At 48.3% G+C, this 521,015-nt stretch overlaps 7 protein-coding genes, 1 long non-coding RNA gene and 1 pseudogene across 19 annotated transcripts; 5 read left to right on the top strand and 4 right to left on the bottom strand.

Annotated features, from left to right (window-relative positions):
- Window positions 1–10,810: 10,810 nt before the first annotated feature.
- SMIM7 (small integral membrane protein 7) lies at window positions 10,811–14,475 on the bottom strand. Its single transcript, XM_075903355.1, has 5 exons — window positions 13,888–14,475; window positions 13,766–13,807; window positions 13,145–13,197; window positions 12,119–12,209; window positions 10,811–11,586 (listed from the first exon to the last, which is right to left on the bottom strand). Exons 1-5 carry the CDS (start codon window positions 13,911–13,913, stop codon window positions 11,571–11,573), a joined length of 228 nt encoding a protein of 75 aa, XP_075759470.1. The 5' UTR covers window positions 13,914–14,475; the 3' UTR covers window positions 10,811–11,570.
- An 8,884-nt stretch (window positions 14,476–23,359) lies between these two features.
- On the top strand, window positions 23,360–51,564 carry TMEM38A (transmembrane protein 38A). Of its 2 annotated transcripts, none has more exons than XM_075903353.1 (6): window positions 23,360–23,708; window positions 45,295–45,451; window positions 46,296–46,480; window positions 47,571–47,658; window positions 49,521–49,638; window positions 50,502–51,564. In XM_075903353.1, the coding sequence occupies exons 1-6, from the start codon at window positions 23,585–23,587 to the stop codon at window positions 50,718–50,720; spliced, it is 891 nt and encodes a 296-aa protein (XP_075759468.1). In that variant the 5' UTR covers window positions 23,360–23,584; the 3' UTR covers window positions 50,721–51,564. The 2 variants fall into 2 exon arrangements, with proteins under 2 accessions (XP_075759468.1, XP_075759469.1); XM_075903354.1 differs by having other exon boundaries at window positions 23,362–23,697.
- Window positions 32,999–135,980, bottom strand: LOC106731982 (uncharacterized). 3 transcript variants are annotated; one of them, XR_012896755.1, is made up of 4 exons: window positions 135,189–135,980; window positions 129,469–129,896; window positions 33,750–33,944; window positions 32,999–33,519 (listed from the first exon to the last, which is right to left on the bottom strand). It is a non-coding gene; the product is annotated as an uncharacterized LOC106731982 (long non-coding RNA). The 3 variants fall into 3 exon arrangements; XR_012896756.1 differs by lacking the exons at window positions 32,999–33,519; window positions 33,750–33,944 and adding an exon at window positions 76,242–76,259 and having other exon boundaries at window positions 135,189–135,976; XR_001368220.3 differs by lacking the exons at window positions 32,999–33,519; window positions 33,750–33,944 and having other exon boundaries at window positions 127,037–129,896; window positions 135,189–135,978.
- Window positions 75,885–121,903, top strand: NWD1 (NACHT and WD repeat domain containing 1). Its single transcript, XM_075903380.1, has 20 exons — window positions 75,885–76,008; window positions 87,805–87,950; window positions 94,344–94,429; window positions 95,827–95,943; window positions 97,509–97,857; window positions 98,127–99,405; window positions 99,790–99,993; window positions 100,185–100,344; window positions 101,690–101,807; window positions 102,170–102,334; window positions 104,903–105,100; window positions 110,451–110,573; window positions 111,950–112,149; window positions 113,548–113,820; window positions 114,866–114,956; window positions 115,460–115,614; window positions 116,754–117,030; window positions 118,319–118,875; window positions 120,144–120,252; window positions 121,617–121,903. The coding sequence occupies exons 2-20, from the start codon at window positions 87,887–87,889 to the stop codon at window positions 121,901–121,903; spliced, it is 4,812 nt and encodes a 1,603-aa protein (XP_075759495.1). The 5' UTR covers window positions 75,885–76,008; window positions 87,805–87,886.
- Window positions 135,981–136,055: 75 nt separating the features above from the next.
- Window positions 136,056–172,675, top strand: SIN3B (SIN3 transcription regulator family member B). 4 transcript variants are annotated; one of them, XM_075903349.1, is made up of 19 exons: window positions 136,056–136,212; window positions 136,796–136,902; window positions 139,158–139,311; window positions 143,149–143,412; window positions 144,909–145,052; window positions 146,230–146,352; window positions 150,354–150,443; window positions 151,575–151,693; window positions 152,489–152,696; window positions 153,764–153,880; window positions 156,057–156,295; window positions 159,363–159,546; window positions 159,920–160,514; window positions 161,127–161,296; window positions 163,060–163,233; window positions 164,481–164,573; window positions 164,851–164,945; window positions 165,450–165,654; window positions 169,344–172,675. In XM_075903349.1, exons 1-19 carry the CDS (start codon window positions 136,117–136,119, stop codon window positions 169,572–169,574), a joined length of 3,408 nt encoding a protein of 1,135 aa, XP_075759464.1. In that variant the 5' UTR covers window positions 136,056–136,116; the 3' UTR covers window positions 169,575–172,675. The 4 variants fall into 4 exon arrangements, with proteins under 4 accessions (XP_075759464.1, XP_075759465.1, XP_075759466.1 ...); XM_075903351.1 differs by lacking the exon at window positions 136,056–136,212 and adding an exon at window positions 136,243–136,261; XM_075903350.1 differs by lacking the exon at window positions 146,230–146,352.
- A 32,178-nt stretch (window positions 172,676–204,853) lies between these two features.
- Window positions 204,854–214,989, top strand: F2RL3 (F2R like thrombin or trypsin receptor 3). 2 transcript variants are annotated; one of them, XM_075903347.1, is made up of 3 exons: window positions 204,854–206,223; window positions 207,398–208,151; window positions 208,248–214,989. In XM_075903347.1, the coding sequence occupies exons 1-3, from the start codon at window positions 206,148–206,150 to the stop codon at window positions 208,474–208,476; spliced, it is 1,059 nt and encodes a 352-aa protein (XP_075759462.1). In that variant the 5' UTR covers window positions 204,854–206,147; the 3' UTR covers window positions 208,477–214,989. The 2 variants fall into 2 exon arrangements, with proteins under 2 accessions (XP_075759462.1, XP_006122517.2); XM_006122455.4 differs by having other exon boundaries at window positions 205,733–206,223; window positions 207,398–214,989.
- Window positions 214,990–215,132: 143 nt separating this feature from the next.
- On the bottom strand, window positions 215,133–386,641 carry CPAMD8 (C3 and PZP like alpha-2-macroglobulin domain containing 8). Of its 4 annotated transcripts, XM_075903344.1 has the most exons (43): window positions 386,386–386,638; window positions 382,062–382,213; window positions 379,668–379,690; window positions 353,451–353,616; window positions 353,240–353,292; window positions 352,675–352,692; window positions 351,976–352,030; window positions 351,744–351,857; window positions 348,963–349,047; window positions 338,991–339,099; window positions 333,269–333,496; window positions 332,921–333,091; window positions 332,273–332,401; window positions 318,599–318,788; window positions 309,756–309,928; window positions 309,507–309,656; window positions 309,088–309,249; window positions 306,771–306,913; window positions 304,753–304,815; window positions 296,872–297,103; window positions 295,613–295,766; window positions 294,441–294,583; window positions 291,424–291,475; window positions 288,386–288,684; window positions 287,655–287,880; window positions 286,843–287,019; window positions 265,116–265,197; window positions 262,190–262,346; window positions 261,665–261,739; window positions 255,036–255,201; window positions 253,839–253,925; window positions 252,646–252,782; window positions 251,662–251,817; window positions 250,776–250,838; window positions 247,554–247,792; window positions 243,519–243,606; window positions 233,200–233,274; window positions 232,312–232,417; window positions 232,113–232,223; window positions 231,092–231,304; window positions 228,498–228,572; window positions 216,240–216,408; window positions 215,133–215,908 (listed from the first exon to the last, which is right to left on the bottom strand). In XM_075903344.1, exons 1-43 carry the CDS (start codon window positions 386,466–386,468, stop codon window positions 215,899–215,901), a joined length of 5,559 nt encoding a protein of 1,852 aa, XP_075759459.1. In that variant the 5' UTR covers window positions 386,469–386,638; the 3' UTR covers window positions 215,133–215,898. The 4 variants fall into 4 exon arrangements, 3 of the variants coding, with proteins under 3 accessions (XP_075759459.1, XP_075759460.1, XP_075759461.1); XM_075903345.1 differs by lacking the exon at window positions 253,839–253,925; XR_012896754.1 differs by lacking the exons at window positions 215,133–215,908; window positions 231,092–231,304 and adding an exon at window positions 230,908–231,050 and having other exon boundaries at window positions 216,349–216,408; window positions 386,386–386,641.
- A 37,546-nt stretch (window positions 386,642–424,187) lies between these two features.
- On the top strand, window positions 424,188–426,965 carry LOC142819061 (uncharacterized; annotated as a pseudogene).
- A 4,885-nt stretch (window positions 426,966–431,850) lies between these two features.
- On the bottom strand, window positions 431,851–497,013 carry LOC102445895 (excitatory amino acid transporter 5-like). Of its 2 annotated transcripts, none has more exons than XM_006122442.4 (10): window positions 496,939–497,013; window positions 484,063–484,275; window positions 481,082–481,124; window positions 476,566–476,788; window positions 467,756–467,855; window positions 465,099–465,332; window positions 463,273–463,467; window positions 450,139–450,273; window positions 432,895–432,994; window positions 431,851–432,784 (listed from the first exon to the last, which is right to left on the bottom strand). In XM_006122442.4, exons 1-10 carry the CDS (start codon window positions 496,980–496,982, stop codon window positions 432,647–432,649), a joined length of 1,425 nt encoding a protein of 474 aa, XP_006122504.2. In that variant the 5' UTR covers window positions 496,983–497,013; the 3' UTR covers window positions 431,851–432,646. The 2 variants fall into 2 exon arrangements, with proteins under 2 accessions (XP_006122504.2, XP_075759458.1); XM_075903343.1 differs by lacking the exon at window positions 496,939–497,013 and adding an exon at window positions 492,533–492,851.
- Window positions 497,014–521,015: the final 24,002 nt, after the last annotated feature.

Below are 521,015 nucleotides of genomic sequence, written 5' to 3'. Positions count from 1 at the left end.
AGTGCAGACAGCTCAGATTTGTTTTGCGCAAAAAAAGCCCCGATTGCGAAAATGGCGATTGGGGCTTTTTTGCAAACGCGTGTCTAGATTGGCACGGATGCTTTTCCGCAAAAAGTGCTTTTGAGAAAAGCATCAATGCCAATTAGACGCTCTTTTCCGACAATGCTTTTAACGGAAAACTTTTCCGTTACAAGCATTTCCAGTAAATCATGCCACTCTAGACGTAGCCTATATGTAACTGATCAGAAAAGCTGATGGAGAGAACCAGTATTGCTAGAGACAACAGGGAAGGTGAGGAGCACTGAACATATATGTTTGGACTCCCTTACCCAAGTAGCCTGAGAACCCAGCCAGTAGCTGGGGAGGACTGGTTACCCAGCTCAGGCTGACCAGAGCCATCACCCCCAGCACCCTTTTGGCCAAGGGACAGAAGCCCAAACGCTGACAAGGACAAGTGGGACCTATGCCTGTACTTAGCCTGTGAATTTGTGGACTGAACAGCAGTCTGGGGCCCAGGACTGGTACTGACCTTGCTACACATGATTCACTGACAATAAACCTGGCTGGGCACCTTTGCACTTTAACGGATCCTTTGGTCATTGGGCCATTCAAGTTGAGATCTGCTTTGCCAACTATCCGTGCTGAACTGGTACAGCACACAGAGAAAACAAATGCATGTGCCCCTGGCCATGTCTGACATCATCCCTATGCCCAACATAGGCATTTAATTTCAGAAACGAGAAGTACATAAAAATGAGGTTAGTTAAACGGAAGTTAAAAGGTCCAGTGACTAAAGTCAAATCCCTCCAAGCTGCATGGAAACTTTTCAAAGACACCATAACAGGCTCAACTGAAACGGAGAGGCGGCCCGTGAGCCTAGGCGAACTAGGCAGTTGCCTAGAGCGCCGCTGCCCCGGATGCCCAATGATGACGTCATGGCCATTGACGGCCAAGCAGGCGGGGGCAGCGATTGCGCCACCCGCCTGGGGTGCCAGCTGCCATAGCCGGCCTTGGGCCATTCCTGCTGAAATGTGTATCCCAAATTAAAAAACCAAACAAGTGCCACTGTGGCTTAAGAACCAAGTAAAAGAAGCAGCGAGAGAAAAAGTCATCGTTTAAAAAGTGGAAGTTAAATCCTAGTAAGGAAAATAGAAAGGAGCATAAACTCTGCCAAATGAAGTGTAAAAATATAAGTAGGAAGGTCAAACAAGAATTTGAAGAACAACAAGCCAAAAACTCAATTTAAGTACAACAGTAGCAGGAAGCCTGCTAAACGATCAGTGGGGCCAGTGGACGATCAAGATGCTAAAGGCACTCAAGGACAATAAGATCATTGCGGAGAAACTAAATTAATTCTTTCATGGCTGAGGATGTGAAAGAGATTCCCAAACCTGAGCCATTCATTTTAGGTGACATATCTGAGGAACTGTCCCAGACTGAGGTGTCTAGAAGAGGTTTTGGAATAAAACTGATAAACTAAACAGTAACCAGTCACCAGGACCAGATGGCATTCACCCAAGAGTTCTGAAAGAACTCAAATGTGATAGTGTGGAACTACTAACTGTGGTGTATAACTTATTCTTTAAATCATCTTCTGTACCAAATGACTGAAGGATAGCTAATGTGATCCCATTTTTTTAAAGGGCTCTAGAAGGGCATGTTTACACTACTGAATTATTTCAAAATTACTCATGTTATTTCAAAATAACAAGGCGAGTGTCCACACAGCAAATGTGTTGTTTCGAAATTATTTTGAAATTATTTCGAAACTAGATGGAGTTACCTGGCGTTGCTTGGGAAACCAGAGGAACAAAATGTAAAAAAACAGTAGTCCATTATTTTTGTTTGAATGGTAGATTCAAACAAAGATTTAATCCCTGATTTCTATAGGGATTAAAATATAGGTCCATGTCATCCCGGGGGGGGAGGGTGCGACCCCGGATTGAGGAGAGGTTTTATGCGCCCCAACTCACGCCTGGGGCTGCAGGTTCTACATGGGGGTAGGGTGGGTGCCCAAGCTGCTGTGCACGTGGGGGTCAGGGCACTGTGTGCCGGTGCGGGAGGGGGAAGAGGGTCGCTTATGTAACTTCGCAGGTGGGAGGGGGTGAGTCCCAGACAGCGCAGGGGGCTACAGGCAGCGGGCACGGGACCTACGGTGGGTGCAGTGGTTTACTTTTTGATTTTTACAGCTTGAGCTCAGGTCCGATCGGGTCCAAAAGTACCTTAAAACTTTCTCCTGGATAAAAGGTTATCCCATGCAAAGTTTGGTTGCAGTAGCTCTTACAGTGTCCAAGTGATTAGCACACAAACATAAACATTCTCCTTTATATGTTAAATAACAGGCTTCTTATTCTGAAATAATAAACCCATTTCATGAGCAGTAACACCCTATTTCAAAATAACTATTTCTAAATAGGCTACGTTCAGATGGCACAGCTGTGCCTATTTCAGAATAATTGGCCTCCAGGGCGTCTCACAGCTGGCCTCTCTTTCCATGCCCCTCACAACGCTAAAGCGTACTTTTTCCTGCAGCCTTTAAAGGGCAGGCAGAAGGGAAAGTGCTTGTGGCATGACACAGGCCCTGTTCACACCATGCCACACAGCAGCACTCTGCTCTGCATCCCTTGCTGCAGTGAGCAACCCCAGCACTCCCTCCAAGCCCTCCACAGCTGCAAGCGAGCCTGCAGCACCTTGGAAGCCCCTGGGGCAGAAGAGGGCCCCATCCTGGACTAGTGTGGAGATCCCGGATCTCATCGAGGTCTGGGGAAAGGAATATAATCTCCAGGATCTCTGCACCAGGCACAGGAACGCTGATGTCCATGGATGAATGGCCACAAGCCTGGCCCAGAAGGGGCACACCTGCACCCAGGAGCAGGTGCGGATGAAAATTAAGGAGGTCTATCAGGCCCATGTCAAGGCCAGGGAACAAAGTTCCTGATCTGGAGTGGCACCCAAGACCTGCTGTTTTTATGCCCAATATCCTGGAAGGGGGTTGTTGGGTTCTCCCCACACCTTATCTAGACTCCAGCCTGGCCACACCTGTCGTTAACCTCCAGGAGGGCAGGGATGTGGACCAGGATGAGGGGGGAGGTGGAGGAGGAAGCCAGCAATAATACTATGCCTGCCCGCCAAGAGATCATCCTCAGCCTGTAGCTGGTCCCCCCTAACCCCAGGATATTTCCCAGGGCTTGGACAAGTCCAGGAAGGCAGATCAGGTGAGTTCTCAACTTTTCCCTATCCACATGTGGAGACAGGCAGCAGGTTTCAAGGGGCTGCATGCTCCTCATCCAGCCTTCTCAACTTGGAGAATCGCACAATAGCCTGTGCATGTTGGTGCACATGAAGTGCCAGTCTAGAGCACTCAGCCCCATGAGGCTGCCACACAGAAACCTGTCGCTCCTTCTCATGAGGTTCTTGGACAGGCCTGCCTTACTCCAGACTCCATGGTAGGACGCCTTCCCACCACAAGCCACACTAAGAAGGCTGGGGTCATGGACACACACAGCACAGGCTCGTGCCTGCATTCTCGGGCAGCTTCAATTCCTGGTCAAGCATGATGAGGCAGAGGACATCAATCCGCTGCCGGGGAGCCTGCCAGGGGGAGGAAATGGAAGGGACCTCAGTACCACCTCCATGGCACGCGGCATCTTCCACTCACACACACCTCCCCCAACTCCTCCAGTGGGCAGGGATAGAAGTCCTTTCTCTGTGGGATGCCCCACTGCCGAATCTGGTGTATGTTAGGCACTGAAGGAGGCCAAGCCGTCCTGTAACCCCCTCCCACCTGCAGACTCCTGGCACAGCTGGCACCTTCCCATACTTGCTTCTCCCCAAGAGGTTGGGGTAGTAATGCTCCCCTGGGACAGCCATGACCCTGCAGGGTCAGTGCCTGCCATGTAGGCCACAGATGGCCTTGCTCAAAACACACCACCATCGTCTCAACCGAGCCCCTCAGTGTTGGCTCAGACATTAGGCTAAGCTTCATGCACGCTGTCTCCTGAGATGACTGCCCTTTTCACTTTTCCTCACAGCTGCACCAGCTGTGAGTGGGGCACATCCAACCCCTCCCACACCATCCTCCCAACCCTGCAAAGGCCACAGGCTCTGACAGCCCTGCAATGACCTGGAGCAGGAACATCTGGAGTGCCTCCATTCCATGAACAGGAACTTTGAGGAGGATAGCCAGGAGTGCTGTGCTGACTAGGAGCCGTGGCATAACTCTGGCAGCAGCTGTCTGAACACAGGAGACTATGCACACAGCATACTCCAATGCCATCAAGCACCTGTTCACCACCACTGAGCAGTCCAGCAGCCACCCCCCCCCAGCACCCACACCTGCCCCTGCTTCTCCTCTTAGCCCCCTTCTCGGGGCCACTGAGGGCCATGCACACAAGGTGGTAGGATGTCTCGGGAAGCCGAGGTGTCTTGACTCAGCTGAAGCAAGCGCTAGTCCAAGGCCCATCCCTGATTTTTTTTCCCCAGTCCTTCCCCAGTTATATATTCCTCAAATAAATATAACAGAGTTTCAAATGAAAAGTCTTTTGTATTTATTCTACAGTGGGGAGCAGGTGGGAAAGAAGGGCTGGGGAAGAGAGGAGTGGGGGAAGAAAGGCACAAAGGGGCAATGCAGAGGCCCCTTGTGAGGAAGCCCGGGGAAGTTGGCCTTGGCTGCAACTCTCCCTCAAGTCCTCCCGGATGTGCACTGCCCCGATGGGCTTGCTGAATGGCAGCAGTGTGCAGCAGCTCAAAAGGCAGGGAGGCTGAGATAGCCACCTGGCTGGGGAGCTGGGCAGTCTTGGCTGGGAAAACATGAAGAGAAGGGACTAAGCTGAGTACTTAGGGTTTGGGGGCCTGGGGCCCCTTGCCCTAAGAGGTCTACAGCTGCCTGGCCCTGACTCTTGTAATCACATCACGTATATACTGTGCTGTATCCTGGAGAAGCAATAAACCCTTTCTATTCTACTGGCTGATGGAGTCTCATCCTGCAGCAGATGGGGGTGCAGGATCGGGGAGCTCCCCGACGTGCCGCAACAGTGGTGTCAGAAGGGGTTTTCATCATCAGAATTGGAAGTGTCACTGTCAGCATGGTCAATGTCCAATGGCTGAAGCATCTTTTCTATGAGAATTTATGTTACTGGATTTAAACTCTTAACTGCTGCTTCACTCTGTTGCTTTTGCCATCTCTTGCTTGCACTGCTTTCAAATCTTCGCTTCATTTTTATAAAAGGGTTCTTTTAAAACACAGTAACACACAATAATTCGCTGAAGGCTATTGGTTATACAAAATTCTAATTGTATATATTTTGCAATGAACAACAGTTTGAAGTTATTTACTACAGCCCTTATAGCCTTATTTCAAAGTCTTGAAATTTCATCTGCTAACATGTTCTTGTTATTAAATTCCTCTAATAACTAGTGCATTATTTTGAATCTGAACACGGGGCACTTGCCAGATTAGATAAAAAAAGTTTATTAAACAACTAATATTATAATTTTATTATCACAAAAAAGTCTTTAAGAGTGAATCTAAAATTGGACAAAGATACTTTTCAGCTAAGCCTGATATGATTATTGTATATGAAGACACATAAGAAAAAACAGGAATACCAAAATTCTCCTATGGAGAGAAAAATATCTAACAAAGGTTAAACTCACCCTCATAGAACCATAGAGCTGGAAGAGACCTCAGAAGGCCATCAAGTCCAGCCCCCTGCTCTAGGCAGGACCAATCCCAACTAAATCAACCCGGCCAGAGCTTTGTCAAGCCGAGACTTTGTCAACCCTCAGACCAAGCAAAATCACTTTACAGTAACAAAATTAATTATGACGTTCAAAACCTCTAAACTATGCAAAGACTGTAAACAGTGTTTCATAATGTAGAACCACTAATCCAGTCATGCAGATGTAACCAAAAAATTGGTGAAGGCCTGAGGTCCCACAATGCTTTAAATCAATGTTTGCAGGTATCTATATACAACTTTTGTTGTTGTCACTGTTCTAACTGCAAGGTGTATAATAAATGGAAATGACTTGGTAGAAAAATGTCAACATTTAAGGCCTGTTTGTCTCCTGAGATCCGGGCCAAATGGATCTCCTAGCCCCTGCCCCTCCCCCCCTCCGCCTCAATAGGGCCTGCCCACAGCTCCAAACCCTGGCAGTAGCAACCTGTCTTCCTGCAGCCCCAACCCCTGACAGCAGCAACTCTCCAGCCTGCAGTTCCATCCCCTGCCGGTAGCAACCCTCCCACCTGTCCATGGCCCCAAAACCTGGCAGCAGCAACCTGCCCTCCATGCGGTTCCTTCGATTGGCCAGAGCAGCCTGGCACAGGATTCTTCCAGCCCTAGCCAACTGGAGCCACCGTCCGCCATGCAGTTCCTCTGGCCCTGACCGGCTGGTCACCTGCCTCCTGCCGCACTGCTATGTGGCTCTGCTTAGGAGGTGGACAGGGTAGAAATTTCTTCTGTATGCGTGCGTACAAGCATGCAGCTTAGAAGGAACCATGCTCACCACCTGTAGAGTGATAGACTCATGGAATCACAGATTTGCCAGAGCCCACGGGTGCTCCCCAAGCCCAAGCCCCTTCCCACAGCAGGACCAACCACAATTACCACATCCCCAGTAGGGCTTTGTAAAGGTGGGACTGAAAAACCTCCAGGGAGGGAGAGTCTACCACCCCCTACGCAAGGGAATCCCATTCCAGTAGTTCACTGCCCTCCTGCGACAATAACCCAAGAGCATGATACCTTCCTGTGCCTGGCCCCCATGGTTGATCTCTCCACAGTGAACTGGTTCCCGATGGAGAGGTAGCTGTCCGGCGTGGCGAGTTTCCAAATAGCGATGGCAACATGCTTCTAGAGGGGCATGGTGGGTCACATCTGGGTGTACTGTTGCCACAGAGTAGGGGCAATGCACTTGTAGAGCTCCAGGAAGGTGTCCTTCTGTGTGTAGACGTTTGGAGCCACTGCTGGTCATCCCATCACTCCATGATGATTCAGTCCCACCAGTTGGAACTGGTGTCCCAGTGCCAGAAGTGGCAGTGTAGGGTCAGTCCCAGTGCCAGAAGTGGCAGTGTACAGTGGGTAGGGTGGAGGTGAGAGGTAATGTGGTGCATGAGGAGCACCTGGGCAAGGGGGCTCACCCATCTTAGGTTGGTTGTTATCCTCAAGCAGTGCTACAAGGGGAGCCTGCATAAACTGCACCAGGAGCTGTAGCAGCAGGTCTAAGAGCTGGTGAGTGCTTTGCTCCATAGTGGAAGTGCAGTGGTGTCAGCAAGAGCAAACAAAGCACACGGTGGAGTGTTTTCTGTCCCACAAGGAGGAACATAGCATGCCCTCATCTTGAATACTGCATGCAAATGTGGTCACCTTGGCTCCAAAAAAATCATCTTAGCATTGGGAAGTTCATAAAAGGGCAACAAAAATATTTGGGGGTTTGGAGCAGCTGACATTTAAGGAGAGATTATTAGGACTGGGATTTTTCATTTCAGAAAAGAAGACTAAGGGGGGGATTATGATAGAGGACTATAAAATCATGACTGGTGTGGAGAAAGTAAGAAACAGTTATTTACTCCTTCCCATAACATAAGAACTACAAGTCACCAAATGAAATTAATAGGTAACTGTTTGAAACAAACAAAAGGAAGTATTTCTTCACACAATGCAGTCAACCTATGGAACTCCTTGCCAAAGGATGTTGTGAAGACCAACACTATAATAGGGTTCAAAAAAGAGCTAAATTCATTATTTAGGCTCATCAATGACTATTAGTCAGGATGGGCAGAAATGGTGTCCCTAGCCTGTCAGAAGCTGGCAATGGATAACAGGGGATGGAGCACTTGAGGAATGCCTGTTCTGTTCATTATTTCTTGGGCACCTGGCATTGGCCACTGTCAGAGGGCAGGATACTGAGCTAGATGGATCTTTGGTCTGATCCAGTATGGCCATTCTTAACAGGAATAATTGCACTATGTCCTCAGTTCTGTATAAGGCACAAATAAGAAAACAGGTCCAGGGTATGCCGAATTAAAGATTTTGCCAGGCCAGAGAGGGTGCTATGGATCTGGACATGAAGGGGTAGGGTTGGAGCACTTATCTGCTGCCCCACACCTGGGAGAGGCACATGGATTTGCACTCCCTGCTGCTTTCAGGCACCAAGAAGCCTCAGGGGAACCAACTCTGTGCACTGCCATTCCCCCAGCTGAGGGTCAGGGGGAATTACAACATGCAAACCTGCTTCCTACTCCACCCCACAGGTGTTCCCAGATTAGGGTTACCCAGTGTACAGAAGTTCAAGTGTACTGAATTATTGAACCAGCTGACACAGTGGGATCTTGTGTTTTCTCACCACCCCTCAAGTCCTACCTGTATTTGTCATTTGCTCTTGTCCTTATCTTAATTTAGGCTCCAATTTGCTTAAAAACTTTACACGCATAAGTAGTGCTATTGAACTCAATGGAACTAACGTACACGAGGTTAAATTCATGCATAAATGTTTGCTGGGTGAGAGCCTGAATCTAAACACTCTTTGGCATTCTATTTTTATGTGCAGTGCTTTAAAATAGACACTGCTTTATTGTTCCCATATTTTATAGGAAGATTAAATACAAACATAAAAGTGAAAAAAGCATTAGCGCATGGGGTTATATACAAAAATTGGAAAAATTACAAGAGAGCATTAAAATAGGGTACAATTCATTTAGCGTTAGCCTAGGGCTGTAAGTGTTCCTTTGTGCTACCAACCTTGCTGATAAATCGGAAAGCATTTCTGAAATCTGTGCAGATTACTGCATTTCATTTTAGTTGAGGCTACCCAAGGCACAAAAACATGATGTAGAGCAGAGTAAAGATGCTCCTCTTCACCGAGGTCCTTTTGAAGCCACATAATGAAATACCTATTGTACAGTGCAAGATACAAGGTACAGTCCATATCCTAGGACATACATAAAATCATAAAACACTAGAACTGGAAGGAACCTTAAGAGGTCATCAAGTCCAGTCTCCTGCACTCACTGGCTGTGTCTACACTGGGCCACTTATTCCGGAAAAGCAGCCGCTTTTCCGGAATAACTTGCCAGCTGTCTACACTGGCCCCTTGAATTTCCGGAAAAGCACTGACGATCAAGAAATCAGCTGCTTTTCCGGAAATACTATGCTGATCCCGTTCGGGCAAAAGTCCTTTTTCCAGAAAACTGTTCCGGAAGAGGGCCAGTGTAGACAGCCCAGTAGTCTTTTCGGCAAAAAAACCCCGATCGCAAAAATGACGATGGGGGCTTTTTTGCGGAAAAGCGTGTCTACATTGGCCACAGACGCTTTTCCGGAAAAGCATCCTGCCAATGTAGACGCTCTTTTTCCGGAAATACTTATAACGGAAAACTGTTCCATGTCGGAAAATCATACCTGTGTAGACGTAGCCACTATCTAGACTATCCCTGACAGGTGATTGTCTAAAAATCTCCAGTGATGGAGATTCCACAGCCTCCCTAGGCAATATAAATTTCATGGCTGGTATCAGGCTCTTTGCAACGGAGACCTGATCAATCCAGAGATGAAATTCAGGGAGTGTGAAAAGGTGTGGTCACAGACGACCTCTTGAGATTGTTCCCTGGTGTGCTGATCACGCCACTGACATCTGCCTTTTTGCTTTCTGGGACTCCCCATCACTCTGTCCTGCTGGACCAGATCTTCTGGTTTCCCCCAGACAAGGCAGAGTTGGGTCTGCTCCCTGAAAAGCAAAGCAGACACTGAACCACTTCAGCTCCGGGAGAATGTAGTTCTAGGGTATAGCATACAGGAAACCAACCCCACATAAATCCCTCTTTTCTGTGTAAGTTTTACACAAGGAAAGCTTGAGGATGTTTGCCCGCTTTATCAATGAAAGAGAGATGCACACTGATCATTCCCTCCAGGTAAAAATGATTGATGCAGGGCCTGATAGTAAACAAAAATGTTTACGAAACAGAATTACAAACAGAAGGATTTAAGCGGCTACAAGTAAAAATAGACAGATCAAAGTAAGTTACTAAGTTAATGAAATAAAAGCACATAGCTAAGGCTAATTCACAAAAAAATCTTAATGCCAGCAGACTCTTATCCTAACGAGTTGTTCTTGTTCTACGCAAAATCTTCAGGTCAGACTTTTTTACCCTGACCTGGGTCCCCATGTAGGGATATTAAAAAGCAGTTTGGGGTTTTTTTGGTAAATGTGTCACCGCTGAAAATTTCAGTAGTGAGATGTTTACACACAGGGGAAGCAACGGAGGCAGCAGTGCAAGGGGGAGAAGCAGGCAGCTCTGGAAGCCAACTTAAGAGATGGCTCCATGAGCACTGGCTCCTTCCTGCCTCCCTCTCCCTCCCCCACACTGCTGCAGGTATGAGAGGCAGCAACGCAAGGTAGCAATGCTCACAGGGAGCCGGCTTAAAAGTGTATGTGTGTGTGTGGGGGGGTGTGCTTGTGTGTAATCATTCCTATAAGCCCAGGCTCATTGGTTAACTGTTTAAAGGTGTATATTAATATCTCTCTAGCCCCCAGCCCTTTGTATCCTTTCAGGATTTTCCAGAGCACCTGAAGACCAAGGGCTAGCAGGTAACCCAACTCTGTGCCTTGTCATAATTATATAAGAAACAGTGTCTGTACACTCATGCTCAGTTATTTCAACTTCAATGGCATTTATAACCAACTTGGGAATGAAAGGTTAATTCTGGTGGGCTTTACCAACTCTATGTCCATAAAAATCTGCCTGTCTCAGTAAGTAAATACTTTAGGGCAGTTTGCAGAAAAATATATGATATAGCGAATAACAATTCTCCTCCTCTTCTTCCCATAAGTTATTCCTTTATTGTTCAGTCCCCAACATCCAGATATTTAGGGTGATATGCAGCTCTCTACAGTCAAATACAAGTGACCAATCATTACAATTACAGCAACATAACATTATTTTGCTATACTTTATAAAAATGCATTACAAATGGCAAACAATAGAGCAGCAGTTCCTCAAATAGCCTATACTATGCAATAAGAAATGAAGAGCAAGGAGTGAGTGAAAGCAGAGATTCCTCTGACCATTAGATGTTATTGTTCTACAGTTATTTATGTGTGCTAGACAACTTTAAAAATTTTGCTTGAGTGTCTAGGTTGGTAGGCCTAAAAACCGACACTCACAGAAAGGCAAGCTAGAGGTGGGCGCACAAATGGGCTGACGTGTGTTTGCTGATAGTCCAGCATTTATCAGGGACTGCTGAAAAAATGTGAAAAAGTCCCATAAGTCAGACCATACTTTTGGTAATTATTATCCAGGAGGGTCAGTTTGTGTGTCTACCATCATGAAAGTGCTCTCCACCCTTTAACAGTAAGCTACTTTATTTAAATAATGATAACACCATCTTACAATCTGGTTAAAGTTACGAGTTGTGTCCTGTTCCTTTAACATTTAAGACTTGTATAGAAGAACAGATAAAAACTCTTTGTTGATATTTTGAAAATACTGCAGTCTTTTAATCGATGGAAAAATCATGTTTCCAGCTGAAAGTCCAAGTTACCAAAGACTGCTCTCCAAACAGGTTTCTTGGTGACTTTCAAGATCCAAATAACCTAGCAGATAACAGAAAACACAAAGTAGTTGAGAATTGGGTGTAATTGTATACTAGTCCTCCAATTAAACATCATGACAGTCAGAAGAGATGTTAATACATATCTGGGGTAATTCTATTTTCCCATTCACAGGACTATATAGCTACACAGGTGAAAAGCTAGCAGCTATTTTGATAGGTTGTCCATTGAGAACAAGCACGAGCACTGTTTTTTCTGAGAATGACAGAGAAAGAGAGAGAGAGAGATTGATTTTTCTTTTTTATATTCAAGATACTACTAAAGTCATTTGCCTCCATATAATTGACATATTTAAGGAACACATGGTAAGAAGCACTAGATTCATGGTGATGAGCAAAGAAACATGCATTACAAGTGCCAGACGGGAACATCTCCTTGCAGATCAAAACTGAAACAAATGAAGTTCAACAGCCCAAAACCAAAGGAAGACAAAGGGACCAGAAAGCTAGGGATAAAAACAAGATGTCTAACTTCAGAAAATTACAGCAATAAGATCCTATTTGGTTCTACTTACACAATCATGCAAAACATCATGAAGATATTCCACAAGGCAATGAAAATTCGAAAGTACCTGAGACTCAACAAAAACTCCCTGATATTGTCACCTAGAAAATCAAAGGTAAAACCTTTTAACAAATACAAACACACATGCCCATTTATGCATTACATTTTCAATATTAACTGAAATATGTCATCAGCTGTTAGTACAATATAAAAATTGAGTGTTACAAAGGATAAACGAGGTGGGATGACTACCACCTAATTTCAGTCTGTCACTAACATGAACGCCATTTCACTACTTGATGAGGACACCAGGCTAGAGTATTTAAATTTGTGATGTATGGTCAGCATACCCCTACCCCAAACCTTTCCCCTGCTCCCAGCCCTTTGGCTGCAGCACTGGGGGTTGGAGAGGAGGCACAGATAGACCCCGGCAGCTGGGAAGAGAACAGGCCCTATCAGATGGGGAGGGAGTGGCCTAGAGGAGGGAGCGGCCTACAGGAGGGAACAAATAGACTCCAGGTGGGCAGTGTGTGCCTAGTTAGGCTATATCTGTCTTCCCACCTCAATCATTCACCATAATGAGGATAAATACAAAAGGGTAACTTAAAAGCACATGTGTTAATGAGGAAATCAATGCATAAAGGTACTGAGCTCTTCTGCAGAATAGATGCTAATGTCCAAAAATGTCTGAAGGATTGTACACTGTAAAACTTAGGACTCCTTCTCCAAGTCACAATACTGAGAGGAAGAGTAGTGCCAGCAGAGGCAGATGTCGTCTCATCAAGTTAAAAGCAGAGACTGACAGGCTGACCAATTTAGCTATGGATCAATCTGTTAACTTGTGTTTGGGGGTCTCAGAAATGGGTTCATGTTAAGCACTTTTGACTTAGAGGTTTCCCACACAGCTTTGATTAATCAGAGAAAAGCCGCCTGTGTGAAGAAGTGCACCATTCACAGCCAGCTGTGCAGTACTCAGGCTAAGCAAAACAATACACTGATAGTCACAGATAAGGTATTCACTCATTGAGCCTATTACCGGTATTTGGCTCCCTAGATTCTTCACCGAAGCCCTGAGTGTCTTTCTTCTTCCTGCAGGGACACAGGAGTTATTCCCACGTTGCTCTAAACCAGTGCTTCCCAGACTTTTCGGCATCACACCCCCTTTTTGATTTTTCAGAAACCCTCACACCTCCCCTCCCCTAACAATAGCTGCAAAACTTGGGGTGGGATTGACGGGAGCATGTGGGGCTGGGTCGCCTCACCCCCCCCCCCCGGAAGTTCACGCTCCCCCGGGGGGGCACGTCCCCCAGTCTGGGAACCCATGCTCTAAGCAGACATGCATGAAGAGTGGGAGTCCCAGTAGGACCTAGAGCTGGGGCAGGGTGCAAGGCCACCAGAGCTCGGGGTGACGGGGGGGGCGGGGCGCAAGGCCACCAGAGCTCGGGGTGACGGGGGGGGCGGGGCGCAAGGCCACCAGAGCTCGGGGTGACGGGGGGGGCGGGGCGCAAGGCCACCAGAGCTCGGGGTGACGGGGGGGGCGGGGCGCAAGGCCACCAGAGCTCGGGGTGACGGGGGGGGCCCAGGCGGAAGAGGCGGGGGGGCGGGGCGGGCGGCAGCCCCGGGAGATCCCGCTCGGGCCCGAGCGCCCCGCACTCACAGCCGGAAGTTCAACACGGCTCCGGCGTTCATCAGCAGCGTCCTGGGGAGAGAGAGCGCGTGAGAGCGGCGCGCGCGACCCGGGGCTCCCGCCCGTCGCCCGAACCCCCCCCCCCCTCGTACCCGCACAGCAGCAGGTCCCCGAGCATCGCGGCGGCTTCCGGACCGGGACAGGAAGCGGAAGTGCCTCTGACAGCTCACTTCCTGCGCGGCTCCCGCCTCCAAGTGGGCCGAGACTTCCGGCCGCGCGGGGGGCGGGGCCTATGCGCGCGGCTCGCTGGGGTCCGCCCCCGCTCGGAGAGGGGCGGGGTCGCGCCAGGCCCCAGAGCAGCGCTCGCTCCCTCCCTCGGGCGGATACAGCCCCGCAGGCCGGGCGCGTCGGGAGGGGGAGAGGGTTTGAGCGCGCGCAGTCTCCGCCCCGGGGCTGATTGCGGAGGGGAGCGCGAGCTCATTAACACGCCGGGAGGGGCCTAGGGCCCGTGTCCGAGCCCCGCTCCGCGGCTGCCCCTCCCCGTGTCCCCACGCCAGGGCCACGCTGCCCGGAGGTGCGGGGGGGGGGGGGGGGGGGCAGAGCTGGGTCTGTAGCCGGGAAACTTCAAAACCAGCAAATGGTCCAATAGCCCCGTAAAGACTCGAACGTGGCGCTGTAGCCGGCAGGAGGCTTCGTGGCGAAACCGGCTCAGCTCAGGGCCCCGCTGATGCAGCCTCCAGCCCCGACAGCACCTCTTCAGTCTCCGAACAGGCCAAGATCTACCGCCCCGCCCCTTCCTTGAAGCCCCGCCCTCTAGTCTCCTGTCCATGCTCGCTATCCCCAGCCCGTATACACGCTGTTAAACAGTTTCTTTTTAAATTATGCAATATATAAAAGTAAAATCACGTTTAGAGTTATGAAATAAATGGTCTGTTTTTAATTCATGCTATTTAAATGTCTAATGAAGCATTTACATTTATACATCTTGTTCTCTGCTATTTTGTAAATCTAAAATCAAGTATTGATAATTCTATATTTTTTCTTCCAATAACAAAGTCTCAGTGTGACACCTGTGACTGAACAGTATCTGCCAGTGTCTTGAAGTCTGGGTTGTAGTCTGAGATTGCTAGTCGTACACAGTCCATCAGACGGGCATCTGTGATCCTGCCCTCAGCCTGGGAAGCTTGCTCCAGCACAGCGGGAGCTAGATGCAGCCTCCCTGGGCTGAGCACAGGGCAGCCGGGCTGGAGGGAAGAGAAGTAGCTGCCCGGCCAGCTGGCCATGGCACTCAGCCAGGGTGCACCAAGCTCCACGTGGGCAGGCGCAGAGGAGAAGCCACCGATCAGCTGGAGCGTGGGGCAGCTTCTTTCAGCTGAAAGCCACAGTCAGCTTGCTGGAGTGTTTCAGCCCTCCCGACCTCCCAGCTCCCACCATTCCTTGCACCTACTCACCTGTGTTGTTGCTCAGTAAGTAGCTGCTCCTCAAATGAGGAAATCTAATGTAAATGTACTGCGCAGGCGCGCAGTTCGGAGAGGGCTCAAGAGCTGCTACTGGTAGATCGCAATCTACTGGTTGGTGACCACGGCAATACAGTTAGCAATATCACAGAACCCCTCGGTAATAGACTCGATGACATTTCAATCCTCTTGGAAATTGGAGGAGTTAGTAACAAACTTTTTCACCAAGTCCTATACAATACATAGGTAGAGTCGACTCTGGATGTCCTTTTGGACACCTCAGCTTGCCAGATATGGAGCCAGAGCTGCCTCTGGGCAGTCTTTGGCATTGCAGCTTGTGTTGCAACTCATGCAGCAGTTTCTGTAGGCTACCTCCCTGGCCCTGCAGGAACTCAATCCCCTACTGCTCTGAGAGACCCTACTTGGATCTCTGCGGGCATTGTTCATGCAGCTGGATCCCGTCCACCCTCCCCATCTCTGGCGTCTGGGCACCAGTGCAGAATTGTGGGACCAGATTGTAATGGAGTGATGGGGAGACCAGCAATGGCTCCAGAACTTCAGGATGAGGAAAGACACCTTTATGGAGCTCTGTGAGTGGCTCACTCCTGCCATCAAGTGATGGGATGCTCATATGAGACCCACCAACTAACTACAGAAGTGTCTCACCATCACCCTCCGGAAGCTCGCCATGATGGATTGCTTCCAATCCGTGAGGAACCAGTTTGGTGTGGGGAGCTCGACCATCAGGGCCCTGGTCATGCAGGTATGGCATTCTTAGCTATTGTCCCAGGAGGGGGGATGGACTGCAGAAATGGGCTTCCCTAGGGAAACAGGGATGGGGTAGGGGGGGAAGTGGTGAAAGCCCCCTTCCTGGGAGGTTTTTGCAGTCCTGCCCTCACAAAGCCCTTCTGGGGGTTGGGGTGAGTGGGTTTCTCCTGGTGAATGTGCGGGGAGGGGGGAAGAAAGGGGTTGGACTGTAGGAACTCCCAGGGGCTCTGGCACCTCTGTCAATCTCTGTTTGTCTCCTTCTACAGGTGGTCAGGACCATCAACTCCATCCTGCTGCGGAGGGTCATCTACCTTTGCAATGTGGACACCATCATTGCTGGTTTTGCTGACTTGGGCTTCCCCAGCTGTGTGGGGGAGGGTGTTATTGGCAGCACCCACATCCCCATCCAGGCCCCCGATCACTGGGCATCTCTCTACACCAGCCAGAAGGAATACTTTTCAATGGTCCTGCAAGCCGTGGCGGACCACTGGAACCAGTTCACCAACATCTGTGTTGGATGGTCAGGGAAGGCACACAACGCGCATGTCTTTAGGAACTCTAGTATGTTCCACAAGCTGCAAGCCGGAACGTTTGTCCCCGACCTCACCATCAGGGTCGGGGATGTGGACATACCCGTCTGCATGGTGAGGGATGCGGCCTTCCCTCTCCTGCATTGGCTCATGAGGCCATACACCGGACACCTCAACCCCTCTCAGGAACAGTACAGTACCAGGCTCAGCAGGGACCGCATGGTCATGGAGGGTGCCTTTGGCCATTTGAAGGCATGGTTCAGATGCCTCCTCACCCAGCTGGACCTCAGGGAGCACAACATTCTGCATGTGTATGTTGGGTGCTCCACAATGCGTGTGAGTGGAAGAGGGAGGCATTCCTGCCAGGATGGGGGGCGGAGGCTAACTGGATTGGCAGGGCCTACAAACAGCCATGCACAGCTGCTATCTGGCAGACCCGTCAGGGGGCTGTGCACATCCAGGAGGCACTAAGAAAGAGTCTCTCCTGGGCCACCCCACTAGGGGCTTCTGCTTCACCCCTCACTGCCTTTCCTCCAACAACCCCTCCCTTCCCCCCTTTCTCGCTGACAAACAAAACATTTGTTTTTGAAAAACTACAAACTCTGAGTTTTTTATTTGGGGTCAAAGCAACTGGGGAGAGATTGGGGAAAGAACCTGGGCAAGGGGAGGACGGAGGGAGAAAGAGGGGTGATGAGACCCTTGGTGGAGGGAGGAGGGAGCTGGAAGGGTTAGGCGGAGAGGTGAGGAGAGGCTCAGGGCTGAAAGTGCACTCTTGTGCGGGACTGCTGAGTGTGTGTGTGTCGATGCCCCTAGCTTCCTTCTAGAGGTGGCTTGAGGAGGGAGGGTGTCCCTCCTGTCCCAGCCCATGTTCATGAGCATGGCAGACCTCTCCATGACACCCTGAGGCCAGCAGCACCCGGGTCTTCTGTGGCAGTCTCCTGGGGCTGTGTGGCCAGGAGCAAAGTGAGACGCTCTCACGTGCACAGGCTGCTGCATGATCCCTGGGCTTCAAGGGCCAAACGAGGAGTACCCAGCTACCCCTCGTCGTCCACCCCCTCCACTCCTGTGTGAAGGGAATGTGATGGCACTCACATGAAATTCCTTCCCCTGCCTTGAATGATGCCTGGGACACATCTTCAGGAAGGGGTACCGGCTCCATGGTCAGGAGGGTGCTGATGCTGGCCTCGTCTGGCTCCTCCTCTACCTCCTCCTCCTCACCTCTCCCTCCTGCAAGGATGATGACGGGTGTCTCAAGCCCGGAGTCCACAACCAGGGTGGGAAGGTACTGCCCCGCCCCCCGGGATGCAGGCCAGGTCTTGAAAAGAAGAGCAAGTGTGGGATTCTGCTCCACAGCGGGAGTTGGCCTCTCTTGTCCTGGCACGTGGGGCAGAGCTCTTTTACCTTCATCTGCACCTGCTCCTGTGTGCGGATGTGCCCCTTGTTGGCCAGGCTCTCGGCCATCCAGCCATAGACAGTTGTATTCCTGCATCTGGTTTGGAGATCCTGGAGGTTGGTCTCGTCACCCCAAATCTCAATAAGGTCTAGGATCTCTGCACCAGACCAGGAAGGCGCGCATCTTTTTCGGCCCCTGGCAGGCTCCTGGGAGCTGTCTGACTGCTCCCTGGGAGCAGCGGAGCTCTAGGTGGGAGCAGCAGACTGGCTCATTTTGGGGGGTAAGGTGAGGCAGTGGCAGCTGCAGGGTGGCTCAGGGCTTCCTGCCTGCCACAAGCCCGTTCGCTTTAGGCTGCAGCTTTAAGGGCTCTGGAGGAAGGGGAAATAGAGTCTGGCTGAGTGTGGACAGAGCAGCCAGCAAGGCACCATGGAAGGGCAGGAGGCCCCTTCTTTTGAAATAGCAGCTGTTGCCCTGTCTACACAGCCCCTATTCCAAAATAACTCTGTTGTTCTTCGTAGAATGAGTACAGCAGTCAGAATAAGCCATCCATTATTTCAAAATAACAGAATTTCGGTGTAGACGCTCACAGAGTTATTTCAGAATAGCAGCCCTTATGCTCGGCAGGGACCCAGTTATACTGCAGAGTGACCATATAGGGGCGGCTGCACTACTAAGAGAGTAACCAGCAGGGGCCAGGGGGCTTCTTATCTTGTAGGCCACCTGCCCAAGTAAATGCCTCCCCTCCCCTAAAGTATCAAGTCCCCCTGCTCCAGTGCCAGGTGGGGTGCGGGGAGCCCTGTTGCCCCACTGCACCCCCAGGAAGCAGGAGTCAGGACGGGGCTGGGAGGTTGGGGACGGCTTACTGGGGCCACAATGGCAAAGATGGTGCTGCTCCAGCAGCGGCTCCTCCCAGGGGCCTGAACAGCACGCCCTCTGCTCCCACAACCTCCCTGGGAAGCACTGCTAGGCCTGGCTCCTCTGGAAGGAACAGGCAGCTGGGGCCCGGCAGAGCTGCTCCAGCCCCCCAGAAGAAGCTGCTGTCCAATCTCTCACCCCAGCTCCTCCCCCCCATCCCTTTGCCCTGAGTTCCTCACCCCAAACCCTGATTCCTGCACTCCTCATCTCCTCGGGCCCCTGCTCTGAGCCCCTTCTCATCCCTAAATCCTCACTCCTGCACCCCCTGCACTCCTAGCCTCCTGCCCTGAGCTCCTCCTCACCCCCAATCCTGTCCTGATTCCTGCACCCCCACACCCTGCCCTCAGTCCCAAATAACTCACAAATCACCATATGCATAAGGCATGGCAATTATATATATGTATATATACAGGTGACCCCTGACTTATGACTGCCCAACCTGTGACCCCCCCGCATTTACGGATGCCCTGCTCTGCAAGCCACGGGGCCACGTACTGCCCAGCACAGCCCACGGCCAGCTCTGGATGCCATTCACGCCGTGCCGCTGGACTGCCTACTGCCTGGCACAGCCTCCAGATGGCTCCTCGAGACTACAACTCCCGGAGGCAGAGTGGGCCAGGAACGGAATCCTCATTCATAACATTGCCCCGATGGGCAATAAGGGTTCGATTTACGACGATCCGAGTTATGATGGTTCTCCAGGAACCAATTAGGTCGTAAATGCAGGGGTCGCCTGTATTCAGCTCCCCACGTATGTATAATTACTATCCCCTATGTAGTAAAGTCGCTCGCTGGGGCACCTCTGTCCGGAGAAATGCAAGTGACCTACTGAATTATTTAACTAGAAGCTTTAATAAGAGAACAGCTTGTGGGGCAGGAATAGGAGTTTTGTGCCACACACTGGTTTCCTCTTGTACTGAGTGGATGTGTAATACTCAACAGGGTAGGCTGGGAAATCCCTCAGCAATGGACTTGAAGCCTGGCTTCTGTACTTCCCAGATTCTCACCATTCATTTTTAATTGCTTATTTTGGAATAAGGTGGATAGTCTTCGAAAGTCTCTCATTTTTAAATCTCTTCCCACTGCTTTTGGGGAGTAGCTGGATGCAGAGTCTACCACAGTTATTACCAATAGAGATGCAGCCGTGTTAGGCTGGTGTAGCTGAAACAAAAAACAGGGCTATGTAGCACTGTAAAGACTAACAAGATGGTTTATTAGGTGAGGAGCTTTTGTGGGCCAGACCCACTTCCTCAGATCAAATTGTGGAAGAAAATAGGCATGATCATATATACCAAAGGATACAATAAAAAAAAAAAGTGAACACGTATGAAAAGGCCAAATCAAATTTCAGAACAGAGGGGAAATGAGGCGCGGAGGTAAATGTCTGTGAGCTAATGATATTACAGGTGATAATTGGGGAAGCTAACACCTTTGTAATGGGTAAGATAATTAGCATTTTTGTTGAGACCTCGCTGTAAAGTGTCAAATTTAAGCATGAATAACAGTTCAGAGGATTCTCTTTCAAGTCTGGTGTTAAAATGTCTTTGAAGCAGGATGCAGGTAATCAAGTCATTGAGACAATGCCCTTTCTGGTTGAAATGGCAAGAAACTGTTTTTTCTTTGTGATCCTGTCTAATATCTGTTTTGTGGGCATTGATCCTTTGGCAAAGTGTCTGAGACATTTGTCCAATGTACATAGCAGACAGACACTGTTGGCACATGATAGCATAAATTATATTTCTGGATGAGCAGGAATATGTGTTCTTGATATTGTAACTGAATTGGTTAGGTCCAATAATGATATCAGCAGAGTGAATATGTGGACAATGCTGGCAACGGGGTTTGTTGCAAGGGAAAGTTCCAGGCTTGGTATCAGTGTGGTATGTCCTGTGGTTGTTGGTAAGAATCATCTTGAGGTTAGGTGGTTGTCTATAGGAGACTATGGGTCTGTCTCCCAGAGCCTCTCGGAGTTTAGTATCCTGTTCCAGTTTAGGTTGTAGTTTATTGATAATGTGTTGGACGGGTTTAAGTTGGGGGCTGTAGGTGATGACAAGTGGTGTTCTATTGTTGGTTTTCTTGGGTCTGTCTTGAAGTAGATGGTTTCTGGGTATTCCAGTAGTATTATTGGTTTCTGGGTATTACCAGTGGGACTAGACTTCCTTACTTGGGATTCTTTCAGAACCTGCTACCCCTAAGAAACCTTTTCCAATAGCCCAATAAAGACTTCACTTTGCCATTGTAGCCACAAGGAAAGCATTTCCCCTTTTACATTTGATTGTTGAGGCTTGTGATGCACATTCAAAGGTAAATCCTGCAACAGAAAGAACTTAGACCAAGGATTGGCACTTTGCATAAACCAGAAGCAACAGAAACAGTATTTGCATGGTGAAACAAAAGACAGGACTATGCAGCACTTTAAAGACTAACCAGATGGTTTATTAGGTGATGAGCTTTCATGGGCCAGACCCACTTCCCCACGAAAGCTCATCACCTAGTAAACCATCTTGTTAGTCTTTAAAGTGCTGCATAGTCCTGTCTTTCGTTTCAGCAAGACCAGACTAACACGGCTACATCTCTATTAGAATTTGCATTGGTCACACTTGGGAGCAGAAAGAGCCTGGTAGGATGAGACTGGGAGTGTCCAGTCAGATAGGAGCAAGGGCAGACCTAGGACAGGTTGGACAGGACCCAGTGGGAAAGGGAACAGTAGCCAGTGAGACAGGACTCAGTGGGAAAGGGATGAGATTTTGCAGGGCCCAGGGCAGCACAATTTCATGGGGCCCCCCTTTGACATGGTGCATGCGTGGTGCTTCTTGAAGTGCGGGGCGGGGCGGCTGCCCTGCTCGCCCTGCCCTGTACCCGCCACTGTGGGTAGGGATGGTGTCATTAGCCTCCATTTTTCAAAAGCTGGGAATGGGCGACAGTGGGATCGCGAGAAGATGCCTGTTATGAGAGAGGACATTGGGCTAGAGACCTTTGGTCTGATCCAGTCTGGCTGTTCTTATGGGCGGGGGGGGGGGGGGGGAGTTTCCCGGGACTTAAAGGAGCTCCATCTCCTCCTCCCTCCCCCCAAGACAAGGCTTTGGCTGAGTCCCGGACACAGCTGGGGAGCAGAGGGGTGGTGCTGCCGGACGAGTGCCTGGAAGGCTGGGTCTGTGCCTGGGAGTGAGGGGAGCCGGCGGGCGGGGTGTCTGTCTCGGGGACAGGGGTGTCAGTGTCTGGCGATGCAGAGCAGTCGGAGGGGTCTGCAGTGGGGGACGCTGAGGCCCCATGCCTAAGGCACAAGAGGGGCTGGATGCGAGGGGGAAGGCCCTGCTCCCCGGAGAGGGGGGTCTGTGCCCGGGCACAGGGAGTCTATTCCTGGGGCAGGAGAGGAGCCGGCGGAGGGGGAAGGCCCTGCTCCCCGGAGAGGGGGGGGGGTCTGTGCCCGGGCACAGGGAGTCTATTCCTGGGGCAGGGGAGGAGCCGGCGGAGGGGGAAGGCCCTGCTCCCTGGAGAGGGGGTGTGTGCCCGGGCACAGGGAGTCTATTCCTGGGGCAGGAGAGGAGCCGGCGGAGGGGGAAGGCCCTGCTCCCCGGAGAGGGGGGGTCTGTGCCCGGGCACAGGGAGTCTATTCCTGGGGCAGGAGAGGAGCCGGCGGAGGGGGAAGGCCCTGCTCCCCGGAGAGGGGGGGGGTCTGTGCCCGGGCACAGGGAGTCTATTCCTGGGGCAGGGGAGGAGCCGGCGGAGGGGGAAGGCCCTGCTCCCCGGAGAGGGGGTGTGTGCCCGGGCACAGGGAGTCTATTCCTGGGGCAGGAGAGGAGCCGGCGGAGGGGGAAGGCCCTGCTCCCCGGAGAGGGGGGGTCTGTGCCCGGGCACAGGGAGTCTATTCCTGGGGCAGGAGAGGAGCCGGCGGAGGGGGAAGGCCCTGCTCCCCGGAGAGGGGGGTCTGTGCCCGGGCACAGGGAGTCTATTCCTGGGGCAGGGGAGGAGCCGGCGGAGGGGGAAGGCCCTGCTCCCCGGAGAGGGGGGTCTGTGCCCGGGCACAGGGAGTCCATTCCTGGGGCAGGAGAGGAGCCGGCGGAGGGGGAAGGCCCTGCTCCCCGGAGAGGGGGGGGTCTGTGCCCGGGCACAGGGAGTCCATCCTGGGGCAGGGGAGGAGCCGGCGGAGGGGGAAGGCCCTGCTCCCCGGAGAGGGGGGGTCTGTGCCCGGGCACAGGGAGTCTATTCCTGGGGCAGGGGAGGAGCCGGCGGAGGGGGAAGGCCCTGCTCCCCGGAGAGGGGGTGTGTGCCCGGGCACAGGGAGTCTATTCCTGGGGCAGGAGAGGAGCCTGCGGAGGGGGAAGGCCCTGCTCCCCGGAGAGGGGGGTCTGTGCCCGGGCACAGGGAGTCTATTCCTGGGGCAGGGGAGGAGCCGGCGGAGGGGGAAGGCCCTGCTCCCCGGAGAGGGGGGGGTCTGTGCCCGGGCACAGGGAGTCTATTCCTGGGGCAGGGGAGGAGCCGGCGGAGGGGGAAGGCCCTGCTCCCCGGAGAAGGGGGGGGTCTGTGCCCGGGCACAGGGAGTCTATTCCTGGGGCAGGGGAGGAGCCGGCGGAGGGGGCTTTACGTGCCGGGGCTGCCTGTGTCCTGGGGCGCCAGGTGCCGGAGGGACTGGCCCTGCGGGGCCGCGGCGGCTGACGCCCGGCAGCGAAGGAGGCGGGCCTGGGGGCGGCCCGAGCGGGGTGGGCGGCTCCGAGGCCAGCCGGAGCGGGCGCTCCAGTCCGTGGGCTCCGAGCGCTGCCCGGCTCCTCCGCCCGCGGCTGCGGCCATGGAGCTCGTGGGGGCCCTGCAGCTCGGGGAGCTGGCGGCCGCCTTCGCCCGGGTGCCCGTCTTCCCGCTCTTCGACCTGGGCTACTTCATCGTCTCCATCCTCTACCTGAAGTACGAGCCAGGTGAGTGCAGGACGCCTCCCTGGGGGGCAGAGCCCAGCGCCGCAGCCACCCGGGCCCCGCTTCCCAGGGAGCCCCCGAGCGGCGGCTGGGGCTGCCTCCGCCCCTCTGCTAGGAGCCCGGGGTCTCACCCGCCCGCAAGCCCCGCTCTGCTAGGAGCCCGGGGTCTCACCCGCCCGCAAGCCCCGCTCTGCTAGGAGCCCGGGGTCTCATCCGCCCGCAAGCCCCGCTCTGCTAGGAGCCCGGGGTCTCACCCGCCCGCAAGCCCCGCTCTGCTAGGAGCCCGGGGTCTCACCCGCCCGCAAGCCCCGCTCTGCTAGGAGCCCGGGGTCTCACCCGCCCGCAAGCCCCGCTCTGCTAGGAGCCCGGGGTCTCACCCGCCCGCAAGCCCCGCTCTGCTAGGAGCCCGGGGTCTCACCCGCCCGCAAGCCCCGCTCTGCTAGGAGCCCGGGGTCTCACCCGCCCGCAAGCCCCGCTCTGCTAGGAGCCCGGGGTCTCACCCGCCCGCAAGCCCCGCTCTGCTAGGAGCCCGGGGTCTCACCCGCCCGCAAGCCCCGCTCTGCTAGGAGCCCGGGGTCTCACCCGCCCGCAAGCCCCGCTCTGCTAGGAGCCCGGGGTCTCACCCGCCCGCAAGCCCCGCTCTGCTAGGAGCCCGGGGTCTCACCCGCCCGCAAGCCCCGCTCTGCTAGGAGCCCGGGGTCTCACCCGCCCGCAAGCCCCGCTCTGCTAGGAGCCCGGGGTCTCACCCGCCCGCAAGCCCCGCTCTGCTAGGAGCCCGGGGTCTCACCCGCCCGCAAGCCCCGCTCTGCTAGGAGCCCGGGGTCTCACCCGCCCGCAAGCCCCGCTCTGCTAGGAGCCCGGGGTCTCACCCGCCCGCAAGCCCCGCTCTGCTAGGAGCCCGGGGTCTCACCCGCCCGCAAGCCCCGCTCTGCTAGGAGCCCGGGGTCTCACCCGCGCGCAAGCTCCGCTCTGCTAGGAGCCCGGGGTCTCACCCGCCCGCAAGCCCCGCTCACGTTGGCCCCACGGGAGCTGGGGTCCCCTGCGCCATCCCCCCCAAGCACCGCACCCCGGCCGCCCCGTCGACTGGCCTGCCACCCGCGTGCCCTTTGGGCGCCGCCGCCGCACAGGAGCAGCGCGGGGCCGGGCTATATAAGGCCGTGGACAAGCAGGTGTGGTAAAGTGATCGCCGTCTTCAGAAAATAGCCGCGGTCACTCGGGCTGGGGGAAGGGCGGCGAGGGGCGCTAGGCTGCCCTCGGGCAGGGAGAGCGGGGAAAATCACCGGCAGAGGAGCAGCGCTAGACGGGTCCCCCTAGCACAGTGTTTCCCAATTTTATTTAGCCTCGGATCCCTTTTAAACTCGGAAGAATTTTGCGGAACCCCTACTAATTGTCTGCTATATGGAGCTGAAAAAGTAGACCCCAAATAAGTAAGGGTGATAATAAACAAATGCTAAACAAGGTCACCAGATCAACAGTTAGTTTAACTGCACATATTTAAAAACAAGAATCACATCATATTACTTGTTATTTTTGTAATCATAAAATGTGATTGTAATGGAATTTTCTCACGCAACCCTTATTTTCACTTCCCGGAACCCTGGGGTTCTGCAGAACACCACTTGGAAAACACTGCTCAGCACATGCCAGCCCTCCCAAGGCAGCTACCCACCATGCCTGGAAACAGCAAACTGGAATAAAGACTCCAGGAAACACTGGGCATGCAGTAGACCCCAGGATCCATAACATAACTATGCCCCGGGGAGAGATTGAAAATGAGAACATTTCTGCATCACTGTCCACAATATGAAGTGTATGACTGAAACACCCTTTCGTGATCAAAATAGTAACAGATTCTGCCAACACAAAACAAGGAAGAAAAACTTAACAGCACTGGGAGAAAGGAAAGACATGGCACCACACTTTGTAGTATCCGATCACTGAATCAGGTCTGGACAATAACTCCATATAGGGCTAAAAGACAGTGAAACTCTGACCTAGAGCAGTGGTCCCCAACCTTTCAGGGCTGCTGGGCACCCGGGGGCAGGGCCGCTCACGCGCCAGGTGTCTGGGGACGGGGCCACTCACGCGCCGCGTGCCCAGAGACGGGGCCGTTCATGTGCCACGCACCCGGGGCCGGCACCGTGCATGTGCCATGCGCCCGGGGCAGGAGCCGCCCATGAGCTGTGCGTCCAGAGCTGGCATTGCACATTTGCCACGCGCCCACGAGCGGGGCCACCCAAGCGCCACACGCCCAAGGCTGGCACCGTGCATGCGCTGCACACCGGGGCAGGGCTGGCCCAGATCATTCGGCGGGCACACACAAATGCCCCAGCGGGCGCCACGGCGCCCATGGGCACCACGTTGGGGACCACTGACCTAGAGAGATACTGGTTAGACTGTGGTAAGTGGGACACATTCAGGGTGCATCTAGACTGGCAAGATTTTGCGCAAAAGCAGCTGCTTTTACGCAAAATCTTGCCATCTGTTTACACTGGCTGCAAGTATTTGTGCAAGAACGCTGACTTAGTACTGTACAAAATCAGTGGTTCTTGCGCAAATACTCCGACGCTCCCGCTCAGGGATAAGCCCTCTTGTGCAAGTATTCTTGCGCAAGAGGGCCAGTGTAGACAGCCAAGTTAATTTCTTGCACAAGAAAGCCCAATGGCTAAAATGGCCATTGGAGCTTTCTTGCACAAAAGAGCGTCTACACTGGCACGGATGCTTTTGCGCAAAAGCAAATCTTTTGCGCAAAGGCACGTGCCAGTATAGACGCTCTCTTGCGCAAATACTTTTAACGGAAAAACTTTTCTGTTAGAAGTATTTGTGCAAAATCATGCCAGTCTAGATGCAGCCTCAGTGTTCCCATGGTTTAACTTGGGCAAGATTTGTGTAGTTTTGTCATGCCAAGAAAGATCTTGAACATGGGAGCTGAGGGTCTCCACTATGTGGGACATGCAAGAATTGTAGAGGTGTTATGTTTATAAGAAGCACAAGGGATCTTTTTCAGGAGAAAAGGCAATACACCATGTTCACTGAAAATACAAAATGAAAAGAGCACATGCATTCACACATACACAGGTCCTGCAGATGGTGCATAGTTACCAGTCTGTCACGGCTCAAGTCAGTCTTACTGGCCTGGCAAGACTGACTGAGTGAGGAATCAGGTTCTTGCAATTCAAGGTCCCTCTGAGTCTTGGCTTTCGGGACTGAACCCAGAGTCCTAATGGCAGGAGGGTCCCACTTTATACATGTCAATTTCCATTTGAATCTGTGGGTTTTGCAGTGTCATGATGAAATTATCCATCCTTAAAAGGTGTTAATCTGTGTTTTCCAGAGTTAGAATCATAGAATCATAGAGCTGGAAGAGACCTCAGAAGGTCATCAAGTCCAGCCCCCTGCTCTAGGCAGGACAAATCCCAACTAAATAAACTCAGCCAGGGATTTGTCAAGCCGAGACTTAAACACCTCTAGGGATGGAGACTCCATCACCTCCCTAGGTAACCCATTCCAGTGCTTCACCACCCTCCTAGTGAAACAGTTTTTCCTAATATCCAACCTAGACCTCCCCCACTGTAACTTGAGACCATTGCTCCTTGTTCTGCCATCCGTCACTACTGAGAACAGCCTCTCTCCATCCTCTTTGGAACCTCCCTTCAGGTAGTTGAAGGTTGCTTCCAAATCCCCCCTCACTCTTCGCTTCTGCAGACTAAACAAACCCAGATTCCTCAGTCTCTCCTCATAGGTCATGTGCTCCAGCCCCCTAATCATTTTGGTTGCCCTCTGCTGGACCCTCTCCAATGCGTCCACATCCTTTTTGTAGTGGGGTCCCAGAACTGTACACAATATTCCAGATGTGGCCTCACTAGAGCCGAATAAAAGGGCATAATCACTTCTCTGGATCTGTTGGCAATGCTCTTCCGAATGCATCCTAATATGCCATTAGCTTTCTTGGCTACAAGGGCGCACTGTTGACTCCTTTCATAGAATCATAGGACTGGAAGGGACCTCAAGAGGTCATCGAGTCCAGCCCCCCGCCCTCAAGGCAGGACCAAGCTCCGTCTACACCATCCCTGACAGATGTCTATCTAACCTGTTCTTAAATATCTCCAGAGAGGGAGATTCCATCACCTCCCTTGGCAATTTATTCCAATATTTGACCACCCTGACAGTTAGGAATTTTTTCCTAATGGCCAATCTAAACCTCCCCTGCTGCACTTTAAGTCCATTACTCCTTGTCCTGTCCTCAGAAACCAAGAGGAACAAATTTTCTCCTTCCTCCTTGTGACACCCTTTTAGATATTTTGAAAACTGCTATCATGTCCCCTCTTAATCTTCTTTTTTCCAAACTAAACAAGCCCAGTTCATGAAGCCTGGCTTCATAGGTCATGTTCTCTAGACCTTTAATCATTCTTGTCGCTCTTCTCTGGACCCTTTCCAATTTCTCCACATCTTTCTTGAAATGTGGCGCCCAGAACTGGACACAGTACTCCAGCTGAGGCCTAACTAGTGCAGAGTAGAGCGGCAGAATGACGTCACGAGTTTTGCTTACAACACACCTGTTGATACAACCTAGAATCATATTTGCTTTTTTTGCAACAGCATCACACTGTTGACTCATATTCAACTTGTGGTCCACTATGACCCCTAGATCCCTTTCCGCCATGCTCCTTCCTAGACAGTTGCTTCCCATCTTGTATGTATGGAACTGATTGTTCCTTCCTAAGTGGAGCACTTTGCATTTCTCTTTATTAAACCTCATCCTGTTTACCTCTGACCATTTCTCTAACTTGCTAAGGTCATTTTGAATTATGTCCCTATCCTCCAAAGAAGTCGAAACCCCACCCAGTTTGGTGTCATCTGCAAACTTAATAAGCGTACTCTCTATCCCAATATCTACATCATTGATGACGATATTGAACAGTACGGGTCCCAAAACAGACCCTTGCGGAACTCCACTTGTTATCCCTTTCCAGCAGGATTTAGCACCGTTAACAACAACTCTCTGACTACGATTATCCAGCCAATTATGCACCCACCTTATCGTGGCCCTATCTAAGTTATATTTGCCTAGTTTATCAATAAGAATATCATGCGAGACCGTATCAAATGCCTTACTAAAGTCTAGGTATATGACATCCACCGCTTCTCCCTTATCCACAAGGCTCGTTATCCTATCAAAGAAAGCTATCAGATTAGTTTGGCATGACTTGTTCTTCACAAACCCATGCTGGCTATTCCCTATCACTTTATTACCTTCCAAGTGTTTGCATATGATTTCCTTAATTACCTGCTCCATTATCTTCCCTGGGACAGACGTTAAACTGACCGGTCTGTAGTTTCCTGGGTTGTTCTTATTCCCCTTTTTATAGATGGGCACAATATTTGCCCTTTTCCAGTCTTCTGGAATCTCCCCTGTCTGCCATGATTTTTCAAAGATCATAGCTAAAGGCTCAGATACCTCCTCTATCAGCTCCTTGAGTATCCTGGGATGCATTTCATCAGGACCTGGTGACTTGCTGACATCTAACTTTCCTAAGTGATTTTTAACTTGTTCTTTGTGTATCCTATCTTCTAAACTTACCCTCTCTCTGCTTGTATTCACTACGTTAGGCATACCTCCAGACTTCTCGGTGAAGACCAAAACAAAGAAGTCATTGAGCATCTCTGCCATTTCCAAGTTTCCTGTTACTGCTTCTCCCTCCTCACTAAGCAGTGGGCCTACCCTGTCCTTGGTCTTCCTCTTGCTTTTAATGTATTTATAAAAGGTCTTCTTGTTTCCCTTTATGCCTGTAGCTAGTTTGATCTCATTTTGTGCCTTTGCCTTTCTAATCTTGCCCCTGCATTCCCGTGTTGCTTGCCTATATTCATCCTTTGTTATTTGTCCTAGTTTCCATTTTTTTATAGGACTCCTTTTTTATTTTGAGATCATGCAAGATCTCCTTGTTAAGCCAAGCTGGTCTTTTGCCATATTTTCTATCTTTCCTACACAGCGGAATTGTTTGCTTTTGGGCCCTTAACAACGTCCCTTTGAAATACTTCCAACTCTCCTCAGTTGTTTTTCCCTTCAGTCTTGCTTCCCATGGGACCTTACCTACAAGTTCTCTGAGCTTATCAAAATCTGCCTTCCTGAAATCCATTACCTCAATTGTGCTGGTCTCCCTTCTACCTTTCCTTAAGATCATGAACTCTATTATTTCATGATCACTGTCCCCTATACTGTCTTCCACTTTCAAGTTCTCAGCTAGTTCCTCCCTATTTGTTAAAACCAAATCCAGAACAGCTTCTCCTCTGGTAGCTTTTTCAACCTTCTGAAACAGAAAGTTGTCTCCAATGCAGTCCAGAAACTTATTGGATAGCCTGTGCCTCGCTGTGTTAGTTTCCCAACATATGTCTGGATAGTTGAAGTCCCCCATCACCACCAAATCTTGGGCTTTGGATAGTTTTGTTAATTGTTTAAAAAAGGCCTCATCCACCTCTTCCACCTGGCTAGGTGGCCTGTAGTAGACTCCTAGCATGATATCACCCTCATTTTTTACCCCTTTTAGCTTAACCAAAGTTATCCTTTGATAGTGATTGTCTCTCACTCTTGGGGGTCTCTGCCTGTCTCCAAAATTCTGTCAATGCTGCTAATTTAATTCAGCCTCAGACACAATGGCTGTTTCCTGGTTATCTTCAAGATTCCCGCTTCTTGATCACCTGGGCCTTTGTGATGTCTTTCAGACTTACGTGCATCCTCCACTCACACCACACAATTGTGCAGAGTTTCAGACAAGCCTAATAGTTACTAAAGGAACAGCACAACGAAAGGAATCTTGCACAGCTTAGTTTGTGATACAGACAAGGGGTACAACTTAGTTTGTGGTAATGCTAACAGGGAGCAAGGCCTTATGGTAAACTTTGTCTAATTAAGAGAGGTTACAATAAGAAGCATACAGAACTTATAAGCAAGTCATTATACATCAAATCATTATGTATCATACTTATAGTCTCGTAACCAGTACTAAAATGTACAGAGGGTCGGGTAGTCAGGAGACTCAGGACTGAGGTAATACTAAATGATCACTGATATGGCTGCATAACCCTGTTCTGAGCAGGCAGTTCATGCAGCTAACTGTGTTATCTCTACCAGTTGTTGTGACCTCTGTGATGGCCCCTCATGTCTTATGAAAATTGGCTTATGAATATGAATAAGCATAACTCAAAGATGCTTCATGCAAAACAGGGCATGTAACATCAATCTTAGAACTACAGTCTGCTGGGTCTGTATAGTCTATTTTTGTGCGTGTATCATTCTTGTCTGTGAAGTTATAAATATGAAGCATGGATCAGTTTATAATTCTAAATGTGCTAATGACGCTTATCATTGATGACCCTCAAAACCTAATGGCTTTGTGATCAACTCAATGATCCATGAACAGCCTTGTTTGTCTTGTGGACTTAAATCAGTGATGGGGAAACATTTTTGTTGGGGCGGAGGGACTGCTGACCCACATTAAAATCATTTGGGAGATGCATAGAAATGAGACGCAAACAAGAATAAAACAAAACCCCACATCCTCACTGACATGACCTCCAGCTGAGAAGGAGCAAGACACTCCCCACATTCCCTTGGCACACCAGAACCTAGTGGGGCCCAGGCTAGTACATTTTGTGTGCGCCAGCCCTGTGGGGAAGCAGCAGGGGAAGTGCCATTGTGGTCTCCCCAATGCTGGGGTGGGAAGCCCTGAATCTTGGGGGCTGGATCCAGGCAAGCCGGGGGCCAGATCCAGGAAAGTCTTAGGTTCCCCGCCTCTGGCCTAAACTGTGGTTGAACCTGGTTTTCTGTAGGGATGGGAGATGCCAGACAAAGCAATGGGAAGCTATGAGCCTTTGTTTTCAGGTAGCTTTTGAAACTGCCTGGCACACCCTAAGAGGAATCAAAAGAACTAAACAATGTATAGAGCCAAATCAGAGTAAAAGGTCAAGTTTGAGTTGAAGCTTTTACCTGAAATAAAAACAGCTGTTTAGTGTAATAATTTACGTAAGAACATAAGAACCAAAGGTCCATCTAGCCCAGTATCCTGTCTTTCAACAGTGGCCAATGCCAGAGTGAATGAACAGAACAGATAATTATCATGAGTAGTGCTGTGGCACCTTAAAGACTAACGAAACAAACCAAATTGGATTGGAGAAGGGCAGACAGAATGGGATCAGACCAAAAAGGTGCCTAGAGATAACCCACCAGCTTCGCAGAACTAAACAAGACAGTGCAGGCACCTGTCCGGCTCGATTTGGAACAGTGGCTGCCTGATGAAAGAAGAGTAAAGACTTGGGGTTTTGGCCAAAACTGCTGTGAGATTATATGCACCTGGAAGCTTGTGGAAATATACTAAAAAAGGAGATGGCATGTACAGTAGTATTCAACCAGAGTGGGTTTTGACTAAGGAAAGGGACAAGGTTGCCCTTTCAATAAGCAGAGGGAAGAGTATATCGCAAGGTCCAGTGTGCTGCAGGAGCAACCCTTGGAACTACAAACTGTGGCATGTTGGGAGAACTTCCTGCTTCCTGACTGAGCTGGGAGCATACAGGCTGCAAGCAGAGAGGAGGCTGCTGATCCTGCTCTGTGTTCTTTACAGAATAAAGCCTGTTCCTGATGGATCCAGAGTGGATCTGGTGTGAGGTGTACACATGCTGACACAATGCAGAGCACACAAAGGAGCCTCAGGCCTAGTCTCCCAGAGTTGTGTAAAAGATCACAAAGCTTCCCCTATGATGAATAACCTTATACTGGGCTAGTGAACAGGAGGGGCTACAGTTTTTAGCTATTATAGTGGACACTAGCTCAGGGCTACTCAACTTTGGAAGCACTTGGGGGCCACAGGAATACTCACAGCACATGCCGAGTGCTGCAACTTAAGCATGGTTGTATATAAATGCAAATATATATATGTAGTTTTGTTCATATTGATGGGCATGAATATAAAGATTAAGGCAAGACTACACAACACGCAGGCCCCTGATATTAATAAAATGTAATATTTACCTGATTTCCACCCATATGACAGTCCAGGAATTTAATTACTAAAACACATATCAACAGAAGACCATTATAATGACTGCTTTTTTGTTTTGGCTCCCACCCGCAGGCCATGTGTTGAGCCCCACGTAAACCCAAACCACACCACAAGCCGCAAACAGATGGGCCGTGGGCCACATGTGGCCCACAGGCCGCGTGTTGAGTAGCCCGGCTCTAGCTCATCTGAGAAAGTAGGTTTTGCCCACAAAAGCTCATGCTACTATATATATATATATATATATATATATATATGTCTGTTAATCTCTAATACACTCGAGCATTATTTTGAAATAACAAGGTGAGTGTCCACACAGCAAGCCCGTTATTTCAAAATTATTTCGTATAATAGGTTTGTGTGGATGGTCCAGCTGTGCTTATTTTGAAGTAATTGGCCTCCAGGGCTTCTCATAGCTGCCCTGGTGGCCACTCTGTCCACATCCATCAAAACTCTAGTTTCCCTTCCTCTGCAGCCTTTAAAGGTGCAGACAGAAGGGAGAAGGCTTGTGGTCTGCCAGCCCTGTGCCAAATTCCAGACCCCTGCACTGTCTTCTCTGCTGCGATGGCAGCCCCAAGTGCACCCTTCCAATTTATATAGCCAGAGGCTCAGTGGTTGGGGGTCGGGATGGGGATGTGGGTGCTATCAGTGGCCCCCCACGCACAGTCGGGGAAGCCCAGGGCAGCAAAGCCAGTGATGATGGGATCCATATCACCCAGGATGATGCCCCTGCACAGCAGGGTGGTGTTGATGGCCCTCATTGCCTGTAAAAACATAGGAACATAGAATCACAGGATTGCCAGAGCCCTCAGGAGTTCCCTGAGCCCAAGCCCCTTCCCACAGCAGGACCAAGCCGAACTGCCCCATCCCTGGGAGGGCTTTGTGAAGGTGGGATTGCAAAACCTCCAGGGAGGGAGATTCCACTCCTCCTTCCCAAGGGAATCCCATGCCAGCAGTTCACTGCCCTCCTGGGACAATAGCAAGAAAATCATACCTGCATGAGCATGGCCCCGATGGTTTATCTCCCTACGTCAAACTGGTTCCCGATGGAGAGGTAGCTGTTCGCTATGGCGAGCTTCCAGATAGCGATGGCAGCTCACTTCTGGAGGGGGATGGCAGGTCTCAGGCGGGTGTCCTGTCATTGGACAGCAGGGGCGAGCCACTCGCGGAGCTCCATGAGAGTATCCTTCTGCATGAGAAAGTTCATAGAATAGAATCATAGAATTCCAGGGCGGCAGAGACCTCAGGAGGTCATCAGGTCCAGCCCCCTGCCCAAAGCAGGACCAAGCCCAACTAAATCAACCCAGCCAGGGCTTTGTCAAGCTGGGACTTAAAAACCTCTAGGGATGGAGATTCCACCACCTCCCTAGGGAGCCCATCCCAGTAGTTCACCACCTTCCTAGAGAAATAGTTTTTCCTAATATCCAAGTTCTGGATCCGCTGGGCAGCCATCACTGCCGTAGCTCTACACTCAAAAAATGAGGAGCACAGGATCTGCTGAAATAGCTCCCTGATATCGGCAGAGCCTCGGCTACACTTTACTTTCCCTTTCGAAAGGATGCGTGATTGGCACGGTGCCAGAGTGTGAGTATGCAAATGAAGCCTGGGATATTTAAATCCCGGGCTCATTTGCACTTCCCAAGTGCATGATTTGCATCCCTCTGTCGGCAGAGGGATGCAGTGTGTGAGCGTCTGAGGGACTGTGATGCATGAGGAGCACTTAGGTCTGGGTGAGGGGACCTTCATTCCAGGTTGGTTGTCGTCCTCAAGCAGTGCCACGAGGGCAGCCTGCAAAAACAGCGCCAGGAGGTGCAGCAGGTCCGGTTCCACGGAGAGTGCTGTGGTGTCTGCAAGGGCGACCAGAGCCTGCCGGTGTGGTATTTGCTGTCCCTCGAGGAGGTGGGCAAAGGGGAAGAGGAGTCTGAAACATGACTGTAGAGAGGAGCCCCGTTAAGCACGAGCCTCAGCTAGTCTCAAGAAGCAGCTACAGTCCTGATTAAGGATGTTAAATATCAGTTAATTTACTAGTCGAGAAGTCGATGGAATTTTCCCACAGGGGCTCTTGTGCATTTCAAAGGAGGAATGCAAAACTCCACATGCAGCCTGGAGTTGCATGTAAGATTTTCAGTAAATTTGAATTAAGGGTTTCATAAAACTATACAAATGTAGAGCCAGAAGGGACCTCAATAAGGCATTGAATCCAGCACCCTGCACTGAGGCAGTATGAAGTAAATCTAGACCATCCTTGGGTATGTCTACACTACCCTCCTAATTCGAACTAGGAGGGTAATGTAGGCATACCGCACTTGCAAATGACTTGATTTGAATTTCCCGGGCTTCATTTGCATGAAGCCGGCCGGCGCCATTTTTAAATGCCGGCAGTTCGAACCCCGTGCCGCGCGGCTACACGCGGCACGGAGTAGCTAGTTCGGATTACATGGAATGAGGAGTACAGCTAGTTCGGATTAGGAAGCCTAATCTGAACTAGCTACTCCGTGCCGCGTGTAGCCGCGCGGCACAGGGTTCGAACTGCCGGCATTTAAAAATGTCGCCGGCCGGCTTCATGCAAATGAAGCCCAGGAAATTCAAATCCTGGGCTTCATTTGCAAGTGCGGTATGCCTACATTACCCTCCTAGTTCGAATTAGGAGGGTAGTGTAGACATACCCCTTGACAGGTATTTGTCCAACCTATTCTTTAAGACCCCCCCATGATGGGGATTCCATGACATCCCTTGGAAGCCCTTTCCAGATCTTCACTACCCTTATACAGGTTGAAACTCTCTTAACCAGGATTCTCTGGTCCGTCAACATGCATGGTCTGGCACGGACGTTGCAGGATCAGAGTCCCCGTGGAAGGCCAATGGCAAGGATCCCTGCGGGGCCAGCAGGGCAATAGGCTTCCCATAGCGAGCTGATGGTGGGGCCACCCAGTGTGGGGTAGCAGGTCTGCCGAGTGGGGTTGGGAGACGTGCATGGCTGCCCTGTGGGACTGGGAGCTGGAGGTCCTGGACGTCCCTGTCCGTGGGGCAGGGAGCCGCTGTGTGCGGCTGCCTGGTGGGACCCAGAGTCCCAGCGCGGCACACGTGGACCTTCCCGAGAGGACCTTGTGTTCCAGCGCGATGTGCACAGCTGTTCAGTGGGACCCGGAGCTACGGCAGCGATGGCTGCCCAGTGGATCAGTAGGATAGTGGGGCCAGCAGGAGCTGAGGTGCCAGTCAGGAGGACAGTGGCTGGGTGGAGGGGCCGGCAGCAGTGGTCTAGAAATGACCTTCTCTTGTCTGGCAAAATCCCTCATCCAGGTCCAGTCAGGTCCCGAGGGTGCCAGACCCAGGAGGTCCAACCTGTAGCTGGACAGTTGTTCATAATATCTAACCTAAATCTCCCTTGCTGCAGATTAAGACTATTTCTTAACCTATTAAGACTATTACAAAGATAGCTTCCCCAATTATCACCTCTAATACTATTAACTCACAGACATCTCCCCTTCCCTACCTCTAATATCATTAACTCACTGGCATTCACCTTCCTTTCCTCCCCCCCCCCTGCATCCCCCTTCTGTTCTGAAATGTGATTTGTCCTTTTCATATTTGTTCATTTTTTTTAATTGTATCCTTTGGTATATATGGCTGTGACTATTTTCTTCCACTATTTGATCTGAGGAAGTAGGTCTGGCCCACGAAAGCTCATCATCTAATAAACCATCTTGTTAGTCTTTACAGTGCTGCACAGTCCTGTATTTTGTTTCAGCTACACCAGACTAACACGGCTACATTTCTATCACTATTACACATATCTCAGTGCACATTCTGCACTTGGATGGAAAAAATTCTACACGAAGATAGAAAAGATTAGCAGAAACATTCTTGAGGAGTGTTTGCATGCTGGATTCACTGGCCTGCTTACGCACCTCAGTGTTGGTGACTCTGATACTCAGAAGATTCCAAAGATTTGATGAAGACAACGCATAGGAAAGCTGTCGAGCCGCTTTTCCTGATGATTACATTTTGTTATAAATGGTTTGAGCAAGTTTTTATAATGTGTCTGAGAACTGTGAATGTTTTCTTAAAACACTATCTATATTGATAATATTGGAAGGACATTGGTGCAGATGTTAATTTAAATAATTTGTAATCTAAAGAGTCAATAAGCAGGAGATGGAACTATAATTATGGTAAGGGGTAGTTTAATGTTAATTAGTGCTATAAAAGAAGTAGCCTTATTAAATTGCAGGAGTGCTCCAAATGATATTGAAAAGCTATAGTTAGGTTCCAGGCTGAACTTCAGTCTATTGTCACTGGATTCATCACTCATCAATATATTATTTAGTCTTTCTGTGTGAGCAATTGTAGCATTGTCTAAGTGGTAAATGCATGCCTCATTGCTTAACCAATAATTTTCTTCTAAATAAAATTTGGCTTTATCATTCCAAGTGTCATTGAGTGGTCCTCTACTACATACATTTTCTGTACCAACCTAGAGGTTTGAGCCAGAAAACTAAGTTGTTTTTTATTACAGCCTTTCCTTTAACAACTTAATATTAATTGGAAACATTTCATAATAAAAATTACAAAGGGTTACACAGCTTGGTGTCATCCATAGATTTTATAAGAATACTCTCTTCTCTGTTATTCAGATAATTACTTAAAATATTGAATAGTACTGGACCAAAGTGCAGGATTCCTCTTGGTGCATATGCTGATGATTCCTTGTAAGGAAGAAAGTTGGAGTGTTGAAAATTCAGTCTACTTAATGAGATTTCTTACAGCTAGAGATAGGTTGAAAGGCCTCCATCAAAAATCACTAGTGGTCAGATCTCTGCAAGAACAAATACAGTAAAAAAAGAGGAAGGCTAGGAATGAAGGCAATCAAATTCAGATTGAGTGCCAAATTCATCTCATAGAGTTCTTCAAAGTTACTGGGAACAACTCTAATTTTTAATTCGGAGTAAAATGCTGGTCTGATCAAAACAGTACGATGCATGCTGGAACCTCTGGTTTCCACAGTGTCCCCTACATATCAGAAATGAAGGTGACTTAAATTGGACCTATTTCATATAAAGTAGGTGAGGCTCTTGGCCAGTTGCTAGTGTGGTTTTTAGTTAGACAAAGGCTGTGTCTAGACTGGCCAGTTTTTCCGGAAAATCAGCCGCTTTTCCAGAAAAACTTGCCAGCTGTCTACACTGGCCGCTTGAATTTCCGCAAAAGCATTGACTTCCTACTGTAAGAAATCAGTGCTTCTTGCGGAAATACTATGCTGCTCTCATTCAGGCAAAAGTCCTTTTGCGCAAAAGGGCCAGTGTAGACAGCTCAGATTTGTTTTCCGCAAAAAAACCCCGATTGCGAAAATGGCGATCGGGGCTTTTTTTGCGGAAAAGCGTGTCTAGATTGGCACGGATGCTTTTCCGCAAAAAGTGCTTTCGTGGAAAAGCGTCCGTGCCAATCTAGACGCTCTTTTTCGAAAATGCTTTTAACGGAAAAACTTTTCCGTTAAAAGCATTTCTGGAAAATCATGCCAGTCTAGATATAGCCAACGTGTAATTCTCTGTATCCTAGAGCTCTCATATCTCTGGGAAAAGAAAAATAAAGAAAAAGAATGCATTTAACTCTCCCCTTTGTATCTGAATTATTGCAGGGATAAGTGCAGAAAAATAGTAGAAGAAGCCATTCCGTGGAGAGAGGAGAGGAAAGGAAAAGGATAAGGTGGAAAATAACAGTAGTTAGTTGAAGGGAAATAAATGCCGCCTTCCGGGGTCACTTCCTTGTTATTAAAAGATCCACCTCCAAATGTGTTGGTATAAATGCTTAATAAATAAGAAACAGTCCATGTCAGTGTGATTGTGACATTCTCTGATTCTGCTTTATTCAGTGTTAAGTAGATTGCTGCACTAGAGGATTTACAATATTATTTTATTATTATTATTTTATTTAGTCTCTGTAAACAGCTCTGTGGTTTTCTGTGTTTGGTCACTTTATTTATTTAAATAGGCAAACCAGGTAAAAGCCTGCTTGGGTTGCACAGCAGCACATATAGGCTGTCGCTGTGTTTCTAGGCTCATTCAGTCCACAGCTTTTCTAGCAGAGATTAGGGCGTGGGTAGTATATACTATTTGCACATGGTGTTATATGGGAGATGAGATCAGTATGTAAATTTCAAGGTTGACATTAACTTCTACAGAAACTGCCTAAAAAGCTAGCATAATAATTTTATTTTCACTGATTTTTCAGCTGTCCCAAACATATTTGTGAGAGTTTTCTCTTCATATCTCAGTAGTGTGGGCTTGGCATAATTTGGCAAAGGTATCCCTGCAGAAATATGTCTGTGGTGGTACTTTGGGGAAAAGGGAGGTTTTTTGATACACAAGAAGCAGCAGATTATTTTTAAAGTAAGGAGTTGACTGTTAGCACAATAGCAGCTATGCTTTATAGAGACACTTTATAGGGCAGCTGAAAGCTAGCACAAGAGAAGCAAAGAATCATATAACCCCTTTCTCTGTCTTAAAGCTTCAGAATCAATGTTTGTGTGTTAATTGGTTATTTTGCGATGAAGGAGCTGAGCAGGTGTTGTAGAGGTTCTACCGGGCTCCTAGGTCTCAGCTAATACACCAGGCAAAATAATGAGTTGTATTTTATTTTTAGATCGTGGCACAGCTATCAGTTTCAGAAACAGAATATCAGATTACTTTTGGTATCCACAGAGAGTAACAGCTGCACAAGGAGTTAACTCTTGGCCAGTTCATAGACTTCAACTATATCAAAGTCTGCTGAGGCCCACAAGTTGCGATCATATTTATAGTCACTTAATGCAATTAGTAGAGTTTCACTTAAAATCAGTGACAGAGAATTGAAGGGATTGAAATAGAAAAAAAAGCTTAGTTATGCCCTTTGGGTCCCTCTTGTTCTTTTATATATCCTAAGATGTTACCCATACCCTTAAGGGAAAATTCATCTATACGGTGCATCCTGCAATGCATTAAGATGATTACAACATCCAGTCTTATTAATTCTCTTCTCTCACAACTGTGCCTCAGGATCAAGTCCAACTCCATACTTTTGAAAGTCTGGATAGAAAAAGGACTAACAAAAATTAAATGTATAATACAGGGATGATACCAAGGGTGCCATTTAGGGAGGGCAGTGGTAGCTACAGCCCCTCCTGCCAAGACGCTGCGTACACTTCTTCCCCTCACCTTCAGGGTGCGAGAGGAAGCACACAGCTTGCGTCACTCCCTTCCCCCGTCAGCAATGCCAGGGTTAGGGTTGGGTGGGCTATGGCCCATCCAGGCCCATGCATAGATATGCCCCTGCTTTTGCCCTCCCCCGCCCGCCCCCTGGCACCACCAAGGACTTCTTCACATGAAGGAGGCCAGTGTAACAAATATCAGCTACTGCTGTCTCAGTTTCTTCTTTCATCAGCTATGCTCAAGCAGGGCCTCCAACAGGGAGCGGGGGGATAGCTGCTTCAGGGCCTGTCTATTGGCTGGTCAGTGGTCCCTGACTTAAATGAGTTGGTGGGTCTTAGCCCAGTGCCCAGAGAACAGGTGTGGAAAGCACAGAAACCACGTCCATGACTGGCATCTTTCTTCAGAGTCTACTGGGCAATTCTCAATATTCATAGAGCTTGAACGATCCCCCTTTGGGACAGTCTCAATAGAGAGGCCAATAAGCGAATGAGTCCGAGCCTGAACTCTCCTCACATCTCTGTAGGCAGCCGTGGCCTCGCTGAATCAGAGCCGAGGTACACACAGGGCAGCTTGGAGCACTTCACCAGCGTGTAAGTCATGTAAACAAAACCAATCCCATCTCAACAGGGGTCTTGTGTCCGAAAAGAAACTTATTTATAATTTATTTGTCAGATAAACTGTATCTCTAAGTAGGCCTCAGAACCAAGTTGGTGGCTGCTATCTTTGGGTATGTCTACACTAGTTTGAACTAGGGGGGATAATGTAGTCATACGGAGTTGCAAATGAAGCCCGGGATTTGAATTTCCCGGGCTTCATTTGCATGATCCCGGCCGGCGCCATTTTTAAATGCCGGCTAGTTCGGACTGCATGCTGCGCGACTACACACGGCACGAACTAGCTAGTTCGGAAGCCTAATCCGAACTAGCTAGTTCGTGCCGCGTGTAGCCGCGCGGCACGCAGTCCGAACTAGCCGGCATTTAAAAATGGCGCCGGCCGGGATCATGCAAATGAAGCCTGGGAAATTCAAATCCCGGGCTTCATTTGCAACTCCATATGACTACATTACCCCCCCCAGTTCGAACTAGGGGGGTAGTGTAGACATACCCTTTCAGGGTAAACTAGGCTTTTTGTTCCATGCTGATGACAAATATGGGGACAAAAGACACCCAAGCAGACGGGATTGGGAATTTACACTGCGCTGTGACGGGGCGGTGGGGACTGCGGAGTCGAGCCCCGCACCCCGCTCTCGGGCGCCGGACGGTGCAGGTGCCGGGAAGCCCAAGCGGCTCTGCCGTGCCTGTTCGGTGGCGGCCGCCGGCGCAGGTGCAGGGGGTTCCCTGGTGGGTGCCCCAGGGGAGGGGCAGAGGGCCCGGAATGCATGCCCCAGCATCCCCAGAAAGGGGTGCCGGCTTCAAACAGCAGCTCCCAGCCGAGAGCAGGGGAGGAGGGAGGTAGCCGCTCTGGACCAGCCAGGACAAGGCGGGACCAGACCGGACCCTACGGAGCACCGGAGCCGGCGACAGAGGATCGGCTCGCCAGGACGGGGTGAGGATAACCGCCGGACCTGGCAGAGACAGCCGGTGACCAGTCAGAGAGGAGGAAGCAGCCTAGGATGGGATCAGGGAGGACCCGGGGACCGGTGAGTTGCGGCTGTAGCTCCCCTGGTCGGGCAGGGCATCCACGATGCCTGTCCTTAGGGTCATGGGCTGGGACCTGGAGAGAGGGAGGGCCCAGGTCCCCCTCCACTCACGGCCGGCTCTCTCTTAGCGGGAGAACTAAGCCCCGAGTAGGGATAGATACGTGACATGCACCCTCCACACTCTACTTGCACCACCTTAAGCAGGTCATAACACTGTAAAAATCCTGTAGAAGTCTAGAGGAAGCCTCTCTACAGTTGGACTCAGTGTGAAAGGATGACTGCTTATAGCAGGAAAGCCCACGGCCCATCCACTCCACCAGGTCCCAACCCAGACCCATAGGAATTATCAAAGCCTCCAGCCCAAACACTTATTGAACTAACCTCAAATTATATTTTCTGACAGTTACTGCCTATTAGTCTGAAACTCCTTCAGTTTGAGGCAGGATCACTGACATAGCAGAGTCTCCTCAGTGTCTTAGTGGCCAATGGAATGAATCAATCTGATTTAAGTCCTTCCACTCCCATAGAAGAGGTGAGGTGAGGTGAGGTGGGGTGGGGTGGGGTGGGGTGGGGTGGAGGCAAAAGCAAGAATCTGAGCCCCTGCTGCTAGAGAAGCCTTCACAAAAGTTGCTGCTACTCCTGACATAATTCGACCTCAGCCTTGTGTCCTCATGCAACAGCATCTCCCTTGTCCCTCCACTCTTCCTGATGGACCAGGAAGGGAACACTATGAACTGGAAGGCATGGGATGCGTAGTCCTAGGGATGGGGGTTCCACGACCACCACCCCCAAAAGAAGATGACGGGTGGTGGTGATCGGGGACGCCCTCCTAAGAGGGACTGAGCCATCCCTCTGCCGTCTGGACCTGGAATCTCGAGAGGTTTGCTGCTTACCAGGAGCCCAAATTCAGGATGTGACTGAGAGGCTTACCAAGATGATTAAACCTTCGGATCGCTACCCCTTCCTGCTTCTCCACGTGGGAACTAACGATACGGCCAAGAATGACCTTGAGCGGGTTACTGCGGATTATGTAACGCTGGGAAGAAGGATCCAAGAATTCGGAGCGCAAGTGGTGTTCTCATCCATCCTCCCTGTTGAAGGACTGATGGGCAGAATCCCCTGGGATGCTAACATGCAGGGGAAAGGAGTCCAGGAGAGCTGGCAGTATTTTAAAGAAGCCTTATTGAAGGCACAGAAAGAAACCATCCCGATGTGTAGCAAGAGAGGCAAACATGGTAGGAGACCGGATTGGCTTACAGGGGAAATCCTTGGTGAACTTAAGCACAAAAAGGAAGCTTACAAAAAGTGGAAACTTGGACAAATGACCAGGGAGGGGTTTAAATGAATAGCTCGAAAATGCTGGGGGGTTATCAGGAAGGCGAAAGCGCAAATGGAATTGCGACTGGCTAAGGATGAGAAGGATACAAGAAAGGTTTCTACAGGCATGTTAACAAGAAGAAAGTGACCAGAGAGGGTGTGCGGCCCCTACTGGATGAAGGAGGTAACCTAGTGACAGATGATGTGGGGAAAGCTGAAGTACTCAATGCTTTCTTTGCCTCTGTATTCACGGACAAGGTGGGCTCCCGGACTAATGCGCTAAGTGACGCAAGATGGGAAGAAGATGGACAGCCCTTGGTGGGTAAAGAACAAGTTAGGAACTATTTAGAAAAGCTAAACGTACACAAATCCATGGTCTGGACTTAATGCACCCGAGGGTACTGAGGGAGTTGGCAAATGTCATTGAGGAGCCTTTGGCCATTATCTTTGAAAAGTCGTGGAGATAGGGAGAAATCCCGGATGATTGGAAAAGGGCAAATGTAGTGCCCATCTTCAAAAAAGGGAAGAAGGATGGATCCAGGGAACTATAGGCCGGTCAGTCTTACCTTGGTCCCTGAAAAATCATGGAAGGGATCCTTAAGGAATCCATTTTGAGGCACTTGGAAGAGAGGAAAGAGATTAGGAATAGTCAGCATGGATTCACAAAGGGAAAGTCATGCCTGACCAATCTGATTAGCTTCTATGGTGAGGTAACTGGCTCTATGGATATGGGGAAGTCAATGGATGTGATATACCTTGACTTTAGGAAGGCTTTTGATACGGTCTCCCACAATATTCTTGCCAGCAAGTTAAGGGAATGTGGATTGGATAAACGGATGGTAAGATGGATAGAAAGTTGGCTAGAAGTTCGGGCCCAGCGGGTAGTGACCAACGGCTCGATGTCAGGATGGCGGTTGGTTTCTAGCTGAGTGCCCCAAGGTTTGGTTCTAGGACCGATTTTGTCCAATATCTTTATTAATGACCTGGATGAGGGGATGGATTGGACCATCAGCAAATTTGCAGATGACACTAAGCTAGGGGGAGAGGTAGATACGCTGGAGGGCAGAGATAGGGTCCAGAGTGACTTAGACAAATTGGAGGATTGGGCCACAAGAAATCTGATGAGGTTCAACAAAGACAAGTGCAGAGTCCTGCACTTGGGACGGAAGAATCCCAAGCATTGTTACAGGCTGGGGACCAACCAGCTAAGTAATAGTTCTGCAGAAAAGGACTTGGGGGTTACAGTGGATGAGAAGCTGGATATGAGTCAACAGTGTGCCCTTGTAGCCAAGAAGGCTAATGGCATATTAGGGTGCATTAAGAGGAGCATTGTCAGCAGATCCAGAAATGTCATTATTCCCCTTTATTCAGTTCTGGTTAGGTCACATCTGGAGTATTGTGTCCAGTTCTGGGCCCCCCAATACAAAAAGGATGTGGACGCATTGGAGAGGGTCCAGCGAAGGGCAACCAAAATGATTAGGGGGCTGGAGCATATGACCCATGAGGAGAGGCTGAGGGAGTTTGGTCTGTTTAGTCTGCAGAAGCAAAGAATGAGGGGGGATTTGATAGCAACCTTCAACTTTCTGAAGGGGGGTTCCAAAGAGGATGGAGAGAGGCTGTTCTCAGTAGTGACAGATGGCAGAACAAGGAGCAATGGTCTCAAGTTGTGGTGGGAGAGGGCCAGGCTGGATATTAGGAAAAACTATTTCACTAGGAGGGTGGTGAAGCACTGGAATGGGTTCCCTAGGGAAGTAGTGGAGTCTCCATCCCTAGAGGTGTTTAAGTCTCGGCTTGACAAAACCCTGGGTGAGTTGATTTAGTTGGGATTGGTCCTGCCTAGAGCAGGGGGCTGGACTTGATGACTTCCTGAGGTCTTTTCCAGCTCTATGGTTCTATGATTCTATGATTCATAATAGTTTCCATCCTCAACAAACTGTAATAAAATTTGGCTCACTTTCTGTGGCACATACTTATCTCACAGCCTGTTGTAGGGGATTTACTTTAATTTTCAATGGAACACTACCTAGCATTTTTGCGCAACCCAAGTTCTTAGAAAATTACCTAGACATATGCACTGAAAGTCATTGGGTTACAGCTGCTGCTCTCAATTATCAGAAGTTAAAGGGAAGAACTGTTAGCCTTTCCATGTCGTAATTTTATTTCACATACACTTGTTTAGTCATTCTCTGCCTAGATGATTAGTTATGATATTTGGGGATAATCCAATTGCTTCATCATTGTGTACCTACTAGGGGAATCTCTATTGATAAAATTATTTTTCTTTACATTAAGACTGTTCTCTGCCCTTTTTTGGATTGATAGCATGCAGTAAAAGTTCCTGGCAAGACAAAGCCTAAGGGTTGTGATTTGTTTGATTTTCTTAATTGGAATCTGTTTCACAGGAGCCGTTGAGATGTCCCATCGGAGTCCTGTTGCCTCCTGGTTTTGTGCTATGCTTCATTGCTTTGGAAGTTATATTCTTGCGGATTTGTTACTTGGGAACGCTCCTATTGATTATTTCAGCAATAACTCTAGTGTGCTCCTGGCCTCTGCAGTATGGTGAGTCTTTCACACTTTGGTAAAGCCTTGTGTGGAGGCAGGGGGTACCCACATTGTCCAATTTGGGTTAATTAGGAAAAGGAGGGGATTAAGTAAGGAGGAGTATGAAATAGTCTTTTGAATTTCTGGGCCTAGTTTCCAATTAATCTGATGACCTAACACAGTATTTCACAACCTTTTTTTTATAAAGTACCCTTTTAAAAAAATCATAAGTACCCCCAGCACCTACAATTTTCAGACACACAACGTTTTTTTCTACCATTGCAACACATTTGTTTAAACAACTTAATCATAGCCAGGATGATGATGACTTTTTTTGAGTGTAAAAAGTACAAAAATAATAAAATGCTGTAAAAATTCAGTTTTCTCCAAATTTCAGTTGTATTGACATACCCCCCCAGACTTCTCTCAAGTACCCCTAAAGGCACTCATATCACTGGTTGAGAAACAGTGTCCTAACATATTAATGAGATGGGTCGAAGTTAACCTGAATCTAGACTTTTTCACTTCACAGATGCCCCAAAGTGTAGTCCAGCCTACAAAATCAGCACACACTGTACTGGCCCTGAAAAGAGTCTGTTCAGACTTTAGAGTGAGTGTGGAGTGCAATGGAGTGAGTACAAGCACTTTGGTGGAACATTGTGTACCCTTTTGTGTTGATCATGATGGCAGTATATGCAGAATTGAAAAGCCACGGAAAAGCTGAATTTCCTAGAAGCTATACCCAGCACTGCCTTTTCCATGACACACTTACTCAAAATAACAGCACAGACACTATTCTCTCACCATCTCCTACACAGTCGAGTTGGACAGGCTGCTTGAACTTTTCATGTTTTTTTTCCAGGTATTTGATTTTCTTCTGCCCCATGAACCTTTTCTACAAGTGTGTCAGCTTCCTGCCTGTCAAGCTTATCTTTGTGGCGATGAAAGAGGTTGTTAGAGTTCGTAAAATTGCTGTTGGGGTCCATCATGCTCACCACCATTATCACCATGGGTGGTTCATTATGGTGGTTACTGGATGGGTCAAAGGTAAATCCTGAGCTACTAGAACTAATGGGTTGGTACCTTCAGCTCCTGAAAAGAGGGAGAGGAAATTCTGGAAGTGCAGCAGTGGCACTGCAGCATGTCTCGGCATGGCTTGGTTAACTAAGGATGAAGTTAATGGGTTCCTAATTATGATGGTTAGCACAAACATTCTTTAATTTGCAGGACAGTTATGAATTGGGTCATCATTCCTATCTTATTGATGGGGAATGGAGGCATGGAGAGCCCACATTAGGGGTGTGTCTAGACTACATGGCTCCATCGATGGAGCCATGTAGATTAGGCAGGATGGCAAAGGGAAGTGAAGCTGCGATTTAAATAATCGCCACTTCGTTTAAATCAAAATGGCTGCCTCACTGTACCGATCAGCTGATTGTCGACACAGCGTGGAAGTCTAGACAGGGATCTGCTGACCCCAGAACCCTTCATCGGCAGATCCTGAGGCATAAAGGATCTGCTGACGAAAGGTTCTGGGGTTGGCAGATCCCCATCTAGACTGCTGCGCTGCGCCGACAATCAGCTGATCGGCACAGCGTGGCGGCCATTTTGATTGAAATGAAGCAGCGATTATTTAAATCGCAGCTTCATTTCCCCTTTTCGAGTAAACTAATCTATGTGGCTCCATTGACGGAGCCATGTAGTTTAGACGTACCCTAGGAGTCAGTAGCAGATCTCAGGATAAAAGTCACAATCTCTTATTTCCATGTCCCATGCATGTACCCCCTAGACATGGTTCTTATTTATATATTTTTCAGGGAGTTTCTATTTATGCCAAAAGGTTTAAATCCTTTTCCTTGGGGTTTTTCCTAACAGAGAGTATGTATTATGTTTCAGCCCTGCTGATTGAGGTGGGGATCAGATATCCCTCTCCTACATTACTCAACACTTTACAGAGCTGCACAAAAGTGTTTAGCTTTAGCTCCAGTGTTAGTTCTAGGATTACTTTTGTTTTTATCAGAAATGGGTCTTTATTCATCTTCAGACAATCCTGATTCCCATATAGTTGGTAGAAGTTGTGCTTTGCAGGACTCTTCTAGTTCGGTGATTTCACTACTTCACTTTCACTGTTTGTTAGGTTCTGGCATTGCCTTGGTGTCTAATTTTGAGCAGCTGTTGCGTGGAGTCTGGAAGCCAGAAACAAATGAAATTCTTCATATGTCCTTGTAAGTATCTAAACTAAATTCTCTTAGACCAAGAACATATCCGTGATCAGTGCCTCTTATTCTGTAAGGTTCTACTTAATATGTTGTATGAAATCATAGAATCATAGGGCTGGAAGAGACCTCTGGAGGTCATCGAGTCCAACGCTAACTAAATCATCCCAGCTAGGGCTTTGTCGAACTAGGACTTAAAAACCTCTAGGGATGGAGATTCTACCACCTCCTTAGATAACCCATTCCAGTACTTCACTACCCTCCTAGTGAAATAGTTTATCGTAATATCCAACGTAGATATCCTCCACTGCAACTTGTGATGATTGCTCCTCGTTCTGCCATCTGTCACTACTGAGAACAGCCTCTCTCCATCCTCTTTGGACTCTCCCTTCAGGAAGTTGAAGGCTGCTCTCAAATCCCCCCTCACTCTTCTCTTCTGCAGACTAAACAAACCCAAATCCCTCAGCCTCTCCTCATAAGTCATGTGCTCCAGTCCCCTAATCATTTTCATGTCACGCTGCTGGACCCTCTCCAATGCATCCATATCCTTTCTATACTGGGGGGCCCAGAACTTGATGCAGTACTCCAGATGTGGCTTTACCAGTGCTGAATAAAGGGGAATAATCACTTCTGTAGATCTGCTGGCAGCGCTCCTCATACTGCACCCTAATATGCTATTTGCCTTCTTAGCTACAAGGATACACTGTTGATTCATATCCAGCTTCTGTAAGCCAGCACTGGAATCCCCAGGTCCTTTTCTGCAGAACTGCCACTTAGCCAGTTGATCTCCAGCCTGTAACAATGCTTGGGATTCTTCCATCCCAAGTGCAGGACTCTGTGTTTGTCCTTGTTGAACTTAATCAGATTTTTTTTGGCCCAATCCGCCAACTGGTCTAGGTCACTCTGGACCCTATCCCTACTTTCCAATGTATCTACCTCTTCCTCTAGCTTAGTGTCATATGCAAACTTGCTGAAGGGGCAATCCATCCCTTCATCTAGGTCATTAATAAAGATGTACTGCCAATCAAACATTGAGCTGTTGATCACTACCTGTTGAGCTCAATAATCTAGCCAGTTTTCTATTAATCTTAGAGCCCATTTATTCAATTCATGTTTCCTTAATTTCTGGGCTAGAATTGTGTGGGAGACTGTAACAAAAGCTTTGCTAAAGTCAAGGTACATCACATCCACCAACTTCCCCATATCCACAGAGCCAGTTACCTCATCATAGAAGGTAATCAGGTTAGTCAGGCATGACTTGCCCTTGGTGAATCCATGCTGACTATTCCTGGTCACTTTCTTCTCTTCCAAGTGCTTCAAAATAAATTCCTTGACGATCCCCTCCATAATTTTTTCAGGGACTGAGGTGAGGCTGACTGGTCTGTAGTTCCTTGGATTGTCCATCTTTCCTTATGTAAAGATGGGCACTACATTTGCCTTTTTCCAATCGTCTGGAACCTCCCCTGATCTCCACGAGTTTTCAAAGATAATGACCAATGGCTCTACAATGACATCTGTCAAATCCCTCAACACTCTTGGATGCATTAAATCCCACCCATGGATGTGTGTTTCACTTTTCTAAATAGTTCTTAACTTGTTCTTTCTCCACCGAGGGCTGCCCGTCTCCCTCCCATAATGTGTTGCTTAGTATAGTAGTCTGGGAATTGACCTTGTCTGTGAAGACAGAAAGTAATGTGGTGAAGGAATGTCTGGGGTAATGCCCCTGGGGTGGGGCGGGGTCTTGCAATACAGGGAGAAAGGCTTACCTGCCCTACTAGGGGCTTGAACCCTGGACCCTCAGATTAAGTCTGATGCTCTACTGAATGAGATAGCCAGGCTCACACAATAAAACAGCCTCACTTCCTTTGTAGCCCAACAAAAGCCAGTCTGTATGGAGCAATCCTCTTCACCCTGCAGCAGACTCATTGGCTCCCCATCGCTAAAGCCAACCTCATCTTCTTCTTCACCATGTTTATGATTGTTTGCAAGGTAAGTTTACAGCACGTGCTGGTAATGAGTCTACAGACCCAAAGGAAAGAAGGGGTGTGTACTGCCTCAGGAGTATATAATTAAGTTGGGGAGCCATATCACCACTGGAGTAGAGAGTCAGGGTGGGGAGAGACATAGCACCATGGGAAACAAAGACAGGTTGGGGTGGGTGATATCTCTGTAGGGGTAGGGAGTGAAGCTGGCAGTGGCAGATTTCCAGAGTTACAGAGATAGCATCTTCTGGGAGGCATATCACCATATGGTTGCGGAGCCAGGTGTGTGGGGAGCAGTATTGTCAGGGGTAAGGAGTCAGGTTGGAGGAGTTAATCAATGTAATGCAAAATCCTCTCTTCTGGGATGCCACTTTACATTGTTGTTTCGTTAGATTCTATCCAGTGTTCTCTGGCCGAACACACAAACATTTCCATGCAGGTGCTGCAGTTCTGTCCAGTGGGTGTGGGCAGTGTGAGTTTCCCCTCTGTTAAGTTTAAAGAGGAATTGGCCTGAAATGTTGAAAATGGCATTTTTGGCAGGGACAGTTAGCAATGAGTAAGGCAACTCCCATCAGCTTGTGTTCAAGAGAAGCCCTAGGACAAGCTCTTGCGCTAGGTGTGGGTGACCCTTCTAGGCTGTTATTGAAAGGCCTGGGTGTTCAGACTACAGTTAGTGAAGAAGCTGGAGCTTGAATTTTACCAGTCTGCCAGACAATATGAGAGACTAAGGTTCCAGCACTGAAGAGCCAAATTAATATCAATGAGCAATATTGGCTACAAAGGTTCAGGGAGTTAGGGGCAGGAATATTCCTGACCAGCTAGTATTTAACAGATGATCTGTAACTTCCTATCTCTTCTGTTGCATGGCAGGTTTTCATGACTGCAACTCACTCGCACACCTCGCCATTCTCTCCAATAGAAGGCTTCATCTGTCCAGTATTCTTTGGCTCTGTTTCTAGTGGGCACAACAATCATGATTATGACAACTCAGAGAGTTCCCATGACACGTCCCCTCCTCCTGCTCCTGCAAAATCTAAGGAGGAGCTGAACGAAGGCACACGGAAACGGAAAGCAAAAAAGGCTGAATAAGTGGGGTCAGATACGCATGGTGAACAAGCCAAAGATAAACCCCACAGAGCTGCAGTGACATAATCTCCAAGCCACCTGTGATCTCACATACCATCCGATCCTTCTTCCTGAGACTTCTAAAGAGAGAGAGAGAAATGAAAGCCAGGACACTGCCAGATGGATCCCTAAATTTCATTGATGCACCTCACCCTGCTGCTAGTGATAATGATCTTTGTCTCCACGTCTAATCTCCTGTTTTAAGGGGGGTTAAATTTGTGCCAGGCTGAGGTTTGGGTTCAAGTTCCCAGCCCACCAGCAATCATGGCACAGCATTTTGTTAGTATAAAATTCCTACTGCCCTCCTTAAAAAGCAAATGAAATACTTAGAAACAACTGAATATGGAAACTGGCTTTTTTAGCACAAGAGCAAATTATCTCCTGTGAAGCTGAGCTAATGGATTTCAGCTCCCATACTTGCAAAGTACCCTATGATGTAGGGCTTCAAATTAACATGCCTTATTTTCTATGCATGATGGGCCTGGCCATGTGCCGCTTGAGTAATTACATTCTTCTCATCTAAATTCCCCCTGCAATTCTTACATGCTATAACTTCTTTACTGCCTTAGCTTAAGGCTTACATGTGCTTTGAAGCTGTAAAGTGTTACATGTGTTTTCTATTCCTCCTGTTATTATCTTACTCGGTCGGTTAGTGCACTTTGCTGTTAACACTGTCAACAATGTTGTGCCCCACCTGAGTGCTGACTGCATTTCACTGGGGAGGTGAAATGATCCCTAGAGTTTGGATACTGTTTGGTTGTAAACTGCTTTGGAATCCTGGGGGATAAAGGCACAATGTAAATGATTATATATTACTATTTATTATTACTAAGGTACCAAATTATCGGCACTGAAATTGGCTTTTATGGAGAACTCTGAATCTGCATGTACACAGTTGGGCACATTTGAGAAAGGTCTTAGGCCCACAAAAATACTCTAGTTGCTTCCAGAGTAGGCTGGAGGGTGGACTCAGTTCTCTCACTGCTGGGAGTGGCATTTCCTTTTTTCTAAAATTAAGATTTTATAAACCCAGGAAATGGTTTTTTAGATAAACCTGATTAAGCCATAAGCATCTAACTGGAGTGCACCAGCGGAGGAAAGCTGTACCTCCTTTGCACAGCCCCTGAGCCAAACCCATAGTACAAGTCTGGACCCGGGAGAAGTCTTTTGCCCAGATGGTGAAGAAGGAAATGGTCAGTCTCCTGAACGTGGAAAGCCCTGGCTCATGGAGGATTCAGCCAGTTTGTTTGTATCCTGCGCTGTGAATGTTTGGGGCTAAACATTCCCAGAGCAGGATACTAGGAAGGGTTTAAAATCCAGGCACTGAATTTGTTTTTAAAAGTATGAACCAGGATGATGTTGCCATATGAACAGCGTTTGGGTTCGGAATATCCTGGGTCAACAGACGCTGGGAATGCTGCTGCAGTGGCAGCATGTTTAGCCCAGCGGGTGATTGGAGCATATGGATGGGCTGTTAGTGGCACTCCATCCTGCCATCCTCAGCTAACAGTGTAGTTACTCTGACTTAGCCTGGGTGGGGGAGTGTGTTTGGAGGTGGGGGAAGGGAAATAAGTGAATTCAGAGAATCTCTCCCCATCCCTACTCCAAAAACTTTAATTAGAAAAATTATTGAAATAAAATGGAAATTAGTTGCCAAGTGGGACTGGTGCATATCTTACTACACCTATAAAAACGGTTTTCCTGCAGGAAGACAGAGTGATGTCATCACGTCACTCTGCATCCCGCAGCCCCTTCCTCCTCAGCCACCCAGCCTCCTCTCCCTCTCCTCCCTGCTGCCAACCCCACAATGGGGTCAGCGACCCATGGCTCGTGAGCCTAAATATGGCTCTTTGACCCCTCAGCAGCAGCATTCACCTTTCTTGCACTGCGGAGGTAAGCTGCTACTGGACTTGTGGGGGGGGGGGAGCAGGACCACCTGGTGAGTGGGCAGGTGGTGGCAGGACCTGCGCTGGGGGGATTGGAACCGGGGTACACCCTGATCTCCGCAGCTGTCATACAGCAGGTGGCTGAAGCTCTGGCAGCTGCCATGTGGTGGGTGGTTGCCGGTGTTTTAAAAACAGCTGCTCCATTGCACTGGTGGTGGGACCTGTGCAGCGGCGGGGTGGGGAGGGAGAGACAGTACTGCTCCATCGGATTGGGGAGGGAGAAGGAGCCTAGGCTGGTAGAGGGGGGAGGGAGAGACAGGGCTGGGCTGGCGAAGGGGAGGAGGGGCCTGGACCCTGGAAGGAGAAGGGGCCCGGGAGTGGGTAGGATCCCGGGCAGGCAGGACTGCAGCCTGGCCCTCCCCAGTAGCTGAGAGGAGAGCCAGGGTTGCCTATCTCCCATGGCAGGGGGGTTGGCAAGCACAGCGAGCAGGGGCCACAGCCCCCTAAACCAAACCTTACGTACAACGGGACTGAAATCAGTACGGGGTCGAATTAACTGTGGCTCTTAGTTTCAAAAGGGCCTTACCCTTGAGCCCTTCCCTCACTCCCAGTGTAAAACTCAAGAATAGCTGTCTATTTTCACACCCGCTGTTTTACTGAAGCCGGTTGTTTCTTTGACGCACACCATGTAATGGTATTTAATCTCAGTGAGATGGTGGATTTAGGAGGAATTATTGTTTTACAACAGCCAGCCATTGACAGCATAAAGAGCTTGTGAAGTAACTCAGTCGGCCCAGGGGTGCTCGGGAGGGACGTGCTGCCGACTCACTCCAGCCCCAGAAACACTTCAGTTACAATAGAGTCCTGGGATCTGGTTACAATCTGCTTGGCCTCCAACCTAGTTGTGACATTGTTCTGCAGGTGGGATCTCGCTGGCCCGGCACCCTCGGGACTGGCGTGGTCCCGAATGACAGTTTCTGAACCACTGGAGGTCAAGGCTCCCTTCCCAGCTGTTGACTCGTCTTCCCAACACAGCTCCACTGCCTCCAGCCCTGCCAGGGCTACACTTCCCCCTCGGTGTAGGAGTGAGTGGGCTGGGGGTGTGCGGTCTAGATGGAGGGGTTGAGTTAGGGGGTTGAGGGCATGGGGTCTCGGCAGGGCAGCGAGTGAGTGGGCTGGGGGTGCAGGGTCTCAGCTTCGGGGGTATGAGTGAGTGGGCTGGGGATGCAGGGTCTCAGCTTCGGGGGTATGAGTGAGTGGGCTGGGGATGCAGGGTCTCAGCTTCGGGGGTATGAGTGAGTGGGCTGGGGGTGCAGGGTCTCAGCTTCGGGGGTATGAGTGAGTGGGCTGGGGATGCAGGGTCTCAGCTTCGGGGGTATGAGTGAGTGGGCTGGGGATGCAGGGTCTCAGCTTCGGGGGTATGAGTGAGTGGGCTGGGGATGCAGGGTCTCAGCTTCGGGGGTATGAGTGAGTGGGCTGGGGGTGCAGGATCTCAGCAGAGGAGGTGTGTGAGGGGGCTGAGGGTGCAGGAGTTTGGCAGGGCATTGAGTGAGGGAATTGGAGTGCAGGGTCTTAGCTTGGGGGGTATGAGTGAGGGGATGGGATTGTGGAGCCTTGGGGGGTGTGAATGAAGGGGATGCAGGTGCAGAGTCTCAGCAGGGCGGTGAGTGAGTGGGCTGGAGCCACGCTGGCTCTCCAGTCTCGCTCTCCCCAAGCCGAGACCTTGCACCCCCACACCGCTCACTTGCTGCCTTGCCAAAACCCTGCACCCCACCCCACTCATTCACCTTCCTGCCAAGACCCTGCACCCTCAGCCCCCTCACTCACCAGCTCCAGCTCAGCCCCCCCCTCTCCCTCCACAGCCAGGAGGCTGTGCTGGTCCTGCAGCCTTGTCCCCCTCCTGCCTCCTGCGAGGTTGAAGCGCCAGCGGAACTGCAATGATGTTCTGCTGCTCCCCCATCCCCGCTGCTTCCCATCCAGCTGCCTCCAGCCTGGCTTCTGCTTCTGGGTCTGGGGCCAGTGGGGAACTGCCACCGCTGCCTGCCCCGGCTGGAGGCCTGGCCTGGGGCAGGTAGCAGCAATGGTTCCCTGCGGGGTCGCAGAGCAGCAGAGCCCAGTACCTGGAAGCAGAAGCAAGGATGGAGGCAGCTGGATGGGAAGCAGCGGGGATGGGGGAGCAGCAGAGCTCGCTGAGCACCCTGGGCCATCCCCCACCAAGGCACCGCTGGCTGCCGCCGGGACCTGGGAGCCCAGCAGCAGGTGGCAGAGAGGGGAGCTGGAGCCACCTGTCACTCACCACTTTCAGTGCCTCCTGCTGGCCATCCTGGAGCTCTGCCAGGCACATGCGCCTCCACTGACATCTTCCCTTATATTGTCCCTGTCTACAGCCCTGCTCCCTCCTGGACCTTCCGTTTCCTCTCACAGTTTGGCCCTCCAGCCCGGCCACTAAGCTCCTCCCTTTCCAGGGAATTCAGTTTTTTCAGACCTGCTGACTGGCTGGTGTCTCTCGTGCCTTTGCCACTCCCCAGCTCTGAAGGCAGCACCCTGCCAGCAGCAGCACAGAAGTAAGGGCTGTAATACTTTATCATGCTACTCTTAATTTGGTGCTGCTGTCTTCAGAGCTGGGAGGCTGGCGAGTGGCAGCTGTTGACTGATGGCAGCTCTGAAGGTAGCAGTGCAGAAGTAAAGGCAGCAATGCCATATCATGCCATCCTGTCCTCTGCACTGCTGCAGTGGTGTTCAGAGCAGGCTCCTGGCCAGCAGCTGCTGCTCTCTGGCTGCCCACCACCAATAGCACCACAGATGTAAGGCTGGCAATACTGACCCCTCTCCCATACACAGCACCTCTTTGGGTCAGAACCCCAACAATTACAACACAGTGAAATTTCAGATTCAAATAGCTGAAATCGTGAAATTTACGATTTTTAAAATCCTATGACTGTGAAATTGACCAAAGTGGACCATGAATTTTGTAGGGCCCTACCTGTCTCCTTTTGAAGCCACTGACCATACTCTCCTCATTCCATCTCAGCCGCTCTCTTGCACAGTCTGCCCGGTCCAGACTCCAACATAGCAACCCTTTTTGGGGTTCTTACGGAGGACAAATAAGATCTCAGGCCCCAGCATTCTTTTCTCTGCAGGGTGTAGTGCAATGGCACCACCTGGTGCATGGTCTCCAAGTCACAGTGAGCAGCTGCACAGCTTGTAGGACGCTCTGTCAGCCTCAGCTGGAACTCATCTCCCTGGAAACTTTGGGCCAGGTGGTTTGGGATATTCAGTACATCTGCAAACGACTTCTCAGAGGGTATGTCTACACTACAAAGTTAATTCGAACTAACAGCCGTTAGTTCGATTTAACTTTCATAGGCGCTACACATGCAAACCGCTAGTTCGAACTTAATTCGAACTAGGTAAAACTCATTCTACGAGGAGTAATGCCTAGTTCGAATTGAGTAGTTCGAATTAAGAGCTGTGTAGCCACTTAATTCAAACTAGTTGGAGGCTAGCCCTTCCCAGGTTGCCCTGGTGGCCACATGAGCCAAACCAGGGAAACTCTACTGCCCCCCTCCCAGCCCCGAAGCCCTTAAAGGGGCACGGGCTGGCTATGGTGCCCGTGCCAGTTGCAAGCCTGCCAGCACCCAGCCAGCAGACTCTGCACCTGGCACGGCATGAGCCAGCCACCCGCTGCCACCCAGCCCTCCGCCTCTTCCCAGGACCAGGCTGGTGGCTCCCAGGAGCCTGCCCGGGGCCGCAAGAGGCAGGTGCCCGCCTGGTCTAGTGCGGAGCTCGTGGACCTCATCGAGGTTTGGGAGGAGGCCTCCAACATCCACAATCTCTGCACTAGGCACAGGAAGGTGGCTGTCTAGGGCAGGATAGCTGCCAGCCTGGCCACAAAAGGCCACATGCGAACCCAGGAGCAGGTTTGCATGAAAATCAAGGTGGCCCAGTGAGACCCCTGACTCTGAGCTCTGAGCTTAGAACATAAGAACATAAGAACGGCCATACTGGGTCAGACCAAAGGTCCATGTAGCCTGTCTGCCGACAGTGGCCAACACCAGGTCCCCCTGGAGGGGATGGACCGAAGACAATGACCAAGTGACTTGTCTCGTGCCATCCATCTCCAGCCTTCCACAAACAGAGGCCAGGGACACCATTTCTACCCCCTGGCTAATAGCACTCCATGGACCCAACCTCCATGACTTTATCTAACTTCTCTTTAAACGCTGTTATAGTCCTAGCCTTCACAGCCTCCTGTGGCAAGGAGTTCCACAGGTTGATTATTTGCTTTGTGAAGAAGAACTTTCTTTTATTCATTTGAAGCCTGCTACCAATTAATTTCATTTGGTGTTGTCTAGGCCTTCTATTATGGGAACTAATGAAGAACTTTTCTTTATGCACCCTCTCCACACCACTCGTGCTTTTATAGACCTCTATCATATCCCCCCTCAGTCTCCTCTTTTCTAAGCTGAAAAGTCCCAGTCTCTTCATATGGGACCTGTTCCAAACCCCTAATCATTGTAGTTACCCTTTTCTGAACCCTTTCCATGGCCAAAACATCTTTTCTGAGGTGAGGAGACCACATCTGTACACAGTACTGAAGATATGGCGTACCGTAGTTTTATCCTTCCTCTCCTCCTCCTTCCCCTGGCTTCCCCCTTCCAGCTCCCTCCTCCCAGGTTTCCCCTACCCTCTTCTACCCTCTCTCTTCCCCTCTCCCACCTCCTTTTCCCAGTCTCCCTAAAGGTTAATCCCGCCCCCTCCAGTTTTGTTAAATAAAGAGAGTTTCTATTTTTGAACACACGTGTCCTTTATTTTTTACATCAGGAATCGTAAATTTCAGGGGCTAGGGAGGGGTAAGTGGAAGGAGGTGAGGGAGGAATGGGGTACGAGCCCCCGATGGGGAGGACTGGGGTGGCTCTGTGGGCTACTCGGGGTGGAAGTTCTCTTGCAGGGCCTCCTGGATCTTGACAGCCCCCCGATTGACCCCACCGGATGGCAGCCTGCAGCAAGTGCAGCCGGGCTGATGGCTGAGTGCTGTGATGTGCCGAGTGTGGGCACTCAGGGCACTCCAAGACAGGACTGCTTTGCTGTCCCTCATTGAGGTAGACAAGCAAGCGGGGAACCCTGAGAACTGTCTGTCCGGGGTGGGGGTCGGGTCCCTTTAAGCACAGACCTCGGCTAGCCTGAGGCAGCAGCTCCACGCTCTAAGTCCTAACCTGGTGCCCTGCCAGCACTGGTTCCGGCCAGCCTTAACTTCGGTTCAGGGTCCACTCAGTGTGGACATGGTAATTTGAATTAGTTTTTAGGTCTAGATGCACTAATTTGAATTATCTTAGTTTGAATTAGTGCTGTAGTGTAGACATCCCCAGAAGTACGAGGAGTGCCCCCTCGGCCTGCTCACTTCCCGCCATGAGCCCCACTCTGCCACTGCATGCACTGCTCAATTCTGTGGATGAAATTTTGTCTGTCTCCCGTGCCGACCATCTGGCATCTTTCACTGTGTTTACTTTAAAGGCTGATTAAAGAAAATAATTGTGGGAGTTTCTCTCTTTTTTATATGCAGGGTCAAAGGTGAGTTCTTGCAGGATTCCCATTCCAAGGGCCTCTCTCCTCATTCCAGTTGTCAAGCGCTCGTCCTTCTTCTAACCAAAGAATGGGGGGCCGTGTCTCCAACTCCTCGGACCCGCCTCTCTGAGGCCCAGAATCTTGTCTAAGCCTGTCCCTTCCTGCCTCCTCTGACATTCATGGGCAGCTGGGGCAGAATCTCTCTTCAAATAGCTTCTCTTCCTTTGACTCTCAATACTCTGCCTGGAACAATGGGGCCTCACCCCAATGCTGGGTTGCTCGTTGGCTTGACTTCCTCTTCCTTCTGAGGTTTTCGTATCAGGAGTTTATTTTGCCCAGTCAGCCTGTCCTACTGCAGCTGAAAGAGGGGTAGAAACAGGCGAGTTGAAAACACTAGGGAACACGTGGCAAACCTGACTGTACATGTCAGTCTTCTCCCTTGGTATCTTGAACACTCCCTACAGCACATGACCAGCCAGCCAGGCATGGAGAATCAGCAGAGAAACTGACTCGACAGCTGGGAGAGTGGTGTGCTGGCATCAGAGACTCCAGGACATGAACCATGAGACCAAACCAGCTAATTAAATTCACCTTGTTTGTCTCCTGTTACCTCTTCTGGGTAAGTCTGAGCAGAGCTGGGGCTGCCAGGCCCAGCATGAGGCTGACACTGGCTGCATAGCAAGATCACTGCTTGCAGGGAAACCCACTTTCAAGGTCACCCCAGTGGAGAGTCCGTCTGGCCAATTGTGATACTAGGGCCCTGTGGTGAGGAAGTCAGGATGCAAGTCCCTTCTATATTGCTAATCAACCCTCTGGTGTCTGGGCTCCCCTTGGACAAGCTGCAAGCTTGTCCCTTCTCCGGCAGGACAAATGTCTCCAGCTCCCAGGAGCAGATGTTGTTGGGGATTTTTTCCTCTTGAAAAATGATGAGTTTGTCTCTGATTCTTCCTCCCTAGGTGGCCAGTGGGCTCATGGTAGCAGTTGGCATATATGCCAAACTCTCTAAAGAAGCCAGTAAGTATCATTTCCAGCCTCTCCCTGGGTTATCACACTGGAGTTTAGATAAAGGTAATGAAGTGACTGCAGGATAATTGTGCTGTCATTACTCCCTTTCCATGACTGCTTGGGGAGGTGCTTTGTGGCCCATCTCTGACTGGCAATTTTCAAATCACCCGCCTGCATTGTTCCTGTATGTCACTCCCATGGTGTTGCCTGATCCTTTTGATGATCTCCAAGGGTGAGAAGAATGATTAATAACTGCACACAATTTTCATGCTCAAAGGCTGCTGATTTGTTCAGTAATCTCTCGCTATATATCTATGTTAGAGAGTTTGTGTGTCTGTCTGTCTGTGAGTCTGTACATCTGTGAGTTCATTTGTTCAGGAACTTTTCCTAAACGATAAGAGCTAGGACCAGCAATTTCGGTATGCAGTGTCCTCTTATCCTAACTTAAAACAAGGCCAGGGTTTGATTGTGCCAGGAAAATGGGATGTGCCTGGAATAGGATGGTTCTCCATAACACAGAAAGGGAGGGGCCTGAGAGCATTGCCATGCTCTGCAATGAGCACTGGGTGCAGCAAGCATGGGGAGTTATACTGCAGAGTGACCACAGGGAGGCAGCTGCACCAGGAAGAGAGTGGCCAGCTGGGGCCAGTGCTCTCCACATGTCTGGCCACTGGCCATGGGTAAGTGGCCCAACTGCTTCAAAACCCTCCCCACAGCCCATGGGAGTACTGCCAGCATGAGTCTGCCCCCCTCCAGAGGATCCATGGCCCAGGCCCTCCGAGGAACTGCAGGCTGGGCAGTGCAACCCCCAACTTCAAGGAGCCAGGCCAGGCAGCACAACCCTGCCCCCCTCCCTCCGCCCAGTCCCACTCCAAGGAGCCATAGGCCAAGGCCTGGCAGTGCAGCCCTGCCCCCCTCTGACTCCAGCACCCCTCCTGCTCTGACCCCCCCCCCTCAAACACCTGCCCTGACTCCTGCACTCCTACCCTTCTGCCCAGAAGCCATACACATTTCCAAGTCCCCTGCATCTCCCATCCCTTGCCCTCAGCCCCCCCCCCCCCCACCCAGTGCCCTGCCCTATACAATCATTTAAATACAACATGGACATTTTCCTTTGAATTTCCCAATATCCAAAACCCAAACATTTCTACAGTTAAGGACCTGAGCAATGCTGGGTATTTCTGCTACAATTCAATGAACAAATTGCAAATGGACCCAATAAGGCAGTGCAGCCTAAGAAATGCCCGTGAACCCTGGAAAGTAAACTCAGCTGAGTAAGGCCCTACCAAATTCACAGACCATTTTTGGCCAATTTTACAGGCATAGGATTTTTAAAATAATACATTTCATGATTCAATTAAAGGGAGCCGGAATAGCTCCAAAAAGGCTTTGGGGGGAGTCACAATGTTATCGTAGTGGGGGCAGTGGCACTGCTACCCTGCTGGGGCGGTGCTGTTTTCGGAGATGGGCAGCTAGGGAGTGGTGGTTACTGGCTGGGAGTCTATTGTGAAGGAAGAGCTGCTGCCAGCACAGGAGGGTGGCTTGGTATGGAATTGCCACCCTGACTTCTGTGCTGCTACAGGCAGGGCCCCGCCTTCAGAGCTGGGTGCCTAGCCAACGGCTGCCACTCTCCAGCTGCCCAGCTCTGAAGGCAGCACAAAGGAGTGGCAATACCACAACCCTAAAATAATCTTGCAACTCCCTTTGAATCAGGATCCCAAATTTGAGCACCACTGCTCTGCTCTGTGAAATACGTATGTAGGGTAAAATCATATCAAATACCAGACGTCATTGTCTGTGATGCATTCCCCACGGCCTTGAATAAGATCCTATAGAGGAGGAGCTCAGCATGAACACAATACTACATTGCCTCTCACAGTTTCAAGGCTGGGGAATAGCCCGCTAAGCACACATTCCCCCTTACTTCATTTTGCCATTTGTATTCGCTGAGCACTAAGTACTTGGTGCTGTGCAGGCCACAGGGACAAACGCAGCCTCTGCCCAGACGGGCTTACGGTCCAAGGTGACAAATGTGTCCGTCGATTAACATATGGGCCCAGGCTGCCTTGTGTTGCAGAGTTTTGCCTGGTGAGTGTTTTGTGATCTCATAGCTCTGTGATGAGAGGGTGAGTGGTTAAGAATGATGAGTGCAGGGAAGATGTGTGTTCCAAATAGGGATGTTAAATGTCGATTAATTGAATAGTCGAGTAACCTCATGAATTCTTATTGGTCAGTCGACTATTCTATAGTCCCCGGGGGCAGGGCCAGCAGCCTGTGTGCTATAAACCCCCAAGCCTCACTAATGTGGTCTCAACTGTGCTAGTGGGGGCAGGGGACAGGGTGCTGGTGTGTGCTGGGGCTGGGAGAGGGTGCTGCTGGGTGCTGGGCTGGGTGGCAGGATGCTGGCACAGGTGACCGGGTGCTGGGGCAGGATGCTGTGGACAGTACTGGTGGGGACAGGGGACAGGGTACTCGTGGGGGGGTCTGGACAGGGGCAGGAGCAGCTGGGACCAGTACCTGGCAATCCTGCAACACCTCTAGGTTCTGGGAAGTGTGCGACTGCACTTCCCCTCCCCAAACAGCTGGCGCACGCGATGCCTGAATAGCAGGGGCTGTTGCACCCCAGCAACTTACTTCCGCGATGCCTTCCCGAGGGGGAGAAAGGGTGCGGGGAGTCCCAGGGCAGAGTCCCAGGGAGATCTCCTGACCTCCCCTCCCCCTCTCCCCCCACCGCACAGAAAGGCTGTGGAACTAAGTTGCTAGGTGCCACAGCCACAGCTGTTCAGGCAGCGCATGCCGGCTCCTTTGGGAAGCGGAAGTGCTTCCCTCCCCGCTGTGGGTCATGTGGGGTCACTCCTGTCTGGCACCCCCCAGTATGCCGAATGGGAGCAACTGTTCCCCTCTGCCCCCACTCGCTATGCCTCTGCGTCGCCAGGGAGGAACAGAAAACAAGTGTGCTGTTTCTTTAAGAAGTTGACTAGCTGGCTCTCTCTCTTTCAGAGGGGCAGGGAAGTGCCAGCTCCTCGCGGAACCCCTACTTTCCCTTCGCAGAACCCCAGAGTTCTGCAGAGCACCAATTGGGAAACATTGACCTATAGGCTTTTGCTTATCAGTTAATTGACTACCCTATCACATCCCTACTGCCAAGGGGAGGTGTGAGACTTGCCTGGTGTGTGGAACTTGTTCAGTTTAGTGTTCTTCTCTGAGCTCTGGATCCATTCTTAATTCTCTGAGGAAACGAGGAAGGGGCAAAGAGGAAAGAGATTTGGCTTGTGTTAATTCCTTACTTTGCCGTGTTTTTCAATCTCTGCAGGTGTTCTGGATTCGCTCCTTGCCGATCCCTCACTGATCCTACTTACAGTGGGAATCCTGATATTTGGCATCACCTTTGTGGGGTGTACAGGAGCCTTGCGTGACCTGCCTGTGCTGTTGAAAATTGTAAGGAAAAGCTAACAGAATGATGTCTTCTATCTGTAGGGATCTCTGTTCCTTGGGCTGCCCTTATTAAGCATCTTCCTGCCTAAGAGACTGCCTCAAAGAGTGGATTGTGAACATGCGCCACATTCCTTAGAAGATCATCTTTTGTCAGTATCTTAAGTAGAAGCTGACGGGGACACCAGAAGTACTAGTGAGTTAGTGAGCTAGCAGGCTAATAGCTCACCAACTGCAGGAACAGCAAGGATAGTTTATGTAAAAATCAGTGAATTCCTGATCAGACTGAATGCAGGTTTGCCATTGTGATTCATAGTTTTTGTTCGTCACCTGTCTCTTTGGCTGCATGTCCAAACATTTGCCATTTGCCATTTACTTGCCCATCAGAATCCACAGTTGTTTCCCTTATGAGAATTTAAAAATGTTGCATTCCTCCAGGTGTGGGTATGAGGTTATATCAGGTATAATTTACTTGCAAATTAGGGGGTGCAGGCATGTTACATCACTGGAATGCAGGAAAGTGTGTGTGATATGCTTGGAGACTGCATGTTGCTTGGAGTGAATGGAATCCAATGTGGCTGAAAGAGGTTTAGGGTGTGTTCTCTTTAATTTTCAAATACAGAAATTCCCCCTTGACAGGATTTAACATGTTCCAGTGATACAAAAAGAAAGGTTCCTTCTTTGTGCCAGCTAATGTTTATCACTATAGCTGGGAAAATACGCGCCCCCTTCAAACAGTGTCTTGGAATATTGGCTTCAATCTTGCTTTTGTGTCATGTGCTTCTGAGCCAGCTTTCTGAGCCATCGTCATGCTCACCAACTTTTGCGTGAACAGATTTCAAAGTGGCCTGTGTGACGCTTGTGGCGAGTTGAATCATAAAGGACCCCTTGGGATTGTGACCCGGTGTGCCGGTTTGTGTACTTTTTTCCAATTGTTTTTTCAGAAGAGGCTTTTCCAAAATTTGGCCCATCTACACTGGGCCAAATTTTGGAAAATCCTCCTCTTTCGGAAGAGCCTTTCTTCCTCATGGAAGGAGGAAGACAGGGCTTCCAAAAGAGCGCATCTGCTCTTCTGCAAAAGAAAGTGGAAGAGCAGACGCATTCCCTGGATGTGGTGGAGTTTTTCCGGGATACCGTAGTCTAGACGTAGCCCCAGTCCTGCTAGGCCAGAAGCTCTGGTCTCCCCCAGATAAAACACAGAGTTGGGGCTGTCAAGGCATAGAGGCAGGGCCCAACAGGGCTGTGGATTCACTTTAAGACAGAGTCGATTAGGGATAGATAATTGCTTTCATTAATTTCACCACGTCATTACTATTACAGGCTTAATACTGGCAGATGGTTACACAACTACTGCGCAAAGCAATATAAATCTCACTCCGGCAAAGCGCTGCATATAAAAGTAACAGGCACTTGGAAATGCTTGTGCCCGTTTAGTCTGGCGGAGAGTCCCACTCCCGTCACCTCTCACCAGGTTCCAGCTGTGAGACCCAGGGCACCTTCGGAGGTTCAGGTCTCTGGTGGAACTCAATAGGCACAGACTTCCTACACTAGGGCTATGTCTAGACTGGAATGATTTTCCGCTAATGCTTGTAATGGAAAAGTTTTCTGTTAACAGCATTTGCGGAAAAGAGCGTCTAGATTGGCACGGACGCTTTTCCGCAAAATGTGCTTTTTGCGGAAAAGCGTCCATGCCAATCTAAATGCAGGACAATGTAGCACTTTAAAGACTAACAAGATGGTTTATTAGATGATGAGCTTTCGTGGGCCTGACCCACTTCCTCAGATCAAATAGTGGAAGAAAATAGTCACAACCATATATACCAAAGGATACAAAAAAAATGAACACATATGAAAAGGACAAATCACATTTCAGAACAGGAGGGAGATGTGGGGGGGGGGGGGAGGAAGGAAGGTAAGTGTCTGTGAATTGATGATATTAGAGGTGGGGAGAGTGGGATGTCTGTGAGCTAATGGTATTAGAGGTGATAATTAGGGAAGCTATCTTGGTAATGGGTAAGATAGTTTGAGTGTTTGTTCATTCCTTCTTGGAGAGTGTCGAATTTTAACATGAATGACAGTTCAGAGGATGTAAAAGGTCTTTGTAGCAGAATGCAGGTGGTTAAGTCATTGAGAGAGTGTCCTTTCTGGTTAAAATGGCAAGAAACTGTTTTTTCTTTGTGATCTTGTCTGATATCTGTTTTGTGGGCATTGATCCTTTGGCAAAGTGTCTGAGATGTTTGTCCAATGTACATAGCAGACAGACACTTTCGGCACATGATAGCATAAATTATATTTCTGGATGTGCAGGAATATGTGTTCTTGATCTTATAACTCACTTGGGGTACGTCTACACTACAGCGCTAATTTGAACTTATGCAAATGAAGCCCGGGAAATTCAAATCCCGGGCTTCATTTGCAAGTGCGGTATGCCTACATTACCCCGCTAGTTCGAACTAGCGGGGTAGTGTAGACATACCCTAGGAGACTATGGGTCTCCCAGGGTATGTCTACACTACCCCGCTAGTTCGAACTAGGAGGGTAATGTAGGCATACCGCACTTGCAAATGAAGCCCGGGATTTGAATTTCCCGGGCTTCATTTGCATAAGTGGGGAGCCGCCATTTTTAAAACCCCGCTGGTTCAAACCCCGTGCAGCGCGGCTACATGGGGCATGAACTAGGTATTTCGAACTAGAAAGCCTAGTTCCAACTACCGTTACTCCTCGTAGCCGCGTTGCACGGGGTTCGAACCAGCGGGGTTTTAAAAATGGCGTCTCCCCGCTTATGCAAATGAAGCCCGGTGTGACGGGGTGGTGGCCCACACCGCCACCCCACCCGCTGGTAATTAGATTATGCACAATGCACCACCCGGTTCCGAATCTCCTGGGCGGAGTGGGGGGTCCGGGCCCGCCCTCTCTCCGGACCCCGACCCAGGGCCCTAACACCGAGAGTGTGCCTCTCAGTGGTAGCAGGGGGGCTAGTACCCCAAACACACCTGCTCCTGGGATCCATGACCCGCCCTGGGTCCAGCTCCACTCTGCCGGTCTGAGCCCGCGGCAATTACCCTGCAACCGTGACCGGGGCCTCTCCCTCCATGACCCTTCTGGCTGGAGCCCCTTCCTCCGCTCCACTCTTGCCCTCGGCTTCCTCCCAGCCTGCCCTCCCCATTCCGGCCGCTTCTGCCCCTCTTGTACTGTCCCGGCTCTTCCGGGTTCCCCCCTCCACCTCCCTCGTCGCGCCCGTGACGTCATCCGCGACGTGCCCGGGCGCCCCGTGATGACGGGCCTTGCCCTCCTCCCTCGGACCTCCCCAGACCGAGCGGCCCGCCGCGTTTGTTACCTCCCCGTTAGCGGCCCCGGGTAACGTTAGTAAGTGACGGGGTTGCTGTGCCCCGTCACACCCGGGAAATTCAAATCCCGGGCTTCATTTGCAAGTGCGGTATGCCTACATTACCGTCCTAGTTCGAACTAGGAGGGTAGTGTAGACATACCCCCTGAGCCTCTTGGAGTATGGTATCCTGTTCCAGTATAGGCTGTAGTTTATTGATAATGTGTTGGACAGGTTTAAGTTGGGGGTTGTAGGTGATGACAAGTGGTGTTCTATTGTTGGTTTTCTTGGGTCTGTCTTGAAGTAGATGGTTTCTAGGTATTCATCTGGCTCTTTCAATTTGCTTTTTTATTTCTCCGGGTGGGTAGTTGAGGTTTATAAATGCTTGGTAGAGATCCTGAAGCTTCTGGTCTCTGTCAGTGGGATTAGAGCAGATGCGGTTGTATCGAAGGGCTTGGCTATAGACGATGGATCGTGTGGTGTGTTCTGGATGGGAGCTGGAAGCATGTAGGTAACTGTATGAGTCGGTGGGTTTTCTTTAGAGAGTGGTGTCTAATTTTCCATTGTTGATTTGTACTGTGGTGTCCAGGAAGTGGATCTCTGTGGAATATCTCCAGTGTTTCTTGGCCATGCGTCCAGATCATAAAGATGTCATCGATGTACCGTAGGTAGAGAAGGGGTGAAAGGGGACGGGAGTTGAGGAAACGTTGTTCTAGGTCAGCCATAAAGATGTTAGCATACTGTGGGGCCATGCGTGTACCCATGGCTGTGCCGCTGATCTGGAGGTATAAGTTGTTCTCAAACTGGAAATAATTGTGGGTGAGAACAAAGTTACATAGGTCTGCTATCAGGTTGGCAGTAGTGTCCTCTGGGATAGTGTTTCTAATTGCTTGTAATCCGTCTTCATGTGGGATGTTGGTATATAGAGCTTCTACATCCATGGTGGCAAGGATGGTGTTATTGGGGAGGTTATCGATGTTTTGTAGTTTCCTTAGGAAGTCAGTAGTGTCTCGGAGATAGCTGGGGGTGTTGGTTGCGAAGGGTTTGAGAAGAGAGTCTACATAGCTGGATAGACCAGAAGTGAGCGTGCCAATACCAGAGATGATGGGACGTCCGGGGTGCCCAGGTTTATGGATCTTGGGAAGCAGATAGAACAATCCTGGTCGGGGGTCAGAAGGTGTTTCTGTGTGGATTTGTTCCCGAGTAGCTGTGGGGAGGTTTTTAAGGAGACAGTGTAGTTTCTTTTGGTATTCCAAGGTGGGATCAGAGGGGAGAGGTTTGTAAAATGTGGTATTCGAGAGTTGTCTGGTTGCCTCCTGGTTATAGTCGGCCTTATTCATAATGACCACAGCACCCCCTTAGTCAGCTGGTTTGATTATAATGTCCAGGTTGTTTTTGAGACTCTAGATGGCATGGTGTTCAGCGCGGCTAAGATTGTGTGTCGCTTGTTGTCGTTTGCGAATAATGTCAGTCTGTGTGTTGTTGCGGAAGCTTTGTATATAGAAATCCAGATTGTAATTCCGACCGTAAGCGGGAGTCCATATAGAATTATTTTTCCTTTGGTGTTGATAGGGGGGATCTGGTAGGTCAGATTGATGTTCATTGGTGGTTTGGAAATATTCTCAGAGGCGGAGGCGGCGAAAAAAAGCCTCAAGGTCACCACAAAATTGTATCCAGTTTGTGGGGGATGTGGGGCAGAAAGAGAGACCCCAATCTAGACGCACTTTTCTGCAAAAAAGCCCCGATCGCCATTTTTGCGGTCGGGGCTTTTTTGCACAAAACAAATCTGAGCTGTCTACACTGGCCCTTTTGCGCAAAAGCTTTGCGCAAAAGGACTTTTGCCTGAACGGGAGCAGCATAGTATTTCCGCAAGAAGCACTGATTTCAGACAGTAGGAAGTCAGTGTTCTTGAGGAAATTCAAGTGGCCAGTGTAGAAAGCAGCTGCTTTTGCGGAAAAACTTGCCAGTCTAGACACAGCCTAGTTATACTACAGGGCTATGTCTACACTGGCAGTTTCTTGTGCAAAAACTCTTCCACAAGAGTGTGTCTACACTGGCATGTGCTTTTGCACAAGAGATGTGCTTTTGTGCAAGAGCATCCATGCCAGTGTAGACGCTCTCTCCCGCAAGAAAGCTCTGATGGCCATTTTAACCATAGGGGCTTCTTGCACAAGAGATTCATGTTGCCTGTCTACACTGGCCTCTTCTGGAAGAGCTCTTGCACAAGAGGACTTATTCCTCGTGGGGAGAGGAATAACTCTTCCGGAAGAAGCCCTGTTTTACAACGCTGTACTGTAAATTTACTTCTGGAAGAACACTCATGCAGTGTAAACAGCCAGCAAGTTTATGCGGAAGAATGGCTGTTCTTCTGGAAGAAGCTGCCAGTGTAGACGTAGCCCTCAGTTGTTTACCGAGTGTGCATGTACCTGGCTTAACGCCATTCTTATCACACTTATGGGCTGAGACCAAGGTCATACTTGTTTACTGCTCAATAGTTTCCTAGCTCAAGGCATGGGTTAGAGCTGATAAAGCCCAGATGTGGTTTGGGTTTACAGTGTCCCACACTATGCTAAGCTGGGTAAAGCAGGGATGGAAACTTCCATCCCAGGCTTGCTAAACTGCAGGACTCACATATGACTTTTATGTGACGGGGTAACAGTCCCTGAGCAGAGCAACAGATACTGAACCGGGTCAGCTCTGGGAAGGCTCAGCTATAGGGCTCTTGACAGCACCTAAGAACACAGCCCCCAAAAAGAACTAAAACCCCAAATAAATCTGTCTTGCTCTTGTGACAGACGGCTGGCTAAGCCAGAGCTCGGCCTCTACAGCCTGGCTGAAGAGGCCAAATGGAAGGCAGCTGAGTAAGCCCAGGCCAGAAGGGCTATAAAAGGCAGCTGAGGGAAAGTGAAAGGGGAGGAGCCAGCATGTGGCTGAGTGTGTGCCCCAGCCAGAAGGAGAGGCTGGTTGAGTTTGCTGTGACAAAAGCTCTGTAAATAGAAAGTGGTGGGAAATTGGCACTGACAATAAAAGTCATGGGTCTCTGGTTGGTTTGTGACCCAAGAAGGCCTCCCTCAGCAAGGGGGCTGGGCAAGGACTCTATAAAGAAAGCTTATAAGTTCACCCCCTTTATCAATGAAAGAGAGAGCTGCACTGTGTTGTCCCCCCCACTCCAGTAACAGTTATTTACACTAAGCTTAATAATAAACAAAGTCTGTGTCTACATTGGTGCGATCCTGCGAAAACATGCTGCCTGTCTCCACTTGCCGCGAGTTCTTGCGCAAGAACACTGACGCTCTAACGTGTGAAATCAGGGCTTCTTGCGCAAGAACTCTTGAGGCTCCCGCTCAGGAATAAACCTTCTTGCGCAACTGTTCTTGTGCAAGAGGCCAGTGTAGACAGGCAACATGAATTTCTTACGCAAGAAAGCCCTATGGTTAAAATGGCCATCAGAGCTTTCTTGCGCAAGAGAGCATCTACACTGCCATGGATGCTCTTGCGCAAAATCACATCTCTTGCACAAAGGCACATGCCAGCATAGACGCTCTCTTCTGGAAGAGTTTTTGCACAAGAACTCTTCCACAAAAGAGTTCTTGCTCAAAATCATGCCAGTGTAGACGTAGCCAAAGTGTTTTATTAAGTATAAAATGTAGGATTTAAGTGATTGCAAGTGAAAACAGAGAGATCAAAGTCAGTCACTAAGCCAAAATAAACAAAAATGCCAGCTTATCCTAATTAGGGTTGCCAGGTGCCTGGTATTTACCCAGACAGTTCGGTATTTTCGGCTCTTGTCTGGTAAAAAAATTCAGAGAATACCGGACACCTAAAATGTCTGGTATTTTCTGAATTTTTCCCCGGCCAGGAGGTGGAAATGCCAGGCACCTGGCAACCCTACAAACACTCAGTGCCTGGCCTCTTCGAACTCCCCCCTGGCTCCCAATACTCCCAGCCCCCCGATCCCAGCCCCCATGCTTATCTGGTTCCCCAAGGCTGCTGGCCAAAAGACCTATGGGAAGCAATGCTTCCCCTTAGTGCTCAACCACTCCCCTGTTCCTATCCCTGCACTAACTCTTAAAGGGGACATGCTGTTTTAATTCTGTTTTATTTTAATTTTTTTTGGCTTAATAAGTCCTTGGAGTCCTCTTTTTTTTTTCTCAACAACTTTGGTCTCCCTCCCTTTTTTTCCCCCTTCAACATAATTTTTTCCCATTTTTTTTGGGGGGGGGGGAAGTCCGGTATTTTTGTTTCAACCATCTGGCAACCCTAATTCGAAATCACTAAGAAACTAGGCAGCCTCCTAGCTTAGGCCCAGTCCTTCCCCCTGTTGAATCTTAGATGTTTCCTGCAGGCATCTTGGATGGTAAGTGGCCTCTGGCCACTTCTGCTATTGTTTGGTCTCCCCCCTTTATATCCCTTTAGCCCAAGGTGGGAATTCTTGGCGTTCAGTTCAAATTTTTCTCACCTTGAGTGGAAAAGTACCAGATCTAAAATGAGTTCCAGCATCAGCATCACATATCTTGGTAGGACCAACCACAGTTTGGGCTTACAGGAAAAACAAAAGCACAGTCACCCAGCCATTACGTTCCTAAGTATCACTAATGACTTTTACTAGACTACCTGGACTAATAAAACAGGTTCCCACTTAATATTTCTAACCTCACATACAAGAAAGATACATGCACACAAATAGGATACACAGATTCATTACAATGACATGTCACATGATCTACTTTACATAAAGCATCTTTGAGTTATGAATATTCATAAGCCAATTGTCTTAAAACATGGGGGGCATGACAAATATATGTATAGAAACATGCTTGGTGAGAGTTATATTTATGCAATTGGAGAACAGAAACATTCCCATCTGTGACCACACACTGAATTTTGAATTCTAGGAATCAGACTTAACATGATAAATCTACAGAGTAAAAATAACTGTCACAATTTGTCAAAAACAAACAAACAAACAAACCAAGCAACCCGAGGCTATTATTGACTTCAGCAAAGCAGCAAAAAATCACCAAAGAAATTGTTTGCTAACATAATAAAGCAGAGAAGAATTCATTTCTCCGTGTTGGTTACTCTCCCCAAAGGGATACTTAAACCTGCTAATGAAAAGATGTTATTTAAACTAGACTGGCCAAAACACTAGAGAATAGACTGTAGGGAACAACCACCTGCCCCAGGGACTTGGCACATACTTAGCAATTTGAAACTTGAAAGCACAGCAAGGTGAGTGTTATTAGCTGACCTCATAGGTCTTTTCCATCCCTAATTATTTAGATTCAGGCACCTTTAAATACAAAGCTGCTTTCAAGCAGCTGATATGGATTTACGGTTCATAACAGCAATCTGTTATGACTAACCTTCTTTTGTCCTATGATAGCAGAGGTGTTAAATTGCCCACTTCATTTTGGATGATCTCCAACTCATCTAATGAAGTGGGTTTTACCCATGAAAGCTCATGATTCTATGTATTTTTGTTTGTCTATGTGTCTAGACTACAAGGTTTTTTCGAAAAAAGTGGTCTTTTTTCGAAAAAACTTCCCCTGCATCTAGACTCCCGCAGCATTCTTTTGAAATTAAATCGAAAGAACATGGCGTTTTTTTCAACGGTGGTAATCAGGTAGATTCTAAGAGACCTTAGAAGGTCATCAAGGCGGTCTATCCACCTTACAGTCCATGTATCCAATCCATACTTCCTTAACTTGCTGGCAAGAGTTATGTGGGAGACCATAACAAAAGCGACAAGGAGTCCTGTGGCACCTTATAGACTAACTGAAGTTAGTCTATAAGGTGCCACAGGACTCCTCGTCGCTTTTGCAGATTCAGACTAACACGGCTACCCCTCTGATACATAACAAAAGCTTTGCTAAAGTCAAGGAATATCACATCCTTCAACTTTCCCAAGTCCACAGAGTCAGTTATCTCACCATAGAAGGTAATCAGGTTGGTCAGGTAAATACCTCCCAGCTACCCGTCCTAAATCTCCTGTACAGACAAGGGAGCTTAAGAGATGTTCAAAAGCTTCAGAGGGGTAGCCAAGATAGTCTGTAACTGGAAAGACTTAAAAAACAACAAATAGTCTAGTACCTCCTTAAAGATAAACAAAATATGTAGGTGGTATCGTGAGCTTTCGTGGGCACAACCCACTTGTTCAGATGACCGGAGTGTTGGAAGTCCAGATCCAAGAATAAATAAGGGAAGGAGGGAGGGGGGAAGAAGGAAAAAAAATGGAGGGGAGGAAGAAAAAAAGAGAGTGAGTAGATAACAGGAAAAACTTAAAAAACAACAAATAGTCTAGTAGCAACTTAAAGACTAAATAGTTACAAGAGGCTGATAAGAATCATTAGTTTTCACTTGGAAAGGAAGATGACCAACACGAGATTCTACACAAACATCAAGAACCATTAGCACCTTCATTGTTTGGTTGGTTGATAATGTGCGAGCATACCATTTGCATGAGAATTAAACTTGAGAATGAAGTTAAATTCCAACCCTTCTCTGTGTATTTGGCTTGTGGAACTGGTCTGAAGCAAAACAGTGACTTGGAGATCCATTAATGAATGTCCAGGCAGGTTAATGTGTTCCTACTTGCAAGTAGGAATAAGAGATTCTCCGGAATAGGGCTTTATTCCAGAGGATCGCGCCAGTCTGGACGTTTTTCTCCGGCTTATCTCCAAGCCAGAAAAAAGCGGCGGCCATGAAAATGCAAATGCTGCGGGGGATATTTAAATCCCCTCGCATTTGCCTCTTCCCAAGTGCTACATTTGCATCCCTATTCCGTAATAGGGGGCCAATGTAGATGTAGCCTTTCTGTAGAGACTGTCCAGTTAGGCCAATATACACGGCAGTGGGGCATTGCTGGCATTTGATGACATTGATCACATTAGTGGATGTGCAGTTAAATGAGCCTCTGATTTGGTGGCTGATGTGGTTGAAATCGTTTGTGTAGATGTGTGTGCAGAGTTGGCACCGGGGCTGATTGCAGGACTGGGTTCCCAGCAAAGCTGGCCCAAGGAACGAGCGAAGTGGGCTACTGCCCAGGGCGCCCCATTGTAGGGGGCACCGCGCGGGACTGCACCAGGTGGGGGTGGCACTGTGTGTGCTCCGCATGCCCAAGGAGGGGCTACGCATGCACTGAGTGCCCGGGGGCGGGGCCACACATGCACCATGTGCTGGGGGTGCCATGACTCCCCGGGGTGGCGCCGTGCTCCCGGGGCACGGGGCGCGTTAATGTCTCGGGCCTGCACTGGTTCCTGGATGCTTATGACAGAGGTGTGTTACGTTAATTTGTTTCAGGTTAGGGGGTTGACTGTAAGCGAGAACTGACCTTTCCTCCAAGGCCTCTGAGAAAAGGCCAATTGAAAAGGCCAATTATTATTCCCAAATGTATTGCTTTTTAACTAGGTACCCGCTGCATGTCTGGTACCTTGCACAAAACACGCTCCATTTTGTTGAGGAAGAAATTGTAGAAAAGTGGAGAGTTTTTTCCAAAATAATTTGCTTGGGTTCAGGGATTTTGGCTGGAAGGGGACAAGCACACAGTGAGCAGGGACATGAGGAGGGAAGCGAGGAGGGAGACAGTGGGAAGGGGCAGAGCCTGGGCTGGGAAGGGGCAGGAGGCAGGGCCTTCAAGGGGAGTTACTGCCTCCTTAAGTGGAAGCTTCACCCACCACCCATGCTGCACCAGGCACATCTTTGGAGTTTCCAGGGGTTGTCTTATGTGTACCTCCTTAGGTCCCAGTGTCTTGGGGGGCCCCCCAAGAAAAGTTGTTGCTGAAAAGGAGGAGCTGATTCATGGTACCTTGACAGCTGATTTCTTCTGGACTGTGGAGGTGGAGGATGATCTCATTGGTGCTCTGGGCATCATTAGTAACACACGTACACAGCAGGATGAATGCACGTGGCATGTCACAGACATGGCCCCAGCGCCACAGAGCTCTTGATCTAAGGGCTTTTGAATGATACTGGCAGAGGAAACTAGTTGCTTTACAGGTTGTTCTGATGATCTCACCCCTTCATTTTGCAGTTTGCCTGGATTTTATTGATCATTCTCATTCTTCAGATCGTGGCTGCTGTCCTGGGATTTCTCTTCTCTGGCCGGGTAATTCCATAGTCAATTCTCTGTCTCTAATTAGACAGTTGCATTTGGCAACATACTTGCACGAGTACAGATCTAGAAATCAGTAACACCTTATGTACCATTGGGCAAGTCTCTTTCCCTCTGTGCCTCAGTTTTCTCCCTGAAAGATGGAAACATTAATATTTCCTCTGCTTAAGTGGGAGGATGTCAGGATTAATCAGATAATATCTGAATTCATGGTTTAGAGTAAGGATGTTAAGGACAAGTTGACTAGTCGACTATCCAGTAAGCAAATGCTCCCTCCCTTTGCTGTCTCTATCAGATAGAGGCAGCAAAGGGGGGGAAAGAGAGGGTACTTCAAAGCGGCAGCGCCGTACAGCTGAGCCTGGGATCAGCTGTGCAGTGCTACTGCTTTGAAATGCCAAGGTGGCGTTCAAAGGGGCAGCCCTGCACAGCTGAGCCCGGGATCAGCTGTGCAGCACTGCCCCTTTGAAACGCCGAGACATTTCAAAGGGGCAGATGCTGTGTGGAGACCAGGGTTAGCTGGGGACTCCCCAGCTGACCTGGGGTTCTGGGGAAATGCCGCACATGGCATTTCAAATCAGCAATGCAACATGGAGCCCGGGGTCAGCAGAGGACTCTGAGTCCCCCGCTGACCCCGGGCTCCATGAGCGCACTTCCGCTTTGAAAGTGTCTATCGAGTAGTCAATGGAAATTACATCGACTGCTCAACTAGTTCATTAACCAATATTTAACATCCTTCGTTTAGGGTGCTATATAAATCCAGAATATTTATATTCGGTCAACAGGGATGCAGGGCGACCTTCTCCGTCTGCAGTTTTTAGGAGGCAAATGGGAAACATGGCCACTTGGGTTTAACTTGCATTTGTCCTTGTGACATTCTCAGGCCTCAGAGACAAGACTTGGGCCCAGAGTGCAGTAAACGGATGGTGAGGGGAGCTTCTGCAAGACAATGAATCTGCCCGGTAGATGCAGTCAAAGGCACTGTCTCTGTGTGTTGCAGGTGCTGGAGAAAGCAACATTTGTGATGGGAAAAGCTATCTCTGCTTATCGGGATGACCTAGATTTACAGAACCTTATTGATTATATACAGAAAAAGGTAACTTAAAAATCTCTCAGATTTGTATCCTGCTTTCCTGTTTAATTATTTTAGTGAAGGTAAATGGCCAAATAGACCCTATCTCAGATCCTCACTGGGATATCAGTGTGGGATTTAGACCCCCACATACACAGGAAGCCTAGCTCTCTATTGTCTTGCCAGGCCGTGTGTCAGGTCAATGTTTCCTACACCGCTCACACTCCGCTTATTTTTTGTGTCCATGGCACCAGCTGTGACATTCACCAGGGGAGTTGGGAAGAGGGTGAAATTTCATCATGGGTCAATTTAGGGAAACTCCCCATTTTTGCTCCCTGTTTGCTCCATGAGACACAGTTGCTTCTCCCTCCCCAGCTGAATTCTGAAAGTCCCAGAGTCTGCCTGTGAATATATGAGAAAGAGAGAGAGAGAGAGAGAGAGAGAGAGAAAGATGATTGATTCATCTGTCTCCAGTTCCAGCTGCTGTTCATACACTGAAAGGAGGCCCTAAGGGAGACTGACTGGATTCCAAAGATTTCAGTTTTCCCTGTTTGGATTGTACAGGGTCTTCAGGGTAGTTTATTCTTACTAGTGAGTAACTTATCTCAGTGCTATTCTTAGAACTCCTGTCTGGACAGTCCTGTGCACACCTGGGCCCTGTGTAAACAAGCAGCTATCCCAGGGTCACCCTTTCTGTTTCACTCTCTTAGTTTGAGTGCTGTGGAGTGCATTCCTATAAGGACTGGTCCCAGAATATTTACTTTGAGTGCCGAGACTCCAACCCTAGCCTGGAACGCTGTGCAGTGCCTTTCTCCTGCTGCATCCGGAAGGATAAAGAGAAAGACAAAGTCAAATCTGTAAGTCAAATCTGGCCATGTTTTTACAGTTAACATTTTTTTCTTCAGCTTTTATTTAAAAATCTCCACTGCCACATGTGGTTGACAGGTAAGGATACACATTAAAATAAAGCCAAAGAGATCTAACAGGAAAGTATCAAAAGCTTCAGACGGGTAGCCGAGTTAGTCTGTAACTGGAAAAGAGGGAGTTACTCACTTTGTGCAGTAACGACAGTTCTTCAAGATGTGTCCCCCAGTGGGTGACGGGGCACCTGAAACCACAAATTGGAGTATTGCAAAGCAGTTTCCCCCCACTGGGCTGTGCCGCTGCCTCCCAAGCACCTGACCCATGTCCTGCTACAGGGCTTGTGCCAGTTGCAAGCCTGCCAGCACCTAGCCAGCAGACCCTGCACCTGGCACAGCACGAGCCAGCCACCCCTGCCACCCAGTCCTCCGCCTCTTCCCGGGACCAGGCTGGCGTCTCCCAGGAGCCTGCCCGGGGCCAAAAGAGGCGGGCGCCCGCCTGGTCTAGTGTGGAGATCCTGGACCTCTTGGGAATAGTGACCATAATATAATAACATTCAACATTCCTGTGGTGGGAAGAACACCTCAGGGTTCCAGCACCCTGGCATTTAATTTCAAAAAGGGGAATTACACAAAAATGAGGAGGTTAGTTAAACAGAAATTAAAAGGCACAGTGACTAGAGCCAAATCCCTGAAAGCTGCATGGAAACTTTTTAAAGACACCATAATAGAGGCCCAACTTAAATGTATACCCCAAATTAAAAAACATAGCAAGAGACCTAAAAAAGAGTCACCGTGGCTTAACCACCATGTAAAAGAAGCAGTGAGGGACAAAAAGGTATCTTTTAAGAAGTGGAAGTCCAATCCTAGTGAGATAAATAGAAAGGAACATAAACACTGTCAAATCAAGTGTAAACATGTAATAAGAAAAGCAAAAAAAGATTTTGAGGAACAGCTAGCCAAAAACTCAAAAAGAAATAACAAAATGTTTTTTAAGTACATTAGAAGCAGTAAGCCTGCTAAAAAGCCTGTGGGTCCCCTAGATGATCGAGCTATAAAAGGAGCAATCAAGGACGATAAAGCCATTGCGGAGAAACTAAATGATTTCTTTGCTTCAGTCTTCACGGCTGAGGATGTTGGGGAGATTCCTGAATCTGCACCGTCCTTTGTGGGTGATGAATCTGAGGAACTGTCCCGGATTGAAGTGTCATTAGAGGAGGTTTTGGAACAAATAGAAAAACTTAATGTTAACAAATCTCCGGGACCGGATGGCATTCATCCAAGGGTTCTAAAAGAACTTAAATGGGAAATTGCTGAGCTATTATCTGTGGTTTGTAACCTATGCTTTAAATCGGCTTCCGTACCTAATGACTGGAAGGTAGCCAACGTGACACCAATATTTAAAAAGGGCTCTAGAGGCGATCCTGGCAATTACAGATTGGTAAGTCTAACTTCAGTACCGGGCAAATTAGTCGAAACAATAGTAAAGAATAAAATTGTGAAGCATGTAGAAGAACATAATTTGTTGGACAAAAGTCAACATGGTTTCTGTAAAGGGAAATCCTGTCTTACTAATCTATTAGAGTTCTTTGAAGGGGTTAACAAACATGCGGACAAGGGGGATCCAGTAGATATAGTATACTTGGATTTTCAGAAAGCCTTTGACAAGGTCCCTCACCAAAGGCTCTTGTGTAAATTACATGGCCATGGGATAAGAGGGAAGGTCCTTTCTTGGATTGAGAACTGGTTAAAAGACAGGAAACAAAGGGTAGGAATAAATGGTAAATTTTCAGAATGGAGAGGGGTAACTAGTGGTGTCCCCCAAGGGTCAGTCCTGGGACCAATCCTTTTCAACTTATTCATAAATGATCTGGAGAAAGGGGTAAGCAGTGAGGTAGTAAAGTTTGCAGATGATACCAAACTGTTTAGGATAGTCAAGACAGAAGCAGACTGTGAGGGACTCCAAGAAGATCTCACCAAACTGAGTGATTGGGCAACAAAATGGCAAATGAAATTTAATGTGGATAAGTGTAAAGTAATGCACATCGGGAAAAATAACCCCAACTATACGTACAGTATGATGGGGGCTAATTTGGCTACGACAAATCAGGAAAGAGATCTTGGAGTTATCGTGGACAGTTCTCTGAAAACTTCCACACAGAGTGCACCGGCGGTCAAAAAGGCAAATAGGATGCTAGGAATTATTAGGAAAGGGATAGAAAATAAGACCCAGAATATCTTACTGCCCCTGTATAAAACTATGGTACGCCCACATCTTGAATACTGTGTACAGATGTGGTCTCCTCACCTCAAAAAAGATATTTTGGCCTTGGAAAGGGTTCAGAAAAGGGCAACTAAAATGATTAGGGGTTTGGAATGGGTCCCATATGAGGAGAGGCTAAAGAGACTGGGACTTTTCAGTTTAGAAAAGAGGAGACTAAGGAGGGATATGATAGAGGTCTATAAAATCATGAGTGGTGTGGAGAGGGCGGATAAAGAAAAGTTATTTATTAGTTCCCTAAATAGAAGAACTAGAGGACACCAAATGAAATTAATGGGTAGCAGGTTTAAAACTAATAAAAGGAAGTTCTTCTTCACACAGCGTGTTGTCAACCTGTGGAACTCCTTGCCAGAGGAGGCTGTGAAGGCTAGGACTATAATAGCGTTTAAAGAGAAGCTAGATAATTTCATGGAGGTTAGGTCCATAAAAGGCTATTAGCCAGGGGATAAAATGGTGTCCTTGGCTTCTGTTTGTCAGAGGCTGGAGAGGGATGGCAGGAGACAAATCGCTTGATCATTGTCTTCGGTCCACCCTCTCTGGGGTACCTGGTGCTGGCCACTGTCAGTAGACAGGATACTGGGCTAGATGGACCTTTGGTCTGACCCAGTACGGCCATTCTGAGGGTTGCCCCCTGGCCGTGTACATCACCGCCCCGCCACCCTTCTTGTCCCACTGGGCCCACCTGAACGGCGCTCAGCTGGGCCCCGGGGGGGGGGGGGGAGCAAGCGGTGGCAAGCGGCCCGTGGCTGCACCGCCCCCTTCCTCCTGTCCAGCCCCATGGCCCCTGATCCTCCCCCAGCTCTGCTTCCCACCCCCTCTTCCTGCTGGCCAGCCCCATGGCCCCCCGGACACCCCGCCGCCAGCGCTGCTTCCCTCCTCCCTTCCTCCGGGCGCCCCCATCCTCTCCTACAGTCCCCAATCCCCCCCCAGCTCTGCTTCCCACCCCCCTTCTGGCCAGCCCCGCCCCCTTCCCTGCGTGGCGCCCCGCCCCCCTTCCCTCCCTCCCCATCCGTGGCACACTGTGCCGCTTCTAGTTGAGCGGTGCTCCCACTGGGCCCCGGTGGGGGAGCAAGCGGCGGCAAGCGGCCCTTTGGGGTCTGCGCTCCCCACGCTAGCCGCCCCGGGCCCAGCTGATCGCCGCTCCCAGCAGGGGAGCAAGCGGTGGCAAGTGGCCCCAAAAAGCCGCTTACCGCTGCTTGCTCCCCGCCGGGGCCCAGCTGAGCGCGGTGGGCCCTGCATGGGAAGCATGGACCCCAAAGGGCTGCTTGCCGCCGCTTGCTCCCCGCCGGGGCCCAGCTGAGCACGGTGGGCCCTGCATGGGAAGCATGGACCCCAAAGGGCTGCTTACCGCCGCTTGCTCCCCGCCGGGGCCCAGCTGAGCACGGTGGGCCCTGCATGGGAAGCATGGACCCCAAAAAGCCGCTTACCACTGCTTGCTCCCCGCCGGGGCCCAGCTGAGCACGGTGGGCCCTGCATGGGAAGCATGGACCCCAAAGGGCTGCTTGCCACCGCTTGCTCCCCGCTGGGGCCCAGCTGAGCGCGGTGGGCCCTGCATGGGAAGCATGGACCCCAAAGGGCTGCTTGCCGCCGCTTGCTCCCCCGCCAGGGCCCGGCGGGAGCGCCGCTCAGCTGGGAGCGGTGCAGCATGCCACAGTGCACCAGGCAGGGAGGGGAAAGGGGCAGGGCTGGCCAGAAGGGGGATGGAAAGCAGAGCTGGGGGAGGATTGGGGGCTGTGGGGCTGGAGGGGAGGATGGGGGGGCCGGAGAAAGGGGGGAGTGAAGCAGCGCTGGCGGGGGGGGGTGTCCAGGGGGCCCTGCTGCCGCTTGCTGCCACGGAACGACGGGAAGGGGGGGGGGTGCTGACGTACACGGCCAGGAGGCGTGGCCGTGTACATCAGCGTTACAGATGCACAGACACTGGGCTACTGTATATATGATAATTAAGCCTAGTTCAATTACACTTCACCCATATGCTACCTACAGTACCGGGCAGGAGGTCGTGGTTCCTTTGATTCCCACCCATCGGGACACCATGCACTGCTGCCGCCGGTGTGAAGGACCTATTACCTCTAGTTACAATGAGCAGGACCTGTGGGTCAATCCTGCTCACTCTCTCCCACTGATTATCTTTTCTACACTTATTTCTACGTGCACCAGACTTGAGACTGGCCTGGGTTTGCTTTGTAAGAAATCCACACTTTGGGCAAGACAGCCATCGTTAGCCCGGTCAAGTCAGGGTCGAACAATGCAGACACGATTATTCTAGTCAAGACGGGGTTGTCTAGGCTCCACTGTGGGTGACTATAGAGCAGTATTCAAGTCGGATGGAGGGAGTCGGAGTCATTGTTTGGCAGTGGAGGACAAGATTGTAGTGACCACCGCTGAGTCAGATGCTAGCTGTGATAGGCCTCTTTGATTTGAGGAGGTATTCCATGGGCTGTCCCAGTTTTGAGTTATTATCAAAATCATGATTTGCCAAGAGCGCAATGTCATTTTCTGTTCTAAGTTGCAGTGTAAAGGAAGAATAGACTTTTCTATCTAAAAGATCTAACTTCTTGTGGTCCTTGTCTTGGTTAGCCATTTTATACCAAGACAGTTTAGATTTGTGCTGAGCCAACTCTACACCCAAAGAATTCGGTTGTGGGTGTGTAAATAGGAATTCAGAGTCTGTGGGGGGAACAAAATATTTTCTGTCCACCCTTTTACAGGTAGGTTAGATAGATGTGGGCGTTTGTCACAGCTTGTCAGATGTCTCCATAATTGCCTCATCTATGGGCAAAGCAATTTTCCCCTGCAACATGGGGTGCAGATTCTTTAGCAAAAAGTGCTGCTTTTCCTGCACTTCTTGAAGTGGAACCTGCTGACTTGTTGCTACTCTTTTAAATAACTCCTGGAATTGTTTAAGATCATCATGTGTTAGATGGTATGATTGCATCATCTGGCGGTGGTGAAGGTAGAAGCTCTGCCGCGTCCAAGGAATATGTCTGCTTTTCCAAACAATTTTTTGGAAAAGCGGACCCGTTTTTTCGGCATCCCTGTAAACCTCATTCTACGAGGAAGAAGGGATGTTCTGAAAGAGGGCTTTTCCCCAACATTTGGCCCCATATAGACAGTCCAAATGTCGGAAAAGCCTCTTTTGGAAGAAAAGCGGAAAAAGATACACAAATTGTGGTTTGCAATTTGTGTAGCTTTTTCCGACTTTTCTTTGTAGTGTAGACACAGCCTAAGTCTACACCGTCTCTTTACTGCACTGAGACTTTCTGGCTAAGGGGTGTGAAAAAACAATACCTGCCCCACCGGACTGCAGCAAGTTACAGCGCTGCAAAGAGCCAGTGTAAACCAGCCTATAGCTATGCTCGCCGTGCGGTTTGCTACTCCTAACACAAAGGTGGTTTGCATAGAGCCCTGGGAGAGTTTCTTCCAGTGCTCCTGACATGACCATGGCTGTCCTTTATGCTTTAAAGCATAGACAGTCAGAGGAGTTCCTGTTCCTCACTCACTAAACTCTTGCTGACTCTTCTCCCCCTGCAGAGTGTTCTCAACACCATGTGTGGCTATGGGACCCAGAACCTGAGATCATGGCAAGCAGAGAGCCTGATATACACTGAGGGCTGCTTGGAAAAGATTGTTGGCTGGGGACAGAAAAATCTGCTGCTTGTTGCAGGGCTAGCAACAGGACTTTTTTTCTTGGAGGTAACTGAGGCTGTAACCACATTAAGGCTCTGTCTTCCAGTGAGCATGCTCAGTACACTCTAGGCAGTGAATGTGACACAGAGAGGGGCTGATTCTCCCCCTCATGTTTGGGGAACCCTGGGGAATGTTGGGGGGGTGCATTTGCTCCCCTCAGACACCTCCCTGCATACAGGCTTATACTGAATACAAGCTAAACTGATATCAAGCATGTTGATGCAAGATACTTTACTGTATATAAGTGCATCTATATTAGGAGTTTTCACTGATTTAATTAAATTGATTTTTAAATCCGTTTGGTTAAATCAGTGCATTTTTTTAGTATAAACAAAGCCAAGAATCTGATTGGCTAGCTTTGTGGATGATAACCACTCCCCTCCTGCTTAAGTTTTCAAACCTGGGTAGCTAATGTTAACAACTGTTATCCTGTACGGTAACCAGAGGTGAAAGTAAGATAAAAATTCTTACCGTACTGTTCTATTGCAACCCTGGCCCCTGCCAGCTCTTTGCTGACTTTTGCTGCAGTTCTGACAGCTCTTGTTGGAGTGGAGCACCAGAGTGCATCCGCTTACTTTCAACTTTGACAGTAACGTAGTGACAAATGAACAATAATGCGTAGGCAGCTAAACAAATAGCCTGATATTCATAGGTGCTGAGCTCCTGCAGCTCCCATGAAAGTCAGTAGGACACAGATCTTGACACTAGAACCTTGAGTTTTGTAGAGGGTAAACAACCGGATTTTGTGGTCCCTTCCCTGGCATTTCTTCTGCGTCTAAGACCTCAGAGATGTTGCTTTCAGGTATCACTAAATCCAGCCCTAGTGACCTCCATTTCTCTTCCAGATTCTCGTGTTTTACCTAGCCAAGATGCTCATTTACCAGATTGACTTTATCATACAGAAACAGAGAAGCACAAGGAGGAAAGACCCCGAGAAATAAGTCTGTTGCTCCCAACAAGAGCCCAGTATAGTCTCAGTTGCCACTGGCTGTGGGGAAGGAACAAACTGAGCTGAGGAAACACTGAATATCCTGTGCCTCAGGTGAATCAACAGACACTGGAAAGCATTTTCTGTGCACAGGAGGCAGAGGCAACTGTTGCTTGGAAAGACTCTTTGCTATCTGGTGGGATTGGCTGATGGGTTTCTCCCTCTTCTCCCTCACTATTTGATTATCCTGAACATTTGTACAAAACCAAGATCTTTCTTTTCTGAGATTCCTGATGCTTATTCATCTGTGATCAGAGTCTTTTGATTGCTTTAGTGGTCACTCTGGAGGACAGAATTACAATAGAAAAGAAACTTGACAAATTGGAGAATTGGTTGGAAATCAACAAGATGAAATTCAGTAAAGATGAGTGCAAAGCATTACACTTAGGAAGCAAAAAGCATTGGCATAACTACAAAATTGAGAATAACTGCCTAGATGTTAGTGCTACTGGCTTATGACTATGAATATGCATAACTTGAAGATGCTTATGCAAAATGCATCCTATAATGTATCAATCTTAAAGTTACAATCTGCTGAATCTGTATATCCCATTTTTGTGCATATATCACTCTTGTATGTGAAGTTAGAAATATGAAGTGTGAATCTAGTTTTAATTCTGAATGCACTATTGTGGGCCATTAAGGATACTTTAGGATCTTAATTACTCGATACTCAATCAACCAACCTGTGAATAGTCTTGTTTGTTCTGTAAGCCTAGACTGTGGCTGGTCTTAGAAAGACATATGGCCAGGCCACCTGATGCTGAAACCCATTTTGGATTTTGTATCCACTCGAGGTGAGAAAAGTTTGAACTGAGCACAAAGAATTCCCACCTTGGGCAAAATGGATATGGCAGGGGAGGAAACCAAATAATAGAGGCAGTTGTCAGATGCCAGGAGACATGCTCCCCTTTACCACCTAAGATGCCTGCTGGAAAAATTTATGACTGAACAGGAGGAAAGATCCGGCCCAAGCTAGGACACTGCCTAGCTTGTGAAATATGTTTAGAAAAACTATTTAGGGTAAGAATTTGCATGTAACAAGTTTCTTAGTAGATTAGGATTAGCTGGTGTTTTTGTTTATTTTAATTTAGCAATTTACTTTAATCTGTTTTCACTTGCAACCACTTAAATCCTACTTTTTGTAGTTCATAAAAAGTTTGTTTATTATCAAGCACAGTGTAAACTGGGGAGGGGGCAAGCAACTGATGTACATATCTCTCTTCCATTGATAATGGAAACGGACCTTATAAACTATCTGGCTACGTCTAGACTACATCCCTTTTTCGTAAAAGGGATGTAAATTAGACATATTGCAATTGCTAATGAAGCGGGGATTTAAATCTCCCCCGCTTCATTAGCATAAAAATGGCTGCCGCTTCTTTTTGGCACGGAGCTTTGCCGGAAAAAAGCGCCAGCCTAGACGCTGATCTTGCGGAAAATAAAGCCTTTTCCGAAAGATCCCTTATCCCTTATTTCATAGAGGGATAAGGGATCTTTCGGGAAAGGCTTTATTTTCCGCAAGATCAGCGTCTAGACTGGCGCTTTTTTCCGGCAAAGCTCCGTGCCAAAAAGAAGCGGCAGCCATTTTTATGCTAATGAAGCGGGGGAGATTTAAATCCCCGCTTCATTAGCAATTGCGATATGTCTAATTTACATCCCTTTTACGAAAAAGGGATGTAGTCTAGACGTAGCCTCTCTGTGTAAAACTTGGATTCAGGGTGTGAGGGATAGGAGGAGTGCTGGCCTCAGTGACCAAAGGGTTAAACTCAGGTAGCTAAGCGTGTTGGCAGAGAACCAGAAGAATTAATGGGATACAATGCTGAAATTTAAATTGTAAATATACACCTGCTACCCTTCTTTGTGTGAGTTTTTTTTAAATCAGAAGCTGAAGGAACAGGATGATTTAACTCTAGGCAGGACTACTATGCCGCCAAGGAATTTGGGGCATGGAAATGGACTGGACCGTGAAGGGATTGTGAGTAAATAGGGGGATTGTGAGTAAATATTTATTCGTGATCATGTTATTTTCTTTGTGTTGTTTGGTTAAGCTTCTCTGTGTGAATTCCATGTGCCTTCCCTCCCCCATTCACCATATATAAACTGCAGCCCAGAGAGACTATGAGTACATTTATACTGTAACACTATTTTGAAATAACTAGCGCTATTCCGAAATAACTTAGTCCGTGTCTACACAGCAGGCAGTTTTTTCAAAATAGTGTCAAAATACTGTCAAGGAGCTGGGTGGATGGAAGTGATAAAGGGAAACAAAACTGACAGATAGTCAAGGAAGTATTAGAAGGGGTGCCCAGAGATGGCATCCCACCACCGGGTGTAATCCAAAGACCTACCTCATGATGAGGAGCCCTCTGCACCCCAAAGAAGGCCACAGAAACCCTTTCATCCCGCAACCCCATTCTCTAGCAATCCACTTTGCTCCAATGACAAGCCAGCTGAGCAATGTTTTAAATTTAATGAGCTAGGCCAACTGCTCCCAGAGCATGAACAGAGTGTAGTTCATTACACCAGGGTTACCCCAAGAGTCCTCAGGCCCAGATGACTCCCAGCTACCCCCAGAGAGAAGGGAAACTGTGAGTGTGGGCATGGAGAGACACTGGAACACAGATGTTCGCAATCCACCAATCCCTAGTGGACCCTGAACTCATTGACCCAGAGGCCTAAGTCATGGTTTAACCCTTCAAGGCAGACTCTTTTGTCCTGTCTACAGCCAAGTTGCCTGTTATGTACAAGGGCTGGTCAGGAATTTGGACTTTTGCAGTTTATGATGCTGGTGGAAGAGGACTCAGCCAACCATGTGAAACAAGCTAAAAAGGTGGGGGCCTGCAAGAGACCTTAAAAATGCCTCACCTGCATAGGCTTACAAAAACTCCCCAGAATCACAGAGCTGGGCCCTGAGAGTTAGGCTGCTACCACCAAGTGAATTAAAAACCTGAAAGCCAGGAAGAAACACTTCTCCCCAAAGGTACCCCAAGCTCTTTTACCACAAGAGAGCTTGAAAAAAGAAAAAAAACAAAAACACACACAGGAAACAAGCTGCAGTCTCTGACAGCTGACCTTCAGTCTAGGCAGGCACACACACAGACCTCCTGTTACCTTGCAGGCCACAAGAATCAAATCATCACTTTTTAAAAAGGTACTTTTATGAATAAAACAAAAGATATACTTGATAATGCATACTTGGTTGCTAGGTGTTACAAAGCAACCGAGAAAAGAACAGATTAAAACACAAATAGATGTAGACTTTCTAGGCTGCAGTTTAGATATGGTGAATGGGGGAGGGTAGGCACATGGAATTCACACAGAGAAGCTTAACCAAACAACAATGCAAAAAAAAAAATAACCTGATAGTGACAAAATATACATTTCCCCCCAGTTTACTCACAATCCCTTCATGGTCCAGTCCATTTGCATGCCCCGAATTCCTTGAAGGCATGGTAGTCCTGCCCGGAGTTAAATCATCCTGTTTAGCTTCTAGTTTAAAAAACTCACACAAAGAGAAAGGGCAGCAGGTGTATATTTACCATTTAAATGTCAGCATTGTATCCCATTTATTTATCTGGCTCTGCCAACACCCTTAACTACCTGACTTCAACCCTCTGGTCAGCGAGTGCTGGCCGTATCCTCCTCTCCATCACACGGGGTAAAATAGATTTCTCTGGGGTTTTGGTTCCTTTTGGGGGATGTGCTGAGCCCTTGTAGGTAAACCTTCATGGAGCTGAACTAGTTCAGCGTCTGTGTTGGTCTGCAAGAGGGTGGTAATCCCAACACTGTGGAAATGAGTCACATTTACTCCGAGTCTCTTTGCTGCTAACTCCAGCTGGTGAGAGTTTATCAGCAGGGCATTTTCCTCTTCATTGTACCCCATGTACTGTAGATGTGCAATTCGGGATGAGCAAGGCCAGTTCTCTCTCAGTCTGACAAGTATGTGAACAAGCATATTCCATTCTGCATAGTATAATCTAAACTGTATGAGTCATCTTGTGTCCCTGGAGTTCTGCTATCAAATCACTTTCCAAAATAAAATCATTCTTTCCCCCTCCGGGTATTGTGGACACTGCATGGTTGGTTACAATATTAAATGTTTCTTGTCAGCTTCCCCCATGTGCTGTGTTTGTACTCACTGTATCATAGAGATCAAAGGCCATCGCACATTTGTTACTAATGACGGGGAATATTTTTAATTGAGACCTTTTAATAGTTCACCCTATTATACTTAGACAAAAGGCTAGAGCAGACAGAACTCAGGTGCATTCCCCCTGTGTAATCTAAACTAGTTCTGAACAGATCGAAAGAATGCCTGTACTGTGCCTTGTCCAGATTCATTCTAATACCGTTGCTACCAATGGAACCACTACCCATTGCTGGAATATGGCGACAAGAATTTCTAGCACAGACAAGGCCACTGAGCAAAAGGGCCTCAAATGTACATTCTTGACTAAGAGCACACTAGAGTCTGGCACTTTTAGGATACCCAGGGAATTCTCCTAAGTGACAAACACTGGTTGCTGTAGAGATGGCTGCCCTCTTGGGATGCAGCCAAGCCCCTGTGTTGCAAGGAGACAGTTTAACAGCTATCAGCACAGACTCAGAGCTTTAGATTTTCCTAATTTTTTCATTTAAACAGCTGAGGATTTTACTGGGTCCTGTTTAAAAGTGAAGGAACAAAGCCCACAATGGCCTGTTCTCGGGAGCAACATGAGAAGTCTTGATGAGGAAGGTTCCAAGTATGCGACTCGCTTATTAGAGCCACTTGCCAGGTCTCGTTTCTGCCACTTGTTTGAAATATTCTTCTGTAAAGAGCAATGTCCTCTCCAAGGGAGAAGTCAGAGAGTGAAAACACCAGCATAAGCCTCAGCTGCCTCAGCCCGGACACATGTCGAGAGTTTCTCCAGGGTAAAATGGTCTCTTTGCCCTTCCAGCCATCCAGTCTGGTCCGAATCTTCATCAGCTCAGCTTCCTCAGGTAAGTAAGCTGTGATGTGCTGGAAACGACAAATGCTTTTGTCAGCCTGGGTATGCAGCTGGTGTCTGAGAGAGTAAGATTCTGGCACTAATGGTATTGCCAGTACAGACAGGGTCAGCCTGCAACACATTGTATTGTGCAAAGAGCCAAGAGATGCTGGGTGGTGCACAAGGCTGACTTTCAAGTGACTGTAGGGAGGCTACATGCAATGGGTCCCCTGAATTTGGTTCATTGTAGAGAGGAGAACATTACATGGAACAACGTGTGTGTATGTGCTTGCACATGAGAGCATGGGTGGGAGTGTGAATGCTTGAACACATGAAGAGTGGATATGCATGAATGTGTGTGAAAGGCAGGGCTGTGGGGGTATATCTACACCACAGAGTTTTGTCAGAAAAATGGCCATTTTTCCGACAAAACTTGAGGAACGTCCACACTGCAATTGTGTTCTTCAGCAAGAAAATCGAAAGAACAGAGGGGTTTTTCCGGCATTGGTAATCCTCATTCTATGAAGAAGAAGGCTTTTTCCGGAAGAGCTCTTTTGCAAAAAGGCATGTGTGGACAGGGAAGAAGGAGTTCTTTTGGAAGAAGAGGAAAGAGGAAAAAGCACAGGTGTCCTGGTGGCCATTCCATCCATAGCAATCACAGTTTACATGCGAGAGAGTGTCCATTCAGTCTGGACACTCTCTTTCGAAAAAGCAGATTGCTTTTTCGATGCATGTCAGGGCAGTGTGTGTGTGTGTGTACGTGTGTTACCGAGAAAAGGTTTAATGTCTGTGACTTTACCGCTAGGACCGGGGTCCCATCGCGGAGGGCAGCCAACAGGCTGACAGACGCCCTGAGTTTATAGGAAGAGTTTATTACATCTCAGATTTTAGCTGCTAGGATACAGGATCCTTTTACAGCAGTCAGTCTAGGGAAGACTGAGAGATGCCCCATAGGATCTGTCACCTGGGAGTGACACGATCCAAATGCCCAAGCTCCTCCTATACCTGTCCCTTATGACCGGCTGAAGTTCTTTTAAATTGTGCTTGGTTCTGTTACAGCAACTGAAGGAGTCAGGTTAAAAACTTAAGCAGTTACAGGTTTATTAAAGAAGCTTATAAATCATATGGTTACAATGGCTATTGCTCTATTTCTTAACTGCTAGCAAATATAGATCTTAAAAATGGTTACAAAGAAAATAAAGATGAAAATAGAAATAATGGTACCAAGTGACAGCTTAATCTTTAAAGAGCTCTAAGTCTATGGCTGTGTCTACACTGGCCACCTATTATGGAATAGGCATGCTAATGTAGAACTTTGGAAGAGGCAAATGCACGGGGGATTTAAATATCCCCCGCGGCATTTGCATTTTCATGGCTGCCGCTTTTTTCCGGCTTGGAGATAAGCCGGAGAAAAGCGTCCAGACTGGCGCGATCCTCCGGAATAAAGCCCTATTCCGGAGGATCTCTTATTCCTACTTGCGGCCATGAAAATGCAAATGCCGCGGGGGATATTTAAATCCCCCGCGCATTTGCCTCTTCCAAAGTTCTACATTTGCATCCCTATTCCGTAATAGAGGCCAATGTAGACGTAGCCTATGTGTACACTTAAGACAAAGGACCACATCCAGGTACAATTTTTACCTCTTTCTGTGCCTCTCAACTCCAGCGGGTCAAGCCAGGGCCGGTCCCTCAATTCCTAGGAAAGACGAATATGAGGTGGGCGTCCCTGTGGAACCTTGGGAGGTCAAACACCTAACCCCACCAGTAGATAGATGGTAGATTGACACTCAGAGTAAATGTGCTGCTGGACCCATCTTTATACCCCTGAGGGCCCGTATCGTCTTTCTTATCTTAAGATGCCAAATTGTACTGTTCCGTTTTGTGGCGCCAGTTCTTACAAGCAAGTTTCAACTTAATTTACACTTGCAAGAGTGATAACTAAATTGTGAGTACTAGACATTTTTTTACTGGGCGAGAGATTCCTCCCCCCGTGGACAGCTGTGTGTTCGTATAAATATGGGTTTTAGTCAAGGGCACTCCTCAGCAGCCTCTTGGTCAGCAATTGGCATATCTCTGTTTACAGCCATTCATGGTCACAGCATCCTGCATATCCTGAGCCTCCTGCTCCAAGGTTTTTACTGCTCTGTGTGCCCTGCATGCTATAGGCAAGCAAAAATGGATGTTACAGGGGGGTTCCTGTCTGGCTACAATGCACTTTTGCAGTGTAGACACGCTTTTTCAGAAGAAGTTTTTGCAGAAGATCTCTTCCAAAAATAGCTTAATCTGAAAGACATCTGTAGTCTAAATGTAGCTTGAATGTGCAGTGTATTGTGTGGGGTAAGGGATTCATATGTGGTTGTGACTGTTCCTATCTTTCTCCTATTTGCTCTTTGGTTTTCAGTTGGACCTAATCAGGCTGCTATGTTTGGATTCCAAGATGCTACACCTGTTTGCTTCTCCCTTGGTCAAAGTAAATTGCAGCACAGTCTCTTTCTTTGGCTGTTATGGTACCCCTCCTAGGCACAGGGTTTTGTTTGTTAACCTTTCATAGAAATGGTACTTCATGGCCCCAGGACTAGAGCTCAATTCCCAGAGGGTATGTCTACACTACAGCGTTATTTTGAAATATCTTATTTTGAAATAGTTAATTCAAAATAAGTTATTTCAAAATAACGCATCTACATACAAAATGCATTTCGAAATAGCGTTACACTGAGTGGACGCTGAATCACATTTAAGGACAGCCAGAACCAGGTACGGCAGGGCATTAGGTCAGGAGGTACTTTGTGTGGCTGCTGCCTGAGGCTATCTAAGGCCTGTGCTTAAAGGGACCTCCCCCCCATGACAGCCGGTTCTCAGCTTTCCTTGCTTGCTTGCCTACCTCGATGAGGGACAGCAAAGCATTTTGTCTCTGCGTATTCTGGTTGCCCTCACTCGGGACACCACAGCACTCTGCAACATGGAGCCGGAGCTGCTCCTGGGCACTCTGGTGCTTCTCTTGGACGCGTTACTGTGAGCCTGGCTGCACTTTCTGCAGACTGCAATCCGGGAGGTCCATTGGGGAGCTGTCAGTATCCAGGAGGCCCTGCGGGAGAGCTTCCATCCTGAGGAGCACTAAAAGCCTCCCTGGTTTTCCCCACTGGGGGCTTGTGCCTCATTCCTCCCTCACGTCCTTCCACTTACCCCTTCCTAGCCCCCCCTTCCTGATGTCAAATAAAATACACGTATTTTCCTGAACACAAACTCTCTTTATTTAACAAAACTGGGGGGGGGGGGAATGAAACTCTGGTGAAACTGGGGAAAAGAGGTGGGAGAGGAGAGAAGAGAGGGTGGGAGAGGGGAGGGGGAAACCTGGGAGGAGGGAGCTGGAAGGGGGAAGCAAGGGGAAGAAGGGGGAGGGGAAGCTCAGGGCTCAGGGTTGGGGGTCTCATCGGACCAACTTGATTGTCATGCAAAGCTGCTCCTGGGTTCACATGTGGCCTTTGGTGGCCGGGCTGGCAGCTATCCTGCCACAGACGGCCGCGTTCCTCCATCTCGTGCAGAGATCATGGACACTGGGGGCATCCCTCCCAAACCTGAATAAGGTCCATGATCTCCACCCTGGACCAGGAAGGTGCCCGCCTTCTCTGGGCCCTGGCAGGCTCCTGGGAGCTGGCAGACTGCTCCTGGGGAGCGGTGGAGGGCTGGCTGCCAGTGGCTTGCTGGCTCATGTTTTGGGGCCACTGGGTCAGGGGCAGTGACTGCTGGCTCTGGGCTGGCAGGCTTGGAGCTGGCACAGGCACTGTGGCCAGAGTCTACCCCTTTAAGGGCTCCGGGAGAGGGGAGGGAGAGGAGTGTTCTTGGTTGAGGCTGGAGTGGCCACCAGGGCACCCTGGGAAGGCTGGAGACCCCCTATTTCGATATAAGTGTCTACACAGCACTTATTTTGAAATAGCTCTTTCGAATTTGGCGTTATTCCTCGTGGAATGAGGTTTACCACATTCAAAATAAGTGCTCCGCTATTTCGAATTAATTTCGAAATAGCGGTTTGGCTGTGTCGATGCTAGGAAAGTTATTTCGAAATAACTTTGCTGTGTAGACATACCCAGACTCTCCAGTAGCTTATACACAACCTTTCTCAGGCTCCAACTGTTTGCACACTCTTGTTTACAATTTTCCCATACAGAGACAAGACAGTGGAAACAGAAGGACACTCTGGCTTTGCAAGGGTATACAAAAACAAGCACTTCTACTTTAGCTAGCTTAAGAAATACGTAGACAAAAGAACAATACAACCGGATGCATTTCTCTACCTCCTCTCCCTGCCACTTTTGGTGCTATTCCCCTCTCTTGTGCATGGCTTATCCCCTGAAACATGAAATCTACATTTCCTTTGAGGCCGGTTCCCTCCTCTTTAATTGGTTCTGCAGTTAAAAGCACCCTGAGCTATGAAAGCATGCCCCTATGTGCCTCTCTCCTTCCCAAGCTTCCATTATGCTGAGACGCTATGTCTAGACTACATCCCTCTTTCGAAAGAGGGATGTAAATTAGACAGATCGAAATTGCAAATGAAGCCGGTATTTGAATTTCCCGCGCTTCATTTGCATAATGGCGGCTGCGCAGTCTTTTGAAAACGGGTATTTCAAAAGTGAAATCGCTGTCTAGATGCGTTTTTTTTTCAAAATCCTCGTCAAAAAAATGAGGAGTACAGGAGCTTTCGAAAAAGAGTTCTAGACACATCTAGACAGCAGTTTCACTTTCAAAAGACCTGTTTTCAAAAGAACGCGGGGCTGCCATTATGCAAATGAAGCATGGGAAATTCAAATCCCGGCTTCATTTGCAATTTCAATCTGTCTAATTTACATACCTCTTTTGAAAGAGGGATGTAATTTAGACATGTCCTGAGTCTCCCCTCTCAAGACCTCTAAATTTTAAGACACAGCACTAATATCTGGCCTTTTTGTTCTCTTGGTTAGGGATTGTCCACCCTCTAGAACCCATCCTACTGCACAGCAGTCAGAGAAAATTGGTTTAACTCAGGCGTTGTCCTAATGGGAGCCATCTAGGTTTAACAACTCTCCATTGTCCCTAGTTTGGGAGATATGCAGCACAGTCCCTGACAGCAGGTGACTTACTCTACATACACTTACTGTTAGGGACTTACCAAATTCTCTGCCATGAAAAACGCATCACAGACTGTAAAATCTGATGTCTCATCATGAAATCTGCATTTGTGTGTTTTACTGTATAATTTCATGGGGGAGATCAATATTTCTCAAACTGAGGGTTCTGGCCTAAAAGACAGTTGTGGTGGAGGTGCAAGGTTAGAGGGGGATGCAGTATTGTCACCCTCACATCTGTGCTACTTTCAGAGTCACCAGCAGCAATGCAGAAGGATGGCAATACCATACCATGATGCCCTTTCTTCTGCACTGCGGTCTTCGGAGGTGGGTGGCCGGAGACTGGTGGCTGCTTTCTGAGGGCCCAGCTCTGCAGGCAGCTGCACAGAAGTAAGGCTATCAATACCATATGATGTCATAATTATTTCTGCACTGCTGCTGCTGACAGCAGCTCTGCCTTCTGAGGTGGGATCCCAACTGGCAGCCACCATTCTCCAGCTGTTCCACTCTGAAGGCAACGCTGCCACCTGCAGTAGCGCAGAAGGGTAGCAGTACCATAACCCCCTTACAATAACCTTGCAACCTGCCCTCCTCAACTCCTTTCTGGATCAGGAGGCGCACCTCTGCAATTACACCAGGACATTTCAGATTTTAGCAACTGAAATAACATTCCCAAATTTTAAAATCTTGACTGAATTTGACCAAAATGGAGCACGAATTTAGTAGGATCTACTTTATGCATGTCATTGTAGCCATGTCGGTCCAAGAAAATATGTAATCTTACCTACTTTATCCAAATAGACTGAGTAACTCAATGACACAGTAATTTAATTAAATCAACTAGTATTTATAAGTTGTACATAGATTTCCCTAAACATCACATCCTTGTTCCTTTTCACTTTCTCTCTTGCTTGGGTTCATTCTGTGGATATGATGCCATTACAAAGAGCTGCACTGACAGTTCTGGAGAGCCCTCGTTTCACAGCAGGGGCATCAGCCACAGAAGTTTCACAAATATAGCTCTGCCCCATGGGCATGGCTCTTTGCTGTGGCTTTTCTAGAGAGGTGGCCAACAGAGGGGCTGATCAGTCCCAGATGTGAGTGGGATTTGACAACCATTCTAGTACAGGTAGGGGAGGGAATACATACAACTAGATTACTAACTTTTGTTGTGGTGCTTCACAAATCCTTCATGTGTTTATTTTCTCTGAAGCAACTGGCATTGGCCCCTGACAGAAAACAGGATACTGAACTAGATGGACCTTTGGTCTGACCCAGTATGGCCGTTCTTATGTTCTTCTTTGCAGACATGGCTACAGAAAGAGAGATCCTGCTTGAGGCAGCATACCCTGAAATCCAGGCCTTCTGTCAGAAGCACAGCTTAATGTTTGAGGTAAACTATTTTACTTTTTAGTTTAGTTTAGTATGAATTCTTAGTGGTTACTTGACTATTCTATAGTCCCTGGGGGAGGAGCTGGCAGCCAGTGCAATCTGGTCCCACTTCTGGGGAGCCTCCACCACAGCAGCGTGGGGTGCCAAGCAAGAGCCAGTCTGTGAGGTGAGCCAGTTTAAAAACCAACTCCCCGTGCAGAATGGCTGCCTGCCTGGGCTCTCTGTCCACAGACAGGAGCTGCTGCCTTTTCCGAAAGATCCCTTCTTTCTTATTTTAAGAGGAATAAGGGATCTTTCGGAAAAGGCTTTATTTTCCGAAAGATCCGCGTCTAGACTGGTGCTTTTTTCCGGCAAAGCTCCGAACCGGGAAAAGCGGCAGCCATGTTTATGCAAATGAAGCAGGGGGGATTTAAATCCCCGCTTCGTTTGCAATTGCGATGTGTCTAATTTGCATCCCTTTTACAGAAAAGGGATGCAGTCTAGACACAGCCAGTGAGTGCAGAAAAGGGGCATTGCACACAGGAGGAAGCTCTGGCAAGGGGATGGGGCACTCTAGTTCACCCATCTTATTATTTAGACTTTTAGCATTTGTGTACAAGCACTTTAAAAACTTGTCTCTGTTTATTTGTCTGCCCTTTTCTAGTGTGTCAGATTATTTTTATGTGAATGTTTCTCATCTGATCTGGCCCATACTTTATCCTCTTCCATTCTCTCTTCCTGACTAAAACCTAGAGAATCGCTATTAAAAGACTCTCTTTTAAGAGAAGTCTCTGTCCGATCCACATGCTCCTCTGCACCAATCGGCTTTCCCCCATCTCTTAGTTTAAAAACTGCAACCTTTTTAATATTAAGTGTCAGCAGTCTGGATCCACTTTGGTTTAGGTGGTTGTCCATTCTTCCTGTATAAGCTCCCCCTATCCCAAAGGTTTCCCCAATTCCTTATAAATCTAACTCCCTCCTCTCTACACCATCATCTCTTCCACACATTGAGACTCTGAAGCTCTGCCTGCCCAGCTGGCCCTGAGCGTGGAACTGGAAGCATTTCTGAGAATGCCACCATAGAGGCAGCAGTATATAAATATTGTAAGAAACATCCCTCAGATTAACAAGTTTCCTCGACTGGAACAAAACTGTATGAGTCACATGCCAAGTTGCTGTGCCTATGGTTCAAATTCCCAAATTTGCGCTTCTTTATGGGTATCCCTGGCAAGAAATTACATGCTTCTATACCTCTCCCAAGTTTCTAGTCATTACATCACATGGGCCTGGTTGATTTCAGCTTTATGAAATTAAAGCAATGGGGCAGCTTTGTCCTTCCATATCACTGCCATTTTCTGATGATGTGAATTATTCTCTTTGTGCTCGCTGTGAAGCTTGTGCTTTTTTGCTGTTCTGCAGGTAATTGACTTGAGATGGGGTGTTTGTGACGTTATAGACATTGATCACATGAGCACACAACTCTGTCTGGAGGAGATTAAATCCTGCCAGGAACTGTCAGTGGGTCCCAGTTTTATCGTAAGTACAAAAGGTGCATACTTAGACCCCACTATCAAGGAAGATATATGGGGTTGGCCATACATCCATAACTTACTGAGCTCATGTGGAAGTGCAGGAGTATTTTAGCAACACAGAGTATGGCTACACTTTTGGGGGGGGCGGGGTTTGAAGAAGGTATGCAAATTGTGCTTGCATTTGCATATCTTCTTCTGTTTTTTTTTCTGGAAGAGGATTTTCCGATATTTGGCCCATCTACACAGGGCTAAATGTCGGAAAAACCCCTCTTTTGGAAGCCCCCTTATTCCTCGTAAAATGAGGTGTACAGGGGGCTTTCGAAAGAGAGTTTATTTCTTACATTTGGCCCCATGTAGACAGGCCAAATATTGGAAAATCCTCTTCCGGAAAAAAAAAAGAAAGAAGATATGCAAATGCGAGCACAATTTGCATACCTTCTTCGAACCCTCCCCCTTCTCCCAGTGTAGCCATACCCACAGAGAGATGATCAGGGTGCTTGTCATTACTTGGGGGGAAAAGGCTTCAGAAGTCTTTCACCAGGTGGGGTTTGCTCCCAAAGGTACATACATGGCACATGTCAAGGCCAGCTCTGAAGACGTGGGCTGTTTTGGGGAGCAGAACTACAGCATTGGAGATAATGGGCTGTAGGGAAGAGGACTGCATTAGCCAGAGCTAGGAGTCAGACAGAGGGGGATGGACATGCCATCGATCACTTCAAGAGCTCTCTCCCCTGCACAGCACCTCAGACTCTGGGGGTACGTCTACACTTGCTCCCTAGTTCGAAATAGGGATGCAAATGTAGGTGACAGAAATTGCTAATGAAGTGGGGATTTAAATATCTCGTGCTTCATTAACATGATCTCGCCGGCACGTTACTCCGCTCAACAGCTGTTTCTAAAGTGAAAGTGCGCACCGGGACGCGTTAGTTTGAACCAAACCCCTTAGTTCAAACTAACATTGCTCCTCAAAAAATAAGGACAGAACAGAGAGACGTGCACTAGCAAGATCCCCATCCTGGTAAGGGCATGGCCCTGGGGAGGACCCTGCTCTGGTGAGACCTGCAGGCAAGTAAATAAGTCATTAGGCAGTTGTGTGAGGTGCATCTGATTTCCCAAAGAGTCTCCTGTCTTCAAAGCCAGCCAGGTCTCAGAGAGAGTCAATTAGAACCTCAGCACGAGGTTACTGTGTGTGCCCTAGAGGAGCGTGCTCAGTGCTCTGCTCTGACAGTTCAGACGCTCCCTTTCGCTGCTCTATGTTGTACTCTACGGATGCCCCTAGTGACAATCAGGTAATTTCATAACCGAGCAGCCATGTCCAGACTGCTTCCCGCTATGGGTCTGGCTCCCCAGTCCTCAGCCTGAGGCCCAATCCATCGGTCAGAGTCTTAGGCACAGTCCAGCTCTCAGGGCCACAGCTCCCAGTTCCCCAGCTCCCAGGCACAAGCCTCGTGCTGCTCTCAGGGCCTCAGGCCTTCATTTCTGCTTACCTCGGAGAATGGGGTTCCCCCATTTGCCTGCAGATAATGTTGCTGGTGAGCATGATGTTTTTTTCTGGTTTCTCCACTGCAGGGGCTGCTTGGAAATCACTATGGACACAGACCCATCCCCCGTCTTATTGAAGAGGAGGAGTTTGAGGCCCTGATTGCACAGCTGACAGGGGACCCCACTGCCACACATCTCCTGACATTTTGGTACTGGAAGGATGAGAACGCCATTCCTTCCATGTATGTCCTGCAGCCAATTACTGACCACCTGCCCCACAGCCACCCTGCTGCCAACCAGGCTCAGCACCAGGAGAATGTGGAGGTCTGGAGGAGCATGGAGAAAGACTTGGCCTCGGCACTGCGCCTGGCAGCCTGGAAAGCAGAGAAGCAGGGACTCATCAGCCATGAGCAAAGGCATCGCTATAACAAATCAGGTGAGCCCCAAACTGAGACAATGGCCATGGCCAAGCAGGACGCTCCCCCTGCACCCTGGCTTTGCCTTCTTTCAAGAGAAGATGGGCCTTTAACTTCATTTTGAGTCACCATTAGGTTGTGGTGAGGGTGGGGGGCAATGTGCTAGCTCGCTAGCTGCTCTTAAGGTGCAGTGTGAGTGGCCAGGAGTGTGCTGGGCTGCTTTAGGGTCCGGCTTCTCCTTTGCTCTTTGTAGGACATGAATGTTCTTCACCTCTCCCTACTTTTGTAGAGACAGAGTGGGAGATTGAACACAGCCTCCTCAATACCCAAGAGACTGATGTGGCTGCTTCCATATTCCTCAGAGAGGTTGAGGGCCTTGACAAACACTTGCTGGAAGAGACAAGCACACAGCCGGTGGATACAGAGGAAAACGGCAGCCTGGACAATGAAGCCCAACAGCTTCTCCGCAGCCTCAAGGCAAAAATTGCAAGCCATTACCCCCAGCACCTCAAAGTGCACACAGTCCCACGGAATGTATACCCTGGGAATCCCCAAAACAAGGGGTATACCAAGTACCTGAATGAGCTGTGTGAACAATTCATTACTGCCACCAATCACCAGATCCTGGAAAGTCTCCGATACCGAGGGAAAGGCAGCGAGGAGCCAGAGGGGTTTTTGCAGGAGTTGAGCCACCACATGAAGCTGTGCTTGGAGAGCTGCAGAGTGTTCTGTGGGAGGCAGGACTTACTGGATAACATTTTACAAAGCATCAGACAGAGTGATGAGCAGGTCCACACACCCCTCACTCTCTATGGGCTTCCAGGCTGTGGAAAGACAGCCCTGATGTGTAAACTGTCTGAGCAAGTGCGGACTCTCCTGGGGCAGGAGACTGTAGTGGTAATTCGCCAGTTGGGGACATCCCAGCTTAGCTCTGCAATTCATAGCTTACTAAGGGACATTTGTTTCCAGGTGTGTTTAGCATTTGGCTTGCCACCTCTTCCTGTCCAGGCTACACAGGCTTGCAGTGATTTAATCCTGTTTTTCCATAACCTCCTGCTCGCTGTCTCTCACTTTGGTAGGCAGTCACTGGTGTTGTTCTTTGACTCTGTGGACCAGCTAAGCCCTACTGACGGTGCCCACAGACTCTGCTGGCTGCCTAAAGACTGTCCCCCAAAGGTTCACATCGTTATCTCCACGTCCCCAGCAGAGCATGGGATTCTGGAAACTCTCCAAGAGACCATGTCTGCGCCCGAGGCCTACTTTGAAGTGGGTCCATTATCCAGAGAGGAAGGTGGGAAGATGTTGGAGGTGCTGCTGGCATCAGTGAGACGGAAGCTAAGCCCAGCTCAGCAGACTGTTCTCCAGCACAGCTTCCCTCAGGGTGGGCATGCCCTGCTATTGAAGATAGTCTTCAATGAGGCCAGGAGATGGGCATCCTACACTCTGCCCTCAGCACTGACAATTGCTACCACAGCCCAGGAAGCCATGCACCATCTGTGCAGACGGCTGGAAAAGCTGCATGGCATGGTCTTGGTGGCACATATGCTGGGCTATATTGCCTCCTCACGGTAAGTGCTACCATTCCTTCTCTGGGAGCATTCTGCACCATCTGACTGCTCCTTTGTGCGGGGAAATCTCAATAACTAAACAAAAGCTCTAAGCTTCTTCAGCTTGTGAATGTGCATTTGGTAAGCACAAGCTTCTTTCTCTCACTTGCCATGATGGCTCTATCTGGCCTCTGGTGTCCAGTGCTCCTCTCAGCTAAGACTGCCTTGCCCAGAGATGGAGTCCCTGTGAACAGCAGCTTGGTGGATTTCCTGGTGGGATGGTTGTTTGGAGCCAGCTGGAGAATGGAGATATGCTGAGAGAGGTGAAAATACACTGCTCACTCTGCTAATGCACACAGTGGGAAGGAGAGGGCTAATGTCTCCCACTGTCATTTCCCAAATCAGGAATGGGCTATCAGATGCAGAGCTGAAGGATATCTTGTCCCTGGATGACGAAGTTCTCTCTGAGATTTACCAGCACTGCTCTCCTCCATGTAAAACCATCCTGCGCTTTCCTCCTCTGCTGTGGGCACGACTGCGCCGTGACATTGGAGAGTGCTTGGCAGAGAGGCAGGCAGACGGCTTTACACTTCTTGGCCTTGCTCACAGGTACTGCAGGGACACAGGATGCGGAAACATAAACACCTGCGTGAGGGATGTCCCCTTGCTGGCTGTGTGGGGTTCCAGCTTAGGATCCCTGTCTCAGCTCTACTGTCCATTCCCATCAGCGCTGAGGCTCATGGGAACCCTGCTCCCTTGATCCCTATCTCAGTGTCTCTGCTATTTCTTTCCTCTCTCAGACAGTTCACTGAAGTGGTAAAGAATCGTTATCTACTGGCCCAAGACCAAACCAAGCGTCACTTGCTCCTAGCAGATTTCTTCAGGGGGACTTGGAGCTGGGGCGTGAAGAAGCCTCTTACGCTACCACTTCTTGGCAAATCTCTGAATGCTGACAGGAAGGTGAGACACCTCAGCAAGCATTCTTGGTACTTCAGTGTTTCCTCTAATATTTTCCATCCATGTGTGGAATAAATTTATGTACATCACCAGTAGAAACAAAAATCCTAGCTGTGGGTGCTCTGGTAATCAGCTGGGCAGTATCAGAATCTCTCCTGAGCAGCTGCACAAGTGCCCAGCTTTCCGGGAACACTGCTCCCACGGTCTGGAACAAAGGGCCTGCACTCTCCCACTGCAGGGCAGGCGGTGGGACCAGTGAGTACTGAGATTTAGGACAGAATATTGGTGGGTGGCTTTTGTTTTATCTACACCCCTTTGTCTATCATTGATAACCCCACTTAACAGGGAATAGGCCTGTATCAGCTTTCCTGATGGCTCTGCTATGCCCCTGGTGCAGTATTGCTGCAAGTGGCATGTCACTCAGGCTGTGGCATGGAAGTCACACCATGACTTGTGTGACAAAGTCAGGCCAGGGAGCTGCTGCAGAGAGGGGAAAAGGCAGCCCCAAAAGGGAAAAACCCTGTGGCTGTGTCTAGACTGGCATGATTTTCCACAAATGCTTTTAATGGAAACATTTTTCCGTTAAAAGCATTTGCGGAAAAGAGCATCTAGATTGGCATGGACGCTTTTCCGCAAAAGCACTTTTTGCGGAAAAGCGTCCGTGCAAATCTAGACGCGCTTTTGAGCAAGAAAGCCCCGATTGCCATTTTCACCATCGGGGCTTTTTTGTGCAAAACAGTTTTTAACTGTCTACAAAGGGCTTTTGCCTGAACGGGAACATCAAAGCATTTGTGCAAGAAGCACTGATTTTGGACAGTAGAACGTCAGTGTTTTTGTGCAAAATCAAGCAGCCGGTGTAGACAACTGGCAAGTTTTTGCGCAAAAGCAAGTGCTTTTGCGGAAAAACTTGCCAGTTTAGATGCAGCCTGTGAGAGAAGCAGAGAATTGCAGCCCAATTAGATGCAGCTGGGAGGGAGCTGGCTCAGGCTAATTGGGGCCGGCTGACTTCTTTGCTGTCTGTCTAAAGGCCTTTAAAAGCCTCAGCAGGCGAAAGGAAGGTGGTGGAAAGGCAGAGAGGAAGAAACTGGAGAGAACAATTTTGACCAGCATTAGGTAAAGGCAGCTAAGGAGGGAGCCTGTGGGCACCTGGCCTGGGCTCCCTACCGTTGAGACCTGCTGCAAAACCCCTAACTTGGGGGGCTAAGGGGAGGAGGCCTACCCAGTGGTGGCTTGGGGAAGAAGGGCCCTTGCCACACTTGATACAGCACTGAAGCATTTTTAAAATTAATCTGCTACGTGTATCTCATCTGGGTACTGCCTCATCATCTTCTGCTTTTCCCTTTCTCAGGTAGCACCTCAGCCACTCTGGTTCTCTGGTACCACTGCAAATCGGAGGAAGCTGAGTGAACTGCCTTTTCACTTACTCAATGCTGGGAGAATTGAGGAGCTAAAGCAAGATGTACTCGGTAAGGGCCAGGGACAAAGTGCGACAGGGAACATGCTTCATTCCTGCAGCTGCATGCAAGGGAGGTGCAGGATCACAATTCATGTTACATTTCTCTACTGAAAGCACTGGGACCTGACAACTGCATCAACAGTCAAACTGAGAGGGAAACCTTTTAAACAGAAAAATACATTCTCCTCACAAGCTGTTACTCCCACACATTTCAGAGTCCCCATCATTTGCACTCCAATCATGAGGAGAAATAAAAATCCATGCTCCTGCTCTTTCCTAGGCTCAGAAAGAAATAGGAGTGGTCTTGTGGCCTCTCCACCATCACAGGAGAAGAGTATTCTTTGCTCTGATGGTCAGTACTTTTTTCTGCAGGGAATATGAACTGGATCATCTGTAAAATTGTTGCCACTGGAATTCAGGGCATTGTCAATGACTTTGCTATGTGCAATGAACGTATTAACTGCCCAGAGCTGCATCTTGTGCAAGACACCCTTCTCCTTTTGAAACCAGCACTTGCTTATATAGATGGTGATATAGGTAAGTGCCAATTCTAGTCCATGTTTGGACTGCAGCTAGGCATGGGTAGATCCTCTCTGGGGCAGGGTTAGAACATTTGCTCCCTAGAGGAAGTTTCTTCCTGGGAAATTGCAATTAATATAGGTGACTTGTGGTAGCACTCAAGAATTGCACCCTCCCAGATGCCTGCTGAAATCTTAATTGTTAGATGGGGAGCCTTCTCATGCCCCCTCCTAGGTCTGCGGTCACCAGCCCAGCTATCGCGATTGACTGGTTGATGGGGAGGGAAGGCATGACCAATCAATTGTGAGGTGACCCAGCCTCCCTGTCATTCTCCCCCACTCCAAGGAGGAGCCCACACTGGCACTACCTCCTGTGAAAATGGAGGTAGTGCCAGCTTCCTGTGGTGTGGAGGGGAAGTCCCCTAGCTGTACACCAGAGCTGGCATATCAGGAAGCATGTGGGCTCCTCTTCCCCTCCCCCAAATAGCCAGTGTGTGCCCTGAAATACCAGGGGCTTCCTTCCCCCTGCTGCCTTCCTGTGTGGGGGGAGTAGGAGTCCGGGGATCACACCAGCTCCAACTTCTCAGGAAGCACATACTCTTCCTCTGCTCCCCACAGTAGCATGCCCTTCCTATGTGCTTCCTGAGAAGTTGGAGCTGGTGTGATCCCGGGACTCCTACTCCCCCTGCATGCATGCAAGCAGGAAGCATGGGGAAAGAAGTCCCCGGTGACGTGACAGACCCAGCTTTTCAGGAAGCGTGCTGGCTGTTTGGGGAGGAGGGGAACAGTGCACGTGCTTCCTGGACCTGGCACACAGCTGTCAGACCCCCAGGTACTGGTGGAGCTGTTCCTGTCCCCCTCCCTCACCCAGACCCCCACAAGTACCCTGGCTAGACTCCCACCTATACACTGCCCAGGCCCCCACCAGCACCCTGATCCTGCCCCCACCCAGGGCCCTACCAGCACCCTGCTCCTGTCCCCTGCCAGCCCCCCCCCCACCAACACCCAGCCCAGACACCCACCAGCACCCAGCCTCTCCCTCCTGGTCAGATACCTACCCCCAGCTTACTCCTGGACCTTGTTTTCCACACAGATTCTGCATCCCATCCCTCTCCCACTCACCGGCAGCCTTGTCCCGCACATTGGATCCCTCATTTTTTGGCCCCAACTCAGAGTGTAGAGGGGCCCATAAATTCTACTATCCCTGCAACCCCAGAAGAGTTAATCTGGTCTTAGGCCTTGAACCTCAGTCCTACCTAACCTCCCCCTGGGGGACTTGGGTGCCAGGGGAGGGAGGTGTCTCAGTTGGGGCCACATCAGTGAGGCTTGGAGGGGTTTTTTTTTCATCTCACTTGTGTGGTCCCTGATTCCCCCCCGGCCCCCCTGTGGGTCAGTGATCCTGACCCAAAACAGGTTCCCCGCCTCTCCCATAAATAGACAATTCTGAAATATTTGTGTTGGAAATAATATTTTATTTAAAAATAAAGCCTGGCCAACTAGCCCCCAGTTGTGGCCAAGCCCCCATCTGGCATCATTACACCCCTGTATTCCCATACACCTCAACCTTGAGCCCATCATACACCTTAGCCCCCTGTCCTAAGCCTCTCACATCCCCAGTTTTCTGCCACACTACTGCACCATCCACATGCTGCAAATCTGTGTCCTGAGCTCATCATACTCACAGCCCCCCTGCCCTGAGCCCTTCATATACCCCAACCTGAACTCCTGCACCCTCACATCCACAAGCCTGTGGCTTGCTCAACTCCCCAACCCTCCACCTGACCCCAACACTCTCCTGAAGCCCCCTCCTTGAGCCAGCAGCCCCTTCTCTACCTCCTCCTGCACTCAAATTCCCTCCCAGAGCATGCACCTTTTACCCCTTCCCACACCCAAATCCCTCATTCCCATCCCAGAGCCCACATTTCTGATCTCAACCCAGTGAGAGTGAGTAAGAGCTGGGGCCAGCAAGTGATGGAGAGAAGGGAATGGAGAGGGTGGGGCCTCAAGAAATGGGTGGGGGTTTTGTAGAAGGATGGGGTAGATGCTGGCTTTCCCTGACATTTAAAAAGGTGATCTTGGGTGTAGAAAGGTTGGATACCACTGCTCTAGATAGTCTTCCGTGCACCCACTGCCTCCACAGGCACCAGTTTCCTATAGGCATCTCTGGATCTCTGTGGAAGAACCTGCAATTTTCTTTTTTGGAAAGTTTTTATAGCTTTCACCAACAGGCATTTTGTTTATTAGAACAGAGTAATTCGCCCCAAATCCAAAGGGTCCTTCCTTCACACTCCCTTCACTATCAGCATTGACTAGCCACTTGGAACCCCTGTTACCATTAAAGAGAGAGAATCACAATTCCCGTCGCCCCCTGCAATGGAAATTCTCCAATACCCAGTTAAATCTGTCCAAGTTTTTATACTGCATCCATCCCTGAAATATCTGAGTACCTAACCAAAGAAGGGTAAACTCACATGAGATTATTATAAACTGGTAGTCTATGCACTTTATTCCATCCTGAATGACTGCAGTGGCCTCTCACAGACATGCTCGGAGCCTTTTTAAAATTACTTTTATCTTTCCCTCTTAGGAGTGAGTATTATATACACTGAGGTGCTGGCCAGACTGTATGATTTCATGCTTCCCTATCCTGACCTAATTGGAAAGCTGTGCCAGCAGTGTATGAGCTGGCTCAATGCCTGTCCCCATCCTGTTCTTATCCCGCTGTGTGGATTCCTCCAGCCACCTGGTGGGCTTCTTAAGATGACACTCACTGGATTTCTAAAAGGTAAGGCCTTTGCTCAGGGCAAGGGAGTGGACAGAAATCTGTCCCCTTAAGGAGACCAGAAGCATAGGAGATGGTCCATCGTCTGAGGCACACTTTGTCCCACAGTATCTCTGACATTTGCTATGTGCAGAAGCTTCAGGAGGTAGTCGAGTGGTGAGAGTGGGTTTACTTTACAGATTTGTGATTCTGTGACTCATCTGGCAGCAGAATGGTGCCTATTACTAACACCAGACCTCAGAAAGGGAGCCTGGAAGGTGCTGCAAGCAACTCTGACTGGCATTAGAATTCAAACTAACCTGTAAGATAACACATGATTTTGGATGTGTGGTCCCTGACCTGTTTCTGAGTATAAGGACCAGTGATGGCCTCGTTCCCCAGGAAGGGCACTAACAGTGTTGTAAATCCTGGATACTGTTCCTCCTTCTATAGGCAGAGGTGAATATTGCGCCACATAGGGCATTCAACTAAGGTCTTCTTTGCAGCACATTACAGTATGCGAGGCTTACTGATATTAGTTTAGTTGTTTCTAGTTATTAATAGGGATGTAAGTGACTAGTTGACTATCCAATAGCTTATTGGATAGTCGATTAATCCCTTGACTAGTCACTTCCCCACGCCCCGTCAGAGAGCAGGGGAGGGAGCAGGAACTGGTGCTCAGGGAGCTGGCTTAAACACTGGTTCCACCCAGCACTGTCTTTGCAGGGGGAAGGAAGTAGCAGGGACCAGGCGCGAGCTAGGAATCAGCTGATTTTTTTGCTCATGCCCAGTCCCAGATGCCTTTGCTTTTTAAATGTATTAAGAGCCTGCTGGGTCCTGCCACTGCTCTCCAGCCTATTTACATTTAAGGTTGGTGTGCAGTAGGGGGGAACTGGCATGAGCGGGTAATCAGCTGGCCTGGATTGTGCCGTGTCTTCCCTGCTGCGCTTTAGCCTTTTAAATGTATTAAGAGCCTGCCAGTTCTTAGTGCATTTAAAAGACTGGTACGCAGCACTGGGTTGGAGCGGGGGGCAGGGCCAGGAGCTAACCCCACTGCAGCTCCCCCACTTATCGATTAGTTGATTAAACTAAATTTAACATTCCTAATTATTAATTCCATGTAATAATTTCTGAATAACTGACACAGTCCAGTAATGCACCAGCTCGCTCAAGTCTTGAAGGTTAGCCTAGGCACACATCTGCTTCCAGGAAGTGCGGATGAGGGGGAGGGGCACAAGGAATCAGAGGAGCCAAGGTGAGGCAGGGAGACACCTGAGGAAAGGGGCAAATGGGGTGGGGGGTCAGTAGGGGCAGGGCAGGGGGGCGTGTTGGTGGGAGCAGAGCAGGTGATGTCTCAGATCTGGGAGGAGAGTGCTAAGGGAGAACGGGGGGAGGGCTGAGGTCGGGGAAAATAAATTGCTGAGGGATATTTCAGGGGAGGTTTTGCCATGGACCCAGATCACGTGTGTTTGGGGGGGTGGGGGGGTCAAAGATCATGTGACAATTACATTAGCCTGGTGACAAGGTGCACATGGCCCATTCCCATGGACTGGGGGACGAGAAGCAATGGGCTTAAATTGCAGCAAGGGAGGTTTAGGTTGGACATTAGGGAAAACTTCCTAACTATGAGGTTCAACTTCCTAACTATGGTTAAGCACTGGAATAAATTGCCTAGGGAGGTTGGGGAATCTCCCTCACTGGAGATATTTAAGAGCAGGTTAGATAAACATCTACCAAGGATGATCTAAACAGTTCTTGGTTCTGCCATGAGGGCAGAGAACTGGACTCGATGACTTCTCAAGGTCCCTTTCAGTTCTAGTGTTCTATGATTTCTCTCCAAGATGAAGATTATAAAGCTCATAGTTTATTTGCCTAGTAAACTATGTGTTTACATAATTTTGCATGATGTTTACAAGACAATGAATGGTCTTGTAGAAGCAGAATTTTACTAGACTAATGTGTATATATAATGCACTAATGTATATATAATGGAATGAGGCAGTTTCTGTATTTCCTCTGCCTGTTAAACATAGGAATTATGAGTCCATCTGCTGATTTCACCTTTCATGTTGAAGTTAGCACCAGTTCCATTTGACTGTTTTCTGTTTTTACTGCACCAGTGCAGTGGTATTCACAAATAATCAAACACAGACCTTAGGGAAAATGGTGTCCTGGGCAAACTTGCATTTTGGCACACGCCCCACTATGTCTGGCCCCCATGGGCTCCCTGGGCTTCCCCCTGCTGCCTCTCTGAGGGTTTAATTTATATGAAAGAGATGCTAGAAGCTGGAGCTCAGCCCTGACACAAATTAAGCACTGGCAGGGTGGCCTGTTACTGGCAAATGCTGGCTGAGCGTTCAGCTCTGAAGGTAATGCCACGGCCAGCAGCAGCAGAGAAGGAAGGGATGGCAATGCATATGGTGTGTTGCCACCCTTCTGTGCTGCTGCTGTGACTGGTGGTGCTTGATGTTTAGCATGTGGTTCAAAGTGGGCTTCATGCTGTCACATAGGAGGTAGCATCTTGCCATGGCACTCCTGCAGCCCCTTGGCCACTCCTGTCCCATGGTGCCATTTCAGATTTGCTGGTGGCGAGGAGATGGGAAACTTGAACAGCAACTGTCTTTAGGCACTGGAAAACTCTTATGATTTTTGCAGATGACTTAAGAAATAGAGCACTTGTTATATAAAGACTACACACACACACACACACACACACACACACACACACCCTTCAATTAAAAACACATTTAAAATGTGTATGTAAATTTAGAATGGTCAGAAGATAATACAGCAAGATATTATCACTCCAAAGCTTTAGGCTTTGTCTACACTAGCAGCTGGAAGGCAGCACTTCAAGGGTGCGTCTACACATCAGAGCTTAACTGGAAATAAGCTACGTAAATTGAGCTATGTCATATGTAGCTTATTTTGAAATTGGGAGCATTTACACAGCACTTATTTCGAAATAGCGCACTCTTCCTCCGACTTCCCTTACTCTTCGTACAATGAGGGTTACAGGAGTTGGAGTAAAGTAAGAAGTCCTCCAGCTTGACAGTATTTTGACATTATTTTGAAAACTGCCTGCTGCGTAGATGCGGACTAAGTTATTTCGAAACAGTGTTGCTGTGTATCCTAAGACAACAGTTTTGGCATGGCACCAGAGGTGGGAGTCCGCTCTCCCAGAGCACATTTACACTACCAGATAAAGTTAAATCTAACATGTCAATTTCTGGGCACTCAATTTTGAGAAGGTGAATGTCCATGTCCTCACTAAGAAGAATCATAGAACCATAGAGCTGAAAGAGACCTCAGAAGGCCATCAAGTCCAGCCCCCTGCTCTAGGCAGGACCAATCCCAACTAAATCAACCCAGCCAGGGCTTTGTCAAGTCGAAACTTAAAAATCTCTAGGGATGGAGACTCCACTACTTCCCTAGGTAACCCATTCCAGTGCTTCACCACCCTCCTAGTGAAATAGTTTTTCCTAATATCCAACCTGGACCTCTCCCACCACAACTTGAGACCATTGCTCCTTGTTCTGCCACCTGTCACTACTGAGAACAGCCTCTCTCCATCCTCTTTGGAACCTCCCTTCAGGAAGTTGAAGGCTGCTATCAAATCCCCCCTCACTCTTTGCTTCTGCAAACTAAACAGACCCAACTCCCTCAGCCTCTCCTCGTAGGTCACATGCTCCAGCCCCTAATAATTTTTGTTGCCCTCTGCTGGACACTCTCCAATGTGTCCACATCCTTTTTGTAGTGGGGGGCCCAGAACTGGACACACTACTCCAGATGTGGCCTCACAAGAGCCAAATAAAGGGGAATAATCACATCTCTGGATCTGCTGGCAGTGCTCCTCCTAATGCAACCTAATATGCCACTAGTCTTCTTGGCTACAAGGGCACACTGTTGACTTATATCCAGCTTCTCATCCACTGTAACCCCCAGGTCCTTTTCTGCAGAACTACTACTCAGCTGGTTGGTCCCCAGCCTGTACCAATGCTTGGGATTCTTCTGTCCCAAGTGCAGGACTCTGTACTTGTCCTTGTTGAACCTCATCAGATTTCTTGTGGCCCAATCCTCCAATTTGTCTATGTCACTCTGGACCCTATGTCTGCCCTCGAGCGTATCTACCTCTCCCCCTCGCTTAGTGTCATCTGCAAACTTGCTGAGGGTGCAATCCATCCCCTCATCCAGGTCATTAATAAAGAAGCTAAACAAAACCGGTCCTAGAACTGACTGTTTTGGGGCTCCACTTGATACTGACCACCAAAAAGACATTGAGTTGTTGATCACTACCCACTGACCCTGCTGATCTAGCCAGCTTTCTTTCTATCTTACAGTACATTTATCCAATCCATACTTCTTTAACTTGCTGGCAAGAATACTGTGGGAGACTGTATCAAAAGAGACTTGCTGTTATCACAGGTGGAAAAGGATACCACAGCAGCAGTTCTCGGAGGCTGCATCTAGACTGGCAAGTTTTTCCACAAAAACTTGCGAGCTGTCTACACTGGCCGCTTGATTTTGCGCAAAAGCACTGACGTTCTACTGTCTGAAATCAGTGCTTCTTGCGCAAATGCTTTGAAGTTCCTGTTTGGGCAAAAGCCCTTTTCCGGAAATGTTTTTGCGCAAGAGGGCCAGTGTAGACAGCTAAAAACTGTTTTGCGCAAAAAAGCCCCGATGGCGAAAATGGCGATTGGGGCTTTCTTGCGCAAAACTGTGTCTAGATTGGCACGGACGCTTTGTGCGGAAAAGCGTCCGTGCCAATCTAGATGCTCTTTTCCGCAAATGCTTTTAACGGAAAAAATTTTCCGTTAAAAGCATTTGCGGAAAATCATGCCGGTCTAGACGTAGCCTAAGGGTACATCGACACTAGCCCCCTAGATCGATCTAGGGAGGCTAATGAGGGTGACAAATTGCAAATCAAGCCCGGGATTTAAATATCCCACGCTTGATTTGCATGTTCTCGTCCGGTTGCCATTTTAGAAGCTGACTAGCCCAAAGTAACTGCCTGCGTCTACACGTGGCAGTGAAACGGGATTCCAATTTAAAGCCCCTAAATCGAATTAGCTGGTAAACCTCATTGCAGGAGGAATACCAGCTAATTAGAGTTAGGGCTTTAAATCGGAATCCTGTTTCACTAACACGTGTAGACGCAGGCAGTTACTTCAGGCTAGTCAATTTCTAAAATGGCAACTGGCTAGGAACATGCAAATCAAGCACGGGATATTTAAATGCCGGGCTTGATTTGCAATTTCGGTCTCCCTCAATAGCCTCCCTAGATCGATCTAGGGGGCTAGTGTAGACGTAACCTAATTGTAACCTTTCTTCCTGCGTGTCTGCAGACTCTCCTTCCATGCATGTCTAATTACAGGTGTCACAGTGTTGGAGCTCAGTTCTGATCACAGGTTGTTGGTGGCAGGATCCCAGGATGGCACAATGGTTGTGTGGATCATGGAGGATATTGAGGTTATGCACACCTTGACTGGGCACTCTGGTGAGCCTTTTAAAGGGGGAATGGTTCCTGACATCTGATTATACTGAACAGAGAGCTTTCCTGTATGGTGGCAACCCACAGACCTTAAAACTGAAGCTGCACCAAACATACTTTAGGGATAAATTGTCCTGTTCATTGCAACATCCCATAAACAGATCAAGTGATTGCTCATAATTAAAGTGATTTTTGAATGTGGAAACTGAGAGACATTTAATGAATTAAAACTGCCCCTTCTAATGTTGCTGTAGAATGCAATTAACTCCCTGTTGACACTCATTGAGGAATTTTTGTCATAGCATTACAAGGGCACTGACTGTGTCCACTCATTCCTGAATATAAGTAGAACCCTACCAAATTTCTGTAACCCACACACCTAGTGTGGGTCACTGACCAATGTAGTGGCACCTAAACCACAGCAACAGCTAAGATCAAAAGACCTCTACAGCAAGGGTTGAGAGTTACCTGGCTTTTAGCTCAGAGGGTAGAGGCTCTTATAGTAAGTGCCAGAGGTCCCAAGTTCAAATCTGCTTGGTGGTGGTTACATTCACACCCATGCAAAACATGTCACAGACTGTGAAATCTGTCATGTGCTTCTACTCTATACTGTACAGATTTCATGGGGGAGACCAGTGTTTCTCAATTTGGGGGTCTTGACCTGAAAAGGAGTGGCAGAGGGAACATGAGATTATTTTAGGAAGGTCACAGTATTGCCACCCTTATTTCTGTGATGCCTTTAGAACTGGGCAACTGGAGAGTGGTGGTTATAATGTTGGCCAAGTAACCAGCTCTGAAGGTAGCACCCACCAGCAGCAGCAAGAGGTAAGAGTGGCAATACCATACCAGGTCATTCTTACTTCTGTACAGCTGCTTTCAGAGCTGGGTGGCTGGATAGTGGCAGCTGCTGACTAACAATCCTGCTCTGCAGGCAGCAGCGCAAACGTAAGGGTGCCAATATCGTACCAAGCCATCTTTCTTTCTCTGCTACTGCTGGTGGTAGTTCTGCCTTCCTGGCCAGCAGCTACCATTCTTCAGCTACTCTGAAGGCAGTGCTGCCTCCAGCAACTGCAGAGATGTAAGAGTAGCAATATCACAACCCCCCTACAATAACCTTCCAATTCCCACATAACTCCTTTTTGGGATAGGACCCCTATAATTACAACACTGTGAAATTTCAGATTTTAATATCTAAAGTCATGACATTTACCATTTTAAAATCCTTAAACAGTGAAATTGACCCAAATGGACCGTGAATTTGGTAGGGCTCTAGATATAAGCATAGCAGGCTTTTCACAATTTATGGTAATTTGGGCACTCTTCCAGTTTTTAAAAACAGAGCGTTGCCTATTTTGCTAATGCTTCTCTCTGCTGCGTTATAGCTGAGGTGAGGTGTGTGAAAGTGTTTGGAAAAGGGACGTGTGCTGTCTCAGCTGCCATGGATTACACTCTACGCATCTGGAATTTAGTCTCTGGCAGACAGAAGTTTTCCATTCAGGACAGTCACTCTGGAGAACAGCATCTCTATCAGCTTCACGTGGATGAAAGGAATAGGATTGTTTATTCAGCATTAGGTGCAAAGGTATGGAACCAATAGCCATCCCATAATGCGAGGTGCACAGAGAAGACCAGAGTCTGGGCAGAAACAACAAGAAGTTACAATCAGGGAGTCATGGAGCATAGGATGGAAAGATGTGCTAGAACTATTGGCAACACCCCTGGCTTGAAGTGGTTTCCATCATATTCAGGGTTTACACCTCTGTTCAATGGCTTTCAGCATCCCTACTATAGCAATTGTTCCCACACCACTGGATGGAAAAGCTGTCCAGTCCAAACTCCTGGGGCTAGTGCAGAATATTTCAGAGGGACATTTTCTAGTGTTTTGTCCAGTATACTTTTCAAAGTTTTAAACTATAGCGCTCCCATGCCTTCCCTATTCACTCGCTAGCACAGTGAATTCCATCTTCACCAACCATTCAAGGAACTGAAAAGAACAGTTGTTTTGAAGCTTGGATAAATTGCAATGCCTGATATACATTTTACAATTAGCTAAACCTAGTCATGTCACTCAGGGATATGAAAAATGTCATGTTCTGAGTGTCATGTTAGAGTTGAACTAATCCCCAGTGTAACTGCAGCTAGGCTGACAGAAGAATTCTGGTACTGATTCAAAATGTGTTTTGTAGAAATCAACAGAGAAAGAAAGAGCTTTTGATATAAAAAGGCTGAGCTGAAACTAACTCTGGGCCTTCTATCTGATCCAGTCAATTGAAAGGTCTGAAGGGGTGGGGGTAACTCTTGCAGAAGGATTGGAAAGACTTTGATCTACCAGGGCCCCATAAATCTGATGGACAATTGCTGGTAAGCTTTTAGTATGCATATAAGAACTTTGATTGTTTTTGTTTTCACCTTAAGAATAAATGCGCTTGCTTAGAAAGAGCTGAGAGACAACATGTAACTGCTGGCAATGTGTTGTTCCTAGCCCTCAGAGAGAAAGCAAAGCACAAGTACTGGTCTTTAGGTAGACTAGCTTGCTAGGGATATCAAAGTGTGAGGCAGGGAGTTATACATCCTTTAAAAAAACTAGTTCAAAGGGAGTGGGTCAAGGATCTGTACACAGAGATGGATGATACCAGGAGACCAGGCTGTGCCCATAGAGGTCTTTAAGTCTCAGCTTGACAAAGCCCTGGCCGGGTTGATTTAGTTGGGATTGGTCCTGCCTTGGGCAGGGGGCTGGACTTGATGACTTCCTGAGGTCTCTTCCAACTCTATGATTCACAGAGGGGGAATGGAGGTGCAGGTACTCCAAAATTGTGATAGGAAGAACCCTGTGGAAGTTCTTTCAAGGAATCCTGTTGGTTCTGTAAAATATTTTGAGGTTCCTGGAGTATGAAATTTGGGAAACTGCCAGCATCTAAATTTCAGAATCAATACATGTGAAAATATTCAGCAGTCACCTGCCAATCCTCCTTTTCACTAGGTTAATGCCTGGCACCTGGAAACAGCAGAACATATATTCCAGATCTCTGGGGAGGCCCCAGCTGCGTGGCTGTGCACTGCAGTGTTTGAACCAAGGCGAGTGGTTATGACTGTGTCTGAAGGAGGAATGCTGAGTCTGTGGGACAGCAGCACTGGAGAGCTCCAGTATAAGTGCCAGCTGTCAGAGCTACAGGAAGAAGCACCAACTTGCAGCGTTCTGATCCAGAAGCAAGGAAAGATGATAGCAGGATTTAGCAGGGGTTCCCTCTCCATGGTGTGTCTCTCTGCTTAGCTAGCTATAACATTTCAGAGATTCAAATCCAGGAAGTGCTGGTTCTGTGGGGATTCTGGATTCTCTCTTCTCTTTCAATTCACTCTGTGCTGGTGCTTGCACCTTTAATTGGTCTTTGTCATTATATACACTCCCTGATATGTTTTCACACTTCCATAATCTTTATGAGTTTCTAAGACAGACAACTGGACATGCTCTAGTATAGCATGGTGTCTTTTCTTTGCTTGCTCGTTCAGCAGCAGCAAAGTGCTATAAAACTGGATTCTGTTCCTGACTCTGAAAAACTTGCTACATGACTGAAAAAATAATTTCCCTTTTCTGTGCCTCAATTTGTACTTTACTGGTATGTTATCTGTTCATAAAGCACTTTGAATTCCTTGGATAGATGATGGTAGACAAGGGTAGAATATTATTAGCAGTAAAGATATGCTGGGGAAGAGAGACTTTGCACCAAGGTCTCCCTGGGAAAGCATCCACTAAAGTTGAGTGAAATGAGCCAAAATACAGTTCCAGGCACGATCCAAACTTGTTCTGATCTAGTTTAAAAGAGGGTTTAAAAGAGAACTAGATAACCTCCATGAACTTAACTCCATTCATGGCTATTAGCCAGGATGGGTAAGGAATGGTGTCCCCAGCCTCTGTTTGTCAGAGGGTGGAGATGGATGACAGGAGAGAGAGATTGCATGATCATTACACTCCCTCACCCTAGCATTGGCCACTGTCGGCAGACAGGATACTGGGCTGGATGGACCTTTGGTCTGACCCAGTATGGCCATTCTTATATTCTTATGTAATAAGCTGGTTCTCCAAAGGACTTTTCTCTCTTCATGCTGAAGAAAGTATGTTCACTATACCTGCAGACCTCATTCAGTGTACATCAGTACACATGGAGAACTGCACAGCATTAGGAGGCCAAACTAAGCTCTAATCACCTTAGTTTCTACCCTCCTATCATCTTCCCTCTAATCTGAGAGAGGTAATTTAGCAACCATGGTGCTGTGTCTGACTTTACCTTCTCTTTATGCAGATCTTCTCTAATGGAAACACCTTAATGGAGAAACTACCTGGAAGGGTTCGCTTTCTGGTGGTGTCAGAAGATGAGTCCCTTCTTGCTGCAGGTTAATTCTAGCCCAATTACCTAGGAAAGATTTTAGTAGAATTAGAAAAGAGGATGGCAGTACTCGCTTTAAGTGTCATACACCAAGTATCCCTTAAACAGGGGCCAAGATGTGGGTCCTTCCCCATGTGTAATATGTTCTTATTAATCTAGTATGGTCAAAAGTCTAGAAAGCAAAGGGGCAAAATCCAGCCTGTGAGGAGAGCCCACACATTGTTTATACACTATATAAGTCCTATGATGAAAAAGTAAGTGGGACTTATGTAGTGCGTAGGACTTGTGCTGGTCTCTGCCCAGGGAGAATTTCAGAGCATTTCTCAATGTACAACTTAAATAGCATGCTGGGACCAGCAGATAATAAACATGGATGGGTGTATGCAACATTTTAGAGCCTCTGAATGTTTTTTGGGAGGGTCTGACCTTGTCTGCACTATATTATCCTGAGTGCTTGCAATGTCTCCACTCCAGATCAATAAATCAGAAACTAACATTCCATTGTTTTAGGCTTTGGGGTGTATGTGCGAGTGTTCCTGACCAATTCAAAGGGATTCCACAGGTTCATAACAGCAGACCTGGAACACGAAGGTGTGGTGCACACAGCTGTTTTCTCTCCTGACAACAACATCATTGTCACAGGATCTCAGGGTGAATCTATCCTGGTAAGAGAGGAAGATTTTCAGGCAGAAATGCCTCCTGCAGATGCAGCACCAGATCTAGTAAGGTGCTGAGCAGATTCCTTAACCACTTGCCTTGTGGATGCATCTGTGGCATTTCTGCTATTGTACCATCAGAATGTCTTTGGTCTTTTCCCTTTCCTGGTTCTAGTTGCTTTTTTTCTGCTCTCCTGTTAATTCTTTTTCTGCCACTGAACAGCAAGTATAAAATCCAGAGACCGAAAGGCCAGAGAGTATTAATGGATACTACTCAAAAATTCCAAGACCCCCAGAAAACCACACTCTCCTCCCCCTGTGAGCTGGCAGCTCCTGCTGGCCCTGCTCCTGGGGTGCCAGCGTGTAACTGTAACAGAAACTGATAAGCTGATTACATATTTACGCTTTTATATCCCTAGTTTGAGGTACAGAATATTCCCTGTGGGCACCTTACCCCCTACTCCCAGAGAGCCAACAGTATATAAAGTTATAAAGTATTGCAGAGCCTGCAGTTCATCCAGCTTCCTGGAAGAGGGGCCAGCAGCCAGGAGCTGGTGTACGCTGGAAGCCAGCTTATAAGACAGCTTCTGATGCGCATCAGCTCCCAGCTGCTGGCTCCATTCCAAGGAGCCAGCTGGACAGTGAGCTCTACAGTATAAAGCTTTCATATAAGCTTTATACTGCAGAGCCTACAGACCATGTAACTGTTAACCACTAGGATTTTTAGGTGTTTTTTATATTCCTACCTCAGACAACATGCCTTTCCAAGAGGCTAAGGCCCTATGCTGCCCAATTGAGGTCCAGCAGGATCTAACGTGGTGTCATCAGAGCAGAGCGATCAGATGGGTAGAATGCCTCAAGGTCTTTTTAAAAAGTTTATTTAAGAGAAGATCTGTCCATTTATTAACTAAACAGTCTAAGCCATTGTCACTTTCGGAACATTTTGATCTGTTTTCACTCTGTATGACACATGTGATTTCTCTTCTTTGTTTCTATGATAACGTGTCTTGTATTGTTTAACTTTGATTGTTCTACCTCGTCTCGTAGTAGGGTATGGGAAAGAGGAAAAGGTAGATTATTTAATGGTTTTATGTTTTCTTACTATTTTGATTGAATGCCACTATGTTTTTTTTTCTAATTCATTCTAGGTGTGGAGTTTATCAGAGCAGGGTTTGCTGACAGACATTCTGGATGGCATGGGAACACCGGTGACTCTCTTAGCCCTGTGTGGCGACACATTGGTATCTGCCTCCCACATGGCACCATATCTCAAAGTCTGGGACCTCACTTATGATCATAAACGCAAAACCTTAGCACGAGTCCCAGATCGCACAGGGTACATTGCAGTGTCCCATGGTGGGAACTATATCTACTTCCCTCAAGCTGGAGAGCGACATAAAATCATCATCTGGGACTCCACTGAAGGTGAACTACAATCTATAAAACACTGTGAAGAATTAAAACTTGGCATAACATGGGAATCAAAATGATTTAAAAAATGAATAATTAATCTAACAGAGACAGGCTTTGTTAGTCTTCTAGACATGCTGCCAGGACTCTATTCCCTCACTCTGTCTGAAGAGATGGATTGAGCATAGAGGGACTGCAAGTTTAGAAATTCTTTTAATCTCTTATTTGACATTATTTTTCTCTACATCATTATCTACTATATATTTTAGAGAGTCTGTTTGTTCAAGAACTCTTCCTAAATAGAAAGAACCAAAAACAGTATACAGCTTCCTCTTATCATATCTTAAAGCAAGGTAAGGGGGTTGGTTGTCCCAGGAAAATGGGATGTGCCCAGAATGGGATTGTTTCTCATAAAACCATACACAAGAGAAAGATTCAACAGACAAAAGGAGCTCTCTGGGAGTACATGTCCCTCTGTCCAGGGCTGCCCCAGTCCAGAGCCTCCCATGTCCCAGGCACCCTTTAAGGAGGGTGGGAGACTGAAGAAAACTCGTAGTGCAGACGTAGCCTTTGAGAGAGCTTGTCTGTCCGTTCGTCCGTTCAATGGTAAAAGTGAGGACTACCCAAATTTGGGATACATTGCTTTAAGTTATGATCAGAAGAAGTTGTAAGGGTTTGGTTGTGCCAAGACAATGGGATATGACTAGAATAGAATTGCTTCTCATAAAACCAAACAAAAGAGATAGAATTACCAGTTGGGTTGGCTGGGAGAGTGCCTGTTCCCCTCCCCCTTCCGTCTGGGACTGCCCCAGACTCGAGCCGCCCACCCCCTGATTTGTACAGGAACATTGCTGGCTGTTGGCCTTTATCAGGGAGCACAGGGAAAGTGCAGAGTTTTCTGCATTCTTCACTCTGGCTGGGGAGAGTAGGGAGCAGATGAACCGAACCTAGACTTGCTCCGGCCCCAAGGAATACACCCCTCCCGACTGTGCCTGCTGGAGCTATTGCAGCCATGAAGAGGGACTTCTCACCTAGCCTCAAGCTCCTGCAATGAGAGACCAGACCGCTGAGGCAGTTCTCTTTCCCTGGGGCAGTCTGCATACTTAACTCTCATCCCCAGCCCAGAGCAATGATTTAAATGAAGAAAAAAAGTAATTGACTCAGAGGGGTAGCTATGTAACTGGAAAAACTTAAGTTAAGGACCCAATGCCAGGTAAATCTTCTAATGATGACTTAAGGGAAAAACCTAAAGGATTAGAGCTGGCATGGGGAGACCCTCACAGACATCTCTTCTCTGTTGCAGGTGCAGAGTGTGACACACTGGACACCTCTTCCCAAGTGAGCTGCCTAGAGGTGGCTGAGCAGAAGGAGCTCCTTTTCACTGGGCTGGTGTCTGGAACAGTCCTTGTGTTTCCACTCAATTCCAGGCAGGATGTGGTGTGCATCCCACCCCCAGAGTCACAGAAACAAGTCAATCACATGGCACTCAACAGGCAGGAAGAACAGCTGGCCATAGCATATGATGACTTAGTTCTTGTGCTGGATGTTAGCCCTGGAAAGCCATGTCCTGTGATTGACAAGCCCATTTACACCTTTTATACTCAGATGCCTGCTGCTGTGATCTCCAGCGTGGCTGTCCTTGCAAACTACCGTGTCCTCTATGGCATGTCAAGTGGAGACTTGTTCCTTTATGATTGCCTTCATTCCAAAATATTTCCTTTGGAAGTGCACAGATGCAAAGTCACCTGTTTAGAAACCAGCTATGGAGAACAATGGGCACTAAGTGGCTCTGAGGATTCTCTGCAGTGTCTCTGGGACTTGGCGCTTTGCCAGTGGCAACATGAAATGTGCTATTATAAGGTACTGCTCCGGTGGATGCAGTTAGAGATGAAGGATGTTAAATTGCGGTTAATTTACTAGTCAAGCTGTTGATGGAATTTCCATCAACTAGTCCATAGGCACTTCAGCATTCCTGCTTCGAAATATACAAGTCCCCAGGGGGGCTCTTGTACATTTCAAAGGAGAAATGCAGAACACTGCACACAGCTTGAAGCCAGCGGGAAGTCTTGCTGACTCTGGGCGGCATGCAGGCTGCAGGCATGCCAACTTTGAAAAGTACAAGAATCCCCAGCAGGGGCTCTTGTGCATTTCAAAGGAGAAATGCAGAACACTGCACACAGCTTGAAGCCAGCGGGAAGTCTTGCTGACTCTGGGCTGCAGGCAGGCTGCAGGCATGCCAACTTTGAAAAGTACAAGAATCCCCAGCAGGGGCTCTTGTGCATTTCAAAGCGGAAGCACACTCATGGAGCCCCAGGTCAGCATGGGACTCGGATTCCCCCGCTGACCCTGGGCTCCATGTTGCGCTGCTCATTTGAAATGCCATGTGGAGCCTGGGTCAGGTTCTGCATGGCATTTCCCCAGAAATTCAACATTTCAAAGGGGCAGTGCCTCACAGCTGATCCTGGGATCTGCTGTGAGCACTGCTCCTTTGAACCTCGCTTCGGCTGGGCTCAGCTGTGTGGTGCTGCACTTTGAAGTCCCCTCTCTTCTCCCTCTTTGCTGCCTCTATCTGACATATCTAGGATTTTAATGCCCTCTTTAGAGACACTATCAGTGCACAGTCAACATGGGCTAATGCACTTAACATCTCTCTGGCCCAGAACCTCTCACTTTCTTGGCATCAGCTCGAGGACTTGCATATAAAGAGAGCAGGATTTTACTCAGTGAATTAGCAAAAACAGCACAGAGTGAATAGGCCAAGAGCAGTAAAAACAATACAAAACAAAAAAAGTGAAGGAAGAGTCTGAGTTAATATTTTTAGCATTTTACCTGTGCCTGACAGACCTCAGATTTCACTTGATGATGTATCCTTGAGTCAGTCTGCATCCAATGTCTGTCACTTGTAGATGTACTTGGGTCCTGAAAGTTCACAATGGGTCTCTTCTCTGTTCTGCACAGTTGTAGATTGCTTTACATGCAAAGGACTTTTATGAGGGAAATCCTGGTTTAATTAGATATTTATCCAATTAAAAATCTGCTGAGTAGCCACTAAATTGCATAGGACTTCTTAGTCTCAACCTGCATTTAACAAGATTTTTATGGACTAACAAACCTGTATTCATTTTTAGCAGACTTCCTTCTTGAAAGGTATTCAGTGTGCTTGCTTCTCGAAAGATGATAAGTACTTGTACACTGCGTCATTCGATCACTCCATTACAGTTTGGGATGTTTTAAGTGGTGAGTAATTCTGGATTTATAGCAAATATAAAGGAGGCTGTACTCCTTATTGCCCATGTATATCTTTTATACTCTTTATTGCCTTTATTAAACAGAGGACCAATGTCCTTGATGTAGTTCAAAGGGAAACTAAGTCTTCACATAGACCTGTACCTGTATGGGTTTTTTAAAAAAACTTTTACATAGCAGTTTGGGTCAGACTTCCTTGATTGTATGTTTATACAGAAAACTTGGTGTACAACTCCTGGTTAAAGAGAGTTAATTGACAGGCACAGATAGGGTTACAAGTACGTATGAAGAAACACTCCCTCCCCCCCAATATCTGTCCCCCACAATAGCCTGAACAGATACCTTCTCCTTTAGTGACTTCACAATAGGATGTACCATCTCAGAGGTCAGGCAGTGGTTCTTTTGGGAGTAATATTATTACATTGACCAGTCATCATTGGCTATAGTTTCTGTCTCAGATGTATAAAGGTAATTGCAGCACTGTTTTTTAGACACTATATTATGTGATCACACTCAGTTTAGCAAATTTGCATAATCATTTTGATCTTCCTGCCCTACATGGCTGTATGAGTTGTGATTTCTTCTCATTCTTTCCCAAAGAATGCTAATGTGAGCAGGGAGATTGCAGGAAAAGGGTTGCAAAACTATGTGTTTTCCAACTTTGGTAGCAGATTTCTTGCTTTTCGGAACCTACATTTTCTATCAGTTTATATCACAATAATAAGAAAATACTGTCTGGGCAGGAACCAAATAGCCCTTTTGAGAGAGATTTTTAATCTCCTTACAGACTTGAAATGTATAACTATTCCTCTTGTACTCAGAGAAAATGCATTTGGTCCTGAACAGTTGCAAGTTGTAAGGCAAAGTGTGACTTCCTTCACCCAAATCATCAGTAAACATGGAGCAAATTACTGATATAAAATTATTAACATTAGGGATGTGAAAGGTTCACTCTTAACAGGTAATGCTTACCAATTCTGGTTAACTAGTAACAGGTGCATGCAGAGCACCTTTTGTCCACAGGGAGCCCTGGTGCCCCACCTGTGCCCATGGAGAGCCCAGCCTACCATGGACAGGGGCTGCTGTGAATTGGATGCTGCTCCAGACAGGCTGGAGCAATCTCCCACCCAGATCCTGCTTAATCGGTTCACTGATTAACTGAGATTTTAAATCCCTAATTAGCATTAACATCAGTGACTTATTTTTCTTGAGTCCAAATTGTCCTTCTCAATAGCTCCCATTTATGGAAAATTACAAGTCCTTTCCTATGCTTCAGGGCAATTGGCTAAGCTACAACTCCTTTTCTCTGTTCTGACCTTGGTTTCTTCCTTTTACTTTCTGGGGGTCTTTTGCAGGTAGCCTGTTGGCTGTTCAATATGCATATGCAACTGTTAACAAAATTGTGCCAACTGCAGATGGATTTGTTGCAACAACAAGACTCGGCCACATAATTCGTGAGCGGTTCCGTTGCCCACGATCCATAAGCTCACAGTACAATCCACTCCACCACTTCAAGGCAACATGTGTAGTAAAATCCAGAAATAAAGAGGTTGTAAACCCAAGAGAGCAACATGATTTAGGAAAAGCCTCCAGGAACCAGATTCAAACCAGTAAACTCTCTCAAATCTGTGTAATCGTGTAAAATTGGTGAAATGTTCGAGCAGATCCAGAAAGATGCTCAGACTGTTTAGCTGGTAAATATTTTTCATTTTGTTACAGCAGTCTCGCTCTGAACAAAGAATGAAATTTTACCACTTATCCCATATCAGCTTTTGTTGTTTTCTGAAGTCTTGATCCCATTCTGAGTTTTATGGTGCAAAGTCAAGTTTGGATTTTTTTTAAAATATGTTCTAAGAACTATTATTTTAGGGAGGGTTTATTGACCATCTTCAGACTAGATGATGACTGTGGCCTTGTAATCTGTGAATCAGGGACATACGTCTTGTTCATTCTTCTGGTGATGCCTATTAACTCTTCTGCAAAAAAGAACATTTGAGGTAATTACTGAGCATGGGTAAGGCCAGGAAAAATGTCTGGCATTGTGATGGGTTGAAATTACAGAAGTCCCTTTGGGGTTGTATTCTGATCATAGCCTTTCTACTCTCTGGGGCCAGATCCTCTGGTGTTCCCCAGACAAGGCACAAAATTGGGCTGTCCGTGCTTTGCAGAGCAGCACTGACAGTGAACTAATTCAGCTCTAGGAGGACTCAGTTCTGAAGGCTGAGCATCGAGGAAACCAATCCCCAAACAGGACTATAACACCAAGTAAGTCCATCTTACTCTACGTAAGCTTCAAATCAGAATTGATCTTTTACTGTAACTTGGGTCTACAGTAGGGATGTTAAAAAGTGGTTATTTTAATAATTGTGTAACCACTAAATTTCTTAAGTTACATGGCTAGATACCCCTGGGAGCATGGTCAGCAGCCAGTGCATTCCCCTGTACCTGAGGTAGCAGTGTGGGGTGGCAAGCAAAAGCTGGTCCATGAGGACAGCGAGTTTAAGAACTGGCTCCCATGAACGGATGGCTCGGCATGCCATGGGAGCTGCCCCTTGCTGCTGCCTTTGCTCCAGAGGCAGCAGCAGCATGGGGGTGACAGGTGGCTCCCCTGTGTGTTTTTCTTTGAAAAGTCAGACCACCAGGCTGGGACTGAGCCAGCCTGCTAGTCCGAGTTTTAAATAGAGTACTTGGAGGAGGGGGTTTGTTGAGGTTAACCGGAACTGTTAACCAATAATCAATCATTTATTGGTTAAATGCTTAGACAACTAACTGCTAGTATCCCTAGTCTATAGCTTCTTCAGAGGTCTTTTGTAGCCTCTTAAGGTGTCCCAGACAGTTTCAAAAGCTAGCTGAAGACAAAGGCTTCCAGTTGCTTAAATAAACTTTCCTCTGTACAGGAATACTTTGTGTTGCATCTCCCTGTAGGACTGAAGAATGAAATCACCCTTTTAATAAATTATATCTACCATTATGTAATCTCATGAAATGTGGCCCAATTTTTATAAATGAGAATTGGATTAATTTATTAGTAACCTGTTAAGAACTGCCTTTGAAGAATCTGTTTACTTTTTATGTATTGTAACTGAAACCCTATTTTAAACTGTTGATACTTTGTAACGAAAGTTATAGCGATCTCTGTTATAGCGATCCCCAACCTTTTTGTGCCCAATAGCACATTCATATTTTCAGAAGAGTGGCAGATGCCAACAATTTTTCAAGGCTTATTTTGTATTTGTGCATTAAATAATATGAAAAATATCATATTTAATATTACATAATATATGAATCCATAAGATTAAAAAAAGGTAATTTTACATGTCAAAGGTATTATTTAAATTATTTGCCCTCCCCCCCCTTGGAGAAAAAATAGAAAAAAGGTGTCAAATGCGCAAATTGAAGGCTATCTTTATATTAAATATGAACTGGATACATTTGATAGAAACTTAATTTAGCTGGATAATTATTTTAATTATATTGTAATTAATTTTTAAACAAAATTCTGCATTAATAAAAAGGGGATGTCAAAATGCTGAGCAAAAAAAAGCACCCTCCCCCCCCAAAATCATGGCACCTTTAAATCTCACACTCCCCATCCCTACCATGTCCCCACCATCTGCTACCATGTCTCCTCCCTTTGCTCCATCAGCTCCCCAGTGCTTGCTGCACCCCAACCTCTCACCCTCCTCTGCTGTCCTGACCACTGCCCTTAGCCCTCCTGAGACCTGCTCCTCTCCACCAGCCCTTCTCTCCACCCTGTGCCCACTCCTCCAGTAGCCCCACTCTGATCATATGAGCTACCCCCTCTCCTAACACCTCCCTCTACATACCTGCCCTGCCTCTCTCCCCTGGTGCTGGTCCCTCCCCTGCAGGTGTCTTCCCTTTTGCTTCACCCCCAGAATCCTCTGGCACCTGCACCTTCCCTTAGCCCTGCACCCTCTTGATGCCTCCCCCTTTTTCCCTGATTCCCACCCCCTTACTACTCTCTGCCCCCGTTCCCGATGCCCGTGCTCACACATGAGTTGCTCCATCCCCGCCTTTCTCATGCCCACCCCTTCTTTCAAGCCTTCTCCCAGCACCTCCCTCTCCCCACTCTAGTCCCCAATACCCTTATCCTCTCCTCTCCCAGCATCACTCTGTCCCCGCTCCCACTGACACCTCCCCTCTTGCCCTTTTCCTCATTGTCTCCACTTGGCCCCCTGGCATTTGTCTCTCCTCCATGCTGTCCTTTGGTGCCTTCCCCTTTCTTCTCCTGACCTGCCCCTCTCCCCTCAGCACAAGCCCCTTCCTCTCCCACCCCTTCCCCCTATTTTTCCTGCACCCTCATCTTCTGCCTTCCAGTTTGACATCACAGCACGCTGGGTGTCTCCCCTCTCAGCTGTTGCGTGGGCGCTTGAACACACCTCGCATGCGCTCCCTCAGATGTCTTGCGAACCAGCGTCTCCCCTCTCAGCTGTTGCACAGCGGCATGTGCATCCTGTGATAGTCTTGTGCACCCCTTGGAGTGCATGCACCCCACTTTGGAGACCACTGTTTTAAAACACTGGCATGGGTGCACAAAATGCCCAGGTGGGCACCATGGTGCCTGTGGGCACCACGCTGGGGACCCCTGCTCTATTAGGTATGTGAAGATTAACCATGCATACTGATAACAGATAAGTCTTCCTGCTCTCTGGGGCCAGATCCTCTGGTCTTCCCCAGACAAGGCTCATTAGTAAACATTCAGTGTCTCTTCCACTCACTACTGCCTCTGTATCAGAAGAGGCAATGCTGGGGAAAAGGATCAGCAGGGAAGCAGGAACCAGTACACATATGGAGCCAGCTTTCAGTTGTTACCTAAATTAAACACATTTTAACATATCTGTATTGTAACTGAAACCTGATTTTAAAGTTTGTACTACCTTAGCACTGTTTACAGGCAGTAGTGTCTATAATCTCATTTTTAAGTGTGAATATGGTTGTGTGTGTGTATAAATGGTTCCCAACCTTTTTTATGCAGTTGACTGGCAAACCCATTGACACACACAAAAAAAAGTCTAAAAGTTATTTGCATATTATTATGGTAATTAATTTTAAGAGGTCATGTGTTAGTTTACATCACATCTGTGTACACACAATACATTTCATAATGGATCAGAGTTTGCTGATATCTACAACACTAAAAAAAGACACACAGAAAGAATTCCCCTCTGGCTGCTAGGAGGGGCAGCCCCTCTCCCAGAGGCAACTAGTGCCTGCAGAGGGAGGGGCAGGGAGTACGTGGAGCACCCTATTTAGCTATTTGAATTTTGTCAGGGGCATAGGAGCGGATACCTCAAGTGCTACCACAGGTCACTTCTCCCTTCCGCCCCTGTACATGGGGTGGGGGAGCTCCCTTGTCCCCTCCTGTACAACTCCTGGCCTGTGTCGCTCACTTCCCCAGCCAAGCTGCTCTTGCTCCCACAGTCTCCCTGTGACTCACCCTTAGTTTCCCTTCCATTGCACTCCTGCTCCTATCTGCTCCATAAATCTCCCCAACCTCCCTTCAGAGCCTCCTGCATCCCCCTCCTCACACATCCCTGTTCCCCCCTCATGCCCCTTTTCAGCCCTCCCTCCCCCCAGGGCTGGCTCCTCCTGACCCCACATACGCAGGCAGCCCGGGGCCAAACCCTCCCCTTGCAGCTCGGGGTGGTGTGTGTCGCTTACCTGGCCTCCAAACACTACCTGCCCTGGGGCAGGGTATGGTTAGGGCTCTAGTCAGTTTGGGGGTAATGCCCTGGGATAGGGTTCCCCCTCCCCACTGCAGCCCAGACTCTGGGGGCCCTGCCACAGCTGCCGCTGGAGCTGAGGCCTGGAGCCTGACCCCAGAGTCCCTGTCAGCAGCGGCTGCGAATTGCTTCCTGCTCCTGCCCTGAGCCAGGGATAGTTTCCCCCAGTTCCTGCTGCTGGGTCCTAGTGTGGCACCCACCACACTGCAGCCCCTGCTTGCAGCTGCTGGGTCCTAGTGCAATACCCAGTGTGAAGCAGCATGCTGTGGCCTGACACCAGTCTGCAATCTGGGGGGGTTAGGAACCACTGGTCTGGGTGACTAGCTGCTAGCATCACCTTGATAGCCAAAGAATAATGCCACCCACCCAATAGAGAGAGGCAAAAGCACCATCAAGAAAAGATTAAAGTCACATCTGCTATTAAGTGCTGACTCACGGTCACAGTGCCATGGGGCAGTGGGACAACATTGGATCTGAGGACTAAAACACAAAGAGATAGGCACAAAACTATAAAATTGTTTTTTGTATTCTATAATCATCCTTCAGAATCATCGCTGCACACCGACATGAGCCAGCTCCCCTCCTCATGTCTAGACCACCTGGCCAGTAGACTAGCATAAGCAACAGAGGCTGGTAATTATATCCCATCTATAAAACCACGGGCATGAGTGTGTATATGTATGGTGGACAATTTTAGTAGCTAGGGGCAAAAAGGGCATGTTGTTTCAAAATAACAAAAGCAACCGTACACACTACCAAGCTTGTTATTTAAAATAACTTATTTTGAAATAACCTGGTAGTGTAGACATAGCCTAAATGAATTGATTTCACAGTAAACCCAGCATACTGCCTTGTCCCCTAAATAAGAGTTTGCTAGTTCTATTTCTACAAGTGTAACATCCCATTCCCATGAAAAATTACCAGATCCAAGATAAGATTCCAGGATGAGGTGGCATGATCACATGTCTTTGTAGGACCAACCCACAATTTCAGCTTACAGGACAAACAACAATCTGTGAATAACGGAGTCATTTAGTTTCCAGGGAACCCATAATGGCCCTCATTAAACATATTTAGAACTATAAATAGATTCACACTTCATATTTTTAGCTTCATATACAAGAATGATACATGAACAAAAACAGAATATATACAGTCAGCCAATTATAACAAAATTGGTATGTTACATAAGGTATTTTGTGTAAAACCTAGTTATGCATATTCGTATTCACAAGCCAATTCTCATAAGGCATGGGGAAGATATCACAGTTATGTCTTGACTTAAAAAAAGCTTCAAATCCGTGTACAATAGCCTATCAGAAAATAATTATCCCTAAAATACCTATGGTGTTGGACAAGGACACAAATGAAAAAAATAAATTTGAATTTTACAAGTGTCAATGTTAATTTACAGTTTTATTAGTAACAATGGGAAGGAATATTTTAAAATACAATGTTATTCCTTAATGCACTCAGCCTTGCCCATTCCATGTAGATCTGGAAGGGACCAGACAGGATCAACATAATCCAGTCACCGTAAAGTGAGGTAGGACTAAGTCAATCAATATTCTTGACAGGTGTTTGGAGGTATTTAAGAATAAGGCAGGCAAGACAGGGATTCCACAAACTCCCTTGAAGCCTATTCCTGTGCTTTACTACCCTTATAATTAAAAAGTTTCCCCTAATATCTAGCCTGAACCTTCCTTGCTGAAGGAGAACAATTCATCACAGTTTTTAACATATTTACAGTCACCGCCTCCTAGCTGTCTTATCAAGACTAAATATTTTTTTTAAATCTTCCATCACAGGTTAGGTTTGCGAAATCTTTCATATTTGTGGCTCTACTCTCTCTCTCTCTCTCTCTCTCTCTCTCTAAAAAAAAAAAAAAAAAAAAAAAGACAAGCTGTAAAGTACAGAACCTTGATCTAGACACAGTACTCCAGCTGAAGCCTCACCAGTGTTGACAAGAATGAGTTATTTTCTGTGTCCTAGATTTAACACTCCTGTTAATATGCCCTGGAATGATTGGTCATTGCACCACACTGACTTGTATTCAATTTGTGATTCACTACATCACCCCAGATCCTTTCCAGCAGCGCTACTTCCTAGTTAGGAATGAAATCAAATGCATAACCTCAAAATGGAGAATCACTAAGTGTATACTTCCCTCTTTTTATTTATTTTCACCTTGTTGATTTCAGGCCTTTTCTCCAATTTATCAGGTTCCTTTTGGATTCTAGTTCTGTTCTCCTAAGTACCAGCAATCACTCCAAGTTAGGTGTCACCCGCAAACCTGATCTGCAACTCTTTTTGATGGCTTGGATGCCATCTGATGTGCTGAATATACCACTTAGCCTGCCTTTTCTACCAGCCTGGGCACCCTTTAACTCTGTCTTGCTGGGCCAGGCTCACAAGCCTTTTCTTGTCAAGCACACGGGCAGGGCCAAACCAGCTGATGAACATTACAGACAGTGAGATCAGCTCTAGGAAGACACACCTTAAGGGACTTGCCACAGTTGCAGGTATTCGCCTACCTTGGAGTACAAATCCAGTCATATAAAATTCACATTCTCCTTCAATGTGAAGGATAAAATCATAGAATCATAGAATAGGAGGACTGGAAGGGACCTCAAGAGGTCATCGAGTCCAGCCCCCCGCCCTCAAGGCAGGACCAAGCTCCGTCTACACCATCCCTGACAGATGTCTATCTAACCTGTTCTTAAATATCTCCAGAGAGGGAGATTCCACCACCTCCCTTGGCAATTTATTCCAATATTTGACCACCCTGACAGTTAGGAATTTTTTCCTAATGGCCAATCTAAACCTCCCCTGCTGCACTTTAAGCCCATTACTCCTTGTCCTGTCCTCAGAAACCAAGAGGAACAAATTTTCTCCTTCCTCCTTGTGACACCCTTTTAGATATTTGAAAACCGCTATCATGTCCCCCCTTAATCTTCTTTTTTCCAAACTAAACAAGCCCAGTTCATGAAGCCTGGCTTCATAGGTCATGTTCTCTAAACCTTTAATCATTCTTGTCGCTCTTCTCTGTACCCTTTCCAATTTCTCCACATCTTTCTTGAAATGTGGCGCCCAGAACTGGACACAGTACTCCAGCTGAGGCCTAACTAGTGCAGAGTAGAGCGGCAGAATGACTTCACGAGTTATGCTTACAACACACCTGTTGATACAACCTAGAATCATATTTGCTTTTTTTGCAACAGCATCACACTGTTGACTCATATTCAACTTGAATATGTTGATACATATACAACTTTGTGCGTTAGAAATTACATAATCCAGGTTATATAATATACTTTTTCCTATTTATTGTCTACCAAAAGGTGTATTAAGTGCATAGAGAGATGGTAATCTGCTTTGTTCTGTTTGCTAAGAAAATAATACAAAGCACACAAACTAAGCTCAATTCACTAAAAAAAATTGGCTACAAATAATAATTCCTCACCCTGGATATTGTTTTAGGTAGAGTCCTTCACAGGCCAGAGGTGTCCTTCTAGCCTGGGTCCAGCAGTTCTTCTCCCTTTCTCCTTCTGTTACTCCTTTTGTTTCTAGGTGGTTACAAGTATCTCTGTGGATGTGGTGGCAGAGGTGAAGCAAACTGAAGGTACTGTTTCCCTCCCATAGCTCCATAAGGCGTGAATCCTTTGTTTTTCCACTGGAGGTGTATGGAATCAAAGTGTAACAGTACAAGGTGGTGGTTAGTATCAGGCGACCGGGTCACCTGACTCTACAGCATCCGTGAGTCAGTAATAGTATATCCACAGGGAAGCCAACCAAACCAAACCTTTTCACAGTCCATTGTTCTTGCTCTCTCTCGCTTTTCCATTGTTGGTCCTGAAGTGCTAGCAGGGGGTGTCACCCAAAATAGCACAGCTGGAATACAGAGTCAATATTTTTAACTTCAGTTACAAAAATGATACATGCATACAAATAGGATAATCACATTCAGTAAATCATAATCTTTCCAATGATACCTTATGTACTTTATGTAAGATAACCCACATATCAGTTATATTCATTAGGATAAGCATATTTTCATAAAGAATATGGAAGGTAATGTCACATACTTCATTATTCAAGTAATTAAATGAAAATATTTAATATACTATACCCAGGAAAGATCCCTGCAAGACCCTGCTAGATACACCCCCATTTTGACAATAAACCATAGATAACTACTCTAAGTACTGCCTTTCAAGCAGTTATGCATCCATCAAAATAAAATTATTATATAAGAACACATTTCCCTAGGTTACTTAAGAGAATCTTATGTGGGACTGTGTCAAAAACCTTACTAAAAATCATGCTTACAGTTTTCCCCAACACACCCACCAAGGCAATATCCCTTGTGCTAAAAAAACTGACAGGGATCAAAGGTAAACTGACTGGTCTAGAAGTTCATGAGTCATCTCTCCCCCCATGTTTGCCCTTCTCCAAACCTCTAGGATAGGGCTCAGGAACCACAGAAAAATCAGTAAGCAAAGCAAAACAAAACAAAACAAACCCAAACTCTCACTGATGTGGCACCTGACTAGGAAGGAGAAAGACACTCCACACTAGGGATGTAAGGGAGTAGTAGTAAGCCTGTTTGTTGGGTAATTGAGTCGACTACTCCCCTCCCCCCCTGCTACCGCCACCTCTGTGTCAGAGGCAGCGGGGGTGGGGGAAGGAGGGGGAGGCAGTGGATTGAAAAGCAGGAGCTGGGGGGAGCCCCAAGGAGCTAACCATGCTGAGACTCTGCATTTTGAATGTAGCTGAAGTAAGATCATTGTAAATGTAGTAAGAGACTAGTTGAGTCACTACTCAACTATTCGCTTCCTGTACCCCCGTTGCTTCTATATCATAGGCAGCAAGGGGGAAGAACAGGAGCTGGTGCTGGGGAGAGCTGGCTTTGGGGAGCAAAGGCAGAGGTGCAGCTGGGGACCGGTGCAAGCTGACTGCTTCAGTCCCAGCTCGCACCTGGTCCCATGCTGTGGCTCTGTCTTTTAAACATAGTATATAGCCTTTTAAACATTTAAACAGCAGAGCCGTAGTGTTCCAGAGACTGCTCAGTCCCAGCTTGTGCCACCCATGGGAAGCTAATTGCATGGCAGCTCTGCAGTTTAAATGTAGTAGGAGCTGCCTGTGCACCTGGCTCTTGCTACATTTAAACAGCAGAGCTGCACCAGAGTAGAAAGAACCCTCCCAACTGACTAATCGGGTAGCCAATGGAAATTCCATCAACTCGATTAGCTAATTAATTGTAACTTAACATCTCTGTTCCCCACATTCCCCTCACACACCCGAGCCTGGGGGGCTCGGCCTAATAGACTTTATGTGCCAGTCCCACCACAGAGCTGGAGCACCAGTGTGGGCTTCCCAATGCTGGGGTGTCCCTTGAGCCTTGGAGGCTGGATCCAGGCAAGGCCCAGGGGCTGGATGTGGCTCCTAGCTTAGGTTCCCCACCCATGCTCTAGGAGTTTCCCCCATCCTCCATGAGCTCTCAAAGATAATCACTAAGGATTCCAAGGCCCCCAGGACCAGAGTTGCTGGGGGCCAGCTGAAGCTGCTGAGACAGGACAACTGAAGCCGGAGCTGCTGGGGCCACAGGTGGTGGGGGCTGCTCCTATCAACTGGATCCTCTAGTTAACAGTAAATATGGCCCCCACAGATAGGGGCTGTTGCCAGCCTGCACCGCTGCTGCCCTGCGTTGCTGCCTCTGTATCAGAGGAAGCAGCATGGGATGACAGGTGGCTCCCCTGCATGCTCTTCATTTAAAACTCAGACCAGCAGGCTAGGACTGAGCCAGCCTGCCAGTCCAAGTTTTAAATGCAGAGCATGTGGGGGGTGGGAAAGGGGAGCTTCTGCAGTTAACTGGGACCATTAACCAATAAGCAATAGCTTATCAGATACATGGTTATCTGTGTGGCTAACATCTCTACAAAGTACACTATATTAACTGGGTCACCCTTGTACTTCTTTAAGGACATATGGACAAGAGATGGAGGTGGCATGATTTCCCTTTAGGAACACCAATTTGACTCTTCCTCGATATATCATCTTTATGGCTGTGTCTACACTGCACCCCTTTTCTGGAAAAGGGATGCAGATTAGACAAGTCGGAATTGCAAAAGCAGCGGGGATTTAAATTTTCCCCGCTGCATTTGCATGAACATGGCTGCCGCTTTTTTCCGGCTCGGGGCTTTGCCGGAAAAAAGCGCCAGTCTAGACAGGGATCTTTCGGAAAATAAAGCCTTTTCTGAAAGGTCCCTTATTCCTCTTGAAATCAGACCTTTCGGAAAAGGCTTTATTTTCTGAAAGATCCCTGTCTAGACTGGCGCTTTTTTCCGGCAAAGCCCCCAGCCGGAAAAAAAGCGGCAGCCATGTTCATGCAAATGCAGCGGGGAAAATTTAAATCCCCGCTGCATTTGCAATTCCGACTTGTCTAATCTGCATCCCTTTTCTGGAAAAGGGGTGCAGTGTAGACACAGCCTATATGTATGATAGAAATCTGTTCTTTACTGTCATTTCAGCCAACCTCCCTGGTAACTGAAATTGGTTTTACAAGTCTGTAATTGCCAAGATCATCTCTGAAGCCTTTTTAAAAAGCTGTATTACATGAGTTAGCCTCTGTACCAGATGACTGGAGGGTGATGGAAGAAATATTAATATTCAATTTCATATTTAAGTCTCTTCACTTATTTTTGGTGAGTGCCATCTGGTCCTGATGACTTCTTATTGTCTAAATTAGACTTTTGTTGAATCACCTCCTCTACTGATATGTCAGTCTGGGACAGTTCCTCAGATATATTACCTAAAACTAAAAGCTAAGGTGTAGGAATCTCCCTCACATCCTCTGCAGTGAACACAGATGCTAATTATTCATTTAGCATCTCTGCAATGACCTTGTCCTCCCTGAGTGCTGTTAGCACCTTAATTGTCTAGTGGCTCTATTGATTGGTAGCCTCTCTGCTTCTGATGTGCTTAAAAATTGTTTTTAGTCTGCAAATTCTCTTTTGGTCACCTAATTAAAACTTTTAGGCTATGTCTACATTGGCATGATCTTGCACAAATACTCTTTAACACAACAGTTCTTGCGTGAAAGTATTTGCGCAAGAGAGCGTCTACACTGGCACAGATGCTCTTGCGCAAGAGCATCTGTGCCAGTGTAGACGCTCTTTTGTGCAAGAAAGCTCTGATGACCATTATAACCATCGGGCTTTCTTGCACAAGAAATTCATATTGCCTGTCTACACTAGCCTCTTGCGCAAGAACAGTTGAGCAAGAGGGCTTATTCCTGAGCGGGAGCATCATAGTTCTTGCGCAAGAAGCACTGATTTCTCACATTAGAATGTCAGTGTTCTTGCACAAGAACTCCCCGCCAGTGTAGACAGAAAGCATGTTTTTTGCGCAAAAGCAGCCGTTTTGGCGCAAGATCGCACCAATGTAGACACAGCCTTACACTTTAGTTGCCAAAGGTTATACTTTAAGGATGTTAAAATGTGGTTAACTGACTAGTCGTCTAGTCGATGGAATCTCCTAGTGGATAGGCACTTCTGCATTCCTCCTTTGAAATGTACAAGAGGAATGCAGAACTCCCCATACATCCCAGGGTCCACATACAGCCCGGGAAGTACTGTTGACTCCTGGATGCACGTGGTATGCCTGCTTTGAAATGCACAAAAGTCCCCAGCAGGGGCTCTTGTCCATTTCTAAGCCATGGAGCTTGGGGTCAGCGGAGAACTGTGAGTCCCCCACTGACCCTGGGCTCCATGCTACACAGCATGCCACTGGGAGCCCCCAGATGGCCCTAGGCTCCACAGTAGATGTCCCTTTGAAAGGCGAAGAGATGGCAGTTTCAAAGGGGAAGCTGCCGCACAGCTGATTAGCTGTGCGATGGCTTTTCCTTTGAAACTACTGCCTCTGCGCTTTTTAAAGGGGCAGCTATGGAGCCCTGGGTGAGCTGGGGACTCCCCAGCTGACCCCAAGCTCCACAGCTACACCTTTGAAAGGCACATAGGCAGCATTTTAAAGGGGCAGCTGCTGCACAGCTGATCCACAGACCAGTTGTGCAGTGACTGCCCCTTTGAAAAGCTGCTTTGGGGTTTCAAAGTTTCACTTTAAAGTACCCCTCCCCCGCCTTTGCTGCCCCTATCTTATAGAGGCAGCAAAGAGGGATAGGGGGATATCGACTAGTCAAAATGCTTATTGGATATTTGACTAGCCTGTTACATCCTTATTATGCTTCTTTCAGTTTTCCTCAATAAAAATTAGAGACCCAATCCTAAAAATATTACTTTTTTTGCCTGTAACCATGTTTTACTTTGCTCTTTAATCATGGCAGCATATTATTGTTTTTTTACTTGGAGTATAAGTTATAAATTAATTTTAGACTCTATTTGTTGTTTTTAAATAGTTCCCATGCACTTTGCATACGTGTCATGCTTATGATCGTTCCTTTTAAATTTCCATCTATTAAGTTCGTCATTTTTGTGTAGTTCCCTTAATTGAAGTTAAATGCTACTGCGATGGGTTTCTTTAACATTTTTCATTCCAAAAGGATTTTAAATCATGGTCACGATTACTGAAAAGTTCAGCTATAGAGACTTCTTCCACCATATCCTGCATTGTACATAGGACTAAATTTACAACAACCTCTCCCAAAGCGGGTGCCAGGACAAGTTGCCAACCCCTCCCCCCAAAAAACGTCACCAGTCATTTAACAGGGCTAGAAAATTTATCTCTATATGCCTTTCTGAGATGACATACATCCAATAAACATATAAGGACAGTTGAAATTCCCTATTATTGTATTTTCTGCCTGTGTAGCTTCTCTAAGCCCCCACATTCTGCAACTGTCACCATCCTGGTTTGGTGGTTGGTACTGTACTCAAACTGCTATACATTCATAGTTCAAGCACAGAATTTATATCTATTGAGATTCTAAGGTACTATTTGATTCATTTAAGAGTTTTACTTTATTTGATGCTATTGCTTTCTTTCACATTTAGTACCACGAGTACAACCTATTTTCTCATTCCTTTATATTTTCCTGGATAGCATCACCCCATCCCACTGATCATCCTCATGCCGCTAATTTTTCATGAGGACTACGATATCCATATCCTCATTTAATGTCAAGCACTCTAGCTCACCCATATTAATATTTAGACTTCCAGTACTCACATATAACTTGAACATGCTGTCAATATTCAGAGGCAGCCCCCATGCAGTATATTTAAATAGAACTCTTATGTTGGACTGTTTTTCACTATCTCCCACCTGTACTTCACCAATTTCTTTCTTCTTTACCAGGACTTGTACTTCTCCCTTTAGTAATTTCATCCCATTCATGAGTAGTACACTGTTCACAATCTTCTTAATTGGACATTCAAGGTCTCACTTTTTCGCCTATAGTGATAGAAATGTAGACAAATGTGATTTGTCCTTTTCATGTGTGTTCATGTTTTTAACTGTATCCTTTGGTATCTATGGTTGTGACTATTTTCTTCCACTATTTGATCTGAGGAAGTGGGTCTGGCCCACGAAAGCTCCTCACCTAATAAACCATCTTGTTAGTGTGTAAAGTGCTACATAGTCCTGCATTTTTTCCTCCTACGGCATTCAAATGATCTTCTTGCTGCCTTCCCCGTCCCTTGACCAGTGTGACTCGCTTGGTGCCTTGTCCACGGGCCCGACGCTGACCGGTCCCTGCGGTAGCTACTTGGCAATCACCGCCCGGCGGCGGCTCCTTTCGGCCACTTCCGCCGACTCTGCCCCGCTCGCTCGGGATCCGCAGCGCTGGTAGCGTCCTACCCCGCGGGCAGTGAGGACGAGCGGCAGCTGTCCAGGCAGGGCACGAGGATTGTCGCTGTCAGGCTGCCCCACTCGAGGGCGGAGCCAGCAGCCGGCACGCACCGGAAGCTACCTCAGGCGGCAAACCAGCGCGGGCCGCGGAACAAGTCGTCGCGCGAAACACGCGCGCGCGCGCCGTCCCTGCGAACCCTGGCCCCGCCTCCTCTTGAGCGGCCCGTGCGCGCGCGCGCGGTGACGCAAGACGCTCGCAGCGTGCTGATGCGGAGGGGGAGTCTCTACCCGGTGCCCGACTCCCATCATGGCGGCGGGGGGAGGCGGCGGCGGCGGCCGGGGGGGCAGTGGCCCCAGATGGGGCGGGGGCCGGGCCGCCGCGCAGGAGAAACTGCCAGTGCACGTGAGTGCGGGGTTCTCCCCCAGCCCCGCCCCGGCCCATTCCACAAGAGGTAGCCCCGGGCCTGCCGCGACCCCTGGCGCCCCTCCCCCCGGGCCCCGCCCGCGCTGCATCCAGGCTAACCCCTGCGCTCTCCCACACAGCGCCCCTCCCCTCGGGGAGAATACCCCGCATGGCCCCTCTTCCTCCCCCCGCACTTCACCCAGGATAGCCCCTGTGTCCACTCAAGCGCCCCCCCGCCCCCCCTTGGGCCTGACCTCCCTCCCTCTTCGGCGAGCCTCCACTAGGGATGTGACAAGGTAACTGTCGCCTGGGAGCTTGCAGCAGACTGCTCCACCCCAGGCTGCCGCCTCCGCCTGAGCTTGGACCCTTTGGAGCCAGGCTGGAGGAGTCCCCTGCCTGGGACCCCACTTACTCAGTAAATCAGTTAAATCTAACTTTTAACCGATCCAGTGGGGTTTTACATCCCTAACCCCCATCTCTCTGCAAGCCCATTAATCTTCCCCGTGGGCCCTCAGACTATAAGTGGCCTTGCATTCTGCCCTCCACCTTGGCTCAGTCCCAACTACCTCCCGCTCCCCTGCAGGTGGAGGATGCACTTTCCTACCTGGACCAGGTGAAGATTCGGTTTGGCAGTGATCCTGCCACCTACAATGGCTTCTTAGAGATCATGAAGGAGTTCAAGAGCCAGAGGTAAGGTGAATTCCAACCCATCCAGTAGCCACTGCTATAGTGCTCTTCCTCTCAGATATCCCATTTTGCTCTAGCATATTCCCCTGCTCCTAGTACTTTTCTTAGAGAACCCCAGACCATAGTGCCAGCACCCAACTTTAGAACCCCCCCCACTGTTCATCCCCACACAAAATATCGTGCAGTACTCCCCTGCCTCCGTGCTCATTTTCAGCATACCATTAGCGGAATCTGATCCTCAGACCTTCCAAGCTCATGCAAGAAGCATGTTTCCTCAGTTCTATTAGATTATTGAAGAGTTAAATTCCAGATGGAAAAGGGTCCATTTTCCCTTACCACAGAGGGTCCAAAATCCCCTTCTAAAGCGCCCATATCAACACCAAAACCAACAAGGAATCTGGTGGCTCTTTAAATTCATTAGGGTATTAGAGCATAAGCTCTGTTATGCTCTGTCAGGGCTATTCCCCGCTCTGGCACTCTGAGTACAGAAGATGGGGGCTCTCAAGGGACTTTAAATACCTGCCTCTATAAGCTCTGCTTACAAAAACTCCCCCGTCACAGATTTACTGACTTTGTGGGGTAACTGACACCATAAAGTGATTTAACTCTGAAAAAACAGGAAGGAATACTTGAATTCTTTCCCCAGGAGTACCCTTAGCTCTTTTGCCATAAGAGAGCTTGAGAAAAGAAGCAAAAAGTACAGAAAAAGAAACAGTGATGATTCTCTGTTGTGTTCTATCCCTCTGGGGCATCTGGTATTAGCTACTGTTGGTAAACAGGATACTGGGCTACATGGACATTTGGTCTGACTCAGTATGGCTGTCCTTATGTTCTTATGATAGCTGACCTCCAAGCCTGGGCACACATGCATAGAGCTGCTGTTATCTTCCAGGACACACAAATCAAATCATCTCTTTAAAAAAGATGATTTTATTAACAAATGCAAAGATATACTTGATAAAGCATACTTGGTTGCTAGGTGTTACGGAGCAACTAAGAAAACATATAAAAAACACAAAGAATCATAGTTCTTCAGGCAGTAATTTAAATGGTGAGTGTGGGAGGGAAGGCATAGATTCACACAAGTTTAACTAAACAGCCAAAATTAAAAAAAAAAACTGATTACAACTAAATACATATTTTCCCTCTACTTATGATCTGTGCTGATCTGCGCTTCCAGGCCCAGTTCACTCCTATGTCCAATATTTTTTTTATAGGCATGGTAATTCTAATTATTGCATCTACTTTCTCCAAACCTAACCTAGAATTTTCCCACAAAGAGAGCAGAGGCAAGATATCTAAATACAATTCAAATGTTAGCACTGTATCCCCTTTGGTTCTTCTGGCCTCCTGCCAACAACCTTGCTAGTTACCTGAGCTTAACCGCTTAATCTCAGGTGCTGGCCAGCACTCCTATCCATCACATGCCCTAATATCTTAATAAATGTGTTAGTCTTTAAAATGCCACTGGACTCCTTGTTTTTGTTGAAACAGACTAGCATGGCTACCCCTCTGAAATATATCAACACCATTCATCAGCCCTAATTTCAGGTAGACAATAAGTCTTGTATATCTCAGCTCACTCACTCAGGGAATCAGAACCTAAAAAGGGGGTGAAAAAGCGAGATTTTGTAGCACCCAAAACACCAGATGTATAGGGAAGAACATCCCCTTCAGCTAATCCACATCCTCAAGTCTCTGTCTTGTCCCATAAACAGAACCATCACGTTGGGAGGAGCTTGCTAATTATTAGCACTTTCACTTCATTTGGGCCTTCTAGTTCTCTTGGTCTTTTACAGTGTCACAGACTTTCCAGAATAGACACTTGGTCACACACTGGTATTCTATAGCATTGGGGCTAATGGATCCAATGTGTACCTCATTTGGAGAGTTTTGTCTTTAGACTTGGGGATGGGAAAAGGAGTTTCTTACTGTCATCTGTACATCTGGCCTTAACATAGCAAAATACATACATTGTATGTTCAGTGTTTATATTCAGGATGGGGGAGTATCCTTACTGTGGTATATGGACACCCAGAGAGTTAGAATAATTCAATTTGCTGCAGTATAATTTCTCTTCCTAGAGTTTTCTCTAGAAAGCTACAAGAACTCTGGACAGTTTATAGTCTTCAGGGAAGTCGGTGTTATTTTGATGCTGAAGTCTATTAAATTCCCTAATTGCTAATAAATGTTACTGCACTTCTTACTTTTTCTGTATTTTACTTTGCTTGAAGTTAACGACCTGTTTTTGGTTCTAGCATTGATACTCCTGGTGTAATCAGGCGGGTTTCTCAGCTGTTTCATGAACATCCTGACCTCATTGTAGGATTCAATGCTTTCCTCCCTTTGGGCTACAGAATAGAGATTCCAAAGAATGGGAAGTTAAGTATACAGTCGCCACTGGCTAATCAGGTATGTTAAAATGCTTGGATTAATTTAAATGAATCATAATGCATGTGCATGAATTTGGACATGATGTTCCGGGTCTGCATAATAGATGAGTTGATTTGCCTTTATTGCAGTTTGGTAACATGTTTTGCAGGGTATTCTGGTACCATGACATAGGGGTGAGAACATAAATAAAATATAATTTCTTTAAAAAACATGTAATAGTTTTAGTGTGCCCTAAAGTGAAGCTCCTATACACTGCTGGTCAAATGCTTCAATCAAATTTGAAAGTTAAAAATCATGGCTTGCTGAATGTATACATTCAATAAGTCTTTTTATAATCACACTTAAATTTAAAAAATATGTTTGAAAATATCATATTTCCACATTCCCATTAAATGCCTGCAAGAACACAAATTTGTACATGGTTTTTCATTTGTATCATAAGAATGTCCATATTGGGTCAAACAAAAGGTCCATTTAGCCTAGTGTCCTGTCTTCTGACAACAGCCAATGCCAGGTATCCCAGAGAATGAACAGAACAGATAATTGAGTGATCCATCCCATCACCCATTCCCAACTTCTGGAAAACAGAGGATGGGGAATGCCCTCCCTGCCCATGTTGGCTGATGGGCATTGATGGACCTATCCTCCATGAAGTTATCTGGTTAATTTTTTAACCCTATTTTAGCCTTGGCCTTCACAACATCCTCTGGCAGGGAGTTCCACAAGTTGACTGCATTGTGTGAAGACATACTTCCTTTTGTTCGTTTTAAACCTGCTGCCTATTAATTTCATTTAGTGACTCCTAGTTCTTGTGTTATAAAGGGTAAATAACACTTCCTTATTCACTTTTCTTCACACTAGTCATGATTTTATAGACTTCTGTATATCCCCTCTTAGTAGTCTCTTTTCCAAATTGAAAAGTCCTAGTCTTATTCAATGCTCAGAGCAGTGATGGATTTAGTATTAGCACATAGATAGTCACACTGGACTTCGCATCCTTTTTCACAGTTGTAGAGTTTGAAACCTAAATCTTATCTGAATTTTGTTCAGAAGCTTCTGGCTTTAACTCTGTTCTCTGTTACTTGATGGTCTTTCAGCTTTTGTGTATTTTGATCTCTCCAACACTGAGAAACTTGGCATTTCTGAGAGCTATACTGTCGAACATGTTTCTTGACACCTACAATTCCGTTAGTACAGAGTGTTTTGTATGTTCTTGGCATCACTATTTTCTAAAGTGCAGAAGATATTGGAGTATCACAATTACAAGTGTTAATGAGTTAATTAGTATTGAAGGAAGAATGCAAACATGAGCAGAAGCAGTAGTGACTTATCAGCTTTTTCGTGAACGTATGTTCATTGACTTTTGAGTACAGTAAAACTCCAATTATCTGGCATCCAGTGGTCTGGCACTCCTGATAGTCCAGCACCAACTGGAACCCGGAAGTGCTCCAACCAGCCAGGCAGTTGGAGCTCCTGTAAGCCCCATGCGCACTCATGGGCCGGAAAAGAGAAGGGGAGGAGAGGAGAAGGGGATTACACCCCTGTGACGGGTCTGCTGGACTGCACTGCGTCTGGCAGGGTGGGCGGGGAATGGCGAGGGGCAAATCCTCCATCATTTTGCAGGGAGGCAGGGGAACCCCTGTGCAGCTGCCTGCTACAGGCCAGCTGGAGCTGCAAGCGACCGCGGTGGACTTGGGGAACCGGCGGGGCAGAACTTGGGGAACTGTCGGGTTGATCCCGCAGCGCCGCCCCTCACCTGAGCCGGATTATCGGAAGCCTACCGTAGTTTGTGTTTTTGTCAAGATCATTGTCATTGGGTCCAGGTATAGTATTGGAAAGGCCCTTGAATATGAGACTAGCTCTGGTGGAAGAATTGTTCATGAAAACTGGGCCTTAGAAGGCACTTTACCCTTTGATAAAAGAACACAAAGAAGTGTGTGTGTGTGTGTGTGTGTGTGTGTATGAATCTAATGATAAAGTTTGGTTTAATTGTGTTGGCTTAATTGTGCTGAAACTGCCATTAGGTGCTCAGGAACTTACAGGAAACCTGTCCTGTTGGCTGGATCCTGAAACAGAATTGACATGGAAAGAGCCTTGTAGATCATCTTTGAGAGTCCCCTTATTAGAGATGGTTCTTGTATTTAACATTCTGAATGTCTCTTGGAAACAACTACAAAATGGACATTTCTTCGAGAGCTGGGTAATATGGTTTTGGTCAGCCTGGAACCAAGGAACCACGTGCTCTTAGATCTGTGATTCTTAACTGGTGGTCCATGGTAACTTTTTCGGTGGTACACAGGAACATTGTCCAAAGTCACACAGCATGAGCAGGCGCCGCCATTAGGCTGTTTTATGCTGTGTTCACAAGCACAAGGCGTGTCATCCATAGCGTCACCTAGGACGCAACCGCGTTGTGTTGCCAGTAACTTCTGTCTGAGGCTCTGAGTGGCAGTGTAGCTGCCGCTCTTGTGTTAAGCAGTTGCTGTGTCATTTGTCCTGTGCTTCATGTGCTGGAGGTGGTCCACGAAAATTTTTTTTATTTGCCTGGTGGTCCCTGGACTGAAACGAGTTGAGAACCACTGTCTTAGACACTATTGACAAATTAAGGCAGAATTGGACTGAAACAAGTTTCTTGTAATGCTCAATTGCATAAAGATTTGAAAAGTGGCTTCCAGGCAGCATCGTAAGCAAGAGGTAGCATAGAGTCTGCATGGTAATACAGTTGATCGGATTCTATGAATATGTATTCCAGTAAGCTTGACTTTTAGGAGATGTTAAGTTTCTTTCCACTGATTGACATCTGCAAACTGCAAGCAAGAAGTTCAAGTGTCATTGATTGCTCATTGGCCTATTTTAAATCAGCCATTTTCCTGAAAATTTGGACACTCAGTAACATACATCAGATTGCCTGCTATGAGACATCATAGTATAGCTGCGCTGCTAGGAGCTGTCAGAACTCGCCTGTATCTATCCGTGAAAGGAGGGATTTAGAAAGCTCTTGACTAATGTGGCAGGACAGCTTTTGGTGTCAAGGAGATGTTCTCAGTACTGAGACTCATTTGGAGTTATTTTATATGAACAGTTACAATAAGGAAATGTAGCCATGTTTCTCACTACATCACATATTTAAACGTTTCCTTATTATGTCACTAATTATTTTTCTGCAAAAAATGTATCAAACAAGCCATAGCCAAAATGTAGCTCAGTTTTGGTATAACAGCCTGTGAGTCTTTGCAAATGCAGTCAAGTAAACATAACAATTTTGTTTACTCCACACGTGTCCAAAAGCATGGTGCTATAATCTTCAAGTGGTCTGGAGAATTAAATAAGTATTTGGGATATCTGCTGGTCACCCTGATAAAGGCTAGTAAACCACATAGCATGGGTCCAAACCTGTTAACTGCAAAAGTGTCTATAAATAAAACAAAGAATCTTAATGTTTAGCTGGTTAATGTTGGCCTTTGTTGTAAATGATCAAAGTTGAAGCTTCAAAAGTGAAGTCTCAGAGCTGTTCATATGGTGTTCATACAGCATCATAGTGAAAATCCTCTATTACAGTCAAGACTTTCAAGTACTGTAAACATCTGATACTCTGTTCTTAAATAGGTATAATGGAAAGAATTTACAATGCTAAACTTAAATGGAAAGAGAAATGAGTTTTATACTGGGGCTAATGTATTTTAATTGATGGTCTTAGCAACAGAGGTCAAGAAAATTCCTGGGTCAATTTAATTTTACTGTGCAATTACTCTTTCACTAATTGAACAGTTTGTAAATATGCACAACAATTTTACTCAACGTGTTGCTTCTCTATTTTTAGTTGAGTCACAAGTTTGCATTATTTCTATCACCTAGGTGTCATCAGAGCCTGTTCCTAGTGCTCAGCCGGGTGGTGGATTATTGTTACATTACTGTCAGGAGAATTCTCACAACCACAGTGACTGCTCTGAGGAATTCCGGCAGCAACTTCCATACAAAGAAGATAAATCTCAAATCTCCTTGGAATCTGATTCTGTAGAGTTCAATAATGCAATAAGTTACGTGAATAAGATCAAAACCCGTTTTCTTGACCATCCTGAAATCTACAGATCATTCTTAGAAATTCTTCACACTTACCAGGTACTTGCAAACAAGATAGCATGGGTCAGTATTATGACTATTAAATGAAATATGGAAGTTGAAAGCAGGCATATGCTTAGGGTCGTCAAATGCTGGACATCTTGTAATGTGGTTGTGGTACAGCTTTGGTTTGAAAAACAGCAGTGATGAGAGAAGACTAATTGAAGCCATACAGGGAGCATTTTTGTTTTAAGCAAAACGATTTTCTTTTATCATTGCTAATGTTCTATTTTAAATGCTTTATATCTAATTGGCTGCAGTGATTAGAGCTGCATGCCTATGGAAGGACAAGAGTTGGATAATTGACTGTTGAGCCCTTCTAGAATGCCCGACTAGGATACCCTACATCATAGATGGGGAACCTTTTTTGGTTTGGGGTCTGCTGACCCACAGAAAAATCAGTTGGGGGCCATACAAAAGGGAGAAGCAAAAAACCCCCAAACACCTCACTGACGTGGTCCCTGACTGAGAAGCAGAAAGACACTCCACACATTCCCCTCACACGCCAGAACCTACAGCGCCCCCCCCCCCCCCCGTTAAGCTCTGAGATGGGGCCAGAACGGAAGAGTTCAGTGTGTGAGAGGAGTCTACTGGGAAATGGGCATGTGGTGTGGGATCTGGGAGGGAGGAAGGGAGGGCGGGAGTGGTTTGGGAATTGGTAGGTCTGGAAGGGTGGTAGGGTGCAGGAGTGGGCTGGGGTGGGCAAGCTGGGCAGGAGGTAGGATGCAGAAGCAGAATGGGAGTGGGGTGTGCAGGAGCAAGCTGAGGCTTGAGGGTGAAAGGTAGGGTGCAGGAGCAAGCTGGGGATGGGAGGGCTGGGTTGGAGGTAGGGTGCAGAAGTGAAGTGGGGGTAGGGGATCTGGGCAGGAGGAGGTGCAGGAGCAAAGTGGAGGTGGAGGTCTGGGTGGGGAGGAGTAAACACTGGGTGAAGGTGGGGGGGTTGCGCTGCAGGAGATGGCTGATGGTGGGGTTGTGGTCTCTGTGATGGGGGGGTTGCTTACCAGGTGCAGCTCCCCATTGATGCACATGGCTCCATGTCCCTCACTGTGCCCAGGCACCTTCCCCATGCTGCTCCTTTTGGCCATGACTATGACTATTTGGAACAGTGGGAGGAAAATCTCAAAACGCTGCCATTTCCCCAGCCACAGGGAAGGGGAAGCACCAGTGCGTGGAGCTGCTTCCTCCCTCTGTCAAGCAGAGTCCATGCGTCAGAACCAGCTCTGGCCTGCCATACTCCGGCCCCTGAGGCTCAAGGTTTCCCCAGCAGTGGGGAGCCGACAACTGGTGCTACAGCACTAAGGAGGGCCATGGTGTAAGACTGAAGCACCAAAGCTGGCTCCTCAGTGCTGGTGCAGGGAGAACTGAGCCTCGGAGACTGGATCCAGCCCCAGGCTGCATTTGACTCTTGAGGACAGTGAATTGTTTGTTCCAGTTTCCTTACTAACTGCAGTTCATTACTCTTAACAGTTTTTTAATGACTTTCTGTAAATTGGCAGAAAGAACAGCTGAGCACTAAAGGCCGACCCTTTCGAGGCATGTCAGAGGAAGAAGTGTTTACTGAAGTAGCAAATCTCTTCAGGGGACAGGAGGATCTACTGTCTGAGTTTGGACAGTTTCTCCCTGAAGCTAAAAGGTCTTTGGTATGTGTTTGATAGCATGAGGCAAAAAGGCAGACACTGTACAGTCTACGCTGTGTTTGCATTTTAGTTGGATAATTGACATAATGCCTGAACAAATACCCTAAAAAATAAAATTCCTTGCCCTTGCAGGACTGGCATCTAGGCTCTGAGAGATAGCATTGTTTCAGATGAGGATGAGAGAAGGGTTGATTGGGTGGAACAACTGTGTGCCTTTCTCAGCAGTTGGACAAAGCACAGTAGAGAAAATGGGTGTCTCCTGAGAGGGAGCAGATAGTAAGCAGTAGTGTGTAAATTCTTAGAAGTTGCTCCTTTGTGAAGCTGTTGGAAACAGCTAAAAGACCTCTTCCAGAAAAAAGGTATGCTCTGAGCCTTTGAGTGCCAAGTGAAGACAAGCTACCTTCGGATGCCAAACAGGGCTTGCCTAAATTGGAGGGGATTATTTTGGTGGTGCACAAAGATCCATCTGATGGCAATATTATTTAGTGAACTGCCACTTTTTCCTGTGACTTTCTCTGACATCATTACATCCTCTGACTGCTCTTGCAGCATCTCCCTTATGTCTGGGAAAGTCCAATTAATGTTGTCCTCATTTCCTGCTCTTGGAATTTCTGCTCTGCTAAATTCTTAATACTAGCCATGTTAAAATGTGTTTATTTTTGTAAACATGTAACTGCTGAAATTTACAGGCAGGAGGAAGCTGGTGCTTATGGTGCTTTTAAGTTGGTTCCACACAAGCACCACCTACTGCCCTGCCCTCCTTCCCCCCACCACTTGCTTATCGGGTAGTTGACTAGTCGCTTACATCCCTAGTTGGGCTTATATGTGATATGTAGCACCACTAAACAACTGCAAAATATTGTTATAGAAAAATAGATTCTGTTTGAACTGTGCTCTCACCAGTCTTCCCTCTAAGCACAGCTTCACAGGTGATTAATCAGTCCAGCCCAGTCAGTCAGCTCGGTGCAGGAGTCCTGAGCCTCTGACTGGGCAGGGCTGATTAATCACCTGTGAAGCTGTGTTGCCATGTAGATTAGAGGGAACACTGGCACTCATGATTTGTTATTTGTAGTTAGCCAACTCATTTAGTGAAATCCTGTGTCTGGTATTTTGTTCAGATACATGGGGTTCTTTTTCTATGGAACTAAGAAGGGCAAACTGAAAACATTCTTTAATTTAGTTCACAGGAAATGGGCCATGTGAAATGAACAGTGTCCAGAAAACTGATCATGAAAAAAATCTGGAACATAGTAAAAAGCGATCCAGACCACTTCTGCTGCGTCCAGTTCCAAGCCCAGCAAAGGTATCATATTTCAAATAGAAATGTGAACTATTTTCATACTTGGGTATTTCTGTATGAAATAATTGCTCTTAACTTTCAAATTCTACTAAATGCATGTCATAGGGCAGCCTCACCTAGGTGCCCTCTACTTCCAGGCCATAGTATGACTGGCCTGGATGTCTCGGTTTTCCCTTCACAATCTCCAGAAATTGTCAAGTATGCGTTGCCCTTTAATGGTTAATTACAGAAGTCCTCTATAAGTAAATCATAACAAAAGTCCCACTACCATAGTCCATACAGTACATTAAGTAGAGCCACAAAATCCTTCTGGATAGAAATTCCATGCTTGGCTGATAAAGAATTATATATTACTAACCACCTGACAAGAGTGGTAATGGTGATTTGTAAAGTGCCCAGGTTGTTTAGAGAGGCTTACAAAGGCAGAAGATACAATAATAATGGGCATTTCAACAGTCCTCATATTGACTGGGTATAAGTCACCTTGGAAGGAGATGCAGAAATAAATTTTTAGAGATATTAATGACTGTTCCTGGAGCAGTCAATCCTGGAATCCACAAGAGATGAGGGAAGTGTTGAGTTAATCCTACATGGAATGCAGGATGAGGTTCAAGAGGTGAATATAACTTGAGTCACACAGTAATAGTAACAATGATGTAATTAAATTTAACATCCTTGTAGGAGCTTAAAGCGTTAAAATAACCCACCACAGTAGCATTTAATTTCAAATAAGGGAAGTACACAGAAATGGAGAAACGAATTAAGTGGAAATTAAAAGGAACAGAGTAGTGGAATGCCTGCAAGCTGTATGGAAGTTACTTTAAAACACCATAGTAAAGGCTCCAACTAAATGCTCAGTTTTTAAAAAGGACTAAAAAAAATGCCACCATAGGCAAACTTAGTAAAAAGAGCAAAAAATTAGAGGCAAAATGGTATTCTTTAAAAAATGGAAGGAAAATCCCAGTGAGGCAAATAGAAGAGTCCAAAAACTCTTGAAAGTCAAAGGTAAAAGTATAATTAGGCAGATCACAAAATAATTTGAAGAGCAACTAGCAAAAGGCACAAAAAATGACAGCATATTTTAAAGTAAATCAGGAAATGTGCCAAACAATCAGTAGAGCCGCTGGACAACTAAAGTGCTAAAGGAGCACTCAAGGAAGACAAGGCCATTATGGAGAAATTAAGTTAATTATTTGTACTGGTATTCACTGCAGAGGATATGAGGGAGATTCCCACACCTAAGCCTTTCTTTTTAGGTGGCAAATCTTGAGGAACTATTCCTGACTGAGGTGTCAGTAGAGGACAGATTACTAGATTAAACAGTAATAAAACACCAGGACCAGATGGTATTCACCGAAGAGTTCTGAAGGAACTCAGATATGAAATTGCAGAACTGCTAACTGTGGTATGTACTCTATTGCTTAAATCAGCCTCTGTACCAGATGACTGGAGGGGAGCTCATGTTACTCAGATTTTTCAAAAACTCCAGAGATAGTCCTGGAAATTAAAGGCTCATAAGCCTCTAACTTCAGTTACCAGGCAGAGTGGTTGAAATGATAGTGAAGAAGAGAATTATTTCACATAGATAAAAACAATACATTGTGAGGAAGGGTCAACAAGGCTTTTGTAGAGGGAAATCATGCCCCGCCAATTTGCCAGAATTCTGTGAGGATGTCAACAAGCATATGGACAAGGGAGAGTCAGTTGTTATAATAGACTTTCAGAAAGCTGTTGATAAGGTCCCTCTCCAATGACTCTAAAGCATAGTAAACTTTCATGGGATCAGAGGGAAGGTCGTCGCATGGATTAGTAATTGGTTAAAAGATAGGAAACAGTGGGTCAGAATAAATGATAACTTTTCATAATGGAGGGCAGTAGATAGCAAGGTTGCCAAAGGATCTTTGCCAGGACCAGTGCATTTCAACATATTCATAAATGATCTGGAAAAAGGGGTGAACATCTGGCAAAGTTAGCAGATGGTACAAAACTACTCAAGATAGCTAAGTCCAAACCTGATTGCAAAGAGCTAAAGGGTATTGTCCAATCACTCATAAACCTGGGTGATTGGACAACAAAATGGCTGATGAAATTTAGTATACCAGGGGAAAAATAATCATAATTATACTTACAAAATGATGAGTTCTAGATTACCTTTACCACTCAAGAGGGGATTTTGACATCATTTGGATAGTTCTCTGAAAACATCACTCATGAAGTGGCAGTCAAGAGGCTAATATAATGCTAAGAAACATTAGGAGGAGGATGGATAATAAGACCAGAAATACTGTATTGCCACTACATAAATCTATGGATCTCCCATACTTTGAATGTTGGCTGCCGTTCTGGTTGTCCAGTCTTAAAAAATATGTATTGGAATTGGAAAAGGTACAGAGAAGGGTAAAAAAATGGTTAAGGATCTAGAACAGCTTTCATATGAGGCTAGAATAAAAAGTCTGGAATTCTTCAATTTAGAAGAGAGACAACTAATCAGGGAATGGGATAGAGGTCTATAAAATCATGACTGATATGAAAGACATGAATAGGGAAGTGTTATTTACCCCTTCATGTAAAACTCATCAATGAAATTAATCGGTAACATTTTTAAAACGAAAAAAAGGAGTACTTCATGCAACACAGTCAACCTGTGGAACTCACTGCCAGGGATGTTGTGAAAGCCAGAAGTATGACTGAGTTCAAAAAAGATTTAGATCAAGTCATGGAGGATAGAGTCATCAATGGCTGTTAGCCAAGATGATCAGGAACACAGCCCCATGATAAGGGTGCATCTAAACATCTTACAGGCAGATGCTGGGATTGGACATGAGGGGATGGATCGCACAATAATAGCCCTGTTTGCTACTTCTGAAGCATCTGGCATTACAATGTTGGAAAACAGAATACTGAGCTACATAGACCATTGGTTTGACTCAGCATGGCCATTCTTATGTTCTTATACTTAGAATTTCTCATCATGCAAACCATATCGTTATCAGTACAGTTCCAACATCTTTCACCTTGCCTCATTCCCTGTGTTCAGTTTTCTCTGACTTCAGCTCCCAAGCCCAAAGAACCAGCAGGAATTTTCCTCTCCTGCATTCAGTCTTCAGACCTCTCCAGACTTCTGTGCCCATCGCTCTCTGGTGCAGGAACATCACCAGACTCATTCCTCCATTAGCTTTCTGATCCTTTCACACTCTTATTAGGTAGAGGCTGCAGAGAGCTTCCTGCTTTTTGCACGTTTGCCCTGACACCACTTCAAGTCTGACTGCCAGGCAGCTCTCAGAAGCCTTCTGTCTGTCCTCCAGCATCCTCCCCCTCAATATGGCCCATGTGCACTCTTGTAAAACCCAATTAGGATGCAGTTGACAAGTCAGAGGGACACTGGCCTCTGAATGGTGTTTATAATAGGGTGCACAACCCCTTCCTGGGGCTTGCCCTCCTAAATAAGGCTTGGAAGGCTTCAGCCTAGTCAACACCTGTCCTTCATTCTTTTGTAGTTTCCCCACCACCAGTGTCTAGATACAAACCACAATCTCACAGGCATCAGGTTTAGCACCATCGCCCATCTGTTCCTCTTGACTGAAACTGAGGAAGAGAGGACTAATTAAGTGCTCTTTCACCAGCACCCTGCCACAGTGTTGAAGACATTTAACAAGGGGACCGGTGTTTGGACAAGTGCATTATCCCTTGATAAACATGAAGTTCTGTATAAATGCTAAGTATTAGGCAAATTAGGACTTGATGGACTGACTTGGGTCTCTCCTCTTGAATAAATTGGTATTTCCTGCAGGCTTATACCCAATCTTTACCTGTCCTGCATACCTGTTATGGTTTTGCTTGTGGTGGTTGATATAGACCTTCATGAAGGATGTGATGTGGCAAAGCTAGTTTGTGATTTTTGGGAATAAAGGCTCAGAGCAACGGTAGTTACTGTTCAGTAAAATGGAAATTGCTGGTATTTGAATCAGAATCACTCAAGTAAAATTATTTAACCTTTTCAACAGAAGAAAATGAAACTGCGAGGTACCAAAGATCTGTCAGTTGCCACGGTGGGAAAATATGGAACATTACAGGAGTTTTCTTTCTTCGATAAGGTTAGTGATCTGGTTTCCTCCTGTTGCATGGTCTTCTTGCTTTCTGTCCAATAGGTAGCAATTAACTGGTGTTCTATGACACTTTTTATTTTAGAGTTCATTAATTAAAAGTTTCCTACTTATTGAGGATGTGGGGAAAGAAAACTAACGAATAGAGAAGAGATAGAAGACCCTGAACACATACTAGTATCTTCTTGTGTGTGTTTTCCCTGTTAAGGATGGTCTAGATGTTACTTGGTCCTGCCATGAGTGCAGGGGGCTGGACTTGATTATCTCTCAAGGTTCCTTCCAGTTTTAGGATTCTATGATTTTCAAACATTTGACTTCTCTCCTTCTCAACAATTGTGACCCTAGTAGTATAAATCCTGTTACAGGTTGGACCTCACTGGTCCGCCACCTTTGGGACCTGACTGGTCCCGAACAAGGGGATTTGCCAGACCAGGGGAGGTCCCTCCCCTCATGGTCCCGTGCTGCCATTTGGTTAGGGCACCAGCCTGTTCCCGCTGCTGCGCTAGCCACCCAGAGCTCTGTAGATGTCGCCAGCCCCACTTGCCATGGCCAGAGACCAGGCCACTGGCCCCACTTGCCATGGCCAGAGCTTCACAGACAGGGCAGAGCTCTACAGCTGCCTGGCTCCTTGGCTGGGGCCAGAGCTGCACAGTGAGGTCTGGGGACAGAGCTCCCTGGATGTCACTGGGGTTGGAGCTGGAGTTTTCTGGCCGCTGGAACCAGACTGGTACTGGCGCTGAAACTTCACAGGCACTGCTGGGTCCAGAACTCCCTGCTGTGCCACCCGTTCCCCTCTCCCCCGACACTGGGTTCCTGACTAAGTTGCTGGTGCCCTCTACAGTGCCCCTGCCCCGCCACCAGATCTCCCTGTTCCTGGGATCTATAGTACAGGAACATCCATGGTCTGTGCTGGACCACAAATGTTGCCCAACCAAGGAGTCCCAGTTAAGGGAGGTACTTTTGTGTGAACTTTGCTTCTGGGGTTCTTATGAGTGTATACGTTTATTGGCTCTGTGCAAAACGACTTAGACCTTGCATGATACCCTCATAAAAATAAAGCTAGTATACAGACAATATGACAGCTTTTATTTACCCTCCCTCCCCCCCCCCCCCCCTTGCCAGGTGCGCAGGGTACTGAAGAGTCAGGAAGTGTATGAGAACTTCCTGCGCTGTATCGCACTCTTCAATCAGGAGCTAGTGTCAGGCTCAGAGCTTCTCCAGCTAGTCACCCCGTTTTTAGGGTAAGTGACCTTGTTTTTCAGTGACATGGATGGTGTAGCTTTTAAACATTTCCTATGTCACTTTTTCTCTTGTGTTTCCAGTCTGAAACTGCAACATTAAAACCTTATGAAGTTAATGGTTTCTTCTGGGTCAGCAATGCCAAAATTTTAGGAATCATTCAAATAGAGGAGAAATAAAATCTGACAACTTTTACTCCATAAAATCTTAGAACAGTGCTATAAAAAGGCAACTAACAGTAGTACAGTAGTATCTGGTGGAGGACCACTGAGCTGTTAGTCCTCCATGAGATGGGAGAGTGTCTTATGGCAATGAACAAAGACTCTAAGAGATTAAGGAGTGGAACAGATGAGATTCTGAGGGGAGTCCTCTCTAGGGATATGAATGGTTAACCAGTTACCTGGTAAGCATCACATGGGTCTGGGAGGGAGCCAGCAGTCCCCCCGCTGTGTGGGGCTGGCTGGCCGTCCTGCAGGCTGGGTTTGCCCAGCATCCCATTTAATCGATTAACCAGTTAAAGTTAATGTTTAACTGATTAAATGGAATTTACACCCCTATTCTGTAGCCCTCAACCAAGAGGATGGTTGATAAAGAGCCTGATCAAAGTGACTGATTAAAGCAGATAACATTATGGTGGAGGGAATTCTTAATTCTATGTGAGGAAAGTACTAGCTTTCAATGTAGTTTTTACCACAATCTATATGAAATATAAGAGATGGTGAAGAAAGAAAGTACTTTATGGACATTAAACAGACAGAATGTGATAATATGGCATGTGTATCTGTTCATATTTTAAGGAAATTCCCAGAACTCTTTGCACAGTTCAAATCCTTCCTTGGAGTGAAAGAGCTTTCATTTGCTTCTCCATTGAGTGATCGATCTGGGGATGGAATGAGTCGGGAAATCGATTATGCTTCCTGCAAACGCATAGGATCTAGTTACCGGGCTCTTCCAAAAACCTATCAGCAGCCAAAATGCAGCGGAAGAACAGCCATTTGCAAGGAGGTACTCTGAACTTCATATCACCAAATTCCTAGTCTACGATGGTAGCCTTTCCAAAAGCCATCTAGTCAATATCCTCCACATACTGCTTTCTTACAATAATGTAGGTCTTCTCTGAAACATGAACATTGTCCTGATTTAACTTAAATCATTTTGTTTAAACTGGCGCAACTTTTATATGTAGACTCATATTGGTTTGAAATTGCTTGTATCCATTTAGATTGCACCTGTAAATGTGCCAGTCTGACCTAAATTGATATAAATCAGGTTTGCATGGCGATAAAAGTGCTGCGCACAAAGTTGTTTTGGTTTAACTAAATCAGTATGAAATCACATCTTTCACTAAACTGGTACAACTTTGTGCATGGACCCAGGCCTTGTCTTTCATGATAGGCAGAAGGGGCAGCAGGAATGGGGGAGAGAAGTTTTATTTCACAATATAAAATGAGTTTCTCAGCACCTGGCATGAACACAGACTTTGTAACATAGTCGGCCAGTGAATCACCAAAAGGCATATTTTGAGTCAAAACTTAACCAAAATAAAATTCTGTGTAAGCGGAATACAGTTCTAGTATGGGGTCACTCACAGTTAGCTGTGTTCAGTGATAGGCGAAGTGAACTGTGTAACTTTAGCATATGAGTTTGTCAAGCACTTGCTGCCCTTATTGCAAAGGAGCATTGTGAGTTGGAATATCCTGGCAGAAAGTGAGAGCTGAGTTCAATATGCTCCCAACTTCATTGGCACTGGCATTTTTGTCTCCTCTACCTCCTATTGCTGACTATTACAGACAGCAAACAGCTGCAAAGGATACTTCAGAAATTGTTTGAAAAATGTCTGGGTTCAATTGTTCACATGCTCAATGTCTGAGAAATGGTCAACAGTGACATTTTAAAAATTCCAGCACAGATCATTGGCAAAAATATCTAGGTAGCAACCTGCTGATAATATGCTAATATGCACTGTTAATATGCTACTTTATGCATTTCACTTATAGAGGTCTTACCATGCTCTCTGGATCAGGTCCTTTTTCCTAGCACACTGTAGGATATTATATTTGACTGTATTGTAGGTGTTAAATGATACCTGGGTCTCATTTCCATCTTGGTCTGAAGACTCTACATTTGTCAGCTCAAAGAAGACACCGTATGAAGAGCAATTGCATCGCTGTGAGGATGAACGGTTTGAGGTGTGTCTGTTGTTCTGTTTAAAACTTTGCAACTCGGTCCCCTGCTTATGTAACCAAGAACTGTGAAACAATTTATAGTTAAGGCTATGATTGTCACAGAATCAGTGACTTCCAGAGACCTCTGTGACATTTTCTGCCCTATGACTGGAGTTGTCAACAGGCAACCCACAGTTCCTAGCCACAGCTAGCAGCGGGCCTCCAGCAGCTCTTAACTGGTGGGAAGCAGGGAGGGACCCGCAAAACTCCCAGCTCCCATGGGTGGTGGGGGTACCCCAAAGCTCCTACCCACTACAAGTAGCAAATGGACTCCCACAGCCACCTGCCACTGTGAGTGCTAGACTCTTCTCCCTCTCCACTTCGTGTCAGATATTTTTAGTAAAAAAATCATAGACAAGTTACAGGCTTCCATGAATTTTTGTTTATTGTCCGCGATCTGATTTTTACTAAAAGTATCTGAGACAAAATCTGAGCCTTATTTATAGTCAATAGCTCTGCAAATCCATGGATATCCACTTTATAGCTGTGGATTATTTTTGTAAATCAGATACAGATTCAACTTTTCTATCTAAAGCCCTTGAAATTTATGGCTATCTACTTGATAACTGTGGATGAAGATAGCCACAGATCATTTTTGTGGCTCTGAGGTAGATACACACAATGTATTGAATCAGGGCTCTATTTATTAGAGTAAACTCTTCTTGCTGTGTGTCAGGGCTTTTTCCCACTCTAGTACTTTGAGTGCAGAAGATGGGGACCCGCAAAGAGCTCAAAAAAACCCCAAACAAACCTTTGCCTCTGTAGGCACTGGTTTCAAAAAATTTCACCCCCAGAATCACAATACACAGATTTTGGGGGATCGCTGCCACTATCAAGTGATTTTTATTCCTAAACATCAGGGGTGAACACTTGAACCCACTCTCCAGGTATACTCCAAGCTCTTTTGCCCTAAAAGAACGTAGAAAAAGGAAAGAGAAAAACAAGCTGCAGTCTCTAGTAGCTGATTTCCCAGTCTGAGGCAGACAGATCTCCTGTACCTTCCAGGACACAAGGATCAAATCATCTCCTTTTAAAAAGTGATTTTTATTACAAAACAAAAGATAAACTTGATAAAGCATACTTGGTTGCTTGGTGATAGAGCAACTAAGGAAAACAAATTAAAACACAGAAAAAAGTCTCTGGGCACGATGCTAGATGGTAAATGGGGAAAGGAGGCAAAGATTCACACAGAACAGTTCAAACCAAGCCACAAAATAAAGAAAAAAAATACCCTGAATGTGACTAGATTCACTTTTTCCCTTTACTTACTTCCAATCCTCTCTTTATTCAGTCCACTTCCATGTCCCGAATTGCTTGGAGGCATGGTAGTCCTGCCTGGGTTTAAAAGATTCTGTGTGTCTCTACTCCTGGTTTAACTCCCCCAGACACAGACACAGACACAGACACAGACACAGACACAGACACAGACACAGACACAGACACAGACACAGACACAGACACAGACACAGACACAGACACAGACACAGACACAGACACAGACACAGACACAGACACAGACACAGACACAAAGCAGGTAAGGACATGACAGAATCTTATACAGTTCAGATTTAATCCCTCTATCTCGATTGGTTCTTCCGGCCCCGGCCAACACTTTTGCTACCTGAGTTGAACCCCTTAGTCGCCGGGTGCTGGTCAGCATTCCTCCTGTCCGTTACCCTCTCTTTTCTCCTTTAATTGTGGGCTTGCTTTCCTGAGGCTATGTTTTTCCAAAATATCCCTCTCACTCCTTTTCCCCAGGAATGGTGATTACTTTGTGCTTCTCCAACCTGGGGGAAGATGTACAAACAGAATAATGCCACTGGGTGCATCAGGGGAGAGAAATGTTTGAAGAGCTTTATTTACCCCTCATTTTCATGCAGGTAGCTTGATGTCTATTGTGTCATAGAACCCTGCTTTGCCAAGGACCAGTGAAATACAAAATAGGCTTGGGAAATCTGGATGCCAGTTCTACCACTGAGAGTACTGGCAAAGTGCTCCACCTAGTGAGAATCCTCACTGTGGCCCCTGACCCCCAGCCAGTGGACACTGACATACAAGTACGAATCTGAGCATAGGAAAAGAGAGCAGAGACCAGCTGCTGAACCCTTTCTTACATTTTATTGTTTGTGAATTCTAACAGTTGGATGTTGTCTTGGAAACCAATCTGGCCACAATACGCGTGTTGGAGAGTGTTCAAAAAAAGCTGTCTCGGATGTCTCAAGAGGATCAGGAGAAATTCCGATTGGATGATTGTTTGGGAGGAACGTCGGAAGTGATCCAGCGCAGAGCCATCTACCGTATCTATGGTGATAAAGCACCAGAAATTATTGAAAGTCTTAAGAAAAATCCGGTTACTGCAGTCCCTGTAGTTTTAAAAAGGTAACTCATCTATAATTTCTATGTAATTAGCCAATATAGTCTTCGAAAGCTTGTTTCTGAAGTTACTTATTTTCATTTCTTAGGACTCTAATGCAGAACAGTGGAGAGCAATTAATGTAATATCTTTAAAAAATCACTTCCGTTAAAGGTCACAAAGGTATTAACTGACTCTTAGCCCAATTTGAGAAGAATTTAAACGAAACAAATTATGACAATGTGCTGTTCTTGTATTAACAGTATGTATGTTTCAGTAGAAAATAAGACACTGTGAGCTTTGTGGTTGATGTGTAATATGGGGATAACTGTAACATAATTGTGGCTTCTCCCGCCATGGAAATTATTACATTTTTTACATTTATTTTATAAATAAACCAAGCTATTTCTTTGGTTCTTTGGGGTTTTACCATTTTTTGGTTTCAGTGTGGATTCCTTGTCAAATAGCTTTCTGTATTAATGTAGACCTCTAAAAATACATTTTAAAATTAAAGACTGTATCTGCAAAAACAAGGAATCTGTTGCATCTTAAAAATTAATGTATTTATTTGTGCATAGGCTTTCATGAGTAAAAAAACACATGCAACCGATGAAGTGTTTTTTACCTACAAAACTTATGTCCAAATAAATCCATCAGTCTTTAAGATGTCACAGAACTCCTCATTGTTTTGAAAATTAAACTTTTTTTTTCAAGTTTTCCCTTTGTAGGAGGCATTATTTAGCGAGTGTTCATAATTAATTGAAAAGCTAATTGGGTAAAAAGTTTCAGATGCTTTTGGTATGAACACATCTATGCTTTTTAATTTAGTCTAATAGTTTCTATAAGATATCATTTCTAGTGCATGACAATCAATTGTTTCACACCATTTCCAACATAGGCATGCGCAGGGGGTGTGCCCAGGCACACCCTTATGTCTCAAAAACAAATGTGGCTTTGCGTTTTGTTTTAATTGCATGATACGCTCTTAAGTTTAGTTGTTAATTTAAAAAAAATTAAGTTTAGTTAAGTTTTAGTTTTTTGTTTGTTTGAATAAAAATAATGTTCTTTATGATTGAGTATTCAATAAATTTTCGCCTTTTAAAAAAAAAATTCCCTAGGTGCACACCTTAATGAAGTGTGCTGCGCATGCCTATGATCCCCAACCTTGTAAATTCTTTGCGCTTGCACTTTATTGCTGTGTAATGGAGCCATGATAGGGACTCCCATCGGTATGGTTATGTTCATCCCAAGCTTACTGAGAAAAGCTCCTTTCTGCATTAAAACATCTCTTTCATCTCATTTAGAGGAAGCGAGGATTTTTTTTTGAAAATATGAGATTAATTGGACATGCCATTTCAAATGAGACTTTGAAATAGGAGGGGGAGAGGAAGATCTCTTTTTAAAAAAAAAGTCTATTTTTTGGTCCAATCATAACTGAAAAACAGATTCATGGTTTAATCCTCGCGGAGAACCAGCACATGAGTTAACCAAGTTGTATTCCAAATAAGGATGTTAAAATGTGGTTAATTGACTAGGTGATAGGCACTTCCACATTGCTCCTTTGAAATGTACAAGAGTCCCTGCTGGGGCTCTTGTACATGTCAAAGGAGGAATGTGGAACTCCGCATACAGCCGGAGGCCAGTGGGAAGTCCTGCTGCCTCAGGGCTGCACGCGGGTGCCTTCTTTGAAATTCACCAGAGTCCCCAGCAGGGGCTCTTGTGCATTTCAAAGCTATGGAGCCCGGGATCAGCAGGGGACTCTGAGTCCCCCACTGACTCTGGGCTCCATGATACAGGATCTTCTGGATTCTGGGGAAATGCCGCTGGAGCCCGGGAGCTCCCCGTGGTATTTCCCAGGAACCCGGGGTCAGCTGGGAACTCTGGGCTGTAGGAGGAGTTCCGCATTCCTCCTTTGAAATGTACAAGTGCCTGTTGACTAGTCAACAAACTATCCGATAAGCAAATGATTATCAGATAGTTGATTAGTCTTTAACATCCTTAATTCCAAAGGTGTGGTGGTGCAACAGAGGATCTCTGCATGTGGTACAGCAGTGTTACACCCTATACCATTACATAACCAGTGCCATGTCATCTAAACTTGCATTTTTAACAGGAGGTTTTTCTTCCCATTTCTCTCCTAAAAGCCTCCACATGCTAGGTTTCAGCAACCTGTAGTGTTTTCCCTTTCAAATGATAATTAAAATTAAGCCATCAGCATGTATTTTAAAAAGAAGAAAAAAATCAGTCCTACCCTCCAGTTATTCTCTTCCTGGTGCCTGACCTCTTTTCTTTTCTCATCCCTAATTGCTAAGTCTCCTGCTCTGAATCTTGGCTTCTGGCAGCCAGCAGCTTGGGACAGCCACCATCTGTAGCATCTTTATGCACCACTTTCTAGACCCTGCCGTGTCTCAACTTTTTTAATGTCCATGAGGAAAATTTAGCTCTGCCCCTCATTTCTGAGCTAGTTCCACTTCCCAGCATTTCTAGCTGGTCAGATAGAATCTTTGTATGTAAGATGGAAATGGTTGGGTCCCAGGAGATCTCCACCTAAGAAAAGTGTACCGGGAAAAGGATGGTAGCGGTAGGGTAGGAGTGGGGAACCCAAGGCCTGGGGGTCGGATGTGGCCCCAGATTGCCTGTATCCGGCCCCCAATGCTCAGGGTTACCCCCCAGCATTGGGGAGCCTGTGTTGGTGCTCCAGCCCCACCACTATCCTCCCACAGGGCTGGAGCATTCAAAAGTCTACTAACCTGCGTCCTCTCAGGCTCTAGTGTATGAGGGGAATGTGAAGAATGTCTTTCCCCTTCTCAGTCAGGGGCTGCTTCAGTGAGGGATTATTTGGTGTGTGTGTGTGTGTGTGGGGGGGGTGTTTAATTTGTTTGCGTCTCCCTTGTGTGTGGCCCCTGATTGATTTTTCTATGGGTCAGTGGACCCCAACCCCAAAAAGGTTCCCCACCCTGCCGTAAGGTGTTGACATTTCTACTGTGGATTGCTTGAGTTCCTGGCACCGAATATGTTTTTTCAACTGCAATATTGTATTTTCCCAGGCATAATATTTACCAGATTTCAAAGGGTCTATTCTGTATTGTGTAGGTTGAAAGCAAAAGAGGAGGAATGGCGGGAAGCCCAACAGGGTTTCAATAAGATCTGGCGGGAGCAGTATGAGAAGGCGTATTTAAAGTCACTGGACCATCAGGCCGTCAACTTCAAACAAAATGACACCAAAGCCCTGCGCTCCAAGAGCTTGCTGAATGAGATTGAGAGTGTCTATGATGAGGTATATATATTAGCGAACAATCAACTCTGTCTTTTAAAAATGTTGTGTTATGGTAATGCCCAGAATTTCAGATCAGTATTGGGTCCCCATTGTGATGAGCTCTGTACAAACACAGAGGAAGACATCATCCCTATCCCGAAGAGCTCATAATTTATAATGACAAGAGTGAGTGAGAAGAAGTCTTGAAAATTATTTATAATGTGTAGATAAGAATGTAAGAGAAATAGCATATGTAATAACATAAATATCTCCTTTCCTTGCCTGCCCTCCAGTCTAGCCATCAACACGTGGCTAATTCTTTGTGTGTGTTGTGGCAGGAATGGCTCTTGAGAATGGGTTGGAAGGATCTTACTTGTTCGTCTCTTGGTTGCAGCATCAGGAACAGCATTCGGAGGGGGGAAGTGCCACCGCAAATGAGCCTCACCTTATCTTCATCTATGAGGATAAACAGATTCTGGAAGATGCAGCTTCACTCATTAGCTACTATGTGAAACGACAGCCCACTATCCAGAAGGAAGATCAGGCAACTATCCGGCAAATAGTGCATCATTTCGTACCCGAGCTGTTTTTTTCTCAGCTCCCTGACCACAGTATTTCTGAAGAGTCAACTGATGAGGATAGAGAAAACCATCAGGGACAGAACCTGGACACTCCTGATCTACGAAAGAAACGTGTGCCTGGGCCTCCAAGCGCCTCTCTGGAGGAGAAGCCTGGCTTCTGTGATGCCACTGCTGCTGAGCTTCACAAAACTCTTGATGATGTTTACAGTCTGTTCTTTGCCAATAATAACTGGTATTTCTTCCTCCGTCTTCACCAGACTCTCTGTTCAAGGCTCTTAAAGATTTATCGTCAGGCTCAGAAGCAGCTTATAGAGTATCGGACTGAAAAGGAGAGAGAGAAACTCCTCTGTGAGGGAAAGAAAGAAAAGTCCAATGATCCAGCCATGGAACTGAGATTGAAACAACCAAGTAAGAATATTTTGTAGTTAGGAAACTATTTTTCTGTTAGCATTGTGAGTGTCTTATGCAGAGGACACTTGCATCTCAGTGATTGGGACCAGCTGGCACAAATATATGAGATACAGAAATCTTTCCAGTGTCTGAGAATTATAGATTCATAACTAATGTTACCTGCATCTATTGAACTGGGACAGTTAGGGGATAACTTACATGCCAAAGAACACCTCTTTGTTAATTTAGAGCTCTAAAAGTCCATTAGCTGCTATACAATATATGCCTTTCTATATAAGTATTTCTAGACCATGGGAAAATACAGTTATGAAGTGTCTTGGAGTATGTTGCTTAAATTTAAAATACATATGCATGCAGGAGAGTTGAGTCTGTCACTGGGGCAATGCCTATTTCAGACAATCACACTGTTCTCATGGGCTCTTATGGGTTCTGTCAGTGGCACCTGGAAAGATGTGGTTGGTGCAGCAGTTGAAGAGTTTTGCTTGTGTCTAAAAATATTCTGTGTGTCAAATGTCGTAGATCTAAGAAAGTTATCTCTTCTGTTCCCTGCCCCAGGGGCACATTCTGTCTCTTCTGTGCAGTAAGTGACTGCTGTTTTCTCCTGCCCAGGTGAGGTGGAGTTGGAGGAATACTACCCAGCATTTTTGGATATGGTGAGAAGTTTGCTGGATGGGAACATTGACCCCACACAGTACGAGGACACTTTGAGAGAGATGTTCACTATCCATGCCTACATTGGCTTCACCATGGACAAGCTGGTGCAGAATATTGTCCGCCAGGTAATCATCCCTCAGGTTGTTTCTACAGTGCAGTTTGTGGACACATCCTTGTCTATTGATAAACTGGTCTGTCAGTGTGTATGAGAGAGCTAGTAAAGATTAGAGTAAAGGTTGATCTTAGAGCAGGGTGGGCAGTCATTTTTGATGGGGGGGACACACCAAGATTTTGATAAGTGGTCAAGGGCCTCACTCTTTCACTATATTAATGGAGATGGTGTGTGGTCTCTGGTGGAGGTTGGGTGGAGAAGAGAGATTGGGATAAGGGATTGGGGTGCAAGAGGGTGTTTGGATGAAGGAGGAGGTTGTGACCTAGGGTAGGACTGGAGTGCAGAAGGAGGTGCAGAGTCCAGGAGGAGGCATGGGTACAGGAGAGTATTCTGACCCCAGCAGACTGGGGTGAAGGGCCTGGGAGGGTGTAGGGAGGCAGATGGTTAGAAGGAGGGAGGGACTGGGGTACTAGAGTCAGGCTTTGTCTGGGAGACATGTACCTGGATGGCTCCCAGCCAACATCCCAGCAGGTTCCTCAGCCAGGGTCCCTGCCTTCTACACCCCTGCACTGGCTGTGGAGCTCTGAACACTGTGAGCCTGGAGTGGCAGGAATACTTTGCACTCTGTCCTGCAAACAGGCATCTTGAGCTGTGAGATTGTGCTGAGAGCAGGGGCAGCACCCGAGGCACACAGCACACAGCATTCAGAGAGCTGCTCTTAGCAGTATGTGGGGATGGGACAGGCAGGGAGCCTGGCTGAAATCCTGCAGGCCGGATCTCGTGGCTCGGTGGATCGTATTTTGCCCACCCCGCCTTAGTGACACTTAGAATATATCTCTTGGCAAGACAGGCATTCAGCTCTCTGTTTCACACTCTCTTTCCCTAGCTTAAAAACCCCGAATATTGCAGTTTGAAATAATTGGCATTTGAAAATCTAGTCATGTAGACTTGCAGCTTCTGTAAGCCTCAGTATTCCCTCTTTGGCTAATATAGTACAGTCAGGATTACAGTGTGTCCTGCAAACATAAGAAGCCAAGATTTCTTCTGAGGTGTTTACTCAGTTGTTAGTAGGTGATGGAAAAAAGGCAGAAGAAATAGTCAAAGGAAACAGCTTGCTAAAAACAGGAGAAAAAAGCAGTTTGTGAACTGAAATTCCTGTGGCCAGCCAACTTACAATTACATATGGCATAGATTTCTCTGTTGGTGATACTTGACTGTCCCTACCAGAGCCATTGGGAAGCTTTGATTAGGAGTTGAGTTAGAACAGTGTTTCTCAAAGAGGTCCATGGACCCTTGCTCAGAGACCTGCTACTGAGGCGCTCCAATTTGTTTGTTTACCAGCTCTGCAGCCATGGAGCCTCGCAGCTCCCCTGGGCTGCGGTTTGCCATTTGCAGCCAAGGGGAACTGTGGGAAGCGGCGTGACCTGGGCCACAGCTCCCCATGGCTCCCTTTGGCTACAAACGACAAACTATAGCCAATGGGAGCTGCGAGGCTCCATGGTTGTGGAGCCAATAAGTAAACAAACGGGAGTGGCCCGGTAGCAGCTTTCTCAGAGTGGGTGTGATGACCAGTTTGAGAAACACATAAGAGGGTTCACACTTACCATATTAACCAGCTCTCTGTTACCTGTTTAGTAATGAGATGTTTAAAGAAATGCTTTAAGACTTGACTGCCCTTTGCTCCTTCTGTTACATTCATTGCAAAATGGGGGGGGGGAGGGTGGGGGCAGAGGTAAGACTAAAAAGTTGCTAACCCCCTTTTTCTCTTGATAATAGCTTCACCATCTTGTGAGTGATGATATCTGCCTGAAGGTTGTGGAGCTCTACTTGAGTGAGAGAAAACATGGCGCTGCTGGAGGCAACCTGTCCTCCCGATGTGTCCGGGCAGCCAAGGAGACCAGCTATCAGTGGAAGGCTGAACGCTGCATGGCAGATGAGAATTGCTTCAAGGTGAGAGTTTGCTTAATGGGAATTACCTGACACCGAATGGAGTGGTGCAGGTGGCAGCAGGCTGATGCTCTCCAGATATCCTCACTCCTAAGAAATGAGCCGAATCCTGTTACTTAGTGCCAGGGGAGTTACATTTATCTCTTGGCTCAGACAGTATCTTTGTAATTCCTAGCCACAGAGTCTGTGACCCAAGCGTCTGTCAGAGAGTTTGCTCGTATTAGACACACGGGAAGCCTTTCAGTGAAGGAACTATCTGAATAGTAACATCTTAAAGGCAAGTAGCACAAATAAGACACAGCCCTTTCCTGACAGGGCAGCAGGCGAGGAGAGCTGAAAGGACAGGCAGCATGAATGCTAGCTGCACTTAGACCTAGGCGTGTCTAGAAGTGTGTGCTGAGTGTCAGTGGCAGGATTAGAGTTGGAAGTCTTTGTGGACAGTGAATTTCAAGAAAGGTTTTAAATGAGGATGTTAGAGATCGTTAATGTAATAATTGTATAAGTACACCAAATCTTAGCAGTTACACGATTATTCAATGGGCCTTGGGGTGGGCAGCCAGTGCGCTCCTGGCCCCACTCCCAGGGACCGCTCTGCGCTACTGCCTGTGTATCAGAGGCAGCAGTGTGGGGTGGCAGGCGGAAACTGTTTTTTATACAGAGACAGCAAGGGGGAGAGCGGGGGGATAAATCATATGGTTTATTGGTTTATCAATTAAAGGACTGTACACTAACATCCCTAATTTAAATGTGGACAGATGGAGTCTTTCTGCAGAGGGCCAAGCAGGCTGGTTCAGAGAGGGCTGGAGAAGCAGAGGGAGGATAATGGAGCACCTGTCTGTCTTGGAGGGCGATGAGTCAGGAAGAAACTGGAAGGAAGGATGGAGCTTTGTTCTGATGTATTGAGTTTGAGGAGTTACTGAGCCAAGAGGTGGATGGGGCAGGTAGAGTAGCAGACTTCAGAAAAGGAGGAAATCCCCAGAATGAGCTTGAGAGATGAAGGGACATCTGTATAATGATGGTATTGAAAGCCATTATATCTCCAAGACACAGGGGGGTGGATAAAAGGAGAAAGTGGAAGCAAGAATTGAGCCTAAGTTTCTGTGTGGCCAGCCATCAGGGTAACATGTTGTATATTCACTTCCAATCTGTCATGTTCAGCTGGATTTCTGTGAAAATTCAGCAGGCTGATCTGGGCTCCTGCTAGCTCTGGAGGTGCCAGGTGATTTTCCCCGTTTCTCACTTCATTACAGGTTATGTTTCTTCAAAGGAAAGGGCAGGTGATAATGACCATTGAGCTACTAGACACAGAAGAAACCCAAACAGAAGATCCTGTGGAGGTTCAGGTAATTAAGATGCAAGGGATACCTCTGTGGCACTGGCAAGGGAGGCTGTCAGGTATGGCTTTCCTAGGAAAATGACTATATTTGGGGTAGAACATGTGGTGGACTGTGTGTCATTCATAGAGGCTGCTGATACAGAACTGGATTTAAATGCAAATTGTCTTGGGGTGGTTGGGTTAGGTATAGGCAGCTTTAAAAGCAGCCTGGATATATGCTTTTAGGGCAACTAAGTGTATTCTGACTGGGGAGATATGACTTGGACGTGGTCTTTCTTGTGTAGCACTTGGCTAACTACATGGAACAGTACGTTGGGGTGGAGGGCGTCCCAAACAACCAGAATGATGGCTTCTTACTGAAACCGGTTTTTCTGCAAAGGTGAGCTCTCCCCCGGGGTCTTGCCCGCAACAGCTGGCTCTGCTGTTACCCTCTGTATTGAGGTTATTTTGGTTCTATTCCTGGCCTGCATGGAAGAGTCCCTTATAATTGTATTCCTCTTGCACCTTCCGTCCTTAACACTTCCAAACTAATATACTGTATACACTGTTCCAGGCAAATACAGGCACCTCTGGACTGCACCCCGCACAAGGGCAGTACGGGCAGCATTCCGGTTTTCACAGAATACAGTGTGTGCAATAAAAGAGAGTAGTACTATCTTCTAAGCAATCCCTCTTTTAGGGGGAATTTAAGGCCTAATCCTTCTGTGCTTCATCACGAAACTGTGCCAAGCTTGGGGGTAGGGAGATGGTGTGGAAGCAAAGTTCCTGAGAAGAGCCAGTCATAGAAATGTGAAGTTCATGCTGTGACCTTTTGTGACTAGGAGTGTGGAAGTTGAGTGGACAGGGATTTAAAATTATTTCATAATACTTGTTTTTGTTCTAGGAACCTTAAAAAATTCCGCAAGTGGCAATGCAAGCAAGTGAGAGCTCTGCGGAGTGAAGTCAAGAGCTCCTGGAAGAGACTGATTGGTGTGGAAAGTGCATGCAACATGGACTGCAGATTCAAGCTTAACACCCACAAAATGATGTTCATCATGAACTCTGAGGATTACATGTACAGGCGGGGGACTCTTTCCCGAGCCAAGCAGGTGCATGTCCTGTTTTTCTCTCTACAGCTCAGGCACTGGTAGAGATGGGGAACTTGAGCTACGAGAACTGCAGTGACAGGAGTCTTGTGAACATAAGAACAGCCAGGCTGAGTCAGACCAAAAGTCTATCTAGCCCAGTATCCTGTCTTCCGACAGTGGCCAATACCAGATGTCCCAGAGGGAGTGAACAGAACAGACAATCTTCAAGCAATCCCTCTCCCGTCATCCTTTCCCAGCCTCTGACAGAGACTAGTGACATCATTGCTACGCTTCCTGGCTAATAGCTATTGATGGACCTAACCTCCATGAATTCATCTAGTTCAGGATTTCCCAGCCTATGGGTCGGGACCCAAATATGGGTCACCATTACATTTCAAAAGGGTCGCTAGGTGTCTCCCCAGGTGGCTCTTAAGGAGCCTTCACACATTTTTTGAATTGCCCTTGGTCACCTAGTCACCAAGTTTGAATTTTCAAAATGGGTCTCCATCTGGAAAAGGTTGGGAGCCACTGATCTAGTTCTTTGTTGAACCCTGTTCAAGTCCTGGTCTTCACAACCTCCTCTGACAAGGAGTTCCATGAGTTGACTGTGCTTTGTGTGAAGAAAAACTTCCTTTTGTTTATTTTCAGCCTATTACCTATTAATTTCATTTGGTGACCCCTAGTTCTTATGGGAACAAGTAAATAACTTTTCTTTATTCACTTTTTCCACACCAGTCATGATTTCATAGCCCTCTATCATATCCCCCTTTTCTAAGCTGAAAAGTCAGTCTTTTCTTCATATGGGACCCGTTCCAAACCCCTAATCATTTTCTTTCCCTTTTCTGAACCTTTTCCAATGCCAATATATCTTTTTTGCGATGAGGTGACCACATCTATACACAGTAATCAAGATGTGGGTGTACCATGGTTTTATATAGAGGCAATAAGATATTCTCTATCTTATTTTCTATCCCTTTTTTAATGATTCCTAACATTGTGTTTGCTTTTTTGACTGCTGCTGCACATTGAGTGGATGTTTTCAGAGAATTATCTACAATGACTCCAAGATTTCTCTCTTGACTAGCTAAATTAGCCCTGGATGTATAGTTGGGATTGGTTTTTTTTTCTATGTGCATTACTTTACATTTATGAAAATTAAATTTAGTTTTCCATTTTGTTACCCAGTCACTTAGTTTTGTGAGATCTTTTTGAAGCTCTTCACAGTCTGCTTTTGTCTGTCTATCTTGAGCAGTTTATTATCATCTGCAGATTTTGCCACCTCACTGTTTACCCCTTTCTCCAAATCCTTTATAAATAGGTTGAATAGGATTGATCCCAGTACGGACCCGTGGGGTGGTCCTCTCTCCATTCTGAAAACTTACCATTTATTCCTACTCTTTGTTTCCTGACTTTTAACCACTTATCAGTCCATGAGAGGACCTTCCCTCTTATCCCATGACAACTTACTTTACTTAACAGCCTTTGGTGAGGGACCTTGTCAAAGGCTTTCTGGAAATCTAAATACACTATATCTACTGGATCCCTCTTGTCCACGTGTTTGTTGACCCCTTCAAAGAACTCTAGTAGATTAGTAAGGCATGATTTCCCTTTACAGAAAATGTTGACTTTTCCCCAGCAAATTATGTTCATCTGTGTGTCTGAAAATTTTATTCTTTACTATAGTTTCAACTAATTTGCCCAGTTCTGATGTTGGACTTACTGATCTGTAATTGCCAGGATCACCTTTAGAGCCCTTTTTAAATATTGGTGTTACATTAGCTATCTTCCAGTCATTGGGTTTAGAAGCTGATTTAAAGGATAGGTTACAAACCACAGTTAATAGTTCTGCAGTTTCCCATTTGAGTTCTTTCAGAACTCTTGGGTGAATGCCGTCTGGTCCTGGTGACTTGTTACTGTTAAATTTATCAGTTTGTCCCAAAACCACCTTTAATGACACCACAGACTGGGACAATTCCTCAGATTTGTCACCTAATAAGAATGACTCAGGTTTGGGAATCTCCCTAACATCCTTAGCCATGAAGACCAAAGCAAATAATTAATTTCATTTCTACACAATAACTTTATCGTCTTTGCGCACTCCTTTGGTGTCTTGATCGTCCGGGGCCCCACTGGTTGTTTAGCCGGCTTCTTGCTTCTGATGTACTTAAACATTTTGCTATTACTTTTTGGTTTTTGGGTAGTTGTTTTTCAAACTCCTATTTGGCTTTTCTTATTATATTTTTACACTTAATTTGATAGAGTTTATGTTCCTTTCTATTTTTCTCACTAGGATTTAACTTCCACTTTTTAAATGATGCCTTTTTATCTCTCACTGCTCCTTTTATTTGGTTGTAAAGCCATGATAGCACTTTTTTGATTCTCTTAGTGTTTTTACATTTGGGGTATACATATAAGTTGGAGCTCCTCTATTATGGTGTCTTTAAAAAGTTTCCTTTCAGCTTGCAGGGATTTTACTTTTGGCATTGTACCTCTTAATTTCTATTCGGCTAACCTCCTCATTTTTGTGTAGTTCCCCTTTCTGAAATTAAATGCCACAGTGTTGGACTGCTGAGGTGTTTTTCCCACCACAGGGATGTTAGATTTTATCACATTATGGTCACTATTTCCAATATTTACCCCTTGGACCAGATCCTGTGCTCCACTTAGGACTAAATCAAGAATTGCCTCTCCCCTTGTGGGTGCCAGAACCAGATGCCCCAAGAAGCATTCATTTAAGGTATCAAGAAATTTTACCTCTGCACCCTGTCCTGAGGCGATGTGTACCCAGTAAATATGGGGATAGTTGAAATGTCCCACTGTTATTGAGTTATTTTTATTTTGATAGCCTATCTAATCTCCCTTAGCATTTCATAGTCACTGTCCTGATCAGGTGGTCGATAATATATCCCTACTACTATATTCTTATTATTAGAGCATGGAATTACTACCCATGGAGAGTCTATGGAACATTTTGATTAATTTAAGATTTTTACTTAATTTGATTTTTCTTTCATGTATAATGCCACTCCCCCAACTAGCACCTTGTCTTCTGATGTATTTTTACCCTGGTACAGCTGTGTCCCATTGATTGTCCTCATTCCACTAAGTTTCTGTGATGCCTGTTATATCAATATCCTCCTTTTGTGGCTGTATTCCTACAGACTGCTCTCTAGAGTCACATCTCCCCAGTGATTGAAATAGCAGAGGAACTGGTAAATGCTGCAGACTGTAGTTTACAGGCCATAGCTCTGTCTCCCAAGTGACACTAGAAGATAGTTCCATGGCAGGTACAAGAGATATGTGCTCCTCTGATTGATTGTTTTAAAGCATAAATGTCTCAGGGCTTGTCTTAACTACACAGTGGATCCATGCTGCAGCAATTGATCCATTGGTGGTTGATTTATTGTGTCTGCTTAGACATGATAAATCAACTTCCAAGCGCTCTCCTGGAGACTGCAGTACTCCATCAGGACGAGAAGAGTAGCCGAATCGACAGGAAAGCAGCCCCGCCAACCTTACCACATAGAAGACACAATAGTAAGGATGACAACTTCAACTATGCTGTTCATGAACTTGAAGTTGTTTAGCTAAGAACAACTGGGGGGGGGGAAAGGAGGGAGTACTATAGTGTAGACTAGGCCTCAATGTCCAAAGAGCCGAAAACTTTTCCCCTATGAGTCTTTTAGTAACCTTTACTGTCCTTGTCTCAGGTGCAGCCCATGGTTCTGCTCAAACACCACCAACAGTTTGAAGAGTGGCACAGCAGGTGGCTCGAAGAGCATGTTACTGTAGAGGCAACAGAACTGGTTCAAGACTGGCTAATGGGTGATGAGGACGAGGACATGGTCCCATGCAAAACAACTTGTGAGACAATGAATGTGCATGGAGTCCCTGTGAATAGATACAGAGTTCAATACAGTCGCCATCCAGCCTCACCATGAGGAGAGACTCAGCCATGTGACCATGCCAAGCAGGAGCTTTGCCGGCAAAACACTTTTACTCTGAGAATAGCGGTGGAATGCTATGTATGTATTAATGATATTTATCCAAACAGCATTTTAATTTGGGTTATGATGTATTTTCCATATGGCATAGAATTGTCTCCTAGCGGTGTGATCCTCCAGGCTGTGTCGTCGTGCAGAGTTCTAAAGCCATTCCTGAAAGAGAGCTCTTAGCATTGCCACTTTGTACAGTCACTTTGTAGCTTCAGGCCTACCACAAGCAAGCTGGTGTGGGAAGGGCTGAGTAAGGTGAGGTGACTACGTGGGAGACGCTGAGTGCACAGCTCTAGAAGAGCTGTTAATGACTGCTGCATTAAAGGGACAGAGTAGCTGGGGTGGCTGAGTGAGCTGTGTGCTCTACCCAGTATAGAGCATGATGGGTGCTAGAGCTGGCACTGGCAGCTGCTTCTTCTTTTGGAAGTGTTTAATGTTTCATGTCCCTGTGCATTTCATGCCATGCCTCAGTCTGTAGAACTTCTTATAACCCCTCAGTGCCGGTGGGCCCAGAGCACCTGGCTTTGCCATGGGCTGCGGGTTATCAGTTGCATTATCTGTTCGAACTAATGAAGCTATGAATGCCGTGAGCATTACTGCTGCTATGGTGGGGAAATGTCAAATCCTGAGACATCAGGGAGGGAAGTGAGACCTTTGAATTTTAAAGCGGCTAGGTTGGGCAAAGGTTTCAGAGCAGGTGCTCATCAGAAATGGCTCCATAGGCTGCAGTGCTGAGTCCAGGCACATCCTCTACCTTTGCAGAGAATTCTGTATTTGGCTTCCCTGTCAATCTTTATAAAACTGTCACCCTGCAATATCCTGCTTTCTCATGTCAGGCGCTGCTTGAAGTTGGAATAAAATCCACGAGGGGTTTTGTTTGTTTTGTGTGCTGATTGACAGCCCCTGGAACTGTGTTTTGCAGACACTTCGTTTTCACTGGGTGCATCCAGGATCCCTCGGTACTTCAGGAATAGTCACACTTACAAAGAGGATCAGTAGATGGAGCTCTTAAAGCATGTTTGTTTTGCCTTGGAGAACTTCCTAGATACTGGTGTCTTGCTGGTACCTCTACAAGACGCTCTTTTACAGTGACACACTGAAGTATGTATTCAGGGGAGGATTCTGTCCAGGTGTAAGTGTAAACAAGCTATTCCACTGGCACTTTCTATGCCTCGCCCTGAATTCTGCGCCCCCCCAACACAAAAACCCATCCACGAACCTCTGAACCATACAGAACTCTACATTCATCTTCTGACTTAAACCTATCAAGAGGACTAGTAAGTTCAGAGTCAGGGCAGCCCTGCAAGCCCATCGTGATTTGATTTCACTTGTGTGTTGCAGGAACCTGGAATAGCACATAATCCTGTGTAAAATAGATTTGCCTCATGACACCATGTAACTTCCTTTCAATCCTGACGCAAGGTGTCCTGACCTTTGTTTCTGTGATTATATATAGGGATGTAAGTCAACACACTAGTTGACTAGTCGCTTCCCCCCACCTTGCTACCTCATCAGAAAGAGGCGGGGGGAGGGGAGAGCGGATGCAGGGGGAGCCAACTTAAAAGCTGGTTCCCTCCAGCTCCGTGGAAGGGACGGGGAGCAGCAGTGGCATTCCACCTCTGAAATGTACAAGAATCTCTGCTGAGGCTCTTTTGGATTTCCAAGCGGAAGAACCCGCATGGAGCCTGCGGCCAGTGGGGGACTTTGAACCCCAGCAGAGGGCTCTTGTGCATTTCAAAGCTTGAAATGTCGCATGGAGCCCAGGGCCAGCGGGCAGTCCCCTGCTGACTCTGGGCTCCATGCAGCGTGTACGCTTTGAAATACACTGGGGCTCTTGTACGTTTCAAAGCGGAAGCGCCCACATGGAGCTGGGGTCAGGGGAGAACTCCTTGCTGGCCCCTGGCTCCACGTGCTTTTTAATCTTTGAAGAGCCCCTGCTGGGGGCCATACGTTTCTGAGGCGGAACTCCGCGTGGCACTTCTTCTTCATTTTGAAGAGGAAGTGCCCTTATTGACTAATCGAATAGTCGACGGAAATTCCATCGACTATTCAGTTAGTTGATTAATCTAATTTTAACATCCCTAGTTATAAAATATGGTTATAATTTCTGCTGGATCCAAGTAGCAGCCTGTGGGAGTTGTGCTGTTTACCCCACTGATCCACTTGTCTCTCACAACAGAAGAAATGGGTTATTTTGCACAATTGACCAAAACTGCCAGTTGTTTCTTTTTTGAAAGATAATCTGCGAGTGGGAGGCAGCAAGATTGATATTTTGGCTTTTGTGGCCACATGCACATCCATTGCCAGCGGTTTGCTTTCTTCCACGAACCCAAATTCTCATTGTCTACTGATTCCAGTGGCTGAAATATGAAGGAGATTTTTTCAAAGCCCTTGGCTTGTTTTGGGTAAGGGATGGAACTCTATAAGAAGCTGGGGTAGGTCTGACTAGTGCAATGCCTCTTTTGTCTCCACACAGCCTCAAATGCACCTCAGTCCTATTCAGCTCTCTGCTGTCTCCCAGGAGAGATGACCAACTGTGCCAAATTTTGTTATGGTTTTGTGATAGACAAATGTTTACTAGAAAGTAGGTTGCAACTTGTGGCTTAAAATGCAATTGATTCCAAGCCTCCCAGGGTGCATAAGGCTAATACACGCATGGACCCTGGTCAGTCTCCCTGACATTTTTAAGTGTACTTCAGGTATTTTTAAGCATCCTTATTTTGTAAACCTTAATTTATAATCTGAATGGATTGAGACTTTCATCCTTTACAGCACTATTATCTCAAATGTGATAGTAGCAAATGATGTGAATGAAATAAGTGGGTGGTGCCAATGTGTTTGAGAGAGGCCTGTTAACATTTGAGATTTCAGCCTTTGAATGCTGTGTATCTTCTAGCATGAAATTGATTGAAGAAAGTTTGCTCTTCCATTTTTTGAAGGATATTTGCTTTGGGGCTTGTAATTGCTTTGCCAGCTCTTTGAATGTAGGTTTTTTTAAATATTTATTTGCACATTCAAGTAAAATAAAATATTGATTTTCAAAGTCAGCAGCTCTCACTGAGTTCTCTATTTGAAGTGAATTTAGAGTTGGGGACAGCCTTGAAGACTCATTTGTAACTATAGAATAGCCTGATGATAGACTGTAGAGGTAGGTACAGGACAGCGAGTGCCACTTTGTGATCTAGACATCTGTTTGCCATCACCTGCACAGTTCACTTCATAGGGGCCAACAGACAGTCCTTAGAGGAAATAACAAGGCCATTAGCATCTTGAATGGGTTTTGAGTGATGGAGTAGCAATGACAGCCTCTAGTCTGTTACTAGTACCAACAGTTCCCCTTATTGGATCTCCAGAAAAGGAATCTTTTAATATCTGACTAGCTCTGGTGTGTAGTGGCTGGTGCCTTCAGTATTTGATTTTCCTTGGACTATTCCAAAGGTTTAGATGGTGCCATGTGTAATAAGATGAAGGCCTAAAACATAAACCAATATAGCACAGGCCTGGTTTGAGGCCTAGCTAACAATGGACAAAACATGGCTAACATGAAGCTAAGCAGTGAGAAAGAGGCAGACCCCTGCTCACAAAACTTGGCAGAAACAGGTCTGAGTGCAAAACACTAATTGCTAATACGCCCAGGTGCAGAACAATAATTGGAACTGGTCATAAGTTGAAATCACATAGTACTCAAAAAAGACCCTGGTACTCATTCCTCACAGATACAGACCCAGGTTCAGGAAAGTGTCTAAAATGACAGCATGATGGATAGAGGTGATCTAATCATGAGGCACAGGGTGATGGGTAGTATCTAAGTAGCATCAGAGGGTGGCAGCCTGATACATCAGCAGTGAGGTGTGATTGTTTGTATCTGTATATAAAGAAGTGTGGAGGGGGAAAGGGAGACAGTCTTTGTATGACCTAGTGAGCAGTGGAAATTTTCCACTGATTGAGCCATTCCATTGTGGCAAGTACATATGTGTAGTGGTTCAGCAGAATCTCCTGACAAGTGTTACCGTACTTCGCTTAACAGTAAACCTGGCCTGGCACCTTTGATCCTTATCTGGTTTGTGGTCTTTGGGAGTCCTCTTGGGGTCTGCTCATTGAACACACACACAAGCAGCCTTCTGGTTATCATCATCGACGAAGCCAGAGACCTGTGAGGACACCACAGCAGTAAATCCTCCTAACAACGCCATGGTTTCTGGGTTTCATTTTCTAGTGCCAGTGAAAAGTGGAAGCATTATTCAGTTTTAAATACTATGGCCAGTATTCAGAGAGAGCTGGGGGCATGCAACCCATCTAAAAATCAGGCCACCTCTTGAAGTATTAGATGATTTAGGTTCCTAAGACTAAATCCCCCAAGCTTGAACATCTCTGTTGTTGTCTGCATGAATAAAACATCACCATGAAAAAGATTAATGCAATCCTAGAATGCAGCAGGTACTATATTTCCAGAAGAAATATAGAAGTGTTACTATTGTATAATGGGATCTCCCCCCTCATCTGCAATACTGTGTGCAATTCTGATCTTCCATATTTAAGAGAGATCAATTCTTCTTTGAGAGATGTCGCTGGGGGTGCTCCACAGCAGGTGTCACCCAGCACCACAGAGTGGATTCTTCCTAGCAGTGCATTGTGGGCTGCGCACGGTACTGTCCAGCACTACTGTGCATGCGCAGCCACCCTCCCCTCAGTTCCTTCATAGCGTCTCTGGCTCAAGACAGACCTCTGCAGTGCTCTTCATTCCTCTAACGTTCTCTGTAGATAAATAGATTAGTTAACTCCAAGTTCTCCGTAGTTGTTTGCCAAGTTCTTCACCAAACTCCCCACTCTCCAAACTGCCATTCATCCCCAAGTTGGTTCTCCTGCTGCTTAAGATCACCCACCTGGGATGATGGGCTCACCGGGTTTCAAATGTTGCACAGATGGCATTGAGGCAATGCCCGCCTCAGACAGCCATGCAAAATGTATCAAGTGTTGTGCGGGCTTCCACGTTCAACGGGACTGCCCACACTGTGCTAAACTTAAGGCACAAACATGGAAAGAAAGAGATCTCCATTTAAAAATGCTCATGATTGAGAAGGGCAAACACTCTTTCTCAGATCCGGGCTCTGGAGCAGATTGCCAACAATAAGGAGACAAACCCAAGAAATCCCCAAAGAAACATGCTGCCTCTCTGCCACAAGACCTGCAGTCACCTAAACGACGTTAGACCGGGAGCTAGGTGAGAGAAGCTGACAACAAATCATGCCTCAGCACATACGATAAGCTGGGCACATCCAGTGCTGACCAAGCTCCCCACAAAGGGTATGTCTAGACTACAGGCTTTTGTCAACAGAGGCTTTGTCAGCAGATACGACAAAGATCGTCTAGACTACATCCAGTTCTGTCTAGACTATATCAAGTTCTACATCCAGCTTTGTTGACATGAGAGTGTAGACGCAAAGGACAGTGTAGATCAGTGTTTCCTGATTTTATTTTGCTACGGAACCCTTTTCAGCTTAAAATAATTTCAAGGAACCCCTAGGGTTCCCAGAGTAAAATTTGGCAAGCAAAAAAAAAAGCCCCTCCAGAACTGGTTGAGCAAAAAAAAAGCCTGCAAAATACTCGGTCTGTTTAAGAGGGGGCGGGGCAATGCTGCGTTCTCTCGGAACCCTTACTTTCGCTTTGCGGAACCCTGGGGTTCCATGGAGCACCAATTGGGAAACACTGGTGTAGATGCAATAATGCCTTCTGTTGACAGAACTCTGTCGACAAAAGGTATTATTCCTCGTAGAATGAGGTTTACCATCGTCGACAAAACTGCCAAGTTCTGTCAACGTTATATCAACAGAACTCGGTGGTAGTGTAGACGCAGGTATAGTTTTGTTGACAAAAGTCCACTATTGTCGACAAAACCCTGTAGTCTAGACACACCCAAACTCACCTCACGTGGCATCCATACGGAGGCTACAGGCCATTCAGTGCCTGCCTCACAGAACTCGGCAACAGCATAGCTCCTAAGATCATGATGCTGAGAGTGCTTACAATGGCACCACAACAGCTGATGGTGCAGCCTACCGGCATTGCCCAGCCATTGCTGACCACAGCAAATTCTCACACTGTGTGCTCTGTGCGTGGAATTTACAGGTGCCAATGCCAAGTGCAACACCATTAGCCTCGGTACCATTTATTCCTACTATTAGCTACCAGCATCGGAGACCTTGCAGTCTCAACTTTTAACTCTCTCCATTTTTAAACACCAATAAACTATCTTACTCAGCATCATCCAAATACACATTATCACCTACTTTATCAAGTGATGATGAGCCAGGGGTTTTCTCACCCCCAGTTGGTGGCGCACACAGAAACATCAGAACATTCATCCAATGCCAACTGTGTCCACCCTACCAATGTGGACATGGACCCCTGGGTTCCATATCCATGGATACCATCACCCATACCTTGTCTACCAAAATGGCAATATTGGAGCCCATGGCCTCAACATCACACAAAGAGGCTAAGACAATGCATACTATAAAAGCACTTTCTCCCATCCCAATCCCCTCTAATACAAAGGGAACAAAATTAAATTGATGAACAGCAATCCACTGACTTAGGTCTGGATGCATTATTAGATACAAACTCACCATCTGTGACAGATGAGGCTAGCGTGCCACCGCCCTCAGCAGCCACTGAAGTCTTCACCTCTTTTCAGGAACTTTTTAAGAGAGTTGCAGCTGACCTAAACATTGCGATGGCAGAAGTGCAGGACACACAACACGAGTTAACCAACATCCTGCAGGCTACGCCTTCCTCAAAAATTGCCTTCCCTATCAACTCAGCCATCATGGAACCTGCCAAAATCCTTTGGAAAACCCCTGCCTCAATTCCTCCCACCTGCAAAAAGGCAGACCCCAAAGGGGGCGGAGTTTTTATTTACTCATTCACCACCAAACTTCTTGGTAGTCAATGTAGCTCAGCAAAAAAATAAGCAACAGAAAAACCATTCCATGCCATCCAACAGAGATAAATTAAAGACTTAACACACTTGGTAAGAGATGTATACTTCAGCTACATTACAACTAAGAGTAGCCAATTATGCTACGCTCCTCAGTAAATACGATTTTAACAATTACACAAAGTTTAATACTTTTTTTGACAATAGACCAGAGGCAAAAAAGACGCAGTTTAGAGAGGTCATTGCAGAGGGCCAGGCAATATGAAGGACAGCCCTTCAAGCTGCCCTAGATGCAACAGACCCAGCCATAAGGGCAACAGCCACAGCAGTTGTCATGAGACAGTCTTCATGGTTCAGTTCCTCTGCCTTCCCTTTAGAAATTGAGTCATCCATGGAAGATCTACCATTTGAGGGCAAAAAGCTCTTTTAATCTAAAATCAATGAAGTCCTCCATTCCATGAGAGACTCCGGGACCACACTACGCTCCTTCAGCATTCAGACACCTGCAACAAGGAGAAGGCAATATAGATACCGACCATGCCAGAGGCTGAGATATCCGCAGTTCACGTACCAAAACTAAAGGCAGGAGAACCTGCCACACCAACAACATAGTCTTGGCAGACAGCAGCATAGACTCAATCAGGGAATGCTACCAATCGTCCACCTCAACCCAATAAGCAAATTTGAGGCATCCGCTGAAAAACTGAAAACCATCTTACTTTCTCCAGAACTCCCAAACACTAGGAAACCTTTCACCTATCGTTTTTTGCCATTCTATGACAAATGGCACAACATTACATCTGACAAATTGGTGCTACAGACAATTTCATTTGGATATACCATCACATTCCTATCCTGTTCCTGGACCCCTCTCATGAGGCTATATTACAGGAAGTAGATCACCTTCTACAATTGGATGCTATAGAATCTGTTCCCCCAGAATTTCAGAGGACTGGGTTTTATTCTCATTACTTCCTCACTCAGAAAAAAACTGGAGGTTGGTGCCCAATTCTTGATTTGAGGGCTCTGAACAAATTCGTGAAGAGGCAAAAGTTCAAAATGGTCACATTATCCCCTATTTGGAGTTCAGTGATTGGTTTTCATCTCCCGATGTACAAGAATCATATTTTCATGTGTTCATTTGACCTACTCACAGATAGTTTCACCTACGTACGCAGCACTGCCAATATACAGTGCTATCCTTCAGACTTTCCATGACATCGAGGGTTTTCTCTAAGTGGTTAGGGCCCACCTCAGAAAATAGGACATTACCATTTATCCATGCCTCAACAATTGCCTTAGCAAGGCAAGAACTTGAGATGAATCCTATCGCTGCACCCATCTGGTACAACAGTGCTTCTAATCTCAGGGACTCCTAATCAATGAGAACAAGTCAGTCCTTCCGCTGACTCAGTCAGTACAATTTATCGGGGCATACCTCAACTCTGCTTCAGCCACTGCCCCCTGACAGATTCCTAAGGATCTGTGAGCTAGTCCAATCGCTCTGTATAATGATGGCATCACCGTCCATGACTGTTAACTCTTGGGACACATGGTGTCCTGCAACCCCATGGTCCCCTGCGCCTGTCTATTATTGAGGTGCCTCCAGGGATGACTCAGAGCAAATTACAAGCCCAACCTGCACTCCCTGATCAAAACACTGTCTGTTTCCAACATAGTAAAAAGAGCAATACTGTGGTGGACAAAACTACAGTTTATGCAGGGGCATACCCTTCCAAACCCCGGAATCTATAGAGGTCATCATCATGGCTGCTTCCCTCATGGGCTGGGGAGCACACGCATGAGACCTTACAACCCAGGGCCTATGGACTCCATCAGAGAGGACTCTACACATCAATGTCCTCGAGCTCAGGGCTGTCTAGTTTGCATGCCAGTGTTTTCTACTTCACATCACCAGAACACACGTCAGGATATTTACCGACAATACGGCCTGTATATTTTATATAAACAGACAAGGCAGGATATGATCCCATGCCCTATGCATGGAAGCCATAGCACTCTGGAACTAGTGCCTCAGTCATGGTATCTCCCTCACTTATGGCATCTCCGGTGCCCTAAACACCACCGGAATTAGCAAATGCCCTAAGCAGAACCCTACCACAAGATCACAAGTGGCAGAACGATCTTTCAGATATTTTCCCATTTGGGATACCGTCACATAAGACCTATTTGTTACCCAAACAAACAAAAAGTTCCAACTTTATTGCTCCAGGGTGGGCATGAGAGAGCACTCACTCAGAGATGCTCTTATCCTCAAGTGGAATGATCACCTACTCTTATGTATTCTGTCCCTTTGTCCTCCTCAACAGAGTACTCATCAGAATACGGAAGGACAAAGAGAGAATTATCCCAATAGCCCCCTTTTGGCCCTGACAAGAAAGAGTTACCTTGTGCAGTAACAGTGGTTCTTCGAGATGTGTCCCCGTGGGTGCTCCACTCTGGGTGCTGGTGCGTCCTCGCACCGGCGACCGGAGACTTTTTCCAGCAGTTTCTGCCACACTGCGCAAGCACCAGAGTGCCCTCTACTGCCGTTGGAATCCTAAGGCGCCTGCGCGGCGCAGCTCCTCCGTTCCTTCTCTACCTGCTAGAGTACGAGGCTTCAAAGCAGGGGAAGAAGGGAGCGTAGTGGAGCACCCACAGGGACACATCTCGAAGAGCCACCGTTACTGCACAGGGTGTGTAACTCTTTCTTCTTCTTTGAATGGCCCCCATGGGTGCTCCACTCTGGGTGACTACAGAGTTGTTGTCGGCTCGCAAAAGTGGGTTTGGAGCCATGTGGTAGTCACTGTGGATAGTACTGCATGTCCCACTGCCATAGAACACGCAATCGAAGAAGAAAGTGCGTAATGTTGCGCAAATGTGTGGTCAGATGACTAGGTGGCGGCGTTGCAAATGTCTTGAAGAGGAACATTGCTAAGGAAGGCAGTTGTAGAAGACATAAATGAGCTGTTATGAATTCAGGTAAGTGTTTATCATCTGAGTTATAGCAAGTTCTAATACAGGAGGTGATCCACTTCGAAATTCTCTGAGATGAGACTGCCTGTCCTCTAGATCATTCAGTGTAGGACAAAAACAGCCTAGGAGAGGCTCACCAGGGCTTAGTTCGATCCACGTAAAATGCTAGTGCCCTCCGGACATCGAGTGTGTGCCATGCAGCCTGAACTGGATCGGCCTGTGGCTTGTGAAAAAACGCAGGTAAGTGTATAGGTTTGTTAACATGAAAGGGGGAAGGCACTTCAGGGAGGAACTTCGGGTGAGGTCGGAGTGTCACTCTGTCATTTGTGAATACCGTGTAAAGAGGATCGGCCATCAAGGCCGCGAATTCACTCACCCTCCTGCTGGAGGTTATAGCAACCAGAAAGGACACCTTCATGGACAAATGGGACCAACTGCAGGTGGCTAGTGGCTTTGTCAAGCTTTTGAGAATATTGTTGAGATCCCAGACAGGGACTGGCGGGCGGACAGGCGGGAAGGTGTTCTGCAACCCTTTTAAGGAAGCATTTAGGTAACAGATTAGCGAGGAAGGAAGCGCCGTTGATAGGGTGATGAAAGGCTGCTATGGCGGCCGCATGTACTCTGATTGTGCTAAGGGCAAGGCCTGACTGTTTTAGGGATAGTAAGTAGTCTAACAAAGTAGGGAAGGGGGGGTAGACACTGGGCGTGTTGTGTGTAAATCGTTATACCAATGAGAAAAATCTCTTCCATTTGTATAAGTATGTTTTCCTTGTGAATTGTTTCCTACTATTGATTAGTATCTCCTTTACCAGTTCCGAACACGTAATCTCGGCATCCTGAAGCCATGAAGGAGCCAGGTGTGGAGATGGAGCTTGCAGAGGTCCAGATGGAGAGTCATCCCGTGATTCTGTGACAGGAGGTCGTGCTGGAGCGGGAATGGGAACGGATCCGTCCTCACCCTCCTGTGAAGGTAAGGATACCATATTTGTCTGGGCCAAGCAGGTGCCACCAAAATAACGTGCCTGGTCCGTCCTGATTTTGTTGAGGACTTTGTGCAGTAGGGGGAAGGGCGGGAAGGCATAAAGGAGATGAGTGTTCCATGAGATGGAAGAGGCATCTGCGAGGGAATGTTTCCCCAGGGCTCCTCTGGAGCAGTATAGGTGGCACTTTCTGTTGTTTTTTGTGGCGAAGAGATCTATGTCTGGTTGTCCCCACTGGAGGAAAAAGTGGAATGAGAGCATGTCTGTCTATCTCCCATTCATGTTGATTGTGGAATGTGCAGCTTAGAGTGTCCGCTGTGACGTTGAGTACCCCTGGGAGGTAAGTGGCTACCGGAGTGACCTGATGTGCAAGGCACCAGTTCCAGAACTCGATGGCTTCCGCACACAGAGATAGGGATCGAGAGCATGTGGTATTGTCTTTCATGATGGTAATTGACTTGTGCACAGTGTATTGTTTGACATGTTGGCACGCGTATCTGACTGCTCGTAGTTCGAGGAAGTTGATATGGAAGGCTTATTCTGTCAACGACCATTTGTCCTGTGCTGTAACATTGCCCAAATGGGCTCCCCAGCCCATAAGGGAAGCATCCGTTGCAAGTGTCAGCTCCATCATTGTAGGTGGAAGGTTCTGGAAGAGAATAAGCCTACTAGCATGTTCTGTGGGTCTGTCCACCAGCGGAGAGAATTAAGAATACGGGGTGGGACAGCCACCATTTTGGAGAGTGGCTCTCTGGAAGGTTTGTAGGATGTTATCAACCATGATAACATGGTTTAGAGAACATGACCTATGAAGCCAGGCTTCATGAACTGGGCTTGTTTAGTTTGGAAAAAAGAAGATTAAGGGGGGACATGATAGCGGTTTTCAAATATCTAAAAGGGTGTCACAAGGAGGAAGGAGAAAATTTGTTCCTCTTGGTTTCTGAGGACAGGACAAGGAGTAACGGGCTTAAAGTGCAGCAGGGGAGGTTTAGATTGGACATTAGGAAAAAATTCCTAACGGTCAGGGTGGTCAAATATTGGAATAAATTGCCAAGGGAGGTGGTGGAATCTCCCTCTCTGAGATATTTAAGAACAGGTTAGATAGACATCTGTCAGGGATGGTGTAGACGGAGCTTGGTCCTGCCTTGAGGGCGGGGTGCTGGACTCGATGACCTCTCGAGGTCCCTTCCAGTCCTATTAGTCTATGATTCTATGATTGTAGACCCCTCATGTGGAGTCTGACAAGCCTGACTACGTATGTCGTAGAGGCCATATGCCTGAGAATTTTGAGACATTGGCATACCGTCATGGTAGGAGTTAAACATGCAGTATTGATCAGGTCACAGATGGTAGCGAACCTGTGTTTGGGTAGGGTAGCCTTTGCTGCTACCATGTTGAGGTAAGCACCTATGAACTCCAACCTCTGCATTGGAAGTAGAGAGGATTTTGTGTGGTTTATATGAAAACCCAGGTTGACCAGAAGGTGCATTGCGGTATCGGTCATGGCCTTCGTTTCTTGGAAAGAGGAACATTTTATGAGGCAATCGTCCAAATACGGGTATATCATGACCCCATTGACGTTGGAGTGTGGTCATTACAACTGCTAGGGTTTTGGAGAAGATCCTTGGAGCGATTGAGAGGCCAAAGGGGAGGACCTGGTACTGGTAGTGCCAGGTACCCATGATAAAATGCAGAAAACGTCTGTGAGCAGATGGGTCATGATATGGACGTAGGCATCCTGAAGGTCGAGAGCTGAAAGCCAATCTCCTTGATGGAATGCAGGGATTATTGTCGCTAGTTACCATCTTGAAACATTGGTAGGCGATATACTTGTTGAGTTGCCTCAAATCCAAAATGGCTTGCCATCCTCCACTCTTTTTCTGGGTTAGGAAGTAAGTTGAGTAGAGTCCTCGACCTTGGAACTCTGGTGGTACTGGTTATAGAACCAGTTGTAGAAGATGGCGGCCCGTTGTAGAAGATGTGAAACCTCTTGATCGAGAAGGGTTTTGTGAGATGGATCCCTGAAAAGGGACAGGATGGGAGGATGGGTGGGAGGCAGGGAAGTGAATGGGATAGTGTAGCCATATTGGATCAATTCCAGGACCCATTTGTCTGATGTAATGAGGGCCCATTGGTGGTAGAAGGCCCGGAGAGGGTGGTGGAATTGAAGAATACCGGTTGTAGGTGCTGAAGGTGGCGACGGCGACACAGCAATCAGCTCCGGTGCCGAATGTTCTGGCGGCGGTGGGGGGTTTCTTTGGTGCAGGCATCGGTGGCGGTTTAGGATGGTACTTCAGTGCTGTTCGGTCTGAACCCTGGCCAGTTGGTACGGTCGGAGCATCATGTGCCCCCGATGCCATAAGTTGCGGTGCCATTGATCTCTGCTTTGGTTCTGAGTGGGCTCTCTTATGAATTGGCCCTGTCTTACACGGCACCGTACCTGAAGTCCCGGTCTCTCTCAGATGCTGACCCGTGTGGCTGTCGGTGCCGAGGGTAGTGAGGGAGTTGGGGAAAGGCCCGTTTTTGAGGCCCTGTGGCTGGACTGGGTAGAGGGATGATTTTTATCCGTACCCTTACTCTGCTGCCTGTTTTGGAGCTGTGGGAGAGTCCTCAGAAGATGGGCGAAGGGACTTTTCACATAGGAGCGTCTTGAGTCTATTGGCTCGGTCACAGTGCACTCTCGGTCACTATTTAAGGCAGTGGGAGCACTTTTGCATCTGGTGTGCCTCTCCCAAGCACTTTATGCACTTAGAGTGCCTGTCAGAAATGGGCATCGCATCGCAGCATGCCTCGCATTTCTTAAAGCTGGGTGAGCCGGGCATGCGGTGCCCGGGAGGAAAAGAGGTGAATTCCAATGGAAATTTTTTTTTTTTAACAGACTGGGTAAGGAGAAAAGGGCTAAAAAACTTGCATACTGAGGAAACTATGGAGTTAAATTGGGTATGTATCCTTTTTTTTAAACAGAAATGAGGAGAACTCAGCGGCTGTGTCTGCTGCCGAGGACAGTAGAGAAGGAACTGAGGAGCCATGCCGCACAGGCACCTTAGGCTTCCAACGGCAGTAGAGGGCTCTCTCTGGCGCCTGCACAGTGCGGCAGAAACTGCTGGAAAAAGTCTCCGGTCGCCGGCGCGAGGATGCACCAGCACCCAGAGTAGAGCACCCACAGGAACCACTCAAAGGAGAACCATGGTTTCCCCTCCTGAACAGAATGACCTGAACAGAAATGGGATCCACCTAACCAAGAGAGGAAAGAGCTGGAAGGCTTGCACACCTACCATGGGTCTGTTTAGTCTGCAGAAGAGAAGAGTGAGGGGGGGATTTGATAGCAGCCTTCAACTACCTGAAGAGAGGTTCCAGAGAAGATAGAGAGAGGCTGTTCTCGGTGGTGACCGATGGCAGAACGAGGAGCAATGGTCTCAAGTTACAGTGAGGGAGGTCTAGGTTGGATACTAGGAAAAACTATTTCACTAGGAATGGGGGTAAAGCACTGGAATGGGTTACCTAGGGAGGTGGTGGAATCCTTAGAGGTTTTTAAGTCTCAGCTTGACAAAGCCCTGGCTGCGATGATTTAGTTGGGAGTGGTCCTGGTTTGGGCAGGGGCTAGACTCAATGACCTCCTGAGGTCTTTTCCAGCTCTATGATTCTATGACTCTGCATCATCTGATCACACTCCCATGCAAACTGAGCATACTATTCCAACCAGGAACCCAACCTCCCTGCCCACAATGTCTCAGGCTTCACCTCAAGGCATGGTTCATGGGCATAGGATTACAATGTTCAGACCAGGTACAGGACATGTTCATCCACAGCAGGACCCCTGCAACGAGGAAGACGTAGCGTAACAAATGGTCTTGTTTTGTACATTGAGCTGCTTCCTGTAACATATAACCGGAGGATGCCCCCTTACTTGCAATCCTTGAATGATTACTGCATCTCAAGCAGCCCCATCTTTCCATGAGCTCCATTAGAGTACATCTCGCAGCAAGAACAACGTTCCACATGACTGATGATGACACCATGGTAGTCGCACATCCCACGACCAAACACTTCCTCAAAGGCCTACTACACATTCTGTATCCTGATGTTGCTTCTCCACAGGCACCATGGGACCTACATTTGATACTAACCACGCTCACAACCGTCCATTCAAACCTATGGCCATGTGCTCCCTTCTCCACGTACTGCTCAAATAATGTCCTAGTTGCAATGATGTCAGCACGTCGGGTGGGAGAGATGGCTGCCCCACCATTGCAGACCCACCATTCATCATCTTTTTTAAGGACAGAGTCTCTCTACAGATGCATCCAAAGTACACTCTGCCTTCCACCTTAATCAAACAATACACTTGCATGTATATTTTCCCAAGCCTCTTGCCCAACCTGTTTGAGGCACAGATACACACACTGGACGTCTGCAGGGTGCTCTCCTACCTCCACGGAACGAGACCCGTTAGGTTGTCCTCTAGACTCTGTCTCCATTGCAGGGCGTAGCAAGGGGCTCAAAGACTATTCCTCTGGACCTCGGACTGCATCATAATGTGCTACGATTTGAGTCATTTATCACCACCTACCTCAGTCCGTGCACACTCCATGAGAGTGGTCGCCACTTTGGTTCCTTACCCGAGGAAGGTTCCCATTGCTGATACGTTCACTAAGCACTACGCACTTTCCACCAGCCCTCTTCAATCTACAAGAGTAGCAAAGGCTGGACTAAAGACAGCTTACCTTCCTGAGCCGAGGGCCCTGCCTCCAGAAGACACATTGCTTTGCAGTTGCCTGTTGTGGAGCACCCCCAGGCATGTCTCTCGAAGAAGCAGAGGAGGTTCCTCACATTGGCTGTAACTAATGTTCTTTGAGATAAGCACCCCTGTAGGTGCTCCACTACCCTCCCTTCTTCCCCTCTACTTCGAGCCCCCCCCATCTTTTCCACCAGGCGCATGTGCAGCCCCCAATGCACTGCTGGAAAGAATCTGGTCTGTGGCACTGGGATGCACCTCCAGGCAGGCTCATCTCGCAGAACGTCAGTTACAGCCAAGGGGAGTAACCTCCTCTTCAAACAGAAGCCAGGTGCAGAGAAGGGCTACTAGGATGATCAGAGGAATGGAGAACCTGCCTTATGAGAGGAGATTTAAGGAGTTAGCTTGTTTAGCTTAACAAAACAAAGGTTGAGTTGACATATGCTTGCTCTTTTATAAATACATCAGTAGGATAAGCACAAGAAGGGAGAGGAGTTATTTCAGTTAAGGGTCAACACTGGGACAAGAACCAATGAATATAAACTGACCAACAAATTTAAGCTTTACATTAGACAAAGGTTTCTAAGAAGTGTTCTGGAACCGTCTAAGGGCAGTAGTGGGGCAAAAACATAGCTTATATCAAGATTGAGCTTGATACATTTATCTCATTATTAACTCAGCTGTTACTATTACAGGAGTAGGTTGGTGAGCTACTGTGGCAGCAGGTCAGACTAGATGATCATGATGATCCTTTCTGGCCTTAAAGACTAAGTCTATAAATCACAAAACAAGTGTTGTTTGGCCCATCTGGCTATCTGTAGTGCCTCACATTCGTAATGATTTTTAGCCTGAGAACACTACCACGAGGTAGAGAAGTACTACTGGCTTCATTTTACAGACAGGGAGTAAGTCACAGAGATTAGTAACTTGACCAGGGCCACACAGGGAGTCTGTGGCAGAGCAGAGAATTCAACCCAGGTCTACTAAATCAGTGGTTCCCAACCTTTTTTATACTGTGGGCTGGCAAACTCATTCAAAAACTTTTGGCGGCCCAGCATATAAACATTTGCATATTCATTATGGTCATTCACTTATTTGCATATCCATTATGGAATCAATTTTAAGCAGTCATGTGTTGTTTACATTGCACCTGTACACACACAATACATGTCAACATTTTTATCTAAACAGTGGCTGGCCTGTATTGTTCCTTGAATTTTAAGTAAATAAAAATGCCTAAGAGTTTACATGTAAAAAATGAAAAATGTGGGGTTGATATTATCTACATCTGCGTCTTTCTTGGGTGGGGGGAAGTGAATAATGTCTGTTGTGAGACCATGCCATTTTTTTAATGGGGAAAAAGTCTCTTTTGGACAATTTACATTGGCTCTGCTTCTGTGCAGTGCTGAGTCCAAATCTGATGGTTTTTCTGTTGCTAGGGTCCTGTGGCTGGATAGCTCTCAAATCCCCAGCTCCAGAGTGTGCAGCTTGTCTTCCACCCCCCAGAAAGAGCCTTTTGTGCGTACAAATGGCCAGACACTTTCCCCGGCAAGCAGCAGCCTCTTAGTGGTAGTCTGGGCTGGGGGCGCTTCTGCCATAGAGCACAGACAAGCAGGGTGGGAGGGTAAACTCCCCCAGCCAGAGCTCCTGGCCCTCACAAAGCCTGGTGCCTAGGCTGGGTGCTGGCGAGTGCCCTCCACAAGGCACTGGCATGGACTCCCTCTAAGACCTGGGGGAAGCTGATCCCTAGCGTGGCCAGAGTGCAGCCCCTGCACAACGCAGGCAATACAAGAGGTTAATTCCACATCCTGGGCAGCTGCCCCAGCAGCCACGGAGATGGGGTGGAGGTTTGCCCTTCGTGGCTGCAGGAGACAGTGCTGCAGCGGGGCAGTAGGTGCAAGGCAGAGGCTGCATCTCTGCACATTCCTCCCCCTTGCCCAGGGATGGAGGATGCCACGGGCGGGAGAGATTTGCCTGGTTTTATGCAAGCTCTTGCTCTGGGCTATGCCCGGCAAGGCAGGTGCTGAGGCTGCTGCTCCCTTTGTCATTAATTTCTAGAGGATGAACTAGAATCATCTGCCTAGTTGATAGAGGGGATTGAGAGGGTTGGTTGGTTTGTTAACATCAGGCATACTTCAGGCTACTTTAAAATGGTTGGTTGTAATTAGGACTTGTCACAAATGAGAGATAATCACAGTTGTTGTTGTTTTGAACAGCACCACCGATGAAGGGCCATGTCTGTGATAGTGGCACAGTTCAGATTCTGTGGAATTACAAGAGACCTGCAAGTTCAGGGAGTTCAGAACTGCAGTGGCAGAAACCCACTAGGCACTAAGAAGCCAAACACCCCAGAGTATATTTCAAATACAAGGGACTGGGGGGCATTTTTATACATGTCCATTTTTTTTGGAAACCACTAATTTTTTATATTGGTCAAAGTAAACAAGGATTTGCTTAGAGGGTCAACCCTGCCCCCCTCCTGTTCCCCAAGCCTGGGGAGCCTGACAATTGCAAGTGGAGCCCTTGGGGAGCAGGCAGCAGGGGGGGAAACTGCAGCCTAGCTGCTGATGGTGAGGAGCTGCATGGGGGACTGCGAGAAGGTGTCTTCCCTACCAGCACGCTCTTTGTCTGGACTCAGAGCAGGGAGCTTCTGCTGCAGAGGTAGTGCCCAGCCCCATCCAGGAAACTCTCTGCGCAGCAGCCCTAAACCTCTGGGCAGGGCTCCATTAACAGCTGCGCAGCCCCTGCTGCTCATAGGGAACTTAGATTCCTGCTGAGCCAATCATCCCGCCATGGGCGTTGCTTGGCAGTGTACTGTGGCCCGGCCCCAGTCCGTGGACCAGCGGTGGGAACCACTGTACTAAATCCTTGGGTAGTACCTATGACTAGATCATTCTTCCTGGTTATATGTTCTATTATTTCCTTCTCTGAGCACTTGCCTTTTAGACTGAAATGCTGAAAGAGTAAATGTCACTTGGCTGTAGTGCTGCTATAACTTGGATCCTCTAGGATCTCTCCCATTCGAAAAGTACACACCACTGCCTGCTGTGTAAAATACACGTTTAGCCTTCCTGGAACATGCCCACTGGCCATTTTGTTTTCCAATGTAGGCTGCCAAGACTCTTCTAGAGCTAAGCAAAGATAGCCTGAGTTGGAGGAAACAAAGAGCCCATGAGATGGCACAATACCTCTAGGGAAAGGCTGCTTTTCAAAGAAAAATATATTTTTTAAAATTCTGCAGAACTCACTGCACAAGCACATGGTGCTAGATGCTGCACAAATATGATCTAGTCCTCACTCCCTAAGAGCTTATATGCTAAATTTAACCTTTTAAGCTAAATAAGCATTCCATAAAGTTATTTCAGCTTATAAGTCTTTGGAGCATGTGCTTAAAGTTACTGCAATAAACTATAATCATGAAAATAGCCTGTCATCTCTGGCCTTACCAAATTCCTGCATAATAACAGAGCTAACTATCTTCCCATTGAGCCTCAGCGAACAAAAGAATGAATGTGTATTGTTGCAAAGGAAGCAGCAGGGATGTGACCCAGATCTGATGGGAGTTTCCTTGACATTCTCCATATTTTTAGTTGCCATAACAAAATGGAAATGCCCTTTTTTGTTCAGTGTATGCTTTGTGCATAAGGAAACAAGCTTTTTTTCTGTTTCTTCTGATGCATAAACTGGGATAATTCTACCCCTCCCCTTTGGGATTAGTGCTTGTGAGGACACTTTATACTAAGGCCTCCTCTCAGAAATCTTGGCTATCTTACAAAGAAAATGTCCCCCAGGCTAGAAGGGAGGGAATAGGCCATCTGAAGGGACAGCCAGATTCTGACATCATCCAGTGCAGTCTGAGCTCATACAACGATCTCATCAAGTGAGCGACTTTAATGGAAAAAACCCAAAACTCGTTTAAAAATATTTTTCTTGAGTTGGATGAAATAGTCATGAATTATTTTCTAATTCAAACAAATGAGAAACACTAAAGGGAGTTGCTAGTCTGTTTAATACTCTGCTTTTCATTTTACATGTCCCTGTACTACACTCTGCAAATGCCTAGCAGAGAGTGTAAGCCTGTGAGCAAGCAGGAATGACCTAGAACCACCTCCTCTCCCGCCCTAATTATAAAATGGGTTATTCCTTCACATACAGTGACCAACTCTAGTGTCATGCTAAGTGATTTTGTCTTCATCAAACAAGGCAGCCATGCCAGCTTGCACTTGTTATCATGTAAAAGTTAGTTTGATCTGCAAAGTCAATGCTGCCAAGAAACGGTCATAATCTGTAAGGATGCAAAGATTATGTCTAGACTGCAAAGAAAAGGATACGCAAATTTCAAACCGCAAATTGCCTTTTTCTGCTTTTTTTCAAGAGACTTTTCCAAAATTTGGCCCATCTACATGGGGCCAAATTTTGGAAAAACCTCCTCTTTCAGAACATCCTTTATTCCTCATACAATGGGGAATACAGGGATGCCGAAAGAACACATCCGCTTTTTCAGAAACTGTTCCAAAAAGCGGACCCGTTCCTGCAGTGTAGACATAGCCTCCGGGTCTGTGGCGGGAGTGGGGGTGGGATGACCAACCCAAAGGCCTTGTGTTTACAGATGGGAAATTGACTGGCTCGACTATTCTGGAATAACTCACCTCCTTCAACCAGACACTCCTGCAATAACTACTGTGCTTTGCCACCAGAGTGTTTCTACAGTTAACTCACTTTTATTTTAGAATAGAGTCCAACTAGGAATTATTCCCCATGTAGACAAGTCCAAAGTTTGTGAGCTCCCATCAGACATAAAGGATGCCAGCAACAAACCAGGGCTTTACTCGTATTAAACAGTAGTACTAGGGTAATGGGTAGACGTCAAGGTCCCTGATGCTAAATAAATGCTATAAATGGCAATCTCTGCTCCAAAGAGCTACCACTAAATGCCAGAGCGTTACATTTCCTGCGCCTTGTCTTTTTGAGTGTTAGCTCCTTGGGTAGCCGAATAGGATGTGCCCAATAAAAGAGCAGTAACTGCTGTCATTGCTGCAGTTATAGTTAGGTGGGGGATCTGCAGCCTCTATTTTTACCACTTTTAGATGCATCCCTGTCTGAACACCCTCTCTGCCTGGCAACGGAATGGGGGCCCCAGGTAAACGGAGTGAGAACCCGAATAGTCTGTTTACATTCGAGATGTAAAATCCCAGTTAATCGGGTAACTGGTTAAATGTTATGTTTAACCAGTGAACGGCATAAAGGGTCCCCCCCCCCACCTGCAGCATGGCACTCCGCAGGCAGCTCTGGCCAGGTTGGACCCACCATGGGCAGAGGCTGCTCCAGTTCAGCCAGGCTGTCAGTTAACCAGTAAGCATCACTCAGTAAGGGTGACATCCCTAGTTTGTCTAATCCTGTTGCCATATCAACATCTCCTTTGCTAGAGGAAGAAGCAAATTCTATCCAGGAAATGCCAGTTGAACAGCAACAAGCCAGCAGAGGTCTGCATCCTGGGGCACTTCCTGGGGAAGTTTATAGCGGAAGTGTCAGTCTTTAAAAAGGCCGTACTTACAGACTTGGGAAGCAAAGACTTTGAAAAAGATTTGGTGGTCATGGTAACTGAACATGAGTTTTGGCTACAAAGGATAATGCAGCCTTTTGGTGTGTGGACAGGGAGTCTCAAGTAGGAGTAGAGAGGCTATTTTGCCTCTGCTTTGGTGCTATAATTTCTGGTGCCCCCAATTCAAGAAGGATGTTCATTCTTTGGAGAGGGTTCAGAGATGAACCATGAGAATGATTAAAGAACATGCTTTAGAAAGGCACTATTTATTTAACTACAGAGACAAATAAAGGGTGACTTGATTACATTCTATACGTATCTACTTAGGGAGCAAACATTTCATAATGGGCTCTTCAGTCTAGCAGCAAAAGGACAAGAAGCTGAAACTAGACAAATTCAGACAGAAACTAATGGTGAGTAATTAACTTGTAGAACAGCTTGTGAAGGATTGTGATGGATTCTCCAGCATTGCCATTATTAAAAAATTCAAGATTTTTTTTCTGAAAGATTGGCGCTCAGGATCATTTTGGGGACCTATGGCCTGAATTATACAAGAGCTCAGACTAGATTATCACACTGGTCCCTTTTGGCCTTGGACATTTTGAATATCCAGGGGAAAAAGCCAGCAAACCACAAGTATTTAAAAGTGAATACAAATGACAGGCGGGCTAGCTGGCTGATGGGTTTGGGTCAGAAATGGAGCCATGACCCTTGGATGATACAGGCTTTAAAATTAATTCATTAATCAAGGGCCTTATAATCAATATGCAGGTGGAGTTAAAAACCCCAGTTTGGGGATTGGGTGTGGAGTGGGGGTAAGGAGGCTGAGGAAAGACCACAGGGTCATACCTTAAGTTAATGGGTTTCACCCTTTTTTCATTTGTGGATCCCTATTTTGAATGGAGGTGCAGTTGGAAATTGTAGACATGATTTGTGTGGTCTCCAGACCACAGGTTGAAAACCACTAGACTAAGCAGTCACTTGGGAGGTTGAGATAAAATAGTACATAGGGAACATTTTACAAGTCCAAGACCACCTTCTAAATATGGCTTCTTGCAGAACTGACATTGAAGCAGGGACTCAGAGGTTGCCAGAAAAGCTGTGCCATGCAGTTGGAGTATCAGGTGAAGGGAAGAAAGCCCCTGAAAGGCCGATAAGGAAAGGGTATGGAGTGAGGTCTCAATGAGGTAACAGCAGGGGATGAGAGGAGGAAGGCAGGTTACAGAGGGCCTGAAAGGTTGTAGGGTTGAGGCACCATGATAGATATCATGGACCTTTTAACGGTGAACCTATTTATAAGAGTCAGCAGTAGCTTCCTGTGCTTGTGGTTCCAAGTTGGATGTGACTGACATTCTGTGGCTGGTGAAGGCTAGGGACATAAAATTTCGATTAATTGGTGCCAAGTCCCCGGCTCAGCGCACAAGGCGCACGTGGCTGGGGCTTCGGTGTGGGGCGTGCGCACCCCGTCACACTCCGGTATCCCAGAAAAACGCTGCAGTAGCCTGAGTGTGGGGTAGCCCTTTTGTAATCTTCAATAGCTCTACAATCCCTGGCCAGATCTCTCTCTCTCTATCGTCACAGGCTGGGGGCTCTGGAGGAAGAGTGTTCATTGTACCCGGAGATAATCAATTGCACAATAAAGTGCCTTAAACATCAGCTTTGTCACCGTGCAGGCAGGGATCACAGGACTGTCACTGCTCATTAACTTCTCCTGGAAACCTTTAATGTTCAAACAATCAGTTCTGCAGCTAAAGCAATTAGTAACACTCCCATACTATCTGAGAAGTAAAGGTTACATCAATAAGTAACCTCTCCCTGTTCCACCCCAGAGACCTGGCCATAGAAGGCAACACTGATTTGCACACTAGCTAAACTGATTACGTCTAATTTGTTGCATACAGAGCGAGGAAAGGATCCTGATTGAGGCATGTGGTCAAGTCATTCTGTAATGGTTCATAAATCCTGGGAGAATCGCAAAAGCAAAACATTTAACATTGCATCTTCCTTGCCCGATGGAACGGCACCTCTGGATACATTCAGCCCAAGGATGTGGGAATATGGCAAAAACAAAGCAAACCGCATAATTTTCTCCTTGAACGAGAGGAATCTCTTCAAAGAGCAGCCAGGCTTGGATTTGCAACCTTCCCAGAAGAGGCCACGTGCACCAGAAAGAAATGAGTCTTCAGACATGTTGCAAAACCAAATTCACAGTTCCTACTACCAGGGCTGCAGGTCCTTGCTGAGACAGGCAGGCAGGAGCCTCCAGCCAGCCACTGCTGCCCTGAGACAGTGTCCCCTGGCAGAGGGCCGGTCTCCTGCTTCACTTTCACCCATGTCCCTCTGGAGGGTAGAGCAGCCTGGGTGGCGCTAGGGTCATTTTCTGCACAGTCAGGACAAGGCCTACGAGATGTGGGATGGTTTGGGGACTTCCCCATGGATGTGGGGGAAGGGCTTGGCAGAGCACAGACGAAGCTTAAAGTGCTGAAGAGTGAAAGAGCTCGAAGCCCAAGTAGCAGAGGGAGGGTCAGGGCTTGGGAACTATCCGGTGGGAAATGACAGGGTCGCATGCTCTGGCAGGTCCCTCAGAGGGCCCTTATGCAGCTGCAAATGGGTCACCCTCATAGTATTGTCGCCATGGACACAGTAATAGCATTATGTTCCGCCAGACCACGCGTTAGGGCTCTCCCAGGCCGTAGTGGGGCTCTGGAAGCATTTTCATTCTGGGGAAAGTCACTGACATTGAGCTTTATCTCCCAGCTACAGAGCTATCCTGGGACTCCTTGTCAGAGCCTGTTTCCTGTTTTCTGGGGCTGTGCTCAGCATTCCTGACAATTATCAGCGGAAGCATGAAGCCTCCATCACACTGAGATCATGCTGCGTGGCTGGTTATTTTTTACAGCACTTGGGGTTGGAGCTGACATACTTAAATGAAAATAGTTCATTGAGGTCACAAGGCTTTTCAATAAATTGTTTCAGTGAACTCAGAAAAGGGGCCAGGGAAACCAGCGTTCCCTCTGTAACCCCGGAGCAGGTACAGACTTGACTGCAGCACAGCCAGCGAACCAGAATGACTCTGGCCTGGGAGTTGGGCTCACATGCCTATCGGCTGCCCTGAAATGAGGATGCAGCTTCAGTAACACCCCAGCTGACCATTTGGGGTCCCAGACGTTTTTGAGAGCAAGGTGAGGCTCTGCTGCTTTCAGAACAATCAGCTGTTCTGCAACTCTGACACATTTTAAACGTTGCAGGACTGGATGCCACTGAACCACCAGGAAAGGCCCTGAATTCAGACAAGACATGGCTAGTGTGCCATGCACGTAAACTATTTTTTCTAGGTCTGGGAAGAACAATGGGAGGTGCAGGAGGCTGCCAGGAGCTGATGAGATGTCTGATCCTGTTTGTATGGGTTTATATTCTGAACTGATTCTGAGGCCTGGTCTACACCGAGGCTGTGTCTACATTGGCACCCCTTTCCGGAAAAGGGATGCTAATGAGACCAGTCGGAATTGCAAATTCCGCGGGGATTTAAATATCCCCCACGGCATTTGCATGAACATGGCTGCCGCTTTTTTCCGGCTCGGGGTTTTGCTGGAGAAAAGCTCCAGTCTAGACAGGATCTTGCGGAAAATAAGCCCTTGAAAGTAGGAATAAGGGATCTTCCGGAAAAGGGCTTATCTTCCGCAAGGTCCTGTCTAGACTGGCACTTTTCTCCGGCAAAACCCCGAGCCGGAAAAAAGCGGCAGCCATGTTCATGCAAATGCTGTGGGGGATATTTAAATCCCCGCGGAATTTGCAATTCCGACTGGTCTCATTAGCATCCCTTTTCTGGAAAGGGGTGCCAATGTAGTCACAGCCTGAGAGTTTAGATCAAACTTAAGCACATTATGTTGATTTTTCTAAATAAGTCCACACTATCAAGCCCATTCCATCTCATTTAAGGGCCAGTAAAGTCAATGTCTGTACTCCTGCTTTCATTAAGAGAAATGCTAAATTTGACCTTGCATGGTTGACTTTCCAGCAGTGCTATGAAAGCCAACGTTCTGTGCCTCCAGGAAGTGGCCCAGTGACTGCTCTGGTCAGGACTTTCAACTCTTCTGCTCTCCAGGTGAACAGGAAAAGCCCTGGGAAAATATGAATTTCATTTCCTGTGTGGCCCGTGTGATGTGCAGAACTCAGAGTAGGCAGCTGACTGAGTTCCATGAGTTTCCAGTCAGACGAGCACCAGCATGGAGCATGCAGGAGATCCTGGGCCTCATTGCTATGTGGGGAGAGGTCCAGGATCTCCTGCACGCTCCATGCTGGTGCTCGTCTGTTCTCACAGAACTAAGAAGCAGCAGAGGAAATACAGGTACCTAGGCCAAGATTGCAAAGGGCACGGAGGAGAAAGGATACGCCAAGAATGCCCAGCAGTGCTGAGTGAAAGTAAAGGTGCAGAGGCAGTTGTACCAAACACAGAGGAGGTGTAACTGGATGATCTGGAGCATTGCTGCAAATATGCTGCTTCTCTGAACAGTTTCATAGGATCCCAGTGGGGGACCTGACCAGCTTCCCTAGCCAGTCCATACATTTCACTCAAGACACTCGGGCAGCCTTGGGCTGTAGCACAGAGGACAGCGTGGATGAGGAAGAGGAGGAGGATAGTTAGCAGGCAGGCAGGGCAACTGATGTCACCAAGACCCAAGAATATTTTATAACCATGGAGAGAATTCCCCCCCTCCCAGGACGTCTCGCAGGCCAGCTTTGATCCCGAAGAGGGCACTTCTCGTGAATTCACATTTTTTATCTTGCTAAAAGTGGGTTGAGTGAACGTGATCTGTGGGGGCCATTGTGCCTGCACATCAGGGGGTCCCCAGAATAGCTTGTTAATGTGTCTAGAGATGGAGCTGGAATCCTCTCTGCACATTTCTGTAGAGCTCTCGTAGAGGAACTCTTTCATCCTTCTCACAAGCTTTCTGGGGAGGCTGCCTAGTTCTGTCCTTCACTGTAGGACACCGTTTCATGCCACGCCGGCAGTAAGTGATCTGGCGTCTTTGCAGCACAAAGCATCGCAGCGTAAGATCTAGGTTTCTGGCCGCATTCCATCAGCATCTGCTCCCTATCACATTGTGTGATTGAGAGAAAATGGATATTTCGCATGGCAGCCTGGATGAAATGGAAATATTAGCTGATGCCTCTGAAGTAAAACTCCGTTGTCTCAAACGGTAGGTGCTGAACATGGAGGTGATATGAACCCCTGCCTGGCTCTGCCATCATGCCCAGATCCCCTCCCGCATTCCCGCTCCTCTGGGAAGGGAAATTTGCACTCTCCCATCATCGCATAAGTCCCGGCAATGCTGCCACATCAGGATCCCCTCCCTCCTGGAGTCTCGTGCCCTGGTCTGTCCCTTACTATACTTTTCTGCCACCAAACCGAGTTGGTGCCATGTGTGATCCCGTGGCAGTGCTGAGGCTAAGTGTGTGGTACTTGGTACTGTTGATGCCATTGGAGACGCTGGTTTGGGAGGAGGCATCTCAGTGTGGGGTCTTTTCAGTGCCACATCCAATGCTGCTCTGGTGCTGGCTTTGGTGCTGATCTGTGCCTAGCGGGTGTCGCAGATTTGGCTGGCAAAGCCGCTGGTGCCAATTATTTTTGTTGGGGCTCAAAATGGGCCCTCTTGTGTGGTGCCAACAACTTAGGCAGTTCTGTGCCAGAGATTCCAGGTCTATCGCCGATGCTCACCCTGGCTGCTCACCTGGGGGTAGCAATCTGGCTGGGAAAACCTGAGTTTTCGACTTTGACATGCCAGAAGAGGTAGAGGGATGAATTTTGTCTATACCTTTCAGCTTGTCTGATGGTTTAGGCCTGGGAGTAGAGTCTTCCCTCAGTGGCTGAAGTGACTTTTCATAAAGGTATGCTTTCAGCTTATTGGCACGGTCACGGCGTGCTCTCACTGTAAGATCGGAGCAGTGACTTCTGTGGCAGATGGGCCTCTCCCAGACATTTTATGCAGGAGCTGTGCCCATCAGAAATGGGCATAGCATCTTGGCAGGACTCACACTGTTTAAAGTTGGGGGATTCAGGCTTGGGGAAAAAAATGAAGTCCGGGTGAATGATGAAGGAAAAAAACTGGATTTTTTTTGGTATGAGGTTGGTAGGGACTCAAAACTTGGAAAGACGAGGAAAACAGAATGAACTATTTTTTGTTTTTTTGTGAAAGAGGCAAGCGAGAGAAGTTCCATCTGCCCTGAGGACAGTAGAGAAGGAACAGAGGGGGCCGTGTGTGCCTAATGGACACCAACGGCACAAGGAGGTGCAGGGCATGTGCGCAGCACAGCGGAGCACTGCTGGAAAACTCTCCAGTTGCCGTCGTGAGGATGCACCATCATCCAGAGTGGAGCACCCATGGGGACATCACTGGAAGACGTACCCCTTGTAGTTTCTGTCCTCTTTGGCAAAGTGCTCACATGCCAAAACGGGGATGTATGTTCCATCTGTTGCCCCACCTCACTTAGGGCACCCCGGTGTGGCAAAGCGCTCCATGTTTCCCAGAGTCACTACCCTCCATAGCAGAAAGGAATTGATTGCCTTGGCTACTTGGAGCACACTGTAGATTTCCCCACTCTGAATTGATTCCCAACTGACTGGTAGCTGTTTGGAGTTGCAATTGCCACATGCTTCTCCACTGTAAGAACGGGTCTCATTCTGGTATTCGTGTGTTTCAGTTCAGGAGAAAGCAATTCACAAACTTCCTTGAAAGTGGCCTTATGCATATGGAAGTTGCAGCTACTGCTGATTGTCCCTTACCTGCACAACAATGCAGTCCCATCAGTCTGTGCTTGTCTGATGGCATCAGAAGAGGCAGTTACATGTTCTTGTAACTGGTGTTCTTCGAGATGTGTTGTTCATGTTCATTCCAGTCAAGTGTGTGCATGTTGTGTGTGCACACGCCAGAAACTTTTTTCCCTAGCAGCTCCCTTAAGTTCGGCTGTGGAGCCCCCCTAGAGTGGGGCCACTATATCAGCACTTATATGCCACTGCCAACCCTACCCCTCCCTCAGTTTCTTCTTGCCGGCTACTCTGCCAGTGGAGAAGGAGGGTGGGCATTGGAGTGGACATGGACAATGCATCTCAAATACCAGTTACAAGACCAGGTAACTGTCTTTTCTTTGAGTGCTTGTTTACTTCGATTCCAAGCAGGTGATTCCCAAGCCGCTACATCATGGGGGTGCAGGTTGGAGTTAGGGACCACGGCCCTCCCAACAGCTGCATCCTCCCTTGAAAACTTGACAATGGCATAGTGTGCGGAAAACATCTGAATTGAGGATCACATAGCTGCCCTGCATCTCTCTTGGATGAAGACCTGTGCCAGGAAAGCAGGGGAAGAGGCATGTGCCCTATTACTGGAGGGTGTGTGACCCCTGCGACGTCATAGCAAGTGAATATACACCGCACTATCCATGAAGATATAGACAGGGCTGAAATGGGAGCCTCTTTCATCCTTTCTGCTATTGCCACAAACAATTGTGTAAACTTTCTAAACTGCCTTATGCAATCAACATAGAATGCCAGAGCCCTGAGCACATCCAGCATGTGCAACAATCTTTGACTAGCATTGGTGTGTAGTTTTGGGTAGAACACTGGAAGGAGGAGATACTCCAGCACTGTGGATACTGGTGCCTATGTAGGTGAAACATGCTTTGTACACCCAGGCTATATCTACACTGGCAGCTTCTTGTGGAAGAACAGCTCTTCTTCCGCAAAAACTTGCTTGCTGTCTACACTGCATGAGTGTTCTTCCAGAAGTAAATTTAGGCTACGTCTAGACTGGCATGATTTTCTGGAAATGCTTTTAATAGAAAAGTTTTCCGTTAAAAGCATTTTCGGAAAAGCGCGTCTAGATTGGCAGGACACTTTTCCGCAAAAGCACTTTTTTGCGGAAAAGCGTCCATGGCCAATCTAGACGCGCTTTTCTGCAAAAAAGCCCCGATCGCCATTTTCGCGATTGGGACTTTTTTGCGGAAAACAGTACTGTGCTGTTTACACTGTCCCTCTTGCACAAATGATTTGCTCAAGAGGGCTTTTGCCCGAATGGGAGCAGCACAGTATTTCTGCAAGAACACTGACGATCTTACATGAGATCGTTAGTGTTCTTGCGGAAATTCAAGCAGCCAGTGTAGACAGCTGGCAAGTTTTTCCGCAAAAGCAGATGATTTTGCGGAAAAACTTGCCAGTCTAGACACAGCCTTACAGTACAGTGTTGTAAAACAGGGCTTCTTCCGGAAGAGTTATTCCTCTCCCCATGAGGAATAAGCCCTCTTGTGCAAGTGCTCTTCCAGAAGAGAGCAGTGTGGACAGGCAACATGAATTTCTTCCGCATGAAAGCCTATGGTTAAAATGGCCATCAGAGCTTTCTTGCGCAAGAGAGCATCTACACTGCCATGGATACTCTTGTGCAAAAGCACATGCCAGTGTAGACGCTCTCTTCTGGAAGAGTTTTTGCACAAGAACTCTTCCGCAAAAGAGTTCTTGCGCAAGAAACTGCCAGTGTAGATGTAGCCCCAGACTAAAACCTCCACTTAGCTAGGTATGCTGCTCTAGTGGAGGGTTTCCTACTACCCAAGAGAATCTCCTGCACTTGTGCTAAGCATTGAAGATCTAGGGGACTGAGCCATTCAGCCTCCATGCCCTGAGATGGAGTGATTGGCGGTCCAGATGTCTGAGGTGCCCGTAGTTCTACATGAGAAGGTCTGGATACAGGGGAAGAACTATGGGGGCTTCTACAGACAAGGTGAAGAGGGAGGAGAACCAATGCTGGCACAGCCACATGTCCTGTCCCTGCATGTCTTGAGCAGGACTCTGTGGATCAGTGGGATTGGGGGAAACATACATTAACTACCCCCGTCTCCATTGAATCACAAACACATCCACTATAGAACCTGGACTGCAGTTCTGGAAAGAACAGAAGTCTTTGCATTTCTTGTTGTCCCTGGTGGTGAACAGGTCTAGTCGGGGAAACTCCCACCCGCAGAAGATTGAATGAGCTATGTCCACTCATGGACCATGAATGTCCTGCTGAGGGCAGCTGTGAGTGTGTTCTGCAGACTTGGGAGGTATTGGGTCTCTAGATGGATACCATGCCTTATGAAGAACATCCAGCGGCTCTGGGCTTTGAAGGCAGACATGTAATAAAGAAGCAAGGTGGGGTGAGGTTATGTAAAACATTGCAGTCGTATTGTCTGTGCACACCGACACACACTGACCTTCCATTTGCAGGTGGAATACTTGGCAGGCCAACCTGACCGCCCTGAGCTCTTTCACATTGATGTGAAGAGCCAAGTCCTCGGGACTCCATATACCCTGGGGCTGTGGCTACAGGGACACGATCTCACGCAAAAGCGGCTGCTCTTGTGGAAAAACTTGCTGCCTGTCTACACTGGCCATGTGTTCTTGCACAAGTAAACTGACGTTCTACTGTATAAAAACAGGGCTTCTTGTGTGAGAACTCTGACGCTCCCGCTCAGGAAGAAGCCCTTTTGCACGAGAGCTCTTCCAGAAGAGGCCAGTGTAGACAGGCAACATGAATTTCTTGCGCAAGAAAGCCCAATGGTTAAAATGGCCATCAGAGCTTTCTTGCGCAAGAGAGAGTCTTCACTGGCATGGATGCTCTTGCACAAAAGCACATCTTTTGAGCAAAAGCACATGTCAGTGTAGATGCTCTCTTCTGGAAGAGTTTTTGCAGAAGAACTCTTCCGCAAAGGAGTTTTTGTGTGAGAACACGCCAGTGTAGACGTACCAGTCTGCAGTGTTCCCAGATGGGCCCCCAACATCCAAAGCCTAGGGGAGAGAGGCTTGGGCAGACCATGGGGGAGGTGCATTTTCACCCTTTGCATACACACCCCCTCCACATATGGGCCTGACCAGGGAGGAAAGGTGGGGATGCGAGAAAAGGAACTCGTAGCCCTTGGATGTCACAAAATACCTCCTTTTCCCCCTTTCACCGAAGCCAAGGTTTTCCTCTGTGAGTTATAGTTTGACTGGATGGTCTTTATAAGGGGTAAAGCCACTCGAGGGACCCTTTTGAGACAGAATGTCCACCATAGGGTCCTCTGGCACCTGGATTTCTTCCATGGGGAGGTTCATATTTTGCGCCACCCACCATCTGATAAGTTTTGTGGTCACCAGGAGGGGTTCTGCCATGGAAGTGCCTGCTGGAGAAGATGATGAGGAGGTGGTGGGTAGTAATGGATCCAAGGGTGGTGCTGGTTGGTGACAGTCTCACACCTTTTTCCCTCCTCTGGGTGGAGCAGTACATGTGCAGGGACAGGGGTCTCCATTGTTGGGATGCCCTCTTGAGTGGGATGAGACACTGTCACCAAGGGTGCTGTCAAGTGTCACCTGTCCCTTGGTGATCTTGAGCGGTGGTGGGTGGATGCCACTGATCTGGATGACCTGGAGGCACCTTGGGACTGATGGTGCGCCCAAGGTGTCCAAAAGGGCCATGGAGATGGAGGAGGCCACTGAGGCTACCACAGTGTCGGAAGATCTCTTCTGCATTGGCCACTGTGACTCCTTCAAGAGTACACGGATGTTGTGTCCGACTCCAAAGGAGAAGACCACAGTGGTGCTGAAGAGGTCAGTTCTGGAGCTTCATGCCTGGAGGTTCTCAACATCATGGAATGGTGCTGGGAAGAGCACAATCCTAAATGGCGCCATCCATCACGGGACTGAGATGTGGCCTGGGACCAGGAATGGGACCATGATGTAGAATGGTGCAGTGCATTTGGTGCCATCTCTCTGGCCTCCCCATGTGGAGCTCCGGTGTCGGGGAGTCCACAGGTCCTCTCAGAACTGGTGGTACCAGTGAGTGAGGCGCTGGCGGCGGTGAGCGCTCTGTGGGCAATGAGGCTGACCTGCCCTGGTGCTGGTCCAGAGACTGAGGGTGCCATAACATAGCCGACTTGTCTCTTGACTGATGAGTCCTTGCTGGTGCCAGTGGTTTGTCACACACTACTGTTGCCTCCGTCTCTGATATCTCTATGAGGTCTCTCATGGCCTCATAAGTGTTCAGTGCCGAGAGGGAATTCAGTACATGCACTGCGATGGCTGTGTGCTGCACTCAACAGTGCCATTTCCAGGGCCAGAGTCAATGGCACTGTCAGGGCTGTTCCCTACTCTGGCACTCAGATTGCAGAAGGTGGGGGCTTTGGAAGAGACCTTCAAAATACCTTGCCTCCATAGGCTTCTGCTTATAAAGACTTCCTAAGGTCATAGATTCTCTGACTATCAAGTATAAAAACTCCGTCTTCTGAAACTCAGGAAAAATCACTTGAACTTCTTCCTGAGGGGTACCCCAAGACCCCTTAAAGACAGCTTAAAAAAGAAAATAAAGAAAAAGAAAAACTGCAATTGCTGATAGCTGACTTCTCCATCTAAGGACACATAAACACACACCTCCTGCTACTTCCCAGGACACAAGAATCAAATCATCGCCTTCAAAAAAATGTGATTTTTATTAACAAAAGAAAAATATATACTACTAAAGCATATTTGGTTGCTAGGTGTCACAGAGCAACTAAGAAAAACAAACTAAAATACAGAGACACAGTCTCTCCGGGCTGAATCTTAGATACAGTGAATGGGGGTGGGGCTGCACGTGGCTTAGCACAGAGAAGTTAACCAAGCAACAAAACAAATAAAATAACCTCATCGTGACTAAATATACATTTCCCCCTATTACTCACGATCCATTTCAAGGTCCAGTCCAGTTTCATGCCCGGTATTCCTTGGAGGCATGGTAGTCCTGTCTGGATCTAAAACATCCTGCTTCCCCAGCTACTGGCTTAAACTTACACAAAGGAAAAACGGCAGGAAGTAGGTATAGCTTTACAATTCAAATTTCAGCACTGCATCCCATTGGTTCTTCTGGTTCCCTGCTAACACCCGCTAGCTACCTGAGTATAGCTCTTTAGTCACTGAATGCTGGCCAGCACTCCTGTTCTCCATCACAGGTGTGCTCTGGGCCTGGTGCATGGGAGTTCTCCTGCGCCGTGCCAGGTCTTGCTCTGGCCAGGCCCTCTGGGGTGATTGTCCTCTGCCCTCCTTATGGCCACGTGGTGCCAGTGAAGTCAACCAGTGCCTGGGTGCCAGGTTTTTGGTGCTGATGGACTTTGGCACTGAGAGTCCTTCACGGCTCCCACCTTCAGCACAGTCTCAAGCAACAAGGCTGGGACGCGCCACACAAAGTTTGGACCCAGTGCCATCTTAATCTGTGCTGGTCTCAACGCCACCTCCATTAGAAGTTGTTGGAGCCATTATTCGCGATCCTTTCTGGGCTTGAATCCTCTGCAGATCTTACACTTCTCAGTCCGATGCTCTTCTCCCAAGCACTAGAGACATGCTTCACTGTTTGGCATAGGCCACCTGCAAAAAGTGCAAGATTTAAACCCTGGGGTATTAGGCATGCCCCGGTGCCCCAAAGGGCTAACCTTGTCAGTAGGGATGTTAAAATTAGATTAATCAACTAACTGAATAGTTGATGGAATTTCCATTGACTATTTGATTAGTCGATAAGGGCGCTTCCGATTCAAAATGTAGCAAGAGCTGCCCAGCTGGGGCAACATTTCAAAGGCAGAAGTGTCACACAACCTTCTGCCTTTGAAATGTACAAGAGCCCCAGGCACCATGTGGCATTTCAGTCTTTGAAATGCACAAGAGCCCCTACTCGGCTCTTGTATATTTCAAAGCGGAAGCGCCCACATAGAGCCAGGATCAGCAGGGGACTCACTGCTAGCCCCAGGCTCCATGCGGCTCTTTTGCTTTGAAATGTACAAGAGCCCCAGCGGGAACTCTTGTCCATTTCAAATTTGGAACGCTGCCCCGCCCCCTCCCATGGAGCAGAAAGCTGGGAGGAACCGGCTTTTAAGCCAACTCCCCCAGCACCCTTCTTTTCCCTCCCTTTGTTGCCTCTTTCTGATAGAGGCAGCAAGGAGGGGGGAAGCGATGAGTTGACTAGTGTGTTGACTATCCAATAAACTTTTGCTTATCGGATAGCCGACTAGTCGATTCATTGCTTACATCCCTACTTGTGGGCAGAAAGCCCACTCCTAACTACTAATTAACAAGCTAGCAATAGTTAAAGAATGGGTAATGTATCTACTAGAGAATGTGCTAGGGATTAGAAGCTTCCTAAGCAAGACAGCTAGAAGTTCCATCACCATAGACGGTAAGAAGGAACTGAGGAAGGGGGAGTGGTATGTAAGTGCTGATATAGTCGCACCACTCGATGGCTGTGTCTAGACTGGCAAGTTTTTCTGCAAAATCATCTGCTTTTGCGGAAAAACTTGCCAGCTGTCTACACTGTAAGATCATCAGTGCTTTTCCGGAAATACTATGCTGCTCCCGTTCGGGCAAAAGTCTTTTTCCGAAAGACTTTTGCACAAAAGGGCCAGTGTAGACAGCACAGTAGTGTTTTCCACAAAAAAGCCCCAATTGCGAAAATGGCGATCAGGGCTTTTTTGGGGAAAACCGCGTCTAGATTGGCCACGGACGCTTTTCCGCAAAAAGTGCTTTTGCGGAAAAGCATCCTGCCAATCTAGACGTGCTTTTCCGAAAATGCTTTTCATGGAAAACTTTTCCGTTAAAAGCATTTTCGGAAAATCATGCTAGTGTAGACGTAGCCTATAGGTCTCCACAGCCTGTAGGAGAGCTATGGCAGCTGCTAGGAAAAAATGTTTCCAGTGCTTGTGCACACAATTGTGCACACACACACGACTGGAATTGATGTGAACAAGCACTTAAAGAAGAACCAGCATTCCGCTGTTTCCAGAAGACTGAATGCTCACGGCATTTGCGTGTCAGTCAACTCAACTGCTTTGCTGATGAGTACGTCATTCCAGTGGACACTGGACACGCTCTGGACACACTCCAACATTAGGCACACCAAGGTTAACATCATCATGCTTAACGCACAACGGGTTCCACAGTGGGTGCCATGCTCACACTGCTAAGGTGTCTGCATGGGTGAGAGAAACAAGGGTGCAAAAAGACTGCACTTGCTCTCAAGCAGGGGGGAGGGGAGGGTGGAAACAGATGCATTATGGGATGACATGTACCCAGAACCACCCTCTGCAGTTTTGCTTCCAGCATTCACTGATTGTACAACTGAGAATGCAAAGAGGCATAGCACTGTGGGATAGCTACCCACCGTGCATCACTCTCAGTGGCCATGGTAGCCACACAACTGGGATGTGCTACTTGAACCTATGAGAAACTTTGGGTGAGATCAAACGTCTGTGGACACGAGGTTAACCTGTTAGTTGTGATGGTAGAAAGTGATTATGATTTTATTTTAAATGGAACCATTTGTTTCCAATATCCTTACTCACTGTAGCCGGAATTTCTAGACTTTGATAGTAAATGTTCCTGTTTTCACAGTCTGTATAGCTCCATGCTGCAGCATTAAGCAAAGTGCTGGTACAGCTCTGCATTTGGTGTGCACAGCTCCCTAGTCACTGAGCACCAGTATCATGCTTCAAAGAGCAGCCCTATTGTTACCCTGCAAGGCAAAGCACGGGCTGGCACAGGCCAGAGGCGTGTGCTTGAGTAGCTATGGGCAGGTGGGGTTAAGCTGACTCCAGGACTGTCCCTAGTGGGGACAACCTTCCTTCCACCCCATCCTGCTCCCCCACCTCTTTCGGCCCCACTCCACTCATCCCCCCAACTCCTGTCCCTCTGCCCCTTCCTTCAAACCCCATCCCGAGTGACATGGCTTGGGGACCATTGGGGACAGCGATGGTCAGGCCCGCCCACACGCTCACCAGCAGTGGCAAGAAGCAGAGCAATCTGGTCTCATCCTGCTCCCAGCTGCTTTGCTCCACTTTTCAATGCTGGTGAGTACAAGGGGCGGGTCTATGCTCCCTTTCCCCCCCCTCCCTGAGCTGCATGACTGAGAGCCATGGGCGTGGAGCAGGCTGGGCCAGGTCACGCTGCTTCTTGCTGCTGCTGGGGAGTGCAGGGGTGGGACTGACTGCTGCTGGCACCAAGTCCCCTTCTAGGCCCCTTAGCTGACCTAGGCCATGGGGCAGATGCCCTGAACCATCCCATGGGTTTGGCTGACACCCAGCTAAGCACAAGCTGGTGGCAGGGGGCAAGAACATGCCTGGGAACCGAGACCCATCACATGGCCTGGCACAGTGAGTGTTCTCGCCGCTCTCAATACCCTTTGTTCTTTTTCTGCAGGAAAAGGCAGTGGAGCCTCAGCCTCGTGTTTCCTTAAGTTAAGGGCTGGGAACAGGAAATTACTTGGGCTACTGATACTGCCTTGTGCTGGCAGCTCTGACCAGAGCAGCGCGCCACAGCTCCCTTCCCAGCATGGAGCGCTCCTGGTGCACATTCGTGCTGTGGTGCAGCCTCTGGGGACTCTGCTTGGCAAGTCCGGACTATGATGGTGAGTGAGTGGGTGAAAATCTTACTGCTCATTAAGGAGACTGGGCACTTTGCCCCCTTGCAGCTTTCTGGGGCTCCCACGCAAGCATGCTGGGAAGGCAAAGGACACGGCTCATGTGCTAATCTAATGCAGGAGAAGAGACGTAAGGGGTTTGTAGAGCGAGGAGAAAATGGGGAGGAATAATAGTCAGAGGGGGACAAGAGAGAAACCCAAAAGGCAGCTGTGGAGCTTGAGCCTTGCCTGGGGAGCAGCTCCTGCCCACTGTTATTGTTCTGGACCCCCCCGCCCCTTAGTGTGCTTTGCTGGGAGCTCAGGAATAGCTCTGCAGAGGCCACATGCTGACTGCGCTTGCATGAACATTCGCCTCAGGCCAAGGAGCTCACAAGCCGGTACTAATAAAAGAAAGTTCTTCTTCACACAGCGTGGAGTCAACCTGTGGAACTCCTTGCCAGAGGAGGCGGTGAAGGCTAGGACTATAATAGAGTTTGAAGAGAAGCTAGATAATTTCATGGAGGTTAGGTCCATAAAAGGCTATTAGCCAGGGGATAAAATGGTGCCCTTGGCCTCTGTTTGTCAGAGGCTGGAGAGGGATGGCAGGAGACAAATCACTCGATCATTGTCTTCGGTCCACCCTCTCTGGGGCACCTGGTGCTGGCCACTGTCGGCAGACAGGCTACTGGGCTAGATGGACCTTTGGTCTGACCCAGTACGGCCGTTCCTATGTTCTTATGTTACTGGCCCAAGCCGCATGCCGGGGCTATGTGGTTTTTGAACAGCTACGAGCCTGAGGGGAGGATGCTTCGCAAACGGCCCATTGACAATAGGCAGTTCCAAATGGCCGGAAGCCGGCCAGTGGGATTGCGCTAGGGCAGGGACAGCACCTGAAGCTGTTCCTCTCTCCCCGGCTCACAGAGCCCTGCAAGTTCGCAATGGCCACTTTTCTCAGGGAGCAGGCAGGGAGTCTGCTTGAAGCCCACTGCTGCATCTGCAGGCCGGATCTGGCGGCTCTGCAGGGTGAATTTGGCCCATGGAGGATATTTTGCCCAGGCCTGGTCTTGTTGTAATGCAAACCCCTGAGGGCATGGGGGCAAGAACCTTGTCACCAACCCTGCCTGCAAAGGGCAAGCACACAGGGCCCTGCATGAACAATAACAGACTATGTTTGCACCTCTAGATTACTCCCAGAACAATACCAGCGAGCAGGAGATGACATCAGCCAATACACTGTGTCCCCGGGCCATCCCAGGAGAGACGGTGACTCGTAACAACATCACCTACCTGTCCATCCATGAGGCCTCCCGCTCCCAGCTGAGCAGTGCAGTGACCGTGTGGTTTATTCCCTGCCTCTATACTGCTGTCTTCCTGGTGGGGTTGCCAGCCAACGGACTAGCTCTTTGGGTCCTAGCAACTAGGATTGAGAAGCTGACCTCCACCATCTTCCTCATGAACTTGGCTGCAGCTGACCTGCTCCTGGTGCTTGTGCTCCCCTTTAAGATCACCTATTACTTCCTGGGGAATCACTGGCCCTTTGGGGAGGGCCTGTGTCGGCTTACCACTGCCTTCTTCTATGGGAACATGTACTGTTCCGTGCTCCTGCTCATGTGCATCAGTGTTGACCGGTACTTGGCTGCGGTGCACCCTTTCTTCTCCCGCTCCTTCCGCAGTCCAGGCTTTGCCGCCTGCACTTGCCTCAGTATTTGGCTCATTGCTGCCATCTTCACCTTGCCCTTGACCCTCTTGCAGCAATCCTACCCCCTGGATCACGCAGACATCACTCTGTGCCATGATGTCCTCCCCAGGCACGAGGAGGCTGATTACTACTATTACTACTTTGTGTGCTTGATCGCCTGTGGCTTTCTGGCCCCTTTAGTGGTGATGCTGTTCAGCCACTGCTCGGTACTGTGGATCCTGCTGCGCAGCAGAGAGAGGTACGCGCATGCCATGAAGCTCACTGTCCTGGTGCTGTTCACAGTCGTGGTGTTCTACACACCTAGCAACATCTTTCTTCTTGTCCACTATTCCAGTAACTGCTCCAAGCTCTATGGGGACTTGTATGTCAGCTACATGATAAGCCTGGCCTTCAGCAGCATCAACAGCTGTGTTGATCCCTTTGTCTACTACTACGTTTCTGAGGACTTCAGAGACAAGGTGAGGCAGAGAATTTTCAGCCAAAGCAAGCAAGTCATCACATCTCTGAAAACCTCTAAGGAGACACTCCCTCGGAAGAGCTCCCATTCACAATCCCTGGTGTGAAGGGCTGCCATCCCTCACTCCCAGGGCATCTGCTCACCCCAGAGCTGAAGTTCTGACACAGAGTGTCAGGGTTCAATCAAGGTAGGAAGCGAGTCCAGGCAGGGCGGTGGAGACATACTCTTAAGATAGAATTCATCAGGGTTTTAGGAACTTCTACGAGACTTGGAGCCCAAATTTAGATGGTGACCACTGTATGCATACAAACATATAACAAAGACAGCAGATAAGACTTTAACAGCTGCTCTGTCCGCGTACCATGCTAACTGGCTGTTAAGGGAAGGATGTATTGTTGCCTCTACATATAATAGCAGAGGTCGCTGTCGTGGGACGGAACTTGGAGTAACTGAGGTAAAAGTGGAAGCATGAGAATATATTTACTTAGTATTAAACCCTGTCCAAGCAAACTGAGAGAGGCACCTTACAGACACCCACACACTAATCTTTGCCTCCGACCCCACACATCTTGTGCATGGCTCTGCACATATGTCTATATGCAGGCAAAGTTAGAATCTTCTTACCTGACTTGGTAAACTCTCTCATGGAAATGCCAGAATCTCCGATTCCTAGCAAAGCCACTTTTATCCTGATTTCAGAAAAAATAAGGGAAGTAGAGAAAGAGTATAGCCAGAATTAAGAGTTTCTAGAGTGAGAGAGAAAGTGAGAGTCAGGACTCCTGGTTTCTATCCCAGTCTCTCTCAACTAGTCTATGCCCTCAAGTAAGTAAGTTACTCTCCTTGCACCTCAATATCCCCAGATATGAAATGGAGAGGATACTTGCAAGGCTGAATTCATTAATGTCAGAGCCTCATAAGATGCATTGTTTCATGCTAATTATTCTATGTGAATAAGGTGAAATGTCAGGTTCTTTAATAAGGGGCTTCTCGCTTAGCAAATCCTCAGCCTATTGGTGGATTGTACAATGTACCCAATGTACAAAAAATATCCACCCATTTCCTGTATGCAAATGCTTTGCTGTTCAGCACCTGTTATTTCTTTGAAGTGAACTATCTCTCTTTAGCATGTTATGAAGGGAGCCCAGCTTGTGCCCAGGGAAAAGGATTATCGTGTCTCTTTAAGAAAGGATACTAGTCAAGCATTGAAAACTCCACACTGGGATCCCACACTGCTTTTGTGTAACCTGTTAAGACCAACGTGCCCCAACACCCCCATAAAGAGTTGACCATACTTGCAGCTGTAGTCAGGAATGTGTTGCAAATGTGACAAGTTACAGCCACTGTATCCTTGAAAACAAAACTGAAGGCACCTCCTGGCAAAAAATGAAGCTGAAATGAATGGAACTCCAGCAACTCCTTAGAATTGTTGAGTATTTTGATTCAGTAGATACGTGTACTACTATTCTCAGTGCTGTACAATAGTCTTAGTAGATTAGAGTAAACTTAGCGTAGCAGTCCTGCGGTATGCTCCCTCTGCACTATTACAAGGCAGTTAGTAGAGAGGAGAGGAAGACAGAATTGTTTTAGAAATCAATTTTTAATAAAATATTCATCAGTATCTAAAACAACCCCTTTTCTGGACTCATCTTAACCAATATTTGTGCGAAGAAAAATTGTCACAAAGCTGCTTTTCAAAAACTAGAGCCTCTGTTCCATAGGTGCAGGACTCTGAATGCTGAGAAAAGACCAGCTGCTGAATGCAAGAGAGAGATGATGGCATTAGACCAAGAGTCAGGGCTATTGTCACCCCACCACAAATAGCACACGCAGGAAAACAAAAACTGAGAGGAAAGGATTTTTTAAACATTCAATTGACAGAGATGCATTTTATATTGACAATCTACTCACAATAATGAAACCCAGATTATTGCACATTAAACAATCAATGTCAGCAAAGAAAATGCTGCTGCTTTCAACTCAAAGTTTTAAGTTTATCTTTGTCTGTAAGTTGTTGTCTATTGAGGCTGCTCAAGATGAGGGAAAAGAGGAATGTTTGAATAATAAAGGACAAAAGAACTTTTGCTTTAAAATAAATACTGTAGTAATGATCGCTCCTGGTAATATTCATGTACAGTTACAGATATAAATACTAATTTCATTGGAGGGATTACAAGCAAAATCACTGATAACTAGTGAGCACTATCAAGTTTATTTAGCAAAATACCTTGGTATAAGCAGGCTCTTCTGTATCTCACACGCTCACTGGTGTTTCTCTCACCTTCATGTTGAATCATTGTCTCTAAGCATGTGAGAAAAATGGTTCCAAATTGGCAAAAATCCCCAAACCCAAAGCAAACCCCACTTCTTGTCTGCCTTCATTCAGTCTAAGCCACTGCACCCTGTGGGATAAAAAGCTCTTTCCTCTCCCAAATAGCACCGAGGAACTGAACCTGACTATGCAGATGGTCTGGGTTCAGCGACAGGTGTGTGCCTGAGAAGTCTCAGAGTCAACATATGCAAGTCTGTGAATGACCTAAAGTGTGAAGCCTCCACACTGGGGCCAGGGTCATACAGGGGACATATTCCCAGATGGAACATGTACTGGAACCAGCTCTTTAAAGAGGGAGGACAGGACATTAATTTAATTTGCCCTGATAATAGAATTATGACAAAATCAAGGGCAGTGAGTCTGGGAATGGGAGAATGCAACTGTGCACAGTAGCTGGGCCTTTAACTGGGGCAAACATGGACTCCAATGCATAGTTACTCCTTGCATCACCTACCTTTGGGTATAAGGCCTTTCCCTTTGTTGTGAGAAGGGAAGAGTGGCAGCTGTTTTTCTGTATTTGTAAGTTTCTGTCCTTGGTTCTTTAAATAAACAGCCTGTATAACTGCAGCAAGAAATTGGCTGTGGGGAGACTGGCTACAGTTTTGGCAGCATGTCCTTAGGAACAAAGGATGTTCTATTTTTGGGGTGGAAAAGCAACTTGGTGACGCTGACTACTCTGCAAGTGCCAAGGTTACAAAAACGCTTCTGGCCAGGATTTGGCACACAGGGTCTCTACGAGCCTAGAAGAGCTCTATAGCCTTAACAAGGTATGGTGTACCCCAGCACAAGAACTGGAATACAGGGAGCAGCAGTTGCTGGTAGTTAAAACTCCACTATACAGAAGAGATCCGCCAATATACTCAGCGGCTGTGTCTACACTGGCATGAATTTCCAGAACTGCTTAAAACGGAATACTATTCCGTTTTTAGTTTTTCCGGAAAAGGAGCGTCTACATTGGCAGGCTGCTTTTCCGGAAAAGCCCTTTTTCCAGAAAAGCGTCTGTGGCCAATGTAGACACGCTTTTCTGGAAAAGAGCCCCGATCGTCATTTTCGTGATCGGGGCTTTTTTCCGGAAAAGACTACTGGGCTGTCTACACTGGCCCTTTTCCAGAACAGTGTTCCAGAATAAGGACTTATGCCCGAGCGGGCGCAGACTAGTTTTTCCGGAATAGCAGCTGATTTTGTACAGTAGAGCATCGTTGCTTTTCCGGAAATTCAAGGGCCAGTGTAGACAGCTCGCAGCTCATTCCGGAAAAGAGGCTGATTTTCCGGAATAAATGGCCCAGTGTAGACTCAGCCAGCATGTCTATGCTTGTGTGCTGTGGTCACACCAGCTCTGACTGCCCAAAAAAGGTGCCCAGCAGGGGCAGCACATTCTGTGGGTGGGATTAATCAGCACATAATTAACACACTCCCCACCCCATGAAACACCTTCACTCTAATGAGACACAGACAGCAACAAGTCAGGATGTGAAGGGAGAGGGAGAGAAGCTGGGGAACTTGGAGCCCGGCCTGAGGAGCCAAGTTCCCATCTTAGGTGGAGGCAAAGGAGCAGAGGGCCAAGAAGCCGGGTCACAGTCTTATTATTAGTGTGAGAGCTCAAGTCTCTCTCTTCCAGCCTTCAGCCTCATTGAGGGCTGATGCTGGTGCCACCAAACAACTGGGATGTACTGTGAAGTTCTGATGTTTTTAAAAGAAGAACATGCCTTTTTCTAGAGCTTGCAGTAAGCCTGTTAAATAGATAAATATTGACTTCTGCTGCCATGTGTGCACAATAGCCAGCACTTGCCATGCCAGCTGCTTGCTGGAGGCAGTACCAGCACAGAGACAGAATTTAGTTTGAAGGTATTTGTTTACCTGCTAGGCAGACATGGAGCAGCTGGTGCTTCTGCTATGCTGCAGGGCACAGTTAGGCTATGGTCCATTCACACACACTGAAAAGACACAGCAAACTCTCTACTGTGAAGTAGGACATGCACACAGGCAGGCCACATTGAGAGAAGAGATCAGCTCAGTGGGGGAAGGAATGAGTTGAAAAATAGCTGGCAGAGAGATTCTGGAATTTATGGGCATTTCCACCATGTCACATGCGTTTAAGAAATTTGAAGGCTGCAGCAACTATTCTACCCCAGTCTAAGAGACTGGCACTGGAAATGTAAGATCCCCCATCGCAGCTGTCACCATAGCCATAGTCTCTTCCTCAGCACTCTGGCTGGAACCAATACTCAAAAAATGGAACTCTGGGATTGACTACATGGAGAAATTGGCCAGAATAGCTTTTGTGGAGTAGCTCCCTGCATGGACAAATTCCAAACTAACCTCACTTTATTCCAGAATAATCAGTGCATTTGCAAAGTGCCCAAATGTCCACACAAGGAGCCATTCTGGCGCACTTCCCTCTATAGATAAGCCCTAAAAGTGAACTGAATGGGGCCTCCTCTTTCTTCCTTTCATGAACATGTGGACTGAAACCCCACTTTGTGCAAAGGGAAGATGGAATCAGGGAGAGGAATCACTAAAACTAAGTTGTAGGGCTGAAAAGTGATTAAAAATTAATTGTGATTAATCACATTGTTAATAACAGAAAACAAATTAACTATTTTGGATGTTTTCTACATTTTCAAATTTATTTCAGTTACCACATAAAATACAAAGTGGAAAGTGTTCATTTATTTTTATTACAAATATTTGCACTGTAAAAACCAAAAGAAATAGTATTTTTCAATTCCTTCACTACACATACTGTAGTTCAATCTCTACCAGAAACTTACAAATATAGAATTATGTACAACCCCCCCCCCAGCATTCAAAAATAAACCATTGTAAATTTTTAGAGCCTAGAAAGGCCACTTAGGCCTGCTTCCTGCACAACCAATTGCACAAATAAACATGTTTGTTCACATTCGCATGCTTGCTTGCTTTTTGTTTACAATGTCAACTGAAAGTGAGAACTGGCATTTGTCTTGCACTGTTATAACTGGTATAATACGATATTTACATGCCAGATATGCTATATCCCTTCATGCTTCAATCACCACTCCAGAAGACATGTGTCCATGCTGATGATGGGTTCTGCTAGAGAACAGTCCAAAGCAGAGTGGACTGATGCATGTTCATTTTCATCATCTGAGGCAGATGCCATCAGCAGAAGGTTGATTTTCCTTTTTGGTGGTTTGGGTTCTGTAATTTCCTGCATCAGAGTGTGCACTTTTAAGACTTTTGGGACCATACTTTGAACTTCTCAGATTTTAGAAGGAACTTCAGATTCTTAAACCTTGGGGTGAACACTGTAGCTATCTTCAGAAATCTTACATTGGTACCTTCTTTGCATTTTGTCAAATCTGCAGTGAAAGTGTTCTTAAAAGAAACATGTGCTGGATAAAACAGCAGGAAACACATAATTTTTCCCTTAAGGAGTTCAGCCATAAATTTAATTAATGATTTTTTAAAAATGAGCATCATCAAGTATGTCCCAGGAATAGTGGTGGAAGCATAACAAGGCATACAAATGTTTAGCATGTAAATACCTTACAATACCAGTTTTAAATATGCCATGTGAATGCCTTTTCTCTCTTTCAGGTAATGTTGTAAATAAGAAATTATTTACTGAGTGCTAAGGCAGCATTATCTCCTGTAAACATAAAACATATTTATTTCTCTTAGCAACTGGCTGAACAAGAAGTAGGACTGAGTGAACTCGTAGGCTCTAAAGTTTTACTTTATATTGTTTTTGAATGCAGTTATGTAACAAAAACATCTACACTTGTAATTTGTTCCTAATAAAGAGATTGCATTACCGTGCTTGTATGAAGTTGATTGAAAAATGCTATTTCTTTTGTTCTTTTGTTCATTTCTACAGTGCACATATTTGTAATAAAATAATACAAAGTGAGCACTGTACACTTTGTATTCTGTGTTGTAATTGTAATCAATACATTTGAAAATGTAGAAAACATCCAAAAATATGTAATACATTTCAATTGGTATTCTATGGTTTAACGGTGTGAGTAAAACGTTGATGAATTACAATTAATTTTTAAAACCACAATTTTATTGAATTAATTCCATGAGTTATTTGTGATTAATTGACATTCCTATTATTCTGCAACTGGCAGATTCACATAGCTCTTCCAAAGAGGAATGGGAATGATGCTGCTCCTTGGCCTGAAGCAGGTAGAGAGAGACCCCAAATATGTCTGCTTCTGCACTTTGGAAACAGGTTTAGCTCTTCAGGTCACTGAAAAGTCCATTGCTTAGACCCCAACTGTCATTGCTTAGGGAAGTTTAGACTACAACAGTCAAACTTCTGTGACAAATAGGCAGAGTTTGCATCTGCCCAGCAGCCCAAAGGCCATGCAAATTGTGCACAGAAATCTACATCAAGAACACCCGTAGGACTGGGATCCTGGGGGGAGAAAAGTAGAAATGGCAAGCACTGAGAAAACCATGGCCACAGGTCCCTTTTATTCTCTTGCTGAAGTTATAAAGAGAGAGTAACTAGAGGGCAAAGGCTAAGAAGCTGCAGGTGGCATTTGGCAGTACCTATTCCAACATGAATGGAGTTCATCCGCTTGATCCTAATCACCGCTATTCTTTCCAGGCAGAGTCTGCCGCCATGTCGTGGACTGTGAGGCTTTTAACTCCCATGGAGTTCACAGATGATTTCACTTCTCTGGAAAATGCTCCCCTGTCAAGTCTGATGAACAATGAACTCTCATTTTTGCAGGGCAACAAACTGCTGGTGCAGGGGGCTTGGGGTGTTGAACCTTTCACTGTGGCAAACTTAGCTAAAATACACGGCTTTTTATTAGTTTGAAAAACCCTCAGTCATCTCTCCTCTAACAGCAACTCGGCTGAGCACAGCAGTCTGGATTCAGTGTAGCTAGGAAATGGAGTTGAGGGATCCTTGTAACATACTTTGAAGTTCTAAGGGCTTGAATTCCAGCCCCTGTTCTCAGCACATTGATCTCCCATCCTTGGAATAACTCTTAAGAGGATGTACGAAAGGCAGGAAAACTGGTAGAAAAATAATGCTGAGCATTGCCTTGGAGCTCCTGCCCATCCCCCGCTGAGGAGGCAAAGCCTACAATTCTGAGGGCATTAGGAAGTAGTCATCATTTGGTTTCTGTTCTGCAGCGGGTCATCTGTAGGAACAAACTCATACAGGAGTTGATTCTGAACTTCTTCTTTTCTAAAAAATTATTTATTTCTGTTGAAGAGAGAAATATAATAAAGAGAAATCAGTTCCACCTCATGTCTCTCTGTAGCAGTGGTGGGGCCAGGCAGGGACAAACTTAAATAGCCCTTTAGAATTTACAGTTTACGTTAAGAACCCGTATTTCCAGGCATGAAGGTCCCAGCTGCCATCCCACTCTAGCCTGATCACCTGCAACTGGTCCTTGGCAAAAGCAATTAGCAGAATGACTGTCAGTAGCCCCCTTCTGCATTGTTTACACTCACTCTGGACCTGGTCTCATGTTTTACGATATCAGAACTTGGTTAAAAATACCCAGATCCTCCTTTTTGTATCTCTCTCTCACCTTTCAACTGCAGTCACCACTTCCTGAATCTTGTCCTCTTTTTTGAACGTGCTGCTTGTTGTTGTCTGCTCTGCTGCAACTTCAAAGACGTCAGCTTCTGAAGCATAAGGGTCTGGGTCGTACTCGTAAGAGTAGTAGGACAGGTCTGACTGGAGTGCAGGGCCTTCCTCTGATTGAAAAGAAACAAGAACCACCTCAGATTGATACTCCTGCAGGACATCCCATACAAGGGAGCTTGCCATACAAGGCTCTTCTGCTTCTCATTAGGATATGATGGGTATTGAGGGGTGACACGAATAGGAGCTGCTAAAGAGAGTGTGACTTACCTGGACAGTGAGGAAAGAGTTAAGCAACTCTGGAGAGGCACCTGAGGAAGGGGGCTTTGGGCATGCAGCTAATGAAAAGCAGATAGGAATTTCAAACCGAGAGAGGATTTTTTTTCTCTCTCTTCTTTTGTTTTGAGATCAGAGCGGTTTCTCCCCAGGTAACAGAAGAGATGGGCTCTCCCAGGAAAAAAACTCCTTGAAATGTGTTAAGTAAGAAAAAGTTTACCTAGTCCATCGGGTTTTACTGTTTTCCTTGTTTGGGGATTTGGAAATCATGTCTGAGCTGGTTAATTGTTTTTCTTTTTTGGAACTAAGGATTACAACCCAGGGATTTCCCCTGAGTCTATTTCACTCCATGACTTTTAACACCTATTTACTATGCTTGCAACAGTAGTCTTGTTTTGATAATAAAAGTATTTTCTTTTTGTTTTGGTTAACAGGTATTGGTAGATTTTTCTGTCCTTACACCTATGGGCCTAAGTTACCCGGGAGGAGCAGAGCCCCATTGTTCTCTGCAGATTACCTCTATTTGTTTTCCCAACTCCAAGCAAAACAGAGGCTGGGGTAGGGGAAGAGTTTTGCCTCAGGAAAGAGGTCTCAAGTGACCTCTTCCCTGGAAAAGGGCTTATTTTATATTTTTATTTACACTTGATTGTGGCAGCAAACCAATTGTCTTTCTTTTGGGTCTCAGGGAAACTGAGACCAGACAAGTTTGTCTCTGGGAGTTACAGAGACAGGTTCTTACAGAGCTTTTTCTGCTAGCCAGCCCCCATATTTACACTCGAAGTTCCAGGTTGGGGAATTGAGCCGTGATAAGGGGAGTGACAAGAGGAGGCATATACCTCATCCCTTTCAACAGTAGAGGGGGAAGTGTATGCCAACAGCCCTGCACACATCTGGACCTACGTTACTGCACACCCTCCATTAAATGGTTCAATCCACACTACAGAGCTGCACTGTATCTAGGTTTACTATATTTTTCTCCTTTGAGATTTGGCCATTGGGGAAAATAAGAAAGAAATCCTGGAAAAAGATCTTTTTAAATTAAAAAAATTACAAATATTTCATGGAGGGTGGTGTAGAGAGTGGATGAGATAGCACATGCACATTGTGTGTTGGGTGTTCATTGTGTGAGAGCATACAGATCCTGTAGAAAGAAGCAGCTGTTTGCTGAAATAAGTTAATTTCAAATTACTGATTCATAATTACAATTTTTTTAAAGTGAAAGTTCCTGTTTCAGGTACCTCTCTGCACCCTGCAATTCCCAAGCCTCAGGGTTGATGATACTGCTCCAACATAGGGAAAAGGGAAGGAAAAGAATGCAATTCCCACACAATTCAATAACAGTATTGGAGACAGCACCTTCCCACAGGTATGGGGCAGCAACAATAGCTACATCTTCTGAAAATGACTATACATTAAGAAATGTAGCCTGATTTATTTGTTAGGTTCAAGGAATGAGCCTGTTGGTTAGGAATATGGCTCTGGAGCAAGCTCTCCTATTGACTGACTGTGTGATTCAGAGCCAGTCAATTCCCCTCACTGTGTTTCAGTTTCTGCACTGGTAACATGCACAGAAGATACTGACTCAGCTGAGTAAGGTGCCTTAAGAGCATCAGATGAAAGTTACAGTTTAAAGAATTATTAATCAAACAAGTACTAAGTTTATAGTCAGGGTTGGACCAATACACTTTGTTCAAGTTCCAAGGGAGATTGATTTCTGGATCTGGATTGCATGTCAGCCAAGCAGATCACATATTTTCGATTGATCATATCAAATGGTGCTGCTGGAGCTCCTCTGTGCTCACTCTTTCTTGACCGTCTCCTTATTTATGCATAGTGGAGTGCTGTCCACTAGGAACAGACTTAAGATCATAGATTTATTAGGGCATAAGCTTTTGTGGGTAAAACCCATTTCATCAAAGAACAATCTCATGATCTGTCAGTCTTTGTGGAGGAGGCCAAGAAAGAATGAGTATGGAGACTCAAGGTGCATCTATATGGCAGGACTTAACTGGAAATAAACTACGCAAATTGAGCTACGTCAATTGTGTAGCTCATTTCAAAGTAGCTTATTTCAAAATTGGGAGCGCCTACACAGCACTTATTTCGAAATAGAGCACTCTTCCTCCGACTTCCCTTACTCATCATACAATGAGGCTACGTCTACACTGGCATGATTTTCCGGAAATGCTAAAAACGGAACAGTTTTCCGTTATAAGTATTTCCGGAAAAAGCGCGTCTACATTGGCAGGATGCATTTCCAGAAAAGCACTTTTTCCGGAAAAGCGTCCGTGCCAATGTAGACACGCTTTTCCGCAAAAAAGCCCCAATTGTCATTTTTGCGATTGGGGCTTTTTTGCAGAAAAGAAATCTGTGCTGTCTACACTGGCCCTTTTCCGGAACCGTTTTCCGGAAAAGGACTTTTGCCCAAATGGGAGCAGCATAGTTTTTCCAGAAAAGCACTGATGATTTTACAGTAGATCGTCAGTGCTTTTCCGGAAATTCAAGGGGCCAGTGTAGAGAGCTGGCAAGTTATTCTGGAAAAGCAGCTGATTTTCCAGAATAAGTGGCCAGTGTAGACACAGCCTGAGGGTTACAGTAGTTGGAGAAAGAAGTCTTCCAGCCTGACAGTATTTTGACAGTATTTTGAAATAACTGCCTGCTGTGTAGACGCGGACTAAGCTATTTTGAAATAACGCTAGTTATTTTGAAATAATGTTGCTGTGGAGATGTATCCTCATTCTCTTTTCCATTGCCTTAGGTCTGACCATGCTTCTGGGAGGAGATGAGAAGTGGTAGGAAAAGGCCTTCAGGATTTTTTATTGCTGGAGTATAAACAGTTTTCAGAGACTTTGGAGAAGGTTCCCGGTAAATAAAACAAAATATTGTGGTGGGGTTTTGGCAAGTGTAATAAAGTGCGATATTTGCCTGGACTTGGGTTTGAGTAGTCACATAACTTCCACACCAATTCATCTGATGAAGTGGATTTTACCCACAAAAATGTATGCCCTTATAAATGTTAGTCTCTAAGGTTATGTCTACACAGAAGCATTGTTAACTGTCATTATTCCAAAATAACAAAGTGCATGTCTACATAGCAAGCCACTATTTCAAAATAATGGTGATCTGGAAGACTTCTCACTCTGACTCCCTGTAACCCTCATTTTACGAGGAATAAGGGACACTCTTCCTTCGACTTCCTGCTGCGTGGACAGCACCAAAAGCCGAATTCAGCTATTTTGACTTCAGCTATTCAATTGACATAGCTGAAGTTGCACAGTTTGATTCAACTTTTGCCCTGCTATGTAGATGTGCCCTAAGGTGCCACAGGACTTCTCAGTGTTTTTGCAGGTATAGACTAACACTGCTATCCCCTCTGAGACTTAAGATCACAGTACTCGCTCCTCCCAGGAATGCAGCATTCCATTTAAAGCAAAGATGAAAGACCAAACTGCTCTCCCATCTCCAAATGTTTGTGCCTTAGCCAATGTTTGCTGCACACTAATGGGATGAAAAGTAAAAAATGGCCCCTTGCCAACCACTCAATTCTAAGTACTTGGTGCTTCTGCAAAGAATGTTTCATCCAGCTGGATGTCATGGTGTGGCTCCACTGGGAGCAGAGTTCATTCGTGAACTCTGGGCTAGTTGAGGCAGTGCATTCAGCACTTGAGACTGGGAGATTTCCTAGTGGCATCAGTGGGCTTTGGAAGAAGCCACAGACAGCTCAACTCCAGCAGAAGGAGAGTATCAGTTGCAGATGCAGGGGATCCCTGGGACTCACTCCCTTTGTTACTTAGTTAATGTCAATTTTACTAGCAACATAGAAAAGAAATGGATGCTAGGTACTTACAGCCAAGTTTGCAACAAAGACCCTGCCCACAAAGAACTTTCTTTTAAATAAAAGAGCACATGGCAGGGAGCTGAAGGACAGGACATACTAACACAGCATGGAAGATGGGGTTCTTGTTGGATCTATGCTATTCATTTAGATTTTCTTCCTACAGTCTAATTTGTCAACAATTCCCTGAGGAAAGTAAGCAAAGCCCTGCAAATTCACAAATATCTGCTTTCTATCCACAGGTATCCACAGCTCATTTCTGCAGGTATGGATGTGGGTACAAATTTTGTATCTTGAACCTGCAAATTTGTGGATATCCACTTTATACCCATGGGATATCCACAAATTTGCAGGTTCAAGATACAGTGGCTCATTTTTGCAGATACAGATGCAGATGCAGATACAAATTTTGTATCCATGTAACATAAGTAAGGTGATTCAAGCATGAATGTTGGTCTCTAATGCCTTCTCCAGATAATTCCTACAATTCTCTCCAACACATCAGAAGATATCTGTGAGGAAGGGATGACCCATCTATTCATCTGTGCCAATCTGCAAACACATTTCTTTTCCAAACATATCACAATAACAACTCCTGGTCCTATCATGCCACTAGTGTAAACTCCAGGCCTTGGGATAGTTACTACAAAAGATCACCAGGATCTGGTGATGCACAGAAACAAAAAGGGAACTCATTCTCTGGCTTCTCAAGACCCACGTTTGCTGGGGTAATGCAGCAGATGGGTTTATTAAGAGGATGGTCCTACTTATGTAAACAGCTGTTGCCCACATCAGGAATTTCCCTGTTGTGAATGGAATTGTACTCCTGTGAGTACCTGTTTGCCAGAGTAAGTCCAAGCGCATTTCCAAGTTTCTCAGCAAATGAGGGCGCTGGGTCAAATTGTCTTCATTGCTGGGGTGATGCTAACAGTGAAATCATCACTCAAAGCCAAATGGCACTTGCACCAGTGGTCTGGCAAATGTACAAGGACTACAGACAATTTAAATGAAGCTCTGCCAAAAAATGGTACTTCCTGGTGATTCTGTACTGAGTCCATTCTTCCCCACCAGCTTAAACTTGATTTGGCTCCTGAGGTTTTACATCCCTTTCGGAACTCACAGATTTAGACAGAGATCATCTGAACTTGCACTAGAGCCCCACAGCACCTGAGCTGACTTAAACCAATCACATGCTTCATTACTACCAAACCACGGAGCTCAAACAAGATGGGTATAAGGAGCGATTCATTCACTTGTTGAACATTGATTCATTTATGTGTGGTTGACCTAAGATGAGCTCAGAGGATTATTTAGAATCACATGCTCCTCACTTTTTCTCATGCAGGATTTAGCTTGTCTTATTTTAAAATGTTCACTCTGGCATGACAGCTCAGTGCAGAGAAAGCATCTGCTTTCCAGGGCCTTCCCACTTCTTACTTGGAATGACCAAAATACCTGGAAAGCCTATGACTCAGTCAGGCACAATTGTTTTTGTTTTAATGTACCTATATTGAGAAAAGGGGGGTACACTTAAGACATTCAGAGTTAGGGTGTGTGTGTGTGTGTGCAGGAGGCAAGGGGATGGGAGGGAGAGCATGTGGGGGCTCTAGAGCCAGGTTAACTTATCTTAGCCAGGCAGCCACAGCTGGACGAGGGCTGAGGCCCAGATTGGGAGGGAAGGGGCCAGGGATCAGGTCTGTGAACAGGCCACAGCTGCTAGATGGGAAGTGGGGCTAGATAAGGGCTGTGCTGGCCAGACAGTGGTGAGGTCTGGGCTGTGGCAGCTGGGCAGCCACAGCCGGATGGGACTGAGCCATGATTGGCATGGTCGGATGGGAGGCCTATTGGGATGGCAGGAGTGAGGCTGGGGCCTTAAGTTACAGTGGGGGAGGTCTAGGTTGGATATTGAGAAAAACTCTTTCCCTAGGAGGGTGGTGAAGCACTGGACTGGGTTCCCTAGGGAGGGAGTGGAATCTCCATCCCTAGGGGTTTTTAAGTCTCGGTTTGACAAAGCCCTGGCTGGGTTGATTTAGTTGGGCAGGGGGCTGGACTAGATGACCTCCTGAGGTCTCTATGAGCGGGGCTGCTGTTAGCCCTCCCTTCTCATGGCCATATGAAATCCAGACCGCAGGGCCAGGAGCCAGACCACAGGAGGAGCAAAACCAGGGTCAGGTCACCTCACTGAGGTTTGAGTATCACTGACTCATCCTTTAAATGGGAAGGACAGAGAAAAGATGGAGGGAAAAGGCTACTCTCTGCACCAGTCTGGAGTATAGAAAGGTGTGTAGTGGCCCCATTCATCTCAATAGAGTGGTCTCAGATGAATGAAAATATCTAGACCCACTAAGGAGTGTGGGGGGAGGGGGGCAGGGAGGAAGAGGAGCAAAGGGGATAATTGCTCAGGGGCCTGGTGATTTAAAGGAATCCAGGACTCCAGTCAACAATGCGGTACCTGGAGCCCTGAGCCATTTAAATCATCTCCAGAGCGCTCAGACCTCTGTGATTCAGAAGCCAAATCAAAGATTAGCATTACCCAAAAGAGCCACAATGGTGTGAATTTACTGCTTCATTTATTTATTTTCTAGAAGATTTACCGAGCATTGCTTGGGTCCTTAACTCAGTTTTTGTTTTTCTTCATTTAAATCATTGCTCTGAGGTGGGGATGGAGACGAGGGGTAGGGATGTCAATGGGTAACTGATTAACTGGCTCTCTGGGAGCAACTGTCCACCCTATGCAGCTGGGGGTCAGGGGCCAGCAGGTGGGGGCCATAGGCTAGGGGCTGGCCCTGCACAGCTGGAGGTCAGGGGCTAACAGGTGGCTCTGCACAGCCAGGGCCAGGAATTGTGGGCCAGCCTTGGTAGCCAGCCCAGTGCAGGAACACTGAGGATCCTTAGCCTGGGGATCAAAAGTCAAGATGGTGGCTAAACTAGATCTTAATAGAGAAAAGGGCCAAGCCCTAGTTCTTCAGTGTGAACAGGTAATAAGAACATAAGAACGGCCGGTCTTGGTTAGGATCAAAGGTCCATCTAGCCCAGTAGTCGATCTGCAGACAGTGGCCAGCACCAGGTGCCCCGGAGAGGGTGGACCGAAGACAATGATCAAGCGATTTGTCTCCTGCCATCCTTCTCCAGCCTCTGAGAAACAGAGGCCAGGGACACCATTTCTATCCCCTGGCTAATAGCCTTTTATGGACCTAACCTCCAAGAAATTATCTAGCTTCTCTTCAAACTCTATTATAGTCCTAGCCTTCACAGCCTCCTTTGGCAAGGAGTTCCACAGGTTGACTACACGCTGTGTGAAGAAGAACTCTCTTTTATTAGTTTTAAACCTGCTACCCATTAACTTCATTTGGTGTCCTCTAGTTCTTCTATTATGGGAACTAATAAATAACTTTTCCTTATTCGTCCTCTCCACACCACTCATGATTTTATAGACCTCTATCATATCCCCCCTTAGTCTCCTCTTTTCTAAACTGAAAAGTCCCAGTCGTTTTAACCTCTCTTCATATGGGACCCGTTCCAAACCCCTAATCATTTTAGTTGCCCTTTTCTGAACCCTTTCCAAGGCCAAAATATATTTTTTGAGGTGAGGAGACCACATCTGTACAGAGTATTCAAGATGTGGGCGTACCATAGTTTTATACAGGAGCAGTAAGATATTCTGTTTCTTATTTTCTGTCCCTTTCTTAATAATTCCTAGCATCCTATTTGCCTTTTTGACCGCCGCTGCACACTGTGTGGAAGTTTTCAGAGAACTATCCATGATAACTCCAAGATCTCTTTCCTGATTTGTCATAGCCAAATTAGCCCCCATCATACTGTACGTATAGTTGGGGTTATTTTTCCCGATGTGCATTACTTTACACTTATCCACATTAAATTTCATTTCCATTTTGTTGCCCAATCACTCAGTTTGGTGAGATCTTTTTGGAATCCCTTACAGTCTGCTTCTGTCTTGCCTATCCTAAACAGTTTGGTATCATCCGCAAACTTTACCACCTCACTGCTTACCCCTTTCTCCAGATAATTTATGAATAAGTTGAACAGGATTGGTCCCAGGACTGACCCTTGGGGGACACCACTAGTTACCCCTCTCCATTCTGAAAATTTACCATTTATTCCTACCCTTTGTTTCCTGTCTTTTAACCAGTTCTCAAACCTTCCCTCTTATCCCATGGCAATGTAATTAACACAAGAGCCTTTGGTGAGGGACCTTGTCAAAGGCTTTCTGAAAATCTAAGTATACTATATCTACTGGATCCCCCTTGTCCGCATGTTTGTTAACCCCTTCAAAGAACTCTAAGGGTATGTCTACACTACCCTCCTAGTTCGAACTAGGAGGGTAATGTAGGCATACCGCACTTGCAAATGAAGCCCGGGATTTGAATTTCCCGGGCTTCATTTGCATAAGCGGGGAGCCGCCATTTTTATAACCCCGCTGGTTCGAACCCCGTGCAGCGCGGCTACACGGGGCTCGAACTAGGTAGTTCGGACTAGGCTTCCTATTCCGAACTACCAGTACACCTCGTTCCTCGTTCCACGAGGTGTACTGGTAGTTCGGAATAGGAAGCCTAGTCCGAACTACCTAGTTCGAGCCCCATGTAGCCGCGCGGCACGGGGTTCGAACCAGCGGGGTTTTAAAAATGGCAGCTCCCCGCTTATGCAAATGAAGCCTGGGAAATTCAAATCCCGGGCTTCATTTGCAAGTGCGGTATGCCTACATTACCCCGCTAGTTCGAACTAGGAGGGTAGTGTAGACATACCCTAATAGATTAGTAAGACAGGATTTCCCTTTACAGAAACCATGTTGACTTTTGTCCAACAAATCATGTTCTTCTACATGCCTCACAATTTTATTCTTTACTATTGTTTTGACTAATTTGCCCGGTACTGAAGTTAGACTTACCGGTCTGTAATTGCCAGGATCGCCTCTAGAGCCCTTTTTAAATATTGGTGTCACGTTGGCTACCTTCCAGTCATTAGGTACGGAAGCCGATTTAAAGGATAGGTTACAAACCACAGATAATAGCTCAGCAATTTCCCATTTGAGTTCTTTTAGAACCCTTGGATGAATGCCATCCAATCCCAGAGATTTGTTAACATTAAGATTTTCTATTTGTTCCAAAACCTCCTCTAATGACACTTCAATCCGGGACAGTTCCTCTGCATATAAACCATGATATACAGATGAAACTGTATGGGATATCTTTCGCTCAGACACGCAGTGAGAAAACCTTTTCCACTTCATCAGGTAAGTTGCCATGGTATCTAACATTCCTAGTAAACATCCTTTGTGCTATCTCCAAGCCAAACGGAAGCACCACAAACAGATGGTGATTGGGGCCCATACTAAAATGGAGGAAGGGCTGGTGACCTTTGAAGACTGAGATGTGAAAGCTTGTTTCCTTCAAGTTGATGGCAGCACACCAGTCTCTCAGATCCAAGGAGAATGACGGAGGCCAGAGAGACCATACAGAACTTCAACCATTACAGGTATACATTGAGGTCTCATACGTCTAGAATGGGGCATAAGTATGGGTGGTGGGTAATACAGGCAAGGGAAGGCATTGCCTTTCCAAAAAGACCAGGGTGGTCCTGCCCATGCTCCAGCTGTCCTGGAAGGCTGAAGCCAGGGAGCTGGGGTTGTGCAGCTGCCTAGCTGCTTTGAGGACTGGAGCAGATGAGCTGCCTCCACTAAACCACTGACTGCGCATGAAGTGCAAATAATTCCCACTGGCTACTGCTAGCTCCAAGGGACCAGAAAAGAGGTGGCATGTTCCTCCCTCCCCCTTTTTATTCTTTAATAGATAGTGTCCTGGGGTAAGAGTACATGGGTTGTGCAAGAAGATGAAGACCTTGTACCTTTCAGCAACTGTGAGGTTATCAGAGCAAAGGTACCATAATTTAGTGAATATACCCCGCACCCAAATATAACCTGCACCCGAATACACCCCACCGTTTTTTCTATTTCAGACTATAAAAGACTTTTTTTTTCTAATTCAGGGTATACAAGACTTTTCTGTGCCAGGAGTATATTTGCTGGGGGTATATTTGCTAATTTACGGTGTGTGCGTGTGTGTGTGTGTGGGGGGGGGAATTAGCCAGCCACTCACTCCCCTGGTTCCTGCACAGTCGCCAGCCTCCAGCCGGGGGAGCGCTTATCCCCCTGGTTCCTCCGCAGCCACAGGAAGAGGTGGAGGAGCAGGAACCACCATCCTCCAGGCGGGGGAGTGCTAACCTCCCTGTTCCTGCGCAGCCGCAGGAACCACCAGCCTCCGGGCAGGGGAGCGCTCACCTTCCCCTCCCCCTCCCATTTCTGCGCAGCAGCAGGAACCACCAGTCTCCGGTGAGTAAAAACTGACGGTGAGTAAAAAACCCCTATATACTCCGCACCCAAATATACCCCGCGGGGGTGTGTGTATGTGTGCAGGGTTTGTAAAAACAAATATAACCTGCGAGTTATATTCGCTAAATTACAGTATGCATGTTTATGGGGCATATGGAGGCATTGCTGAAAGAGGGCAGAGTTAAGATTGATTTTAAGCTTTGAATTTCTTGGTTTTTAGAATTTTGCTCAACTCAGAGTTCTGCAAGGTATTATGATGTACCACCAAGCAAACATAACTCTGCATTTACAGTTTTCCCCCATTAAACAGAATGGCTACGTCTACACTGGCCCCAAATTCCGGAAAAGGGATGCAAAGCAGGTAAGTCAGAATAGGGAAATCTGCGGGGGATTTAAATATCCCCCGCGGATTTAAATGAACATGTCCGCCGCTTTTTTTCCGGTCTAGACGCTTTTTTCCAGCTTTTCCCCAAGCCGGAAAAAAAGCGGCGGACATGTTCATTTAAATCCGCGGGGGATATTTAAATCCCCCGTGGATTTCCCTATTCTGACTTACCTGCTTTGCATCCCTTTTCCGGAATTTGGGGCCAGTGTAGACGTAGCCAATATGTTTCAGTGGTTTTAGCTTGTGTGAATGTTTTAAAGGATTGGAAGAAAGAGAGAGCAGAGCAGATTTACACAGCTTAGAAAATAAGCATCCACATCATTTAGCGCACACTAGATCAGTTTATAACTCCCCTAGGTGAGATCACCTATGAGAACACTCAAAACAGAATATCCACCACGTTTATATATCTTGAAAAGCCTCCCACTAGCTTTTACTGAACAGAGGAAGGACAGGGAACTTGAGTGGCTAGATATATGCTAGTCTGAGCATCAGTGTCAGGAGAACATGGAAGAGGGAGGAGAACATTGCTTCTGTCTATTTACTTTTCCCTCTGCAGAAACTACTGAATGGAAGAATTATTGAATGGGAAGCAGCTAGGAAAAACCCAGTCCAGTTTATTTACTATAAATGATGTGAAACAACTACTCTGTTGACCCCACTTCCAATGTTTTCTTGAGAGATTTAAAGCAACTCCTAAGAAAGTTTGACATATGAATGTTGGGGGCAATATCCCCAAAAATAAAAGCACCAACTGAAAACTCAGTAAAGTGGCAGTGTCTTCCCCTGCTCTTCACTTTGCACTTACTAAGGCCATTTACCCCAGATAGAGGCTTTAATAACAGGATCAGAGCAGCCATCTCAAAAGTTGAACAGAAAAGTTGAAGGTAAGTTTGATTCAGCTGCAATCTCCAGGATTTCTGCAAAGGGTCTACAGCTGGCACCAAGTGCCTCTGACTCATTTGCTGAGACAAACTATACCCATCTGATCACAAATGGGAAGTTTTTACTTTAACATTGCTAATGAGATGCTAGGACAGCGGCTGAACACAAGCTCCCCATGTCATCTACCTCTCTCCCTCTATAACTAGCTGCCACTACATCTCAGGCTCCCATGAACACAGGAAGTAGCATATAGCATATGTTACTTTTTTTCAAAACGGTACAAGAAGAGCTAGACTCACATTTGTGCACTCATTAGGCCTAAATTCTCCAGCCTTCTCATTTTTTCTAACTTTCAGATTTTCTATTTAGGTTTTTTTGCAAAATGCAAAAAAAAAAAAAAAAAAAATACTAATGATCAGCTTTAACCTTATCAAAGAAAAAGGGTCTTAAAATACATCTAAAGACAAAACAATACCTGCAGGAGTTTGCTGAATGCTAGGCTGCTCAATTGTATGGAAATGTGTTTCTCTTTCTTCTGGCAAACTCTTGGCTGTAGAAGAAAAGGATACATATGCCACAGTGTTGGTTACAGAACCACTATAAAATATTTCAGTTCCCCATGATTAAAGGGTCGAGAAAGTTCTGGATTTTGTTTTCTTAGCTGATGGCAGTGTTGTGAGTAAATGTTCAAATTTCACAGAATATGCATGGCTGCTACGTCCTCACCCTCACCCTGAACTGCTGTGATTTTCCAACACAGGAGAGTTGACAGTAGGGATATAAAAAGTCATTTAAAAATGTAACCATGTAACTACTAAAAATCCTAGTGGTTACACACTTTGCTCTGCAGCTGGGTCCTGGGGAGCCAGTTTGTAAGCTGCAGTGTGTGTGTGTGGGGGGGGGGGGGGAGGGGGATAGGTTGGGGGGAGCTACTCTGGCCAGCTCGCCGGGGCAGCCCCTGCCTCTGGTGTGCCGCCCAGGCCAGGCCCGCCATGGACAATGGGCCCCATAGGGCTGGAGGAAAGGTGAGTGGGAAGCTGTTCCAGTCCCTACTGGTTAACCAGAACCAGTAAGCCTCACCTGTTAAGGTTAACTGGTTAACCATTTACATCCCTAGTTGGCAGTGGGCATTTCCACTTCTGCTGCTTCACTGAGGCTGTGGCTGCTTGTGGGTGGTTAGAGCTGGCCTGCTAAACCATGGAGTGTACAGGGGACAACAGGATGTCTCACCAGTAACCAGGGTGAGGACCTGCTCAGCACCTTCAGATGAACCACATGGTGCTGCCTAGCCCAGACAGGGGTATGGACTGGGGCTGGGCCCACGTCACCACAAGGGCTTTCCCTGTGCCCCTCGCTGATGCGGCTCTCACAACCCTGAGGAGTACCCCAATGTTGTCTCACAAGGAGCTGAGACTGGAATCAATCCCCACACTGTAACCAGCTCAGTATTCAGCAATGCCACTGCTTAGAACACAAGAAGCATGGGCAGCTGGTGACCTGGTGATAGGATAGGCTAGCTCCTAGCTTCTCCCCTTGTGCCTGAAGTCCGGCTCTTCCTACCCTCTATCCTGCAGGAGCCCAGAGCATTCCTATTGTGGCCCCCGTTCCAATGCCAGGTAGAGTGGCTGTGGCATTCCCAGTCCTGGAGCACCAGCCCTGGAGTGCCATGGTGGTAGTGCTCCATGCAGACAGGTGGCATGTCTACAGCACCCCCAGCCAGCACTGGGCAGCCAGGTAGTGTGATCCAAGGGCCAGGCAGATAGTGTGGCCCCAGCATCAGCCACCCTGAGTCCCTGTGGGAGGGAAGCCAGTCAGCCTCAGCTCCGCCCAGCATGGGCCAGGGAAGAGTGCCAGGAGCTGCAGGAAGGAACCTGGGGGTGGAGACACACCTTTTGGAGAGGCACAACCTCCCTCTGCTTACGATACCCACAGCCCATGACAAGCAGGTGTGTGAGGGGGGCCCTGGCCCAGAGGAAGGGGGAGAGGGAATCATGATATGAGGGCATCCAACCCCACCAAGGGACAGGGTTGGTGGGATAGAGCTCAGTTTCAGCTCCTAGCCAGCTGGTGTCTCCATAGAGTTACCAACTCTGATTGGACATATTCCAGGAGGTTTCATCACAATTCATCATCTTTAATTAAACATTTATCTTTACTTTCTGGAGACTTTAGGACCATTCTGAAGGGTTAGCAACCTTCTGTTTCTCCTCTGTGGTGTAGTGGGCCAGGCCAGGGGTCCTAATTGCTATGAATGTCTCCCCACTAGCCATACAGGAAGCAGCAGTTGGCAGCTGGAGCGGAGCATGAAGTGAGCCAAGCTAGGACTGGGCTGGACTAGCTGGCACCATGTGGTTCAATCTACACACAGCTGGCTTTCCCTGTTCTCCTGCAGGCATTCATCACCCTGTCCATTGTTGAGAACAATCCCCACGTCCATCCTCAGCTCAGCAACCTCTCCCCCACTTCCCTGCCCACCTCTGGCATGGGACTGGTCTGCGAATGCCCCACAAGCAGCTTTTGGCCACAATGGGGAGGGAGAAGCAGAGGTACCCATTTCTGCTTCTTCACTGTTAGAAAACAAATTATAGTCTTGGGCTAATTTGGGGAATTTTTATGCAGTCCATGAAATCACAATGTTCAGTGTTCTATCTATAATTAAACAGTTAATCAAATTACCACACCACACCTGATGAAAGTACATTGGAAATCTTTCAGAGTCCTCTCAGGTCCCAGGGCTCATTAATAACTGGAGACATCATTGTGGATGAATATAAATGGAACCACTGAATTTCTTAAGGGAATTTTGACTGGTAAAACTTTCATCCCTGATATATGTAAACCCAAGTCTGACCATTTCAGCACAGCAGGAAACTAGCAACTCTTACCAAATGCAAGGCCCAGATCATGTGTAGCAGGACAGGGAGCTACTTTTTCACTTTTGGAGACGGAGTTCAAATCCTCCACTTGTCCACATCAGATACAATTTAATCAGCAGACCTTGTTCAGGAGAGGTCGTGGACTGCCTTGGCTAACCCGTAACAACAGAACAGGAAACTAAATGGAACTTACAAGCAGAACATTGAGACATAGGTATCTGCTCTATCCTGGTATTATTCCTGCAGGATGCTACCTCCATCTGGCAATGGTTCTGATAAATCATCCCATCTGACCCACACACTGGCTCCCCATCATAGCCACAGTCCCGGGAGCACATGCATTGCTCAAAATACTCATCTTCTAAACAGCCAAAAACATTGTTGCATGGTCCAGAGTGAACAAAACCTGAAATGGAAGCAGGAACATCAGAAGCAAAGGAGAGAGTATATTTTTTATTTTTTTCCTTGTGCTTCCTAGACATGCTTTTTAATAAGAATTCTCAGCAGCTTCTCAAAAGGAGCTTATGAACTTACTGAAGCAGAAAGCTGTGGGAATAGACCAGCCACTCTGGAGTAGCAGCTATGGCTGTAATATGTCAAGTCTACATACAGTACAGCTCCCTCTCTCCTCCAATCAAATTGTGCATATTGAGAGACAGAAAGAAGTAAGAAGTCTTTTGATGAAGTTATTGTTGTGGCAGACAGATGAAACTACTCTGTCTACCAAGATAACCTGTGGAACTCTGTCACAAGTTGTTTCTGAGTTCAAAATTTAAACAAGATAAAAAAATCGCAATATTCATAGGAATGAATAACAGCAACATCCACAATTGAGTTAGATAAAAGATTAAGAAATTTTTAAGGGATATAAGGACCATTTTCAGTGCATAACAACCAATAACTGATAGGAATCAGGAGAAAACTTCCCTAATTAGCAGATTATTCCATAATTGTACATTATTCCTCTCTCTGATGCAACATGTACTAGTAACTTATTGTGATCATATTGAGTGCATCATTGGTCTGATCTGCTGTAGTCATTTCTGTGCTCATCACAGGCATCTAAAATACTCACTATTCTAGCCTCTAGAAACTGTCCCCTCTAGAACTCAACCTCTTTTTAAAAGCCTCACAATCCGTTCTGAATTCCTGAGCTATAGACCTTTTTGGATTCTACTTTCAGAGACTGACTGCTCAGCTTTGCTGCAACTTACCAACCCAGTGATTGGCTGAGCTCTCCACCTCATTGCACATTGGCCCATCACAGAGCTCCCGAGCCAGGGGGCTGTTTTCACTCACATTGTAGAAACGAGTTGCTTCAAATGCTACAGAGCGGCAAGAATGACAAATTATAAACAAGCCATGCATCTTCAGCTTTAGCGTTAGCAAGACCCAAAGTCAAAAAGCACATACCTGGTTCATAGTAATCATACACTTTGATGGGGACAGGAGCAGTTTTCCCAACTATATACTCCCTGAAGGCTTGAAATTTTACACAAGTCATGCACTGGCTAGGAATCTGCAAAAAGAGCATAGGAGTTTTAGTTTAACTTACACTGCAGGTATATAAGTTAGTGAAGTAAGCCAGTTGCTTACTGTTATACAGTGTGCATCATTTAGCTCAACCCTCACTGTACTAGATACTGGCACAAACCAAAGTACTTTCCAAGACCAACCCTATTTACTATGCAGTGACAAGTGTAGATTGACAAAACAGAAGTCAATTTTAATCCTGTATAAGGCACACCCTGCATTAGGAGCAGTGTGCCAGTGCCACAAACTCAACCAGGCATCTGACACCCAGCTGTGCTCTTCTGGCTTATGCATCATCATCATCATCATCATCATCAGTGATGAGCTATTGTGCAAATGGAATTTAGTTAAAGATACTGTTGCTGATGAGCAAGGCAGAAATGACACCAGCTCCCTTTTTCAATATGCACTGGATTTACAGGTCTGACTCCAAATACTCATTGCAAATGGATCTGAGTAAAGGGTTATTTTTACATAGCCTTTTGGTGACCCTAATATCAGATTATTTTGTGATTAAAGCACAGGATTGGAAACCAGGGAAACTGGGATCTATTTTGACCTCCTGTATGGTTTGGAGCAAGTCTGCTCCATCTTTTGTTGCCTTCGTTTTCTGTCAAAAATGTGGATGATGGATGCCTGCCTCAGAAGGGGCTCATGAGGCTTGCCAATTAAAGTTTGTATTGAGGGGCTATGTAAGGCAAAGTATTCATTATTATTTTGTTTAAGTCCGATCCACTGATCATTAACAAAATCATATGCAGTCATTACCTCATCAAAATAAAAAAGGATTTTTCTTCCATCAACTTCGTATCTTTTTAATCCAATTTGTTTGTTCATTAATAGCTGGAAGGAAATGAAGAAGGTTATCAAACTCATTTTAGAGAAAATATTTTGCAGTCAACAGAAACACAAAGCTTTCAAAGCACTTAGCAAAAACCCAGTCAGAAACTAAAGAAAACACAACTTCTCCTTGTTGGAAAATTACCTCAGAGGCTAAGGTGGTGCTGACTGCAGTAAGAGTCACATATACCTCCAGATACATCGGGAGGAAATTAAGCTTGTGTTTTTTCTGATGTGATCTGTCTATTATGTGAATTGTCCTGTAAAGGGCAATGTGTTATGGTGCCACACTTGCTGGCTATTGGAGCCATGTTCATCCCCACTAGAACTCATTTAACATAGCATCCATAATCCGCATAGCTCCTCGATTATTTTCAGTACCAAGACTCAATCCAGACACTCCAAAACGCTTGCTAGAGTGCAGTTTCTTGTTTACACTCCCTCAAATCTGCTAGGAAATTATGCTGATTGATCACACTGGGTATTAAAGGCCCCCTCCAACCATTGCTGCTGGCTCAAACAACTCAAAACATTCTTCTGTCAGAAAATTAATCCTTATATTTGAGAAAAGCAGCCATCTGAAAGAGACCCTGACACCCTCCTTCAGAGATAAGGATGTCAGACCAACCCTCTACTATTCACCTTCTCTACCTCTGGAGCCACAGGGTATGTCTACACTAGTTAGAAATTCACTAGTCTGGAGTAACTGCCTGCAATGAGGTTTACCAACTAATTCGAATTAGGGGCTTTAAATTGGACGCGGGCAGTTACTCCAGGCTAGTGAATTTCTAAAATGGCGACCGGCCGGGAACATGCAAATCAAGCGTGGGATATTTAAATCCTGGGCTTGATTTGCAATTTCTGTATGCTTCATTTGCCTCCTTACTTTGAAGTAGGGGGCAAGTGTAGACATACCCACAGGGAATTGCAGTATGCATTGTGCTAGCTAGGCACATATGCTTACGCTGCACATGCTCATTAATTATTGTATTGTTATGATCTGCACATGCTAAGGATTTCAGAACAAAACCCCCACCTACAGTGCTGGTTCCCTGAATCCACTTCAGCTGTGTCCAACAGTGTCCCCAAAGCTGTTCTCTCTGTGCTATGTATGCAGCAGGGTTTCTACCCTTATGGAAATGTTCAAGGGAATTTATCAGACAATAACTTGATGACTGAGGGTATGTCTACACTACAAAGTTAGTTCGAACTAACGGACGTTAGTTCGAACTAACTTTCCTAGGCGCTACACTAGCGCTCCGCTAGTTCGAATTTAATTCGAACTAGCAGAGCGCTTAGTTCGAACTAGGAAAACCTCATTTTACGAGGATTAAGCCTAGTTCGAACTAGTGGGAGGCTAGCCCTCCCCAGGTTTCCCTGGTGGCCACTCTGGCCAACACCAGGGAAACCCTTCTGCCCCCCTCCCGGCCCCGGCCCCCTTATAGGGGCACGGGTTGGCTACGGTGCCCGTGCCAGGTGCAAGCCTGCCAGCACCCAGCCAGCAGACCCTGCACTTGGCACGGATCGAGCCACCCATCCGATGCCCCCCAGCCCTCCCCCTCTTCCCGGGACCAGGCTGGCGGCTCCCGGGAGCTTGCCCAGGTCCGCAAGAGGCGGGCACCCGCCTGGGCTAGTGCAGACATCGTGGACCTCGTCCACGACCTCCGCACTAGGCACAGGAAAGTGGCCGTCTAGGGCAGGAGAGCTGCCAGCCTGGCCACCCAGGAGCAGGTGTGCAAGAGAATCAAGAGAGTCCAGCGAGACCCCCGACCCTGAGCCCTGAGCTTAGAATGGCCGTCCTGGGTCAGACCAAAGGTCCATCTAGCCTAGTAGCCTGTCTGCCGATAGCGGCCAACCCTAGGGACCCCGGATGGGATGGACCGAAGACAGTGACCAAGCCATTTGTCTCGTGCCATCCCTCTCCAGCCTTCCACAAACCTTGGGCAGGGACACCACTCCTACCCCCTGGCTAATACTACTCCATGGACCCAGCCTCCACGACTTGATCTCACTTCCCTTTAAACTCTGCTCTAGTTCTAGCCTTCACAGCCTCCTGCAGCAAGGAGTTCCACAGGTTGACTCTTTGCTTTGTGAAGAACAACTTTCTGTTACTAGTTTGAAGCCTGCTACCCATTCCTTTCCTTTGGTGTCCTCTAGTCCTTCTTTATGGGAACTAATGAAGAACTTTTCTGTATGCACCCTCTCCACCCAACTCCTGCTTTTAGAGACCTCGATCCTGTCTCCCCTCCGTCTCCTCTTTTCTAAGCTGAGACGTCCCAGTCTCTTTAGCCTCTCTTCATATGGGACCTGTTCCCAACCCCTCATCATTTTAGTTGCCTTCCCCTCTCCCAGCCTCTCTCTTCCCCTCTCCCACCTCCTTTTCCCAGTCTCCCCCAGTTTTGTTCAATAAAGACAGATTCCATTTTGGGAGACACGTTATCTTTATTTTGTACATCAAGAAGAGGGGCTAGGGAAGGGTAAGTGGAAGGAGGTGAGGGAGGAATGGGGTATGCACCCCCGATGGGGAGAACTGGGCTGGCTCTGTGGGCTTCTGGGGGTGGAAGCTCTCCTGCAGCCCCCCAATTGCCCCTTCTCCCCAGATGGCAGCCTGCGGCAAGTGCAGCCGGGCTGATGGCCGAGTGGTGTGATGTGCCCAGTGTGGGTAGTCCGGGCAATCCAAGCCAGGACTGCTTTGCAAGCGGGGCACCCCTGAGAACTGTCTGTCCGGGGTGGGGGTCGGGACCCTTTAAGCACAGCCCTCGGCTAGCCTGAGAAAGCATCTCCACGATCTAAGATCTTCTCTGATGCCCTGCCGGCACTGCTTCCGGCCATCCTTAAGCCCGGTTCAGGGTCCACTTAATGTGGACATGCTAGTTCGAATTAGCAAAACGCTAATTCGAACTAGTTTTTTAGTCTGGATCCGTTAGTTCGAATTAGCTTAGTTCAAATTAACTAATTCGAACTAAGTTAGTTCGAATTAGCGCTGTAGTGTAGACATACCCTGAATGATTGAGTCATTCCCCAGAAACGGATAATTATATGCCTGCTACAGAACGCTATAACACAGCAATGAGCAACCTGTGAGCGGCCACATAAGTGGGCCACAAGACTGTCATAACCAAGATGATCTCCAGGGGCAGGGTACCTTTGCTAAATGTACTTGCATCCCTAGAATGTGTGGGGGGTGCCAACTGATTGATACTGCACTTTGATTGAATACAAAGGGAGCGCATGGCTCTCTCAGTCAATGCTGTGTGTAATCAGCACACACCTCACTTCATGCGCCCCTGCCCCATGTGCATGTTACTTTAGTAATACCAATAGGGGAAAAAACCCACACAGACGGAAACCAGCATAACCCGGCAACCCTGTGTATGGGCAATGCTAAGCAAAATGCCTCAGAGGCCACACACAGAACTACAGTGGGCTGCAGGATGCCCATCTTTGCTCTAGGGTCTCTCAAAAGACCATAGAAAGAGTCTTGCTCTCTATTAAATTCTATAGCAAAATGCAGGACAATGTAGCACTTTAAAGACTAACAAGATGGTTTATTAGATGATGAGCTTTCGTGGGCCAGACCCACTTCCTCAGATCAAATAGTGGAAGAAAATAGTCACAACCATATATACCAAAGGATACAATTAAAAAAAAGAACAAATATGAAAAGGACAAATCACATTGCAGAACAGGAGGGGGATGCGGGGGGGGGGGGGGGGGGGGAGGAAGGAGACACTTACCCCCCCCCCCCCCCCGCATTTCCCTTCTGTTCTGCAATGTGATTTGTCCTTTTCATATTTGTTCATTTTTTTAACTGTATCCTTTGGTATATATGGTTGTGACTATTTTCTTCCACTATTTGATCTGAGGAAGTGGGTCTGGCCCACGAAAGCTCATCATCTAATAAACCATCTTGTTAGTCTTTAAAGTGCTACATTGTCCTGCATTTTGCTTCAGCTACCCCAGACTAACACGGCTACATCTCTATTTAAATTCTATAGATTTTTAAAACAATTTCAATAGAAATTTCTATTAAATCCATTGGAATGATGTCCACTGGATTGGAAGTCGGGATGCCTGGGTTCTATTTCCAACTGTGCTCTATGTGATTTTAGGTAACTCTGTTAACCTGTCTGTTGACCCATTTGTGATGCAAGAACAATATTTACTTATCTTATAGTTCTTTAAATACTGTTCCTAAAGTGCTGTGAGAACCCAGAAACAATGCCCTCAGGAAAAGAGATCAAAGCATTATTATTATTATTTGTTAATGTGGCTAAACTCACATGCACTGTAATTCTCCCAACCTGCTATTAATATTTTTAGAGGTGAATTTCTTTTGTGAACTGCTCAGAGCTGTAAAACCTTGTGCCCAGCTTCCTGCTATTACTGGAACAAGAAAAGGAACATGTGTTTAAGTCCCACACAACATGGAAAGCGCCAGTTTAATTTGTCCGTATAACTTTAGGGGCCTGGTGGCTGTTATTACTCAGCAATGGAGGGTTGCAGACAGCCCTTTTATGAGGGCTCAGTGAGACTGGCGCCACCGAGAAATTCTCTGCTCAGCTAAAGTTGCATTTTTTTGGTGAAGTTTGACATGCCAACCTGTAGTGACCCCTGATCTTGTCAACACCTGGCACTATTAGGAGGATTTGTGGCTACACAGTAAGGGGGGGCTGCCATCCCCATTCCCAGAGCTGCATGGGAATACCGGCTGTGCACACTATTGCCTTGTGAGCGCAAATCTCAAACAAGGAAACCCGATCGAGGAGCAGCAAGAAAACACAAGAGATAGGAATATCAGGTCTTGGCTCTCTAGTGACAAAATGTTCCACAGAAGAGCCACATTTGAGGCTATGTCAGAGATGGGCAAAAGGGCCTCCACGGGCTGGATCCGGCCCGCCAAGAGGGTTAATACGGCCTGCAGAGGCCATGCCACTCCCCTGCCCCAGGCCAATCAGGATCTAGGGACTGGGGAGTGTGCAGCGCTTAGAGTCAACCCTGGCGGTTGACTCTAAGCTCCATGTACTCAAGGGGAGGGAGCAAGAGACTTCGCGCTCCCCCCAACCCCCAGGCCAATTAGGGCTTGGGGATGGAGAGGAGCACATGAAGTCTCCTTCTGCCTTGCTCCTGTCCTGCAGGGAGCGCACGGTGCTTAGAAACACCACGCGCTCCTTGCAGGAATGGGGCAGGGCAGGAGGATACGTTGCATGCTTTCCCTGCCCCCAGGCTCTGATTGGCCTGTGGGTGGAGGAGCGCACAAAGTCTCTTTCCGCCCTGCAAGGGGCGCGACATTTCTAAGCGCTGCATGCTCCTTGTAGGATGGAGGCAGGGTGGGAGGAGACTTCATGTGCTCCCTCAGGGATTGGGGGCAGGGGCAGTGCATGAAGTCTCCTCTCTCCTGTAAGGGGCTCAGCACTTAAAGTCAGCTACCAGCGCTGTTCAGCTGGCGGTTGACTCTAAGCATGGCGCTCCCTTGCAGGGTGGGGCACCGAGCGAGAGACTCTGTTCCAGAGTCCTACTTTAAAAATCTCATCCCCAGAATGTGCACAACAAACTAGGGATGTAAAATATCGATTAATTGGCTATTCCAGTGGTCCCCAACCTTTAGAGGCTCCCGGGCGCCCGGGGGGTGGGGCCACTCACGCGCCAGGTGCCCGGGGGGTGGGGCCACTCACGCGCCAGGTGCCCGGGGGGTGGGGCCACTCACGCGCCAGGTGCCCGGGGGGTGGGGCCACTCACGCGCCAGGTGCCCGGGGGGTGGGGCCACTCACGCGCCAGGTGCCCGGGGGGTGGGGCCACTCACGTGCTGGGCGCCCGAGGGCGGGGCTGCGCATCCTGGGGTACACCAGGGGCGGAGATGCCCTTGCACCCAGCGCTGGCATGTGGGCCGGGGCCGCCCGAGCACCTGGTGCCGTGGGCCCGGGGCCGGCACCGGCGAGCCCGCATGTACCCCGGGGCTGGGGCCGCCCGAGCACCGCGCACCAGGCGCCGGTGCGTGTCGTGCGCCTGGGGCCAGCGCCTCCAGTGCGCCGCGCTTCGGGGACGGGGATGGCCCAGGTTGTCGGCGGGCGCACACAAATGCCTCGGCGGGCGCCATGGAGCCCGCGGGCACCACGTTGGGGACCACTGGGCTAATCGAACAGTCAATGCAATTTACATCGACTATGCGATTTAGTCCAGGGGTGGCCAACCCATTTAACAAAGACAGATGAAATAGCAGCGGAAAAAATGTGAAGAGCTGCACCAGAATTGTCAAGCAAAAAAACAAAAAACCCATCGATGGCTGTCATCTTGGGCGCCATTTTGAATTGCCGACCTGGTGAGCACAGGGAGTCGGGGGGCCAGAGGGGAGCCGGGGGGACAGGGAGCCATTGAGGGGGTGCAGGAGCAGCTTTGCAAGCCGCACTTTTGGGGAGGGAAGAGCCGCATGCAGCTCATGAGCCATGGGTGGGCCATGGTTGGATTAGTTAATAAGGGCGCCTCCACCTTTGAAGTGTAGCAACAGCTGCAGGGTTGTTGCTACACTTCAAAGGCAAAAGTACTGTGCTGCGACTTCGAAGCACCTCTCCCCCTCCCCCCCGCTGCCTCTTTCTGATAGAGGCAGCAAAAGTGGGGAGAAGCTACTAGTTGACTACTATGTCGACTATCGGATAAGCATTTGCGTATTGGATGGTTGACTAGTTGTTCACATCCCTAGAACAAATCCCAATAATTCATTCCCCCTCCATAAATAACCACCTGGTTGGCACAACAATAAAATCAGTCTTACAGCAGAACTCAACTCTCTTGGCCAAAACCATTGTAGGATTAACTGACCCACAAACCCTGCAGCCTCCCCTCCCCTCAAAAAAACCCATCAGCACCTGAAATCCCAAGAGCAAACCTGCCGACAGAGGCGGTAAAGGGGGCAGCTGCCCCAGGGCCCAGAGATTAAAAAAGCTGGAGCCCCAGTCCCTTCAAATCACCACCAGAGCACTATGCGGTGCATGCCGGGTGGTACTTAGGATTGGTTGCCCCTGGCTCTGCCTCTTCCTGGAAAACAGCCAGCTCCCCCAACCTTGCCCAGGGGCCTGGCTGCCCAGGAGGAAAATCCACTCCAGCAGTTCATTCTAACATTCCTGTGCTGTGCAGAGGCAAGGATTAGGCCAGCACAGCCTGTCCTGAGAACTTCTACTGCTTGTTCAACTTCATCGGGCCACGGTAGCTGCTTAGGCCAATATGCCAGTGCTTTCTAATGCTTCACTCCTTGCTTTTTCAGAAACAAACCGGGACCTCTCTTAGACTCTTTTATATTATTTGATTCAATTGCCCTTTCCAGTAACATTCCAAAGATTTAGTCCCATTCACGCAATGCAATTCTTCCCAGCAGAACACTGCTCACACTTCACACCTAGGCTGTGTCTACACTGGGCCACTTATTCCGGAAAAGCAGCTGCTTTTCCGGAATAAGCTGCGAGCTGTCTACACTGGCCGCTTGCTTTTCCGGAAAAGTACTGACGATCTACTGTAAAATTGTCAGTGTTTTTCTGGAAAAACTATGCTGCTCCCGTTCGGGCAAAAGTCCTTTTCCGGAAAAACTGTTCCGGAAAAGGGCCAGTGTAGACAGCCCAGTAGTCTTTTCCGCAAAAAAGCCCCGATCGCAAAAATGACGATAAGGGCTTTTTTCCGGAAAAGCGCGTCTACATTGGCCACGGACGCTTTTCCGGAAAAGTGCTTTTCCGGAAAAGCATCCAGCCTATGTAGACGCGTTTTTTCCGGAAATACTTATAACGGAAAACTGTTCCGTTTTAAGCATTTCCGGAAAAGGGTGCCATTGTAGACATAGCCCTAACGTATGATCTCCTATCCAGTGTGAACAATGTATTGTTAATGACAACCAGTTCCTTCCATTATTTCTGAAACCTCAGAGCTTCCTCTTCTCTAAGGAGAATAAGTTCAGCAGCTCCCTTAGCCCTTCACAGCTAGTAACTTCTCTGTACCTGCCCCCTCATCCATCTCTCTGGCTAATAGAGAAGAGGTCCTGACAGTGATTCCCACTGGGAATGTTTCAATTTGCTTTAAAGCTGCCCTACATCTCCTGCTCCTGGGCCAGTTTTCCATCCATCCACGTAAATCTGCATGGAAAAGGGATTTTCTTTCAAAGCAACACAAATAAGCATCTATACTATAGCACTTCTGTGGGGTGTGATGCAAACAAACCAAGATTGGCCTCAGTTGATTTCCTCATTAACTTCACACAGCAATATGGGAGACTCTTGCTGGTGATATTTCCTTATACTGATATTTCGTTTTCAAATGCATATATTAAAAAACACCGGAATCTGGAGACTCCAAGGGTGCATACATTCATTAAATACTGCTACCCATTTTTACAATAGAGGCATACATATCTGCACAACACTAAGTTTACATGCTCCCCTAATACATAAAAGGGCAAATTCTATTCTCAGATACTAATACAGGAAGTCCCCGGGTTACGTACAAGATAGGGACTGTAGGTGTGTTCTTAAGTTGAATTTGTATGTAAGTCGGAACTGGTACATATTGTAGGGGAAACTCTAGCCAAACATTTCTCCAGAGCTCAGTTTTATTCTCCCAGACCTCACTTCCCTCAGGCCTTTAGTCTCAAGCGGAGGTGTCTGCTGAGAAAAGCCGCTCCGCGTCTCCCTGGTCTGCTGGGGGGGGGGGGGGGGGGCGCTAGCTTCGCGTCTCCCTGGTCTGCTGGGGGGAAGCAGCTAGTGCGGGGTTGCCTCACCCCGTTTGTAAGTAGGGATCCATGTAACCCGGGGACTGCCTGTATACAATCTCACTGGTTCCATTTATGTGCAAGCATCTGAGGGCAAGTTTTGAGTCAAACTTCAGCCCTCTGAAGATGCACACAATGGTTTCATCTTCACTGGGTGTGTTGCATAAATAGCAAGGTTTGTCCCCTGGAGGCCAGTCTAATTTGCCCACAGAAGAGAGTCACACTTTCAGGCTGGGTCCAACTCCATTTTATTGTTTGCAAGCAATGGTCAGCCAAGGAGCTATTGCTCAAAGCAAAGCTGACCCTGAGCGTTGGCTAAGCATCCTTTTTATACTTTCTTTAACTTTCTTATCTAACTTGGCACGTCTTGATTTGTTACCTTAGCTTCGTGTTGCCACGTTATTGGTTAGCATATTTCAACTCTATTCCATTCAGTAACAACCACCAGTACAGCTTACTTAAGCAATAGCAATTAGCAAATTTCCCTAACTCAAGTAATACGTGTACTCCAGTCCTTGAGAAATGGTTCTAAACAGCTAGTTCCTCTACAGCTTCTAAAACATGCGCAATCGGCTAAATGATATGTACTGTTTCAAGCTTAAGTAATGGAAAGGGGAAGAAGCACACATAGTTTTTACTATATTTTACTACAGGTGGGGGGAAGGTTTATTCTCAACTTGAATTATCTTATTTGAGGAGCAATGCTACTGAAGACAAGGGAGCGAGTAGACTTCATATGAGTTAGTAAGTCAAATTAAACTGCATTTTCTTCACTAGAATTGTACTTCAAGTTTGTTAACTTGAGTTATGAACACAGCTTCCCCGGCCCCCCTCCCCCCACAGTAAAGACAAAGCCATTAAAGGAAGAGGCTTGTTGAGTAGAGAATTCCTGATTAGCTTTTTGCTGTTTCTTAGAGATAGTATGTTAGTTTATTTTCTCTCTTCAGATATAGCGCCACTAACAATTTTATTTATAACATCAAAAAGCAACGGAAACAGTGTAATGTGGCAACAAAGCCTAGAGTAAATCTGAACACTGTAGTTCTTCCCTCCTAGAGGGCTGGCTGGGCAAGAGGCACATTCTGTCCACCTCAGTTTGGCTTGCAATAAACATGATGTTCTTGCAGAATTTTTTTTTCCAAGACACAGAGCCTCCAATGAAATCAAATCCAGATGTTGGAGATAATACAGCCCCTAAGAAGCCATAAACAGCTCCTGTTGAAGCACATTTTCACTTCAGCTTTTCCAAATGAGTCTCATTTAATTCCCATGAACCATGCACAGTAATAAAGGCTTACTTGGCTGAGTTAGGTAAATTTGTTAATCTTACTCAGAACATCTGTTTCCCCACTTCAGAGAAATATTTTCTGACAAGTGAAATTTCCTATCCTCTGTATATGGCATTTACCTATCCCACAAAGCCCCTCAAAAAGAATCCCTGTTAATGGAAGAGCAAAGATCAAGCGCTAAGCACGTGCAGTGCACTCTCAATATATCTTACCTGCTCTAGGCTTTCAATATTCGCTCGGAAACCTGAGAATAAGGGCACCTCCAAGACAGCCATGTTTGATGATCCTGAGTGCAGCCACCTTCCCAAGGGGGGTAAAATAAGAGAGAATAAAGTCAGGAACTGAGTTAAACCACAATGGAGGCAGCTGGATATGAAGCAGACTTGAGACAGATGCTTTCAGAGAAAAGTTACACACAGGGTCTAAGAGCAGAGGACACCTAATCCCAAACCACATTCTCTTTAGTTTTATAAATGCTGCTCTCTGCTTTTGCTAGCCAAAAATTCAAGGGTGCCATTTTGAGAGGTGGGGGGGGAGCAGCAGCTTTGCACCCCGACATGGCTTGCTTTTCATACCATTCTATGGACATTAAGGCTATGTCTATACTGCAGCCTTCTTCTGCAAAAGCTTATGCAAATGAAATGCAGTGTAGAATATTGCCATGCTTCATTTGCATAATTAATTTGCAGCTGTTTTTGTGCAAGAGGCTTTTGCACAAAAAGGAGCTGTGTAGATGGCTTCTTTTTGCACAAAAAAACCCTCTTGCACAAGAGCTGTTCTTCCTAATTTTTTCAGGAAGAACGGCTCTTGTGCAAGAGAGGAGTTTTGCGCAAAAAGAAGCCGTCGACACAGCTCCTTTTTGTGCAAAAGCCTCTTGCACAAAAACAGCTGCTAATTAATTATGCAAATGAAGTGTGGCGATATTCTACACTGCGCTTCATTTGCATAAGCTTTTGTAGAAGAAGGCTGCAGTATAGACGCAGCCTAAGGGAGTGAGGGGAAAGTTCTTGCATTCTGTGCATGCCTCTCACACCTGGCTGGTGAGCTCCCTTTCCTAGGTCCCGTCCCCGTGGCTGCTGAGGGCCCTGACCATGAGGCAGTGGATCCACCAGAGCCAGGCACCACTCCCAGCCTCAGACCTGAGCCCGTCCTCCCCCTTACAACATTCTCATCCCCCCTCCTCCCTTTCTAATTCCCTTCTCCAAAGTTCCTTTCCCAGTCCCTCTCCAGTCACATTTACCCCCAATTAAAAACAAGGAGTTCATTTTTTTGAAAACTGTAGTTTATTGTCTCTGCAAGGGATGGGGGAGGGAGAGGGGCATGGGAGGACAAGGCAAGGAGGGGCGATGCCCAGGCCCTGTGTGGGGAGGCCCAGGGGAGAGTATCACTGGGGGCCTTGTGTGAAACTCTTTCTCAGGGCCTGCCGGATACGCAAAGCCCCCTGATTGGCCTGCTGGATGGCAGCTGTGCGTGGTTGCTCAAAGGCCCTGCCAATCTCAACCCCGCACCCTGGAAGGAACGTCTCCTTCCTGCTTTCACAAATATTATGAAGGACACAACACACTGCCACCACTTCAGGGATGCTCTGCTCTCTGACATCTAGGTGGCTGAGGAGGCAACCGAACCTCCCCTTGAGAAGCCTGAAGGCGCCCTCCACCACAATGCGGGCCCTGCTGAGTCTGGCATTGAAGCGTCACTTGCTCAGATTTAGGTGTCCAGTGTAGGACTTCATAAGCCAGGGGAGCAGAGGGTAGGCTGCGTCCCTCACAATACAGACCAGCATGTCCACGTCCCCAACCCTGATGGTGCAGTCGGGGAAAAAAGTGCTGGCTTGCAGCTTCTGGGAGAGGCTGGAGTTGCAGAAGACACGTACGTCGTGTGCCTTCCCCGACCACCCAACGTAGACCTGAACTTGCCGTGGTGGTCCATGACGGCCTGCAGGACCTTCAAAAAGTACTCCTTCCAGTTAATGTACTCAGACACTCGGTGTTTGGGGGCCTGAATGGGGATGTCGGTGCTGTCAATAGCACCCCCCAGAGTTAGGGAAGTCCATGGCAGCAAAGCCGGTGTTGATAGGGTCCACATCACCCAGGCTGATTATCCTGCACAGCAGGACAATATCGATGGCCCGCACTGCCTGTAGGAGACAAACAAACAAACAGAATCACAGAGGTGCCAAGGCCCTTGAGTGGTCCCCGAAGCCCCCACTCCACACACCAGGAGCAACCCTTATTTACCCCCTCCCCCGTCAGGGCTTTGTGAAGGAGGGACTGAAAAACTCCCGTGGAGGGGACTTCCACCCCCCACTTCTCCAGGGAACCCCATTCCAGCAGTTCTCCCCCCTCTTGGGTCAATAGCCTGAGAGCACGATACCTGCATGACCACAGCCCCGACGGTTGATCTCCCCACGCTGAACTGGCTCCCCAGGGATCATGGCGAGCTTCCAGATGGCAATGGCGATCCACTTCTGGGGGAGGATGATGGGTCACATGTAGGTATCCTGTTGTGTGAGGGTGGAGGCGAGCCACTCACACAGCTCCAGAAAAGTGTCCTTTTGCATGCAGAAATACTGGCACCACTGCTGGTCGTCCCACTGCTCCATAATGATCCAGTCCCACTAGTCAGAGCTGGTGTCCTCGTGCCAAAAGTGGTGGTGCATGATGTGCAGGGGAAGGCAGGTGGGGGCGTACTACATGAGCAGTGCCCGGAGAGAGAGGAGGAAGTTCCCCACAATGAGCGGGGGGGGGGGGGGGGGTGCTCCTGCAGGGCCTGGAAGCTGCAGCACAACCTCTAAGACTGCTTGGAGGCAGCTTCATCTCCATAGCTGGAGAGGGGAGGTGTTCGCAAGGGAGCCTCAGCAGGCAGTGAGAAGGCTTTGCTGCCCCTCCAGGAGGCAGGCAAAGGTGAAGAACCTGAGACACAGTTGTACAGGGGGGTTGGGTCCCTTGAAGCTCAAGCCTCAGCTAGCCTCAGGTAGCAGCTCCAGGAAGTAACTGCTGTCCTGATGCCCTGCCTGAAGTGCTTCCAAGTGGCCTTAAATGTGATTCAGTGTTCAATGAATGTGGATGCTCTATTTCGAAATAAATCAGTGCAACTTCGATGGGCATTTGCTGTGCAGACACGCTATTTCGAAATAAGCTGTTTTGGAGAATTTCTTCCAGAATTGCTTATTCTGAAATAAGCGTGCAGTGTAGTCGTACCCTTACACCACACCAGCAATCAGATTCCAAACCGATACTATGGCAACCAGCATCCTTTGTTAGAGTTTCTGTATCCAAAACTGAACAGATTACACTATGGAATTCAAATAAATACTTAATTAGAGTCCAATCAATAATATTCACAGAATGATGGCCATATTTCATTTAGAATTACCTAACTCTTTCAGGTTTCTAAGGAATCTTTCATTAATACAGCCTTTGAAAATATTCTGGAACTTTTTCTTTTACACCCAAGGTAATAAGATGGTATCATCTTTTTTCTTCAGGTTTTGTAAAACAAAAAACCAACCAACCAACCAACCAAACGGCTTTATCAGAGCTGCTACTCGCCAAATGTCACCTCCTGTCTATATAATTAGTACATTCTTTGTGAACATTTTTCCTCCTCTCAAAAAGTGCTTCAAAATTAAAAATATCAAAGACAGCAACCAAGCACTCATGGGTAACCATGCAATATCAAGGAGATATGCACAGCAAACCTCACATGGAAAAAAACAATGTGCACACTCCAAGGAGGTAAAGAGTTTAAGAAAAAAAAATGTCAGTTTCAAAGGGGTAGAGTTTGAGAATATGCAAAAAATAAAACTAAATAGATGAAAAATGTCTCAGTTATGTGTCCTACTGAATCACTTTAAATTATTGATGGAACTACTCCATTAATACACTTTCCTTGCCTATCTTTATTTGAGACTCTTAACACGTTATTAACATTTTATTAAAGCATGAACTATCCTATCTATTATTTTGGCTTCAACACCAAAGAAAAGCAGGTTAGACTACTAGGACAAGAAAAAGTGAGTTGTTCCATTTTACTTGATCTGAAACAAAGTCAACATATCAAGATTTGTATCGGTGTGTAACCCATAAAAAACAAACCCGACAGGTGTCAGGACAGGATACAATTCACAGTGGCAGAACATCTGGTAGTGGTTGCAATGGAAGGTCTAGTGGAAAGTCTTGCTGTTTAAAAGCCTAGCCAACCTGTACTAGGGAGCTATGTTGAAGGAAATAAAGGGATTTCACTACCTAGTGCACGTCTCCAGGATCACTTTGTATTCCTGGTGATCTTGATCAGAAGCTGGGTCATCATCATCCACCAGTGCCCGTTCTCTGTGGAAGGCTTCTGAGTGATTCTCATCTGGAGAGAGGGGCCGTAGGGGGTGCTGAGTTTGACGATGATGTTCTGATTTGGGCTCTTTCAGATTAACCAGAAGCTGGAAAGCTGGTTTAGAAACAGGGTCAGGCACATTATAAGTGACATCAATCTGCAGCAAAGAGAGGGAAGGGGGGAAATCAGGTCTAATTTTAGTGCCACTGACTGTGAAGCAATAAAAGCATTGATTTGACCCTGCAGTATCACCAAACACTTCTAGGGAGAGGAGACCAACCCCTCATACATTTTGGGAGTGCACTTTGTGCAATTTACTAGCACCAGTAACACCATTACTCACAATGATATTCCAACTGCCAAACCTACACTAATGTGTACAGATGGGAGATTTTACCAAAGCGAATCTCTTACAAGATTATCTCACAGCTTGACATCTTCCTACCAGGAAGCATTCCCTGACATTTAGCCTGAATATTCACTTTCTAATATCACACCTGTCACTTCTAATCACACTCTCATGTACCATTCCCCTCACTTTTTGAGGAGTAACATTAGTTCGAACCAAGGGGTTTGGTTCAAACTAACATGTCCGTGCGCACACTTTCACTTTTGAAACAGCTGGCATTCGGAGTAACGCGCCGGCGAGATCATGCTAATGAAGCGCGGGATATTTAAATCCCCGCTTCATTGACTATTTCGAATGCCTGCATTTGCATCCCTAGTTCAAACTAGAGAGGCTAATGTAGGCATTCGAAGTTGCAAATCAAGCCCGGGATTTAAATATCCCTCGCTTGATTTGCATCTTCCCGGACGGTTGTCATTTTTGAAATGTACAAGTCTGGATTAACTGCCCGCATCTACACGTCTAAACCTCCTTGCAAGAGGAATAACAGGTAGTTCGATTTAGGGATTTAATTCGAAATACCAGGTCCCTGTCGCGTGTAGACGTGGGCAGTTAGTCTGGACTTGTAAATTTCAAAAAATGGCGACCGGCCAGGAAGATGCAAATCAAGTGCAGGATATTTAAATCCGGGGCTTGATTTGCAACTTCAAATGCCTATATTAGCCTCCCTAGTTCGAACTAGGGACTCCCTAGTTCAAACATTGTCTACACTACAAAGTTCATTCGAACTAACAGATGTTAGTTCGAATTAACTTTGATAGGTGCTACACACGCAAACCGCTAGTTCGAACTTAATTCGAACTAGCGGAGTGCTTAATTTGAACTAGGCAAACCTCATTCTATGAGGACTAACGCCTAGTTCAAATTAACTAGTTCGAATTAAGGGCTGTGTAGCCACTTAATTCGAACTAGTGGGAGGCTAGCCCTCCCCAGCTTTCCCTGGTGGCCACTCTGGCCAACACCAGGGAAATTCTTCTGCCCCCCTCCCGGCCCCGGAGCCCTTAAAGGGGCACGGGTTGGCTACGATGCCCGTGCCAAGTGCAAGCCTGCCAGCACCCAGCCAGCAGACCCTACAACTGGCACGGCTCGAGCCAGCCACCCGCTGCCACCCAACCCTCCTCCTTGTCCCGGGACCAGGCTGGCGGCTCCCGGGAGACTGCCCAGGTCCGCAAGAGGCGGACGCCCGCCTGGTCTAGTGCAGACATCGTGGACCTCCTCCACGACCTCCGCGCTAGACACAGGAAAGTGGCCGTCTAGGGCAGGATAGCTGCCAGCCTGGCCACCCAGGAGCAGCTGTGCATGAAAATCAAGGTGGTCCACTGAGACCCCCGACCCTGAGCCCTGAGCTTAGAATGGCCGTACTGGGTCAGACCAAAGGTCCATCTAGCCCAGTAGCCTGTCTGTTGACAGCGGCCAACACTAGGTACCCTGGAGGGGATGGACCGAAGACAATGACCAAGCCATTTGTCTCGTGCCATCCATCTCCAGCCTTCCACAAACAGAGGCCAGGGACACCATTTCTACCCCCTGGCTAATAGCACTCCATGGACCCAACCTCCATGACTTTATCTAACTTCTCTTTAAACTCTGTTCTAGTTCTAGCCTTCACAGCCTCCTGCAGCAAGGAGTTCCACAGGTTGATTATTTGCTTTGTGAAGAAGAACTTTCTGTTATTAGTTTGAAGCCTGCTACCCATTCATTTCATTTGGTGTCCTTTAGTCCTTCTATTATGGGAACTAATGAAGAACTTTTCTTTATGCACCCTCTCCACACCACTCATGCTTTTATAGACCTCTATCATATCCCCCCTCAGTCTCCTCTTTTCTAAGCTGAGAAGTCCCAGTCTCTTTAGCCTCTCTTCATATGGGACCTGTTCCAAACCCCTGATCATTTTAGTTGCCCTCCCCTCTCCCACCCTCTCTCATCCCCCCTCCCACCTTCTTTTCCCAGTCTCCCCGAGTTTTGTTCAATAAAGAGAGTTTCTATTTTTGAACAAACGTGTCCTTTATTTTGTACATCAGGAAGGGGGGCTAGGGAGGGGTAAGTGGAAGGGGGTGAGGGAGGAATGGGGTACGAGCCCCAGATGGGGAGTACTGGGGTGGCTCTGCGGGCTCCTCGGGGTGGAAACTCTCCTGCAGCCCCCCGATTAACCCCCTCCTGGATGGCAGCCTGCGGCAAGTGCAGCCGGGCTGATGGCCGAGTGCTGTGCTGAGCTGAGTGTGGGCACTCAGGGCACTCCAAGCCAGGACTGCTTTGCAAGCGGGGAACCCCTGAGAACTGGCTGTCCGGGGTGGGTGTCGGATCCCTTTAAGCACAGCCCTCGGCTAGCCTGAGACAGCAGCTCCACACTCTAAGTCCTAATCTGATGCCCTGCCGGCACTGCATCCGGCCATCCTTAACCCTGGTTCAGGGTCCACTCTGTGTGGACATGCTAGTTCGAATTAGCAAAATGCTAATTCGAACTAGCTTTTAGTTCTAGATGCGCTAATTCGAATTAGCTTAGTTCAAATTAACTAATTCGAACTAAGTTAGTTCGAATTAGTGCTGTAGTGTAGACAACCCTTAGAGATTTGAAACAGACAAAAGCTTAGGAGATGGAGAGCCAACAAATAATCCTCCATATCAATTCATCAGTGGGGGAAGAGGTTGGAAGGAAATTAATGTTTAATAGATTATCTTGTCTGTTTAAATGTCACCTTCTCAGCTCCTTTACACAGACTCGCAGTATTCTTACCTGCATCAGACAACAGCCTTCGCCCTTGGCACTTACAAACAGTCCAGTGGGAATGCTGGGGATCTAGGGACAAGCATGGGAGAACCCCCAGTTAAGACATGTCAGATTGTTTAACTCTCTAGGGCTGTGTCTACACTGGGCCACTTATTCCGGAAAATCAGCCACTTTTCCGGAATAAGCTGCGAGCTGTCTACACTGGCCCTTGAATTTCCGGAAAAGCAACGACGCTCTACTGTACAAAATCAGCCGCTATTCCGGAAAAACTATTCTGCTCCTGCTCGGGCATAAGTCCTTATTCTGGAACACTGTTCTGGAAAAGGGCCAGTGTAGACAGCCCAGTAGTCTTTTCCGGAAAAAAGCCCTGATTGTGAAAATGGCGATCGGGGCTCTATTCCGGAAAAGCGCGTCTACATTGGCCACAGACGCTTTTCCGGAAAAAGGGCTTTTCCAGAAAAGCAACCTGCCAATGTAGACACTCCTTTTCTGGAAAAACTGAAAACGGAATAGTATTCCGTTTTAAGCAGTTCTGGAAATTCATGCCAGTGTAGACACAGCCTAGGTGTCAGAGCATTCCAGTTTGCATACAATCACATAAAAGCAAAACAAAAATGCAAGATTATTTCTTAGTCCCTTTATTTAATGCATGCAGCCAGTGATAATGATCTCAAACCAAACACTAGGCATCTGTTATAACAAAGAATGCTCTCATAACTGAAAATCTGCTGCCTCTTCCAACAGGGTTTGGGCAGAAAATCTTGAGATTTCACAATATCCAGCCCCCTCTTTCTCCATCCTCAATGAAATGATCTGAGTCACAACACAGGTTGCTTTGGGAAACTGGTAACATTAAAGGAAGGAAGTTGAGTCTGTTCAGGCACCCACTTACCACTGCTGTCTGGAGAACCTTTTTATTCATCTTGTTAAGATCAAAAGTCTCTTGATAGTCTAAATTAGTGGAAGCCAGAGAAATGGTAAGGTTGACTCCTCCAACATAGGAAAGAATGGCGTATTCAGCCAGAGCCTGAAGAGCTACACATGTATCCTATGGGAATTGGGAATGAGAGGACAGAGTTAGTGAAGAACCAAGGAGCATCAACTTTATGAATTAGCAACATTCTGTACACTCATCAGCATCTGGTTTCCTCCACACTCTCTTAGGGTATGTCTACACTACCCCCCTAGTTCGAACTAGCGGGGTAATGTATGCATACCGAACTTGCTAATGAAGCCCGGGATTTGAATTTCCCAGGCTTCATTAGCATAAAGCCGGCTCCGCCATTTTTAAAAGCCGGCTAGTGCGAACCCCGTGCCGCGCGGCACGGGCTAGATAGTTCGAACTACGTAGCCATTCCGATCTATCTGTACGCCTCGTGGAACGAGGCGTACAGATAGTTCGGAATAACTACGTAGTTCGAACTATCTAGCCCGTGCCGCGTGTAGCCGCGCGGCACGGGGTTCGCACTAGCCGGCTTTTAAAAATGGCGGAGCCGGCTTTATGCTAATGAAGCCCGGGAAATTCAAATCCCGGGCTTCATTAGCAAGTTCGGTATGCATACATTACCCCGCTAGTTCGAACTAGCGGGGTAGTGTAGACATACCCTTAGATAGTAAAAAGAATTGCTTCATTCCCTCACCTTGCACCCTTCCTTCTTACTCGGAAGTCTAAGAGAAAGTGAGAGAGAAACTCAGGTTTCTCTACACTGCTCAGACCCATAGAGCATGACAGAGTGCTGTGCGGTATTCTTTGCCCCAGGACTTAGCATTACTCCTAGATTACAGAGTGAAACCGAATCTAGATTAGTATCAAATCGGTCAAGATGCATTGGCATTTATTTCAGTGCTGAAATTACACATGCTGCAAGGAACTCGCCTGAGTGGATGAGAATCCTCCAAGCGCATTTCTCTGCTGAGACAGCCATTTAACCACTGGAAGTGCAGAGGCCACATCTCCCAGGAGCGTGTATGTCAGCAATGCATATGCTGTCATTTCCACTTCTGCAGATACAACTGAAAGGGAAACCAAGCAAATCCACAGCTAGACTAGGGAATCTGGGCTGGGCTAGATATCACCTCTCTGTAGATTCATAAACTAAAAAAATCTTTAGGTCTAGTGAGTCCAAGACAGGAAGAGATGAATGAAGCAGTGAAAAACGTCTGCATCCAAATTAACAGGCATTTTCCAAATGGGCTTTGTGTGTCAGCTTCCAACCTAATTTTTCCTCTGGCACATCAGTTCTTTTTTCTTGATTTTTAGCCCCTGCACAAATTTATTTTTGCCCCCTTTTCCCCTACAAACTATTCAAGCTGCAAGGCTGATTCCACATCTCTGTCATGGGACTTTCATGCAGAGTCATGGTTGACATGGCCCAATGACTCCTCCATGAATTTTTACATCTTTGCATCTTGATAGTGAAGTCTGGGGTTTTAAATAGTTAATTATTAGAGCTGGCACATTCAAAGGAGACTAAGTTATGTGGACAACTCCCATTTACTGACAATGGAAACTGTGCACCTCACTCTTAGGCTCCTTTGAAAATCCCAGGCCAAACATCTGTTACTGTAAAAGTAAATATATCTGACTTTTACTTTCTTGTGACAAATGACACCTCCCCTAAGGAGCCCTATAAGATTCAGTAGTCTTCTCCATCTCTTATGAAGATTTATGGCGAGACTGGTGAGACTGGGCTGAAGCACAAGCAATACATGGATTACACCCAGCTCTGCACCTCCTACTTTTCCCAATGCCTGACCACCACCTTCTCCTTTGCTTGCCTCCTGCTCCTTTCTTAAATGGTTAACAATACGGACATAAGGAGGGTGAAAGGGACATTATAAAGGACATGCAACTAACAAACTGTGAGCATGCTGCCTCACTGTCACTGGACTTTTGCTGCACCCCCTTCATATTCATTTGCCTTCACAATGTGAACTTCTTAAGGTAGAGACCTTCCCTTCTTACTTACCTGGAAAGCAGTTAGCACACTGATGGCTTTATATCAAATAGAGAATAACGCCAGCTTTTCCCCAACTAGGGGTATCATATATAGCCACATACAGAGGTACCTGATTGAGAAAGCCCATTGTTAAATCCCATGAATGTATCTTCATCAGTAACCAGAGTCCCCATTAAGCTCCAGTGTGTAAAGCCATCTAGAATGGTAAAATAGTAAAGAAGTTACAGCTAGCCTCTAGACATGGGGAGAATCAAACTTTGCTCTCACATGTTTGCTCTAAAACAGAAGCACCTCCTGTACTGCACTGTCACTCCATTTACAGAGCAAGTTCCTTGGGGCACAGACTATGAATTCCTCTGGGCTCTGTATAGTACTAGCAACACTGCTGGGGCTCAATAACGATTTGTAAAGAAGGATCTATTTTGGTGGGGGGCATCCTAAGGCATCATGTGTGGAATCAGATCTTGTGTCACTGATCAGGTTTTGTGGCATTCTGTGTGTCACACAGTGGCACTGCAAATCTCTGCTGCAGTTACACTGCTCACAGCAAAGGCCACTCCCAACAATACAACTTCAAAGTGTGGTCCGTGAGCCACTAAAGGGCTGCAATGATCTTGCAGGTGGGCCATGAGCTTGGAGCTCACCACCCCGCAGAGCAGGGAGCCCTTGCTGGTGCTCTAGTCCCACACACCCACTCGCCCCCTACAAGGTTGGCTTCCCGCTGGGGGTGGGGGAGGCGGGACCCGAGACTTGTGGGCCGGATCCGGCTTATGGAGAGAAGAAGCGGCTCTGCGCACTGCCACTCCTCTATCCCTCTAGCTGGGAAACCGGCAGTGCAGAAAACTGCTCACCTGGAAGCTTTCCCTGCTGCTCCCATTGGCTGGAATCTTGGCCAGACTCCCACCCCAAGCCCGCTCCTGCACCCATTTTGTCATCAGAGGTGGTTGGCTGGTGGTCTGTGGAAAGGTTTGTGTTGAGCAGGGTGAGCCGCAGGCCAAAAAGTTTGAGAATTGCTGAACTAGAAGCTAGGGAAGGTGAAATATAACAAACGCCTGGATTTGAAGGACTGTGCCCTGTATCTTGAGAATCAGGAGAGCCATGTTATAAAAGCTGATTTGTGTTATGAGGCCGTCCTAACCTCAGGGGACATATCCTCCACATGCTGAGAACTGAGATCACTTATTCTAGCTGGCAAGTGCTGTTAGCTTGTTTCCACAAATGCCCAGGGAGGCCTGTACTGAGTACAGTGTTTGAAAAGCCTCAGAGCAGAAGAAGTTAGTTAGCTTGGCCCTCAGGCACACAGTACCTTGCATAATGGCCATGCTGTTCATTTTCCGCAACATTTCTGCAGCAGAGGGACTGTGTAGAAGAGTCAGGGCATATGCAGTCAGGGCTGTAGTGTAGGGATCTTCTGCAGAATACAAGTTGGACTCCAAGAAGTGTTTTGCTTTGGCAACTGCTGCTTTTTCTTCCTAAATTGGGGGCGGGGGAGCAGGAAAGTGACCAGTCATATTACTAGCTCTTGCATTTCCAGAGCTGAGATTGCTTCATGGGGGAGCAGTGTGAAATCTCGCTTTGCTTTGTGTGATACAGAACTGACCCCTTCCTTTCCTTAAGTAGGGCTGTGCCTCAAGGGGTAAAAAATGGGGACTAAACCCACAGTAAGAAAAATCCAGATATTAATGTTGCTGAGACATACTTGCAGAAGCTTCATTCCCCTTTAGGGCTCAGCACCGCAACATTCCTGGTATCCCTACAGCCAGCAGACATATTTTATCAACTCCCCGATGACCTCACCATGCAGGAAGAAGGCTCTAACAACTCATAGAATTTAATTGTATTAGATGTAATTGGATTTCCTTTTATTGCCTTGTGACACTTCTCTTCCTTCCTCATTTCCTAGCTCAGAAACACCTGCAGGGTACTATCTGACTTAGACATTGCCTAGACAGAAAATCCCACCTTGCCTTATCTTTCCCATAAGGAGCTGCAGCAGAGAGGGTGGTGACTTGCTCCTTTAGAACTTTGGGATCAGATGTTTTGGGATCAATGCTAAGTGCCCTCAACTGCTGTTGAGTCTAAAAGGAATTAAGTGTGCTCAGTGCATTGCAGCCTGGGGCCCTTTTTCTGAGGCTTGGCCTACCCAAGGAGTTTAGGTAGAATTCAGCTGCAGAAGGTCAATTTTCTACACACTGTGTCCAAACTGCCAAGGCTGTTCCATTGACTTTAAGGGCCACTGAAGTCGATTTCGGTATTCCTGCTTTTCACGAGGAGCAATGCAAAATTCAACCTTGCCTGGTTGAATTTATGGTAGTGTAGACCCAGCGTTTGAAAGGAAGCATCCCACAGTGCTCTGCTATGACTGCTCTGGCCAGAAGTTATGCCTCTACTGCTCTCCAGGGCTATGTCTAGACTGCAAGCCTCTTTCGAAAGAGGCTTTTTCAAAAGTATCTTTCGAAAAAGCCTCTTTCGAAAAAGAGCGTCTAGACTGCAAGCAGTACTTTCGAAAAAGCAAGCCGCTTTTTCGAAAGAAAGCAGCAAGTGAGTCTGGATGCTCTCTTTCTAAAAAGCCCTGTTGGCATTCAAGAACGCCTTTTTTCAAAAGAGCACTTTCGAAAAAAGGCGTTCTTCCTCGTGAAATGAGGTTTACCGCTGTCGAAAGAAAAGCCGCGTTCTTTTGATTTAATTTCGAAAGAACGCGGCTGCAGTCTAGACGCAGGTGATGTTTTTTCGAAAAAAGGCTACTTTTTTCGAAAAAAACCCTGAGTCTGGACACAGCCCAGGTGAATAAGCATGGGGAGAGGAACTCCAAACCAGCAAAAGAACCACTGATATCTATGAAAACGTCACAAAGTGCAAAGAAAGGATACGCCAGAGACGCCTAGCAGTGCCGTGTTAAAATAAAGGAGCTGAGGCAGTCCTATCACAAGACAAACGGATGGTCTGGTGCATTGCGGCAAACATGCTGCTTCTATGACAAGCTGCATGCAATCTTAGGGGAGGACCTGGTCAGGTTCCCAACGAGGCTGTGGAATCTTCCCAAGACACTCAGGGAGCAGTGTGGAGGACAGTGGGGTGTTGGAGAAGGAGGATGAGGAGAGTGGCTAGCCAGTGAGCAGTAAGAGCCAAGAACTTTTTATAACACTGGAGACAATCCCCTCATCCCAGGATGTCGCACAGTTGGGCACTGATCCTGGGGAGGGCATGCCTGGTGAATTCACTTTTGTTGTTGTTGCTACAAGTGGGTTAAACTAATTGGGGGCTATGTGTGGTGCAATCTGTGCCTACACAGCATGGGGGGGGGGGGGCAGAACAGCTTGTTAATATGTCTGGAGATGGAGTGGGAATCCTCCCTGCATATCTCCATGAAGCTCTCAGATAGGAACTCTTTGATCCTTCTCACAAGGCTTTTGGGGAGGCCTGCCTTATTGCATCCTCCACGGTAGGATACCTTCCCACACCAAGCCAGCAGTAAGTGGTCTGGTGTCATTGCAGCATAAGGCTCATTCAACCACCATTCTGCACTTGCTCAGTCTGTAGTTGAAATGTTCCTTGCTGGTGTCCAAGCTGCCCACGTATGGCATCATGAGCTAGAGGAGCAAGGGTAGGCTGGGTCACTAAGGATCATTACTGGCATTTCCACCTCTCTGATTCTAATTTTCCAGTTTCTGAAAAAAGTTCCAGCTTGCAGCTTTCTGAAGAGGCAGAAGTTCCTAGAGATGCTCCCATCATGCACCTTTCCTAGCTATCCCACATTGATGTTGGTGAAATGGCCTTGTGGTCCACCAGTGCCTGCAGCACCAGCATGCACTGTGACATGCTGGTCGAGGGCCAAGAGGGGAAGTGTGTTTCATGTATCGCCCTACTGCAGTTAGGGAACCCCAGTATGGCAAAGCCCTCCAACTGAGACATCCACATTTCCCAGGCTGTGTCTAGACTACATGCCTCCGTCGATGGAGGCATGTAGATTAGACAGATAGGCAAAGGGAAATGAAGCGGCAATTTAAATAATCACCGCTTCATTTAAATTTACATGGCTGTCGTGCTGAGCCGACAAACAGCTGATCAGCTGTTTCCCCTGCCGACATCAAAGCTCTTTGTCGGCAGCCCCGTTATTCCTCGTGGGATGAGGTTTACTGGGGCTGCCGACAAAGGGCTTTGATGTCGGCAGGGGAGAGTCCAGACTAGCGCTCTGAGTCGACAAACAGCTGATCAGCTGTTTGTCGGCTCAGCGCGGCAGCCATGTAAATGTAAATGAAGCCGCGATTATTTTAATCGTGGCTTCATTTCCCTTTTCCGAATACACAAATCTACATGCCTCCGTCGACGGAGGCATGTAGTTTAGACATACCCCCAGAGTCACTACCCTCTGTAGCAGAATGGTGTTGGTTGCTTTGGCTAGTTGTATAACAGCAGCCCCCACTGTAGATATCCTCACTCCAAATTAATTCCCAACTGACTGGAAGCTGTCTGGTGTTTCAAGCTTCCAGAGGACAATTTCCACGTGCTTCTCGTCTGTTAGAGCAGATCTCATTCCAGTGTCCCTGAACTTCACGGGAAAGCCATTTGCAAAGTTCCATGAAAGTGCCCTTGCTCATTTGGAAGTTTTGCAGCCGCTGCTGATCGTCCCATAGCTGCAGCACTATGCAGTCCCACCAGTCTGTGCTCATCTGATGGCACCACAACTGGCATTTCACTGTATCCAGAGGATCAACTGCTGGCTGCGTTTCCAGTTCACTCAACTCAAGGGCTTATCTGAACAGCGTGCCTATGGCACCCTGCGATTCCTCCTCATCCTCTTCCTGGAGTGAGGTGCACATGCTCTCAACATTCCCCATTACTAGGCGCACCAAAGTAGACAGCAACATCACAATGCTTTGATGCACAAAGGGATTCACAGGGGGAGGCAGGGGATGCTCATGCTGCTGTGGCACCTGTGTGAGTAACCAGGATCAAAAAGGGTGTGAAAAGACTGTTTCCCATTGATCTCAAACAAGGGGGAAGGAGTAGACAAGCACATTATGGGATGCTGATGACAAGAACCCAGAACCACCCATTGAACAGTTTTGGTTCAGCATGTGCCAGGAGCATAATCCAGAATGCAAAATGGTGCAGGCACTGTGGGATAGCTACCCACAGTGCATTGTTCTCAAAGTTGATGGCAGTCTTCCTACTGGGGAAGCACTATTTTGATCTACGTTGAATTTTTGCACACATATTCACTTTACAAATATGGGTGGCAAGAAATTGACCTTAATAAATTCAACCTTCGTTCGTAGCGTAGCCATGGCCTGAGAGCTTTGCAAGGCATGGGCCTACAGTGCACTGAGCACAAAGGTTTACTGAGCACTTCAAAATCCCCTTAAAAACTGCTTTCTGCCTGAACAGGCAATCAACGTGTCTAAGTAGGGGAAAGAGCTTTCTCTCTACAGAAACAAGCACTATCAGATTCATAACATATTCATTATCATTCCCTCTTCAGAGGGGGTGCTTGGCTCAATTCTTTTGAGTGTGTACAATGTGTAATCATAAATAGGTTCAGAGACAGAGAGTGAGGGTATGTCTACACTAGCTCATTAGTTTGAGCTAGGTAGGGGGCGGGATAGCTCAGTGGTTTGAGCATTGGCCTGCTAAACCCAGGGTTGTGAGTGCAATCTTTTCGGAGGCCATTTAGGGATTTGGGGCAAACATTTGTCAGGGATGGTACTTGGTCCTGCTGTGAAGGCAGGGGACTGAACTCGATGACCTTTCAAGGTCCCTTCTAGTTCTAGGAGATAAATAAATTAATGGAGATTGCCTATTTTTTAATTTAATTAGGGCAAGCGGAGTTGCAAATTCCACAAGCAGTAATGGTAGTTCAAATTAGGATCTTTAATTTGAACTACCTACTCTGTGCTGCGTGTAGCCGCGGGCATGGAGTTCGGACTAAGGGGGATTTTAAAATGGTGGCGCCCGGAAACATGCAAATTTGCAACTCTGCTTGCCCTCCTTACCCTACTTAGCTCAAACTAACGAGCTAGTGTAGACATACCCTGAGAGATCTGCAGCAGGCTCCAATATGCAATCTACAGAGATTCCAAAATGGTTTGGGGAACTCACTTTGTCCAATATTTGAAGTGTAGGTGGCCAGAGTGTAGCCAGCCGGACTGTATAATGCAGCCCATAAACCCCACCCCATCATTATCAGGTCACTGGCACCCTGCATGCAGGCCCAGCCAAAGAGTTTGCAGGGCCCAAGGCAGGATGCTGGGAGTAGGACCCCAGGCCCGGCTGGTAGATGGTGAATACTCAGCAGCGCAGGGTCTCAAAAGCGTGGGGCCTTGCTCGCCTTGCCCTAGGGCCAGGCCTGCCTGCATGGACCTCTACACAGTTTTGTAGCTTCTGGCAAGTTATCTATGTGGGGCTCAACTGCGGAGAATCTCATCACCCTGCATTAATTCCATAATTTTTGTATTGCATATAAAATGATTATTTAGAACCTTTTTCATAACAAGACCTTAATAACTCAAATGGGACCCAATTCACACATCCAACAGAACACTCTTCGGATAGTAAATCAGCTTCCTTTCCTGGATTTAACAAAGGTAATACAGTACAGAAGATTCAGGATTATTTTCATAGGTAATCCAAGAGAACTTCTATTCATTGAGATGGTTGCCTTTTACCCCTCGGGAATGATAGAAAGCAGTGTCTCTCCACACACGCTTAGATTAACCATCAGGAAATTGCATTACAGCAACATTTTGCTGCAGAGTTTACATTCCACTACATCACAAGAGAATGACTCTTCCCTAAAGCAAGCAATAATTTTAAATAGCTTAACTGAGAAATCCCAGGCTATTCACGAACATGGCCACCTGACAAAGACTGCCAGCAAACCCACCTATTAGGATCAGGACACTGCCTTCCTGAGCCACGCAGCAACTTATATAGAGACAACTGCCTGCTGCTAGAAGGGATGTAGAGAGAGACCTCTGATCAAGCCACAAGCTGACAAACTGAGGCTGCAGGAATCTCCATGGTTTTGGAAAAGATTCATTTGAGACATCCCAGTCTGGATAAGTAGGCCTCTAACCAAATTCACCATCCATTTTGGTCAATTTCACAGTCACAGGATTTTAAAAATATAAATGTAATTATTTTAGAAATGTCATGATGCTGTGATTGTAGGCATCCTGACCTAAGAAGGACTTGCAAGCTTATGAGGTGGGGAGCTAGCAGTACTGCTACACTTACTTCTGCACAGGCGTTGGCATTAACGCTGCCTTCAGAACTGGGTAGCTGGAGAGCAGTGGCTGCTGGCTGGGAACTCAGCTCTGAAGACAGAGCTGCTGCGAGGAGCACAGCAGAACTTAGGATCGCATGATATGGTATTGCCACGCTTCTGCACTGCTGCCTGCAAAGCTAGTCCCTCCGTCAGCAACTGACGTGCTACAGCCACCCAGCTGTGAAGGCAACAGTTCAGAAGGTGACATGATATGATACTGTTACCCTTACTTCTGCACTGACCAACAACTGCTACTCTCCAGCTGTCCAGCTCTGAAGGCAGCACAGAAGTAAGGGTAGAAATACTGTGATCCCCTTAAAGTAACCTTGCAACCCCCCTGCAACTCCCTGTTGGATCAGGACACCCAATTTGAGAAATGTTGGTCTCCCCCATGAAATATATTTAGTATAAAGTAAAAGCACGAAAGAGACCAGATTTCACTGTCTGTGACACATTTTTCATGACCATGAACTTGGTAAAGCCCAATGGATATGTCAGGAAGGCTCCACCATATCCTCTGGTGTCCGAGTGCCACCTCCAGAACCAGCTGACAAAATCTCTGTGTATTTTTTTTTAAAGGCAAAGACAAGCAACAAAAGCTAATTTTGAAAATCTAGCATAAGAAATAAACTCTTAGCTATTTTAATGGCTGCTGTTCAATCATTTACCTCAAAGGTGATGCCTGTCTCCAACAGAGCTGCAACCACATATGCTGTCAGTGAGATCTTTCCATGGATTCCACCCTGGTGATAAACATAAAATAAAAGGGTGAAAACGAACATCAACACACTGCATGGAAGGACTTTAGACGCCAAGCAGGAAATAAGTTGGAATCATGAGAAAGGCTGAAATCATAGGACCATCTCACATTTGTACTTGGTGAACCTACAGTTCTGAAACCCAATTCCCCTTTGCCACTTTCTGCCAGATCCAGAGCCCAGTAGCACACCTGAAACATGGAGTTGCATAGCTGAGTTGCAGTTTCAAAGTGCCATGGTGGGATTCTCAACAGATGGCACACAGCTAAGCCCTAGAGACTGCTTTATTGACTCTCCTCTTTAGTTTCTTTCCCATAGGACTATAACCCTTTAATAGAAAAATCATGTTAACCATAAGCTGACACTACCTTCAACTCTGGCAATATTCTAAAAAAGTATTTGTTGTGTGAGTCTCTAAGTATTTATAGTTTTTACCTGGATGTCCTTATTTAATATTCTACCCATAGCAGGGAACGAGCCATCTTCTTTCTGGTGTTGGATGATCCAGTCCTTTGCAGCTACTAGTTCCTTGGGATCAATGAAAATAAATCCACGAGACTGTGCAAAGGACTTGAGAACAAAGGCTGTAAGCCTGAAAACACAAATTCAGCAGGTTCTTGAGAATAAGAACACAGAGCACCATCTGGGAAATAGTGCTTCTGGAAAATGCATGTTTCAAAAATTTAGAAGACACTATTGAAATATACAAAAAAATGGGGCAAAAAAGATAAACTAAGCACTACTTATGCTTTTGGGTACACATGAACAAGGGGGCACTGTGTGAAATCCAGAGGCAGTATATTTTAAACTGAAAAGGATTTCAAAACAACGAAAGCCCAACAAAAACAGATAGTTAAGCTTGTGGCACTCACTCCACAGAATATCATAAATAGAAAGAAAAACAAAACTTGACTCAGCATATTCATTGGCTGGAATTCATTTATCTTGTACAGCTGTTTAGCTGCCCCCTGACTTACTGAAACTTTTGAAATTAGATGTGAACAATTACATCTATCTATCTATCTATCTATCTATCTCCAAACACCGCATCTATCTATCTATCTATCTATCTATCTATCTATCTATCTATCTATCTATCTATCTATCTATCTATCTATCCCCACACACCCCATCTATCTATCTATCTATCTATCTATCTATCTATCTATCTATCTATCTATCTATCTATCTATCTATCTATCTATCTATCCCCACACACCCCCTCTATCTATCTATCTATCTATCTATCTATCTATCTATCTATCTATCTATCTATCTATCTATCTATCTATCCCCACACACCCCCTCTATCTATCTATCTATCTATCTATCTATCTATCTATCTATCTATCTATCTATCCCCACACACCCCCTCTATCTATCTATCTATCTATCTATCTATCTATCTATCTATCTATCTATCTATGAGTCCGTTTGTTCAAGATCTCCTCCTAAATGTTAAGAATTAGAACCACCAAATTAGGATAAGAGGACACTGCATACCAAACATAAATCAAGGTCAGGGTTTGCTTGTACCAGGAAAACAGGAATGCCTAAAATGGGATTGTTTTCCATAACTTGGAAAGGGTGGGGTCTGAGAGAAAGGTCAGATATGCTCTGCAATGACCATTGGGGGCAGCAAGTGTGCGGGACAGTTATACTGTAGAATGACCACAGGGAGTTGGTCACACCAGGAAAGTGGCCAGAGAGTGGCCAGCTCGGGCCAGGGCTCTCCATATTGCCTGCCACTGGCCACAGGTAAGTGGTCCCTCTGCCTGAAACCCCTCCCTTCTGGCTCTTGGCTGCAGCGCCAGACTGGGGGTGGGGGGACGAGAGTCTTGCTGGACAGCAGCTCTGGCACCATATGCCCCTTTCTGGGAGCACTGCCAGAGATGGGCAGCACAGGCACCCTCCCTCAGAAAGAGCACAGGCCAACCAGCCATGGGAAGCCCTGGTGAGCCCTCCAAGAACTCCCAGTCCCCCAGCCTGAGCTTCCCACCTCTACCCTGTATCCTGCACCCCTTTGCTCTGAGCCCCCCAAACCTTCCAGCCCCCTGCCCTGATGCGTGCATCCTTTATCCCCTACCCTCAGTACCTGCCATACCCAATGCCCTGCCCTATACAATCATTTAAATCAGTGTGTACATTTTCCTTTTAATTTCCAAAAAACCCCAAACCAAACATTATTACAGTTAAGGATCCAAGCAACAACAGGTACATCTGCTAGTTCAGATATAATATAAATGGACAAAAGGGAAAATATTGTAATTGCCCTTATTTTAAATACTTACTGATAATAAAACTGGAAATTCAAACCCATTTCTAAAGTCTTTTTCTGTAGCACACTAGAATCTAAGCAGAGACAGAAGTGCTTTCAGAATTCTAAACCTCTGACATGCAACAAGTGTGAACTCCAGCTGGTTTTGGGAGACTGAATCACTCATTTAACAAGCCCCTAAGGAATGGGAGGGTAGGAGGCAAGCTGCTTGGCAGGGGATTTTTCAAGTGTTAAGTAATCATATGTTACAATATTTTATATCTAGGGACTAAGAGATGCCAGCAGTGAGATGAAAGTAGAATTTATTAATCTTAAAAAAGTTAAGCATCATTATCACAGAATTCTGCTTCCCCTTCAGATGAGTTCATGGAGCATGTCAATCTAAAGGAAAATACAGAGCAGCTGAAGAAATTCAGTGACAGCAGAGGCAAATGAATGAAGTGTAAATCCTTTTTGATGAGGGGTTGCATTTAGTCAATTATCCAATGAACACTGAGGTAAAGCAGAGTCTCGGGGAATAAGGGTGTTCTAGAGAGCACTGGACCACTCCCCCGCCCCATCTACAACCCCGACACAACTGGTACCTTGAAAGGGCCTGCTGCTCACTTTCCTGTGGAATACATCCATCCAGATCATTTTCATCCAGATGGAACCAGAGGTCCCTGAAAGATGTGCTCCATTCTCTCCCTTCTGCCCTGAAGGGAGGATCCTGCCTTCTCCCCAACACAGCAGGGTGGGTTTCTATCCTCAAGTAAGCAGGTGTTTACAGAGGTCATGCACTGTCTATGCAGTTCAGTGGCACAGAATCTGACCCTACACTACAGATTTTGAACCTTAAAAGGTCATGCATTAACTAACATCTTAACAGTCCCTGATCCTTCAAATACTTTTAATGGGGGATCACCAAACACTCAGCAGTACAGCATTAGCAGGGTTCTAGCCAGTCAATATTATTTTTACTCTCTGCTATATGAGACAGCCTGTCACAAGCTGGAAAGTTATTGTCCTTTTTGCCAATTGTGTCCTTTTCAATTTGGCAAACGCTGCATTTTTAACTCTGTTTTAAAATAGTGACTGACTTACCACATACTCCCTGAGGAGTCTCTCTCGCCAAAAGCACTGTATGAACCATCTTGTCTCTTGTAGGTCAACTGGCGTTGGTAACCTGGAAATCATAAAAGAACTGTGGGAGTCGCAACTTCGTATGAGAAAAACAAGCGTTTAAACTGAATGAAGACTCAAGATCATCCAACACCAGCACAGCGGGATTCTGTTGCCAAAGAACATCGCTTGTTTTGTGGTGTATGCTAGAGCCAACTCTGAGTGTGTGAGAGATAGATCTTAAATAAATCTCACTACAGGCTAGTATTTATAATTTCCATATATCTCCTGAAGACAAGTGATCAAAATGTAAGTTCTCCTTCACCTCGGTGATGGAGCACATGGCGTCGTGCATGGAGCGGGCCACCAGCTACCTCGCCTAGCTTTCCCTCCTACCCGCCCCAGGGGCTGCTGGGGCCCCAGAACATGGGGTAATGGGACCTCTTGGGCAGCCAAAGCCTCCTGACCACCTGGAGGCAGGTGCCACTCCCAGCCCCTCCCTGAGAGCTAGTCCCCTCCCATTCCAGGTTCTTTACCCGGTTCCTCCCCATTCTATGTCCCCGCAATAAATAGTCCTGGTTTTGCAACAAACATGTCTTTATTATTTGCTTTGCAGGGGAGAGGGGAAGATTGAGAAGGGAGGGCAGGGGAAGGACGGGGTGAGGGAGGAAAGGCACACAGAGGAAATGTAGATACCCCTTGCGGAAAGGCACAGGGGAGAATCTCACAACTGGCCTTGCACAAAACCTTCCTTCAAGGCCTCTCTGATGAGCCCAGCCCCTTGATGTGCTCTCTGAATGGCACTGGTGTCTGGCTGCTCATATTCCCTGGCCAGATTTTCAGCCTCTGTCCCCCACCCTAGCAGAAAAGTCTTCCTCTTGCTTTCACAAGGTTGTGGAGCACACAGCAGGCGGCCACCACGAAAGGGATGTTGTGCTCACTGAGGTCCAGGCAAATGAGGGGACTCCTGAACCTCCCCTTTAAATGACTAAATGCACATTCAATAACCACATGGCACATCCTCAGCATGACTTTGTTGGGCTCTTTGCTGGGGTCCAGGCTGCCTGTGTAGGGCTTCATATGAACCAGGGCAGCAAGGGGGAGCTGCACCGCCCAGGATGACAAAAAGTGTATACACCTCTCCAACTCTGATGGTGTGGTCATGGAATAAAGTGCTGGTGTGCATCTTTTGGAACAGGCAGGAGTTCTGGAAGATGCAGGCATTGTGCACCGTTCCCGACCAGCCAACGTTGATGGTGGTGAAGTGTCCCTTGTGATCCATGAGTTCCTGCAGAAGCATGGAGAAGTACCCCTTTTGAAGTCTGAGACACGAGGTCAGGGGCTAGGATGAGGATGTGAGTGCTGTCTATTGCCCTCCTGTAGCTGGGGAAACCCATGGCAGCAAATGCATCCATGATGCTGTCCACATTCCCCAGAATGACGACCCTCCCTCCATAGAAGCACCTGGTAGATGGCCTTCACTACTTGTATGAGCATGGCTCCATGTTGTGCTGTGAATTTCCCCATGTTGAACTGATTCCTGATTGAGCGGTAGCTGTCTGGTGTGGCGAGCTTCCATAGGGCAATGGCCATGCACTTCTGCATGGAGATGGCCGGTCACATGCAGGTGTCTTGTCACCTGAGGGCAGGAGGCGAGTCATTTGCAGAGCTCAAGAAAGGTAGCCTTCCTCATGTGGAAGCTCTGCAGCCACTGCTGGTCATCCCATACCTGCAGGATGATGCAGTCCCACCAGTCTGAGTTTGTCTCCTGCTGCCAGAAGCAGCATTCTGCAGTATCCAGGGGATTGAGGGCCATGCATAGCAGCAGGAGCACTGGGACCTGAGTGAGCAGAGTCTGCGGTCCATGCTGGGGTTCATCCTGCAAGTCCTGCTCCTCGTCCTGCTGGAGCAACATGTGGGCAGTCTGTAAGTACTGTGCCTTGAGGAGCAGCACAAGGCCAATGGCAGTAGCTCTAGCTCCACGCTGTGAGTGCTGTGGCATCTGCAAAGGCAACCTAGAGCACGTGCCCATTGCATCCCTTTTGTGTCCCTCAAGGTGGGAGGCAGTGGAGGAGTTGCTTGTGAGATGTGGCCATCAAGAGGAGCCTCTGAAAGCAGGCATTGCAGCTTGCCTGACCAAGCAGCCACAGGAAGTATCCACCCTCCAGGTATCCTCCCCAGAGTGCTTCCGAGGGTTCTGAGTCTGGGGAAGGCTCCAATCAATGTGGATGTGCTATTTTACAATAATTCTAACTAGGGCTATCAAGCGATTAAAACATTTAATTGTGATTAATTGCGTGCGGTGTTTCAATGGGGCAGCGCTGCATGGAGCCTGGGATCAGCTAGAGTCCCCAGCTGACCCCGGGCTCCATGCAGCACTGTTCCTTTGAAGTGCCACCCTGGCGCCTCAAAGGGGCAGCACATTAGGAGCCTGGGATCAGCTATGAGGTGGCTGCTCCTTTGAAACGCCACTTCTGTGCATTTCAAAGGGGCAGTGGAACCCGGGGTCAGCTAGGGACTCCCCAGCTGATCTTGGGCTCCATGTTGTGCTGCCCCTTTGAAATGCCGCAGCGGCACTTCAAAGGGGCAGTGAAGCATTAATATCCACGATTAACACGTTAAAAAATGTAATACATGAATCCTGGACTGCATTAATCACAGGCGTTAATGCATGTCAATTGACAGCCCTAATTCTAACTCATTTTGATGCTTCCCCGTGGTGGGGACCCACTATTTCGATTTTGTTAAATCAGGAGTTAAGTCGATTTTAGTAATTTCAAAATAATTTCCTAGTGTAGACATGCTCTTATTGAGTGCTACACCTATCCAAGAACTGATTAAGATGCAGAGTTCCTGGAATAGTTAATTTTAAAGAACAGTTCCTGCACCTTGGCCACTAAAAATATTTAATTTAGGATATTACTCCATGAAGGTGCAACGCTGAAAAAAATTCTCTGTGCTTAAGCGAACAACTCACAGCCACTCTTCTCCTACTGTACAGGAAGTATGCTAATTCTCTGGTTAACATCCCACCAGGGCTGCGTCTATACTACAGGCCTCTTCTGCAAGTGGAAATGAAAATGGAGTGCTCATTTGCATATGTTGTACTCTCATTTGCATCTCCTCTTCGGATCCCTTTTGTGCAAGAGGCGTTTGCGCAAAAAAGAGCTGTGTAGATGGCGCCTTTTGCACAAAACCCCTTTTTGCACAAGAGCCGTTCTGCCTCAGAAATAAGGTAGGGCTCCTCATTTTGGGAGCCCTCCCAAACAGGGGGCTCCTCCAATGGTGCAGTAGCTAAGGTACCTGCCTGCAGAGCCAGAGGTCGTGAGGGTTCAAGTCCTGCACATCCTAGGATGCAGGGGGACAGCCAGCACACACAGACTGTCCCCATGGGAGAAGGGACACCCTGAAGGTAAGGTGGTGGGGTGCATTCTGCTAGGGGATAGGGCAGTAGTCTCAGGAGGGAGGTGGGTTCAAGTCCCTCACACCTGTGGAGCAACAGGACAGCCAAATAATGAGGAAGAATGGCTCTTGCACAAAAGGGGGTTGTTGCACAAAAAGGAGCCATCTACACGGCTCTTTTTTGCACAAAAACAATCCAAAGAAGGAAATGCAAATGCAGGCACAACATATGCAAATGAGCACTCCATTTGCATTTTCTCTTGAGGAAGAGGCTTGTAGTATAGACACAGCCTAAGAGATAGATCTCTCTGTCCTAGCTGGTGGTGAGCAGATATCTAAGGGATGTGGCACTAAGTCCTTCTTAATGACTTGATCCCACAGGAAGTAAGGGGGTTTTCTCAATATTTCCCATTTGTTGCACAATGAAGTTGGCAGAGATTAAGCTGCCTTTCTCTTCTCCTTGCCCAGTTTGAAGCTCTTTGCATGTATATATACAGTAACTCCTTGCTCAACTTTGTAGTTATGTTCCAGAAAAATGCTACTTTAAGCAAAATGATGTTAAACAAATCCAATTTCCCCATAAGAATTAATGGAAATATAGGGAGGGTTAGGTTCCAGGAAATTTTCTTCAGCAGACAAGACAATGAATACATACACACGGTATAAGATTTAAACAATTTTCAACAGTTTAATACTGTGCACAGCAATGATGATAGTGAAGCGTGGCTGAGGTGGTGGAGTCAGAGGGTAGAATATTTCCCAGGGAATGTCTTGCTACTAAATGATTAACTAGCATTTGACTGAGCCCTCAAGGCTTAGCACCTTGTTAATGTAGCCTCACACTCAGCAAGGCAGCATGTCTTGGCAGGAGGGAGGAAGAACAATAGATCTGCTTTGCGGAGATGGGGTATGCAGTGGGGGGCTCAATCAGGGAGGAAAAGGGCCATTTTGACATCAGCACCTCTCTCCCCCTTCTCCGCACCCGTCACAGCAAGTAGGGGCTTCTGGGAGCAGCTCCGAGGCAGAGGGCAAGGAGCAAACAGCGAGGAGAGAGAAAGGGGGCAGGTGCCCTGGGGCCCGGCAATTCAAAGGGGTCTGGGGCTCCTGGCTGCCACTCTACAGTAGAGAGGCCCTTTACATTGCTGCTGGAGTGCCACAAGGTGCAGTCCAGGCAGTGCTAAGGGCGGGGAGAAGGGGCACTGCTCTCTGGGCTGCACTGAGGGCTGCCTCAGGGTCAGCATGATGCGCTTTGGATGGCTCTCAGGGCTGGCTGCCGCCGTCCCTGTCCCTTCTCCCCGAGGCCTCGCCCTTTCTCAGGCTTTGTCTAGACAGCAGAGTTATAGCAGAACAAGATACGCGAAGTGCGGTTCACATTTCGTGTATCTTTTTCCGCTTTTTTTTTCCAGAAGAGGCTTTTCCGAAATTTGGCCTGTCTACATGGGCCAAATATCGGAACCCCCCCTCTTTTGGAACATCCCTTATTCCTCATACAATGAGAAATACTGGAATGCTGAAAGAACGCATCCCCTTTTTGAGAAACTGTTCCAAAAAAGCAGACAGGTTGCTTGGCCGTGGCATAGCCAGAGTACAGAGCTGTTCCCCCCCATTACACACACTTTGCCCAGGGTCCCACAGAGACTGTCAGTGGCTCTAGGAGAAGGGCAGCAGAACTGCTGCGGGTTGCTACCCAGCCACATATAGTATTTTACAGGAAACTTAAGGAAGCTCCCAGCCCAACCTGGTTCCAAGCCCCCAGGAGGGCAGGCTGTTTTTCCAGGAAATCCTGCAAGTCGTGCACGATGCAGGAGGCCAAATGACACAAGGGAATGTTGCACAGTAACATAACATGGAAACAATGTTAATCAGGATAACATTAAATGAAAAGTTTCTGTGTGGGGTGGCACTTGCCAGTCCGTTTCATTAGGACTTTCTTTCTCTTCCTTTTAGCTGAGAAGAATTCCTTGGCCATAAAGCTAGCTTGGGGAACACTAAGATTGACCACCTTGGCAAGCAGTTTCCTGAGGCATGAAATAGCCAAGTCCTTGGAGTCTTAATTTATTTGAACTCTTCTTAGCTGAAGGCACATTTTATAGAAGGCACATTTTAACCCAACAGTAACTGTGCAGTTAAATACTCAAGGTCAAGAGAAAAAAATCAGGGTCCCATTTTAGGACACATCCATTTAGAGTGGTCACCTTAATGTACAAGTACCCCCATGTGAATGTCCTTCAAACATCACATACACAGATCTAGTGGATGGAATTCACCTTTTACCAAATCTACTTTTTTTGTAATGATGAACTGTCAGTGCTAATAAAACTGGACCAAGTTTCTATAATGTGGAAACAGCTATCCACAGTAATTTTGGCAATGATTTTAAATGTCCACTGGATCTAAATCTTTCAGAATGACGATTTTTTTATATGGAGATGTGTCAAACATTTGCAAGTGATTGCATGACAGAGAGACATTTGGAGCCTGGCTAATCTGGTGACCTGTAAATAGACTTTATTCCATGCTGCATGACATTTTTATGAGAAAGGATTACATTTTCATTTCTAGGGACTGAGTAACTTTGCTGACCTCTGTAGATACAGGAGGCAGTGAAATTTCTTATCAGGGGCTGTCCATCTTCCCCTGTTTCTCCACAGCCTTCAAAAGTTTCCCTTTTAGAGAGAGCAGATCAGGGTGAGCTTGCAAAATGGAAAAGAAGTTACTCACCGTGTGCAGTAACAATGGTTCTTCGAGATGTTTGTCTCTGCGGGTGCTCCACTCCAGTGTCAGTGCGTCCTCATGCTGGTGATTGGAGATTTTTAGCCTAGCCGTGCCTTCCCAAGCTGCGCATGCATGATAGCTGTTTCATGCTGTTTTCGTCCATTAGCTGCATGTCACAGGCCCCCTTTGTTCATTTTCTACTGAAAATCCTATAATGGTCTCTAGATTAGAGGGGAAGAAGGTAGGAAGTGGAGCTGTCACAGGGACACACATCTCTAAGAACCATCATTACTGCACAACATGAGTAACTTCTTCTCCTTCGGTGGTGTCCCCGTGGGTGCTCCACTCAGGTGACTAAAAAGCAGTACCACAGTTGAAGAGGTGGGTCTTTGGAGTCATCTACTGGAAGAGGCAAAGATGGCATCTCCCACGAAGGTGGTAGGTAATGGTCCTTGCTGTAATGCACAATGTTGTGTGAAAGCATGTGAGGAAGACCACGTAGCCACCCTGCAGATGTCAATCATTGGGATGTTGTGTAGAGAGGCAGTTGATGCAGCTAATGCTCAGGTGGAATATTCAGTGACAGTGTGTGGTGGGTTTTTATTTTGGAACCTATAGCAGGTATTTATGCAATTTGATGCTCACTTGGATATGCGTTGTGTGGAGATGGTTGTTCCCTTGCCAGGACGGGATGTAGATATAAAAAGTGTATTCGATTTCCTAAAAGGCTTAGTCCTATCTATGCAAAAAGCGAGCTCCTTTCTCATATCAAAGGTATGTAATATCGCTTCCCTTGGAAATTATGTGGTTTAGGTTAGTAATTGGGTAAGTAAATGGGTTCATTAACATGGAAGTCAGAGATGACCTTTGGTAAAAATTTAGGATGGGGTCTGAGAATGATCTTATCCTTAGTGAAGTGTGTACAAAGTGGATCTGCCATGAGGGCTGTGATTTCACCTACGCATCGTGTGGATACCTTCATAGTCACGTGTTGTAGTTAGGCCATTGCAAATGGTTCAAAGGGCGGCCTTGTCAATGAATACAACACGAGGTTGAGATCCCATGATGGATCAATTGGACATATAGATGGACATGCTTTGGATAGACCAACTAGGAACTGTTTGGTAATCAGATGAGGGAACACCGAAATGTCATTTACCGGCTCATGAATGGGCTTGGCAATTGACAGATAATGGAGGCAAGGAAACCAATGTTGTCTTGGCCAGTTTGGAGCTATTAGAATAAGTTTCACTTGGTCTGCTTGGATCTTGGGGATTACCCTGGGATCAGGAGTACTGGGGGGAACGTATCTGAGAGAGGACCCGTCCGTGATATGGTGAAAGCGTCTCCTGCTGAGTGCTTGCCCTGGCCTGCTCTCAAACAGAAGCGGTGACATTTGTGGTTGATTGTTGCCACAAAAAGGTCCATGACTGGAAACCCCCACTGTGGGAATATAGGAAGGATGATTTTGAGGCTGAGTTCTCACTTGAGTTCAGAAAAATGTCTGCTCAGTTCATCTCCCAAGGTATTCTGTTGGCCTGGTATGTACATTGCCATCAGTGTGATGTTGTTCTTCACACACCAGTGCCAGAACCAGTGTCAAGCACCCCTCTATCTGTTGATGTAATGCATATATGGAGTGTTGTCCATGAGGACATGAATGGCATGGCCACAGATAATCAATAGGAACAGATCTGATAGGAAGCCTAATCAGAACTAGCTACTCCGTGCCGCATGTAGCCGCGCGGCACGGGGTTCGAACTAGCCGGCATTTAAAAATGGCGCCAGCCGGCTTTATGCAAATGAAGCCCGGGAAATTCAAATCCTGGGCTTCATTTGCAAATGCGGATGACTACATTACCCCCGCTAGTTCGAACTAGCGGGGTAGTGTAGACATACCCTCACTTCTTAGCCCTTTCTCCAGATCATTTATGAATAAGTTGAATAGGATTGGTCCCAGGACTGACCCTTGGGGGACACCACTAGTTACCCCTCTCCATTCTGAAAATTTACCATTTATTCCTACCCTTCATTTCCTGTCTTTTAGCCAGTTCTCAATCCATGAAAGGACCTTCCCTCTTCTCCCATGACAATGAAGACAGGCATTGAAGTGCAGTCTCGTCTCTTGATGCGACCATCTACCCTGTACCATGTGACGTCCGCAATGCGTGCCCCAGCCTAGAAGGGAAGCATCTATAGTAACTACCTGCAAGGGGTCTGGACGGTGGAAGAGCATTCTGGAGAGAAGATTGTATGGACAGGTCCACCACCACAGTGATATCAGCACCAACATCATAGGAATAAGCCATTTGGCGAGGCTGTGTCGATTGGGGATGTACACTGATGCTAGCCTGGACTGTAGGCATCTCTTGTAATCTTGCGAGGATTACCACAAAGGTAGTGGCTGCCATGTGCCCTAGGACCTGAAGCATACGTGAACAGTTGTCAGCAGGGCTTGTAGAATATTGTGTATTATATCGTACAGGGTCTGAAAACGGTTCAGAGGGAGAAAGGCCCTGGTAATGGTAGAGTCTAGTAGTGCTCCAGTGAATTCTATATCCAGAGTAGATTTCTGTACACTTATCAGGAGACGTAGTCAGGAAAAAACGTCTCGGGTAATATCTGTCATGACCATTGCGTGTTGTCGAGAAGACACCTTGATTAAGCAGTTGTCTAGGTATGGGGATATGATAGTGCCTTGCTTTCTGAGGAAGGCCATTACTATGGCCAGTATCTTGGAAAACATATGTTGTGCTGTCAATAGCCCGAAGGGGAGGACATGGTATTGGCAATGTTCTTTGCCCATCATAAACAGAAGGAACCTCCTGTGGACAGGGTGTATTATTGTATGAAAATACGGGTTTTGGAGGTTGAGGGATGAGTACCAGTGCCCCTTGCCCAGTGCCAGAATGATGGGTCCCAAGGTCACCATCATGAACTTGTTTCCAATAAATTTGTTGAGTCTCCTGAAATCTTAGCTGGGTCTCCATCCCCCTGTCTTTTTGGAGGAAATAGTTAGAATAGAACCTTCTTCCATGAAACTGGTGGAACTCATTTTATGGCCTCTAGGCTGAGTAGTTTTTGAGCTTCTGCTTGTAGAAGGGGCTCACGAGATGGGTCCCTGAAGAGGGATTCGGAAGGAGGGTGGGTAGGGGAGATAAAAAGGATGGTATATCCAGTTATTATGATCTCAAGGACCCATTAATCCATAGTAATGAGTGCCCATTGGTGGTAGAAGGGTCTCAAATGATGACAGAAAGTGCGGATGGTGTGCACCGGATCAGCAGGGTGGTCGTTCATGCCCTTGACCACACCTTCAAATTTGCTGCTTGGGTGTCACCGACTGTAGTGTGGACGGCTTGATATGTTGCACTCTCCTTCTATTGGGCCATTGTTTTGACCTGTTATCTACCTCTGATGGTGCCTTTGGTACAAGGATTCCCTTCACCTCTGGTATGGCCTGTATCTTCTCTTATTGGGTGACATGTACATTCCAAGTGCTCGGAGGGTTGTGCGTGAATCTTTCAGTGAGCAGAGTACTTTGTTGGTCTTGGCTGTGAAAAACTGAGTCCTATCAAAGACTCGATCCTCTACCTTAGTTTGTAGTTCCCTGGGAATACCAGATGACTGCAGCCATGAGGCATAGCACATAACAATTGCCATTGCAGTTGATTGGGCCGCCGTATCTGCTACATCCATAGATAGTTGAAGCTCAGTTCGGGCAATGGATTGGCCGTCTTTCATAATGGATTGTAGCTGTGGCCTCTTTTGTTCAGTCAGATCATTTAGCAATTCCTGCAACCCCTAATATAGTTGGAATAATCATAATTAGCATAGTTAGAGATTCTAAACTGGAGGGTAGCCAAAGAATAGATTTTTCTCCCAAAAGGTCGAGCCTTTTGTGTTTCTTGTCCTGGGACATTAATTTGAATTGTGGTTGTCCAGAGTAGTGATGGATGGAATCTACCACCGCGGAGTTTAGCTGGTGGTGGGAGAAAAGAAAATCCATCCCCTTAGCCGGGACAAAGTACCTTCTATCGGCCCTATGATTAGTTGGTGGAATAGAGGCTGGTGTCTGCCATATGGTTTCAGATGGTTCCATGATAGCACTACCAAGAGATGAAGCTATCTTGGACGATGCGGTGTGCTGTAGAATTTTAAGCAGCTTATACTGCTTTTCTTGTACCTCTTGTAATATAAATGTCTTGTGACAATTCCTGAAATTGTTTCAGGTCGTCAGTCAGGAGAGAGGAAGAGGAAGGATGTACCTATTTGGGGGACAAGGAGGACTGCTGAAGTGGAGACTGGCTATAGGAGTCAGAGTGCGATAAGTCATCATCTTTCTCTACAGAACCACCATCATGAGAGGACATTAGGGGGAACCAAGACATGCCTGTGCACCAGGTGCTTGGATGGGGAGTAGACTGAGGCAAGCCAGTGTTGGAGGCACCTGAAATGTAAACATGCATGTTGGACTATATACATAGTAGCAGCCATGTGGCCCATGAGCTGGAGGCAGGTGAGTGTAGGGATTGCAAGTTTCAATTTCATAGTTGAAACCAAACTTTTAATTGCTTTGAATCATTGATTTGGCAAATACACACATGCTGTGGTAGAATAGAGAGGTGCTACTTTGATCTTTAAGGATTGGTTCAGGCAGGCGGTAGACTTCTGTTTGTTGATAATGATGCTGAGATTCAAAGAAAGTCTTGGTGAAGAGGATCATCTCTGTTGTCGCCTTCCGAGATGGGCTGTGAATAAGGCAATTGTCTAGGTATGGAAATATCATGATTCCTTTGTGACAAAGATATACTGCTGCTACCGCCAAGGTCTTGGAGAAGACTCCGGGGGGCCAATGAAAGGCAGAACTCTGTACTGGAAGTGTTCTGAAGCCACTGTGAAGGAAAGAAAACGCGTGTGCACCAGGTGAATAGTTATATGAAAGTACGTGTCTTGAAGGTCGAGGGCTGCAAACCAGTCTCCCTCGTCCAGTGCCAAGGATAACTGACCATCTTGAATCGTTGTTTGCGGAGGTATTTGTTTAGATGACAGAGGTCGAGGACAGGTCTCTATCCACCTGTTCTTTTTTGTACGAGGAAGTAATTTGAGTAGAATCCCCTGCTCTGATATTGTTCAGATACCCTCTCTATAGCTCCTATTCATAGGTGGTATAGCCCTTGGTGGAGCATGAGAGGGCTCCCTGAAGAGGGATGGGGAGAGTGGAGAAGTTGGTGGAAATGAAAGGAGGGGAATGAAATATCCACGCTTGATCTTTTCTAGGACCCAGAGGTCCATGGTAATTGCTGCCCACTGGTTGTAAAACAGGCGCAGGCAATGATGGAATATGGTGTATTGGAAAGACACTGGCGCAGAGGAGAGGTTGTGCAGGTCCTCAATCCAGGTCTCAAACTAGGGATGTAAAATTTTGATTAATTGGCTAATTGAATAGTCGATTTGCATCAACTATTCGATTAGTCAATAAGGGTACCTCCGCCTTTGAAGTGTAGCAACAATCCCAGGGCTGTTGCTACACTTCAAAGGCAAAAGCGCTGTGGGGAGTGCAGGGCCAGTGGGGGAACGCAAGCAATCCCCTGCTGGCCCCGTGCTCCCCACGGTGTTTCAAAGCAGCAGCACTGCATGGAGACTGGGGTTATCTGGGGATTCAATCTATGGCTGAGTCAGCAACCTATGGCTCACTACGGAGCCAGATATGGCTCTTCTGGAGCCCCAACTCATCTCCCCCTAGTTTACCCCACAGCAGGGAGCCAGCACTCATGCTGCAGCCTTACAGCCCTCCCACAAGACTGCAATGCTAGCGCCAGCATCCTGCAGAGTGGTGGCAGGCGCAGGGGGAGAAAGCCCTGAGGCTCGCCACTGAGTCCAGCATTCAGGGAACAAACAGGCTAAAAATGACATAGGGGAAACCAGAAACCAAATATGGCTCCCTGGGGCTGCTAATTTTTTTGTTCCCCCAACACACTTCCTGCAGGCCTCTCCTGTGAACCCTTCCCAGAGGCTTTCTGCCAGTGAATGGGAGCAGCGGGAGCCATGTTACACAGTACCTGCCACACGGCATGAAAATAATTAAGCACTCCTCATCCCTTAATACCCAGACTCCCCGCCCCCTCACTCTCTCTAGGCAGACAGCCTGCCCCCAGGTCCTCTGGCCAAAATCCCCCTCTACCCCAGCCCTCTGGCCAAAACCCCCTTGCCCACAGCCCCTGGCCAAAATTCCTCCATCCCCCTGCCCTCTGCCCAGATACCCCCACTCTCTGCCCCCTGGCCAGACACCCCTACCTGCCCTTTGCCCCCTGGCTAGGCACCCTCTGCCCCCTGGCCGCTGGCCAGGCAGCCAGCCCACTGCTGCCCCAGTGCAGCCTGCTCCCTGGTCAGACCTTGCACCCTCACCCACCCTTACACTCCACCTCCCACCCAGATCCTGCACTCCCATCCCTATCCCATTCACTAGTAGCCCTGTCCTGAACATTTAACGCCTCATTTTTGGCCCCAACCCAGAGCCTGGGGAAAGCCCACAAATTCCACTAACACTGGAACCCCAGAAGAGTAAGTCTGGCCTGAGGCTTTGAACTTTAGTCCTCCCTGCCACTACGCCCCCAATGGGACTGGAGCACCAGGGGAGTGAGGTGTTTCACTGGGGGGAGGGTCACATCAGTGATTTTTTGGAGGGTTTTTTTTTTTTGCTTCTTACTTCTGTGGTTCCCAGCTGATTTTTCTTGGGTCAGTGTCCCCTGACCCAAAAAAGATTCCCTACCCCTGCCATAAATAAATACAATGTTGAAACCTTTTGTGTTGGATATTTTACTTTATTTAAAAATGAAGCATGGCCAACAAGCCCCCATGTGGGGTCCAGCCCCCATCTGGCCATAGCATCATAAGACTCCTGCACACTTCACACCAAACCTGAGCCCATCATACACCTGAACCTCCTGCCCTGAGCCCCTCATGCTCCCACATTCCTAGACTCCTGCACTCCGACATCCCCAGTTCCCTGCTATAACAGGCCTGCACCCCCACACACCTCAATCTTGTGCCCTGAGTCAATCATACACCCCAGTCTCCTGCCCTGAGCCCCCATACACTGCAACCCAGATTCCTGCACCCCCCGCATCATCAGCCCCCTGTCATAAGATTGACGGATGACAGCCTGAATGTGCGCATGAAGATGGATTTGACCAGTTATGATGTAAATGTCAAAAAAGATATAGCAGCAGAAATCCCATTAAATAAAATCTGTGAGTACGTTTCATTTGTGCTATTATGAATCATGATGTCAATTATCAATAATATTAATATCTTCAGTAATGCAAATGGGCATTTTTATATGGCTCTTTGTTGACCACTTGTTCTGAAATTTTGATGTAGTTAGGTCTACACTAGGTTTTTATTTTGAAATAATCCCCCAAGGTCAAATTTAGAAGCAGAGCATCCACATTACGAAGTCCGTTATTTCAAAATAACAGGCTGCAGAATTTAAATTCTGTACTCCTGCTTGTCATCAGCAGTAATGCTAATTCCGAACTAGTTATTCTGAAATAATGGCAGCATGGATGTTCTGGTGCCGATATTTCAAAATAATTACTCCCCAGAGTAATTCAAACTAATTACTCCCCAGTGCTGCCTGGGGCTCTTAAGTCCAAAGTAGGACATCCATATTAACGGAGCCTGTCTTGGACAAATTTCAATGCTTCCCTGTAGTGAGGACACTTCAAATTTGTTAAATCAGGAGTTCTTAAGTCGAATTTAGTAATTTCTAAATAGTTTCCTAGTGTAGACATGGCCTAAGGTGCCACAGGACTACTTGTTGTCTTCATCACCAGATTGTATGCATGTTGGAAACAATCACTTCAGGTTCCTTTTGCTGGCAGCCACTGGTAAGTTTCTGTATGTCACTCTTCTTACACTTTACTTAGCTGTTACTCTTAAATATATTTTTCTTTGCTTGCTTTCCTCAACCATTTCACATCTTGAATGCTTGTTCTTAAATTTTCTATGCAGCCTTTTTTACACTCTGGAGAGGTGCAAAAAAGAACGGTTACTTACCTTGTAATGTGATTCTTTGAGATGTGTTACTCATGTCCATTCCAATTAGATGTGTGCACGCATCATCAAAAGTTTTTCCCTCAGCAGTACCCTTAGGGCCAGCGGAGAGCCCCCTGGAGTGGCACCAGAATTTCGGCCCATATATACCCCTGCTGGCCCCTTCACCCACTCAGATCCTTCCTACCGGAATATTCCGGAGAAAGGGCAGTGGGCAGGGATTTGGAATGGACATGAGCAACATCTCGAAGAATCACAGTTACGAGGTAAGTAACCATTCTTTCTTCTTCAAGCGATTGCTCATGTTCATTCCAATTAGGTGACTCCAAAGCAGAACCTATGGAGGAGGGCCGGATGTTGAAGCTATAGAGGAGTGGAGGACCGCCCTGCCCAGGGCAGTGTCTTCCTTGGCTTGATGTGTTAGCGCATAGTGATTGGTGAAGGCATGAACAGAGGACCATGTTGCGGCTCTGCAGATGTCCAGGATGGGAACCTATGCCATGAAAGCGATGGAGGCTGCCGCAGCTCATATGGAGTGCGCTCTGATGGGTGGGGCTAGTACCTCCGTTAGGGCATAGCACTCCTTGATACAAGCGATTATCCAGGAGGTTGACCTGCTTGATACAAGCGGTTATCCAGGAGGTTGACAGGTTGACCCCTTGCCCGGTCGGCAATGGCCACAAAGAGTTGCGGTGACTTCCCGAATGGTTTTGTCCTTTCTAAGTAAAAAGCTAACGCCCTGTGTACATCTAAAGTGTGTAAAGCCTGTTCTTTCCCAGACGCATGCAGCTTGGGGTAAAAAAACGGCAGGAAAATGTCCTGGGAGGTGTGAAAGGAAGACACCTCCTTAGGCAGAAAGGCCGGGTGGGGGCGGAGCCTAACTTTGTCTTTAAAAAACACCGTGTAGGGGGGATCCGAGGTGAGCGCCCTGAGTTTGGATACCCACCTGGCGGATGTGAGAGCCACCAGGAGAGACACCTTATATGACAGGTAGGACACATCGCTAACGGATCAATCAGGGGTCCCATAAGTTTGGAAAGGACCAGGTTTAAGTCCCACTGGGGGATGGGCTGGCGGACGTGTGGTTAGAACCTGTCCAATCCTTTCAGAAACCTGTTGACCATTGGGTTAGCAAACAGAGTTTTCCCCCCGTCCCTTGGGTGGAAGGCAGAAATGGCCGCCAAGTGAACCTTGATGGAGGAGGAAGAGAGGTCCTGGAGCCTGAGGCCTAACAGGTAATACAGGATCAAGGAGTTTGCAGTTCGCCTTGGATGTACCCCCTTCTGGGCAGCCCAGATACAGAACCATTTCCACTTAGCCAGGTATATGGTCCTGGTGAAGGGCTTCCTGCTACCCAGCAGAACTTCCTGGATCTGTTCCGAGCATTGAAGTTCCTCGGCCCTTAGCCACGGAGCTTCCACGCTGTCAAATGCTGCGAGTGCAGGTCCAGGTGGTGGAGCCTGCCAGAGTCCTGAGTAATCAGGTCCGGAAGCAGCGGGAGGGTCACGGGACTCTTGCATGACAGGTTGAGGAGGGTTGAGAACCAGCGCTGCCTGGGCCATGCTGGGGCAATTAAAATCAGGGATGCCCTGAACTCCCGCACCCTGAGTAAGACCTTGTGGATTAGCAGGAATAGCGGGACGGCGTATAGTAGGCCCTGTGGCCAGGGGAGAAGGAGAGCATCTCCCAGTGAGCCCTGCCCCTGTCCCATGAGGGACAGGAATCGGTGGCACTTCCTGTTCTGCCCTGTAGCGAAGAGGTCCAGATGGGGAAATCCCCACGCATGGCAGATAGATTGGGCTACATCCCACCTCAAAGACCATTCGTGCCCTGCAAAGGACCTGCTCAGTTTGTCCACCAAGACGTTTTGGGAGCCTGAGAGGTACAAGGCCATCGGGTGGATATCCGCCCTGATGCAAAGTTCCCACAGGTGAATCGCCTCCAAGCATAGGTGAGGGGAATGAGCCCCGCCTTGCTTGTTTATGTACGTCACCTCTGTCGTGTTGTCCAATAGGATGAGGACAGACTTGCCCTGGAGGTGGGGAAGGAAAACTGCACAAGCCAGTCAGACTGCCCGGAGCTCCCTGATGTTGATATGAAGGGAGATCTCGTCCACAGACCACATACCTTGTGTGTGAAGGTCTCCCAAGTGGGCTCCCCAGCCGATGTCCGAGGCTTCTGTGACGAGTCGGGTGGACGGTACCAGTCTGGAAAAAGGTACCCCCACAGAGACTTCTGCCTGGTTGGTCCACCAGTTCAGCACGAGAAGGATGGGAGCGGGGACCATCACCACCTTGTCCCATGAATGGACGACCAGGTTGTGGGCTCATGATAGCCACATCTGTAGCGAGCGCATGCACAGCCTGGCATGTTGCACTACATAAGTACACGTGGCCATGAGACCCAGGAAGCACATGCAAGTCCGGGCGGTGATCACTGGAAAGTTCTGGAGCTCCCTGACTGCTACCTGTACTGCAAGAAACCAAGAGCTGGTTAGGGAGGATCTCACCAAGGTAGAGTCCAGGGTGGCTCCCACGAACTCTATTATCGGAGTGGGCGTTAGGGAAGATTTGTCCAGGTTTAACAAAAGACCTAGATCGTCGAAGACTGCATGCACCACGGTGATGTGCGTTCACACCTGCAACTGCAAGCCTCCCCCCCCCCCAGTCGTCTAGATAGGAGAACACCTGGATACCCCTTTTTCTGAGTGCAGCGGCTACCACCACCATGCACTTGGTGAAGACCCGAGGGGCTGTGGAAATACCAAATGGGAGGGCTGTGAATTGGTAGTGGTCCGGGCCCACAGTAAATCTGAGGAATTTGTGGTGGTGGCAGGCAATGGAAATGTGAAAGTAAGCATCTTTTAAGTTGAGGGAGCAGTGTACCAGTCTCCGGGGGCTAGTGAGGGAATTATGGACGCCAATGTTACCATTTTGAACTTTGCTTTGGCAACGAAGGAGTTGAGGGCTCTTAGGTCCAGGATGGGATGCAGGCCCCCTTTGGCTTTTGGGAACAGAAAGTAGTGGGAATAGAAACCCCTCCCTCGAAACTCAGGGGGAACGCATTCTACTGCCCCTATCGTAAGGAGATGTTGGACCTTCTCTTGAAGCAGAGGCTTGTGAATGGGGTCCCTGAAAAGGGATGGGGTAGGAGATTGGGAAGGCGGGGGGGGGGGAGCGGAAAGGGATTACATAACCCCTTTCCACTATCTCGAGCATCCAACAGCCTGAAATGATGACAGCCAGGCTAGGGTAAAATGGGATAAACAGTCCTGGAAGAGAAATGCGGAGACTGGGAGGTTGCCCTCGTAGGCCCTGTCAAAACCCTTGATGGGCACCGGAGGGTTTGTTGGGGGGTCCCTGGTTGTGATCAGAGGTTGGGCGAGGGCGACGCCTGTTGTTCCTGCTGTTACCGCTTCTACTCCTACGTCAGGAGAAATCGGTATGCGGACCCTGGGGAGGTGCTCTAGGAATATTCTTAATAGGGAAGTGGCACATCAGGGTAGCCGGGGTGTGTATGCCCAATGATTTTAGGGTAGCACAAGTGTCTTTCAGGCCATGGAGCCTCTGATCAGTTTGCTCAGAAAAGAGTGAGGGGCCTTTAAAGGGAGGTCTTGTATGGTGTTCTGGAGCTCTAGGGGAACCCCAGAACCCTGTAGCCAGGAACTGCGGCATAAGACCACCCCGGAGGCCATTACTTGGGCAGTAGCGTCCGCCACATCTAGAGCCGCCTGGAGAGCTGCCCTGGAAATCGTTCTCCCCTTCTCGTGGAGAGCTTTGAATTCTGCATGGGACTCTCGGGGAAGTAGGTCCGTGAATTTGTCCATTGTGGCCTAGGTGTTAAACGCATACCGGGACAAGAGGACCTGTTGGTTTGCAATGCGGTACTGGATACCACCGGACGCATAGACCTTCTGGCCTAGCAGGTCAGTTTTCTTAGCCTCCCTGTTCTTAGGGACAATGGTGGGCTGACCTTGTCTCTCTCTCTGATTCATGGCTTGTACCACAAGAGAGCCTGGTGGAGGGTGGGAAAAAAGATGCTCATTACCCTCCTGGGGACAAAGTATCTCCGTTCGGCCTGCTTATCCACAGGGGGGATGGATGTGGGAGTCTGCCACAAGGCTTTGGAGATCTTGGCCACCATTTTGTTAATCGGGAGGGCCACTCTAGAGGGGGCATCCACGTGAAGGATGTCCACCGTGGGATCAGAGTCATCGGACACCCTATCCGTCTGGACTCCCAAACTTTGGGCCAGATGTTGGAGGATGTCCTGGTGAGCCATAGTGTCCATAGAGGCCATGGATGGTCCAGGGTCTCCCAGAGTCCAGTCAGGGGAGGAGGACAATGATCCCTTTCGGACTTCTCCTACAGATACCCCCGAAAGTACTGGATCCTGCTGTGTGCCAGCGGACGAGAGTGGGGGAGCCACTGCACTCCCTGAAGGACCAGGAGACTGCTGGCTGGGAGGCAGTCACTGGCCAGAGGTTGGCGATCTGACCAGAGGGGTCACGGAGGGAGGGGACCGAGGACCCAATTCGACCGAAGCCGACCTGGAAGGAGGATTTCCCTGGGCTTGGTGATATGCCCAAGGAGTCCAAAATGGCCACTGGGCCGGAGGTTGAGGAGGCCACGATTGCTGGAGCACTGGTACTGGGACTGGTTGTGTCCATTCCTGCTAGTATGGACGAGGCGGACTATAGTGCCAGGAGCGGTGCCGCAACTGGGACCGGGAGCCCTGAGAAGACCAGGTGGATTCCTCCTTGGCATCAGAGGTGTACTCTGAGGTGGACCAGGGAGGAACTGAAGCAGACACCTGCGGAGTGGCTACGTGCCTGGCCATTGATTCCGGCTTCCCACGGTGCAGGCAGCAGTGGTGGCATAGTGGTGCGGACATCCAGTTCAAAGACAGGTGCCAGAACGATGTGAGCCGGTGCTGGGGTATGGTACCGCAGTTTATCCGGTGCTGCATCCTGATGGGGCACTGCGGGTAGAGATGTGCCACTGGTTGGTGCCGCGGGAGGTGCTGGTGGAGCCGGAAGGAGCGGGCCGTGGGCCTGGGACTCCAGTGCCGTGGTCTCGGGCTGTTTCGACAGGTGGTGCTGGGACGTCCCGTGTTGCCTGGAAGGCGTTGGAGTAGGGGGCAGCGAAGGGGAAGGGTCCATGAGCACCCTTGCCGCTTCTAAGGCCTCCGGTGTGGAGGGTTCGGGAAAGTCCTCCAAGGGGCTCATCTCCCTACTCTGGGAGGAAGGTCCGTTCAACCTGGAAGGACTTGCCAGTGCCACGTGCCCCACTGCAGGGTGCACGGAGGGCATGTGCCTAGCAGAGGACCATCCCCTGTTAGGCTTCCTCCTCTTCTGCTGTGCTGGAGACTGAGACCAGTGTCGAGGTCTCTGCGGTGACGGTGAGACATGGTGGCGGGGGGAGTCTCACAGTGACGCCGGTGCGCTTTGAGGCCCTGGTGCCGGTACTGGCTGGAGAGCTGCCTCCATAAGGATGATCTTAAGACGTGACTCTCTTGCGTGTTTCGTTTGCGGCTTGAACGCCTTACAGATTTTGCAGGCTTCAGTGAGGTGCGGTTCTCCCAAGCACTTTAAACACGAGAAATGAGGGGCGCCCCCGGGGGACAGGCTTGTGGCACTTTTTGCAGGACCTAAAGCCTGGCGGGCTGGGCATGTCCTGCCGCGGGTGCACGGCGCGCTGCGGTGGGGAACAGCAACGAAAACAACAAAAGAGTCTTTAACTTAACTGCAGGTACTTAAGCTAACTGAAGAAACAGAGAACAATATTGAAGACAACTATCGCTAGACGAGCTGAGGGTTGTTCCAATGACCGTCACAGCGGTAAGAAGGAACTGAGTGGGTGAGGGGGCCAGCAGAGGTATACATGTGCCGATACACTGGCGCTACTCCAGGGGGTCCCCCCACTGGCCATAAGGATACTGTTGAGGGGAAAACTTCCGACGACGCGTGCAAGCTGTGCGCACACACCTAATTGGAATGCACATGAGCAATCACTTGAAGAAGGAGAGATTTCACCTTTCTAGAGATCATCTATTTTTTGAAGAATTGATATGTGGCAAGGTAGAATGTTACCAAGGAGCTCAGCCTAGCACTGAGGATTAAGGAGTGGAGAGGGGAAGTGCAGGTGATAACGGTTTCTATGATTTTGCTCTTGGATGGATTTCAGTGGCAAAGGCCCTCTTAAAGCAGGATAAGGGTCCTGGAGAACACAGGAAGGTTTAGAGCTTTGTGGGATTTCCTCTGTGGAGGTAAATTAACATGCCGAGTTTGTAGCACAAACACTTGAAAGGTTGTACGTTAAAAGTGTATATTATTAAAAATGAGAAATTGCACTCAGCGATTAGAAAATGCTCTAACTCTGAGGGCAAGCAGAGAGCACAGCAAACTACAAGTGACATAATTCTGGTCCAGTCCCTAAACGTAGGGCTCTTGCTGATGGGTACAGGGAAACTACCCTGCCAATATAAATGTCAAGAGAGAACACTTCAAAAAGCAAATTGTTTTAGGTTACAGACAGAGAAATGACATGACATTGAAAAGGCTGGGGACAGACCCTCTCCATATGGCTCTGGGATGACTGCTCCTGGGATACTAATTTTGTTCTGGGCAAATTGTTACTAAGAAGATATTGACAAACTGGAGGGAGTTCAGAGAACAGAAGAAATGGTTGGTGGGATTGATTTAGAAAAAAAGATTAAAAAACTAAATACATGCAGGTTGGCTAAGCCATGACTGATAGAAACACAATAACCTCCCACAAGTATCTGAAGTCTGTAAACGACTAAGAAAGAAAGACAATATTTAGCAGCATAAAAGAATGTATAACTAGGAGCAATTAAGAAGGGAAAATATAGGTTGTGTACCAAGGAAAACTTCCTGACAGACACCAATATCTAAGGGGCTATATGATAATCTCCACAGCAAAATGGTGTGAGCCCCATCACTTAGGATATTTCAGGCTGGACAGGACAATGCTAAACTAATAATATGCTCTGTTAGCCTAGACTACTGCTAGGTTGTTTCTGTCTTTACAGTCTACGGGTACGTCTAAACTACATGGCTCCGTCGACGGAGCCATGTAGATTTGTTTGTTCGGCAAAGGTAAATGAAGCCGCGATTTAAATAATCGCGGCTTCATTTAAATTTAAATGTCTGCCGCGCTGAGCAGACAAAGAGCTGATCAGCTGTTTGTCAGCTCAGCACGCTAGTCTGGACGCTCCCATGCCGACATGAAAGCCCTTTATCGACTTCCCCGGTAAACCTCATCCTACCAGGCATAACGGGGAGGTCGATAAAGGGCTTTCAGGTCGGCGCGTGAGTGTCCAGACTAGCGCGCTGAGCCGACAAACAGCTGATCAGCTGTTTGTCGGCTCAGCGCGGCAGCCATTTAAATTTAAATGAAGCCGTGATTATTTAAATCGCGGCTTCATTTCCCTTTGTCGATCAGCCTAATCTACATGGCTCCATTGATGGAGCCATGTAGTTTAGACACACCCTATGAGTCTGAGGAAGTACCTTGCACCAGGAAATCTGTGGCTTCTCTCTCCAGCTCAGGGCTGAGTTGTTTGGTTTTTTGCAGGTATTTTAGGACAAAAACATTGGGAGCAAAATGGATCATGTTCTGCTCTCCACATCCAAATGGTAATCGTAGAAGATTGTCCAAGTTGTTCAGCGTAGGGCCCATTACATCTCCTGATTAAAACAATGAGACATGCATTCAGTACTGTTACATTATATTTAATTCTTCTATTTCTGTTGTGTCATTGTTTAATTTTATTTTCTAAATGTACAAGATTGAGGAAGGAGGAACCTGAATGACCAATTAAGGTTTACTCACAACTGTAACAGCACAAACCCAATAAGCCATACTGATTTCCATCAGATTAACACTTGCAGGAACATCAAACCTTGATATAAACTCAGAACCCCCTAAAATCAGTTTTAGCCATGTAGGGTTTCCCTTGGAGTAAAGGAAATTTCAGTCTCCAGGGCTCAATAATTCCTTGGCTAACCAGCTAAAACAACCAACAAGACAGCTAGTTACTGCAGTTTCTGATTGTGATAATTTTGTGTATACATTTCCACCGAGTACTATCCTCTCTTGTCATAGAGGCTACTGAAGAACCACCAGATGGTAACAACTTTACATCACTGTCAACTCGGACTGGGTACAAATCACCAACTGAAATGCAAACCATTCCAAGTTCCAGAAAGTAATATTATTTGCATTATAACTAGTAATGACTATCCTACCTGGTCCATGTTACTTTTAAATATTAGTCTGCATCATTTATCTCTATGAACCCCCAAGCCCCTTTAGTTGGTACCTATTATTGAGGCAGTAGCTCTTTCTGATCCTGGGATTACGTTGTGGGGAACTCCAAGGGTAAATGCTTCATTGTGATTTTCATCAGTCTCTTCTTTTCTCCAGATTTTAAACTCTCCCATTGAGCCCCAGCCTGTGGAGAAGCCAATGTACTTCACCTCAGGCTGTCTGGAAATGGCCCACTCCACAATGATGGATTCATTTAGCATCTGAGTACCATGGCCAACCTGAAAGGAACAAACAAACCATCCAATTCCAGGACGAATATGCAAGTTAAACCTGCCTCTCCTGTTACATTTGGAAATCTATGGTGTGTGTCTTGGACTCAGTGACTCAAACCTGTAATTGCATCATGAGAACATTACATGAAACAGCCAACCTTCCCTCGATTTAAATGGCAGTTAAAGAGTTACCACGTGTATCGATCAGCTGGACATGTGTTCCCCAATCCAGATCACAACCAGGAGCAATTACGATAAATACACTTAATAACAATAATTTTTAAAGCTGAAGTGCCAACGTCATGACATGACACTACATGACAAAGAAAATCATTTTGAAATACAATCTAGTGCTCTAATAAAAACAGCCCAATAAAAATGTAATATAGAAAAGGAACAGAAATTAGGCTCTTTCTTTCTAAAACATGGCTAATGGAAACGTGCCACAATACTTTTGCTGTTAAGGAAGAAAGAGACCATAAGCCTGTTGTTCCACAGCCAAATTCACTACCTGAATAATTCCATTTTTCCAGCTGATCCAGAAGCTCCGGAATTCATCCCAAGAGAGGATGCCAACTGTGTCTGTGCTGATAACTGGCTCACCCATTTTACTAGTAGAAATCCATGTTTTAGCATTTTGATGCCCACCAATTACAATTTCAGTCATCTCTGCCATGTCATGTGGCCCAGAGGACAAAGCAAAATGGGCATCATTGTGTGCTTTCACTGCAATATCGAAATGAGTCATCTGGGCAGGTTTCTGTATATACTGGTACTCGTATTTGTTAGGCGTAGAAATGTGAATTTTCTCTAGTAAAAAAAGGAATATTATCACAATTAGATCTTGATGTTAACTTAGGAGGTCATAAAATTGTTAATAAAAACCAGTATAACCCAAGATTGAACTTGAAACCCATGGGCCTTTGTGCTGCATAATCCATGAGTACCCATTTGTCACTCCAGTGCCTCTCAAATCAAACTAACAGAGTGGATAGAGGGGTGCCTTACTAGCTCCCCCTTTCTTGCATTCCTTACAATACAGAATCAGGACTTTTTAGTTCAAAGCACCCACATATACTTCTTGTGAAATCTACACATGATTTCTCAACTCCCAATTTAAGTGGTCAGGAAGACTCTTTGTTTAGTATCATCATTAGCTACTGTAGCCAAATCCAACTGATCTGCATCAGGCAGAAAGGATACATGGACTTTGAATCTGAATTTTAAAATCAACTTTCAAATATACTCCAGCCTAACTTAGCCACAGATGTGGTCCACTATGCAAAAACACTTAGTTTTATAAAGAAAGCGTGGTTCACTTTTTATTTGCAGATGCATTTGGCTAATTAATATTGTCCATAGTTAGCCAGTCAGGTATGAAATCAATAGCTTAATGTACATGGTGTAAGCCATTTTTTCCTCTAAGGTGCACGCCCAAGAATTTGAGGCCCACTCACCTCCTCACCAGAGCCGCACAGTGGATGATCAGCTGTTTCGGGACAGGGCCACATGGAGAGCGGCTGCCCGACCCAGGAGCAGCAGGGCATCCACCATGAGGCCCTGACCCTAGTTTCAGCCCTTCCCCAGGCTGGAGATGCAGGCTGCGTGTAGGTGGTGGCTTCTCCAGCAGCCCCATTGGGGCCAGACCTGGAGCTGTGTCTGTGGGCTGGGGGGGCCACATGGTGGGAGCAATGGGGATACTCTGGCAGCTTCAAGGTGCGGGGGAAAGGGGAGACTCCTCTGGTGGCTGGGGCCAGCTGCAACCATATGGCAGCGCTACCTGGGCGAGTCTCTTGGGGAGGAGCGCCACTGGTGGGTGCCACAGTGGCACACATCCGAACAAGCATACATGACCTCATTGTTGGCACACAAGACAAAACTCACTCCGCTTATGGATGGAAAATCATAGGGGGAACACTGGTGTAAGCCCCCATCAGTCATAGATGGGATAGAAATGTTACTGATTTTCCTACATAAAAGATGGAAACAAATGAAGTTTTTCCAAGAGTAAAACAACATGTTTCTATTTGTAACTTAAATTGGGGAGGGGAGTGATGGAGTGTACCAACCCCACACTGAGGCTGCAAGGGTTAAACCTGGTTACCTGTGTGAGAAGGCCCTGCCCTCACACCCTTGTTGGGCATGCTTTAGCTGGCAGCCAAATATAAACGCCTGTGGAGTAGCTCAGTCTAGTCTGACTACTGCCAAGGAAGGAGGTGCTGTCATGGCTCCTGAGGAGGAGCCACAGACAGACCAAGATGAGGAAACCACTCAGGGTATGTCTACACTACCAGCCTGGTTCGAACTAGGGTGGTAATGTAGGCAACCGGAGTTGCAAATGAAGCCCGGGATTTGAATTTCCCGGGCTTCATTTGCATGTTGCCGGGCGCGGCCATTTTTAAATGTCTGCTAGGTCGGACTCTGTGCCGCGCGGCTACACACGGCACGAACTAGGTAGTTCGGACTAGGCTTCCTATTCCGCACTACCGTTACTCTTCGTGGAATGAGGTGTACCGGTAGTTCGGAATAGGAAGCCTCGTCCGAACTACCTACTCCGTGCCGCGTGTAGCCGCAGGCACGGAGTCCGAACTAGCGGACATTTAAAAATGGCGGCGCCCGGCAATATGCAAATGAAGGCCGGGAAATTCAAATCCCGGGCTTCATTTGCAACTCCGGTTGCCTACATTAGCACGCTAGTTCGAACTAGGCTGGTAGTGTAGACATACCCTCAGTGGGGAATGGCAGCAGAAGCCCGCAGTCCAGAGGGAATAGCTGAGGAGCAGCTGCACCAGAGAGACTGGTAGGAAGTAGCCTAGAGCAGGGAGTTGTACCCCAGGAACTTGGCATGTGTCAGTGGGATTTCCTGCTGAGTGGTGGGCCACTCCACCGCTGACGGGGCCTTGGGACTCCACTGCCCTTTAGGAAAAGGGCATTACTAATGACACTGACTGATAGTCCACACCACCCTGCAGGAAGGGAGTGTTGCTATTGAACCTAGCTATTAGGCCATGCTGCCCCGAGAGACAGGGGTGTGATTACAGACTCTGACTTTTAGGCCACACTGCCGAGAAAGAGGGGTATCATTATGGACACTGGCTGCTAGGCCAAACTACCCTTCAAAAAGGTGTTAATGGTTGCTAGGCCATGCTGCCCTCTGGGAAGTGAGCTTTGCTATTGACTCTGGCCACTAGGCAACATTGCCCTGCGGGAAGAGACCTTTGCTATTGATTCAGGCTGCTTGGCCACATTGGCCTGTGTGAAAAAGGCAGGGTTATTAATTCTGGCCATTGGGCTGCACTGCCCTATGGAAGGAGGGCTTTGTTAATGATTGAAGTCACAGGACTTACAGCCTGGGATAAGGCATGTGTACAGTCAGAAGGGGAGGCACAGAACCCCCTTTACCCAAACTGGTACACATGTGGGGTTTGAGCACCCCCGAGGGGTCTCAGAGACCCGGCACTCACCCCCCAAAGGGGATGGGGTGTGATTGCCCCACGACATGGGGGGGGGGCAAAACTTTGTCATATTCTACTCAATCCACAAACTTACCATTAGGGCAGAAGAACACACTGTAGGTATATTCTCTGGATAATCCCTCTGGCTACACAAAGGCAGAAATCCATTAGGAAAATAAGCATTTGGATTCACAATGACCACCATTTATTTTTTGTTATAAATGCCCTACAGCATTGAAGACCCATTATAAAACATGACATTTTGTTGGCCCTGTTATCAGGCAGATATATTATGAATAGTCATTGCCTTCAAATGTACCTAAATATGGATTTAGGCACTTCAAGCATTCAAGCTTCAGAGTTTTATACTTAGTGACTGAGCTGCAAACAAAAAGTAAATTTCAATCACTGAATTATCTGTCTTATGGAAGGATAGTAAGTATTTATATATTGTTAAAAAGGTGCTATGGATGACCCTGCAAAACTCAGTTCACTGTGCTTGACTTCAGGGCCTTGTGATTAATGCAGTGGATTGGAATACAGGGGGCCTGGGCTCAAGTCCTAATTCCACCATAGATTCCCCAAGTGATATTGAATAAGTCACTTAATCTCTTCTAAAAAATATTGATAATAATCATAGAACTGGAAAAGACCTTTAGAGGTCATTGAGTCCAGTCCCCTGCCCTCACAGCAAGACCAAGCAAGCACTGTCTAGATCAGTGTTTCTCAATCTTTTTTAAAAAATAAAATACCCCTTTTTACATACATATATATATAAAGTACCCCCAGTACCTATAGTTTTCAGACACACACATTTGTTTAAACAACTTAATCTTAGCCAGGCAGGTGATTAAATTATGGGATGTAAAAAGTACAAAAATAATAAAGCGCTGTAAAACTTAAAACAAAAGTTTTCTCCAAATTTCAGTTGTGTTAATGTATCCCCCTAGATGTCTCATGAGTACCCCTAAGGGTACTTGTACCACTGGTTGAGAAACACTGGTCTAGATCATCTCTGACAGGTGTCTGTCTAACCTAGTCTTAGATATCTTCAGTGATGGAGATTTCACAACCCCCCTAGGTAATTTATTCCAGTGGGTAAGCACCCTGAAAGGAAGTTTTTCCTAATGTACAACCTAAACCTCTCTTGCTGCAATTCAAGCCCATTGCTTCTTGTCCTATCCTCGGAGGCCAAGGAGAACAATTTTTCTTCCTCCTCCTTGTAACACCCTTTTAGATACTTGAAAACTGCTATCATGTCACCTCTCAGTCTTCTCTTTTACAAACGAAACAAGCCCAATTCTTTCAGTCTTCCCTTGTAGGTCATGTTTTCTAGACCTTTAATCATTTTTGTTGCTCTTCTCTGGACCTTCTCCAATTTCTCCACATCCTTCTTGAAATGAGGTGTCCAGAACTGGACATAATACTCTAATTGGGGCCTAAACAGCACAGATTAGATCAGAAGAGTGACTTCTTGTGTCTTGCTCACATTAATCTGTTAATGCATCCCAGAATCATGTTTGCTTTTTTGCAACAATGTTACACTGTTGACTCATGTTTAGCTTGTGGTCCACTCTGACCCCTAAATCCCTTTCAGCAGTACTCCTTCCTAGACAATCACTTCCCATTCTGTATGGCTATGTCTAAACTACATTCCTCTTTCGAAAGAGGAATGTAAATGAAGCTGATCGAAAATTCAAATTAAGTACAGATTTACAAATCTCGCACCTTCATTTGCATAATCGCGCAAGAGTGCTTTTTCGAAAAAGGGTTTTTTGAAAAAGAAACTGTAGTCTAGACAGGGTTCTTTTGAAAAAGGCTTTCTTTCAAAAAAGGCTTTGCTAGATCACCTTACCTTAAAATTCCTTATGATTCATTTGGTTTTGACTAACTAAAAGTTTCACATCTCATTTTTTCAGGAGTACGGGTTCTTTTGAAAAAGGTTTGGTTTTTTCTCCGAAAGAACCCCATCTAGACTGCAGTTTCTTTTTCGAAAAACACTTTTCCGAAAAGCGCTCTCATGCAATTATGCAAATGAAGTGAAATATTTGTAAATCTGTGCTTCATGTGAATTTTCAATCGGCTTCATTTACATTCCTTTTTCAAAAGAGGAATGTAGTTTAGACATGCCATAAGTGTGAAACTGATTGTTCCTTCCTAAGTGGAGGACATTGCCTTTGTCCTTATTAAACTTCAACATGTTTACCTCAGACCATTTCTCCAGTTTGTCCAGATCATTTTTAATTTTGACCCTATCCCTGGCAACGTTTCTGAGCTTGGTATAATCTATAAACTTAATAATCGTGTTCTCTATGCCATCATCTAAATCAAAGATGAAGATATTGAACAGAACTGGTCCCAGAGCAGACCCCTGCAGAACCCCACTTGTTCTGCCCCTCCATTAATAACCACTCTTTGAGAACGGTTATCTAGCCAGTTATGCACCCACCTTACAGTAGCCTCCAGCTCGGTTGCAATCCTTTCTTTCACCCATATTCTTTTTGTTGTAAAATGTTTGAGGCAGAGTCTGTATCTTACTCCCAGCACAATGACATCTCAATCTCAGGTCAGGTTTATACTGCTGGTGGAAGGTTGGCTTAAGGTAAATAGTTTCAGCTACAACAATAACATAGCTGGTGTCAATGTACCTTAAGCTGAGTTAGGTGCTGTCTCCACAGCGGGAGATTGACGGGAGAAATGCTCCCATCAATTTCCTTTACTCCTCACAATAGCAAGGAGTACTAGCACTCAGTGTTCAATTTAGTGAGTCTTTACTAGACAAGCTGAATTGAACACCAGAAAATCGACAGCCAGAGCATCGATCCTTCCGTAAGAGGAGGCGTGGCTTCAGTTGTGAAATCTCAGCAGTGCAGTAATGTAATAACAATAGTTGAAAAATGCAAGCTAATCCACATCAGAAGGAACAATTTGATCCAAGTCACAAAAAGGTTTTAAATTAATCTCATCTGTCATCATGTGGCACAGTCCCCTGGTTTTGCTAGATCACCTTATCTTGAAATTCCTTATGATTCATTTAGTTTTGACTAAACTAAAAGTTTCACTGAACTGTTCAGTGACACCAATTTTATTTATGGAGTCATGTCCTCTTACCTCAATAACAACACTACTACGGACATAGTCTATCCCAACTGGGGTTCTTTTGTCCAAGTAAATGTCTTCTGAGTGTTTGCTATTCTTCAGGATTTGCATCCCTTCCTGGCAGCAGTTTGTTCCACCATAAGCAAATGCTTTTGCTAGGTAAAAGAAAGAAGAAAGGAAGAAGAGATTTAAATGTAGTAAGATTGTCAACATCTTAAAAACATTTCTCACTTCAGGATCACTCTAAACTGAGTAGAGATCACATCAAGTATTCTATAACTAAAGTCACTATTACTTGTGTGGTCATTTTATTCTTAGTCCATAACTATTTGGACAACTTCTGGATATTGGGGAAAGTCAATCCTAAACGATTTATGAATTTTCACACCAATGATTATTTGCCTGAATGGATATACAGAATTATGGATTATTCATTAGCTTCCTATTTTCAATTTTCAATCGACCAATCAGTAACAATGCAAAACAACTGGTGAACAGACATTACAAATAAGAAATAATGAAGTCAAAGGGAATAGCCTGAAGTTTGTTCACACAAACTCCTCAGTGAATTCTTTTATAGGATTATGCCCCACACTAGCTCTATTAGGGTTAAAATCCAGTGAGAGGACTGAGATGATGAAATCCACAGCTGAGGACTGTACAATCAATTAGGGCCCAGCTAGAGCTATATAAATAAGGGTTCCTGAAATGGAGGAGAACAGACTTTTGCTCCACCGGAGCAGGAGGGACCTGGCTGCCAGGGAAGTTAGAGGCTTCCTGAGACAGAGCAGTGCTAGGAAAAGGCACACAGGGCTGGGGAGCTCTCGCTTGACCTCACTGCCAGGCTGCAGGATCTGGGGCAAGGCCTGAGGGTACTAGGGCTGCAGAGAGACAGACACCGACCAGCCACCAAAACCCAGAGTTGGGAGAGATGATTCCCTGGGTGATCAGTGGAAGGCACTGTGGCAATGAGTGCTTGACCTGTGACAAGGATCCATTTATAGACATTTGGGATTAGATCAGAAATAGAAAAAAAATGGTTAATTTTTCATTAAGAATTATTCACTGTGAATGACTCAGCCAGCCCTGAACCTGAGGGGATCTTCTTCAGTGAGGAGAAGAGGAATGCGCTGCAAAATTCCATCAGGTACTCCAGCACTGATGGGGTTGTAACTCTAAAGTACCTGTGATGTTGCTCAATCCAAGCTCACTGAAGGACAAGACTATGGACGTGGGTTTGGCCTTCCCAGGGGCCACACACTTCTTTCTTGTCAGATGGTGTTTCCCAGGATGTCCAACAAACTTTATGCCTTTTGGAACTGAAATCTTCACATGAACCTGTGAAAATATTGAATTGCATTTGATGAAAATCTGACTTGTGATAATTTGAAAAAGGGCTAGGTTTACAAAAGAGAGCTTCTCAGATGTCCATCCATAGCAGGTATGTCATCTCTGGAAATTACTTAAAGCAATGTTCTCACTAAGAATCAAGTTTGTCCCATGCTTTAATGAGATTTTTCTGAGTCTTCTAAAGACCTTTTCACTATTTGGCTTTTAAAGTGTTAAAAGGACATTTGGGATGTTGCATTTGTCAAAAGTAAATAAGTAAAGCAACTGCTTTCACCAACAGTCAAACTAATATTACCGTATATTCCGGCGTACAAGACGACCTCTGAAGTTAAAAAACATCCCCCAAAAATCGGGGGTCGTCTTGTACGCCGGATGCCCCCCCGCCGGAGCCCCTCCGCGGCTTTGAAAGCCTCGGGGGAAGCCGGCGGCGGGGCATCCCAGGCGCGCATGGGCTGCCCGCCCGCCGGAGCCCCTCCGCGGCTTTGAAAGCCTCGGGGGAAGCCGGCGGCGGGGCATCCCAGGCGCGCATGGGCTGCCCCCCCTCCGGAGCCCCTCCGTGCCGCGGGGAGGGGCTCCGGAGGGGGGGCAGCCCATGCGCGCCTGGGATGCCCCCCCGCCGGCTTCCCCCGAGGCTTTCAAAGCCGCGGAGGGGCTCCGGCGGGGGGGGGGGGCAGCCCATGCGCGCCTGGGATGCCCGCCCGCCGGCTTCCCCGAGGCTTTCAAAGCCGCGGAGGGGCTGGGGGCGGGGGGAAGCCCAGGCGCTCCTGGCGGCTTTGCTCCCGGTGCCTCTGGTCTGCTGGGGACCATCTCCAGCAGACCAGGGACACCGGGAGCAAAGGAGGCGGAGGGGCGCTGGGATATAAGATGAAACCCTATCTTTTAATTAAAAAGATAGGGGGTCGTCTTATACGCCCAGTCGCCCTATACGCCGGAAAATACGGTATTTTCTCTCGGTATTTATATTGCATTCATCTTCATGTCATCCACATGCCTCATTTACCATGAATTTGCAACCACTATGCCTGGAACATGATCTTTGATGAAAATTCAGTGTCTCGGCAATGAGTAAAAAATTGTTTACAAATGCTGTTACCTCTATGCAGACAGCCAGGTAATTGTAGACAGTCAGTGGGATTTTGGTCTGTTCCCCACGAATGACATGATAAGGCAGGGTGAAATCGATGAAGAAGGATTTGAATGTTTTCAGTTCTGTTTGTTTGGCTAGTCCCAGCCCTTTCTTCTCAGACAGGCCCACAGCCTCTGTTATCCATGTAGTGATTGAGTCAGGCACTTCCACATGCATCTGTGCTTCTCCTGATACATCACTGCCAAAAGAATAAAGGAAGGATTTGGGCTGTCCAACTCAATGAGATATATCTGAACACAACTGAAGCTTACAGAGCTAACACTTTGGGGAAATCCCTCCCAATCCAAGCTCATAATATAATATAATATAATATAATATAATATAATATAATATAATATAATATAATATAATATAATATAATATAATATAATATAATATAATAAATATAATATAATATAATATAATATAATATAATATAATATAATATAATATAATATAATATAATATAATATAATATAATATAATATAATATAATATAATATAATATAATATAATATAATATAATATAATATAATATAATATAATATAATATAATATAATATAATATAATATAATATAATATAATATAATATAATATAGCTTAGGAGGAGCGTCAGGGCTTTCAGCTATGCTTTGCACACCAGGGCTATGTCTGCACTACCAGGTAGGTTATTTTGAAATAAATTACTTTGAAAGAATAACTCCCAAAATAACTATTTTTCAATAGCACGTCCACACTAAGGGTACGTCTAGACTACATGCCTCTGTCGCCAGAGGCACGTAGATTAGGCTACCAGACATAGGAAAATGAAGCGATTTAAATAATCGCCACTTCATTTAAATTTACATGGCTGCTGCGTTGAGCCGACAAACAGCTGTCGCAATGTAGCAATGCACACTTCAATTACAAGATTAATTTCATGGATCATTTTTAGCAGCTTCATCCACATGGACAACATTAAAAAGCCTTCAAATTTGGATGGAGGATCACCGATACATTGACTGGAATCAAACAAAGCCAATCCCCGTTCAGAAAGAAAAAGAATGACATTCAATATGCACTCAACGAGCTTTTCCAGTTACCAGTTTCTGTGTTTATTTAACTCAGGGGTAAGTTTTCATTTGAACTGTTAGCTAGTGCTGCTCTGCTAGCTGATATCCACGTAACATAGTTATTATTATGCAATACTGAAGTTTCATGTGCAGGTGTTCAGTCTTTCAACTTCCTTTAACCTCTGATGCTTCAACTGGATGTATCAGACAGTACTGATGCATTTAAAGTATTACTGTTAAAAATGAAACAGAGTACACAGTGTGGAGCCTGCTTTTCCATGCTCTAGCAGAGCTAGTCTCTTGTGCAGATCTCTCAATTTGAAGAGTTTTTGCCAGCAGACAAGTGGAAAAAGCATGATTTTCAGCATCTTTCAGTATATTACTTGGAATCTAAAAATAACTAACTTTGAGAAATGACTGCATTTAAGCAACATTGTTCTTATCAAGAAGACCAATATCAAGTTCTGATGCCATTGTTGTTACACTGTGTCCTGTGCTAGTCATAAGTTCTTGCTCTTGCTGTGCAGCATCTCCAAGATCCTCATTTTCTGCCTGCACAGTCTATAAATCAAGTGTAGATTCTACATCTATTGCTACTGTTGGCATTTCTGTGTCTTGATTAATGACCTCCTCATTTTAAGCCGGTGGCATTGAAATGTCATTTGTGGGTACAAAGTTTTCACCATCAGAACTGGAAGTGCCACTGTCAGTATGGTCACCATCTAATGGCTGAGGCATCTTTTCTATGAGAAATGATGTTATTGGCTTTAAACTCTTAACTGCTGCTTTATTCTGTTGCTTTTGCCATCTCTTGCTTGCACTGCTTTCAAATCTTCGCTTCATTTTTATAAAGGGGTTCTTTTAAAACACAGTAATACGCAATAAATTAATTTGCTAAAGGCTATTGGTTACACAAAATTTTAATTGTATATACTTCACAATGAATATTATATAATAACTAGCCAATTAGCCCATCATAAGACGGGATTTTCAGGTCTTCTCTCCTGAGCTCTCTTGCTCTGTTTCTCTCTCTCTCTCTCTCACCTCCTACTGCCCCCTCCCCTCTCTCTCAGCTCTCCTCCGCCTCCTGCCTCTCTCTCCATCTCTTTCATTCTCTTCTCCCCCTCCTGCCTCTCACTCTCCCTTTCTCTTCTCCTTCTTCTCCTGCCTCTCTCTCCCTGCCCCCTTCCCCTTCCCTCCCGCCGTGGCACTTGGCTGAGTGCTCAACCGGGTTGCCACAAAGGAGGAGGGCGGCGGGGGGGTGACGTACATGGCCGGGGGCGGGGCCGTGTATGTCACCGTCCTCCCTTCCCCTCCCACCCCAGGGGAGCCCAAACAGCCCTTTGCGCTGCTGGCTCCCCTGGTGGCTCGGCTGAGGGGTGCAGCACTCAGCTGAGTGCCACAGTGGGAGGGGAAGGGGGCAGTGACGTACACTGCCCCGCCCCCTGGCTGTGTACGTCACCACCCCGCCCCCTTCCCCTCCCTCCGTGGCAGCTCGGCTGAGTGTTGCTGCATGCTCAGCTGGGCCGCCGCGGAGGAGGCGGGGCAGGGACGTACATGGCCGGGGGCGGGGCTGTATATGTCACCGTTCCCCCCCCCCCCGTGGTGGCCTGGCTGGGGGGTGCACCACTCAGCACCACGGCGGGAGAAGGAAAGGGGGGCAGTGACATACACGGCCCTGCCCCCGGCTGTGTACATCACCGCCCTGCCCCCCTTCCTGTCCCACCAGGGTTCAGCTGAGCGTCGCAGTGCCAGCGCCACTCAGCTGAGCCGCGGCCAGGGAGCACGCGGCGGCAAGCGGCCGTTTGGGGTCCGGCTGTGGCTAGTGGCTGCATCCTCCCTCCGTCAGATCTGCTTCCTGCCCCCCTCCTCCCGTCCAGCCCCACAGCCCTCGATCCCCCCCCAGCTCTGCTTCCCGCCCCCTCTTCCTGCCAGCCAGCCCCATGGCTACCCGGACACCCTTTCCTCCCTCCCGGCAGTGCTGCTTCCCTCCCGCCTTCCTCCGGGCCCCCCCATCCGCCCCTCCAGCCCCCGATCCCTCCCAGCTCTGCTTCCCACCCCCCTTCCGGCCAGCTCCACCTCTCTTCCCCTCCCTGCGTGGCGCCCCGTCCCCCTTCCCCTCCCTCTCCCTCCATGGCACGCTGCACCGCTCAGCTGGGCCCCGGCGGGGCAGCAAGCGGCTGTTTGGGGTCCGTGCTCCCCATATGTGCCACCACTTACTCCCCCGCCGGGGCACAGCTGAGCGGTGCAGCGCTCAGCCGAACTGCCATGGAGAGAGGGGAAGGGGGGGCGGAGTGCTGACATACACTGCCAGGGAGTGTGGCCGTGTATGTCAGCGTTACAGACTCACAGACAATGGGCTACTATATATATGATGGTTTGGGGTTGTTATTTACTATGGCCCTTATAGCTTTATTTCAAAGTCTTGAAATCTCATCTGCTGACATGTACCTCTTATTAAATTCCACTAATAACTGGTGCGTTATTATGAATACAAACACGGGGCAATTGCCAGATTAGTTATAAAGTTTTTTAAACAACCAGAATTAAAAGTTTATCATCACAAAAAGCTTTTAAAAGTTAATCTAAAATTGGATGAAGAGGTAGCTTATACCTGAGTCTGATATGATTATTGTATACTGTGATGGATAAGAGGAATGCTGGCCAGCACCTGGTGACTAAAGGGTTAAACTCAGGTAGATAGCAAGATGGCCAGAAGAACCAATGGGATATAGTACTGAAATCTGAACTGTATATAGATCACTTGACTGCTTTCTTTGTGTGTGAAAATACTAAGTTAAGGGCTGGAGAAAGCAGATGAGGTAATCAGAAATACCGTGCCTCCATGGAATTTGGGGCATGGAAATGGACTGGACCATAAAAGGATCATACGTAAATAAGGAAAAATGTGTATTTAGTTGTGATCAGGATATTTTTCTTTGTTTTGGTTGGTTAAGTTTCTCTGTGCAAAATCCATGTGCTCTCCCCACCATTCACTATTTAAGCTGTACCCAGAGATACTATGTTCTCTGTGTTTTTAATTTGTTCTTCATAGTTGCTCTGTAACACCTAGCAATCAAGTATGCTTTACATCTTTTTGTTTTCTTAATAAAGTCACCTTTTTTAAGGTGATGATTTGATTCTTGTGTCCTGGAAGGTAACAGGAGGTCTGTGTGCATGTGTGTCTGCCTAGTCTAAGAGGTCAGCTATCAGATATATAGTTTGTTTTCTGTCCTTTTTTTCTTTTTTCAAACTCTCTTGTGGCAAAAGAGCTTGGGGTACCCTTGGGGAAGGAATTCAAGTGTTCCTTCCTGTTTTTTCAGGGTTTAAATCACTTGATGGTGGCAGCTTATTTTCCAGAGCCATCTATGATTCTGGGAAGGTTTGTTTTTTTTTGGGGGGGGGAGAAGGGGGTAGTAAATAGAGCCTACAGAAGCAAGGTATTCAAGGTCTTTTACAAGCACCCACCTTCTGCACTCCAAGTGCCAGAGTGGGGAACAGCCCTGACACATAAAATGACACATAAGGAAAAAAAAAGGAATATGAAAAACTTCCCATGCAGAGATAAACATCTAATTTAAATGTTAAACTCACCCTCAGACCAAACAAAATCATTTTACAGTAACAGAATGAATTATGACTTTCAAAACCTCTAAACTATGCAAAGACTGTGAACAGCGTTTCATTACATAGAATCACTAATCACAGAAGCTATGCCAGTCTCCAGACATACAGATGAAACCTCATATGGGATCGAAAAATTGGTGAAGACCCAAGGTCCCACAATTATTTAAATAATTTTTTGCAGGTATACATAGCTTCTTTTGTTGTCTCTTTATAACTGCAAGGTCTATAATAAAAAGAAATGACTTGGTAGAAAAATGTCAAAATGTGAGGCCCCTTTTGTCTCCTGGGGCCCAGGCCAAATGGCCCTCTGATAGGACCTGGTGGTGAGTGTATTGAGATACTGGAGAAGATGGTACTGTGGGTGGCTGAACTGAGATAATCTGTGGTGCCATGGGTTTACTGGTGCCAACCACAACAGGGAGACTGGTGGTGCCTCTGCGGTGCCGGTGTCAGACATGGCAGTAACAGCAGGTGTTGGATGCAGTGCTTGCACTGTTGGTGCTGGACAGTGCTGTATTCTGTGAGGCATGCAAATTGGAAGCCTGTAGCCTCAGTACAGAGTTGGTGAGTACCAGGGTTAGTAGCAGAGTAGATGGCGCCGGAGATGATCAGCGTGTCATATGTGCTAAAAGGCAGCATGGCAGAAGGCATCACCATCTAAGCAGTCAGAGAGCACTGTTTCACCAGAGGAACTTTCTGTGGCACTAAAGAGGCGCACTTCTTTGGAGATTTCTTTTCCCTCGTGGGCTAAAGGGTTTCAGATTCAGGCTCTGGTCCAAGGCTGGATGAAGGGATTTTTCAAGTAATATGAGCCTGAGATGTAGGTCCCTGTCTCTGCAAGCTTGGGCTTTGAGCTTAGTGCAATGAGGACACTTGTGGGGCATGTGGGATTCCTCCAGGCAATGGATCCATTGAGAATGCTCATCAGAGATGGGGATAGCATCATTGCATGAAGACCAATATTTAAAGCCTGGAGAGTTGTCCTATCTATCTAAGGGAGGAAAAGTAAAACACTTTTTTTTTCCACTTGGCTCAGCAGCTCCATATTATTTTAACCTCTTTCAAATATATTATCTTCTTAACAGCGAATACAAAGTTTGCAAACATAGTAAGATCTGAAAAGTTGATGCCTTCTGCAACACAAATTATAGCCCCGGAGAATCAGTGTAAGTGAGTCCCAGCTTCAGAGCTGGCAGCATTCCAGTCTCTTTAACCAGACAATTTGTTGCAGCTGATGTTCTTTCCACTGGGATTTCAGCCCATAACTGGCATTAATGTATTATTTTCACACATGAGGGCACTTACTCTTCTGGGCAAGGGGCCAAGATATACACCTATTTGCAGCCATTAGACACTTCAACTAGGCTCTAGGAATTTTTAGAATCAGCTTGGGAAGGTGGCATTCAACATAGTTTCTTTTAAAATAAGGATATATTTTAATTATAAATAATAGAAGAAAAAATTCTTTATATTCAAGGGAGTGGAAATCAGACAGTGCCCAACTAAATTATTTATAGTGAAAGGAGTTAGAGACAATGCAAGCTGCAACTTTTATTCCATAATTCCCCCCTTACAATTAATTAGGCGTCAGCAGGCTGAGACAAATAGGCACTTCTGGAATTCTTTGGGCATTTTTACAAAGCATATTTCATGCTCAATTGAACAGATTTGAATACACTTGCTGCAAATTCCTGTCAAATTTAATTTATACCATTTACTGGGAGTGAGTTTGCTTGCAAACTTGGAAGAAGCCCTTGAAAATCTGCCTAGCATTTACTGTTCCAAGCTTTGCTGCTTCTGGGAGGGATTAGTCATATATTTATTAATATTTGTGGCAATGATTGTGCCAGAAACAGACTGTAATTTATTGACCAATGAGTTTGGATTATTTTGGAGACAGCTCTACACAAAATGGAAAGTGAAAGGGAGAGCTTTGTGCACTAGTAGGATGACACACAAAATCATTGTAGAGCTTAGCGAAATTGAACACAGACTTTAGAGACACAGCTGTCCAAGCCGTATCTCAACACATCACACACAGAAACTAGCAAAAATTAAAAACACATTATTTTCAACTCCTTGTCACTGTAATCCATGGGAACCTTGAAAATGAACTTCCGTGACCCTGCTCATCCTGGTGGATGAGCAGAAGAATTTTCCTAAAATTTCCTAAAAAAGACATTACTTATTTCCTCCTTTGAGATGCTCAGTGCTGCCCATAGGTGCTGGAACTAGAAGGGCAGGGAAGGTGTGTGTGTGCTGCAGCATCCTGGTTTGAAGGGGTTTCCACTGTATTACAATTTGATTCAATGTCTCTCAGCATCCGCACTATAAACATTGTTACACGCCCCCTCTTGCTGCTCACATATTTTCAAGGCTCGCACCACTCCAGGCATCCTGATAGGGTGGACCACATCCTGGTAGAGAGTTTGTGTCATGGAAATCTCTCACCACATTAATGATAAGAAAGATCATCCCTGCTCATATTCACATTTGCATATCATTCCTGTGGCAACTGCAACAATTGCTCACATGCAGAACTAGTACTAGGGGAGTACTTAAAATAAAGCTGAAACATGTTTAACACGGGTTAACAAATGGAAACAAAAATCTAGTACCATGTGATCTCATAGTGCTGTGTAGATCATCAGCAAAGTATTCTGCAGGTCACCAGTGGCTCAGACAATATTTTGACAAGTGTAGCACAACTTTATAGTAAACAACTTTCACATGTGATCCACAGAGATGTCATTATACAACAAACAATGTCACGAGTAAAACTACTAGATTTCACCAGAGATTAAATCCCAGATATAGCTACAAATTGGGCTGGCACTACTAGATGCCAGTCTACATAACAGCCAGTGGTTGCAGTGCCTGTTTACTCTCTGCAGTTAGAATCCTCTGTTAATGACACCATGGTGAGATGCTATGGTGAGACAGTGCTGTCACAGACAGTTATGGTGTCTGGTGTGGGAGTAAGCTTCAAGATTAGGTGAACTGTTATAAAGAATGGGAAAGTAAGGTAAAAACGGATATGGTTGTAAAAAGGGTTATGTGGGCAGAGAGTTGTCATGTAGGGACATGTCTCTAGGTAAACAAAAGTCTTCACAGGACTGTTTAGAAAAATAAACCACAGATACCAACAGAAAAGTTCCCCATAGATACCTGATATTCAAGCAGTGCCAAATCCATGTTTCAGGGAAGAATGTTCTTTTTTTCTTCTCTGCTCTAAGACAAGAAACAAATCTTCAGAATAAAACTATTTTAATGAGACAAAAGGTTACAACAAAAGAATAAAGCTATTAATGCCATCACTTGAACTCAGAAGCATGGTAATAAACACAATTAGGCTGTGTCTTGACTACACCTCTCTGTCGACAGAGAGATATAGATTAGGCACGTTGAAATTGCTCATGAAGCAGGGATTTAAATATCCCATGCTTCATTAGCATAAAATGGCCACCGCTTTTTTTTCGAAATGGAGCTTTTTCGGGGGAAAAACGGCAGTCTAGGCGTGGATTTGTCGAAAATAAACCCTTTTTCAACAGATCCTGTTTTCCTCAAAAAATGAGGTTTACAGGATCTGTCGAAAAAGGGTTTATTTTCAACAGATCCGTGTCTAGACTGCCATTTTTTTTCGAAAAAGCTCTGTTTCAAAGATAAGCAACAACCATGTTTATGCTAATCAAGCACAGGATATTTAAATCCCTGCTTCATTAGCAATTTTGACGTGCCTAATCTACACCTCTCTGTCGACAGAGAGGTGTAGTCTAGATGTACCCTTAGACAAACCAACAGTCCATTAGTAGGATACTATTTAAAATAGTAAGGAATGCTAAATAATACAGTGAAAGTTTTGTTATCCGGCCTTCATGGGGAACGGGACTTGCTGGTTAATTGAATGTGTCAGATACTTGAGATTATTTCTCTACCACCATGCCCTTGGGAATGCCTGATGTCCTTTCCCCTTCCCTCTGAGCCACAGAGACATCCTACATGGCAGACAGACGAGTAGGCCAGTTACCAGGAAGCCCTCTGGCAGATTTGGCTCCTGGCAGCTCGAAGTAGGCTGAGGGGGAAGAAGGTGCAGGGGTATTGTGTCTGGGGGCAATGCCAGTTAACCAAGTTTTCTGGTTAAAGTGCCGGATAACTAAGTTTTCACTGTACTCAGTAGATCTTAAAGTGCTTCACAAACTACAATGTATTTATCCTCAATTTCCCTATGAACCCCCATTTTACTGATGGGAACTGAGGAACAGAGAGGCTAAATTACATACTCAAGACTACACCTGAAGTCTGTGATGAATCAGGGAACTGAACCTGGGTTTTCCATATATATTACATAAAGGTATAGTGGTGGTGTGTGTGTGTGTTCTGAGTACAAGAATAAAATGCATGAAACCATAAGCTCAGAGTAAAAATTGTGAGTTCTTTCATACAATTGCCCCAAAGCCCAGGCAAAAGGCTGAGAGAAGAGATATAACGTGCATCTTTTAATGTCACCTATCACCCTCTTTTTCTTAAGTTATGGAAAGGGGGCAGCGAGTCTTCCCCAAATTGGCCTATTTTGTAGCATTTGCTATTTTATTCCTCTCACATATCTCATCTCACCATTCTTGCAGCATTGACTAGTCTCTGTCTCTGCATTCTCGCATTGTACAGCCTCCTTCCCTCTTCCTTCCACATACGCCTCTAAATGTTTCCATTATCCATCTCTGGATGTTTTCTGATTCTATTCAAGTTATTCTGATATGAGGAGATCAACACTTAGTGCAGCATCCAAGAGGACATACTGTCAATTTACACCATTATCATATTTTCTGTATTACTCCCTCATCCCGTCTTCATATAGCCTGGCATCTCATTTTGCTTTAACTATCCACTGCAAACTGTGCTGGTGTCTGTGCCACATTATCTAGAATTACGTTAGCTGTCTTTCCTGCAACACCATTAATGCAGAGCCAACCAATGCGTGCAGAGTTTAGCTGGTCTTTCCAAGGAGCATTACTTTCTACCGGTCTAGATGAAGTGCATTTACCACAGTGTTGTCCAGTTTTCTAATTTTGTTAGTTCTTTCTGGACACCTTTGTCTCCTCTTAATTTAGCTGAGGAGTTTCCTAATAAAACTGAGGTGTGAGAAATAATGTACTCAGTGTGAATTAAAAATACACACAAAAGCTTACCTGGGCACAATCTTAGAATGCATTGTAGCTACCAATGTCCCGGTATGTGGTTGAAAGGCTGGCACGGCTTCATCTGTATACATGCCTCCATTCTGTCTGTGGTTAAGACTGACTAAATCTGTCATCACAACCAAACCAGTTTCCTAGGCAACAACAAAAAAACAAACAATAAAGAAACATTCAGCATGCACAAATGTGAACCTTCCAAAATGTCATCAACTTGCCCAACATATTTACAGAGGAAAACTAATTTATAAGTTTTATGAAAAATAAAAATAGCTGGCAACTTTTTTGGGGGGGAAGGGGAGGTTGGACAGGGAGGGAAGCAAATTCCCCAAAGAATTCTGAGAATGTTTGGAAAATGCATTTCACAAATCTCTAACAGAAACAAAAGAATATAAATAATTTTCAATAATTGTAGGCTGAAAATTAAACATGGTTAGATGTTTTTAATGCAGAGAGAGACATATATACATATGCGCACATATTAGGAGCTATACATATAGCTGTAATTCCTTTCAGCTCCTAGAAGGTTTAATCACTGGTCACAGAAGGAGTTCATCCTTCTTTAAAACTCCCAAGTTGTTCTGTCTCTACTCAAACTACGAAAGCTCATCATCTAATAAACCATCTTGTTAGTCTTTAAAGTGCTACATTGTCCTGCATTTTGGTTCAATAAAGAGAGTTTCTATTTTTGAACACACGTGTCCTTTATTTTGTACATCAGGAAGGGGGGCTAGGGAGGGGTAAGTGGAAGGAGGTGAGGGAGGAATGGGGTACGAGCCCCCGATGGGGAGGACTGGGATGGCTCTGTGGGCTTCTCGGGGTGGAAGTTCTCCTGAAGCCCCTTGATTGAACCCCCCTCCGGATGGTAGCCTGCGGCAAGTGCAGCTGGGCTGATGGCCGAGTGCTGTGATGTGCCGAGTGTGGGCACTCAGGGCACTCCAAGCCAGGACTGCTTTGCAAGCAGGGAACCCCTGAGAACTGTCTGTCCGGGGTGGGTGTCGGGTCCCTTTAAGCACAGCCCTCGGCTAGCCTGAGACAGCAGCTCCACGCTCTAAGTCCTCCTCTGATGCCCTGCCGGCACTGCTTCCAGCCAGCCTTAACCCCGGTTCAGGGTCCACTCAATGTGGACATGCTAGTTCGAATTAGCAAAATGCTAATTCGAACTAGTTTTTAGGTCTAGATACGCTAATTCAAATTAGCTTAGTTCGAATTAACTAATTCGAATTAAATTAGTTCGAATTAGTGCTGTAGTGTAGACGTACCCAAAGTGAATAGGAGAATAGAGCCCAACAGACCTCATGCTCAAGGTCATCCCTACCAATACACAAAATACACAGCCACGTACAGCACCACAAAGTTTATGTATGTAGCACAGCGGGCTGTGGCAGCCAGCCCCATCTGCTGGGTAGTCTCCCTGCAGGCTGTGCTCAGCAGGAACATCCTATGGGGGCAGGACCCAGGACAAACCCTACCCTGCTCTACCACCTCCCTGCCCCCATTCACTCCTTCCCCAAGCTCCCATCCCCACCCCTGCTTTGCTTCCTTCCCCTGACCAACACAGCCCCGCAGCAGGGATCATGCCTGCCCCCCACTCATTGGTGGTAGCGGGAGGAAGCACAGCAACCTGGCCCCAGATTGCGCCACTACCCCGGCTTTCGTTTCCTGCTGCCGGTGAGTGTGGGGGTGAGCCGGATCCCTGCTGTCTGTCTGGCCTGCTCCTGCTCCTGCTCCTGACCCTGCTGCTCTGGGCCTGTCCCCCACAGGTCCTGAGTAAGGGCACTAGAACTTCTAAGGACAACCCTGCAGTCAGTTTCCAAAGCTTCAGAGGGGTAGCCGAGTTAGTCTGTAACTGGAAAAACTTAAACAACTGTTGTTTTTGAAGTTCCTGAGTCATGCTATTTAGTGCTTATCATGAGCAAGCTTATCTTAAAAGACTTAGAAGACACCCAAAGCTTTGCACCTTCAATTCTTTTCTAATTCAAACATTAGCAAACTTCAGGAAAGAATTCCTAAAAAGAATCTCTCTACAGAGCAGGAGGTTCTGTTAATTGTTAATAATATTCTCTCTCTCAGCTTCAATATCAGCACTCATTGTTATACTCTCTAAGCATCAGATTTTCAAAATAATAAAGATCAGCACACAATAGCTCCCTTTATGACACTCATGGTCCAGGCCCAATGCACTGAGCTGTTTTGAAAATCTGGCATAAGATGCTAAACTGTCTTATGCAAATGGAGGGGGTTGCTCTTTAACAATTTTAATGAATCAAACAGAGAAGCCAGAGCCAGAGTACAGATGGATGCTTCTTACCGTAAATGCAAAACGGGCATCTTTGGTGATATCCCAATGCCAGGGGAAGACTGAGGAGCGGCGGCGCCTGCGTGAGGACATGCCGGGCCACCAGAAATGCCCTTCTTCCTTAGAAGCCCCAAAGGCATCAGACACATCATACTCTGCCAGCTCCTGGAAAACCTGAACAGAAAGTTGCCATCCATAGGTGACTCATAGTAGCGTTCAGGAGGTGCACCACCCCGGCCAACATTTTAAATGGGGTGCCTCACATGCCCCTTGCTCCTCTGGGTGGTCCTATCTGCACTCCTTCCCCCAAAAGGCATCAGTCGCCCCTGTTGCTATCACATCCCCAAGTGCACTGATGCTTCACTGCAGCATCAAGTGGACAAGTGGAAGTGACAGGAAAGAATGAGACAGAGCCCTAAGCTATCTCTCACCTGGGTGGATGTCAGCTGAAAACCTGTCTTGAGAAGATAGACACTCTTATCCACAGTGGCAATGCAGACGCAGCTTCCTTTGGCAGCTTTAACCCGGAGATTCACAACATCACCGGGCCTTGTCTCATTAGCTGAAAGTGTCACTGAAACCTAAGTATTTAAATAAAACCTCCATTATCTCACACAATGTTCAGATGACAAAACTACAGAGTAACATCCTCTCCTCTCCAGTGGCAGTGTTGCTGATACCTGGTTCTCAAAGGAGGGCTTGATAGTGAACTGCAAACTGTCCGTGACCCCTTCTCCATTCTCCCGGACATAATACACCAAGAGACGGCCCAGAGGAGCCATGCTGTGAGCCACCATGAAATGGAGGAAGGTCATGCAGACTTCAACCTCTGCTGCAGGGGGGTTGGTAGGTACTAAATGACAAATTGTACAAAGCACATAGTTATTTGCCCATGGCAATGTCCTTCAGCCACAAGTACAATGGGACCTAGTAGCCTCCCCATCTTTTGCCAGGCCCAGAATCTATCCATGTCCCTTCTCCATGCACTACCAGATTCAATGTCCTTCTCCCTAACCAAGTGCTAACAGGGCTAGCATCTCGCTGTGCCTCCGGCCCCATCATAATGGTCTCCTGAGACAGACCATGGGTGTCTGGTTTGTAAGGCAGAGGGAGGCTCTGCCTACCGGATGCTGGGGCTGTGCTGGCTTCGCCCCTCCCCTCCCTGCCTCCAACTTGTTGGTAGGGTTGCTGTGGAATGTTGTTAGTGTGGTTCAGGCAGCTTCCAGGGCTGCTGGGAAGGCAGAGTAGCAGGGAATCTCCTCAGCAGCCCACCCCTGAACCTGCATGGAACATATACAAGGCTCCAGTTCCGGTCAGTAGGCTCTCAGCCTGCAGACATCCCAGCCACCCGCTCCAAGAGGAGTGCCAGCCCTGCTCTGCAGAGTCCACCCAACCAGCTTGTGTTGCTGCTGCTGCTTCCTTGCCAGTCTATTCCCCTCCTTAGCTTCGTCCCTGCTTGGCCCCTCACCCCATCCAGTCCTTGCCCTTGCACTTTAGCCCAGGGTGGGCAAAGCGGTCTTCCTCCTTGCTGCCCCCCTTCTCCTTTGCACTCTCCCTACTTAGTTGTCTCTCCCTGCCCCCAGCCTCTATCCATTCCCGCTAGTGTATGGAGTGGTGGTGGGGGGGCTGGTTTCATGGGATTGGTGCTAATGAACCCATTGCTGGGGGCACTTCTCCCCTTGTCCTCTCCCCACAGTCCCTCTCCCCCTTGTTCGTGTGTGGAGTGGTGATGATGGGGGTGTTGCCTAGCCCAACAAGCCCTGACTGGTCCCTTCCCCTTCTTGTCCTCTCATCACATGCTTCCTGTTTTCTGTGCCCTGCAGTGGAGTTGGGTGGTGGGTGGAAATGAGGGAGGGGATGAGGAGGTGGGGGAAGAGGCAGTGGAGAAGGAATGGGGATGAGGGGAGAGGGGTTGGGGGGAAAGAGGCAGTGGGGAAGGAACTGGGAGTGAGGGGAAAGAGAAGAGGGGTGAGGAGGTGGGGGGAAGAGGCAATGGGGAAGGAATTGGGAGCGAGGGGAAGAGAGAAGGGTGAGGAGGTGGGGGAAGAGGCAGTGGGGAAGGAATTGGGAGTGAGGGAAAAGAGAAGAGGGGTGAGGAGGTGGGGGAAGAGGCAGTGGGGAAGGAATTGGGAGTGAGGGGAAAGAGAAGAGGGGTGAGGAGGTGGGGGAAGAGGCAGTGGGGAAGGAATTGGGAGTGAGGGGAAAGAGAAGAGGGGTGAGGAGGTGGGGGAAGAGGCAGTGGGGAAGGAATTGGGAGTGAGGGGAAAGAGAAGAGGGGTGAGGAGGTGGGGGAAGAGGCAATGGGGAAGGAATTGGGAGTGAGGGGAAGAGAGAAGGGTGAGGAGGTGGGGGGGAAGAGGCAGTGGGGAAGGAATTGGGAGTGAGGGGAAAGAGAAGAGGGGTGAGGAGGTGGGGGAAGAGGCAGTGGGGAAGGAATTGGGAGTGAGGGGAAAGAGAAGAGGGGTGAGGAGGTGGGGGAAGAGGCAGTGGGGAAGGAATTGGGAGTGAGGGAAAAGAGAAGAGGGGTGAGGAGGTGGGGGAAGAGGCAGTGGGGAAGGAATTGGGAGTGAGGGGAAGAGAGAAGGGTGAGGAGGTGGGGGAAGAGGCAGTGGGGAAGGAATTGGGAGTGAGGGGAAAGAGAAGAGGGGTGAGGAGGTGGGGGAAGAGGCAATGGGGAAGGAATTGGGAGTGAGGGGAAGAGAGAAGGGTGAGGAGGTGGGGGGAAGAGGCAGTGGGGAAGGAATTGGGAGTGAGGGGAAAGAGAAGAGGGGTGAGGAGGTGGGGGAAGAGGCAGTGGGGAAGGAATTGGGAGTGAGGGGAAAGAGAAGAGGGGTGAGGAGGTGGGGGAAGAGGCAATGGGGAAGGAATTGGGAGTGAGGGGAAAGAGAAGAGGGGTGAGGAGGTGGGGGAAGAGGCAGTGGGGAAGGAATTGGGAGTGAGGGGAAAGAGAAGAGGGGTGAGGAGGTGGGGGAAGAGGCAATGGGGAAGGAATTGGGAGTGAGGGGAAGAGAGAAGGGTGAGGAGGTGGGGGGGAAGAGGCAGTGGGGAAGGAATTGGGAGTGAGGGGAAAGAGAAGAGGGGTGAGGAGGTGGGGGGAAGAGGCAGTGGGGAAGGAATTGGGAGTGAGGGGAAAGAGAAGAGGGGTGAGGAGGTGGGGGAAGAGGCAATGGGGAAGGAATTGGGAGTGAGGGGAAAGAGAAGAGGGGTGAGGAGGTGGGGGAAGAGGCAATGGGGAAGGAATTGGGAGTGAGGGGAAAGAGAAGAGGGGTGAGGAGGTGGGGGGAAGAGGCAGTGGGGAAGGAATTGGGAGTGAGGGGAAGAGAAGAGGGGTGAGGAGGTGGGGGAAGAGGCAATGGGGAAGGAATTGGGAGTGAGGGGAAAGAGAAGAGGGGTGAGGAGGTGGGGGAAGAGGCAGTGGGGAAGGAATTGGGAGTGAGGGGAAAGAGAAGAGGGGTGAGGAGGTGGGGGAAGAGGCAGTGGGGAAGGAATTGGGAGTGAGGGGAGAGGGGTTGGGGGGGAAGAGGCAGTGGGGAAGGAATTGGGAGTGAGGGGAAGAGAAGAGGGGTGAGGAGGTGGGGGGAAGAGGCAGTGGGGAAGGAATGGGGAGTGAGGTACAGAGAAGAAAAGGGGATATGGAATCGGGGACAGGGAACAGGAGTATGACAGGCAGTGTCCCTTTAGCAGCAGCTGGGGCTCCCTGGTTAAGCAGGCCCATTTAACCCTCACCCTGAGGAGCCCTGCTCCCTGGACTCATCCAACAAGCCCCCTCCACCCAGACCCTTGCTGCACTGAGCCCCAGCAAGCTGCACCTGGACCCCCATCCTGCAAAGTCCCCCTTCCCAGCACCTGGACCCCACCCCAAACCCCACCTCCCCCCGACTCCTCCACTTAGCTCAACCAAAGATCTATTGCCCATACATCCAGAATACCCACCCCCCATTGAGCCCTGTGCATTCAGATCTCCCACTGAGCTGCCCTCCCCCAGACTCCCCCACATCTGGATCCCCCCACACTTACCCCTCCACAGTTGGATCATGCTGGGCTGAGCCTGCCCAGCCACACCTGGTACACCTGGCACAAAGGGCCTGGACCAGCCCTTACACTGTGTCAGGGTCAGGTGTAGTCGCACTGCCGAGTTCTTGTACTGAGGGAGGCTGGGGTTTCAGGCTGATCTCCCCACCTCAATGCAGCCAATGGCCTGTTCACCCCTCCACGAGAAATGTGAAGATGAGGGGTTTTCTTAATGGCCTTCCTGTCACAGACGTCCAGTATGACATTGGACCCATTATTAAAGGCTTTCAAGGGGAGTTTTTCCACTATTTTTTTAAAAAAACCAGTGGATAAGGAACTTAATTATCCCATGACTCAGTTTCTACATCCGAAAAAAGGGATAATAATAATACGCGCCTGCCTCACAGGAGTCTGTATAAATTCATTGGTTTTAGTTGGGTGTTTTGATGTCATCAGATGGAAAGTGCTGAGAAGTGCAATTTTGCAAAGTGTTTTGTACAATTCTAAAATCTTTCTGCTTTATTCATGCAGTAGTCACTGCTCCTGGATTGCAGAATTTCAATTTCGGACTTTAAGGGATGACTTCTCCCACTGTGTGATGCTGGAGTAATTTGCCACAAGAGGCAGGAGTAGTGAGAGCAAGGCCTCACTAGGCCTCCCCCATCAGACACAGGTAGCCCAACCAGCCTTATGCTATGTGTGCAGTAAGTGTGTGAGCTGCAGGGAGGGCTGGATCTTTTGTGACAGCAGACACCATGTGCTGGCCTGCCCTCAGGGCCAGCTAAGTGGGACTAGGCAGAGCAATAAATGGACAGGAGGAATAGATCACCCTCCACCTAGGCCAGAGCCTTTCAAAGCATTTCCACAGGTAAGCAGTGGCCTGAGCTGGGGCAATTTGTTTTTTGGGTTTTTTTTAATTTGTTCAAATTCTGTGATGGGTAGGGCAGGGGGAGCACTTGGTTGGGGAGGGCAGTGATCTTGAGGATTTGACTGGAAGGGGACAAGTACACAGTGAGCAGGGACACAGGATATGCAGGGAAGAGAGGAGGGAGACAGTGGGAAGGGACTGGGTCTGTATACAGCCTGGCCTAGGAAGGGGGTAAGGCCTGGGCCAGGAAGCTACTGCCTCCTCAAGTAGAAGCTTCACCAACTGCCCATGAGACAGACCAATAGTTCATCTAATCCAGAATCCTATCTTCCAATTTCAGATGCTTGAGAGGAAATGAATGGAATAGAGCAATTACTGAGGCCATGTCTATACTGAGAGATAAGTTAAAGTTGACTTTTTAGAACCTGATTTTGCAAATCAAAGGGACATGTCCCCATGTGCACAAGAATTTGATGTAGTTTGAAGTAGCGTGTACCTGGTAGGCTAACTACCATTGACTTTGGGAGCGATACACTAGGAGTAGCTATCCCACAGTGCCTTTGCCCATTTGCATTCTGGGTTAGGCTCCCAGTGCATGCTGGGACCAAGTCTGCGAAGCAGGTGGTTCTGGGTATATGTCATCAGCAGCCCATAATACACTTGTTTCCTCCCTCCCCCCGCTTCAAATCAATAGCAAACAGACTTTTCGCGCCTTTTTTCTTGATTATCCATGCAGATGCCATAGCAGCATTGTAGATCCCATTATGCATCAAAACATAATGATGATGATGTTAACCTTAGAAAGCCTAAATCTGGAATATGTCCAGATCATATCCAGGGTCCACCAGAATGAGGAAAACTCTCAAGAGGCCATAAACATACTCTTCTGTGAAGCACCTGAATAAATAGCAAATGCCACTGGCTTGTGGGATTGCATTGTTATGCAGGTATGGGATGATCAGCAGTGGCTGCAAAACGTTCACACGCACACGGCCACTTTCATGGAACTTTGCAAATGGCTTTCTCCCACCCTAAAGTGCAAGACCAAAATGAGACCTGCTCTGAGTGCAGAAATGAGTGGCAGTTGGCCTGTGGAAACTTGCAATGCCAGACAGCTCCTGGTTAATTGGGAATCAATTTGGAGTGGGGAAATTTACAGTGGGGGCTGTTGTGATCCAAGTACTTGTCTGCTATGGAGGGTAGTGACTCTAGAAAATGTGACATAGTGGAGGGCTTCATCATGCTGGGGTTCCCTAACTGTGGAATGCACATCCTTCATCTTGGCACCCAACCACCTTGCAAAGAAATACATAAACTGCAAGGGGTACTTCTCAATGGTGGATCATAAGGGCTGTTTCATTGACATCAACAAGGATGGTTGGGAAAAGTGCATGACATGCACATCTTTAGCAGTTCCTGCCTCTTTGGCAAGCTGTGAGCTGGAACTTTTCCCCCCAGAATGGAAAATTACAATTGAGGAGATGTTGAAATGCCAAGAGTGATCCAAGGCTACCCAGCCTACTCCTTGCTCCCCTACATCATGAAGCAGTACATGGGCAGCCTCGACAAAGGAAAGCCTTTGCCGACCAATTCTGTAAACCTCGTTGCACAAGGCATAAGAGATCAGTCGGCAAAGGCTTTCCTTGCCGACCGATCCTCGCCTTGACTGCCGCTTTGTGCTGACAAAGAGCTGAGTCAGCACAACGCGGCGACCATTTTTATTCTCATGAAGCGAGGGATATTTAAATCCCCGCTTCATTGACTATGTCAGTATGTCTAATGTACATGCCTGAGTCGGCAGAGGCATGTAGTCTAGACATACCCTCTGTCCTCAGCAAATGCAACATTCTCATTATGATGTCAGCCTGTTTTGTGCTCCATAATATTTGTGAGATCAAGGGGAAAATGTATCTTTCAGGGTGGAATGCCAAGGTACAGTGCCTAGCCAGGGTTTTAAGCAGGCACACATTAGAGCAATTAGGGCAGCACAGCAGGGGCAATATAAATCAGAGAGGCTTTGAAAGAAAGTTTTATGATTGTCTAATTTTGAGAGTCATGCATGTTGTTCTCAACTAGGTCCCCTACATTCATTGTGCTTGCCTGTAACCCCCATCCCGTCAACACAAGCAATAGACTGTTGTTAAGAAATCATGTGTTTTTATTGAGGGTACACAGTAGGCACAGAAAAGGAGTCCAGGGTGGGAGCTTTGGGGATGGGATTAAAATTGTGAGAAGGATAGCTTTTGCTTCGTGATGCATCCCTAGGGTTTAAGTGTGAAGCTGCCCTGGACTCCCTTACACATTCTAGGGAGAGGAGGCTTTGGAACTCAGTGAGGAGGGAACGTTGGCACGCAAGAGCTGGAAGGGGTGCCTCTGCATGTACGCATCCTGGAAAACCGCCATGTGGCCCATGGACAACAATCCCTCCTGGTGCCTCACTTCCCATTTGCTACCCGCTCCCCTTTCCTACACTCTGCGAGCATCTCCTCTAGCAGTGTATTCTTCACTTGCTTACGCACTGCTTGTGGCCAAGGGAGTGCACAGCAGGCAAACTGCTGTTCCCACTGTAAGGAAAAGTGAAGGGCAGACTTTACGGGAGACACATTGTAGAGTGTAAAGCCTAATCTGGTAGAATAAAAGGAAGGTCTAGGAACAAAGGGAAAAAGAATAAATATCACAGGGATGGGTTATATACAAGGCCACAGTTATGCTTTTAGGTGACCACTCTGCAGGAGGTACACCTTAGACTTCTTAGTTTGGCAGCAAGCGTGGCAGGTGGGCAGGAGAGAGGGGGCAGGAGGTCTGGGCATGATGGCAGGGCAGGGGCAGGGGCTCATGTGGTGTCCATGTGTCCGGCATCCCCCCCCCCCCCCCGTTGCTGGGAGAATGCTACTTTCCCATCCTGCAGGAGTGGGTGGGCAGGGTAGTGGAGACAAGCATTTCGGGCATAGTGGTAGGGGCTCAATCCATGCTTGATTGGGGATGAGCAAATGGAGGCTTATTGCAGATGCATCAGCTAATAGCCTTCCCTGCTATCTTGCAATGCGAGTTATCAGTTTTCCCCAAACCACACACAGTGATAGGGAACAGATGCTGATTGAATGTGGTCAGAAACCTGGACCTTATGCTGCACTGCTTTATAGTGCAGAGACACCCAATCACTTACTGCTGGCTTGGCATGGAACGTGTAGAGGACAGAACTAGGCAGCCTCCCCAGAAACCTTATGAGAAGGATGAAAGAGTTCCTCTATGAGAGCTATATGAAGATGTGCAGAGAGGATTCCCACTCCATCGCCAGTCACATTAACAAGCTGTTCCAGGGACCCCTTGATGTGCAGGCACAATGGCCCCCACAGATCACACCTAATTGCATTGATTTACTTTTAGCAAGATAAAAAAAATGTGAAGTCACATAAGTGCCCTCTCCAGGGTCAGTGCTCAACTGTGAGATGTCCTGGGAGGAGTCTTCAAGGCTATAGAAAGTTCTTGGTTTTCGGTGACCCAGGTGCCCTGCTCGCTTGCTGACCATTCTCCTCCTCCACAATGCTGTACTCCAGGCTGTTGCTCGAGTCTGCCTGAGTGTCTTGGGAAGAATCCACAGACTGGCTAGGGAAGCTGGTCAGGTTCCCCACAGGGATCCCATGAAGCTTCTCGTAGAAGCAGTATATTTGTGGCAATGCTCCAGACTGTCCAGTTACATTTCCTCTGTCTTTTGGGTACAACTGCCTCTGCTCTTTTATTTTCACTCAGCTTTGCTGAGCATCCTTGGCTCCTCTCTCCTCTGTGCCCTTTGCAATCTTGGCATCTGCATTTCTTCTGCTGCTTCTTAGTTCTGCGAGAACAGAGTCCTCTCCCCACACAGCAATGAGGTCCAGAATCTCCTGCATGCTGGTGCTCATCTGCAACCCTAGGAACTCATGGAGCTCATGGAACATGAACTCATTGAACTCATAGTCAGCTGTACTGCTCAGTTGTGTTGCCTGCTCTGAGTTCTGCTCACCACACTGAGCACACAGTAAATGAAATTCAAATTTTCCTGGGGCTTTTCTTGTTCACCTGGAGAGCAGTAGAGTTCAAATTCATCGTCACAGCAGTCATTGCTGAGTACTGTGGGACACCTCCTGGAGGCCAAGAACGTTGACTTTCACAGTGCTGTATCAGCACTACTGGAAAGTCGGCCATGCAAGATCAACTTAGTGGTTACTCCTTGTCAAAGCAGAAGTACAGAAATCAACTTTAACAGCTCTTAAAGTCGATGGACTGGACTTGGTAGTATGGACTTATTGTTTAAAAAAATCAGTCTAATGCAGCTTAGTTCAACCTAAACTCTCACTTTAGACCTGGTCTGAGTGATCCATCCCCTGCTGTCCACTCCCAGCTTTTGGAAGGTACAAGTTTAGTATGCTGAGAAGAGGAGGTTACTCACCTTTAGCAGTAACTGACATTCGTCAAGATGAGTGCATAAAATGTGCATAAAATGTAATGTTCACCCGTCTACACGTCATTCTTGCCCTTTAACATGTGCAAGGAATAGCTAAGGGCTTGACAATAAGCCAGTTTGTCTTCAGTAAGAAGGAAGCCTCCACTCTAGATAAAGAAGAGGATCAGCATTTTTTTTGCTAGGTTAAGAATTTAGCTACTGACCTGTTCCTTGGAAATGAGTGATGTGGATGTTCTTATCGAATGGGGACATGGCTCTTTTGCTCCTTTGCTGTGTCATGTTACCAGGCTGCAGCCCTGAAAGGACAATATTACCTCGCGATGCAACTTCGTAATGCAGAGTGAAATTACATGGACACGTAGACTTCACTGCAATCTGGGCCTCCTCTCCCACCTGGGCAAAGAGACACAGCAGACAGGGGTCAGGTTTACCCTTCTACCTGTAAAATACAAAACTGCATTTGGGGATGAGCAGGCAGAAGACATGGACCACATCCCAAAGTGCTCACATGCTGACGAGACTATTAGAGTCACACTGAACAGTTTGGTGTATTCCCCCTAATGGCAAAGGAAGACCTATGTGCAACACTGTTTCCGGAGAGTATAACAGGAGGATGAGATGGAGAAGCTATATGGCTTAGTGGAAGGAATAAAGGAATCTCCGGAGTCCTGAGAGGTAAGCCCTTTAGTACAGAGCATCTGTCAGAACAGGTTGAATTTTAGACATCATTTTATGTGGTTCGGGAGCTCAGCTCAAAAGACATATAGGGTATGTCTACACTACCCCGCTAGTTCGAACTAGCGGGGTAGTGTAGACATACCCATAGTGACAAATGATCACAATTTGTTCACTGAACGATTCCCCGCAACATCTCTCCAGAGATGGCTCCATTACCTGTCGTATTGGACTACTTATTGCACCTTAAACAGTCGCAACTCTCTATCAGCTCCATTAAAGTACACTTGATAGTTTTATAAAATTCCATACAAAAATTGATGATACTACAATATTTTCACATCCAATTATGAAACAGTTCATGAAAGGCCTACAAGCGTTATACACTGATGTAACCCCTCCACATCAACCCTGGGATTTACATTTAGTGCGAAACACCCTTACAGAACCCCCATTTGAACCATTGGCTACATGATCACTCCTCCGCTTGTCACAAACAACTGCATTCCTAGTGTGGGGAGGAGAGATGGCTGCCCTAATGGCAGATCCACCATATACTTCCTTCTTCAAAGATAAGGTGTCTCTAATGCACCCATCCCAAGTTCCTCCCCAAGGTGCGCTCATCTTTTCACATCAATCAGACTATTCTCCTACCTGTACTCTTTCCCAAGCCTCATGCCAGTACCTTTGAGGAACCTCTGTGTACATACCCTCGATGTACACAGAGCACTTTCCTTTTACCTCCATAGAACAACCTTTAAGAGCTTCACCCACACTGTTTATTTCTATAGCAGAACACAACAAAGGACAGCAGATATCCTCTCAAAAGCTATCACACTGGATTTCCAACTGCATCAGAATTCATTACTGTCATATCCAGTTGTCAGCACCTATGTTAGTACAGGCCCATTCCACCAGGGCAATAGCCGTGTCAGTTGCCTACCTCTGCAAGGTCCCCATCATGGACATATGTGCTCTGGCCACATGGACACATTATGCACTTTTGCAGGGACCTCTCTCCTCCACCATAGTGGCCAAGTTCATATTGTCTAAGGCGTACTTACCAGATCCAAGTCCCTTCCTCCATAGGACGTATTGCTTTGCAGTTATCCCTGTGAGTGAAAGTATCCATCCTTCAGATGAAAGGCAGCAAACCAGTCTCCCTTCTGGAGGGAAGGGAGGATAGACGCTAAAGTGACCATCCAGAATTTTGCTTTCTTTACAAATGAGTTTAGGTTCCTTAGGTCTAGAATGGCAAGACTTGGGGACTTTTGGACTTGGGGATAAGGAAATGGCAAGAGTAAAATCCCCTTCCTCTGAACTCCTCTGGAACTGGTTTGACTGCCTTCAGCTGCAGAAGCAAGGACACTTCTTGCCTCAACAGACACTCATGAGAGGGGTCCCTGAAGAGGGATGGGGAAGGAGAGTGGGCGGGAGGGAGGGAAAGGAAGGGAATGACGTAACCTCTTCATATTTGGTCTAAAACCCACTGATCAGAAGTAATCAAGGACCAGGCCTGGTAGAAAAGGGAAAGTCAGCAACCAAAAGGAGGCAATGGGGCAAAAACTGTCACACTGTCCTCAGGTGTACCCTCAAAATGAGGACTTAGGCTGCTGGTTGAAAGGTAAGGCAGACCCTCTTTCCGAGCCTGATCTTGAACCCCTGCAACTGCTTCTATTATTGCCATTACAGGCATTGTTTCTTCCCCTCTTTTTGCCCGTCAGGGATGAACCTTTGTCTTGGTCTTGGGGCTGACTTGGAGGTGAGTGGCCTCCTCTGTGGTGCCTGAGTATGAATCCACAAAGACTTTAGGGTAGCCCTAGAATCTTTGAGGCTATGCAGCCTCAAGTCCATCTGGTCCGAGAAGAGGCCAGACCCTTCAAATGGTAGGTCCTGCCGGGTGTTCTGGACCTCAGGAGGGATACTCAATAACTGCAGCAGGCGTTCCTCCTCATCCCTACACCCATGGCCATTGTACAGGCGGCTGAGTCTGCAGCATCCAATGCCGCTTGCAGCATTGTACATGCAGCTTGCAGCACTGTCCTACCCAACTCTGCTACGGCACCATACGCTTGTCTTGAGTCTTGGGGGAGACAATCCTTAAATTTATCCATGGCCCAGCATGTGTTGTAGGCATATCTACTCAGCATCGCCTGCTGACCGGTAATGTGGAGTTGCAGGCCTCCCATAGCATAGGCCTTTTTCTGCAGCAAATCAAGCGTTCTGGGCTCCTGAGACTTGGGCATGGGTCCCAGAGGTCCTTGGCACCACCAATGAACCCAGGAGAGGGTGTGTGAAGAGGTGCCAATGCCCCATTTGAGGGATAAAGTAGCACCTCTCAACCCCCTTTTGCATGGGGGGGAATAGAGGTAGGCATCTGCCAGAAGGTTTTGGATATCAGCTCTGAGGTGAACAGGATGAAGTTTAATAAAGACAAATGCAAAGTGCTCCACTTAGGAAGGAACAATCAGTTTCACACTTACAGAATGAGAAGCGACTGTCTAGGAAGGAGCATGGCGGAAAGGGATCTAGGGGTTATAGTGGACCACAAGTTGAATATGAGTCAGCAGTGTGATGCTGTTGCAAAAAAACCAAACATGATTCTGGGATGCATTAACAGGTGTGTTATGAGCAAGACACGAGAAGTCATTCTTCCACTCTACTCTGCGCTAGTTAGGCCTCAGTTGGAGTACCGTGTCCAGTTCTGGGCACCGCATTCAAGAAGGATGTGGAGAAATTGGAGAGGGTCCAGAGAAGAGCAACAAGAATGATTAAAGGTCTAGAGAACATGACCTATGAAGGAAGGCTGAAAGAATTGGGTTTGTTTAGTTTGGAAAAGAGAAGACTGAGGGGGGACATGATAGCTGTTTTCAGGTATCTAAAAGGTTGTCATAAGGAGGAGGAAGAAAACTTGTTCATCTTGGCCTCTGGGGATAGAACAAGAAGCAACGGGCTTAAACTGCAACAAGGGAGGTTTAGGTTGGACATTAGGAAAAAGTTCCTAACAGTCAGGGTAGTCAAACACCGGAATAAATTGCCCAGGGAGGTTGTGGAATCTCCATCTCTGGAGATATTTAAGAGTAGGTTAGATAAATGTCTATCAGGGATGGTCTAGACAGTATTTGGTCCTGCAATGAGGGCAGGGGACTGGACTCAATGACCTCTCGAGGTCCCTTCCATCCTAGTATTCTATGATTCTATCTTATCAATTGTTTTAAGTGGGAGCTCCACTCTACCCAGGGTGTTTGCCGTGAGGATGTCGACCGCTGAATTGAACTCCTCCAGGACTTCCTCTGCCTGCACTCCCAAGTTGGCCGCCAGCCTTCTAAGCATGTCCTGGTGGGCCTTGGTGTCCATAGACAGAAGTGGCAGGACAGGATCTGTCAAAGCCTTGTCATGCAAGGAGGATGATGACTCCCTGACTCCCAGATGTTCCTCTGCTAGCTGTTCATGGGGTATGGCAGAAGGGGCATCCTGAACTGGCACCCATGTCACCGCCAAAGGCATGGGGCCCTCCCCTTCCACTAAAGGTCTCACCATGTCCTTACTGCAGGACAGGGCTGGCTCTGAAGTGGGGGCTCTTGGGAGAGGGGTGGCGTTGCCACTGGGGCTTCAGTGTCGAGGCCTATGTCTGGAGTAGGAACAGTGCCGAGACCTAGACTTATATGAAATGTCTTAGAATGCACCAACTCCACTTCTGAGTCCCAAGAATAATCAGATGCTGACCACGGTGGTGCCAGTGATCTATGCGCTTATTGGTGCTGGGCCATGGTTGCAGGTTTCCCTCTGTGAACAGGGCCCAGTGCTGGCAGGGGCTGTGCCATAGTCACAGTGGGAAGTAACTGGTCCTGAGGCAGTAACTTATACAGTGCCATGGGGACACCATAAAGCAGTACCAGGGGCGCAGACTGGAAACTCCCTCCTTGTGCCACCAAAGCCCCAGTGCTGCTAGGACCAGTGGTGGTAAGTGCTGCAGTGCCGGAGCTCCTGGTGCTTCAGGGCTAAGCATGGCTGCCAGCAGCGGTCCCCGCGAGTGTCCTGGTGCTGATTACATGACCGGTGGCGGCTCTGATGGTGCCGGGCTCAAGTGGGGGCTTGGTGCCACTTGGGGCACCTCAGGCTGTGCCGGGGTCAGTGCCTGGGGTTCTGGACCTACTGATGCAGTGCCGAGGCCTCCGCATGCAGGGACGAGATCAGCTCAATGAACGCCCGTGCCATGTCAAATATCAGTTGCCAGACTTCTTCGATTACCACCTCCGGCACTGGACACTCCCTCCATGTAGGACTCCGCTGGTGCCTTGCTGGTCCTGGCACCTCCTGGTGCGTCGTCAAAGCTGAGTGTCCCTCCTTTGTGGCGGCACCTCTCCAGAGATCTCCCTCTGTGATTTCTCTCTCCTCGGGGCCAGGGATTGTGAGCGGTACTTTGAGGACTTTGAAGAGGTGGTTAGTGCCATTGAGGTCTCCCGCACCGAGGCTAGTGCGCTTTGCTCTGGTACTGGCAGTTGCAAAGTGGACTCCAAGAGAATGAGCTTGAGCCTAGAGTCTCTTTCTCATTTTGTCCTTGGCTTGAAACTTGCAAATGTGGCAATTGTCTGTATGACGGCCATGCCCAGGCACTTTAGACAAGAGTCATGTGGATTGTCACAGGGCATGGGCTTCAAGCACTTTGCACACGACTTTAACCCCTGTGGCCTGGGCATCCCCTCCCCAGCTGGGGAGAGGCTAAAGGGAGTAAACTCCCTTCTCTTATCTAAACTATTGATACTGTCTAAACTAACAACTAACGACATGAAAGACAAAAGAACAACTATGTACATGCACTAAAGGTTGGGACTAATGATGTAGTCAGTGCTCCAGCTACCGTCATGGGCGGTAAGAAGGAACTGAAGAGGTGGAGGGCCAGAAGGGGTATATATGCGCTGATATAGCGGCACCACTCCAGGAGGTCCCGAGCTGGGCACTGCTAAGGGTAAAAAGCTCTGGAATCTGTGCATGCATCATGCACACACCTAATCAGAATGAACACAAGCAAGCACTGGAAGAAGTTCATTTATGATGTTTACTCTAGGAGTCACATCAAACAGACATGAGTAGTGCTTCCTTTTCCCAAGCAGACAGGCTTGGTACCTGCAAGAAGTTTCAGAGAAGCTCATTTGTTTCCTGCGCTGTCTCTGCTCTTCAAGTATGTGGACAAGAGCAAGCTGTTTCCAGAGCTACTGCCTTACATGAATTCTTTTGAGGGACAGAGTTCTTTGAGGGTTGGTCCTATCACCAATGCCATGTACCATAGGATAGGTCAGTTTCAGGCAATATCTTTTCAAGATCTGGGAGTCACTGACTTGTCACTGACTGATGGTGTCTTCTATGGGTCAGAGGAGCACTTATCAGCAGTACAACCTTCCTGTGTTTGGGATTTGGGAAACAACTAATACATATTATTGTATGGCCACATTTACCCACACACAGCACCCTCTCCAGCTCCCAGCCTCCCTTTTCACCCATTTAGCATTCAATATTATGTCAGTCAATTAATTTGACATAAAGCTTCTTCTAGGATGAGAGTAAAAAAAATCAGTGGCCCAGGGAAGTGAAAAGCTACCAAATGGTTAAATGCAGTAAAAATGTAGAAGGGTCCAGAGAGAAGAGACTTGTAATATTAAATATTTGAGGCATTTAGAGTTCCCAAGAGCAAAATGATGAAACTGTTCATGAAAAAAATATGTAGCTAATTGGAACACCCAGTAAGAACTGGCAGAGTTGAAGAAATGGTTCCCACATCATCTGGTCACACAATTCTCAGCTTTCCCACAGCAGAATTAGTTTTAATTAGGTTATAAGAACAATGTGTTCAGATTAACAGTGTATAATCCCCTTTCTATACCTCAGAAATCTTGTAAACGATTATTAGCCATTAAACTGCCATGAAATCATAAAACCCCCTTATTTGAGTACACTGTCTCAAGTTCAATCTACAAGGCCTGCTGTTAATATAGTAGCAGATCTGATATATGGACTACCAGATCCCAAAGTGCTTTACAAAGATATAAAAACCCATCACTGACATAAAACTTCTTCTAGGGTGGAGAGCAGCACTTAAACAGTGATCAGCACAACAAATATTCTGGCTATGGACAAATCTAGGATGCATGTCATGAAAACTTTTAGATATAGAAGAGAAACTCTGTTTTTATGGTCTCCTCCAAAAAAGTCACTGTCCTGTCCAAGGCCCGGTCTACACTAGCACTTGAAATAAAATGTAGCCACCTATGGTTGATTTATTAAATTATGCATTCACATTACCATGCCTGTTGCATTGCCCTTAGAGGCCACTGAAGTCAATTTTTGTACATCTACTTTCCACCAGGAATAATGTTATTCCCAACCTTGCATGGTCACAGTTATGCTAGTGTAGATGCAGCTTGTTGGAAATTTAGCACTATTGGCCTCTAGGAGGCCTCTTGCAGCTGTCTGTTTTGACCACTCTGGCCAGCACTTCCACCTCTCTTATTCTCCTGGTGAGCTCAAAAAGCCCTGGAAACAGCAGAATAGCCTGTCCCATGTGGCCAGCATTGCGAGCCCATTGCGAGTGAGCAGCAGCGTGGCACACATGGACATAAGTTCTAACATTCCATCGAACTCTGCAACAACTGGAAGTACTTCTGCGCCCATGGGTCCCAGTTCCCAGGGGCGCAGAATAGTACCAGCCTGGAGTGTCCAACCTCACAAAGCTCAGAACCAGCAAGAGAGACACCAAGATTTATGGCAGGATCGCAAGCTGCCTCAGGCAAAAGGATATTCCAGGGACGCCCAGCAGTACAGAGTGAAAATAAAGGAATTGTGCCAGTCATACCATAAGGCAAAGGAGGAGAGCAGATGCTCTGGGTCAGCACCTCAAATGTGCTGCTTCAATGAGCAGCTGGATGCCATTCTGGGAGGGGGCCCAGCCAGCTCTCCCAAGTGGTTGTTGAGTTTGGCCAACATGCCTGGCATTAGCCTGCAGGACAGGGGGGTGGCAGAGAGGCAGGAGGAGGAGTAGATTAGCCAGCCACTGATGCCTGAGAGCCAGGAGCTCACCATGATGCTAGAGCTGGTCCACCCCTCCCAGGATGTCTCCCAATCCATCACCGATCCTGGGGAGGGCATGTTCGGTGAGTTCACAAACTTCTTCTGACTACAAGTAGATTAAGGCAATGGGGTGTGAGGTGCAGCAAGCTCTTTGTCCACATAGCACAGGGGTGCAAAACAGCTTGTTAATGCATCCGCAGATGGAGTGGGAGTCTTGTCTGCACGGCTCCAGGAAGCTCTCACATAGAAACTCTTTGATCCTTCTCAAGATTTTGGGAGAGGCCAGCCTTATGCTGTGCTTCACAGAAGGACACCTTCCCATGCCAAGTTACTAGTAAGTGGTCTGGCATCACTGAACCACAAAGCAGTGCAGGATAAGGCTCAAGTTTATGGCCACAGTCAGTCATACGCTCCTGATCACTCGCTGTGATTTGGAGAAGACTGATATCTCACATAGCAACCTGGAGGGAGGAGGAGGGGAACCTATTAAGCACTCTCTCTGGGAAGCCACATGTGCCATACACACCCCTGGCCCCACTGTGCGCAAGAAAAAAAGCAGTGTCCCCAGGAGGCCATGTGTGCCACACACCACGGGAATCTGATCTGCTCCATCCTCTCCCTTCTGCCCACAGGCTTCTGCTTTGGATGGGAATGTAGCAGTGTTCCCAGAAGGCCCCATGTGCTAGACATGGCAGGAAGCACCATCTGCACCACCCTCCCTCCTGCCTCCAGGCTCCTCGCCTGGCAGGCTCCTTACCATGCCTGCCTGACTCTGGACTGTTTGTGTCCCAATGCTCTCCTGAAACATCTGGGCACCTGCTGTAAAGTGCCCTCTCTAAAGCAAACATTTGACTTTGCATAGAACACGTCTCCATTGTCTGTCGAGTGACCTTTGGTATTCCCTAAGGGCATAGGCGTGCGCAGCACATTTCATTAGGGTGTGCACCCAAAGAATGTTTTTAAAATGCACTTTGACCCCCCCATTAGCCACACTCCTGACCCCTGTTAACTACGCCTCTGACCCCCATTAGCCACGCCCCTGGAGGTAACCCTCCCAGGGCAAGATGGGCACATGACCAAAAGTAAAAAGTGTTATGTGACCCCAGATTCCCACCATCCTCCTACCAATAGGGATTAGTTTGGCCCCCACCAACCCCGCCCCCATGCAACTATCCTGCAATTTCATTAAGCCAATGTGTGTGACATTAATGCAGGGGTGGAGAGGCTCAGGGGGGGATGGAACTGTTCCCTCTAAGAGTTTCCTCCCATGAGCGGAATGAATTTTGTGTTGTGCACCAGTACTGAGTTCATGTGGCTTGTTTGGATGTGTCATTGTGGCACCCAAGTTACTAATAAATATCTACCTTTCCCCTCTGCTGTCACGTCTCCTCCCCTTGCTCCATCTACTCCCCTGGTGCCTGCTGCCCCCCAACCCCTCACCCTCCTCTGCTCTCCTGACTCCTGCCCTTCTCACTGCCCTCAGCCCTCCTGCGACCTGCCCCCCTCCACCAGCCCTTCTCCCCCCTGTGCCCACTCCTCCAGTAGCCCCACTCTGATCATGTGAGCTACCCCTCCTCATCCCCTCTCTTAACACCTCCCTCGCCTCTCTCCTCGGATGCTGTTCCCTCCCCTGCAGGTGTCTGCCCTTCTGCTTCACCCCCAGAATCCCCTGGCACCTGCACCTTCCCTTACTCCTGCACCCTCCTGGTGCCTCCCCCTTCCCTCACTGCCTCTTCCTCCTTTGCCCTTTTTTCCCTGATGCCCATCCCCTCACCACCCTCTGCCCCCGTTCCGCTCATTCCCCTGTGCCCTCACACATTACTTGCTCCAACCCAACCTTCCTCATGCCTTCAAATACAGATCACAGCTGGAGGATTCTCTGCATCTTGGGGTCTTCAAAGTATTTGAAGGCTTCAATATCAGAGACATAGGTGAGAGGATTATTCTGGGTGGGGTGGGTGAGATTCTGTGGCCTGCACTGTGCAGGGGGTCAGACTAGATGATCATAATGGTCCCTTCTGACCTTAAAGTCTATGAGTCTATGAGTCTATGCGTCTATGCCTACCCCGTCTGTCAAGACTTCTCCCACTCCAATCCCCAATTCTGTTCCCCTCTCCTCTCCTCGCATCACCCTGTCTCCCCTCCCACTGACACCTCCCCTCCTGCCCTTTCCCTCATTGTCTGCAGTGCACTTGGCCCCCTGCCATTTGTCTCTTGGTGCCTTCCCCTTTCTTCCCCTTCCCCTCCCCACAAGCCCCCCAAACTCCCTTCCTCTACCTCTCCCCCCAAGCCCCTTCCCCAGCCCCTCCGCCGCTACACAACCCCCCCAAGCCTCTTCCCCAGCCCCTCCGCCGCTACGCAACCCCCCCAAGCCTCTTCCCCAGCCCCTCCGCCGCTACGCAACCCCCCCAAGCCTCTTCCCCAGCCCCTCCGCCGCTACGCAACCCCCCCAAGCCCCTTCCCCAGCCCCTCCGCCGCTACGCAACCCCCCCAAGCCCCTTCCCCAGCCCCTCCGCCGCTACGCAACCCCCCCAAGCCCCTTCCCCAGCCCCTCCGCCGCTACGCAACCCCCCCAAGCCCCTTCCCCAGCCCCTCCGCCGCTACGCAACCCCCCCAAGCCCCTTCCCCAGCCCCTCCGCCGCTACGCAACCCCCCCAAGCCCCTTCCCCAGCCCCTCCGCCGCTACGCAACCCCCCCAAGCCCCTTCCCCAGCCCCTCCGCCGCTACGCAACCCCCCCAAGCCCCTTCCCCAGCCCCTCCGCCGCTACGCAACCCCCCCAAGCCCCTTCCCCAGCCCCTCCGCCGCTACGCAACCCCCCCAAGCCCCTTCCCCAGCCCCTCCGCCGCTACGCAACCCCCCCAAGCCCCTTCCCCAGCCCCTCCGCCGCTACGCAACCCCCCCAAGCCCCTTCCCCAGCCCCTCCGCCGCTACGCAACCCCCCCAAGCCCCTTCCCCAGCCCCTCCGCCGCTACGCAACCCCCCCAAGCCCCTTCCCCAGCCCCTCCGCCGCTACGCAACCCCCCCAAGCCCCTTCCCCAGCCCCTCCGCCGCTACGCAACCCCCCCAAGCCCCTTCCCCAGCCCCTCTGCCGCTACGCAACCCCCCCAAGCCTCTTCCCCAGCCCCTCCGCCGCTGCGCAACCCCCCCAAGCCTCTTCCCCAGCCCCTCCGCCGCTACGCAACCCCCCCAAGCCCCTTCCCCAGCCCCTCCGCCGCTACGCAACCCCCCCAAGCCTCTTCCCCAACCCCTCCGCCGCTACACAACCCCCCCAAACCCCTTCCCCAGCCCCTCCGCCGCTACACAACCCCCCCAAGCCTCTTCCCCAACCCCTCCGCCGCTACACAACCCCCCCAAGTCTCTTCCCCAGCCCCTCCACTGCTACACAACCCCCCCAAGCCCCTTCCCCAGCCCCTCCGCCACTACACAACCCCCCCAAGTCTCTTCCCCAGCCCCTCCACTGCTACACAACCCCCCCAAGCCTCTTCCCCAGCCCCTCCGCCGCTACACAACCCCCCCAAACCTCTTCCCCAGCCCCTCCGCCGCTACACAACCCCCCCAAGCCTCTTCCCCAGCCCCTCCGCCGCTGCACAACCCCCCCAAGCCTCTTCCCCAGCCCCTCCGCCGCTGCAGAAGCCCCCCAAGCCCCTTCCCCAACCCCCCCAAGCCTCTTCCCCAGCCCCTCCGCCGCTACACAACCCCCCCAAGCCCCTTCCCCAGCCCCTCCGCCGCTACGCAACCCCCCCAAGCCTCTTCCCCAACCCCTCCGCCGCTACACAACCCCCCCAAACCCCTTCCCCAGCCCCTCCGCCGCTACACAACCCCCCCAAGCCTCTTCCCCAACCCCTCCGCCGCTACACAACCCCCCCAAGTCTCTTCCCCAGCCCCTCCACTGCTACACAACCCCCCCAAGCCCCTTCCCCAGCCCCTCCGCCACTACACAACCCCCCCAAGTCTCTTCCCCAGCCCCTCCACTGCTACACAACCCCCCCAAGCCTCTTCCCCAGCCCCTCCGCCGCTACACAACCCCCCCAAACCTCTTCCCCAGCCCCTCCGCCGCTACACAACCCCCCCAAGCCTCTTCCCCAGCCCCTCCGCCGCTGCACAACCCCCCCAAGCCTCTTCCCCAGCCCCTCCGCCGCTGCAGAAGCCCCCCAAGCCCCTTCCCCAACCCCCCCAAGCCTCTTCCCCAACCCCTCCGCCGCTACGCAACCCCCCCAAGCCTCTTCCCCAGCCCCTCCGCCGCTACACAACCCCCCCAAGCCCCTTCCCCAGCCCCTCCGCCGCTACACAACCCCCCCAAGCCCCTTCCCCAGCCCCTCCGCCGCTACGCAACCCCCCCAAGCCTCTTCCCCAGCCCCTCCGCCGCTACGCAACCCCCCCAAGCCCCTTCCCCAGCCCCTCCGCCGCTACACAACCCCCCCAAACCTCTTCCCCAGCCCCTCCGCCGCTACACAACCCCCCCAAGCCTCTTCCCCAGCCCCTCCGCCGCTGCACAACCCCCCCAAGCCTCTTCCCCAGCCCCTCCGCCGCTGCAGAAGCCCCCCAAGCCCCTTCCCCAACCCCCCCAAGCCTCTTCCCCAACCCCTCCGCCGCTACGCAACCCCCCCAAGCCTCTTCCCCAGCCCCTCCGCCGCTACACAACCCCCCCAAGCCCGTTCCCCAGCCCCTCCGCCGCTACACAACCCCCCCAAGCCCCTTCCCCAGCCCCTCCGCCGCTACACAACCCCCCCAAGCCCCTTCCCCAGCCCCTCCGCCGCTACGCAACCCCCCCAAGCCTCTTCCCCAGCCCCTCCGCCGCTACGCAACCCCCCCAAGCCCCTTCCCCAGCCCCTCCGCCGCTGCAGAAGCCCCTTCCCTACATTCCGCGTTGCGGGGTCAGAGTCTGTGCTCAGGCCCCGCAGTCCGAACCTGGAGGCAGCCACGTGGCCTGCCTCTGAGCACTCTGAAAATCCCGGGCATGATGTGATGTCACATCACGCCCGGGCCCCGCCCACCTGCAATGCCGTGCATAGGGAGCAGCAGCTGCCCAGAGCCGTGCACGGGACTGGATGGGCTGGGGCCGGGGCCGCACAGGGCGGCTGGGGCCGCGGACGCACGGGGGGACCAGCAAGGAGGTCCGGGGATCGCTCCGCGCAGAGCCGGGGGAGAGACCCAGCTCCACATAGTGGTGGAGCAGGGCACTGGCTCTGAATTGTAATGCCAGCCAGCACTTCTGGGTTCAGGGGTGCGGGGCCCCCTTAGGCATGGGGCCCGATTTGGCCGAATCGGCCTAAGGCTGGCCCTGTGTGTGGATAACCAGGGCACTAAAAGGCACAAGCACATTGTCTCCTTTTTATCTTGCACAAGGTGGGGAGGAACTAGAGGAATGCTTTATGGGATGCAGCCAACATGAGCCCCTCTAACCATCCGTTGCAGAGTTTTGGACCCAGTGGGCACTGGAAGCATAGCTCAGACTGCAAAGCTACCCACAGTACCTCAAGTCTCTGAGTCAACAGCAGGTTCCTTAATGGGCACATACTACTTTAGACAACATTCGATTCTTTCCCACAGTGAGGAAACAGACTTTTGACTTCTCAAAATTGTGTGACCAGAAATCGACCTTATCTCATAGTGTTGATGTGCCCTAACAGAAAACTGCAAGATGCTCAATTTATTTGCCTTTGGAATAACAGCTGAAGCGATATTGCTAGGATTCGGACTCTTAATTCCAAGGAGATTAGACACTTCCAATCTGGGAAGAAGATGATTAATTCATCCCATTCTGGCTCTAATTCAAATCGATTGGTGTTATTGATTAAAACAAAAATCTTAATATCATTGTCGTTTCTACCATCCACTTCATACAGACATTAGGCTGTGGAGAGCTTGTTTGTGATCTGAGTTCTACAGTCCAGTGGATCTTCATCCACCCCTATACTTTAGGAAACATTCTCAGGGGAAGGTAAAGCAGGCAGCACCATGCAGTAAAGTAGCTCGTAGCTAAAGATAGATCAGTGTCTAAAGAGATGCCTCTTAAGAGCTGCCATGGATACAATAATAGCCTACAGCTCCCAAAGATATCTGGAAATACTTCATTAGGACAAATAGATATGAATGATCCAAGAAATCATCATAATTTAACATGAAACTGTCCTACCTGGAAAGGCTTATCTGGTGCTTGGAGCTGGATATGGCACTTGCTAGGTGAGTACCAACTGCTGATAGATAAGTAATTTGGCAGATATTGGTCCCCGGCAGGTCTCCCATCAATTGCAGTCACTTTGGTCTTAACAAAAATGCATCTGAATGTTATTCACACATAGAAAGCTGAGAACCTGTCCCTCTCTATCACGCAGTCCTTACCACCATTCCCACTCCAAACACTGCCCTTCTCACTGTCTCCTTTGTGATCTTTAAAGTACTATTATAAGACACTCACTTTCTATTGAGATGTTTGATGCATACACTTAATTTTATATACTTAGAGCAGACAGCTCTATCTTATTTATTAATTATTGTTATTATTATTATCAGTTCTATCAGAAGCATGGGGTTGGATAAATATTTACTACAATTCAAAGGTGAAAGTTTAAGTCTGAGCTAAATAGCTTCCCAGTGTCACTAGAGAGACAAGGTAGATGAGGAAATATCTTCTATTGTTGATGAAAGAACAGCTTTCAAACTCACACAGAGCTCATCTTCAGGTCACTGACTGATTTCCCATTTTCAGCACCAATTCACAGTGTGCATGTGACAAGATTAGCTTTTTTAAAGCCCATTAATTCTATAAAGAGTTTTTACCTACCTCCAGCCAGACATACTGGGCAGCTGTAGGAATAGAGGGGATTTCAAACTCCACCAAGCCACTTCTGGATACCAGTTCACTTGTATAAACATTATCCTTTGGCGTTAACTCAGCTTTGATTCGAATTGTGACCCCATCAGCCGGGCTACTGTCAGGGTAAGTGACTTCTACCTGAACAGGCATTTAATTAATAAAACAAGGCATTTAACTTTATTAATAAATCCATACCATTATAAAACTCAACAGCAGATAAGAGTAACATCTCAGCACATGGTGTATAACACATTCAAAATAATTGCCCATATAGGCTATCAACCCCCCTGGTTGTCCCCATATCCCCTACCTTACCTTCCCTTTGTAAGGTAGGCCAGGTTTGAACTGCTTCCTAGTATCCTTGCTGTACTTGATGTCAATTAGCTGTTTCTGAACAGGTGTTGAGTCATCAAAGGTGACCTGCTTGCTCCCATCAGAACTGGTTACAGTGGCCCAAATATTGACCACACCTCGAAAATGCTCTGGGACATCAGCTGGCATCATATCTCTCACACACACATCAAAAACAGCAGAGCCATCGATCTACCAACCAGGCCAGAGAAGAAAAACATTACTCAGGATGTGCAGATAAAAATGTGTTTCTGGTTAAACACAGAATATGGGGCCTGCTTTCTTGGGGGAGCAGTGGGATGAGGTATTCTCTTAGCTTTATTTTAAAGAGTCTTGAGAACAGGAGCACATTCCCTAATAAAAACCACAACTAGCAACAGAGGTTATGTCTACACTACCACCTTAGTTCGAACTAGGGTGGTTAATGTAGGAAACCGAAGATGCAAATGAAGCCTGGGATTTGAATTTCCTGGGCTTCATTTGCATCTTGCCGGGCGCTGCCATTTTTAAATGTCCGCTAGTTCGGACTCCGTGCCTGCGGCTACACGCAGCACGAACTAGGTAGTTCGGATTAGGCTTCCTATTCCGAACTACCGGTACACCTCATTCCACGAAGAGTAACGGTAGTGCGGAATAGGAAGCCTAATCCGAACTACCTAGTTCGTGCCGCGTGTAGCCGCGGGCATGGAGTCCGAACTAGCGGACATTTAAAAATGGCGACACCCGGCAACATGCAAATGAAGCCCGGGAAATTCAAATCCCGGGCTTCATTTGCAACTCTGGTTGCCTACATTAACCACCCTAGTTCAAACTAGGGTGGTAGTGTAGACATACCCAGATTGTATATGTTATAGAATCATAGAATCATAGGACTGGAAGGGACCTCGAGAGGTCATCGAGTCCAACCCCCCGCCCTCAAGGCAGGACCAAGCTCCGTCTAAACCATCCCTGACAGATGTCTATCTAACCTGTTCTTAAATATCTCCAGAGAGGGAGATTCCACCACCTCCCTTGGCAATTTATTCCAATATTTGACCACCCTGACAGTTCGAAATTTTTTCCTAATGTCCAATCTAAACCTCCCTTGCTGCACTTTAAGCCCATTACTCCTTGTCCTGTCCTCAGAAACCAAGAGGAACAAATTTTCTCCTTCCTCCTTGTGACACCCTTTAAGATATTTGAAAACCGCTATCATGTCCCCCCTTAATCTTCTTTTTTCCAAACTAAACAAGCCCAGTTCATGAAACCTGGCTTCATAGGTCATGTTCTCTAGACCTTTAATCATTCTTGTAGCTCTTCTCTGTACCCTTTCCAATTTCTCCACATCTTTCTTGAAATGTGGCGCCCAGAACTGGACACAGTACTCCAGCTGAGGCCTAACTAGTGCAGAGTAGAGCGGCAGAATGACTTCACGAATTTTGCTTACAACACACCTGTTGATACAACCTAAAATCATATTTGCTTTTTTTGCAACAGCATCACACTGTTGACTCATATTCAACTTGTGGTCCACTATGACCCCTCGATCCCTTTCCGCCATGCTCCTTCCTAGACAGTCGCTTCCCATCTTGTATGTATGGAACTGATTGTTCCTTCCTAAGTGGAGCACTTTGCATTTCTCTTTATTAAACCTCATCCTGTTTACCTCTGACCATTTCTCTAACTTGCTAAGGTCATTTTGAATTATGTCCCTATCCTCCAAAGAAGTTGCAACCGCACCCAGTTTGGTATCATCTGCAAACTTAATAAGCGTACTCTCTATCCCAATATCTACATCATCAGTACGGGTCCCAAAACAGACCCTTGCGGAACTCCACTTGTTATCCCTTTCCAGCAGGATTTAGCACCGTTAACAACAACTCTCTGACTACGGTTATCCAGCCAATTATGCACCCACCTTATCGTGGCCCTATCTAAGTTATATTTGCCTAGTTTATCAATAAGAATATCATGCGAGACTGTATCAAATGCCTTACTAAAGTCTAGGGCTACGTCTACACTGGCCCCTTTTCCGGAAGGGGCATGTAAATTTCACGAGTCGTCGTAGGGAAATCCGCGGGGGATTTAAATATCCCCCGCGGCATTTAAATAAAAATGTCCGCCGCTTTTTTCCGGCTTTTAAAAAAGCCGGAAAAGAGCGTCTAGACTGGCCCCGATCCTCCGGAAAAAGTGCCCTTTTCCGGAGGGTCTTATTCCTACTTCAAAGTAGGAATAAGACCCTCCAGAAAAGGGCACTTTTTCCGGAGGATCGGGGCCAGTCTAGACGCTCTTTTCCGGCTTTTTTAAAAGCCGGAAAAAAGCGGCGGACATTTTTATTTAAATGCCGCGGGGGATATTTAAATCCCCCGCGGATTTCCCTACGACGACTCGTGAAATTTACATGCCCCTTCCGGAAAAGGGGCCAGTGTAGACGTAGCCTAGGTGTATGACATCCACCGCTTCTTCATCAATACTCTGGTTTAGCACTGCCTCAAGCCCCATCACCCTCACATAACACAGGTTGCCTCAGGTCACAACCGCCTCCTTCACTCAAACTTCCTCAGATCTCACACCCTCTCCTGCACCCCAATCCCATACCCTGAGCTCCCTTCTGCATGCACCCTAAGTTGATTATCAGGGTTCCCTCTAATTTTTTCCCTCCACAGGCAGAATAAATTTGGTTATGAGGCATGTGTCGCAAAGCAGGTCCTTTTGACCATGGCCTCGCGTGCGCATTGCCCATTCTGCCACACATAGACCCCTCACAGAAAATGTAGGCCGCTGTCACACTCTGAGAAAGCATAACTTGTAAGCACACAATGCAGCTTTCTGTGAACGGAATTTAACCTTGTAGGAATCTAAGAACAGGGAAGTGAGCATGAAAAGACAGAGCACAGCTGCAAGAAATAAATAAGACTCTCTTGACCAGTCCTTGAAGGTAGGCATAGGGAGATAAGACGCAACTGCCATGCACACTGACCATGCCCAGACCCGGCACTGTCCATGGGACCATCATGCGGGCATCATGAAAAATCCTATAGGGCAATTTTGCACACTACCTCATTACCAGCCTATCAGGCCCGGCCAGGGAACAGACCCTAATAAGGTACCGGATATCAGGTTATGTTATAAAACTCCCTCGACCCCTTTGTTCAGCGAGGTTCTGAGTGCTGAGGGCACTTGTCTTTTTTGTCCGGCTGAAGGATTGATCACCCTGAAGCTACCTCCTCACCCTTCGAGTCAAAGATAGGGGTGCGCGAGTCCTGAGCATGCTCCGAGTTCCAGTGTGTCTTTATGCTGTTATTGCTGGATTTGTAAGTATTGCTTAAATATATTAGTTATTGGTTTAATTAATAGTTGAAACATGTTTATTTCACTGTGTAATTCTGTAGAGTGTAACTGAGTTCTATTAACCATACTGTGTAAATTGTATAATCTTGTGTTGTGTAGTGGTGTTGTATTTAGGCCAAGTATAAGTGTTAGAAATAGAAACCCAGGAGTTGTTAAGTTGTAAAGATAGATTTATGTAAAGGTAGATTTACTCCACCAGCTGCCCTAAAATAACCATAGAGGGGCTGGCTGTGGACAGAGTTTATATTATCATTATATTGGCTTTGTTTTTGTATTTTTGCTTGCATGCTGCGCTGCTTTGAGCGAATTAGAGATGGTGATTTAATAGAATCGAATTATAATCACAAAGTTTGTAATCAGTTAAGTGCAGTTTGGTTCAGTTTTCCCCTCCTGTAAAAGCATTGGGCAATTGCTAGTTTAAAAAACCATTTGCTGGTCAGATTCCCATCAGCACTCTACCCCTGGCCACACTCCCACGAGCATCTTGCTCCTGCCTCCTCCCTCCTGGTCAGTCACCTACCCCCAGCTTGGGGTTTTTTTGGAGGGGTTGTTTTTTTGCATCTCACTTGTGTGGCTTCCACTGACTTTTCTGTGGATCAGTGACCCCTGCATCAAAACAGGTTCCCCGCCCCTCTCATAAATAAAGACAATGCTGAAAAATTTTGTGTGTGACATAGTATTTTATTTCAAAATGAAGCCTGGCCAACAAGCCCCCAATTGGGGCCAAGCCCCCATCTGACTGCAGCATCATAACACTGCTGCACCTCCCCAGACTCCAAATCTGAGCCTATCATACACTGGAACTCCCCTGTCCTGAGTCTCTCACATCCCCAAACTCCTGCACCCCCACATTCTCAGTCTTGTGCCACAACATTCCTGCACCATCCATACGCTGCAAATCTGTGTCCTGAGCCCAACATACTCTCAACCTCCCTGCCCTGAGCCCCTCACACACTCCAACCCAAACTCCTGCACCCTCACATCCACAAGCCTGTGGCTTGCTCAACATCCCAACCCTTCACCTGACCCCAATACTTCCCAGCCTGGAGCTCCCTCCCCAAGCCAGCATCCCCTTCTCCACCTCCTCCTGCACCCAAATTCCCTGCCAGAGCTTGCACTTCTTACCCTTTCCCACACCTAAATCCCTCATTCCCACCCCAGAGCTCGCACCTCCTGTCTCAACCCACTGTTGGGGATAGTAAGTGATGGAGAGGAGGGGAGCAGAGAGGGACCTCAAGGAAGGCGTGGGGTTTTGGGGAAGGGATTGGGTAGATTTTGGCTTCTCCTGACATTTAAAAAATGATCTTGGGTGTAAAAAGGTTGGAGATCACTGCTCTAGATATACCAGATCTACCACTTCCCCCCGTCCACAAAGCTTGTTACTCTGTCAAAGAAAGCTAGTAGGTTAGTAGATGGGCAGCTAGTGAGCAAGGATTCCACCAACACTAGGACCCACCAATACTGATTGGAGGGGAGAAATGGAAAATATGGGACCATCTGAGTATTCTAGAATGAATTTCATCAGATCCTGGTAACTTGAAGATATCTGATTTGATTAAGTAATTTTAAACTTTAGGGCTACATCTACACTGGCATGAATTTCCAAAAATGCTTTTAACTGAAAAGTTTTCCGTTAAAAGCATTTTCGGAAAAGTGCGTCTAGATTGGCAGGATGCTTTTCCGGAAAAGCACTTTTTGCGGAAAAGCATCCGTGGCCAATCTAGACGCAGTTTTCCGCAAAAAAGCCCCGATCGCCATTTTCGCGATCGGGGCTTTTTTTGCAGAAAACAGTACTATGCTATCTACACTGGCCCTTTTGGGCAAAAGTCTTTCGGAAAAAGACTTTTGCCCGAATGGGAGCAGCATAGTTTTTCCAGAAAAGCACTGATGATTTTACAATAGATCGTCAGTGCTTTTCCGGAAATTCAAGCGGCCAGTGTAGACAGCTGGCAAGTTTTTCCGGAAAAGCTGCTGATTTTCCGGAAAAACTTGCCAGTCTAGACACAGCCCTTCTGTCTCTATATTAACTTCTGATCCCATCCCATTTTCACTTGCATTTATTATGTTTGGCATCCAATCACCACCAACCTTCTTGGTAAAAACTGAAACAAAGTAGTAATTAATCACCTCTACCATTTCCAAATTCTGTTATTGTTTTTCCCTCTTCGTCGAGTAAGGGTCTTACCCTGTCCTTGGTCTTCCTCTTGCTTCTAATATTTTCTTGTTAGTGTTTTTATGCTCTAGTATTTTTAGCATGTGTAGTTTAGGTGACACATTTAGACTCTGATATTGATATTGACATCTATTGGCACAGATCAGAAATTCCTATTGAAGCTGATTTAATGGTCCCACTCACCTCTATGGTTTTGAGGACTGGGTGTCCCACTTCATGCCTGTAGTACCCTACTCCATTTATAGTCATGTTGACAGTTAGCTTTCCTGTCACTGGTTTCCCAAATGTGTATCTGAAATAGGATAAGCAAGAAAATGAAAAACTCAGACTGGATCCTCTCCATTTCCTTGATTAACCCCATGCTTGACCCACAGGTTGTCATACCCAGAACTCAGAAAATAAAAGCCACCACAAGAAGCTATTTCTAAATGACAACTGTTAATATCTCAGTGAAAGCTTTTACATGAAAAATTGGCAAACAGTTGATCTAAACTAGACTGAAAACAGAAAGATCCCGTCTCTACCTCTGCTGGCTTTTGTACACAGAAGCATCCAGACTAACAGGGACCAGCTGACTTGAAAGTCAGATTAATCTCAAGCTCCATCTGTTTTAGGGTATTTTTTTAACTCAGCACAATCTTCTTCTAATTCCTATATTTTCCTTTTTTTCTGTTGAAAATAAGCATGTAGACTCTGCCACAATATAAACATTTCATGTTCATTCTGCGAGGAATGGGCAATTACTTTTAAAAGTTTCAGTGGAAACAGTTCCCTTTAAAATTTAAATACCAGCATTTATCTTACATTCAGACACAGGAGTCATATGCCAGCACAATGAAAAGAACCCGAAAGTAAAACTGAGCTGTCTACGTGCACTATCCAAGACAGTGAAATGCAAAAAAAATAAACAAACTACAGAAATGATTGAAAGTGCATTCAGTGCATCCTTTCACATTTAAATTATTATAATCAAGATGAAGACCTGTTTCCCTACTGTGCAACTTTTAACTTGAAAAGGTATCCATTTAATAGAAAAGTGCATCTGGGCTTAGCTAAAATTTTTCCTTCTTTGAGCAATAAGGTCTACAGATTTGTAGATAATTCTATTCTACCTTTCTAAATTACAGATGACTCAAAGAAAGGATATTTTAAGTAGGCAGAGAAAAATGTTCCTATCTTCATTGTGCTAAACACCATAGATTCGTTACAATGGTATTTTTCACAGCTATGCCAGAGTAGGCAGCAGGATCATCTTTTAAATATGGACTATCAACATTAAGTATATTATATACTGCATGTTCTCCTGGACTGTAAGGCAAGAAGGAGACTTCTGCTGAAAAAGGGCATTGGCTAAAGACATGATGTTCAATATGTACTCTTTGGTGAAGTTTTGGTCACATGGCTGCCTGGCAGATCTCATGACAAGAGATATGACTCTTATGCCTTTATCAAAGCTTTTGATACGGTCTCCCACAATATTCTTGCCAGCAAGTTAAGGGAATATGGATTGGATAAATGTACTGTAAGATGGATAGAAAGTTGGCTAGACTGTCGGGCCCAATGGCTCGATGTCAGGATGGCGGTCAGTTTATAGCGGAGTGCCCCAAGGATCTGTTCTAGGACTGGTTTTGTTCAACATCTTTATTAATGACCTGGATGAGGGAATGGATTGCACCCTCAGCAAGTTTGCAGATGACACTAAGGGTATGTCTACACTACCCCGCTAGTTCAAACTAGCGGGGGTAATGTAGTCATCCGCAGTTGCAAATGAAGCCCGGGATTTGAATTTCCCGGGCTTCATTTGCATGAAGCCGGCCGGCGCCATTTTTAAATGCCGGCTATTTTGGATCCCATGCTGCGCGGCTACACGCGACACGGACTAGCTAGTTCGGATTAGGCTTCTAATCGTGGAATGAGGCGTACAGCTAGTTCGGATTAGAAGCCTAATCCAAACTAGCTAGTCCTTGTTGTGTGTAGCCGCGTGGCACGGGGTCCAAACTAGCCAGCATTTAAAAATGGCGCCTGCTGGCTTCATGCAAATGAAGCCCGGGAAATTCAAATCCCGGGCTTCATTTGCAACTGCAGATGACTACATTACCCCCACTAATTCGAACTAGCGGGGTAGTGTAGACATACCCTAAGATAGGAGGAGAGGTAGATATGCTGGAGGGCAGGGATAGGGTCCAGAATGACCTGGACAGATTAGAGAACTGGATCAAAAGAAATCTGATGAGGTTCAACAAGGACAAGTGTCGAGTCCTGCACTTGGGATGGAAGAATCCCAAGCTTTGTTATAGGCTGCGGACTGAATGGCTAAGTAGCAATTCTACAGAAAAGGGCCTGGGGATTGCAGTGGATGAGAAGCTGGATATGAGTCAACAGTGTGTCCTTGTAGCCAAGAAGGCTAATGGCATATTAGGGTGCAATAGGAGGAGCATTGCCAGCAGATACAGAGAAGTGATTATTCCCCTTTATGTGGCTCTGGTGAGGCCACATCTTGAATACCGTGTCCAGTTCTGGGCCCCCCACTATAGAAAGGATGCAGACGCATTGGAGAGGGTCCAGGGGAGGGCAACCAAAATTTTAAGGGTGCTGGAGTGCATGACCTATGAGGAGACACTAAAGGATTTGGGTTTGTTTAGTCTGCAGAAGAGAAGAGGGAGGGGGGATTTGATAGCAGCCTTCAACTTCCTGAAGGGAGGTTCCAAAGAGGATGGCGAGAGGCTGTTCTCAGTAGTGACGGATGGCAGAACAAGGAGCAATGGTCTCAAGTTGTGGTGGGAGAGGTCTAGGTTGGATATTAGGAAAAACTATTGCACTAGGAGGGTGGTGAAGCACTGGAATGGGTTACCTAGGGAGGTGGTGGAATCTCCATCCCTAGCAATTTTTAAGTCTCGGCTTGACAAAGCCCTGGCTGGGTTGATTTAGTTGGGGTTGGTCCTGCCCTGCCCCAGGGAAAGGTGGTATTTCCTCAGAAATCCTTATATGCGCTAACGGTACCCTAGTCTCAGAGCTGTATAGAATACTCTGCCAATGTTGGAGAGAAGGCAGCGTACCGCAAGATATGAGGGATGCTAACATCGTTACTGTCTACAAGAACAAGGGTGACAAAAGCGATTGCAATAACTATTGCGGCATCTCCCTTCTCAGCACCGTGGGGAAGCTATTTGCACGTGTTGTCATGAAGAGGCTCCATGTTATTGCAGAGAGAGTCTACCCTGAGTCTCAGTGTGGGTTCAGAGCTGAACGGTCCACCATAGACATCGTTTTCTCTGTTAGGCAACTACAAGAAAAGTGCAGGGAACAGAACAAACCTTTGTATATTGCTTTCATCGATCTAACCAAAGCATTTGACCTTGTCAGTAGAAAAGATCTGGTCGCAATTCTGGCTAAGATCAACTGTCCTCCAACTCTGCTCAGCATTGTTAGGGCCTTCCTGATGGCATGAGGGGGACCATGGTATACGATGGATCTACATCCGAACCCTTCGAGATTCTCAGCGGAGTGAAGCAGGGGTGTGTGCTGGCTCCAACACTGTTCAGCATCTTCTTTGCAGTTTTGCTCAAATATGCCTTTGGAACTGCTATAGAGGGCATCTTTCTCCGCACGAGAATGGACAGCAACCTCTTCAAACTGTTGAGGCTTAGAGCAAAGACCAGGGTGCTTACGAAGCGTCTAAGGGAGTTCCTTTTTGCTGACGATGCAGCTACTGCTGCTCGCACTCAGCAGGAACTGCAGTCACTCATAACTCGCTTTGCGGACGCATGTATGGAATTCGGCCTCACAATCAGCTTAAAGAAGACCCAGGTGATGGGCCAAAGCGTGGGTAACGAGCCATTCATCAGTGTGTTAGATTACGAACTGGAAGTCATCCATGAGTTCGTGTACCTAGGCTCTACGATCTCGGACAACTTGTCATTTGATAGCGAGATTAACAAGCGCACTGGAAAAGCCGCCACAACGTTCTCCAGGCTGACGACGAGAGTATGGGCCAATAATAAGCTCACTGTACACACCAAGGTGCAGGTCTACACAGCCTGTGTTTTGAGCACACTGTTGTACGCTAGTGAAACATGGACTTTGTGCTCAAAACAAGAGCAGCGGCTCAACACATTCCATATGCGTTGCCTTAGGCGTATACTTGGTATCTCATGGCAGGACAAGATCCCCAATAGAGCAGTGCTTGAGAGGGCGGGCACTGTCTCCATGTTCACCCTTCTCAAACAGAGGTGTATGCACTGGTTTGGCCATGTCTCACGTATGTTGGATGGCCGAATACCGAAGGACCTTCTCTTTGGCGAACTGGCGTCTGGAAAGAGGCCGAAAAGGCAACCTAAATTGCGCTATAAGGACACGTGCAAGCATGACCTCAGCGCTCTCTCTATCAGTGTGAACACCTGGCATTTGCTCACCTTAGACAAGTATGCCTGGAAACAGGGAGTGAAGGAAGCTCTTGCTATGTGTGAAACTACCTTGGTGAAGGAAGCAGAAGACAAGAGAGCCCTCAGGAAGATCTGTGCCCATGATACCAGAGCGACATCTGCCTACTGCTGCTCACAGTGCAGAAAGGACTGCCATTCCTGGATTGGATTGCACAGCCACAGAAGACGCTGCTCGAATCAGTCCAACAGGGGCGCAAACCCATGATCCTTTGGGATCGAAGGATGCCTATGATGGATGGTTCTGCCTTGGGCAGGACTTGATGACCTCCTGAGGTCTCTTCAAGCTCTATGATTCAATGATTCTATTCCCTCAGATTGTCCATGTTCCCACAGAGCAGACTTTGAAAGAAAGGGTATTTCTTGTATTTCATTCAAGAATGAATGAAGAGTACAATATTAGTTTCATCTGAGTGGGCATGTAATCCAACCAACTCAGTCCTGGAGCTCAGGCCTATGTTCTGGCCAGCACACACCCTGTTTCCAATCTATGTAAGCCCAGGACAAACAAATGTGCCCTATATAGACAAGGGCCCCCCAGCCTGTGGTCCAGCAGGGCTTCAGTCTATAAGCCTAGACTCTGGGGCTGGCCCAGGCAAATAAACAGACACCCACAGTGGTCCCCATTAAGCCCAGGCCTTTACTACAGGGTGGGGTAAGCAAACAAACACAGTTCATGGGCTAGGCCAAACCCCTGGGGCAGGGCGGGCAAGGCTGACATACAACATAGTTTATAGTCTCTAGGGCTATGTCTATATTACACGCTTATTTCCAAATAAGTAATTTTGAAATAATAACCCCCACAATAACTATTTTGAAATAGTGCATCCACACTACAAGTCCCCATCACAAAACTACAGTTTTATAGCAAAAGAGCAAGTCCACACTTACTGGAGGCTGAACTGCATTTAAAGCCCCCTGGAGGCACTCCGGGCAGGGTGTCAGGACAGCAATCACTTCCTGCAGCTACTTCCTGAGGCTGAGACTCGTGATTAAAGGGGCTCCTCTCTACAGCCACCTTTCACACTCTTCTCCATTGCCTACCTCCTTGAGGGACAGAAAACTCACATTGCATGCTCTGGTTGCCCTTGCAGACACCATAGCAATTCCAACATGGAGCTGGAGCTGCTGCAAAGCAGTGCTAGTCTCTTAGGGTATGTCTACACTACCCTGCTAGTTCGAACTAGGAGGGTAATGTAGTCATCCGCAGTTGCAAATGAAGCCCGGGATTTGAATTTCCCGGGCTTCATTTGCATGAAGCCGGCCGGCGCCATTTTAAATGCCGGCTAGTTCGAACCCCGTGCTGCGCGGCTACACGCGGCACAGAGTAGCTAGTTCGGATTAGGCTTCCTCGTTCCACGAGGAGTACAGCTAGTTCGGATTAGAAGCATAATCCGAACTAGCTACTCCGTGCCGCGTGTAGCCGCGCAGCACGGGGTTCGAACTAGCCGGCATTTAAAAATGGCACCGGCTGGCTTCATGCAAATGAAGCCCGGGAAATTCAAATCCCGGGCTTCATTTGCAACTGTGGATGACTACATTACCCCCGCTAGTTCGAACTAGCGGGGTAGTGTAGACATACCCTTAGACCTCCTACATCACTTCCTGGAGCAGTTTATGCAGACTGCCCATGTGATACTGCAGGAGCATGACAACCAGCCTGGAATGGGGACCTCCTCATCCAGGCTCAGGCGCTCCTCATACACCACATACTTTTCCATCCTCCCTTGCACACTGTGAACCACTGCTTCTAGTGGCAGGAGACCACTTCTGACTGGTGGGACCACATTGCCATGGAGCAGTGGGATGACCACCAGTGGCTGAGAACTTCCGCATGTGGAAGAACACCTTCATGGAGGTACGGCTCATCCCTGCCCTCTGGCAATGGGACGCCCGGCTGAGACCTGCCATCTCCCTCCAGCAGCGCGTTGTCATTGCACTCTGGAAGCTCGCCACACCAGACAGCTACCGCCCCATCGGGAACCAGTTTGGCACGGGGAGATCAACCGTCGGGACCATGCTCATGCAGTTTGACTATTTTACTATTGTAATGGGAGAGTGGTGAAGCACTGGAATGAGTTTCCTAGGGAGGTGGTAAAATCTCCATCCCTAGAGGTTTTTCAGTCCCTACTCGACAAAGCCCTGCCTGGGATATTTTAGTTGGGGCTGGTCCTGCTTTGGGACGGGACTTGGACTTGGGGACCACCTGAAGACTCTTGCAATCCTGTGATTTTATATTTCTGTAACCCTTCTGCCAGGCCGAATTAATAGCAGCAAGGGCCGGGTTCAGTATCTAAGGGTCTCCTCTCAACAAGATAATACAACACTGGCTCAAGCCCCTACCCTGGGAAATCTTACATACACCTCTGGGTGCCTCAAAGAGGCAATTCTTCCCCTCTCGCAAGCACAGAGCCTCAGTATAGCAGCAAACCTTTAATAACATGAGGTAACCGACATCAGCATTAACTTGGGGAAACACCACAACTCGGATTCATAGACCAAACATGAGTGAAGACCCTCCCCCAGCCACGAATCCCCCAGAGTCCCAAAAGTCCAACACCCCAAGAGTCTCTGCCCCGGGTCAGTGCCGCCCCAGGGTTCAAAAGTTCACCCGGCAGGGTTTTACCATCCCAATCTGGAGGGGGCGGAGAGTGATACACCTTACGTGGCCGCCTGGACCTCACAAAAGAACAGTTCAGGCTCAGCAGAGGCCTCGTAGTAGTGGAGAGTGCCTTCAGCCACTTCAAGGGGAGGTTCTGTAGTCTCCCCACTCTCCTGGAACTCAGCGACCAGAAGATCCCCTAGGTGGTGGCAGCTTGCTGTGTATATTTCACAGTATATGTGAAAATAAGGGGGAGACTTTTCTGCCAGTGTGGGGGCAGAAGCTTAGTGGCTGGCCAAAGCTTTTGAGTAGCCAGACACTGCTGCCATTCAGCGAGCCCAGCAGGGAGCTTTGCTCATCCAGAAGGCCCTGAGGGAGAGTTTCAGCCAAGGACACCTGTGACACACTCCCCTGGGCCTCCCAACAAGAGGCCTCTGCATTGCCCCTCGGTGTCTTTCTTTCCCCAGCCCTCGCTTCCCCCCTCCCCTATAGATCAAATAAAAAAAACAATTGTCTTATTTTTATTTGGGGAATATATAACAAGGAGAGACTGGAGAAAGAAACCTGGGAGGGAGGAGGAAGCGGGAGGAGGGTATCAGGGATGGGGCTGGGACTGGTGCCTGCCTCTGATACCTCGGGACACTTCAGCTGCCTAAGAGGTCCCAGCACCACATGTTCACAGGCGTCAGCAGCCCCAGGAGGGCTATAAGGAGGAGAAGCCAGGAGGTGGGGGTAGGGGGTGGGAGGTGGCTGGTGGACCAATCAATAGCCATGACCAGATGCTCCATGACTGTGGCGATAAAAGGAGCACATGGTCTCCTGCTGGTCAGATCCTCCTCCTCAGCTTCCGGTCCACCCAGTGCTCCTGGTGCTCCTCCTCAAAGTTCCTGTTCAAGGAATAGAGGCACTAGAGGTATTCCTGCACAAAGTAATCGCTATGGGTATGTCTACACTACCCTGCTAGTTCGAACTAGCGGGGTAGTGTAGACATACCCTATGTCACCTGCAGCTCTTGCGGGGCTAGAAGGATGGCGCAAGAGGTGTTGGATGCACCACACTTGCAGCTGGCTCAGCTGTGAAGAAAAGTGACAAGGGCAGTCATCCCAGGAGACACTGTACATGAACCCTAATCTCTGAGCTGACACCAAAGGTCTCAGTTCAGATGATGGCCATGTGCAATGTCCCAGGGGATCCTCGCTACCCCCATGTTCCAGAGACAAGCAGATATGGGAAGTTGCTGGCCAGGCCAGGAGCCTGCGGGCAGGAGGGGGGAATGAGGTGGCTTGGCTTCTTACGGTGTTCCACACACACACCAGATATGGCACTGGCGGCATCCCACAGAGAGAGAACTTCTATCCCTGCCTGCTGGAGGGGGAGTAAGGATGTTGGGGGAAGTGTGTGTGAGTGGTAGAAGCCACTTGCTGGAGAGAGTGGTACTGGGGTCCCTTCCTCTTCTTTCCCCCAGCAGGTTCCCGTGCAGGGGATTGGTGTCCACTGCATCGCCGCACTTGACCTCAGTGCAGGCTCGAGCTGGTGGTGTGTGTGGCATGCTGTGTGTTTCCATGACCCACACGTTGTGTGTTTCCTTAGTAATGGCTTGTCATGGGAAGGAGTCCCATCACCGAGTCCAGAGTAAGGAATCTTGTGAGAAGGAGTGAGGAGTTCCTATGGGAGGGCCTCCCGGCATTGAGTGTTCCAGACTGCTGCTTCATGTGCATCCACATTGTGCGTGCCCCATGCCAAGAAGGCCAAGCAAGGAGTGTGCAGCCCCTCATAGCCCGCTGCCTCCCCCGCATGTAGATAGGGAAAGTTAGGGCGCTTCAGGTGAGTTCTATCTCTGGCTTTGTCTGAGCCATGGGCGACACCCTGGGACTGGCTCCAGGCTGAGGATCAGCTCCTGGCTCGCAGGCATGGTGTCCAGGCTGGCCTGCTCCTCATCCTCCTTGTTGCCACTGTCCTCCTCCAGAGCCCTGCCCTCCTGGAGGCTGACGAGAGGCATGTCTAGGCCAGAGTTGATGATGGGGGAGAAGTAACCAGCCTTGCTCCCAGGATGGCAATCAGCAGCTCAAAGTAGCAGCAGGTGTGTGGTACCACTCCAAAGTGGGAACTTTGTTCTCTGGCTTTCGTGTATCCTTGACACAGTTCTTTAATCTTCATGCGCACTTGGTCCAGGGTTCTGACGTGCCTCTTCTGGCCAGGCTGGTGGCTATCCTTCCACAGACATCGGCATTTTGGTGTCTGGTGTGGAGATCCTGGATGTTCCTCTCCTCGCCCCAGGCCTCTACGAGATCCAGGATCACTACACCAGTCCAGGCCAATGCCCTCTTTTTCCCCTGGCCAAGGGCTTCAGAGGCAGCTGCTGGAATGCTTACAGCCATGGGGGGGCTCAAAGTGAGCACTGGGGTTTGCCATTGATGCAGTGCAGGGTGCTGCTGTATGGCACAGAGCTGGTAGGGCCAGTGTGGTGCCACAAGCCCCTTTCCTTCTGCCTGCAGCTTTAAAGACTAAAGAAGAAGGGAGCATTAAAGTTGTCAGGGGTTTGGCCAGGGCAGCTGAGAAAGGCCTTTGGAAGCCAATTATTTTGCAACAGCAGCAGCTGAGCATTCACACTAACCCTATTTGAAATAACAATTTCAAAATAGGTGTTATTCCTGATGAGAAGCAGGGTTTATTATTTCAAAATAAGAAGCCTGTTGCACTAGCTGCCTCAACACTAAAGCAGACCTGCAGGGAGCCTCTCCTCAAACAGCAAATGCAATCCTGGGACATGATTAGGAATCAAATACCCATTGTAGCAGACCTTAACATGAAGAAAAATGATAAGCCAAACATCAGAGTAGCTTCCTCTTCCTCCAGAGGCCTTATGCATGAAGGATTCACTCAACACACAGTACAGAATATAACTAGCGATATATAGGTGATGGAGGAATTAGAAACTTTAATGTGGAAGCCAGAAGACCACGTGTCACAGGAAAATCTGACAATGCTCTGACGTCATGCTGGAAAGTTCTGGGGATGAGACACATGCTGTCTCTGAGCTTAGATGACTGCACCATCCCACAACTGCACTGCAATTTATAAAATATGGGACTATATCTATGACATGTCCCCTACCTGGCATGTACAGTTCCTTTTTCACAAGTTGCAAGATCTCGGATATATGGAGGAGGGTCAATCAACAGCTCAAATTTTGGTAACACTAAAATGGAAAGAAAAAGAGAAAAGATGTTTTAGAACGATCTTAGAATGTAGGATACACTAACTGCTATACACCTCTGACAAGATCCATTCTTGTGGTTAGAGTGCATCAGGCAAGGTGAGGAGACAGAATCTTTAATAGAAAACAAAAGCAACATAACAATATCAGCTAATGCAGCAAATCAGAATCCTACTAGAAAGGTGCTATTAGTGACCATTCTCCAGAACAAGTTAGGGATCAGCTCCCCCATGTTTGTACATCATGGTCCCATATGGAGGATCTGAGCTAGAGAACTAAACCCAAAACTTCATTTATAGGCTGGGCTGCAGACACAATACTTTACTTCTTGGAGCCAGGGGCAGGAGCATGGTGCATTTCCTGCAGTCCCTCCCACCACCATTTTAGGAATCAATGTGGTCTGAAGATATTCAGAGACCGGAGCACTGAGCACAGTACAAATACCTCCGTGGATTGGGTCAGATATTATATATTGGGATATGGGGGGAAACAAACCCAATCTCTCATCACCCAGGGTACGTCTACACTACAGCGCTAATTCGAACTAACGCGTCTAGAACTAAAAACTAGTTCGAATTAGCGTTTTGCTAATTCGAACTAGCAAGTCCACACTGAGTGGACCCTGAAGCGGGGTTAAGGCTGGCCGGAAGCAGTGCCGGCAGGGCATCAGAGGAGGACTTAGAGCGTGGAGCTGCTGTCTCAGGCTAGCCGAGGGCTGCGCTTAAAGGGTCCCGACCCCCACCCCGGACAGACAGTCCTGGCTTGGAGTGCCCGGAGTACCCACACTGGGCACATCACACCACTCGGCCATCAGCCCGGCTGCACTTGCCGCAGGCTGCCATCTGGGGAGAGGGGGCAATTGGGGGGCTGCAGGAGAGCTTCCACCCCCAGAAGCCCGCAGAGCCAGCCCAGTCCTCCCCATCAGGGGTGCATACCCCATCCCTCCCTCACCTCCTTCCACTTACCCTTCCCTAGTCCCTCTTCTTGATGTACAAAATAAAGGACAATTGTGTTCAAAAATGGAATCTGTCTTTATTGAACAAAACTGGGGGAGACTGGGAAAAGGAGGTGGGAGAGGGGAAGAGAGAGGCTGGGAGAGGGGATCTAAAATGATCAGGGGTTGGGAACAGGTCCCATATGAAGAGAGGCTAAAGAGACTGGGACTTTTCAGCTTAGAAAAGAGGAGACGGAGGGGGGACAGGATAGAGGTCTCTAAAAGCAGGGGTTGGGTGGAGAGGGTGCATGCAGAAAAGTTCTTCATTAGTTCCCATAAAGAAGGACTAGAGGACACCAAAGGAAAGGAATGGGTAGCAGGCTTCAAAGTAATAACAGAAAGTTGTTCTTCACAAAGCAAAGAGTCAACCTGTGGAACTCCTTGCTGCAGGAGGCTGTGAAGGCTCCAACTAGAACAGAGTTTAAAGGGAAGTGAGATCAAGTGATGGAGGTTGGGTCCATGGAGTGGTATTATCCAGGGGGTAGGAGTGGTGTCCCTGCCCAAGGTTTGTGGAAGGCTGGAGAGGGATGACACGAGACAAATGGCTTGGTCACTGTCTTCGGTCCATCCCCTCCAAGGTCCCTAGGGTTGGCCGCTGTCGGCAGACAGGCTACTGGGCTAGATGGACCTTTGGTCTGACCCAGGATGGCCATTGTAAGCTCAGGGCTCAGGGTCGGGGGTCTCAGTGGATCCCCTTGATTTTCATGCACACCTGCTCCTGGGTGGCCAGGCTGGCAGCTCTCCTGCCCTAGCCGGCCACTTTCCTGTGCCTAGTGCGGAGGTCGTGGACGAGGTCCACGATGTCCGCACTAGCCCAGGTGGGTGCCCGCCTCTTGCGGTCCCGGGCAAGCTCCCGTGAGCCGCCAGCCTGGTCCCGGGAAGAGGAGGAGGGCTGGGGGGCATCGGGTGGCTGGCTTGTGCCGTGCCAGGTGCAGGGTCTGCTAGCACGGGCACCGTAGCCAGCCCGTGCCCCTTTAAGGGCTCCGGGGCCGGGAGGGGGGCAGACGAGTTTCCCTGGTGTTGGCCAGAGTGGCCACCAGGGAAACCTGGGGAGGGCTAGCCTCCCACTAGTTCGAAATAAGGGTCTACACAGCCCTTAATTCGAACTAGTAAGTTTGAACTAGGCTTAATCCTCGTGGAAAGAGGATTACCTAGTTCGAACTAAGCGCTCCGTTAGTTCGATTTAAATTCGAATTAACGGAGCGCTAGTGTAGCGCCTATGAAAGTTAGTTCGAACTAACGTCCGTTAGTTCGAACTAACTTTGTAGTGTAGACATACCCCCAGAGACTCTGAGATAGGGTAGGGAGCAATAAAAGTAAAACAGAGAGGGGCAATGATTAGGAATTCTCAGAGTCCCAAGTTGGGATCTGGTGAGGGAAGGAAAATAATTTAGTGACTGAATTAAAATAACTTCAACAAATGAATTGTTTGTTACCTATATGCATGATTGTGTCACATAATGATGCATACAAACCCCTTTATAATATAAAGAAGATATCAACAATTTGTTTTGTTACAATTCAAGGGTGCATTTCCTGCAACGTTACATTAACATGATTTTTTCTCCTGGACTTTTTAATACATCATTTCTTGGTTATTTCAACTTAAATAAAAAATGTTTCATACAGGATTCTGAGTATTGTGGGGATTATGATTAAAGTTGACTTTCAGGCAATAACTTACCATATTTCTGAACTTCAAAGGATTTGTTGTATGTGTGCCCTTGCATTTCAGCAAAGATAAACCACTCACCAAATACTGGCTGATCAGACAAGGGGAAACTCATATTTACAATACCTAAGTGAAAAGAAAAGACACTGATATTCAGAGAGGGCTCACAATCTCTGGAAAGGTTTATTTCAATAAAACCCCACAAAGGCAGACAAGCAGAAAACTGTCTCATGCTGAAACTTACCACAACAGAGTGGCTTCATATTGCTCCATTCTATCATCCGAGATCCCCGAGGATCCTAGAAAATGGTTTAGGACAAGAGACATTATCACAACAAAGGTAAATTTCACTAGTACTTTTAACTGAAAATCTTACTTTTATACAAATAATTAGCATCAATTGCTAAAAAAACAATAATGATCCATTGCTTGGGATATTTTGTGTCAGCACTAAAGCCAGTCAGTCAGTTAACAAATGTACAGATCATGGGACCAGCTCTTCCGTTTGTTATCAGATAAATTAGTTTAAAGGGGATGGTCAAAGAAAGGATCCCATATTCACTTCAAAACAAAGAAGAAAGGGAGAGGGATATATGAATAACCCAGCAAGATCTCTCCATCTCCATGAATTTCTAATAAGTCCATTGCCATATGTCTGGGTGCAGAGACAATCATATTACCCCAGCCAGATGCAGCATAAGAATGTATCGTTACAAGCAAAATGAGAGAGATGGGGTAAGGTTGTTATATTCATAAACCCCAGGGGATGTAACCAATTTGTTCTGTTTTCCCTTGAAGAGGCATTCATGGGAAAACATTCCTGAGCTCAAAGGAGTGATGGCGATGATAAATCTGGCAGAGCATGAACCTATGACTTGCTCCCTTTAGAAAGGCCTCAATGACCTTATGTAACGATGCCACTTGCTAAATGGCAGATACTCACAACTATGTAGGCTTCAATCTGAAAGAAACAAAGAATAAGACACGCATGAGACAAAGCTGTATTTTTCAATCTCATGAAAAGCTGTGAGCCTGGCATAAGCACGGTATGCCACAGGATTTCTGATAATATAATAATATAATATCAGTGTATCTGAAAGAGCAGTTTGGTCAAAGAATCATTTCACTCAAGCATTTCACTTGAAAACTAGCCTCTCAAGTCTCTGGTTAAGTGACTGATCCTGGCCTCTAGATGCTCCTATACAATCAGTGTCAAAGTGCTAGCCCCTCAAATACTCGTCTTTCAGCTGCTTTGGCCTAATTATGTTTCATTTCACTATAGTATTATACCTACATAAAGCAAGATTATCATTACTCCTTCTCCTTTGTCTATAACATGGCCAAATTCAGAAAACCACAACATCCTAACAAACACGTGAATTACCACCCAACAACTGAAGAATAAGGGAACAACTGTTGATTACGTTGCTGTGTAACTCCGTGCATGTGCACAGGAAATGCTGAACACTTAAGACATTTTACAATGGGAAGGAAAGCCATTCACTTACCTTCTCATTGATCGGTCGCAGGTCAGAAGTGACCATAAACAGGTTTATCAGCACTAAAAAGGGAGAAAAAGGAAAACTGATTAATCATCAAAGCTGGTACTCAACAAGAGTTGTGGTTCCAGGAACTATTCTTTAAAAGAAGTTCTGGTCTAAGTATTAAAGCCTTTGCATGCAAAAGTGAAGGCTGTGAGATTCATGAAGGCTACTTTACCTTTCTGTTTGGGTTTATAGACAGGCTTGTCAGTCTGGATGAACACAGATGACCCTTTGCTATCTATGGTTACTGTGGTATAGTTGTGAAAGATGTAACCTTCCTCTGTTAGGTGCCGGTTGCCCCAGATTTTCAAATGTGCTTGTCCACGTAGTCCTGAAGGCACCTACAAAGCAGACCATGAGGTCAAGAAAGAGGACTTGAAAGAATCTTTGTGCTTACATGAGAAAACAGGATTTATTCGTGTCAAAACTTCATCAACACAGCTGACCATTCACCTCTAAAGGAGAAGGGAAGACACACCCACTACATCAGTGTGCAACTATGAGCATGTGTGTGTGCAGTCAGTAGAAAATGCAAAACACAGATATTTTACAATTATAAGGCAAACTTAGAGGGTGCAGCTACACCATGGGTTTTTTTTTTTTCTTAAGAAGGTATGCAAATTGTGCTTGCAATTTCATATCTTCTTCCATTTTTTTTTCCGGAAGAGGATTTTCCGATATTTGGCCCATCTACACAGGGCCAAATGTCAGAAAAAACCCCTCCTTATTCCTTGTAAAACAAGGTGTACAGGGGGCTTCCGAAAGAGGTTTCTTTTTCTGACATTTGGCCCCATGTAGACAGGCCAAATAATGGAAAATCCTCTTTCAGAAAAAAACCCAGAAGATGATATGCAAATACAAGCACAATTTGCATACCTTCTTCGGTAAAAAACCCCACAGTGTAGCCCGGGGTGGCCAACCCGTTCCAGACAAAAAGCCACAATAGCAGTGGAAACAGCGTGAAGAGCCGGGGCAAAGTTGTTGGGAAAAAAAAGAAGCAGCTGTGCCCTAGGACCAGCACCTATTTTCCCCCAGTGCTGCATGATTGTGTGGGGGTTGCTTTGTTTGTTTGTTTTTTGCGCTCAACAAAACACGCCGTGCTCGGGGAAAATAGGTGCTGGTACATCCATCCCAGGGCATGGCTTTTTTTTTTTGTTTCAACAACTTTGCCCTGGCTCTTCACGCTGTCTCCACCGCTATTGTGGCTTACAAAAAAAGCACTGGGGAGGGGTGAGAGGTGCAAGCTGTGGGAGGGAATTTGGGTGCAGGAGGAAGTAGAGAAGAGGATGCTCCAGGCTGGAGAGTGTTGGGGTCAGGCGGAGGGTTGGGGTGCTGAGCAAGCCGCAGGCTTGTGGCTGAGAGGGTGCAGGAGTTTGGGCTGGGGTACATGAGGGGCAGGAAGGCTAGGAGTATGATGGGCTCAGGACACAGATTTGCAGTGTGTGGATGGTGCAGGAGTGTTGTGGCAGAAGACTGAGAATTTGGGGGTGCAGGAGTTTGAGGATGAGAGGCTCAGGACAGTGGGTTCCAGTGTATGATAGGCTCAGGTTTCAGGTTCGGGGGAGGAGGGTGCAGGAGTGTTATGATGCTGCGGCCAGATGGGGGCTTGGCCCTAATTGGGGGCTTGTTGGCCAGGCTTCATTTTGAAATAAAATGTCAAACACAAAATGTTTCTGCGTTGTCTTTATTTCTGAGAAGGGCAGGGAACCTGTTTTGAGTCAGGGGTCACTGACCCACAGAAAAGTCAGTCGAGGCCACCCAAGTGAGATGCAAAAAGACCCCAACCGCTCTAAACCCCCCCAAGCCTCACTAATGTGTCCCCAACTGTGCTGGTGGGGGCAGGGGTGCTGGGGCAAGGTACTCGTGGGGGGCTCTGGCCAGGAGGAGGGAACAGAGACAGCTGAGGCCAGTACCTGGGGATCTTGGGTCTCAGGAAGCACGCTAGCTGCTCTTCCCCTCCCCTTCCCCAGGCACCCCCCTGCCCTAACCCAATCCCCCTCCCTAGAGCCAGAGCCAGGCACACACACCCCTGCTCTAACCCAGCCCAAATCCCTCTCCCCTTCCCCAGAGCCAGGCACACACACCCTCCCCCACAATCTAATACCCCCCCAGAGCCAGGTACTGGCCCCTCTCTATACCAATCCCCCTCCCTGGGCTCTAACCTAATTCTCGGGTCCCAGAGACAGAGTCACCACTACAGCCACAAGTGTCTCCCTCCAAGCACATGTGCTGAGCGTCCTGCCTTGAGACGTGCTGCTTGGATGCCGTGTGCACTCCCCCCCCCCAACCCAACCGCCCTCCCTTCCCCTTCCCCCAGACTAGTGCCAGGCAGCCCCCCGGCTCTAACCTAATTCTTGGGTCCCGGAGCTGCTGCCACCTCTACAGCCGCGTCTCCCTCCAGGCGCTGGCGTGTGTGCGCTGAGCGGCCAGCGTGCTGAGCGGCCGGGATGCCATGCATACCACCACCAACCCAATCCTCCTCCCCTCCGCTCCCCTTCCCCAGAGCAAGACACCTTCCTTCCCCACTCTAACCCAATCCCCCTCCCCCACTAACCTTATGCCCAGGTCCCGGAGCTGCCGCTGGCACTGCTAGCATATGCAGGCTGGGACGGTGTGTGTGATCTGGCCTGCAGGTGCAGGATGTGACTTAGTGTGCTAGGGGCCGTGAGCAGAACGGCGCGGGCCGTGAGCACGCGTGTGGCTCACAGCGGCCCAGCCATGAGAACAGCTGACCTGAGTGGTTCCGGGTGTAGCTATGACAATATCACAATATGAAGCCCCCTCTCCCTTCCTCCATCACCCAAAACAAAGCAGATGCCTATGCATCTCCTGCTGAGCTGAACTCCCCCAGTCCTGGCTAATCATGTTATATTACTAAGCAATGAAATCTTCCTGCAGTTTAAGATCTTTACCCTGTTCTTAAAATTAGGGTTAAATTTGATGTTTAAAGAAAGACCCATCGTAATGGTGAGAGAAGTCAGGAACAGGGTACAGGATAAGACGTGACCCAAAGCCAATAGAATAGGTACATACAGATAAGATTACATATGTGTACGACAGGGGAAGGCAAGATCTGGCCTTTCAATCCCTCTTGTATCTCACCTCTGTGACACAGAGCAGCTGAGCTAAAACAGCTGGCTGCTCCCTGTGGCTCTCTGCACTTGCAAGAGGGGGGGATTTGGGGTAGGGGACTGGGGTACAGGAGAGGATGTGGGGTCTGAGAGGGAGTTTGTGTGAAGGAGGGGGCTGTGACCTGGGGCAAGGAATTAGAGTGCAGGGACTATGGTTGCAAGAGAGGATTCTAGTCTGGAGGAGGGATACAGGAATGGGTGCAGGGTCTGGGAGGGAGTTCTGACCTGAGGCTGAGGGAAGAGGGTACAGAGCGTTTGAATGGTGACCTGAGGCAGAAGACAGGAGAGCAGAGTCCAGGGGGTATAGGAGCAGGAGAGGATTCTGACCTGGGGGAGGGGTGCAAGAGTGCGTGCAGAGTCTGGGAGGGAGCTGGGGTGCAGGAGGGGCTGGGGTACCAGAGGCAGCTCTAAGACAGTAGCACTCTCAGGCAGGCTTCCCTGCCTACAAGCAGCCCCAGATTGCTCAAATCTCTCTGCACTGCAGGGGGAGGCATCACCAACTGCACCTACCCCCAACAAAGTCTCTCCCACAGCGCAGAGAGATATTTTGGACAGTACTGCTCTGTGCTGCAGAGGCAAGACACAGGACAGATGAAAAGGCTTGGAGGGCCAGATCTTGTCCACCTTTGTTCTACATCCTCCTGCCCCCGGCTCCAGGTCACAATTCCTTCCCAGACCTCCTCTGGACCTTCTACTCCAATTCCCTGCCCCAGGTCACAACCTCCTCCTTCACGCAAACTCCCTCTGGGTCTGTCTACACTGCCACCCTAGTTCAAAGTAGGGTGGCTAATGTAGGCATTCGAACGTGCAAATGAAGCCAGGGATTTAAATATCCCGGGCTTCATTTGCATGTTCCCGGACGCCGCCATTTTTACATGCCCCGTAGTTCGAACTACCTGCCCGCGGCTTTAATTCGAACTACCTAGTCCACGCCGTGTGTAGCCATGGGCAGGTAGTTCGAACTACAGGGCATTTAAAAATGGCGGCGCCCGGGAACTGCAAATGAAGCCCGGGATATTTAAATCCCGGGCTTCATTTGCAAGTTCGAATGCCTACATTAGCCACCCTACTTCAAACTGGGGTGGCAGTGTAGACATACCCTCTCAGACTCTCTGGCATAAGAGATCATCTTTGCAAACATTTAAAAAGCATACCTTTTTCCTTATTGAACAAGGCCAGGTTCTCTGGTTGGTGTTAGCACATCTTGGGGGACAGCAGTGATTAGAAAGAAAAAACACTTATGTTCCTACCAGAAGAACTGAACCGAGTTTGAGCACGAGACACTTTCAATATTTAACTTTTTCTAGTGACTCCTGGTACCACTCTGCCCTTTCTTGGTTTGATACTGTGTCAGCAATGTGATGTAGCTGCAAGAACGGCTAATATTCAGGGCTGTATTTTTTTTTAATTGAGACAATGAAATGTTAACACCTACATCATACATTAATATTATTTGTTACATTCTGGTGTGTACTAACAGGAATGTCCTATGCAAGATTCAGAAGGTAATTGTTCCACTATACTCAGCACTGGTGAGGCCTCAGCTAGGATACTGAGTCCAACTCGGGGCATCACACTTTTGCAAGGATGGATAAATTGAAGAACACAGATATTACAGAAGAGAACATAAAAAATGATAAACTTTAGAAAATCTGACCTATGAGAAAAGGCTAAAACAATTTGGCAAGTTTATTCATACAAGGGCACAATGTGCTCTTGTACCCAAGAAGGCTAATGGCATATTGGGGTGCATTAGGAGGAGCATTTCCAGTAGATCTAGAGAAGCTATTATTCCCCTTTATTCGGCTCTGGTAAGGCCACACCTGGAGTACTGCGTCCAGTTCTGGGGTCCCCACTATAGAAAGGATGTGGATGCATTGGAGAGGGTCCAGAGGAGGGCAACCAAAATAGGTCATGTGCTCCAGCCCCCTGATCATGAGGAGAGGCTGAGGGACTTGGGTCTGTTTAGTCTGCAGAAGAGAAGAGGGAGGGGGGATTTGATAGCAGCCTTCAACTTCCTGAAGGGAGGTTCCAAAGAGGATGGAGAGAGGCTGTTCTCAGTGGTGACAGATGGCAGAACAAGGAGCAATGGTCTCAGGTTACAGTGGGAGAGGTCCAGGTTGGATATTAGGAAAAACTATTTCAGTAGGAGGGTGGTGAAGTACTGGAATGGGTTACCTAGGGAGGAGGTGGAATTTAGATCCTAGAGGTTTTTAAGACCTGGCTTGACAAAGCCCTGGTATTTGGGAGGATTTAGTTGGGGTTGATCCTGCTCTGGGCAGGATGGACTCAATGACCTCCTGAGGTCTCTTCCAGCCCTAGGATTCTAGGATTCCTGAAATAAGAAGACTGAATAGATACCTTGAAAAAAGTCTTCAAATTCTGGGAGGGAGTTCTAACCTGAGGTAGGGTGGTGACCTGGCTGTTATAAAGAGAACAGCAATCAATAGTTCTCCATGTCCACTGAAGGCAAGATAAGAAAAAATTCGGTTAATTTGAAGGGAGAGAGATTTATATTTAATATAAATCATAAAATGGGGAGCAACAGTAATTTTGAGAGAAGGGTTTTCTCTCGAAATAACACTGCTACACGGGGCGTTTTATTTCGCAATAACGCGATTTCAAAATGGCGCCTGGATGCGGTTATGCTAATCAAGCACAGGATATTTAAATCCCGCGCTTCATTAGCAATTTCGGTACACTACGTTTGCATGCCTATCTCGAGATAGGGAGCAAGTGTAGACCTACCGGCGGGGGGGTGGAGAATCGAACTATATGTGGTAGTTAAGCTTTGGAACAGTCTTTCAAGGGTAGTTGTGGAATCCCTGTCAGTGGAGGTTTTTAAGTCCATGTCACTGTGAAGACTGAGCTGCTTGCGTTCAATTTAGCAGGTATAGTAAGGACCCTCCAAATTGAATGCTGAGGGTGCCCCATCAGTGCTGGTACTCCTACTTGTAGCAAGGAGTAAGGGAAGTTGATGGGAGCATTTCTCCCTCTGACCACCTCCTATGAGGACAGTGCTAAAATTCGAATTAAGGTATGTCAACTCAGGCTACACAATTAATGTAGCTGGAGTTGCATATTTTGATTTAAACTTATCTAGTGTAGACCTGGCCTAAGAATAGGTTTGACAAAGACCTGGCAGAGATAGTCTAGGTATCTTGTCTCAGCCCAGGGACTTGGATTTGATAACCTCGAGGTCTCTTCCAGCCCTATATTTCTACTCTTCTATTCTATTTCTGGCCAGCACATTTGACTAATAAATCTACAGCATGCTGAAAATGTATCCACAAACAGAACTGTTAATGTTGTCAGTGGAAGAGTCAAGGAAGATGGCAGCCCTTCACCAAATGCCAGAATAAATAAGTGAACCCTTAAAAATAAGTTCAGTCTAAAACTAGCTTCTTACAATCTAGAGATCCTAACAGTGAACTCCACCACTATCCTTTCAGCAATAAAAATTGGTGCTTTGTACAGACCACTCTTGCTCCTAACAAGATAAACTAAGGCAAAGAATAACCCACTACCCAAATGAATAATCATGCTCCATAACTGAAAACTGCCAAAAGGAAGGAATAACAGTGACTTCATAGACCAACTCTGGTGGCTTTGGACATCCAATATGTTGCAATCTTTCTTGTCAAATCACCAAGACCACCATAAACCAAAACCAAATAAAAAGTCTAATAAATCTGAATGTTCTTAGCATAATGAGCTATGGAAAGAACAATCAGCCCTAAAGGAAACAGATTAATGCAGCATAGCAAGACAAAGCCCAAATGAGGCACATGGATTGAGGGAGAACAGGACATTAGAGCAAAAAGCAGGAAATGTACAGGATTTCAGAGGGCATCAGACCTTATAAAATAAGTTTCTTCATAAAGAAACAAAACCTAACTCCTGATATTTTAAAGTTGGGAGAGGAAAGATGGGCTTCTGGTGAAGGAATTGGGACTACCTTTTCACAGACAATCCAGGAAGTTTTTTTGAGAATGTCAGGGATACCTTCTTGGTACAAGTGCTGAAGGAACCGACCAGTGGCCAAGCGCAGCTTGACCTGCAGCTCACAAACAGTGAGGAACTAGTAGGGGAAGTAGAGGTGGGTGACAACCTGGGCAGCAGTGATTATGAGATGGTAGATTTCAGGATCCTGACAAAAGGAAGAAAGGAGAGTAGCAAAATACACACCCTGGACTTCAGAAAGGAGACTTTGGCTCCCTCATGGAATTGATGGGTAGAATCCCCTACGATGCTAACATGAACTAACAAAGGATGAATATAGGCAAGCAACACGGGAATGCAGGGGCAAGATTAGAAAGGCAAAGGCACAAAATGAGATCAAACTAGCTACAGGCATAAAGGGAAACAAGAAGACCTTTTATAAATACATTAAAAGCAAGAGGAAGACCAAGGACAGGGTAGGCCCACTGCTTAGTGAGGAGGGAGAAGCAGTAACAGGGAACTTGGAAATGGCGGAGATGCTCAATGACTTCTGTGTTTCGGTCTTCACCGAGAAGTCTGGAGGTGTGCCTAACGTAGTGAATACAAGCAGAGAGAGGGTAAGTTTAGAAGATAGGATACACAAAGAACAAGTTAAAAATCACTTAGGAAAGTTAGATGTCAGCAAGTCACCAGGTCCTGATGAAATGCATCCCAGGATACTCAAGGAGCTGATAGAGGAGGTATCTGAGCCTTTAGCTATGATCTTTGAAAAATCATGGCAGACAGGGGAGATTCCAGAAGACTGGAAAAGGGCAAATATTGTGCCCATCTATAAAAAGGGGAATAAGAACAACCCAGGAAACTACAGACCGGTCAGTTTAACGTCTGTCCCAGGGAAGATAATGGAGCAGGTAATTAAGGAAATCATATGCAAACACTTGGAAGGTAATAAAGTGATAGGGAATAGCCAGCATGGGTTTGTGAAGAACAAGTCATGCCAAACTAATCTGAAAGCTTTCTTTGATAAGATAACGAGCCTTGTGGATAAGGGAGAAGCGGTGGATGTCATATACCTAGACTTTAGTAAGGCATTTGATACGGTCTCGCATGATATTCTTATTGATAAACTAGGCAGATATAACTTAGATAGGGCCACGATAAGGTGGGTGCATAATTGGCTGGATAACCGTAGTCAGAGAGTTGTTGTTAACGGTTCTAAATCCTGCTGGAAAGGGATAACAAGTGGAGTTCCTCAAGGGTCTGTTTTGGGACCCGTACTGTTCAATATCTTCATCAATGATGTAGATATTGGGATAGAGAGTACGCTTATTAAGTTTGCAGATGATACCAAACTGGGTGGGGTTGCAACATCTTTGGAGGATAGGGACATAATTCAAAATGACCTTAGCAAGTTAGAGAAATGGTCAGAGGTAAACAGGATGAGGTTTAATAAAGAGAAATGCAAAGTGCTCCACTTAGGAAGGAACAATCAGTTCCATACATACAAGATGGGAAGCGACTGTCTAGGAAGAAGCATGGCGGAAAGGGATCGAGGGGTCATAGTGGACCACAAGTTGAATATGAGTCAACAGTGTGATGCTGTTGCAAAAAAAGCAAATATGATTCTAGGTTGTATCAACAGGTGTGTTGTAAGCAAAACTCGTGAAGTCATTCTGCCGCTCTACTCTGCACTAGTTAGGCCTCAGCTGGAGTACTGTGTCCAGTTCTGGGCGCCACATTTCAAGAAAGATGTGGAGAAATTGGAAAGGGTACAGAGAAGAGCGACAAGAATGATTAAAGGTTTAGAGAACATGACCTATGAAGCCAGGCTTCATGAACTGGGCTTGTTTAGTTTGGAAAAAAGAAGATTAAGGGGGGACATGATAGCGGTTTTCAAATATCTAAAAGGGTGTCACAAGGAGGAAGGAGAAAATTTGTTCCTCTTGGTTTCTGAGGACAGGACAAGGAGTAATGGGCTTAAAGTGCAGCAGGGGAGGTTTAGATTGGACATTAGGAAAACATTCCTAACTGTCAGGGTGGTCAAATATTGGAATAAATTGCCAAGGGAGGTGGTGGAATCTCCCTCTCTGGAGATATTTAAGAACAGGTTAGATAGATATCTGTCAGAGATGGTGTAGACGGAGCTTGATCCTGCCTTGAGGGCAGGGGGCTGGACTCTATGACCTCTCGAGGTCCCTTCCAGTCCTATTATTCTATGATTCTTATTAAAGGCACAGGAAGAAAAGCAAATGAAGTAGGCAACCAGATTGGCTTATCTGGGAAATCCTTGGTGAGCTTAACCACAAAAAGTAAGCTTACAAGAAGTGGAAACTTGGACAGATGACTTACTGGATGAGGGAGGTAATCTAGTGACAGATGATGTAGGAAAAGCTGAAGTACTCAATGCTTTCTTTGCCTCTGTCTTCACGGACAAGGTCAGCTCCCAGACTACTGCACTAGGCAACACAGTATGGGAAGGAGATGGGCAGCTCTTGGGTGGAGAAAGAACAGGTGAAGAACTATTTAGAAAAGCTAGGCATACACAAATCCATGAGTCTGGATTTAATGCATCCAAGGGTACTGAGGGAGTTGGCAAATGTCATTGCAGAACCTTTGGCTTTTATCTTTGAAAACTCGTGGCGATCAGGAGAGATCCCGGATGATTGGAAAAAGTAAAATGTAGTGCCCATCTTTAAAAAAGGGAAGAAGGACAATCCAGGGAACTACAGACCAGTCAGCCTCACATCAGGACCCAGAAAAAAAATCTGAATGATATCGACCAGGGACTGAAATCTGGACTCTGGTAGATATGCTTTGGCTTGGTCTCAGCCCCTATAATTTCTATCTTCTGTACTGGAGACAGAATTGATTTTGCCTCATTCAGGAGTAGGCCTAGTCTGTTGAATGTAGCTCTGATCGATTGGATTTGTGTGTCTATCTAGAGTCTGAAACAGCCTTTGATCAACCAATTGTGCAGATACAGGAACACCTGTATATGATGCTTGTGTAGAAATGCTGCTACAACCGACATGCATGTTGTGAAGACCCGAGGAGCTGAACAGCACAACTGTGAATTGGTAGTGGGAGTCGTTTACTATAAATCTGAATTATTTCCTGTGAGATGGCATGATGGATATGTGGAAATAGAGTGTCCTTTAAGTCAAGGGTAGTATATCAGTCTGATGGATCAAGGAATGGGATAATGGAGACCAGAGACACCATGCTGAAATTGAATTTATTTATGAATGCGTTGAGTTCTTACAGGTTGACGATGGACCTGAGACCATCCATGGCTTTCAGTATTAGGGTATGTCTACACTACAGCACTAAATCAAACTAACTTAGTTTGAATTAGTTAATTCGAACTAAGCTAATTCGAATTAGCGCATCTAGACTTAAAAACTAGTTCGAATTAGCATTTTGCTAATTCGAACTAGCATGTCCACACAGAGTGGACCCTGAACTGAGGTTAAGGATGGCCGGAAGCAGTGCTGGTAGGGCATCAGATTAGGACTTAGAGCGTGGAGCTGCTGTCTCAGGCTAGCCGAGGGCTGTGCTTAAAGGGACCCAACCCCCACCCCGGACAGACAGTTCTCAAGGGTTCCCCGCTTGCAAAGCAGTCCTGGCTTGGAGTGCCCTGAGTGCCCACACTCGGCACATCACAGCACTCGGCCATCAGCCCAGCTGCACTTGCCGCAGGCTGCCATCCGGAGGGGGGGTCAATCAAGGGGCTTCAGGAGAGCTTCCACCCCGAGGAGCCTGCAGAGCCAGCCCAGTCCTCCCCATCGGGGGCTCGTACCCCATTCCTCCCTCACCTCCTTCCACTTACCCCTTCCTAGACCCCCTTCCTGATGTACAAAATAAAGGACGTGTGTTCAAAAATAGAAACTCTCTTTAGTGAGCAAAACTCGGGGAGACTGGGAAAAGGAGGTGGGAGAGGGGAAGAGAGAGGGTGGGAGAGGGGAAGGCAACTAAAATGATCAGGGGTTTGGAACAGGTCCCATATGAAGAGAGGCTAAAGAGACTGGGACTTCTCAGCTTAGAAAAGAGGAGACTGAGGGGGGATATGATAGAGGTCTATAAAAGCATGAGTGGTGTGGAGAGGGTGCATAAAGAAAAGTTCTTCATTAGTTCCCATAATAGAAGGACTAGAGGACACCAAATGAAATGAATGGGTAGCAGGCTTCAAACTAATAACAGAAAGTTGTTCTTCACAAAGCAAATAATCAACCTGTGGAACTCCTTGCTGCAGGAGGCTGTGAAGGCTAGAACTAGAACAGTTTAAAGAGAAGTGAGATAAAGTTATGGAGGTTGGGTCCATGGCATGCTATTAGCCAGGGGGTAGAAATGGTGTCCCTGGCCTCTGTTTGTGGAAGGCTGGAGATGGATGGCACGAGACAAATGGCTTGGTCATTGTCTGCGGTCCATCCCCTCCAGGGTACCTAGTGTTGGCCACTGTTGGCAGACAGGCTACTGGGCTAGATGGACCTTTGGTCTTCTAAGCTCAGGGCTAAGGGTCGGGGGTCTCAGTGGACCACCTTGATTTTCATGCACAGCTGCTCCTGGGTGGCCAGGCTGGCAGCTCTCCTGCCCTTGATGGCCACTTTCCTCTGCCTAGTGCCGAGGTCGTGGATGAGGTCCACGATGTCTGCACTAGACCAGGTGGGCGCCCGCCTCTTGCAGACCTGGGCAGGCTCCTGGGAGCCGCCAGCCTGGTCCCGGGAAGAGGTGGAGGGCTGGGTGGCAGCGGGTGGCTGGCTTGTGCCGTGCCAGGTGCAGGGTCTGCTGGCTGGGTGCTGGCAGGCTTGCACCTGGCACGGGCACCGTAGCCAGCCCGTGCCCCTTTAAGGGCTCCGGGGCTGGGAGGGGGGCAGAAGAGTTTCCCTGGTGGTGCCCAGAGTGGCCACCAGGGAAAGCTGGGGAGGGCTAGCCTCCCACTAGTTCGAATTAAGTGGCTACACACCCCTTAATTCGAACTAGTTAATTCGAACTAGGAGTTAGTCCTCGTGGAATGAGGTTTACCTAGTTCAAATTAAGCGCTCCGCTAGTTCGAATTAAGTTTGAACTAGCGGTTCGTGTGTGTAGCGCCTATCAAAGTTAATTTGAACTAACGTCTGTTAGTTTGAATTAACTTTGTAGTGTAGACATACCCTTAGGAAGCATTGAAAGTAAAACTCCTTGCCCCTGAACACCTGAAGAATCATCTCTACTGCCCCTAGAAAGTCGGAGTGATTGCACCTCCTGTATGAGAAATTGCTCATTGAAAAGGGACAAGGAAGGGAGATGGAAAGGCGGGAGGGAAGAGAATTGGATGAGCACCTATAATGCTAAGCACTCAATGGTCTGAGGTAATTTGGGACTGAGCACAGTAGAAGGGGATAGTTGGGAATCAAAGGTAAGGTAATTTAGATCCAGAATGGGATCAGGTACACTGTCCTCGAGAGTACCTTCAAAAGGCTTATTTCAAACTGGAGGAATGTTTGGGCTGCCTACAGCCCTGGCCAGGGGAAGAGTGTTGTCTTTTCCTCCCACTGTGGTTCCTCCTCCGGAGGGAGTCTTGACAGCTGGTGGACTGGCAAGAACAAGCTGGGGGTTGAGGTTTGAAGTGCCTACATGTTGGTACCAGTGTATGAATATCCAGGGACTTCAGAGTGGCCCTGAAGTCCTTCAGACTAAAGGAGCCTCCTATCTATTTTTTTCAGAAAACAAGATAGGCTCCTTGAATAGCAGGTCTTGCAGCGTTTGTTAGACCTCATGAGGTAAACATGACACTTGAAGCCAGGTGCTCTCTCATAGCCATGGCTAAGGTGTGAGTCGCTGTGACTACCCTATCAAGAGCCACATGTAGTGATGCCCTTGACACCAGTTTACCTTCCTCCATGAAGGAGGTGAATTCCTGTTGAAAGTCTTGTGGTAGAAGTTCTGTGAATTCCAACAAGGTTGAGGAGGTGTTATGTGCACAATGGCTAATGATAAGTTTCAGCCCCCAATGGAGTATTCCTTCCTCCCAAAAATGTCCATTTTTTTGGCCTCTCTTTTTTGAGGCAAACTCTTGCACATCCACTACTAAAGAATTAGGGATACAAGTGTCCATATCCCTTAGAGGAGACAAAGATGCAATGCTCATTCCTCTTTACTGTAGGAACCAGAGAACTGGGGTTTGCCAGAGGGATCTGGTAGGGTCTGTAATGGTATGTGATAATGGGGAAGGCAATCTGAGATGGTCCTGAGAAGGAGAAGATATCCATTACAGGAGCTGCATCCTCGGTAACTTCCTAAGGCTTTGGGCTACCCTACACAGCAGCTGCTGCAAGGACCTGTTGTCCTCCTAAACTGGTGCTACACTGTCTCCTCTGGTGAAGAGGATGAGGTGATAGGATGGGGGGGGGGGGTTAGAGCCAAGTCACTGTCCTCTGCGCCTAGAGGGCCTTATTGTGAACGTAGAGGCTGTTTCACCCCTGCTACTGGGACAAGTCCTGAACTAGCAGCAGCGCCAAGGTGGACATCAGAGCCAATGCAAGAGGTGGAGTTGCTGGTGCTGGAGCAGTAGCAGTCAGTGCCAGAGCCAGTACCAAAGATGGGACAGGCATCAGCATTGCTGTCATCAGTGCCAAGGTCGAAGCTGGGGCATAGCATAGAGCCAAAGTGCCTATAGACAATGAGGGATCCCACAGTGCTGCAAATACTGACAGTGCCAATGATGCCAGCAATAATTCCACATGCTGGGGCAATTCAGGAAACCTCCAGCATTGAGGCTATCAACGTCAACCAGGCTCTGACACCTTAGGTTGAGCCTAATGAGAGGCCCAAAGGGTCCAAAAAAGGCAGCGAGGAAGATTCCACAGGAGTGGCCACTCCCAGAGAGGGGCTGACGATGGTGCCAAGACCTGGACCTTTTACTGCTGGATCTTCTTGAGCCGTAGGAGTCTGCATCAGATTCAGTCTCAGAGTCCGATGACCAAGGCAGTGAAGTACTGGGTAGTGCTAAGTGATGTGAATCCAGGGATCTGTACAATGCCACATCATGACTTGTCCTCAGTGGGGAAGTCTGCACCTGGAACGGAGAATGACATGGTAGAAGGAAGGGTTTACCATGAGATGGCACTGTTGGCCTAGCCAACAGGTGCCTTGGCCCTCCTGGAGGGGACTGATGTCATCATCTGTATCAACTCCCAGGCTGCCTCGAAGGTTCCTGGGGCTCAAGGGGAGTTGAACGTCTTGGTCATGTCGATCCAGGGAGCAGCGATGGGTTGGAGTTGACTGGACCTCCCCTGTGGGACAGGAGTCATTGTTCCCGCAGGCGCCATCTTGGTCTGCTGCTGTGGATGGTGTTTTAGCACAGCAGCTTGCCTCTTCTGAAAGTTGGAGGATCTGCCCCTTTCATTCCTCTGCACAGGGGATGTAGACTTGCACCAACTGCCTCTACAGTTGGTGCCATGGAAATGTCTGTCTCTACTTGTGCGTTGCAGGGCAAAAGTCAAATTAAGATATGCAACTTCAGCTATGTCAATTGAATAATTTAATTCGGCTTTTGGCACTGTCTACATAGAGGAAGTTTGAAGGAAGAACACTCTTCCTTTGACTTCCCTTACTTCTTGTAAAATGAGGGTTACAGAAGTCAGAGTAAGAAGTCCACAATCTCAAAATTATTTCAAAATAGCAGATTGCTGTGTAGACACACACACTGTAATTTTGAAATAAAGTCAATTATTCCAAAATAACACTGCTGTATAGACATACCCTAAGAGTCAATAATGACTAGAGTCAGTAACACAGCCCTGGAGTTTGAGGCAGCACAGCCTAATGCAGGGCTGGGCAAAATATGGCCTGGGGGCCAGATCTGGCCCTCCAACCCACCGAATCCAGCCCACTGACCACCCTGCTGACACTCTCAGGCACACGTAGCTACTGTGGTTTAAAATGCATCCCTTGCAGCTCTCTGCTCTGCAGGGAGAGGGAGGACGGCTGTGATCCCTCTGCCCCCACCCCAATCCTCAGCTCCTTTGGGCCAGAAACAACCGGCCAATAAAATCTGACCTCAGCCAATCTTTCAGCTCCTATTGGCTGAAAACAACCAGCCAATCGGGGCTGAGAGATTGGCCTGAGAGACTGGGACAGTGCAAGCCTCTCCCCCGCACCTGGAGTTGAGAGCCACGTGGAGGGAGGAGGCTTCATTTTCAAGCGGGCTGAGGCTGCAGCAGGCAGGGAGCCCAGCCTGCCGGCCAGGAGACACTTGGATAAACTGCTCCCAGTCAGCATCTGCCTCTGGCACCCCAACCCCTCCTGCACCCCAACTCCCTCCCTCAGATCACCATCCAAACCCTCTACACCCCCCGCCGCAGGGACAACTCACTCCCAGACCCTGTACCCCCTCTTACACTCCTACCCCAGGCCAGAATCCTCTCCTCCACCCACACTCCCTCCCTGACCCTACACCCCAGTTCCCTGACCCAGATCACAACCTCCTCCTCTACCCAAACACCTTCTCAGACCCCCACCATCTCCTGCACCCCAGTCCCTTACCCCATGCACCCAATCTCCAACCTAAACACCATCCCCCCTTGACAGAAAATTGTGGCCCTTGCCCATTTACCAAAATCTTGGAGTGGCCCCCCCACCAAAAATTATTGCCCACCCCTGGCCTAATGGCTACATCCACAGCAGCAGCTCCAATAGGGCAGTCCGGCCCCACCCAATTCCATTGGACCCCAATCCAGGGCCATGTCAGTGGGAGAGTGTCAAACACCCTCCCCCTTAAGCAGGAACCCATTGGGTGTTCTCTCTCGTTGGCTCTGCCGGCTCGATCCAGTTTCCTACATTGATGTCTCCCAGACAGCCAGTAGTCACACTCCTGAACAACCTCTTTAAACAAGGGCCAGTCTCGGCCTAGTACTATGGGGTCGGTTAGCCAGCGCACCACATGTTCTTGAAGGACTTCTTCCTAGGCATGGCACTCATGCCTTACCCAGGTAGTTGGATATGATCATATATCCCTGTGGATACATTGTAGATGGAGGCCAGGGACTAGTCGTTCTCGTATCATCATCTGGTTGCATCCAGAATTCTCCAAGGTAGTTGTCACCTTTCCTTTCATTGAGACCGCGGTCACTAGTTTCTCCGAGCTGGGTTTCCATGCCCAATACCTGGGAGACTGGATTTGGCCATAGCTACAGTCCATATACAGGCAGTCTTGTCCAAAGTGTCCCTCTTGACCACACTCCTAGCAACGGTTCCGTGTTCTGATGGTCTTTGGGCCTTCCTTAGCTGGGCCCTTGCCTACAGGGACTTGGTTAAATTGCTATCAGCACTCCGGATTGGTGATTTTGGCATGGCCAGGATACAAGGCGCATAGGCACCCATTCCCCAGAATCTCTCACTTCTTTAAGCTTTCCACCTATCGTGTTCAGGTCCAGGCCTCTTCTGCTGACTGGTAATCCTCCATTAGTGCCACTGTAATTGTTTTAGTGGTGATGGACCCATTCCCTTGCTCCTGCAGGGAGCACTTGTATAAGCTGCTCAAGAGCCACCACTTCTGCCATCTGAGGTCCTGTTAACTCCTCTGGGTTCAGCCACTTCCAGCAGTGGTCCCGTATGCATTGGGCCACAGCCTGTGGCTGAGCCTCTGTAGAGTATCTTTCCTTCAGCAGTTGCAGATGGTAAGTCTCTCTGCTGATACCCGTGTGGTCCAGTATAACTTCCTTCACCACTGTATAATGCAAAGCTTCTCATTTTGAGGTTACAGTAGACCATCTGCGCCTGTCCCATTAAATAAGAGACCAACTGCATAGCCCAGTGTTCCTGGGGTCAATGGGCAGCCGTAGCGTCCTGCTCCAAGTTAATTAAGAAAACTCAGGATGTCACTGGGCCCCATCTTCATCAACCATATTGGTAGGTCCATCAAAGTACCCACTCCCCCTACCTCCGTGGCAGCAGGTGCTAAGGGTCCACTAGCACTACTATCTGTTTGACCAATACCTCCTCTGGTTCTGGTGTTGAGTAGCCAGCTCAGGGAGCTGCTGTTGTTGCTATTCCTGATGCTGAGTCATCTGGAGTTGGTGCTGGCATGTCAACTGTTGTACCAACTGAGGTTGTTGCTGTTGAGTTGTCTGCTGTTGGTTCTCCACCATCCATATCAGGAGCTTCTCTGAGTTCATCTTCCTCCTATATCAGGGATAGGAGTGGGAGGGGGGCAGTTCTCTATCCCAGTCTTTCACCTGGACTTCTTAGCAAGTCCTGATTAGTACTCACATTCTCCTGAGGCCGTGCTGCCCAATGGCAATCCTCTATAAAATGGGCCTAGGGTTTAGGACAGTACAGCCCAATGGTTAGTCAGTAAGGGTATATCTACACTGCAGCACTATTTCGAGATACTTCCGGTATCCCGAAATAGCTATTCTGCATCTTTTAAACAAGCCTGTTACTTTGAAATAGCTTTTCAAAAAACGAGCTTGCTATTCAGACATCCCTGTAACTCTCGTTCCATGAGGATTAAGAGACATTTCAAAATAAGCTATTTTGAAATACATTCAAAATAAGCTATGCAATTTGTGTAGCTCAAATTGCATAGCTTATTTCAAGCTACAGATGCAGTGTAGACATCTGTAAGTGTCAACAATGGCTAATGGCCAGAGTCAGTAACATAGTCCTGGGTTTCAGGGCAGCACAGCCTAATGGCTAGAGACGCAGGTGTTTGGGGCAGCAGCCCCAGTAGGGTAGTCCAGGCCCACCTTATTTCATTGGACCCTGACCCAGGGCCATGTCAGTGGAAGAGTGATCCACCACTCGCTCAGGGGGGAATCCCATTGCAACAAGCTGAGCTCACTCAGGTTGGATATACCACTCGCATACCCTCCCTGGATCACTTCCTCCCAGTTTTGGCATTGGGGTGATCCTCATAGTTTCAGGGTCATCAGACTTTGCGGTACTAGTCTCATCCTGCAGTTCTGCTAGGTCTGGAGGCTCAATACAGTCTCCCAGGTCTCCAGCTCCTGTTATCTGGGTTTCTAGCTGGTCCTCCTCTGGAGCTCCTCTAGCAGGTTCTTTCTCTCCAGTGTCCAGTCCAGACTGAGCTAAGCTGCTCCCTCTTATACGACTCCAGCCATTGGAGCATACTCAGTATGGCTGGGGGCAGGACTTTCTCCACCCACATGGCATTAAGGCCTCCTGCCCCAGTGTGGGGTATATACCCCCTGTCACACACCCGCACAAATGAAACATTTTATGCTCCTCAGAAATCGAGAGTAGATTCTTTGGATGCTTACCTTTGGAATATGCCACAAGTGCTTTACATAGGGAAATAATTAAGAATATTAGTAAATATATGGCATTATTGAAAGAAATGCCACACATTTGCTCACTCAGTTTACAATTATCCCTTTGTTTCATACTGTGGCAGGGTCAGTCCCACTTCTGGGTCCCAGGCCTCTGGTCAGTCCATTGGAGGGTTGCCAGGTGTCCGGTATTGACCCGGAAAGTCCGGTATTTTCACCTCCTGTCCGGTAAAACAATTCAGAGAATTCTGGACACCTGAAATGTCCGGTATTTTCTGATTTTTTTCCCCTACCGGGAGCCGAAAATACTGAACACCTGGCAACCCTACGACACTCTCAGCAACCCAGTCCAGCCCTCCTCTTACCTGGTTCTGCAGGGAAGCTGCCTTTTTTCCCCTGTGGGTTTTTTTTGGGGGGGAGGAGGGGTTTGGTATTTTTGGTTAAACCATCTGGCAACCCTAGTCCATTGTCCTGCAGCCTATGTATTGTGGACTGGGCCCTGTCTGCCCTAAACAGGGTTCTCTGACTCTCCTTTACAAGTTCCTCTACTTTCCAAACTCTTCCTCCACTCTCTCTAGGCCTCCCCCACAGGGAAGGCCTTTAAAGAGGTGCAGTGGCAGCCTGAAGTCAGCTCAGTTGGTCCTTAATTGATTTCTAGCATCCCTGTCTCAGCTGCTCCTAATTAACCAGGGCCCTTGCTGTTTTTCAGAGCTGTCTCTCTCCCCTTCTAATCAAGCCCTCTAATCTGCCCTGTCACAATACAAACAAACCAAATACACAACAAAATTTCTTCAGATAAAAAAAGAAATACAAAAAAATCTGGTACACAGTGATATTATGATACCAGTTTAAGGCAATTTAAAAGTGAAAGGCCGTAATACACTGTCTTTATCCAAGTTTGAAGTCAGCAATGACCACAGGTCATATTCAATAGTGAGATGCAGACTTTGGGTGAACAAGTCTACAGAGGCTTCTCTGACTATGGATATTTTCTACATCATCCCTTACCCTTTCATAGCAAGAAGGCATAATGCATGTGGTAATGGTCAATGTCCATTTGGATAAGTACACCACATAAAAAAGAAGAAATGTCTCACAAACTTTCTGCACCCAGATTCCCAGGCACAGCTTAAACACCGGGCCAAACAGTATGAATATCAGTCACAGAAACTACAGAGCAGGAACAACAAATCTTGGAATATGACTAAAAAGAGTCTAGCGGTAGGAATATATTACCAACCATTTGACCAGGATGGAGATAGTGACTGTGAAATGGTCATGAAGATTAGAAAAGCTACAAAGCCAAAAAATCCAATAATAATGGGAGATTTCAACTATCCTCATCGTGACATACATCACCTCAGGAAGGGAGGTAGAGATAAAATATCTAGACATCACCAGGCCTTCTGGTAGCAAATCTGGGTCCCAAGGCAAAATAGTCAATAAGCCCCCCAAGCACACACACACAAGCCATGTTCACATGGGCAGTCCTGCACTTGCGCTGGCTGGTAGCCAACAAGCTGCTTAAATGTGCTCTTCTGGCATGACCAGAGCTTCCACATGCCTACCTGGCAGGGCTGCCAACTGTCTTACTGTAAAAACCCAAAGACTCACGTCCCACCCCTGCCCCGTCCCTGAAGCCACACCCCTGTCCTGCCCCTTCTCCGAAGCCCTACCCCCCACTCTATCCCTCCTCACTCCATCCCTGGCTGTCCCCGTCTTCACTTAAAAGGCTGGGGTAGAGGATTGGGGTGTAGAGGAGGGTGCGGGGTATGGATTCTGGGAAGGAGTTTAGGTGTGGGAGAAAGTGCGGGGTATCATGGCTCAACAGCAGAGTAAAAGAAGTACTGAGAGGAAAAGGGCATCGTTTCAAAATTGGAGGTCAAATCCTGGTGAGGACAACAGAAAGGAGCACAAACTGTGGCAAGGCAAATGTAAAAGTGTAATAAGTTAGGCCAAGAAAGAATTTCAAGAGCAACTAGCTAAAGACACAAACACTATCAGCATTTTTTGAATACATCAGAAGCAAAAAGCCTGTCAGTCAGTGGGGCTACTGGATAATCAAGGCACTAAAGAAACACTCAAGGAAGACAGGCCATTGTGAAGAAACGAAATACATGTTGACACATATTTTCAAGGCAAAGGCTACAGGAGGAAATCCGCACACATGAGCTGTTTTTTTTAGATGACAAATATCATAATGCCACTACAGGCAGTCCCCGGGTTACATGGATCCGACTTACATCGGATCCCTACTTACAAACGGGGTGAGGCAACCCCGCACTAGCTGCTTCCCCCCAGCAGACCAGGGAGACGCGAAGCTAGCGCCCCCCCCCCCCAGCAGACCAGGGAGACGCGGGGCGGCTTTTCTCAGCAGACACCTCCGCTTGAGAATAAAGGACTGAGGGAAGTGAGGTGTGGGAGAATAAAACTGAGCTCTGGAGAAATGTTTGGCTAGAGTTTCCCCTACAATATGTACCAGTTCCGACTTACATACAAATTCAACTTAAGAACAAACCTACAGTCCCTATCTTGTACGTAACCCGGGGACTGCCTGTATATAAATCCATGGTATTCCTTGAATATTGTGTGCTGTCCTGGTCAATGTATCTCAAAGAAGACATATTGGAACTGGAAAAAGTGCATAAAAGTGTGACAGAAATGCTTAGGAATATGAAACAACTTCCACCAGAGGTGAGATTAAATAAACTAGAATTATTCATTTTAGAAAAAAAGATGACCAAGAGAGGACATGAAAATAGAGAAAGTGAATAGGGAAGTGTTATTTACCCCTTCCCATAACAAAAGAAGTACGAGTCACCTGACAAATTTAATAGGCAGCAGGTTTAAAGAAAACTTCAGGAAGTACTTAACACAAAGCACAGCCAACTGTTGAACTTGTTGCCATGAGACGTTGTGAAAGCCAAAAGTATCACTGGGTTTAAAAAAGATTTAGTTAAGTTAATCAATGGCTTGAAGTCGAGATAATCAGGGACCCATAGGATTGCCAGGTGTACAGTTTTGAACCAGACAGTTCGGGAAACAAATTGCGAAAATATAACTGAGAAAATATAAATGTCTAGTATTTTCTAAATAAGATGTAATGTAGATTGTGATGTAATGTCAAGCGTGTCTGGTATTTTTGTTGAAACCATCTGGCAACCCTAGGGACCTAATTCCATGTTCCGGATATCTCTAAAGCTCCAACTGTTAAAAGCTGGAACTGGATGACAGGAGATAGATCACTTGAAATTGCCTTCATTATCTCTGAAGTATCTGACATTGGTCACTGTCACACACAGGATACAGGATTAGTCCATTGGTTTGACCCAATATGGCTATTCTTATGCCCCCACTCCAGAAGACAAAAGATCCTGACAGAGTGCCATCAAAATAGTTGGGCTTCTGTTAAAACAAAGCCTTGATTTACTTGTAAACAAATTATAACATTGTGGATGCAATGAAGGTATCCATGCCCTGTTGTAGCAACGTATCATAGCTCTTCCTGAGACAGTAACGTGCTTACATTCACGTGCAGCACTGCATATGAGAAAGAAACTCCAAATCATAGAATCAAGCATAGAATCAATACTAGCACTGGAAGGGACCTAGAGAGGTCATCGAGTCCAGTCCCCTGCCCTCATGGCAGGACCAAATACTGTCTAGACCAGGGGTTCCCAAACTTTTTGACATGGGGACCAGTAAATCCATTCACAAGCTTTTGGAGGACTGGTAGCATTCATTTGCATATTTGCATATTCATTAAGCAAATGATGAATATTCAAATAAGTTGTTTCTGGTCCTCCCAAAGCCCCCAGTGCCAGCATTAGCAAAGCTTTTGATACAGTCACCCACAATATTCTTGCCAGCAAGTTAAGAGAATATGGATTGGATAAATGGACTGTAAGATGGATAGAAAGCTGGGTTTCCCAAACTTTTTACTTTAGTTGGAACCCATTTTTTTCAGTACTGTTTTTTGCCGCCCAAAAATATAAATGCATATAAAAAAAGAATGAAAAATGAATACATTTTCAGTGTTTCGCCAGCTGCATCCTCCACCCAGCCTGGGCTAGGGCTTGGGGGACCTGGCGCCACATGAGCACTCCAGGAGGCAGGAGCAGGATCAGATTGGGGGTAGGGTAGGAGGGAGGGTGCAAGGAAGGGTAGGGTTGCCAGGTGTCCAGTTTTGTACTGGACAGTCCGGTATTTGAAGGTTTTGTCCGGGAAAGAAATTGAGAAAATACCAGACATATAAAATGCCTGGTATTTTCTAATTAGGTAAGTTTGATTATAATTAGGTGTATCAGTCCTTAGCTGCGAACTGCCTGGCTGGTAAATGTGCTCACGCTGCCTGAGTATGTCTACCTGCCAGGCAGTTTGCAACTACTCGAGGGAGGGTATGTGGGCGGGAGTGGAGGCAAAATGGAATCCCCAGCCAGACTCACTTGTCTGCAAGGGTCTGCATGTGCCCAGGTCAGTCCCGCTCCCCCCACCCCCCACTTCTCCTCCCGATCTCCCCAGTCCAGCCCTGCTGCCCCCATCCAGCCCTGCTTCCGGTGGCCGGTTCCCTCCCACCCCCACCAATCTCCCCCGGTCAGCCCCACCAATCTCCCCCGGTCAGCCCCGCTCCCCCGACGACCTTCCCCGACCAGCCCCACTGCCTCCGTCCAGCCCTGCTTCCGGCAGCTGGTTCTCCCATCCTCCTCCTCCTGATCTCCCCCGGCCAGCAGCCCCGACTCCTGTCCAGCCCTGGTTCCGCCGCCTGCCCTCCCCGATCTCCGCCGGACAGCCCCGCTACCCCAACCCTGCTTCTGCTGCCTGCCTGCCCGCCTCCTCCCCCCCCATCTCCGTGGGACAGCCCCGCTACCTCCAACTCTGCTTCCACTACCCGCCTGCCCAGATCTCCACAGGACAGCCCCGCTGCCCCCAATCCTGCTTCCCGGCGGCCGGTTCCCACCCCTCCCCCCTCCAAGCTCGCCTCGCTCGGCCCGGTATTTTTTTCCCGCAGCTCGGTACCAGGCCGAGGCCCATAGGTTAAGCCTATTGCTTCTTGTTCTATCCTCAGAGGCCAAGATGAACAAGTTTTCTCCCTCCTCCTTATGACACCCTTTTAGATACCTGAAAACGGCTCTCATGTTCCCCCTCAGTCTTCTCTCTTCCAAACTAAACTAACCCAATTCCTTCAGCCTTCCCTCATAGGTCATGTTCTCTAGACCTTTAATCATTCTTGTTACTCTTCTCTGGACCCTCTCCAATTTCTCCACATACTTCTTGAAATGCGGTGCCCAGAACTGGACATAATACTCCAACTGAGACCTAACCAGCGCAGAGTAGAGCGGAAGAATGACTTCTCGTGTCTTGCTCACAACACACCTCTTAATGCATCCCAGAATCACGTTTGCAACAGCATCACACTGCTGACTTATATTCAGCTTGTGGTCCACTATAACCCCTAGATCCCTTTCTGCCATACTCCTTCCCAGACAGTCGCTTCCCATTCTGTATGCGTGAAACTGATTGTTCCTTCCTAAGTGGAGCACTTTGCATTTGTCTTTATTAAACTTCATCCTGTTTACCTCAGACCATTTCTCCAAGTTGTCCAGATCATTTTGAATTATGACCCTATCCTCCAGATTAATCGCAACCCTCCCACCTTGGTATCACCTACAAATGTAATAAGCGTATTTTCTATGCCAATATCTAAATCATTGATGAAGATCTTGAACAGAGCCGGTCCCAAAACAGACCCCTGCGGAACCCCACTTTCTAGCAGGATAGTGAACCGTTAATAACTACTCTCTGAGTATGGTTATCCAGCCAGTTATGCACCCACCTTATAGTAGCCTCATCTAAGTTGTGCTGAACCGCAACAAAAACTATCAAAGTTCACAAATAATATTACGAAAAACTTAATAACAATAGGATAGTTAAGCTCTGGAACAGGCTTCCAAGAGAGTTTTGGAATGCCTCTCACTAGGGCTTTTTCAGGACAGGCTGGACAAACTCTTGTAGGGGTAATATAAGCATAGTTTGGTCCTGCCACAGTGTTGGGGGCTGGACTAGATGATCGCTCTAGGTCCCTTCCAATTCTACAGTTCTGTTATACTATTAATACTTAAAGATTATGTGGATTTATTCTGATCTGGATCACACAGTTACAGTGATTAATCCAATGAATTATCAAGATCCTCACAGCCCCACAAACTTCTTAAAAGTGACGTATTGCAAGTATTCCAGAAACACATCACATTTCAGCAAGGCCATATCTACATTAGGAAATTATTCTGAAATGACTAAATTTGATTTATGAACTCCCAATTTAACAAATTCGAACTTGTGTGTCCTCACTATGGGGAAGCATCAAAATTAGTATGAAGCAGGCTCCGTTAATGTGGACATGCTACCTCAGACTTAGAGTCCCAGGAAGCACTGGGGAGCTGTGGGAGGCTTCCTGGAGGCAAAACAGTTTGAATTAGCAGCACCAGCATGTTCATGCTAACATTATTTCAGACTTGCAAGTTTAGTATTAGCATTATTCCTCATGAAAAGCAGGACTACAGAGTTCAAATTCCATGACCCCTTATTCCGGAATAACGGGCTTGGTAGTGTGGACGCACTGCTTACTAATTTGAATATAGGGGGTTATTTCAGATTGAGGTCCTAGTGTAGACCAGGTGTAACTGTAAGATTTGTTCTCCTCCCTCCATCTCCCATTAGATATAATGACCCCGAAGCAAGCCCTATTTTAAATAATTAGATCCAATATGTTAATACATGATTTTGTCTTTCATTCCTGTTCTAGTTGCCACAGCTGCAGCAATCAACATTCATAGAAAATCACAATCACTTTATATAACAAAACAGCGTATTTAAACACCACTTATGGAACCAAAGATTTTAGTGGCACTTAAAAGTATATGGCATGGCTGTATTTAATTTATATCCAATATTTCTGAAGTCTGGAAAATACAAACAAACCTGATATCAGCATGCAAAGTGGGTATAAAATCACTACCTTAATGCAAGTAAGTGGTGAAGTCTAATTTGGAAGCATTTAATGTTCATTTGGTAAAGAGTTAAATGATTTATACGATGCAAAGCCAGGGGATATCAGCCCCAGGATTTCCTGACTGTGTAGAAGACAGATTTAAATACTAACATCCTAGACATTTGAAGCTCAGGTGTTACTCCATTTCTTTAAAACTCATTTGATCTCCTTAGATAGGTTCACAGTGATTTTTATTTTGTTTTTTTATTTGTTTTCTCCTAGGGTGAATTTAAATTAACCACTATTTAGTTGGGGATGATCCTGCTTCAAGCAGGGGGATTGAATTAGATGACTTCCTGAGGTCTCTTCCAACCGTAATGATTCTATGATTAAAAGCTTCAGAGGGGGAGCGGAGTTAGTCTGTAACTGAAAAAACTTAACACACAACAAATGGTCTATTAGCACCTTAAATACTAACAAAACACGTAGATGGTATCACGAACTTTCTTGGGTACAACCCACTATTCGTCGATTCAATGATGATTATACTTCGCTATGGATTCCCCTGGGCCATAAAAATAACTTCTTCATGTTTCTAGTTCAACCAAAGTTAATATGGTTGCATTTTATTCACTCCCTGTTTGCAGAATTATCGATGCCAAAAGCGTAAATTTGCAAGAATCTGAAGAGCCTATGTAGCAACATAAAATCAATAGGAACATGCTATTACTGCAATGATTTCCAGTTGATATCCAGTACTTTATTGCCATATTTTGAGAATTTTTGTGTACATCTAGTATTCCTTGACAGTTATATATCCCACACAGCACCACAACTATAAAATAACCTAGTCATTAATTTGCTATTGTTATTTGTTAATTCATATAAATTGCCCGACTCTTGCATATATTATTCATATGAAACATAATCCTTAAAATTGCACAAATCAGGATTATTAATTCAGCCCAAAATTTATTCTAATTTTCTTGGTAGTGGATTATATGGTAGTCATAAAATATTCTCTCTCCCCAAACGCTGTATGAATAATACTTGACACTCACCTTAAGCTTGATTGTCCCTTTATCTAAAAGAGAAAAAGAGAGCTTATGTTATTCTCTCTGATTTAAAGAACTTACTTCTAAAACAAGTAGAGCTCAGAGAAGGAAACCATCATGATGCCTCCAGCTGACGAGTCCCTGGATTATGGTTTGATTTAGGTGACATAATTTACGTGGATAATTTTCTCTGCACTGTGCAAAGCCATGGGTATGCGGGAAGGAAACCACAGAAAGTAGAGCGATTCAGTATAAACTTGTCCTGATTGGGTATGTTAATTCATAAAAAATTTTCAAAGTAAATTGCAAAGTGCTCAATGATTAGAGTATGCAACTAAGGTTGGAATTGGCCACATAACCGTGTGGATAACTGTTCTCAAAGTAGGTATCTGGAGGGCAAAACAAGTGGGTTCCACAGGGATCAGTTTTGGGATTGGTTCTGTTCAATATTTTCATCAATGATTTACATAATGGCATAGAGAATATGCTTATAAAGTTTTTGGATGATACCAAGCTGAGAGGGGTTGCACGTGTTTTGGAGGATAGGGTTATAATTCAAAATGGACAAACTGGAGAAACAGTCTGAGGCAAATAGGATGAAATTCATTAAAGACAAATGCAAAGTACTCCACTTAGGCTGTGTCCAGACTCAAGGTTTTTTTTGAAAAAAGTAGCCTTTTTTCGAAAAAACTTCACCTGCATCTAGACTACAGCCGCGTTCTTTTGAAATTAAATCGAAAGAATGCGGCTTTTCTTTCGACGGTGGAAAACCTCATTTCACGAGGAAGAACGCCTTTTTTCGAAAGTGCTCTTTCGAAAAAAGGCGTTCTTGAATGCAAACAGGGCTTTTTCGAAAGAGAGCATCCAGACTGCCTGGGTGCTCTCTTTCGAAAAAGTGGCTTGCTTTTTCGAAAGTACTGCTTGCAGTCTAGACGCTCTTTTTCGAAAGAAGCTTTTTCGAAAGTACCTTTCGAAAAAGCCTCTTTTGAAAGAGGCTTGCAGTCTAGACGTAGCCTTAGGGAGGAACAATCAGTTTCACACATACAAAATGGGAAAGAGTACTGCAGAAAGGAGTATGGCAGAAAGGAGACTGTCTAGGAAGGAGTAGTGCAGAAAGAGATCTAAGAGTCATAGTGGTCCACAAGTCAACAAGGTGACACTGTTTCAAAAAAAAAAAAAAAAAAGCAAACATGATTCTGGGATGCATTAACAGGAGTGTTGTGAGCAAGCACAGGAAATAATGTTTCCACTCCACTCTGTGCCTTAGCTGGAGTACCGTGTCCAGTTCTGAGCACCACATTTCAGGAAAGATATAAAGAAATTGAAGGAGGTCCAGAGAAGAGCAACAAAAATGATTAAAGGTCTAGAAAATGTAACCAAAGAGGGAAAACTGAAAGAATTGGATTTGTATAGTTTAGAAAAGAGAAGACTGAGAGGGGACATAATATGAGCTTTCAATGGTATTACACGAAGGAGGGAGAAAAATACTCTCAACTTCTGATGATAGGACAAGAAGCAATGAACTTAACTTATAGCAAGGGAGATTTAGGTTGGACATTAGGAAATCTCCATCACTGAAAATATTTAAGAGCAGGTTATATAAACACCTGTCAGGGATGATGTAGATGGTGCTTGGTCCAGCCATGAGTGCAGGGGACTGGACTTGATGACCTCTTGCAGTTCTTAGTATTCTATGGGTATGTCTAGACTACATGACTCCGCGCTGTGCTGATCAGCTGTTTGGCAGCACAGCGGGGCAGTCTGGAAGTGCCACGGTCGACAAGGGAAGCCTTTGTCGACCGCTCTGGTAAGCCTCATTTCACGAGGCATCCCGGAACGGTCAACAAAGGCTTCCCTTGTCGACCGCGGCGCTTCCAGACTGCCCCGCTGTGCCGCTGTGCCACTGTGCCACCAAACAGCTGATTGGCCCAGCGTGGTAGCCATTTTGATGTAAATGAAGCAGCGATTATTTAAATCACCACTTCATTTTCCTGTGTCTAGTAAACTCATCTACGTCGACGGAGCCATGTAATCTAGACATACCCTGTGATTCTATGATTTTTCCTCTAATTCAACCTTACTTTTTAATCCCATATACAATACCAATGGAAATCTAGATGTCAATGGAGACCACTTGAATACTAATGCATCACATCTAAGCTCTCCATATATCTCAGTGTTTCAAAGACATCAGTGTTGAGCACTTTAGACCCCACAAACCAGAGCCACGCCAATGTAATCAAAGCTGGGAACATTCTACACCAATATATGGTTTACAAATTATTATGGTTCTAGCTTCAAAGTGATCAGAAATCATTCTCTAAAAGATGTTGAAGAGCTCCCCCCAGCCTTTTGGCTTGTACACTACCTCTTGCTCAGTTTCCCATAAATGAAACTTACTCAGAACTGCTCCATGGCCTCGTGCCACTGTTTCTCCTTTGACCACTAGTTGAATCTGAACTGTTGTTTCCTTGATTGAGTTAAAGATGGTCACGCTGATAGCTTCCTCTATGCCTGATCGGAAAACAGAAGGTGCTGCTATCAAATAGCCCCTGGAAAATAAGGTTAGAAGTGGATAGTCAATGAAAACAGCAGCAAATTGTGAGGTGATCAAGGTGCCAAACACCATGAAACTATTTAAAATATTGTCATAAAGAAAAGAGCAAAATACTCTGTAACACAGTCTTCTACAGCAGGAGTGGGAAATAATTTTTGCAACATTTTTAAAGTAGCCCCAGGCCAGCCCAGAAGGGGCGGGGCCTAAATGGGAAGGGGCAGGGCTACCCCACCCCCAGACCAATCAGGGCCTGTGGGAAAGGGAGCGGGGGAAGCCTCTTCCTGCCCTGCAAGGAGCACATGGCACTTTGAAGTCTCTTCCGCTCTCCCCCCCACCCTGTGAGCAGCGCACTGAGCTTCAAAGCGCCACATGCTCCTGGCAGCGCAGGAGGAGGCTTCACATGCTCCCCTACCCTCAGGCCAATTAAAGCCTGGGGGTGGGCGAGTGCGCTAAGCCTTCTCCGCACTGCCCTTACCCTGCGAGCAGCGTACGGCACTTTGAATCACCGCACGCTGCTCGCAGGGGCTCCCCCACCCCCAGACTTTGGGGGCTCCTCCACCCCCAGACTCTAATTGGCCTTGGGGCGGGGGAGCAGCAAGGCCTCCGTGGGCCGGATCCACTCACTTGGCTGGCCGGATCCAGCCCGTGAAGGCCCTTTTGCTCACCCCTGTTCTAGAATCTGCCCCCAGGATGGCCACATTGGCAACATGCCAGGAGCCTGGGATACATCCTAATATGCACAAAATTGAGCAGATTGCAATGTGGCATTTTTCACTGTCTTCATCTCCTTACAAAAATGACTTTAATGTACCATCTTGATCCAATGAAGACAAGTGGGCCATCACCACAGGAGTTTTGTAATCTCTGAAAATCAAGTCTTCATATTTATAAAGTGGACAGCTTCTAGCTAAAATGTGGAACAGTTTTATATGTTCACGTTTTGAGCACCATTTCCCTTGGACCTCACTAATAATCAAGATAGCAGCTCCTGATAAGTATACATTAATGCCATTTGCAAAGAGATCCTGTGAAGTTACAGTTTACAACAGTATACTACGCAAAGAATTCCACATGATAAGCACCAATAGAACAAATAAAGCAACAAGCATTAACTGTATATTGCAGCAACAATTTACAGGAAATGTGACTAGTATCTTTGATGGTCATATATAATGCTAAGTAGCTACAAAAATAAATCTTGTACTAATTAGACTTTATAGTAATTTGAAACCAGCACTAAGCTCAATTATTTTATATCACAACTGTTTCTCAACTGTACATTATTAAATATATTCACATTTATAGAATTGTAGTCATGTTGCCATGAATAAGTCTGAATTACTGAAACAATTCAACTACAATGCAGTAGTACTGACATCCTAATTATACATACTAACATACACAATTAAATATTGTCAGTCATATATTAAAAGGCTGATGGATACTGAAGAATTCAGTGACACCAATCAGAACCACTCCAAATTAGCATTATATATGATGCACTGTTTTGAAGCACTTTAAACCAAAATTTTAAAAATGGCTAATTACAGTATTTTGTGTGCCAAAGTTTGCACACCTTGGAAAAACCTGGTTTTCAGAGCTTTCTGAAAGTCAGATTCAACTGAAGTATATTAAATTGGGCACTGACAAAATTAAGACTAGGGATGTAAAATTTCAATTAATTGGCTAATCAAATAGCCAATGCAATTTGCATCAACTATTCGATTAGTTGATAAGGGCACCTCCAGCCTACAGCTACACTTCAAAAGCAAAAGCACTACACTGTACTCCCCGTGGCCCTGTACTCCCCGTGGCATTTCAAAATGGCAGTGCTGCATGGACCCCAGACTCCCAACTGTCCTCGGGCTGCACTTGGGGTTTCAAAGTGGCAGATCCTGTGCTCCACACGGTGCTGCCACTTGGAGCCAGGGGTCTGGGCCTGGGCTCCACGCAGCACTGCTGTTTTGAAGCACCCCCTCCAGTCTCCCCCTTTCCCTCCACACACACCCCTTACTGCCGCTTTCTGATAGAGGAAGAGGGGGGAGGAGGGGAGGAAAGCGACTAGTCGTTCATATCCCTGAGACATCTAAAATCCATCAGTCATTTCTAAAAACTTTGGCCTTAATTTCTCCCCTTGACCCCTTCCCCTCATCACTACCACTTTGAAAGAGTAAGAAGAGGTTATTGGTATAAGTTTAGAAATGGGAATCATAAGCTCTGAGTTCACATTCCCAGTCACTCAATTTTTGTTAAAATGGTTCCATTTTGAAAAATGTGTAATCAGTTTCTATTTTTTTTTAAATCACAGCTTTAGAAGAAATATTCGAAAGGGCCCATTTTCACTTTTAAAACTGCCCTGAAAAACTTCACAACCATACATCATAAAATTTTGTGTACAGTTTTGATGGGAACTCTTATGATCTTCCCATACTGAATGGCACTGTGCCATAAATTTATAGACTGTGTGTACTAAAGTCTCTTCTATTACAGTATCCGATGTCTTTGGTGTATGATACCGTAAGCAATCTATTTATATCCTCTATGACATCATACATCTTTTTGCTTCTTTTCCTTTCAAATGGCATTTTTTATAAGATAATTTTTCATGTCACACACTTTAAAACATATTTCAGCCACTTCCCTCACTATGGTTCCAGCAGTTGGGTCACTTTAGTACATGATTAATTATCACTCCGGGATGAGGTTGATGGTGTTTTACAGCCCCCAAGTCACCTTTTAGCAAATTCCAACCCAGTGTTTCTCTCTCAGCAGGCCTCGTTGCCATAGAGATCCCATTACACCAAACATGAGTTCAGCTCTCTATGGCAGTTCAGTCAGACTGTACTGGATATTTAGAACTTAAAGAATTTGAGAATAAACATCTTGTGGCTGCAGGTTTAAAAATACACCGGATTGCTACCTAATCTGCATATCCTAGGTAAGAAAAACATGACCAATCTATTTGGAGGAGGGAGAGAGATTCATTTGCATGCAGTACTAAATGATTACTTTTAAAACTTTTATTGGATCAACTTATGTTGGGGAGAGTAGCTGTTCTAATAAAATATATTGCCTCTCCCTCACATCACCTTGCCTTTCTAATATCCTGGGACCAACAAGGCTACAAAAACACTGCTTACTTTTGAACTGTCACATAAAGCATTGACCTGCAGTAATATATATAAAGCATATATATCCACATCATTTAAAATATTTTAACATTTTTTCTGGAATATCAGCTTGTTGATGTGGTCTCTTTAAATAAAGTAATTTAGTAGTGTTGTACTTGAAAATTAAATGTTTAGGTTGGATACTTCTGATGGTAACTTGACAGATTCTGCAAGAAATTTTGACTAACAGCTCTGCCAGGTTACACTAAATCTTGGCAGGAATTGGCAGGATGTGAAATATTTTCTAGTTAGCAAGACAAAATAGCAAGTCTTCATGGCTTCTAGTTAAAGCAACTATTCAGTGTGGACTATTTACAAACCAAAGTAATAAAACAAAGCAAACCTCAGTAAAAATTAAACTAAACCAAAATGATGCACAGGAACTGTGTACTCAGTTTCTATAAAACAGATTAGAAGTTTTTCACAGAAATTAAAAACAAACAAAAACCTCAGATGATTTTCCACTCAAGCGAGTTTCACATGTTTTTTTCCAGTAAACACACCTCTTTCCAGGACGACTAACAGTTCCTCTATTACCAATAACTGGTGGGTAGATCACAGCTCATATTTAACATTCCATCTTCATACTGCTGCACTGAACACAAAATACCCTGCAACTCTGCGTTCAAGACGTTCAAACAAACAGTGCCCGCCCCTCCAGAGTTTGGATTTCTTCAGAGACAGTTCAAATGCATTTGCTTCCTCCACCTATTCCCCCAGTTCGCGACCCCGGCCGAGGTTACTGGGGAGAGGATTTGGCATGCTTTGTTAGGGTTATTAGCCATTCCCGCTCCTCGCACGGGTTAAGGTTTCTTCCCCTCCTTACCTGCAGGTCTGCTCCGTGCTGGGCAATGGGCGGAGGCGCTGTGGCTAGAGAAAGGGGTGGCACTGCCTTAAGTACCCAGTGGGTCCCCCCCGGTAGGAAGAGATGCCCCGGGGCCAGGCTCTCGAGCCGGTGACCCGGCCGTGTTAGGGGTGGTGGCCGGTAGGTACTTACTGGCTCTGCGGGGGGTGAGCCCCGCATAAGCTGCCGAGGGACAGGAGGATCCACCAGGCGCAGCCAGACGTCTTGGGGGGCATGGCGCTCCGGGGAGCGGCGCCTTCCCCCAGGGCTGCGCGCTCCGGAGCCTCGGGCCACGGGACGCTCCCTGGCGTCCTTTGTTCCGGAGAGTGCAGGCTCGGCTCCCGGTCTCGGTTCCCCGGTGCCTCTGGCCGCCGCCCCTGGCTCCCCCCGCCGCGTCCCCGCCCCCGGGCCGCCCCTCCTGGCCCCGTTGCCCGCTCGGCTCCGGCTCTTTGTCTGCGGCTCCCCGCCTGCTACGGACAGCGACAGCAGAGACTGGCGGCGGGGCCGGGACCCCCGCGCCTCCCTCTCCCGGCCCCTGGGGCAGGAGCGTCGGAACCCCGCCCTGCCCAGACCCGGCCTCTGCGAGCCGAGACCCGCCTGGGCACGGACCCCGCGCACCGCCCTCCTGGCCCCGAGACACCCCTCGGCGCTCCCGCCCTTGCCCCCCCGTCACTCCCAGGTGCGCTCTGGAGCCCCACCCCGCCCGCGTTAACTCCGCGTTAACTCCTCTGCCTGTCAGCCTGCACCCTCCTCAGCCTCACCCCCCCCCCCCAGGCACGGGGCTCAGCGTTAGAACCCCCACCCCTCCACCCCTCCACCCCTCAGCCCCTCAGCCCTGGCCCCTTAGCTCTAGAGACCTCACCTCAGCTCTGACCCATCATCTCCAGAGCTCTCACCCCAGTCATCTCCTCAGCTCTCCTGCCCTCACCCCTAGTCATCCCTGCCTCACCTCAGCCATCCCCCCAGGCTCCAGATCCTTCACCTCTCAGTTACCCTGCCTCACCTCAGCCACCCCCTACGCTCCAGATCCTTCACCTCTCAGTTACCCTGCCTCACCTCAGCCATCCCCCCAGGCTCCAGATCCTTCACCTCTCAGTTACCCTGCCTCACCTCAGCCACCCCCTACGCTCCAGATCCTTCACCTCTCAGTTACCCTGCCTCACCTCAGCCATCCCCCCAGGCTCCAGATCCTTCACCTCTCAGTTACCCTGCCTCACCTCAGCCCTCCCCCCAGGCTCCAGATCCTTCACCTCTCAGTTACCCTGCCTCACCTCAGCCACCCCCTACGCTCCAGATCCTTCACCTCTCAGTTACCCTGCCTCACCTCAGCCACCCCCTACGCTCCAGATCCTTCACCTCTCAGTTACCCTGCCTCACCTCAGCCACCCCCTACGCTCCAGATCCTTCACCTCTCAGTTACCCTGCCTCACCTCAGCCATCCCCCCAGGCTCCAGATCCTTCACCTCTCAGTTACCCTGCCTCACCTCAGCCACCCCCTACGCTCCAGATCCTTCACCTCTCAGTTACCCTGCCTCACCTCAGCCATCCCCCCAGGCTCCAGATCCTTCACCTCTCAGTTACCCTGCCTCACCTCAGCCACCCCCTACGCTCCAGATCCTTCACCTCTCAGTTACCCTGCCTCACCTCAGCCATCCCCCCAGGCTCCAGATCCTTCACCTCTCAGTTACCCTGCCTCACCTCAGCCATCTCCCCAGGCTCCAGATCCTTCACCTCTCAGTTACCCTGCCTCACCTCAGCCATCCCCCCAGGCTCCAGATCCTTCACCTCTCAGTTACCCTGCCTCACCTCAGCCACCCCCTACGCTCCAGATCCTTCTACTCTCAGTTACCCTGCCTCACCTCAGCCATCCCCCCAGACTCCAGATCCTTCACCTCTCAGTTACCCTGCCTCACCTCAGCCATCTCCCCAGGCTCCAGATCCTTCACCTCTCAGTTACCCTGCCTCACCTCAGCCACCCCCTACGCTCCAGATCCTTCACCTCTCAGTTACCCTGCCTCACCTCAGCCATCCCCCCAGGCTCCAGATCCTTCACCTCTCAGTTACCCTGCCTCACCTCAGCCATCCCCCCAGGCTCCAGATCCTTCACCTCTCAGTTACCCTGCCTCACCTCAGCCACCCCCTACGCTCCAGATCCTTCACCTCTCAGTTACCCTGCCTCACCTCAGCCATCCCCCCAGGCTCCAGATCCTTCACCTCTCAGTTACCCTGCCTCACCTCAGCCATCCCCTACGCTCCAGATCCTTCACCTCTCAGTTACCCTGCCTCACCTCAGCCACCCCCTACGCTCCAGATCCTTCACCTCTCAGTTACCCTGCCTCACCTCAGCCATCCCCTACGCTCCAGATCCTTCACCTCTCAGTTACCCTGCCTCACCTCAGCCATCCCCCCAGGCTCCAGATCCTTCACCTCTCAGTTACCCTGCCTCACCTCAGCCACCCCCTACGCTCCCGATCCTTCACCTCTCAGTTACCCTGCCTCACCTCAGCCACCCCCTACGCTCCAGATCCTTCACCTCTCAGTTACCCTGCCTCACCTCAGCCACCCCCTACGCTCCAGATCCTTCACCTCTCAGTTACCCTGCCTCACCTCAGCCACCCCCCAGGCTCCAGATCCTTCACCTCTCAGTTACCCTGCCTCACCTCAGCCACCCCCTACGCTCCAGATCCTTCACCTCTCAGTTACCCTGCCTCACCTCAGCCATCCCCCCAGGCTCCAGATCCTTCACCTCTCAGTTACCCTGCCTCACCTCAGCCACCCCCTACGCTCCAGATCCTTCACCTCTCAGTTACCCTGCCTCACCTCAGCCATCCCCCCAGGCTCCAGATCCTTCACCTCTCAGTTACCCTGCCTCACCTCAGCCACCCCCTACGCTCCAGATCCTTCACCTCTCAGTTACCCTGCCTCACCTCAGCCATCCCCCCAGGCTCCAGATCCTTCACCTCTCAGTTACCCTGCCTCACCTCAGCCACCCCCTACGCTCCCGATCCTTCACCTCTCAGTTACCCTGCCTCACCTCAGCCACCCCCTACGCTCCAGATCCTTCACCTCTCAGTTACCCTGCCTCACCTCAGCCATCCCCCCAGGCTCCAGATCCTTCACCTCTCAGTTACCCTGCCTCACCTCAGCCATCGCCCCAGGCTCCAGATCCTTCACCTCTCAGTTACCCTGCCTCACCTCAGCCATCGCCCCAGGCTCCAGATCCTTCACCTCTCAGTTACCCTGCCTCACCTCAGCCATCCCCCCAGGCTCCAGATCCTTCACCTCTCAGTTACCCTGCCTCACCTCAGCCATCCCCCCAGGCTCCAGATCCTTCACCTCTCAGTTACCCTGCCTCACCTCAGCCATCCCCCCAGGCTCCAGATCCTTCACCTCTCAGTTACCCTGCCTCACCTCAGCCATCCCCCCAGGCTCCAGATCCTTCACCTCTCAGTTACCCTGCCTCACCTCAGCCATCCCCCCAGGCTCCAGATCCTTCACCTCTCAGTTACCCTGCCTCACCTCAGCCACCCCCTACGCTCCAGATCCTTCACCTCTCAGTTACCCTGCCTCACCTCAGCCACCCCCCAGGCTCCAGATCCTTCACCTCTCAGTTACCCTGCCTCACCTCAGCCACCCCCTACGCTCCAGATCCTTCACCTCTCAGTTACCCTGCCTCACCTCAGCCATCCCCCCAGGCTCCAGATCCTTCACCTCTCAGTTACCCTGCCTCACCTCAGCCACCCCCTACGCTCCAGATCCTTCACCTCTCAGTTACCCTGCCTCACCTCAGCCATCCCCCCAGGCTCCAGATCCTTCACCTCTCAGTTACCCTGCCTCACCTCAGCCACCCCCTACGCTCCAGATCCTTCACCTCTCAGTTACCCTGCCTCACCTCAGCCATCCCCCCAGGCTCCAGATCCTTCACCTCTCAGTTACCCTGCCTCACCTCAGCCACCCCCTACGCTCCAGATCCTTCACCTCTCAGTTACCCTGCCTCACCTCAGCCATCCCCTACGCTCCAGATCCTTCACCTCTCAGTTACCCTGCCTCACCTCAGCCACCCCCTACGCTCCAGATCCTTCACCTCTCAGTTACCCTGCCTCACCTCAGCCACCCCCTACGCTCCAGATCCTTCACCTCTCAGTTACCCTGCCTCACCTCAGCCACCCCCTACGCTCCAGATCCTTTACCTCTCAGTTACCCTGCCTCCCCCCAGGCTCCAGATCCTTCACCTCTCAGTTACCCTGCCTCCCCCCAGGCTCCAGATCCTTCACCTCTCAGTTACCCTGCTTACCTCAGCCACCCCCTACGCTCCAGATCCTTCACCTCTCAGTTACCCTGCCTCACCTCAGCCACCCCCTACGCTCCAGATCCTTCACCTCTCAGTTACCCTGCCTCACCTCAGCCATCCCCCAGGCTCCAGATCCTTCACCTCTCAGTTACCCTGCCTCACCTCAGCCACCCCTACACTCCAGATCCTTCACCTCTCAGTTACCCTGCCTCACCTCAGCCACCCCCTACGCTCCAGATCCTTCACCTCTCAGTTACCCTGCCTCACCTCAGCCACCCCCTACGCTCCAGATCCTTCACCTCTCAGTTACCCTGTCTCACCTCAGCCATCCCCCCAGGCTCTAGATCCTTCACCTCTCAGTTACCCTGCCTCACCTCAGCCATTCCCCCAGGCTCCAGATCCTTCACCTCTCAGTTACCCTGCCTCACCTCAGCCATCCCCCCAGGCTCCAGATCCTTCACCTCTCAGTTACCCTGCCTCACCTCAGCCATCCCCCCAGGCTCCAGATCCTTCACCTCTCAGTTACCCTGCCTCACCTCAGCACTGACCTTTCAGCTGTAGTAGCCTCCCTCCCCCATCATTTTAGCTTAGCTAAGCCCTAACGCCCAGTTAACTCTCAGCACTGACGCCCCACCCCATTCAGCCCGTTACACCTCCAGTAAGGACCCTGTATCAGCCATCTTCCTGGAACCCTCACATACACACCCCTAGGTTCTAACCTCCCACTCACTGGAACTTTTCCAGCCTGTTATCTCTCCTCACCCAATATTGGTCCACAACGGAAGGGAGTGTTTGAGTCACTAGGAGAATCCTGATTCCTTATGACTGGCTGACATCCCATCCCACTGCCCATCAATGTGCCAAGGTGTCACACCTATACCAAAAGAACTGCCAAAACTCCCATCCTTGCAGACCACCTGAAGCTCATCAATTCTAAGGCAAAGTCAAAGCTCAAATGACTTTTCTCTCCATTATCTAGTCCTAGCAACTGACACTGCACTTGGATAGGTCTCATTAACCTGGTTGTTCCTCTATAACAATGCTTAAAGAGACTCTCAGACCAGTACCAGGATTGATGCTATTTGATCTTTCTCCATCTGTAGGCCCTAAACCTAATCTATCCATTTCCATCCCTAGTTCCCTGCCAGTAGCTAAAGTAGCTGAGACAGGAGGGGGAGCTCCTGATGCACCTGCCATGTAGGAAAGGGAGCTGTGTGGGAGCACTGTTTAGCTAAGCAGGGAGAAGCCAGGGAACTCATATCTCAGTAAAAGTGGGAGTGCCATACTTCTCCCACAACTGCCTCTTTAGTTCTTGATTCTAGACTATCCTATGTCTTTCCATCCTTGGATCCTAGTATCTTTCCTACCTAACCCATCTCTAGGGCTATGTCTAGACTGGCCAGTTTTTCCCGAAAATCAGCCGCTTTTCCAGAAAAACTTGCCAGCTGTCTACACTGGCCGCTTGAATTTCTGCAAAAGCACTAACTTCCTACTGTAAGAAATCAGTGCTTCTTGCGGAAATACTATGCTGCTCCCATTCGGGCAAAAGTCCCTTTTGCGCAAAACTGAGATTTGTTTTCCACAAAAAAGCCCCGAACGTGAAAATGGCGATCGGGGCTTTTTTGCAGAAAAGTGCGTCTAGATTGGCCATGGACGCTTTTCCACAAAAAGTGCTTTTGCGGAAAAGCGTCCATGCCAATCGAGACGCTCTGTTCCGAACACGCTTTTAATGGAAAACTTTTCCGTTAAAAGCATTTCCGGAAAATCATGCCAGTCTAGACGTAGCCTAGTAGTATTTGCTATTGATCACTAGTCAATGCCCTTTTTTTTCAGTATTTACTCAATGTCAGTAGGTAAACTCTTTGGGGCAGAGACTGTTTTTTATGTACAGTATCAGAGCACACTGTCCACTCTAAAAACAAACTAATAGAATGTTCCTAATATTTTTTTAAATAGAAGTTATAAACAGTAGCTATTCCTCCAACTCTTCTGGAGAACGGGAGGAAAGGACAGAGCATCCATATCCAAGACACTGGAGGTATTCTAGGGTCATAAAATGAATGTCCTGGTCCCTTGTAAACATCAGAAGCAAATGAGTGCTACAGTCCTAGTCAAGTCTGAATCAATTTGGCTAGAGACAATCTCCGTAGAATACGCATTCCAGGCAGGCCTGATGACAGTGGGGGAAAGGGGGCGGGGTGCAAAGGGGGCAATTGCACAGGGGCCTGGTATTTCAAAGGACTCAGGGCTCCCAGCTGCTGCTATTGCAGCAACAGCGGCAGCCAGGACCCCAGACCCCTTTGAATTGCCACTGAAGCACTGCTCTGCCACTCCCCAGGGTTTAGAGAGCTTGGGGGAGGGGGCCCTGCGCCATGCACTGGGCGGTGCTAAGGACTGACTGCCCTTGGCCCTGCCCTGTCTGCCCAAGGCTCCGCCCCTTCTGGGGCAGAGAGCCACCCCCTCCACACGTAGGCCCTAGGCCTGCTGTGACTGTTGGCTTCCAGGACAAATCACTTCAAGGCAGCACGAGCAAAATGCATCAGTTTCCAGAGAAAATGAATGAATGGCACAGGTGGTGTAGAATTGGTTTCCAAAATATTAACAGACGGGAAGACTCACGGAGACAGGTACATGGAGTTTACATGGCACCCAAATGGGTAGGAAGAGAGGCTTTTTCTCTTCCAGTTTTCAGTGACAGATTAAATCAATTGATTGAGAATGGGTAATATCAGTTTGATAAGAATTTTAATAATCTCTTTTCTAATGTTGACTAACCTGTTCATAAATTGAAGAAGGCAGATGCAGAGAAGTTGCCAGGGTTTCTTTAGGTGTCATTTTTCATTGACCTGGTGATCTTGCCATGCCTGTAGGGAAGAGAGCCAGAAAGAGAATGCTGCCATGTGCTATTTTATGGGTCAGGGATATGGCTCAGTGCACAGGACCACATAGGGTATGAAAGAAGACAAGTCAGAGCAGGAGAACCCCAAAGTCTGGACTCAGATCACTTGCCAGAGCAAAAGGATTTGGTCTTGGCTGGAAGAGTTAAATTAAGTTAATGGAGATTGCCTATTTCCTAGAACTGCAAGGGACCTTGAAAGGTTGTTGAGTCCAGTTGCCTGCTTTCACAGCAGGACCAAATACCATCCCTGACACATTTTTGCCCCAAATGATCTCTGCAAGGATTGAACTCACAGCCCTGGATTTAGCAGGCCAATGCTCAAACCACTGAACTGTCCCTCCCCCACTCATACTAGAAGACTGTGGCATGTCAAGGGTGGAGAAGATTTCCAAAAGAGATGGAGGAAAAAAAGGCGAGTAGACTTTAGAGCAGGGGTCAGCAACCTATGGCTCACTTAGGACCCAAATATGGCTCACAGCTCAAGTTCACCCACCCCTCCCCCCAACAGAGAGCCCCCACTGGTGATCCAGTCTCATGCTTCTAGTTGGGGTCAGCACCAGCTTCCTGCAGGGGGCAGGGAAGCCTTGAGGCTCTGTGCCAAATCTGGCTTGTGGGGAAGCATGCGCGTGCTTCCTTAGCTACCCTACCTTTCCCAGTGCTCTGGGGAGGAGGGACGTGGGAGCTGTGCAGCCTCCCCTTGCTTGACGATCACCAGAGAGAGCACATGCAGCTGTACCAGTTGTGCTGGGGGTGCACAGTGAGCGTACATGTGCTGGGAGAGGGGGCGGGCATATAAAATGGTGGCAGAGGATCTGGATTTGGGGACGAGGAGCAGCTGGATTTCCTAAAGGAATGGCACGTCCCGGCTCCTGCCCTGAGACCTTGCTCCTGCCCGCTGGCCAGAGTGAGATGTCTCAGTTGGGGGCCACGTCAGTGAAGGTTGGAGGGTTTTTTTGGGGTGGGTCCACAACTGATTTTTCTGTAGGACAGTGGCCCCGACCCAAAAAAGGTACCCCACCCCTGCCATAAAAAAATACAATGTTGAAACCTTACGTGATGGACATAATATTTTACTTTATTTAAAAATGAAATCTGGCTAACAAGCCCCCAGTGGGGCCGAGCCCCCATCTGGCTGCAGTGTCATAACACTCCTACACACACCTCAGTCCTGAGCCCATCATACACCTGAACACCCTGCTCTGATCCCTTTATACTCCTACATCCCCAAGCTCCTGCACCCCTATATGTCCAATCCCTGCCATAACACTCCAGCACCACTCCAATACCACAGACATGTGTCCACAAAATACACCTCAGCCCAGACTCCTGCACCCCACATCCCTAGCCCTCACTATAAGATTGACAAAACTTCAAAGAAATGTTCAAAAAGATGCAGCAGCAGAAGTCCCATTAAATAAATTCTGTGAGTACTTTTAATTATTACTATTATTAATCATTATGTCAATTATCAGTCATATTAAGTTGTATATTTTCTGTCATGCAAAAAATGGGCGTTCTTATTCTCTTTCTATGGGTTTCTCTTTGTTGACCACTTGTTCTGAATTTTGATGTAGTTTGGCTCTTTGGTTTGAAAAGGTTGCTGACCCCTGCTTTAGAGAAACATAAGACAGTTCAGTATTGGCAGTGGTTCACCCAGGAAGAGAAATAGAGCATAGCGCCCTTTGCCAGAAAGTCATTAATTCAAATCCAGTCAAGATCAATACGGGTTGAATTTCTCTAGTCTAACAACATCCATGTTCTGGTGTGATTTTAGTTAGCTGGATGTCCACTTATCCATGGGTATAGCCAAATTTCCCATGGTCCCATAAAGTTTGTTTATAGCCACCAGTTCTGGCTTTCAGTGTTCTGTGCTGTTATTTAGCTCTAATTTACCCCCTAACTGTCTTTTAAGAGCCCATAGAGAATAGTGATAGAAATGCAGCCGTGTTAATCTGGTCTAGCTGAAACAAAAGACAGAACTATATAGCACTTTAAACACTAACAAGATGGTTTATTAGATGATGAGCTTTTGTGGGCCAGACCCACTTCCTCAGATCAATATGTGGAAGAAAATTGGCACAACCATATATACCAAAGTGATACAATAAAAAAAAATGAACGCACGTTAAACTGACAAATGAAATTTTAGAACAGAGTGGGGGTGAGGAGGGAAGGTTAGTGTCTGTGAGATAATGACATAGGGGTAATGATTACCCAGTAAGCAGTGGACAAGTTAGTAATGCTGTTAGATACTATTGACCTCTGGTGGTCTGGCAAATCCTGTGGTTCAGCACAGGTCAGGTCCTAGGGGTGCCAGACTAGAGAGGTTCAACCTGTAGTGCCTAAGTGCCAGACTTCCCAGTGGCCTCAGTTAAATGAACTGGTGGTCTAAGTCTGCTTCAGAGAAGGCAGCAGTCACCATCACAGTTAAGATCACGTTGCCACCTTGGTAGCAGTTTCAGTACAGCGGGCAAGGAATTAAATAAGTCTTGCAGGCTGAACTGCTCTCTGATCGCTAGTGATAGTTCCAAGCAACAGTTGAATCATATTGACAGGGCAGTGGGGAGGAAGTTTCTCTGAAGCTGCCCCTGCTGTTCTGAGGATACATAGAGGGCTTTCTTCTCCAGAGTTATTAATCCAGCATCTTTCACTAGTGCTAATTTTATGTACACAAAACCTTGCATTTCCTAGTAATTGGACATTCTTTCTTCTAGAGGAGATTCTTGCTTCCCGGGCTTGCAGTATTTGAAAGGATTGCAGAAGCATCATATTTCACTCCCTCAGAAAAACTACCTCAAGAGCAACATCTCTAGTCAATTTAGAAGTTGTGCTGACAGGGGTCCTATTGAGCTTTTTTTCTGCCAAAAGCACAGTAGTTCACAACACATGGTCTGAATGGATATGGAAAAGCCCTATACTACCCCTCTTGGGGAATGGAGGGGTTCAGACTTCTAGATCATTGCACTTAACTTGCCAGCTGTCTACACTGGCCACTTGAATTTCCGCAAAAGCACTGACGATCTTATGTAAGATTGTCAGGCTACGTCTAGACTGGCCCCTTCTTCGGAAGAGGCATGCTAATTTCTAACTTTGGAATAGGGAAATCTGCGGGGGATTTAAATATCCCCCGCGGGATTTAAATAAACATGGCTGCCGCTTTTTTCCGGCTTGGGGAAAAGCCGGAAAAGAGCGTCCAGACTGGCGCGATCCTCCGGAATAAAGCCCTTTTCCGGAGGATCTCTTATTCCTCCTTTCAAGGAGGATTTCCCTATTCCAAAGTTAGAAATTAGCATGCCTCTTCCGAAGAAGGGGCCAGTCTAGACGTAGCCTCGGTGTTTTTGAGGAAATACTATGCTGCTCCCGTTCGGGCAAAAGTCTTTTTCCAAAAAACTTTTGCACGAAAGGGCCAGTGTAGACAGCAGAGATTTGTTTTATGCAAAAAAGCCCCGATCGTGAAAATGGCTATCAGGGCTTTTTTGCGGAAAAGCGCGTCTAGATTGGCCATGGACACTTTTCCGCAAAAAGTGCTTTTGTGGAAAAGCATCCTGCCAATCTAGACGCTCTTTTCCAAAAATGCTTTTAACGGAAAACTTTTCTGTTAAAAGCATTTCCGGAAAAATCATGCCAGTCTAGACGTAGCCATCCAGAATAAATTAATCCCCACTAACACTTTTTTTTTCATTTGGAATATTTTCACACCTCGTACATTCACTTTGAGGAATTAGTGACTAGCAATTAGGAAAAGGGGAAATTCAGTAAATGCCCATTATTTACTAGGTCATCCCAGTGATTTCAGTTCAGAATTCCCTCTCTTTTGGTAAATATCTGATATGGGCTCTATTCTTTTATGTATCTGAAAGGGTCCTTCTGATCCAAAACCCAGATATGAAGCAGCCATTTCCCTGTAAGCCCTGTTTGACACATGATCTTGCCAATATAATTATTTGAGTATGCCTATCTGTGAAGGGGTGTGCCAACCTAGCACTGGGGATTCAAGGATTAACCCTGTGCCCCTAACAGGGGAGGCCCCAACCCCACAGCCCTGCTGGGCTTGCTTCAGCTGGAGACCAAGTATAAAGACTTGTGAAGCAGCTCAGTCTGAACTAGCTGCTGATGAGGAAGGAGGTGCCCAGGAGCTGCAGACAGACCGAGGCATAGGGGCCAGTCAGCCAGAAACTGCAACAGAAGAGGTATGGCAGACTACACTGGAGAGATGGGTAGGAAGTAGCCCAGGGCGGGGAGTTGTACCCCAGATGCTCGGTGTGTTTTGGTGGGATTCTCCACTGGTGGAACACTGCACTGTTGACAGGGCCCATAGCTGGGACGCAGTGGAGAGTGGGCATGGGTCCTTTTACCCCATCCTCCTCAACCCCATGTAGGGATCTACACCCTATGGCTAGTATCTGTGGCTGGTAGGCCATGCTGCCCTGTGGGAAGAGAGGTGCATCAATAGCTCCTAGGTGAGAGGGCCAGGGCTGCAACCCCTTGCTGTGTGTCTCCCTAAACTTCGGCCTCCCAGAAGCAAGGAGCGGCCCATGGTGGGTTGCTCACTTGAGGAGTCCCTGTGCTGTTCATTCTTTCTGAAGCGTGTGGCGCTGGCCCCTGGGCGAAGACAGGACACTGAACTAGGGGAAGGTGGGGCTGGCGCAGCGTGGCTGTTCTTACGGGCTTATCAGCAAGGATGGAAGAGGCAAGGTGTGGCCGTTAATCACCTCGCCCCAGGTAGAAGGATGGGAGAGGTGATGGGTGGTGGTTAACCGCCTCACCACACCCTGCAAGAGCCCCAGGCCAAAAGGTGGAACACTGAGATCTACTCTCAGATGCCTGCATCCCTAGTGGAGCGAGAACACCCTGCCTGAACCATGGAGCAGGTCTGGAGCAAGGTGAAGGAGCTCCATCTGGAGTATGTGAGGGCCACCGAGAACAGCGCACACTCAGGGGCAGGACCCCACACCTGCCCCTACTATGCCGAGCTCCACCACATCCTGGGGTCTGGGGAAACTTCTTCCCCCACCCATCCTTGTGGACTCTGGGGTTGAGACCCCCATCATAGTCTGGCCAGAGGTCACCCCACAGGATGATCAGGAGGGCCAGAGCCAGCCCCAGCCAGAGGAGGAGGAGCAGGAGACAGCGACCATGATCCTTTCCCTCCAGCTGGTCACCGCCAGCCAGGACGTTTCCCAGGCTTTCTCAGATGCTTGGGAGGGATCTTCAGGTGAGTTGTCACACAGACGGCCGAGGAGGCGGGTGCACAGGGAGCGAGTGTCACTCGGGCTGCTCGGGCTGCACATTGTGCTGCAGTCTGTGCACTTGCGACCACGTGAAGCAGGAAGGTACAGCATGCGGACACAGCAGGCAGCCCTTGAAGATGCCCGGGATCTAGCTGCCAGGCTCAGGGGAGGCCACACAAGTCCTGCTTCTGGGGGAGCGCACCCGGCTGGAAGCAGACTAGACACAAGGGTGCTGCCACCACCCCACACAGACCAAGAAGTGTCGCACACAACACACAGACATGCCTGCACATGCGAGGCAGCACTCACTCCCACAGAAAGCACAGCAAGCTGCAGCTGTGTGTGCAGACCCCAGGGAGGGCCAGGCTGCTCCTGGCTCCTCTGCCACCCATGAGGGGATCTCACTTCCCTTGCTTGCCTGTCCGTGGTGCGTGTGTGGGGAAAGTGAGCAGCACGGTCCTCTGGGCATGTCAGAGATCCCACTGTAAGCAGGAGCGGCCCATGGCTATAGGTGGACTCGGACGCTGTCTAGGGTGCCGCTGCCAGGGGCGCCCGATGATGACGTCATGGGAGTGCCATTGCCTGCCCAGAGGTAGCTGCTCCATGGCACACAGAGGAAAAAGCTGTGGCATCCCCATAAAGCACAGGGCAACCACAGCAGACACTGCTGAAGTTTTGCTGTCCCTCAAAGAGGTCCACAAGCAGGCAGCAGAAGCAGAGAAACGTCTGTCCAGAAAGGTCCCTTTAAGCACGTGTCTCTGCAAGGCTCCGGCTCCAGCCCTCGGAAGCAACTGGTGAGCTAAAGCCCTGGCTGAAGTGGTTCTGGGTGGCCTTTCATGTGAGAAAGTGTTCAATTAGTCTGGGCACGCTCTTTTGCAAAAGCACATCGCTTTTTTCAATGTGCTTTTGTGTGTGTGTATGTGCTCTTGTGCAAGAAGTTTTTGTGGAAGATCTGACAAAAGCTTCTTGCGCAAAAAGCCTGCAGTCTAGACGTAGCCACAGGATCAAAGATACATTCTAGTCCTAAATACGTAGTTCATCTTTTTTACATAAAATAAAGCAAAAATGCAAACCTTAGCTTGTCTACTCTCAGGGCTTAGTACCAAGCAAATGCTTAGAATGTACTGCTATTTGAAAGACCTGGACATGTATAAGTGAACAGGACCCTGGCATGAGGATCTTCTAACTAAAAATATACAGACAAAGATAAACAATAAAGTCTTAAGTAATTAGATCTCCCCAATTACCAATGTATCCCAGCATCACACAATCTATAATGAATTTACTCTCAGAGCAATTCTGTGAAGTAGGAAAGTGTTGTTAGCTCCATTGAATAGACTGGGAACTGAGGCACAGAGGCTAAGTGAAATCTGTAACTGAGCAGAGAGTTTGGCCAGTTGCTAAGAACTGACCACAAAACATGGAGTAAATTGTACTGGAAGAGAGGATTATCACAGGAATCTTCATAAAAAAGTGCTGATCCCTGGGAAATGGAGTTGGCAGGAGAAAAGGAGCAAAGTTAAGACTGGGGCCTGGCCTAAGTTTGGAATTTAGGTCAAATTTAGTATAAAGTCAGTTTTTCTAAAAAATGAGTGCACCCTACCAAGCCCATTCCGTCAATGTTTAGCAGCTCTTAAGTCTATTTCTGTACTCCTGCTTTTATGAGGCATAACGCTAAATTTGAACTTGCCAGAATACTTTGAGGAAGTCTTACTAAGTCTTATTAAATCTTTTGAACGCAGAACCCTTATTCCTGAAAAAATGAAGTTTACAGGGTTCTTTTGAAAAAGGGGTTTTTTTTTTCAAAAGAACTGCATCTAGACTGCTTTCTTTTTGAAATAACCTTTTTTGAAAAAGTGATCGGACGCGATTCTGCAAATGAAGCACTAGATTTATAAATCTGTGCTTCATTTGCATTTTTGATTTCCTTCATTTACATTCCTCTTTCGAAAGAGGAAAGTAGTCTAGACGCACCCTAAGTGTGTACAGGGGCCAGTCAGATGAAGGCACCACCATTTTACAGTCCTTTAGAAGCAAGAGTCTGCAGCAAAGGATTGGATACGGAATCCAACTATCCAACATCACCACTGGAATATTCAGGATCTCCTTTACTATTAAAAATGTCAGGCACATATGTGAGCATTGCCTGCTCCTGAGTAACCCAAGGAGGAAAAAGGGGGTTGCAATAGAATCATAGAGTTGGAAGAGACCTCAGGAGGTCATTGAGCCCAACCCCCAGCTAAAACTAGACCAACCTCAACTAAATCATCCCAGCCCAGGGCTTTGTCAAGCTGGGACTTCAAAACCTCTAGGGATGGAAATTCCACCTCCTCCCTAGGTAACCCATCCCAGTGCTTCATCAAACCTCCTAGGGAAATAGTTTTTCCTAATATCCAGTCTAGATCTCTCCCACTGAAACTTGAGACCATTGCTTCTCATTCTGCCATCTGTCACTACTGAGAACAGCCTCTCTCCATCTTCTTTGGAACCCCCCTCAGGTAGCCTTTGAAGGCTACAATCAAATCCCCCTTCACTTTTCTCTTCTGTAGACTAAATAAGGCCAAATCCTTCAGCCTTTCCTCATAAGTCTTGTACTCCAGACCCCTAATCATTTTTGTTGCCCTCCGCTGGACAACTCTCTCCAGTGCTTCCACAACCTTTTAGTAATGTGGCCCCAGAATTGGACACAATACTCCAGATGTGGCCTCACCAGTGCTGAATAAAGGGGAATAATCACTTCCCTAAATCTGCTAGCAAAGCTCCTACTAATGCACCCCATATGCTGTTAGCCTTCTTGGCTACAAGGGCACACTGTTGACTTATATCCAGCTTCTCATCCACGGTAATCCCCAGGTCCTTTTTCGATGAACTGCTGCTTAGCTAATCGGTCCCCAACCTGGAACAATGCTTGGGATTCTTCCGTCGCAAGTGCACTTGTCCGTGTTGAACCTCATCAGATTTCTTTTGGCCCAATCCTCCAATTTGTCTAGAATCACTGGGTCACTCTGTACCCTGTCCCTAGCTTAGTGTCATCTGTGAATTTGCTGAGGGTGCAATCCATCCCCTCATCCAGGTCATTAATAAGGACGTTGAACAAAACTGGTCCCAGAACCAATCCTTGAGGAACTCCACTTGATACTGACCTTCAACCAGACATTGATCACTGTCCATTGAACTCCATGATCTAGCCCACTTTCTACCCACTTTACAATCCATTTATCCAATCCATACTTTAATTTGCTGGCAAGAATACGGTTCAAGACCATATCAAAAGCTTTTCTAAAGTCAAGGTATATTGCGTCCATTACCTTCCCCATATTCACAGAGCCAGTTACCTTATCATCGAAGACAATCAGGTTGGTCAAGCATGACTTGCCCTTGATGAATCTATGTTGATGATTCCTGATCACTTTCCTCTCTTCCAACTGCTTCAAAATGTGTTCCTTGAGGATCCCCTCCATGATTTTTCCATTCATCTGAGACCTCCCCAGATTGCCACAAGTTTTCAAAGATGGCTCTGAAATCACATCAGCCAATTTCCTCAGAATCCCCATGGATGCAATAGATCTGATCCCATGGATGGTTCTTAACTTGTTGTTTCTCAACTAATGGCTGCCCACTTCCTCCCCATACTGTGCTGTCCAGTGCAGCAGTCTGGGAGCTGACCTTCTCTGTGAAGACAGAGGCAGAAAAAGATTGAGTACTTCAGCATTTTCCACATTGTCTGTCCCTATGTTACCTCCCCCATTCTGTAAGGGTCTCACACCTTCCCTAACCATCTTCTTATTGCTAAAATGCCTGTAGAAACCTTTCTTATTACCTTTCACATCTTTTGCTAGCTGCAATTTCAATTGTGCTTTGGCCTTCCTGATTACATCCTTGCATGCTCAATCAATATACAGGCAGTCCCCGGGTTACGTACAAGATAGGGACTGTAGGTTTGTTCTTAAGTTGAATTTGTATGTAAGTCGGAACTGGTACATATTGTAGGGGAAACTCTAGCCAAACATTTCTCCAGAGCTCAGTTTTATTCTCCCACACCTCACTTCCCTCAGTCCTTTATTCTCAAGCTGAGGTGTCTGCTGAGAAAAGCCGCTCCGCATCTCCCTGGTCTGCTGGGGGGGGGGCGCTAGCTTCGCGTCTCCCTGGTCTGCTGGGGGGGGCGCTAGCTTCGCGTCTCCCTGGTCTGCTGGGGGGAAGCAGCTAGTGCGGGGTTGCCTCACCCCGTTTGTAAGTAGGGAGCCGATGTAAGTCTGATCTATGTAACCCGGGGACTGCCTGTATTCATATTCTTTCCTAGTCATTTGTCCAAGTTTCCACTTTTTTGTAAGCTTCTGAAAACCAATATCGTTTTTTCATTTAGACATAATGGAAAGAAATGGATATCAGTTTCAGTAAGACTTTGTTTATTCACCATTTATGGCAAGCATGGTGATACTCCACTTCAGCTGAGACGATGGAGCCTCTGAATAAATCAGACTATTTGAGTCTTTTCAATAAGTGACCTACAACATTTGGGATGCTCACGTTTCTCCTTCTATCTTAACTTCCAAAACCCCTGTCTTTTTTCCCAAAGTCCTTACAATGTCAGAGCTCCCATTTTTCAAACAAGACCTAATAGCAAGACCCATGGCCTTCTGGAAGGGGTTGGCTCCATTTTGAGAAGAGTATAGTTCTTCATTGAGTCGTGTCCCTGTAGGTGCTCCACTCAGGTCTCAGTGCATCCTCGCACCACTGATCGGAGGTTTTTGGTAAGCAATGCCCCTCGCACTGCTCCTGTGCACTCCGTGCCTTGCACTCCCACGGTTTGTTGAGTGCATGTGGTGTGAGCCCGCTCAGTTCCTTTTCTACTGTTCTCACCTGAAGATGGATTCAGAGCAGTGCTCTTCTTTTCTGACAGGAAAACAAAATGAATAGCATAGTTAGCTTAGTTATACTTCATAGTTTAGTCAGTTAATGATGGTTTCAATGTTTACCTGAAGGAAAAAACCCCCATAATTGCTGCAGCTTTTCCTTTCATAGGGCTCTCTTAAAAGATATGTGAATCATGCCGTGATTCAATGCCTATTTTGGACGGACATGCCTCTTGTGTTAAATGTTGTGGAAAGGCTCATGCAGCACATAAGTGCCCACATTGTCAAAATATGACAGCCAGGGCCAGAAAAGACCACGAAATGTAGACCACTACATCTGCGCATTCCTCGCCATCTCACCCACCCTCAGTGATAACACAAACTGACTCTAATGAGAATAACAACTTACCTCACTCAGATACGGAGTGTTCCTCACATGATCCCAGATCCACCAGGCCAGACAAGGCAGCTTTTCAGGTATCACCCTCTCCACCAGTAGATGACCTAAAACAATTTGAAAAAGTATTTAAACGGGTGGCTCAATCACAGAACATTACACTCCAAGAGGTTCAAGACAAACAATGTAAATTACTTCCGATACTACAACCCATTGGCATCCTCTAAGATAGCCTTACCCATCAGAGCTGCATTGGCAAACTCCAGTCTCTCTCCCCACAACAAATCTCAGGGCAGATAGAAAATATTTTGTCCTAGCAACAGGCATGGACTTTCTCTTCACACACCCCCAGCCAAACTCACTAGTCATAGACTCGGTTAATCACAAGTCCAAACACCCACAATTTAAGTATACACCACAAGACAAGGAACATAAGCGGCTAGATAACTTTGGCTGCAAAGTATACGCTTCCACCAACCTCCAATTTAGGCTATCGAATTATACAGCACTCCTGGCTAACTACGATCATGCCAACTACACTAGATTGCAGGAACTGGTACATGACCTTCCTGAGAATAAGAGGCAACCATCCATTATCAAGGAGGGCCTATCCATAGCAAAAACTGCCCTACAGGCTGCAGTGGATGTTCCTGACTCAGCTGTAGTACATAGGGCTACAATCATCAGGGTCCCCAAAGAATTTACAATCTAAAGTAAAGGACCTCCCCTTTGATAGAAACCAGCTGTTTGCTACAAAGACAGATGAAGTCCTACACTCAATGAAGGACTCTCATACCACACTCCACACTCTGGGGATGTACAGCCCATCGAACAAGTGACGCAGATACACCCCCTACCAAAGGCCAAGGGATTATAGCTGCTACAGGCAGCAGCAGAGGCCATATGAGAACAGGCCCAAGCAATGCTCCAACAGAAGGAGGACTCAGCAGAACCAGTCCTCTAATGCTCAGTTGACTTCATATAAACAGCAAATTTGAAGTCTTGGTCAGGGGTCTGAGCGACCACCCCACAGCTCCAGTGCATCCAAATGTCACCTTCCATCACCTCCTGAGATCTTCTACCAAGAGAACCCACATCACTACAGATAAGTGGGTCCTGGAAATTATCACATTGGGCTACACAATCCCCTTCACATCCATACCCCCTACCCAACCCCCTACCCTGTCCCTCTTCAGGGACCCATCTCATGAGCCCCTACTAGAAGCAGAAGTGCAAAAGCTCCTCAGCCTAGAGGCAATAGAACTGGTTCCCACGGACTATCAGGGAAGAGGGTTCTATTCCAATTATTTCCTAACAGCCAAGAAAACAGGGGTCTGAAGGCCAATCTCGGATCTTGGGAAACTCAATAAGTTCATCCGCAACACAAAATTCAGAATGGTGACCCTTGCAACTATCATACCTGCACGGGACAAAGGTTCTCAGCCCTCAACCTTCAAGATACGTATTTTCATGTGACCATCCATCCTGCTCATAGGAGATTTCTCAGATTCACTGTAGGTCAAGACCATTACCAATTCCTTACACGAGGTGTACTGGTAGTTCGGAATAGGAAGCCTAGTTCGAGCCCCGTGTAGCCGTGCTGCACGGGGTTCGAACCAGCGGGGTTTTAAAAATGGCGGCTCCCCGCTTATGCAAATGAAGCCCGGGAAATTCAAATCCCGGGCTTCATTTGCAAGTGCGGTATGCCTACATTACCCTCCTAGTTCGAACTAGTGGGGTAGTGTAGACATACCCCCTTTCTCCTCTCTGCTCAGAGTCCTTTAAGGGATGTCAGGTAGAAAAGGAACAGTGGGGGTTTGCACCATGTGCACACTCAACGAACGGCAGGAGAGTGAGGCATGGATTTCACAGGTGCAGCGTGAGGGCACTGCTCACCAACCCCCCCCCCGATCAGCAGCACGAGGACTCACTGAGACCTGAGTGGAGCACCCACAGAACACACATCATGAAGAACCATCGTTACTGCACAGGGTGAGTAACTTCTTACATGGAAGTTATTTTTCAGAGGTCTTAGAGGGAATTCCAATAGCTGATTGCCAGAGATATCAACTTAAGTAGATTTTCAAAATATTTTATTGTGAAAAATAGAGGTCACTCATAATTAAAACTCTTCTACTGAACTTTAGAGCCTCAAAACTGAATTCTATTTTACATTAACTAAAAAAAGAGTGTGGTATACTGCACTACAGTCAATCATAGAAAGTGTTAATGGCTAATTCCCATCACTATTATGCTAAGTATTTGGCTTTCATGTGACTAGTCACAGACTAAGGGAATATTCAATGTACAGTAGTAAGAATGTCAGTATCACTCACAGGGCTGAATGTGACGTCTACAGGAATTGCTCATGGGGAAAAAAATAATCAGAAATTATTCTAGCAATAGCTCGCATGTAGGACAATGTCCCATGTAAGCTTTCACCTTATAAACAACTTTTCCATGTAAGGTGAATCCATTTTGCTTGTGGACCGTGCCTTTTGGGCACACATGCTCCCCTCTTGTTTACCTCATTGTTCACAAATCTTCACATAATAAACCATCAGCATGAGAGTTGCCAAACTGTGTTGTTTGCATGAAATCCAGAAAAGGCCTCAGAGTACATCTTATAACACATGTCCTCCTCTTTTGACTTCTACCATGTAATAAATGTATGACCATAGAACAGGATGGCCAAACTTTTAACTGGTTAAAAGATAGGGGAAAAAGGGTGGGAATAAATAGGAATGAACAACCAGTTTTCAAAATGGAGAGAAGTAAATAGCAATTTCTCAAAGGGACTTTACTGGGACCATTGCTGTTCAACATATTCATAAATGATCAGGAAAAAGGGGTAAACTGTGATGTGTCAAAGTTTACAGACAGTACTCAAGATAACTAGGTTGAAAGCAGATTGCAAAGAGTTGCAAAAAGATCTCTCAAAAACTGGATGACCTAGCAACAATGTAATGTCCATTGGAAAACGTAATCCCAACTACACATTCAAAATAATAAGGTCCAAATTAGCTGTTACCACTCAAGAAAGATCTTGGAGTCATCATGGATAGTTCTCTGAAAACATCTGTTCAATGTGCAGCAGCAGTTCAAAAAAAGCTCACAGCCTAGTAGAAACCATTAGGAAGGAGATGGACCATTTGTCTGACCCAACACTGGCAATCTTCTGTTTTCTGATGTTTAGGGAATTTTGCAGTGAGGTGCTGCAGGAGTCCAATTCCACAGTCCTGAAATCATTGGGAATTTTTACTTGTATAAGAACTCTGGTGCTGAACCTTAGAGGAGCTGCACAATCCACTCGTGTAAGTAATGCATGCAGTGATACACTATGTTGTAAACTGTAGCTACAGTAAATCCAGTGTAACGTAACACTTTAGCACTGAGCATATTTCTATCTTACAGAAATTTCCATTTGATATTTACTGGCTAAATGAAATGTCAGATTACAACCTCTAAAGCAGGGGTGGGGAACCTAAGGCCCAGGGGCCAGATGCAGCCCCCAGCTTGCCAGGATCCGGTCCCTGAGGCTCAAGGATCCCCCCAGCATTGGAGAGCTCATGGTGGTGAGAAGTGGGTTTTTTTTAATTTATCACTTGTATGCAGCCCCTGACTGCATTTTTTGTGAGTCAGTGGCCCCCAACCCAAAAAAGATTCCCACTCCTGCTCTAAAGAGTACAAGTTGTCTTCTAATTATGAAATGATGTGCCATTTTGTGCATGGGCTATGATCAGCAAGGTCTGAAAAAAGAAGTCTTTAGATATCATTTTGAACTATTTAGTTATTGAAATGGAATTTTCAGTGCCTGCCAACATGAATCTATTCAGTCTGATGCAACAGGTGTTGGAATTCCAGCAGCCGCCTGAAGCCCACATCTGGTAACAGTTAGGAGTTTAAAGGGAGTTCTATAAGAACTGCTCATGTATAAAAACTATTTATTGGTCAAGCCTATGGGCTATATTCAGCCACCACTTGCACTGCACAGAGATCAGTTTAAAAAAAAAAAGAAAAAAACTGGAATTCTGCTCCTAATTACATTTCAGGAATCACGGGTGCTAATGTGCGATCCAGGCACTAATGTATGATTAGTGTGATGGTGTTTGTGTGGCATAGAAGGAATGTGTGGCTATTGCACAAAGTGCAGATACATTTAAGTTGGCTCAGAAGAGATCTAAATGACATAGTGACCGTATACATCGTCTAATAACAATGTATCTCTCCACAAGAGAAAAAGCAATTGAATCCTCAAGGATCTTATCTATAAAACACCACAGCAAGTATATTTGATTATTAGGTAATGATTGGCCAAATAATGAGTTATCACTAAACACTCAAAAATGGAACTCTTGAGCACTGGTATTTTGGGCTCCACTTTCACATGACATTCTTGACATTCTTAACTTATAGGTTGTCTTAAATCAGTGGTCTCCAACCTTTTTACACCCAAGATCACTTTTTAAATGACAGAACAAGCCAAGATCTACCGTCCTGCCCCTTCCTTGAAGCCCCACCCCTTCCTTGAAGCCCTCTCTAGTCTCCTCCTCCATCACTTGCTATTCCCAACCCTTATACTGCTGATTTTTTTCCCCAATTCTTCTGTAGGAAGAAGTTTTTCCAACATTTGGCCTGTCTAGACTGGACCAAATGTCAGAAAACCCTCTTCTTTCGGAAGCCCCCTTATTCCTCGTGGAAAGAGGAATATAGGGGTGACCGAAAGATCATGTTTGCTCTTCCACTAAAAGAAGTGGAAGAACAAACGCATCCCTGGATGCAGAAGAGTTTTTCTGGGATATCTCCGGAATCCTGAAAAAATCCTGGGGCTCGTCTACATTGGCCCCTTTTCCGGAAGGGGCATGCTAATTTTTCAGATCGTAATCGGGAAATCCACGGGGGATTTAAATATCCCCCGCGGCATTTAAATAAAAATGTCCGCCGCTTTTTTCCGGCTTTTAGAAAAGCCGGAAAAGAGCGTCTACACTGGCCCCGATCCGGCCCGATCCTCCGGAAAAAAGCCCTTTTCCAGAGGATCTCTTATTCCTACTTTGAATAGGGGGCCAGCACGTGTGGGTCCGGCTGCATTGGGGCAGGCAACACAGGGAGGTGGGCAGGAGGGGAAGCAGGAGGGGCCGCAGGAACAGAGGGGATGGCGGGATCAGGAGGGGCAGCAGGAGCAGGGGGCATGGTGGGAGCAGGAGGGGCAGCAGGAGCAGGGGGCATGGTGGGAGCAGGAGGGGCAGCAGGAGCAGGGGGCATGGCGGGAGCATGAGGGGCAGCAGGAGCAGGGGGCATGGTGGGATCAGGGGGGGGAGCAGGAGCAGGGGGCATGGTGGGATCAGGAGGGGCAGCAGGAGCAGGGGGCATGGTGGGAGCAGGAGGGGCAGCAGGAGCAGGGGGCATGGTGGGAGCAGGAGGGGCAGCAGGAGCAGGGGGCATGGTGGGAGCAGGAGGGGCAGCAGGAGCAGGGGGCATGGCGGGAGCGGGGGGGACGGGCATTTGGAAGGAAGGGATGGCAGGTGAATGGGGCACTGCCATGCCATAGTGCACGGCATGCCCAATGTGAGCGGTGAGGGCAGTGATGGCATCTGCCACTCGCTCACATTGGGCCTGGAAGTGGCCCCAGGCCTGCTGGCACCACTCAAGGTCCGCCTCCACCCGCCGGGTGATGGCCGCCTCAATGCGCGCAATGGCCTGGACGTGCCGCCGAAGCAGTTGGTCCCGGCTTGGGGCTTGGGTGGTGGGAGGTGCTGCCGCTGCCGCAGGGTCCCCCGCTCCTGCTCGGTCCCGATGCAGGGAACAGAGAAAAGGATAGGTCAGTCAGGCAGCCCGGCCACCGTCCCCGCACCCCCATTCCCTCCACCTGAGGCCAGGTGACACCTCAGTACTGTGGCTTGGACACACTCTCCCCCCTCCCCGTGTTGTATGTTTGCATACAGCACTGCCCCCCAAGTGCTTCTCCATGTATTGTAACTACCGGTCTGTGTCCTGGCCCCTTGGCAGGCTCCTGGGGAGCGGTGGAGGGCTGGCTGCCAGTGGCTTGCTGGCTCATGTTTTGGGGCCATTGGGTCAGGGGCAGTGACTACTGGCTCTGGGCTGGCAGGCTTGGAGCTGGCACAGGCACTGTGGCCAGAGTCAACCCCTTTAAGGACTACGGGGAAGGAGAGGAGTGTTCTTGGTTGATGCTGGAGTGGCCACCAGGGCACCCTGGGAAGGCTGGAGGCCCCCTATTTCAAAATAAGTGTCTACATAGCACTAATTTCGAAATAGCTATTTCGAATTTGGCGTTATTCCTCGTAGAATGAGGTTTACCAAATTCGAAATAAGAGCTCCACTATTTCGAATTTATTTCGAAATAGCAGTTTGGCTGTGTAGATGCTAGGAAAGTTATTTCGAAATAAGGGCTGTTATTTCAAAATAACTTTGCTATATAGACATACTCAATGACAAAGGTGTATGTGAATGGGAAGACTTCGGGAATTAGAGCTTACTTTTTTGCACAAGCATTATATGGCCCCGCGAAAAGAAATGACAGAATAGTGGATGTGGAAACAGTGAAGGGATTAGCCTCTATACAAGTTAAAGGATGGAAGTCATAGATGTGAACAGATTAGCAAATACTATAGTTCAATTAGAACTATTTTGGGCAATGATAGGAAACTGGCTGTAACTTAATATTACTGCACTGTGTAAAACTTCAAAGGCATGGTGAAAATATAAAATAAATAGTGCCCATTTCCATTGGAGGTAGTTTCTGAAGACAATTATTTTTCATAAATAAGCCATGTCAGTGCAGTTTTATCAGTCACATGCAGTAGATATTAGAAAAAAAGATTCCTCTCCTTTGTGAATGGACTTTAGAAGCTTCACATTGTCCCATCTCTCAACATCTCATATACAGTCTGAGAATATTTTAAGGGAACCTCTGGCTAGATATAATGAAATAAAATGGACTATTCCTTCCATTGTACTTTCTCTAGAAACTGCAGACTATTCCTTGCATTCTCATGTCAATATAGATAATAGAGACAAGAGAGACTGGGTGAATATCATTTAAAATTATTCTGTAAAACAATCCTCCATTTCTGTGTCTGCTTTAAAAACCACAGAGCTGAAGAAACAACCTAATATTATTTCTGTGAATTGAACAGGAATTGATAATCCCTGGAAGTGCCCTTAATTAGTGTGGCTCAGTGAACTAATGCTTAAGGCCATTAGTCCTTTGCCGCTCTGGAAATCTTTTCATATCCTGGCACTCAGGTCTAGCCAGCCTTTTGTTTATCATATTCAATATGAGCTTCTGAATCTCCAACAAAGTGGTATTTACTCCAGACAGGGGGAAACTACAGGAATCCCATTAGCCCAATATGTAGAAACATCTGCTGGGCATTGAGCACCTTACTGAGGCCTGGTCTAAACTAGGAGTTTAACTCAAATTTAGCCACATAAGGTTCATTTTCTAAAAAATTAGTCCGCACTACCAAGCTCATTCCAATTACTTTAAGGGCGGCTGAAGCAACAGTACTCATGGGCTACGTCTACATTGGCCCCTATTACGGAATAGGGATGCAAATGTAGCACTTGGGAAGAGGCAAATGCGCGGGGGATTTAAATATCCCCCGCGGCATTTGCATTTTCATGGCCGCCGCTTTTTTCCGGCTTGGAGATAAGCTGGAGAAAAGCGTCCAAATTGGCACGATCCTCCGGAATAAAGCCCTATTCTGGAGGATCTCTTATTCCTACTTGTAGAAAAGACTCTAGCAAGGGGGAAGGGAGTAGAGGAGTGCATTATGGGAAGCTGGCAACATGAGCCCAGAACCACCCACTGCACAGTTTTGGTCCTAGCGTGCATTGGGAGCATAACCCAGAATGCAAAGTGGTGCACCCACAGTGCATCGCTCTCCTGGTTGATGGCAATCTCCCCAATGGGGACATGCTATGTTGAATTACATTGAATTTTTGTGCACAATAGGGACATGGACCTTTGACTTCACAAAATCAGGTGGTGTGATGGGGTGTACCAGCCCCACACTGGGAAAGCAGGGGTTAATCAGGCTCACTTGGCTGAACAAGTCCTATCCCCGCAGCGCTACTGGGCATGCTCGGACTGCAGCCAGGTATAAAGGCCTGGAGAGAAGCTCAATGCTGCCAGGGTTCCTGGAAGTGAACTGCCAGTGGGACTGGACCAGAAGACCAGCCAGTGAGATGCCAGAGACACTGATGGGCCCTGGAAGGAGTCCAGCGGAGGTGAGTAAGAAGTAGCCCAGGATGGGAGATTTGATCCCAAGGAGCTTGGCGTATTACGGAAGGATTCCCTGCCAAGCTAATGGTGGGCCACACCTCTACTGTTAGGGCCCTGAGCTGGGACCCGGTGGAGTAGGGAGGCCCAGATCACTCTACCACCTCCTCAATCCCCAGTCCATGGGGCCTGTACCCACTTCTGTTGATGCCGGCTATTAGGCCATACTTCCCCAGGGTACGTCTACACTACAACGTTAATTTGAACTAACTTAGTTCGAATTAGTTAATTCGAACTAAGCTAATTCGAACTAACGGATCCAGACTAAAAAACTAGTTCGAATTAGCGTTTTGCTAATTTGAACTAGCATGTCCACATTAAGTGGACCCTGAAGCGGGGTTAAGGATGGCCGGAAGCAGTGCCGGCAGGGCATCAGAGGAGGACTTAGAGCATGGAGATGCTTTCTCAGGCTAGCCGAGGGCTGTGCTTAAAGGGTCCCGACCCCCACCCCGGACAGACAGTTCTCAGGGGTGCCCCGCTTGCAAAGCAGTCCTGGCTTGGATTGCCCGGACTACCCACACTGGGCACATCACACCACTCGGCCATCAGCCCGGCTGCACTTGCCGCAGGCTGCCATCTGGGGAGAGGGGGCAATTGGGGGGCTGCAGGAGAGCTTCCATCCCCAGAAGCCCGCAGAGCCAGCCCAGTCCTCCCATCGGGGGCTCGTGCCCCATTCCTCCCTCACCTCCTTCCACTTACCCTTCCCTAGCCCCTCTTCTTGATGTACAAAATAAAGATAACGTGTCTTCCAAAATGGAATCTGTCTTTATTGAACAAAACTGGGGGAGACTGGGAAAAGGAGGTGGGAGAGGGGAAGAGAGAGGGGAGGGCAACTAAAATGATCAGGGGTTGGGAACAGGTCCCATATGAAGAGAGGCTAAAGAGACTGGGACTTTTCAGCTTAGAAAATAGGAGACGGAGGGGGGACAGGATAGAGGTCTCTAAAAGCAGGAGTGGGGTGGAGAGGGTGCATACAGAAAAGTTCATTAGTTCCCATAAAGAAGGACTAGAGGACACCAAAGGAAAGGAATGGGTAGCAGGCTTCAAAGTAGTAACAGAAAGTTGTTCTTCACAAAGCAAAGACTCAGCTTGTGGAACTCCTTGCTGCAGGAGGCTGTGAAGGCTACAACTAGAACAGAGTTTAAAGGGAAGTGAGATCAAGTCATGGAAGTTGGGTCCATGGAGTGGTATTAGCCAGGGGGTAGGAGTGGTGTCCCTGCCCAAGGTTTGTGGAAGGCTGGAGAGGGATGGCACGAGACAAATGGCTTGGTCACTGTCTTCGGTCCATCTCCTCCAGGGTCCCTATGGTTGGCCGCTGTCGGCAGACAGGCTACTGGGCTAGATGGACCTTTGGTCTGACCCAGGATGGCCATTGTAAGCTCAGGGCTCAGGGTCGGGGGTCTCAGTGGACCCCCTTGATTTTCATGCACACCTACTCCTGGGTGGCCAGGCTGGCAGCTCTCCTGCCTAAGCCGGCCACTTTCCTGTGCCTAGTGCAGAGATCGTGGACGAGGTCCACGATGTCCGCACTAGCCCAGGCGGGTGCCCGCCTCTTGCGGTCCCGGGCAAGCTCCCGGGAGCCGCCAGCCTGGTCCTGGGAAGAGGGGGAGGGCTGGGGGGCATTGGGTGGCTGGCTCGATCCGTGCCAGGTGCAGAGTCTGCTGGCTGGGTGCTGGCAGGCTTGCACCTGGCACAGGCACCGTAGCCAGACCATGCCCCTTTAAGGGGTCCGGGACCGGAAGGGAGGCAGACGAGTTTCCCTGGTGTTGGCCAGAGTGGCCACCAGGGCAAGCTGGGGAGGGCTAGCCTCCCACTAGTTCGAATTAAGGGGCTACACAGCCCTTAATTCGAACTTGCTAGTTCGAACTAGGCTTCATCCTCGTGGAATGAGGTTTTCCTAGTTCAAACTAAGCGCTCCGTTAGTTCGAATTAAATTCGAATTAATGGAGCGCTAGTGTAGCGGCTATGAAAGTTAGTTTGAACTAGCGTCCGTTAGTTCGAACTAATTTTGTAGTGTAGACATACCCCCAGTGAAAGGAGCAATTGTTATAGATTCTGGCTGCTATGCTGCACTGCCCCATCAAGAGGGGCACCTGTTATTGACTCCAGTTACTAGGCTGCACTGCCCCATCAAGAGGGGCACCTGTTATTGACTCCAGTTACTAGGCTGCACTGCCCCAGCAAGAGAGGGGTTTGTTATGGGCTCCAGCTATTAGGCCGCTTGGCCTTAGTGAGGGGGCATTAACTGTTGACCCGGGCCAGCACAAGTTGAGCTACCTGGGCTACATAGTCAGCAAGGGATGACGCAGGCTACTGATAAGCAAGGGGCATGCTCTGCGAGATCACTCTACTCCTACAACGAAAAGGCAAGTGTGGCAGTTCTGGGGGCTAGCGGGGTACTACCACTGCTTTGTGCTGAACTTTACCACCCTTGCCGCACCTGTTACAGACCTCATGAAGAACCCCCAGTCTCAGAGAATTGAATTATCAATTCAAGGGAGCGGCTGACCCAGGAACCAGTGCTCATCCAACCTGATTTCACCATACCCTTTATTCTTCAGACAGATGCCCTGGAGGTATCTAGGAGCAGCGTTATGCTAGAGCTAGGAGGTGAATAACACCCTATTCTGTACCTGAGCTGTAAGCTGCTGTGGGGGGTTCGGGGTGCGATCACCCCCTCCCAGCTCGAGAGGGGGGTTCGGCGGACCCCTTCGCCTCCTTTGGTTTGTCTTACGGCCGGGCTCCTAGCCGGAAGCCCAGGCGATTGGGTGCGATCGCCCCCCTCCCTAGAAGGAGGGGGGGGGTCAGCAGACCCAGTAGTTGTTACCCGTCCCTGCGGGGGGTGCTTGCGCCCCTTAGCCCGACCCCACTTCCTGGGGGTGTGGGGCTCGGTGCTGTCGCACGCCTACGCCAGCGTTGCTCGGAGCTGGATGCTCCTCTGGTGGAGGGAGGGGGATCCGGTCCCGCCCTCTCTCCGGGTCCCAGCCCGGGGCCCTAAGCGTCGGGGCTCGCTCCGCCCGTAACCCGTCTACCCACGGGTGCCAGAAGGCCTCCGCCCCAGGCTGCTTCCTCCCTTCACCCCACACCCTCGGACGATCCGTCCATCGGCCCGGCTTACCGTGCCTCAGTTGGGGGGGGGGGGTCGGGTGTTGGTCTGTATCGAACCCGGGGGCCAGCCGTCCGCCCCGTCTTCTCGTCCGGTCGGGTCACTCCCTCCGTGGGTGCGCGTACTATCCGGGTTGCTGCAGGAACCCGGGCTAGCAGCCCGTCTGCGCTGGGGGCTGGTTTGGGATCCCCGAGCGCGGGGCTGCGCCACCAGCCGTGGTCGGGTGTGTCCCCGGTCCGTCCCGGGACGCGGTCTACCTCCCGCTCCTCTGGAGGAGACCCCTCTTCCCCGCGCCCGCTGGCCATTTTAAATTGTCCCACCGGCCCTGATGTCTGCGGCCAGCCCTGCCCCCTTACCGACGCAGCCGGCGTGTCGGCGGCGTCCCGAGCGGTGCTCGCGGCCCCTCCCCCTGACGTCCCAGGGTGGGGGCTGGCTGCCTCTCGTCGGCGCAGCTGCGGAGGCAGATTCTGGCTGCCGTCGCCACCGCCACGGCCGTGGCCTCGGCGCTGGTGTGCTCCGCCTGCCACCGCGCAAGTCCCCCGGGCGGCTGGACCCCCGGGAGTGCGGGCCCGCAGCGGCCCGTCACAGCTGTTCTCACAAAATAGTCAGTACTACATGATAGAGAAGGAGGCTCTTGCGGTCAAATGGGCCATTGAGGCCCTGAGGTTTTACCTTTCGGGGAGCCCATTCATGCTAGTCACAGACCACACACCACTAAAATGGCTCCATACTATGAAAGAAGCCAGTGCGCGAATCGTGCTGGTACCTACCCCTCCAGCCTTGTGCTTTTCAGGTGGCACACCGGCCAGGGGAGGCCCATGCTAATGCTGACTTCTTTTCATGGGCCGGAAAAGACAGTGAAGAGACATCCTCGCAGGAGCCCCTTTAAGGGGGAGGGTGTGTGATGAGGGGTACCAGCCCCACAATGGGGAAGCAAGGGGTTAATGAGGCTCACCTGGCTGAAGAAGTTCCATCCCCACAGCTCTTCTGGGCATGCTCGGACTGCAGCCCAGGTATAAAGGCCTGAAGAGAGGCTCAGTCTGGGCTGACTGCCAAGGAGGTGCTGCCAGTGGGACTGGACCTGGAGACCAGCCAGTGGGATGCCAGAGACACCAATGGCAATCTAGAGGAAGGGCCCTGGAAGGAGTCCAGGGGAGGCAGGCAGGAAGTAACCCAGGGAGATTGTATCCCAAGGAGCTCAGTGTGTTGCAGTGGGATTCCCCACTGAGCAAGCAGTAGACCATGCCAGTGCTGTTACGCCCCTGGGCTGGAACTCGGTGCAGTGGGGAGGGCCCAGTCTCTTCCAGTCCTAGGATTCTGTCATTCTCAATCTATAATGGGGGCTGCTGTTACACAAGTAGACAAAGCAATCAGAGTTTCCAGAAGAAACTGAGGAACATTGGAGCCAGCTGAAAGCAGTAATCATCACTGCCTGTGAGGAAGCCATAGGCTGCCAAATCAGAAAGCATCAGGATTGGTTTGATGAGAATAATGTTGAAATCAAGCAACTCATCAACGAGAAGAGAATGGCATTTTGTGCTTGGCAGAATGATATAAACTGCAATATAAAAAGAGAAGACAGAAGTGAGGTGAGGGCAGAAGTCCAACATAAAACCAGAGAACTCAAGAACAGCTGATGGACTGAGGCAGCGCAAGAACTCCAAGATTTCATGGATACCATAATACACGTGGTTTCTTCAGTGCCCTTAAAGCTGCTCTCCTTGCTGTTACAGGCAAAGTCCTGGCATGGATCCTTGCAGCCCATCTTCTGCCCCTATCAGAAGAAATTTTACTGGAGTCACCGTGCCCTTTGGATTGTACTTTAGAAGATTGGATACTCTGATAAATACATCGATGTCCTGATGTTGCTTCATGTCAACATGAAAGTGACTATTCTGAGCAGCACGGGCTACCAGAGTGAACCTTTGAAAGTTAGTTAGTGAGATACCAACTTGTGGGCACACACTAAACCTAAGAAAAAACTTTAAAAACAACAAATAGACTAGTAACACCTTAAAGACTAACAAAACATGTAGATGCGATCATGAGCTTTTGTGGGCACAACCCACTTCTTCAGATGACAGGAGTGTTAGCTCCTGAAGCTGCTCAGTACCAAATTTACACTAACACTCCCCCTAATCCTAACCAGGAGTTTTCTATTACCCAAGGTACACAAACCTGGAAATCCGGGACGACCCATTATCATATCAAGCATTAGCACACTTACAACAGGATTATCTGGCTATATTGACTTTCTCCTCAGACCCTATGCTACCAGCACCCCTAGCTATCTTCGAGACACTACCAACTTCCTGAGGAAACTACAAAACATCAGTAATCTTTCTGAAAACACCATCCTGGCTACCATGGATATAGAAACTCTTTACACCAACATTCCACTGCACACCTGGTTACAGAGCTCTGCGACTTTGTCCTCACCCACAACTACTTCGGATTCTGAGACAATTTGTATCTTCAAATTTTGGTTGTATCTTAGGGTTTAGCTGTATACGATAGATTGAGAAAAGTTTCTAAGATGGAAGCTAGAGGCATGAAGGTAAGTGTAGCAGTTGGTAGGTTTCTGGGTTAGGGTGGTGGAAATTTGTCCATTATTTGATTTTATCACTGGACCCAACCACATCAGCCACCAAATCAGGAGTTCCTTTAACTGCACATCCACTAATGTGATCTATGCCATCAAATGCCAGCAATGCCCCACTGCACTCTATATTGGCCAAATTGGACAGTCTCTACAGAAAAGAATTAATGGACACAAATCAGATATCTGAAAAGGCAATACACAAAAACCTGAGGGAAAACACATCTACCTGGACACTCGTTAATGGATCTCCAAGTCGCTGTTTTGTTTCAGGCAAATTCCACAAGCCAAATACACAAAGAAGGACTGGAATGTAACTTCATTTACAAGGTTAATACTTATGCAAATGGTATGAACAAGGGCATCTGTTGGCTCGCACATTACCTTCCACATCCTATGACTTAACCTACCAACCAAAAAATGGAGGTGCTAATGGTTCTTATCAGCCTCTTGTAGCTATTTAGTCTTTAAGGTGCTACTAGACTATTCGTTATTTTTTAAAATTTTTCCTGTTGCAGACTAACTTGGCTACCCCTCTGTAGCTTATCAACTCACTGTCTGTCTTTCTTCATCCTCCCCTCCTTTTTCTTTTTTTCTCCCTTCTCTCCCACTCCTTCCTTCCCTTATTTATCCTTGGATCTGGACTTCTAACACTCCTGTCATCTGAAGTAGTAGGTTGTGCCCATGAAAGCTCATGATATCATCTACACGTTTTGTTAGTCTTTAAGGTGCTACTAGTCTATTTGTTGTTTTTAAACTGAAAAAACAACAAATAGTCTGATACAGACTAACTCTGCTATCCCTCTGAAGCTTTTAAACCTAAGAAGTTAGCAAAGTCCTCCATCCAGTGGTCAGTCTCTGGAAGTGCAGCCTTCACATTTCTATAGCAGAGATTTAAACAGAGACCCTTCTTAATGATTTGTAGGCATCCGTAGTAAAGGATCCACACTGCTGCCACCCAAGAGCAGTGCTGGAAGGAGTTTAAAAAGCATGGGAACTGCTCAGTGCACAACCTACTATTTTAGTGGACTAAGAGCTAACAAATGAATAGTGTGAAAGAAAATCTCACTGGCCCCTCCTATGTTTTATTGCAGTGGAAGCTCTTCATGTGACACGAGAATGATACATAAAGAGAGTCTTAATGGCATTTGTACATTGACTTCCCATACAAGGCACTGTTCAGATTTCTATAAATCTATAGTTTCAGAGGGGGAGCCGAATTAGTTTGTAACGAAGAAACTTAAAAAAGAACAAATAGTCTAGGGGGAGCAAGTGGCGCAAGCGACCGTTTGGGCTCCGCAGTCCCCCAAGTGAGAGGCAGGAGGGGGAGGAGAAGAGAAAGAGAGAGACAGAGAGAGAGGCAGGAGGTGGAGGAGAGATGAGAGAGAGAGAGAGAGAGAGAGGGAGAAGCAGCAGGAGGAGGGGGGAGAGAGAGAGAGACGGAGCGAGAGACCAGAGGCTCAGGAGAGAAGATTGAGATAGAAAGGGAATAGGACATGGAGGAGAGACCTGAAAATCCCGTTTTATGACGGGCTAATTGGCTAGTCATATATATATAGTAGCCCAATGTCTGTGACTCTGTAACACTGAAACGCTGGCTGTTCCCTCTGAGTGGTGCTCTTGCCTCCCGCTGTGGCACTTGGCTGACTTCTGCACCGCTCAGCCGGGCCACTGTGCAGGAGCAAGTGGTGCAAGCGGCCGTTTGGGCCCCGTGCTCCCTATGCAGCACCCCCCAGGGGGTGGGGCCTGGACGAGTGTGCATCTCTGATGTCAGGAAAGGGCGCCGGATTCAAAAGGAGGAAAGCAGAGCAGACACAGAGGACACGGAAGAGACAGAGAGGAGAATGGAGGAGGCGGAGGACAGCGAGAGAGATAGTGAGAGATGCAGCAGGAAGAGAAGAGAAACACAGAGTGAGAGGCAGGAGGGGGAGAAGAGAAAGAAAGAGAGATGGAGAGAGAGGCAGGCGAGAGCTGAGAGAGAGAGAGAGGGCGAGGCAGTAGGAGGAGAAGAGAGAGAGGCCATTTGCGCTCCTTGCTCCCACGCGGCGGCCCGACTGAGCAGCGCAGAAGTCAGCCAAGCTCCACGGCGGGAGGCGAAGGGGGGTAAGGAGGTGACGTACACGCCCAGGGGGTGGGGCCTGGACGAGTGTGCATCCCTGATGGAGAGCAGAGAGAGAGTGAGAGGCAGGAGGGGGAGAAGAAAAAGAGAGAGATGGAGAGAGAGGCAGAAGGCGGAGGAGAGCTGAGAGAGAGAGAGAGAGAGAGAGAGGAGGAGGAGGAGAGGGAGAGAGAGACAGAGCGAGAGACCAGAGGCTCAGGAAAGAAGACCGACATGGAAGAGAGACCTGAAAATCCCGTCTTATGGTGGGTTGATTGGCTAGTAACAAAATGTTTTTAAAGTACATCAGAAGCAGGAAACCCGCTAAACAGCCAGTGGGGCACCTGGACGATCAAGATACAAAAGGAGCACTTACAGATGATAAAGTCATTGTGGAGAAACTACATCAATTCTTGGCTTCAGTCTTCACGGCTGAGGATGTTAGGGAGATTCCCAAACCTGACCCATCCTTTTTAGGTGACAAATCTGAGGAACGAGGTGTACCGGTAGTTCAGAATAGGAAGCCTAATCCGAACTACCTAGTTCGTGACACATGTAGCCGCGGGCACGGAGTCCGAACTAGCGGACATTTAAAAATGGCGGCGCCCGGCAATATGCAATGGAGCCTGGGAAATTCAAATCCCGGGCTTCATTTGCAACTCCGGTTGCCTACACTAACCACCCTAGTTCGAACTAGGGTGGTAGTGTAGACATACCCTGAGAGATTAGTAAAATATGATTTCCCTTTACAGAGATCATGTTGACTTTTGCTCAACAAATTATGTTCTTCTATGTGTCTGATAATTTTATTCTTTATTATTGTTTCAATTCATTTGCCCAATAAAGATGTTAGACTTACTGGTCTGTAATTGCTGGGTAGCTGATTTACTTCTGGCAGCAGGCACTGCTCCACTCCTGCTCCGAACCCTCCCGCCGTGGTACTGGGAAACCGTTATGCTCTTCTTTATACAGGAGATAAGCAATCACCCCCTACACTGGAGGAGAAGCCCTGTACCCCCAAGGCTGGGAAGTCTGCTGCCACCACTGTGAATAGGAAATGTAGGGTAGTGGTGGTCGGAGACTCTCTTCTGAGGGGGACAGAGGTGCCCATATGTCTCCCTGACATTTCATCTCGGGAGGTATGCTGTCTGCTGGGGGCCCGTATCCGAGATGTTATGGAGGCATTGTTGAGGATTATCCGGCCCTCTGACTACTACCCCATGCTACTCATCCATGTGGGCACTAATAATACTGTGAGGTGTGACACTGAGCAGATCAAGAGTGACTACAGGGCTCTGGGAGTACGGGTGAAGGAGTTTGGAGCGCAGGTGGTATTCTCTTCGATCCTTCCTGTCGAAGATAGGGGCCCGGGCAGAGACAGGTGCATCCTGGAGGTGAATGCCTGGCTGCGAAGATGGTGTTGCCAGGAGGGCTTTGGCTTCCTCGACCATGGGATACTATTCCAGGAAGGACTGCTAAGCAGGGATGGCATCCACCTTTCTAGGAGGGGGAAGACCCTAGTTGGATACAGAATGGCTAACCAAGTGAGGAGGGCTTTAAACTAGGTTCGACGAGGACAGGTGACCAAAGCCCACAGGTAAGTGGAGAACATGGAGACCTGGGAGATGGGTCGGAAATGGGAGGGAGCGTGGGCTACAATGGCAGAGAGAAAGGAGGGTCAGGGCAAAACTGGGAGGCAAGGTCAAATCAGGATCTTAGATGCCTATATACAAATGTGAGAAGTATGGGAAATAAGCAGGAAGAACTGGAAGTGCTAATAAATAAATACAATTATGACGTTGGCACCACAGAAACTTGGTAGGATAATACACATGATTGAAATGTTTGTATGGAAGGGTACAGCTTGCTCAGGAAGGACAGACAGGGAAAAAAGGGAGGAGGTGTTGCCTTATACATTAAAAATGTATACTCTTGGAGGGAGGTGGAGGTGGGCATAGAAGACGGAAATGTTGAGAATCTCTGGGGGTATGTCTACACTACCCCGCTAGTTCGAACTAGCGGGGTAATGTATGCATACCGCACTTGCTAATGAAGCCCGGGATTTGAATTTCCCGGGCTTCATTAGCATAAGCGGGGAGCCGCCATTTTTAAATCCCCGCTGCTTCGAACCCCGTGTAGCGCGGCTACACGGGGCTCGAACTAGGTAGTTCGGACTAGGGTCCTATTCCGAACTACCGGTACTCCTCGTGAAACGAGGTGTACCGGTAGTTCGGAATAGGCACCCTAGTCCGAACTACCTAGTTCGAGCCCCGTGTAGCCGCGCTACACGGGGTTCGAAGCAGCGGGGATTTAAAAATGGCGGCTCCCCGCTTATGCTAATGAAGCCCGGGAAATTCAAATCCCGGGCTTCATTAGCAAGTGCGGTATGCATACATTACCCCGCTAGTTCGAACTAGCGGGGTAGTGTAGACATACCCTGGGATAGGCTAAAAGGGATTAAAAACAAAGGTGATGTCATATTAGGAGACTACTACAGGCCACCTACTCAGGTGGAAGAGGCTTTTTTTAAACAATTTACAAAATCATCCAAAGCCCAAGATTTGGTGGTGATGGGGGACTTCAACTATTCAGATATATGTTGGGAAAATAACACTGCAGGGCACAGACTGTTCAATAAGTTCTTGGACTGCATTGGAGACAACTTTTTATTTCAGAAGGTTGAAAAAGTTACCGGGGGGAAGCTGTTCTAGATTTGATCCTAACAAAAAGGGAGGAACTGGTTGAGAGTTTGAAAGTAGAAGGCAGCTTGGGTGAAAGTGATCATGAAATCATAGAGTTCACAATTCTAAGAAAGGGTAGAAGGGAGAACAGCAAAATAGAGACAATGGATTTCAGGAAGGCGGATTTTGGTAAGCTCAGAGAGCTGATAGGTAAGGTCCCATGGGAATTGAGACTGAGGGAAAAAACAACTGAGGAGAGTTGGCAGTTTTTCAAAGGGACATTATTAAGGGCCCAAAAGCAAGCTATTCTGATGTGTCGGAAAGATAGAAAATACGGCAAAAGACCGCCTTGGCTTAACCACGAGATCTTGCATGATCTAAAAATAAAAAAGGAGTCATATAAAAAATGGAAAGTAGGACAAATTACAAAGGATGAATATAGGCAAACAGCACAGGAATGCAGGGGCAAGATTAGAAAGGCAAAGGCACAGAATGAGATCAAACTAGCCACGGGAATAAAGGGAAACAAGAAGACTTTTTATGAATACATTAGAAGCAAGAGAAAGAACAAGGAGAGGGTAGGCCCACTGGTCAGGGAGGAGGGAGAAACAGTAACAGGAAACTTGGAAATGGCAGAGTTGCTCAATGACTTCTTTGTTTCGGTCTTCACCGAGAAGTCTGTAGGAATGCCTAACATAGTGAATGCTAGTGGGAAGGGGGTAGTTTTAGAAGGTAAAATAAAAAAGAACAAGTCAAAAATCACCTAGAAAAGTTAGATGTCTGCAAGTCACCAGGGCCTGATGAAATGCATCCTAGAATACTCAAGGAGCTGATAAAGGAGGTATCTGAGCCTCTAGCTATCATCTTTGGAAAATCATAGGAGACCGGAGAGATTCCAGAAGACTGGGAAAGGGCAAATATAGTGCCCATTTATAAAAAGGGAAACAAGAACCACCCAGGAAACTACAGACCAGTTAGTTTAACTTCTGTGCCAGGGAAGATAATGGAGCAAGTAATTAAAGAAATCATCTGTAAATACTTGGAAAGTGGCAAGGTGATAGGGAACAGCCAGCATGGATTTGTAAAGAACAAATCATGTCAAACCAATCTGATATCCTATCAAAGAAAGCTAACAAGTCTTGTGGATAAGGGAGAAGCGGTAGATGTGGTATACCTAGACTTTAGTAAGGCATTTGATACGGTCTCGCATGATATTCTTATCAATAAACTAGGTAAATACAACGTAGATTGGGCTACTATAAGGTGGGTGCATAACTGGCTGGATAACCGTACTCAGAGAGTAATTATTAATGGTTCACAATCCTGCTGGAAAACTCTGCCGTTGCCTGGTCCCAAGTCCAGGATGTGAAAGGAGGAGGGTTGTACGTCGGGCTAGCAATCCACTACGTAAAAAACTCTTGCTACAGAAATGTCAACGAAAACTTTAGAAAGCCATCAAAGGGGTGATCAGCTGAGGATCAAGGCAGTAACGCCTAGCATGACGAGCAGAGATGAAAGCCGAAAGGAAGTTTCTGCTCCAATACATTCCCTAGCGAAACCCAAGCAAAAAGAGAGAGTGGCAGCATGGAACGTAAGAACCATGTATGAGACCGGGAAAACAGCATAGGTGGTGAGAGAAATGTCCAGGTACAAGATCAATATTTTGGGCATTAGTGAAATGAGATGGACTGACTCAGGGATGCTAACACTTGGTTCAGGGGAGACTGTCTGTTACTCTGGAAGGTCAGATGCACAGCATCAAGAAGGGGTTGGCATCATCATGGATATTCAGGCCAAAAAGAGCCTTCTGGGATGGGAACAAGTCAACTCTCGCATCATCAGAGCAAGATTCTTTTCCAGCTACGCCAAAACCACCATTATTCAATGCTATGCACTCACCGAACAAGCTACAGAGGAGGAGAAGGACTTATTCTATAGCAACCTGCAAGAGCAGATAGACAAGACACCTCGCCACAACGTTTTGATCGTAATGGAGGATCTGAATGCAAAAGTCAGGTCGGATAATGAAGGCTACGAATCCTGCATGGGCCCAGAGGGTGTCGGCGAAAGAAACGATAATGGACAGCATTTTGTAGATTTGTGCCTGGAGAATGGTCTGGTGATAGGAGGCACTGTTTTTCAACATAAGAAAATACATAAGTTGACCTGGATATCTCCAGATAGAAGGACTTGTAACCAAATTGATCACATTGCTATCAACCAGAAGTGGAGAAGATCCATGAGAGATGTCCGAGCACTGAGAGGAGCAGATGCCAACAGCGAACATCATCTTCTTCTTTGCAAGCTGCAGCTCAAGCTGAAACGGCTGAAAAGGACAGACAGATAGACTGGTGGACAGCTCTTTGACTCCAGTAGACTAAAACATCTAACAGTGAAGATCCAGTTCACTCTAGAGCTGTCCAACAGATTCAGCCTGCTCGAAGACCTGATAGCAGATGATATTAATATCCACTGTGAGGAGATCCAGAAGGTATACCTGGAAACCAGCAAGACTGTACTGGGGTACAAGAAGAAACAGAGAAGGGAGTGGATTTCAGATGCTACATGGCAGCTCATTAAGAACAGAAAGGCGGTAAAACAGCGCACACTTGCAGGCAGTCTACAGGGACCTAAACGTTGCCGTGAAGAGAAGTATACGAAGAGATAAGAGAGTGTATGTGGACAATATTGCCACGGAGGCCCAGTCAGCAGTAGACAGAGGTGACACTAGGACAGTGTACAAGATCACCAAGACTCTTATAGAAGACTTTACCAACAAGTCTACTGTAGTAAGAGACAAGAACTGGAAAATGCTGGTGACAGCAAAAGAACAGCTCAGCAGGTGGACGGAACACTTCAGGGAGACTCTCAGACCAGACCCAGAGGAAGAGGCTGACATTAGAAGTATGAACCTCCAAGTAGACATGGAATGTGGGGACATCAGTGAGCTGGAGACAGCAGACACTATCAAACAGACGAAGGGCAACAGAGCGCCCGGGGAAGACCAGATCACTGCTGAAATGCTTAAGGCAGACCCCAAGGCAAGCGCACAAGTTCTGAAGGGTCTCTTCAACAGGGTCTGGGAAGAAGAGAGGGTACCGGAGGCCTGGAAGAAGGGCATCATTGTGAAGTTACCCAAAAAAGGTGATCTGTCTATCTGCGGGAATTGGAGAGGCATTAATCTGCTGTCTGTGCCGGGAAAGGTTTTCTGTAGAGTCCTGCTACAGAGAATGCGAAAGGGCATTGAGAAAATCATCAGGGAAGAGCAGGCTGGCTTCAGGAGTGGAAGGTCGTGCACAGACCAGATCTTCGTCCTATGCACAATAGTGGAGCAGTCAATACAGTGGAACTCTTCGCTCTACATTAACTTCATCGATTTTGAGAAGGCGTTTGATAGCATCTCTCACTCTGGAGGATTCTACAAGCATGCGGGTTCCCTGAGAAGGTCATTAACATCCTGAAGGACTTGTACGCTGAGAATCAATGCTGTGTGCGACATGAAGGACAGCAGAGTGACTGGTTTCATGTGAAGACAGGGCTGTATAATCTCACCTTTTATCTTCCTTGTGGTCATCGACTGGGTGATGCGCAGAGCCACTGAGGGCATATCAAGAGGAGTGCTATGGGGACCGACTGCTCGGCTTGAGGACTGCAACTTTGCAGATGACCTGGCGCTTCTCGCGCACGATCAGCAGGACATCCAAGAAAAGACCGACATTGTTGACTGGACAGCCAGAAGCATTGAGCTCAGAATTCACCCTGGCAAGTCCAAAGTGATGAAACTGAGGACAACACCAATAAAACCACCATCATGGGTGAAGAGTTAGAGGAAGTAAATGACTTCAGGTATCTCGGCAGTTACATCTCGGTGGACAGCAACATCGACAAAGAGATCTCCTCTAGAATTGCCCTGGCAGCGCAAGTCTTCCAAAACCTTAACAACATTTGGAAGTCATCACTGTTGCAGACCAGGACTAAACTGAAGATCTATAGGTCGAATGTGCTCTCAGTCCTACTGTATGCCATAGAGACTTGGAGGACTAACAAGAAGATTGAGAGCAGACTCAGAGGCTTTGAAGGACGGTGCCTTCGTCATATCCTCAGAGTCCACTGGGAACAGCATGTTACCAACAAGGAAATAAGCCAACGCACTGGCATCAACAACGTTGTGGACGAGATCAAGCAGAGATGCTGGAGATGGCTGGGGCATGTCCTTCGGATGAGTGAAACGACTCCCTCATATGGCACTCAGATGGACTCCACCTGGAAAGTGTAAAAGAGGGAGGCCGTTGAGCACCTGGAGGAGGACTGTGGAGGAGGACATGAAAAGGAAGGGCACGACCTTGGAAGAAGTCAGCCAGCTTTCTGAGGACTGTGAAGGCTGGAGAAAATTCGTTGGCACCTTATGCTCCATCAGGAGCGAAGAGGACTAATAATAATAATAATAATCCTGCTGGAAAGGCATAACAAGTGGGGTTCCGCAGGGGTCTGTTTTGGGACCAGCTCTGTTCAATATCTTCATCAACGATTTAGATATTGGCATAGAAAGTATGCTTATTAAGTTTGCAGATGATACCAAGCTGGGAGGGGTTGCAACTAATCTGGAGGATAGGGTCATAATTCAAAATGACCTGGACAAATTAGAGAAATGGTCTGAGGTAAATAGGATGAAGTTTAATAAAGACAAATGCAAAGTGCTGCACTTAGGAAGGAACAATCAGTTTCATACATACAGAATGGGAAGCGACTGTCTGGGAAGGAGTATGGTAGAAAGGGATCTAGGGGTTATAGTGGACCACAAGTTGAATATGAGTCAGCAGTGCGATGCTGTTGCAAAGAAAGCAAACATGATTCTGGGATGCATTAACAGGTGTGTTGTGAGCAAGACACGAGAAGTCATTCTTCTGCTCTACTCTGCGCTAGTTAGGCCTCAACTGGAGTATTGTGTTCAGTTCTGGGCACCGCATTTCAAGGAAGATGTGGAGAAACTGGAGAGGGTCCAGAGAAGATCAACGAGAATGATTAAAGGTCTAGAGAACATGACCTATGAGGGAAGGCTGAAGGAATTGGGTTTGTCATTTAGTTTAGAAAAGATAAGATTAAGGGGGGGGACATGATAGCAGTTTTCAGGTATCTAAAAGGGTGTCATAAGGAGGAGGGAGAAAACTTATTCATCTTGGCCTCTGGGGATAGAACAAGAAGCAACAGGGTTAAACTACAGCAAAGGAGGTTTAGGTTGGACATTAGGAAAAAGTTCCTAACTGTCAGGGTAGTCAAACACTGGAATAAATTGCCCAGGGAGGTTGTGGAATCTCCATCTCTGGAGATATTTAAGAGTAGGTTAGATAAATGTCTATCAGGATGGTCTAGACAGTATTTGGTCCTGCCATGAGGGCAGGGGACTGGACTCAATGATCTCTTGAGGTCCCTTCCAGTCCTAGTATTCTATGAAGGGGAAAGGAGCCCAGGAGAGCTGGCAGTATTTTAAAGAAGCCTTACTGAAGGCACAGAAAAAAAAAAACACCATACATAGCAAGAGAAGCAAATATGGTAGGAGACCAGACTGGCTTACCGGGGAAATCCTTGGTGAACTTAAGCACAAAAAGGGAGCTTACAAAAGTGGAAACTCGGACAGATGACTAGGAAAGGGTATAAACATATAGCTTGAGAATGCAGGGGCGTTATCAGGAAGGTGAAAGCGCAATTGGAATTGGGACTCGCAAGGGATGTGAAGGATAAAAAGAAAGGTTTCTGCAGGCATGTTATAGCAAGAAAAAGGTGATCAGAGAGGGTGTGGGACCCCTACTGGATGAGGACAGTAACCTAGTGACAGATGATGTGGGGAAAGCTGAAGTACTTAATGCTTTCTTTGCCTCTGTATTCACGGACAAGGTCAGCTCCCGGACTAATGTGCTAAGTGATGCAATGTGAGATGAAGGTGGACAGCCCTTGGTGGGGAAAGAACAGGTTAGGAACTATTTTAAAAAGCTAAATATACATAAATCCATGGGTCCAGACTTAATACTATCTGAGGGTATGTCTACACTACCACCCTAGTTCGAACTAGGGTGGCTAATATAGGCAACCGAAGTTGCAAATGAAGCCTGGGATTTGAATTTCCCGGGCTTCATTTGCATCTTGCCGGGTGCCGCCATTTTTAAATCCCCGCTAGTTCGGACTCCGTGCCCACGGCTACATGCAGCACGGAGTAGGTAGTTCGGATTAGGCTTCCTAATTCCGAACTACCGTTACTCCTCGTGGAAGCCTATTCCGAACTACCTACTCCGTGCCGCGTGTAGCCGTGGGCACGGAGTCCGAACTAGCGGGGATTTAAAAATGGCGGCACCCGGCAAGATGCAAATGAAGCCCGGGAAATTCAAATCCTGGGCTTCATTTGCAACTTCGGTTGCCTATATTAGCCACCCTAGTTCGAACTAGGGTGGTAGTGTAGACATACCCTGAGGGTACTGAGGGAGTTGGCAAATGTCACTGAGGAGCCATTGGTCATTATCTTTGAAAAGTCATGGAGATTGGGAGAGATCCCGGATGACTGGAAAATGTAGTGCCCATCTTTAAGAAAGGGAAGAAGGATGATCCAGGGAACTATAGGCCGGTCAGTCTTACCTCAGTCCCTGGAAAAATCATAGAGGGGATCCTCAAGGAATCCATTTTGAGGCACTTGGAAGAGGAGAAGGTGATGAAGAATAGTCAGCATGGATTCATGAAGGACAAATCGCGCCTGACCAATCTGATTAGCTTCTATGAGGTAACTGGCTCTGTGAATATGGGAAAGTCAGTGGATGTGACATACCTTGATTTTAGCAAGGCTTTTGATACGGTCTCCCACAATATTCTTGCCAGCAAATTAAGGGAATGTGGATTGGATAAATGGACAATAAGATGGATAGAAAGCTGGCTGGAAGGTCAGGCCCAGTGGGTAGTGATCACAACAGCTCGATGTCAGGATGGCGGTCAGTTTCTAGCAGAGTGCCCCAAGGTTTGGTTCTAGGACCAGTTTTGTTCAATATCTTTATTAATGACCTGGATGAGGGGATGGATTGCACCCTCAGCAAGGTTGCAGATGACACTAAGCTAGGGGGAGAGGTAGATACACTTGAGGGCAGGGATAGAGTCCTGAGTGACTTAGACAAATTGGAGGATTGGGCCACAAGAAATCTGATTAGGTTCAACAAGGACAAGTGCAGAGTCCTTCACTTGGGACAGAAGAATCCCAAGCATTGTTACAGGCTGGGGACCAACTGGCTAAGTAGCAGTTCTGCAGAAAAGAACCTGGGGGTTACAGTGGATGAGAAGCTGGATATGAGTCAACAGTGTGCCCTTGTAGCCAAGAAGGCTAATGGCATATTAGGTTGCAATAAGAGGAGCATTGCCAGTAGATCCAAAGATGTGATTATTCCTCTTTATTTGGCTCTGGTGAGGCCACATCTGGAGTAGTGTGTCCAGTTCTGGGCCCCCAATTACAAGAAGGGTGTGGACGCATTGGAGAGGGTCCAGCGGAGGGCAACCAAAATGATTAGGGGGCTGGAGCATATGACCTATGAGGAGAGGCTGAGGGAGTTGGGTCTATTTAGTCTGCAGAAGAGAAGAGGGAAGGAGGATTTGAGAGCAGCCTGCAACTTCCTTAGGGGAGGTTCCAAAGAGGATGGGGAGAGGCTGTTCTCAGTGGGGGCAGGTGGCAGAACAAGGAGCAATGGTCTCAAGATACAGTGGGAGAGTTCCAGGCTGGATATTAGGAAAAACTATTTCACTAGGAGGGTGGTGAAGCACTGGGATGGGTTACCTAGGGAAGTAGTGGAGTCTCGGGTGTTTAAGTCTCGGCTTGACAAAGCCCTGGCCGGGTTGATTTAATTGGGATTGGTCCTGCCTTGAGCACGGAGCTGGACTTGACCTTCTGAGGTCTCTTCCAGTTCTGTGATTCTATGACATGCGTCCACCCTAAACGTGACTTCTGCTAATAGCCTCATTTAATCTTGGGGCCGATTTCCTCAGTCGCCCTCATTTTCCGACAGAGCTCTGGGACATATTCAACAGTTAACCTGAGCCTCCTCTCTCAATTTCAGCTCTGAATCAGTCACCACAGTTATGTTAATTTCCATAGCGCATGGACACTTACACGGTATTTTGGGATACTCGAGTATCTGGAAATAGCTATCCGTCTTCACAGTAAGCCCGTTGTTTTGGGCTCGCTACTCCACTGTCCCTGTAAACCTCATTCTAGGAGGAGTAAGGGACACTTCAGAATAGCACTGTATTTTGAAATTTGGTGCTGTGTAAAGAGTGCCAATTGATGAAATAAACTATTTGAAATAGCATTGAAATATGATACGCAATTTAAGCTACACATATTGGTATCATATTTCAATGCTATTTCAAACTAGTTTATCTTATTTCGAGTTACCATGCAGTGTAAACGCACCCTGAACGAGTGCTTCCTTCTAGACAATGCAAAAGAAATGAATGGGAATTTGAGGAAGGCACAGAGATTCATTATATTATAAAAATAAAGATTGATTGAGGTGGGGGGGGGGGGGGGGAAGAAAATGACCTTCCTGCTTTTTAAATATGATTTCGTACTGTTGTGGCTCTTTTGCGTAATGAGCATTAATTTGACTTCTGATCAACTGAAGACCTAGGACAAATGTTTTAAATTATGTATTGCAAGGATGAGTGCATGGATCCATAAACCCCAGACAGTGCAGTAGTCTCTCAGGGCCAATACCCATTGAAATTAACTGGACACTTTCCATGGACTTCAAATAGTGTCAAGTCAGTCCTTTGTGGAATTCACCGAATGCTTCCGTCTAGAGAATGCAAAAGAAATTAATGGGAGTTTGAGGAAGGTAGAGGGATTTATTATATTGTAATGGTACTGATTGATTGGGGGGGGGGGAGGGGATTACCTTTCCAGAATGATATAAATTCACTCCTTTGTTTCCTCTTCTTCCACAACAACAGTCTTGCTCTATCTATTAACATCACCGTTGGAACAACATTCTGAACAGGGCCAGGTCCTCTGCTGTGAAATCAGAGGGGAGGGGATCCTTGAAGAGGAAGGGTGGTTCATAAATAAGATTCAAAGCACAGTTAGCACTGTTTAAAAAAAAAAAAAAAAAACACTTCTCCATACTGACAATTGTATTTTCATGTATTTCATGTCTGCACGAGTGGTTTGCATTTAGGTTCAAATTTTTCATAAAGGAACATGATTTACAGACATTTGATTCTTGTAGTCCACTCTCAACATGAACCCATTTTGCTATTCATTCCAAAAATCTTACTGTTTAGTATCCGCATCTTTCCTATACTAGATTGAGCAGTCATTAATAGATCCAGCAATGGTTGCTGGGAGTGAAAAAAAATGGAACATTCCAAAACAACTCTGCTCCTAAAATCCGTGTGATTTTCAAAGTCCAAAGATTTAACAACAACATTTCAAAAATGTGATGGGCCAAAATGATCTGCTTAACAAACATAATGCAAATGGACACAGACTGGTAACAGAGATTGGGCAAAAGTCATTACTAGAAGGTGACAACGCTCTGCCTTGTCTCAACCCCTTTTTAAAACACCAGCTAAGATTCTCTTAAACTAGCTGTCCATCCCTCTATCCTAGGAAAAAAATTTGTGCTGAGAAACTAGTGTCATGAAATTCACTAGTGTAAAAAAAAAAATCTGTTGCTTTGGACTGTCAAGACAACTTCATAGATGTAGCATTTCCATCTGAAGCCACAAGCAATTGGCACTACTACTTCTGATTTAACTTCTGGGCAGTATAATTTTGCTGTTATAGTGGTCTAGAGCCTCCCAAATACCTCCATCGAAAATAATGGATTTTTCTGTCGTCTTTGTGCACAGTAAGACATATGTATACCTAGAGTACAGTGGCAATGTTTTAGCACCAAAATCCTCTTCCTGGGAATGAAAATGCTGCTGTCATTACACCTGGCAAATATTGTAATTAACTCCTGTTTGTTCAGACAATGTTTCTACAATCATTTCCATCACATGGTCTTTGGGTGGGAGAAGCAAGTTCTCTGCAGAAGAAAGCTTCTCTGTGTTGCTCATTGGATCTTGCTGAAAAAAGAAAGATATACTCTTTAATTCTGCCTCCTCACCTGACTAGTTTTTGTATTTCATTTTAACTGTGGCATGCCTCCTTTTTCTTCCCAAACGGATATACGTACTTTCTCTGGCTTTGGTGCAAAATCTTTCTGACAAACATGTGCTATGATGCCCGCAGCCAGTGCATCACCTAAGACATTGGTCATTGTCCTAAGTCGATCTCTAGAAGAAAAAAGAGAAGTGAGAGCCAGCTAGACTTGATGAAGGTGCCAGTGGTAATCGATATTGGGACGATAAATCCCATATCCCCTGCAAGAACATAAGCAAAATAAATAACCTCTTGCATTTCCATATTACCTTTTATCCCAAAAGTGATCCCAAGGTATTTTAAAAATATAAACACACAGTATACTGAATTGCTTCACTCAGCAGTGCCCTTCAGCTGTTGCTGGACTAAAATGCATCTGCTATTCAAAAGAATATGGCCAGGTCACGGACCCTCTGTGTTTTTGATTTACCAAAATGTGAATTAAAAATAGTTACAAAATCTAAAAATGTATAGGTTTTATTATAATTTTACTTCCACATAGACTTGGGTAAAAATTCTCTTAAGTTAAAGCTCTTTAAAGTTAGGTCAATGTAAGACAGTCCATATAGACCTACCTACGGATGTTAACTATCGCTCCTCCTGCTGAAACTGCCCTACTACACCAACTTAATAACAACACCTTCCCAAACAGCATAGATTCAGGGTCACTGTGGTTAGGTCCATTCAGCATCAGTATAGATGCTGTGTTATGTACATCAACTATTCTTGGCCTCCACGAGCTGTCCGACAATGTCTTCCATGTCCACCTGACCATTGGGCAGTGAGTTCACAATGGCAACCAGAGTGGTCAAGAAGCTACTTTTAAAGCCCCACAAATTTTTGAACTTTTTTCCTGATTGCTTGGCTTGATAAGCACATCTAGCCTCGCTCCACTATTGTAAGTGTCCCGCTGACCATGACAGGCACCCATTGCAAATACACTCCTGCCTGGAGCACACAGGTGGTGTTGGGCCTCTAGGGGAAAAGAGGATGTCCAGGCACAACTCCACTCTAGTCACAGAAATATGGACATTATGAACAGATTGCTCAGGGACTGCTTCAGAGGGCTACAAGAAGGACCAGTAACAGTGTCTTCTGAAAGCCTAGGCGTTGTGGCAGGTATACCAGAATAGATATGGCCCAGAGTGGTCAACCTGCCACTTTGACAAAGACCTGCATGCCATCCTTGCTGGAGACCTCAGCATGACCTTGAGAGCCCTGTGGGTACTTTGGAGAAGCCCAAGTTACAGCCCCCCTGCTGTGGACAGCAAGGAGGAGCTGGACGAAGAAGGAATGTGGGGGCCTGGCAACTGGGAAATCTAGCTACACAGTAAGCCAGGACATGTTTCTGACTCCACCACAGTGCAGCCAGTGCTATAGTCCAACACAGAGAAGCTGGATGCCAGAGAACAAATCTCTGTTACATCTGCCATTTGCTTTGAAATAACTGGAGTGGAAATCCCGAGGTAGCAGGGCACACCTCTCGATCTACTATGTTTTATTGTGCCAGAAGAGGCAACAGACATGCAGAGTTGCTGGCTACTTTTCATTCCCTTCTAAAGTTAGGCTGAAGGGGCAACATGGAAGAGTTTGTTTACATGCACCAGAACATCCCCTGAAGCCTTCAAAAAGATCTCACTGAAACTTTGATGTTTGCAATCCTCTACTGAAGGTTTCTGGGTTCTCTCTCTTTGCTGCAGGAGGACATTTTACCGTGCGAGGCAGAGCTCTGCTTGTGCCCTTTGGTCCTGTGTTCTTGGCAGATTTTTAGATGCCTCAGAGGGGATCCTTCCACTGCCTCTTGTTTTTATCAGTGGCAAAGGTTCCCCACTTAATGAGCCACTTTCATCATAGGCCAGTCATAGCTTGGAGGGGAAACCCTTCTGCAGTCCCAAGGTCTCCTTTTCTCTCACGGCAGACCACCAGATATGAGGACGGTTGGGGGGAATCTGGTCCCACTCACTCCAGGTTCTGGCCAGGGCTCTAGATAGCCTCCACTAATGGGGCTCTTGCCCCATTTCTGCAGAATAGCAGTCTCTCCCTAGGTTACTTCCCCAACCACTCCCACAGCACCTTCTCCTGGGCTACATCTACACTGCAGGCTTTTTGCCCAAGAATGGCCATTCTTGTGCAAAAGCTTGCAGAGTGCCTACACTTCACGGCTGTGTCTACACTGGGCCACTTATTCCGGAAAATCAGCCGCTTTTCCAGAATAAGCTGCGAGCTGTCTACACTGGCCCTTGAATTTCCGGAAAAGCAACGATGCTCTACTGTACAAAGTCAACTGCTATTCTGGAAAAACTATTCTGCTCCTGCTCGGGCATAAGTCCTTATTCCGGAACACTGTTCCGGAAAAGGGCCAGTGTAGACAGCCCAGTAGTCTTTCCCGGAAAAAAGCCCCGATCGCAAAAATGGCGATCGGGGCTCTTTTCCGGAAAAGCGCGTCTACATTGGCCACAGACGCTTTTCCAGAAAAAATGTGCCAATGTAGACACTCCTTTTCCGGAAAAACTGAAAACGGAATAGTATTCCGTTATAAGCTGTTCCGGAAATTCATGCCAGTGTAGACACAGCCCACGTGAATTCTTGCACAAGTAAATTTACAGTAAAACATCAGAACAGAGGGCTTCTTGCACAAGAGTTATTCCTCACCCCACAAGGAATAAGCCCTCTTGCACAAGAAGGCAGTGTGGACGGGCAACTGGGATTTCTTGTCTAAAATGGCCATGAGAGCTTTCTTGTGCAAGAGAACGTCCATACTGCCATGGATGCTCTTGCACAAAACCACATGGCAGTGTGGATGCATGCTTGCACGAGAATTTGTGCAAGAACTCTTGCGCAAAACAGTTCTCGCGCAAGAAGCCTACAGTGTAGATGTAGTCCCTGGTGTCTTGGAGAAAACCTCTCCTGCTTACAACCTGTAGTTTGCTTGCATGTTCCACTGCATCTTCTACATAGGAACGGCCATACTGGGTCAGACCAAAGGTCTATCTAGCCCAGTATCCTGTCTACCAACAGTGGCCAGCACCAGGTGCCCCAGAGGGGGTGGACCGAAGACAATGATCAAGCGATTTGTCTCCTGCCATCCCTCTCCAGCCTCTGACAAACAGAGGCCAAGGGCACCATTTTATCCCCTGGCTAATAGCCTTTTATGGACCTAACCTCCATGAAATTATCTAGCTTCTCTTTAAACTCTATTATAGTCCTAGCCTTCACAGCCTCCTCTGGCAAGGAGTTCCACAGGTTGACTACACGCTGTGTGAAGAAGAACTTTCTTTTATTAGTTTTAAACCTGCTACCCATTAATTTCATTTGGTGTCCTCTAGTTCTTCTATTATGGGAACTAATAAATAACTTTTCTTTATCGGCCCTCTCCACACCACTCATGATTTTATAGACCCTATCATATCCCCCCTCAGTCTCCTCTTTTCTAAACTGAAAAGTCCCAGTCGCTTTAACCTCTCCTCATATGGGACCCGTTCCAAACCCTTAATCATTTTAGTTGCCCTTTTCTGAACCCTTTCCAAGACCAAAATATCTTTTTTGAGGTGAGGAGACCACATCTGTACACAGGGGCAGTAAGATATTCTGGGTCTTATTTTCTATCCCTTTCTTAATAATTCCTAGCATCCTATTTGCCTTTTTGACTGCTGCTGCACACTGTGTGGAAGTTCTCAGAGAACTGTCCACGATAACTCCAAGATCTCTTTCCTGATTTGTCATAGCCAAATTAGCCCCCATCATACTGTACGTATAGTTGGGGTTATTTTTCCCGATGTGCATTACTTTACACTTATCCACATTAAATTTCATTTGCCATTTTGTTGCCTAATCACTCAGTTTGGTGAGATCTTCTTGGAGTCCCTCACAGTCTGCTTCTGTCTTGACTATCCTAAACAGTTTTGTATCATCTGCAAACTTTACTACCTCAGGGTATGTCTAGGAGGGTAATGTAGGCATTCCATGAGGAGTAACGGTAGTTCGAACTAGGAAGCCTAGTTCGAACTACCTAGTTCGTGCCGCGTGTAGCCACGTGGCACGGGGTTCAAACCAACGGGGATTTAAAAATGGCGGCACCCCGCTTATGCAAATGAAGCCCGGGAAATTCAAATCCCGGGCTTCATTTGCAATTGCAGTATGCCTACATTACCCCACTAGTTCGAACTAGCGGGGTAGTGTAGACATACCCTAACAGATTAGTAAGACAGGATTTCCCTTTACAGAAACCATGTTGACTTTTGTCCAATAAATTATGTTCTTCTACATGCTTCACAATTTTATTCTTTACTATTGTTTCAACTAATTTGCCCGGTACTGAAGTTAGACTTACCAGTCTGTAATTGCCAGGATCGCCTCTAGAGCCCTTTTTAAATATTGGTGTCACGTTGGCTACCTTCCAGTCATTAGGTACGAAAGCCGATTTAAAGGATAGGTTACAAACCACAGATAATAGCTCAGTAATTTCCCATTTTAGTTTTTAGAACCCTTGGATGAATGCCATCCAGTCCTGGAGATTTGTTAACATTAAGTTTTTCTTTTTGTTCCGGATTGAAGTGTCATTAGAGGAGGTTTTGGGACAGTTCCTCAGATTCATCACCCACTGTGACGTAGTGGGGGTACTTGCTGGGCTGTGGTGACCTCTGCTGTCTGGAGCAAGACCCATCAGGGAAAACCTTATTATGCAAAGGTACATACCGGTTGAACCAGCCTACCCCCCATGGGGAGAAACAAAGGGAGGTGGAATGCTGCCCTGGGTGGGGGCAGGGCTGGGAGAGGTAGAGTTAGTTCCTGTCTGGAAAGCAGGGGAGAAGGAGCTGGGGAGGGGGGCTGGGACTCCCCTATCTCAAGGGGAGCACTGAGGCCTCTTAGCCCCAGTTCCTGTAACCAGATTACATCTGTGCTATGCTGTATCCTGGAGGAGCAATAAACCACCCTCAATTCCACTGGCTGGTGGAGTCTGTTTGTGCCATTTCAGGGTGCAGGAGACGGGGGACCCCCAACACGCTGTCACACCCACAAAGGACGGTGCAGATTCAGGAATCTCCCCAACGTCCTCAGCCGTGAAGACTGAAGCAAAGAAATCATTTAGTTTCTCCGCAATGGCTTTATCGTCCTTGATTGCTCCTTTTATAGCTCGATCATCTAGGGGACCCACAGGTTTTTTAGCTGGCTTCCTGCTTCTAATGTACTTAAAAAACATTGTGTTATTTCTTTTTGAGTTTTTGGCTAGCTGTTCCTCAAAATCTTTTTTTGCTTTTCTTATTACATGTTTACACTTGATTTGACAGTGTTTATATTCCTTTCTATTTATCTCACTAGGATTGGACTTCCACTTCTTAAGAGATACCTTTTTGTCCCTCACTGCTTCTTTTACATGGTGGTTAAGCCACGGTGACTCTTTTAGGTCTCTTGCTATGTTTTTTAATTTGGGGTATACATTTAAGTTGGGCCTCTATTCTGGTGTCTTTTCAAAAGTTTCCATGCAGCTTTCAGGGATTTGGCTCTAGTCACTGTGCCTCTTAATTTCTGTTTAACTAACCTCCTCATTTTTGTGTAATTCCCCTTTTTGAAATTAAATGCCAGGGTGCTGGACTGCTGAGGTGTTCTTCCCACCACAGGAATGTTGAATGTTATTATATTATGGTCACTATTCCCAAGCGGTCCTGTAATGGTTATATCCTGGACCTGATCCTGTGCTCCACTCAGGGCTAAATCGAGAATTGCCTCCCCCCTTGTGGGTTCCTGCACCAGCTGCTCCAAGAAGCAGTCATTTAAGCCATTGAGAAATTTTATCTCCGCTTCTCTTCCTGAGGTGACATGTATCCAGTCAATATGGGGGTAATTAAAATCCCCCATTATTATAGAGTTCTTTATTTTGGTAGCCTCTCTAATCTCCCTCAGCATTTCAATGTCAGTATCGCTGTCCGGTCAGGTGGTCGGTAATATATCCCTACTGCTAATTTCTTATTATTGGAGCATGGAATTACTATCCATAGCGATTCTATTGAACATGTTGATTCACTTAATATTTTTATTTCATTTGATTCTACATTATCTTTCACATACAGTGCCACTCCGCCACCCACCCGGCCTGCTCTATCCTTTCGATATATTTTATATCCCAGTATGATTGTGTCCCACAGATTTTCCTCATTTCACCGGGTTTCAGTGATGCCTATTATGTCAATCTCCTCATTTAATACGAGGTGCTCTAGTTAACCCATCTTATTAGTCAGACTCCTAGCATTTGTGTACAAGCACTTTAAAAATTTGCCACTGGTTATTTGTCTGCCCTTCCCCGATGCATTGGATTCCTTTGGATGCGGTTGTTTGTCTGCCCTGGCCCATGGTTCGCCCTCTCCCCTCCTCTCTTTCTGACTACAGCTTAGAGAATCTCTATCAATGGATTCTCCTCCAAGAGAAGTCTCCCTCCGATTTACTTGCATCTCCGCACCAATTGGCTTTCCCCTCCCCCATCTCTTAGTTTAAAAGCTGCTCTACGGCCTTTTTAATGTTTAGTGCCAGCAGTCTGGTTCCACCCTGGTTTAGGTGGAGCCCATCCTTCCTGTATAGGCTCCCCCTCTCCCAAGTGTGTCCCCAGTTCATAATAAATCCAAACCCCTCTTCCCTACACCATCGTCTCATCCACGCATTGAGACTCTGAAGCTCTGCCTGCCTATCTGGCCCTGCGCATGGAACTGGAAGCATTTCCGAGAATGCCACCATAGAGGTCCTGGATTTCAGTCTCTTTCCTAGCAGCCTAAATTTGGCCTCCAGGACATCTCTCCTACCCTTCCCTACGTCATTGGTACCTACATGTACCACGACCACCGGCTCCTCCCCAGCACTACACATAAGTCTATCTAGATGCCTTGAGAGATCCGCAACCTTCGCACCAGGCAGGCAAGTGACCATACGGTTCTCACGGTCATCACAAACCCAACTATCTATGTTTCTAACGATTGAATCACCCACTACTAACACCTGCCTCTTCCTAACTGGCATTCCCTCCCCCTCAGAGGTATCCTCAGTGCGAGAGGATACCGCAACATCCTCTGGGAGGAGGGTCCCAACTATGGGATGGTTTCCCTCTGCTCCCATTGAATGCTCTGTTCCCTTGAGACTTGCATCCTCCTTAAGAGCACTGGGGCTCTCAGACTGGAGGTGGGACAGTACTACAGTGTCCCGGAAAGTCTCATCAACATAGCTCTCTACCTCCCTTAGCTCCTCCAGTTCAGCCACCCTGGCCTCCAAAGCCCGAACTCGGTCTCTGAGGGTCAGGAGCTCCTTGCAACGGGTGCACACATACGCCACCCACCCACAGGGCAGGTAATCATACATGTTACACTCGACGCAATAAACAGGATAGCCCCCACTCTGCTGCTGGGCTTCTGTCTCCATTTTTCTAATGAATAAGTTTAGGTATAAACTGGGATTCTTTTAAACCTCTGGAATATAGATTATTCTAAGAGTTATGTTTTAAAGAAGGTCACAAGTCACTAGTGCCCTCTAAACTCCCTCTCCAAACTCTCCTGTTAGCTGTTCCTGGTCGCTGAGTCACAGGCTTATATAGCTCTGGTAGCCCCTCCCCCTGACTGAGGCTCAGCCAATTAACAGAGGCTTCTAGATTTCAAACCTTTTAGAAGCTCCTTCAAACAAACAATCCAGACAAACACAAGCTCAGCACACTGCAAATAACTCCCCCCCACACAAACACACACTCCAGACAGCCACTTACCACAAGAGTCCTGTTTTTACTCCTCATTTACCTCTCCAAACTCTCCTGTTAGCTGTTCCTGGTCACGCTTTCCAGTCTATCCCTCTTCTCCTTCCTCCTGCCGTACCTGAGGGGAAGTCTTTTATAGTGGGCCAGCAGGCCTTGACTGGAGGCAGGTGTTCCATTAGGCTGCTGCTGCAGGCTGGCTCTTAATAAGTCTCAGGTGCCCACCTATTCTGATTGCTGAGCAGCAGTCTCTAGCAGCCTATTCAGGGAACAGGATCCACTCACCCAACTCCCCGGCTGTGTCTACATTGGCACCCCTTTCCGGAAAAGGGATGCTAATGAGACCAGTCAGAATTGCAAATTCCGCAGGGGATTTAAATATCTCCCGCGGCATTTGCATGAACATGGCTGCTGCTTTTTTCCGGCTTGGGGTTTTGCCAGAGAAAAGCTCCAGTCTAGACGCGATCTTGCGGAAAATAAGCCCTTTTGCGGAAGATCCCTTATTCCTACTTGAGCTTTTCTCCGGCAAAACCCCGAGCCGGAAAAAAGCAGCAGCCATGTTCATGCAAATGCTGCGGGGGATATTTAAATCCCCCGTGGAATTTGCAATTCTGAAGTGTCTCATTAGCATCCCTTTTACGGAAAAGGGTGCCAATGTAGACACAGCCCCCATGTACCTGTCCTTCTCTAAACTCCGGGGCTGTGTCTACATTGGCGGCCGCTTTTGCGCATTAACTTGCTGCCTGTCTACACTGGCCATGAGTTCTTGCACAAGCAAACTGACATTGTAATGTATGAAATCAGTGCTTCTTGCGCCAGAACTCTGATGCTCCCACTCAGGAATAAGCCCTTTTGTGCAACTGTTCTTGCGCAAGAGGCCAGTGTAGACAGGCAACATGAATTTCTTGTGCAAGAAAGCCCTATGGCTAAAATGGCCATCAGAGCTTTCTTGTGTAAGAGAGCATCTACACTGCCATGGATGCTCTTGTGCAAAGTGCTCCACTTAGGAAGGAACAATCAGTTCCATACATACAAGATGGGAAGCGACTGTCTAGGAAGGAGCATGGCGGAAAGGGATCGAGGGGTCATAGTGGACCACAAGTTGAATATGAGTCAACAGTGTGATGCTGTTGCAAAAAAAGCAAATATGATTCTAGGTTGTATCAACAGGTGTGTTGTAAGCAAAATTCGTGAAGTCATTCTGCCGCTCTACTCTGCACTAGTTAGGCCTCAGCTGGAGTACTGTGTCCAGTTCTGGGCGCCACATTTCAAGAAAGATGTGGAGAAATTGGAAAGGGTCCAGAGAAGAGCGACAAGAATGATTAAAGGTCTAGAGAACATGACCTATGAAGCCAGGCTTCATGAACTGGGCTTGTTTAGTTTGGAAAAAAGAAGATTAAGGGGGGACATGATAGCGGTTTTCAAATATCTAAAAGGGTGTCACAAGGAGGAAGGAGAAAATTTGTTCCTCTTGGTTTCTGAGGACAGGACAAGGAGTAATGGGCTTAAAGTGCAGCAGGGGAGGTTTAGATTGGACATTAGGAAAAAATTCCTAACTGTCAGGGTGGTCAAATATTGGAATAAATTGCCAAGGGAGGTGGTGGAATCTCCCTCTCTGGAGATATTTAAGAACAGGTTAGATAGACATCTGTCAGGGATGGTGTAGACGGAGCTTGGTCCTGCCTTGAGGGCGGGGGGCTGGACTCGATGACCTCTCGAGGTCCCTTCCAGTCCTATAATTCTATGATTCTATGATTCTATGAAAAGCACATCTCTTGCGCAAACACACATGCCAGTGTAGACACTCTCTTCTGGAAAAGTTTTTGCACAAGAACTCTTCCACAAAAGAGTACTTGAGCAAGATCATGCCAGTGTAGACGTAGCCCTGCAGTTCCCTGCATTCAAGATATCGTACATCCTCCTCCCCCTGCACCTCTCCTCTCTTCCTTTTGGGAGGAGTGTTGGGGGGGGGGCTACTGTTGTTGTGGCTGGCAGGTCTCGGCTACACCCACATTCTGAGCCAGGCCCCCTCTGCTCTTGACCTGCTTTGTTTGCAGGTAGCTTCCTCCCCGCACCCCTTCACCTCAGCTAGCTGTTGAGTGTGCTAGATGTGGGGGTGGGAGTGGGCCTCTGCTGCCCTGCCCCTGGGCAGGGGAAGGGGGAGACCCTCCCCTTCCATGTTCTTGGGGGGTCTACCTGGCCTCTTTTTTCTTCACTACTGCAGGCCTGGACTTCACTGTTTCTGTTGCTGCTACTTCCCCCGGGGGCAGAGGAGATCAGAGGGTTGCTTTGGGGTAGCTCTTGGGGTCCTCTCTCCCCAAAACTTGCTCTGTGGTGGAGGTGTTGGGGGGAGTTTTGAAGGGGCCCACTTTCCATCTGGGTAGGGGGCAGCTCACCTCCCCCTGGTTCCCCTGCCCCTGCATTTCTGCTGCTGCTCCCTCCCCAGCTCCAGGAGCTGCGGGGGCCTTTTCCATCCTTGGCCCCACTGCTTGCATCCCCGTCCCTCCTTGGCTCTGCTGGCTCCTGCAGCAGGTGCTGTGGGCCTGCCACTGAGGTGCCTGTGGCCACACTGGTTCCCCTCCCCCAGCCGGGTCTGCTTTTCTTGAGCAGGCTCCTCCTCACCACCTGCCCTCCCTCTCCACTGCTCCTCCCTTCTCCTGTGCCCATGCCCCCCCTTTTTCCTTTGTTTGGTGCCTGAGCCTCCCCTTTCTTTCTTAGTCACCACCCCCCTTTACCCCGTTCTCTAAATAATCATCTCCCCAGTGCAGCCAAAGGAGCCAGCTCTACCATCCTGGGCTGGGTGTTGCACCTCTTGTTTCTTTATCCCCCTTCCTCCTTTCTGTATTGCTGTCCTCTCACCGCTTCCAGCCTGCAGGCCGTAAGGGCCATTTTGGGGGAAGGTAAAGGGACTGGGCAGCGAGAGGCTGCTTCCTACAGGGGGCGTGCAGCTTCCATGATGCCCTGCTCACATTTGGGTACGGTCACAGTTTGCTGTGGGGCCCAGTGGGGACTGGCAGCACTCCCGCCAGCGAGGATCTTCCCCAGCCCTCTCAATGCTGCCGTTCATCCTTGCCACCCTGGGGCGGTAGGCTGGGTCTCTGCAGCTGTCAGGTGCTCTCCTTCCTTCTGTCTTTTTCTTGCAGGAGACCCACACTGCTCCACCCACCACAGCTAGCTGATGGCTGGAGATGGGGGACAGGGTCTTGGCCTGTCAAGCTGGGCTGGTGACCCTGTTCTCCCCGAACCTACAGCCCAAGGTACTAGGGACTGCTGAGGTTGTGCAGGTCACCTGCTGCACCTCGGGGTTCAGGTGGAGGGGCTGACATTAATTCTTGTCAACATCTATGCCCCGACGTCCAGCTCAGAGAGGCTCCGCTTCTTCTAGCGGCTGCCTGCCTTTCTCGGATCTCTGGATCCTCGCGAGTGCCTGATCCTGGGTGGGTATTTCACCTGCATCCTCGAGGAATGGGACCACATGGAAATGAGCAGTGCCAGGCCACCAGACATCCTTAGGGAGATAACAAACCAACACTCCTTGGTGGACGTCTGGCATGACCACCACCCGGACAAGGATACGGCTTTTACCTTTGTCTGGGTGGTTGGTCAATGGCCATTTCACTCCCGGTTGGATCACATTTAACTTTCTCATCATCATCATCTTTCTCAGGCTCACTCCTCCAGTATTCAGCCGGCCCCTTGCTCGGACCACCACTTTCTTCAAAGGGGCCAGGGCCGGCCTACTGGCATTTCAGCAATAGATTGCTGGAGGATGTGGGCTTTGTAATGTCCTTCCAGGAGTTCTGGCTGGCCTGGCATGGGCAGTGGTGCACCTTTCTCTCCGCACAGCAGCCATGGTGGGATATGTGGAACGTGCACACACAGCTCTACTGCCATGATTACACCCGGGGGGGGGGGCTGATGGAGCGATGTGGCAATAGAGCAGTCGGAATGTTTTAGAGCTAGAGAGGCGGCTGGCCACTGGCCCTGGATATCCACCCCTCTATGCAGGCTCCCACTTCTTCTACGCCCTGGAGAAAAAGAAGGGGGCTAAAAAGCACATTATCTGCCTTCTGGCAGAGGATGGCACCACCCTCACAGATCCAAACTCCCAACAGTCAGTGTGGATGACCGGGACTGCCTAGAGCTGTCTCTCTTTCTGGCCGAGTTCTCAGAAGCCCTCCATTCCATGCCCACCAAAAAGTCCCCAGGCATGGATGAGCTGACCATGGAGTTCTACTGCAAGTTCTGGTACATCCCTGGCCAGACCTTGCTAGCATCTGGGCTGAGTCCATGGAGAGCGGAGTCCTCCCCTCTATCGTGCAGGCGAGCTGTGCTCGCCTTGCTGCCCAAGAAGGGGGACATCTGCAGTCTGAGGAACTGGCATCCCATCTCGCTCCTCAGCACGGACTATAAAATCATCGCCAAAGCCCTTTCACTGAGACTGAGGTCCGTGCTGGTGAACATGGTCCGTCCAGACCAGACCTACATCATCCCAAGCTGCACCATCTTTGATAACCTTTATCTTGTCCGGGATCTCCTAGAGCTCGGGTGTAGGGATAGTCTGTGATTTGCCCTCCTGTCCTTGGATCAGGAGAAGGCATTCGACTGGATGGACCACAGGTACCTCGTAGGCACCCTGTGGGTCTTTGGCTTTGGGCCCCGTATTGTGGGGTTTCTCCAGGTGCTGTATGCTTCCACAGAGAGCTTGATCAAGCTCAACTGGACCCTGATTGCACTGGTCAGCTTTGGGCAGGGAGTACATCAAGGCTGTCCACTGTCAGGACAGCTGTATACTCTGTCCATTGAGCCCTTCTCCATCTCCTCTGCAAGAAGCTGATGGGATTGGTGCTCTGTTAGGTGGAGATGCAGCTGGTCCTGTCAGCGTACGCCAATGACATGCTCCTTGTGGTCCAGGACCCCGGTGACCTGGCATGGGTGGAGGCCTACCAACCCATTTACGTGGTGGCCTCCTCCACCTTGGTCAACTGGGTCAAGAGCTCTGGCCTGGTGTCAGGGCCAGGCAGCAGGTGAACTCCTTCCCACCTGCACTTCAGGCCATCCGGTGGAGCACAGGGTCACTGCTCTATCTTGGCATTTTCCTTTCTACCACATATCCCTCCCCACAGGGGAACTGTCAAGTTTAGTGTCCAGAGTGGCTGAGCAGTTGCATAGATGGACAGGACTATTCCGGTGCCTCTCCCTGCATGGGAGGGTGCTGGTGCTTAACGAGCTAGTCCTATCCATTCTTTGGCACTGTCTCAACACCCTGGTCCTGACCCCAGGTTTCCTGGCTGGTGCTGCAGTTCTTCTGGCCAGGACTGCAATGGGTCTCTACAGGGGTTCTCCATCTTCCCCTAGAAGAATGAGGCAGGGCCTCCTATATGATGCAGGTACCTCTTGGGGATGAGGCATCCTATATTTGCCAAATTCATGACAATAGTGCAGAGGAGGTTTTAACACAGCTGGGGAGAAGGCCCCATCCAGGGTGGGATGAAAGTATCTGACTTGCACCTGTCACTCTCGTATTTCCCACTTTTGTTCCCCAGCCCGTGTCTCCCACTTCACCCACCAAGCTCTGTATGATGCATCCCTTTAGTCCCCAGGGCAGGGTGACCCATTTATCAGAATCTCTAACTTGCCCCTATTTGCAGGGCAGAACAGTTCACTAGTCCCAGTCTATAACTTGCTCCTCCTTGTGGGGCAGAGTGACCCAATGGTCAGAGTCTATACCTTGCTCCTGTTTGCAGGACAACACAATTCACCAGTCCCAATCAATGACTCACCCCCTTCGTGGGGTAGTGTGACTCCATGTCCACAGTCTATAACTTGTCCAGATTCACGGAGCAGTGCCTTCAATGGTCCCGGACAATAAATTCCCTCCCCGTGACCCACCGGACACAGCCTGTAACATGCTCCTGGTTACAGAGCAATACACTTCAATAGTACCAGTTAATAACTTCCTCCTACTCGTGGGGTGATGCCGTCCCCCCTCAAGGGATGGGAGGTAGTGGGAGTGTTTGCACCCCACGGCAGGGGAGTCCAGGCCCTTCCACTCCAGCCCAGGGTCCTATTAGTGGCTTTCTCTAGCCACTGAGTCAGCGGGGAACATTCTAGCTGCAACACTGACGCTTTGGCGTCAGTTCACCCTGTATCCATCACTGTCCCTTGGCTGCTTCCTGCTTCAAGTATCTCTGTTCACCGATGAATTACCATTTTCCCTTCTTTGTCTGGGCTCTGGCTGCTTCTGCTGGGGTCTGGGACCAGTGAGGTCTCTAGACACGTCTGGCCCCTAGCCTGACTGGTTTGGACAGTCTCTGTGGTGTGCCTGGAGCTGGCAAAACACATCTTCTGCCACCAGCCCCAACTGAGCTGGGCTGCTGTCTTTTATAACAGAGCAGCTCGGGCATGCCCAGTAAGGCTCAGTGGGTGGAGCCTTCTCAGCCCTCAGGGCTGGTTTAACCCCCTCCTGCTCTCAGTGCGGGGAGGGAACACCCCGTCACAGAGGGATGCATGGGTTTATAAGGGTTTTGACAAGAGGTGTGAAATATTATGTGATGCAGATAAATTACGGGATGGAGAACACTTCATAATGGGAAGTTGGTTCCATGTTTCCAGTCACCCCATGCAACTCATTTCAGCTTCATGAGGCATTGCATAAACTTCCCAAAACACCCTGCACTGGATGGTGAGTTGCACAGTAGAATACCTACCCATGATGCACTGCCCTCTGCATTGATACAATTGAGCCTGGTGAGGATATGTGCCGACGCAAGGAGCATATTTTGCACAAGTGATATAATTGTGGCTGCTGTATACCAATGTAATTTGACATAATTTACGTAGTGTGGAGATGACCTAAGGAAGAGATTTTGAAGACTATCATAGAGGAGACTAAGAGATGACCTGATTATGGTATGTATATACCCAAACAATAAGAAGATATCTGAAGTCTTAACTACATAGTCAGGAAAATTAAACTGAATTAACTAAAGATAAGGGTTTAAAGTGAATTAGTTAAACTGCATTAAACACCTGTGTGCATGTTCTCATTCAGGAATAAAGTGGACTTAATTTGATTTAGGTCTGGTCTACACTAGGCAATTAGGTTAATTGTTACTTGTTAATGAATTTGGTTTGGTTTACTATAAGCTAGCTCACAGTAGTGTTTACAGAGAAGGGTGCATTTACCCATTAGGTTAATAAACGGTGATGTGTTCTTGTGTCTTTATAGGAACAAACTAACTATTGTTTCTCTTAGCTGTCCAGGAAAGGGATGGCCACTTCATATGTACAATTTTGGGAAGATTTGGGACTGGGAGTGGGTTAGGGTCACTCTGCTGGTCAGCACCATTCCTGCGGGAGTGCAGGTTCTGGGGTGGGGCTGTGCAGCATGCAAATACTCAGGGTGTGACCTGCATTCTGGAAGGTTGGTTGTGAGTGATCCAGACAAGGAGCTACAGCAGCAAAGCTCTGTAGGGAAACCATGGCTGTAGGGCAAGTGGTGACACAACCCCTCAGTGGTCTGGATTGTACCCCAGACCCATAACCCCCTGAGACAGTCATATCAACATCATTTCTGTTGAAGGTCTTCCCGCAATTAAACCAGTGGATGCAGTCTGGAGGGACCCAACGATGTGATGTTATCTGTGTTGGTGGTAGAGTCCACACAAACTGAGAAAGAGCGTATATCTCCGCACTGCAACTGACACACACATGCCGGGCGTGCTACAGCACTGTGATTAGGAGGGGAAAGAACGTTGGTGGAAACATATTTTAAACCAGTCAGACTGGTGCGTTTAGATCTCTGCAAGACATGGGGAAAATGTGTTGATCACCACACGCAGCACTATCTGAACCCAATACTGTTTCACTTCTATTTGAGTGAATCTGGTGTTGAAGAAAACCCTGTAAACACAAACCACATAAATAGTCAAGTGGCTGCTCTCAGTTCATAAGATGCTTCCACAGGATGACATTTTTGACTTAGCTGATCAGCAGAACCATGGACCCATTCACATTGAAAGGAAAGGCACCGCAGCTATTGGTATACTTGTTACAGTAAACACCTCGCAATTGCGGCTCTTGCTCACATGTGGCTATTCTGTGGAACTTCTGACTGGTTTCTGTATTCCTCCAGCTACCTTTTATGGAGATATACTCATCATGTTATGCAAAGGAATTAAAAAGGCAGCCCTCCCTAGGGTCCTCTCTTCCTCACATCCCAGTATGGCAGCAAAAAGACATAGCTCGATGAGCTGAGACATCCTGACAGTGGGAAGGTGTTGAGCCTATCTACCTACACCTCCTTCCTGGGCTAAAGGTACATCCAGACCCAAGAGCTCTCAGTGTTGGTGTCTGTATGGTCAGTAACAGTGCACCTGAAAGAGCAAGAACCTATGAATAGATGCCTGATCAATCTCACAATAGGAGTCCCTCCTTTGCATGCTATCATGGTCCTTCCTCGGCATGGTGTATTGGAAGGGGACCTCAGCTAGAACGACCAAATTTCCAGTGAACATTACTTCCAGTTTACTGAGGGGTTACAACTTAGCACCCAGTTTCCTAAAAGTTTATGCTTCTGCTCTTGGTCATTTATAGGCCTAACATCCCAATTTCTTAGGATATTCGTCTTTTCTCTCTTCACCCCCACCATCAGGTTTCTGGTAGCCCTTTATGTTTTTAATTTGGTATTCAGAAGGTAGGTGATCCCTCCCTCAGACCCTTGTTCTACTTTGGTCTCCAGTTCTCACAGTTAAGGAGGCATTTCTGATGAAGAAAGGAACCAGCGTTCCTGCCCATCTGATGTTCCACACAAATGTTCATGCTCTTGTACTCCTAGTTTTTCTCCTTCCCACTCAAACTAAGGAATTTTCTTTTTCTAGTTCCTGGTGCCCCCACCCCAGGAAGAAGAGAATCTGGCAAGTTCTCAGCCTCAGATGAGTCTTGCAAATGTACCTACATGGCTCAGAAAATTTTAAGGAAGAATTCATCGTTGTTCTATTTGGCAGCTCTAGGAAAGATCTGGAAAACCCATCACCAAATGGATTACAGCCTGCATCAAACAGATACATCAGCTATATTCATAAAATTGGGCACGGAGCCTGGGGCCTGACTTTCATCAGGATGAACCCCCATGATCCCAATTAAAGTCCATGGAACTTTTGAAAACCAGGCTCAAGCTGGGCATCCAAAAATATTGGCCTCCATAAGTCACTAGCTACTTAAGAAAACTGTGCTTTAGATATTTCCTCAGCATGTCAGAAGAAGTCTATGGCACTGACCAAAATATAATGCAGAGTTCCTGGTTCCAAGCCTTTTTGTGTATCCCCTTAGACTATGGTCACGGCCATTAGACCTACTGTAACTACATTAGTACAGTCAGAATACTTGGGTCAGACTAAAAAGAAAAGAACCTGGGGATTACAGTAAACAAGAAGTTGGGTTTGAGTCAACAGGGTGCCCCTGTTGCCAAGAAGGCTAACGGCATATTGGGCTGCATTAGTAGAAGCATTGCCAGCCAGTTCTATGAATGTAGTATATGGAAAAAATACTTACAAAGCCCAGTCTACTGCAATAATCAGTGTGATGTCATCAGTGGGAAGGCCAACAGAAGTCAGAACAATGACCATTGTAACAAGTCCTGATTGGGGGATTCCTGCTGCACCTATGCTTGCTGCTGTTGCTGTTATGCTGTAGAAATATAAAACCCACAGCACCTTTGTTACATAGACGTCTCTCCTTGATTTTGATTGTACAGCAAAGTAAACACAATTCTTCCAATTAACCATCCGTGCATCAATCAAATAGCCACCTCCTCCCTGCCTCTCATATCGACTTTGTGAGCTCTGTTGGCGAGGTGGGGAACACTGACAGCAATATGTCACACTCTCAAACTCAATCATGAGACCCTCCATATTTATTAAAGCCTCAGGCTATGTCTAGACTGGCATGATTTTCTGCAAATGCTTTTAACGGAAAAGTTTTCCGTTAAAAGCATTTGTGGAAAAGAGCATCTAGATTGGCATGGACGCTTTTCCACAAAAGCACTTTTTGTGGAAAAGCGTCCGTGACAATCTAGATGAGCTTTTCCGCAAAAAGGCCCCGATCGCCATTTTTGTGATCGGGGCTTTTTTGCGCAAAACAAATCTGAGCTGTCTACACTGGCTCTTTTGCGCAAAAGCTTTGCGCAAAAGGACTTTTGCCCGAACGGGAGCAGCATAGTATTTCCGCAAGAAGCACTGATTTCAGACAGTAGGAAGTCAGTGTTCTTGTGGAAATTCAAGCGGCCAGTGTAGACAGCTGGTCAGTTTTTCCGCAAAAGCAGCTAAACTCGCCAGTCTAGACACAGCCTCAGTGTTTTCCAAGGTCTCTTCTCTCACTTATCAGCTTGTCTCAATTAAGCAATCTGACATTTTAGATTACAGAAATATTTCAACATATCTCTGATGTTTCTTTGTCACCTAGTGGCTTGTTCCAGTTCCTGTAACTATTCCACAGAGTAAAGGTTCCTTGAAAATGTATGTGCTGGATAGATTTGAAGAAGATTGCTTGTAACTAAGCATAGTTTTAGTGCAGATTTTTATTGTGGATTGCTTTGGGCCCAGTCCTGCTTAAGTCAACAGGAATTTCTTGCTATTGACTTCAGTGGCAGTGAATGAGAATGTTTCCTCTGTCCATCCATAGGTGACAGCGAACAACACTCTAGCTTCAGCTGAAGGGGCAGAGCCCTGTGTATGTGGAGCAGAAGTTTATGCAACTATGGAAAGGTGATGGCATCTGTACAGCAGAGGCTGCAATCAGGACCCATTCTAAGGCTGTTGTGGTTCCCCTTTCTAAGAAGAGAACCCCTCTGCTCTCACTCACGTGTTTCTCAGGTTGTCTCTCGTTAGCTAGAATGAGTTCTGAAATCTTTTCCGTAAGTGTCCAGCCTCACTTACTGTACAGTTCAGGAAGCGAATGAAGTATGGGGGCTGTAGAGTGGACATGGCAATATTGTGCACATGGAGAAAGGACGGCCTTGTAGGCTGAGACATAAGAGAACTTCTTCTGCCACAGACACCCTTGGGGACTTTGGGCAAAAAGTTTCTAATTTTGTGTCCCCACTTGTTGAGGGCCCAGGTTAAGACTCCTGAGCTGTGTCTACACTGGCATGAATTTCCGGAAATGCTTAAAACTGAATACTATTCCGTTTTCAGTTTTTCCAGAAAAGGAGCGTCTACATTGGCAGGCTGCTTTTCCGGAAAAGCCCTTTTTTGCTTTTCCGGAAATTCAAGGGGCCAGTGTAGACAGCTCGCAGCTTATTCCGGATAAGCGGCTGATTTTCCGGAATAAGTGGCCCAGTGTAGACACAGCCCCTAAGAATAAAGTAAGTTTCTGTATAAGGAACAATGTGGTACTTAAACTGGGGCAATTAAACCTGTTAACCATCCCTGAAGAGAAAAGTAACCAGTGTTCTTGGCAAATACACAGTGAAGGCAGGGAACTGTGCAGGCTGGCAAAGCCCCATACAGAAAGGAGAGACACAGATTTTCACCCTAGGGTTGCAGCAGGTGGGGAACTGGAAGTCTCAGGGTGGGTGCCTTGGACTGGACCATGGAGTGGGAATCGAGGTGCAATTGCCCTGAATTATGACAACAAAATAGTGTTAAGTGAAGGCAAGCAGAACTATTAAAAAGCAGCCTCTTTCCCTGAGAACCATTCGCTCTACACATTTGAATGAGGACGTTGTCATGATTATAAGGGTTAGCCAGCAGCCTGGGGATTAAGGGGTTAACTACACCTAGCCAGGTAGAGTGACCAGTAGGAATGTAGGTGGGACTTTCAAACTGGGACAAAGGAATTTGGGTTTTTTCCTTTCTCCCTTTTGTCCCTCTCTGTAGCTGTAGAGAACTCACCCAAAGAGACAAGGGCCCCTTAGAGCTGCCATAAGGCACCGTGCGCCCAGGGCCGGGGGCTGCGCAGTGCCCCTTAGAGCTGCCATCAGGCGCCGTGCGCCCAGGGCCGGGGGCTGCGCAGTGCCCCTTAGAGCTGCCATCAGGCGCCGTGCGCCCAGGGCCGGGGGCTGCGCAGTGCCCCTTAGAGCTGCCATCAGGCGCCGTGCGCTCAGGGCCGGGGGCTGCGCAGTGCCCCTTAGAGCTGCCATCAGGCGCCGTGCGCCCAGGGCCGGGGGCTGCGCAGTGCCCCTTAGAGCTGCCATCAGGCGCCGTGCGCCCAGGGCCGGGGGCTGCGCAGTGCCCCTTAGAGCTGCCATCAGGCGCCGTGCGCCCAGGGCCGGGGGCTGCGCAGTGCCCCTTAGAGCTGCCGTCAGGTGCCGTGCGCCCAGGGCCGGGGGCTGCACAGTGCCCCTTAGAGCTGCCGTCAGGTGCCGTGCGCCCAGGGCCGGGGGCTGCCAGTGCCCCTTAGAGCTGCCGTCAGGCGCCGTGCGCCCAGGGCCGGGGGCTGCGCAGTGCCCCTTAGAGCTGCCATCAGGCGCCGTGCGCCCAGGGCCGGGGGCTGCGCAGTGCCCCTTAGAGCTGCCATCAGGCGCCCTGCGCCCAGGGCCGGGGGCTGCGCAGTGCCCCTTAGAGCTGCCATCAGGCGCCGTGCGCCCAGGGCCGGGGGCTGCGCAGTGCCCCTTAGAGCTGCCGTCAGGTGCCGTGCGCCCAGGGCCGGGGGCTGCGCAGTGCCCCTTAGAGCTGCCATCAGGCGCCGTGCGCTCAGGGCCGGGGGCTGCGCAGTGCCCCTTAGAGCTGCCGTCAGGCGCCGTGCGCTCAGGGCCGGGGGCTGCGCAGTGCCCCTTAGAGCTGCCATCAGGCGCCGTGCGCCCAGGGCCGGGGGCTGCGCAGTGCCCCTTAGAGCTGCCATTAGGCGCCGTGCGCCCAGGGCCGGGGGCTGCGCAGTGCCCCTTAGAGCTGCCATCAGGCGCCGTGTGCCCAGGGCCGGGGGCTGCGCAGTGCCCCTTAGAGCTGCCATCAGGCGCCCTGCGCTCAGGGCCGGGGGCTGCGCAGTGCCCCTTAGAGCTGCCATCAGGCGCCGTGCGCCCAGGGCCGGGAGCTGCGCAGTGCCCCTTAGAGCTGCCATCAGGCGCCGTGCGCCCAGGGCCGGGGGCTGCGCAGTGCCCCTTAGAGCTGCCATCAGGCGCCCTGCGCCCAGGGCCGGGGGCTGCGCAGTGCCCCTTAGAGCTGCCATCAGGCGCCGTGCGCCCAGGGCCGGGGGCTGCGCAGTGCCCCTTAGAGCTGCCATCAGGCGCCCTGCGCCCAGGGCCGGGGGCTGCGCAGTGCCCCTTAGAGCTGCCATCAGGCGCCCTGCGCCCAGGGCCGGGGGCTGCGCAGTGCCCCTTAGAGCTGCCATCAGGCGCCCTGCGCCCAGGGCCGGGGGCTGCGCAGTGCCCCTTAGAGCTGCCATCAGGCGCCGTGCGCTCAGGGCCGGGAGCTGCGCAGTGCCCCTTAGAGCTGCCATCAGGCGCCGTGCGCCCAGGGCCGGGGGCTGCGCAGTGCCCCTTAGAGCTGCCATCAGGCGCCGTGCGCCCAGGGCCGGGGGCTGCGCAGTGCCCCTTAGAGCTGCCATCAGGCGCCGTGCGCTCAGGGCCGGGGGCTGCGCAGTGCCCCTTAGAGCTGCCATCAGGCGCCCTGCGCCCAGGGCCGGGGGCTGCGCAGTGCCCCTTAGAGCTGCCATCAGGCGCCCTGCGCTCAGGGCCGGGGGCTGCGCAGTGCCCCTTAGAGCTGCCATCAGGCGCCCTGCGCTCAGGGCCGGGGGCTGCGCAGTGCCCCTTAGAGCTGCCATCAGGCGCCATGCGCCCAGGGCCGGGGGCTGCGCAGTGCCCCTTAGAGCTGCCATCAGGCGCCGTGCGCCCAGGGCCGGGGGCTGCGCAGTGCCCCTTAGAGCTGCCATCAGGCGCCGTGCGCCCAGGGCCGGGGGCTGCGCAGTGCCCCTTAGAGCTGCCGTCAGGCGCCGTGCGCTCAGGGCCGGGGGCTGCGCAGTGCCCCTTAGAGCTGCCATCAGGCGCCGTGCGCCCAGGGCCGGGGGCTGCGCAGTGCCCCTTAGAGCTGCCGTCAGGCGCCGTGCGCCCAGGGCCGGGGGCTGCACAGTGCCCCTTAGAGCTGCCATCAGGCACCGTGCGCCCAGGGCCGGGGGCTGCACAGTGCCCCTTAGAGCTGCCGTCAGGCGCCGTGCGCTCAGGGCCGGGGGCTGCGCAGTGCCCCTTAGAGCTGCCATCAGGCGCCGTGCGCCCAGGGCCGGGGGCTGCGCAGTGCCCCTTAGAGCTGCCATCAGGCACCGTGCGCCCAGGGCCGGGGGCTGCGCAGTGCCCCTTAGAGCTGCCATCAGGCGCCGTGCGCTCAGGGCCGGGAGCTGCGCAGTGCCCCTTAGAGCTGCCATCAGGTGCCGTGCGCCCAGGGCCGGGGGCTGCGCAGTGCCCCTTAGAGCTGCCATCAGGCGCCGTGCGCCCAGGGCCGGGGGCTGCACAGTGCCCCTTAGAGCTGCCATCAGGCGCCCTGCGCTCACGGCCGGGGGCTGCACAGTGCCCCTTAGAGCTGCCGTCAGGCGCCGTGCGCCCAGGGCCGGGGGCTGCGCAGTGCCCCTTAGAGCTGCCATCAGGCGCCCTGCGCTCAGGGCCGGGGGCTGCGCAGTGCCCCTTAGAGCTGCCATCAGGCGCCCTGCGCCCAGGGCCGGGGGCTGCGCAGTGCCCCTTAGAGCTGCCATCAGGCGCCGTGCGCCCAGGGCCGGGGGCTGCGCAGTGCCCCTTAGAGCTGCCATCAGGCGCCGTGCGCCCAGGGCCGGGGGCTGCGCAGTGCCCCTTAGAGCTGCCATCAGGCGCCGTGCGCTCAGGGCCGGGAGCTGCGCAGTGCCCCTTAGAGCTGCCATCAGGCGCCGTGCGCCCAGGGCCGGGGGCTGCGCAGTGCCCCTTAGAGCTGCCATCAGGCGCCGTGCGCTCAGGGCCGGGGGCTGCGCAGTGCCCCTTAGAGCTGCCATCAGGCGCCGTGCGCTCAGGGCCGGGGGCTGCGCAGTGCCCCTTAGAGCTGCCATCAGGCACCGTGCGCTCAGGGCCGGGAGCTGCGCAGTGCCCCTTAGAGCTGCCATCAGGCGCCGTGCGCCCAGGGCCGGGGGCTGCGCAGTGCCCCTTAGAGCTGCCATCAGGCGCCGTGCGCCCAGGGCCGGGGGCTGCGCAGTGCCCCTTAGAGCTGCCATCAGGCGCCGTGCGCCCAGGGCCGGGGGCTGCGCAGTGCCCCTTAGAGCTGCCATCAGGCGCCGTGCGCTCAGGGCCGGGGGCTGCGCAGTGCCCCTTAGAGCTGCCATCAGGCGCCGTGCGCCCAGGGCCGGGGGCTGCGCAGTGCCCCTTAGAGCTGCCATCAGGCGCCGTGCGCCCAGGGCCGGGGGCTGCGCAGTGCCCCTTAGAGCTGCCATCAGGCGCCGTGCGCCCAGGGCCGGGGGCTGCGCAGTGCCCCTTAGAGCTGCCGTCAGGTGCCGTGCGCCCAGGGCCGGGGGCTGCACAGTGCCCCTTAGAGCTGCCGTCAGGTGCCGTGCGCCCAGGGCCGGGGGCTGCCAGTGCCCCTTAGAGCTGCCGTCAGGCGCCGTGCGCCCAGGGCCGGGGGCTGCGCAGTGCCCCTTAGAGCTGCCATCAGGCGCCGTGCGCCCAGGGCCGGGGGCTGCGCAGTGCCCCTTAGAGCTGCCATCAGGCGCCCTGCGCCCAGGGCCGGGGGCTGCGCAGTGCCCCTTAGAGCTGCCATCAGGCGCCGTGCGCCCAGGGCCGGGGGCTGCGCAGTGCCCCTTAGAGCTGCCGTCAGGTGCCGTGCGCCCAGGGCCGGGGGCTGCGCAGTGCCCCTTAGAGCTGCCATCAGGCGCCGTGCGCTCAGGGCCGGGGGCTGCGCAGTGCCCCTTAGAGCTGCCGTCAGGCGCCGTGCGCTCAGGGCCGGGGGCTGCGCAGTGCCCCTTAGAGCTGCCATCAGGCGCCGTGCGCCCAGGGCCGGGGGCTGCGCAGTGCCCCTTAGAGCTGCCATTAGGCGCCGTGCGCCCAGGGCCGGGGGCTGCGCAGTGCCCCTTAGAGCTGCCATCAGGCGCCGTGTGCCCAGGGCCGGGGGCTGCGCAGTGCCCCTTAGAGCTGCCATCAGGCGCCCTGCGCTCAGGGCCGGGGGCTGCGCAGTGCCCCTTAGAGCTGCCATCAGGCGCCGTGCGCCCAGGGCCGGGAGCTGCGCAGTGCCCCTTAGAGCTGCCATCAGGCGCCGTGCGCCCAGGGCCGGGGGCTGCGCAGTGCCCCTTAGAGCTGCCATCAGGCGCCCTGCGCCCAGGGCCGGGGGCTGCGCAGTGCCCCTTAGAGCTGCCATCAGGCGCCGTGCGCCCAGGGCCGGGGGCTGCGCAGTGCCCCTTAGAGCTGCCATCAGGCGCCCTGCGCCCAGGGCCGGGGGCTGCGCAGTGCCCCTTAGAGCTGCCATCAGGCGCCCTGCGCCCAGGGCCGGGGGCTGCGCAGTGCCCCTTAGAGCTGCCATCAGGCGCCCTGCGCCCAGGGCCGGGGGCTGCGCAGTGCCCCTTAGAGCTGCCATCAGGCGCCGTGCGCTCAGGGCCGGGAGCTGCGCAGTGCCCCTTAGAGCTGCCATCAGGCGCCGTGCGCCCAGGGCCGGGGGCTGCGCAGTGCCCCTTAGAGCTGCCATCAGGCGCCGTGCGCCCAGGGCCGGGGGCTGCGCAGTGCCCCTTAGAGCTGCCATCAGGCGCCGTGCGCTCAGGGCCGGGGGCTGCGCAGTGCCCCTTAGAGCTGCCATCAGGCGCCCTGCGCCCAGGGCCGGGGGCTGCGCAGTGCCCCTTAGAGCTGCCATCAGGCGCCCTGCGCTCAGGGCCGGGGGCTGCGCAGTGCCCCTTAGAGCTGCCATCAGGCGCCCTGCGCTCAGGGCCGGGGGCTGCGCAGTGCCCCTTAGAGCTGCCATCAGGCGCCCTGCGCCCAGGGCCGGGGGCTGCGCAGTGCCCCTTAGAGCTGCCATCAGGCGCCGTGCGCCCAGGGCCGGGGGCTGCGCAGTGCCCCTTAGAGCTGCCATCAGGCGCCGTGCGCCCAGGGCCGGGGGCTGCGCAGTGCCCCTTAGAGCTGCCGTCAGGCGCCGTGCGCTCAGGGCCGGGGGCTGCGCAGTGCCCCTTAGAGCTGCCATCAGGCGCCGTGCGCCCAGGGCCGGGGGCTGCGCAGTGCCCCTTAGAGCTGCCGTCAGGCGCCGTGCGCCCAGGGCCGGGGGCTGCACAGTGCCCCTTAGAGCTGCCATCAGGCACCGTGCGCCCAGGGCCGGGGGCTGCACAGTGCCCCTTAGAGCTGCCGTCAGGCGCCGTGCGCTCAGGGCCGGGGGCTGCGCAGTGCCCCTTAGAGCTGCCATCAGGCGCCGTGCGCCCAGGGCCGGGGGCTGCGCAGTGCCCCTTAGAGCTGCCATCAGGCACCGTGCGCCCAGGGCCGGGGGCTGCGCAGTGCCCCTTAGAGCTGCCATCAGGCGCCGTGCGCTCAGGGCCGGGAGCTGCGCAGTGCCCCTTAGAGCTGCCATCAGGTGCCGTGCGCCCAGGGCCGGGGGCTGCGCAGTGCCCCTTAGAGCTGCCATCAGGCGCCGTGCGCCCAGGGCCGGGGGCTGCACAGTGCCCCTTAGAGCTGCCATCAGGCGCCCTGCGCTCACGGCCGGGGGCTGCACAGTGCCCCTTAGAGCTGCCGTCAGGCGCCGTGCGCCCAGGGCCGGGGGCTGCGCAGTGCCCCTTAGAGCTGCCATCAGGCGCCCTGCGCTCAGGGCCGGGGGCTGCGCAGTGCCCCTTAGAGCTGCCATCAGGCGCCCTGCGCCCAGGGCCGGGGGCTGCGCAGTGCCCCTTAGAGCTGCCATCAGGCGCCGTGCGCCCAGGGCCGGGGGCTGCGCAGTGCCCCTTAGAGCTGCCATCAGGCGCCGTGCGCCCAGGGCCGGGGGCTGCGCAGTGCCCCTTAGAGCTGCCATCAGGCGCCGTGCGCTCAGGGCCGGGAGCTGCGCAGTGCCCCTTAGAGCTGCCATCAGGCGCCGTGCGCTCAGGGCCGGGGGCTGCGCAGTGCCCCTTAGAGCTGCCATCAGGCACCGTGCGCTCAGGGCCGGGAGCTGCGCAGTGCCCCTTAGAGCTGCCATCAGGCGCCGTGCGCCCAGGGCCGGGGGCTGCGCAGTGCCCCTTAGAGCTGCCATCAGGCGCCGTGCGCCCAGGGCCGGGGGCTGCGCAGTGCCCCTTAGAGCTGCCATCAGGCGCCGTGCGCCCAGGGCCGGGAGCTGCGCAGTGCCCCTTAGAGCTGCCATCAGGCGCCGTGCGCCCAGGGCCGGGGGCTGCGCAGTGCCCCTTAGAGCTGCCATCAGGCGCCCTGCGCCCAGGGCCGGGGGCTGCGCAGTGCCCCTTAGAGCTGCCATCAGGCGCCGTGCGCCCAGGGCCGGGGGCTGCGCAGTGCCCCTTAGAGCTGCCATCAGGCGCCCTGCGCCCAGGGCCGGGGGCTGCGCAGTGCCCCTTAGAGCTGCCATCAGGCGCCCTGCGCCCAGGGCCGGGGGCTGCGCAGTGCCCCTTAGAGCTGCCATCAGGCGCCCTGCGCCCAGGGCCGGGGGCTGCGCAGTGCCCCTTAGAGCTGCCATCAGGCGCCGTGCGCTCAGGGCCGGGAGCTGCGCAGTGCCCCTTAGAGCTGCCATCAGGCGCCGTGCGCCCAGGGCCGGGGGCTGCGCAGTGCCCCTTAGAGCTGCCATCAGGCGCCGTGCGCCCAGGGCCGGGGGCTGCGCAGTGCCCCTTAGAGCTGCCATCAGGCGCCGTGCGCTCAGGGCCGGGGGCTGCGCAGTGCCCCTTAGAGCTGCCATCAGGCGCCCTGCGCCCAGGGCCGGGGGCTGCGCAGTGCCCCTTAGAGCTGCCATCAGGCGCCCTGCGCTCAGGGCCGGGGGCTGCGCAGTGCCCCTTAGAGCTGCCATCAGGCGCCCTGCGCTCAGGGCCGGGGGCTGCGCAGTGCCCCTTAGAGCTGCCATCAGGCGCCATGCGCCCAGGGCCGGGGGCTGCGCAGTGCCCCTTAGAGCTGCCATCAGGCGCCGTGCGCCCAGGGCCGGGGGCTGCGCAGTGCCCCTTAGAGCTGCCATCAGGCGCCGTGCGCCCAGGGCCGGGGGCTGCGCAGTGCCCCTTAGAGCTGCCGTCAGGCGCCGTGCGCTCAGGGCCGGGGGCTGCGCAGTGCCCCTTAGAGCTGCCATCAGGCGCCGTGCGCCCAGGGCCGGGGGCTGCGCAGTGCCCCTTAGAGCTGCCGTCAGGCGCCGTGCGCCCAGGGCCGGGGGCTGCACAGTGCCCCTTAGAGCTGCCATCAGGCACCGTGCGCCCAGGGCCGGGGGCTGCACAGTGCCCCTTAGAGCTGCCGTCAGGCGCCGTGCGCTCAGGGCCGGGGGCTGCGCAGTGCCCCTTAGAGCTGCCATCAGGCGCCGTGCGCCCAGGGCCGGGGGCTGCGCAGTGCCCCTTAGAGCTGCCATCAGGCACCGTGCGCCCAGGGCCGGGGGCTGCGCAGTGCCCCTTAGAGCTGCCATCAGGCGCCGTGCGCTCAGGGCCGGGAGCTGCGCAGTGCCCCTTAGAGCTGCCATCAGGTGCCGTGCGCCCAGGGCCGGGGGCTGCGCAGTGCCCCTTAGAGCTGCCATCAGGCGCCGTGCGCCCAGGGCCGGGGGCTGCACAGTGCCCCTTAGAGCTGCCATCAGGCGCCCTGCGCTCACGGCCGGGGGCTGCACAGTGCCCCTTAGAGCTGCCGTCAGGCGCCGTGCGCCCAGGGCCGGGGGCTGCGCAGTGCCCCTTAGAGCTGCCATCAGGCGCCCTGCGCTCAGGGCCGGGGGCTGCGCAGTGCCCCTTAGAGCTGCCATCAGGCGCCCTGCGCCCAGGGCCGGGGGCTGCGCAGTGCCCCTTAGAGCTGCCATCAGGCGCCGTGCGCCCAGGGCCGGGGGCTGCGCAGTGCCCCTTAGAGCTGCCATCAGGCGCCGTGCGCCCAGGGCCGGGGGCTGCGCAGTGCCCCTTAGAGCTGCCATCAGGCGCCGTGCGCTCAGGGCCGGGAGCTGCGCAGTGCCCCTTAGAGCTGCCATCAGGCGCCGTGCGCTCAGGGCCGGGGGCTGCGCAGTGCCCCTTAGAGCTGCCATCAGGCACCGTGCGCTCAGGGCCGGGAGCTGCGCAGTGCCCCTTAGAGCTGCCATCAGGCGCCGTGCGCCCAGGGCCGGGGGCTGCGCAGTGCCCCTTAGAGCTGCCATCAGGCGCCGTGCGCCCAGGGCCGGGGGCTGCGCAGTGCCCCTTAGAGCTGCCATCAGGCGCCGTGCGCTCAGGGCCGGGGGCTGCGCAGTGCCCCTTAGAGCTGCCATCAGGCGCCGTGCGCCCAGGGCTGGGGGCTGCGCAGTGCCCCTTAGAGCTGCCATCAGGCGCCGTGCGCCCAGGGCCGGGGGCTGCGCAGTGCCCCTTAGAGCTGCCATCAGGCGCCGTGCGCCCAGGGCCGGGGGCTGCGCAGTGCCCCTTAGAGCTGCCATCAGGCGCCGTGCGCTCAGGGCCGGGGGCTGCGCAGTGCCCCTTAGAGCTGCCATCAGGCGCCCTGCGCTCAGGGCCGGGGGCTGCGCAGTGCCCCTTAGAGCTGCCATCAGGCGCCGTGTGCTCAGGGCCGGGGGCTGCGCAGTGCCCCTTAGAGCTGCCATCAGGCGCCGTGTGCTCAGGGCCGGGGGCTGCACAGTGCCCCTTAGAGCTGCCGTCAGGCGCCGTGCACCCAGGGCCGGGGGCTGCGCAGTGCCCCTTAGAGCTGCCGTCAGGTGCCGTGCGCCCAGGGCCGGGGGCTGCGCAGTGCCCCTTAGAGCTGCCGTCAGGTGCCGTGCGCCCAGGGCCGGGGGCTGCGCAGTGCCCCTTAGAGCTGCCATCAGGCGCCGTGCGCCCAGGGCCGGGGGCTGCGCAGTGCCCCTTAGAGCTGCCATCAGGCGCCGTGTGCTCAGGGCCGGGGGCTGCACAGTGCCCCTTAGAGCTGCCATCAGGCGCCGTGCGCCCAGGGCCGGGGGCTGCGCAGTGCCCCTTAGAGCTGCCATCAGGCGCCGGGGGCTGCACAGTCCCCCCCATAATCCAGCCCTGTGTCCAACACAAAAGGTTTCAATGGTTTTTTTATTTACGGCAGGAGTGGGGAAGCTTTTTTGGGTGGGGCGCCAGTGATGCACAGGAAAAATCAACTGGGGACCACACAAGTGAGAAGCAAACAAAACTCCTCCAAAATCCCCCAGCCCTCACTGAGGTGGCCCCACCTGACACAGCTCACTCCTCTGGATGAGGGGAAGGGACAGGAAGGACCGAGGTTCAGGGCTTCCCACAGGCCAGATTTACTTTTCTGGGGCTCTGGAGTCAGTGGATTTTGTGGACCTCCTCAGGCTCTGGGGTGAGGACAAAACCAAAGGGCTCAGTGTGTGGGACAGGACTGCCAGCGAGTGGGATAGGGATGCAGGATCTGGGTGGAGGTGGGGGGCAGGACGGGGGGAAGAAGGCAGGGTCTGGAAGGGAGTTTGGCAGGAATAAAGGGTGTGGCATGGAGGTGTGAAAGGGAGTTTGGGGGCGGCAGGGAGTGGGGGGGGGGGGTGACGCAGAAAAGGTGAGAGGGTGAGAATGCAGCCAAATAGCTAGCTGAGGAGGAAGGCAAAGAAGTGGGGAGTAGAGGAAAGTGGAGCTTCGGCAAAATAAAATTGTATCCCCCAAATATCTTCCTTCTGCTCCAGCCTTGCTCTCCCCTGCCCCATGATCTCTCCAGTCTGATTCCCTGCATCACCCCATGCCCCTCAGTGCAACCCTTGCCCCCACATCCTCCTTCACCCCTCTCACCCCACATCTCTGGGCCCCCAGCATGCACACCAGGAGGGCAGCAGCACTGGGACTTGCAGCCCCCCCAGAAGGAGTGCTAGAGTGAGGAGGAACCAGGGGAGACAGAGTCACTTCCCTGCCCGGCCCAGCCCTTTGCTGGGGATCACCCCACACCTGCAGGCTCCTGCTTTGGGGCTGGGGTGGACAGAGCCCAGGGCTGCTCAGGGCTGGTTCAAGCCCAGACACACACAGTGGGGCACTGGGGAAGGGGCTCCCTGCCCCCTCACACACCCCATGGGGAGCAGCATGGTGCAGCCTAGGTCCCGGTGCCCCACAGAAGCAGCAGCAGATTGTGACCGACCGCCCAGCCCTGGAGCTGCAGAGCAGAGCTGGGAGCAGAGCCTATAGCAAGGGAGGGTGTTAACCCCTTAGCTCCTGGGAGCTGCATGTCCAGGCTGGGCAGGGGCAGTCCCAAGGATGCAGAGCCGAGTGCGGGGTCATGCTGTCCACTCCACTTGCCAGGCCACCCTGGCTTTTATGCGCCCATGGCTCTCACCCCTCCCCTGCTTGCCCTTTCAGCAGGAAGCCAGAGCTGGTTCTCCAGCCTTCAGCTGCACAGCTGCAAGGTTCCAGCCACTGCCAGGGGATTGGGGGGGCACTGAGCTCCCACCGCATATACCACTCAAAATCGGCTCATGTGCTGTAGGCTGCCAACCCCTGCTAGAGTCTACAGGGCATCAAAGACAGTGCAACGGGTAAGAAGTGGTCAGACACTTCTAGGCTTTCTCTGTGTCCAAAAACATGTTGCTTAAACATGTAATAAAATGACCAATGTTGAGTGGGACGTCTGGTAGATCTTGTGATAAGCTGTATGTAGATCTGGACAGGAAAGAAAGAGAACAGGCTTAGCATAAATAAAGGAAGAAATGTATTTACCTTATAGTTATAATTTGTCCCAAGTCCAAATCATACTCGTTGACCTGAGCAATAAAGATTGCAGCTACTGCCTCATACAGTGCAGTCCCATCCATGTTAATGGTTGCGCCAACAGGAAGGACAAATCGTGCCACTCGTCTGTCGATCCCATTGTTTTCCAGAAGACATTTCAGGGTGATGGGCAGGGTTGCTGAGCTGCATTGCAAAGAAATTGCAATTTCACCATTGCCACTGGCGTCACCATGGCAGCTGAAGGCTGCTGGAGGAGCAGGGTTCCCAGATCTTCTCATAAAGCTGAGTGAGCCCAACTGCCCCATCCATCCACACTCAGTCTGACTCAGATTAACCAGCACTCAGAGACCATAGCCCAAGGACCCACTGGGGTGGGTCAGAGCCAGAGTCCCCCTGTGACTCATGCACGTCTGTCATTCTGCAGTATCTGCAGCTTGAGCCACAGACTTGAATCAGAAGGCTTGTGCAGTGCAGCTCTGCTGTGATACCTGGGTCCAGCAATGGAAACCCGGGTTTATAATGCAGTGTGGATGCTCAAGCACAGGCTTGGCAATACCTAGTCCATAAGCATGGGTGCCACAGACCTGGTTTGCAATGTGTAGACATACCCTGATGTCCACGTTGGACACTGCAATCACAGAGGTGCTTTTGTATGTTTCACCTGTGGGCGTTTGTCAGTGCTGGGTCCAGCTCTGAGGTGTTCTGCCACCTGGTGGAATCCTCAGCCTCAGACTCCCCATACAATGGATTTGTCCACACAGCAAACAAGCCCCATGGCAGCAGTGCAAATGTTCCTGCAAGGGGTCTGAAACCTGCCCCCCTTGCTAGGTTTCAGAACCTGGGTTCCAGCCACAGCCCAAACATCTACACTGCCATTTTCAACCCAGGAGCCCTAGGAGACGAAGTCAGTTGATCTGGACTCCGAGACTCACTTTTCCAGGTCTTTCTGCTGGTCTTCAGCCTAAAGTGCCTGAGAAAGGGATTGTCCGAAGCCAGCATGATGAATGGGAAGCTGTGAACCCCCTCCTGGTGCTGGACACCTAAACCACATCAGTCCTTTCTCTCCAAAGCAAGAGACAGATGCCCCCATCCCCATTATAGGCAATTTCCCAGTGGTTAGAGCACTCACCTGGGAGCCTCCCATGGCCCTAATTATTGGGTGTTCTCAAACGAACTCTCACAGCCCAATGGCTCACCCCAACTATGTTTTGCACAGGTTAGTCATGCTCAGAGCACAACTACTGCATCGGGCCTCACTGGAGGGACACCTTGTCTGAGAATCCCAGTGGGGTTCAGGTGCAAGCAAGGGGTCCGAGAAGCTTGTTAGCTGTCAGTGGCGTCAGAGCTGAGGTTGCGGGCATGTGCAAAGCCAACTGAAACTAAGACGCCAGTAGGATTTGGTAAACAAGCTCAGTGAGGGTATGTCTAGACTGCATCACTATCTTGGGATACCAGAAGTATCCCAAAATTGCAATGCCACATCTTTAAAAGCGCCCGCTATTTCCCAAAATAGCAGGCATGCTATTCCACGAGGGTTAAGGATTTGTCGGAATAGTGCCTTATTTTGAAATTTGGCACTGTCTACATAGCGCCATATTTCAAAATAAGCTCTTTCGACCTAAACTCAGAATAAGATACACAATTTACATAGTGGAAATTGCATAGCTTATTCCAACAGAGGGGTGCTGTATAATAAGCAGTATATAGGAAGAAAACATTTATATACAAGATAGACTTGAATAATGAAACCAGCTTCCCTCCAGCTGGAATAATGGACTATCTATGACAACAACCACCAGACCGTCTTGCCATACCTGGATGATGTTGCGAGAGCAATCAGTAGAGCTTGCAGTATTCCCTGTATGAAAGTAAAGGGGTTTTTCCTGGTAATGAGTATGAAAAGCAAAGGCAAGAGTATAAGTCCATGGATGACTAGCCCTGTCACCACTGTTATGGCATAGAGTCCCAATTTCTTTCCAATCATAGCCGGATCCTCCATCTCCAAAATCTTCCCAGCAATGAGAAACACAATACCAAATGGGAAGTACCTGTAATAAGAACAGTAAAAGTTCATCCATTTGGGATAGGCGCATAGCATATGTCATAACAGAGAAGACCATCTTGTCCCACAAGAGTGTCTCCAGATGAGGCCAAATGCTGTGTAAACAGAGAAAGGTATAAAATTCCACATTACTAATCCAACCAACTGCACAATGTTATGCCATGTGGTCAGACAGGAGACCAGATGAGGAGGCCTATAAGTCTACAGAGAATTCTTTCCCAGGTGTTTGCCTAGTGGGTCTTGTTTACTTGCTCAGAGTCTAACTGATCACCATAGTTTTTCACCTACCTCTGCAGCATAGGAATATGGGTCACTTGCAGGTTAAAAGTAGTGTAAAACGGATTTCCTGTCATTTGAAATCTTTAAATCATTATTTCAGAACTTCAGTAACTTAACCAGAGGCCTATGGCAGGAGTGGGCATGTCAGGTTCTGTGGTCTGCAAGCTGCAGCAGGTCAGCTTAAGTGATCATGATGGTCCCTTCTGAACTTAAAATCTATGAGAGATTCTCTTGAGACAAACTCACTTTCCTTTTATATTCTGAGGTATGAGAATTAATCTTTTTTTTTCTAGTTAATGTTTTTCGTATTAGGGAGAACCAGTAGCTTCAACTCTTTAGTAGAGCTTGAAGCAACATTTCTATTGTTGGAAGCTAGATTTCAATTCACACTTGGGAGCTGTGGGTTTAAAATATGATATGCCGAAGAGTCAGGACAACAGTCAAAAATGACAATGAATGAACGGCAAATGCTGCAACTTGTGCAGGCTACTTTGGAGGGTTGGAACAGTTTTGTGAGTGCTAAAAGGGGTGTTAATTAGTGGTTCAATGGCCTGGGGCATTTTTGTAAAGTTTCATAGCATTTTAAACACTACATGTCAGCAACTGCATGCTTTAGAAAGCATACATCTGCCCAATTCAATTATTTAAAACAAGTGCCGGTGCACAAGAGTCTACAAAGTTATACATATCTAAAAAACATAAAGACACAAACTCCTATATTAAAAGACCATTAAGAATACTAAGTCAAGCACTCAAAAGTTAGGGTGAGGTAATAGCAGGTAACAGGTAATACCAGAATTAAGGCTGCCCATGCAACTTCAATTGGGCCCCTTATGAACCACTCTTTGATTTAATGACTGCATACTGGTCCTCCCCGGCCCACAGAGTCTGGTTTTCTGAATTCTAGTGCAAGTGGCCAAATCAAGGTTTCATCTGAGTTTTCTAACTACAGTTAATGTGAACCAATAACATAGACCATGTCTACACTCTCATCACAGGATGTGATTGCTTTAATCTAGCTAGGTCACCAGTAGTAGGGAAGATATGGCAGCAGGTGGACTAGCTCCTTGAGTACTTGCCCAGGATTCTGAGTGGCTTTTACCACTTGCTGCAGCTCTGCTGTGACCAGCACCTAAGGATATGTCTATACTACAGAGAAGATTGAAGCTGCCACTGTCGATCTGCCAGGGTTCAAATTAGCAGGTGTAATTAAGACAGCTAATTCGAACTGAGAGGGGCGCTTTGGTAGATGAGGATAGTTCTGCTACCACAAGGAGTAAGGGAAGTTGAAGGGAGAGTGTTCTCCCTTTGACTTCCTGAAATGTGGACAGAGTCAAAAATCGAGTTAAGGTACTTTGACTTCAGCTCTGCAATTAACGCAGCTGAAGCTGCATATTTATTCAACCTTGTCCTGTAGTGTAGACATACCCTAACGGTATGTCTACACTACCCCGCTAGTTCGAACTAGCGGGGTAATGTAGGCATACCGCAATTGCAAATGAAGCCCGGGATTTGAATTTCCCGGGCTTCATTTGCATAAGCGGGGCGTCGCCATTTTTAAATCCCCGCTGGTTTGAACCCCGTGCCGCGTGGAATGAGGAAGCCTAGTTCGAACTACCTAGTTCGTGCCGCGTGTAGCCGCGTGGCACGGGGTTCGAACCAGCGGGAATTTTAAAATGGCGGCTCCCCGCTTATGCAAATGAAGCCCGGGAAATTCAAATCCCGGGCTTATGCAAATGAAGCCCGGGAAATTCAAATCCCGGGCTTCATTTGCAATTGCGGTATGCCTACATTACCCCGCTATTTCGAAATAGGAGGGTAGTGTAGACATACCCTAAGTGAGTTAGATAAACACTAGCTCTGACATGTCTACATGAACTGCCATCACAGCCCTGACTGGAATCAGAATGATTCGAAATAAGAATGATTAACTCTTGGATGTAAGAGGGGGAATAGGCACCTTTCCTGAGAAGTTTCAGATGTTTTGTTTTTATGTTGACTACAGAATAGTTTAACATCCTGAATTTAAAGTTCCTGAACTTTTCTTTTTTGTAGCAATGTAACTGAAACTGAGCTTAACTGTCAGGTACAAAAACTTCCAAATCAAGCCAATCGGAATTATTTACTCACCAAACTGCAATGGAGACAATTTTCATAACAGCCTCATTCAGACACTGGCACACGTTAACTAACGGAGTTCCACGCTCACCCATCTTCCCTAGAAGGAGACCTGCAATCAGACACAGTAACTCCCATTATTAAACATGAAAAGGACCCTCAGTCACCGATCGTCACAACATAGGAGCAAACTTCTGGTTGAGATAAACAACCATGCCCTTTCTATTATTATTATTCATAATTATTACAACAGGGCCTAGGGACCAATCAAGAACAGGGCCCCAGTGTACTAAGTGCTACACAAACACAAGGTGGAACTGATAATCCCAGGTTTGTCTTTACTGTGCAGTTAGCTGGAGCTATCTTCTCAAGTCATCTCCTCTCTAGTTAACCTTGCTCAAGAGAGAGCAGCCACATGGTAAAATACCACTCATGTTGCAGGGATCAATTGGGTCAGCAGCAGAGTGGCTGCATCTCCACTGCATTATTTGCTCTAGCATCAGAAGCTCTCAAGTGTCATTCCCCCACCACTTCTTCTGAGAACAGACTTCTGGGAGTCAGTTTAGGAGCAACACTTGAGTTACACCTTGAGCTACTGCTGCAGTGAAGACAACCCAAAGTAAACAAGTCAGACACTAGGCAGGGGGAGAAAGATACAACAAGCTATAGACACTTGTGAAATGTATTTGAACTTATTCCCCCCCCCCTCCGGTCAACTCCCCACCTTCCCTAAATTCATGTAATCCTTCCCCAATAAATCAGGCATATGAAAGACTCACATGCTGTAAGGTCAGAAGGGACCATCAGGATCATCTAGTTTAATCTCATGCACAGCACAGGCTACAGAACCTCCCCGACCCACTCCTGAGGGGGACCCCCCAATCTATGACTGAGTGACAAGTCAAAGCATGGTTTAAAGACTTCAAATTACAGAGAAGTCTATGATCTGGCCCCTTCTTTTGGACAGGGAACTGGTAGGCCTGCTTCACCACCAACAGGCAGTGACTTCTAGGGGCCAGTCGACTACCGTTCCTGCTCCTATTTGGTAATAACAAAATGACCAATTTCCTGGGGCACTGACCCACCAAAGGTCATTAATACTGCTCCCAATGCAACAGGCTAAGCTGTTCCTGTTCTTAATTGAAATGGACTACACTGCATTTTTATTATAGTACGTATAGTAGAAAGAGGGCCTGATGCAAGGCCAGAGGCCTGAATCAACATGAGCAAAAGTTATGCTGCAAGCAACAGTCAGGCCCTGTTGAAAGCAGATGCTTGCTTGCAAGCCACTGTCTGGTTCATGAACTCGGCACCAGTACTGCCAGCATTGCTAAAACACATGGAACACGTAACCATGTTCCGGTAGGCCAGTACAAGAACACCCCAATCTAACACATGATAAAGTGGTTTGACAAAAGTGATGAATAAGTGGCATTTTGTCTGAAATATCAGGAGGGAAAGCACAAAGGCAGACAGTGAATAGGAATGTTATATCTGACACGGCAGGAGGAAAGTACAAGGGGAGGTAACAGACATGTCATGAAATGCACAAAGTGATACGTAAATTGTTTATCCCAGATTGTTTGTCTCAGGCTATAAATGGTGGCATATCTCGCCTTAACCTTTCAGCCAGCCCAGGGGGAACTGAGCTGCATCCATTATCAAGGGCATATATGTCTTAGTATCCATGTAGAAAAATGCAGGACAATGTAGCACTTTAAAGACTAACAAGATGGTTTATTAGTTATTAATAAACCATCTTGTTAGTCTTTAAAGTGCTACATTGTCCTGTATTTTGCTTCAGCTACCCCAGACTAACACGGCTACATTTCTATCACTATCCATGTAGAGTCTGCCAGGTGCTGTTCCTGTGCTTTGTCGACAATATACCTGGCCTGGTGCCTTCACACCTTAATGAATCTTGTGGTCATTTGGCTGTACGATTGGATCCTGTTGTATAGGCTACCTGGCCAGAACCAGTGCAGCACACAGAGAGAACACATGCATGCAGTCAAACATCTGACACAGTACTGTATTTGCCTAAGAGCATGTGACAATGCCTAGTCTGATTATCTGATTATCTTTACTCTCAGTTTGAATAAAGACGCTAATTATCTTACCCATTACAAAGATAGCTCCCCAATTATCACCTCTAATATCATTAGTTCACAGACATTTACTTCCCCGCCCCCATCCCCCTTCTGTTCTGAAATTTGATTTGTCCTTTTCATATGTGTTCATTTTTTTGTTTAATTGTATCCTTTGGTATATATGGTTGTGACAATTTTCTTCCACTATTTGATCTGAGGAAGTGGGTCTGGCCCACGAAAGCTCATCACCTATTAAACCACCTTGTTAGTCTTTAAAGTGCTACACAGTCCTGTATTTTGTTTAGTCTGATTATGTAATGACAAACCCTACTGCAGAGTTTCTCAAGTGGACAAGCAGTGTTCCATAAGCTCCATTCAGGTGGTCTGTGGATAATTCTGTCTGAAGTGCACACCTGGGCAGTCACACGTGGGAAAATGAATGGCTGTCCAGTGGTGCAGAGGCCTGGCTTTGCTAATTAGGTGGGTAGACCCCAGACCCTCCCATGCAAAGCATCTATAGGTGGTAAGAAGAAACTGAAAGTCTAATGGTCCTGCTCTGTATGGAGATGGAGGGGCATAAGGACATTTATCCCTGGTCTACACTAGGGAATTATTTTGAAATAACCCCCCTCATTTCAAAATAAGTGGAGCATCCGTACTACCAAGCCTATTATTTTGAAATAACGGGATGGTCATTTCGAAATCTGTACTCCTGCTTTCCTCGGGAAATAACACGTATTTTGAAATAGCGGTAGTGCGGGATGCTCTGCTGCTGAAACTTCCCAGAGTCATTCGAAGTAATTACTGCCCAGTGCTTCCTGAGGCTCTAGTCGAGGTGGCACATCCACAATAATGGAGCCTGCCTCAGACTAATTTCAAGGCTCCCCGTAGTGGGGACATGCTACTTCAATTTTGTTATTTCAGGAGTTGTGGCTTGGAGAGGGCAGGAAAGTTAGTTATTTCCCTTTCTCCCTTTTCCCATGAACCCAGCCAGCTGCTCTAGCATGGGGGAGGGGGCACACTGGGCTTAATTAGCTTGTGTACCAGTTAGGTTCTTTTGTACTTGAAGAATCAAAGAAAGCAACTACTCAACTAAGCCCCAATTCCAATGCATGTTCAGATCCCATGGCCAGCCCCGCTTGGTTGCAGAAGGCATCGCTCAATATCTGAAGACAAGAGAAACACATAGTGAGCAAAAGCGACAAGGAGTCCTGTGGCACCTTACAGACTAACAGATGTATTGGAGCAGAAGCTTTCGTGGGCAAAGACCCACTTCGTCAGATGCATCTGTTAGTCTATAAGGTGCCACGGGATTCCTTGTCTGCAGATCCAGACTAACACGGCTGCCCCTCTGATACTTGACATAGTGAGCAAATGCTGCTGGTCATGAGGCCAATAGAGTCCAAGATGGATATCTGCTTGAATTTTGAAGGTATGACTGTATGGAGGGCCTACCTCTGTGTCCAGTCTGCCATCTCCTTCCAGAGGTCCAGTCACCATATGACAGTCATTCCAACACTGAACAGACCTTTCCTCCTGCCGGTCCCTCTCTGCTACCTCCCTTCTCTATCCCTCATGACAATTCCACCCTCCTTCCCCTCACCCAGCTTCACAGCTTTGTCTACTTCTCCTTCCTTCATCCCATTTGCAGTCCCTAGGCCACATCCTGTCAGTTATTCCCCTTTATTATAAGCAAATATACCATTTCCTCTATCTTCCCTGGTCCATGAGCTCACCTAGATCAGAGAATCATAAGGTTGGAAGAGAGCTGAGGAGGCCATCAAGTCCAACCCCTTGCCCAAAGCAGGGCCAATCCCAACTAAATCATCCCAGCCAGGATTTTGTCAAGCAGGGACTTAAAAACTCTAGGGATGGAGATTCCACCACCACCCCAGGAAACCCTTCCAAGTGCTTCCCCACCCTCCCAATAAAATAATTTTTCCTAATCCAGTCTAGACCTCCCCCCACAGCAACTTGAGACCATTGTGTCTTGTTCTGTCATCTGTTACTACTGAAATCAGCTTTTCTCCATCCTCTTTGGAACTCTCTTTTAGGTAGTTAAAGGCTGCTAACAAATCCCCCCTCGCTCTTTTCTTCTGTATGCTAAATAAGCCCAAATCCCTCAGCCTCTCCTCGTAAATCATGTGCTCCAGACCGCTAATCATTTTTGTTACTCTTTGCTGGACTCCAGTGAATCCACATACTTCCTGTAATGTGTGTTTGTGTCTAGAACTGGACACAATACTCCAGATGTGGCCTCACCCAGTGCTGAATAAAGGGGAATAATCACTTCCCTCGATCTGCTGGCAGTGCTCCTACTAATGCACCCCAATATGCTGTTTGTTCTTGGCTACAAGGGCGCACTGTTGACTCATCTCCAGCTTCTCATCCACTGTAACCCCCAGGCCCTTTTCTGCAGAACTGCTACTTAGCCAGTCGGTCCCCAGCCTGTCACAGTATTTAGGATTCTTCCGTTCCTCATGTAGGACTCTGAACTTGTCTTTGTTGAACCTCATCAGATTTCTTTTGGCCCAATCCTCCAATTTGTTTAGGTCACTCTGGACTCTATCCCTAATCTCCAGCATATCTACCTCTCCCCCTAGTTTAGTGTCATCCGCGAACATGCTGATGGTGCAATCCATCCCCTCAGCCAGTTCATCAATAAAAACGTTGAACAAAACCGGCCCCAGAACCAACCCTTGGGGCACTCCGCTTGATACCAACCACCAGTCAGACACTGAGCCTGACGATCTAGCCAGCTTTCTCTCCACCTTACAGCCTATTTATCCAATCCATACTTCCTTAACTTGCTGGCAAGAATACTGTGGGAAACCATTTCAAAAGCTTCACTAAAGTCAAAGTATATCACATCCACCACCTTCCTCATATTCACAGAGCCAGCTACCTTGTCATAGAAGGCAATCAGGTTGGTCAGGCATGAATTTGCCTTTGGTGAATCCATGTTGACTATTCCTGATCTCTTTCCTCTCTTCCAAGTGCTTCAGAATGGATTTCTTGAGGATCCCTTCTATGATTTTTCTGGGGACGGAGGTGAGGCTGACTGGTCTGTAGTTTCCCAGATTTTACCTCTTCCTTTTTTAAAAAGGCACTACATTTGCCTTTTTCCAATCATCTGGGAGCTCCTCTGATAGCCACGAGTTTTAAAAGATAATGGCTCTACAATCACATCAGCCTACTCCCTCAGCACACTTGGATGCATTAGATCTGGCCCCATGGATTCGTGTATGTCCAGCTTTTCTAAATAGTTCTTGATCTGTTCTTTGCCCACTGAGGACTGCCCACCTCCTCCCGATACTGTGCTACCCAGTGCAGTAGTCTGGGAACTGAGCTTGTCTGTGAAAACAGAAGCAAAAAAAGCATGGAGTACTTCAGCTTTTCTCACATCATCTGTCACTAGGGCTGTGTCCAGACTCCATGCCTCCGTCGACGGAGGCATGTAGATTAGCCAGATCGGAAGAGGGAAATGAAGCCGCGATTAAAATAATCGCGGCTTCATTTAAATTTAAATGGCTGCCCCGATCTGCCGATCAGCTGTTTGTCGGCAGATCGGGAGAGTCTGGACGCGATGCCCCGACAAAGAAGCCTTTCTTCATCGACACAGATAAGCCTGGTTTCACGAGGCTTACCTGTGTCGATGAAGAAAGGCTTCTTTGTCGGGGCATCACGTCCAGACTCTCCCGATCTGCCGACAAACAGCTGATCGGCAGATCGGGGCAGCCATTTAAATTTAAATGAAGCCGCGATTATTTTAATCGCGGCTTCATTTCCCTCTTCCGATCTGGCTAATCTACATGCCTCCGTCGACGGAGGCATGGAGTCTGGACACAGCCTAGGTTACCTCCCTCATCCAGTAAGGGTCCCACATCTTCCCTGATCACCCTCTTATTGCTAACATGCCTGTAGAAACCTTTATGGTTATTTTCACATCCCTTGTTAGCTGCAATTCCATGGCGTTCCTGATTACATCCCTGAATGCTTGAGCAACATGGCTACTCCCCCGCTTCATTAGCATAAAAATGGCTGCCACTTTTTTCGGCACGCAGCTTTGCCGGAAAAAAGCGCCTGTCTAGACGCTGATCTTGCGGAAAATAAAGCCTTTTCCGAAAGATCCCTTATCCCTTATTTCATAGAGGGATAAGGGATCTTTCGGAAAAGGCTTTATTTTCCGCAAGATCAGCGTCTAGACTGGTGCTTTTTTCCGACAAAGCTCTGTGCCGAAAAAAGTGGCAGCCATTTTTATGCTAATGAAGCGGGGGAGATTTAAATCCCCGCTTCATTAGCAATTGCGATACGTCTAATTTACATCCCTTTTACGAAAAAGGGATGTAGTCTAGACGAAGCCCATATGTACACTCTTCCCTAGTCATCTGTCCAAGTTTCTTGTGAGCTTCCTTTTTGTGTTTAAGCTCACCAAGGATTTCACTGTTAAGTCAAACTGGTCGCCTACCATATTTGCTTTTCTTACGCACATTGGGAGGGTGTGTTCTTGCACTTTCAATAAGGCTTCTTTAAAATACTGCCAGCTCTCCTGGACTTCTTTCCCCCTCATGTTAGCATCCCAGGGGATCCTGCCCAGCAGTTCTCTGAGGCAGTCTGAAGTCCAGGGTCTGTTGTCTTATCTTTCTTTTCTGCTGTCCTTTCTTTCTTTGGTCAGGATCCTGAACTCAACTATCTCATGCTCACTGCTTCCCAGGTTGCCTCCCACATCAACGTCCCCTACCAATTCTTCCATGTTTGTGAGAGCAGGTCAAGCAATGCACGGCCCCTGACTGGTTCTTTCAGCACCTGTACCAGGAATTTGTCCTCAACATTCTCCAAATCTTCCCGGATTGTCTGTGCACTGCTGTACTGGTCTCCCAACAGATGTCACCATGAGGTCTTGGGTGGCTATTAGGAAAAACTAGCAGGGTGGTGAAACACTGGAATGGGTGACTTAGGGAGGTGGTGGAATCTCCATTCATAGAGGTTTTTAAGTCCCAGCTTGACAAACCTGGGATGATTTAGTTGGGATTGGTCCTGCTTTGGGCAGGGGGCTGGACTTAATGACCTCCTGAGGTTTCTTCCAACCCTAGGGCTATGTCTACACTCGCGACTTCTTGCGCGAGTAATATGCAAATGAGGCTAAGCGTGGAATATCGCTGAGTCTCATTTGCATACCTAATGAGCCACCATTTTTTTCAGAAGAGGCTCTTGCGCAAGAAGGAGCATCTACACTGCCCCTTCTTGCGCAAGAAAAACCCTCTTGCGCAATGCTGTTCTTCCTGTCAAGAAATAGGTGTAACGGCATTGAGCAAGAGGGTTTTTCTTGCGCAAGAAGGGGCAGTGTAGACACTCCTTCTTGCGCAAGAGCCTCTTCTGAAAAAAATGGTGGCTCATTAGGTATGCAAATGAGGCTCAGCGATATTCCACGCTTAGCCTCATTTGCATATTACTCGCGCAAGAAGCCACGAGTGTAGACATAGCCTAGGATTCTATGACTCAAGTCCCCTATAAGAACCAGGGCCAATAATATATGGAGATATATCTAATCTCATAGAGCTGGAAGAGACCTTGAAAGGTCAGGTCAAGTCCAGTACAGTCCCCTGTCTTCAGAGCAGGACCAAGTACCATCCTTGACAGATTTGCCCCAGATCCATAAATGGCCCCTTTAAGGATTGAACTCACAAGCCTGAGTTTAGCAGGCCAATGCACAAACCACTGAGCTCTCCCTCCCCCACTGAGCTGGAAGCTTCTGTTAGTTATCTCAAGAAAGCCTCATCTACCTCATCCACACCCACCATAATATCACCCTTGTTGCTCCCACCTCTAAACATAACCCACAGACTCTCAACAGGATTTTCTACTGGTCACTGCCACCTTCTCTTCTCCTGTCTTCCCCTTCGGTCTCTTTGAAACACCACAGGTCTTCAGTCAACTTCCTCTCTGATCACATCACTTCTGTCTCTTTAAATCTCTGAACTGGACTTCTGTCCCTTGCTACATCTTTGTGCTCCACTTACATCTCGGATCTCAGGTCCTCCTAGTCTGTCCTCTCTGTACTGCTCCACTGATCTGCTTTTCACCTGCAGCTTCATCTTCGACCACAGTGCGTGCAACAACATCCAATGTCCTGCTATCATTAACCCATCTTACCTTCTTCACCTCTCGCACTTAAAATCCAGAATCTTTTCTTCCTTGTTCATTTATAATATAAACCACAATCTGCCTTCCAGCATTTGCTGTCATGTGATGGCCTAGCTCTGTTAAGTTACAAACACAGAATAAAATCACTTCCTGCGCTGAAAAGTTTACAAAGGCCTGTGAGAATTCCCAGAATTCCCATTAGTAGTCTGTAATGATTTTTGATAACTTTGTTTACTCATGATGAATAGTTTCCAAATGTAGCCTGTTCACCCTTTTTTAATGAGTTTTCATCAAATGAAAAGTTTGGCTGGTTTTTTGGAGTCCCAAAAATATTACAAAATTATTTTTAAAACTCAATAAAGAGCCTGTTATAAATCATTATCACCCATATGAATAGATTTGCTTGTAAATTCTCACACAATGCATATTGCACCAGGAATACATGGACAGGAAACACTTCCTTGTTAAGTATAAATAAAGTATGAATCAATGCACCCTTGATTATGGAGCTGCCAGGACGCCTCCATAATTAAATACCTCCCATGGTCAGAATGCATCATGAAATCTGACTCTGTATTTGGCAATTACCTATTGTAGCAGAGAAGATAACAATCCCCAAGACATTCATTTCATTGCTGGTTCCTGGCAGGGTCCGGTAGGTCATTTGAGGAGACGGGGTAATCTCAAGTAGTACAGCCCTTTGAATTTCAGGATTCTCATCGTCAGGTACAAAGTAAATGAAGCTGAGAGAATTCCCTGGCGTCTTCGGAAAGCCTGAAGATTTTACCACTGGGACGAGAACTGTTCGATACTGCAACAAAAATAAAAGAAGCTAATGGATAATAGCCTACTAGCATTAGACTTGCTCATGCTTGTGAAGGAGGGGGGCTATCCCTCCTCCTCCTCCTCTCTGTCTGGACGGCTGTGTCTGCCTATTTGCCGTTCGCTGGTACACGGTCTCAACAGCTTCCACCACTAATCTGGCGACCCTATTCCGCCACCGCAACGCACGGTTTACGTGGTCCACCCTCGCTCGGGGCTGTCCACAAAATAAACAGTTGGGTGGTAGGGGGGGCCCGAACCCACCCTTTCTCACAGGCCCCAGCCCAGGTCACAGAGCCGGCCCAAGGTATGGGCCAACTGGGCTACTGCCTGGGGCTCCCCATTGTAGGGGGCGCCACACGGGGCTGCCGAGCCGGGCAGGGACGGCATCACACATGCTCCGTGCTCCCGGGGTGGTGCCACACATGCGCCAGGCACCCGGGGGCGGGGCCATGCATATGCTGCAGGCCTGGGGGCGGAGCTGCACATGCGTCACACTCGTGGGGGCGGTGCCGTGCTCCCGGGGCTCAGGGCACATGAATGGCTCGGGCCGGCCCTGCCAGGTTCTGCTACGGTCCTGTCCGATTGATGGGGCTTCCAGCCGTAACTCGCCAGCCCGCAGGCCACCTTCAGGGAAGCCCCATCCTGGGCTACTTCCTACCCCCGCTGCCTTTAGTTCGGGACAGGAGTCTCCTTCTCTCCCCTCCGTGGTCCCTTTGAATATGGCGCCCGCCCACACTGACGCCCCACTGCTCGACATCCGTGACGCATGCTCCCTGGGGCTCCATCCCCCTGCCCCGTGCATCATGCCCCAAACGTCTTCCCTGCTGTGGTGCTCGTTGCCGTTCAGCTGAGCAGGTGGCTCAAATGGCCATTTCACTTCCGCGCTCCCCGAGCAGCACGGGGACTGGTGCAGTTCTAGTGCGGGGCATGTCGGCACCGCCACCGCAGTGCGACTCCACCCCGTCACAACGCTCCACTACCATTGATTGAATGGTGCCAGTTCAAGCCCAGAGCCTGCAAGGGGGAAGCTTGAGAAGTTCTGTTTTGCATGAAGGAGGATGATACAGATTAGTTGAACTACCACAGAAAATAAAAGAGATTAGCTGTGACCTAAGCAAAAAAACAAATGGAGGAAGCATTTTTGTTCCCTTCAGATCATAGCCCCAGCACCCATGTGTTGTGTATAGGATGCTCTCAAAGGTACATGCATGAAAGGCAGGAAGACCATGTGTCCCATTTTGGCCAGGAAATTCCCTGTTTTAAGCCCTGTCTTGGGTGTCCCAAAGTTTCTTGCAGAACTGGGAATTTGCTCATTCCAACTGATCATCAGTCCACAAAAGTGTATCCACTGTTGCGCTGAAAAAAAAAAGAAGTAGGTAGGGTGTGCCCCATAGTGGAGCATGGAGGAATGTTCTGCGGGGGGGGTAAGTAGCAATGCCAGCCTCACCCAGGGGGGCTCTGACAAGCAGTGACACCAGGTAGCAGGGTTGGCAGGGCCCTAAAGCCAGCTCCATGGAGGGGAGGTTGGAAGAGCTTGGACCAGCTCTGTGAGGGGGTGGGTGGAAGCTTAGAGGAGTGATTCGGGCTGTGTCGACACTTCTCCTGAGCTAGGAGAGTTGGCCTTGCTTTCCAGTCACCAGTTTTGCATTTCCTGTGTTTCCCAGTATTTCTCTGCCTCTTGCATTTCAGTCTCGTTTCCTTTCCTCGGTCAGTGCCCGTATGATCTTTTCCTCTGACTTTGTCAGACTATTTTTTGCTCTATTCCACTCTGCGAGAGAGATGGGCTATTTTCCCTCTTGCTTCCTCTTTAGGTCTCAAGTTCCATGTTCCAATCACACTGGGCTCTCCCCACCTTCACCCTCTCTTTTACCTCATCCCTGCAGAATCCCACTCTCCCCTCCCCACTTTCTGCCTCCCTAGGAAAATCCTGTATATACAAACCACAGATGCACAGATGCAGGGGGGTTCCTTTCTCTGTTGGCTCTTATTGGCCCCTGTGGCTGGCAGCCAGCAGAGTGGGTGGCTGCTGCTTGGGTCTGGTTGGATTTGCTGCGGGCTTCCAGGCATCAGTGTTGGGGAGCATGCCGGGGGCTAAGGATGGAAACTGTGGAAGAAGACGAGGGGTGCACAGGGCTCCTGAGAGAGGGGGAATCAGCCCCAGCCTTCCCCAGTCCAGCCAGAATTGGCCCCATGGGGGGACTATGAGAGACCGGGGGGGGTGCATTCATACCCTTCTCACCCTCCCAACCCCCACTCCCTGCGTATGGGCCTGGAATTGGCTAGTGAATATGAATATGCATAACTCAAAGATGTTTTAGACAAAATACCTCATGGAACCTAATCATTTCAACGATACAATCTGCTGAATGTGTATAACCCAATTTGTGTGTGTATCATTCTTGTATGTGAAGTTAGAAATATGAAGTGTGGATCTGTTTATAACTCTAAGGGTGTGTCTAGACTACACTCCTCTGTCATCAGAGGCATGTAGATTAGACACATAGGCAAAGGCAAATGAAGCCGCGATTTAAATGATCGCGGCTTCATTTACATTTACATGGCTGCCGCGCTGAGCCGACAAACAGCTGTTTGTCGGCTCAGCGCACTAGTCTGGACGCTCCCCTGCCGACATCAAAGCCCTTTGTCGGCAGCCCCGTTATTCCTCGTGGGATGAGGTTTACTGGGGCTGCCGACAGAGGGCTTTGATGTCGGCAGGGGAGCGTCCAGACTAGCACACTGAGCAGACAAACAGCTGATCAGCTGTTTGTCAGCTCAGCGCGGCAGCCATGTAAATTTAAATGAAGCCGCGATCATTTAAATCGCGGCTTCATTTGCCTTTGCCTATGTGTCTAATCTACATGCCTCTGTCGTCAGAGGCATGTAGTCTAGACACACCCTAAATGTGCTAATGAGGGCCATCACTGATGCCCCAGAAACCTAATGGGTCACTGATCAACTCAACAACCAGTAAATGGACTTCTTTGTCCTATGAGCTCAGGCTGTGGTTGGTCCCAGAAAGACATGTGTCCATGCCACCTGGGGCTGGAATCCATCTTGGACCTCGTATTTTCCATGGGGATGGGAGATGCAAAACTAAGGATTCCCATCCTGTGGGAAAGTCTATTTAAGCAATGGGAAGCAATTAGCCCTTTGTCTTCAGCCGGCCTTTGAAACTGCCTGGCCGTCCCTAAGAGGATACAAAAGAACTTTGAGGAAGCTGTAGACCCAAGTCAGAGTAAAAGAGCAACTCTGATTTGAAACTTTACCTGAAATAAGAAAAGCTGTTTAGGATACCAATTTGCATGCAACATGCTTCTTAGTGGATTAAAACTAGCTAAGCATATTTTTATTCATTTTAATTTAGTAACTTACTTTGATCTGTTTTCACTTGCAACTGCTTAAATTCTCCTTTTGTACTTAATAAAACACTTGTTTATTATCAGGCCAAGTGTAAATAATTGTTACCAGAGGGGCAGGGGGGAGAAAGCAACTGTGCGTATCTCTCTTTCATTGTTAGAGCTAACATTATGCGCTTTCTCTGTGTATAACTTTACAAAAAGGTAAGTGATTTATTTGGGGGTTTGGGTCCCATTTGATGGTCGGTTTCCTGGGTGCTGAGCCCTTAAAGCTTGGACTCTATTGGAGATGGACAGTTCAATGTCTGTTTCTCTGTAGGGGGGTGGTTACTCTAAATCGGAGTCTTGTCTGGGGGAAACCAGAGGTTCTGGCACAGTGGGAAAGAATGGTGGGGAGCCCCAGAGAACAGAAAAGTGGGTATCAGTTGCATGATCAGGACACCAGGGAAAATCCTATGGGGCTTCTGTGATCACACTCCATCACAAGTAGAGGAGCCTTTTTATTTTTAACTCCACAGGAGTATGGGGAGTTAAAAATGAAAAAGCTGAGTCTGGGGAGGACGAGACATCACCAGTGAGGAAACCCCCACTTGCCAACTGTGCAGCCTCCCGGCCAGGAGGGCTCTGAATATGGCCAGGGCATCTGTGTTGCCCCAGCAGACAGCCACTTTGAAGTTTTCAAACCTGCATGCCCCACAAGCCTGAATCCACCCCTGTGAAGAGGCCAGATACTGAGTGTGAGTAAGGAAATGGGAAGGCTTCTTCCTGGTCAGGTTCCTGCAGTGAAAGGTGCTAATCACTGATATTGAGAAAGCCACCAAGCCCCCTGGGCTGCCCATGTGACACTCCCTGCTCTCTGAGGCTGGTTCTTTGCTCTCAGGAGCCTAGAGGTGATGGAGGAAGTCAGGGTCAAGAAAACTCACCTGCTGGAATGAAGCCTCAATCAGGTTAGAAGGAAACATATTTCTGCAAGAGATGAATGAGATGGGAATGAAACAGCCACATGAGCTTGAAATTATAGATAATTGTAGAAACACGGAGTTAGAAAGGACTGCAAGAGCCATTGAGTCTAACCCCCTGCAACTGTAGAGCTTCTTTTCAGGATTAACAGTCACCACATTAAGACAAGTAAAGTACATTATGGCTCATGTCGTTTAGTTCTATTGAGTCTACTGCCCTCCTTCGAAGGTTCTATCAGGAACAGAAACAGGATTGAAAAATCAAGTGACAACACAGCTACTCAGCCCAAATGCAAAAGCGAACCCCAAGATGCAAAAACAAAGTTCCTACAGCTAATATATTTCTGAGAATCCATTTGTCACAGAATTTACCAGGTGTCTTACCTGGCTATTGAGCCTAATCCTGCCGTCTTTACTTAGGGAAAACTCCAGGTAACATGGATGGGAGATTTACGGGGTAAGGGTGGCAGAATTTGGCCCACAGATGTGCTCAACAATGCAAATTCAGCAGGGAGAAGGCAGCAGTGATATGAGGTAAATGAAACATCTCAAAAAATTGTCTGACTACAACATCCGTATCATCACATCCACCTTCATCTCTCTACAACGAAGAGGACAGCCATTAGGCTGTGTCTAGACTACATGCCTCTGTCGGCAGAGACCTCCGTCGGGGGAGGAGCTCCTGCTGGAGCATGGGAGCAGCCGCTCTTGCTGCCAGAGCTCCAGCCACCGCACCAGCCGGAATGACAGCTGCAACCCCTGTGCTGACAGTAGCCGCCATGCCAACTACGGCCCGCCACCGCACTAGACCCTACGCTGTACACCGTAGCAGTATTCGTCCACACAGGTGGGGACTACGCCAGCCAGGAGAGTGGGGCAGGAAGCAGCCCTGGCAGACTCGGCGTGTTTTGGGGGGAACTCCCCACCGAGCCAGTGGTGGGAACCGCCAACCACTGATAGGGCCTGAGCTGGGGCCCAGTGGAGAGGGAGGGTCCTGGCCTCCCTACCCCACCACACCCTTACGCCCCTCAACAAGGGGCATTAGAGACTCAGCTGCTGGACCAGACTGACCCCCAGACTGGGGGGGAACTAGAGACACGGCTATGGGGCCTGCAACCCCGTGACCGCCATATTGACACACCCCCCCCCCCAGAGGGCGCAGGGCGGGCGACCCCGTGACAGGCCGATATCCCATTCTTGTTCCTGCCTGACCCCTTCCTCATGCTAGGACCTTAACTCGCAGTCTCCTCGCTGCTACTCCCACAGCTGCAGGAGTTGTGTTCCTCAAAACCTTGCGTTCATCAAATCCTTTCGCTCCCTTGGCAGAGGGGACCACTTCCGCCTCCTTCTCCAGCCAGATTTGCATGAGGCCTGATCTGGTAGGGATGTTCAGACTCCATGCAGATCAGGCTCTGTACTTGACTTGCAAGGCTAAACACCATTCTCTCCCCAGTTCATGGCTTTTTCTGGGGCTTGGGCAGAAGACAGGCATCCAGATGCCTAGAGAGAGGAAGCAGCATGTACACCTCAGAGTCTAAAATGTAGGTATTGAGGAAACTTTGACAGCAGAAAGTTAGGTGCATTTAGGTAACTACAGGGTTAGGCAATGCCAGGGAGGAAGTTCCATGGACCTCCATAGTTTAGATGCTTAACTCTGGGATTGGCTTCTTGCCAATTTAGACACAGCCAAAGTGTGTCAGAGATACCACTTTTTCTTTGTGTTTTAATCTACTCTTCTCAGTTGCTCTGTAACATCTAGCAACTAAGTATGCTTTATCAAATATATCTTTTTGTTTTGTTAATAAAATCACTCCTTTTAAGGTGATGATTTAATTCTTGTGTCCTGAAAAGTAACTGGAAGTCTGTGTGTGTACCTGCCTAGACTGAAGGGTCAGTTATTAGGTTACGTCTACATAGCAACATTATTTCGAAATAACTTAGTCTGCATCTACACAGCAAGCAGTTATTTCAAAATAATGTTGAAATACTGTCAAGCTGGAGGACTTCTTCCTCTGACTTTCCTTACTCCGAAAATAATGAAGCTACGTCTAGACTGGCAGGATTTTGCGCAAATACTTTTAACGGAAAAGTTTTTCCGTTAAAAGTATTTGCTCAAGAGAGCGTCTATACTGGCATGTGCCTTTGCGCAAAAGCATCCATGCTAGTGTAGACGCTCTCTTGTGCAAGAAAGCTCAGATGGCCATTTTAGCCATTTGGCTTTCTTGCGCAAGAAATTAACTTGGCTGTCTACACTGGCTCTCTTGCGCAAGAATACTTGCGCAAGAGGGCTTATCCCTGAGCGGGAGCATTGGAATATTTGCGCAAGAACCACTGATTTTATACAGTACAAAATCAGTGTTCTTGCGCAAATACTCGTGGCCAGTGTAGACAGGCGGCAAGATTTTGCGCAAAAGTGACCGCTTTTGCGCAAAATCTTGGCAGTCTAGATGCACCCTGAGGGTCACCAAAGTCAGAGGAAGAGTGCTTTGTTTCAAAATAAGTGCTGTGTAGAGGCTCCCAATTTCAAAATAAGCTATTTTGAAAGAAGCTAAGCAAGTGATGTAACTCAATTTGCATAGCTTATTTCAAGTTAAGTCCTGCTGTATAGACGCACCTTTAGAGACTGTGTCTCCTGTGAATTCTTTTTCTTTTTTTTCCCCAGACCTCTTGTAATAAAAGAGCTTGGGATACCCCTTGGGAAGAAGTTCAAGTGTTTCTTCCTGGTTTTCAGGGTTTTAACCCTTGATGGTGGCAACCTGTCTCCCCGGCCCAAGGAATCTGTGACCTTCGGGAGTCTCTGTAAGCAGAAGCCGATAGAGGCAAGGTATTTTTAAGGTCTTTGGCACTCAGAGTGCTAGAGTGAGGAGCAGCCCTGACAGCTGTGAAGAATAAAACAGGGCCCGTATTTATAAAATAGAATTACTCTTGAAGCTGCTACAAAGTACCTGATTAAATCCAGTAAGGCATCTGCAGAACTTAACACCACTTTGTTCACAGTATATTCCTCCTTTTGGGCAGCAGCACCTGGGTGAATGCTGATTACAAGCACAATCCCAACAGTCACAGCCATGAATGTCGTCCAAAGGTAATACGTGATTGTGATCAACCCCATTTTCCCACAAGCCTTGGAGTCCATGGTGGCCAAGCCAGACATCAGGCTGAAAGAAAAGAGAAAACACTCAGCAAACTCTCCCTGAACCGCACAAGACACGTCTCTGGCAGACCCACCCCATCACCAGCTCCACACAGAAGAGCCCATGCTAGCCCGGAGATCGGCAAGGTACTTGCCACCCACCAAACTCCTGAGTTCCAATACATTTAGGCTCATTGAGCACAGCCATCCGCTCAGTGCTCAGGGCTGGACGTGGAATAAACAGAGTGTTAGCTTCCACTATGACAGCAATGGAGAACAATCCTGAAAGTAGCATTTTGCCAGCCCATCACATCAATCACTGAGTCTCCCACCTGGAATTCCATGTCCAGCTCTGGTCATGGCATTAGAAATGGGCAACAAAAATGGCTAGAGGAGAGGGCCTCAGATGAGAGCAATAAGCAGTGACATGACCGCAGATTAGATACAGTAACCCAGGAGTTCCTGGTTACCCTTTCAGATTTTCTAGCCTGTATTATGCAGGAGGTCAGACTATTTGATCATAATAGTCTGTTACTCATAAATGAGTCAGTTAGTGAAATTAAAAGGCAACACATTTTAAATGGATTTTTAAAATCCTATAGAACTAATTGGCACGAGATATCACTGATGCCTACAATTCAGTAGGATTAAAAATGGGATTTGACATTTAATGAATTATAGTGATGACTTTGTGGGAACTTGGGGACTAGAGCACCCACAGAAAAAAGAGTGGGTGCTCAGCACCTCCTGGCAGCCCCCCAAACAGCTCCACAGGAAGCAACAGCCTGGACCACACCACTTCCCATAATTCCCCTTGGCTGAAAATGGCAAACTGTATCCAATGGGAGCCATGAGGCTCCATGGTTGCGGAGCCGGTAAGTAAACAAACTGGAGTAGCCCGGTAGCAGCTCTCTCAGAGTGGGTCCGTGGACCACTGTGAGAAACACTGATCTAGGAGACTGCCAGACTCTTTCCTTCTAAAATCTCTTGACATCCAAAGGGAAAGGGATGTTGTTGTTCAAAGCCTTACTTTATACTTTATTTCAAAGGCTTTAGCTGCTCTCTCTTTCTCAATCTTTAATAAAAGGCTATAGAGATTTCTAGTGTTTGTGTCAGGGTACCAGGCCACTACTCAGAACCTCACTCTTTGTTTAAAATTTATTGTTGCACAGTGACAGGGTAAATTGAGCATCTTGGATTGTCTGGGTTCATTTATTCCACCAAAAGAAGCACAAAAGTGTCTTTCACCTTCTTCTGAGGCAGCTTATGCTTCTGGACAGGCTATCTGGAATGTCTATGTTACCTAGCTCTTCCTGGGTTACAGAAAAACGTAACTTTTCTGAATTCTGCACAAGCCTTTCTTGAGCTCTTCCAGTGGGCTTATTTTCACATGTCCAAGTTCCTTGTACACTTAAGGCTGGTCTACACTGAAAAACTACATCTTCATAGTGACGTTTCTCTGGGGGTGTTTAAAATCCACACCCCTGAAAGACACTTAAATCAACAATCCTCCAGGGCAGGCAGTTATAGGTTGACAGAAAGATTCTTCCATCGCCCTAGCTGCTCTCTCTCAGGGAGGTGGATTACCTACAATGATAGGAGAACCTCTTTCAACACTGTGGCTACATTAAGGCCAAATCTACAGTGGCAGAGAAAATTGGTGCATGATATACAATTGTGTTTCTGGAGCTGATGTTTCTTGCACCGATTTTCTGGGGCAGCTTCACAGCGATGGAAGAAACGCTCAATGGAAGAAACGCTCCTGTCACCTTCCCTTACTCCTCACTATTGCAAGGAGTACCAGCAACCAATGGGGGCGCCCTCAGCATTCAGTTTAGCCTTACTGAAGCACTACAGTGGTGCAGACATGGCCTCCTGAGGTCTACACTATCACTTATATTGCTCAGGGCTATGAAAAAACACCAAGGAACATAAGTTTCACTGGCTGTAACCGTACCCTCATGGGTATTAACTGAGAACACCAAATTCAGGTCACACTGTTGAGAAATGGGGCAGACACACCCCAAAGCTGGAGGTTATACTCCCAAAAGATATATCAAACTAGCTACATAGGTATCATCTATCTCACCACATTGGCTAACAAGAACTCATAGAAGCAATTTCCTGAAGCATTTCAGCCTTTGGCTTCATCTACACTACAACAGAAAGTCTACTTAAGCTATGCAACTCCAGCTACATGAATAACACAGCTGGAGTCAATGTACCTTAAACTGAGTTAGTGTGGGCTCTCGACTTGAAAGGGTCGATGGAGAGAAACTCTCCTGTCGACTTCCCTTACTCTACCCTGAGCAAGAAGAGTAACAAGGTCAACATATACATGAGAGATACAGCCAGGTTAACTAGAGATATAAATAGCAGAGAGAAAAATGGGAAATTGTTTTTTATTAGCCAAATTTATGAAGCTACTCACTCATCTTGATGACATTGATGACACAATTTAAATACCAAAAGGCTTAATATGAGTATTTCAAGTGGTAACAAAAGTAGGTAGCCACTTTAATATACATTAATATTTTGCATAGGCTTTGCAATGAGTTTGATTAAGGTTTAACAAGGTTAAGCAACGAGAGTTAGCAAGAGCTTAACTGTATTTTTGTTGGAAATGTATTGACACAAATAGTTTGGGGCAATGTTTGGAATCTCATTTATGTTTTGACAGACAGCCTAGGTGGACAAGGGGCTAAAAACAAAGTTAAATATGGTCCTCCCGAGGTCTCTTCCAACCATATGATTCTATGGTTCCAGACATTCGGGTGTACAAAAAAAAAGGGGGGGGGGGGATAAAATAACATGCCCACCTTGTAGTTGGGCTCATTATCATAATAAGCAAGTTGAAGCTCAAAGATCATTTCCATTTGTGAAGATCTCCACTTTTTCTTCTGCCTTCCCACTATGAGGTTGCCAGACACTATGAGGTTGTAAGCATGTCACCACTGAGAATTGTTCAAATTAGAATCATAGAACTGGAAGAGACCTCAGAAAGTCATCAAGTCCAGCCCCCTGCTCTAGGCAGGACCAATTCCAACTAAATCAATCCAGCCAGGGCTTTGTCAAGCCGAGACTTAAACACCTCTAGGGATGGAGACTCCATTACTTCCCCAGATTACCCATTCCAGTGCTTCACCACCCTCCTAGTGAAATAGTTTTTCCTAATATCCAACCTGGACCTCTCCCACCACAACTTGAGACCGTTGTTCCTTGTTCTACCATCTGTCACTACTGAGAACAGCCTCTCTCCATCCTCTTTGGAAGCTCCCCTCAGAAAGTTGAAGGCTGCTATCAAATCCCCCCTCATTCTTCGCTTCTGCAGACTATACAGACCCAAGTCCCTCAGCCTCTCCTCATAAGTCATATGCTCCAGCCCCCCTAATCATTCTGGTTGCCCTCCGCTGGACCCTCTCCAATGCGTCCACATCCTTTTTGTAATGGGGGGGGTGGCCAGAACTGGACACAATACTCCAGATGCGGCCTCACCAAAGCCGAATAAAGGGGAATGATGACATCTCTGGATCTGCTGGCAATACTCCTCTTAATGCAACCTAATATGCCATTAGCCTTCTTGGCTACAAGGGCACACTGTTGACTCATATCCAGCTTCTCATGCACTGTAACCCCCAGGTCCTTTTCTGCAGAACTACTTCATAACCGGTTGGTCCCCAGCCTGTAACAATGCTTGGGATTCTTCTGTCCCAAGTGCAGGACTCTACACTTGTCCTTGTTAAACCTCATCAGATTTCTTGTGGCCCAATCCTCCAATTTGTCTAAGTCATTCTGTACCCTACCTCTCCCCCCAGCTTAGTGTCATCCGCAAACTTGCTAAGGGTGCAATCCATCCCCTCATCCAGATCATTAATAAAGATATTGAACAAAACCGGTCCTAGAACCGAACCTTGGGGCACTCTGCTAGAAACCGACCGCCATCCTGACATCGAGCCATTGATCACTACCCGCTGGGCCCGGCCTTCTAGCCATCTTTCTATCCATCTTACCGTCCATTTATCCAATCCACAGTCCCTTAACTTGCTGGCAAGAATATTGTGGGAGAACGTATCAAAAGCCTTGCTAAAGTCAAGGTATATAACATCCACTGACTTCCCCATGTCCACCGAGCCAGTTACCTCATCATAGAAGCTAATCAGATTGGTCAGGCACGACTTGCCCTTTGTGAATCCATGCTGACTATTCCTAATCTCTTTCCTCTCATCCAAGTGCCTCAATATGGATTCCTTAAGGATCCCTTCCGTGATTTTTCCAGGAACCGAGGTAAGACTGACCGGCCTATAGTTCCCTGGATCATCCTTCTTCCCTTTTTTGAAGATGGGCACTACATTCGCCTTTTTCCAGTCATCCGGGATTTCTCCCGATCTCCACGACTTTTCAAAGATAATAGCCAAAGGCTCCACAATGACATTTGCCAACTCCCTCAGTACCCTTGGATGCACTAAGTCTGGACCCATGGATTTATGTACATTTAGCTTTTCTAAATAGTTCCTAACCTGTTCTTTACCCACCACGGGCTGTCCATCTTCATCCCATCTTGCATCACTTGGCGCAGAAGTCCAGGAGCCGACCTTGTCCGTGAATACAGAGGCAAAGAAAGCATTGAGTACTTCAGCTTTCCCCACATCATCTGTCACTAGGTTACCTCCTTCATCCTTTAGGGGCCGCACACCCTCTCTGATCACCTTCTTCTTGGTAACATGCCTGTAGAAACCTCTCTTGTTATCCTTCACATCCTTAGCCAGTCGCAATTCCATTTGCGCTTTCGCCTTCCTGATAACCCCCCGGCATTCTCGAGCTATACATTTAAATCTCTCCCTGGTCATTTGTCCAAGTTTCCACTCCTTGTAAGCTTCCTTTTTGTGCTTAAGTTCACCAAGGATTTCCCCTGTAAGTCAGTCCGGTCTCCTACCATGTTTGCCTCTCTTGCTACGCGTTGGGATGGTTTCTTTCTGTGCCTTCAATAAGGCTTCTTTAAAATACTGCCAGCTGTCCTGGACTCCTTTCCCCTTCATGTTAACATCCCAGGGGATTCTGTTACCCGCTTTGATGTTTGCAATACGCGTGATACCCCAAGCGTCATTAGGATATTCCCCCTTCGAGCTGTTGTACGGACGTTGGCCCTGGAGAACTTTATACCTAGTAAAGGAAGGTTGGGAGGCCCAGGTGTCCCCAGCTCTTGGAGCCGCCTAATACGTAGAGAGGCTGCGGAAGAATCTGCATGCCTTAGTGCTGTGGGCCCAAGAAAATTACGGAAAGCCCAAGAGGGGCAACAAGCCTACTATGACAGAAAAGCGCAAATAAGGGGATTCGAGCCGGGAGATCAAGTTCTTCTGTTACTCCCGACAGCAGAGTCTAAGTTGTTAGCCCATTGGCAGGGTCCCGTCTGGGTGGTGAGGAAAGTGGGGCCAGTGGACTATGAGGTACGAGTGAGCGGGAACCGAAGAGAAACCCAGATCTATCACGTGAATTTATTAAAAAGGTAGAACCATCGGGAGGCTCTCTTAATCGAACCCTGAGCAGTAGACATAGATTTCAGGCCATGGGGGGAGCCAGAAGTAAAAATAGAAGAGATCTGAATCGGAGAGGAGCTCTCAAACCCACAGCGGGAGCAATTATACTGAACCCTCAGGCAATTTCAGCAGGTATTGACCAGCTGACCCAGACAAACCAGTCTAATCTGCCTCGAGATAATGACCGACTCAGGGAAGACGGTACGAGACAATCTACGTCCCCTTCCCCGGAAGTTATGGAACACGGTAAGAAAAGAGGTCCAGTCCATGCTGGAGTGGGGGGTGATACGAGAATCCCGTAGTGAACGGAGGAGCCCCATCATCCTGGTGCCGAAACCAGACGGATCCATGAGGTTCTGTATAGACTTTCGCAAAGTCAATGCTATATCCCGCTTTGATGCTTACCCCATGCAGGGTATAGACGAACTGTTGAGTCGCCTCAGGAGAGTGAGCTACTTGTCAACCCTCAACCTTACAAAAGGGTACTGGCAGATCCCGTTGTCCCCTGAAGCGCAGGCCAAGACGGCCTTCACTGCCCCATTCGGACTCTACCAATTTATAAATATGCCGTTTGGCCTACACGGAGCCGCAGCAACCTTTCAAAGACTCATGAACCAGGTTTTGAGGAGTCACCAAGGGTACGCGGCGGCCTATATTGACGATATCATAATCTTTAGCGAATCCTGGGAACAACATTTAGAACACATCGCGGCCGTACTGGAAGCCTTACAACAAGTAGGACTGACAGCTAACCCAAAAAAATGTCAGTTCGGGAAAGCAGAAGTCTCCTATTTGGGGTACACAGTGGAACAGAGGAAGCTCAAACCCCTAGTGGATAAAGTAGAAGCTGTCCACATTACCCTCCCCCAACCACGAAACGACAGGTACGTCAGTTCCTAGGATTAGCCGGATATTATAGGTGGTTTATAGCCAACTTCTCTTCCTTGGCGGCCCCCCTTACGGATTTAACACGTAAAGGGCAACCTGAGAGAGTGAGCTGTACGGCACAGTGTAGCGTGGCCTTCCAGGAACTTAAAGAGAGCCTGGTGCGCACCCCGGTATTGGTCCAGCCAGACTTTACTAAACCCTTCACGTTGCAAACAGACACCTCGGAGGTAGGGCTGGGGGCCGTACTGACGCAACAAGAGGAAGGCAGGGAGCACCCAATATTATACCTGAGCCGCAAACTTTTCCCCAAGAGGGGCAACAAGCCTAGAAAAGGGGTACTCAACGATCGAAAAGGAGGCCTTGGCCCTGAAATGGGCAATTGACTTGTTACGATATTTTCTCCTAGGCAACAAATTTACCCTGGTGACCGACCACGCACCCCTGCAATGGATCTAGAATATGAAGGACGTGAACCCACGAATATTGCGGTGGTACCTCAGCCTGCAGCCGTACCAATTTAAGGTGATACGCCGCCCAGGGTCCGCTATCGCCGATTGCCTATCACATTTACCAGAACACCAAGCCGAGGAGGCGGCAAGTATGGCGAGAAACTTGAGGGGGAAAGTGTGTGATGGGGCGCCTCCGCCCTGCACTGGACCCCCCCCCCCCCCGAACGCTGAAGCCGGGAGGCAGGGGTGTTGCGGGGCAGGGACAGAAGGGCGGAGGACCACATGAGCGGGAGACACAGCCTGTCGGCTCCCGGGGACCCATGGGGATGACATCATAGGGGACATCATCCCAAGGAGCCAAGAGGGGATGCCTGGGGATGACGTCACTGGGGATGTCATCACAAAGAGCCAGGAGGGGAATTTAAAAAGGGCCTCTGGAAGCCGGGGGGGGGGGAAGACGTGGGAGAGAAGCACAGGCGGCCGGAGACCGGAGGAGATGGGAGCTGGAGCAGGTGCTACGTGGACACCTTGGGTGAGCCTTAACCTGGGTCCCCCGGGTAGCCGTGGACGTGGGAAGAAGTGTCCCAGGGCAGGGGCGTGGACTCCGTGAGCGGGGGAGTTTAGGGGTTACAACCCCCTCTGCTGGGTAGGGACGTGGGTCCCTACCTTAGGGCCCTGGGCTGGGGTTCGGAGAGAGGGCGGGTCCGAATCCCCTTCCCCGGCCGCTCGAGATCTAAAATCGGCCTTGTGAGGGCAGATCTTTGCTCAGAGTGGCCCGTGAACTGCAGAATTAAATAAACTATGTAACTAGTACTGAGCACGAAGGGGGTAGATTGGGGTGCGGCCACGAACCCCGCTGGGGAATTCATAACACGCCCACATCTTGAATACTGTGTACAGATGTAGTCGCCTCATCTCAAAAGAAGATCTATTGGCATTGGAAAAGGTTCAGAGAAGAGTAACAAAAATGATTAGAGGTTTGGAACGGGTCCCATAGGAAGAGAAATTAAAAACTTTTATTTTTCAGCTTAGAGAAGAGGAGACTAAGGGGGGATATGACAGAGGGCTATAAAATCACGACTGGTGTGGAAAAAGTGACTAAGGAAAAGTTATTTACTTATTCCCATGTGGCAGGCCCCTCCCGCCTGAGTCCACCATGCAGTTTATAGCTGGCCCTTTAACCAAGGCCAAGGCCCTCCAGCCAGAGTCCACAAAGCAGTTCAGGGTTGTAGCGGGGACACACCCCTGGTAGGGGGACCCGGGCCCACCCTACTCCACCGGGTCCCAGCCCAGGGCCCTGTGAGCAACCAGGTAATGGGTCACTCCCTCGGTGGGGCAGTCCGGCCAAAACACACCGAGGTCCTCGGGGCGGGAGAGGCAGCTCCCGCTCCTGCCCTGGGCCACTTCCTACCTGGATCCCCGGGCTTCCTCCCACTGTACTTGCCCAGCTTCCTGCAAGCTCCAGGCCAGCATCCCCATGGCAGGCAGTCCCTGGGTCGCGCCAACTCGCCTCCACGTCCCTTCCAGCCTCTCCTGGAGTCCCCGGCAACAGCTGAGTGGGAGCTCCCTTCACCAGTCCTTCTCCTCCAGCTGTCTCCCCAGACTGAGTCCTTCCCCAGGCTTTTATAGCACAGCTACAGCCCGGGCATGCTCAGTAGGGCTGTGGGGGAGGGGTCTCTGCAGCCAGGTAATCCTGGCTGGGCCCTGCAAGTTCAGTGCGGGGCTGCCTCGCCCCGTCACATCCCACAATAAAAGAACTAGGTTTCACCAAATGAAATTTTTCTTCATTCAGCGCACAGTCAACCTGTGGAACTCCTTGCCAAATAGAATCATAGAACCATAGAGCTGGAAGAGACCCCAGAAGGGCGTCAAGTCCTCGCCCTGCTCTAGGCAGGACCAATCCCCATTAAATCAACCCAGTCAGGGCTCTGTCAAGCCGAGACTTAAACACCTCTAGGGATGGAGACTCCACTACTTCCCTAGGGAACCCATCCCAGTGCTTCCCCACCGGCCTAGTGAAATAGTTTTTCCTAATATCCAACCTGGACCTCTCCCACCACAACATGAGACCATCGCTCCTTGTTCTACCATCTGTCACCACTGAGAACAGCCTCTCTCCATCCTCTTTGGAACCTCCCTTCAGAAAGTTGAAGGCTGCTATCAAATCCCCCCTCACTCTTCGCTTCTGCAGACTAAACAGACCCAACTCCCCCAGCTTCTCCTCGTAGCTCATATGCTCCAGCCCCCTGATCATTCTGGTTGCCCTCCGCTGGACCCTCTCCAATGCGTCCACATCCTTTTTGTAGTGGGGGAGAGGGAGCCAAAATTGGACACACTACTCCAGATGTGGCCTCACCAGAGCTGAATAAAGGGGAATAATCACACCTCTGGATCTGCTGGCAATGCTCTTCCTAATGCAATATAACATGCCATTAGCCTTCTTGGCTACAAGGGCACAGTGTTGACTCATATCCAGCATCTCAGCCACTGTAACCCCCAGGCCCTTTTCTGCAGAACAACTCCTTAGCTGTAACAATGCTTGGGATTCTTCCGTCCCAAATGCAGGACTCTGCACTTGTCCTTGTTGAACCTCACAGGATGCGGTGAAGGCTAGAACTTTAACGGGGTTCAAAAAAGAGCTAGATAGATTCATGGAGGTTCGGTCCCTCAATGGCTATTAGCCAGCATGGGCAGGAATGGTCCCCAGCCCCTGTTTCTCTGGAGGTGGGTGACAGGGGAGGGATCACGTAAGGATTACCTATTGTGATCCCTCCCTTTGAGGCATCTGGTGCTGGCCACTGTCTGCAGACAGGATACTGGGCTAGATGGACCTCTGGTCTGACCCAGTATGGCCGTTCCTATGTTCTTATGCCTGCCCTGCCCACCCTGGGAGTGACCAGACAGCAAACACAGGCTAAGGGATGTGGACTAGGGGACAGGGCATTTGCCTGGAGAACACAGGATGGTGAGCTCAAGACCGCCCTGCCCTGCCCTGCTCACCCTGGGAGTGAGCAGACAAACACAGGCTAAGGGACCCACCGAAGGTAAGGGTGGGCTCTAGAGTGGCCTAAGGGATGGAGCACAGGGTTATGGGGTCAAGTCCTGCCCCCTTTTGGAGTGGTGGGACAACCAACACAGGCAGCTGCTCTAGGGATGGAGCTGGCTCCTGCATTTGGCAAGCAGGACAAGATACCCTCTGAAGGTAGGGCTGTGAGGTTGGTTCTGAAGTAGGCTAGGGGATCAGTGTCTAGAGTGGTGCTTGCCTCCCACCAGAGCAGCTAACACCGGCTGCCCCAGGGATAGACCAGGCTCCCAAATTGGGAGGGCAGGGTAAGGGGCACCCCCAAAGTGGAGTGGGTTCTGGAGAGGCTTAGGGAATAGGGCATTTGCCTGGGGAGCTCAAGTCCCACTCACCCTGTGACAGACCAGGCTGCCCCAGGGATGAACATGGCTCCTGCATTAGAAAAGCAGGATAAGGGACCCGAGGGAGGTGGGGTGGGCTCTGGAGTGGACTAGAGGATAGAGCATTTGCCTTAGGCATGCAGGGTGGTGGTCTTGAGCTGTGCCCTCCCCTTTTCCCCACAGCAGCCCAAGCCTCACCCCACCCTCTGCAAACACAGAATGAGACCCTCTGACGGTAGGGAGGTGGTCTTGAGTGGACATGGGGATATGGCATTTGCCTGGGGAGTACAGGGTTTGGGGCTTAAGTCCCGCCCACCCTGGGGGCAGCTGAACAGCCAACACAGCTGGCTCCTGTACTAGGAAGGCAGGATAAAAGCAACCCACTGCAAGTAGGAAGGTTGGGTAGGGTTCTGGTATGGACTAGGGGATAGGGCATTTGCTTGAGTACAGGGCTGTGAGTTCAAGTCCCACCCACCCTGGGATCTGCCCCAGGAATGGAGTAGTGGAGTCAAGGCAGGCTTACTCCTGCTCTGGCCCTGCATCACTCCTGAAAGCAGCTGGTGTGTACAGCTGTGCTCCATGTTCAGCCCCTCATATACAGGCACCAACCCCACAGTTCCCTATTATTGATCAATGGGAGCTGCAGGAGTGGTGCCTGCAAGCAAGGACAGCAAGTGGAAACACCCCCTGCTCCGCCCTCACAGGGGATGCAGGGACAAGCCATCCTCTTCCAGGAGCAGCAGTTACCATTTTGGAACTCACTATTCAAAGAATTGCATGTAAGCATAACAGAGAAATGAAAATTATAAAATGCACAGACCAGTCACAAACCCAGAATACTACACTCTGCAAGCAGTAAAAGGAATACACACAATACTGTGTGTTGGGTCAGGAGATGAGAGTGAAGAACAGTGTGCGTTTGTGAGAATGACAAAGACACACAATGGCTGTGTCTACACTGGCCTCCCTTTCGGAAAAGGGATGCTAATGTAGCACTTTGGAATAGGCAAATCCGCGGGGGATTTAAATATCCCCCGCGGCATTTGCATTAACATGGCTGCCGCTTTTTTCCGGCTTGGCGATAAGCCGGAGAAAAGCGCCAGTCTAGACGTGATTCTCCGGAAAATAAAGCCTTTTCCGGAGGATCTCTTATTCCTACTTGAAAGTACTTGAAAGGCTTTATTTTCCGGAGAATCACGTCTAGACTGGTGCTTTTCTCCGGCTTATCTCCAAGCTGGAAAAAAGCGGCAGCCATGTTAATGCAAATGCCGCGGGGGATATTTAAATCCCCTGCGGATTTGCCTATTCCAAAGTCTACATTAGCATCCCTTTTCCGGAAAGGGGTGCCAGTGTAGACACAGCCAATGTGTGAAAGTGACAGATTTGCATTGCTAAGCTCCCTCTATCCCCTTTTCTCTGGGTGGAGATAGGGTTCAGGAGTGGGGAGAGGAGGGACAACCTGACAGCAGCGCCCTCCTCGTCTCCCTCCCACACCCTGCACAGCACGCAGGAGGCTACCAAGGAGCAGGAGCAGTATGACAGTAGGTGGAGAGGCAATGAAGTGCCAGTAACCTAATAGTGTCCCACAGGATCACCTGTGAGGGGCTCCAAGATCTACTGGTAGATCCTGATCTACTGGTAGGTGACCACTGTTTTAGAGATATCTAATCTTGATTTAAAGGGTTCATATGATGACAAAGCCTCCACAACTTTAAGTAAGTTAATTACCTTCACTATTAAAAAATATGCCATATTTCTTGATCAAATGTATCTAGCTTTAGTTGCCAGCTAATGTACCTCTGTTCGCTTTTGTCTACTGTACTAAGAAGCCCTTTAGTATCAAGTTGTTCCTCAGTGTCAGAAAGTAAACTCTGTTCTGTTGCAGGAAAAGAAGGAAAGAAACATGAATCTCCTGGATTACAAGTTTTCCAGTATTAACTTTAAAGTATCGACAGTACAAAACTGTTGAAACTGTTTTTGTATTTCTGTATTTCCTTTTGACATGTTAATGATTCATTAAGTGACAATTGATTTGGGGATAGTACTACTTGTTTTCCCATCTTCTTAGGAACTATCACCATGAAAAAAAAGAATAGGAGCAGTGAGTATTGGCAACCTGGAATAGAAGACATTTTAGTAAGTATGTCTTATGTTGGGGTTTGTTACAACATGCTTAAAAATGAGCATGAACGTGCTTCTCATAAGTCATATTTGAATTAATGAACATATATTACAATGTCAACGCATGTGAATGTGCAATCTACTGATCCTTGGTTAGAGGGTGAATTTGGGATCTGAATGTCTCTGTCCGTTGGGGTTTGTAAAGAGGATGATTTGGCTCCTGTAAATATATCTGCTCAGCACAATTTAAAAAAATGTGACTTTTGATTCTTAAAGTAACAGAATTGTTCTTACCTAGAAGTAATGAGGGGTAGAATCAGCATTTTTAGCATCCTCATAAGGAGCTCTCCAGGAAAAGAAAAGTATTGCTTCTCCTGTGTAAAGAACAAACATTGATCAGGCAGGAGAATCAGCTAACAAGATGTAAATAATGGAAATGTATGTATTATTCAAAGATACAAAAATGATAGATTCTTGCTCTTGCAACAGATCCGTAATTCCAACCTTGTGTCCTTTTAAAACCTGTTCCCTCCCCCTCATTGTTCAGAATCAATTGCTGAATCTTTTGGTCTTGTCTGGTTTTATGCTACATAGGAGAAATGGACTGGGACTGGAAATATGAACAACAAATCAGAGTGTAATAAAATCAAGGCAAATCTGGAAAAGGATGTTAGACTACTACATGTGAAGGAGTCATCTGAAGTATACTGTCCACACAGTGTCCCTATGGTCCTGTAGAATCACTTTCTCAACCATCAGCTACTACTAATGTAAATTCCTGGACATTATTGATTATACTATCAAGAAGTTGGGCCTTATTTGCATATATTAAACAAACAATTGCAAGTGCAATCCAGTGCACAAGGACAATTGCACAACTATTTCACTAGGTGCACAATGCACAAAATAAACAGTAGAGCCACATGAGGGAGAGAAAGTAAGCTAGCAAGCATGTTGGTCTGGTCCTCTACGTAGCAAAAGCTTTGAAATTCAGCACAGGCATTAACCAATGTTCTGGGTACCAACCCCATGCTTTAAAAATCATCACATGAACATAACTAAAGGACTGCCCGTAAGCAAAACAACCTAACCCTAACCCTCCCCCAACATGAAAGAGAAACTATGGGTTTTGCAGCATTCCTGGGAGGATAACAAAACTGGGCTCTGCTGGCTAAAGCAAGCTCCATAACCGAGAACTCCTCACAGATGACATCCTGCCAGCAGCAACTTCTCCTGTACACTTAGGGAGTGTCAATCAAGGTTTTATTGCATTTAGGGTTTTATAGGTTGAAATCAATACAGTAATTTCTCATTTAACACGTGCCCGCTTAACACGTTTTTCTGATAGATACAATTTGGGTTTTTTAGGGAACATTTTTTGAATTACACGACTGTCCCCGAAATAACACGATTTCCCCAGCTGGCCCACTGCTGGAAGCTGTGCGGGGCTTCCCCCACCTCCCTGCAAAGTGGCCACTCGCCGTGCCATTCCCTGGCGACCCCCCCTCACAGGACACAGTCCTGGCAGACCCGTCACAGGGGCATACTCCCAACCCAATCCCCCTCCCCTTCCCTTCCCCAGAGCCAGACACATCCCCACCCTGCTGTAACCCAGTCCCCTTTTTCCCCCAACCTTATGTCCCAGTCCCAAAAGACACCGCCGCTTGAAACGCAACCCCCACCTTTTCCATTATTTTCAATGGGAAAATTGACTCGGCATAACATGTTTTCACTTAACACAATCATTTTCTGAAACATATCTATAGTGTTAAATGAGGAATTACTGGACCTCTAATTCTACCCAGAAGCTTACTGGGCACCAATGAATATTGCAGAGCACAGCACTATGTGTATTTTTCACGAGCTTCAGCCCCTGAATGGTTCCAAAACATAGCCCCACGTACAGCATCTTACAGCAATCTAATTTTGATAAGACAAAGGCCTGGATAACTGTAGCATGCTCAGCATTAGAGAAAAGATCACATTTGGCTTACCAGGTGCAGATGACGTGCTCTTTGCTAAGGCATTACAGCATCCTGCAGGAGCAGCTCAGGATCTAGCTGCTTAGTGACTGCCGGGGAGAGGAGGAGCAGGAGAGGAGACAGGGGTGGCCAGCAGGCTGCGCAGCCATGGTGTTTCCCAGGCCACGGCCCTTTAAAATTGGCAAGGCGGGGCTAGGCGTTTCCTGGGGCGGCGCCAGCTGCTTACTGGAAATGCCACCCATGGCAAAGTGCCGCCCCAAGCACCTGCCTGATTTGCTGGTGCCAGGAGCCAGCCCTGTTTACAGGGTCCCTTTTTCATTCCACTTGAAAATCAGATACTTGGCAAGCCTACCCCAAGATAATATTGCTACTGCATGTTTCTCTCCTCTGCCATCTGAACCCTGCAGTAACGCTTCCTGTGGCGTTTCCCTTATTTTCAGAATAAAAAAACCCTGAAAAATCTGTAGCTCTTTGGTTTGCAATCTCCTTGCTCCACAGTAATTAATTTTACAAATTCCCTTGGTCTTGTGCAAGAGGCCAGTGTAGACAGGCAACATGAATTTCTTGAGCAAGAAAGCCCAATGGTTAAAATGGCCATCAGAGCTTTCTTGCGCAAGAGAGCGTCTACACTGGCACAGATGCTCATGCGCAGAAGCACATCTCTTGCTCAAAGGCACATGCCAGTGTAGACGCTCTCTTGCACAAATACTTTAACACAAGAACTTTTAAACAAAGAGTATTTGCTCAAGATCATGCCAATGTAGACGTAGCCTATGTCTTTGAACAGAGCAACACAGCCACATATCTCTAGCTCTGTTCTTCCCAGTAGCACCATGCCACCATGCCACTTCTCATCTGACTCAAGCTGCTGAAATGCTTGGTTTATACTGTACCTTCTCAGTACAGGTGCCTGGTCTGTAATGCAGATATTTATGGTCATTCTGATCTACAGACTGTTGGGGCCATTATCCACAGATATAGCCTTATGCTTTTATATATGTGTTACCCTTCTGCCAGGCCGAGTAAATAGCAGCAAGGGCCGGGTTCAGTATCTAGGGGTCTCCTCCCAACAAGGTAATACAACACCGGCTCGAGCCCCCACCCAGTGACTGGGGAAATCTTACATACACCTCTGGGCGCCTCAAAGAGGCAATTCTTCCCCTCTCGCAAGCACAGAGCCTCAGTATAGTAGCAAACCTTTAATAACATGAGGTAACCGACATCAGCATTAAATTGGGGAAACACCAGAACTCGGATTTACAGACCAAACATGAGCAAAGACCCTCCCCGCAGCCACAAATCACCCAAAAGTCCGACACCCCAAAAGTCTCTGACACCCTGTGAGGGGGGGGCACTCACCACCGTAGCCCCCCTGCCGTCTGTCCTCAGGAATTGGCTCCCTCGGCAGGTAGGGTGCCTTCTCTGGGGTGGTGTTTCCCCTCTTTACTCCCGGCTGCGGCGTCCTCTTCGCCACGCTGCCCTCCGGCAGTGCCCAAGTCTGCCTCTGAGCCCCCCTTCCGGGGGTAGATGTTCCTTCATCGGGCCTTCCTTCCAGCCCTGCAGTCTGGGGATTTGCTGGCCAGAGCTCCCCTAGCCCTGCCTGGCTTCCCCAGACCTGCCCTAGATCCAGGGAGCCTCCTCCTCCCCCAGCAGCCAAGTTCTCACTGCTCTTCCCCCCCAGAGCAGCAGCCCATCCTCTATTATAGCTCCCAGCTAGGCCCTAATGGACTAGTACAGCCTCAGCTGTGCTAAACTCCCCGGCCCTGGTTCAGGCTGGGGTTTGCCCTTAAAGGGCCAGTGCAGGGCGAGCGCCCTGTCACACACCCCAAAAGTCTCTGCCCTGGGTCAGTGCCGCCCCAGGGTTCAAAAGTTCACCCGGCAGGGTTTCACCATCCCAACCTGGAGGGGCAGGGATCGATACTCCTTACGTGGTCCGCTGGTGGCTCCGCTGATGGCTCCGCCTCTCCGTGGGGTTCTGCTGCCGCCGTCGATGCAAGTCACTCCGCCACACTCCGCCTGTCGCCCAGTGAGCCGCCTCTACTCGGTCCACACCCCAGGCTGCCAGCTGGTTGCTCCTGCCGCTGGTCCACGCCCCTGACTGCCAGCTGGTTGCTCCTGCCGCTGCTCCGCTGGCTGTCTGCTGCCACTCCTACCAGTCACCGGTCGTCCCGGCAAACTGCTCTGCTGTCCGCCTGCGCTTGCTGGTTGTCCCTTGCAAGCTGCTCTGCTAGTAGCCCAGCAGCTTAGCACCAGGCTCCCCTCAGCAATAGTGATTTCAGCTGCCAGTCTCCCCTCAGCAACAGTGATTTCAGCTCTCATCCACAGCACAGCACCAGGCTGCCCCCAGCACACAGTGATTTCAGCTCATAACAGAGGAACCTTAGCACTAGTGCACCACTAGCCCACAGTGAAGTTAACTCTACAGCTCACAACTAGACTCCTAACAGAAACCAAATTAACTCTGATATTCCACAGTGTAGAGAATGCAATCAGTGTTGTCTAGGCCCTCAGACAAAGGCCGGCCGGCCAGCTGGCCGGCCCCCAAAGATCTATCCCCATCCTCTCTGAATTTGACTGGGTTTGGAACCAATGCCCCCTGTCTAGCGAGTGCTACTTAGTTTATGGTGAATCCCTCTGTCAAACAGTTCCACCAGTCCATTGTCCTTGATTCGCATAATCAGGGTAACAACACTTTTATCCCCCCTGCCTCAATAACAGAGAGACTGGGGATCCCACAGTGGCCAAAGTGACCATTTGGGCTGCTGTGAGCACATACTAGACAGGGTGGGTGTGTCTATGCAAATTGGGCTCAGCCCCTGAAGTCTCTTTGTACCACTTGCCACAGTTCACCACCAGATGTCAGGATAGAGTTTACCCTGACCCCGCTTACATATCTCACAAGAATGCCACAAAGGCTACATCTACACTGGCCCCTTTTTCGAAAGGGGCATGCTAATTTTAAACTTCGGAATAGGGAAATCTGCGGGGGATTTAAATATCCCCCGCGGGATTTAAATAAAGATGTCCGCCACTTTTTTCCGGCTTTTCCCTACTTTGAAGTAGGAATAAGAGCTCCTCCGGAATAGGGCTTTATTCCGGAGGATCGGGCCAGCCTAGACGCTTTTTTCCGGCTTGGGGAAAAGCCGGAAAAAAGCGGCGGGCATCTTTATTTAAATCCCGCGGGGGATATTTAAATCCCCCGCGGATTTCCCTATTACGATCGCTGAAATTAACATGCCCCTTCCGGAAAAGGGGCCAGTGTAGACGAGCCCATGCAGAATCACCAGGTTTGTGTCTTGCTCCACTTAAGTAATCAGATTATCTCTGCTACACGCAGTGATGCTGGGAGACATAATTGAAGTGACAGACCTTTCTAAATCCTACAAGATTAAATGAGGTTGTTCCAGGATGAGCGGAACTCTGAAATGTAACAACCAAACAAAGGTGCCTGGCGACCATCTAGCATCACAGCCAACTAAATAATGCCTAAGTCAAAAATGGCAGAGTCAGACAAACTAGATCAGTGGTCCCCAACCTTTTTAGGTTGTCGGGCGCCAGGGGGAGTGGCCGTTTGCCCGCCGGGCTCCAGGGGGCGGGGACCGGGGGAGGCCCCTCCATCCACGCGCCCGGGGGCGGGGCCCCACCTAGCCGCGCGCCCGGAGGTGGGGCCCCCCAAGGGCCACGCGCCTGGGGCCGGCGCTCCCCGCCCCCCCTCCCTCCCGCCGAGTGCCGAGCGCCCGGAGCCGGCGCTCCCCCCCCTCCCGCCGAGTGCCGCGCCCCCGGAGCCGGTGCTCCCCCCCCCTTCCGCCGAGTGCCGAGCGCCCGGCGCTCTCCCCACCAAGCGTGCTCCCCCCGCAAGCGCCCGTGCGCCATGTGCCCGGGGCCAGGCCAGCCCCAAGCACCTGGCGGGAGCATTGAAATGCCCCCGCGGGCGCCATGGCGCCCGCGGGCACCGTGTTGGGGACCACGGAACTAGATGGTCTCTATTCCAAAGACTAAATGGACACAAATCACACACTAAGAATGGTATCACCAAAAAGCCAGTGTGGAGAGGAGGCACTTGAACCTCCCTGGGCACGCAGTTTCAAACGTGCAATTTGCCATTCACAGACAGAAAAACTTCAGAAACAGACTGCAGAGAGAAACTGCTGAGCTGGTATTTATATGCAAACGTAACACCCTGAACCTAGGTCTAAACAAACACATGAGCTATGTCTAGACTGGCAGGATTTTCCAGAAATGCTTTTAACTGAAAAGTTTTCCGTTAAAAGCATTTTCGTAACAGAGCATCTAGATTGGCACAGCCGCTTTTCCACAAAAGCACTTTTTGCAGAAAAGCGTCCGTGCCAATCTAGACGCACTTTTCCACAAAAAAGCCCCGATTGCCATTTTCGCGATCGGGGCTTTTTTGTGGAAAACAAATCAGAGCTGTCTACACTGACCCTTTTGCGCAAAAGTTTTGCAGCGTAGTATTTCCACAAGAAGCACTGATTTCTTACAGTAGGAAGTCAGTGCTTTTGCGGAAATTCAAGGGGCCAGTGTAGACAGCTGGCAAGTTTTTCCGGAAAAGCGGCTGATTTTCTGGAAAAACTGGCCAGTCTAGACACAGCCATGCAGTGGTTCTCCCATTGCCTATTGTAATTTCCCATTCAGGAGCTCTCCCCTTCTCACCATTGTTGGAGATGAGCCACAGCCATTCTGATTTAACTAGCACTAATATCACAGTCCCATCTCTGTATCCCTTTTCTTTCTCTCTTCAGCATATGAGGAAGTGAGTTGTAATTCACAAAAGCTTATGCTCCAATACCCTAATACATTTGTTAACCTTTATGGTGCCACCAGACTCCTTGTTGTTTTTGCTAAAACAGACTAACGTGGCTCCCCCTCCAAAACCTGTATATTTTGTCTGAGTGAATTCCTCCACAAGAAGCTCACAGATAAGAGGCAGCATGAAGGCAGGTATCAGAAATTGCTGAGTACTAATCCCATAAATTGAGTAGTGCTGTCATGTTGGGCAATTTCTGTGTCTCAGTTGCCAGCTCTCTATAATGGCACTCACTGTATTTATTGATACAGAGCTGGTGGGAGGAGTCCTCAGACTTTGACAGAGATGTCATGTGTCATGCTAGGAATGTGCTAAGTACTATGATGACGACAACTTTTTCATTTAACAGATTGGAGCAAATCCTGCACCCAGCAGCTAGCCTGAGTATCTGAACCAGGAACAGGATATATGGGTGGAGAGGGGGTATTGGAGTGAATTTGCCCCTCTCCATGCTGCAGAACTATTTCCTAGGGTTGCTGTACCCCTGAATGGAATAGCTTAGTGCAGACTCTCAAAGGGAAATGCCAGATGGCAGTAGAAACCCTAGTCCTGCCTCTCCCTTTCCTAACCTGTGTCCCATATCTATCTGCATGTCCCATTGCCTTTGCAGAGTTGGCTCCAGTGGAACTGCATCGGTTCCTCTGCCAGGAACTCCACCCAGGCAGAGTGAGGGGAAGGATTTGTCCCGCTGTGCGTGAATGATTCCTATAGCTCAAACTTAAAAACCAACTAAAAGTTTAGTAGCACCTTAAAGACTAACAAAACACGTAGATGGTGTCATGAGCTTTCGTGGGCACAACCCACTTCTTCAGAAGACTGGAGTATTAGAAGTCCAGATCCAAGAATAAATAAGAGAAAAGGGAGGGAGGGGAAGGAGAAAAAAAGAGAGTGAGTAGATTGTTCAAGTAGTTAGAAGAACAGCTGATGTCTCTGTCCATTCCATTACCATAAGAATTAAACTTTCACAACTTAAACCCCCTCCAGCACATTATCAACAATCTACAACCTATCCTGGAAAATGACCCCTCACTCTCAGAGGCCTTGGGGGAAAGTCCAATCCTCGCCTACGGACAACCTCCTAACCTCAAACAAATTCTTTCCAGTGCAACACACCTCCTTCATAATCATCTAGGAACCTGCCCCTGCAATCAGCCCCAGTGCCAACTCTGCCTATGCAGTGATGTCATCATTGGACCCAACCGCATCTGATGATATTCAACAAGGACAAGTGCAGAACCCTGCACTTGGGACAGAAGAACCCCCAGCATTGTTACAGGCTGGGGATCTATTGGCTAAGTAGCAGTTCCGCAGAAAAGGACCTGGAGGTTACAGTGAATGAGAAGCTGGATATGAGACAACAGTGTGCCCTTGTAACCAAGAAAACAAATGGAATATTAGGGTGCATTAGGAGGAGCATTGCCAGCAGATCTAGAGAAGAGATTATTCCCTTTTATTTGGCACTGATTAGGCCACATCTGGAATATTGTGTCGAGTTCTGGGCCCTTCACTACAGAAAGGATGTGGACAAGGCAACCAAAATGATTAGGGAGCTGGAGCACATGACCTATGAGGAGAGGCCGAGGGATTTGGGCTTATTGAGTCTGCAGAAGCGAAGAGTGAGGGGGGATTTGATAGCAGCCTTCAACTTCCTGAAGGGAGGTTCCAAAGAGGGTGGAGAGAGACTGTTCTCAGTAGTGATGGATGGCAGAACAAGAAACAATGGTCCCAAGTTACAGTGGGAGACATCTAGGTTGGATATTAGGAAAAACTATTTCACTAGGCGGGTGGGGAAGCACTGGAATGGGCTCCCTAGGGAGGCGGTGGAATCTCCATCCCTAGAAGTTTTTAAGTCTCAGCTTGACAAAGCCCTGACTGGGATGATTTAGTTGGAATTGGTCCTGCTTTGGGCAGGGGGTTGGACTCAATGGCCTCCTGAGGTCTCTTCAGGCTCATCTAGACTACGGGTAAGTTTCGAAAGTTTCGAAAGTGGAGCTTTTGAAAGTGAAAGTAGTCAAGACACGTTTTTTTCAAAAAGCTGCTTTCAAAAGTGAGATCGGAAGAAGATATGCAAATCCTCTTTTGAATCTTCCCCGTAGTCTAGATGAGCCCTTCCAGCCCTGGGATTCTATGATTCTATGACATCAGCCTCTGCAGGGGCTTATTTAACTGCACATCCACTAATGTGATCTATGCCATCAAATGCCAGCAATGCCCCACTGCCGTGTATATTGGCCAAACTGGACAGTCTCTATGAAAAAGAATTAATGGACACAAATCAGATATACGTAAAGGCAACACACAGAAACCCGTTGGAGAACACTTTAACCTGCCTGGCCACTCATTAATGGATCTCCAAGTCACCATGTTGTTTCAGGCCAATTCTACAAGTCAAATACACAGAGAATGGTTGGAACTTAACTTCATTTACATGTTTAATTCTTACACTAATGGAATGAACAGGCTGGCTTGCTCATTACCTTCGACATCCTAATGACTTAACCAAATAGCGGAGGTGCCAATTGTTCAAGTAGTTAGAAGAGGCTGATAAGAACAATCTACTCTCGCTCTTTTTTCCTCCTCCCCCTTTTTCCTTATTTATTCTTGGATCTGGACTTCTAATACTCCAGTCATCTGAAGAAGTGGGCTGTGTCCACAAAAGCTCATGATACCATCTACATGTTTTGTTCATCTTTAAGATGCTACTCAACTTTTTGTTGTTTTTTAAGTTTTTCCTGTTACAGACTAACTTAGCTACCCCTCTGAAACTCCTGCAGATCAGTAAATGCAGAAACATTGTGCATGGAGGATGCCTCCTCAAAGGGGGCTTTTTTTTTTGGCAATTCCTTATGCTAATCCTTCATGCTGTGCCAATCAGCAGGCTTTGTGTAAATAAACAAGCATTAACTCTAAGTGAGCTGGCTAACGTGCCGGCTCTGCTACTACAGCTGTGTTGGGGAGCAGGGATCAAATGAACAGGTGTGAGGTTTAATTTAAGGCAGATTAACACATTTGTGGTGTTACACCAAAGAAATGTTATGTCAATATTCCTTTATAATGAGTTTGAACCCCCACATGACCCAGCCCCATTTTTCTGCACATACAACACATTTCTGTCACTCACCAGTTCGGTCAGCTCCAAAACCCTTAGCAGAAATCCCAGCAGGCATCCAGTTACAACAGAAAGCATCGAAAGAGTCAATAGGCCATTCTTTCTCCAGAAAGCTCGAATCCAATTCCAGGTGGCCGAGAAGCTAAAGGAAAGGTGGCTTAACATGGCTTTTTTAATATATTCCCACATGATCCTCTTCAGCGTTCCAGAAAGTTCCACTCTGGGCAAACTGTCTCTTTGGTGCTGGGAGTATTCCTGAGGTTGCTGCTCATCATAAATAGTGATCTTTCTTGTTCTGAAAAATCATTTCCCTTTGCCTGAAATGAACCTGCCTGAGATCAGAACAGAATCAGAGAGTTCTGAATCCAAGGCGGTGTTATGCTGCTTTTCATCTTAATGAAAAGTGACATCTTAGCCTAGTTGATCCAAGCTTTCTCATTGGCTGTAAGAAAGGTTGATGACAAAACCATGTGTAAGCTAACCCCTTCATTCTGTGCACCACACTCTAGCCTAGGGACTACAACTCCCATGACGCCTTGGGGAAAAAGGGGGGAACTGCTCTCTTGCAGGAGTGCTGGGTGCAGGAAGAGCAGAGGGTGGGCTCCATTTTGGAGAGAGGAGTCAGATGTCTGGTGCGAAGCTCTGTCCAGACCAGGAGCTGCTGCTGGAAGCTAGAGCCCACTGCTGAGGGTGTTCATTGAGCAGGGAACTTCAGAGGATGTTTGGGGGTTGTCCCTGAAGGGGAGAGACCTTTGCTGGGCCTGGAGCAGACTGGGAAGGGCCTGCAGGGCAGGAACTATGAGTAACTGGGACTGTTGTTTGGGAAAGTGCTTGCACAGCGGAGAAGCGGAGTCTGAGAAGAAGCAGAGTGATCCGCCCAGTGAACCAGGAGTCCAGAGGAGGGATGTTAAATAGCAGTTAGGAATTTCCATCAACTACTCGATTAGTCGATAAAGGGGTGTGCTGTGCCTCTGCTTTTTAAATGTAGTACGAGCCTGGCGTGTGGGACCCTGGCGGCTCTTACTACATTTAAAAAGCAGAGGTGCAGCGTCTGGTACCGGGTGGGAGCTGGGACTGCCGAGACCCGGCTCGTGCCGTTTCCCCCACTACACCTTCTGCATCCCCTGCCTGCAGGTGGAGCCCGTGTTGGGAGGAACTGGCTTTTAAGCTAGCTCTCCCAGCACTGGCTACTGCTCCTCACCTTGCTACCTCTAATACAAAGGCAAAGGGGGTGGGTATGTGACTAGTGGAGTAAGATTTGACTACCCGATAAGCCTAGGATTATCATGTCCCCTCTCAATCTTCTCTTTTCCAAGCTAAACAAGCCCAATTCTTTCAGTCTTCCTTCATAAGTCATGTTCCCTAGACCTTTAATCATTCTTGTTGCTCTTCTCTAGACCTTCTCCAATTTCTCCATATCTTCCTTGAAATGTGGTGCCCAGAATAGACAAATACTCCAACTGAGGCCTAATCAGCACAGAGTAGAGCGGAAGAATGACTTCTCATGTCTTGCTCACAACACACCTGTTAATGCATCCTAGAATCATTTTGCTTTTTTTGCAACAGCGTCATACTGTCCACTATAACCCCTAGTTCCCTTTCTGCCATACTCCTTCCTAGACAGTTGCTTCCATTCTGTATGTGTGAGACTGATTGTTCCCTCCTAAATGGAGCACTTTGCATTTGTCCTTATTAAACTTCATCCTGTTTACCTCAGACCATTTCCCCAATTTGTCCAGATCATTTTGAATTATGACCCTCCAAAGCAGTTGCAACCCCTCCCAGCTTTGTATCATCTGCGTACTCTCTATGCTGATATCTAAATCATTGATGAAGATATTGAAGAGAACTGGTCCCAAAACAGACCCCTGCAGAACCCCGCTTGTTATGCCTTTCCAGCAAGACTGTGAACCGTTAATAACTACTCTCTGAGAATGGTTATCCAGCCAGTTATGCACCCACCTTATAGTAGCCCCATCTAAGTTATATTTGCCTAGTTTATTGATAAGAATGTCATACGAGACCCTATCAAATGCCTTACTAAAGTCTAAGTATACCACGTCCACCACGTCTCCCTTATCCACAAGACTCGTTATCCTATCAAAGAAAGCTATCAGATTAGTTTGACATGATTTGTTCTTTACAAATCCATGCTGGCTGTTCCCTATCACCTTAGTACCTTCTAAGGGTATGTCTACACTACAAAGTTAGTTCGAACAAACGGACGTTAGTTCGAACTAACTTTGATAGGCGCTACACTAGCGCTCCGTTAGTTCAAACTTAATTGGAACTAGCAGAGTGCTTAGTTCGAACTAGGTAAACCTCATTTTACAAGGATTAAGCCTAGTTCGAACTAGCTAGTTCGAATTAAGGGCTGTGTAGACCCTTAATTCGAACTAGTGGGAGGCTAATGCTTCCCAGGTTTCCCTGGTGGCCACTCTGGCCAACACCAGGGAAACTCTATTGCCCCCCTCCCGGCCCCGGAGCCCTTAAAGGGCCACGGACTGGCTACACAGTTTGTGCCAGTTGCAAGGCTGCCAGCACCCGTGCCAGCAGACCCTGCACCTACCACACCATGAGCCAGCCACCCGAGGACACCCAGCCCTCCACTGCTCCCCAGGACCAGCCTGGCGGCTCCCAAGAGCCTGCCCGGGGGCGCAAAAGGCGGGCGCCCGCTTGGTCAAGTGCGGAGATCGTGGACCTCATCGAGGTTTGGGGGGAAGCCTCCAATGTCTACAATCTCCGCACTAGCTACAGGAATGCGGCCGTCTACCGCCGCATGGCTGCCAGCCTGGCCGCCAGGGGCCACCAGCGCAGCCGGGAGCAGGTGCGCTGCAAAATCAAAGACCTGCGGCAGTCCTACTCCCGGGCCTGCCAGCCAGGGGCCGACCCGGAGGCCTGCCCCCACTTCCACACCCTGGACCGCCTCCTGGGGGCTCATGCCGTGCCTGCCCCCCGGGACGTGATAGACCCCGGAGCAGAGGGCCCGCTCCAGGAGACGGAGGAGGGCTCTGAGAGCCAGGAGCCTGCCGCCAGCCTGCCCAGGACCCCCGAGGCACCTCACAGAGCCGCTCGCCTGCGTCGTCCGAGGCCGGGGAAGGCGTCCACATGTGAGTACCATCGTGTTCCCCTTATGTGTACGGGGGGCTGGGGCGAGAGGGAGCCCCGGGACCGTGCGCCTGGGCCTTGCCCACCAAGGAGCAGCAGCTGGGGATCCTGCAGGGGCCCTGGCCTTGCAGAGGGGAGCTGGGTTTCACACACCTGGGCCCCTGGGGTAATTGACCGCTGGTCTTGTTGCACCACAGCTGCAGCACCTGGGCCTGCAGGGCGCACCACACCGCCTGCAGCAGCTGCCCATGCCCGGGCAAGCAGGAGAGCCAGGAATGAGGAGGAGTACCAAAGGCGGCACCTCCGGTTCATGGATCACCAGCTCCGCACCCAGGACCACTGGGTCCAGGAGGACCTGAGGCTGCGCCGGAGGAGTCTGGAGGCCCTGGAGGAGCAGGGCCGCGCCCTGCGAGGCCACCTCCAGAGCCTGCTTCCCATTTCCTCCTCCTGCTGCTCCCCCTGCACCCCCTCCTGCTCCCGCTTCCTCCACACCCCCCCCCCCACAACCATTTCCCACCGACGCCCCCGGACCCGCAGTGTGGCGAGACGGGAGAGGCAGCCGGACTCCCACCCCTGAGCTTTCCTTTCCCTTCCCTCCCCTTCCAGCTCCCACATCCCAGGTTTCCCCCTCCTCTCTCCCTCCCCCCACCCCAGTTATGTGAAATAAACAGACGTTTTTGTTTGAAAAACAGGTGTCTTTATTTTACAGTAGGTAGGGAGGGGAAAGGGGAAGGGGGGTAGGGTGGAAGAAGGCCCCAGTGGGGCATGCAGGGAGAGGTCAGTCCTCCTCCTCCTCCACCAGGAAGCTCTCCCGCAGGGCTTCCCGGATCCGGACGGCCCCCCGCTGGGCTTCCCGGATGGCGGTGGTGCGGGGCTGACTATAGTGTCCAGCCATGCGGTCAGCCTCAGCCATCCAGGCTGGCAGGAAAGCCTCCCCCTTTCGCTCACACAAATTGTGGAGCAAACAACATGCTGCCACCACGGGAGGGATGTTGTGCTCGGCCAGGTCCAGACGGGTGAGGAGGCATCGAAAGCAGGCTTTCAGTCGCCCAAAGGCCCCCTCCACCACAATGCGGGCCCTGCTCAGCCTGGCATTGAAGGCCTGGCGGGAGGGATTGAGGTGCCCCGTGTAGGGCTTCATCAGCCACGGCTGCAGTGGGTAGGCGGCATCCCCACCAGGCACACGGGCATGTCCACGTCCCCGACCCTGATGTGGCGGTCGGGGAAGAAGGTCCCTGCCTGCAGCCGCTGGCACACGGAGGAGTTGCGGTACACCTGGGCGTCGTGCGCTTTGCCGGACCAGCCCACATTAATGTCCGTGAACTGGCCCCGGTGGTCACACACGGCCTGCAGGATCATGGAGAAGTACCCCTTGCGGTTCACGTAACGGGACGCCTGGTGTTCCGGGGCACGGATGGGAATGTGCGTCCCGTCGATGGCCCCCCCACAGTTGGGGAAGCCGAGGGCACCGAAGCCCCGGATGACGGCGTCCGGGTCGGCGAGGCGGACCACCCTGTGGAGCAGCACCCGGTTGATGGCCTTGACCACCTGCGGAGAGAGACACAGCAAAGCGCCAATCAGTGGGGCGCCCGGGTGGCTGGGAGCGTTCGTGCCCTGGCAGTGCCCCCCACCCCACTCCCGGTAGCAACCCCCCTGGCAGCGTGTAGTACAGCCGGGACAGACCGACCCCTCCGGTGCGGGGCACTTTCGCCTCCTCCCGCCCCCCCTTTGTCCCTGGGGCGGCCCATCCGCTCCTCGCAGCCCCCCTCTCCCCCGGCTCGGTGGCCGACGAGTGCCGTACCTGCATGAGCACTGCTCCGACGGTGGATCTCCCCACGCCGAACTGGTTCCCGACGGATCGGTAGCTGTCCAGCGTGGAGAGCTTCCAGAGGGCGATGGCCACCCGCTTCTGGAGGGGGATGGCGGGCCTCATGCGAGTGTCCCTTCTGCGCAGGGCAGGGGCGAGCCACTCGCAGAGCTCCAGGAAGGTGTCCCTCCTCATCCTGAAGTTCTGGGTCCACTGTCGGTCCTCCCAGCACTCCAGGACGATGCGGTCCCACCAGTCGGTGCTGGTGTCCAGACGCCAGACGCGGCGGGGCACGCCGGTGCCGGGGCACTGCCGCGGCTCCTCCACAGCCTCCAGGGCGGCCAGGCGGAGAGGCAGGGGGCTGACGTGCACCAGGTGGTGCCAGGCAGCCTCGAGCCATTGCTGGCAGGCTTGCAGCAGCAAGTCCAGAACGTGCACCAGAAGGTGCAGGGCGAGCCGTGGCTCCATGTTGCCACCTGCGGCGGCCCCCCCGAAGGGAAGCACCGACACAGACGGGCACAGAGACCAACGCTTTGCTGTCCCTCGGCGAGGTTGGCAAGGAAGCAGGAAAAGCTGAGAACCGGCTGTCCGGGGGGGTCCCTTTAAGCTCGAGCCTCAGATAGCCTCAGACAGCAGCCACACAAAGCAACTACTGACCTGATGCCCTGCCAGAACCTGTTTCAGCTGCCCTTAAATGCCCCCGAGTCCAATCAGTGTGGACGCGCTAGTTCGAATTAGCAAAACGCTAATTTGAACTAGTTTTTAGTTCTAGATGCGCTAGTTTGAATTAGCTTAGTTCGAATTAACTAATGTAGTGTAGACATAAACTTGCTTCTCCTAGGATCTTAGGGTAAGAGGAAAATTGAAGACAGTTGGCAGTTTTTCAAAAAGACTTTATTAAGGGCACAAAAGCAAACTATCTCACTACATAGGAAAGACAGAAAGATCTTGAATGCGCTAAAAATCAAAAAGGAGTCCTACAAAAAGTAGAAACTAGTTCAAATTATAAAGGATGACTATAAACAAATAACACAGGCCTGCAGGGGCAAAATTAGAAAGCTCAAGAAACAAAATATTTTGAGGTATAAGAATCTTGCACAAAATGGATCTGTCTACACTGCTTGTTCTTGTGCAAAAACCTCATGCACGAAAACCTCAGGCAGAGAATATGCTAATGACAGCGCGACATATGCTAATGAGTGCTTCATTTAGTATACTCTCTGCCAGCAAAATCCTGTCATATAGACGTAGGCTAAGAGAAAGTGAAAATTGCAGAGGAGTTTAATGACTGTTTATTACTGCACCCAAAGCTCCACAAATGGCTCAGTATAAGGATCTCTGCAGCTTGAGACAGATTAATAAAAATAAGAATATTCATTATAACCAATCTAAAGGTTAGAACAATGCAAAAATCCCAGCTAATGCACCACTTAGGGTTGATATGAAAGATACAATCACCTGAGATATGATTCTGTTTTCTAAAGTATCTGTCTGAACAAATAGCCAAAACTAGCTGAAGAAAGAACTAAAATTATGCAAATTAAGATCCAGCCAAGCCTGTTACAAGACAGATGGAAAATACTAATATTCACAGGAAGTCTTGTTGAGAGCAGAGTCCCTTGATGTAATTGTGTCTGAGGTCTTGCCTTTACTGCAAAGGTAAGTCACTTTGGGTATGTCTACACTGCCACCCTAGTTCGACCTGCAAGGAGGTTTAACGGCAGTTCAAATTGGGAGCTTTAATTCGAACTACCTAGTCCATGCCACGTGTAGCCGCAGGCAGGTAGTTCGAACTACGGGGCATTTAAAAATGGCGGCGCCCAGGAACATGCAAATGAAGCCCGGGATATTTAAATCCTGGGCTTCAGTTGCAAGTTCAAATGCCTACATCAGCCACCCTAGTTCAAACTAGGGGGTTAGTGTAGACAGACCCTTTGAGTCCTGATCTTTCTCTCAAATAAACCTACCCTAGGTTTGTGAGCTGTCTGGTTTTCAACTAGAACACCCAGTCAAAAAGGGACCCTGGCAACTCCAGTCAGTCCAGGTTGTTAGAAACCCAGCTCCCTGCCTTCCCTGGCTGTCAGGCTTCTGGAAGCTGCTATGTCCTGTGACCCCTAGGCACAGAGGCAGACAGGGAAGCTCTGGATGCTGCCCCTGTCTTGAGTACTGGCTGCGCAGCTCCCATTGACAGCATCAGCCTGATATCAGTGGGGACTAATCCACTGTATCCACCACATCCGCAGCAGTTTGGGGTTTGTGAGGGGGTCACTCACCACCATAGCGGGGATCCATCGTCTGTCCCCGGAATCAGTCCATTCCACCTGCCCGGGCCTCTGCTCACGGGGCGTTTCCCCTCCGGAATCCTCCGGTCACGTAGTTCTCTTCGCCACACTGCCCTCCGGCAGTGCCCAAGTCACTCGCTCTGAGCCCCCCTTCCGGGGGTTGGTGTCTCTCCAGCAGGCCTTGCCGCAGGCCTAGCAGGCTGGCCAGTTGGCTGTCCGAGCGCCCTGGCCCAGCCTGACTCTCTAGCCCTGCCCTAGCTCCAGGGAGCATCCTGCTCCCTCGGCAGCCAGGCTCACACTGCCTTCGCTGAAGCAGCCCTTCCCTTTTATGGCTCCCAGCTGGGCCTTAATTGGCCAACACCGCCCAGCTGGGCTGAACTCCCCGGGCCTGCTCCAGGCTGGGGTTTGGCTCTTAAAGGGCCAGAACAGGGCAGCTGCCCTGTTACAGGGTTGTACTGACAGGTCAAGGACCCAAGCAACAGAAAAATCCAAGAAGTTATCCCCTGCTCCTGAGTCAGTCAAGTCGCTGCACGGGAAAGGCCTGCTTGTCCTGCAGGACGTGTAAGTGCAGAGGAATGTGTAAATGTGGGGAGGAATGCGGACAGAAGTGGTGTTAACCCAGTGGGGGCCCTATGCAGGACTTTTTTGGGCCCTCCCTCAACAACGTATGATAAAAAGCAAATAGGGCAGGGGTGGGCAATAATTTTTGATCGGGGGCCACTCCAAGATTTTGGAAATTGGTCAAGGTAATATTAAGGGAAGAGGTACAGGGTCTGGGATGGAGGTTGGGTGAAGAAGGGAACAGCGGGGTAAGGGATTAGGGTGCAGGAGGGTGTGTGGGGACTGGGAGGGAGTTTAGGTGAAGGAGGAGGTTGTGACCTGGGGCACTGGTCTGAGGTGCAGGGCTTTGGGATGCAACTGAGGGCAGGAAAGGATTGTGACCTGGGGCAGCGGATTGGGGTGTGGGATCTGAGAGGGAGTATTGGGACAGGAGTAGGGGGCAGAGTTGGGGGGAGGGAAAGGCTAGGGTGCCAGAGGCAGGCTCTAGCCAGGAGGCTTACCCGGGTGACTCCCAGCCTGCAGCCCAGCACATTTCAAAGGCAGCCTCTCTACTTGTCCCACCTCAGCACAGACTGCAGGGGCCATGTGCCGAAGGTGGAGGAGGGGTTCCTCTTGTGCCTGGCTCGGGGGGGGGGATTTGATGGGGGGTGCTCCCGGCGCTGAGGGGGGGGCTGGCTCTGTGGGAGGTGTAGTGCATTGGGATGGGGGGACACTGGTGAGGGGCTGGCTCTGGGGGGAGAAATGGGTGCATTGGGGTTACTTATAATTTTTTAAAAATAAAAGAAACTTTATAACAAAAGGAAAAACTTAAAAACAGGCAGCTCCCATTGGCTAGAAACTGGCCAATGAGATTGTGCTGGGGGCAGGTACAACTCATGGAGCCTTCCTCCCCTCTGGGCTCACAGTAGTGAAAGAGAAATGGCCTGGCAGCTGCTTTTCTATGCTGTGTGCAGGTGGCAAGGCAAGCCAGAAGTCCACTGCATCTGTGGGCTGTATCTGGCGGCTTGGCAGGCTGGAGATGGTCCTCAGGCTGTATTTTGCCCAGCCCTGAAACAGGGGATGTGACAAAGCTCTTCCTTAAACTTAGTGGGACCTGCACTGTCAGGCGGATTTACTTGCCTCAGAGGCTCACAGCAGCCCTCCCTTTAGACACCAGCTTGCTATTTGTCAAGCTACGCTGATCATTGGCCGGCATGGGGAAAAGAGGAGAAACCAGTCTTCAGAGTCTTCATGGCCCCTCCCAGTGTTACAGGGCAGGACAAACCCTCGTACCAAAACAAGTCTCTTCTAGTCCTGAGTTGGGGAGTTGGTGGGAGTGGGAACCCTCTACTCCAGGTTCCAGCCCAGGGACCCTGTAATAGCATCTGTCTGTAATGTTTCAGGTGACAGCTACAAATCCCTAGGACACACCCTCGCAGCCTTCCTCTTGGCATCTGCTTGTACTTTTCCCTCCCATACTAGTTGTGAGGAACGTAAGGCCCAGGGGCCAGATTCAGCCCCTGGCTTGCCTGGATCCAATGCCTCCCCCCCGACCACCACTCCAGGCTCAGGGCTCCTCCTCAGCATCAGAGAGCCCGCACTGGTGCTTCAGCCCTGCGGTCTCCCACCCCCTGGTGCCCCACCTCCAGCCTGTTGCTGCATCCAAACCCACTGACCCCTCTCACACCTCAAGCCTGCTTCCTGGCAGCCCCCACCCACCCACTGAACAGAGGCGTAGCGAAGGGCAGGTGGGGGGGGCATTTGCCCCCAGGCGCCGTGCCAGGGGGGTTCTGGGAGCAAAGTGCACGCTGCTCTGGCCCATGTGATGCTTTTGAACAGAGACCGGGAGTTGGCTAAGTGCTCCCGGCTCTCTACATGCTGCGAGCTGAGGCAGCAGGGCTGAGTGGCAGCAGCGGCCACTGTAAAGGTTAGAATCCCTTACCCGGATGGTCCGTTCCTCTTGTGCCTGGCTCTGGGGGGGGGGGGGATTTGATGGGGGTGCTCCCAGCGCTGCGGGGGGGGGGACTTGTTCAGGGGGAGGAGTGAGTGCATTGGGATGGGGGGCTGGCTCTGTGGGAGGTGTGAGGGCATTGGGATGGGGGCTATTGGGGGGGCTGGCTCTGTGGGAGGTGTGAGTGCATTGGGATGGGGCTACTGGGGGGGCTGGCTTTGTGGGAGGTGTGAGTGCATTGGGATGGGGGTACTGGGGGGCCGGCTCTGTGGGAGGTGTGAGTGCATTGGGATGGGGGTACTGGGGGGGCCGGCTCTGTGGGGGGTGTGAGTGCATTGGGATGGGGGTACTGGGGGGGCTGGCTCTGTGGGAGGTGTGAGTGCATTGGCATGGGGGTACTGGGGGGGCTGGCTCTGTGGGAGGTGTGAGTGCATTGGCATGGGGGTACTGGGGGGGCTGGCTCTGTGGGAGGTGTGAGGGCATTGGGATGGGGGTTACTGGGGGGGCTGGCTCTGTGGGAGGTGTGAGTGCATTGGGATGGGGGTACGGGGGGGGCCGGCTCTGTGGGAGGTATGAGTGCATTGGGATGGGGGCTACTGGGGGGGCTGGCTCTGTGGGAGGTGTGAGTGCATTGGGATGGGAGTACTGGGGGGGCTGGCTCTGTGGGAGGTGTGAGAGCATTGGGATGGGGGTACTGGGGGGGCTGGCTCTGTGGGAGGTGTGAGTGCATTGGGATGGGGGTTACTGGGGGGGCTGGCTCTGTGGGAGGTGTGAGTGCATTGGGATGGGGGTACTGGGGGGGCTGGCTCTGTGGGAGGTGTGAGTGCATTGGGATGGGGGTACTGGGGGGCCGGCTCTGTGGGAGGTGTGAGTGCATTGGGATGGGGGTACTGGGGGGGCTGGCTCTGTGGGAGGTGTGAGTGCATTGGGATGGGGGTACTGGGGGGGCTGGCTCTGTGGGAGGTGTGAGTGCATTGGGATGGGGGCTATTGGGGGGCCTGGCTCTGTGGGAGGTGTGAGGGCATTGGGATGGGGCTACTGGGGGGGCTGGCTCTGTGGGAGGTGTGAGTGCATTGGGATGGGGGTACTGGGGGGCTGTCTCTGTGGGAGGTGTGAGTGCATTGGGATGGGGGTTACTGGGGGGGCTGGCTCTGTGGGAGGTGTGAGGGTATTGGGATGGGGGGCTGGCTCTGTGGGAGGTGTGAGAGCATTGGGATGGGGGTTACTGGGGGGGCTGGCTCTGTGGGAGGTGTGAGGGTATTGGGATGGGGGGCTGGCTCTGTGGGAGGGGTGAGAGCATTGGGATGGGGGGCTGGCTCTGTGGGAGGTGTGAGGGCATTGGGATGGGGGGCTGGCTCTGTGGGAGGTGTGAGTGCATTGGGATGGGGGTACTGGGGGGCTGGCTCTGTGGGAGGTGTGAGTGCATTGGGATGGGGGCTACTGGGGGGCTGGCTCTGTGGGAGGTGTGAGTGCATTGGGATGGGGGTACTGGGGGGGCTGGCTCTGTGGGAGGTGTGAGTGCATTGGGATGGGGGTACTGGGGGGGCTGGCTCTGTGGGAGGGGTGAGTGCATTGGGATGGGGGGCTGGCTCTGTGGGAGCTGTGAGTGCATTGGGATGGGGGCTACTGGGGGGGCTGGCTCTGTGGGAGGTGTGAGTGCATTGGGATGGGGGTACTGGGGGGGCTGGCTCTGTGGGAGGTGTGAGGGCATTGGGATGGGGGTACTAGGGGGGGCTGGCTCTGTGGGAGGTGTGAGTGCATTGGGATGGGGGCTACTGGGGGGGCTGGCTCTGTGGGAGGTGTGAGTGCATTGGGATGGGGGGCTGGCTCTGTGGGAGGGGTGAGAGCATTGGGATGGGGGGCTGGCTCTGTGGGAGGGGTGAGTGCATTGGGATGGGGGTACTGGGGGGGCTGGCTCTGTGGGAGGTGTGAGTGCATTGGGATGGGGGTACTGGGGGGCTGGCTCTGTGGGAGGTGTGAGTGCATTGGGATGGGGGCTACTGGGGGGGCTGGCTTTGTGGGAGGTGTGAGGGCATTGGGATGGGGGCTACTGGGGGGGCTGGCTCTGTGGGAGGTGTGAGGGCATTGGGATGGGGGGCTGGCTCTGTGGGAGGTGTGAGTGCATTGGGATGGGGGTACTGGGGGGGCTGGCTCTGTGGGAGGTGTGAGTGCATTGGGATGGGGGCTACTGGGGGGGCTGGCTCTGTGGGAGGTGTGAGTGCATTGGGATGGGGGTACTGGGGGGCTGGCTCTGTGGGAGGTGTGAGTGCATTGGGATGGGGGTTACTGGGGGGGCTGGCTCTGTGGGAGGTGTGAGGGTATTGGGATGGGGGGCTGGCTCTGTGGGAGGGGTGAGTGCATTGGGATGGGGGTACTGGGGGGGCTGGCTCTGTGGGAGGTGTGAGGGCATTGGGATGGGGGTACTGGGGGGGCCGGCTCTGTGGGAGGTGTGAGTGCATTGGGATGGGGGGCTGGCTCTGTGGGAGGGGTGAGTGCATTGGGATAGGGGCTACTGGGGGGGCTGGCTCTGTGGGAGGTGTGAGTGCATTGGGATGGGGGGCTGGCTCTGTGGGAGGGGTGAGTGCATTGGGATGGGGGTACTGGGGGGGCTGGCTCTGTGGGAGGGGTGAGTGCATTGGGATGGGGGTACTGGGGGGGCCGGCTCTGTGGGAGGTGTGAGTGCATTGGGATAGGGGCTACTGGGGGGGCTGGCTCTGTGGGAGGTGTGAGTGCATTGGGATGGGGGGCTGGCTCTGTGGGAGGGGTGAGAGCATTGGGATGGGGGGCTGGCTCTGTGGGAGGGGTGAGTGCATTGGGATAGGGGTACTGGGGGGGCTGGCTCTGTGGGAGGTGTGAGGGCATTGGGATGGGGGTACTGGGGGCTGGCTCTGTGGGAGGGGTGAGTGCATTGGGATGGGGGGCTGGCTCTGTGGGAGGTGTGAGTGCATTGGGATGGGGGTACGGGGGGCTGGCTCTGTGGGAGGTGTGAGTGCATTGGGATGGGGGTACTGGGGGGGCTGGCTCTGTGGGAGGTGTGAGTGCATTGGCATGGGGGTACTGGGGGGGCTGGCTCTGTGGGAGGTGTGAGTGCATTGGGATGGGGGTACTGGGGGGGCTGGCTCTGTGGGAGGTGTGAGTGCATTGGCATGGGGGTACTGGGGGGGCTGGCACTGTGGGAGGTATGCGTGCATTGGGATGGGGGGACGGTGGTGAGGGGCTGGCTCTGGGGGGAGAAATGGGGGCATTGGGGTTACTTATAATTTTTTAAAAATAAAAGATACTTTATAACAAAAGGAAAAACTTAAGAAAATAATAGTCTGGTTCCATTTTAAAAACTAACAACCATAGATCAGGCATGTCAAACTTGAAGCCCACTGAGGGCCACAAATGAAAACTGAAGCTTTCAGGGACACGAAAGAAAATGTACTTCCACTGGAAAGTTGTAATGATTTATTATTATAGATTATGTTTTAGGTATAATTTATAATATTTGTATAGTCATAATATAATCAATATATTTTATAATCTAATATTATATATAATCTGATATAGCTGTGACCAGGAGCAGCTAACAGGGCATTTGGAGAGGGAGTTCTCCAGCTACACGGGGAGTAAATACAGGACTCTTGTGGTAAGTGGCTGTCTGGAGTGTGTGTTTGTGTGTGTGTCGGGGGGGGGGGGTTATTTGCTGTGTGCTGCGCTTGTGTTTGTCTGTTTGGTTTGTTTGTTTAAAGGAGTTTCAAAAAGGTTTGAAATCTAGAAGCCTCTGTTAATTGGCTGAGCCTCAGTCAGGGGGAGGGGCTACCAGGGTTTTATAAGCCTGTGAAACAGCGACCAGGGAGCTTGCGACCAGAAGCAGCTAACAGGGAATGTGGAGAGGGAGTTTAGAGGGCACTAGTGACTTCTGACCTTCTTTAAACATAAATTTTATAATAATCTATATTCCAGACATTTAATAAGAAGCCCAGTTTATACTTAAACTTATTTATAAGAAAAATGGAGACAGAAGCCCAGCAGCAGAGTGGGGGCTATTCAGTTTATTGCGTCGAGTGTAACACGTATGATTACCTGCCCTGTGGGCGGGTGGTGTATGTGTGCACCCGTTGCAAGGAGCTCCTGGCCCTCAGAGACCGAGCTTGGGCTTTGGAGGCCAGGGTGGCTGAACTGGAGGAGCTAAGGGAGGTAGAGAGCTATGTTGATGAGACTTTCCAGGACATTGTAGTACTGTCCCACCTCCAGTCTGAGAGCCCCAGTGCTCTTAAGGAGGATGCAAGTCTCAAGGGAACAGAGCATTTAACGGGAGCAGAGAGAAACCATCCCGTAGTTGGCACCCTCCTTCCAGAGGATGTTGTGGTATCTTCTCACACTGAGGATACCTCTGAGGGGGAGGGAACGCCAGTTAGGAAGAGGCAAGTGTTAGTAGTGGGTGATTCAATCGTTAGAAACATAGATAGTTGGGTTTGTGATGACCGGGAGAACCGTATGGTCACTTGCCTGCCTGGTGCGAAGGTTGCGGATCTCTCAAGGCATCTAGATAGACTTATGTGTAGTGCTGGGGAGGAGCCAGTGGTCGTGGTACATGTAGGTAGAATCATAGAACCATGGAACTGGAAGAGACCTCAGAAGGTCATCACGTCCAGCCCCCTGCTCTAGGCAGGACCAATCCCAACTAAATCAACCCGGCCAGGGCTCTGTCAAGCCGAGACTTAAACACCTCTAGGGATGGAGACTCCACTACTTCCCTAGGGAACCCATTCCAGTGCTTCA

This window comes from Pelodiscus sinensis, chromosome 19 (genome assembly GCF_049634645.1).
Source record: "Pelodiscus sinensis isolate JC-2024 chromosome 19, ASM4963464v1, whole genome shotgun sequence".
NCBI lineage: Eukaryota > Metazoa > Chordata > Testudines > Trionychidae > Pelodiscus > Pelodiscus sinensis.
The sequence above is the reverse complement of the archived record's forward strand: the minus strand, read 5'-3'. Positions and strand labels throughout refer to the sequence as shown.

Excerpts from the sequence above, each read along its gene's own strand:
- CPAMD8 (XM_075903344.1), bottom strand. The coding sequence starts at position 386,468 with ATGCCCCCCAAGACGTCTGGCTGCGCCTGGTGGATCCTCCTGTCCCTC. Across the intron at positions 351,858-351,975 it reads TATGAAGCCACTCTGTTGTG|GTATTGTAAATATGAGTTTC; the intron begins GTAAGTTTCAGC and ends CTTTTCACTTAG. Across the intron at positions 297,104-304,752 it reads TGGCACTGCTTGAATATCAG|TGATGTATCAGGAGAAGCAC; the intron begins GTATCTATGGGG and ends TTCTTTTGGCAG.
- LOC102445895 (XM_075903343.1), bottom strand. The coding sequence starts at position 492,600 with ATGGGGATGCTGGCCTGGAGCTTGCAGGAAGCTGGGCAAGTACAGTGG. Across the intron at positions 465,333-467,755 it reads ATTGTCTCCATTGCAGTTTG|GTACTTCCCATTTGGTATTG; the intron begins GTGAGTAAATAA and ends TTCTTATTACAG. Across the intron at positions 450,274-463,272 it reads GGACAAATTATAACTATAAG|CATAACAGCAACAGCAGCAA; the intron begins GTAAATACATTT and ends ATATTTCTACAG.
- F2RL3 (XM_006122455.4), top strand. The coding sequence starts at position 206,148 with ATGGAGCGCTCCTGGTGCACATTCGTGCTGTGGTGCAGCCTCTGGGGA. Across the intron at positions 206,224-207,397 it reads GGCAAGTCCGGACTATGATG|ATTACTCCCAGAACAATACC; the intron begins GTGAGTGAGTGG and ends TTGCACCTCTAG.
- NWD1 (XM_075903380.1), top strand. The coding sequence starts at position 87,887 with ATGGTCTCTTTGCCCTTCCAGCCATCCAGTCTGGTCCGAATCTTCATC. Across the intron at positions 87,951-94,343 it reads CATCAGCTCAGCTTCCTCAG|ACATGGCTACAGAAAGAGAG; the intron begins GTAAGTAAGCTG and ends TCTTCTTTGCAG. Across the intron at positions 118,876-120,143 it reads ATGAAATGTGCTATTATAAG|CAGACTTCCTTCTTGAAAGG; the intron begins GTACTGCTCCGG and ends ATTCATTTTTAG.
- SIN3B (XM_075903349.1), top strand. The coding sequence starts at position 136,117 with ATGGCGGCGGGGGGAGGCGGCGGCGGCGGCCGGGGGGGCAGTGGCCCC. Across the intron at positions 136,213-136,795 it reads AGGAGAAACTGCCAGTGCAC|GTGGAGGATGCACTTTCCTA; the intron begins GTGAGTGCGGGG and ends GCTCCCCTGCAG. Across the intron at positions 156,296-159,362 it reads GTCCCTGTAGTTTTAAAAAG|GTTGAAAGCAAAAGAGGAGG; the intron begins GTAACTCATCTA and ends TGTATTGTGTAG.
- TMEM38A (XM_075903353.1), top strand. The coding sequence starts at position 23,585 with ATGGAGCTCGTGGGGGCCCTGCAGCTCGGGGAGCTGGCGGCCGCCTTC. Across the intron at positions 46,481-47,570 it reads GGTTACTGGATGGGTCAAAG|GTTCTGGCATTGCCTTGGTG; the intron begins GTAAATCCTGAG and ends ACTGTTTGTTAG. Across the intron at positions 49,639-50,501 it reads TGTTTATGATTGTTTGCAAG|GTTTTCATGACTGCAACTCA; the intron begins GTAAGTTTACAG and ends GTTGCATGGCAG.
- SMIM7 (XM_075903355.1), bottom strand. The coding sequence starts at position 13,913 with ATGCTCGGGGACCTGCTGCTGTGCGG. Across the intron at positions 13,198-13,765 it reads GCCGTGTTGAACTTCCGGCT|GAAGAAGAAAGACACTCAGG; the intron begins GTGAGTGCGGGG and ends GTGTCCCTGCAG. Across the intron at positions 12,210-13,144 it reads ATCTAGGGAGCCAAATACCG|GTGACAATATCAGGGAGTTT; the intron begins GTAATAGGCTCA and ends TTGATTTTCTAG.